At 41.3% G+C, this 520,709-nt stretch overlaps 204 protein-coding genes and 1 pseudogene across 204 annotated transcripts, besides 9 other annotated features; 111 read left to right on the forward strand and 94 right to left on the reverse strand.

Moving 5' to 3' along the window:
- Positions 1-397: 397 nt before the first annotated feature.
- Positions 398-2,221, forward strand: BEWA_048720 (hypothetical protein; the record flags this gene model as incomplete). The annotated part of the gene is made up of 1 exon (XM_004831800.1): positions 398-2,221. One exon carries the CDS (start codon positions 398-400, stop codon positions 2,219-2,221), a length of 1,824 nt encoding a protein of 607 aa, XP_004831857.1.
- A 333-nt stretch (positions 2,222-2,554) lies between these two features.
- Positions 2,555-4,456, forward strand: BEWA_048730 (hypothetical protein; the record flags this gene model as incomplete). Its single annotated transcript, XM_004831801.1, has 3 exons — positions 2,555-2,583; positions 2,689-2,825; positions 2,928-4,456. 3 exons carry the CDS (start codon positions 2,555-2,557, stop codon positions 4,454-4,456), a joined length of 1,695 nt encoding a protein of 564 aa, XP_004831858.1.
- Positions 4,457-4,977: 521 nt separating this feature from the next.
- BEWA_048740 (hypothetical protein) lies at positions 4,978-6,978 on the forward strand (the record flags this gene model as incomplete). The annotated part of the gene is made up of 2 exons (XM_004831802.1): positions 4,978-5,140; positions 5,207-6,978. The coding sequence occupies 2 exons, from the start codon at positions 4,978-4,980 to the stop codon at positions 6,976-6,978; spliced, it is 1,935 nt and encodes a 644-aa protein (XP_004831859.1).
- A 367-nt stretch (positions 6,979-7,345) lies between these two features.
- BEWA_048750 (signal peptide containing protein) lies at positions 7,346-8,713 on the forward strand (the record flags this gene model as incomplete). Its single annotated transcript, XM_004831803.1, has 1 exon — positions 7,346-8,713. One exon carries the CDS (start codon positions 7,346-7,348, stop codon positions 8,711-8,713), a length of 1,368 nt encoding a protein of 455 aa, XP_004831860.1.
- Positions 8,714-9,154: 441 nt separating this feature from the next.
- BEWA_048760 (hypothetical protein) lies at positions 9,155-11,080 on the forward strand (the record flags this gene model as incomplete). Its single annotated transcript, XM_004831804.1, has 1 exon — positions 9,155-11,080. The coding sequence occupies one exon, from the start codon at positions 9,155-9,157 to the stop codon at positions 11,078-11,080; it is 1,926 nt and encodes a 641-aa protein (XP_004831861.1).
- Positions 10,616-10,694: a sequence feature (GA-rich).
- Positions 10,804-10,862: a microsatellite.
- Positions 11,081-11,271: 191 nt separating the features above from the next.
- On the forward strand, positions 11,272-12,678 carry BEWA_048770 (hypothetical protein; the record flags this gene model as incomplete). Its single annotated transcript, XM_004831805.1, has 1 exon — positions 11,272-12,678. The coding sequence occupies one exon, from the start codon at positions 11,272-11,274 to the stop codon at positions 12,676-12,678; it is 1,407 nt and encodes a 468-aa protein (XP_004831862.1).
- A 483-nt stretch (positions 12,679-13,161) lies between these two features.
- Positions 13,162-15,111, reverse strand: BEWA_048780 (hypothetical protein; the record flags this gene model as incomplete). The annotated part of the gene is made up of 2 exons (XM_004831806.1): positions 13,162-14,248; positions 14,297-15,111. 2 exons carry the CDS (start codon positions 15,109-15,111, stop codon positions 13,162-13,164), a joined length of 1,902 nt encoding a protein of 633 aa, XP_004831863.1.
- Positions 13,303-13,481: a microsatellite.
- A 760-nt stretch (positions 15,112-15,871) lies between the features above and the next one.
- BEWA_048790 (hypothetical protein) lies at positions 15,872-17,425 on the forward strand (the record flags this gene model as incomplete). The annotated part of the gene is made up of 1 exon (XM_004831807.1): positions 15,872-17,425. One exon carries the CDS (start codon positions 15,872-15,874, stop codon positions 17,423-17,425), a length of 1,554 nt encoding a protein of 517 aa, XP_004831864.1.
- Positions 17,426-18,354: 929 nt separating this feature from the next.
- BEWA_048800 (signal peptide containing protein) lies at positions 18,355-19,101 on the forward strand (the record flags this gene model as incomplete). The annotated part of the gene is made up of 1 exon (XM_004831808.1): positions 18,355-19,101. One exon carries the CDS (start codon positions 18,355-18,357, stop codon positions 19,099-19,101), a length of 747 nt encoding a protein of 248 aa, XP_004831865.1.
- Positions 19,102-19,612: 511 nt separating this feature from the next.
- Positions 19,613-21,658, forward strand: BEWA_048810 (signal peptide containing protein; the record flags this gene model as incomplete). Its single annotated transcript, XM_004831809.1, has 1 exon — positions 19,613-21,658. One exon carries the CDS (start codon positions 19,613-19,615, stop codon positions 21,656-21,658), a length of 2,046 nt encoding a protein of 681 aa, XP_004831866.1.
- A 638-nt stretch (positions 21,659-22,296) lies between these two features.
- On the reverse strand, positions 22,297-23,841 carry BEWA_048820 (hypothetical protein; the record flags this gene model as incomplete). The annotated part of the gene is made up of 1 exon (XM_004831810.1): positions 22,297-23,841. The coding sequence occupies one exon, from the start codon at positions 23,839-23,841 to the stop codon at positions 22,297-22,299; it is 1,545 nt and encodes a 514-aa protein (XP_004831867.1).
- A 1,381-nt stretch (positions 23,842-25,222) lies between these two features.
- Positions 25,223-26,415, forward strand: BEWA_048830 (histone H3, putative). The gene is made up of 2 exons (XM_004831811.1): positions 25,223-25,252; positions 25,924-26,415. The coding sequence occupies exon 2, from the start codon at positions 25,925-25,927 to the stop codon at positions 26,333-26,335; it is 411 nt and encodes a 136-aa protein (XP_004831868.1). The 5' UTR covers positions 25,223-25,252; position 25,924; the 3' UTR covers positions 26,336-26,415.
- A 207-nt stretch (positions 26,416-26,622) lies between these two features.
- BEWA_048840 (signal peptide containing protein) lies at positions 26,623-27,595 on the forward strand. The gene has a single exon (XM_004831812.1). It carries the CDS (start codon positions 26,703-26,705, stop codon positions 27,183-27,185), a length of 483 nt encoding a protein of 160 aa, XP_004831869.1. The 5' UTR covers positions 26,623-26,702; the 3' UTR covers positions 27,186-27,595.
- A 410-nt stretch (positions 27,596-28,005) lies between these two features.
- On the forward strand, positions 28,006-30,143 carry BEWA_048850 (hypothetical protein; the record flags this gene model as incomplete). The annotated part of the gene is made up of 1 exon (XM_004831813.1): positions 28,006-30,143. One exon carries the CDS (start codon positions 28,006-28,008, stop codon positions 29,992-29,994), a length of 1,989 nt encoding a protein of 662 aa, XP_004831870.1. The 3' UTR covers positions 29,995-30,143.
- A 569-nt stretch (positions 30,144-30,712) lies between these two features.
- BEWA_048860 (hypothetical protein) lies at positions 30,713-32,716 on the forward strand (the record flags this gene model as incomplete). The annotated part of the gene is made up of 1 exon (XM_004831814.1): positions 30,713-32,716. One exon carries the CDS (start codon positions 30,713-30,715, stop codon positions 32,714-32,716), a length of 2,004 nt encoding a protein of 667 aa, XP_004831871.1.
- Positions 32,717-35,041: 2,325 nt separating this feature from the next.
- BEWA_048870 (signal peptide containing protein) lies at positions 35,042-36,004 on the forward strand (the record flags this gene model as incomplete). Its single annotated transcript, XM_004831815.1, has 1 exon — positions 35,042-36,004. The coding sequence occupies one exon, from the start codon at positions 35,042-35,044 to the stop codon at positions 36,002-36,004; it is 963 nt and encodes a 320-aa protein (XP_004831872.1).
- A 1,287-nt stretch (positions 36,005-37,291) lies between these two features.
- On the forward strand, positions 37,292-38,950 carry BEWA_048880 (signal peptide containing protein; the record flags this gene model as incomplete). Its single annotated transcript, XM_004831816.1, has 1 exon — positions 37,292-38,950. The coding sequence occupies one exon, from the start codon at positions 37,292-37,294 to the stop codon at positions 38,948-38,950; it is 1,659 nt and encodes a 552-aa protein (XP_004831873.1).
- Positions 38,951-40,409: 1,459 nt separating this feature from the next.
- On the forward strand, positions 40,410-44,969 carry BEWA_048890 (ABC transporter, ATP-binding protein domain containing protein; the record flags this gene model as incomplete). Its single annotated transcript, XM_004831817.1, has 1 exon — positions 40,410-44,969. One exon carries the CDS (start codon positions 40,410-40,412, stop codon positions 44,967-44,969), a length of 4,560 nt encoding a protein of 1,519 aa, XP_004831874.1.
- A 967-nt stretch (positions 44,970-45,936) lies between these two features.
- On the forward strand, positions 45,937-46,824 carry BEWA_048900 (signal peptide containing protein; the record flags this gene model as incomplete). The annotated part of the gene is made up of 1 exon (XM_004831818.1): positions 45,937-46,824. One exon carries the CDS (start codon positions 45,937-45,939, stop codon positions 46,822-46,824), a length of 888 nt encoding a protein of 295 aa, XP_004831875.1.
- Positions 46,825-46,851: 27 nt separating this feature from the next.
- On the forward strand, positions 46,852-47,289 carry BEWA_048910 (hypothetical protein; the record flags this gene model as incomplete). Its single annotated transcript, XM_004831819.1, has 1 exon — positions 46,852-47,289. One exon carries the CDS (start codon positions 46,852-46,854, stop codon positions 47,287-47,289), a length of 438 nt encoding a protein of 145 aa, XP_004831876.1.
- A 397-nt stretch (positions 47,290-47,686) lies between these two features.
- Positions 47,687-53,430, forward strand: BEWA_048920 (conserved hypothetical protein). The gene is made up of 3 exons (XM_004831820.1): positions 47,687-48,141; positions 53,109-53,246; positions 53,330-53,430. The coding sequence occupies exons 1-3, from the start codon at positions 47,827-47,829 to the stop codon at positions 53,411-53,413; spliced, it is 537 nt and encodes a 178-aa protein (XP_004831877.1). The 5' UTR covers positions 47,687-47,826; the 3' UTR covers positions 53,414-53,430.
- On the reverse strand, positions 53,305-56,431 carry BEWA_048930 (conserved hypothetical protein). The gene is made up of 4 exons (XM_004831821.1): positions 56,357-56,431; positions 53,858-54,028; positions 53,464-53,792; positions 53,305-53,427 (listed from the first exon to the last, which is right to left on the reverse strand). Exons 1-4 carry the CDS (start codon positions 56,412-56,414, stop codon positions 53,407-53,409), a joined length of 579 nt encoding a protein of 192 aa, XP_004831878.1. The 5' UTR covers positions 56,415-56,431; the 3' UTR covers positions 53,305-53,406.
- Positions 56,432-56,993: 562 nt separating this feature from the next.
- BEWA_048940 (conserved hypothetical protein) lies at positions 56,994-57,631 on the forward strand (the record flags this gene model as incomplete). The annotated part of the gene is made up of 2 exons (XM_004831822.1): positions 56,994-57,398; positions 57,506-57,631. The coding sequence occupies 2 exons, from the start codon at positions 56,994-56,996 to the stop codon at positions 57,629-57,631; spliced, it is 531 nt and encodes a 176-aa protein (XP_004831879.1).
- A 613-nt stretch (positions 57,632-58,244) lies between these two features.
- BEWA_048950 (haloacid dehalogenase-like hydrolase family member protein) lies at positions 58,245-60,986 on the forward strand (the record flags this gene model as incomplete). The annotated part of the gene is made up of 3 exons (XM_004831823.1): positions 58,245-58,464; positions 58,533-59,159; positions 60,070-60,986. 3 exons carry the CDS (start codon positions 58,245-58,247, stop codon positions 60,984-60,986), a joined length of 1,764 nt encoding a protein of 587 aa, XP_004831880.1.
- A 629-nt stretch (positions 60,987-61,615) lies between these two features.
- Positions 61,616-63,294, forward strand: BEWA_048960 (conserved hypothetical protein; the record flags this gene model as incomplete). The annotated part of the gene is made up of 1 exon (XM_004831824.1): positions 61,616-63,294. Exon 1 carries the CDS (start codon positions 61,834-61,836, stop codon positions 63,292-63,294), a length of 1,461 nt encoding a protein of 486 aa, XP_004831881.1. The 5' UTR covers positions 61,616-61,833.
- Positions 63,295-63,718: 424 nt separating this feature from the next.
- Positions 63,719-66,001, reverse strand: BEWA_048970 (conserved hypothetical protein; the record flags this gene model as incomplete). The annotated part of the gene is made up of 1 exon (XM_004831825.1): positions 63,719-66,001. The coding sequence occupies one exon, from the start codon at positions 65,999-66,001 to the stop codon at positions 63,719-63,721; it is 2,283 nt and encodes a 760-aa protein (XP_004831882.1).
- A 2,202-nt stretch (positions 66,002-68,203) lies between these two features.
- On the reverse strand, positions 68,204-70,222 carry BEWA_048980 (hypothetical protein; the record flags this gene model as incomplete). The annotated part of the gene is made up of 1 exon (XM_004831826.1): positions 68,204-70,222. One exon carries the CDS (start codon positions 70,220-70,222, stop codon positions 68,204-68,206), a length of 2,019 nt encoding a protein of 672 aa, XP_004831883.1.
- Positions 70,223-72,042: 1,820 nt separating this feature from the next.
- Positions 72,043-72,975, forward strand: BEWA_048990 (signal peptide containing protein; the record flags this gene model as incomplete). Its single annotated transcript, XM_004831827.1, has 1 exon — positions 72,043-72,975. One exon carries the CDS (start codon positions 72,043-72,045, stop codon positions 72,973-72,975), a length of 933 nt encoding a protein of 310 aa, XP_004831884.1.
- Positions 72,976-73,312: 337 nt separating this feature from the next.
- BEWA_049000 (hypothetical protein) lies at positions 73,313-74,674 on the forward strand (the record flags this gene model as incomplete). Its single annotated transcript, XM_004831828.1, has 1 exon — positions 73,313-74,674. One exon carries the CDS (start codon positions 73,313-73,315, stop codon positions 74,672-74,674), a length of 1,362 nt encoding a protein of 453 aa, XP_004831885.1.
- Positions 74,675-74,686: 12 nt separating this feature from the next.
- On the forward strand, positions 74,687-75,723 carry BEWA_049010 (hypothetical protein; the record flags this gene model as incomplete). The annotated part of the gene is made up of 2 exons (XM_004831829.1): positions 74,687-74,692; positions 74,797-75,723. The coding sequence occupies 2 exons, from the start codon at positions 74,687-74,689 to the stop codon at positions 75,721-75,723; spliced, it is 933 nt and encodes a 310-aa protein (XP_004831886.1).
- A 499-nt stretch (positions 75,724-76,222) lies between these two features.
- On the forward strand, positions 76,223-77,546 carry BEWA_049020 (signal peptide containing protein; the record flags this gene model as incomplete). Its single annotated transcript, XM_004831830.1, has 1 exon — positions 76,223-77,546. Exon 1 carries the CDS (start codon positions 76,236-76,238, stop codon positions 77,544-77,546), a length of 1,311 nt encoding a protein of 436 aa, XP_004831887.1. The 5' UTR covers positions 76,223-76,235.
- A 114-nt stretch (positions 77,547-77,660) lies between these two features.
- BEWA_049030 (conserved hypothetical protein) lies at positions 77,661-79,967 on the reverse strand (the record flags this gene model as incomplete). The annotated part of the gene is made up of 1 exon (XM_004831831.1): positions 77,661-79,967. One exon carries the CDS (start codon positions 79,965-79,967, stop codon positions 77,661-77,663), a length of 2,307 nt encoding a protein of 768 aa, XP_004831888.1.
- A 1,314-nt stretch (positions 79,968-81,281) lies between these two features.
- BEWA_049040 (hypothetical protein) lies at positions 81,282-81,710 on the reverse strand (the record flags this gene model as incomplete). The annotated part of the gene is made up of 2 exons (XM_004831832.1): positions 81,282-81,416; positions 81,450-81,710. 2 exons carry the CDS (start codon positions 81,708-81,710, stop codon positions 81,282-81,284), a joined length of 396 nt encoding a protein of 131 aa, XP_004831889.1.
- Positions 81,711-81,834: 124 nt separating this feature from the next.
- BEWA_049050 (signal peptide containing protein) lies at positions 81,835-82,326 on the reverse strand (the record flags this gene model as incomplete). The annotated part of the gene is made up of 1 exon (XM_004831833.1): positions 81,835-82,326. One exon carries the CDS (start codon positions 82,324-82,326, stop codon positions 81,835-81,837), a length of 492 nt encoding a protein of 163 aa, XP_004831890.1.
- A 508-nt stretch (positions 82,327-82,834) lies between these two features.
- On the reverse strand, positions 82,835-85,822 carry BEWA_049060 (hypothetical protein; the record flags this gene model as incomplete). Its single annotated transcript, XM_004831834.1, has 3 exons — positions 82,835-83,361; positions 83,572-85,641; positions 85,678-85,822. 3 exons carry the CDS (start codon positions 85,820-85,822, stop codon positions 82,835-82,837), a joined length of 2,742 nt encoding a protein of 913 aa, XP_004831891.1.
- Positions 85,823-87,382: 1,560 nt separating this feature from the next.
- On the forward strand, positions 87,383-88,909 carry BEWA_049070 (hypothetical protein; the record flags this gene model as incomplete). The annotated part of the gene is made up of 1 exon (XM_004831835.1): positions 87,383-88,909. The coding sequence occupies one exon, from the start codon at positions 87,383-87,385 to the stop codon at positions 88,907-88,909; it is 1,527 nt and encodes a 508-aa protein (XP_004831892.1).
- A 906-nt stretch (positions 88,910-89,815) lies between these two features.
- On the forward strand, positions 89,816-91,008 carry BEWA_049080 (choline/ethanolamine kinase, putative; the record flags this gene model as incomplete). The annotated part of the gene is made up of 1 exon (XM_004831836.1): positions 89,816-91,008. Exon 1 carries the CDS (start codon positions 89,878-89,880, stop codon positions 91,006-91,008), a length of 1,131 nt encoding a protein of 376 aa, XP_004831893.1. The 5' UTR covers positions 89,816-89,877.
- A 560-nt stretch (positions 91,009-91,568) lies between these two features.
- On the forward strand, positions 91,569-92,273 carry BEWA_049090 (hypothetical protein; the record flags this gene model as incomplete). Its single annotated transcript, XM_004831837.1, has 1 exon — positions 91,569-92,273. The coding sequence occupies one exon, from the start codon at positions 91,569-91,571 to the stop codon at positions 92,271-92,273; it is 705 nt and encodes a 234-aa protein (XP_004831894.1).
- Positions 92,274-93,494: 1,221 nt separating this feature from the next.
- On the forward strand, positions 93,495-93,800 carry BEWA_049100 (hypothetical protein; the record flags this gene model as incomplete). Its single annotated transcript, XM_004831838.1, has 1 exon — positions 93,495-93,800. The coding sequence occupies one exon, from the start codon at positions 93,495-93,497 to the stop codon at positions 93,798-93,800; it is 306 nt and encodes a 101-aa protein (XP_004831895.1).
- A 462-nt stretch (positions 93,801-94,262) lies between these two features.
- BEWA_049110 (hypothetical protein) lies at positions 94,263-95,365 on the forward strand. The gene has a single exon (XM_004831839.1). It carries the CDS (start codon positions 94,318-94,320, stop codon positions 95,143-95,145), a length of 828 nt encoding a protein of 275 aa, XP_004831896.1. The 5' UTR covers positions 94,263-94,317; the 3' UTR covers positions 95,146-95,365.
- A 684-nt stretch (positions 95,366-96,049) lies between these two features.
- Positions 96,050-97,264, forward strand: BEWA_049120 (signal peptide containing protein; the record flags this gene model as incomplete). The annotated part of the gene is made up of 1 exon (XM_004831840.1): positions 96,050-97,264. One exon carries the CDS (start codon positions 96,050-96,052, stop codon positions 97,235-97,237), a length of 1,188 nt encoding a protein of 395 aa, XP_004831897.1. The 3' UTR covers positions 97,238-97,264.
- Positions 97,265-98,191: 927 nt separating this feature from the next.
- Positions 98,192-98,728, reverse strand: BEWA_049130 (signal peptide containing protein; the record flags this gene model as incomplete). Its single annotated transcript, XM_004831841.1, has 1 exon — positions 98,192-98,728. The coding sequence occupies one exon, from the start codon at positions 98,726-98,728 to the stop codon at positions 98,192-98,194; it is 537 nt and encodes a 178-aa protein (XP_004831898.1).
- A 1,005-nt stretch (positions 98,729-99,733) lies between these two features.
- BEWA_049140 (hypothetical protein) lies at positions 99,734-100,636 on the forward strand (the record flags this gene model as incomplete). Its single annotated transcript, XM_004831842.1, has 2 exons — positions 99,734-100,523; positions 100,597-100,636. Exons 1-2 carry the CDS (start codon positions 100,039-100,041, stop codon positions 100,634-100,636), a joined length of 525 nt encoding a protein of 174 aa, XP_004831899.1. The 5' UTR covers positions 99,734-100,038.
- A 1,178-nt stretch (positions 100,637-101,814) lies between these two features.
- BEWA_049150 (hypothetical protein) lies at positions 101,815-105,687 on the reverse strand (the record flags this gene model as incomplete). Its single annotated transcript, XM_004831843.1, has 1 exon — positions 101,815-105,687. One exon carries the CDS (start codon positions 105,685-105,687, stop codon positions 101,815-101,817), a length of 3,873 nt encoding a protein of 1,290 aa, XP_004831900.1.
- Positions 105,688-105,892: 205 nt separating this feature from the next.
- On the reverse strand, positions 105,893-108,643 carry BEWA_049160 (conserved hypothetical protein; the record flags this gene model as incomplete). The annotated part of the gene is made up of 5 exons (XM_004831844.1): positions 105,893-106,472; positions 106,509-107,614; positions 107,650-108,192; positions 108,308-108,392; positions 108,474-108,643. The coding sequence occupies 5 exons, from the start codon at positions 108,641-108,643 to the stop codon at positions 105,893-105,895; spliced, it is 2,484 nt and encodes an 827-aa protein (XP_004831901.1).
- A 261-nt stretch (positions 108,644-108,904) lies between these two features.
- BEWA_049170 (hypothetical protein) lies at positions 108,905-109,491 on the reverse strand (the record flags this gene model as incomplete). The annotated part of the gene is made up of 3 exons (XM_004831845.1): positions 108,905-109,248; positions 109,337-109,406; positions 109,459-109,491. The coding sequence occupies 3 exons, from the start codon at positions 109,489-109,491 to the stop codon at positions 108,905-108,907; spliced, it is 447 nt and encodes a 148-aa protein (XP_004831902.1).
- Positions 109,492-110,407: 916 nt separating this feature from the next.
- On the reverse strand, positions 110,408-112,033 carry BEWA_049180 (hypothetical protein; the record flags this gene model as incomplete). Its single annotated transcript, XM_004831846.1, has 1 exon — positions 110,408-112,033. The coding sequence occupies one exon, from the start codon at positions 112,031-112,033 to the stop codon at positions 110,408-110,410; it is 1,626 nt and encodes a 541-aa protein (XP_004831903.1).
- Positions 112,034-112,431: 398 nt separating this feature from the next.
- On the reverse strand, positions 112,432-113,211 carry BEWA_049190 (signal peptide containing protein; the record flags this gene model as incomplete). The annotated part of the gene is made up of 1 exon (XM_004831847.1): positions 112,432-113,211. One exon carries the CDS (start codon positions 113,209-113,211, stop codon positions 112,432-112,434), a length of 780 nt encoding a protein of 259 aa, XP_004831904.1.
- Positions 113,212-113,520: 309 nt separating this feature from the next.
- On the reverse strand, positions 113,521-115,050 carry BEWA_049200 (hypothetical protein; the record flags this gene model as incomplete). The annotated part of the gene is made up of 1 exon (XM_004831848.1): positions 113,521-115,050. One exon carries the CDS (start codon positions 115,048-115,050, stop codon positions 113,521-113,523), a length of 1,530 nt encoding a protein of 509 aa, XP_004831905.1.
- A 583-nt stretch (positions 115,051-115,633) lies between these two features.
- Positions 115,634-120,887, reverse strand: BEWA_049210 (adenosylhomocysteinase, putative). The gene is made up of 3 exons (XM_004831849.1): positions 120,630-120,887; positions 116,036-116,967; positions 115,634-115,956 (listed from the first exon to the last, which is right to left on the reverse strand). Exons 1-3 carry the CDS (start codon positions 120,849-120,851, stop codon positions 115,635-115,637), a joined length of 1,476 nt encoding a protein of 491 aa, XP_004831906.1. The 5' UTR covers positions 120,852-120,887; the 3' UTR covers position 115,634.
- Positions 117,521-117,549: a microsatellite.
- A 481-nt stretch (positions 120,888-121,368) lies between the features above and the next one.
- On the reverse strand, positions 121,369-121,833 carry BEWA_049220 (hypothetical protein; the record flags this gene model as incomplete). Its single annotated transcript, XM_004831850.1, has 1 exon — positions 121,369-121,833. One exon carries the CDS (start codon positions 121,831-121,833, stop codon positions 121,369-121,371), a length of 465 nt encoding a protein of 154 aa, XP_004831907.1.
- Positions 121,834-122,081: 248 nt separating this feature from the next.
- Positions 122,082-125,597, reverse strand: BEWA_049230 (hypothetical protein; the record flags this gene model as incomplete). Its single annotated transcript, XM_004831851.1, has 1 exon — positions 122,082-125,597. The coding sequence occupies one exon, from the start codon at positions 125,595-125,597 to the stop codon at positions 122,082-122,084; it is 3,516 nt and encodes a 1,171-aa protein (XP_004831908.1).
- Positions 125,598-126,287: 690 nt separating this feature from the next.
- BEWA_049240 (conserved hypothetical protein) lies at positions 126,288-126,608 on the reverse strand (the record flags this gene model as incomplete). The annotated part of the gene is made up of 1 exon (XM_004831852.1): positions 126,288-126,608. The coding sequence occupies one exon, from the start codon at positions 126,606-126,608 to the stop codon at positions 126,288-126,290; it is 321 nt and encodes a 106-aa protein (XP_004831909.1).
- Positions 126,609-126,840: 232 nt separating this feature from the next.
- BEWA_049250 (hypothetical protein) lies at positions 126,841-127,893 on the reverse strand (the record flags this gene model as incomplete). Its single annotated transcript, XM_004831853.1, has 1 exon — positions 126,841-127,893. One exon carries the CDS (start codon positions 127,891-127,893, stop codon positions 126,841-126,843), a length of 1,053 nt encoding a protein of 350 aa, XP_004831910.1.
- A 554-nt stretch (positions 127,894-128,447) lies between these two features.
- On the reverse strand, positions 128,448-130,175 carry BEWA_049260 (hypothetical protein). The gene is made up of 2 exons (XM_004831855.1): positions 130,045-130,175; positions 128,448-129,187 (listed from the first exon to the last, which is right to left on the reverse strand). The coding sequence occupies exon 2, from the start codon at positions 129,085-129,087 to the stop codon at positions 128,743-128,745; it is 345 nt and encodes a 114-aa protein (XP_004831912.1). The 5' UTR covers positions 129,088-129,187; positions 130,045-130,175; the 3' UTR covers positions 128,448-128,742.
- BEWA_049270 (conserved hypothetical protein) lies at positions 130,029-131,390 on the forward strand (the record flags this gene model as incomplete). Its single annotated transcript, XM_004831854.1, has 2 exons — positions 130,029-131,249; positions 131,334-131,390. 2 exons carry the CDS (start codon positions 130,029-130,031, stop codon positions 131,388-131,390), a joined length of 1,278 nt encoding a protein of 425 aa, XP_004831911.1.
- Positions 131,391-131,648: 258 nt separating this feature from the next.
- On the reverse strand, positions 131,649-133,989 carry BEWA_049280 (hypothetical protein; the record flags this gene model as incomplete). The annotated part of the gene is made up of 2 exons (XM_004831856.1): positions 131,649-133,799; positions 133,933-133,989. 2 exons carry the CDS (start codon positions 133,987-133,989, stop codon positions 131,649-131,651), a joined length of 2,208 nt encoding a protein of 735 aa, XP_004831913.1.
- A 415-nt stretch (positions 133,990-134,404) lies between these two features.
- Positions 134,405-135,337, reverse strand: BEWA_049290 (hypothetical protein; the record flags this gene model as incomplete). Its single annotated transcript, XM_004831857.1, has 2 exons — positions 134,405-135,179; positions 135,264-135,337. 2 exons carry the CDS (start codon positions 135,335-135,337, stop codon positions 134,405-134,407), a joined length of 849 nt encoding a protein of 282 aa, XP_004831914.1.
- Positions 135,338-135,496: 159 nt separating this feature from the next.
- On the forward strand, positions 135,497-136,324 carry BEWA_049300 (hypothetical protein; the record flags this gene model as incomplete). The annotated part of the gene is made up of 1 exon (XM_004831858.1): positions 135,497-136,324. One exon carries the CDS (start codon positions 135,497-135,499, stop codon positions 136,322-136,324), a length of 828 nt encoding a protein of 275 aa, XP_004831915.1.
- Positions 136,325-138,594: 2,270 nt separating this feature from the next.
- Positions 138,595-140,115, forward strand: BEWA_049310 (signal peptide containing protein; the record flags this gene model as incomplete). Its single annotated transcript, XM_004831859.1, has 1 exon — positions 138,595-140,115. One exon carries the CDS (start codon positions 138,595-138,597, stop codon positions 140,113-140,115), a length of 1,521 nt encoding a protein of 506 aa, XP_004831916.1.
- A 505-nt stretch (positions 140,116-140,620) lies between these two features.
- BEWA_049320 (signal peptide containing protein) lies at positions 140,621-142,132 on the forward strand (the record flags this gene model as incomplete). The annotated part of the gene is made up of 1 exon (XM_004831860.1): positions 140,621-142,132. One exon carries the CDS (start codon positions 140,621-140,623, stop codon positions 142,130-142,132), a length of 1,512 nt encoding a protein of 503 aa, XP_004831917.1.
- Positions 142,133-143,507: 1,375 nt separating this feature from the next.
- Positions 143,508-144,947, forward strand: BEWA_049330 (conserved hypothetical protein; the record flags this gene model as incomplete). The annotated part of the gene is made up of 1 exon (XM_004831861.1): positions 143,508-144,947. One exon carries the CDS (start codon positions 143,508-143,510, stop codon positions 144,945-144,947), a length of 1,440 nt encoding a protein of 479 aa, XP_004831918.1.
- Positions 144,948-145,638: 691 nt separating this feature from the next.
- BEWA_049340 (hypothetical protein) lies at positions 145,639-146,356 on the reverse strand (the record flags this gene model as incomplete). Its single annotated transcript, XM_004831862.1, has 2 exons — positions 145,639-145,925; positions 146,089-146,356. 2 exons carry the CDS (start codon positions 146,354-146,356, stop codon positions 145,639-145,641), a joined length of 555 nt encoding a protein of 184 aa, XP_004831919.1.
- A 373-nt stretch (positions 146,357-146,729) lies between these two features.
- Positions 146,730-147,587, forward strand: BEWA_049350 (signal peptide containing protein; the record flags this gene model as incomplete). The annotated part of the gene is made up of 1 exon (XM_004831863.1): positions 146,730-147,587. One exon carries the CDS (start codon positions 146,730-146,732, stop codon positions 147,585-147,587), a length of 858 nt encoding a protein of 285 aa, XP_004831920.1.
- A 1,557-nt stretch (positions 147,588-149,144) lies between these two features.
- Positions 149,145-155,913, forward strand: BEWA_049360 (hypothetical protein; the record flags this gene model as incomplete). The annotated part of the gene is made up of 1 exon (XM_004831864.1): positions 149,145-155,913. One exon carries the CDS (start codon positions 149,145-149,147, stop codon positions 155,742-155,744), a length of 6,600 nt encoding a protein of 2,199 aa, XP_004831921.1. The 3' UTR covers positions 155,745-155,913.
- Positions 155,914-156,598: 685 nt separating this feature from the next.
- On the forward strand, positions 156,599-158,053 carry BEWA_049370 (hypothetical protein; the record flags this gene model as incomplete). Its single annotated transcript, XM_004831865.1, has 1 exon — positions 156,599-158,053. One exon carries the CDS (start codon positions 156,599-156,601, stop codon positions 158,051-158,053), a length of 1,455 nt encoding a protein of 484 aa, XP_004831922.1.
- Positions 158,054-158,789: 736 nt separating this feature from the next.
- On the reverse strand, positions 158,790-160,085 carry BEWA_049380 (hypothetical protein; the record flags this gene model as incomplete). Its single annotated transcript, XM_004831866.1, has 1 exon — positions 158,790-160,085. One exon carries the CDS (start codon positions 160,083-160,085, stop codon positions 158,790-158,792), a length of 1,296 nt encoding a protein of 431 aa, XP_004831923.1.
- Positions 160,086-161,493: 1,408 nt separating this feature from the next.
- Positions 161,494-163,191, forward strand: BEWA_049390 (hypothetical protein; the record flags this gene model as incomplete). The annotated part of the gene is made up of 1 exon (XM_004831867.1): positions 161,494-163,191. One exon carries the CDS (start codon positions 161,494-161,496, stop codon positions 163,189-163,191), a length of 1,698 nt encoding a protein of 565 aa, XP_004831924.1.
- Positions 163,192-163,504: 313 nt separating this feature from the next.
- BEWA_049400 (hypothetical protein) lies at positions 163,505-164,712 on the forward strand (the record flags this gene model as incomplete). Its single annotated transcript, XM_004831868.1, has 2 exons — positions 163,505-164,665; positions 164,695-164,712. The coding sequence occupies 2 exons, from the start codon at positions 163,505-163,507 to the stop codon at positions 164,710-164,712; spliced, it is 1,179 nt and encodes a 392-aa protein (XP_004831925.1).
- A 618-nt stretch (positions 164,713-165,330) lies between these two features.
- On the reverse strand, positions 165,331-167,655 carry BEWA_049410 (endonuclease III family member protein; the record flags this gene model as incomplete). The annotated part of the gene is made up of 4 exons (XM_004831869.1): positions 165,331-165,469; positions 165,505-165,995; positions 166,054-166,478; positions 166,710-167,655. 4 exons carry the CDS (start codon positions 167,653-167,655, stop codon positions 165,331-165,333), a joined length of 2,001 nt encoding a protein of 666 aa, XP_004831926.1.
- A 1,321-nt stretch (positions 167,656-168,976) lies between these two features.
- On the forward strand, positions 168,977-170,144 carry BEWA_049420 (60S ribosomal protein L19, putative). The gene is made up of 2 exons (XM_004831870.1): positions 168,977-169,039; positions 169,594-170,144. The coding sequence occupies exons 1-2, from the start codon at positions 169,037-169,039 to the stop codon at positions 170,128-170,130; spliced, it is 540 nt and encodes a 179-aa protein (XP_004831927.1). The 5' UTR covers positions 168,977-169,036; the 3' UTR covers positions 170,131-170,144.
- Positions 170,145-170,212: 68 nt separating this feature from the next.
- On the reverse strand, positions 170,213-173,496 carry BEWA_049430 (26S proteasome regulatory subunit S14, putative). The gene is made up of 3 exons (XM_004831871.1): positions 173,204-173,496; positions 170,479-170,814; positions 170,213-170,408 (listed from the first exon to the last, which is right to left on the reverse strand). Exons 1-3 carry the CDS (start codon positions 173,480-173,482, stop codon positions 170,220-170,222), a joined length of 804 nt encoding a protein of 267 aa, XP_004831928.1. The 5' UTR covers positions 173,483-173,496; the 3' UTR covers positions 170,213-170,219.
- A 102-nt stretch (positions 173,497-173,598) lies between these two features.
- Positions 173,599-175,750, reverse strand: BEWA_049440 (Fe hydrogenase large subunit, C-terminal domain containing protein; the record flags this gene model as incomplete). Its single annotated transcript, XM_004831872.1, has 2 exons — positions 173,599-174,138; positions 174,395-175,750. 2 exons carry the CDS (start codon positions 175,748-175,750, stop codon positions 173,599-173,601), a joined length of 1,896 nt encoding a protein of 631 aa, XP_004831929.1.
- Positions 175,751-176,980: 1,230 nt separating this feature from the next.
- On the forward strand, positions 176,981-182,013 carry BEWA_049450 (ABC transporter, ATP-binding protein domain containing protein; the record flags this gene model as incomplete). Its single annotated transcript, XM_004831873.1, has 2 exons — positions 176,981-177,528; positions 177,570-182,013. 2 exons carry the CDS (start codon positions 176,981-176,983, stop codon positions 182,011-182,013), a joined length of 4,992 nt encoding a protein of 1,663 aa, XP_004831930.1.
- A 20-nt stretch (positions 182,014-182,033) lies between these two features.
- On the reverse strand, positions 182,034-184,536 carry BEWA_049460 (haloacid dehalogenase-like hydrolase family member protein; the record flags this gene model as incomplete). The annotated part of the gene is made up of 2 exons (XM_004831874.1): positions 184,312-184,536; positions 182,034-182,710 (listed from the first exon to the last, which is right to left on the reverse strand). The coding sequence occupies exons 1-2, from the start codon at positions 184,520-184,522 to the stop codon at positions 182,034-182,036; spliced, it is 888 nt and encodes a 295-aa protein (XP_004831931.1). The 5' UTR covers positions 184,523-184,536.
- A 755-nt stretch (positions 184,537-185,291) lies between these two features.
- Positions 185,292-186,611, reverse strand: BEWA_049470 (signal peptide containing protein; the record flags this gene model as incomplete). Its single annotated transcript, XM_004831875.1, has 1 exon — positions 185,292-186,611. One exon carries the CDS (start codon positions 186,609-186,611, stop codon positions 185,292-185,294), a length of 1,320 nt encoding a protein of 439 aa, XP_004831932.1.
- Positions 186,612-188,657: 2,046 nt separating this feature from the next.
- On the reverse strand, positions 188,658-190,496 carry BEWA_049480 (signal peptide containing protein; the record flags this gene model as incomplete). Its single annotated transcript, XM_004831876.1, has 1 exon — positions 188,658-190,496. One exon carries the CDS (start codon positions 190,494-190,496, stop codon positions 188,658-188,660), a length of 1,839 nt encoding a protein of 612 aa, XP_004831933.1.
- A 1,162-nt stretch (positions 190,497-191,658) lies between these two features.
- On the reverse strand, positions 191,659-193,298 carry BEWA_049490 (hypothetical protein; the record flags this gene model as incomplete). The annotated part of the gene is made up of 1 exon (XM_004831877.1): positions 191,659-193,298. One exon carries the CDS (start codon positions 193,296-193,298, stop codon positions 192,201-192,203), a length of 1,098 nt encoding a protein of 365 aa, XP_004831934.1. The 3' UTR covers positions 191,659-192,200.
- Positions 193,299-193,702: 404 nt separating this feature from the next.
- On the reverse strand, positions 193,703-195,988 carry BEWA_049500 (hypothetical protein; the record flags this gene model as incomplete). Its single annotated transcript, XM_004831878.1, has 1 exon — positions 193,703-195,988. The coding sequence occupies one exon, from the start codon at positions 195,986-195,988 to the stop codon at positions 193,703-193,705; it is 2,286 nt and encodes a 761-aa protein (XP_004831935.1).
- A 1,453-nt stretch (positions 195,989-197,441) lies between these two features.
- On the forward strand, positions 197,442-198,914 carry BEWA_049510 (hypothetical protein; the record flags this gene model as incomplete). Its single annotated transcript, XM_004831879.1, has 1 exon — positions 197,442-198,914. One exon carries the CDS (start codon positions 197,442-197,444, stop codon positions 198,912-198,914), a length of 1,473 nt encoding a protein of 490 aa, XP_004831936.1.
- A 244-nt stretch (positions 198,915-199,158) lies between these two features.
- On the forward strand, positions 199,159-199,608 carry BEWA_049520 (hypothetical protein; the record flags this gene model as incomplete). The annotated part of the gene is made up of 1 exon (XM_004831880.1): positions 199,159-199,608. The coding sequence occupies one exon, from the start codon at positions 199,159-199,161 to the stop codon at positions 199,606-199,608; it is 450 nt and encodes a 149-aa protein (XP_004831937.1).
- A 39-nt stretch (positions 199,609-199,647) lies between these two features.
- BEWA_049530 (hypothetical protein) lies at positions 199,648-200,378 on the forward strand (the record flags this gene model as incomplete). The annotated part of the gene is made up of 3 exons (XM_004831881.1): positions 199,648-199,665; positions 199,912-200,038; positions 200,074-200,378. 3 exons carry the CDS (start codon positions 199,648-199,650, stop codon positions 200,376-200,378), a joined length of 450 nt encoding a protein of 149 aa, XP_004831938.1.
- A 548-nt stretch (positions 200,379-200,926) lies between these two features.
- Positions 200,927-202,376, forward strand: BEWA_049540 (conserved hypothetical protein; the record flags this gene model as incomplete). Its single annotated transcript, XM_004831882.1, has 3 exons — positions 200,927-201,140; positions 201,908-202,229; positions 202,265-202,376. The coding sequence occupies exons 1-3, from the start codon at positions 200,930-200,932 to the stop codon at positions 202,374-202,376; spliced, it is 645 nt and encodes a 214-aa protein (XP_004831939.1). The 5' UTR covers positions 200,927-200,929.
- An 867-nt stretch (positions 202,377-203,243) lies between these two features.
- Positions 203,244-204,090, forward strand: BEWA_049550 (signal peptide containing protein; the record flags this gene model as incomplete). The annotated part of the gene is made up of 2 exons (XM_004831883.1): positions 203,244-203,472; positions 203,543-204,090. 2 exons carry the CDS (start codon positions 203,244-203,246, stop codon positions 204,088-204,090), a joined length of 777 nt encoding a protein of 258 aa, XP_004831940.1.
- Positions 204,091-204,426: 336 nt separating this feature from the next.
- Positions 204,427-205,341, reverse strand: BEWA_049560 (hypothetical protein; the record flags this gene model as incomplete). The annotated part of the gene is made up of 1 exon (XM_004831884.1): positions 204,427-205,341. One exon carries the CDS (start codon positions 205,339-205,341, stop codon positions 204,427-204,429), a length of 915 nt encoding a protein of 304 aa, XP_004831941.1.
- A 2,075-nt stretch (positions 205,342-207,416) lies between these two features.
- On the forward strand, positions 207,417-213,653 carry BEWA_049570 (conserved hypothetical protein; the record flags this gene model as incomplete). Its single annotated transcript, XM_004831885.1, has 1 exon — positions 207,417-213,653. The coding sequence occupies one exon, from the start codon at positions 207,417-207,419 to the stop codon at positions 213,651-213,653; it is 6,237 nt and encodes a 2,078-aa protein (XP_004831942.1).
- A 335-nt stretch (positions 213,654-213,988) lies between these two features.
- On the forward strand, positions 213,989-215,311 carry BEWA_049580 (hypothetical protein; the record flags this gene model as incomplete). The annotated part of the gene is made up of 1 exon (XM_004831886.1): positions 213,989-215,311. One exon carries the CDS (start codon positions 213,989-213,991, stop codon positions 215,309-215,311), a length of 1,323 nt encoding a protein of 440 aa, XP_004831943.1.
- A 428-nt stretch (positions 215,312-215,739) lies between these two features.
- Positions 215,740-216,984, reverse strand: BEWA_049590 (hypothetical protein; the record flags this gene model as incomplete). The annotated part of the gene is made up of 1 exon (XM_004831887.1): positions 215,740-216,984. The coding sequence occupies one exon, from the start codon at positions 216,982-216,984 to the stop codon at positions 215,740-215,742; it is 1,245 nt and encodes a 414-aa protein (XP_004831944.1).
- Positions 216,985-217,508: 524 nt separating this feature from the next.
- Positions 217,509-218,921, reverse strand: BEWA_049600 (hexose transporter, putative; the record flags this gene model as incomplete). The annotated part of the gene is made up of 1 exon (XM_004831888.1): positions 217,509-218,921. One exon carries the CDS (start codon positions 218,919-218,921, stop codon positions 217,509-217,511), a length of 1,413 nt encoding a protein of 470 aa, XP_004831945.1.
- A 1,517-nt stretch (positions 218,922-220,438) lies between these two features.
- On the forward strand, positions 220,439-221,197 carry BEWA_049610 (hypothetical protein; the record flags this gene model as incomplete). The annotated part of the gene is made up of 1 exon (XM_004831889.1): positions 220,439-221,197. One exon carries the CDS (start codon positions 220,439-220,441, stop codon positions 221,195-221,197), a length of 759 nt encoding a protein of 252 aa, XP_004831946.1.
- Positions 221,198-221,432: 235 nt separating this feature from the next.
- Positions 221,433-228,573, forward strand: BEWA_049620 (conserved hypothetical protein; the record flags this gene model as incomplete). Its single annotated transcript, XM_004831890.1, has 2 exons — positions 221,433-221,946; positions 221,981-228,573. 2 exons carry the CDS (start codon positions 221,433-221,435, stop codon positions 228,571-228,573), a joined length of 7,107 nt encoding a protein of 2,368 aa, XP_004831947.1.
- Positions 228,574-228,584: 11 nt separating this feature from the next.
- Positions 228,585-229,601, reverse strand: BEWA_049630 (hypothetical protein; the record flags this gene model as incomplete). Its single annotated transcript, XM_004831891.1, has 1 exon — positions 228,585-229,601. The coding sequence occupies one exon, from the start codon at positions 229,599-229,601 to the stop codon at positions 228,585-228,587; it is 1,017 nt and encodes a 338-aa protein (XP_004831948.1).
- Positions 229,602-229,948: 347 nt separating this feature from the next.
- Positions 229,949-230,680, reverse strand: BEWA_049640 (signal peptide containing protein; the record flags this gene model as incomplete). The annotated part of the gene is made up of 1 exon (XM_004831892.1): positions 229,949-230,680. The coding sequence occupies one exon, from the start codon at positions 230,678-230,680 to the stop codon at positions 229,949-229,951; it is 732 nt and encodes a 243-aa protein (XP_004831949.1).
- A 1,053-nt stretch (positions 230,681-231,733) lies between these two features.
- On the reverse strand, positions 231,734-234,760 carry BEWA_049650 (cleavage and polyadenylation specificity factor, putative; the record flags this gene model as incomplete). Its single annotated transcript, XM_004831893.1, has 2 exons — positions 231,734-233,457; positions 234,514-234,760. 2 exons carry the CDS (start codon positions 234,758-234,760, stop codon positions 231,734-231,736), a joined length of 1,971 nt encoding a protein of 656 aa, XP_004831950.1.
- An 887-nt stretch (positions 234,761-235,647) lies between these two features.
- BEWA_049660 (conserved hypothetical protein) lies at positions 235,648-239,090 on the forward strand (the record flags this gene model as incomplete). Its single annotated transcript, XM_004831894.1, has 4 exons — positions 235,648-235,808; positions 236,192-238,361; positions 238,448-238,746; positions 238,781-239,090. 4 exons carry the CDS (start codon positions 235,648-235,650, stop codon positions 239,088-239,090), a joined length of 2,940 nt encoding a protein of 979 aa, XP_004831951.1.
- Positions 239,091-239,668: 578 nt separating this feature from the next.
- On the forward strand, positions 239,669-241,159 carry BEWA_049670 (hypothetical protein; the record flags this gene model as incomplete). The annotated part of the gene is made up of 1 exon (XM_004831895.1): positions 239,669-241,159. One exon carries the CDS (start codon positions 239,669-239,671, stop codon positions 241,157-241,159), a length of 1,491 nt encoding a protein of 496 aa, XP_004831952.1.
- A 51-nt stretch (positions 241,160-241,210) lies between these two features.
- Positions 241,211-241,239: a sequence feature (AT_rich).
- Positions 241,240-241,578: 339 nt separating this feature from the next.
- Positions 241,579-243,723, forward strand: BEWA_049680 (hypothetical protein; the record flags this gene model as incomplete). Its single annotated transcript, XM_004831896.1, has 1 exon — positions 241,579-243,723. One exon carries the CDS (start codon positions 241,579-241,581, stop codon positions 243,721-243,723), a length of 2,145 nt encoding a protein of 714 aa, XP_004831953.1.
- Positions 243,724-245,022: 1,299 nt separating this feature from the next.
- Positions 245,023-247,185, forward strand: BEWA_049690 (hypothetical protein; the record flags this gene model as incomplete). The annotated part of the gene is made up of 1 exon (XM_004831897.1): positions 245,023-247,185. One exon carries the CDS (start codon positions 245,023-245,025, stop codon positions 247,183-247,185), a length of 2,163 nt encoding a protein of 720 aa, XP_004831954.1.
- Positions 247,186-249,183: 1,998 nt separating this feature from the next.
- Positions 249,184-250,938, forward strand: BEWA_049700 (hypothetical protein; the record flags this gene model as incomplete). The annotated part of the gene is made up of 1 exon (XM_004831898.1): positions 249,184-250,938. The coding sequence occupies one exon, from the start codon at positions 249,184-249,186 to the stop codon at positions 250,936-250,938; it is 1,755 nt and encodes a 584-aa protein (XP_004831955.1).
- Positions 250,939-252,037: 1,099 nt separating this feature from the next.
- On the forward strand, positions 252,038-253,531 carry BEWA_049710 (hypothetical protein). The gene has a single exon (XM_004831899.1). It carries the CDS (start codon positions 252,418-252,420, stop codon positions 252,796-252,798), a length of 381 nt encoding a protein of 126 aa, XP_004831956.1. The 5' UTR covers positions 252,038-252,417; the 3' UTR covers positions 252,799-253,531.
- A 1,548-nt stretch (positions 253,532-255,079) lies between these two features.
- Positions 255,080-255,694, reverse strand: BEWA_049720 (signal peptide containing protein; the record flags this gene model as incomplete). The annotated part of the gene is made up of 1 exon (XM_004831900.1): positions 255,080-255,694. The coding sequence occupies one exon, from the start codon at positions 255,692-255,694 to the stop codon at positions 255,080-255,082; it is 615 nt and encodes a 204-aa protein (XP_004831957.1).
- Positions 255,695-256,850: 1,156 nt separating this feature from the next.
- On the reverse strand, positions 256,851-257,732 carry BEWA_049730 (hypothetical protein; the record flags this gene model as incomplete). Its single annotated transcript, XM_004831901.1, has 1 exon — positions 256,851-257,732. The coding sequence occupies one exon, from the start codon at positions 257,730-257,732 to the stop codon at positions 256,851-256,853; it is 882 nt and encodes a 293-aa protein (XP_004831958.1).
- Positions 257,733-258,484: 752 nt separating this feature from the next.
- BEWA_049740 (hypothetical protein) lies at positions 258,485-259,645 on the reverse strand (the record flags this gene model as incomplete). Its single annotated transcript, XM_004831902.1, has 1 exon — positions 258,485-259,645. The coding sequence occupies one exon, from the start codon at positions 259,643-259,645 to the stop codon at positions 258,485-258,487; it is 1,161 nt and encodes a 386-aa protein (XP_004831959.1).
- A 469-nt stretch (positions 259,646-260,114) lies between these two features.
- Positions 260,115-260,682, reverse strand: BEWA_049750 (conserved hypothetical protein; the record flags this gene model as incomplete). Its single annotated transcript, XM_004831903.1, has 3 exons — positions 260,115-260,217; positions 260,251-260,332; positions 260,367-260,682. 3 exons carry the CDS (start codon positions 260,680-260,682, stop codon positions 260,115-260,117), a joined length of 501 nt encoding a protein of 166 aa, XP_004831960.1.
- A 609-nt stretch (positions 260,683-261,291) lies between these two features.
- BEWA_049760 (hypothetical protein) lies at positions 261,292-261,540 on the reverse strand (the record flags this gene model as incomplete). The annotated part of the gene is made up of 2 exons (XM_004831904.1): positions 261,292-261,415; positions 261,458-261,540. The coding sequence occupies 2 exons, from the start codon at positions 261,538-261,540 to the stop codon at positions 261,292-261,294; spliced, it is 207 nt and encodes a 68-aa protein (XP_004831961.1).
- An 823-nt stretch (positions 261,541-262,363) lies between these two features.
- BEWA_049770 (uncharacterized protein) lies at positions 262,364-263,824 on the forward strand (the record flags this gene model as incomplete). The annotated part of the gene is made up of 2 exons (XM_004831905.1): positions 262,364-263,489; positions 263,574-263,824. 2 exons carry the CDS (start codon positions 262,364-262,366, stop codon positions 263,822-263,824), a joined length of 1,377 nt encoding a protein of 458 aa, XP_004831962.1.
- A 1,021-nt stretch (positions 263,825-264,845) lies between these two features.
- Positions 264,846-267,135, forward strand: BEWA_049780 (hypothetical protein; the record flags this gene model as incomplete). The annotated part of the gene is made up of 3 exons (XM_004831906.1): positions 264,846-266,040; positions 266,607-266,807; positions 266,849-267,135. The coding sequence occupies 3 exons, from the start codon at positions 264,846-264,848 to the stop codon at positions 267,133-267,135; spliced, it is 1,683 nt and encodes a 560-aa protein (XP_004831963.1).
- A 583-nt stretch (positions 267,136-267,718) lies between these two features.
- BEWA_049790 (conserved hypothetical protein) lies at positions 267,719-270,004 on the forward strand (the record flags this gene model as incomplete). Its single annotated transcript, XM_004831907.1, has 1 exon — positions 267,719-270,004. The coding sequence occupies one exon, from the start codon at positions 267,719-267,721 to the stop codon at positions 270,002-270,004; it is 2,286 nt and encodes a 761-aa protein (XP_004831964.1).
- A 1,585-nt stretch (positions 270,005-271,589) lies between these two features.
- On the forward strand, positions 271,590-273,113 carry BEWA_049800 (conserved hypothetical protein; the record flags this gene model as incomplete). The annotated part of the gene is made up of 1 exon (XM_004831908.1): positions 271,590-273,113. One exon carries the CDS (start codon positions 271,590-271,592, stop codon positions 273,111-273,113), a length of 1,524 nt encoding a protein of 507 aa, XP_004831965.1.
- Positions 273,114-273,866: 753 nt separating this feature from the next.
- On the forward strand, positions 273,867-275,411 carry BEWA_049810 (conserved hypothetical protein; the record flags this gene model as incomplete). Its single annotated transcript, XM_004831909.1, has 1 exon — positions 273,867-275,411. The coding sequence occupies one exon, from the start codon at positions 273,867-273,869 to the stop codon at positions 275,409-275,411; it is 1,545 nt and encodes a 514-aa protein (XP_004831966.1).
- A 289-nt stretch (positions 275,412-275,700) lies between these two features.
- On the reverse strand, positions 275,701-277,017 carry BEWA_049820 (hypothetical protein; the record flags this gene model as incomplete). The annotated part of the gene is made up of 1 exon (XM_004831910.1): positions 275,701-277,017. The coding sequence occupies one exon, from the start codon at positions 277,015-277,017 to the stop codon at positions 275,701-275,703; it is 1,317 nt and encodes a 438-aa protein (XP_004831967.1).
- A 3,206-nt stretch (positions 277,018-280,223) lies between these two features.
- BEWA_049830 (hypothetical protein) lies at positions 280,224-281,600 on the forward strand (the record flags this gene model as incomplete). The annotated part of the gene is made up of 1 exon (XM_004831911.1): positions 280,224-281,600. The coding sequence occupies one exon, from the start codon at positions 280,224-280,226 to the stop codon at positions 281,598-281,600; it is 1,377 nt and encodes a 458-aa protein (XP_004831968.1).
- A 913-nt stretch (positions 281,601-282,513) lies between these two features.
- BEWA_049840 (hypothetical protein) lies at positions 282,514-285,499 on the reverse strand (the record flags this gene model as incomplete). The annotated part of the gene is made up of 2 exons (XM_004831912.1): positions 282,514-282,885; positions 285,416-285,499. The coding sequence occupies 2 exons, from the start codon at positions 285,497-285,499 to the stop codon at positions 282,514-282,516; spliced, it is 456 nt and encodes a 151-aa protein (XP_004831969.1).
- Positions 285,500-285,649: 150 nt separating this feature from the next.
- On the reverse strand, positions 285,650-288,953 carry BEWA_049850 (hypothetical protein; the record flags this gene model as incomplete). Its single annotated transcript, XM_004831913.1, has 5 exons — positions 285,650-285,909; positions 285,967-286,126; positions 286,593-286,851; positions 286,885-287,170; positions 287,549-288,953. The coding sequence occupies 5 exons, from the start codon at positions 288,951-288,953 to the stop codon at positions 285,650-285,652; spliced, it is 2,370 nt and encodes a 789-aa protein (XP_004831970.1).
- A 531-nt stretch (positions 288,954-289,484) lies between these two features.
- On the reverse strand, positions 289,485-289,898 carry BEWA_049860 (signal peptide containing protein; the record flags this gene model as incomplete). The annotated part of the gene is made up of 2 exons (XM_004831914.1): positions 289,485-289,627; positions 289,661-289,898. The coding sequence occupies 2 exons, from the start codon at positions 289,896-289,898 to the stop codon at positions 289,485-289,487; spliced, it is 381 nt and encodes a 126-aa protein (XP_004831971.1).
- A 776-nt stretch (positions 289,899-290,674) lies between these two features.
- Positions 290,675-293,914, forward strand: BEWA_049870 (hypothetical protein; the record flags this gene model as incomplete). Its single annotated transcript, XM_004831915.1, has 1 exon — positions 290,675-293,914. The coding sequence occupies one exon, from the start codon at positions 290,675-290,677 to the stop codon at positions 293,912-293,914; it is 3,240 nt and encodes a 1,079-aa protein (XP_004831972.1).
- A 160-nt stretch (positions 293,915-294,074) lies between these two features.
- On the reverse strand, positions 294,075-296,147 carry BEWA_049880 (annotated as a pseudogene).
- Positions 296,148-297,225: 1,078 nt separating this feature from the next.
- On the forward strand, positions 297,226-297,750 carry BEWA_049890 (signal peptide containing protein; the record flags this gene model as incomplete). Its single annotated transcript, XM_004831916.1, has 2 exons — positions 297,226-297,528; positions 297,568-297,750. The coding sequence occupies 2 exons, from the start codon at positions 297,226-297,228 to the stop codon at positions 297,748-297,750; spliced, it is 486 nt and encodes a 161-aa protein (XP_004831973.1).
- Positions 297,751-298,622: 872 nt separating this feature from the next.
- Positions 298,623-299,990, forward strand: BEWA_049900 (conserved hypothetical protein; the record flags this gene model as incomplete). Its single annotated transcript, XM_004831917.1, has 1 exon — positions 298,623-299,990. The coding sequence occupies one exon, from the start codon at positions 298,623-298,625 to the stop codon at positions 299,988-299,990; it is 1,368 nt and encodes a 455-aa protein (XP_004831974.1).
- A 1,347-nt stretch (positions 299,991-301,337) lies between these two features.
- Positions 301,338-301,916, reverse strand: BEWA_049910 (hypothetical protein; the record flags this gene model as incomplete). The annotated part of the gene is made up of 1 exon (XM_004831918.1): positions 301,338-301,916. One exon carries the CDS (start codon positions 301,914-301,916, stop codon positions 301,338-301,340), a length of 579 nt encoding a protein of 192 aa, XP_004831975.1.
- Positions 301,917-302,312: 396 nt separating this feature from the next.
- BEWA_049920 (hypothetical protein) lies at positions 302,313-303,557 on the reverse strand (the record flags this gene model as incomplete). Its single annotated transcript, XM_004831919.1, has 1 exon — positions 302,313-303,557. One exon carries the CDS (start codon positions 303,555-303,557, stop codon positions 302,313-302,315), a length of 1,245 nt encoding a protein of 414 aa, XP_004831976.1.
- Positions 302,596-302,727: a microsatellite.
- Positions 303,558-304,375: 818 nt separating the features above from the next.
- On the forward strand, positions 304,376-305,080 carry BEWA_049930 (hypothetical protein). The gene has a single exon (XM_004831920.1). The coding sequence runs from the start codon at positions 304,563-304,565 to the stop codon at positions 305,076-305,078; it is 516 nt and encodes a 171-aa protein (XP_004831977.1). The 5' UTR covers positions 304,376-304,562; the 3' UTR covers positions 305,079-305,080.
- Positions 305,081-305,915: 835 nt separating this feature from the next.
- BEWA_049940 (ABC transporter, ATP-binding protein family member protein) lies at positions 305,916-306,742 on the reverse strand. Its single transcript, XM_004831921.1, has one exon. It carries the CDS (start codon positions 306,547-306,549, stop codon positions 306,100-306,102), a length of 450 nt encoding a protein of 149 aa, XP_004831978.1. The 5' UTR covers positions 306,550-306,742; the 3' UTR covers positions 305,916-306,099.
- A 177-nt stretch (positions 306,743-306,919) lies between these two features.
- BEWA_049950 (conserved hypothetical protein) lies at positions 306,920-308,404 on the forward strand (the record flags this gene model as incomplete). The annotated part of the gene is made up of 1 exon (XM_004831922.1): positions 306,920-308,404. One exon carries the CDS (start codon positions 306,920-306,922, stop codon positions 308,402-308,404), a length of 1,485 nt encoding a protein of 494 aa, XP_004831979.1.
- A 529-nt stretch (positions 308,405-308,933) lies between these two features.
- On the reverse strand, positions 308,934-311,356 carry BEWA_049960 (hypothetical protein; the record flags this gene model as incomplete). The annotated part of the gene is made up of 1 exon (XM_004831923.1): positions 308,934-311,356. One exon carries the CDS (start codon positions 311,354-311,356, stop codon positions 309,092-309,094), a length of 2,265 nt encoding a protein of 754 aa, XP_004831980.1. The 3' UTR covers positions 308,934-309,091.
- Positions 311,357-312,199: 843 nt separating this feature from the next.
- On the reverse strand, positions 312,200-313,165 carry BEWA_049970 (hypothetical protein; the record flags this gene model as incomplete). Its single annotated transcript, XM_004831924.1, has 1 exon — positions 312,200-313,165. The coding sequence occupies one exon, from the start codon at positions 313,163-313,165 to the stop codon at positions 312,200-312,202; it is 966 nt and encodes a 321-aa protein (XP_004831981.1).
- A 1,468-nt stretch (positions 313,166-314,633) lies between these two features.
- On the reverse strand, positions 314,634-316,451 carry BEWA_049980 (hypothetical protein; the record flags this gene model as incomplete). Its single annotated transcript, XM_004831925.1, has 1 exon — positions 314,634-316,451. The coding sequence occupies one exon, from the start codon at positions 316,449-316,451 to the stop codon at positions 314,634-314,636; it is 1,818 nt and encodes a 605-aa protein (XP_004831982.1).
- Positions 316,452-317,553: 1,102 nt separating this feature from the next.
- BEWA_049990 (hypothetical protein) lies at positions 317,554-318,579 on the forward strand (the record flags this gene model as incomplete). The annotated part of the gene is made up of 1 exon (XM_004831926.1): positions 317,554-318,579. The coding sequence occupies one exon, from the start codon at positions 317,554-317,556 to the stop codon at positions 318,577-318,579; it is 1,026 nt and encodes a 341-aa protein (XP_004831983.1).
- A 223-nt stretch (positions 318,580-318,802) lies between these two features.
- Positions 318,803-319,414, reverse strand: BEWA_050000 (hypothetical protein; the record flags this gene model as incomplete). Its single annotated transcript, XM_004831927.1, has 2 exons — positions 318,803-318,948; positions 318,991-319,414. 2 exons carry the CDS (start codon positions 319,412-319,414, stop codon positions 318,803-318,805), a joined length of 570 nt encoding a protein of 189 aa, XP_004831984.1.
- Positions 319,415-319,760: 346 nt separating this feature from the next.
- BEWA_050010 (hypothetical protein) lies at positions 319,761-320,445 on the reverse strand (the record flags this gene model as incomplete). Its single annotated transcript, XM_004831928.1, has 2 exons — positions 319,761-320,222; positions 320,275-320,445. 2 exons carry the CDS (start codon positions 320,443-320,445, stop codon positions 319,761-319,763), a joined length of 633 nt encoding a protein of 210 aa, XP_004831985.1.
- A 300-nt stretch (positions 320,446-320,745) lies between these two features.
- BEWA_050020 (hypothetical protein) lies at positions 320,746-322,011 on the reverse strand (the record flags this gene model as incomplete). Its single annotated transcript, XM_004831929.1, has 2 exons — positions 320,746-321,202; positions 321,296-322,011. The coding sequence occupies 2 exons, from the start codon at positions 322,009-322,011 to the stop codon at positions 320,746-320,748; spliced, it is 1,173 nt and encodes a 390-aa protein (XP_004831986.1).
- An 866-nt stretch (positions 322,012-322,877) lies between these two features.
- On the reverse strand, positions 322,878-326,074 carry BEWA_050030 (chaperonin containing t-complex protein 1, alpha subunit, putative; the record flags this gene model as incomplete). The annotated part of the gene is made up of 5 exons (XM_004831930.1): positions 322,878-323,688; positions 323,748-324,342; positions 325,504-325,626; positions 325,723-325,913; positions 326,017-326,074. 5 exons carry the CDS (start codon positions 326,072-326,074, stop codon positions 323,015-323,017), a joined length of 1,641 nt encoding a protein of 546 aa, XP_004831987.1. The 3' UTR covers positions 322,878-323,014.
- A 677-nt stretch (positions 326,075-326,751) lies between these two features.
- On the forward strand, positions 326,752-328,092 carry BEWA_050040 (hypothetical protein; the record flags this gene model as incomplete). The annotated part of the gene is made up of 1 exon (XM_004831931.1): positions 326,752-328,092. One exon carries the CDS (start codon positions 326,752-326,754, stop codon positions 328,090-328,092), a length of 1,341 nt encoding a protein of 446 aa, XP_004831988.1.
- A 598-nt stretch (positions 328,093-328,690) lies between these two features.
- Positions 328,691-333,567, reverse strand: BEWA_050050 (conserved hypothetical protein; the record flags this gene model as incomplete). Its single annotated transcript, XM_004831932.1, has 3 exons — positions 328,691-329,179; positions 330,624-330,907; positions 332,985-333,567. The coding sequence occupies 3 exons, from the start codon at positions 333,565-333,567 to the stop codon at positions 328,691-328,693; spliced, it is 1,356 nt and encodes a 451-aa protein (XP_004831989.1).
- A 1,702-nt stretch (positions 333,568-335,269) lies between these two features.
- BEWA_050060 (DNA-directed RNA polymerase II largest subunit, putative) lies at positions 335,270-340,471 on the reverse strand (the record flags this gene model as incomplete). The annotated part of the gene is made up of 1 exon (XM_004831933.1): positions 335,270-340,471. The coding sequence occupies one exon, from the start codon at positions 340,469-340,471 to the stop codon at positions 335,270-335,272; it is 5,202 nt and encodes a 1,733-aa protein (XP_004831990.1).
- A 129-nt stretch (positions 340,472-340,600) lies between these two features.
- Positions 340,601-344,625, reverse strand: BEWA_050070 (conserved hypothetical protein; the record flags this gene model as incomplete). Its single annotated transcript, XM_004831934.1, has 5 exons — positions 340,601-340,896; positions 341,448-341,742; positions 341,836-342,024; positions 344,215-344,350; positions 344,414-344,625. The coding sequence occupies 5 exons, from the start codon at positions 344,623-344,625 to the stop codon at positions 340,601-340,603; spliced, it is 1,128 nt and encodes a 375-aa protein (XP_004831991.1).
- Positions 344,626-346,092: 1,467 nt separating this feature from the next.
- Positions 346,093-347,283, reverse strand: BEWA_050080 (hypothetical protein; the record flags this gene model as incomplete). Its single annotated transcript, XM_004831935.1, has 1 exon — positions 346,093-347,283. One exon carries the CDS (start codon positions 347,281-347,283, stop codon positions 346,093-346,095), a length of 1,191 nt encoding a protein of 396 aa, XP_004831992.1.
- Positions 346,246-346,309: a sequence feature (GA-rich).
- A 591-nt stretch (positions 347,284-347,874) lies between the features above and the next one.
- BEWA_050090 (conserved hypothetical protein) lies at positions 347,875-349,752 on the reverse strand (the record flags this gene model as incomplete). The annotated part of the gene is made up of 1 exon (XM_004831936.1): positions 347,875-349,752. The coding sequence occupies one exon, from the start codon at positions 349,750-349,752 to the stop codon at positions 347,875-347,877; it is 1,878 nt and encodes a 625-aa protein (XP_004831993.1).
- Positions 349,753-350,938: 1,186 nt separating this feature from the next.
- On the reverse strand, positions 350,939-351,442 carry BEWA_050100 (hypothetical protein; the record flags this gene model as incomplete). Its single annotated transcript, XM_004831937.1, has 1 exon — positions 350,939-351,442. The coding sequence occupies one exon, from the start codon at positions 351,440-351,442 to the stop codon at positions 350,939-350,941; it is 504 nt and encodes a 167-aa protein (XP_004831994.1).
- Positions 351,443-352,656: 1,214 nt separating this feature from the next.
- BEWA_050110 (hypothetical protein) lies at positions 352,657-353,760 on the reverse strand (the record flags this gene model as incomplete). The annotated part of the gene is made up of 1 exon (XM_004831938.1): positions 352,657-353,760. One exon carries the CDS (start codon positions 353,758-353,760, stop codon positions 352,657-352,659), a length of 1,104 nt encoding a protein of 367 aa, XP_004831995.1.
- Positions 353,761-354,241: 481 nt separating this feature from the next.
- Positions 354,242-354,715, forward strand: BEWA_050120 (conserved hypothetical protein; the record flags this gene model as incomplete). The annotated part of the gene is made up of 1 exon (XM_004831939.1): positions 354,242-354,715. The coding sequence occupies one exon, from the start codon at positions 354,242-354,244 to the stop codon at positions 354,713-354,715; it is 474 nt and encodes a 157-aa protein (XP_004831996.1).
- A 1,454-nt stretch (positions 354,716-356,169) lies between these two features.
- BEWA_050130 (hypothetical protein) lies at positions 356,170-356,802 on the forward strand (the record flags this gene model as incomplete). Its single annotated transcript, XM_004831940.1, has 1 exon — positions 356,170-356,802. One exon carries the CDS (start codon positions 356,170-356,172, stop codon positions 356,800-356,802), a length of 633 nt encoding a protein of 210 aa, XP_004831997.1.
- A 1,454-nt stretch (positions 356,803-358,256) lies between these two features.
- On the forward strand, positions 358,257-359,531 carry BEWA_050140 (ribosomal protein L21family member protein). The gene has a single exon (XM_004831941.1). It carries the CDS (start codon positions 358,443-358,445, stop codon positions 359,397-359,399), a length of 957 nt encoding a protein of 318 aa, XP_004831998.1. The 5' UTR covers positions 358,257-358,442; the 3' UTR covers positions 359,400-359,531.
- Positions 359,532-359,805: 274 nt separating this feature from the next.
- On the forward strand, positions 359,806-361,671 carry BEWA_050150 (hypothetical protein; the record flags this gene model as incomplete). The annotated part of the gene is made up of 1 exon (XM_004831942.1): positions 359,806-361,671. The coding sequence occupies one exon, from the start codon at positions 359,806-359,808 to the stop codon at positions 361,669-361,671; it is 1,866 nt and encodes a 621-aa protein (XP_004831999.1).
- Positions 361,672-361,703: 32 nt separating this feature from the next.
- Positions 361,704-364,090, reverse strand: BEWA_050160 (translation initiation factor IF-2, putative; the record flags this gene model as incomplete). Its single annotated transcript, XM_004831943.1, has 1 exon — positions 361,704-364,090. The coding sequence occupies one exon, from the start codon at positions 364,088-364,090 to the stop codon at positions 361,733-361,735; it is 2,358 nt and encodes a 785-aa protein (XP_004832000.1). The 3' UTR covers positions 361,704-361,732.
- A 621-nt stretch (positions 364,091-364,711) lies between these two features.
- Positions 364,712-369,238, forward strand: BEWA_050170 (DEAD box ATP-dependent RNA helicase family member protein; the record flags this gene model as incomplete). The annotated part of the gene is made up of 2 exons (XM_004831944.1): positions 364,712-365,457; positions 367,663-369,238. 2 exons carry the CDS (start codon positions 364,712-364,714, stop codon positions 369,236-369,238), a joined length of 2,322 nt encoding a protein of 773 aa, XP_004832001.1.
- A 906-nt stretch (positions 369,239-370,144) lies between these two features.
- Positions 370,145-371,524, reverse strand: BEWA_050180 (hypothetical protein; the record flags this gene model as incomplete). The annotated part of the gene is made up of 1 exon (XM_004831945.1): positions 370,145-371,524. One exon carries the CDS (start codon positions 371,522-371,524, stop codon positions 370,145-370,147), a length of 1,380 nt encoding a protein of 459 aa, XP_004832002.1.
- A 1,179-nt stretch (positions 371,525-372,703) lies between these two features.
- BEWA_050190 (hypothetical protein) lies at positions 372,704-374,104 on the forward strand (the record flags this gene model as incomplete). Its single annotated transcript, XM_004831946.1, has 1 exon — positions 372,704-374,104. The coding sequence occupies one exon, from the start codon at positions 372,704-372,706 to the stop codon at positions 374,102-374,104; it is 1,401 nt and encodes a 466-aa protein (XP_004832003.1).
- A 1,179-nt stretch (positions 374,105-375,283) lies between these two features.
- Positions 375,284-376,315, forward strand: BEWA_050200 (haloacid dehalogenase-like hydrolase family member protein; the record flags this gene model as incomplete). Its single annotated transcript, XM_004831947.1, has 1 exon — positions 375,284-376,315. One exon carries the CDS (start codon positions 375,284-375,286, stop codon positions 376,313-376,315), a length of 1,032 nt encoding a protein of 343 aa, XP_004832004.1.
- A 737-nt stretch (positions 376,316-377,052) lies between these two features.
- On the reverse strand, positions 377,053-377,922 carry BEWA_050210 (signal peptide containing protein; the record flags this gene model as incomplete). Its single annotated transcript, XM_004831948.1, has 1 exon — positions 377,053-377,922. One exon carries the CDS (start codon positions 377,920-377,922, stop codon positions 377,053-377,055), a length of 870 nt encoding a protein of 289 aa, XP_004832005.1.
- Positions 377,923-379,252: 1,330 nt separating this feature from the next.
- Positions 379,253-383,591, reverse strand: BEWA_050220 (hypothetical protein; the record flags this gene model as incomplete). Its single annotated transcript, XM_004831949.1, has 2 exons — positions 379,253-380,775; positions 380,888-383,591. The coding sequence occupies 2 exons, from the start codon at positions 383,589-383,591 to the stop codon at positions 379,448-379,450; spliced, it is 4,032 nt and encodes a 1,343-aa protein (XP_004832006.1). The 3' UTR covers positions 379,253-379,447.
- A 1,162-nt stretch (positions 383,592-384,753) lies between these two features.
- Positions 384,754-387,707, forward strand: BEWA_050230 (DNA-directed RNA polymerase, alpha subunit, N terminal domain containing protein; the record flags this gene model as incomplete). Its single annotated transcript, XM_004831950.1, has 3 exons — positions 384,754-385,135; positions 385,324-385,469; positions 386,460-387,707. 3 exons carry the CDS (start codon positions 384,754-384,756, stop codon positions 387,705-387,707), a joined length of 1,776 nt encoding a protein of 591 aa, XP_004832007.1.
- A 133-nt stretch (positions 387,708-387,840) lies between these two features.
- On the reverse strand, positions 387,841-388,841 carry BEWA_050240 (signal peptide containing protein; the record flags this gene model as incomplete). Its single annotated transcript, XM_004831951.1, has 1 exon — positions 387,841-388,841. The coding sequence occupies one exon, from the start codon at positions 388,839-388,841 to the stop codon at positions 388,053-388,055; it is 789 nt and encodes a 262-aa protein (XP_004832008.1). The 3' UTR covers positions 387,841-388,052.
- An 857-nt stretch (positions 388,842-389,698) lies between these two features.
- On the reverse strand, positions 389,699-390,469 carry BEWA_050250 (hypothetical protein; the record flags this gene model as incomplete). The annotated part of the gene is made up of 1 exon (XM_004831952.1): positions 389,699-390,469. One exon carries the CDS (start codon positions 390,467-390,469, stop codon positions 389,699-389,701), a length of 771 nt encoding a protein of 256 aa, XP_004832009.1.
- A 328-nt stretch (positions 390,470-390,797) lies between these two features.
- On the forward strand, positions 390,798-391,769 carry BEWA_050260 (hypothetical protein; the record flags this gene model as incomplete). The annotated part of the gene is made up of 1 exon (XM_004831953.1): positions 390,798-391,769. One exon carries the CDS (start codon positions 390,798-390,800, stop codon positions 391,767-391,769), a length of 972 nt encoding a protein of 323 aa, XP_004832010.1.
- Positions 391,770-391,867: 98 nt separating this feature from the next.
- Positions 391,868-393,358, forward strand: BEWA_050270 (hypothetical protein; the record flags this gene model as incomplete). The annotated part of the gene is made up of 1 exon (XM_004831954.1): positions 391,868-393,358. The coding sequence occupies one exon, from the start codon at positions 391,868-391,870 to the stop codon at positions 393,356-393,358; it is 1,491 nt and encodes a 496-aa protein (XP_004832011.1).
- A 131-nt stretch (positions 393,359-393,489) lies between these two features.
- BEWA_050280 (hypothetical protein) lies at positions 393,490-394,713 on the reverse strand (the record flags this gene model as incomplete). Its single annotated transcript, XM_004831955.1, has 1 exon — positions 393,490-394,713. The coding sequence occupies one exon, from the start codon at positions 394,711-394,713 to the stop codon at positions 393,490-393,492; it is 1,224 nt and encodes a 407-aa protein (XP_004832012.1).
- Positions 394,714-395,982: 1,269 nt separating this feature from the next.
- On the forward strand, positions 395,983-397,080 carry BEWA_050290 (signal peptide containing protein; the record flags this gene model as incomplete). Its single annotated transcript, XM_004831956.1, has 1 exon — positions 395,983-397,080. One exon carries the CDS (start codon positions 395,983-395,985, stop codon positions 397,078-397,080), a length of 1,098 nt encoding a protein of 365 aa, XP_004832013.1.
- Positions 397,081-397,161: 81 nt separating this feature from the next.
- BEWA_050300 (signal peptide containing protein) lies at positions 397,162-398,049 on the reverse strand (the record flags this gene model as incomplete). Its single annotated transcript, XM_004831957.1, has 1 exon — positions 397,162-398,049. The coding sequence occupies one exon, from the start codon at positions 398,047-398,049 to the stop codon at positions 397,162-397,164; it is 888 nt and encodes a 295-aa protein (XP_004832014.1).
- Positions 398,050-398,580: 531 nt separating this feature from the next.
- Positions 398,581-399,948, reverse strand: BEWA_050310 (conserved hypothetical protein; the record flags this gene model as incomplete). The annotated part of the gene is made up of 1 exon (XM_004831958.1): positions 398,581-399,948. One exon carries the CDS (start codon positions 399,946-399,948, stop codon positions 398,581-398,583), a length of 1,368 nt encoding a protein of 455 aa, XP_004832015.1.
- A 245-nt stretch (positions 399,949-400,193) lies between these two features.
- BEWA_050320 (hypothetical protein) lies at positions 400,194-404,120 on the reverse strand (the record flags this gene model as incomplete). The annotated part of the gene is made up of 2 exons (XM_004831959.1): positions 400,194-403,372; positions 403,877-404,120. The coding sequence occupies 2 exons, from the start codon at positions 404,118-404,120 to the stop codon at positions 400,194-400,196; spliced, it is 3,423 nt and encodes a 1,140-aa protein (XP_004832016.1).
- Positions 404,121-404,210: 90 nt separating this feature from the next.
- On the reverse strand, positions 404,211-406,932 carry BEWA_050330 (hypothetical protein; the record flags this gene model as incomplete). Its single annotated transcript, XM_004831960.1, has 1 exon — positions 404,211-406,932. One exon carries the CDS (start codon positions 406,930-406,932, stop codon positions 404,851-404,853), a length of 2,082 nt encoding a protein of 693 aa, XP_004832017.1. The 3' UTR covers positions 404,211-404,850.
- Positions 406,933-407,731: 799 nt separating this feature from the next.
- BEWA_050340 (hypothetical protein) lies at positions 407,732-408,049 on the forward strand (the record flags this gene model as incomplete). The annotated part of the gene is made up of 1 exon (XM_004831961.1): positions 407,732-408,049. One exon carries the CDS (start codon positions 407,732-407,734, stop codon positions 408,047-408,049), a length of 318 nt encoding a protein of 105 aa, XP_004832018.1.
- Positions 408,050-408,397: 348 nt separating this feature from the next.
- Positions 408,398-409,510, forward strand: BEWA_050350 (hypothetical protein; the record flags this gene model as incomplete). Its single annotated transcript, XM_004831962.1, has 1 exon — positions 408,398-409,510. One exon carries the CDS (start codon positions 408,398-408,400, stop codon positions 409,508-409,510), a length of 1,113 nt encoding a protein of 370 aa, XP_004832019.1.
- Positions 409,511-409,873: 363 nt separating this feature from the next.
- Positions 409,874-411,013, reverse strand: BEWA_050360 (hypothetical protein; the record flags this gene model as incomplete). Its single annotated transcript, XM_004831963.1, has 1 exon — positions 409,874-411,013. The coding sequence occupies one exon, from the start codon at positions 411,011-411,013 to the stop codon at positions 409,874-409,876; it is 1,140 nt and encodes a 379-aa protein (XP_004832020.1).
- A 2,867-nt stretch (positions 411,014-413,880) lies between these two features.
- Positions 413,881-416,157, forward strand: BEWA_050370 (conserved hypothetical protein; the record flags this gene model as incomplete). The annotated part of the gene is made up of 1 exon (XM_004831964.1): positions 413,881-416,157. One exon carries the CDS (start codon positions 413,881-413,883, stop codon positions 416,155-416,157), a length of 2,277 nt encoding a protein of 758 aa, XP_004832021.1.
- Positions 416,158-416,591: 434 nt separating this feature from the next.
- BEWA_050380 (signal peptide containing protein) lies at positions 416,592-417,596 on the forward strand (the record flags this gene model as incomplete). Its single annotated transcript, XM_004831965.1, has 1 exon — positions 416,592-417,596. One exon carries the CDS (start codon positions 416,592-416,594, stop codon positions 417,594-417,596), a length of 1,005 nt encoding a protein of 334 aa, XP_004832022.1.
- Positions 417,597-417,974: 378 nt separating this feature from the next.
- Positions 417,975-419,399, reverse strand: BEWA_050390 (hypothetical protein; the record flags this gene model as incomplete). Its single annotated transcript, XM_004831966.1, has 1 exon — positions 417,975-419,399. The coding sequence occupies one exon, from the start codon at positions 419,397-419,399 to the stop codon at positions 417,975-417,977; it is 1,425 nt and encodes a 474-aa protein (XP_004832023.1).
- Positions 419,400-419,840: 441 nt separating this feature from the next.
- Positions 419,841-424,189, reverse strand: BEWA_050400 (DNA polymerase family B member protein; the record flags this gene model as incomplete). The annotated part of the gene is made up of 5 exons (XM_004831967.1): positions 419,841-421,235; positions 421,271-422,043; positions 422,224-422,302; positions 422,333-423,361; positions 423,395-424,189. 5 exons carry the CDS (start codon positions 424,187-424,189, stop codon positions 419,841-419,843), a joined length of 4,071 nt encoding a protein of 1,356 aa, XP_004832024.1.
- A 492-nt stretch (positions 424,190-424,681) lies between these two features.
- BEWA_050410 (DNA polymerase alpha catalytic subunit, putative) lies at positions 424,682-427,651 on the reverse strand (the record flags this gene model as incomplete). The annotated part of the gene is made up of 7 exons (XM_004831968.1): positions 424,682-424,716; positions 424,766-424,940; positions 424,976-425,818; positions 425,879-426,505; positions 426,641-427,038; positions 427,420-427,519; positions 427,562-427,651. 7 exons carry the CDS (start codon positions 427,649-427,651, stop codon positions 424,682-424,684), a joined length of 2,268 nt encoding a protein of 755 aa, XP_004832025.1.
- Positions 427,652-427,877: 226 nt separating this feature from the next.
- Positions 427,878-431,684, reverse strand: BEWA_050420 (hypothetical protein; the record flags this gene model as incomplete). Its single annotated transcript, XM_004831969.1, has 2 exons — positions 427,878-429,432; positions 429,730-431,684. The coding sequence occupies 2 exons, from the start codon at positions 431,682-431,684 to the stop codon at positions 427,878-427,880; spliced, it is 3,510 nt and encodes a 1,169-aa protein (XP_004832026.1).
- A 163-nt stretch (positions 431,685-431,847) lies between these two features.
- Positions 431,848-432,321, reverse strand: BEWA_050430 (WD domain, G-beta repeat domain containing protein; the record flags this gene model as incomplete). The annotated part of the gene is made up of 1 exon (XM_004831970.1): positions 431,848-432,321. The coding sequence occupies one exon, from the start codon at positions 432,319-432,321 to the stop codon at positions 431,848-431,850; it is 474 nt and encodes a 157-aa protein (XP_004832027.1).
- Positions 432,322-432,537: 216 nt separating this feature from the next.
- On the forward strand, positions 432,538-433,134 carry BEWA_050440 (hypothetical protein; the record flags this gene model as incomplete). Its single annotated transcript, XM_004831971.1, has 1 exon — positions 432,538-433,134. The coding sequence occupies one exon, from the start codon at positions 432,538-432,540 to the stop codon at positions 433,132-433,134; it is 597 nt and encodes a 198-aa protein (XP_004832028.1).
- Positions 433,135-433,405: 271 nt separating this feature from the next.
- Positions 433,406-436,105, forward strand: BEWA_050450 (hypothetical protein; the record flags this gene model as incomplete). Its single annotated transcript, XM_004831972.1, has 1 exon — positions 433,406-436,105. One exon carries the CDS (start codon positions 433,406-433,408, stop codon positions 436,103-436,105), a length of 2,700 nt encoding a protein of 899 aa, XP_004832029.1.
- Positions 436,106-436,420: 315 nt separating this feature from the next.
- BEWA_050460 (hypothetical protein) lies at positions 436,421-437,782 on the forward strand (the record flags this gene model as incomplete). Its single annotated transcript, XM_004831973.1, has 1 exon — positions 436,421-437,782. The coding sequence occupies one exon, from the start codon at positions 436,421-436,423 to the stop codon at positions 437,780-437,782; it is 1,362 nt and encodes a 453-aa protein (XP_004832030.1).
- A 204-nt stretch (positions 437,783-437,986) lies between these two features.
- Positions 437,987-438,967, forward strand: BEWA_050470 (hypothetical protein; the record flags this gene model as incomplete). Its single annotated transcript, XM_004831974.1, has 3 exons — positions 437,987-438,238; positions 438,272-438,556; positions 438,626-438,967. The coding sequence occupies 3 exons, from the start codon at positions 437,987-437,989 to the stop codon at positions 438,965-438,967; spliced, it is 879 nt and encodes a 292-aa protein (XP_004832031.1).
- A 23-nt stretch (positions 438,968-438,990) lies between these two features.
- Positions 438,991-440,700, reverse strand: BEWA_050480 (conserved hypothetical protein; the record flags this gene model as incomplete). The annotated part of the gene is made up of 2 exons (XM_004831975.1): positions 438,991-440,147; positions 440,187-440,700. The coding sequence occupies 2 exons, from the start codon at positions 440,698-440,700 to the stop codon at positions 438,991-438,993; spliced, it is 1,671 nt and encodes a 556-aa protein (XP_004832032.1).
- Positions 440,701-441,524: 824 nt separating this feature from the next.
- On the forward strand, positions 441,525-445,801 carry BEWA_050490 (chaperonin 60 kDa, putative; the record flags this gene model as incomplete). Its single annotated transcript, XM_004831976.1, has 3 exons — positions 441,525-442,822; positions 443,320-443,747; positions 445,545-445,801. 3 exons carry the CDS (start codon positions 441,525-441,527, stop codon positions 445,799-445,801), a joined length of 1,983 nt encoding a protein of 660 aa, XP_004832033.1.
- A 79-nt stretch (positions 445,802-445,880) lies between these two features.
- Positions 445,881-449,561, reverse strand: BEWA_050500 (hypothetical protein; the record flags this gene model as incomplete). Its single annotated transcript, XM_004831977.1, has 1 exon — positions 445,881-449,561. The coding sequence occupies one exon, from the start codon at positions 449,559-449,561 to the stop codon at positions 445,881-445,883; it is 3,681 nt and encodes a 1,226-aa protein (XP_004832034.1).
- Positions 449,562-449,627: 66 nt separating this feature from the next.
- Positions 449,628-450,620, reverse strand: BEWA_050510 (conserved hypothetical protein; the record flags this gene model as incomplete). The annotated part of the gene is made up of 1 exon (XM_004831978.1): positions 449,628-450,620. The coding sequence occupies one exon, from the start codon at positions 450,618-450,620 to the stop codon at positions 449,628-449,630; it is 993 nt and encodes a 330-aa protein (XP_004832035.1).
- Positions 450,621-450,807: 187 nt separating this feature from the next.
- BEWA_050520 (hypothetical protein) lies at positions 450,808-451,969 on the forward strand (the record flags this gene model as incomplete). The annotated part of the gene is made up of 3 exons (XM_004831979.1): positions 450,808-451,130; positions 451,164-451,521; positions 451,555-451,969. The coding sequence occupies 3 exons, from the start codon at positions 450,808-450,810 to the stop codon at positions 451,828-451,830; spliced, it is 957 nt and encodes a 318-aa protein (XP_004832036.1). The 3' UTR covers positions 451,831-451,969.
- A 1,142-nt stretch (positions 451,970-453,111) lies between these two features.
- Positions 453,112-454,377, forward strand: BEWA_050530 (hypothetical protein; the record flags this gene model as incomplete). The annotated part of the gene is made up of 1 exon (XM_004831980.1): positions 453,112-454,377. One exon carries the CDS (start codon positions 453,112-453,114, stop codon positions 454,375-454,377), a length of 1,266 nt encoding a protein of 421 aa, XP_004832037.1.
- Positions 454,378-454,675: 298 nt separating this feature from the next.
- On the reverse strand, positions 454,676-456,970 carry BEWA_050540 (conserved hypothetical protein; the record flags this gene model as incomplete). Its single annotated transcript, XM_004831981.1, has 1 exon — positions 454,676-456,970. One exon carries the CDS (start codon positions 456,968-456,970, stop codon positions 454,676-454,678), a length of 2,295 nt encoding a protein of 764 aa, XP_004832038.1.
- Positions 456,971-459,134: 2,164 nt separating this feature from the next.
- Positions 459,135-459,977, forward strand: BEWA_050550 (signal peptide containing protein; the record flags this gene model as incomplete). Its single annotated transcript, XM_004831982.1, has 1 exon — positions 459,135-459,977. One exon carries the CDS (start codon positions 459,135-459,137, stop codon positions 459,975-459,977), a length of 843 nt encoding a protein of 280 aa, XP_004832039.1.
- A 232-nt stretch (positions 459,978-460,209) lies between these two features.
- On the forward strand, positions 460,210-462,354 carry BEWA_050560 (hypothetical protein; the record flags this gene model as incomplete). Its single annotated transcript, XM_004831983.1, has 1 exon — positions 460,210-462,354. The coding sequence occupies one exon, from the start codon at positions 460,210-460,212 to the stop codon at positions 462,352-462,354; it is 2,145 nt and encodes a 714-aa protein (XP_004832040.1).
- A 1,535-nt stretch (positions 462,355-463,889) lies between these two features.
- On the forward strand, positions 463,890-467,612 carry BEWA_050570 (hypothetical protein; the record flags this gene model as incomplete). The annotated part of the gene is made up of 1 exon (XM_004831984.1): positions 463,890-467,612. One exon carries the CDS (start codon positions 463,890-463,892, stop codon positions 467,610-467,612), a length of 3,723 nt encoding a protein of 1,240 aa, XP_004832041.1.
- A 1,201-nt stretch (positions 467,613-468,813) lies between these two features.
- Positions 468,814-470,876, forward strand: BEWA_050580 (hypothetical protein; the record flags this gene model as incomplete). Its single annotated transcript, XM_004831985.1, has 3 exons — positions 468,814-469,498; positions 469,532-470,053; positions 470,227-470,876. 3 exons carry the CDS (start codon positions 468,814-468,816, stop codon positions 470,874-470,876), a joined length of 1,857 nt encoding a protein of 618 aa, XP_004832042.1.
- Positions 470,877-471,016: 140 nt separating this feature from the next.
- BEWA_050590 (conserved hypothetical protein) lies at positions 471,017-472,678 on the reverse strand. Its single transcript, XM_004831986.1, has one exon. The coding sequence runs from the start codon at positions 472,469-472,471 to the stop codon at positions 471,107-471,109; it is 1,365 nt and encodes a 454-aa protein (XP_004832043.1). The 5' UTR covers positions 472,472-472,678; the 3' UTR covers positions 471,017-471,106.
- Positions 472,679-473,921: 1,243 nt separating this feature from the next.
- BEWA_050600 (signal peptide containing protein) lies at positions 473,922-474,654 on the forward strand (the record flags this gene model as incomplete). Its single annotated transcript, XM_004831987.1, has 2 exons — positions 473,922-474,074; positions 474,130-474,654. The coding sequence occupies 2 exons, from the start codon at positions 473,922-473,924 to the stop codon at positions 474,652-474,654; spliced, it is 678 nt and encodes a 225-aa protein (XP_004832044.1).
- Positions 474,655-475,313: 659 nt separating this feature from the next.
- BEWA_050610 (signal peptide containing protein) lies at positions 475,314-475,787 on the forward strand (the record flags this gene model as incomplete). Its single annotated transcript, XM_004831988.1, has 1 exon — positions 475,314-475,787. The coding sequence occupies one exon, from the start codon at positions 475,314-475,316 to the stop codon at positions 475,785-475,787; it is 474 nt and encodes a 157-aa protein (XP_004832045.1).
- Positions 475,788-476,351: 564 nt separating this feature from the next.
- On the forward strand, positions 476,352-476,840 carry BEWA_050620 (signal peptide containing protein; the record flags this gene model as incomplete). Its single annotated transcript, XM_004831989.1, has 1 exon — positions 476,352-476,840. The coding sequence occupies one exon, from the start codon at positions 476,352-476,354 to the stop codon at positions 476,838-476,840; it is 489 nt and encodes a 162-aa protein (XP_004832046.1).
- Positions 476,841-477,234: 394 nt separating this feature from the next.
- On the reverse strand, positions 477,235-482,455 carry BEWA_050630 (chaperonin containing t-complex protein 1, eta subunit, putative; the record flags this gene model as incomplete). Its single annotated transcript, XM_004831990.1, has 7 exons — positions 477,235-477,827; positions 477,893-478,006; positions 478,041-478,170; positions 478,206-478,542; positions 480,164-480,305; positions 480,342-480,521; positions 482,326-482,455. The coding sequence occupies 7 exons, from the start codon at positions 482,453-482,455 to the stop codon at positions 477,235-477,237; spliced, it is 1,626 nt and encodes a 541-aa protein (XP_004832047.1).
- A 1,356-nt stretch (positions 482,456-483,811) lies between these two features.
- Positions 483,812-485,296, forward strand: BEWA_050640 (conserved hypothetical protein; the record flags this gene model as incomplete). Its single annotated transcript, XM_004831991.1, has 1 exon — positions 483,812-485,296. One exon carries the CDS (start codon positions 483,812-483,814, stop codon positions 485,294-485,296), a length of 1,485 nt encoding a protein of 494 aa, XP_004832048.1.
- A 1,410-nt stretch (positions 485,297-486,706) lies between these two features.
- Positions 486,707-492,388, forward strand: BEWA_050650 (splicing factor 3B subunit 1, putative; the record flags this gene model as incomplete). Its single annotated transcript, XM_004831992.1, has 4 exons — positions 486,707-487,202; positions 487,483-489,270; positions 489,478-492,191; positions 492,254-492,388. The coding sequence occupies 4 exons, from the start codon at positions 486,707-486,709 to the stop codon at positions 492,386-492,388; spliced, it is 5,133 nt and encodes a 1,710-aa protein (XP_004832049.1).
- A 61-nt stretch (positions 492,389-492,449) lies between these two features.
- On the forward strand, positions 492,450-494,063 carry BEWA_050660 (hypothetical protein; the record flags this gene model as incomplete). The annotated part of the gene is made up of 2 exons (XM_004831993.1): positions 492,450-492,636; positions 492,670-494,063. The coding sequence occupies 2 exons, from the start codon at positions 492,450-492,452 to the stop codon at positions 494,061-494,063; spliced, it is 1,581 nt and encodes a 526-aa protein (XP_004832050.1).
- Positions 494,064-494,566: 503 nt separating this feature from the next.
- On the reverse strand, positions 494,567-496,192 carry BEWA_050670 (hypothetical protein; the record flags this gene model as incomplete). Its single annotated transcript, XM_004831994.1, has 1 exon — positions 494,567-496,192. One exon carries the CDS (start codon positions 496,190-496,192, stop codon positions 494,567-494,569), a length of 1,626 nt encoding a protein of 541 aa, XP_004832051.1.
- Positions 494,876-494,903: a microsatellite.
- Positions 496,193-496,366: 174 nt separating the features above from the next.
- On the reverse strand, positions 496,367-497,204 carry BEWA_050680 (conserved hypothetical protein; the record flags this gene model as incomplete). The annotated part of the gene is made up of 2 exons (XM_004831995.1): positions 496,367-497,127; positions 497,162-497,204. 2 exons carry the CDS (start codon positions 497,202-497,204, stop codon positions 496,367-496,369), a joined length of 804 nt encoding a protein of 267 aa, XP_004832052.1.
- Positions 497,205-497,974: 770 nt separating this feature from the next.
- BEWA_050690 (conserved hypothetical protein) lies at positions 497,975-501,967 on the forward strand (the record flags this gene model as incomplete). Its single annotated transcript, XM_004831996.1, has 4 exons — positions 497,975-498,140; positions 498,382-500,103; positions 500,404-500,528; positions 500,563-501,967. 4 exons carry the CDS (start codon positions 497,975-497,977, stop codon positions 501,754-501,756), a joined length of 3,207 nt encoding a protein of 1,068 aa, XP_004832053.1. The 3' UTR covers positions 501,757-501,967.
- Positions 501,968-502,838: 871 nt separating this feature from the next.
- BEWA_050700 (signal peptide containing protein) lies at positions 502,839-503,894 on the reverse strand (the record flags this gene model as incomplete). The annotated part of the gene is made up of 1 exon (XM_004831997.1): positions 502,839-503,894. The coding sequence occupies one exon, from the start codon at positions 503,892-503,894 to the stop codon at positions 502,839-502,841; it is 1,056 nt and encodes a 351-aa protein (XP_004832054.1).
- A 2,123-nt stretch (positions 503,895-506,017) lies between these two features.
- Positions 506,018-509,396, forward strand: BEWA_050710 (haloacid dehalogenase-like hydrolase family member protein; the record flags this gene model as incomplete). Its single annotated transcript, XM_004831998.1, has 2 exons — positions 506,018-506,207; positions 508,708-509,396. The coding sequence occupies 2 exons, from the start codon at positions 506,018-506,020 to the stop codon at positions 509,394-509,396; spliced, it is 879 nt and encodes a 292-aa protein (XP_004832055.1).
- A 432-nt stretch (positions 509,397-509,828) lies between these two features.
- Positions 509,829-510,684, forward strand: BEWA_050720 (hypothetical protein; the record flags this gene model as incomplete). Its single annotated transcript, XM_004831999.1, has 2 exons — positions 509,829-510,054; positions 510,119-510,684. The coding sequence occupies 2 exons, from the start codon at positions 509,829-509,831 to the stop codon at positions 510,682-510,684; spliced, it is 792 nt and encodes a 263-aa protein (XP_004832056.1).
- A 421-nt stretch (positions 510,685-511,105) lies between these two features.
- On the forward strand, positions 511,106-512,701 carry BEWA_050730 (hypothetical protein; the record flags this gene model as incomplete). Its single annotated transcript, XM_004832000.1, has 1 exon — positions 511,106-512,701. The coding sequence occupies one exon, from the start codon at positions 511,106-511,108 to the stop codon at positions 512,699-512,701; it is 1,596 nt and encodes a 531-aa protein (XP_004832057.1).
- Positions 512,702-513,224: 523 nt separating this feature from the next.
- On the forward strand, positions 513,225-514,823 carry BEWA_050740 (DEAD box ATP-dependent RNA helicase family member protein; the record flags this gene model as incomplete). The annotated part of the gene is made up of 6 exons (XM_004832001.1): positions 513,225-513,530; positions 513,571-513,793; positions 513,828-513,937; positions 513,971-514,444; positions 514,478-514,736; positions 514,771-514,823. The coding sequence occupies 6 exons, from the start codon at positions 513,225-513,227 to the stop codon at positions 514,821-514,823; spliced, it is 1,425 nt and encodes a 474-aa protein (XP_004832058.1).
- Positions 514,824-514,883: 60 nt separating this feature from the next.
- On the reverse strand, positions 514,884-516,621 carry BEWA_050750 (inosine-5'-monophosphate dehydrogenase, putative; the record flags this gene model as incomplete). Its single annotated transcript, XM_004832002.1, has 6 exons — positions 516,486-516,621; positions 516,313-516,451; positions 515,789-516,277; positions 515,618-515,753; positions 515,344-515,580; positions 514,884-515,309 (listed from the first exon to the last, which is right to left on the reverse strand). The coding sequence occupies exons 1-6, from the start codon at positions 516,565-516,567 to the stop codon at positions 514,884-514,886; spliced, it is 1,509 nt and encodes a 502-aa protein (XP_004832059.1). The 5' UTR covers positions 516,568-516,621.
- Positions 516,622-518,094: 1,473 nt separating this feature from the next.
- Positions 518,095-520,639, forward strand: BEWA_050760 (conserved hypothetical protein; the record flags this gene model as incomplete). The annotated part of the gene is made up of 2 exons (XM_004832003.1): positions 518,095-520,566; positions 520,598-520,639. 2 exons carry the CDS (start codon positions 518,095-518,097, stop codon positions 520,637-520,639), a joined length of 2,514 nt encoding a protein of 837 aa, XP_004832060.1.
- Positions 520,450-520,534: a sequence feature (GA-rich).
- Positions 520,640-520,709: the final 70 nt, after the last annotated feature.

Genomic DNA, 520,709 nt, shown 5'->3' on the forward strand with positions numbered 1-520,709 from the left:
TATGGAGTTAGAGAGAATGGTAGTGAATGGGGAGGCATTTAACATTCCTATGTGTATACCATTGCAAAGGTAAGGCCTCAGGGGACTCCCTTTATGAGAGAGTGAAGACCGTCATGATTATGTAAAGGATGAGAGTAGATGGACCTGTAGCTCTACAGAATCCTCCACTCATACTACAACAAGAGTATGGGCCATTACAGAGTACAAAAGACACGCTAGTTAAGAGAGAAAGTAAACTAGCCAAATCAATGTTGTGTGCATGTACAAGACCCCATGGCTAGTCACTTTGCTCTGCTAACTCCAAAAGTTACGGCCTACTACACAGCCAGTTACTTTTAAAATGGGTTATTCAGGGTATGAAACCTGTGAGAATGCATAATAGGAGTCAGGGATAGAAATGATGGCAGTTGTAGATACAAAGAGTCAAGACAACCATTTGGACGTGGACATTGCCAAATCTGCAGACGATGAACTGTACAAAGAGGTCGATGGAAATGGCATAGAGGTCAAAAGGGAATGCTCTGTGAATATTCTAGGCTTCAAGAAATATATTCACAGACCAAAGGACAAATATATAGGCGGAGTAAGACACAATAAAGAGCCGCTAAATTTTCCTTATTTGGACTTTAAAAGTGGTAGTTATAAGGAGGTAGATGTATACTATCTGGATTATGACGAGGGGAATGTTCTCCCTCTGTTAATTGGACTTTTAAATGATGGAGGAAGTTGTGACTATTACAAACGTGTCAAATACGATACACCAAATTCTCAATGGCTAGAAGTGGATAATGTAGGCACAGATGGTAGCAAGATAACAGAAGAATTGGAGTCTATTTTTGAGGAAATAAAGGATATTGTTGTCATCAAGTTGGATGGAACTTCTGGTTATTATACCAATGGAGACCCTAGCCAGCCCCCAAAGGCTAATCCAACTACTCAAGTACAAGTGACACAGTACACATATGAAACTGTTTACAAAAAGTGTGTTCACAAGCTTCCAGATAAGAAGTTAAGAGTCATTTATACCAGGACTAGCGATAAGAATATACCATTTGATCCTCCTGTATATGGAACGGGGTATAGTGAGGTTTCGGTCTATTTTTGGGAGGGCGACAGTAGTCATGCCAAACCCCTCTTACTGGAACTTAAGCCAGCGCCAGATACTTCCTCATACTATACTAATTCGAATGGCAAATGGGTGAAGCAGGAGGGAGGACATGATAACCTTGAGAAGAATCTTGACAAACAAAACTGTAGATGGAACAATGCCTATGTTGTGAACATTGCGAAAACTGATAGCTACCCCTGTGTATGCTGTAGCGCCTGCGAAATTCAGGTGACCTCTGTCAAGGCCTTTGGCTACATTCACTGCATGCATAGAGTCAGCACATCATTCTCCGTTTCCAAGGTGATGGACGGGGCATTTATACAAACTGGGCTCCCTATCTCTACGGATATAGACGTACTAAATGTCTATCACTATCCTGCACATCTAGGAAAACCCCTCCTCATCCGCTATTCCTCCAAAGGGACCGATCATTGTTACATGAGAGACTCTCGGAGCAAGAAAAGTTGGAGTCCTGTCCCAGGTGATAAAGGGATAACCTCTGCAAGCGTAGATGGCTGGAGAAATTTTTCGCTACTGTTAGACCTATATTCACCATCCCTTGTCATAGATATTGGCAGAAATGGCAATGGAACGTATTCCAGTGGAGACGGCGAATGGAGCATTAGGTATACAAGAACAGAGAGTCCAAAGGGCTACCACAAAGTCACCCATGTGACGCCAAGTAGGATCCTCTTTTTTGTCAAGGACTTCCAGTTTGACGGTACATTTCTCGCCAAGGTTTGGATCAAGAGTCTTGTCAACAGCATTTCAGTCTACTTTTCGACTGAGGAGGCCAAGTCTAAGACTCCCCTAATGATTGAGGCGCAGAGGAAAGATGGAGAATACGACTATTACTGCACTATTAGGAATGGAGACAATAGGTTTTGGTCACCGCATTTAATCCATGGAAATGAAGAGGAAACTCTAAAGGAAAGGTTGGACGCCATTTATGCCATGGAATTCCCACCCTCTCATACTGTAGCAATCTCCATTGGGATCATAGTGGTGGTTTGTCTTATAATTATTGGTGCGCATGAAGGGATCAGGATGGCAACGGATCCAGCCAAAAGTTTTACAGCGAGATTCCTCCGCATGGGCACAAGGTTTGTCTGATGCTTCTCGTTTCCAACCCTGAGGATTATGAAGAAGGAATGGGTTCGTATAGGAGGCGTAGGTATGGTCTCCATAGGTAGGCGTAGAGGCATTTCATAAATGCAGAGTCTCTGGTACAGCTGAAGATGAATATTGACGGGACAGGGATTCCAGAGATCCACCCTGAACATTTTGATTCATTTGAATGGAACATTAATGGTATCAAGAGGTGTGGAATCCTCATACTTTGGGATGTAAAGAGTTATAACTCTGGCAATCACATATTGAATTGTTTTTAAATATACACCCTTGGTGTCTTTAAATGCAGTTTATCTCCAAACTCACTCTGTGGAGATGATAAGTTTTTTCATAGACAATACATGGTAGGTTAATGGCTATTTATGGAATGGTTTATAATAAACCACAGGACTATTATGGAGACTACACTCCTTCAATAAACGATCCCACAGCACAATATGATTATTCAGGCGCTTGAAGGTTATGAATGTTGCAAAGTATTTAAAGTGTGATATAGACAAGGCTACATTTGGATTAAGCTGGAAGTCTGCATGTAAAATCCCCCATGATTGTCTAGACAATCCTACACATTTTTCAAACTTTACAGGTTACACAGCATTGATACACTATTAAGATGCGAAACTAGGATATAGATATAGAAATCTGGTTAACGATAGGATGACAAGCTTGTCATGTACAAAATCCTCAGGATCATCCTGGTATGGTTCCCGTGTAGACATAGATATTAGCAAAACAACTGCTAAAGTAGGATATTTTGATTCTTGTAGAAACCAAATTAATATTGTAAAAGATCAGGAACGTTTCGGAAATGGATACAAAACATACACACACAAGGCACATCAAGGGGGAGATCTTATTGGTGGAATAAACTACGCTGGCAAGGATCAGACTGGATTTGGTAATTTAAACACCGCATATAATATAGAACTCACCGTAGTATATTTGTATCACGATCATGATAATCAGATACCACTTGTGATTATGCTAAAGGATAGCTATGTTTCCACTTACTACTCTAGGAATGACTATTTTTCAAGCCCTTTCACATGGACGAGAGATTTTTACTTTCAGTATCAACTCAACCCACTTTCACAGATTAGTTCGAAAATAAAGGATTTTGTGGTACTCAAACTTGATGCTACAAATGGGAACTACTTTGCAAATGGAGATTCCAAACCTCCTGAAGTTAACGGGCATGTTAGAGTATCAGTAATCTCGTCTATATATGAGGGTATATATGACAAATATACTCACATACCATCAGGAGGAATATCATTATTGAGGCCATTTTTGACTATAATTGAACATACGAGTATAAAATTCAGCGATGCTTCATATACAAAACCATCCAAAGAAGCTAATGTATATTACTGGAGTTGTGACAAAGATTCTGTTCGTCCTCTTATTATTGAACTGTTTTCCGGTTCCTCCACTTACTATAAGTTCATTAATGATAAGAATAATAAGAGATGGCAGAATGTTACAGAGAATACAAACATCAAGAATATACTTGATAAAGAGAATTGTGAAAGGAACAAAGCTCATCAAATTGATATCTCTAAAACTACGGGTACTACTTATCCCTGTTTAACTCCAGGTTGTAACATTCAGATTACTGTGTCAGATCTTTCCATTTCAGGATATTCCAGGTTCTCACATCACATCTCTGACGTTTCATCTAATCTTTCAGTTGCCAGGTTTAAAGACCGCGGCGTTGAACAAACAGGACTCCCAACCGTTAAGGGTGTACATCAGATTATTGTCTTCTCCTATCCTAAGGATAATAGAAAGCCCCTCCTTATTCACTGGAAAGTGCCTAGCAGTCATAAGTGGTTTAAAAGAGGCTCTCCTAATGTAAATACCTGGAATGAGATAGATGATAATGATTCTAAGAAACCTAAAGATGATGCTGACCATGAAAACATTTTGAGGATTCTCCTGGATTCCTATTCTCCCAAAGTTACCATAGACAGTAAGACTGATACACAAACTCCTTATGATCCCGATTCCAAACCAGCTTCTAAAGAAGATGAGAATGGAGATGCCAAGGGCAAGGTTAAAGTTACATCCTCTTCCAAAGAGTCTCCGGATTCTTCTGGAGCAGTAACTGGTGGAATACTAGGTGGCCTAGCCTGCTTATGCCTTCTTGGTGTTCTAATATGGAAGGTGGGACCTTCAGTGAGAACTCGTTTGGCCAGTAGACAACCCCTCTTGTAGTAGTACATTACGTTACAACCCCTCAATATTTTCAGGTATAGTTCCTACCATATAGCTTGAGTAGTCTACTTTATAAAGCCCCGGGGACTCGTGGTTAGGAAGCTCGGTAGATACCACCATATCTTGTTGCATGCAGAGCAATGGGCCGATACTTGTGGCACAACAGTTACCATTTTGACAGTATAAACAATTCTAGTTTTATGTCATATATTTATGTGCAGATCTGAGTAGACTGGTAGATTTAGGGGACCTGTCTCTGGAGAATCCAATGGACTCATTATAGCAACAGTTCTTGCCATACAGACTCAGAATTAAAGCAAGAAGGCGAGGACATTATAGGCAGCCATTAGGCTGGGTTTGGGGACTCTAGATTTCCCGTTAGATAGCAAACCACGATGTTGAGTGGGGAATAATCCAGCGGACATCCATTGGCATGCATGTGTAATTTGCTAATAAATGGAAGTACAAGAGTAATTTCATATAATAGTATTGATAAAGGGTTGAGTTTGCGTTTTTGAAAGATGAATGAGAGTGAAATAGAGTTGGATATTGATCCAGGAAAATGTGATCAAACTGAGGACATAAAATGTAGTCATAAAGAGCATACCCCCCTTAATTCATATGATTCATATGAATATACCTTTACTAAAGGCTCAGTTCAACTAAAATCGTTATCGTATGGTGGTAAGAAACTCACAAGGATTACCACCTTTCCCATTTAACATGTCACTAAAGTTACAAATTATATAGATATCAGCGATTCACTCTTGGTTCTGCAGATTAATGTTAAAGTGCAGTATTCTTACTATGTAAAGAGAGATCCTGAGAAAGAAATAGGTAGTAATACGATATTTGATGAATTTGCATCAAAGAATACATCATTAGATTCACAAGAATTGGAGGAATTGTTGAGAGATGTATATAATAACGAACGAGTTGAATACTACGATCTTGGGAAAAAACTACGTGAGAAGCTTTGGCCAAAAAATGGCATATGTTTTAACCTTGCCAGCAAACTTATTACAGATGCAAAATACACATCAGACGTCACAGGAATACAAGTTACCGTAGCAAAGAGCACAATAACAGGTGGATATAAAAGGGTCAGGCATACTCCAACCTCTGCTCCGTTTTACATTAAAGAACTTAAAGGTACCAATGAACAACCGATAACTTTAGATAACGGTTTTCCAAATGAATTACTTGCTGGTTTTAGCGTGTATTATGGAAAGGATGATAGTGAATATGGTGACCCACTTTTGATAATCTTGGAAGTTGGAAAAAAATTAGAAAATATCCCTGGAAAGTATATCACCTCAAAGAATAAGGATACTACAAACTGGAACGTTATAAGAGTCAAAGATTCTACTATAGATGAAATAGAATTAGAGAATATCCTTAAGAATATAGAAGGAAATAAATGTCTTTATATTGATACTTTAGATGTTACTCTTAAGAGTAAACTTGCGGACATTACAAAAGAACTCATCATAAATCTGGAAGAGGCACGAAATATGTTTGGAACATATGATTCTGGTGATGATAAGATGATTCCCTATAAAAGGATAATATCCAGAGAATACACTTCCGTTGCACATGCTGATACATTTACTAGCTTTACGATCAAAGATATTAAAGTAACTTCTGATGTAAGTGTTTCAGGTGTTCCACTTCCTACAAGTGGCAGTAGGCTCTCAAAGCTGAGAGCATTTTATAATGGTTCAACTATAAAGGATCCTCTCCTAATATACATACTGGAAAATGGTGGAAATAGTATGTGGATATACAGATACTCTGGTGATAAGACATGGGTCGTTCCAAGTGGAGACACTACTCCAGCAAGTGATGTAGATTCCGATAAGATAACCAAACTCCTAGAGCAGTATTACACCCCTAATGTTGTAATAAACCTCGATATTTGCGCTCCGTATAATCCAGAAGACAATACTCTCCGATTCAACGTGAATAAGAGAAATCTTAAAGACTCCAAATACTATGGATTTACACATACTGCACCATCAGCACGATCATTCAGAGTTAAGAGTGTTTGCCATGGAACTACACTTAGTGGACTATCCTCAGAAACTCCTCTAAAGAGTATTGCAGCCTACTACCTTGGAGAGGGTCATACACTTGGTAAGCTCCTAATGGTTGAACTGGTGAGCGAAGAAGACAAGTATAGTTATTACATGAGACAGAACAGAGACCCAACTAAATGGACAGCTCTTGATCGGACAGAAAAACTAGGGGATGATGAACTCATCCAAAAACTCAATGAGTTGGTAGTGGCATACTTTCCTCCTCCACCTGATCCCATACCACCCATTCCACCAGCTACTACAGACAATACATCTACAGGAGGTGTAGAAACTGGAAAGCATTCAAGGTCTACGAGATACTATCAAGTTGCGGGCGCAGCAATAGTTGGAACCATCATTGGCATTTCCATTCTATGCTTCGTAATATGGAAGTTCACCCCCGTATCAAGAATGTACATCGTCAACAGGGACCCGCTCCTCTAGACCAACGCCTTGCCGCCAAAACTCCCAGAAGGAAGAATGTGTGGAGGAAGAGATTCATCAGTGTACCTCCAACTTCTTTTCTTCCTCCACACATTTTGCAATTCTTCTTCCTCGGTCATTTTCTTTAAACATGTTCGTACATTATCTCAGTCGAGGCGTTCTGTGACCCATTTATTTATCCATGTCTTGTATCTTTGCGGCGGCGTCGCGGAGGGCCCACACAGCCTCAAAACCTGCCAATCATGCGTCCATAGTTGACCGTAACGACTCATTGCATTTGCTGGACCCCTGTGATGTGCAAGAGGAACGCCAATTCCCCAGAAGACGGGGCCCTACACACCACTTGGAATCCAACGCACTCTTCATCATGAAGGCTCCGTGGACCATTTTAACGCTTTCAGCCACTGGAATATGCGCGGGGATCGCTCTGATTCTCAGTGTCATCAATATGAACGACCCTGCGGCTATTCCCGCTCCATTCCCCCTGGACATTACAGTGCCAGATTCGGACAAAGTTTCGGTCTCTATCGTGGAATACGACGGTATTGAGCATAAGATACTCTCTGCAAACACAGAGGAAATGATAGCAGAGCTCAGAAACGGGGAAATGACTGTCTGGAATGATGAGAAGAATAGAGGAGCAAGCACCATTCACATCTTCTCCAAGTGTGGAGAAACGCGCTTAATGGAGGTATTTGCGGGACCAAGAAGTAGTCCGTCCATCATATACCTCGAATACAGCGGTGGTCAGTGGACACAAATCAATGTGAGCACTTACAACGAGAGGTGGAATGACCTCTTTAATGATGATCCCTGCACCATCAACAAAGGTGCTATAGTCACACTTGACCTTGCCTCTGTACTCCAAGACAATTTTATTACCCACAACGGTGCTTCAGATGGCCTATCGTACCGCCTATACATCCCAAAGGAAGGTTTTGCATGCACCAAAATCACGGATGGGAAAGAGGAGATTTGGAGCGCAGATTGTGCATACAACAATGTAGATTACGATTATGCCTATTATAATGGAAACAATGCAGTTTGTTACACGGATGAGAGCTCAAAAGGGAGTCAAGAGAACAGAATCCTCCCGTCAATGGCTGGTGTTTACCTCAAAGAAGGTCTGCCAGCTCTGCTCTACTTGTACCTCAAAGGGGTAAATGCACGTGATAGTAGACAAAGACTCGAATGCTACGCGAAACAAGACGGGGACTGGACAAGGATCCGACCCATGGATTTCGACCAAAAAGTTTATGCTCTCCAGGATGTCCATCACACTTCAAGACACAGGGAGCTTATCATGGATATTTCAAGGCTCTCCTCATACACACCATCGAGGGACGGTGTTGAAATTCTGCACAATTCAGAGGAAGATCCATTCCTGACCGTCATCTCCCTTCCAAATGTAAAAGTTGTGGAGATCGCCGAGGACACCCAGACGATATGGACGGCGGAAGACGGAGAATCGTGCGATTTAGCGTCGCTATTCTTCAAGGGCAAAAGGCCAATTCTAGCGGAACTCGTCGTTAACAAGCCCGGCTCAGATGGGATGGATGGAGTGAACGAGACAAAGATTCTCCACTTTGAAAAGCGACTCTTTGGATGGTATAGAATGACGGAGAAGCTCTACAAGTTTAAACTCGAAGGGTTTATGTCCCCCAAAAAGGGTGGATTCATCCCGCACTCGTTATTCATTATACCAGTAATGATTGCCTTGGGCATGTCACTTTAAGAGTTGCTGTAATGCATGGTACACAAGTAAAGCATATGAACGCCGTCGCTAGACGGAGCACAGGCGATCTATATGAGCCTGTAGAATAGTAGGATTAAGGTCATTACTGGAGTATAACGGAAGGATGAATGACCTACCGACGTCAAAGACTAGGTAGTTTGTCACTATGAGCGAAGCGAATAGGCGACCAAAGGGAGCTCGTGTATCTCTAGAGATATAAGAAGAGTGATGGGAAGATGCTAAGCATCGAGTTGTATAATGTGTTAAGGGGGAGTATAACTACTATGGTGACTGGGAAGAATCTAGAATCTCCTTCATACCGCCAAACAGTGAACTAGTCTTGTGAGGGAGGATGAATGGATGAGGTGAGGAGTGAGTAGCTAAGGAGACTCTCATGGATCTCAGAGTTTTGAAGGAGCATACTCTCTATGAACATGGAGGATGAGTACTGGAGAGCTAAAGTTAAATGTAAAGTGTCAAGGTGGAGATAAGGGACAATGTACTTGTAAAGGTGCTGAGAACATACCCGGCCTAAAGGCCGAAAAGAGGACTAACATTCCGGTACCGGGATTTACCAAATATGTTCATTGGATTCCAGATGGAAGAACGTTCACTCTAGATGGAGAACTTAGTAATGGAGGTAAGATAGGATCAGAAGGAAAAATACCTGTAAAGGATGTTACGGAAGTAGCAGTATATTACTGGAATGGAGCCCCTGACAATCCAATCCTGCTTGGAATTACTACTAACAGTAGTGATAACACTACAACTGCATATTATGGCAGGGATAGTGATAGTGGTAATGATTGGGAGCAACTACCTGGTTCGAATGAACAAGAAGCACTTGATGATCAGAACTGCCTAAGAAACTATGCCATCCCTTTTAACATAGAGAATTCTCACTCTGGTGATATTTTCAAAGGCTCTAAATCCAGTTGTATAGGGAGCAAAACGATAAAATCTACACCATCATCCAGTCTTACGGGCAGCAACTATGTTACTACGGCTTATAGTATAACTAATGCTGATTGTAAGGGGACTAAAATATCTAGAGTGACCTTGAATAATAAACCTATAAACATTTCTCTTACAAGAGATACTCTGGCGACCGAGATCAGGTTATACTCTTCACCTGTTAATACAAATGTACCCATTATATTTGAGTTTAAACTAGAAAATGGAAATTCCAGATTGTTTCACAGTAAAAATGAAGAAGGTACTGAATGGCAAGAGTATGGTAATGGCAATAGATCATATGATGATAACAATAATATTAGCCAACTCACAGAGGAACTTATAAAAGAACTAGATGAATTTACTTGTGAACATCACAAGGGTGTTAATATTGATTTATCCTCTACTAGAACTAATGGCGAAAGTTATTGTTGCAATAAGCATGGAGGAAAGAAAAAGGACGGTAATGGAAAGGTATCTGTTACTGAGAATGAGGTTCGTTGTAAAATACATAACAATTCAAGTACTATCACATATCACAGACATACTGTTTCTGGTAGTTATAAACTATCTGGTATAAGGTACAATGAAAATGGTGGAACTAGGCGGAACATAGCTTTAAATGGACAGAGATTTCCCATTCCTAATGTACAAGCCATATATGCATTATACTCTGGTAATAAAAAGGAACCCATCTTGATCTATGTTGAAGGGAATACAGCCACAGGATGGTACCAGAAGAAAGGTCCTTCTGGTGGTAATAATGGAAATGAAGAGTGGACCAAAGTCAAGGATAAACTCAACGGTATAACACCGGAGAAGTTTGGCACTCTTGACTGTCCAAGTTGGAATGATGCTGTTGGTGTACTAAGAGACTGTGGTGACAAAACCTTGGAAGAATGTCCTGAAGAGTCTAAACAAGATCCACAACTAGAACAACTAAGTTCTGAAGAAGCTAGAGAAGAGGTTGATGAAGAGGGTATAAAAGTTGAGAAAGAAGAGGAAGAAGAGAAAATTGAAGTAAAAGGTGGTAATGCTCCTGGGCCTGGTAAAGCTGCTTCTCCTGCTGGACCTGGATCTCATTCCACTGGTACTGCTGGTGGTGGAGATTCTGAAGCTCAAACTACTGCTTCTATTGGTGATACTGATGGAGGTGCTGGAGTTTCTGGTGAAGATGGTGGTGATAGTGATGATGCTACTGAAAGGGCTGAAGAACCTCCTGATCCTCCTGCTAATCCTCAACCTCTTCTTACTACCGCTCCTGCTGTACTAGCTGGATATATAGTCCCTTCGGTTTTTGGAGGATCCGCTGCAACATTTTTTGGAGGATGGAAACTTTATAACCGCTTTAAAGGAGACCCTTGGGTTCGATACGGATATCCTATAGAGTTTTTAAAGAATGTACCATATTGAGCATGCATAGGTCCACTTGTGAACTTTTGTTTCCTAGGGAATATGTCATTCATCCATACTGACCATCCTGCTCATACCAGTTGAGACATTATGGAGTACTACTATGGGTGAATAGTGAGGGTTATGAAAGGATGATTGGAGTATAATCTGGTAGATGGATGTACCATGGACCATATCTGCAAAGATGATAGATGGGAGGATCGCACTCCAAACCTGTTACTATAGACATTAGCAAATACCCAGGAGGATCAGAAAAGCAATCAGTCCAATCAGGTGATGATAAGGGAGGTTACTACTATGATAGTGGTAGTAGAAGAGTTCTTCTAACGGATGACTGGTTTCCTGACCCAGAGGGAATCTATAGGAAATTTACTCATACTCCTGGAGATGGTTGTACAATAGGTGATATTAAGAAGGGAGGAGAATCTCAGACTGGGTTTGGGACCTTAACTACTTATGATAGCGTCTCAGTCTACTACTGGGGACAGGATCATCACTGTAGCACACCACTCCTCGTTCAACTTGGCGAGGGAAATGAGTACTACATCCGGAGTAGCGGTAATACCTGGACCAATGCAAATATAAATACTGGAAATCTCAGGAAGAAGCTAGACGAGCAGAACTGTGAAAAGAACAAGGCTCATATTATAAAGATTGCAGAGAAGAGTGGTTACCAATGTCCAGGTTGTACTGCTCAGTGGATTGCAGTATCCCCTCTGTCTCAGCATAATTACAGGCGTTATAAACATATCATTAGTAGTGATACCTCCACTCCTTCTATAACAAGATTTCAATGTACTGAACAGGACCAACTTGGATTTCCATCTCTAAAGGATGCCAGGAGTAGTGTTATCAAAGTATACTGGAACAGGTCTGGAACACCCCTCCTTATTCACAATAGCCAAACTGGTGGAGGAAATAGATGGTTCAGAAGAAACAAAAGTACTGAAAATACTTGGAGTGAGATTGGCACAAATAATCCTAATAGACCAGGACATAGTGATGATAAAGATAATATAAAGAAACTTCTTGAACTTCCGGATTACCATCCTCAAATTGTCCTTGATCTTTCTAAATCGTCTGGAACCTACACCGATACTACTACTGATATACTTATAACTGTGCGAACTAGTCCCATAGGTGATAGTTACTGGAGATACCAACATTCTCTGTGCGGTGGTCTCTTCGAGGCTACCGTAATAAACTATGAGAATAGTGTACTTTCTGGTATAGAATCATCTAATGACAAGTTGGATAGCGTTACAACCTATTATTATGGAGACAATCCCTCAGATGAGAATAATCTTCTCTTGGTTGGCTTAGAGAAAAGAGATAATAGTTATGTATATTATGGTAGGAAGGACGGAGGATCCACTTGGATTCTTCTTGACGGGAAAGATAAAACCAGTAAATTACAGGACAGTTCTCTTACCAATAAACTTAAAGACTTGAAGGAGAAGCTTAATGCAGATCACCAAAAACAGGTAATCATACATGCGGTTGGAGGAACCGTGGGAGGGCTGGCAACTGCAGGAGCTCTAGTCGCTTTAGCCAAGGTATTTTGGCCCGCAATTGTGACATCTTCTGCCACTCTATAGAATGTTTTATGGCTCTCATTCTAGGTTATGATTGACACCTCGTAGATTTGGATTGTTCACAACCTTTTGTTCGCACAATCATTTTCCATTCCTGTCCTTTCTTTGGCTATGGATGTCATTGTCTACAGGTATAATGTAATGTAGAGGCGAGAAGAATGGAGATCATTCATTGCTGGATGAAGGGGAATGTTGGTGTTTGGGAAATGGTTACTCTGCCAAAAAGAGCATAGGCAACTCAATACTTGACATATCTCTAGTGATAGCTTATGCTTCCATACTAAGCCTTGTGAATAGACAAGCTCCTATGTTAATGTAGTATTCATCATTCCTCAGATTCTCCATCCTCTACTATTTATCATTCTTCCATAGTGCTACTCCATTAGACAACTACTCAGTACACAAGCTAGCATCCCTACTGGAGAGTCCATAGAGTCTCATATTTGTCTAACCCAAGGGTCTCCTTTATATACTTCATGAGTATCATCATATTAAACGTGGAAATACGTCAAGGAAAAGAGATTGAAATACTTTCCAGGCTGTCCAACCAGCACCTCCTGTGCCAAGAGCTGAAGCACCAGTTCCTGAAACCGCCTTAATCCAGGTAGAAGAAGTAGAAGTAGAATTAGAAGTAGTAGGAGGAGCAACAGGTTCAGAAGTAGGAGTAACTTCAGTAACAGTAGCAAGAGTTTGAGCAGCAGTGGTAGGAGAGACTTGACTAGTAGCATTAGTAGTATCATCAGTAGTAGTAACAGTAGCAGGAAGTTGAGTAGCAGCTCCAGGAGCAGCAGTAGCAAGAGCATCAGGAGATCCAGGTATACCACTTTCACCAGTAAGAACACCAGAAACAGTTTCTTGTACTTGAGGTAAGGGTTCAGCAAAAGTAGATAGAACAGCAGCACGAGGTCGACCATCAGGACTAGTATCAACAACTAGAGAACCAGGAGTAAGTTTGAATTTCTCTTCACTAGAACTAAGACCAGAGTCTGATCTTCCACCACTTCCACTATCATCAGATTGAGGAGTTCCATCTTGTTGAGCAACTTTAGTAGCTCCATCAGCATTACCATCAGGATCAGTATGAGAGCCACTAGATGGACTAGCAGTAAGTTGAGCTACAGTACCAACACTATCAGCACTATTAACAGTTTGTTTACCATCTCTGCCATTCATACCATTAGGTCCAGGTCCAGAAGGACCAGCAGCAGAGTCTGATCTTGCTACACCGCCTTTATTTTCAGAGCCACTATCTGGCTTAGGTGGAGATGAGGATTTAGATTTCTCACTGCATGTTTGATAGTCAGATTTAAACTCCTTTAATGCATTCACAAGTTGGTTATATTTCCCACAGTCTATAATGTTTTCTGGTGTTATACTGTTGAGGTCAGGCAAGACTTTTTTCCACTGTTCATCTGTACTACTACTACCAGTAGGCTTCTTATACCAGCCTTCAGCTGATTCTCCACATTCGATATAGATGAGTACTGGGTTGTGATTACAATAAAAGGCAGAGACTGATTTTATGTTGGAGATTGGAAAGTCCAAATTTGAAGACTTTATACGTCTTCTATTACTAGGATTATTAGTATAATTAATATCACTACTATCATAGAGATAATACCTTATTGCAGCAACTCTATATCCAGGGTTAACGGTGTGTTTGCAAATGGTAACAGACTTTTGATGTACGCAAGAAACTTGTACATGAGTAACAGTGATCTTCCGTTGATCAATACCATCCTTAATACCATGACAACGGCAACAATACGGCTCCCTATTACCCATAGATGTCCCTTTGCTAAGATCTACTATAACTTCATTATAGTTCGAACAAACTAGGTCATCCAGTGTCCTTTCAAGGTCATTATTAATGAGTGGAGGTTGAGTACCTCCCTTAAGTTCAATCCACTTGTTAACACCAGTATCATTTATATTAACGTGGTAGTTAGTTCCTCTATCAGTTGTGGTCACTCCTACTATGAGGGCCTTAGTAGGTAGGCCACCACCATCCTTTTCATGCCTCCAGTAATAGGCAGAAACTGATGAGACATTAGCGCCATTGTTCAGAGGAATCCCGTTAGTAGAATTCCCATCATCGTCTTTAACTTCCTTTAGTATGAATTCTCCTTCAGTCTCAAGAGTATGTTCATACATGAGGAAGTCAGATCCAAGAGGGTTGATAGTTCTTTTTACAGTAATGGTAACATCTTGTCTTCCGGTAGAAGTACTTCCCTGATATGTAGTAGTATCTGAAGTATTTCCATTTGGCTTGTTTTTGAGCTCATCTACTTTATTGTCAAACTCACTATAATTAATCTCCTTCCATGACCCACCAACTTTCTCAAAGCACTTTATGGATGGAACACAGCCTCCATGTTCATATAGTAGTCTTTCAAGACTCTGAGATCCATTAGTCCTCTCCAGACATCCATTCATTCTCACAAGACTAACTCACTGGATAGCTTTATGGAGGACATCCTTTCGACCATATACATATACTCCTTGTACTTTGTCATAACCCCTGTCTTCTGGATCTACTCTCATCCCCGCATGTTTTGGAGATATACAAGTTCCTATACTGGGCATACTCTCCATCACTCTTCCATTCGTTACACTTATTCCACAGTGACAAACTACCTAGTCTATTCCATTCTAGAGACTCTATACTGGACAACGTAAATGCACAAGCTCCCTTTGGTCGCCTATTAGCTTGTCCTCCGTTTCACTATGGACATCGTCTACCATCCTCCTTAACACATTATACAACTCGATGTCTAGTGTACCCATACTATCTAGGGACATGCCATTATCATTGTATGTTTTTGGAGAATACACAGGCTCCTATACTGCGTATACTCGCCATTACTACCTAGTCTCTGACGTCGGTAGGTCACCTGCTTCGGTCTAGAGACCTCACCACAGAGCTCCTGTTAGTCGCTTTAGCTCACTACCTCGTAGCTTGCATTCCATTCGCTACGCTCCATGTCTAACTCCATACCACCCGTTCTACCCTTTTGGCAGCTCTCAGGGTCTCCTTCTTTGGCCCATGGCATCTTCGACACATCATTTCTTCCATAAAATCTACAAACAAAGACAAAATGCCCATTTAGGGCATTTACTGCCCCTTGGTCGCCTGGAGGCCCACCCCATCCCTCTCTTGGCAAAACTCGTGCATTCAGGGCTCTTTCAGACGAACATGAAGTTCAATGGGCTCCTTATATTACTATCGGCATGGAAGTTTTGCAGTTGCGGTGAGGGCGACGCTCCAAAGGGCGCAATTGGCTCCGACTCTCTGGCGGCTTCTGACGAGGCCACGGATTCTGCGTCTTTTCTGACTCCTACGGCGCAGTACTCGGAGTTTGAGGTCGTCCTTGACATTTCCGCGGAGAACAACCAGAATGTGTCGCGAGGAATGACGTACTTTGGAGGGAATGAAGAGGTCTACTTTACGGCGCTTGAAAAGCATCTAATCGTCTCAATTGTCGATGGTTCGTGCCCTGTATGGAGAGGCTGTTCGGGTGTGAGTTGCAGGAGCGCCAAAGTCTCGCGTACGGGGAGCCAGAGGCTCATCTCGGTCTTTTGCGGAGGGAATGGAAAGTACGACTACGAGTACTTTGGGACGAGCAACGACGGACGGTGGATGAGGATAAGCAGGGAGAGCTACAACAGGCTGATTTCCGGGTCCAGTCATGCCTCCAGCCAGGCAAACTCCAGGAATGGCAACATCGTTGATGGAGAGCATGACGTTCGACAGTCTTCTTCATTAAAAACCCATAGCCCTGGAGAACATCGTAGGATGCGTAGAGGGTCCAGTGGTGACAGGGAGTCTAGTGATAGCTCCGAAACCTCGCATTCACTCTCTGACATCATGCTGGACATTACCGACCCAATCCACTCTGGTTTGCTCATTAGGGACCGGTTCATCTGCGGGGTACGTCTAAGGACCTTTGTGGCAATTGCGGGGTCGAGGATTACGAGGGTTTTTGCTGGCCCGTTTATATTCTGGAGGTGCAATGGCAGCGATGTTCTGGACCTTTGCACCGAGCGTTCCAGGGGCAAATACCACCTCTTGTTCCTGCGCGTCATTGACAAAGAAGGGAACAGGACCAATAGCTACTTTCAGGGAATTGGCAAGTCCTGGTCCGAGGTTGAAGAAGACAAGTATTATGAACAGCTGGGGACCATGGAGGACAGCTTTACCGTCGAATCGGAGACTCCAAAGGCCGAGTCTCCCAGAGATTACGGAGGAATGAGGCAAGAATCTGCCTCTCCAGAGCTAGACCTTGTTCTGGCAACAAAGCGACTTATTAGCGGACTTACCGCCACGTTCACATTGGACATTGCAGCTCCAGATACCTCAAAGATACACCAAACGGAAGGTATGCGAGAACAAATCAAGGAATTTGTCTACACTCCAAAGGAGGGTATTTTTAACAAGGTAGTCGATGGACAAGTTGTCCTGTGGACTGCAAAAGGGGACGAGGAGTGCGCTGAAGCCCAAGTCTATGCACGAGGGAAAAAGAAACTCATTAAAATCCGCACACTCCTGAATGGAAGATCAGTGTTTGTCTGTTTTGGAAAGGACGCCAATATCTGGTCGCCACTCGTTGGAAGCGTCTTTTACAAGAAGCTCGTTGAGCTCCGACACGATGATACGGAAGAACACGAAACTCCGTCTGAACCTTGTGGATTCCAAGTTTCCTCTCTTGTACTCCCACTTGCCGCAATGCTCTGCATGCTGGGGGTTTAAGTTGGCAGTGCCAACATACATTCGTCCAAAGATTGACGCGCTTCAAAGAAGGCAAAGTACTTTTTTAAAATATACATGCACAAAAATGTGCAAGTGCCGCAATGCTCGGCAATTTTAATGTTGTAGGATGTAGAGTATACGAACGTAGTGAGTATGCGGAGCGTGAGCGAGTGAAAGGAGCATAGGCGACTATATGCAGTATGGGAGCCTAAGGAAGAGTATGAGCGTAGTGAATAAGGAGTGATGACGAGTATACGTAGTATAGGAGTCCGTGTATCTGCAGAGGCAATACTGTCACTAGGGAGACGTAAAGAATGGTAGTACCCTTCGGGAGAATAGATACCTCCCGTCGGTCGGGAAGAGACAACTAAATGCTGAGTATAAACAGGCCCCTATACTGCGTATACTCGTCATCACTCGTTACACTCACTCCATAGTTACAGTCCTCGATGTAAGAACATGTATAATCCCTCATTGTTTTTATCACTTTTTGGAGGTAACAGTCACAACTTTTGGGTACAACTCGCTTGTCTAGGGTTACCATCTTTTGCCTCGCTCCTTCTTTGTCCCATTCCACAACGTCTTCTCCATACTTTACAGTACCAATTCTCGGGGAAAGCATCTCAAGGACAACATTGTATATGGTCTTTTGGGGTAAAGAGTCACGTGGTTGCATTGTGGGAATGTCTTGATCATTCGTCCAGTGATGGGTGCTGTGAATGATTCTCTAGCCTCTCCAGGTATGCTACGAGTCTCTCTGGACGATATACTCATCCGTGATTATAGTTCTGCTATATACAGATTAGTACCAGATGCATGCATCCTATTCCAGATCTCCCCTGACAGCTCAAATTGTAGATCCATGGTCCAGTCTATATGTTTCTTTACCAAATACTATACCATTACTATACATTCTACTATAAACAACAATGCATGCACTTGTGGTAGCACCCATTCTCGCCATTTTCTTGTCCACCAGGACTATTCTGGCCGGTTGTATATTCAGTTTACATGATGATTCGCGAGACCGTAGATCATCTGTATGGCGTTACAAATCCAAGAGATTTCGCGAAAGGATTCCCATCACCCTTGATGTAACCAGGGAAGCACCAGCTGTAATCATGATGGTTGAACGTCAGGCTGCCTCCTCCGAGAGTCACTTTATGATCAAGCCGCAGTATAATGGCTGTTACAAAATTGGCAATGTACTGGACGACGGAAAGCTCATTGTCGAGGGGAACGCCGATATCGCAGAAAGGAGAGTATACCTCCGAGATGAAGGAAAGGATAGAATCCTCAGGGTCACTGATTTTTACCTTCAAAGGGATGGAAGATTTAGAACAGAGACTACCGATCTTGTAAAGGTCCAGGGAGATGCTAGTTATGGACCATTAATGAAATATCCAGTGGACCTTCATCTACTTTCCAGGAACCTTCCTGATGAGATTGAACGCATTACAGATCCGTTGAGAGGAGAGACCAAATACAGAATAAGGAAAAACATGATGTATACCATGTACATTGGTATGGTTATATACGGTAGTGACGTTTTGGATGATACAGTAGATAATGATATTCTCTCAAAGGAAGTTACTGTAAATGGTCTCAAGCAGGTCAAAGTTGATGTCTATAAGAGGGACGGAAGTTTCACGAGTTCAGAACATACCTTGATATAGTCTTATGCTCTCTGAGCTAAAACTATGTATCTACATGTTTATGAAGTAGCCAGAGTCCATTTTACATCTGTGCCCTTTGTTTGTTTAGACCTATAGTCTTTTGTCACGCCTATTGCGTATTGTTTATTTGCAGTGCTACATCGCCACTGCGTATCTGTTATTATTTCTTGTTTACATAGTTATAACCATTCATCCTTGTACACTGATCATTCATTCATCTATACTGACCATTCTGCTCACACCAGTTGAGACATTAATGGATTACTACTATGGGTGAATACTGAGGATACTAAGGAAGAATAAGTGAATAAGATAAATAGGATAGTATGGAGACTATGGAAAATGATATATACTGGACACTCTATTATCTTTCTTCTTCCAATGGGGTACACATGAATAGACATTTCTCTTCCTCCTAGTGTTTGGGTTGTAAAACAGGATAGGAGGAGAAATAACTGGTACAAATTTTGCATATGTACAGGATAAATTCTAGGGGTAATAACAAGCGGAGATGAAATTCTTCTTGCTATTATCCACAGTATTCCTGACTGGAGCATGTTATTGTGCTCCTTCAAATTCGAAAGGAAATGGTGGCAACGCTACGCAGGATTCTGGAGATGAAACTCCTGTTTCTCAAGTTCAACGAGTAACTCAACAAATTCCACAAGAGAAACAGACTGTTCCAAGCACAAATGTTGGAGCTCCTACACCTGTTCCACTACATAATCGCTCTACCAAAGAACTCGCAGTTCCAATTACCCTAGATTTGGCTAAGGTGGATACCAACTCGGTTGATGTTCCAGCTACTACTGTGCGAGATGGCATAAATACAACCTACTACTACCCAAAGGGAAAGTTTTATTTTGAAAAGATAGTGGATGAAGCCAAGACGGTATGGGAGTCTACTGAAAAGAAGTGTTCTCCAGCGTACACTATCTCAAAGGGTAACGTAACATTTCTTGCTCTCTTGCTAAAGAAGTCTGATGATGAGACCGATTTAATATACTACGAAAAGAAGAATCTAGGGTGGAAGCTTGTCGAGAAGACAAAGAGTGAAAATATAATAGAGGAACTAAAGAGGCAGCCTGAGCAACCAGCTGTAAAAACCATCGACTTGGATCTTTCAGATGTTGATTCTACAGCATTCTCTGTAGAAGAATCTGAGGAGGATAAGGTTCCTATCAAAAAATATGCCGTTAAAACTGATCATCACTTGAATGAGATAAATGATGGAGATTTTGAACTTTGGAAATCGGAATCTCCGAACAAACATTGTACACTTGCTACGGTATACTTTGAGGGAGAGAATCCCATGCTGCTATCCCTAACACTTAACCAAGGATTTGTTTATTTGAAAAAGAATGGTAAATGGGTTGGTGTTTCTAAGGATGACTGTGATGTTGCATTGACTGAGATGAAGAGACTGGCTTCCTTACCCAAAGCCAGGACTGTTGAATTAGATATCGCTGATATAGACGGCAATGCCTTTACGGTTAAGGAGGAAGCCTTAGAAGGAGTACCTCTCAAGACAGTGACTCCCAAGGATGGTGTCCTCATAACTTCTGTTATGGATGGAGAGAAGGAAGTCTGGAAGGGTGCAGATAAGGAGCATGCTCTGCAAGTATTAGTTTGCTATGATGGAGAGTCTCCTGTATCAGTAGTGGTAAACTTTGTAAAGGCTGATGGAAAGAATGTTTGGAGGTACCATAATTTGAAGGAGAACGAGTGGAGTGTGGTAAAGAAAGAAGACTGTGAGAATCTCTTGGAGGAGTTAAAGAAGGAGGTCTCCACTGAACTCCCTAAGGATGTTAGTACTGTTCAGTCAGCTGAACAAGACGGTCTTGTCCTTGATCTTGCTAGTCCCAACTCATCCCAGTGCAAATCCTTCGATTATAACTTTGCTGGTAATGCTGTTCAACTCATTGTTCCTAATAAAGGCACTACTGTATCTACGCTTATGAACGGCACTGAGGATGTACACGCTCTTTCAGCTGGAGAGACATTACAATATGCCAACTTGTATCTCAACAAGGATGGTACTCCTGAACTTATATTAGTCACTCTCAAAACTTCTTCTGGAATATCACGAAGGGACTATGTAAAGGAGGAAGGTGAATGGACTGTCTGCAATAATATTGATGCCAAGATGAGGAGCTTGAGGACCTCTACAACTTTCAAATCTAATTTTACCATGGATATTGCCTTGGCGAATAGTACCAAAGAATGCAGTGTCTTTGAAGTAGATCTTCTAGGTATTACCATTAGGCATTTCTTTCCGAAGCCTGGTCATCTAGTAATTGGAGTAAAGGATGGAGATAAGGAACTATGGACGCCTTCAAAAGATTTGGATAATTGCCTTTCTTGCCTCGTTTATAAGAAGGGATCTATGGAGTTACTGGAGATTACACTCGTAGAGGGTGGCTCGGTTGGAAAGAAGTACTTTGAGAAACTTGATGGGAAGTGGAATAACATCACACAAGGAGACTTGTTAAATAAGCTTCAGGAAATGAGAAAGTCGGTATCATCTCCTAATCCTTCTACTACTCCATCTCAATAGTGACTCATTACTCCCCCGGATATAATGCAGTATGTTCTCCTTACCCTTGGTAGGTGGTAGAGACACTCTCCCTCTGGACTCCTCTCTTGTTGGTGTACTGGAATGCCAGGGAGCTTCTCACCTTAACTCTTTGTATACCACATTACTCATTTTATTATGGAGATAGATGCTTTGAGAGTACTTCCATCACTTGCTTGTTCTTGGTATCTCAGTATGGAGTGTCTTACTAGGTAGTCTTGAATGTTTTTGTTGTCCCCTTTTCTGTATATTCTTGGTTTCTCATTGTTTTCTCCTGTTTTCCAGGTATTTCTCAGCTCCTCTATTCTCCGACTTCATTAATGTGTGGAGACATTCATTGCATTAGCACCTTGTTTAAATCCGTATAACAAACATAGTAGCATCGCAATAACTTGATAGTCCAATGTCTGCGTACTGCTGTTTAAGAGTCTCCATATCTTATCTTGCATGATGTCTACCAACAAGAGAGTAGTCTAGAAGGGAAGAGAGTGGCCACGACACATCTACATGAATAAAGAAGAAATAAATTATTTGTGCATTTCTGTACTGAATGTGAATCATGCATTATAGAGAGTAAATGTATCGACTAAATGCTAATGATATAAATGATTCAAAGGAGCCTACAAGAGTGTTTGTCTTCTACTGGCCATGTAGGTTTTCACTGATGGTCCCACCCTTTTGATGAATAGAGCTAGGATGGCGATACAAAGTATACCTCCTATTACTCCTCCAACTATTACTCCGGAAGAGGTAGAATTTCGTTTGGCTGATGTGGATCTTACACCAACTTCTGATCGATGATTATGGCTACCGCCATTATTATGCTCGTGATGCTTGTGACCAGAATTACCTTGTATATTATTTGGGGTTGAAGATGATCTCGAATCAGTAGGTGGTGACGGTGTAGGCTTTTGTACCAGTGGAGGACTGGGTAGTTCGAGATTATACTCCTTCTTTAGCTTTTCCAATTCAGCCTTGAGTTTATCATTGTCTAGTTCAGTTCCTCCTCCAGATCCAGGATATTCTGTCCAGTTATTTCCATTCTTATCCTTTTGATAGTACTTATGTGTGGTTTGATTACTAGTCTTGATAGCAAGTTCAACCAATAGAGGCATAGGCAAATCTGTAGGATTGTTTACTCCATAGTAGAAGGCAGAAACACTCTCCAATTTTTCACTAAATGTTATGTCAGTAAGCGGAGTAGTTCCATGATGAACACTCCTTACATTAAAGAGACTACCTCTCAGGGAATGCTCATGTTTCAAGTAGCCGTCACCTATGTAACTATCTAGAACAGCTACGATTACTTTAGTACTTCCAACAGTGTATGGTTTTCCAGATATGTTTGAGAGATCTAGATCAACAGAAGGAGTAGTAACAGTAGTAGAGAGAGCAGTTTCAGAAGAATCGGCAGAGACTTCAATCCAGGAGTTTCCACCCCTGGCATTTTTTCTGAAATATCTATCTGTACTACCTCGTTGGAACTGAACAACTATGAGATTTGGTGCAGACCTATCCCAGTAGACCCTGATGGTGCTGACAGTCTTTAGAGAGGAAAGTCCGGTTTGCCAAGTACCAGCATTCTTGAAGCCAGATATTGGGAATGAACCAGAAACAGTATGTCCGTAGTAGTGACCGCCGTTGTATACACGGATTTTTGGTTTATTACAACTGAGACAATTGTAATAAGTGGAACTGCTTTTTTCATTCTTTTGAGATAAGTCTACAATGTGAGCTTGGTTCCTCTCACAGTTCTGCCCATCCAACTTGGACTTTAGAATGTCAGCAGTCATGCTTCCTTGTTTAGTCCAAGTACTACCATTATTAGTAGTGTAGTACTCATTTCCCTCACCAAGTTGAATGAGTAGTGGCTTACTACAAGTATTATCTAATGACCAGTAGTAGACTGAGATATTGGTATGACTTTCTAGGCCATCAAATTTAGAAAGAGGTTTTCCATTATGTAAAATCTCTTTAATGCTGCCACCTTTTGGAGTATGAGTAAACTTCCTGTATGTTCCTTCTAAGTCAGGATACCAGCCATCCGTTAGAAGAACCGTTCCATTGTCACTATCGTAATAGTATCTTAGACCATTTTGTTTGACTGCTTGATCTTTAGGTTCTCTAGGATATCTGCTAATATTTACAGTAACACCTTCACCCATTTTAATTGCATTTAATCAAAGTCTGTTAGTATCAAACTCGAGCAGACAGACGGGATGTGTGAAGGAACCTATGGGGATTTGTAAGCTGTGATATCCTCAATTTATAACATCCTGTCTATAAGTTTTCATTTCATTTACTAAGATAATACTAGCAAGAATCCATTATAGCATAGTGCACTGCCAGAATGTCTCATAGCCCATAGCTGTCCACTCACCTAGTCCATGGCAAAATCTGCATGCATGACTGGATCCTCCAGTATCTCTTCCTTTAACTCTACCATTCATCCCCTGTAGCCTTTATAGATACTGTAAAGGGGTCCATCACATGTATGACCGTAAAATAAACCACTTTTACTGCATATACAGTCTACCATATTGTCCTGAGAGATGTGACTTCATACCTCCGTATAGAGATCCCATACTCACGAGTAACCTCATGGATATTAATGTATGTTTTAAGATAGTTTTTGGCAAATTTAATAGTAACTAGTTCACCCATTAGCTCAGGCCCACTACTCTGTAGCAATCACAAGGTCTACCTGCCTTTTAGTACACATTCCAGCACCATTAGGGCCATGCATGTAGATATGCACGTTCTCCAAGTTCTGATGCTCAAGTGCCTGACTACCGTAGCATCCAGTGCCATGGAGGTACTACTCTCCTCCCTACTGAATACTCTGGTAGACCTTAAGAAGGTACAAGGTGACACCTTCACAAATTCATACACTCTCTTGTCATCTAAACACATCCTGCAGGGAAAACATTCCATTGAGCCACGGCAAGGTGGAGACTCCCGGGTCCAAGGAATCTACCCGTCCAGAATCCCCTGGTACTCTTTGAGGAAAATTTCCCTCTCGCTCCCCTTCCAGGTACCCCTATCTTCCGGAGGCTCTTTTCGGTCTCTACTCATTCATCTATCCTCATTCTATATACTCCCTTCGGCTAAAGCCTACGGTCGTCTAGTACTCCTATACTGACCTACTCTTGCTTAAGCTCCCAACGGTCGCTTGTGCTCCAACCATTAATGTGGGACCGCCGACACATTTTCTCCAGGCCACCCATGCTCCATAGGGACGGAGAAATTTCCTCCTCTACAGACCATTCTGGGTACCTCTCCTCCTTCACCCCGCCCATTCTTCTAGGTACCCCTGGTGCCTGCTGGTCTCTGGTCCCTCTTTGCTCGGGACGTAGCAGTCGCACCAGCGTACTCTTGGGAGCCTTGGCGGCTATCACTTTATCAACAATTACGGCCAGTCAATTTCGAGGCAAATGGTCATTACACACACTCGTGTGTCGGCGGTCCCGCATTCCAGCCCTGGGGGGCTGGTGCCTCACTTTGCCCCGGAGACTTTGCCTTTTTCATCACAAATTAAAATTTTTTCACGAGGAAATTTATACAAGCAATCACAAGGTTAGTTTTCCATACGAAATTTACCGCCCAGCGCCGCGCATATGCCGCGGGGCCAACGGCAGAGCCCGAGGGAACATGAGCGACAGGAGCATACGGCCAAGGAGGGGATGGAATGTTATCCGTGGTCCACAGGGGCCATGGATGATCTCCATGGGATGGAGTTTGGATGGTATAAAACGCTAGAGAGAGTATTAGTGCATACATGGTGAGACTCGTCCTGACGCTTTAGATTCAAGGGCGACTCTTGTGCTTGACAAGGGACGAACCTGTGGCTCAGTTTGGCGCCTTTGAATCGACAGTGTACTGGTAGATCTATCCCTCAAATGGAGCAGTTTGTTGGATGCCTGGAACTATGGTGGCTATCCGACTGAAAGGAGGATTAAAGCGACCGTAATGCGTAGCATAAAGGAAGCCTAAGGATGGTCTTGTAAGCCACCTACCGGTGGATGAATGGGTAGGTACTAGTAGATTCTTGGTATCTCCATACTTCATCGGGACATACTGCCATCCATGCTTATTTGTCATACCACACCATCCCTCCGGCTAACACCTGTGGTCGCCTTTACAACTCACCATGTTCGCCATAGAGCTCCTGCTAGTCGCTCATTCTTCGGGACTCCGTCTAACGACGGCACTCGCTATTCCATAGCTCACATTACACATTCATTCAGGATGGCACGTACTAAGCAGACTGCCCGCAAGTCGACTGGTGGAAAGGCTCCAAGGAAGCAGTTGGCGACCAAGGCTGCTCGCAAGACAGCTCCAGTAACTGCTGGTATCAAAAAGCCACATCGTTACCGCCCCGGTACTGTTGCCTTGCGTGAGATCCGCAAGTTCCAAAAGTCCACCGAGCTCTTGATCCGCAAGTTGCCCTTCCAGAGACTCGTCAGGGAAATTGCTCAAGACTACAAGACCGATCTCAGGTTCCAGTCCCAGGCTGTCTTGGCTCTCCAAGAGGCTGCCGAGGCTTACCTTGTTGGTTTGTTCGAGGACACAAACTTGTGCGCTATTCATGCCAAGAGGGTTACCATTATGCCAAAGGACATCCAACTCGCCAGGAGGATTAGGGGTGAGAGGTCCTGAGTACATTTGATGGTGGAATTTATCTCCACAATGTGCATTTACTTTCACCACTAGATCATACACACACGCACGATACTGGTAATTTGTTTTTTATGTACATGTTAATATAGTTTGTCTAGAGCAGTTGCTTGCGCCTGTACTGTAGGCGCTCTCTGGAATGGGTTTTTAATGGTGGATTGTTCGTTACTAGCCTATAATAGCCTTGTAATGGGCCGGTAACCATCTCTTCTTCCTGGCCGCAATGGGGTCTACTTGGTTGTCTATTCCTCTTCCATCAGTAGTTTTTTCATGACGAGAATATAAAAGGGAAAGCCTCTTGTAATTTGCAATAATCGGTTGGTTTCTTGAGGGGAAATAGCCGGGGAAGATGAGGGTTCTGGCGGTGCTGTGGACACTATGTCTAGCGAGGTTTTGTAGCGCAAGATTCTATACCGGACGACTAAATTCAGGAGGCAATACGCCCATTTACCTGATTACACCCTTTATTTTGGACCTTGCCGTTCCAAATGAGGATCTTGTGGACGTTTCCGCGAGGGACATGGGCGAGGTTGTGTACAGGAGATACTCTCCGAGGGAAGGCGGCCGCATAGATGCCATCGTGGACTCTGACATGGCCGTTTGGAGCACTGGAGCAGACGAAGAATGCGCATTTGTCAAGTCTTATGGCGACGGACAACACACCCTCCTGACCATTTGCGTCCATGATGGCATAAATGGCTATTCCTTCAGGTACTTTGTCAAGAATGAAAAGTGGGTGCCAGTCTCAAAGAAGGAATTCGCCGCCAGTTTGGGTGAAATGCTGGACAAGTGTAGCAGCTACGAGATTCCCAAGGAGCTCCTTGGGTACTGACTATTTGGTCTAGCGGAGTACTATCATGGATGAATACTGAGGACCCCTAGCAGATCATGTACTTTGACACTGCCATGCTGCTAGAGGTCAGTCAACATGCATTGGTCCCTGCCTCGGTACCTATTGGAATGAACTCTAGAGGGACCGTTGAGCGCACTAGGGGCAATGGGCGACTACCACAAGGGCATTCATGCGGACGAAAATGGGCCGCTCTTGCCACTCCAGTAGAACCGCTGGGCTCGACCTCCAGGCTTCTCACGTCCGTGTCTGCATGTACACTCAATGCAAATGAGCAGAGACAAAAGAAATGCCCACAGACAGCCGACTGTCTTGGTGAGAGAGCAGCACAAGAGTCGAGAAAATTCGACTTGACGTGGCACTTTTCCTCTCGTAATTTTTACAAAATCTCCACTTGCATGTCCACATTCCATGACGCTCTACAGGCATCCACCAAGTGGCTCAGTGTCCTGTTCCAGCCGCGTACGTGTGTGGACGCCGGAAGTCCCTCTCCGCTCAGTCGGCGCATCTATGCTGCAGCTCCGCAATTGTCACATGAATGGCCATTTAAATGTTTGACCGTCACAGAATCTCCTTCCAGAGGCCAGTAGAGAACGCAAGGACTCGCAGATCTGCTGACACATTTGTGATCTTCTGCGCTCTGAAATAAATCTAAAATTAAAATTTCCAAGCGTCCACAAACAAAGAGTCGCCGATAAATAGCGTGACTCTCCGTGACCCCCGAAACCAGCTGTTTGGCTACCTTAGCGCTAGATGCCACTTGGAGTGAGGCTCAGCTAGTCACAAAGTAAAAAGACACGAAATGACGACTTACCAGGAGCAAAGTGTTGAAAATGCAAACGACGTGGACCAGCGGTCCGTAGAGACCCTGGCCGAGGCCCTTGGGGTCGACAAGGACCAGAAAACAGAGAGCTTTGCAACTCTGGAAAGCGCTTCTTCGCAGGAGCATTTTGTCGACACAATCGACGCCATGGATGACAAAGAGTCGCCGTTGGGCGACCAGGATGCCAAGAACGTCGATTCGGAGCGAATAGACAACTGCATGGAGTCCTTGCACGAGGGAGGAAAACTCGAGCAGCAACCACGAGACGCCAAGGAGAATGAATCTGCACCCAGCACTGAGACCAGTCGGCACCACAGAGGAGTGACTACCCCTCCCGCCGATTCCACAGGACAAGAAGATTTGCCAAAGGACGACCTCTTTTTCCCGTTTATCTCACCCCCGGGAGAATCTACTTTTTACTATGCACTAACAGTGGCCACAAGTGGAGATTTAAACAAGGAGTCTTCCGTGGAAGAAAAGACATGCGCTTTGTCGAGGGATAATTCCTTCTCTTTGCAAGGCCATTCTTTTGATTCTTCACAACCATTTGTTATGCATTCAAACAAGGAGAATATGGAGCACAAGGAAAGAGAAGATGCTTCCAGCAGCTTGGAGACCCAAAGGACCTATTCCGAACATGCGGAAAGCACTAGGACTACATCACAGCCATTAAAAACTCCATTAATCCAAGGGGTTACTCCATCCATTCAATTTGTTCAGGCAATTCCGCCAGGATTGCAAACCCTAAAGGTCATACCGACACTACAACATCCCTTGGCACAAAAATTTGCGTGCAAAATAGACGACACTCATGCAGTGAATACACCTTGCAGTGTTACTCCACTACAGGCTGGTCATGCCCTGCTTTCCACACAGCCCGGTGGCCGTGCAGTACTTCCAGTACCGCAGTACCTAGTACCAGGCTCACATTCCATTATGGCATCAGCCACGGTACACAATAGACAGGTTCTGTCTGGACTAGTGCCAATTTTGCCGGCCAGGCTTCCAGAGAAGCAGCCAGAAACAGATAAAAAGTCATCAAGCACAAAGGAATCAGATGCTTTACTAGACTTGGATGGAGCACCTGTCAGGAGAGCGACTGAGAAACTCACACCAGTGGAATCATTCAATAATGTCTTTATATTCGCCAAAAAGGTTATTATTCGCACATCATTGTTGATGCAATATCTATTCTGTACGATCGCCGTGTTTTACTGTACGATTGCAATCACTACTCCGGAATGGTTTCGTAACACTGTAGAATACTCTATTGATGGTATAAAGGGTCATAGCCATACCTATGTCGGTTTATTTGGTTTAACACGTAGCGATGCAGCAAAGCTGAAGGACGGAACAACTGTCACTCTTCAGAGAGGTCCAATAAAATTTCAGGAACTCTACAAGACAAACACATTTGAAGAAAGTGAGTTTGTGGAACAATCTGGCTGTTTTAGGAGTATATATTCAGTTGGAAATTTAGGAGAAGAAAAGACTGAGCAGTTTACAGAATTGTACGGGAATATAGTTTATGATGTTGTCGCACAAGAGACCAAAAATTTAGAATATGCTGGAGAGCTCTTGTTTTACCTGGCACTCATCTCAGTAGCAGTACTTGGCGCTGCAATTTTGCTTAGTTTTGAAAGGGGACTGTCTGAAGTGGTGCGACCTCCATGGCGCATTTTAATGAGGAATTTAGCCATTTTCCTGTGGATCGGATCAGTTGCCGTTGCAATTGTTGGATTTACACTGTGGGCCTACTGGAGTGGCGGCTCCATTTTTGTGAGCGAAGATGGTAAAATGGTACCCGGAAAACTATTTTATTCAGCCTACTTTTTCATAACTTACATGGCAGCAAGCGGATTAGGACTGGTATTTTACATTGTAAATTGCGTTGCACTACCAACAAAGAGGCTGCCAAGATTTGAACGCACAAGTGCCGCTAGCACTTCAATTGATATTGGGGTTTAATGAATGGACGGCCATAGACTTTAGCTGGAGTATCCTACGGAGTAGGTGCGACTGGCAGATCCCAAAGAATGATGGATGGCGAACGCAGTGAATTATCCGACTAAAGGAGGATGAGCGTCTTACGGTCGCTCAAATTATACTCACTACTCCATAGTTTGCATTATGCCACGCATTGCGGTCGTCCATATTCATCTAATATTTGTACAAGGGGTTCAGATCATTGGCAACAATACAATTGCAAGTTCAAGGCTGGATAGTTTTAATGCAGTTTTGGATCCCTGAAGGTGTTTTAGGTAAAGAGAAACCAAGGAATTATTAACTCACTCGATAATAATTCAGGCCACCGGCTTTAAAATATTTTATGTGTATACACGTGTATAGTTAAAGGATATTATACCATTGGATTTGTTGCATGCTTGTCCTGTAAATTTGGCATAACGCCAGTTGATGTATGAATGGATTACTATGGAAGAACAACGGTATGGGAGCTTTTGTATTCACATGGTTCAGTATACTGAGTCTACTATATGACAGGAGTGGAACCCGGAAGGAGTCATTAGTGTGACCAGAAAGCTAGGTATACTCTCTCTGACGGTGAGCTAGTCTTGTGAGGGAGAATGAATGAATGGTTGTCTAGGGAGTGAGTAGATGGAAGTACTTTATCCAGATGTAACATACGACGAGACTTTAAGTGGAGGTGGAACTCTAATCATGGGGAATGGGTGCTGCTACATCTACACTCAAGTTAAATCTGCAGAACAAATGTGTAGATGGCAACAAAAGATGTAATTGTTCTCCCCGACCACCTGACTTAGCAGCTATAAGGGAGGATAAAATTCCCAAGGTTACTGGTTTTGTTAAATATACTCACAGTGTTCCAGGAGGATGTTTCACGCTTTTAACAGTACTAGATGAAAATTGCCATCCTATTAACGGAATCCATAAAACGGAGAATGTAACATCAGTTTCAGCATATTATTGGAAGCATGAGTTGAGTAGGGATGGCCTACCTACAAAGGCTCTCCTAGTTGAAGTAGTACAAGAAGGTGGAAAATACACTTATTATAAGGATAATGGTAGTGGTACTAAATGGAGTGTAAATCCCCAATCTACTCAACTCCAAGGTAAGGAGCTTGAGACACAACTTGACAGTCTTAACTGTAGACTTAACGATGCGGTCACTATGGATCTTACTAAAACTTATTCGGAGACTCATAAGAATGGAAGGTACTGCTGTGAATATCATAAAAGTAGAGTTGCTGTCACTTCTGTACCAGTTTCTTGTGAGAATTTGGATCATAAGAATAAAAGCAAACTTACAGCCTATAAACACTCCATCGAAGGGTCTAACATGAAGCTTGCCTGTATTAAGTACTACCTCAATGCTGGTTCTGATGATAGAAAGAACATAAGGTCTACTACTGGACTACAGTTTCCCATCTCTACTCCGATCACTGTTTACACATTCAATTGCGACATTGGTAATCCAGTGTTAATATATGTAGAATCCAAGGGAGACACAGCTAAAGGCTGGTTCAGGAAGAAGCCTACTATTAGTAATGACAACACGGATGAAGAATGGACAGAAGCAAATGAACTCAAAGATATAGCACCAGGTAACATAAAAGACTGTAGTAGTCACACCAACTGGAAGGCACTTGTAGCCGCACTAAATAGTGCTGGTTGTAATTGCTATTCAAAATGTAATACCACATCTGAATCTGGTAATCCTGGTACAGGTGCTGAAAATAAAGACCCTAATAAATTTTCTGAAGTTACTCTTCCTCCTGAACCTCCTAAAGAAGGAACTCCCGTGGAATATCCTGATTTCACCATTGAGAAGGCCAGTCACTTTCAGCATGCAGATTCTGAAGATCCTGAAAAAGATGTGGACGTTATAGGGTATGTTGAATTTTCAGATTATAGAGATTCTTATCCAGTTTTCCCCGTCGATATAACTGTAGGATCTCCTGTTCTTCCATATAGATTTGATGTAGAGGACTTTGAAGTAGTCGTATGTGATAGGGATACCCAGGATCACAAAATTACTATTGATTATGACACAACTGACATTTATGGACATGATTCTACCATAGGCGCTCCTAATACAAGAGATTATGTGAGGCACATAGATATTGAATCAACTTTAGAGCCCATTGACCTATTCTTAAAGGAGACACACCTGGAAACATATGACCCGAAAACGACTAAAACCAATGAAAGAATCATTCCTGTTTCCGTAGATGTATCCTCTCCTCTAGCTGAAGGTGTTCCTCCTACTGCTACTGGCAAGGGTGGTGATATAGGAGAATACAGATATGCAAGGAATGGATACCTTCCATTTACTTCTGGTCCCTCAGATTCTTATAGTTTTGGGGGTTGGAGTTTTCAAGAAACTACTGCTAAAACAGGACAACCGCAAAGACTCTCTGGAAATTCTGGTGGTACAATGATCGCTGAAAACTCTTCTAAGAGAAACTTTAATCTGAACATTCCTTCCATTATTACCTCATCCATCCTTGGTGCTTCAGGTTCTCTTACTGGATTTGGTTGGTGGATCTACAAACGTTCTAGAGGAGACCCTTGGGTTCGATACGGATACCCTATAGAGTGTTTAAAGAATGTACCATATTTAGTATGCATAGACTCTTCTCTGGACTTTTCCTCCCTAGTAAGCATTTATTCGTACTGCCCATTCTGCTCACACCAGTTGAGACATTAATGAGTGAGTATGATGAAGGAGACTATGGAAGAATGAATGATTGGGGAGGATGGATGAGTAGGATACTAATTAACCTACCCCGTACGTACCGGATTGTTATATGTGCTATCTTTGGTTTATACCCTTCTTGACTCCTACGGATTTTCCGTAGGTTATTCCATACTACCCTTGTAGACCTTCTAGAAGCAGCGGTTCTCCGACGTTTTATTATATTCCTAATCCTTATTACTTGGTCGCGAGAGAATTCGAGCCAGTTTTCCACTTCTTCCTCTTTGTCGAGGTTTCCGAGGAACCTTTCGAGGATGTCTTCCAGCTTTTCTTCTAGTTCTCTTTATTCAACTCCTATTCTTCGATCGTGAGTTACCGAATCAAAGGTGGTACGTAGTATTCTAGTCTGCATGTAAGCTCTGATTTTTGTGGGCAAAGCTATTTTCTCTAGGTGCTTTGCGTGGTATTTTGTAACCAATCCATCCCAAGAATATACCACTGGAATAGTGCATGTTGGCATTTTATGGATGCCGCATAATTCTTTTGCAGGGGTTTGGTACTCTACCTAGTAGATTCCATTTCCTGAACCCTAGTTGGACACGTGATTCCGACTTCAACTATAAATATCCTTTTATTCCTCCTGTCGTAGAGTTGGATATCAGGTCTATTGTTAGATATCCTGGCGTCCGTCTTTACAACAGTATCGATCCTGAGTTCGTTTGTACCATCCCATGATCGTCTCCTGCATCACATATCCTTTTATTTTCTTTCTTTTTATTAGATTGAACATGCGGCACAGGTGAAGAGATACACATTTCAGTACTTCGTTGTGTCGTCTGGTGTAGTCAAAGGCTAATTTACGTTCACAGCATGTGGCCAGATGGTCTACAGTAGCTGTAGTTCCTTTGCAATGTTTGCATTTATCATAGTTTCCCATGAAGATACTACATTGATAAGGGTGATACTTGGAGTAAGGAAGATATAAGTGACACCAATCTCAGGGCTACACTTGACAGGGAAAACTGTAGGCACAATACGCTCACATAGTTGATATTTCAAAGAAGGATAATGATTCTTACAATTGTTCCGCTTGTAAAGAGAATACTATTACTCTCTACTCTTCACCTGTCAACAATAACTATAAAAGAGTCACACATACTCCTGACGGAGTAGTTGGAAGACTAAAGAATGGACAGGATGATATAAAGGAGATTCCTGCAACAAAGAACATTTCCGTAGTCTACGTGTATTGGTATCCTCCTAAGGATGGAGGAGGGAGTAAACCTCTCCTAATTTGTCTAAAAGATACTGAAGACACATCCAGTGGTAACCTTTGGTACCAAAGAGACAAAAGTCCTAACACTTGGAAACCAGTAGGTGAACAATTCGATCCAGACGGGGATGAATCTGAAAGTGAGATATCTGAACTTCTAAAGAAAATAAATGGCCTTCTATAGTCTCATTTCTAATCACTCGTCTGTAAAATACACTCCAATATGCCATATAGCAGGACAACTCTCCCATTAGACACTCCCCTCTTGTTGGTATACTGGAATGCTAGGGCTTATGCAGACATAACGGATAGCATTAGACCATTCCCTAAATGCATTTATCGACACCAAAGATGACATTTCTGCGTCTGTACATCCTCTAACCCTTTGGAATTCCGAGATGAATAATGTCGAGGCTAAAGACAAATCTTTCTATTCCTCATTCATCACCCTTTTAAATGTCTATAGTGCCTGCAACTCCTATTAAACGCATGACAACCACGAAGAATGTTCGATAAAGATAAATGAATGAGAGCTAGACTTCCCTAGACGACCCATTCTCTTGATCCCTTTACTCTTTCCCACAGCTTAGAACGTAATTGGGGCAATAAATTGTGTAGATTGCCATTCCTAATCACTTGCACACCAACCATGCAATAAATCGTCAAATGTCAAGACATTGCTGGTGGAGTGTAATTTCCATTCTCTCGTCAATGGAGTGGTCAGCTCAGATTTGCACCAGAAAACATCATTATATACATTTTCTTTAACCTAAAAGGCCGTTGTTTGCCGCATTATTCCCTCTCTTTGGTCTAATGGCTCTCATGAAGTTTCCAGAAATCACCTCCCAAAAGGTCGCAATAGGTACAAGTCTAGGCCAATCTTGGTCACATTCCAAGTCCAGTTTCTGGACGATTTTTCCATCAAACAGCGGTAGAATATCCTAAAGGACTGACGGTGAATGCGGCCGAGGAGGACGGAGGAATGAATGCCCTTGGAGACCCCACCCATCCTCTTCATACATTCATCCTCCCCGAGGCTTTCCTGGCATAATGACAGAGCCATGATGATCATGACGACTCTAGTCATTGTAGTCTTTTGCATTAGACTCTGTTTTGTGTTTGGTCTGCACAACTGTAATGAAAGAGATTCGCCTGGAACGAGATTGTCTAGAGGAAAAGCGGACGAATCTGCGGATTTTAATGGACCACAAACTCAACACACCTACATTCTGGACATTATGGACCCGGACATTGGTTTGGTAAGTGTACAAGAAGGGGAACAGTATGGTGTCCACCAGAAGAGTTACCATCCAATGGCAGGAAAGAAGATTACCGTCTTGGCTTACGGAAAGACCATACTATGGGAGGAAACAAGTGCAACCAGATTCCTCTATCTAGACTCCTTTGCCAAGAATGGTAAAATGCTCTTAAGTCTCTGCCTGTTGGAGAGCGGAGACATCGAGTACCACTACCTTAAACATGCCAACAACGTCTGGACTAGACTGAGTGAAATGGACTTTTGCAAGGAATACACAAGAATGAGGGGTCGTAGAATAAAAATCCCCCTAACCTCTTCCCAGGATGTTAGCAGTACCTACACGGAATATGGGCCTGAGGACTTGACGGAATTTGAAAATGAAGCTGAGAAAGGACGGCAGGAAATGCACATTATCCTGGACATTGCAAAACCGGACGAGAAGATCACAGTCAGTGAAAGTGAAATTGATGGCGTAAGCTACAAGGGCTACTTCATGGGAGAAGCTCTGACCCTGTCTTCGCTCTCAGAAAAGGGAGTAGAGATTTGGAATGCAAGTCCAGGTAATGAATGCAAATTCGTTTACTTGTGCACCAGTGGAAAGACATCCCTCATGATTCTGGATATTCACAGAAATGGTCGACTCCACCACATGCATTTCCGAAAGAATGGCAAAAGGTGGGAGAGAATTAGCACAGAACGCTTCGATGCATACTTCAAGAATATGATGGATAAGAAGGAGAAAAGGAGAGCCTCTAGGAAGAAAAGGTAGAGTGGAGGATCACTCTCAAGACATTTACCATAACACAATGCAGTAGATCACCTGTACAAACACACGATTAACGTACAAGGTACAAAGAGCTCAATTTGAGTGCCCTGACGTGGCTTATAAAGTCACAGCCGTTTAAACTGTTTGTTATATATTCACAAAGAGGTAATGAATGCAATGTCTTGAGCGAAGCAAATAGGCGACCAAAGGGAGTTTGTGTATTCTCCAAAAACATACAATGATAATGGCATGTCCCTAGATAGTATGGCGAGATGCTGAGCATCTGAATGAGTTATACAACGCAATAATAGCAGGATATGATTTACTGTTAAAGAATGGAGTGTAGTATGAATGAGTTGAGCTTCTGATGGAGGAGCTGGTAAACAGAATGGTAAATACTGCAACTGTCAATGCGGAGGAACCGAAAGCAACTGCAACCAAAACTGCGGATGCCAAACCAGCTGCAAGTGCTGTCAAAAATGCTATGGCCAAACCAACTGTACCTGTGAAAACTGCCAATGTAAATGCTGTAAAGATAAGGATGGTGGTATTTATTCATCTTTTAATGCATTCACATCACAAGGTTTAATGATTATCTTGGCCTTTACTGGAGATGGTTACCTAAAGACCTATTCCAAGTATGAACATGATCGTAGTAAATGGCCTACTAAAGACTTTGGAACATTTAGATCTATCTTATATTGGACAGGGAGTGGAATGTGATAACTGGGTTGATGAATATCTTCAGAATAATAGGTACCTTACCGATAGTAACTTAGAGGATCTTATTGATAAAGCTAGTTGGACTAATTTCAATAAGGATATACTTTGAACTGGTAATGGACTACATGGTTTGCTTGATAAACTTAATGAGAATCAATGACAACTACTGAGGCAAAGCGTTCTCAACTTAATGACCTTAAGAACAAACTCCAATATGATCAAGACAACTCTTACTACTCCAAAATCCCTGCTTTATACCTTCTTATACTGATTTATTCTTCCAACAAATGTCTTCCTCATTCCATCTACTCTGTCTACCAGCATCGGATTACAGGCTATCTAGATTACCCAGAAGACATTCCTGGAAAGTAGGATTTTTTATAACCTTGGGAGAATCTTTATTGCTCAAGTCTACCATAATTTAGCTACTCTTCCTGATCCATTCATGGTCATTCTCTTCATTTTTACCCCAGATACAGACAAACATTCCTCCTACAAGCCACGCAACTAGTACGAGTAGCACTAGGGGATCTCTACTGGTACACTCCGTGGAATAATATCGGGAAGATGAGGTTATTTTCGCTGTTATCCATAACGTTCCTGATTGGATTTTGTTATTGCACTCCTCCAAATTCAAAAGGAGATGGTGATAAAGCTACGCAGCAAGCTGTTCAGCCTGCTTCTGTAGCTGATCTAAAGTCCAAGGCAGACTCCACTCTCTTTGATGTAGAAGAGGCAGAAGAAGGCAAACTTCCAGTTTTAAGGTTGACTGCCAAGACTGGGGTCACTGCGGGAAGACTTGTGTTTGATGGACAGACACTTTGGACATGTCAAGGTCCCAATGATGCATGTTTGTCAGCCATCTTATACTTTGGAGAAAGCGGACCCATAGCTGCTACATACAGCGTTAAGGGAAGAAAGGTATTCGAAGGCTATCGTAAATTTGTAGATGGAAAATGGACTTCAGTAAATAAGGATGGTTTTAACAAGCTACTCGAAGAACTCAAAAAAGACTTAGGAGATGCTAAAAAGTCTGATGAGGATGGAAAACCTGTAGAATCTCCCGAAACTCCCAAGGAGGAAGTCTCTACAGAAGCCACCAAGGATGGGTCTAGCACTAGTCAGTCTACTCCAATTACTCAGTCAACTGAGCCTAAGGAGGAAGAATATACACCCGTTGTTGCTGGACTAAAGACTGTTGAACTCGATGTCGCTGATGTAGACGGCAATGTCTTTGTGGTTGAGGAATCATTTTCCGGAGGAGTACCTCTCAAGACAGTGACTCCAAGGGATGGTCATCATATATCCTCTGTTATGGATGGAGAGAAGGAATTATGGAAGGGTCTGGATAAGGAGCATGGTCAAAAGGTAATGATCTACTATGATGGAGAGTCTCCTGCATCAGTAATTGTAAACTTTGTAAAGGCTGATGGAGCAAAACCTTGGAGATATCATAATTTGAAGGAGAACAAGTGGAATGTGGTAAAGAAAGAAGACCATGAGAAACGATTGGAGGAGCTAAAGAAGAAAGCTTCAGAGAACGTCCCTTCTCCTTCCGGGGTGATTGATATCTCAGCGTTAGACAAAGGGCGGTTTCAACCCTATGAGTATGACGGTGTTCCAACAAAAATGATGGTTATTGGAGATGTCCCACTAACAAAGCTTGTTGACGGTCAAGAGGAACTATGGAGTAGCAGTGAAGACGAAAAGTGTACTTATTGTACACTCCACATGAGGGATGAGAAGCCAGTTCTTGTCTATCTTGAAACAGAAGGCTCATCTGGGAAGCCATATTCGATATTTTTAAGGGATGGCGCCACATGGAAGCCTACAAATAGTTACAGCATGGAACTAAAGAAGCTCAAAATAACTCCACGATCAACCACAAACTTTACTCTTGATATTTCTACTAGACAAGACACAGACCAGTGCACAGTATTTGAAGCTCCATTTTACACTGTACCCACCAGATTCTACTTTCCGAGGTCTGGCTTTCATGCTACCGATGTTGCTCATGAAAGAAAGTCTATATGGAAAGGTGGGAACGGTGAGAGAGCATTTTCTGTGAGTCTTCACCCAGCTGAAAATCCGACTGTACTGCGCATTTTTGCCAGAGATATCAATGATGTATTCGAGAGCTACTACTACCAACTCAATGGGAATAAATGGGAGTCGGTAAAAGGGGACGATTTTAGGAGAATCATAAACAACTTAAAATCGCACTAACGAGATGATATTCACAGAACAATCACTGGAACACCCATATAAACTGCTGTTTTGGCCTAAAACTGAACCTGAGTGGTCACAAAATCGCATTTATAAAAGGACAAACACCCTGTGTGGATTAGACAACTAGGTCTTTATTAAATGCAGTTTTACAAACTCTTATATTTTGCTCAATCCTTCATTTACACGTTATTATGACATACCATACATCCACATGGAGATTAAAGTTGACATATTTCCCTAGAATCCATGTAATGGTCTATTCCTCTGGCCTGAGACGCTTTACGGTCAGAGGCCAAGCACCTCTCATGTTCAATGATCCTTATAAGCAATTTATCGGTGAAATGATGGTCCGCGATGTCCAGTAGACTAAATGTGTGGGCCAAATTTTATCTTTAGGTGGGAACATCGCAAGTCGGGATAATTATCACCACTAATGTCCATTATTTTCTCAGTCAGAGGAAAATTCTCTCTAAACCTGCCACTTTTCTACTTATAACATTCAGTCACTGTCATTAATGGAGTAGGATGTGATAGGTATGGGAGTATTATGGAATTAGGCAGGAGACACCTTACACATTTTGGGAAGTAGCTGAAAGAAGGACGTGATCGCCATAGAGAGTGAGATTTGCAAACTTTGCATATAAAGCGTCACTGGAAGGGATTTATGGAACAATAGGACATTCCTACAGGAGGACTAGCCACTGCCCTTTTATCATCGAGGCATACATATGACAGATTCCGTAGTCTCAGGTTTTTCCTCATTGTCTTGAGGAGTAACTTCCTCTGGCTTGTCATCTTCAGCATGCTCAGTATATCCCGGTGAGGACTCTAAATGAGCATGTGCTATAGCCTATTGGTATAGGAATAACGATTGTACATCCAGGGATATATGGAATGGTAAAGCCACTTTGATGGTTGATGATAAAGGAGGGTCTTCCCAGGGAACATATAGCAGCTGTAATGACTAGCGGAGAAGCCCATGCACATTAAAACATTCATCACACTAGACACATAAGTTAGGTCTTTCAACTACTTCATTGACATGGCATTTGTAAGAACCAAAGACTGAGAAAGTAACAACTTTTAGACGAAACATTGCATGTTCAATACATAGACACAGAGCTACATTCACTGCCATCATTGCACATTCCCATAATATAATTGTGAATCTAAAATAGTACCACAAAACTTTCTAGTCTATTTGATTTCTGGAGATGTCCATGAGAATGATGCACATGTAGGGATACTTGTCAATCACCCAAGCTTCGGTAGTATCCTCCAATCTATTCGTAATGTAATTTTGTTTGAAATGTAGGGGCTGTTTACATAAGAATTCATCCTTTAGCCCCTTTTGAGGAGGAATAAGAAGCCTCCATGTTATAAGCCCCTGAGTGACACATTTGCCTGATAACACCCTAAAATTGCAATGTATCTTTATGGACTCTAACTAATCACAATGGAGAAAGAACGTGTTGCTCTGGATACCACTCATCACTTTTGGGAGAGTGAAGTGGAGGTGGTAAGGAAGAAGACTCTTGCACCAGATGGTAGGCGATTCCGCTACTTTGATGACAGGGGAATATTCAACTTTATCTTTCTGTTATGGGTATACAGATGGGTTAAGGAAACATCAAAGAGGTACCTAGATCCTTACATGATTCATCCTCTCCCACTGGCGGACCAGATTCTTATATGGCAACCAATTCTTTCTAAACACGTTAGTGATGGTATTACTACTCTTGAGACTTATGAATCCCTCAGTGAAGATGAGAGGAGGAAAGCCAAGAAGCCTGTGAAATACATTCTCTGCAGGGCTATATGGCTGACCTTTTGGAAACGACTACTCACCATATTTGTTGGTGTCGTTGTTATGAATGCAATTGGAATGAGTATTGCAGTTTTCCTGCACAAGTTGCTTAGGTTTTTATCAGAGGAAGTTTTTAAATTCGTGACATTTTTATCCTTGACTATTTCGATCATTATATTAGAGCAGATAAAGATGATTGGTATGAGTCATCTTGACTACTGTGTGGAGAGGGTTTCTTTTCTTATGGATGCTTGTCTGCGTGTTACTATATTTCAACATGGTTTATGTTACAGAAGGAATAACTTTGCGCATTTTCAGTCCAAAGAAGGAGTTTGCAAGAGTGCGATTCACAGTTGCTCCGGAAAGGACACATGCACAGACAATCCACTTCTCTGTCCTGCCAGGCGTTACAAGAATAATGAAGCAACTCCCAAGATCTACACTTTGATCCTCAATGACGCACGTTATATTCCATTTTCCGTTGAAGCAGCCGTTGGATTCATTGATTTCTTGACATCACTGACTTATGGCATAATTCTCATGAGTAGTAAATTTAATGTAGAGTCCCTGACTATTCTCATAGTATCTTTATTTTTGTCCGTTTGTATGTTGTTTGTGGAGATTATAAATGGTTTCCTCTTCAAATATTACTTTGGAATTAGGGATAATAGGGTATCCAAGTCTGAAGAAATCGTGTCTGACTTACACTTGATTGAAAGTATGGCGCTTGATGATGTTGCTCATGATGCCATTACGGAAGCCAGGAATGACGAGTTGCTCTTTGTTGTCATACGTTTCTTTATATCGCTCTCAAATAAGGTTATATTTACAGCGATCACGTGTTTGGATATTATTATCTTGGTTACTGATTTTGTCAGACAGGTTAGGGACGCTACTAATGTAAAGGACATTAATCCTTCTGGATTGCTAGCCTCCATCTTTGTCATCATGAAGATTATTGGCCCATTGTATCTGCTTCCATTTAGACTAAAGTTCTTTGTAATTTGTCTGAATTCGTTCAATAGGGTTGAAAGATTCTTTAGAACTTGTTCACCAAACTTTTATCTTCCTGACAACAAGTTTGCTGGGAAGACTACTCTACCAGAGGTCAATCCTGGCAAGGATAAGACACTGCCCAAGGGCCTAGTTGTGATGTTAAAGAATGCCTCCTTTGCATGGATCAATAGCAGGAAGGATCTTATTGACAATACTGGTGTTACTTGTCTGAGGAACCTTGACTTTGTCCTCAACTCTGGTGACCTTGCCATAATTACTGGTGCTCAAGGTTCTGGAAAGACCAACTTTGTCAAGGCTATTCTTGGTGACATGACTCTGGTAGAAGGATCAATGGCTGTGTTACCTCTCTCTACCAACATGCCAATATTCTATGCTTCTCAGGATGTCTGGCTACAAAAGGGTACCATCAGGGCTAACATTACCTTTGGTCACAGATTTGATGAGGATGTCTACATGACTGTCATCAAGGCAGTTGAACTTGAGCATGACATATCTACCTGGGAAGGAGGTGACCTGCGTACTATTTCTGAATATGGCTACTCTCTCAGTGGAGGTCAGAGAGTCAGAGTTGGACTTGCCCGTGCCATTTACGCCTATCTCATCTTTGGTAAGACTAGTAGGGAAAATGGATCTGAACATTCCTTCCTCGTGGTAATAGATGACTGCTTCACTGGTCTAGACCCATTTGTGGCAAGAATCATCTTTAAAAACTTGTTTGAGAGGGGAAAAGGCTTGCTTTCTGGTAGAGATGCTTCCACAGTTCTAACAATATCAAGGCGCATATTAGATGCCTGTGTATCATCAGAGTCTCCAGAATCATACCCGGATGCTCCAATATACACACTGAGAAACGAGACTCTTATCCAAGAAAACAGACTCAAGTCTTTGATAGAGCATGAAGTTGGTCATATTGAACCTCCAAAGCCTTCTGAAGATAAAATTGGACTTCACGCTATGCCTAGCAAATTACGTAGGATGTGCAGCTCGGATGACTATACTCGTGATGGACGAAGAAGATCAACGGAGTCTAGATACTCTGATTCTCCTACAGTTCAGAATCTATACAATAGGATAAATTTTAAACGTGGAAAGAACAAAAACTTCAAGCCATATATGGTATATCTCCATGCAGCAGGTTGGCCTATATTCTTCTTTGTCATATTCACTCTTTTATTCTCAACACTGGATAACACAAAGTTTGTCATTACTTCCAAAGTATCAGATTCAGTCCTTGAATATGCAAATAAACATGACGGAAAATTGATCTCTATATCTAACGTAAAAGATTATAGTTTTAGGGCATCAAGATGGATCATTGTTCTTTCAGTAGTAGTGATGGTTGGTGCATTACTTCGTATATGTGCTATGACAAAGGCTTCTTTTAATGTTGCAAGAAAGGTTCATGAGTACTCTATAAACTCTCTCTTTGTCAATAATCCGGCCGTTCTGAAGATCAAAAAGTCATTGGGGAGCATAATCACGTTCTTACACATAGATATGTTCTTCATTGACAACTTTCTGAGTTACTTGGTTCATGAGATTTGTCTATTGTCGATCGAGATTATGGTTCACATGTTGACACTATTTTTCATGATGCCATGGTCCACTCCAATTGCTCTTCTACTTTGCTTTGTCATTTTCCGGTACATTGTATATTACTACGTAAAGTCGTGCAGGAACATTTGCCGTGCACGTTTGGAATCATATGATCTTATTGGTTCGACTATTGAATCCTCTATAGTGGGATCACCTATATATCGCAGTTTTAAAAAGGAATGGGAGTTGATACACAGCTTGACTGAGCATGTTGACTATAACTTGAGGTGTGACTATCTTTCAAAGTCTGAAATATTTTGGAGTTCAATTACCTCTAGAGGTATACTTGCATTACTTGCTCTGTTCATTCTTGTTTTTCCTCTGGCTAAGTCTAGGGTTTATGGTACTGAGGTGCAAGTTGGATATTACGCCATGACATATTCTGTCTTTGTCAGTATAAACACTATCATTGCAGTCTTCCTCAAACTCTATTGTTACCTTGAACTTTACATGGGTTCGTTTAGAAGATTTGAGAATCTTGTCCCTCCAAGCACCAAGATCAAGTTTGGTAAAAAGAGGAACATTTACCAGACTGATATTATTCTAGATCGTTCTGCATCAAGCACAGATGATAAGCTATCTGACGAAAATATCAAAAGCACCATCCGTACAAGACGTTATAATGAACATGCCAAGAGAAGAGCCGTTCACTGTACTAGTCTCAAGATGCTTCTCTTCAAGCACAAGGTTAATATATTTGACGTCTCCAAGTATACTATCCCAGACATGACTAGGATTAAGTTGGATAATGTTAGCGTTTACGTCACTGCCAAGGATGGAACTAAATTCCCTATTTTAAAGAATGTCACATGCTCGGCCGATACCTCGGACATTATTGGTATCATTGGTAGAACTGGTGCGGGAAAGTCTACTCTTTTGTCAGTACTTCAAAACCTGGCTAGGAGCAGAGATGGTCATGTTCTCCTAGACGGTTGTGACTTGAATGACATGCCAAAGAATGTAACTAGGCAAGTGATTGGAGTACTACCTCAACTGCCTTTCGTATTCAGAGGCTGGACAGTTCGTAGATTTATTGACCCTAGAATGTTATTTGATGACATTGACATTGAAATGGCCTTGGATAATTGTGGTTTACTCAAGTTCGTCAAGAATCTTCCAGGTGGCAAGGGTCTTGATACCATCATTATACCTGACCATTACCACAAGGATATGCCAAGGTATTACAAGAGAGTTTACTATGGACCTACTCTAAGACCACATGATTCTCCTTCCGCAGATAATGTGAACATTGACTATGGATCAGCACTGTCAAACTCACAATTACGTACACTATCCGTGGCAAGACTAGTATTGTACAGGGAATTCTTCAAGGTTCTTTTGGTTGATGAGCCTCCAGAGGATGAACTTGGAGTAACAAAGGAGGGTGTCCCGATTTACGAACTCATCAAGACACATTTTGGACATTGTACAACCTTTATTGCAGCTCATGATGTGAGTATGTTACGCTTTTGCACTTCAGTTTGGGTATTCCATAATGGTTCTCTCATTAGAACTTGCAAAGCCGAGGATATCGTAGACAGTGGTTCACTCTCCAAGATTATAGAGGATTGTATTGCTACACACTTAATGCAGTAGGTTTATTTTAAGGAACATTTTAAATTCACTATTTTGCCATCTTGGCATGTGTTTAAAATGGTTTAGAATTCACGATTTTTGCCTACCATTTGTATATCATCTTGAAGTATATGGTCAAAGTTTAAATGTAAACTACAAGACTGAGGTAAGGATTATGGAAATAGACTGCTTATCTTACACATTTTTAGGTATGACCAGAAAAAGGATACTAATGCAGTTTTCTAAGGATAGAGAATGTAGTATAGGATGATGCCAGTACTATTATGGTAGTTAGAGAGGATGAGTGAGACCATGGAATCTTGGCTTACGGCAAGGAGTGACCTAGGAGTGGAGCATTTCAGTGGAAGAGGGATAGTACTTTTAACACTCTGGTAGTAACTCTGTAAACTACATAATCTCGAGATATACCTCACTCGTTCAGTTGGTGGATTGGCGGTTCCCTTTGACAGGTGTAATTACTTATCCTACTAGTGGAATTAACAGCAGAGAGACTACAAGGATATATTAGCATCTCATAGGAAGGATACCATAACCTCTTAAAGTCACCAAACATGTAACATTCCCTTGGGGGTTACTGAGAGACTGGTCACTTGTCTCTGCAGATACTAAGGTGGTAGGAGGAAAAAATAGTAGCGACATAAGATGCCCTGGGAAGCACTAGCTTAAGTACTGATTAGAAGGAAGAATGTTTTACTACTCGGGAGAATGGGAGGCAGATTACCAACCTATTCTTCCAGTCATGCCTATGAATCTAGAAAGACCTAACAAGACAGGGAGTATTGCGGCTACTAACATACAAGCATGAATGCCAACTAGTCTACTAGGTTGGTGATCAGGAGGAATGAATGCCTAAAAAAACTGTTATTCACCCCCACCACTCTGTATTCCTGGATTCCATTTCCACATGCTCTCTGATATTAATAACCCCGGTATATACTAAAACTCTAGTTCTTATTTTGACAGACAGATGAGGATTCTAGCAGTTCTGTTGACAGTGTCTCTGGTTAGACTGTGTCATGGGAAGGGTGGTAGTAAGAAGCCACCAACTCAACCGGCAACCCCTGCTGTTAAACAAGGAAATACTCCAGTACAGACAGATGGACAGAATCCTCAGAAGCAGCCTAAAGTTCAACCAGCTCCCAAACAATCACAGGTGGCTTCGAAACCAGCTAAACCAGGGTCAGTTCCTGAAGTTAAGCAGGAGAAAAAGCCACCTGCAAATCTCCAGGGTAGTGTCAAGAAAGAGCAGGCCCAACCACCAACTAAGACTGCAGATAAACCCGTAGAATCTCTCGCTCCTGTTCAAGAACCTCATAAACCAACTACTCTCCCTCCGGTTTCTACAGAAGCTCCTAGTAAGGAATCTCCAGCTACTCAATCAACTGGAAAGACTAGTGTCCTTGACCTCTTGAATCCAGATGTAGAATCAGTACATGTTGGTGGTGGCGATGAGGACGGACTGGCTAAAAGGGTCTTTACTCCAAATGACGGTTTTGCTGTAAAGAGTGTTGTTAGTGGAGGAGACCTTGTTTGGAAGGCTGGAGCTGGTGAAAAATGCACTCTTGTAGAATCTTATAGCAAGGGGGAGTCAATGTTGGCTTATTTAAAGGTTGATGGTGACTCAGGACCAGGTTTGAACTACTTTGAGAAAGTAGGTGGAAAGTGGGTGACTGTGGAGCTGAGAGGGTTTTATCAGAAAGTTGGAGAAATGAGAAAGAAGAAAGAGGAATCCATAAATAAAGATATGGAAAAACATTTGCAACGTGCCAAGGACGGATTTAAGAAGATAGAACAACGTGCTGCACCAGATGCTCCTGAAGAGAATGTAGTTGAGACTCCCGAGGTTGAAGAGTAGAATGGATCTAATGACAAAGCAAAGACAATGATGGGAGAATCTGTAAAAGATGTCTCTCTAAACATTGCTCATCCAAGCAGACTACTATGCAAGTCTTTCAACTACTCCTTTGACGGTAATGTTATAAAGCTAGTGGTTCCACATGAAGGTGTAGTTGTGACTAAATTGTTAGAATCCAGATCTCAAATATGGACAGGCAAACCCGGAGAGATGTTTCAATATACCAAGGCCTCAAACAATGTTGATACGCAGGTACCATGTAATAATATTGATGCCAAAGTGAGGGGTTTAAGAACCTACGTATCTTCCAAATCAGATTTTACCATGGATCTCTCTGCTTCTAAGGATACTGATGAATGCACTGTCTTTGAAGCTGATCTCTTAGGAGTTAGTCCGCCTTTTTACTTTGCTAATTTTTTCCATATTGCCAAGGAAGTAAAATATTCCTATGTGTTTATCATGTGACCTTTATTCAAGGAAGAATGAATCGTTTATTGTTCTTTTGACCGTGGAAAGCTGTTCAAGGAGATGGAGGTACTTTGAAAAAATGTGAGTTGGAGGTATACTGGAATGAAGTCGGTAGGGAAGGATTTAGTGCTGAAGTAAACGAATTTACTACAGAAAATACTTGAACTTTTGGTGACTATCAAAGATATTCACTGTAAATTGCACCAAGACAATTCACGTTCTAATTCTTGCATACACCTCTCATTCACCTCATCTACTCGTTTACATTAGTGAGCACATCACAAGAGTACGTTGTGAACCATGGTCATGCCCTCATCTTCCAATTCCGCAGGGGTACCTGGAACGTTCCCCAGGACCCACAGGAGGCATTCCAATCTTCCATCTGGAGCTTGCCATAGGGTATTAAACGGCCCTATACCATGTATTGCTGCATTATAAATTTAAACATGCATACACATTGCCAATATATCCCTAAAATCGCACCTCTTATCACTTTTGATAAAAATCTCCATTTCTAACATCGCAAAGACCAAAATGTCGTCACTAACTGGAAATATTCGTTACAAGAGGCTATTGGACCACGTAAACACGTTACTAAGACGTAAGAATGTCAGATTTAGCAAACCCCTTGGAGGAGGAGGTCCGAAATGTTCAGTTGGAGGCCTGAGACACTACGGCGAGTGGATCAGCACACTGGAGGTCATCAAGTCAAACTTTTCCCGGGACCCCGGCAGCCTAAAGACATTCCTGTCCTCCGGAACCGGCCTGGAATTCGTTGACGCCCTCAAGGCCAGGGTCTGCTCTCTCCGAGCCAAGGACATCTTCCGACTTCTCCTGGCCATACACGAGGTAAGTGAATGCGGTTACACGGTGAGCTACTTGTGAGGGAGGATGAATGTTGAGTGAGGAGTAGATAGGGGACTAATGGAAGATATTCCTATGACATAATTTTGATGAGAGGCGATTTCAGCCATAAAACTAAGGATGGATGAATGGAATAACCATAGATTTACATAACAAATGTACCCGAGGAAAATGTAGATGTAAAGGGGGTAAAGGGAGCAATATCTCCGTAACAGCGGGGACTGTATCAGGTACCGACTTCAGATATTGTAAACACGATTCCAGAATATTTGCAATTAAAAATCTAAATTACGATGGAGAAAAGCTAATTACTACAGATGAAGATGGACCTTTACTCACCGGTAAACACTCCGGGATAAAAGATATACACACATACTATAGTGCTAAATATGATGAGGGTAAAGATTATATAGACAAACCTCTTCTACTCAGAATCACAGGTACAAATGGAGAGAAATGGTACTCTAATGCGGATGCAGATGATAGTAAAGAATACGAAAAAATTTTGGGATATAAACCACCTGAAAATACTAGATGGAAGGAGATCCCAAATGGAAATACGTTTTATGATAAATATGACAATCCAACTCCAACATTTAGAGAAAAGTTCAATAAGCTCACCTGCAAACTCCACAGACTTCACTACGTTGATATTTCCAAGAATGAGCAATCTGATCCTTATTACCGTTGTCCTGTTTGTAGAAGCTACAGCGTTACAGTTACTAAAGAGAACAGCAATGTTGAAGGATATACCAAGTATAAACATACATATAATACAGATGCAAACTCTGTTAGGTATGGAACTGTTAGTATTTCTTACAGGGACAATGACAACAGTACTAAAGAATACAAGCCCATTCCGCTTGATAATCGATACGACAATGGTCTTGGAGTATATTATTGGACTGCAGACAAATATCGTAAGAGACCCCTACTTATGGAGGTATATGTTGGAAAGATGCCAGTTCCTCTCGAAAATGATGGGAGTGTAAGTAAAAATGATAATACCAAGTGGAATCAAATACCCCTCGAAGATCTTACTCTTGATTTTATAACACTTTCTCCAGATAAACTTGGGACAAAACTTCAAGAGCTCACCTGTAAACTCTTCAGCTCGGTAGACATTGATGTTACCAGGAAAAAGGGTAAATACCCTAACCCATACTGTAGGAGGGTGATCAATAGAGAATGTACAAATGATAGATGTCCTAAGAACGTACAAGTTACTAAATCCTCTAAACATAGCTTGAATAAGTATGCTGCCTTTCGGCACACCTATAGGAATGGTAAGGAAGGAGATGAGACTTTTACAATCACAGGTTTCAAAAATGGTCCCAATCTAGGCGTACAAGAACTTATCATATGGAATGTTGAGGAGGTAATCATTTATCTTTCTCAGTGTGATGGTAAACCTCTCCTGGTATATGTGAACAGTAGTGATAAAAGTGCAAAGATTCACAAATGGTACCAAAGAAATAGTGGTGATAAGTGGGAAGAATATAAGTCTGATCAGCTAAATAAAAGGCCTCCAAATCAAGTTAATGATCTTACAAGTGTTCTTGAGGAAATTAAGAAGAAACTACAACTTAGCTGTTCAAATGGAGAAAAACTTCTCCCTCCTGCACCTATCTCTGTACCCTCTCCACCTACTCAAGTTACTCAACCCAATTCTCCTACTTCTGAAGAAAAACATGACGGATTATTGAATGATATAGCTACAACTATTAGTTATGGAGTAGTCGGATCAGTTGTAGCCACTGAAGTTGGATTATGTGTTGCGGGGGAACTTCTTGAACTGGCTGATACTGTTATTGCTCCTGCACCTACTCGAGTACAAAATACTGTTGATAGATCTTCTGTAGATGCTTCCCTTACTGTTACTGCTGGCCCATCTATCAAAACTGCTGATACTCGTAATATAAATGGTCTTTCTGGAGATGCTGGAGAACTAGGTTCTGTTCCTACTCCTAGTCTATCTACCGTTATTGATATAGGATATCCTGGTTCACCTTCTACCGCATATAGTGGATATTCTACTGTTGAAATCGATGAGGCAGCAGGATATGAATATAGATGTACCGCATCTGATTTGGAAGATGTCGAAGAAAGTCAATCAAATTACATTCTTTTTGAAACTAGGGATACAACTCAAGTTACTTATCCTCTTCCTACTCATACTACTCCTGTAAATATATATTTACCTCAACTTGGAAAGCTAGATAGAGAACTTCCTGGATATGGTGGAGAGTCCTCTACAGATGTATTTGAAATAGGATATAATCCCCCCGACGTTACGTATAATTCGGGGGTTGTTTTGGATGAGGAATATCGTAACGCTATAAAACAGACTATGCACGGACCTGCGGGACCTACTGCTGAAACTGATGACCCTGTTACTCCCTCCTCTCCTAGTCCAGCCGCTTCTTTATCTGCTAGTGCTGAAGGTCTTCAAGGTGATACTGATGGAAAAGTTCGTCATGACTCTAACTCCTTTTGGATTAAGACTACCATCTCTGTAACTACATCTATTCTTGGTACTTCTGCCTTGGCTTGTTTTGCAGGATGGAAACTTTATAATCGCTATAAAGGAGATCCTTGGGTTAGACAGATTTGAGACTCTATGGATACACTCTAGATACGAGCTTGGGTACACATAGGTCCACTTGTGGACTTTTGTTCCCTAGGGAACATCATTCATCCCTACTGATCACTCTGCTCTCACCAGTTGAGACATTAATGGATTACTACAATGGATGGATGAACGACTAGGATAGTATGGAGCTAGAGACACTACTAGGAACTAGTCTAGTATACTAGTGAGTGAAGATGTAGCATGAGTAATAATGGATGTGAGGTTAGTGACTACAGCCCGTATCAGTATGTAGCTGTTAACATCGGTAACAACTATTCTAACACAGTCTATGCAGACAACTGTAAACATGTTATTAGGATTAAACAAAATGATGGTCAACCCACTACAGGCTATAAGCAATATGTGCATGCATTTTCAGGAACTTGGAACTCAGGATCTTATTATCTAGGTGGCATTCATCACAATGGAACTAAACAAAAAGGATTTAAAGATATTAGATGGTGCCATACGGATGTTGCAGTCTACTATTGGGGTCATGATGAAGATAATCTATGCCCCTTACTCATTAGAGTAACAAAAGGAACTTTGTCTTATTATTACGAATACTACACCCCCACTGGCATAGGTTCTAACGAATGGAAAAAATATAGTGGCGTAGCCAACACTGTTCCTAGCAGGCTTGAAAATATTGGCAATAATGGTCTGGATAAGGTGGTTGTTCTCAAGCTAGACCATACTGATAGTGGCACTCAATATAGAGTTGATGGTACGGATAAGTCATCCATAAGTACAGATGTTAAGATAAAAGTTACTGGACCAAGAAATGAACCTTCCACGGAATATGTAAAATATACTCACAGTCTTGTAGGAAGTGGACCTATGAGAGTACTCTCCACTAAGCTTGGAAATAACTATAAACCATTCAAAAAATCTGTACTAGGAAGTGAATATGAAAATGTCGCAGTATACTATGCAACTACCGATGGTAAATATCAAAAACCTCTCATTCTTCAGCTTGGAAATGGAGATGATTATTACAAACTAGATGGTGAGAAGTGGGTTGAGGACTCTCAAATAACATCTCAAGGACTAAAGGATGCACTAGATAAAGAGAATGGAGCACATATAATAGACACTTCTAAGAATCAGCAATATTCATGCACTTCTCCTGGTTGTGGTACCCAGATTCAAGTAGCATCTAGTCAAGAGGGTAATCACAAATACACTAAACGCAGACACTGTATTCAGACAAGTGCACGGTTTTCTGTTTCCTCTTTTGTTGGAATTGATAATAATCCTCAAACAGGTCTTTCCTCCATAAGTAATGTAACTGAGGTAAACGTATACTGGTCTCCTAAGGATGACACTCCTAAGCCGCTACTTATTCACTATCAAGTATCTAATAATCACAAGTGGTACAAAAAAACAAAAGTAGATAATACTTGGGAGGAAGTAAAGGGGGATGATATTAAGCCTGCTGGTGCTGATAAAAAGAATAAGATTCAGAAGCTCCTCACTTTAGCATTATCTCCAGAAGTCACCATTCAACTTGAACAGGTACCTTCTTCTTCATTATCTGGAAACTATACTTCTGATAACGAAAATATAACTATTGAGAAGGCTGAAGTTACTGATGCAAATGGCTACTCACGGATCACCCACAGTATCGATGGAAAGACCTTTATAATTAAGGGTATAACTCATGTAAATAAGTCTCAAACTGTACAGGGTAGTACTACCGCTTTCTCTAAGGACCCTCTAACCGAAGTATCTGTATTCTACTCCGATTTAGATTCTAAACTCTCCAAGCCACTCCTCCTAGAACTGAAGTTACAAGGTGAATCAAAATATACTTATTATGAGAAGACAGGAAAGGCAAATGAATGGTCAAATTATTCTAGATCTGATGGTAAAACTGATCAACTGACTGGAGTGCCTCTAAAGAAGAAACTAGACGAATTATATGCTATACAATTTCCATCAAACCTTCCTACTATATTGGGAGCATCTTTTGGGAGTGTAGGAGCTACTGGAGGTCTCGTAGGACTAGGAATCTGGAAGGGTCCTGCTCTACTTGCAAAACTAATAACTCGCATGTAATGTCTAGAGGGAGAAAACACTCATCTCTGCCAATAGGCAGAACTGGGACCATTAGACCCTCCCTCTCTAGACTACTCTGTTGGTGTACTGGAATGCTAGAGAGTCTTTAACCTTAACTATTGGTATACGGTATCATTCGTTGTGAGGACTTCCCCCTAAACAAGGACAACCCATTCTAACATTACCGAAAACTGCTCGACTCTCACTCTCCATAGATCATTCAAACTCCACTACATCAGACATTCACACTCCCATTTAGGTCAATATCATTAGCTTAGAAGAGAACCTCGTTGCTGAGCTGGTTGATTCGCTGGATGAGCTTGATCTACAGCAATTGCTAATGCTCCCAAAATTGCTCCACGGAAACTATGAGCTTCTTGAAAATAGGTTAAACGAGGTACGTTTGGCAAGGTCCGCACATCATTGCATTGTTTAATTCGGCCGTCCATGTACACAAATTCACATACATTAATATCCTAGGCTGTAAGCAAAAGGATTAGTGAAAGCGATCACACAGGTGTTGCCAGAGAGGCTATTGACAGGCTCTTGAAAAATTCTCACTGATAGTAAAATTCGTCCTGTAAATTTACTTGTGTTTACAACTACAAACAAACATCATCTTCACTCAAGTCTCCGTATAACATGTCGAGTTCATCCTTGTAGTTGAGGGCTCCAGAGAGATCATTTGGTTTCTTCTTGGCGTAAGTCTTCTCTCTTTGTACTACTTCTCTGGCCTTTATTATGTTTTCAATTTTACGCTTGAGGGTCTGGACATCCTTGAGGTCCAGCTTCTTCTCACAGGCTTGCAGTAGAATATCAAGAAATTGCAACCAAACTGGACTCTTTGCAGGGCTTGTTTCGATTTTTTGCGATAGTTTCTTGGCAGCAGTCTCACAGTCCTTTAAGCATTTTAGTTCAATCTGAGAGAATGGGTCAGCCAAAACTGTACGAGTGTTGTATTGGGAAAAACTTTACTTGGAACAAAGAGTAGCCGAAAAGAAAACTCACCTATTTGCTTAACCGTTGTGCCTCCAAAAAGGTTATCTGACGGATCCTCCTCAACGTCGGCCGCCTTTGCGCAACCTGAGAACAGGTCGTCGGTAAATTGACGATCGGAATCTTCGCTCAGTTTCTGAGCCTTGAGTCTATCTGATAACTCGGTAACCTTTGGGTCTTCTGCTGTACATGAGTGTAATGGTGTATTTGTGGTCCACAGGAGTGGGATGGAATGCATGGCCATAGGGAAGTGGGCCGTAAAGTTGAATGGGTGTACCAATAGTTATAGACTCTCTAGCATTCCAGTATACCAACAAGAGAGTGGTTCAGAGAGGGGAGTCTCTACCACCTACCAAGGGTAGGGAGAACATACTGCATTATATCCATAGGGGATAAGGAGTCATGAGGAGCTATTCGGAAGTCTTAGATGGATGTGAAGAAGGATTAGGAGATAATGATCCAGACTTTCTCATTTTGTCAAGCTTATTGAAGAAATCATCTCTAGTGAGGTCCTTCCAGCCATCAGCAGTCTTCTCAAAGTACTTAAAGTCTAAGTAATCACCTTTGCTTATGCCTATGGTAATGAGAGAAGAGTCTCCCTTTGAATAAGACCTAGCGAAGCAACACTTTTGACCAGCTCCGGTTGATTTCCAAAGTTCTTTATCTCCATCTGTCACTGAGCCTATATCATATCCATCCTTTGGATAATACTTCTTGGAATTTACTCCATTACCAGAGCGGTCACCTATATGTACTTTTGACTGGTCAGGGTTAGAAAGATCTAGAACAAGACCACTTTGTTCATATGACTGAGGAACTACAGAGTCTTCATCTGGAGGTACCTCAGGTTTGTCCACATTCTCCCCCTCCTGTAAAGCAGTATCGGATGTGACCTCTACGGGAGTCTCTTCAGAGGATACTTTAGCATGTGATTCTACAAATTTGCACCTTTCATTTTTCTCAGCCTTCCAAACAGAAGATCCACCATCAACAACAGAGGATATATGATGACCACTATTTGGTATGAATCCTCGGTAGCTTATTCCATCATCACGAGATTGGTTACCTACACGTATATTTGTCTCGTCTGGCTTTGCAAGATCTAGAGTAATGGGAGTAGTACCACCAGCTTGTCCAGTTGACTGAGGAACTACAGGTTTGGATGGAGCACTTCTAAGATTCTCCGTAGATCCACCATAAGGTCCATTATCGTCATCTTTGGTCTTACTCTTTCCACAACACCAAAAGCCTGCGCTACATAGTCTTACCAAACATACCGCCCATAGTAACGCTAGAATCCTCATCCTACTCCCGCTTCTCAACTGGTGTGAGCAGGATGGTCAGTAGGGATGAATCCTTCCAAAACTAGGATTTCATAGTACCTTCCGATAGTCAATTAGATGATCAGATTGGAGACTCTGAAGATGACCAGCAACCTCAGAGAAGTTATTACTGTCAAGTACTCCATTAGGTGCCCTATTAAGTGTCTCAAGCAGTTTACCTAGTCCAGTACTAGTGCCTCCAGGTGGTATCTTTCCACATCCATTGTAGGCATACCTGTACCAGCAGTTGTCAGTACCTTTGCAGTAGTAACTATAAGAACCGCTGGATCTCGTACAGATTAGGAGGGGATCTGAAGTGCTACAAGCACCGTCATAGTATACCGCAACTTCATTAACCGGTCCTTCAATGCATGGGCGGAGGTCTAGCGGGGTTTTACCACCATCATCCATTACTGCCTTTAGTTTGAACTGTCCTCCACTGTTATTCTTATGAGTGAACTTGAGGAAGCCAGGGGTTCAGTAGTTCAGTAGTTCCTGTGACTGTAATTTTCTTATCTCCGGGAGACTCATCTCCATTATAAGTAGTAGTACCTCCATAAGTAGCTGACTTTTCTGAGAGCTTAATGGTTATCGGTGAATATACTTGTATAGTCATTGTCCTCTAGACACTCTTAAAGATAGTATGCTTCTTCATTCTCAAGATGGTCCAAAGTCCATAATAGATGTGCTAGACAACTCAATGCTTAGCATCTCATACTCCCTAGTTGTTACTACGCTCCCATACTTAACAGTTCTCGTAATGGTAACTCATATGCTCTGTATAGTCACAAGACTCCTCTATTCACTTCGTTCATTCCATAGTGATACATTCCCTCATCTACCAATGAATACATGGGCTCCTATACTGTGTATACTCGCCATTACTACCTAGTCTAACGACGTCGGTAGGTCACCTGCTTTGGTCTAGAGACCTACGCAGTGATAATCCTACTGGTAAAAGGTCCTCTGAAGAGTCCATTAAATAGTCTACTGGAGTGAAAGTAGATGACCATTACTCCCTCCGGCTAAAGCCTGTGGTCGCTCGTTCGCTATTCCATGGCTCACATCCCTCGTTCCTCGGGACTCATGCTCCTTTCATGCTACGCATTCAGTCAGATACCCATTCTGCCTCTGGCTTATGCCATCGACGGCATTATACTCACTACGTTCGTATACTACGCATCCTTACCCTTTTCATCTTCGGAATCCGTGTAAGACTCCCAGTAGTCTAGCGAGTCGCCGGTCATTTTCCAATTTTTTCCACAAAAACGTCGAGTGCGAGGAAACGCTGCGGGACGACCCAATGGGGTCTACACATGGCCGACGAAATGCTCATTACCTTTGCTTCTGCACTCAAATTTCCGGTCATTGCGCCTCCAAAGAACACCATCAACGGCTGCGGAGCGGTAGACGCGCTAGAGCTGGCACGAAACCCGGGACCAGGCACACACCAGACAAGTTGTCCATTTTATGCTCGAGGTCTCTCAAGACTGAAAATTGAAGGGGGACACGAGATACAAAGCAGGAAATTCCTTGGCCCGAAAATCTCAGCGTAACGAGGATTTAGACAAGGGGTACCTAGAAGTTGAATGGACGACCGAAGGGAGTCTAGCAGATGCTTATTTTGAGGGCTTTAGGCTACTGTATATGCAGGATAACCACCTCTGGGTGCTCTCATTCTGGTCAATTGTCGGTTCTTTTCCATCTAGTTGATAACCAGTAGGGGCTGCTCTTGCTCTTTGAGCGATCGTTCAACGTTATCACCACCCATCTGACAAACAGACAAGATGCCTGTACCGGCCCTTGCGGTGGTGACGCTAATGCATATGACCCTCTCCCCCTTTGGGGATCCCTACGGGTCATTCCTGGCAAACTTGTGCCCGGTAAACGTTTTCCGTCCGATACCGCAGGATTCCTTCACTCTGGTTGACAAGCATGCGCTGGAGCAAATTTACAATGAGGAGATCCTCAAGTTTCCCGATTATAAAGAGAAACTTTGCGACATCTACGGGATACAGGATTGCGAAAGCGTAAATGTAAAGAACTACAAAGACCTCGTGAAACTGTACCAAGATGTTTTGCATGACAAGCAACTTTTGCTATCAAAGCTGATACAGATGCAAACTGGTTGTGTTTTTAAAACTAATGTAAAGATAGAACGTATAGTAAAGAATGTAGCAAAGGAGAGAGAATATGTTCGTCACTCTGTTTTAATTGTAATCATCTTTCTGGTAAGTTTAAATGTGTGAGCATGCCGTGCAGAGAACTTGTAAGACTGCGAAAGGAATATTTTGCAAATTCCCAGGCAGAATTAGAGAGCATTTATGATCCTTTCCAGGTACTAGAATGGATGTTACGGCTGTGTATATTACAAAAGCCACGGTGGAAGATAAAAACTGTGATGGAGTATGCATTGTATCAGAAACTTTTCTTTGACCACTTCTTGGCACATTTTGATTCATAATTTGACATTCTTCCAAATGAGTCCCTGGATTGTTCTATAGTAATGCTCGGTGAATACTTCTGTATGAATATTCTGCGGATGCTAAACCTATTCATGGGTAAATGGGTATTAGCGAGACTTGGAAATACATTATGGACTAGTTTGGCTCTCTATCTGCCACAGTCATATAAGCTGTGCATATTGATCGACCCACTCTTTCATACATTCCATTCATGACATTATTCAGGCATCATCATTTTTGAGCACGATACAACTCGTAGAAGATCCACGTTTGCAAACCTTTTTGTCCTCTCTCATTCTTGTGATTCCAAGTCTGGCGCTTATGTACCTTGGAGATTCCAAATACATTGCACTGGCAGTGACTACACTTATCACATTCCTTTGGCTAAACAAGAAAAGAGATGAAGATCGAATAGATGGTTTTCTCTACTACGTGACTTTTTCCAGGGGCATATTACTATTTGGAACGGTTGTAGGTGAGTTTTGTAATGCATTCTGTTTTATCTACTATTTGTATATATACATCCTAAATTCACATGTAGCAATTCTCGCGGTGGATTCCATTCACTTTAACCAATACCTCAGAAAAACATTCTACAATGGATTCTCTATGATGGACATTGGTTCTGGGTTTTTTATAGCTCATACAGGTGCTACAGTTGCACTTTCCAAAGGGCCAAAATCAAACTCCAAAATCCTCCTCTCGAACTTGGTCGTATTCACTCTTGGAATAGTTAGATGGATTGCTACAATGTATGTAGACTACAACGTAGATGTGGAGGAGTATGGAATCCACTGGAACTTTTTCATAACAGTAGCCATAAGCAGGATGGGTAAGTTTTCCCTCTCTCCACTTGTATGACAATGTATGCGCATTTCCCCTGTAAATATTGACATACAGCTTGTGAATTATGTGCAAAGTATTTTAGTAGCGCGATACTCGCTTTCCTTCCATTTTTACTATCAATTTCTTACGAGGCCATTCTCGTGAAATTTAATGCAATTGAGACATTTGCAAAGATTCCAAGGACGGACATTTGGAGCGCAAATAAGGAAGGCTTGGTATCTATTCCAAACGCCCTCGTCTCCTCTTTGGTCATTTACAATCTCACAAAACTTGTAGCTCCAATATATCGCAAAGGAAAGGTCCTCAAGTCTTCTCTGGTTTTTATAGGAGCTGCTATTGTTAACATTGTTTCCTTGGTAGTGTTAGACAGGTTCGGTTTTGTTAGTTCCAGGAGCTTGAACAATCTCCGCTACTTGCTCTATACACTTGGCGTTGTTTACATAAACATGGGTTTGTGTCTACTATTTGAGTATAAATTTGGAGGTGAGTTTGTCCTTTTGTCCATAGAGTCTCGTTTAGGAACATTTAGAAAAGGCTCTCTGGTTTATACCTTTGGGAAGCACTCCCTAGTTATATTTCTCATCGCAAATCTAGCTACAGGGTTTGTAAATATCGTCATGCCGCCGTTTTTACTACCCCTTGTGCTCTTTGTACCAATTTTGTTGGTCTACGTTTACGGATGTATCTTCTCTGCAATTATATTGGAGAAGATTTCTAAAAGGTAACTTGTCAACTTTCCACTTTCATCCAGAGATGCTTGTTAAATTCCTTCATCTGTGGACTGATGAAAAGATTCTTGTGGATACCAATACAGGGGTGATGAAAGTTGACCAGAAGGGAATTCAAACTCACCAGTACTACGGGGATGGTTGATCTACAGGTGTGCTGCGGGACTGTGGCATCTTTACATTCATGCAAGTGGATTATTATTTCTCATTCTACGCCAATACTCTCCAATTTTGCAATGTAAAGGCCTTCATCTGTTCAGCTTAAAATTTATCACAAACCAGGGCTTATAGGGGACTAGTATTATAAAGATTGGGAGATAGACAGAGTGGATGGCCCAAAGGATAGGAATTCAGCCTTTATTCATAAACCTAGCGGCATATACACGATAAATGGAGATACACAATTATAGTCTGATTGAGCAACTGATGGCGGAGGCTCATCCAAACCTGGTTGTAGCAATAAGAACATTTACACACTTGACAGACTCATTTTGTTCAGAACTTGAACATTTTCAATTTCCATACTATTGCCTCATCAGGATGGTAATTACATGAAAAATTGAACTTCTTATGCCAATGGGCTCCAATGTGTGATTCTATAGAGTCGTGGAAACATGATGCATTATCCCTTACAGACTACACCATTTATGGGCCCTGTGAATATATTAACTCTTTACATATACTCACCATCACATACAGAAGTCCACATTAAACTCGTTTTTAAAAAGTCTTCATTATGGAATCTCTTCTTCCTTATACCCCATTCATCTATCAAGAATGAGCGACCCAGGGCCACCTTTAGCCTCTGATTGTACTATAGGATGGATTAAACATACAGCTAATTTCGTTATTACTACTCCTAGGTCAGTGGAGTAGTGTAATAGGCGATGGGAAGACGGAGAAGAAAGGCGAATTAAGGAACACCGAGTCGACAAGTACAATAAAGGCAAACATTTCTCAGTTTTTAAAGCCAGAGAATCCACCAGTCCTCTTTGGAATTGACATGGATGGGACTTTTTATACGAGCAACAAGGAGGCATGGGAGAAGAATACTGAAGCCTTTGCAGCCGTCAGAAGGAGAGGCTACGTGCCATTTTTATGCACAGCAAAACCACTTGGTCTAGCGATTAAGCGTCTTGGAGGTCCAGAGTTTGTGGAAAGGACTGGTTACAAGGGCTATCCTGGAGTCTACAAAAATGGAGCTCTCGTGTATGATGAGAATGGCAGTGTTCTTAGCGTACATGTTTTCCCCAAAGAGTTTTTACAGGCTCTCCATTTGTTCCTCGTCGAAAATGGGCTTACAGCCAATGTCATATTCTACAACGAAGATGACGCCTTTTCACTTGCACAAGACAATGAGATCATCAGGACTTATCCGGGGAAATTTATAGTCCCGAGATTCACAACGTTTGAGGAGCTCCTCAAGAAGAACATCGTCATGATGAAATACGCAAGTTTTGAACTAAATGTTCCAGAGTTCAGAGATGGCATTGACTATGTTGACAAGGTAGACATAAATGGAACTCACGATTTGAGTCCCCCGGGAGTTACAAAGGCGAGTGCTCTATCTACTCTTATAAACCACTATGGTCTCTCTTCCAAAGATTGTGGGTTCATAGGCGATGATAAGAACGATGTCGAGGCTATGGAATTGGTTGGATTCTCATTTGCAGTTGGAGACGCAAAGGATGAAGTTAAGAGACACGCTAAATGGGTCATGGATAAAGGTCACGATGAGGGAGCAGTTTCACAAGCCCTTAAACTCACATATGGGCTTTAACTGCTGTATCATGTAAAACATTCTTCTATAATGCATGTACGATACTGTAGGAACTTTACGAGTATTAGATGAAAGATTTACTCCGCCATTATAATATAGAAATGATAAAGTAAAACTGCAGAGTCGTGAAAAGACTGCATTTATGATGGGAGCCTAGTGAAAATGTATGCTCCCTTTAAGCTGTGTTTATCTGGAGACTCTTTCTTCTTGGTCTGAATAGCACCTCTAACATTAAGGAAAAAGGAACCACCAATGACCTTAAGGATACTTTTGTGGCTGCCCGGTAGCAGATGGACTTCCAGAATCCAAAGGTCACTCACTAGTACTTCCCAATGGTTCCTCCATTGGTTTTCTTCTATCCTCCCAGGTATATCCCTAGAGGATACAACATTCAGTACTGTGGAATGGAGAAGAAATGTGCTGGGTGAGTGACGGCGATGACGCCTGGGATCACCCAGGCAGTGCCAAGGTCAAGTGGAGAGAATCCACCTAGACCAATAAATCATGCACATCCATCCATTCTAGTACCCGGTGCATTCCGTTGAGATGGCGCTAGAAGAACTCCGGAGAATGGCCAGAGTCCACCTACTCTTCTTCCTGGAATGGGGGTCCTCTATGCTCATCTATTTCTCTCTTCTTTCTCGGTTATTCCTCCAAACCCGAGATTCTTTTCATCGTTATTAAAATGGAGACACAGTATTGCCAACTGTTTCTGCTAGTATTCTCACTAGGTAATAGCCAGAACTGCCATGCAGAGTTCTTCCTTTGACATTTTGTTTAGCACGGAAGACTTTGCGGAGACTCTGACCTTGAAGACATTAGGGAAGTACACGTTAAAGAGTAGAGGATGGCGCTAAGTACATTCGGGCTTCGGATGGCCATGAGACTCTCTCGTCCGGCTCCAAAGGAGAAGGAGAAGAGCGAGGTGCCATACTCCAGGAAGCAAATGAGTGATACACACGGATACCTCTTTCTACTCCTGGGCATCTCCATGGCTACAAACTTGAACACGAGTCTACTTACTGAAAAGGTCTTTAGGTGTCAGAACTTTGCCAACAAGTGCATGGGCGCCTACATCGTCTTCACCTTTACTGGAGCATTTGCGTTGTTCTTTCTGATAAACCTCAACTTTTCGGCCATGGTATTGAGTGTGTGGTTGTTAGTGGCGTCTCACTCGATGCATGTACTTGTGGGCATGTTTGGTAATGGTTTAATGGCCCGTAACATCTTCATCCTGGGCTATGGGTTTAACGGAGCGTTGGAGGCACTCATTTGTTTCTCGGGTGCTGGCGTCATCTCTAAACTATTTCTCAATTCAACCTACTCGATGATCTACACGGGGTTCCCTGCAGGTTCCATTTTCTTGGGAACCACCCAGACCATACTGAACCGTGTAGTCGGAACTGCCACAATTTCGCAAATGAGAAAGAACCTGGTCCTGTGCCACGGATGTCAAGCTTTAATATCAACCATAGCAGCTATTTGGGCTACACTCTTGTACATTAAATATGGGCATTTTGTTAAGGATAATGAAGAGAACAAGACTGAAGATGAAAAGAAGTCCGAGAGTGAAAACAAGAAGCCCGGCATCAGCCAAAAGTTTGCCGATGCTATTGAAAGCTTTAAATATACGAGGTTCTACTATTCGAGGCTCATTTTGGTCACTTTCGCATACTCCATGAGGTATTTCTTCTTCCCTTGTCTATTGCCATTTGTACTGGACATTCCACACCATATCAAGCTCATTTGTTCTCTTTCACTTACGCTTTCAGAGTTTATATCAAAGCTAAACAGTGTGAATATCAACGAGGTTATAAATCCATCGGAAAGGAGTCCTTCTCAGTCTCATGATGTGTTTCTTTTAATGAGGGACGCTTATTTACACTTTATTGCTATTGCCTCCATTACATCTTCGGCGCTTGTCTTATGGTCGTCTTTGACTGGCAGGCATCGCTTTACACAGTCACCCATATTCATCTTTTGTTTTATCGTTCTCATGGGAATATCATACGGTTACTTGTCAACCAGGTCCATTAACGGTTGTAAGCCAGTGCTAGACTACTATACCAAACAGAGAGACAATAAGGGTAACCCAATGGTAAAAGAAGAGATTGCCAATGGCCCCGGAGTTTCTGGTGTCACCACTCTTACAATCAATATGGCTCTAGTGTTCATTTCAATATTTTCAAATGTGACGGAAGGGTTTATAGTAAGGTATAAAGGTTCTATAGCCTACATTCTCAACAACAGCAAAGGAGAATTGTCCATGAAAGCTGTAGATGCTCTATTAATGCAGCTTAAATCATAACGCTTTAACACTTGTAAGCCTACTACACAATGTGGTAGAATAGGTCATTTAATTTGTCAGAAGTTTACATAATGTCTAGAGTAGCTATTTTAAAGCAGAGGTAGTCTTAGAGATAGAGGTACCTTAAGAGAGAACATTGGTATCACCAGCAGGGCCTCCCTCCTATTCCTTTACGGGTCACAAAAGTCCCTCTACATCCAATGTGTAGTGATCACTTGTTTGTTTAGTCTTATTGCGTTAGCATAGTCCATAAGAAGTGCTCCTTGGTGTGGATATTCCGGTAGGTTTGTCGTGAAAGACTTCTCTTCCTCATCTTTAAACCTATACACCTACCAACATGCCTACACGGGGAGATAGAAACATTACAAATTACTAGATTTTACCAACACAGTTAGTCTTAACTGCATTAATGAGAAATAAAACGCTAGGAATGCTCATTCAACCATTCCTTTACATGTGGAATCACGGCACAAAGCGACTGATAGGAAGTTATATAGTGACAACTGCCTTCCAACTCTACAAATTTTGCAGTTGATGTACCTGCCAAATGCTCCTTCACCATTCTTCGTGGGCCGTTGACATGGCATGTTGCATCATCCTTTGTGTGTAAAAATAGTGTCGGCAAATCCTTTGGATAATGGGCCATATTCTCATCCTTGTTGGCATCTTCTGTAGCGCTAAAGAGAAGTCTGGATGTGTGTAATAACATTCTAGTGGACAGGAAGAACGGGTCACTGTGTCTCGTAAAATTACCAAACGATTCTCCGTGTCTACTCAGCTTGTCGTGTGAATTCTCCCAAGTTGGAAATGACCATGCATAAAGCTTATAGAATTGAATCATAATCCATTTTGTCCAGGTAGCTACGTAGTGTTCCAGGCTTAACATGGCCGAGAGACCAATTAGGCCGTCTACAGATTTTGCTCCCTCTTTTGCATGCTTGTAAAACTCCTGAATAGCCCGCATGGAAATGTTTCCTCCCATTGAAAATCCTAGCAAGAATGTCTTTTTATCCGTAGGAGTGTTCTCGTAGAGGCTGCTCTCATCAAAAGTTTCGCTAGGGTCATCAAATTTGCTTCTTTTCACTATACTGACAAACTGAAGCACATCATAGACATAGTCTTTAAAATCGTCCATACTGCATCTAAATTCAGAGACGGATTCAGAGAGACCATGCGATTGAAGATCATAGCCATATACATTGTAACCGAGTCCGTTTAGAAATTCCACAAAACAGTTGTTATATTTGTACTTTGGAAAGGCTTCAAATGCATCCATACCTTCCAGCTTTGCATGCTCAAATAGATGTCCGTACTTTTCCACATTACTTCCCTTTTGCAGACCACGTCCAATGAATGGTTCTCCTAAATACGGAGAGAGGGGAGTTCCAAATGTCTTGCAATTCCACTCATAGTACTTTCTACAGAATGTAAACATGAAAAGAGATGAAAGTCCATGGGCCAACACGAAGTCTCCCTTGGCATTCTCTACTCTAGAGGCATAACTTGTGAGTCTGAGGCCTTGCCGATTCTTAAAACTACTCATGGTCAATTCATGGACAACCTCTTTGGGTGGAGCCAGAGGGTCATTACCGGAAGTTACGGAAAAGTAGCCCTCTTTGTCTACACTAATCCACTCAGCACCGCTCTTGGCAAAGTATAAAACCTTCCGCTTGCCCTGGTTGTCTTTGACCAACAGGAACCCAGCAAGTGGTTTGTTATTATAATGGTAGACATTGGCATAGGTGCAATACTCTCCGTCCTTTGCCGTCCATACTGCATTCCTGCCATCTATAACACTGGTGAGAAGAAGACCTGGAAGTGGAGTAAATAATCGTTCTGAACAGCTGCCGGCAATGTAAGAGTGTGTGTGGAATGAATCACTTGGTCTTGAGAGATCCATTGTTATGTTGTTATTGAAAGTAGACTCATCGAAGCCAGCTTTCCTTATTCCCTCCAGATACTCTCCCCTCGTAATGGCCTTCCAACTATTGCGACATGCACTCTTGGTCTCACCCAGAAACTCCTCCCTGAAACCATCCGAATTTAGAAAGAGTAGGTAAGCCCACTTTGGATCCTTTCTAGGATAGAATGAGACATACATGCAGCCCTTATTCTTGGCCCTGTCCTTCCAAATCGTGGTAGTCCATCCATTCTTTATCTTTTTGATCCTGCATTTACTATTGGCAGCGTATACTGCAAAGGGAAAGTCTGACGTCTTGTTGACGTAGAATACTCTCGGATCCTGAGTTTTACTAATGTCCAAAGTTACGTGATCAACGTCTTCATTCCTCTTGACCATTGAGTGGAGTCGGCTGTAGAACTCCTTCCCGGTAGTCTGTTTCCATTCTCCACCACTCTTCTCGAGGTAGAAGCAGTTCCTTACACCCTCTCCATCCTTTAAGTAAATGTTGGTATGAGTAGTTTCATCTGTTAAAACTGTTACATGAGTGCAATGGTTTCCATCCTTATTCTTCTTCCAGAGAACTGTCCTATCATCCACTATCGACGTTATCTCAAAACCATTCCTGGCTAGATGTATCGTCTGAAACAGCTCATAAGGTCTTCTAGTGAATACATTTATGAAGGAAGAATCTGGAGAAGAGAGATTGAGAGTAACATCTTTGACCTCTTCCCTGGGTCCTTGCGAATCCACCAAACTATATGTTTTACCTAGTAGCAGTACGTATAGTATCAGGAAGATCCGCATTAGAGATCTTCAGGCAAATGTGTGCCTGGAATAAAGAGCATTTCTTCTACGAGTTCCAATGCATGGGGTGAAGAGGAAGAGAACATACCACCCACCATAAAAAGAAGAGACTAAACCGCCGTTTAAATTTTCCTAGTATGGACTTGGGTATTTAAAATTGTTGGTTCCCAGTAGGGCCTGACCCGCTATAGAGTACAGTCTATTAGCATTGACTAGGAAGGCTATGAGGCTTCTACTCCCTCATTGTCTTTACTTACTCATTCTTCCTTGCTGTTTCCAAGAGGTCCAAGTTGACGAAATGATGATGTAAGATCACTTTTCTTCAAGGTGAATCACATGTTTGTTATTCCATAAGGTTTCTGTACTGCTCCTATTCCACGAATTTGTGACAAGGCATGAACAGTTTGTGGGTATAATCGTAGACTTGGTCATCCAAAGGTGGCAGGGATGGCGACTGGAAGGAGCCTATACACTATACCTGAATGTCTATACTGAAATTGCTTTATAACTTGAAATGCACTAGTATCTTCCACGTCTAAAGAACTCAGTTTAAATTGAAGGAGATGCAATAGATTCGTAATCAACTGGAGATCATCCTTGTAGCAAACGTGGTCTCATTCTTGCATGTTCTCAGATTTCTCTCTTGAATAAACCTAGTATTTTTCCATAGTTTATTCAATGTGAATGTATTTCGGTATTCTCATTTAAGAATCATCCAAAGTGCTATGTTCCCTATCTTATTCAGCAATGAAGAAACCTTACATTCATCAGCTATAATCGTACGGAGAAAGGGCGTTCCTGGTACTCTATCCATTCTAACATTAAGCTGAATGGTTTTTCTCAGTCTCGATATTGCAAGATGAATGTTCCTACCAGGTCCTGAGAGATCTGTAGGTCTACCAATGGCCTTGTCTAGAGACGGCCAATCCTCCATATCTTCCAGGCACTATTCCATGTCTCACATTTCCTCTCTAATCAAGTTCCTCCCAGTCTTACAGGTCCAAAGATGTAAAAAGTGGGTCCTCCGTCAGCTGGTCCTACACATGGCCAACTGATGTCCCTCTTTTGACCATCAGATTTCCTTATCAAACATCCATACTGTACAAATAATATCCTTTACTCCACTCTATATGCTTATAAAACTGCATTAGTGCCTCTATACTAGCCTTACCAGCTACTGCCTAAAATGTGTAAGGTGTCTCCTGCCTAATTCCTCATTTCACACATCCTATAAACATCCTCATCCATTAATGATAGTGACTGAATGTTGTGAACAGAAAAGTTGTGAGTTTGGAGAGAATTTTCCTCTGGCTGAGAAAATAATGGAACTAAGTGGTGATAATTATCCCGACTTACGACATCACCCCTTCCTTCCTCATAGACTACACATTTTCCATTTACAACATGAACATTTACGATCATTTTAGTATTGTACCTCATCTATTGACGTAAATGGAGTTTTTTGGTACACATTATACGCCAGGAATCTAAAGAATGAGTTATGCAAATACGTCCTAGTATTGTCTGAGAATCCAAAATTACGCAACACAATGTACTGTAACATTGCTTAAAGACTTAAAAATTCTGGTATGTAAAGAGATCGACGGAGTCTACTATTACACATCTCTGATGGCACCGTTTGGTCAGACAAAGAATAGTCTCGGTATAAGGTTACTGCCATGTTCAAACATGAACATATTGATAGAATAGACTGTGGATAGATGATGAGCTTCCAACTAGAGGTGGTTGCGAATCAGCAACCACATTTTGCGTATCTCAGTGCAGATCTATCTTGGCGGTACATTTACCATCTCCTTTTATAACTCCACAGAATTCCAGTTCTATAGACCTTTACACTTGGAATATCATAGCTACCTGTATTTGTTCTGATGGGAGAGTGTAGACTATGAACGGAGTAACCTTGATAGTGTACTATGGGAAGAGAATAGACAATTGCTGTGCGCCATTTTCATCCATACGATATCCAAACATTACTCTATACCTTTTATAGTATAAAGATGTGGTAAATTCGGAGGATGTAATCCGTGATTGTTCTACTGCTAATTAGACTGGCATAGGTGTATGTCCTATATGGATTGTCTACTCCTTGAGACATTACGGTTCCTCCGTATTATTGTTTATCGGTGAGTATCGGAAATGAATTTTTCCACAAATGTGACAAAACAAGAGAGTAATCCCCTATTATACAGAAGTAATGCAGATTGCAAGTACCTTGCTAAATAGAGCAGGTCCCTTCCATACAGCAAGACCCAGAATCCCAGTTCCTAATACTCCACCAACTGATGGTGCTATTTCATTATGGTGATTCTTGATGAACTCAATTACCTTCTGAAAAGGACCCCTTTTATCTGTAGAATCAGAAGTTGCATCTCCATGGCTTTGATCATCTTTATCCGTTTCTGGTTGATCAACACTAACATTAGCAGAACCAGGTTGACTACTACCAACGTTTCCGCTATGACTAGAATCAGAAATATCAGATTTAGTGGTTTCTTGGCCAGTACTACCTTCACCAGGGTTTCTTATTCCAGTATCTTGAGGTTGTCCTTTAAGTCCAGGTCGACCAACAGGTCCACTAGGTCCCCTACCATTAGGAAGAACACCAGTATCTTGTTGAGATGAGGATTGACCAACACCACTACTAGAAGATCCAGATCCACTACTACCACTACCTACATTAGTACCTGCAGAACCACTAGAGCCTGCAGCACCTGGAAAGGATGGAGGTATAGGAGGATGTGGTGGAGTAGCAACAGGGGCAGTTGGAACAGGAATGGTGACTGTATGTTCACATCCAATGTTGAGTTTCTTGCCAATTTCGTGGAGTTCTTTCCCAATCTTATCTTTGGAGTTGTCATCAGTTGGCCTTATCCCAGACAAAGAACCAGAGTCAACTTCTGTCCATGTATTACCTCCATAAATCTTTTTTAACCATTTTCCAGACCCTTCTCCATCGTCCATATATACCAATAGCGGCATATTTGTGTTACTGCCACAAAAGTAGACATATATCTTCTTTATGTCTGTCATTGAACTTCCAGGCCATGTAAAATCTTTATCGTATTCCATTAACCTATGCTTATTAAAAGATGGCTCTGTTGTTTCTTTAACTCCTTTAGTCTGTAGAGTATGTTCATACAATTCAGACCAAACTGGTTGATTACGACTATTCTGGTGGACTTGAATATTATGCTTATTCGTGCTACAACAAAAATAACCCGTCTTATTAAATACATTGGCCAGAACAATGCTGTTTCGCAGACAATTCTCCTGATCAAGTACCTGAGTAAGATCATTTTTGGATAAGTTTGAAGGCACCCATTTATTATTTGTAAGAGTATAAAGCTTTGATGTTTCCTGATCCGCTCCATTTGACAGTTCTAATAACAAAGGCTTAGAAGTCGTATTTCCTGATGTGTAATAAACATTGACATACCCACATTCTGTGGCTACAATGGACTCCTTAAATGAGATCATAGAGTTGCCATGGTATGTTCCTAAAACTCTCATCTTGTTTCCAGAGGGAGAGTGCTTAAGACCTTTGAAGCCACTAGGAACTGTACCATTTATCTCTGAAACAGTAATGGTAACAAAGGAAGTTCCATTCTGAGAACAGCTTTTAGGGTTGTCCTTAGGGTCCTTAAATTCATCTTTGGAAGGATGGCCGCAGTACTTCTGTCCATTCTTTGCATTGAGGTTGACTATAACTACATTCTTGAAATTCTCATTGAGTTGGTTCAACACACCCTGGTAGTCTGATAAATCTGCAGGAGGTACAATATTGGAATATTCCCATCTGTTAGTCTCATTTTCTCGTTTAAAATAGGTTGGATTACCTTCACCAAGACCAATAATAAGTGGAAGTGAATTGTGTTCATCATTTGACCAGTATACCACTTCCAGTGCCTTATGGGTGTTAAGATAACCCTCTTTCTCAAATCCAACTTGTTTCTCATTTCCATGGTATATGGAAGTTAATTTATAGGTTACTGACCACCAACCATCATCTTCCGGAAGTTTATGGTGGTATTGTTTGTAATTCTTGAGTGGCTGTTTTCCCTCCTGTCCATGCTTCGTTGTAATATTTGGTTCATTTGTCCTTTTAATGCCTATGGTATTCCCATTTTTCCCATAGTATGTTTTCTTGCCATCACTGACATTCTGAGAAATATCTGCAATGACAGAATGTTTGATACCCATATACTATCCTCCTTCCATAGTACTGCTAGAATCCTCATCTTACTCCATATCTTACATAGTATGGAGCACCTGTTTTACTCGTGCCATTTACAAAATTTCCAACATGGAATCTCTCATGTTGACCATAAATGGATCGTCTTCCGGCAGGTTTCTGAGCTCGTTTGTCAGCTTTGTAATGTTTCCGACCAGTTTATTGTATCTAAAGGGTAATTGTCGCCGTGAAAAATGCAGATGTAGAGAGACAGGAGCTCCTTGACCTACTTGTGGTAGTCCTCTGGCTACTGGACCATCTACCGTCTCAGTATCTCGGTTTCTCTGCGCGTATCTTTACTCTTCAAGTCGAACGAATTTTGTCTTTTTCAGGAACTTCTTCTCGTAATACTTGAGCCCTCCACTTTTCCGTTTTTTGGCAATTTAAAGAACAGATTGCGATATTTTGATGTATTTAAAGGGTTAGTAAGTCGTTAAAACTGCAACTATTTGCCCAAATCTTTGGTGCAAAAATATTTTAAATCATGAAACACAGGAGTTTAAAGCTGAATTACGGAGAGAATGATATTTGGGACCATAAAGTGGGCGGCGATGTTGTGTGGACTCTTCCGTCCCCAAATGTGGAGTTTCCGTCACTTTTAAATTTCCATTTTTTATCCTCTACAGTTTAATGCTACTATCTCCTCTTTTGCCAATTTTGGGCCTAAGATCATGGTCAGAAGCGGAGATAATGGAGGTTTCTTGTTCACACTCCCTCAACGTTTTTGGCGTAACCAAAGCTCGACTTGTTCTGTAAATGTTTTGCAGAATCTATAGTTCTTGTCAAGGTTGCAATACAGTGGTGCAGGATCCATGTACCCATAGATGGCCCAGAATAGATGCTAAAGGATTGTCACACTAGACCCTCGTTTTAATGGCTAACTGTGCCTTAAGTATACAACTCCATTGTTTTAATCATCTTTGTTCTAATGTTAAAAGGGCTATTCTGTTGGAAGTTTGTGCATACTGTGCAGAATAAACTTTATAATGACGCTGAAGAGAGTTGTGGCAGTTGGAGTTTAAGCTTGCATGCAGCGGTATTGGCAGGGTACATTGGAGATAAAGGAGCGCAATACACCTATAAATAAACAAGAAAATTTGGTAAAAATGTGGTAGGCATCAAGTAGTCCTTTTTAATGCATAGTAGGAGAGTAGTCTTCATGGGATACTTTGTTCCCCTCTACGCTAGTTTTACACACAGCAGATTATATTCTCACAATATACATCTTAGCCGTATATATGAATGTAAAGAGTGGGCTTGAATGTAGAAATAGCCGAGATAACTAGAGAAACCCAGCGACAGAGGCACTCAACTCATTGTCTACCATGAAGTCTTGCGTAAAGATTTTGGCTTTTCAGCAAATATAGCCATGAATGTTAAGAAGATGATACAGATTTTTAAACCCAGAATGAGTCTCTAAGATGAGAATCAAAGGGAATAATTGGCGTGGACGACCTACCAGACTTGCCATAATAATGACCAATATAGTTCCGTATGACACCAAAGAAGTTTAAAGGTTAATATGAGTTTTATAACGCATCCTCAAGTTTATAAATTCAGGGAATGGCCACCGCTATTGATCTCCGCGACTGCTACAGAGAGCGATTGAGTAGCCTCCTCCCACCACAAGGGTACTCATATAACAGGTACAAATTATCATGTTATCGCTATTTATTGACGCAAAATTATGCTTAACACTTTTGCTAATCTTCCTTTTACAGAGAATCTCTTCTTCATCCCATGCATTTTGTCTATTCTTCTTCTACCTTCCCAGTCTCAATATCGCAAAATGAAGATTCTGGTACTGCTCTGGACGGCATGCTTGGTAAGGTTCTATAGCGCGAGTTGGTTTAGCGGGAAAAGTAAAACAGATGACAAGGATGCAGAGATTATTGCAGTGGAACAGCCCCTTAAGCTTCCTCCACCAAAAGACCCCAAAACCCTAGATCTTGCCTCTCTTGCGGACTCTCGCTACAAGACGGTAGATCTAAGCATTGATGGAATTCCTGCAAGGGTTTATCTAGTTGGTCCAAAAGAAGATATAAATAAGGTCAATTATAGTGGGAAAGACGTATGGAAGGCATCTAGGTTCAGTGAAGGTGAAGATGGATATAATACAACGCCTGAAGAAATATGCACGTATTGTATAACATTTATCAAGGGTACTGGCACTGCTATGATACTAGTTGAAATACACGATCTTAGTATATACAGGGAAATATTCAGGTACAAACAAAAAACTGGGAGCAATGGCAATGAGTCAGGTTGGGAAAGATCGCCAACAGAATATGGAAAGAAAATTGATGCCTTGAAGATAAATACAGATCCTCCAAAAAAGTTCACTCTGGACATTTCATCTCTCGAGGAAGGTGATGAAAAGTTTAAGCTTGTAAAGGAGAATAAGAATGACATTACTACTCTCTTCTTCGCCACTAAACAAGGCTATTCCATAGAAAAAGTTGTGGATGGCGGTAAAGAAATATGCGTATTAAATGAGAGTTTCGGATCTTTCCTCTGCGAGGTTCACTCTAAAGGTGACCATGGACTCATGAGAGTACATGCAGAACAGAGATATATCATTACATTTGGCTGGTATGAGAAAAAGAATAGCAAGTGGACTGACATAAAAGAGAAGGAATTCTTCAAGAAACTTGATGAAATGAGAGGAGTTCCTAATAATGCTTCAAAGTCTAATACCACTCATCAACTCGGTGGACCCTAGTAAAGCGCTTTAATTGTACACTAAAACAACCATGTAAAGACAACTCGTTCATCCCATGGATGGATATACTAATTATTAATCACAAAAATAAACTGCATAGGTAGAGGTAGTCCTACATGGATTTTGTACCCTTGTTTGTTTAGACCTATAGTCTTTGTCATGCCTATTGTGTATTGTTTTTTCATACATAGATCCTTCATCCCTAGTAAGCATTCATTCATCCATACTGACAATTCTGCTCACACCAGTTGAGACATGAATGGGTTATTACTATGGAAGGATGAATGAGTAGGATAGAGGGGAACAAGTGTAGTATAGATGTGGATTAAAATGTAGTATGAGTAAAGTAAATTTAGATATACATCCAGAAAAATACCAGAGTCCAGGAAATGGAATAAAAGGTACTGAAAAAGACTTTCTTGGAAAATATACTACGTATTACTATACAAATGGAGCTGAAAAATTTACATTAACTGGTTTATCATACAAAAATACACGATTTTCCACTGTAGTTTTAACACCTATTACAGACGTTAAAAATGTTGTAACATATTTTGAGAATGGGAACAAGAAACTCCTTATAATATACATAAAAACCACTACCAAACACTTCTACTATACTAATAACAATGCTATCTCCAATACAAATAGCAATACAGAATTTGCTGATTTTGTGACAAAGGATGGTCGGGCACTTGGTGAAGATCCTGAACTTAAGGAAATACTACAAAAGATAGAAGATGACAAGAAGCTTTATTATAACGATTTGTCCGTAGAACTTAAGGATAAACTATGGAGATCAAGTTCTGTGATATTTGACCTTAGAAAAATACCAAAACAAAGCTATAACTCTGAAGTAACGGATGAAAATATTACCATCAGTGAGCCCACTGAAATAGATAATACATATTCTAGGGTTGAACATGGGATGGCAAGTGAACCATTCTACATTAAAGGTGTTACGCTTCCTAATAGTGAATCTATGACATTGGATGGTGGTTTCCCAAACGACCCACTCGGAAAATTTTATATATACCAGAAAACTGATGACTACACAAACCCCCTACTAGTTACTTTGAAAGTTAACGTTAGTGGCAACGTAGAAAGGTACATAAATAGCTACTATTACCTCTCCAAAAATTCCAATAATAGTGATAAGTGGGACATTAGCAGAGTTGCAGGAGTTGATATAGGTGACAGTGATATTAAAGCAATATTGGACAACATCGTTGACTATAACAAACTTGATGTTTCCGGCCTACCTCCTACAGTAAGTGGTAAGTTGAAGGACCTTACCAAGGATCTCATTATTGACCTTACTAAGACTATAGACACTTCTGTAGGAAATACGAAAGAATACTATTCGGAGGGAGTGCATATTCCTTACATTAAAGAGAAAATTCAGGTTCAGAGTTATTCTGTAATAAGACATGCCCATACATTTCCTAGTTTTACAGTGAAGAGCATCAAGACAGGTTCAGGAGATATAACTGAAAAGCAACTTCCTCCCTATGGTACACTACTTGGTGGATTAAACGTATACTGTAAGGATAATTTATATAGTGACCCAGTTCTCATAGAGCTTTTCTGCCTTGATACTAGTGGCAACGAGAAATATCAATCTTCAACAACATTATTATTCCCGAGACAAAAAAGAACAAATGGCCAGGATATGCTCTCAGTACAACTGATATGTTAAATGTCATTAAACATGCTAGTAAGAATGGTGACCAAATAAAACCTTCAGAGTTGGGAAGTCTGGAGGGGAAACTTGTTGAATATCCTGATGTGACTCTAAATGTTACAATAGATTTCTCTCAGTCAGATGGTAGCACATATACCCCAAAGGATTCCAATGGTACACAGTTCATCGTTCGTAGGAGTAAGGTTGATGCTTCTGAATTTTACCAATTTATACATGCTGCAGAAAATAATGCAAGGTTTAAGGTTGAAAGTGTTACTTATGGAGAAAACACTGCCCTAAATAACATTAAAAGTGCTTATTCTATAGACAGTTTATCGGCATATTACTATGGGAATAATCATACATATGACGACCTTATCCTTGTTCAGTTCGGCGAGGGGAATAACTATTATCAATGGAGTGATAGTTATAATTGGATTCCCCATTCAGGACCAATTAGTGATTTTATAGAGACCCTTGGCAAGGAAAATTGTAAGAGAAAGCAAGGTCATATCATAAATCTCTCTGAGAAGGGTCGTACCAACAATACTTACCAATGTCCTAGTTGTAGCTCTATTAACATTGCTGTATCACCATCTGATAAAAGTGAGCTTGGTTACTCATTGTATGGACATACAATTTCTGGAGGAAATACTTCCATTTCTGGATTCAAAGATGAACGCGATTACCAGACAGGGTTCTCATCATTGAAGGGGTATAGTAATGTAAAGATTTTCTGGTATCCTGAAAACAGTGGAAGTCCTCTCTTGATCTACCTTCCGGGATTATCCACCAGTTGGTATAAAAGAAAAACAAAAGATGATAACGAGTGGGAAGAAGTAAAGGAAAATGCTCCATTTAGTGACAATGATTCTTCTAAGATTCTTAAACTTCTGAAGAAAATAAATGGAGAAAGTGAGGGACCCTCTGGAGGAGCTATAGCAGGTTATACTGCCACAGGTGTAATGACTCCATTGGCCACCGCTGAAGCAGTAAACTATACACTTAACACTGGCTGGAGTCTAATTAGAAGGGTAATGGCTATTTTTAATGCTGCTGTATAGTAGACTCCCCTCTAGACTACGCTCTTGTTGGTATACTGGAATGCTAGAGAGTCTTTAACCTTAACTCTTGCTGTACACCATTCTCGTTTTGTTATAGAGGTACATGTCTTGAGAGTACTTCCATCACTTGCTTGTTCTTTTTACTGCCCTTGGTGAATGTCTTATGGTGAACGTAGTGAGCTATGTGACCACATGGAGGACAAATTAGACAACGTCAACGGTCCATAATAGCCATTTCCCCTTACGGTACTTGCGAGTTTCATGCCTTCCCACAAAGTGATTGTGCAACGATGTTGGTGGGAACTGAATTAAAACGGGTGTCCCTGTTTAACCAAAACTTTATCCACTCCAATGGTATCATGGACGATTGACCTTCCTGAAAATATGTGAAAATAAGGCTCTGAATGGCATTAAATATTCCCGGAGGAAGAAGAATGCACGGAGGGTAACCCTATAAGTGTGTGCAAATAGTCTCGCCGATATTCACCAAAACTGTTACACATTTTGTAGAAATGGTGACAAGTCGCCATATCTTGTTTTTATCTCTTGTGTTGCCCGGTATTTGGGCTGGTAGTGTCAAACACCCCGTGATAAGTCTAGACATTGGAAGAAAGGACCCTTACAACAGTGACAATCACGAGGTTAAAGTGGAAAAATGTGAAAGAGACGGTCAAGTGTTCTACCATCACGCCCTGGACATGCCCTCGAAGCTCTCAGAAATTACGGTAGATGGACACTACATTCATGCTGATCTATTCCCCTTTAGAGACGAACTGGTTCTCTCCTCCCTGGTATACTGGAGGTACAACAAGCCAGATATGCTGACTCTGAACCTGGAAAACTCCCAGGTGTTTCTGTGGAACAACGGGAACGGGAGACTGGTCCAGCAGGCATCCACTCTTGATGACTTTGGTGCCACCAAAAAGGGAGGCAGCATCACAATAGACATTGCCAAGGACAAGAGGTACGTCACTAACGGCAACGTCATTCAAGTTTTTACCGTGGAGAACGAGGACCTGAAGGGCTATACGATCTATCGTCACACGGCTCGACCCTTTATTGCTAGAAAGATCGTGGAGGGAAGAAACGAAATCGACATTACTGTGGGCTCAGAACTGCTCAACATTTACGTTTACAAGTGGAACAAAATCCCTCTACTGCTGGATTTCGAGTTGGTAACTGACCAGAATGTGACCTTTGCGTACATTGACAACAAGTGGACGCCTGTAAAGATACCAAAACGCAATGACCCCAAGAGGAGGTCGTACATTGCAGAGCTAGTAGAATACGTAGCTTGCAGAATGGGTCGTAGTGTTTTTATCGATATTGGAGTGATAAGTCACAGGGGTAAATACAGTGGAAAGTGCCGATTTCCGAACATGAAAACAGTAAATGGTGCTACTATAAATACAGAAATCACATCACGCCACTATTCAGAACTCAAGGGTTATGTAGCTACGCTGCATCTTACATCAGCAGGCAATTCATTCCACCTCAAATACGTCGTGCGTGGTAAAAACAACATTGATATAGACATACCAACGAAACCAATAAGGGGTGTTATGTTTCTCACTAGGGCAGAATCATCAGGATTGCTCTCTAAAGTCTACGATATGTTTTCGACGGACTTCAATGCAAACGTCATTGTTATGCTGACAAACGTTTTTGAATACTTTATAGAGGTAAAAGAGTTCCAATACGTCAAGTTTGCAGAATCCAACAAAGAACTCAAGACAGCAGAACAGCTTCAGTATTTCAAGAACAAAATAACCATCTGGAAAGACGGAAAACGTGTTGGCACCCTTTCAGAGTTACAACAGTAATTACAAAGTATATCAACGGTTTCGATAAGGATCATAATCTTGTAAGTCTAGCATGTTGCGATTAAAATGCCTAGTGGATATAGAAGTGACTTTAAAAATTACTGCATTGTCCTCTCAAAATTCATTCTGTACTTTTGTCTTTTTACCGACAGCCACCTTTGACTGTTCATTTAGCCAATTCAGCAGGTATGGCATTACACCTGCCATGGACTCTGGAGAGCTTAAAAAGTGAAACGTACCCTCAAGTTCTACGAGATTCACATTCTTGTTACCCTTGAAATAGTTTTCTACAATGTTTCTAGGTCCATTGATGCTGCATATATCGTCTCCTTTTGAGTGAATGAGGAGCGTTGGTAGGTTTCTCGGATAGTGCTTCATGTTGCAACTACTATTTACAGCTTTACAAGCTTCAAAGAGAGAATTGAGTGCACCAAATGTGATTCTCTGTGTGTATTGCAAAGGGTCATGGTACCTTAGGAACGGTTCAAAGTGTCCGCCATAATTGTAAAATTCTTCATACGGATTAATAACTTCTGACATGGCCAATGCCGCCACTTTTAGAGTATATAAAGAGAGCGCCTTCTTCCAGTTGGTAATGTGGTTGTCGAGGTTTAGCATTCCAGAGGTGACGATGATACCGTCCAGGAATTTGGCTCCCTTCTCAGCATTACCGTGAAACTCTTGCACAGCCCGAAAAACAATGTTTCCTCCCATTGAAAATCCTAGCAAGAATGTCCTTCTATCCGTGGGAGTGTTCTCGTAGAGGCTACTATTGTCCCACTTTTCAGAGGGGTCATCAAACTTGCCCCTCTTGACGATACTGACAAACTGTAGGACGTCATGCACATGGTCTTTAAAATCTCCTGCGTGGCATCTGAGATCTCCGACCGACTCAGAGAAACCCTGAGACTGCAGGTCAAATCCGTAGACATTGTAGCCAAATCTGTTTAGAGCCTCTACAAAGCTACCTTCATATTCGTATCTGGGCGAAACGTCCAAGAGATTCCCATGTAGAACCAGGCGCTCGAAAAAGTGCCTATACCTATCCGCATTACGAGGCTCCAAAGGAGCTGTATAATAACCCAGAGGATTAGCGGCTGGAGAGAGGTCGTATCCAAAGTGTCTATAATTCCACTCCGTACTCGAAGCACAAAACTCAGACATAAAGTATCCGCGGAATCCATGGACGAGAATAATGTCTGCTTTGGCATTCTCCACTCTGGAGGCATAGGTAGCAATCCGTAGGCCTTGCTTATTCCTAAAACTGCTTACAAGGAGCTTTTGTTGACTCTTCTTGCAAGTGCGTTCACCACCACTCAGTCCAGTAAAAAGAGAATAGTATTCACGCCTGCTTACAAACCTCCACAAGTCACCCTTCTTTTTGGCGTATATGACCCTACGTCCGTCTTTAGGACCGTATACAAAGAGGTAGAAAATACGGTACTCTCCCTCGATTTCAGAAAGGTTAACGTGCAGACAATATTCTCCATCGGATGACTCCCAGAGAGTGACTCCGCCATCCATCACCTTGACAAGTGTATGCCCCGGGGACGGTATGTACAGGGAATATTTGCGCTTGTGAACGGGGAAAATCGAGGGCTGGAATTTCGTATGGTCAATGTTGGAGATATCCATTATCACCCTATTGTCAAATGTGGACAGATCCAGTCCATATTTCTCCAAAGCATTTCTGTATTCATCACCTTGTACGGGCACCCATTCGTAGTCTATTTTGTGCATGTACACATTCTCTTGTCCGTGCCAACTAGAGACGATGAGATACGCCAGTTTCGGCTCATATCTTGGGTACAGGGATGCGTAGATGCATCTCTCACTTTCATCCTTTGCTTCCCAAATTGTCATGCCGTTGAAGATTTTCGATATGCGATAGCCGACGTTTGGAGTGTAGACAAGGAATGGAAAGTTGGAGGTGTTTGTGACAAAGTACTTGTCGCATGTTTCCCTCTTTTCAATGTCAATCTCAATGGACTCAAGAAGCGTCTCCTTTAATACCCTCTGGTGGAACGCGTCGTAAAAGTCTTCTTCCTTTGTCTCTGTCCATGCTCCACCATTCTTGGCAAAGTAGATGGGCATCCTTACACCGTCGCCATCCACAAGGTAAACATTGGCAGAGCCTAGCGACCCATCGTCTTTCAGAGTTACAACGGCGTGACTACAGGAATGACTGCCGGACTGTCTCCACAGGAGACTCTCTCCATCTACCACTGATGATATCCTGTAACCATCCTTTGCAACGTACACCCTCGAGGGTATCCCATAAGGCTTCCTTTCAAACACGTCAATGGATGAGGAAGCAGGCTTGGTGATGTCGATATCGAGATCCTTGGACCCTTTGCAGGGCAAAATGGCGTTAATATTGAACAAGAGTAAAGTAAAGCAGAGTGCAAATGTCCGTAACATTGCGGAATTCATGATGATCCTCTAATGAAGAGTATAGGAAAACAGACCTTTCCATACGGTAAAGGAATCTCGCAGATGCTAAACCTGAGAATCTGCGAATATTTGGAGGCGATTGCAATTCCCAGCGGTGTGGAGGAAGATTTCACGCCTGAAAACCCTCCTATTCATGGTCCGCGGAAAAGGCTCCGAATGCACCCTCGATTGGCATATTTCGCCGAGGATCTCTTGGTGTATCTGGGTGTGCCAGTGTAACTTTTATATTGCCCTAGAAACAAAAAAGTCGAGGATTCATAGTACCTGGCTTTTGCATCGGGTATCCAGTAAGCGTATGGAAAGAGCTCCTAGCCAAATCACACGAGGAAGCCGTTGTAAATTGAGCTAAAGAATGTATGTGTAGGAGAATATAAAAGATGTAACCGTATTAGCGATAATAAAGGAGGGACATTTATCCCCACTAGGAAGTCATGCATTAAAATCCAAAAATACAGACGAGATACTCACAATGTAAAGCTGTAAATGATGAGAATTTATGGTAAACAATTGCACATTTTAATTTGGGCGAAATGTGTACTCGTTTCAGAGCCCTACCAAGAGACACCAGGAAGAAGTCATTCTAGCCCATTCCCAGGCGATTCTTCATAAATTTGATGAGTTATCCATCTATTCCATGGGTTTCAGGGGTCATCCTCCACTAGTCTCCGCTATGGTACCATAACTTGAGATTCCAAAGTTTCCCTACTCCATACTACATTATCCATACTTATCCTCTGACTACATTGTCATATGTAGTCATTAGAAAGACTCTGCATTAGCGCCTCTATACTAGCCGTACCAGCTAACCCCCAAAATGTGTAGATATATGCCTCCGCAATTCCTTTCTGTCTCCATCAACAATCTTACATCCCACTACTCTAAATTCTAAACATCCTTTTAAGAAGATTCCCTGCCATACTATGGACCACCCATGGAGGAATTAAGAGGAAACAGCGATAATCACCCTGATACACTTCCTTCCCCTCTCATGGACTGCACATTCAACCAGACCCATGAGTAATGCCTACAATAACGAATAGCATCCACGCTTACCTTGCAGCCTAAAGAGAAAGATTAGACATCAATACAACTGTACCGTTTAGATTCCTCAGGACCAACCGTCCATCCGAAATACATTGGCCTTAACCGATATTCCCGCTGTAATCATCATTGGTATGATAAAAACTCTCCTCTACCGAATAGATGTAGTCCAAACGAATTTAATGTACAAATGGAAAATCATTCCCTTGATAAAACCTAGTGTTACAAGCTGAAATGGAGTCAAAGCAGACTCTTGATGGCGGAGTTGACGAACTCGTCCGCACTCTCTTTATCCATCACATAGTCCTTAGACTCCATGTCGTACATCAGCTCATTTAAAAGAGAGTCTTTAAACTCTTGGAACCTTGCAGCAATCTGTACATTAAATATTTGCCTGCATAACCGTACCTTTGCTTTTGATTCGCATAGGAATAGCGAGGGGACTCTGTGGTCTCTGGAGAGCCTTTGCACGAGTTCTTCAAAGTTATCTCCACTGCCGAGTTCCAGCTCCCTGCAACGGTTCTTGTAAAAGTTCATTTCCGTTATCGCGGTGTTGTATGACGACTCTGCGTTTTCTTGAAGGTCATTTATGGCGTTCTGAATGGGTGATATGAGTGTTGTGTTTAGAGGTGGTTGTATGTTTTTCATAAATGTAATTGTGTCCTCCATGGTCTCTATACTCCCATATGTCGCCATTGCTCTGCATGCTCACTTTGTTCGCCACAGAGCTCCTGCTAGTCGCCTTAGTCCCTCATTCTTCGGAAGAGATTCTCCGCTTCTCTATGAACATACATCACCCTGCATCTGGAGCTCGGTTAGGATGTCTGGCCATCATGGAATAGAGCCGAAGATTAAAGGTAAAGGGTGTGACCAATCTCCATCTCCCTGCTTCCTTCTCATAATATTTAAAGTCTAGCATTCCATCATCATTTAGCCCAATGACAGAGACCGCATATGGTCCAAACGTAAAGAGCTCAGCCCGTGTGCACTTTGAGGTTTCATCCGCGTTCCAAATTACTTCTGGGCCATAGGTTACCTCCTTGATGGCAAACCCATTATTCGGAGAAAAGAAGGCGCACAGTACACCATTAATTCCTCCTCTTTCTACATGTACCGCCTCCTCATCTGGACTCGAAAAGTTTAGCGTTACATCACGTTCGGGTTCTTCATATGATCCCCCATTAGTCAAATTATTTGCATATATTCCAGCGTCACTCTCATTCCTATCCCCGCATTTCGCAACTTTTGTCAAAAGTAGTACATACAGAATAGCAGTCATCATCATTCTGAGTCTGAATATTCCTCTGGTTATCTTCACCTTTCTGTCAGCCCAAATTAATCGCCGTAGAATCTTGCGCATGCATACCCCACCCACACAAATGTTCGGACGAATAATGGAGTGTAAGCGAGGATAACAGTCGGTAAATCCGCAGGACGAGCAAATGGGGAATTAAAAAAATTAAGAGGCGCCAGAAAGTAGTTTCCAGTGTCTCTACATGGTCTGTACGAGAAGAATTTGTACTCTGTCCACGAAAACCGTTGATAAAGAGTACCCATCGTCCGTCCTATTCGTTATTTACGCTATTTTACAGAGCTAAATGCATGTTTTGAGTATAGAGCCATGGGAGATGTAAAAAGGGGTCTATCTTGGGGTCATCCAGGACCTCTATAGGGAGTAGATAGTGCCATTATATTCACCTCGTTAGACTCATTCCATAGTGATACATTCTCTCATCAATCCTCATTCTAGAGACTCCATGCAGTCGTACTCTTAGCTCAACTCCATACATTCATTAGCTCACCTTAACGGCCATCTTGAGGTCACTTTCGTACTTTATGCATGCGCCGTATGCTGTGGAATAGGCTGCTTTGCACTCTTCAATACACTTTTCTCGCTCACTTCTGGCGGCTTCCACGGCGTCCACTGCCAGTTGCCGATACTTTCTACATGTTGAGATGCATGATGTTATTTGCGGAAAAACGTACCTAATTAGTCCTTCGACGTGGAGTAGGACAGACTGCTTCGCAGCCTCAACATTTTGGTCAACTGCCTTGCGATTCTCCGACTTTTCCAACTGATGTTTTGGGACATTCTTTCTAAACGGTTGTGGCTTTGTAGCCTTAATAGCGACGACTCTAGAAGTGGCCTCTCTGGCCGCATTTCTGTCAAGGTTCATTAGGGTCTTGTGCAACCGACTCCCAGAAATAACCTCGCGAGTTGTAAAGTCCAAGTATGCCCCCTTTGGCTTTTCAGATCTTGGAGTCAGAGGAACATCAAATCTCAGGCCCTTTCCGCACCTCACCCAGCCATCCGGAAGTTCTAAATGTAAGTGTAATGAGTGTGTAGATGTGAGCGTATAGAGAATGTGAAAGTTTTTGGGTCATACTATCCTACTCATTCATTCTTCCATTGCACTACTTATAGCAACTAGTCAGTATAGATTCCATAGGAACATAGAGAGTATCTCCATAGAGTCTCATATTTGTCTAACCCAAGGATCTCCCTTATATTTCGTATAGAACTTATAACCTGCAAAAAATGTTGCGCCAGACCCTGCAGATCCAGCCATACTAGCAGGAATAAAACCAAGAGAAGCCGTTTGAGGAGTATCAGGAGCAGTATCAGAAGTAGTAGAAACAGTTTCTCCTTCATCACCAGAGTCTTCAGGATTACCTTCAGTAGATTCAGAATCAGAAGGAGGGCCTCGAGTAGCAGTTTGACCATCAGTAGTAGGTTTATGAGTAGAAGCTTCAGCATTTTCATCTTTGATAGTATCACCAGGAAGTACTTCTGTTATAGCATGAGCAGCTATAGCAAGACCATAAGCCAGGAGAGGAGCTGTAGTTGTAATACCTAATCCAATTCCACCATCTATAACTGATCTAAGAGGGTAAACTGCTTTTCCGTAAAAATTTCCAACTGTAGAGGTAAGTGATGTTACCCAACTAGAGTTTTCACTTTCTGCACGATTGGTCAGAACTTCTCTACCAGGTTCACCATCATCTCCTTTATCACCGGAAGGTCCGGTTGGTCCAGTAAGACTAGCTCTATCACCAGCTCTACCGTCAGGTCCTTTAGGTCCAGCGTCTCCTGTATCACCCTTTTTACCAGCAGGTCCAGGCTTACCTTGAGGTCCAGAAGGACCAGGACGTCCAGTAGCACCAAATTTTTCAGAGGCTTTTAGAGATTTTTGCTGCTTTTCATCAGCTTTACCAACAACTCCAGTAGGTCTAACAAGGGCATTATCCTCTCCCTTACTGTCTTCCTCCTCTTCCTCACTAGATTGTTCATCAGCGTTGTCTAGTACTTGTTCTCCAGGCTCTTCAGTACGTCCTAGTGATTCAGGACAGTCTTGTAAGCCTTTACAACCACGTTCCTCTAAATATTTCTTGAGTTTCCTCCATTGCCCACAGGTAAGACTACCAAAGTTTGAAAGGTTTATACTATTTAGCTGATTTGTCCTTTTCCATTTGGAATCATAACCACTCTTCTTTTTCTGCTTCCTGTACCATCCTGGAGAACCAGACGATCCCCTGTCAACATAGAAAAGTACCGGATTATCTTTGCAGTAGAATACGTAGACGTCAACCTGTCCATTAGCAGGTAGGTTTATGTTTCTAGATGTTACACGTTTCCTATTCTGTTTAGAACTATCATTATTAAGATAGAATTTAATACCTGCAAGCTTCAGATTAGGACCATTAATGGAGTGTTTATAAGCTGTAATTGGAGTTGAGTTCTTATGTATAGTACAGGAAGCAGTCTTTGACTCAACAAAGGCCTTATTATGATTACCACTGCAACAATAGTTTTTGCTGTTGGCATGACTTGTAGAATTGTTATACGATATATCCATAGTAACTGCCTTGTGATAAGTACAAATCACCTCGTCTAACTTATTTGTTAAAGCTTCTTTGGGTGTTTGATTACCAATTTCTTTACCATTATAGAATCGATTTGCAGTTCCATTAACAGGTTGCCAATTTCTACCATCTGTATCCTTAGTCGCATAGAAGGTAGAGTCTCCACCATTAGCTCCAGCAAGCTCAATCATTACAGGCACTTTTGATATCTCCAAAGATGAATATAGCCGTATTCCATCAAGTGCATCATCGGGGATCGGAATTTCTTTGATCTTGTTCTTATTATACTCTACTCTGGATAATTTAAGAGTCTGATCAGAAATCTTGTATGTCGTAACAATATAGTCACTTCCAGCAAGCGGAGTAGGAGGTCCGCCGGATTTTATACCTTTATTTTTTGAACGATCAGAGTCAATTTCCAGATTCTTCTCAGGCTGATCAAGATCTATGGGAAAGACATTATTCCTGCCTAGATTCCTATCATCTAACAAAGCCTGCAATGATGTTCCTCCGGAGCTTCCATGATACTTCCAAACAGTCTCACTTTCATTCCCTAATTCAGGCTCACCTGTATCGTGCCTATAGTAGTATTCACTTTCATCTTTAATCTTCTTGCTTTTAACTACTTCCAGGATAAGAGGTTTAGCATCACTTTTACCATCATCTTCATCCCAATAGTAGACAGAGACTTTTGTAACATCAGAGATGTTATATTCACCCTCAAGACTATCACCACCTCATAGGTTCTTATTTAGGGTGAATACACCCTCACCCTTAATTTCATGGGTATATGCAACAAAACCTGTAACAGATGGTAGATTTGTCTCCTTCTTGGCAGTTATTCCGAGTATGCTACTACCGCAATTACATGTTGGTCCACTACATTGTACATTTAACGTTAACTCTCCAGTACTCATCCTCCATATTCATAGAGAGTATGTTCCTTCAAAACTCTGAGATCCATGAGGGTCTCAATGCGACCAAAGGGAGCAGACAGTAGAGATAGACTCCTTCACAACTAGCTCACTGCTTAGCAGTATGAACCACACTCTATCCTTCTATAGACGCTTTGCTAAGCTTGTAGTCTTAATCGCTCCTTTCAGCCACAATAGACTTGTGAATACACGGGCTCCTATACTCCGTATACTCGCTATCACTCTTCCACTCGTTACACTCATTCCAGAGTGACAAACTCCCTAGTCTTTGACGTCGGTAGGTCACCTGCTTCGGTCTAGAGACCTACGCAGTGATAATCCTACTAGATAGAAGAGCTCCCATACTGGCGTATACTCGCCCATTCATAGCTCACATTATACTCACTCCGTTCGTATACCTCGCATTCATTCCGCTACGCTCCATTTACATTTACTTACCGTCTTCTTGGCTGGCATCTGCTGTGTCTTGGCTCGAGACGCTTCTGTTGCTTTCAAAGGGCTTTAGGTTTCCCGTCTGGCTGCATAAATCGGATTCAGTTTCCAAAATTATCGACTCGCGCTCCATTTTGGCCAAATGACCGTCAACTGAACTCGCCGTGTGTGGACTCGGCCGCGGGGGCACAAAATTGGCCTCAATGGCCACCCAGTGCAAATGTGTAATCTTTTTGTTAATGTTATGGGTGACATAAGAGTGAAACTGGTGTGCAGAGCCACTGCAGGAGCCATCTAGGCGATTGCCAAGCCAAAATGGCCAAGGACCTGCAAGTGGTGTACTGTCAACCCCGAGGAATTGATGTGGACTATTCAACTGTAAGGAAGATGAGTAGCCAACGGAGTATGGTTTGTCTAGTGCATAGCATGAAGTCTGGGCGAGTGAAAAGAGTTATTCTCGGTGCCTTTTTCCATAGTAATGATCATTATTCTCCGGTGATTGAATTTAAACTCCCTTCATGCTACGTATTATGGTCACAGAGAGCGATAGTTAGTCCTGAGGGATGTCCATCATCCAGTTGCCCATTCCGGAGAGGATGTCTACCCATCGTCAAATGGGTGGGCTTGTTACTCTAAATGTTACCACAAATTGTCTTATGAAAAACATTAGCATTCAAAATGTCATATTTGTGAGTATAGGATGTCTATATGAAAGTATAAAGTCATCTATTTCATTGCATCATGGTAGACTGTTTATGTGATGAAAGTGGCTTATTTTATGACAATACACGTTATAGATCCGTAGACGGCATCTGCAAAGATTACATGGGATTACTTATGGACTTATTGAGGAGATACTTGGGTTCCAGTCATGCATGCAAATCTAAACTATGGACTAGATGAGTGGACAGATATGGAGTGTAATATATACCCTTGTCCATAAAAATCTTAGAGTGAATATTTACCAGTATAGTACCTCTAAAGGGTGCATAGGATACTATAAACGACGGACAAATTGCTTTATAAATCCCCATAGGTTCTTTTACACATTTTGTCTATCTACACAAAATTTTGATGTAAGCAGGCTCTGATTAAACATAAGCGGCTAAAATGGGTGGTGTTACTGTTTACATTAACAACCATCCTGGAAGAGGAGTAGGACAAGATGAAAACGGATACTACTATATTGATAACTCAGGTGGAAGAGTTTATCTGACGGATGAATGGTACCCTGACCCAGAAGGGACTTACAGGAAGATCACACATAGTCTGAAAGGGGAATATAAAATAGGGAGTATTAAGAAGGAGCGGCAAGAATTGAAAACGTTTCCTAACTTAGAAAGTCATACTAGTGTTTCAGTCTTTTACTGGTCAGGGGACAATGGCTTCAGCAACCCTCTCCTAATTCAACTTGGCGAAGGAGAAAATGAGTACTACACTAATCCTAAAGGTCTTAATAACTGGGAAGTAGATGGTACTGCTACACCAGATCTCAGGAAAAAACTAGATGAACAAAACTGCCTTAAGAACAAAGCCCACATTGTAGATCTCTCTAAGAAGGATAAAGCTACTTACAGCTGTCCTAGTTGTAATACCAAAAGTATCCGCGTATACTCCCCGGGTACTTACTACGGACATACGATTGCTACTTCCGGTTTGAGTCTGGCTGGCTTTAAGGATACTGGTACTTGGCAAGCTGGACTTCCATCTCTAAAGAGTGTAGAAACAGTCAAGGTCTACTGGAATAAGTCTGGTAATAATCCTATCGTAATCGCTCAACAAGTTAGTGGTACTGGTACTAAGTGGTTCAGAAGAAACGGTGGCAATGTAAATACCTGGACTCAAGTTGTTACTGATCCTACTCCTACTGGTTCTACTTTTCCTACTCCTCAAATTACTATAGATTTATCTATGAAAGCTAGTGCATCATACGCTGATAAAACTGCTAAAGTAAATATAACTGTAAGAAGTAGTCACATAGGTTATTGCTACTACCGATATCAGCATTCTCTCTGTGGTGGACCCTTTAAAGTTACTCAAGTTACCTATAATAAGGCATCGCTTAGTGGTATAGAATTTTCTCCCGAGACCCCTATGGACAGCGTCTCAGCATACTACTATGGAGATGATCCTGAGAAAAAAGAAAACCTCCTCCTGATTGAACTGAGCTCAAGTGGTAGTAACACATACAAGTACTTCTGCAAAGGAACTAAAGATGCGAATATATGGACTGATGGAGGAACTGGTAAACTTACTGGACAACCTCTTCGGAACAAACTTGATGAACTAAAGAAGAAACACCCTCTCCAACCACCTAAATCTCAACTACCACCAAATCCCCCTACTCCAGAACCACCGAAACAAATACATGCACCGTCTTCACATGCTGGACGGAGTCCATCTCCAACCACAAAGAATGAACAGGGTCATCATGAAAACAAGGCTCACATACATAATCATTCAGCAAAAGATGTTGGTAAAACACCCACATCAGCCAAACGAAATTCTACCCCCTCCGGAGTAATAGCCGCTGGAGTAGTAGGAGGTATTGTCTGTGTAGTAATTCTTAGTCTTCTAATATGGAGGATTGGGCCATCACTGAAAACCTACATGGCCAGTAGACGACGCCCCTTGTAGTACCATAACTTTTTCATGCAGATTGACATCTCCAGCTTATAGTCATCACACTATATTCATGATTCACATTCAGTGCAGAAATGCACGAATAATTTGTTTTGTCTCTATTCATGTAGATGTGTCATGGCCACTCTCTTCCCCTGAAACAAATAGGCTTCCATATCTCAATTCTCAGCAGTTTTCATGAGACAATACTAGGACTATTCAGAGCTCTAGACTCCTACTATTTTAAATTCTATGCATTAGCTACTGGAAGTGCGTACATACAGAGAATCTCACTCTTCCTTCTGCCTAGACTGACCCTATGTATTCCCTGTAATTCCTCTGTACCAAACCATTTATGGTTCATATTGTTGTAATACCATAGTAATCATGATATTCCCATTTCATTTTACAGTTTAAAGCCCATTCATTATGCACACTCTGACCTGTCCATGAGCAACTACAGTTTCTCCCATGATGCCCAGTAGCTGTACCTCATTCATCCATCTCATAGTCATCACTACTCCTTACAGTCCTACTTACCATTCTACCTGGTACTCCCATAGACAGCCTTCCGTAGGAACGGAATCCATGGAGGTGGCCAAGGAATACACGGTGTAGCAGGAGAGCCAGTCTTCTTCCATGTAACGCCATCTCCATAAGTACTGACGTTTTCTGCCATTGGTATTACCGCGGTAAAGTCATTGAGGTGTGTGGAAGAGGTGCTATTAGATGGAAGGACAAACGACCGGGGCTGGATGGGCACACCTTTATTCCTGGCACCCAGTTCCCCTTCTTCCCTCTAACCACACCTCTTCCGTCCATAAGAATGCTCAGAAGAAACCTGGGAGTGGACGAGCAGAGAGTAATCCACGGCGGTGTGTATTCCCCATACGCTCCTTTACCTGGGCAGGAAGACTCGTTATTCTTCTTCCACCCGTAAAATTGCAATTCCTGCGGACCATTCTTGACTGAGTTTAGCTAGAATGGTCTCCGAATGTCTGTCTCCAAATACTCTGATGAGCAACGCCACCGCGGCCAGCAGTTACATGGTCAAGGTCGATGATTCTGACGAGTTGAAGGACATTTGTATAAAGTACGTCCCCTTCTGGGACAAGTTTGGCCACGGGGACATCCAGGTCCACAAGATTACGAGTGCAATGACAAACAGAGTCTACAGGGTCCAGGTGCTTGAACCCAGGAAGGACTCGTTGGGGGCACACAAAGTGTTGCTGAGACTCGTATACCCGGATGAACTCGTTTCCTTCGATATGGAGTGTCAAAACGAGGTGCTTGAACTGCTGAGCTCCCACGAGTTCTCTCCCAGACTTGTGGCAGCGTTTCCAGGAGGACGCATAGAGCAGTGGCTGGACGGGTACATACTCTGTACGGGCTCTTTGCAGAACATCTCGCTACTCACGTCCGTTGCAGCCATCCTGGGCAAGTTTCACAGGACAGTTAGTGTAGTCGCCAAGCCGTCTTGGAGCAGGAAACCAATGGTTGATAGGATAGTTGAGCGGTGGCTCCCGCATGTCAAAGTGGCTGTACAAAAGTGTGGAATGGACGTAGACGTGGACAAATTATACAGGGCGTTTGATGTCTACAAGAAGGTTATTGCTAAGCATTCTGAGACGTCCCAGTCCTTCTCCAACAAGGTCGTCTTTTGCCACAATGACCTGCATATTAAAAACATTGTAGCGACTTACACTGGGCTGCGCTTCATTGATTTCGACTATGCCGGCTTCAATTATGCCGGGTATGATGTCGCCAACTTTTTCGCGGATATGCCATTCTGCTACGTGGACCAGTCTCCGTCCTTTAGAGTTGATGAGTCGCTTGAGCTTTCCAGGGACCTCAAGGTTCTTTTCGCCAGTGTATATCTCTCTGCAGCCACTGGATCAAATGTGCTACCATCTGACTCTGAGACTATCGACGAGTTTCTGAAATCAGTCGAGATTCACACTCTGGGACCCGTGCTCCTCTGGTCCCTTTGGGGCATCCTCCTGGCCGCTAGACCCGATGTAGACAGTGATTTCGACTATCTCTCATACAGCAAGGTTAAGTTTAGTCTCTTTGGAAAGGTGCTGGAGGAAAGCGGACTGGGATACGCTCTCTAGCTACTCTCCCCTAAATCGCCGGTGGGGACAATGGGAATATGCATGTAGAGTTTTGGCGACGATACACTGGCCCCGGAGCACATTTATGACGAGATCTTGCCCTATGATGGCAAGATGATGTGTTAAGGTAGTTTTAATTTAAAGTACACCGTAGGTATAATGGTAAGTTCCGAAGTATGAGGGACTAGGGCGAGTATACGCAGTATAGGAGCCTGTGTATTCTCCAGATTCTCGTCACTGAAAGAAGGATAGGAATGATGGTGAGTATAAAGAGTATGGACCATTACTGGGAACCAAGGATATGCTAGGCATTGAGCTGTCTAGTCTGGACTTTGGACAGTCTTGAGATGGCAGAGATGGGCTACGGAAGTATCCATTGGGACAACTGATGAGTTTGAAAAATTTGTCTATGGAATATGAGAGGACAGGGATAGGGAACTTGTTTCTGGCAGACCTTTGAATGCATAAGTTCGACGAGACTATGCCAGCAATACATCCTAGAAAGTACCCATGCATTACCTGACGTTTATTACCCATCTCCAAAACATTTCAATCTTGAGATGGGTACGGGGTCAATGAGTGACAGAATTGGTGGAACTGTCACTATAGACATGGGCTACTATCCAGGAGGTAATAATATTGAAGTAGATAGTAAAGGAAGATACTACTATAAGAGTGATAATAAAGAGGTAATTTTGAAAAAAGAGGATTATCCTATAAAATATGGACCGTACAAGAAGTTGACACATACTCTTCAAGGTGTTGGCATTAAAAGTATTGCACATAATGGCGTTCCTCAAACTGTATTCCCTGACAACATTTCAGGATGGGAGAGTGTAACCGTGTATTACTGGAGTGGAGATACTAATCATAATCAGCCTCTTTTACTGGAACTTAAGCCAACAACGGGTAGTCACTCATACTACGCACTTAATACTGATAGAAACAAATGGAGTACATGGAAGAAGGATACAGATGCAGCTGGTACTCTCAGGGAGAGGCTCAACAAGCAGAACTGTAAAAAGAATGGAGCTCATATTATGGACCTTTCAAGGAGGGGTAGTTACCAATGTCCAGGTTGTGTCTGTGAGTGGATTGCTGTATCCTCTCTACCAGTGCCTCTATATAACTACAAGCGTTTTAAACATTATATAAGTAGTGCTAATACATCTATAACAAGGTTTAAAGATAATGAAAATGATCAAGTTGGGTTACCATCTATTAAACATCGACTATATCAATGTCTACAGCTATCCATACTCTGAAGGGATACCTCTTCTAATTCATTATAAACAAGATGGAGAAAAGTGGTTCAGAAGAAATAATAAAGATGGAGATACTTGGAGCGAAGTTGGAAAGGCGGATCCGAACCGACCAGAAAATAGTGATGATAAGGATAAAATAAAACATCTTCTTGGACTTCAGAATATTACCCTTCCATTCCTCCAAACTTATCTAAACCTGCAAATACCTACTCAGATAGTACCACTGGCAACAAATTACCTACCCCGTACGTACCGGATTGTTATATGTGCGTGATTAGTTCCTACACCCTTGTAGACACTACAGTTTCCTGTAGGTTTGGGGAATAATCAGAACAGGCCTTTATAAATAAGATTTTTCGATTGTATTTCGACCTGACCTTGATTGCTTGACCATTTGAGTTTATCCTCTTACTGAGGATTCCAGTAAATCTCCTAGAGAGACTTACTGGTTCTTCAACGATTACTATAAGCGCCATTATTTTATTACCACCTTGTCTTTCAGAAGGCTTGTTTATCCCACGTATAATCTGGGTAGTTTTACAAGTCGCCACCTGTTTATATAAGAGGTTTTTTCGATTAAATTCAGGTCCACATTGCAATTCGTCCAGGGTTAACGCTAACCTTACGTCAGCTAGATTATAATAAAGTCTTCTAGTGCCAAGTATGTCATTGTTGAACTCTTTGTCGTCAGTTTGGAATGATGCACGGTAGGTTATACCAGTTTGTTTAACGATTGGTTTGGGTCTTATTCTTCCACTATCATCATGTTTTTGTTGCTTTTTAAGAGGCAATATGTCTCCCTGTTTACTCTCTGTATAATCGCAAGCTCGTACCCATTTAGAAAAGATTTTTTGATTAGATTCAGGTAGGCATTGCCGTTATCTCTATCGGAATGGACTTCCAATGCTTATTCATCGTAGTTAAAGAGCATAAGATGATGTATTTTAGAGAATATATCTCTAAAATAAGAAATATCTAACAATCGATATTTTCACCAAAAGATTTCGACTCTGTACCACTGGTATAAATATAGCTGTGAGAGCGGCTCCAGTTGATGGTGGCTATTCTAAATTTGAACATTCTCTAAAAGGTGGCCTGTTCAAGGCTACTATAATAAACCATAATGGTACTCAACTTACTGGAATATCCTCTCAGGAACCTCTTGATAGTGTAACCGCTTTTTATCAGGGAGATGATCCTGACTCCCTGGATAATCTTATAATGGTTGAGTTAGAGAAAAATAACGGTGGTCAGGACAAGTATGAATATTATATCAGGCAAGAAAATAGTCAAAATAGCTGGACTATTCTTAGGAGACAAGGAGAGACTGGTAAACTTTATGGCTCTTCTCTTACTGATCAACTAAACCAGTTAAAGACACAGAAAGATAACACTGCAGATCCCCAAAAACAGGTCATCATAAATGCAGTTGGAGGAACACTAGGAGGACTTGTAGTGGCTGGAGCTTTAGTTGCTCTAGCCAAGATATTTTGGCCAGCAATTGTGGCATCTTTTGCCGCTCTATAGAATGTTTTCGGCTCTCACTACTGGTGAATATAGTCCTCTATTCTCTACGCTTATAGTCGTATCTGCCACGTATCCTTCCGGTTTCTGGTAGAACGGAGCTCTCTTGTCCAAGGTTCCATCTATTTGCCTGAATGAGAGGCAGAAGATGACTGGTGATAAGAGGAATATAGATGTTGATCGGCCAGTAAAGAATCTCCAATCTGATCAATACAACTGTTACTACTCTGATGCCTTTCTTTAATACCTTCTCATACTGATTTATTCTTCCAACAAGAGTCTTCTTCCTTCCATCTACTTGGTCTGATACTATTGGATTACAAGGCATCTAGGTTACCCTGAGGACATTCCTTGAAGGTACAGTTTTTTCTTATATTGGTGTAATCATTATTGCCCAAAATACTCTAATTTATGTAGTCTTCCTGGTCCATTCATGGCCATTCTCTTCCTTTTTACCCCATGCATCCTGTCGATTCTTCTTCCTACTAGTAAACTCAATCTCTATAAGGTAACCTGGAAAATGAACGTTCTAGGGGATTTGTGCCTGATTCTACTGATCAGGTCATCCATCGCCCCCGGATCATGTCCAGGAGGAAGGTTCGGTGGTAGGTTAGAGGCAAATGCTAAAGCTAAACAGAATACTCCAACTACACCACCTTCCGGGTTGGTTCTTGACATTGGCCAACCAGATTCCACAAACTACCAGTCCTTTGACTATAACAATGATGGGATTCCTACAAAACTCATTATGCCAAAGGATGATAACGTAATAACATCAATCAAGGAAGGTTCTTTAGACATATGGAAGACTTCTGGAGATAATGTCGCATGCGCATTTGTAACTCTTCGTCTGAGCGACGGCAAACCTGTAATTGCACAACTAACTAAAAATACCAATGGACATCCAATGGTTATATTTGTAAAGAAAGATGGTACATGGAAGCCTACAGACGATTACACTAATGAGCTTTCTAAGCTGAGGAAAACTCCAGAGTCTGTAGAGAACTTTACCCTTGACCTCTCTATTAACCAGGATACTCCAAACTGCAGAATCTTTGATACCAAGCTTTATGGAGTCCCAGTCCGTTTTTATGCCCCTAAATTTGGCTTTCATGCTACAAAAATGTCCTTTGGAGGAACTGAGCTCTGGACAAATGCTCCTGAATCGAATAAGAGAATCTTCCTTTTGATAGCTGGGTTGGGTAATGGAGAACTGAAGACCATTAATGCATTCATAAGGGATCCAAACAATGGCTCTGAGTTGTTATATTACGGATTTAAAGATGGAAAGTGGGAGAATATCAGTAAGGATGAATATAACAAGAAGTTTGAGGGGTTGAAGAAATAGCATTTTCCCTCCCTATCTCATCTATATCACAAGGAATGGATAGAAACTACATAAGATCTTTATAATGTCTATAAAGGCAGAATATACCAAATCATATTCACGCTGGGAAGATTGGACATTCAAGACTCCCAAATTATGGAGAATGTAGTATAGACTTTACAAATTAATGCAGTTTGTTTTGTGAGATTCTCATCTCTTGTTAAACACATGCCTAAACTTGGCAATGATTTAAATACGATTTAATGGTACGTTATATTGTAGATATAGTTTATTTATATTCTGTTCACATGCAGAGGTTTATAAGGGTACCATTGGGAGAGGAAGTGGTTTCTGAACAGCTTATCCTGTAACACGTACACAATTATCTGGATGATATGAGAAAGATACAACTATTATGGGCTTAAATTGCGAGATGGAGCTGTTATTCGTACAATGCTTATTCCTTTGGGAGCATTAGACAGGATGGCAGCATCTATCTAGTTGGAAGCTTAAGGAGCTACTAGTGGCTCTTAAAACGCATGGAGCATTCAAAACAGTAAATATACCAAGGAGAGAGAAAACAGATTTAGACAATCATGTTACCATCACCGGTCTACATCTTTCGTGGAAGTTTTATAGAGCCAAGAACTCTGGAAGAATGTTCTTACATTATGACCTTCCCACTAAAAAGTCGCCTAATCTCCCACTCAGGCATTTCTAATCCCAACAAGAACAAGTCTCACTCCTCCAAAGCAACAACAAGAAACTTGAGGGTTATAAGAATGACATATGTTCCAATTTTAGACCTGTTAATCCATCCGGTTGACTGGAATGCGTGCCTATTATCGGGAATAACATCCTGACACCCCAGATGAATGTCTATTATTCCTTACATTTTTATTCTTCTTCACTTTACAGAAACAAAATGAAGGTCGCTGCATTCGTCTATCTCGTTTCCATCTTTGGAATTTCTACTTGTCATGGTTGGGATGTTCCATGGAACAAGAAGGATGATAAGAACAAGCAGCCTGCAGGCAACCTCGCAGGTTCTCAGGCTATTAGCGGATATACAGCATCAGTAAATGGTACCTCTAGTAGGGTACCTGGCCAACCTGTTCCTCCGGCTGAAAAGGCTCCAGTCAAGAAAAAGGTTTCAGAATCCAAGGAGTTACCGTTGCCTCACGAGTTCATCTCCCTGGAGAAGAGGCGATCGGAAGCTCTTCGAAAATGGCAAGCTACGCAAATGGGAGAGAATCCGTTTCTAGACCCATACTATGAGGAATTGCTGGAGAAAAAGAAAAAGGAAGAACAGGAACAACTACAAAAACAAGAGGAGCTTCAAAAGAAAACAGAGGATGAAGGAGCCGAGCAAAAGGGGAAAGCTGCACAGGAAAGACCGGTTCCAGCCCCTCCAGCTGTAAAGCAACGCTCAGATATGAACCAAGAAGAGAAGGATAAGGAAGACTTTGGTAATCTGGAGAGTAAGGACAAAGAGTTTACAGATGGCATAGACAAGGTAAAGAAGGGTCTTGAGGATGTTAAGTCAACCCTGGAAACTGCTCAAAAGACACTGTCAGATTATGCTCAACTTTACAAGGATACAAAGGACAAGAGGAGCAAGGAGAGAATAGAAGCAGCCAGGGAGGCTATCATGGCAGCTCAAGCAGCTCTAAGGGTCGCATCAGGTGTTTCTGGAAATACTGACGGTGATATAGGCAGCGTACTAGGGTCTCTTCCAGAACACGTGGATTCTGAACTGCCATCCGTAGAGAGCCAGGAGAAGGTCGTCAAGGAGGCTCTGGAAAAGACGGAGGCTTCCCTAGAGGTTCTAAAGACTCTAGAAGCCCTACCAAAGTTGAATGATGAAGAAAAGGGAATGAAGGAAAAGTATGAGACTAAGCCTGAAGAGAGCACTGGTGCCAAGCCTACTGAGGCATCGACGAGTGAAGAGAATGTCTCCTCCGATACCAGTAGCCAGATGTCATTTGGAAGTTCAACTCAAAGTAGTTGGGACAATTCAGGAAGTGGCCTAGACTCCCCTTCCAGTGGAAGTGAAGCAACTGGAGCAGATGAAGACGATAAAAGGCCTGTCGGAGCACCAGGAATGGACTAGAAGGCTCCGCTTAACGAGACAGTACTCTCATCCTGGCGCTTAATTTATGGGCGCTTTGTACACTCTTAGATATTAAAATGTTTATACAGGTAATACTCTGCAAGATACATCAAATTAAACATCCAAGACAATTTCATGACCGATGAATAGCCGATAAACAGCTCCAATGAGGGCTCCAATGGCGGTGATGGTCTTATGAATATAAACGTGTGCAAACATCCAGTTGATGGATAAATGTCAGAACAACTAACCAGTTATTTAAACGGATAGTGAATGGAAGAATTCTGGAAGAGCTTGGAAGCCACTAGAGACCCTGATCTGGACACTCCTTAAACTTTAAACGCACAAAATTGCGGCTTATAACTCATAGGCTTTAACTCTAGACATTATATAAACTACTGGCATTCCAGAGTTTTCTACTTGTAATATCCAACAATGTACCAATTAAAAGAAGAAATTACTACATACTATCCATGCTTAAACGTTATATGAAGAAGTGAGTTCCTACAGCACTCATTCTCCATGTGCAGAGGAGAAATCATTCTCATCGAACCCATCCTTTAAACTCTTCCAGTAGTACAAAGTGCTATAAATGTAGAAGAGAAGTGAGTGACCATTCACGCTCATAAACTCGCTTACAAGAGCCGTAACTTGGGTCTTTATTCGTAAGAATACCACTGAGACATCTCAACAAGAGTGAGTAGTCTAGAACCATTCACATGCGTTTAAAACTCCAACTTCTCTGCCAAAGCTCACACTCCCTTTGGTCCCCTATTCACCCTTCTTCTAGAGACTCCCTAAGGTCGTCTCCTAGCTCCGCTGGTAGAATGAGTCTCTAAAGAGTCTACTGGATGAAAGACGATCCATAGTATCTCATAATAGACCATTACTCCACCTACCAAACGGAAGAGCTCCTGTTAGTCGCTCAGGCTCATATACTGCGTATATTCGCCATTACTCCGTTCGCATTCCTTCATCCCCCTTACAGTCGGGTTGCTCATCATCATCACCACATCTTAAGCCTCCGAGTTTATCGAAAAACTGCCGAATATTCATGGAAATCCATCCAGAGGCTGTTCTTTCGAAGCAGAGCGGTTCAAACTCCCTTCCTTTGGCGATGTTTAAAGTGACGATTTCCGTGTTCTTCTTGATGTATCTCTCTACAAACTGGCACTTTTCCTCTTCCGTTTCACCAATCCTCCAGAGTACTTGAGTTCCACAAGTTACAGAAGTTATTCTGTAGCACTTTCTTGGAAAGTAGTCCTTCTGCTTGACTTTGCCCTTTTTCTTCTCCTGCACATGTATCTCGCACCTGTTTGGGTTTTCAAGGTCCAAAGTTACTGAAATAATGCCCGGCGGTGGCCCTAAATGACCGGAAGCGATCGCCTCGTTCTCCTCCTCTCTCTGCATGCACCCGCCAAGACAAGACGGCCAACCAGCCTCCCCGAACCTTAAAATGAAAAGTAGAGACAACAGGATGCTCGTCCTCATTTTAAAAATATTCTAGAGTGGTTGGAGACCAGACTAAAAGTGGCAAAATGAAGGACAGACGAGGACATGCGCAAGCGCCCAACTAATGGAGCGTAGCGAACATTGAATGGACAACCAAAGGGAGCTAGGCAGGAGTGTCCTACGGAGTAGATACGACTACCAAGTCCCGGAGAACGAGGGATTAGTCGACTGAAAGGAATACTGTGACGAGCATTGAGTTTGGGAGTTGCCATGACGAGATTCTCATTAATCGTCTATTCCGTGTGGTGTATGAGTCCATTTACTCACAAAGCATGAGGACGAATGGCATGTTCCGGGGGATGGTGAGTATGAGCAACTAGACGGAGATTGACGGGGTAGACAGAGAGCATGCAGTAGGAACCTCACAAACTGTGGACTAGACAGTGATCCAACAAGGAGAGAAACAACTAACGTGAAACAAAAACGAACCAACAAATTAAGACAAACTACTCAGTACCTTAGCTAGTATCTAGAGTATCTCCATAGACTCCTAAATTTGTCTAACCCAAGGATCTCCGGCAAAGCGTTGGGAAATCCAGTAAGCAAACCCAGTAAGAGAGCCAGATACAAGACCAACTCCAGTTAGGACACCAAGAATGGTGGTTAGATCCCAAGGAGAGTTTTGAGATTCACGAGGTTCAGTAAGAGGAGCAGCTTCAGGAGCAGTAATAATAGGAGTAGTAGTTTCAGGACTAGATTTAGGAGTTGGTGGAGTATAAGTAATTGTCCGAGAAGTATCTGCAGCAGGTGTACTAGTACTTCCATCAGCTTTAGTACTCGATGAAGCAATAAATCTACATTCGGTATCAAATTTATCGAGTACTTTTAGTATCTTTTCATGTTGAGTGGTATCATCAATGTTGGATAACTCAGATATCTCATTTTCCCATTCACAAACCTTACTAGTATCGGTACCCTTATTCTTATACCAGTGAATTCTCTTCCTTTTATCATTACACCATGAAGATCCTTAGTCTCTTGTTAGAGTCGAAATCTTTTGGTGAAAATATCGATTGTTAGATATTTCTTATTTTAGAGATATATTCTCTAAAATACATCATCTTAGGCTCTTTAACTACGATGAATAAGCATTGGAAGTCCATTCCGATAGAGATAACGGCAATGGCCATTTTCACGGTTATTCCAAAAAGTTAAACGGCACAGGCATCGATAAATGGTTAATTCTAAAAGGAATATTGTATTCTGACTCCAAAGAAGGACTCAGGACACGTAAACGACCAGAGGGTCGGGGAGTAACCATTAAAATCCAAAATTCGGCAACGTAAACAATGATTTCCGAGGAAAGGTCTCCTTTAGGCTCGTTGTTAAGCCGAGGGAACCTCCAGAGGAAGTCATCACACCTGAATAAAACAATAGGGGACGACAACGTCGGAATGCAAACTGCAGCGAGTGAAATCTCAACTTCACGAGCTGAAACGATAAAAGGTGTCACAAATCCAACATTAATATCAACAAGTGATGTAGCTGACAACAGGTCTACGTTATCCCTCGTTGAAGGGCAATGCCTACCTGAATCTAATCAAAAAATCTTTTCTAAATGGGTACGAGCTTGCGATCATACAGAGAGTAAACAGGGAAACATATTGCCTCTTAAAAAGCAACAAAAACATGATGATAATGGAAGAATAGGACCCAAATTAATCGTTAAACAAACTGGTACAACCTACCGTGCATCATTCCAAACTGACGACAAAGAGTTCAACAATGACATACTTGGCACTAGAAGACTTTATTATAATCTAGCTGACGTAAGGTTAGCGTTAACCCTGGACGAATTGCAATGTGGACCTGAATTTAATCGAAAAAACTTCTTCTTATATAAACAGGTGGCGACTTGTAAAACTACCCAGTGTAGACGGGGGATAAACATAACTTTTAAAAAGCAAGGCGGTAATAAAACTATGGCGCTTATAGTAATCGTTGAAGAACCAGTAAGTCTCTCTAGGAGATTTACTGGAATCCTCAGTAAGAGGATAAACTCAAATGGTCAAGCAATCAAGGTCAGGTCGAAATACAATCGAAAAATCTTATTTATAAAGGCCTGTCCTGATTATTCCCCAAACCTACAGGAAACTGTAGTGTCTACAAGGGTGTAGGAACTAATCACGCACATATAACAATCCGGTACGTACGGGGTAGGTAATTTGTTGTATACCAGTGATACTCACATGTTCCTTCCAAAGTATTCTTTTTATAGCATATGAGGAGAGACCTATAACCACATCTGTAAACTCTTACTTCAGTCACATTTAGAATGGGTCTTTCAGTAGTTGCAGAAATTCCACTAAGAGTTTCCCTAGGATGAGTACCATTAATAAAATTGACTATGTGGAACTTTTCATTACTATTCAGAGTGTGAGTATATACTGTATATTTTTGAAGGGAGGCGCTACGATTCTTGGTAATTTGTATTCTCTTACCGTGAGGCTTGTCTAGATGTGTCTTATCATTATTATCGCATGCATCATAGCTTTCTGGGATACCATGTTGATTTATATCCACAACAACTGCATTATTGAGTCTGCAGTTGAGAAGATGGAGTTTTTTCTCAAAAACTGTCTTGGTAGGTGGAAAAGGTATCCATTCTTCCCATTTAGTATTATCTTGATCACATTTATTCTCATAGTACTTGTACTCGGGTGGTAGACCAGGTTTTTTCTGGATAATTTTTACAAGAAGAGGTCTGCTAGTAGTCTTGCTAAAAATCTCGAGGGCAGACCAGTAGAAGACTGATACAGAGGTTACATATTTCGTAGGAGTAAAAAATGTTTTAGCTTCTCCTCCATTATACTTAAACCCATTTACGGTAAAACTATTCCTACTTTGCACCTTATGAGTGTATTCAGTAAAACTGATTGTATCAGAAGTTGGGCCAAATTGTACGTTAATCAAGTTACTATTCCCACCGTAATAGTCTGTAGATAATCCAATAGTAAACCTCTTATAAATGTTTATAGTGACTTCAGGAGGTTTACAGGGACTTTGTAGTCCATCAAGTATCTCAATTATCTTTGAATGATTTCCTTCTACTAGTGTATAATCGTTCACTGCATCAAAGATTGTACCATTCGATTTCTGAAACCACTTATCCTTACCGTTAAGAGAATCTGGTAGATGAATGAGGAGGGGATTTTTGCGGTATTACCGGTATTAACTTCACTTCTGCAAAAGTAAACAACAACCTTTTGAGCACCTTTAAGAGGGAACAATTGTAGACCACTGAATATTATAGGAGTATCTCCTCTCTTTAAACTAGATATGTTAAACTTTCCAGACGGATTTGGAACATGTTCATAAGCAGTATAGTTTCCAAGTTTTCTATCATCTACCTTGGTAACTTTGATTTTACTATTCTTATGAGGGAGTTGAGGATCAATACTATCATGGCAATATTCCCCAGAAACTCTTGTAACGTCTATTTGAACAACACTATTATGTTGGCAGTTGAGTCTATTCAGTACCCTCTCAAGTTCTTCATCGGTGAATAATTTGTCGAGCTCCTTATATGGGCTCCATTGAATATCATCTCCTTTATTAAAATGATAATGGTAGTTTCCGTTCCCATCTAGGACTTCTATAAATAAAGGGTTTTTCATTATACAGTCATTTTTCCAATACCATACAGATAAGTACTCAATACTTTCATCATGGTTTATCCCAAGATCTACTTTATGATCTTCTATATCATTAGCTCCATGTCTAACTTCTTCAACCTTGAAAGGTGGTTCATCACAGGAAGTATGCGTGTATCTATAAAAACCCTTGGGGTCCTCCTTTTTATCTAACTCAACGAATCCTCCAGTTCCTATTCTGTAATTAGTTTCGGCCAACTCTTCATTACCCCCTTTTATGTCAATAATAACACCAGGTTTAGAATATGATACGGAAAGAGTTACAGGGCTACCAACACCGGGAAGATTGTTTGAAGAGTAGGCAGTGGGTCCGGAACTATCATTAGTAAATGTACTCTTGTCCATTTTCTCTTTTATTTCTTCGTCTTCATCTTCATCTTGCACAAAGAATTCCTCACTTTCTTCTTTATCTTCCTTTACAGCACCCTGGAACATAGTTGTCCAAGTCTCCACCTCATCATCATCCACGAGAGTGGATTGTCCCTGACTAGGTGGATCTACTTCTGGAGAGTTATTACATACTAGTGTGGCATTTTTTATATCATCTAGAAGGCTCCTAATTTTTTCTGGCTCATCTTTAACCTTCTCAAAATATTCAGAAACTTCTTTCCAAACTGTGGCGGATGTTCTCTTGAGCCACCTGTAACCTCCATGGTTCTTTTCCTGTTCAATGCGCATCAAAATAGGCATAGTTATATTACAATTTGGAAAGTATACTGTGACTTTCTTGACATCTTTGAGAGGAAATTTGAATTCACCCGTCTGTTCAACACCCTTGTTTATTATAGAAGAAATTGCAAAAGTATCCCTACCATTAATTGCAGAGGTATGTTCATGAAGAGTGTATTTAGGAATCTTAATTCTACTCTCACTGACCTTTAGTCTCCTATTATGTAATGAACTCAAACTATGGCAGTATCTTCCAGGTGGTTGTGAAATATCCAACTGAACTATTTGGTTCACCGTACAATTAACTTCATGGAGTCTCTTGGTAAAGACATCAGTAAGTTCCTTTTTTCTGTCTTTATCTATATAAAACTTTTCTGCCTCTGTTGGAGAAACCGGTTTCCATTTCGTATTATCTTTGCCGAGATTTTCGTACCAGATAGATGGTTTCTTTACATCCTTTGGTTTGAACTCAACAAGTAACGGTACATTGTTACCATCATCCTTCCAGTAATAAATGTTCAAGGTAGGTCCTTCATAACCATATGGAGGAATGATGTTGGTAGACTTATTATTATAGGTGACCCTAGAAATTTTCTTATCCCCGTTTATTTGATATCCTTCTACTTTATATATCCCATTAGATCCTCGTGGAATATAAGACGATCCAGATGAAGTTACAAGTCCATTTGTTAAGTATTTTGATGGACTTACACTGGACCTGAATCGTTCTGTGTCAGTAGGCATTGTTAACTCAATAGGAATTGCATTATTATTCTCACAGTTCCAATGATCGAGTAAATTAATTATATTCTTTTTCCTATTCATATCATACATCCAAGAATCCCTTGATCCGTTACCTTTGCTATAGTATCTTGGGGTATCTTCTCCAGATACCTGAATTTTAATAATAATTGGCCTAATAGTATTTCCTTCCCAAAAGTATACATAGACGTTTTCTACACCAGAAACTGCTCTTCTAACCCCTCCTATTTCACCTTCACTCTTTAAATACTTACTCACAGAAAATTTCCTCCTATCTTTAGTAGCTGGTTTATGAGAGTTCTTAAAGAAGCCTGGCACGAGGTCCTCTCTTGATTTAGTAATGAATATTGGAACAGTCATATTAGTTGTTGAGGTATCAGTGTATTGAAGAAGATGTTGTCCATCATTTAGGGTTAGTCTAACATCAAGTTGAATACCATTATCAGGAGTTGACACATAACACTCGTTTAATTTAAGAGTACTTTGAACAGTTTCAAAAAACCCCTCAGCTTCTGTTCCAGCTTCTTCCGGTGATAGCTGGGATCTCCCAGGAAAACTATGTTTCTTCCAATTACCATTGTTGTCTTTTCTTTCATACCAATTATACTCACTGTGGCTTCCAGCTCCAGTAGATTCCACACATATGAGGAATGGGTTTTCCTTGTCACAAGGAGATACATATGCCATAAATCGAATAACTCCATTGAATAGTAGGGGGTTAACCTGGAAATTTTGTGATTGACTATTAAAAGTGACCCCTGATATTACAAATGGTCCATTAGTTGATTCGTATGTGTGAACGTAAATGGGTGGATATGTCTCTGGAACATTCTTGTATGAGTAATTGAATCTATTTTTATGTAAAGGATGATGATTTTTATGACACCCTTCGAATTTACCAACGTTAATCTGAACAGTTTTATTATATATGCAACTTAATAGGTCCAGTCTAGTTTTGAGACCTGGAGGTTTTTCCTCTTTCCAAGACAAGGCTCTCCACCTCTCATGTTTTCCATTACTGCTGATATTCTCAATCCAACGCGAATAACCTGATGGAGTCTCAAATTCTATTAGAAGGGGATTTGTTCTACCATCATCTTTATTCCAATAATAGACGGATATCCCTTTACCATTGTCCGGATCAACTGTAATGGGAAGATAATATGTTGTATCAACCCTTGACTTCTTTGGAAATGTGAGTTTCCTTCCATTATAGATAAGGATAGATCTTTCAGAGATGACGTTCTTATCATGAGTATATTTTTTGTATCCTGGAACGTTAAGATAATCCTCTAGACGTATTTGCACTGTTTTTCCATCACTACAGATTGGACACTCAATTTTGTAGTTATCATTTGATTCTATCCTTACACCATGAGACAAAAACAACTTACATGCAAGTTCCTCTAACTTCTTTATCAATTTTAGACCATCCTTAGTATAGTTATCTCCTCGAGGATATTCATCTGATTCATCAATCCTTTTCCATCTTTTGTTAGCATAACTATCTACATTCTCATACCATCGTACATCAATATATGGCCTCTTAACCCGTATGAGAAGAGGTTTCCTTAGGTGACCTGGAATATCACGCTCAGAGTAGTAAAATACCGTTACTGAGTTCACATCCTGAAACGCATAAGGGTTCCCATTTGTTCTCTGAAGTTCTATCCTATTCCATAGTACTTTGGATATATTTGGACCCTTTGACTGAGTAGAATGGGTACAATATGTAAACTTTGCACTTCCTACTTTTCCTGTCGAAGCAGCTACGAATCTTTTAGAGCCCTTACATCTGCATTTTGTCCTACCAATTCCACATCTATTGTTGATGTCTATAATTAGTGTACTCATTCATTCTCTACTTATCCTTCAGATCTTTCAAAACTCTAAGATCCATGAGAGTCTCAATGCGACCAAAGGGAGCATACAGTAGAGATAGACTCCCTCACAACTAGCTCACCGTCAGAGATACTATCCACAGAACAAGATGAACAACTATCAATAGAGGACTGGATGGAAAATACTGAGATAGACATGAATACAAATAAAAAACCTGTTACGAGCTTGTGATTAAGATCTTCCCGTCAGCGTACTTTACATTTAGTGTGTCATGTTCTTTAAATTTATCGGATAGGATTCCGACTGTAATTGGTAATTCGATTTCGCGTTGAATTGTACGTTTAAGAGGTCTGGCACCGTAAGCCGGATCGTAGCCAACTTCTGTGAGGTGTTCTATTGCAGAATCATCAATTGAGAGTTTAATATTCTTTTCTGCCAATCTGTCTGAAAGTTTTGCCAACTCCATGCCGACAATTTTTTTCAACTCTGCACATGCATGCATCAACCATTCATCATCCATACCTGGTTTGGAAAGGCCTTCAAAGAGAATAAACTCATCGATACGATTTAAAAATTCTGGAGCAAACGTTTCTCTGACTGAAGCCATGACTCTGTTCTTCATTTCGTTTCTCTCGTCTGGGAATTTAGCCAATTTCAGAATAGTTTGGTTTCCCAAATTGGATGTGAATACAATTAGGGTGTTTGTGAAATCAACTTTACGTCCATGCGAATCCGTCAATCTGCCATCATCTAGGACTTGCAAAAGGAGATTGAAAACACTTGGATGAGCCTTTTCACTGCAACATGCGTGTATACAAGAATAACAAACTTACATTTCATCGAACAAAACAATAGAGTATGGGCGTCTTCTAACAGCTTCCGTGAGTTGACCACCCTGTTCAAATCCAATGTAGCCTGGTGGTGCACCAATAAGTCTAGAAACGTAGTGTCTTTCCATATATTCACTCATATCGAATCTAAGAAGAGCCTTCTCCGTGTCAAAGAGTTGCTCAGCTATAACTTTGCAGAGCTCCGTTTTACCAACACCAGTTGGACCAAGGAACATGAGACATGCAATTGGTTTTTTGGGATCATTCATTCCGACCCTCGATCTTTGCACCGATGCGGTGACTACATCAATAGCCTCTTGTTGACCAACTATTCTCTTGTGCAATTCATCGCTCATTTGAAGAATCTTTTCTTTCTCTGTCTTGGCCAATTTACTCAAGGGAATTCCAGTCCAACGGGAGACAACGTCCGCGATATCGTCCTCTGTAACTTCATCTCTCAATAGCAATTGACCTCCACTCGACTCTATCTCCTTTACATGAGCTTCATAGTCTCCAACAGCTCCCTGCAGCTGTCTCTCCAGATCGGGCAAAGTTTCTAATCGCAATTTATCTGCCCTACTCGAGTAATGGTCCATCTCTGCGTTGTTAATATCAACTTTGACAGTTTCTATCTTCTTCTTTACGTTTCTAATTGCATCAACCAACGATTTTTCACGCATCCACGCGTCTGTCACCTCAGTCTTTTCAACATTTATACGTTCAATGGTGCGGTCAATTTCTTGCAAACGTTTCTTTTCTTGTTCACCAGCGGTTCTTCTAGCAATATCGGGAATAAGTCCAACTCCAGGTTTTGGAGGTGCAACATCTCTGGACATGGAAACCTTTTCCATTTCAAGTCGCAGGAGTTTTATCTCTATATCACCCAATTGCGGAGGCTTGCTGGAAAGTTGTATTTTAAGGCAAGCTGCCGCTTCATCAACCAAGTCAATTGCCTTATCTGGGAGGTGACGTTCGCTGATATACCTGTCACTCAACCGGGCAGCCTGGACAAGAGTAGAATCAAGGATACGAACACCGTGATGAACTTCGTATTTCTCCCTCAATCCTCTTAAAATGCTTATTGTATCCTCAACAGATGGTTGATCAACCTATGTCATAATATATAGTGGCATTAAAAACAAACGTATATTGGCTGGAAACGACGTTCCAGTGCCTTGTCCTTTTCTATTCTTTGGCGATATTCCTGCAAAGTTGTGGCACCAATGCAACGCAGTTCTCCTCTTGCCAGCATAGGTTTTAGCATATTTCCCGCATCCAGAGCTCCTTGAGCATCTCCAGCGCCAACAACAGTGTGGATTTCGTCAATAAACATCACAATTTCTCCTTGAGCGTCTTGAACTTCCTTTAGGATTGCTTTTAGACGTTCCTCGAAATCACCACGGTTATATGTCCCAGCGACAATAGAAGTCAAATCGATCGAAATAACTCTTCTGTCCTTTAGGGAATCTGGAACATCTCCAGAAACTATACGGTTTGCAAGGCCCTCAACAATGGCGGTCTTGCCAACACCGGGATCACCAAGGAGTACTGGATTATTCTTGGTCCTTCTGCTAAGAATTTCAATTGCGCGACGAATTTCATTGTCTCTTCCTATGACTGGATCCAACTTTCCAGCTCTTGCCATTGCTGTCAAATCTCTGGAATATTTTTCCAGTGCCTTGAATGCCTAAATCGTGATGTATATGCGTAATGATAGTCAGATTCGCCTTTTGTCGTCACATGCATAAAGCATCGTGTAATAAGAATCATCATTGTACGTTTTCACGGATGATAAAACTTACCAGTTCCGGATTTTTGGAGGTAACCTTGCGCTTACCCCTGACACTATCAACGGCCTTTCTCAGTTTTTCAAATGTTATTTTGTGTCTAGAGAGCCAATAACGAGTAAATTTAGAGTCTTCTGCAGCTAATGCCAGTAGCAAGTGTTCCACAGAGATTTACCCATACCCCAATTCACTTTTGTAGCACCCAGTCAGAACATTTTGAAGGATTCTGCCCAACACCTTTTGTTCTCCAAACCCTCCTGTCATGCGGGGTTGTTTTGTAGATGGACTAACAGCATTAGAGTCTTGTCTTTCATCAACTCCAGAAGTATCAGTTTCAGGTAGTAAGATCATCCGGTTTAGTAACTAGTGTTCCTGAAGCTGAAGAAGTTGGTGGTGCTATTTCACCTCCTAAAGCTGGTCCTGGACATTATAGAGCTTCTTACAAACCTTTTCCTCTCTCATCTAATTAAATGCTTACGCAATACTCAGTGGATATCCTAAATCTGGTGGTATTAGTCTAGTTGGTGGAGTAGGGACATCTCGACAGACTGCTGCCGATGGTACTCTTGCACTAGTTATTACTAATATAAATGGAGATGGTAAACTTGTAGGTTATACTCTTCTGTCTACTGATCCTTTTCCTGGTTGTAATCCTGCTCCTGTTTCTACAGAAGATTGAGCACCAGGATAAGCGTCTGGTCTTTCACCTTTGGCTCGAGCAACATTATCACCTTCAGATAGATTAGTTACATCTCTAATGGCAGAAGGATTGGGTCTGTTTTCTTCCACATAGCAGTGCGAATGAGAACCACCTATGACAAAATCCGCTCCATTTAAATCAAATTTTACTAAAGAGCTACCAAAGGTGATTGGTATATCCGAAGAGTCTCCAACTATGGTAGCGGTATCAATAGTTCCATCAACACCAGTATGAGGAAAAGGTGGAGCAAGATATTCTACAGGTAGATAAGAAACAGATCCTTAAAGAGTAGATAGAGTGGCCGTAGTAGGAAGAGGTGACAACACTCTGGTAAAATGCCATACTATCGCTAGTCCCAGATGGGAGACCAGGGTGTGCTCTCAATCTGATGGTTAAAGAGCGTAGACCGCTAATCTGAGTTGCCGAGAAAACTAACAAGAGGATACATCAGTGGCTATTAAAATACATGCAGAATTGGAGCTCCTGCTAGACCACCCATCTTCTGGTTGTTTCCATGGATTCCATTCCTGGCGAAAGGTTCTCTAGTGAGGATCCGTACGATGGATGTTTACGGAATGAATGAGGAATGGTGATGACTATGATACGGGTGAACAAGTTACAGCTACTAGACAACATGGGAGAGACACTTTTTAACTAGCATATATGAACTACAACAAACAAATTACCTACCCCGTACGTACCGGATTATTATTAGTTCCTACACCCTTGTAGACACTACAGTTTCCTGTAGGTTTGGGGAATAATCAGAACAGGCCTTTATAAATAAGATTTTTCGACTGTATTTCGACCTGACCTCGATTTCTTGACCATTTGAGTCTATCCTCTTACTGAGGATTCCAGCGACTCTCCCAAAGAGATTTACTGGTTCTTCAACGATTACTCTGAGGGCTACTCTTTATCATCATCGTCTCATTATTGGCAGTGTCTTTTAAAAGTTATGTATATCCCCCGTCTACACTGGGTAGTTTTACAAGTCGCCACCTGTTTATATAAGAAGAAGTTTTTTCGATTAAATTCAGGTAGGCATTGCCGTTATCTCTATCGGAATGGACTTCCAATGCTTATTCATCGTAGTTAAAGAGCCTAAGATGGTGTATTTTAGAGAATATATCTCTAAAATAAGAAATATCTAACAATCGATATTTTTACCAAAAGATTTCGACTCCTGAACTACATTAGTGATTAATAGTCCATCCACGGGATGAATAATGAGTGGTCATTCTAGTGTACAATTAAAGCGTTTTACTGTGATACGTTTGGTTGAATGGTATTAGACTCTGAAGTGGGATTAGGAGACCCTTGGGAAGCTTTAGGCTGCTCCCTAGAACTAGTTTTCTCCATTTACCATCTCTTTTCCTAAACCATATATTTTCTTTCTTATAGACTCTTTCTTATCATTTTTGGGCCCATTTACCATCGGCCTTCTCTTCAAATTTTTTCGTCTTAGTATCATTACCATCTTTTATCTTAATCTCAAGCCCTTGAGAACATCCACCCCTGTGTGCGTATTTCGCAGATACAAACTTTTCATTTCCAGAAGCAGTCCATATAGAAGTCGGACCATCAACAACAGATGTTATAAGGACAGCATCCTTTGGAGTATAGTCCTCGATAGTTAGTCCCCTATGTGTATTTGTACTCATATTCACTTTGGACTCATCAGGATTAGCAAGATCCAGGACAGGACCACTTGGTCTAGTTGATTGAGGAACTGGAGATTCATCAGTAGCAGGTTTACTGGTTCCATTATCTTGTGGAGAGACTTCCTCCTTAGGTGTAGGAACGGGAGATTCTACGGGTTTAACCTTAACTCCTTGTCCCTTTTTGGCAGATTCAGTAGTCTTTTGATCAGGTTGAGCAGATTTAGCGGTAGCTTGTCCACCTTGAGGTGATTGAGTAGATGTAGAAGTATTCTGTTGGACAACTGGGGATTCATCAGTATCAGGTTTATTAGTGCTGAGATCTTGAGAAGCTTCTGGAGAGACTTCCTTAGATTCAGTTGATTCAGGGGATTTTTCAGGAGCAGGAGTTTCTTCCGGCTTATCAGCAGGTTTAGCCTTTTCTTCTACATTATCTCCGACTGTTTCTGTAGATTCTTTTGGTTTAGCGGCATCTTGCAGTTCCTTGAGTTTCTTCTTATGATTACTCTCATTACCATTCTTCCACTTCTTACCATCATGGTACTTGTAGACTCTCCCCTCCTTGTTCTTCTTATCATTGGTAACAAGTACTGCAAGAGTGGGCTTCTCTCCATCCATATATAAGACAGCTGAGAGACATGACTTTTTCTTATCTTCCCAAACTGTCTGACTATCGTATAAAAGCCTGTTTGTAGAGGTACCCTCCTTGATTGTGAGTTTAAGAACCTTGACATTATCCTCAACAGAGCACAGGACATTAAAGAGAGTAGAGTCTACCTTGGAAGTCAGGGAACTTTCTGGGTGTGTAGGCTCTGGAGGGTTCTTATTCTCTGTACCATTTAGTGCTCCCTTGCTACTACTCTGAAGGTTTGCGGCTGGCTTTTGTTCCTGCTTAACTTCAGAAGCTACATCTAGTTTATCCTCCTGTTGACCACCTTGTTGTGTAGTCTCAAGAGGGGAAGATTGACCTTTAAGATTATTTTTAGGTGTTTCAGTAAGACTTGGTCCTTCATCCCCTTGAGATGGAGCAACCTCTGGCTTGTCATCTTCAGAATTCTCTGGTAGCTCGGGCTCTTCTACTTTAGTAACTGGTGGAAAATTTTCTCTCTTCTGAAATTCATCCTTTGCACGTTCTAAATGTTTTGCCTTCTCTTTCTCTTGAGACTCTTCTTTCTTCATTCTCATACCTCCAACTTTCTGATAAAACTCTGTAGTAGTGACGTCCTTCCATTTACCATTTACTCTCTCAAGGTATTTTAAATCTAGTCCAGTGGCAGTATCAACCTTTAAGTATACCAGTATGGAGTCTCCCTTCGCTGTAATTGCTCCGTAGAGGGGGAAGATGATAAAAAGAAGAATAGACGAGTGAACAGACCCCATTGGATGCTCGAAAGAAGAAGACGATGAATGACGGCAAATGGCGAAAGGAATGGAAGATTTTGTCAATGTTGTAGCCTTTAACAAGATATTTTACTGATATTTAGAGTCGCTAGGGAAGGTGAGCTGGAGAATCCTCCATTTAAAGCCCTTATTGTACCAAAACTAGTTAGACATGTAGAAACGATAGAGTACTATTTACCGTTGATTTTCTCTAAAACATGCAATCGACCCAGAAAATGCAGATAGAGAAGTCATCCCCCATTCTTGTAGATACCCAAGGGCATCCCCTGTCTCCAAGCAATGCGCACTCATACCAGGACCACGTCCACCCAGATGAGCCTCTTGGTAGGCCATTCACGACATCATGGATCCCATACGCTGACACCATTTCCGAATTCTCATCGCAGTGTGTTAACGACATCCTTCCTGGTATTCCATAATGCAAGACTCTCCCTTTCCAGAATGTACCTCCTTTCCACCAGAGTACCATCCTCGTAGCGCGATTCTATGGTTATTAGGGGACTGTTTAGCCCTCCTTCCCAGGTGACTTGTCTGTAGATGAGTCCTTGCAATCCGCTCTCCAGCAACTGACTGCCATAGCTGACCTTTCCAATCACGAGTTCGTCCTGCATGTTTTCCTTAATGGTGAACCTTATGGGCCAGAGGTCCAGGTTTTCCAGGACCTGTTCAATCTCTCCGTTTGCTACTTCTGATGGTAGCACCAGTTCTGCATTTATGGTATCTGTGCCCTTTTGGAGCATCACATCCAAGTCCGTGGTACGTCTACGTATCTCGTTATACTTTAGTTCTCCAGGCCTTTTCAAAAACTCGCTAATGCAGTTTGAATATTTAGTGCCATCTCTGTATCTTGTAAGCACCTTCACGTACTTGACTCCGTCTTCTCTGGGCACAACCTGGACGAATCTGGTCATGTAGCCCTTGGATCCATCGATTATGAGCTCTCCAGCATCAGTGACTTTACCTATAATGTGAGAGTGTTTGGAGCCAGGCCTCACGGAGTAGACTATGCCTTCCGGAACCTCCTCAGATGGTAGCACGTCTATCCTGTCAGATTCCTGTCCCGAAATGTCCACATCAATCAGAGCTCTGTTAACCGAAGGCAGAGCACTGGCTCGTATTAGAAGATGCAAAACGAACGGGACGGAGATGACTCTCATTTTAACCTTCCAAAGCTCTTTGACTACTAGATAATCCCAGGAAATTTGACCTTGGTGTGTCTACAGACACCACATGGTGGAGATTTGGAGTGCATGCAGCGCGTTTTAATGGGTGATTGCATGGTAGCTAAGTAGTATCGTGCTGGCCTCTATAAAGCATACACTATCACATAATGGAAATGTGCCAAATGGTATTTATGAAGTCTATAATGTACTCGTGAGATCCTATTCCATGGCAGGGCCAAACTTAAAGATAGATCCCGTTACGCTATCCGTAGATAAACACATTCCTTTCCAGAATCACGCCTTTTATATAACCAGAAACTTGTGCCCTGAAAGGGTCTTGTCCTTGCAGACTCCCTTGTAGAGGTCCTCCAGGCTGGCTGCCTTGAGCTCTGGATTGCGTTTCCCGTCTCCAAGAATCTTCATAAAGATCTTCTTACCATTTACAACCTTTTCAAGCTTCCCAGATGACCATATCTGCTTGTAAACTTCCAGACACTCGTCGGGGTCCGTGAATAGTGCAACCTTGACGTTACTGCATGCAGCCCTTGCACACCTTTTGGCGCACTTTTCTGACTTGCTTTCTCCACAGCTAGTCTTGCACTCTGGAAAGGCATCAGATTCCATGCAGATAATTGGCGGCTCCGCCGTGAAAACGGGAGTTCCCTCAAAGGGCTTCCTCCCATCTTCTGTGGCCTTTACAAGTGCCCTTTGCATGGGCAAAAGGATGTGCATCGAGGCCTTTTTATTTCCCCTCAATCTTCCAAACCAACTGGTTTCAGGGCGTCCATTTATGCTCCTCCAGAACCCGCGCAGATAATCGCCCAGGGTGACCTCTTTGACGCTGGCATCTGTGCCCTGACTTTTCAACTCCTTCACGTGCGCTTCACAGGCACTTTTATCGGCAAAGTAAAGGTAAACTTTGGAGGATAACTCCTGGGCATCCAAATCCACAGTTATGGTATCCGTAGGCTTCTTTGGCTCTTTATTGAAGAGGGCACTAAAGGAGCACTTTGATGTTTTATTGCTGCATTCTGGCGGCTTGGAGGACTTTAATGGGTCATTATTTTGACTAACAGTAGCGCATCCACCACCATTACATTGACCCTTGGACGACCCATCGCTAGCCTTGTTGAGAGAGTAGGAAATCCCTGGATAGTCAGAGACAATGGGACTACCGTAGCCGTCAACGGCAATGTAAACTTTGATGGAATCCAGCTGTTTCATAAACTTGTAGCGTCCAGTTAACGAGTGGAATGGACCCAAAAGGCGAGTGAGAAGCCTCCTTCCAGGGAGATGCTCTGCGAACCTACAGACTGAGCTGCTCCCATTTTCAGGTAGAGAACCAAAAGAAAGTCTAGGCACCAATGACAAACGGCCATAAAATGACGAGATGGCGTCCCGCAGGGAAGCAGGAATGGACCACAGGCGGAGAGCAATGCCACAGGTGTAGCTCACAGGAGAAGCTGTCCGAGTGGCCAGCGACGCTTCTGATCTCTTGTCTGCTGACTTACCACCAAATAACCCCTTTGCAAAATCAATTGGTGAAATTAGACAACCCAGAGGAATGCCCCTCTGGTGTGTGACTCTAGGAGCCCCCAAAGTGGCCAAATGCCGTCCATCTTCAAACCTTCTACTTATGGACAACTCATTTCTAGTATAATCTATGGAATCCCTCGGTATCCCCCCGAATCTCGGCCTTAAACGCTCACTTTGTAACCCAGACCTTCCCAATCTGGCACACTGGCCATTTTGCAGAGCCAGCGGAATGTTAAACGTCCATAATGCGATATTTTGAGTGAAAAGTGCGATGATAATGCAATGAAGAGAGACCATTAAGTATCAACTGAGAAGGGCATACACACACCACAATTTCGTCCCACTTGGCACAGAATCTAATCGCAAGATCGAAATGTATGGACTGAAGACTTTCAAGACTCAACTACGTTACAGATTTCGAGTAATGGACCAGGAAGAAGAATGAACTTAGAGGTACACCGATGAGTCTCTTCCTCCACACATTTTGCAATTCTTCTTCTTTGTCCATTACTCGTTTCTATGGATTCCTGGGGACCATCTATAGACAAGTTGCATCCATAGAATGTAGATGCGATGAAGCTATACCTATTCCGATTACTGGGAACAAGTTATGGTACCACAAGGGCTCATGCCTGCGATCCATTTCTTGGTGATCAGTCGGCAAAGCATTGGGAAGCACCTACCTCGTAGGGACTACGAATTGAGAGTAGCCACGGGATAGGGATGCTGTAGCAGCATCATGGTCACCAAAGGAAATCTGTAGACCAATCAGTTGTCTAACCATCTATCCTACCCTAATCCCTAAACACCCATCTACATCCTAACCACAATCCATCACTAGAAGATAACGAGTACAGATCAAGAATAAAGCGATTAAGTCACTAGTAGTGGTAGTGTTCGTGCTTGTATGGCCCATTGACGTCGACTCCCATATAGTCGGCCTGCTTTTGGGTAAGCTTGGTGAGTTTTGCGTTCATGGCTGGCAAGTGGAGTCTTGCAACACTTTCGTCGAGGGTTTTTGGGAGAGTGTAGATTTCCTTCCCAAACTTGCCGGAATCCTTGTTCTTCCAGAGCTCCAAAAGGGAGAGAATTTGGGTCGTGAATGAGAGAGACATGACAAAGGATGGATGGCCATTGGCACAGCCAAGATTGTAGAGCCTGCCCTGGGCCAAAATTATAACGCCCTTTCCAGTGTCCTTGAATCTGCAAATGAGTGTGAGGGGGAAAATGCATGCAAGTGGTAGGCTAATGCCTGATCAACTAGTAGAAAACAAAAACTCACTTGTAAAGGTGAACATTATATCTAACTTCGGTAATTTCTACATTTGGATCGCTGGCGAGTCTGGCCATTTGAATTTCTCTGTCTCCTTGTCCGATATTTCCGACAACTGCATTGTTCTTCATCTTCTTGAGATGCTCGAGAGTAATGATATCAATAGACCCAGTGGTAGTGACGAAGATATCCGCCGTCTCAACAACATCCTCCAACAAAACGACATCATAACCATCCATAACAGCTTGGAGTGCGCAGATTGGATCGGCCTCGGCGACCTTTACTCTGGCACCGGCACCGCTGAATCCCATAACGGCACCTTTTCCAACGTTACCGTAGCCGATAACGAGCACTTCCTTGCCTCCAATGAGGAAGCTCTGGGCACCGTTGCACATTCCATGAATGGATGAGTATCTGGCACCATAGTTATTGTCGAACTTGATCTTTGAGACGACATCATTGGTGGAAAAGATTGGGAACAGGAGACCACTCTCCTTATGGAGCTTGCGCATGGCGGTAATTCCACTGGTGGTTTCCTCAGAGAGACCAACAACAGACTTTACAAGAGTCCTCCAGACATTGCCCTTGTGTTGTACCAAGTGGTTCAAGAAGCTGATGAGAACACGCATATCACGGTCAGCCTCATCAACGGATTCAAGAGGGTAGAGTTTCCCCTCCTTTTCGTACATTTCCTCAATTAATACGCCATAGTGAATCATGTGATAGGAGCAGCAGCCATCATCGACAAGCAAAAGTGGTCCATCGAAACCTGGCCAGACGAGACTCTGGTACATGCACCAAAAGTATTCCTCCATTGACTCGCCCTTGAAACCAAACAAAGCAACGTCAGAACTCATAAGCTTTGATGCAGCATGGACAGCCATATCATTGGATGAATATGGATTCGAAGAAGCCCAACGTACCTTGGCTCCCAATTGGACCTGTAGAATGTGTATTAACGAATGTATAGTAGGATGTTAATGTATGAGTGCAGGATGTGAAGGAGTGAGTTGGTAGTTTTTTGAGCCATACGACCAAAGGCTTTAGCCAGGGGGAGAATGATGGACCGTAGAGTCTAAGGAAGAGTCAAGGCTTTACCAGGAAGCCTCAGAACCAACAAATTAAGACCAACTACTCACTACTCAAGCTAGTATCTAGAGTATCTCCATAGAGTCTCAAATCTGTCTAACCCAAGGATCTCCAGGAGAGTCTTCATGAGTATCATTAGATCAGACGTACCACAACGTCAAGAAAATACCAAGTATAGAGTTTCCATCCTGCATAAGCGCCTCCACCGACAGTAGCTCCAGTAGTAATAGTACTACCCGTCGAGACAAGAATATTAGTAGTAGAAGTAGAAGACTTGTCATCAGGAGGAGGAACTTGAGTAGTAGTAATAGTAGTAGGAACAGGTTTAACCTCAGCTTCAGTTTTAGGAAGAGCAGGTTGAGGTTGTTGAATAGGAGGAGTTTGAGTAGAAGTATGAGGTTCTTCAGTAGTAGTAGTAGTAGTAGCAGGAGTAGGAACATTAGATCCTCCACCTTGATTCTTAGCAACTAGGTTAGATGGGTCAGATCGTTGAGGACCTTCAGAAGATTGATGACCAGTACCTTGTGTTTGTTCAAGAGAGTCAGAATGTTTATCAGTTTCACTAACATCAGATTGTTGATCAACAGCATTAGTAACAGGTTCAGTAGGAGCAGGAAGAGATGAAATAGCAGCCATTCCTCCACCAGCATCACAGCTAAATAGAACACCTTTACCAAAAGTTGAGGAGGTGGTCCACTCACCAATAGGAGCTCCTCCACATCCATAATCTCCAGGTTGAGTACTAGTACCTAGGTCAGGTGAGCCAGTAGCAGTAGGAGGATCTCCAGGAGATGAATCATCAACAGTCTCTTGTGCTTCAGTACGAGTTTCAGTAAGAGGAGTACCAGAGGATCTTTCAGCAGTAGAAGTAGTAGCTCCTCCAGCAGCAGGTCCAGGAGTAAGATGTCCAGTAGCAGCAGTTAGAGGTTCTCCAGGTTGAACCGTAGCGGTTTTAAGAGCTGCCTCTAGAGTATCTCTGCCAACCTCGGCAGTAAAATCATAGCCTGCCCTTCCAAGTGTCATCAACTTTTCGAGTAGTTTTGTCTCAACAGGCTTACTAGCTCCCGAAAGTGTTCCTCTAAGTAACGTACCAAGTAAATCTACAATAGGGCCTACTACAGCTCCAGTATCACCAGCAACAGGAGTAATACTAGATAGACTAGGAAGAGCATTTTGACCTTTATCGCCTAGTTCTTGAGGAGGATCATCTTCTTTCTCAGAATCTCTACCATCTTTGGCTTTGCTAGCTTCACCAGCTCCTTTGGTTTCAGATGTCTCTTCAGATAGAGGAGGAACAGATTTAGTATGAGGGGGTCCAGATACAGGAAGAAGTCGCTGTTGAGGTTTAAGATCATCAACCTCATTAGCAATATGTTTTTCTAGTGCTTCTTTTTTTCCAGTTTGTTTATCAGCCTCTTTTTTAAGCGCCAGGCTCCTATTGTTGAGCTCTCGTTGTAGTTCGTCGTCAGAAAGTTGAACAGTACTTGTGGGATTTTGATTACAGTTTCCCAAGGTATCACAACCACGATTTTTAAGTACACCTGAGATAGTATTCCATTGTTGGCAAGTGAGTATTCTCCCATCTATGTCAGTAGGTTTAACATTGCTTATCCCACCAGGTACCCATGTCCATGGATCGTCATAACCAACACCTTTCTTATACCAACCTTTAGCCGTAATACTTGTACTCTCAGCGTGAACAAGTACCGGATTTGTTTCTTTACAGTAGAAGGTGTAAACACTAACCGGACCAGTGATTGGAAAAAATAATCCATTTGCTATTATACGTTTCCTGCGATCTTTATGTCCATTAATATAGTACTTAATACCAGCTATATTGTATTCACCGGTGATGGTATGTTTGTAATACAGAATAGGGTTAGGATAACCTGCACTTATCTTCCCAGCACTGACGGTAACTCTATCCTTATGATTTTCACAACAATATGGTCGACCTTCATAAGATAGAGTATAAGATAAATTAATGGTAACCCCAATACCAATAGAACATGCTACCTCATCTAATTTTTCAGAAAGTTCCTCAGTAGGCTGTTCACCTCTATAGAATCCATTAGGGTTACTACCGTATTTTTTCCAATTTCTGCCACTTTTATCTGTACTCTCAAACCATTCTGACTCATTACCACCCTTTTGTATAAACTGGAGCATAAGAGGTATGTCACTGCCAGAACCTGGGTATGAGAATACTCTAACCTTGAATACTGTATAGTCATGTGGGAGATGGATACCAGTAGTATCTACTCCATTATAGGTTGCTCTGGAGATCTTAGTGTCATCACCACTAACAGTGTATTCTTGAACAATATATTCAGTTCCAGGAAGAGAAGTAGATGAGGAGCTAGAGTTTGAGATCTTTCTATAATTGTTTAGACAACTGGATTGGTATGAGGCATAGGCTGTTGTAGGATTCTGTATGTCAAAGGGTATGGCACCATAAAAGCTACAATTTTTCTCGTCTAGCAATTGCAGAAGTGGCTTACCAGAATTACCAGAAGGTGACCAAACGTTATTGTATGATACTCTGTCAATAGTCCTTGTGCCATGAGAATAGTACTTAGTTATGTTAGTGCTACTTCTAGTAATTCCAAGTAGTATAGGTACATTGCCACCACCATTCCAGTAATATACCTCCACATATCCTACGGGATTCTGTATGTCTGGTATAAAATGTCCACCGCCTATATTTGCACTTAGGGTAAATGTGCCTCCACTCCTAAGTTTATAGGTGTATCTCGTAAAACCTCTTACTGGTTCATTTTCATCTTTTTCAGCCTTTAGGCCAGTTGAAGTAGTATCATATAGGCAATCCCATAAATCATTCTCCTCTGGCCTTTTGGTAAAGTCTAAATTTAAGACACTTCCGCATCCACCACTCATCCTCCATGTTCAGATAGAGTATGATATTTCAAAACTCAGAGATCCATGAGTAGTCTCAATGCGACCAAAGGGAGCAGACTAGTATCTTAACTACTACTCCCTAGACAACCATACATTCATTCTCCCTCACAAGTAGCTCACCGTCAGAGAGAGTATCCACAGAACAAGATGAACAACTATCAACAGAGTCTTCAGTAGTACAATCAACACTCACGTCGGTAGAAATTTGTTCGTCTATCCAATCATCAACTTCCACCGAGTCCATAACACAGTCCACTCATGACAGGCTCCTATAGTGCGTATACTCGCCACTTCTCCCCTATTCACTTCGCTCATAGAGTCTCCATCTCTCTTCCAGTCGTCATCATTCCTCTACCAAGGATTACACAGGCTCCTATACTGCGTATAGTCACCATTACTCCCTAGTCTACGACGTCGGTAGGTCATTCTTCCTTCCGTTGTACTCCAGTAATGACCTTAATCCTACTCTTCTCTAGGCTCCCAGAGGTCGCCATTGAGCTCCTGCTAGTCGCTCAGTCCCTCGTTCTTCGGGACCCATCCTCCCTGTGGTCGGATGATTGCTCAAGCTCACTATTCCATAGTTCGCATTACTTACCGCAGCTCGAATGAGAGTCATGGTCTCGTTGGTCATGTGGAGGCAGCCAGAGAGCCTGACGCCGGCAAAGGGCTTGGAGTCGCCAAAGGACTTGACGAGGTTGACGAGGCCCGGGCATTCGCTGGCGCAGAGGTCGAGTACAATCTGTCCGGAATCTCCATAGTCGGAGCCCTTGTAAAAGCCCTCAGACAGAGGCTCCAGCTTGTTCCACAGCTCATGCATTTTAGTACAAGACGATTAATCCAAAACCAAACGGAAAAGATCAAAAGGGAAGATTTTTGGAAATGGTCAGCGACGCGGATGGGGTCTGGCCAAGGCGCAGCAACAGTCGGACAAAGTTTCCAAAATGGAGAGTTTTTGCCATCCTTTCTGAAAGCCACAGTTTTATGGGATGGAAAGGGCCTCTATGGGTGTCCGTATTGGCCATTAGAATGGTGAGGAGTGATGAGCAGGATGAAAGAGGAAGGGGTACCTGGAAGAGTGGCTAACGAGGAAAATTCTGCGCTTTTGGACCGACAAATAGGTCATCATAATGGGATCTCAAATGTAGTATAATGAAGTTTAATCCCGTGTGTAAGACTTGTGTACGTTAGGGCAACTACAGGGAATCCCTGGGCGGAGGATGGATGAGTAAAGACTGAAATGGGCCCGTATGCACAAAGGGTACCTAGAATGAGGGATGCAAACTGCTGGTGACTGTAGGGAGAACATACTGCATTATATCCGTAGAGGGAGTATCCTAAAAGAGTGTTCTTAATGCTAATAATAGCCCCCGTAGTAGAGCAGGTCCCTTCCAGACAACATCACCAACGGCAGCTCCACCAGTCAAGATGCCAGGAACAGATATTCCTGCTATTGTTCCAGGAGAAAGTCCAGTAGGTTTTTTCTTTATACTCTGAAGAAGTGGAAGAATCTTAGGATCAGTACCAATACGAGTTGGAGGATCCTTTACTGGGTCCCATTCGTTAGAGTCAAGATATCTCCTTTGGTACCAGCTATTGGATGATTCTTGTATGTCAATCAAGAGTGGCCTACTATATTCATCCTTAGGATACCAATACACATACACTTGAGTAGTACCCTGTGGAGAGTTAATTCCGGTCTGTTCGACAGTATCATCCTTGAATCCAGAGAAGCCACCAGAAGCAAGATGAAAATGTAGGTAATATGAGTAATGTTCGTTGGTATTATGTTCTACCACCATAATCTGATCAGAACCACAACTGGGACAATCATAGGAGCCATTAGTATTCCTTGAAATGTCTACAACATGAACCCCTGTTTCTGTCATACCACATTCTCATCCATTTGTAGCAGTGTTATATCCAGTGTCCTATGTTCATAGATATCCTCCTATCATTCTTCATCCTTCCATAGTTACCATCATAGTGGTACTCCATTAGACCAACTACTCAGTACCCAAGTTAGTATCTAGAGTATCTCCATAGAGTCTCATATTTGTCTAACCCATGGTTCTCCGGCAAAGCGTTGGGAAATCCAGTAAGCAAACCCAGTAATGGAGCCTGAAGCACCAAGAACAGCGAGAATAGTAGCTCCTGTTGCAAGAGCAGTACCACCACTAGCAAAAAAGTATCCAGCAGTAGCAGGGTCAAGAAAAGGTTCAGTACGAGGGGGAGCTGGAGGAGCAGGATCAACTTTAGGAGCTCCAATAGAAGCTTCAGCAGTAGATCCATCTTGATCTCCACTAGTTATACTAACATCAGCTTGGTTACCCTGAGTTCCTCCAGCACCCCCTCCAGGTTGAGGATCACCTTGAGGAGTACCTTGGAGAGATGAGTCACCAGCAGTATCCTCAGCAGGATCATTATGTCCTCCATCAGTATTTCTAGCATCTCCTTTATCACCAGAGTCTCCTTCAGCTTCAGCTTCTTTACCGCTAACAGTAGCTAGGTCAGGTGAGCCAGTACGTTGAGTAAGTCCAGGATTACCAGCTTCTCCTTTAGGACTAAGTCCCATAGATCCAGGAAGAACAGCAGCTTGTTCTTCAGATTTAACTTCAGATACTTCTTGAGTAGTTTTACCATCTTTACCCCTTTTACCAGCAACATCTTTATCAGTATCAGCACCTTCTTCATCAACTCTACCAGCAGTAGCATCAGTAAGTCCATTAGGTCCTTTATCACCATCTTTACCATAAGCAGTCTCCTGTAGAGCTTTACCAGCTTCTCTTTCACCAGGTAGACCAGGATTACCAGCAAGTCCTTGAGGTCCAGCAGCACGTTGTTCTTGAGGAATAGGAGCAGCATCTTCACATTGAGAATTAGGAGTAGCACCTTGAAGAGATGAGCCAGCAGGAGATTTATGATCAGTATCGGTTTGTTCACCTCTATCACCTTTACCACCCTTTCCAACAACTCCTCTAGGTAGACTAGGACTAGCAGGTTCTTTACATTCTATACCACTTGCACAACTTAGTACACCTTTGACTTTGTTAAAATTGGTACAGTTGGTAATATCTTCTGGTGTTATACCATTCAGTTCAGACAAGACTGGTGCCCACTGTTCATCTCCACTAATACCACTATTACCACCAGTAGGCTTCTTGTACCATTCGTTTTGCCCATTTCCTTCAACGTAGATAAGTACCGGATTTCCTCTACAGTAAAATGCAGATACAGCTTGTACATTAGAGGTTGGGAAGTCTAGTCCAGAAATCTTTATACGTCTTCTTGTCTTGGAATTATTAGTATTAGCAGTATCTATACCATCAATATAGTACCTTATCCTTGCAAGTTTATGATTACCAGAAATGGTGTGTTTGTAATAATCAGCTCTTTTAGTACCACTTACCACAATACCCCCTTTATTAACAGAGATATTTCCTTGACTGCCATCATCCCTAGGATTATGGTAATTGCAACAATATGTGTTCTTACGATTGTGACGATTCGCAGAAAGATGACTAGAAAGCTCAAAAGTTAGAGTAATGGTGACTGCCTGGTTGAGATTACAGTTAAGGTGATCGAGCTTAGCCTCAAGAGTTTTACCAGTGAGTTGTTTTGGTTGAGGGTTTGAATATCCAGAAAGTGGTTGCCAGCTATTACCTCCTTTGTTGTAGCTGTAGAAAAATGTGTCATTTTGTTTTTTTACCTCTGCCAAAAGAGGTTGATTGTGGCCACTGTCTCCAGACCAGTACCAGACTGATAGATGCTGAATATTTTCATCAGTGTTAGCTCCTATATCTGAAACTATACTACCCCCAAATACAACTTGTGCTACGGTGAAAGATCCTTCACTGGGTGGCTTGTGTGTGAACTTTACAAAGCCAGAGTTAAGAGGATCTACAGACTTTTCCAACTTAACTTTCTGATCAGATACTCCATCAGGATATGTAGTTTCTTGGCCATTAGTATCTTTCTTTATGTCTATGATAACGCCAGATGGAGAAACCATTAGAGCTGGAGCTGCAGGAGTGCCTTCCACCTTTTGTTTTATTTGTTGTAGCTCTTTGACAGTGATTGGATATACTTTCCTGGATTTTTTAGGTGGTGGAAACGTAGGATTTCGTTTTCCCGGAACTCTTTCTTCTTCTTCCTCTTTCTCATTTTGTGGAGGCCCTTTTGGAAGTGGAGTATTTTCTTTCCGTGCTATTTTCATAAGTTGGATATAAGTTTCTTGTGGAGATGGAGGAACTTTATCATCCTTTTTGGCGGGAAATCTCGTATCATCATCGTGAAAACCACTAAGATTACATTTATCACCTAGTGAAACAGAAAGGTTTTCTAGATGCTCCTTTAGTGACTTGTAAAAACCTTCATCATCTTCGGGCATATGTTTGACTAGTTCCCACCCGTTCTTAGTTACACGTTTGTACCATGTATACTCCATGAATTCATCCACTTTATAGCTCATGTATATTAAAAGAGGCTCATCTGCACAGTTTATACAGTAGTAAACGGTGAGTTCGTAAATATCACAGATAGGATATAAGAAACCAATTTGCCTCTCTAGCCTGTTATTTATAATCTTCCCAATTGTAAATGGGTAGTTAAAACGTGCTTTGTGCTCATAGCTGGTAAATCCTGGGAAGACTTCATCTAGCTTGTTTTCCCCAACTTCAACCCTCTCAAATTTACAATCCGAAGTACAACAATATTTACCATACTTACGTGAGAGATCTATTTTGGTTGCTTTATTACGCAGGCAGTTACTCTCAAGAACAGTGGAGTTTAAGTCTTGGACCCTTTTTTTAGTCCACCCACTTCTACCATCCTTGAAGTGATATTCAGTCTCTCCACTCTGTTTATTTACCTTCACAATGAGTGGTTTTCCAAAATTATGTTTCCAGTAAAAGGTACTAACTTCCTTAATATCTTCCCGAGGCATTTGTATTGGAAGATCTTTGCCGTTGTACCTAAGGTAAGGTACCCTGAAAGGTTGTCCATTGGTAAATTGTTTGAACTCATAAAAATCAGTTTCATCCGTAAAAAATGTACCTTCGAATCCAACCTTACTCGAGATACAATAACTTCTAAGTTTACTCCGGTAGATGTCAAGTGAAATTGAGCCGGTAGATAAACAGCTTAGTTCATCCAATTTATCCTTGAGCTTTTGGGAGTCAGAAAGACTACTATCTTGAGTCCATGATAAATTCACACCCCAATCATTATCCTCATCTTGACTGTTAGAAGGGTTATTATTGGTATAATAGTCAGTTCCATTTTGTCTATTTACCTCGATAATAAATGGTCTGTCCTCACTATCATAATATACTGAAACATTTTTGACATTGTGAGTTTTTTGTGGATTATTAGTGATACTGAAATATTTCACACTATCCAGAATAAAATATTTACCACTTTTAAGTCTATGGATATATCTTTTGTATCCCCTAGTTGGGGTGTTGTCCTCCTTTTCGGCGATAAAACCGCCAAATCTACTCTTACAACTACATGTTGGTCCTTTACACTTTTGTTTTATATTTAACTTGAGCCATTCATTTCCCATCCTCCATGATCAAAGAATGGTAATCTCCACCAAAAATCTAGTCAGTATATCTTACATCTGGATTAATCATTGCCCTAATTAGCTGTATTTTCATTCTATTCATCCTCCCTCACAACTAGTTCACTGTCAGAAAGACTATCCACAGAACAAGATGAACAACTATCAACACAGTCGCCCACCAAGCCTCGTGAATAAACAAGTTCCTATACTTCGTACACTTGCAAGACTCCTCTACTCACTAAGCTCATAGAGTCTCCATCACTCTTTCATTCGTTACACTCATTCCATAGTGATCTACTACCTAGTCTTTGACGTCGGTGGGTCACCTGTTTCAGCACTCCTTACAGTCTCTCATGATCTTCCTTAAGTACAGAAACTGACTTTGCTTCTGAACTTGATGATCCTTGCAATGGACATCCAAGGTTGGAGAAGTCAAGTTCATTATTAGATTCCTTTGGAGATTCTGCAAGCTTCTTTGACTTGGGCGTAGTCTCATGTCCTCCCAGCTCTTCACCAGCAGGTGCATAGAGTCCTCGTATAAAATCTCCATTCGTAGATGTAAAGCTACCATGCGCATCTCTCAATCCATAAATCAATGGGTCCACGTTTAAATAGCATATTCCTATCCACAAATTTCCAGAGTAAAAACTACATTCTATAATACACTCAATCTCGACCATAACTGGGAGATCATCTGCCGCTATTTCTCTTGCGATGCTCATACAAGTCCTCATCAACGTCCTCCTTTGGGGCTAGATAGACGCCTCCAGCTCTAGAGCGCCGGGCACCTTTTCTGGTATCAACAACGTATCCTGTGTTCTGCTTTTGAGCCCTCAAATCTGCTTCATATGCTGCTCTCTCGCCATCGCTCTCGTATAAATCATGTTTCCATTTACCATCATCCTTCTCAACATGCGATTCCGTGTACCTCTCATATCGGCTTCTTTCTGGAGAACGGCGATCCCTATCACTATTTCCTTGCCTCCTACCACGCACATTCCCTCTATCCATCCTGTGGGCGAGTTTTAGCGGATTATAAGGGTCCCTTGGAGTGGAGGAAGATGTACTACGGTACCTAGAAGAAAGTCTAGGACCCCTCGAACGAGAGCCTCTGGATTAACAAGACTATTCATGAATGACATCTCCACATCCTTCAACTATCTGTCATCTATAAACAAGAAAATAACCCGCCAATGACTAAAAGAGATAAGTAAATCGTACAGAACAAACACGAATTAGGAACTTATAGACGAAGGTGTAGACTAACTGGACAATTCCTCGTTACGGGAGTTAATTTGCATCCGATAAAACCCAAAATAGACGATCCTACCAATACTACAATTGCTATTGCGGCCACTGCGCCAACTGCTACCACACCAGATCTATAATACTCAAACTCTTCCTCTGAAGGATCAAAATATTGACTCTCTTTTGAGAGTTGTTGAAGGAGAGATAGGATTCCTTCATTGTTTTCATGACCGTCTGGCTCATTCCTGTCAAGTTGTTCCCATTTGTTACCAGTGGAAGATGCCCTTTTGAACCAACGACCAGAATTTAAGGATGATGCTCCATAATCTCCAGGTGGTATGTATAGCAAAAGAGGTTTTGTTTCTTCAAGAGGGTACCCGTAAATGTAAAGTTCCGATACTTCTTCCTTCATAATAATATTGTCGATGTTACCTTTGCCGTTCTTTAGCCTTCCTATATAGTCACCATCTGTCACTCTTTGGATGTCTTTCCTGTATTTTGGGTCAGAGTTGCCTGGATTTTTTAGATTAATAGTAATCTTCCTGTTACAAGCATAGCAACGGTAACTAATATCATCCTTCCTTGAAATGTCTACAACGTGAGCCGTATTGCGCTTACAGTTTTGTTTATCTAGCTCCGTTATAAGATCCTTTGCAATCTCAGTACTCTTTGTTTTGTCCCACCTCCTGGTACTGTCATTGAATTTGTAGTATTCATTGGTTATAGCGTTGAGCTGGATAATGAGTGGGCTGAAACTCATAACTCCACCCATCCAGTAATAAACGGAGATACTATGACAGCCGGGAACTAAGCCCATAAACTCTTCCATAGCTTCATAACCATCCTCAATTCCCCCAATCTCTATATTTGATCCTCGTGGTTTATGTGTAAGTCTTTTGTATCCAGGGAATTCGGCAGGATCTAATTCCACAACTACATCTATTCTCTCCGTAGTAGAGTCAGGAGTTGTGTAATAGTAATGGTAGTTTTTATCATCGTCTTCTTGGTACTGGCTTATGTCTACATGTACTCGATTTGCCCCTGGCATTTCTTTTGGTCCTTAAAAAATATATTTAACTCCATACGGGATAGTTAGCTTAGAACACAAGATAATTTCCTGCTTATTTACGTGTCACATTCCATCTATGGCCACTTTAGTCCTGCATGCTGTTCCCTTGTCCGCTAAAATAATTCCCCACCGGGTATCATTAAATCCATTGTCTAGTGAATATACCAAGGTACAATTAAAGGTATTTATTCTTGAATAGTAACACATAATAGGGTCTGATGTATGTAGTATTATGAGCGAAACATCCACTTCCAGGATACTTTATCCGCTGAGCTTCATCCATTTTATTTCCAGCTGTTGATAACTCCATTATCTCTGTTTAACCATAAATCCCTTCCATCTATATTATCAAGTCATGTTTGTATAGTTATACGCAATTCTCCCATTTGTGAAACCTCTAAGGTTCCATGGCGATCTATCCTCCCATTCTCTTTAGACGCACGGGCTCCTGTACTACGTATACTTGCCAGAGCCCTAATCCTAAGGAAAGAAAAGAGAAACTGAATATACGTGAATTGAAAATTTTACATTAATTTACATCCAACTACATTCTTTAAATCGTATGTCTATATGTCGTTTTATAACCGGGCACTCTATAATTGCGCAGTGCAAATTTCTCTCTCAAGCTTGTCATATAAATGTGCCTACCTTTAAGTTGTACAAGTGATTGAGAATGTTTAAATGTGCAATTCGATACTTAATCTCGCATTCTGGCGAGCTCCTATAGTCTGTATAGTTACCATAATTCTTCCATTCTTATAGCCTTTATGATGACCATTTAGGCTCCCATAGGTCGCCTATGCTCCTATACTCGCCGTAACATGCATTCTAGGCCTTTGTGCTCTTTTTCTTAATCATCCTTTTGTATGCTTTGACCATAAATCTGCGATATTCCCTCCAGTCGTCTCTGGAGAATCTATTCCTCTTAAACTTGGCGGACTTTAGCAGCGAGTAGGTCCCAGAGAGGTTCTCGAACAGCAAGTCCTCAGAGTCACGTACCACGCCTTTTATCTTTGCACTTTGGCTACTCTTTTTGTCCTTTTTCCCAAGTACAGACGATAGCCAGTCAACTGCTTCCGGTTGCTCTGTATTCGTGACCTGCGGACTTTCTGCCGGAGCTCCCCGCGAGTCCACAACGTCCTCCATCGCAGCAGATGTTCCCTTGTCTACCATAAAAATTTACTGCAGTTTTGCAAATGACTCGCCGGTTCCATTCCCTGGGCACCTGTCACGGGAATTTTCTCCAATGTCTTTCCTCGCAATTTCCTCCCTGCTAAATAATTCGTGTAAAGGAAAACACAAAGTGAAAAGCATAAAGTGGATGGCCTGATGGACGAGAAGTGCTGGGTAGATGGAAAGGAAGAAATGAGTGAGCAGAAAATCAAATGGGAGCCCAGTACAACGACCGTATCCACCTCTTGAGACAAAACTGGAATATCTAGCAGATCAAAAGATTAAAGTCGTTTTTAAGGACATTTTACGGTCATTCTCGCAAGTTCAGTACCAAAAACTAGTGCATGCAGCCCTTTAATGGCCGTTTCAAGCCCGAGATACAAGAGGTATGTTTGGACAAGTAACAAGCCGTTTGGTGGATGTATACAATGCGAAGAAAGTGAGAATGAGCGAAGCGAATAGAGGAGGATTTGTGGCACTGATATTCCACTTTGATGTGCCTAAAAGCGAGCTTTACAGAGCCTCGGAGGAGCCACTAATGTGAGCATGCCAAGGAATACTTTATGGCTATACAGACGAACCTGTGGCTTTGAGAAGGTGGTAGACCTATTATAGAGTTCTATAGCCTCCTACAAAGCTCTGAATCTCGACACTTTCCCTATGGTCTACTGGAGTATAGTTCATGAGAGAGCGTCTCAAGACTGTCCAAAGTCCACTCATGACAAATTCCTCCGTCTACCAATGAATGTACAGGTTTCTAGACTCTGTTCGCTATTCCGTAGCTCACATTTTACTCACTGCGTCCGCATTACGGACATCCACCAAACGGCGTACTCGTAGCCATTATACCAGTGCACCTCGATGCATAGGCGTACACAGCGATATTTTGACAAAATCAAGGCTAGACATGAAGAGAGACGGATAATGATCACGTATAATCCATGGATTCACACTTACCTTGCAATGAAATCGTCTGTCCTGCAAATCCGCGCGACGTAATCTACATTCCCTCGGTGATTTCCTCAATTTTAAAGTTTATCCCCTTCTACGAGAGGCTTTTGTTGCGATTGGTATGTAAGAATTGGAATAAAAGCTTCCAGTTTTCACAATGTTGGGAAAGTATCGATTTCCGCTTCCATAACCTTCTAGAGCATCCTCTCTACGGCCAATGTATCAGGCGTTTCATTACAGACACTAAAAGGGTTGATATCTGCATCGACCAACTCAAAAGTGTCTGTGCTTTTGCTACACATCAAGGTGTGTATAAGAAGACCGGGCAGTTTCCATGGGAATCACGGGAACTTTCGGAAGCCGAAACCGACGTTTCTGCAAGTTATGAAAGGGATGTCTGTGATGACATGTCCATAGAAGAAGTGATTTCAGTGGAAAGTGATGTATATATGGAAGAATGTGAGTGTATTTCCATAGAGGAAGATGGTATATACACGGAAAAGGGTGATACAGGAGTTGAAGAACATCTTGTAAACATGTTGAACTCGTTAAAAAATCTAGAGTTTCTCCAAATTAGTGAAAAATGCGGCCAGTACAAGACAATTTGTACCAGGGTTAGTCCCCTAATTCTGGATCATGTTTCTACACACAAGAATAGCAACGAAGTGATAATCTCACATGTCGATTTGGATGTCTCAATGGAGGATTTAAACACACCCAAGGATCTTGCAAATGGTCTCCAAACAACTCCGCAGAGTGCCATCAACTCACCTCAAAAGAGCCTTGCGGACAGGACCGTGTTACAAACACTTATAATAGACTCTCCAATCGATATTTCATCCTTGTTAAAACTTGTGCCATTTGTAAAGAACGTGAAGAACTTGGTAATATCACGAATTATCGATTGTAGCGTGAGATTTACAAATGTGTGTCCGACAGAGGAGTCGTATTATAGTGTACACTCGTATAATATTTGCAGTGCTGTTGCAGAACTTGTTGAACATGTTCCAGAAAGTCAACTCGTGAGTCTCCAAATTGGAAGGACTCTAAATTCACATCCGGAAGAGAATATACAAATCGCAAACGACGCTAAATTAAGGAACATCAGAAGAGTGAAGGAAGCCGAAAAGATATTTGGGGAGGGAGTAGACGAAGCTGACGAGGTCTTGCTGGTATTACTGGAAAGACAGGCAAATATAAAATACCTCATTGTGAGTTCAAGTCCATGTCTACGCTGGAAGTCTATGCATGCAAATCTCAACGCGATCTTACCACTTTATAACAAAACCATACAGATGGAAGACGTGGATCTATCGTACGGTGCATACAAGAAAATGAACCTGCTCAAGTAAGTCTTGACCTTGTGAAAATGGGAAACGTAGGAAACTAAAATACTCACGAGTGCCAATGTGGAACCATTTGTACAATTTTTTGCCACCAAATTTTAACATGTAATTTATTCTGCTCTACACATCTAGTCAAACATGCAGTACTAGGTTGATGTCTACATGTGTCAAAGATGAAACAAGAATTACTACATTACAATCTACATTTGGTCCACAGTCTGGCTGTGGATTTAACAAGTCATCAATAATGACCACTTCTGCATTTTAGAGGTCGCCACGAGGGGCGCTAGACTCCTCTTGTATATTTCCGTACCATCTGCTATGAATTTTGTCCGCCATCTCCAGGTATACAAGTGTAGGTTTGTCTGGAGAATTTGGTTTGAAGACATAAATTCCAGAAACGTTGCGCATGGGCTCACTCAAGTCTGGGAGGCTCATACCCTGTGGCACATTTGTCAAGCCCAAGAGGGTAAAGGGTATCACCGGTGTGTTGTGTGTATACTTGGTGTACCCTAAATCACTAATGACTTGGTTGCTAACCTCCACATCTACATCAAGGCAGAATGATGTGTAGTCTCTGTCTCGAGATATATCAAAGGTATAGGCGTGGTTTATTCTGCAGTTTATATTTTTGAGCTTCATGACAAGAAGATCCTCAACGTAAAGTTCAGCAGGATTCTCAATCAAACTCCATTCACTATTCCTGTGTCTGCTAAGCCCGGTATTCTCATACCACAAATCTTTATCATCCCTGCCGATTTTTACAAGAAGTGGGCCAGAATAATCTTCATCAAACTTCCAATAGTAAACATCAAGTTCCTTCACCTTTTCAGATGGTGGTATATTCGTCACAGTACCTCCATGTTGAATGGTAGAGAGTGTGAATTTATTGTCTGTACTAACATGGGTAATTTGATAGAAATCGTTGATAGCCTTTGCCTCATTGATTGTAATCTCAACACTAGCACCGTGTGGTACATATTTTCTGGTTTCTGGCTTATGTGAAATATCTGCGGTAACTGTACGAACAACGGGGACGGTACACTTTCCAGGTGTGAATGAACAGCCCAGGTCTTGAAGCGTACTGGTGTATTGTGTTCTGGTAGCGCAATCCTCTGCGTTCTCTGGCGATTTGTTGTCAAAGCTGGGAATGTGGGTCCAAACATCTCCAGATCTCTTGTACCACTTTTGCCGGCCGTCAAAGACCTTGATGTGCAAAAGTACCGGGTTGTGTTTGCAGTAGTATATGCCAAGGTTTGATACCATTTTTGTTGGAAAATCCAGTCCAGGAATGGTGACACCCTTTTTCTCTTCGCTAGGGGAGTCGTAGTACATGATCTTTGTAAGTGTAAAGCCTGGTTCCACAGGGAAGGAGCGATAGTACATAATTTCACCTGTTTCCTTGGTTTTAATCCCCTTTTCTTCAGCGTTAGCTCTCAACTTGCACCTGGTACAGAAATCAGTCTGAATTGGGACCTTCCTATTAGTAAACGTAAGGTCCACGATAAAGGCATTATTGAGGTGACAGTTGCCAAAGTCTAGCTCCTCTTCCAGGTCTTCTTCATTCCTCACAGTCTCAGCTTGCCACGTCAGATCATCCTTTCCCAGGTTTTTGTAGTACGTGGATTCTCCGCTGCTATGCTTAAGTTCCAACATAATGGGTCGTTCTCCCTTCTTATCATTCCAGTAGTAGACAGCTGCTTCTTCATAGTTGTAGAGTGTGATGGGCTTGGGTGATGTCTTTGGTTGGTCCATGTAGGAGGGGCGTTCAGTGTAATACAAGAGCTTCCCATTGTACGACAGTGCGCGTTCCTTGTTCGGGACAAAGGTATACTTGATGTATGGGTAGACTGAAGTCTCTTCCTTGACTCCAGCTTCCTTCCTTCCGTTGAGGGGCAGGTCCTGAGTGCAGAGTCGTTTGTAACAACCGGTCAAATAGATCATCTTGCCGATCTTGCAGTCGTCAACCGAATCCTTGCTCAGTCCGCTCATGGTAGGAACGAGGGTAAAACTATTGGAGTTGATGACTCTGGTGTACCATTCCTCGTAGGGTGCATCGCTGGTTGAGACATGCAGTACCCTGAGAGTGCCAGCGCAGTGGTAGAGTCTCATCGAGTAAATGGTCTTGTTTATGGGCATTCCATAGAGCTCCACGGTCTTCTTGGTCGCAGGATTCACATCGACAAACTTTTTGATGGCAAATGGAGGTGCAACCGAGGTGATCTCAAAACTGACAAGCTCAGCCTTGCCAAAGTGTTGCTTGAAGGTGAGGCGGTTCTTGGTCGTCGACTTGCCAAAGTAAGCCAACTTGCCATCCTTGTTCCGGTGGACATTAAACTCATTTATCTTGTCACGTGGAGATGTGCCCCTCTGAGAATTCCTGCGCCAACTCGTCTCCGAAGATACCCCCGGCACCTACACATTTGAGTGATTTTGAATTTTACGGCGATAAATATAAAGTGGGCGAGGTTTCAGCGTGGTGAGAGGAAATTTCCGCGCAGAGCGAGGAAATGTGTGGCTGGACAAACGCCGCAAGACAGTCACTTACATTTACCGACGCCAGCTGTACGAGGAGGAAGTACAAAAAAAGTTTCTGATACACCATTTTGAGGTGAAAATGGCAAAGTATCAAAGTGGAGGATTTTGGACAGCGAAGCTGCCTTGTGCCACCATTAGTGCACAAACAATTGCAGAGTGCATATAGACAGACAAAGTCAGGCGAATTGTCTGTCACAGGCCCACTACCTGACCAGGTGGACGAGACAACTGCAGCTTGGCGGTCATACGGCTCTCGTACCAGTCGCAAGGGCTCATTCTTTTATGGCAAAAGAGTTAGAATGTACTAGGTGTAGGGACTATACGGATTGTATGGTCCTCAGGGGTATCATAGGTTATCTAGTCTCCATGGATGATCCTAAGAATGCTCTCTACCACTCCATAAGACTCTCTAGCATTCCAGTATACCAACAAGAGAGTAGTCTATTGGTCTCAGTTCTGCCTATTGACAAGTAGTGAGTACATTACAGACGAGCAATTAGAGCGGGTCCCTTCCATACGGCAAGACCTCCCAAACCAGCCGTTGTTAGACTACTTCCACCGATCTTTAGGGTATCTGTAAGTGCAAGAGGAAGTGAAGGACTTGCATTAGGTGGATCGGAAACGTGTATCTTCTTAAGGGCATCTAGCATTTCATTGAGATTATTCAGTTGAGTAGTTTCTCCTACATCAGATCTAACATATTTAAACCATGTGTCCAAGTCTTTAGTAGGTCTGAAAAAGTACTTGTAATTGTTCCCACTACTTAATGCCAGTTCAATGAGAAGAGGAATTGTTGAATGACCAGAATAATAGTAAGCGTTGACACAGGAAAGTGATTCCTTAGATTTTATACCAAGTAATTTCCCACCACATTCAATGTCCTTGAGCCTGAATGGTCTACTTTCTGACAGTTTGTGTGTGCACTTTAAGAAACTAGAGGTACTCTCTATCTTATCCTCCTCAACACTAAATTGCAGAGTAGTTCTTCTAGGTGTATAGCTTCCATTAGTTTTAGTGAGATCTATTATAACCCTTGGTATTAAGGCATCAGTAAGGTGTTTATTAATTGGGACTATATCATCACCAGTTGGTTCACCAGTAAAACCCTTTTCTTCTTCCCAGTGAGTGTCTCCTGAACATCTACCATACCACTTGTTCTCAAGCAATACTCCTGTTGTTCCTTCTTTGGGTTTTAAATAAATGAGAAATGCATCTGTAGTGCCCTTTGTGCAGTACACATTAACTGATTTAACATCTCTAATGTTTGAAGAGTCGAAATCTTTTGGTGAAAATATCGATTGTTAGATATTTCTTATTTTAGAGATATATTCTCTAAAATACATCATCTTAGGCTCTTTAACTACGATGAATAAGCATTGGAAGTCCATTCCGATAGAGATAACGGCAATGGCCATTTTCACGGTTATTCCAAAAAGTTAAACGGCACAGGCATCGATAAATGGTTAATTCTAAAAGGAATATTGTATTCTGACTCCAAAGAAGGACTCAGGACACGTAAACGACCAGAGGGTCGGGGAGTAACCATTAAAATCCAAAATTCGGCAACGTAAACAATGATTTCCGAGGAAAGGTCTCCTTTAGGCTCGTTGTTAAGCCGAGGGAACCTCCAGAGGAAGTCATCACACCTGAATAAAACAATAGGGGACGACAACGTCGGAATGCAAACTGCAGCGAGTGAAATCTCAACTTCACGAGCTGAAACGATAAAAGGTGTCACAAATCCAACATTAATATCAACAAGTGATGTAGCTGACAACAGGTCTACGTTATCCCTCGTTGAAGGGCAATGCCTACCTGAATCAAATCAAAAGATCTTTTCTAAATGGGTACGAGCTTGCGATCATACAGAGAGTAAACAGGGAGACATATTGCCTCTTAAAAAGCAACAAAAACATGATGATAATGGAAGAATAGGACCCAAATTAATCGTTAAACAAACTGGTACAACCTACCGTGCATCATTCCAAACTGACGACAAAGAGTTCAACAATGACATACTTGGCACTAGAAGACTTTATTATAATCTAGCTGACGTAAGGTTAGCGTTAACCCTGGACGAATTGCAATGTGGACCTGAATTTAATCGAAAAAACTTCTTCTTATATAAACAGGTGGCGACTTGTAAAACTACCCAGTGTAGACGGGGGATAAACATAACTTTTAAAAAGCAAGGCGGTAATAAAACTATGGCGCTTATAGTAATCGTTGAAGAACCAGTAAGTCTCTCTAGGAGATTTACTGGAATCCTCAGTAAGAGGATAAACTCAAATGGTCAAGCAATCAAGGTCAGGTCGAAATACAATCGAAAAATCTTATTTATAAAGGCCTGTCCTGATTATTCCCCAAACCTACAGGAAACTGTAGTGTCTACAAGGGTGTAGGAACTAATCACGCACATATAACAATCCGGTACGTACGGGGTAGGTAATTTGTTGTTGATGTTTGAAAGTCCCAAATAGTTGGTTTGACTATCCTTGAATCTTGATACGGAACCTTTTATAACCTCGTGTTCATATAGAGTGCAATCCTTAGACGAAGGTTGAGATTTAGTTACAGTAATCTGTTTACCAGAACAGCCAGGACAAAAATACTTTCTACAAAATCCGGCATTCCACGCACCACCTTCCTCTGAGAGGTTAATTATGTGAGCCTCTCTATTTTTGCATACCCAAAAATCAAGTTCTTTTAGGATATCTCCAGGGTTTTTGGAACCAGATTTGGTCCAGTTGTTATCACCCTTAGTATTTGTGTAGTAGTCATCATTGTGACCTAACTGAACAGCAAGCGGTCTATTGTGATTTGAATCCCCTAACCAGTAAATTACTGAAACGGTTGAGCAGGATACTTTCTCAGGAAGTCCATTATTTGGAGCTCCCTTAATTTTAGAAATTGTATATCCATCGGGTGGTTTGTGAATGCGCAGTTTATATCCTGGGAAATTCTCAGGTTCAATGTATTCAGTGACTGTTATAAGCACTTTCTCATCATAGTATGTGTAAGTATTTATAGTGCCATCTTCATTAGATACTTTGTTAATGTCAATAGTGACACTGTTAGTCATACTACATCTTCACTCACCACTGTACTACACTAGTTCCTCACAGTATCTCTAGTTCCCCTCTATCCTACTCATTCAATCATCCTTCCATAGTCTCATTTATAGTAGTACTCCATCATGTCTCAACTGATGTGAGGATTGTCAGTATAGATGAATGACGATAACTATGAAGAGTCTATGGATGAAGATAAACAATACGCAATAGGCGTGATAAAACAAGACCTTTATCCTTGACAAACAAAGGGCATGGGTTAGGTGGAGAGGTTTTGGACGAAGGTCTTGCACATCTGCCCTGTCTATTCAGAATACAGAAGATGATGGGGGCGTTGGTCTCGAAGGAAGAGAATCATTTCTTCATTGCTCAAGTTTCTATTCGTCACACAAATTCCTTCAAATAAGATGATGTTAATCGTTGAAAGTTTATCGGTTCCACCTGAATGTGTCCAGCGAAGGAATGAAGAGATACCAAGGATACCCATTCCTGCAAGTTTAATTAGAGATACAGAAGTGAAGGCTTTGGCAAGGGAATGGTCATGGTGGACAAGATGATAGTGAGTACGATACTGTTTACGTATTGCTTTCAGAATGCCACAATCAATAGCAATGTAGAATAGCTTACACAAATGACAGCCTAACTATGTCATAAAAGAGATTATTATTTAAGCATGCACACTCCAAGGGAGTGTTAACAATGTTACCGAATTGTACTATTACATTATTGCTATATGTCCATTAAAATTCCTGCGGAACATCCACTATAGAGTCCCTACTGGCAGAATTACTGCATTAATGAGTTGTCTATCCATCCACAGGATGAACGAGTGATCTTTAAATAGTCATTCTAGTGTACAATTGAAACACTTTACTATTTCCATTATAAACTGTTGAAGGAGTCCTTTAAACAGAATTAGGATATTCTTTGCCGTCTGCATCTTTTACTCTCATTTCTGCATAGAGACAATTGTGGTTAGTCCATTTGGAGCCTCCCAGATGACATTTTCACCGTCCACTACTTTAGTTACACGGTACTTGCTCCTGGGGAATAAAATTGTGGAACATCTTCCCGCCAGGATTGGCGGAAATAGGTTCGTCTACTATATCCTCCCTCTTTGAAATATCTAGAGTACTCTCCGCTAATGTTTTTCTTGCACGTTCTAAAATGCTTTTCCATGTCCTTATCTAGAGATTCCTCTACCTTCTTTCTCATTGCTACAAGGGCTTCTCTTCCGGTCCCTTCGTCAACTCCTCAAATTCACCCATCTGCATGGTAGACAAGGAGGTCAAGTATCTACCAAGCGCATGCACAGTCTAGACTCAGTACTAGCTAGACCTCTAGTCGATTGGTTACTCAACAAAGGGCTGCTATCTCAGAAACTGCTGATACTTGTCCCCTTTAAACACCCACTAATTGATGCATGGATAACTATCCTTTTAAAACTCCTATAAGGTCATTTTTAGAGACAATTTACTGGTGAAAACCCCTGCATGCAGATGCATTCCTCCAAACCTTCAACCATCTATCCATAAAGCCACCGCTCCATGAAGCGTAAGGGATCAGTTGCGCTCTTTAACTGATGGATGATAAACCACAAAATGATGTTTAAATGTCTACCTGTTCTCCTGATCATCATATCATTCGCCAGGGTAGTCCCGGCAGTCGGACCACCGTCTGCAAGGGGTGAGTTGATTAGGGTAAAGAGGGATCTGAATGAACAGTTGCTACTCGTGATGGAGAGTATGAAAAAGAGACAACGGCTAGAAGAGGTGGTAAAGATGGCAATTGGGTGGATTAAAATATCTGCCTACAGATTTCTGATGCCCATTGATAAAAAGGTTGAAGAGGCTAAAACGTTACGTGAGGAGATTTCCCGGTCCATACATAGAGCATATCCCATGAGAATGATCTTTAACGAAACAAACGACATGCTGTATCAAGTAAATGGGCTTCTTGGTGGTACAAACGAGGATGGCATGCCGGCCAAGGCACGAAAGGCAAAGGAGCTTTTGAGGAGGAGCAAAGTGGGCCTGAAGAAGTTGGATGATGAATTTAAAGGCTTGGTCAAGAAAACGGAAGGGTTAACAAGGGATGCACTAGCATACGGATTTAAAATCCCCGACGACATTTTGAAGGAATTTGGTGCGACCTTTTCCCAAGAGACTGATGACAGAAACGGCCAAAGGAAATTCAACTACGAGATTGGTCCAGAACCCACTGAATTTGAGCTCTGCTTGGTCTTTCTCTACACCAACCAGATTCCAGAACTCTCCAAGAAACAGTTGATCCAAATCATCAACCTGCTCAAGAACTCCTCCAACAAGTTTTTTAGGAAAATCAACAGGAGCAAAAATGGCGCCAAAATGAGCATGCAGAGTATGGAAGAACATGTCAAGCACGCTGAAGAATTGATGAGAGATGCAAAGGACTCGGGATCAAACAACCAAATTCTCGTCAAAGAGTATGAGATGATCCTCAGAAAGGTCAAGAAACAAAAGAAGCTGTTCCATGACATGGTTGCACAGGGGAAACCTGCGATGTTGAACCTCGAGAAATACATTCCAATTCTGGACAGAGCCATGAAAGAGGCACAAGACCTCCAAGATGATGCAGTACTGGACGAGTGGGACCATGTATTAAGCCTAGAGGTAACGAGAGAGATTCTGAAGATTCTGGAGAGTATCGACGTGATATTGGAAGGGATGGAGTTGTACAAATCAAACTTGATTTTCCAAACCAACATTGTGACGAATATAGTTGCGAGAATGAATGGTCCAGCAAATGGTGAAGATGATGCTCCTGTTGATGATGAACATGATGACCAAAGGCTTGAACAGGGAGAAGGTTTTGAAGATGGTAAAGGTGGGGGTGAGCAGGAGGTTAGAGTAGATGTTCCTGAAGATGACAAGTCAAGACAGGACAAGAGGCCAGAGAGTGACGAAGAAAGTGCTAATGAAGATGGTGAACCTGAATACGAGCTAGAGGATGATGATGACGATCAAGAGGAATATAGTGAGCCGGAAGAAAGGGACGAGAATGAAGTGGAAGTGGAAGATGGCATAAAGAGCTATGGATTCACCCTTGTCGCGATTCTGGCAATATGTACAATCTGGATCTAGTCGACCTAATGGGTTAATGTTGGCGTATCCATTGTCATAATGTTTATAAAGAGGGTAAAAGCTGTAAGAAGGTAGATAGTGAGCTAAATACTCTTATAAATGCACTTTTAATTCACTCACCAACGAGAATTACTCTGGCGTTAGGGGTGCTCATCTCCAATCTGATCATGATACTCGACTATTTTAACATGTTATTACAACACATTATAGCAAAAACTTTCCATGTAGTCCCAAATTGTCTTCATTCCACCAATTAAACTCTTCTTTTATGCACTATATGGTTAGTTTGGTGGGTATTGCAAGAGGTTCCTGCCCTTGTTCAGCCGCCAACATATTCTCTGATTTTTTGTCATCCCATTAAAACCTTTACATCTTGAAAAAATGGCACTTTATGGCATATAATAGATGTCAAATCTGTGGATTACCTTCCCTAAACTCCAGATTAATACTCGCAGTTATTCCTTTTTCATTTCTGTACCAACTTGAGGAAGGTTTGAGTGGAGGAATGAGGGTTCTTGTCTTTGTCTATCTCACCTTTTTGTATCAGCTCTGTGAGGGGGCTGGAAAAGGTAAGAAGACAGAGGATTCCAAAAGTACTGTGAAGAAAGCTGACGACTCCACCAAACCAGCTGAAACTACAGAGGTTAATACGGTAACACTTGATTTTCTGGATATCGGAAAAGATGTTATCAAAGAACAAGTCCTCTTCGTTGAATATACTGATGAAGAGATTACCTACAAGAGCTACACCCTGAGGGAGAATGTCACTGCAAAGAGTGTCAAGGAGGAAGATGCTACAATATGGACCACAGGAGACGAGGGAAAACGTCTCAAAGTCCTGACATATTCCAAGGATAATCTCCATCTCTGTCGTATTAATGTGTTCCCTCTGGGTAACATTCCACATTGCTTTGAGAAGGTAAATGAGAAATGGGAATCACTAGAGCATCCAGAATTCTCTAAAAAACTAAATGCTCTTTTAAACCCTGTAAACACAAAAATGAGACTGGAATTCATGATGTTGTCAGACGATGTGGCCGACATTTATGAATATTATGCGCATGGAATGTTGGTAACCATTGCATTCCCAAAGTTCAAGACCACGAGCGTATCTTGCATAGGGGAAATTTGGAAGGCCGGAGAAGGTGAAGAATGTATTTGCGCTCGTTTTTATACTAGAAGAGGATGGTTTTGTACCCTTTATGTAAAGAAGGGTGATGGTACAGAGATCAAAAATTTTGAATATAGTAATAATAAGTGGAATAGTGTCACTAACCGTAACACACTTATAAACACCTGTATCTCGTATACACCCTCTAAAGACACGGAAACAAATGTTACTACAAATATTATGGACATTACCAAGGATGATAATACGGTCTATACTACGAAGACTTTTACAGTCTCTGGAATAAATGTCAAGAGACAGACTCCACTTCCAAATAAATTTATAAATGAGGTTAAAGATGGAGAAACTTTAATCTGGAAGACTCCTGATGCTCAAAGAGAGAGATGTGTATCCTGTGAGCTTAAATCAAGGGGAAACACCTCCGTAGCAATCCTAACACTAGCTACCACTTTTGACCTAAGCTTTCTCTATTTTGAAAAGAATGGTACTGAATGGAAGAGTATAGAAAAGAAGGCTGATTTTGACAAGAAGATAGAGGAGATGAAAAAGATGGAGACTACTCAGCCCACTTCCATAGCTGATCTCCTCTCCAAGGTTGACTCTACTCTCTTTAATGTAGAGGAAGCAGAGGAGGATAACTTTAAGGTTCTTAAGTTAAAGGCTAAGGATGGAGTTACTATTACTGAGCTCACTTACGGAGAAGAAACACTATGGCAAGCTCCAAATGCTGGTGATTTATGCACAATTGCCACATTCTACTTCGGACAAGACAATAACCCAGTAGCTGCTTCATATAGATTCAAGAGAGATGGAAAACTGATTGAAGGCTACCGCCAATTCTCTGGTGGAAAGTGGCTCTGTCTTCAGGACATTGATAGGGAAGGATGATCCTGCTGATAAACCAGCAGTCCCAGCCGCTCAACAAGGTAGTCAACAACAAACTGTAGCTCCTAGTGGACAATCTGCCAAGAATGAACAAGGACTTCAGGCTAAACAAGCGGTAGTTCAGAAGAATAATAAACCTCTCAAATAGACCCCATATCTAATTTCAAGTCCAAAGTCGACTCTTCACTCTTTGGTGTATCACTATGGGAAAGTAACATGGTTTCATGTCTCTCAACCATCCTGTATCTAGATGATGATAGACTCATTATCGCAGTTTTTAAGAATGGAAACTTTAATTGGTCCAGGTATTTGTCAGGGGTCTCTATTCACATGCCTTCCTTGAAGACATGCACTAAATGAACAGAACTTTATGATATAAAAGCTCACCAAGGCAAACCAGAAACCCTAGAGACAAAGATGTAGACACTCCTTAAACTTTAAACGCACAAAATTGCGGCTTATAACTCATAAGCTTTAAATCTCCAGAATAGACAAACTGTGGACGGCCTATACACATCGCTGTTTTGGTACATGGATAGTAACTAGAGAGTATATACGTGTATAAAAGGAGTCAAAAACACCTTATCTCCATCCATACACGATTAATACCCGTGGAACAAACCTTGCATCTCAAAATAGCCCATAGATACCTCATTATACCATGCCTGCTCATTCTTCCTCTGCCATTCTCACTTTGCTCTACGGGTAATATCCAAGCCGGCACTATAAACATATATACGGTAGAATACCGTGAAACAAGGAAAATAGCCCGTTTAGACACGTGTCTTATCCGAAAGGGCCGGTATAAAACCGAAAACAATCTTCCCTCCGATCAGCTATACGCTGCGGAGACAGACAACCGCCATAATCACACATCCGAAACTGATTAGTCTCAAGATAGTTTTAGGCGAAATAGACGATCAGATTCTAAACATGCAGGAAAATATGCCAGGTGATAGACTCGGAATGTCTGAAGAGACAAGAGGACAAGGGAGGTAGGTGTAACGAAGACTTACGGCTAAAGTTGACCAGTAAAATATGAAGAATCTTAAGGAATGTACACAATTGCCAAAATCTTGGCTTTTAGCCGAGTTTGAGATGATTTGTCTATGGGGTCCACAAGCTCTTCTTCCTGGCGGAAAGACTCTCGCCTTCCTCGACTCTTTTCCCTCATTCTTACTGTATTTTAGTTTTAACTCGGGTGGGACGACATTTGTCGTGGCAGAGTCTCACGTTATTGCCACTTTGTGCTCATTCATTCCCTTAATCAGTAACTTTGTCTTGAAGAAGAATAGACAAGATGGATTCCTATTCTTGTCGGAGATTTAAGGAGTTTGTACCTATAGATACTCACAGTTTGAAGAAGCACTTCTAGAGAATGGCGGATAAGAAGGAATCAGGCACTCTTGAAAAGATTGTGGCCTTTTTGGCCGGTCTATCCTTTTACCAACTACCTTACCTGGCCCTGGCTACCGGCAAGTACACTCTGGGAAGGTTTATGATATCCCCAAGCTTCGTGAGCATATACATTAACCGGATTAATGTATCCTTTAGGATCATTACTCTCCTGGGAATCACAACAATGACAGTATACTCCCAGTGCAAGGGACGTTACAAGACACAGCTTTGCATGGCGTTCTTCCCATTGCTCCATCTTTGCTATATTTTCCTCCTGTTTGTCTATGCTTCAGGAGGAGCTCAGGGGCACATGACCTTGTATTACTGGGGGATTTTAATTGGATCGTTTGTCCTTGGCTTATGCTTTACTACGGCCGTAGAGATTTTATCCGCAAACGTAGTCTGTCTCCTAGCAGCTCTTCCAATGGCTGGAATTGTAGTATCACTTTATCACCTCTCATTTCTGGTAATTGGAAGCTTCATTGGAGTGTCTGATGTCAACTACTGGCTAGTCGTGTGCCAGATTATCATGGGCGCATTGTTGACTGGATCAAGCGCAATTTTGTACATTGTTGCTTATTGGAATAAGAAGGATGCTACAGGTGGAGATGGTGGAGATCCTGACCCATTCATGACAGCCTTTGCAAAGGCCTGGTCACCCATCCTTTTAATCACTCTGGGTTATGGTCTTCACAGTGCCTTTTATTCTGCCATTGCACCTTACAAGCTCATAGGAGTTAGAAAGGGGTACACAATCGATATGACTATCCTCTTTACAAGCGCTATAGCTCCCTTGTCAGTTTTAGTTTTAAAAGAGAAGGATATGGGACCAAACAAACCGTGGAGAGACAGTGATGCCATATGGCATGCCTCGTGGATATTCTTTGTAATTGAGGTATTTTGTGCCGTTATATTTGCATGTAGTCTTCATTTCCCCGAGTGGAGGCTCACAAAAGTTGTCAGAAGTAATGCTCTTGTTTTGGGATTTCTCACTGTTTTGTATGATACATGCGCACAGGCAACAAGAACTATTGGTACCAACGGAGCAGACACGCAAGGGCAGCCAAAAACAAGTAATAACATCATGAACACCTTTAACACATTCACATATTCCCTCTCGCAAGTTATCTTTGCATTCCTCGGAGACGGCTATGTCAAGACGTACTCCAAATATGAACACAATAGGGAAAGGTGGCCCACTAAGCATTACACCAATAAAAGAGCATTCTGGTTCTGGACCTGGAGCGCAACAAAAGTCTCGTACCATACTCTTGGAACCGCATTTACCACAGATTTAAGATCCGAAGTTATCGGAAAGAAGGAGCTTCTCTTTATTGTCTATGCCGATGACACTAATGACAGTAGCAAACCTACCAAGGCAAAAGATCCTAAAGTAATGAAGATAGTTCATGGTATTTAATTGTGGCGAACATTTTTCAATTTAAAGCCACTATAATGCAGTATTTTCACGCCTCTTCAGTTTTAATTTGTTTCACTTCTGTGCACGCACTTTGATATGGTTAGTTTATGGTACATGCTTGTTCCTAAAAATGTTCCTGGAATAAGGAGGATGCATTGGAAAGATACTAATCATTCATGCCTATAAGTGTAAGAGAGACTACATTAATTAAACATATACACTCCCTCTAACGGAGCATGAACAAAAGATACCGAAGTATGGAACTGCATTATATCCATAGGTAACATCCTAGAAGGGTCATTATTTAGAAGCTATTAAGATGGAGTAGAAGGATGTGAAGAAGAAGGATTAGGAGATGATGATCCAGATTTACTCATGTCAGTAAGCTTCTTATCAAACTCTTTCTTCTTGATGAGAGTCCATGAGTACCTCTGGGAGATCTTTAAATATCAGACGTGGAAATACGTCGAGGAAGAAGCTTTTCCAGAGGTAGTATCCTGCTCCACCTGTACAAAAACTGAAGCAGCTCCAAAGATTTTCCCTAAAAGATCTCTTTGAGTTGGAGAAGAGACTCTCTACGAACTATACCTTGAATCTGAGCTTAAAGTCTTTCAGGACCAGCAGAACCAATAGCAGTTTGAAGGACCACAAGGGGAAAAAGGTTAGCGCCAGGTAAATGTAAATATTTGTGTTATTGTGGACGCGGTCCAGGATTAGTAATAGTAGATACACTATGAACAGAAGTAGTAGAGACAGTGTCAGAGGAAGTAAGAGCGGTATGAGGATCAGCGTAGGGAGAATATGAGTTCCAGGACCAGAACTGCGTTGACCCAGAGCTAGAGGTTACTCCACCCTTGAGATCCTTTAGCTTCTGATCATAGTCCTCCTTAGTTATACTCTTCCATGTACCATTAGCAGTATTTTCAAAGTACCTAGACTTAGTAGCATCACTATCGAATGTTTCTAGGTAGAGAAGTTCTACATTATTCTTGGCACTAATTAATCTGCCCTGGGTGTAGGGGTTGTATATGTTCCGCCTTTAGTTTCTACCCTTTTAGACCCTACAGTTTCCTGTAGGTTTTGGGGAATAATCAGAACAGGCCTTTATAAATAAGATTTTTCGATTGTATTTCGACCTGACCTTGATTTCTTGACCATTTGAGTTTATCCTCTTTGTCGAGGTTTCCGAGGAGCCTTTCGAAGATATCTTCCAGTTTTTCTTCTGGAGCTCTTTCTTCAACTCCTCTTCTTCGATCGTGAGTTACCGAATCAAAGGTGGTACGTAGTACTCTAGTCTGCATGTAGGCTCTGATTTTTATGGGCACCGCTATTTTCTCTAGGTGCTTTGCGTGGTATTTTGTAACTATGCCATCCCAAGAATATACTATTGGAACGGTGCATGCCGGCATATTATGGATGCAGCATAATTCTTTTGCAAGGACATCGTATTTCCTTTGTTTGTGGGATTCCGTATCTGAAACCTTAGTTGGACACGTGATTCCGACTTCGACTATAAATATCCTTTTATTTCTCTCTGTTAGATTGAACATGCATGAGTCTCTGTATAGGATCTAAAGTCCCTGGAATGATACTCCTTTACAACATCTAGTTAGACTACCCATTGTTTAGACCTATAGTCTGTTGTCACACCTATTGCGTATTGTTTATTTGCAGTGCTACATCGCCACTGCGTATCTGTTATTATTTCTTGTTTACATAGTTATAACCATTCATCCCTACTGCCCATTCTGCTCACACCAGTTGAGACATTAATGGAGTAGAATGAGGGTGCTGGCAGTACTATGGATGGTATTTTTGGTTGGACTCTGCCACTGTGGAGGTGATGATAGTCTCCGTAAAGAGATGGTGGATGTTTCACTTGACCTCCTTAATCCAGATTTAGGATCAGTACATGTTAGAGGTGATGATAAGGACGGACTGGCTAAAAGGGTCTTTACTCCGAAGGATGGCTTTGCTATGACCAAGGTTGTTATCAGAGGAGATCTGATTTGGAAGGCTAAAAAGGCTGGTGAGAAGTGCACTCTTGTAGAATCTTATAGCAAGGGAGACTCCATACTGGTATACTTAAAGGTTGATACTGCCACTGGACTAGATTTAAAGTATCTTGAAAGAGTAAATGGTAAATGGAAGGACGTCACTACTACAGAGTTCTATCAGAAAGTTGGAGGTATGAGGGAGAAGAAAGAAGAGCATGAACAGCTATTGGATGCTCTAAAGAAGCAGTATAAATATGCAACACCTTCTACTCTAGACCTTTCTAACCCGGATACCTCCAAGTTCGATGTGCATACAGAAACGGAATCTGGAGCATCCTTCAAGACCGTTACTCCAAAGGATACTTCCTTGGATACTTCCAAGATTACTACTGTTGTGGATGGAGAGAAGGAAGTCTGGAAGGGTGTGGATAAGGAGCATGCTCTATCAGTATTAGTATACTATGCAAAAGGAGACTCTTCTCTCATTACCATAGGCATAAGCAAAGGTAGTGGCTCTAAGCTAGACTTTAAGCATTTTGAAAAGGTGGGAGGAGAGTGGGTCTCCATTGATAAGGAGGATTATGATCAGAAGCTAAAAGATCTCAAGAGTGGTGTGACTAATCCTACTACTCTTCCATCTTAATAGCCTCTCAATAGTGACTCCTTACTCCCCATGGATATAATGCAGTATGTTCTCTACCCTTGGTAGATGTTCTTTAGAGTCTCTCACTTTAACTCTTTGTAAACAGTATTACTCGTTTTGTTATAAAGGTGCATGTCTTGAGAGTACTTCCAGAGTATCTCTGCTAGGTCGTATTTGGCGACTAAAGGAAGCCTAGTGAAGAGTCCAGAGAATAGATGTTTTTACTTTCGTTACTCATTATTTTATCCTTATCATAGAGCATGTTACAGTAGAGTCTTGAATGTTTAGTTACTCCATCTCCTGTAGGTTCTAGGCCTCTTCTCATTGTTTCCTCCAGTTTTCCAGTCATTCTCAGTTCCTTTAACACATTAAAACATTCAAAGTATCCTCGATAAGGTATAGACATTACTCATCTTTGGAATATCTAAACTTCAAGTCTAGAAGGAGGCACTGGCATGTTTCAATGTACACATTATTTGGACTGATTGAGCAACCATCTCAACATTCCTAGTAATAACGCTCTCATCTCGCAGATGGATGTAGAGTAAGTAAAGATTTGGTAAGTGTAATGAGAAAAGGTCAATGAACCTGCAATTTCTAAACTGTCTTATAGACAAGCTTTGTTTGTCTATTTGTAAATTTTAAGGTCATCCATATCTATCCTGTACATTAATTCATGCAATGGACTAGTTTTAGCCAGGGAGAGACCTGGGTAAATGTGAGTGGTAAGACATGAGACAGACCTTTTGGTCATCCAAAGTGACCGCAAAGTCACGTGCATGTAGATGTAATTAGCAGTTATCTAGAACACACACTGTACTTATAACATACACATGATCGTAAACGCCTTGGAAACTGGTATTGACGGAAACTTTGGAGGTCCATAGAGTATCCAGTCACGGCTCTGCATTCCCAGGAAACTGGACGATTCCACCCATCCTTGACACATGAAACAGCATATAATACATCTCAAACCATATCTGAATGTATGAGAGACCCTTTAAACTGCCGAATTCTATAGGAAACTTGAGGAGACAGCTGGAACCAGAGTTCATCCTACTCTACCAAAACCCGCTAAAACGGTCGTTCTAGAGCACTTTTATCCGTGGAGTCACTACGAAGCTCGGCTATGCTTCATAGACGCAGAAAAAACGAGAATCCACCAATGGATGCGGTCCAATCACCCGTCAATTCCCGTGAGACAATCGGAAACTCCCGGTGGCTTTGCGGATCCATAGTTCCACCACCAGCACTTACACAAATAAACAGTCCATAAATGGCCCAGGATTCGTCGGAAAATACGACAAAGAGACCACCGGATGAAAGATTCGGAGACAATGCCATCCCAGGCAGCGGGATCCCGGGGTCCAGACCTCCGCCCAAGCGCGGGTTAGACGTCCACGAAAATTTACGGACCAACGGGGCAGGCGGAAGCTCGGCGAGAGCGCCACCCCGGTCCCCTCGTTCCCAGCGGCGTTGTTCGTGTGCAGGGTCCCACCCCATCCTCAACAGGAAGAAGAGTAATCTCGGCGCCCCTCGTTCTTCAGGAACAATAAAATGGTAGTCATACAGCTATTGCTGTTTTTATTTACATGTATTCTCGTTAGATCCGAGAATGTCCCCAAAGGGACGATAAACGGCGTCGTGTTGGACGTTGACAGTATCAACAGCGTCAACGTAACCGTAGAAGAAGGCACTTTGTACGGAGTTGCCTTCAAATCCTTCTTCCTGAGAGGCGACCAGTTCTTCACCAGCGTCGTAGAAGGTGGAGCTACTCTCTGGAAAGCTGGCGCTGAGGGAAAATGCACCGCCGTAAATGTTTTCAAGAGGGAGGGTCATTCCCCTCTTCTGACCCTTTACAACAAGGGTCTAGGTCTTTCCTGCTTCGAGAAGGAAGCTGGCGAATGGAAGGCCATAGGGGCCGAGGAGTTTGACCTCAAGCATGCCGGAATGAGGGCCGGCTCCAGAGCCCTCCCCAAGTCTCCAGTTTTGGACCTTGGACACGTTGACGACAAGATCGCCAGCAACTATGAGAATCTCTTGGGAGGTGCTCTTCAAAAGTCTATCCTTCCCATAGAATCCTTCTTCAGCAAGGTCACGGAGTACGGTGCCACAATCTGGGATGGCTCAGGAGACAAGGAGTGTTCCATGGCCTTTTACAGGTACAGGAACGGAGCTGCTATCCTCACCTTGCAAGTTGTCGGCAAGGGAAGCAAGGCAGAGTTCATCTACTTCAAGAACGTGGGTTCTGGATGGGTCTCTGTTTCCGAGGAGGAATTTAAAACTGTCGATGGACGGATCCTAGGCACAACCAAATACACGAAAAAGGACGCCTGCACGTTGGATCTTTCATCCGTCGACACTCAAACTGTCTATGTGGATATAGAAACTGAGAATGGTCTCTCTGAGGTCATGTACATCCCAAAGCACGAAAAGGTTATAACTGCAATTGTTGACCGTTCGGAGCTCTTGTGGGTAGCTAAAGAGGGAGAGGTGTGTTCGTTGGTATTCTTTAGCCAGAAGGATAGCATTGCTCTGCTAGACTTGCACATTAAGAATATCGAAAACGAGTACGAATCCCGCCACTTTGAGAGAGTTGGCGCAGCCTGGACACCAATTTCAGTTAATGAATACGACACCAGACTTGATGAGCTCAAGGAATCCGGCGGGACCTCCGTAGTGACACTCGACATCTCTGAACCATCCTCCTCCTCTATCGAAGTCGATGAGAGTACCGAGTTTGGCGTCTCTCACACCGCATTTCTTCCAGCAGATGGACACTTCATCAAGTCTGTTATGGACGGTTCAGAGACCATTTGGGTTTCCGGGGGTGACGAGGTCTGCCTTATTGCACGAACATCCTCCAAGAACGGATACCCATCTCTTCTCATCCTCTTTAACAAGACTGAGTACAGAAGCAACTTCTTGTGCTTTGTACAGGATGGCTCTAGCTGGAAGCAAATCACAAAGGGAGAATACAACGAGATGATGAAGGATATGGATAACCTGCCCAAGGCTGCCCAGAAGTTGTTACTTGACGCCTTGGTAGATGATAACACCAAAGTCACTCTTGACCTCGTTAACCCAAACAAAGAAAAGATTACCGTTGTAGAATATGAACTCGATGAAGCCATACAAAAGAGATACACCCCGAATGCTGGCTTCTTCATCGCCTCTGTTGTCGAGTCTGAGACCTCCATTTGGGATGCTGTAGACCCCGAGGAATGCGTGGCTGTTGGCTCATATTCCAAGAATGACATATTCCTCATAGTTGTGCAGATAAAGAAGAGTGATGGCTACGACTTCAAGTACTTTGAAAAGGTGGAGGGTAAATGGGAAGAACTTGACGAAGTTCGACTTTCCGATAGATTGGAAATCTTGAACTTTTACATTCAAAAGGACTCATTTTCCACCATCCCAGTCGCCTTTGATATCTACAAATCTGACGACAGGGTTACCTTGCGCGACTCTTATCACTCTGGAGTACATCACAAGCAGTTCTCCATCAAGAGGGGCTTTCACATATGCCACGTATCTGAGGGAGAGAACCGTGTCTGGTCCTCCACTGAGGGTGAAAAATGTACCTCTGTAAACCTCTACAACACTGATGAATTGTCCTTCATCACTCTGTGGCTCAAGACCGGAAAGACCGTTAGCATCAAGCGCTTTGAACAGATTGGAGGTAACTGGGAGGAGATAACCATGGATACATTCTCCAGGAAACTCCAGGAGGCGAAGATGTTTAGAAAGTACGAGCCAGAGGAGCCTGCAGATTCTTCCGCCATCTCCCTTGACATTTCAGTCCCAGACAGAATTAACTTGGCTGTCCATGAGGAGATTCACTTTAAAGTCTTGGAAAGAGAATACTCCCCAAAGAAGGATGTTAACATTACCTCCGTCGTTGATTCTGGCAAGGAATTGTGGAAGGTATCTGGAGACGAAAAGTGCATTTTTGTGAACCAATTCTCGCTGGATTCTTCAACTATCATTTATCTGCGTGTCAAGAATGGAGAAGTATTTGTGCCAAAATGCTTTGAAAAGACTGGTGATACATGGAAGGAGATTACGGAGGATGACTTTTTCAACACTTTGGACGTCATGATGGGCAAATATAACAAGGAATCATCGGGACCATCCGACGGGTTTACGCTAGATATTGCCAATCCAAGCAAGGAAAATGTCATCTCAACGTCATTCAACTTAAACGGCGCAAACCAGTCCACATTTAGACCAAAGAACCGCGTTAACACCACCTCTGTAGTTAACGGTGAGAACACAATCTGGGAGGCCAAGAATGGCGAGAAATGCACTATTGTGAGCGTTTACACAAGGGAAGATGACGCAGTGGTTTGCATTAACACCGAAAAGGATGGAAAGGAAAGGAGAGTTCGCTTGGAGAAGATTGACAATGACTGGGTTAAAATCACAAAGAGCGCATTCTTTGACAGGATAAAGGCCATGAGCCAAAAGAAACAAGTGAAAAAGACCACGGCTAAGCTGGACATTGTCAAACTCGATGTTTCCACCTTTGGATCCCCTGAATATCTAGACGAGGATGGAGTCAAGCATACCGAGTACACTCCCAGGGAAGGATCACGCATTGTCTCTGTTGTAGATGGCTCCAAAAACTTGTGGGTTGCTCAGGATGGAGAGGACTGCTTCTTTGCCAGTTTCTCCTACAGCGAAGGTGTCACCACCGTGTACCTCGACATCATCAAGGACGGCGAATTTGAGCCTGTCTCCCTCAAGAAGCAAAACGGTGAGTGGAGCAAGGTCACGGATGGTCAATTGAACAAGGAAATTGAGGACTTGTTGGTCAAAAGGATAGTTGAGGTTCCTCAGGATGTTGACACTCCAGCCGTCCCTAGTTCTGTTTTGGACCTTGCTGCTCCAAACGAGGCGGGTATAGACATTTCCACAAAGGTTGTCAACGAGATTGTCTACAAAAAGTACTCGCCAAAGAAGGGTAGCCGCATAGACATTGTCATGGACTCTGGCATGGCTGTCTGGAGTATCGGATCATACGAAGAGTGCAAATTCGTCAAGTCTTACACTGATGGAGAGAATACACTTCTCACAGTATGCTTCTACGCTGGTGACGATTATTCCTTCAAGTACTTTACCAAGAATGATACTTGGGTTCCTCTCTCAAAGGACAGCTTTGCCGTAAATTTGGAGATCATGTTGAACCACAACAACCACGATCATGCGTCCAAGGAACTTGCAGAGACAGGATCCTTTGGACCCTTGTACAATGGCTTCAAGTTGGACCTTGAGAACCCAGACCTTTCGAAGCTCAATTTCCGCAATGAGGACTCCAAAGGCGTAAACTACAAGGGATATGACCCCAAGGATGCCCTATTCATCTCTTCAATCGTTGAGGGTGATGTGCCCGTTTGGAGGTCCAAGTATGATGACAAGTGCATTGCAGCAACCGTCGCATCAAAGGGCGATTCTAAGCTCCTGTCAGTATTCACCATCTGCGGATACAGCTTTGAGACTCTCTACTTTGAAAAGAATGGCAATGAGTGGACCATCATCTCCGGAAATGAATTCAAAGCCAAGATGGGCGACCTCTCAAACTTTATTCTCGACATCTCCAACTTGAACGAAACCAAGATTTCCACTTACGGATATGAAAAGGGAAACGTCTCCCACAAGGGCTACATTCCCAAGGGAGAATTCATCACCAGAGTAGTAGATGGCGAGGCAGATATATGGACCGCTTCAAGAGATGAAAACTGCAAATTTGTGAGCTCCTACACTTTGGACAACTTTGTCATCTTGTACATCAGCGTTGAGACTAACAAGACCGAATTCAAGTACTTTGGAAAGGGAGAAAGTGGTTGGACGCCAATTTCAAGCGATGTCTATTATGACCTCTTGTGGAAGTTCACTCACTTTGGAAATGAAGATACATCCTTGAAGGCAAACACCACTCTCAACATTGAGTACCCAGACCCCTCTACAATCAATGCATTCATCAAGGACTACAGAGAGAACGACTACACCTGTGGCAACTATACTCCAAAGGAAGGAGTTCTTGTAAACTCTGTTATTGATAGTGATGGAGAGATTTGGACCGCCACTGGCGATGAAAGATGCACCTTTGTGGCAGTTTACTACAGCCATGGGACCACAATTCTCCTCGCAAATGTCAAACGTGGTGACGAGACAGAGTTCCACTGCTTCGAGAGGACAGACATTAAATGGATAAGGATAACCGAATCTCAGTTCTTTGATACCATGAAAATGATACTCAAGGCCGGAAGATTTACCCTTGACATTGCTGATCCTGACAAGAAGAAGGTTGAGGTTTACGATCGTGAAATCCAGGGAGTCAAGCACAGGACCTTTTTTCCAAACAGAGCCCTTGAGCTGACTAAAGTTACCGAGGCTGGAGTCGACATTTGGACCGGAGCTGATGGAGACAAATGCACAGCTGCCACTCTGTCTACCAAGGACACTCGCGCTGTAATGTTGTTGCATGTCAAGAATGGCGATTCATTCGAGTTTAAATACTTTGGCAAGAACGATGGCAAGTGGAGTGAGGTCGATAGAGACACCTTCTACGATACCTTGAGGGACATGATGGAGAACTCTGGCAAACTCCCAACATCTCATACCGCTCTTGATCTCGCCAAGCCAAACGAGAACAAGTTTGTTCTCGAGTCCAAGGGAAAGAGTGGCATCTCCTACGTCTCCGTTAAACCAAAGAAGGGTGTAACCGTCACTTCTGTCTCAGACTCTAAAATAATGCTCTGGAAGGGTAGGTCAGGTGAAAAGTGCAAGAAGATTGAATTGTACAACCATTCCAACCACACCGTCCTCTACATGCGCGTGAAGAGGTCCGGTTCCAAGAAGTCTCTTCGCTTTGTCAAGACCTCTGGAAAGTGGAAGAAGATTGGAAAGAAGGAGTTCTTCATGCTATTGAGAGACATGATGGAGCATTCCAGACAGGAAATGGTAGAACTTGCCAGAGAATCCCCCGCTGACTACTCATTTGATATTTCTAGCCCTGATGATTCCAAGGTAGATCTATATGAGGAAACCGAATTCGGGGTATCCTTCAAGGGGTATACTCCAAAACCTGGTGTCCTCATAACCTCCGTTTTTGATGAGGACTTTGACTTGTGGATAGGAAAGGATGGAGAGAAGTGCGTACTCTTGGGACGTCACATCAACGGGGACTCTGAAATTATCTCCCTTTACATCCAAAAGGGCCAAACCTATCAATCCAAGTACTTTGTCAGAGGCGTTGAGTGGCTAGAAATTACCAAGAGAGCATTCTTCTACAAGTTGAACACCATGAAGGAAGTCACATGCACAATCGACATTTCTAATCCTGACGACAATGTGAAAATGTTTGATGATGTCCTCAACGGTGTAAACTATAGGTGGTACTACCCCAAGAATGACATACCAGTGACTTCCGTTGTTGACTCTGGATTCACATTCTGGAAGTCAAACTCCAAGGCAAAGTGCCCAGTGGTAAATGTTTACACCAAGGGTGACATTACTCTCCTTCTTCTTTACGTTGTGAACTCTGAAAAGTCCAGGTTCAAGTACTTTGAGAAGATTGACGGAGAATGGATCGGTATAACCGAGGCAGAATTTGATGAAAGGTTGAATGGCGCCAAAACTGGGGAGATCCCATCAACAAGCACAGGAGATCTTCTCTCTGCAAAAAAGTCTCTTCCTGTTAAAGAAGTTTCCGAGAGCACTGATTTTGTTCTCGACATTTCCAACCCAGACGTCTCAAAGGTCTTTACCATCCATTCTACCTACAACGATTTGGATAACTTCAAGTTTGCCGCCTACTCTGAACTCAGCATTGCCAAGGTAGTAGATGGAAAAGTTACTTTCTGGGAAGCTGGATCTGGCAAGAAGGGAACACTTGTAGATCTCCTGTACAAGGCTAAAGAGTACAAACTTTTTGCAGTCATCCCAGATCAGGATGATTACACCACCGCTTCATTCTTTGAGCGTGTAGATGACGAGTGGACTTCAGTAGACTTTGAGTACTACCAGATAAAGCTTAACGACTACTACCAATGGGTCCCATCTGATGACTACAACAAGAGGGTCTTGGATAACTACCAAGAGTGGGTTTTGGCAGAAGGCGACTACACCGAAAAGTTTGAATTCTACAACTGATTGACTCACTAATCGGAATCAGGTTAGGATTCTTCCTTTATCGCCTACATTCTAGTTTTAACCATGGAAACTATTTCTGTTCTTACCGCCAGTGGAAGAACTTTTGCTTTATGAGATGCCATCCTGGCACTCGCTATACATGTACAATCAACTTAATAGGTTTATGTATACCTTTCGTTGCAGTTATCTTGTATATCTTATGGAGCTTGTAGTTATGGTAGAAGGGGGTCTAGAGGGGAATTATCGTTGCATGCATTCTTGGAAGTGGAAGGTTTATGAAGGATTTTGGAGAGTGTACTGGAGTTGTTAATGTTTAAAAGGTAGAGAATAAACTCAAGGAGAATTAAGAAGAGATTGGCACTAAGAGTTATACAAGCCTTGGGATATTCCCTGCCGGAGGAATGAATGGTATTGTTGCAGAGTATATGAGGGTCTTAAGACCCCAAAACATACGGAGTAAGAAATTTAATATCTAAAGGGTGGCGCAGAATAGTCTATACCAATGGCAGTTCAATTGACATGTTTAGTCTACCATTTGGTATAGTGGTCTACTTGCTATCTCTCTAATTTCTAGAATCCGCATTCTATCGCAAAGGGGTATCTACCATTTTAGGCTATTTTTGGTAGAGCGATTACGCCTTGTGGATTTGGAAAATGGGCCAGTGAGACCTCTGCATGCAGACCTTTCCGGTTGACCTAGTCACGGGCTTTTGGGCCACCTTTCACTCTTCATTGCGGAAATGTCATAAGGAGTAACTCTAGAGGATATGCACCCATAAAAGTGTCTAAAACCCCCATGAGTGCAGAGGATGTTGGACGGTTAAAGTGTAGATTGCCATCACTTGTACCACAAGATGGTTGGTAAAGTCACAATCCTCATTGAAAAGACTGACAAAAATATAAACAAACATGAAAGTGATGGAGATAGAGACCAATATAAGTACAATAATGGAAGTATTACTATAACCAAGGAATGCAACATTTTAGGGTCTAGCTCCTACTTTATCCTCGTACACAAACCAAGAGTAAACAGTTACATCGATGCAGTGAAATATAATGGGAATAGTTTGCAAACAACCGCCTCTTTGCAAAGTTACGGTTCCGTACATGTCTACTACTGGGCGGGTGATGAAGATCGTGAGAGTCCACTTGCCATCGGACTCATGACTAGATACGTTTCCACCTACTATGAGATTATCTGTAAGGACCAAAACATCTTATTCAATGAGTTATCATCTAGTAATGAGCTTGAAGATGCACTTGATAGACAGAATTGTAAGAGAAACAATGCGCATGTTCTCAATATTCGCCAAAAGGATGGAATTAGCTATAAATGCTCAGCCTGTAAAAATGTCGAAATAAGGCTTAAATGTTCCAAAGGGAGCGGGTATGTAGAGGTTACACATACTCTATCTCACAATGCAAAAATAGGCACAATAGTAGAAGGTACTCATTATGCGAAGGGATTTGACTCTGGGATATTTACCGAGACCAGTATGGCCGTTTACTTTTCTGAAGTTATTGAATCTGAAACACCTTTAATCATATCGTTTAGAAATGAAGAGAAATACTACACATGCGATAAAGAACGTGGATGGAAGGTGGCGGAAGGGATAACATCGGAGACACTTGAAACTGATATTCCAAAGCAAAGATGCAAAAGAACAAAAACTCACAGAATAGAACTCTCCCGTCAATCAGGCTATCACTGCTCTATTTGTAATGCCCAGATTGAAGTGGAGGAACAGAAGAATTATGCACAGTATAACGTTTACAAACAATGCACTCATGATAAAGATTTTTCGGTTTCCTCATTTGTTTTTGAAGAGACCATACAAGCAGGTATTACACTTCCAAAAGGAATAGAATACTTGCATGTATATTTTTATCCTAAAGAGAGCAAGAGTCCCGTTTTTGTCTATATACCATACGAAGATGCTTATAGATACAGCACTGCTGTCTGGTATAGGAAACTTTATTCCGATGGAAATGAATGGATTATAGAGGAAAGGTTACCAAAATATTTCGATAGCTCCACTGTAGAGCTGTTACAAAAAATATGCGAAGAAATAAAACCAAAACATTTGTCAATTCCTCAAAGTCAAAATCCTAAAGCTCCAGATATGATACCCAAAGTCGAACAAAATGGTGTCTCTTCCCTCTCCTCACCTTCAAAATACGACAGTTATGGAATGCTAATTGGCGCCGTCATTGGTGGCCTAGCCTGCTTATGCCTTGTTGGCGTTGCAATGTGGAAGGTAGGACCTTCAGTAAGGACTCGTTTGGCCAGTATACAACCCCTCCTGTAGTACCATACCTTGTTTATATAGATTAACATCTCCAGCTTATAGTCATCACACTATATTCATGATTCACTATCACTGCAGAAATCCACTAGTAATTTGTTTTGTCTCTATTAATGTGGATGTGTCATGGACATTCTCTTCTCTAGACTCCTCTCTTGTTGGTAGGCATTATACAAGATAAGATATGGAGACTCTTAAACAGCAGTACGCAGACATTGGAATATCAAGTTATTGCGATGCTACCATTTTGTACAGGTTCAAAGAAGGTACTAATGCAATAAATGTCTCCACAGATTAATAAACTCATAGTATCAGGGAGGAATGAGAGACAACCTAGAACATACAGGAAGTGGAGAGACTAAACATTCAAGACACTAATGGAATATGCCATAAGATATGGATCTAATAATGAGCCACAAAAGTAAAAACATCTATTCTCTGGACTCTTCCATAGGCTTCCTTCTAGAGATACACTCCGGCTAAAGCCTTTGGTCGCTATTAATGCATTAGTCACAAAGAGCAGTAACAAGAACAAGCAAGTGATGGAAGTACTCTCAGGACATGCACCTTTATAAGAAGACGAGTAATTTTGTATGCCAAGAGTTAAGGTTAGAGACTCTAAAGGGTCATGCTGAACAAACTACAAGTCTGCATAAGTCCAAGCATTCCAGTATACCAACAAGAGAGTAGTCTAGAGGGGGAGTTTCTCTACCACCTACCAAGGGTAGGGTTGAGAGTACTACAGACGAGTGATTAGTCGTGCAAGTAGGGCAGGCCCTTTCCATATTCCTAGTCCTAAAGCGCCTGTTCCTAGTACTCCACCAACTGATCCTCCTATTATTGCTTCTTTTGAAGGTCCAGCAGGTTTAGACAAGGTTTTAATCAGAGCAGCAGAAGAATGAGAAGCATCTATAATGATGGGAGTAGCTCCAGGAACTACACTAGATAGTATAATCTTCCAATACTTTTCTACAGCTTCTTCAGTTAGAGCTCCAAGAGAGACAGGAGGAACAGGAATAGTAGTAGAAGGAACTTTAGGAGTTGTTTTACATGCCTCATAATCTGTACAACTAACCCCTTTTAGTGCACTTTTAAGTTTGGTCCAGCCTCCGCTGTTACAGTTATTAATGGTTTCTGGTGTTATGCCGTTGAGGTCACTGGAGATTCTCTCCCATGCATCAGTACCACTCCCCTTCTTAAACCACCCTGTAACACCTGAACCTCCAGTAAATTCCACATAAATGAGCACTGGATCCTTACCATTATCACAATAGAAAGTATAGACTTTTACTGAATCTTTGGCAGGTAAATTAAGGTTAGGAATTGTTATCTTCTTCCTCCGACTGGGATTGCCATTTTTGTAGTACTCAATACCTGCAAGCTGAACTCCACCAGCATAATTAACCTCATGTTTGTAGTATGTAAGGTGACTTGAACCCGGATGTTGATTACAGGAAATGGGTGCAGGAGTGACAGTAACTTTTCCTTGGCCAATGTGGTTGTAGCAACAGTACCTCTTTCCTGCCACATATACATCTTTGGTAAGGTTCATTGTAATCAATTTGTTGAAATAACAGTTCTGTTGATCTAGTTTTTGCTCAAGGACTTCAGGTTGGAGTTGAATGGGTTGAGAACCTCCATTGATTGAATACCATTGAGGATTACCACTACTCCTGACATAATACTTGGTTACCTTATCATTGGTAGTAATACTTACTAAGAGAACCTTCCCTCCATGTTTCCAGCAGTAAGAGGAAATGGAAGTTACTTTGGGAACACCTTTAAGTCTAGAAGTATTTATTTCTTTACCACTATCATCCAATACTCTCTTCACCGTTAACTCTTTCCCTCCACCAGTGTTTTCCTCATGTTTGTATTCGTAGAAGTTCGCAGTAGATCCAACTCCAGGAGGAAAGGAAGATCTTGTGACTTTAATGGTAATCCTACCACTGGAAGTACCTTCTTCATAAGTCTGTCCAGACTCTTCATCACTCTTCGGCTTTACACCAAGTTTAATTGTTACTCCTTCTACCATTATTGATAAGGTGTATATACCGTGGTGCTCAGAGAAAGTCCTTAAAGATGGACATCATAGTCTGATCCCATCCAGTGGTACTCTATTTCCTTTGGAATAAGTCCATCCTGCAACACTGTCATTATAAAAGGAGGTCTGATTAACACTTTTACCATTAATACTACATTTAAATGATCCATAATAGACAACTCATTTATTCAAAGGTTAATAGACAAGTTTATATACTGCATTAGTTTCTCACTGTACTATTCACTATTCCATAGTCCTCATACTATCCTTCCCTAGCCACCATAGTAGTACTCCATTAATGTCTCAACTGGTGTGAGCAGAATAGTCAGTATGGATGAATGGTGGTAACTATCTAAGGAAGAGACAACAAACAATACGCAATAGGCGTAACAAAAGACTATAGGTCCAAACAATGGGTAGTCTAACTAGATGTTGTAAAGGAGTATCATTCCAGGGAGTTTAGATACTCTACAGAGACTTATGCATGTTCAATCTAACAGAGGAATGAGATACTCAGTCTGCTGGTAGAGCTACTCACAGGGCTGATATAGTGATAGTTACGGGGGTATAAAATCCATCTAGTATACCTGACGGTTTAATTACCATTACTTGGAGGATAGGGAGATTCTTTGTCTCAATGGACTCATCAATGATGCCATAGAAAATTACAAGAACAGATACGCTGGAGACGATGAATGTACTCATTATCTCCCAATAAATCAGAGTTGGGATGTGACTAGAAGTCTATCATGGAAGAGGTAAATCACCTCAATCCAAAGGGTAATCCGGAATCCAGAAACAAATGACAGATTAAAAACCAATAAAATGACTATGTAACCCATTATACGGGGCTACATCTAGCAGATTTACACCAAAGATTGGCGATATGTGTCGGCATTCCTCACCTTTGTGTGGTATTTGCAGGGTTTTAGTTAGACAATGCGTGTAGCTACTTTGTTATGAGATACTATAGATGTGCAATGATTTAATCTCTCTAGTTTTCAATTTTTGGATTTTTTTATTCCGTTTTAATCTCTAGATAACTTTGCATGCAAAATCCTGGCTCAGCTAAAGGAATTTTTAAAGGTAGTCATCTATAGACAGGCTCTATTTTTACATGCTTGTCAAGTGTCAATCGTATATTTTGGCGTTTGTTTGTACTATTTATGGATATTGCTATTGTCTAATTTGGATAGGCAATTGAAGTCCCAGATTCTCTCAAATTAATCTCGTTTACGAATGATAAATAGGGATATACAATCTCATTTTGTTATATGCTGTCTATCTAATGTAAGAGTGATGGACTAGGGCCTTCAGAGGATCTTTGATGTCATGCATGCAGGTAGTGCTGAATATTATGTTTAAATATTTTGATGGTATTGAAGAATAAAGGTTGAAAATGCATACATATCAGCTTGATTTATATCCTTATTTAGAAGTTAAAGAAGGAATAAAACGTGTTGACAATAAGGACGGGGTTCCCAAAGGATACAAGTCGTTCAGGTACACTAGTTCTGATGGAGATGTCTTCGATTTGTCCGTTGTTCTTTATAGTGGGAAAGCTTTGAGGGGTATAATATCGTCTATGATTAATGTTGATGAAATAATAACGTATTTTAAGGGTGGACACGAAAATCTGTTAATAGTCAAGATTGTTGCTGGACTAGGTGACTACCTTTACTTCAATCCAGATACTAATGAAAATCTAGAAAATGTCAGATTCAGTGAGTTTTTATATGAAGGGGATGATGAATTTGGAATGAACCACCTGAAAAAAATACTTGATAACATAGATGAGAATAGTGGATTTGATATTATAAAACTAAGTAAAGTAGATAAAGATTTCACAAAGGATATTTATCATAGTTCTAATTTTATATTTGATCTTACCCAAACGAATGATAAATACGTGCCTGAGCTTTCGGATCGAGAACTAACTGTGACAAAAAAGAACAATATAGACAAATATCCAAAGATTCAGCATCAGTATAAGAATCCATTTAATGTTAAAGGTATTAAACTTTCAAATAGCGAATACATGAAAGTTAAGGGGGGTCTTCCAGATGATTTAATCGATGAATTTATGGTATATTATAGTAGTGAGAGTAAACGCGATCCTCTTTTGGTAACTCTTAGAATTTATAGCCATAAAGAGCTGTGTGCTCCTTCCTACTATTTTCTATCTAAGACTAATGATCATGGAGGTAAATGGGACATTCGAGAAATATGTTCAGTTATAGGTGAGAAAAACGGGGAACTTGAAAAGGTTCTAGAGAATATAGCTACAAATGGAAAACTTGATATTGGCAAAATAAAAGATCCTAATGACCTAAAGAGTAAGCTCGGTGATATAAGTAACGGACTCACTATTGATCTAACCAAGGCTGAAGGACCTCCAGGAAAGACTAGTCACTATGTTTCTGATGGAGTAAGTATTCCTTATAAGAAGAAACAGGAGAGAGAAAAACAGTACACGGTTGTTTTACATGCAGATATTTACTCCTTTTCCATCAAGATGATTAGAATTGATGAGAAAACTGAGTTGAGAGAAGACAAACTTCCTCCCTGTGGAACATTGTTCAGAAAACTAAAAGTTTACTATCCTGATCAAACATACAAGGACATAGTTTTTATTGAACTAGAGTGTTCCAATGACATAGCTGTAGATGACGCTCCTGTTTGCGTTTATTACTATTCCAAGGACGGGAAAGGTGAATGGAAAGCTTACAGATTGGACACCAATGTTTTACTTAGTAATGCTAAATATGGAGATTTAGAAAAAGACCTTGTAGTTTATAATATTAGAGAGAACCATGGACATATAGATCTTTCAAAATTTCAAAATATTGAAAAACTAGGCGGTGAATTTAACCCATGTATAAAGAATGGAGGAATAGAAAGGAGAAACAAACCAAAAAATAGCGCTACCAAGGGAAACAAAGATGATGAATATGCAGAAGATATTTCAGAAAATAGCACCAGATCACAAGTCATTGGATACGTTCTTGCAAGCCTGGCATCTGTTATGACAATTGGTATTGGTGCCTATCTCATATGGCCTAGTATGAGAAGGCACATATATAGCTCTTTTATTTAATGTTTAATCCATAATTTATGTTTTCTGTCTTTATTCTAGCCAATTGCCTATTTTTATGGATGTTTATGAGATTAACGTTTGTTTTAGGGAGTTTTAGTGTTATTTCGTATATTTTAAAACTGAAATTAGATGGAAAATATGCTCACAGGATAGATAGGAAATGAAAATCATGCAATTTAAATGAGTTGAGTGATAAATTTGTGCATGCAAATGACCCCATGGGGTTTGACGGGGTTAATACTCTTTCAGTACAAAGAGAATATAAGACTGAAGGATAGGTCTTTATAGTAGTAGGGTAAAGTATAAGGTATAAATGGCAAGGAACTGTCAATATAGCGAATACTGGGACAAATCACATTATAACGTAGACATTGATGAGGATGTAAGTAGAAGTGGAACGTATATAGATCGCTGTGTCAACACTATAAATATTGAAAAGGTGGATAATAAACCCACAGGCGGGTACAAGCAGTATCGTCATTCTTTCAATAATCATAAGGTTCAGATAGCAAACATACGTCATAAGAACCAAAATCAAGATGGATTTGACGAGATAAAAAACAAAACATACATTGAGGTATCGGTTTTCTACTTTGAATTTGATATTGGAAATGATTTACCCCTTTTGGTTAAACTTACCAAGAGTAACACTACCCATGAATACTACAAAAAGGTAGATTATTTTGTGACTTCTAGTTCATGGAAGACAGATTTAGATGTTAAGGAAGAAAGCCAACTCTCTCCAAAACTTACAGAAATTAGCAGGGGGCTAAATACTGTTATAGTTCTTAGGGTCAATCAGGTTAAAAATGGCACTTACTATGCAAACGGAACTGAGAAGCCTCCAGATGCTAATCAAACTACTCAAGTACAAGTGATACACTCCACATATGAAACCGTTTACAAGAAGTATCTTCATAAGCTTCCATATAAGAAGTTAAGAGTCATTTATACCAAGACTAGCAATAAGAATATACCATTTGAGTCACCTGTACTTCGAAACGAGTATAATGAAGCTTCTGTCTACTTCTGGGAAGGTGATGACAGTCGTGCAAATCCCCTGTTACTTGAGCTTAAGCCAGCGTCAAATACTCCCTCATACTACATACTTTCTGGTGAAGGAATAGGTAAAAAGTGGACTAAGGATTCCAACACACCTAGTACTCTCAAGGAGAAACTTGATAAGCAGAACTGTGAGAGAAACCAGGCTCATACTATAGATATCTCTAAGAAGAGTAGTTCTAGTAGTAATAATTACGATTGTCCCAGTTGTGTATCTACTCCTGCAATGATTTCCATAACATCTTCAAGCATAGATCAAGCTAACGTTATCAAATATAGTCACAAAGTAATCATAGGTAGTATTGGCAAGTTCGTTTGTAAAGGGAAAACCCAGAGAGGAATAGATATTACGGCTAATATTAAAACTGCAACCGTTTACTGGTACCCAGAGATTGGTACTCTAATTCCCCTTGTAATTTCATACTCTTCTAAATTCTACAGGAGGATAAATACAAATGAGTGGGTTGAAGAGGAGTCGTTAAAAACTGATAATGATTATTCAAGGATGAAAGAACTTCTACAGAAAACATACTCTGAATTTATGGCCAATAACAAAGACCCTTTAACAGAGGATAATCCTTCACATAACGAAAAGCATTCAGAACATGGCTCATGGGAAGTTCCAGGGGAAAAAGGCAGCTTGGAGAAATATACCCCTGTAGTTATAACCTCTGGAGTAATAGTAGGGATAGTTCTCACCTGTCTCATTTACGAGTGCCTTGTGCTACGGATGAATCCTGGACTGAGCGCAACAAAACGAATAATGTCATTTTACACCAGATTCCGTTGATTTACTTCTAGTCCAGATTAATGCATTAGGGAATGTACCACAATCATGACGGCCCATTAAACTTGAAGGAAGTTGAGCTAAAGTAGAGTAACCCGAAAAAACTTGACAAAACCAGAATCCTGGAAATAACCAAAGGTGATAACCGTAAAGGTATGGACAGACTAAATCCAAAACGATTACCGGAAAAATCCTGAACATTATGCAAATGCAGACGTATTCCCGGCAGCCTACTATGCGATAGCATCACACTCACTAAATGGTAGGACATCTACATCATATACAAATCATCAAACTCCACGCTTTAGATTGGCAATGCCCGTTGGACACCATTTATTTGCTCCACATGTTGCACATCCTGGTCCGGCTGCTGTGCAAATGGTTTGTCCAAAGCCTACGAGTAGGTGGTTTACTTCTGCCCATAGTTTTCTGGATATAAGTGTATTGTAAAGGAAGAAACCTACTGTGGAATGAGCTCTTGAAGTTGTAACCTAGTTTCATCCGGTGTCTTTGTCTTGACCCATCCAAGTCGATTTGATATTCTGTGAACGTGCAAATCTACAGAAATACCATCGATTCTCTTGAAGGCTAGTTGAATAACCAAATTGGCCATTTTGGGTCCAACCCCTGGTAGGGAGACCAACTCCTCCATGGTGTCTGGAACTCTGCCTCCAAACTTTTCGTGTATAATTGTGGCTGTCTTTTTAATATTTTTTGCCTTTGTATTGTGGAATCCTACACGTGAGATGAGTGTATCCAATTCCTCCTCCGATATTTCCATTATACTGTCGAGCGTTAATCCACGCTTCTTCAAAACATCCATGGTTTGTGCAGTCACCTGGTCTTTTGTCTGACTTGATAACATGCAGGCTACAAGAGTTTGGAACTCGTAAGTCGCTGGATCCGGGGAATCAGCCAAACAGTGCGCTCCCATTGTATCGACAGGTGCATCCTTCTAAATGGTAATGTGAGTTGTCATGTAGTATAGATGAAGAATAGTAGCTAAAACTCACCTTTTGTCTCATGTCGACAATTGCATTCCATACATTGGCAAAGTTTGGAATCTTGCATTCCCCCTCTTCAACATGTCTAAAGGGCTCGGTTTTCGTGTCATATTCGAGCTTGAATGGAGTTCTGCGAGCTGGTTTGGTAGATTTTGCCTCAGTTTTCTGAGGTTCTACGGCAGTTTTACGTCTTTTTCCTGGAACCATTGATTCCAAATTAACCTTGAAATTCAAGAGATTCTCAAGATGTTCCTGGGCTGATTTTGGAAAACTTTCCAAAATCTGTTCGGGGAATATATCCTCAGAACTATTTACCGTCGCACTATCTTCCAGTACCTCCAAGTCTTGTGTAGAGGCTGGTTGATCAGAAACCGCTTTACTTTCGGAGTATAAAATGTTTAACGATCCACGAGGCAGTCCAGGGCTAAGAAATCCTAAATGTAGAATTTATGAGTGCATGTAGAGTAGATGGGGAATTGTAGCATTCAGAAGGATTATGAGCAATATGAGGGCACGCATAGGAGTAACGGTAATCCACTAGAGTCAGAATATTCCATATAGTTGCATGTACGTCAGTTATCAAGTAGACCTTTATAGCCTAGGTAAAAATGACCATCCAGCATATCCAAGTAATCCAATTCCAATTAGAGTTGCTGCTACTATACCTACAATAAGAATTGTCCCTGGTGATTTAGTGACAGAAGATGGCGTGGATGGTGATAGTTCAGAGTTTTCCTGTGAAGCATGATTGACCGCTCTAGGATTTATTGTGGTTAGAGATATTTTCTGAAGAAGCTCCAAAATTTTAGGATTATTACCGAATGGAGATATTGGTTTTTCACCTTCTATTACTTCAGTCCAATTATTAGGATCTTTGTCTCTTTTGTACCAAAGATTGCCACTGGTAACTGAGAGATGAATCAGAAGTGGCTTACTTTTCACTTTACCCTCAGGAGGATACCAATATACATTTACTCTATCATACCCTTCAAGTTTTTTAAATCCTACCTGATATTGATTACCATACTTGAATCCAGAAATGGAACTATCTTTTCCAGAAAGTGTATGTCCATACCATATGTAACCAGATCCTTGAACAGGTGATACATTAATCTGTTCTTCATCACAACTAGGACAGTTGTAAGGCCCACTAGTAGCTGAAAGGTTTATAACATGAGATTTGTTCTTATTACAATTTGCTCTATGAAGAATTTCTAACAGATTCCACCCTCTAAAGGAAGTAGAAGTACTGTTCCACTTATTACTAGAATAGTCTTTACCTTCTGAGATATAGTAAATACTTTCATTACCAAGTTTTACGACTAATGGTCTATAATCCTGTCCCCAACAGTATACTGTGACACTCGGGTACTGTGAAAGAGTGGGAGGAAATCCAGTCTGAATCTCTTCACTATATTTAATACTGCCAATAGTATCACTATTATTAGTAGGCTTATGAGTCAGACTCTTGTATCCTGGAAGTCCAACTGGACTTGTATCTAGAGTTATTGTAACAGATCCGTCTCCATAAATGTAAGTATTTCCACTACCACTATCAAGGTGAGACGAACCAGGATAACCATCAAAATCAATAGTGACACTGTTAGTCATAATCAAATCGCATTAAATTCTAGTCCCTTTTACCGTATACTAATCACAGATGAATGAACCATCCGCTTTGAAACTTTGCTCGTGTCCAAACTAATCGTCAGACAAAATGTGTAAAAGAACGATATGGGGGTTTGAACATTGGATGTTATTTATTTCTAGCATCTTGCCAGTAATTTCCCAGCATCATTACTGGGATAAGAGCTGTAAAGAGCTATCCTAGCAGTATGTATCACTGGATTGTTCCATAGTCTTCTCCATTTATCCCATGGCCAAATCTGCATGCACCATCAAAATTCCCACCCGAATCCACCATTTATGCTAGCTTATATACTCCATATGGATTCTCAATGTATAATCTCATGTATCTCACATGGCCCGCCTACAAGCGTAGAGAATAGAGGAGTCATATACTTTCTTGTATATTCTTATCTTTTGACTAGTAAACCTCTAAATTGGTACATAATATGGATACAAAGGCTCATATACTGCGTATACTTGCCACTACTATTCCAGTCATTCCATAGTAGTAATCCATCTTTCTTCTAGAGACTCTCTTTAGTTGTCCTCCTAGCTCCACTAGTAGAATGAGAGAGTCTCTAAAGAGCCTACTGGAATGGGAGTAAGTGACCATTACTCCCTCCGGCTAAAGCCTATGGTCGCCCGTTCGCTATTCCATAGCTCACATCCCTCATCCTTCGGGACCCATGCTCCGCATACTCACTCCGTTCGTATACTCCGCACGTAACTTACCATATCGCCTTTGGATGGCAACTTTGAAGAACCGGACTGACTTGACGAAAACCTGTAGAGACGCCAAAAGAACTGTGGACAAGCGTATTGTATTGAGAGAAAGCATTGTTATTCTCTCCCTTCTAGCACACTCTTGTTCAGTACTCCCGTCTTCTGGTACCCGTATCTGCTCTCTAAAGCTGTACTTGACAGTTGGATTCCCCTTTAGGAATGGAATCTGGCCTTCCTTCTTCTGTACTACTCTAGAGCGTCGTTCCTTCGTCTAGTGGACCCGGTGACCTTTCTTGGGCTATACCTGAGAAATTGGCCTTTCTTCCCCTCTGAAATCTCCCCTTTCACGGCACGAGAGAGTATAAATGGCCCCCTTTGCACATTCGTTTGCGAATCTCTGGTTTGGCGGCGAATTTTGCGAATGTGTCCGTTTCACTCGGTCGTTGTCCTCCCAATTGTTTCGTAAACGCTCAGCTCAAGCTCCTTTTGCGTGGATTCTGTGCCTCTGGCCAGGGGTGGGGAGCCGAGCCTCCAGGCCGAGGCCGGCCGGACCCCATAGGACTCAGCGGCGAATTTTCTCATATTTTAAAATTTCAAAAAGATCAAGCGTAGGTCTTGTATACTATAGACTTATTTAAAGATGGTAAGTTAAACGAGCAATACGCAGCCAGACTGACAAACTCCGGCGCCAAGACACCCCCAAAACACAACGGAAGGAACAACGGACCGTAAACCCCGGAATTTTGCCATAATGTGAGTACCTGCACATTTATGGAATGCTTCAAGAGTGTATATGGAGACAGGACGGCTAAAAGTACCCGTGGATGGTCTACAAGTGGCCATTGATACAGCGGGGTGTCTAGCGACACTCTACGAAATGGTACTCACCTCGACACATTTGACTCGATGGTGGTCTCTACGCTGTACAAGAGGGAGACTACTGGCTCAGCATGGTACCCTTGAATCACTAGTATACGGGTAGTATTCCCTCAGAGGTATCCTCCCCAAGACTCGTATGGAGACCTGTCAATCTCGTCTTGCAACAATGGCGATTCCATTGGTACAAGTGCTGGGTCCTGAGAAAAGTCCCTAGGGTGCGGTTAGATACTCATTCCGCGGTGCTCCTTTGAGGGCCGGTGTCTCGATCTGGTTGCGCAATCTGATACGCCCATATTCACAACATACAACAACATATAGATGCTTCGTTTGCAAAAGAGACTTGCTGCCTCTGTATTGAGGTGTGGCAAGGGTCGTGTTTGGTTGGACCCAAACGAGACCAACGAAATCGCCATGGCTAACTCTCGTTTCAGTGTGAGGAAGCTCATTAGTGATGGTTTAATCATTAAAAAGGGCGTAGCTCCACACAGCAGGTCTAGGATCCGTCTGTATCACTTTTCAAAGCGCCTTGGAAGGCATTGCGGTGTTGGTAAGCGCAAGGGTTCCAAGGGTGTCAGACAGCCACCAAAGTTGCTTTGGATGCGCCGTCAGCGTGTTTTAAGGCGTCTTTTGCGCAAGCTCAGAGATGCAAAGAAGATTGACTCCCACATGTACCACAACTTTTACATGAGGTGCAAGGGTAACCAATTCAAGAACAAGAGAGTCTTGTTGGAAGCTATCCACGCTCAAAAGAATGCCTGGATCAAACAGAAGGCTGAGAACGATCTCATTGAAGCCCTCAGAGCCAAGGCTAAGCTACTCAAGGAAAAGAGAAAGAGCAGAGCCGCTGCAGCTTAATTTGTCAACTTTTCGTTTATGTAGAACTTGCAATTGCGCGTATTGTTACTGTCGATGAGTGTATATGTGTATGTACATGTAGGAATAAGTTAGACAATCTTTTCTAGCTCGTTGATATACTCGATTGAGTGATGCAAGAGTTCCCTGGAGGGTACAGTGTGTTTGACTGGTGCATCATTCTGAAAAATTACTACGCCATCCACAATTTTCCAGGGGAATGACTCCGGGTCTGTCTGTATCTTGCATTGGTTGTAGTAGGAGACAAAGTCGAGAAATTCCTATATATTCATTTTAGGGTATAAAAGGTGCATTTTGTAGACAAGAGCTGTACACAGTACAGGAACTTACCCGTTCAGTCTCCAGCTTGAGAAGCTTTGTGGCAGTATGTACTTTGAGTGACTTGTAAGCAAGTTCCATCGAGGTTGCAATTCTGTTCCTTGCAGTCTCTGCGATAATTTTGTAATACTCGCATGGCATGGTTTTGTGTATATCGATAAGCCTAGCCAAATCTCCCTCCATCATGCTCCTTTCGAGATTAATTACAAAGGCTATTTTTTCGTCATTCTTTATGTCTTCTGGAATACGCTCAAGGAACATGTAGAGGTCGCCGATCCTGTTTTCGCTAAGCAAATGTAACATCCATGTTCCAAAGATTTCGCCCATGCGCTCACTTCTTGGAAGGTCCTAAATGTTTTAATGATTTGTGAATATTTGGCGGTTTATTGGGGAAAATATGGAAAGATGTATAGGAGGATTTGGAATGTAGTCGGTGTTTTATACGGGCAGGTGTTAGTCATACAGTAACATTAATAGCAGTTATGAGAGGTGCTCCAGCTGTAGTACATAAATTAGTTCCTCATAGTATCATCCATTCATGGTAGTACTTATCCATTAGACCAACCAATCAGTACATACTCCCTAGTCTCCCTACTGGAGAGTTCATAGAGTCTCATATCTGTCTAACCCATGGTTCACTACCATTAAAGCGTTGGTAGATCCAGTAAGCAAACCCAGTAAGACTAGCAGGTGTAACAGTACCTGCAGCGACATATCCAGCTATAGCAGTACCAGTAAGTTCAGCAATAAGAGGAGATGTAGGAGGAAGATCAGGAACAGCAGGTTCACCTTGATCAACATCAGAATGTAGTGATACTACTTGTTCTTGTTTTTCAACAGTATCGTTACATTCTTGCAAGTCAGCACAACCACCAGCCTCTCTTAGTGATTCTTTGAGCTGAGTCCACTGATCACATTGAAGATCTCCAAAATTACTAGGTGTTATACTACCAAACTCAGTAACTTTTGTCCACTCTTCATTTCCATTAGTGCCATCGTCAGCTTTCTTGAACCATCCTGTAGCTGAATCTCCACCTTCAATATATATCAATAATGGGTTCTGCTTGTCACAATAGAAAGCATATACGGCTTGTATGCCATATGTTGGAAAACCAAGGCCATCAGGTTTATACGTCTTATATTAGTATGACTAGAATGATCGTCACCATCTTCATCACAATACTTCATGGCTGCTAATTGAGCTCCGGAATAAGTAATCTCATGTTTGTAGTAGTTGGCACTTTGATGGGTTTTTTGGCAAGAAATTTCTATTTCTTCAACAGAAATCCTCCCACCCTTCTTAGCTTCCTTTTCATGCTTATGGCAACAATAGTTGTCATTAGCTTTAGTAGTAGAATTACTACGTGACAAATCAATGGTAACTGCGTTATGATGTTCACAGGTGAGTTCGTCTAGTTTTTCCTCAAGTTCTTCATCTTTGAGTGGCTGAGGTCTTTTATCAAGATAGGGATTCCATTTATCACCACCAGTATTCTTACTCCTGACATAATACTTAGTTTTATTCTTAGTATCAGTAGCGGTAACTTCTAAAAGAAGAGGAACAGTTCCTTTATATTGCCAGTAATATAGCCTAATCTTAGTAACAGGAGTAAGAGGAGGATCTATGTCAGTATCTATTCCATCAAATGTAACTCTGGATATTCTTGTACCTACTATTTTGCCAGAGGAACTATTGTCATTATTATTAACATCATATTCATTAACAGTATAGTACCCTCCGGGAGGACTTGGTAGAGATTTGGATTTAGACTTGGTAATATTTCTATAACTCTTCATACATGGAGGTACTTCACCTTTTTTATAAAGGTTAGATGGATTAGTAGGATGCTGTATGTCAAAGGGGATGGCACCATGGAAACCACAATTTCTCCAATCTAGCAAGTGCACAAGTCCTTTCTCAGCATCATTACCAACATATGACCAATAACCCTTTTTTTCTCCTGTGTTATAAGAATAGGAATAGTACTTGGTTTTATTAACATCTTGAATTTCAAGCAGAATGGGTTTGACCTTATTACTATTCCAGTAATATACATCCACATATTTTACGGGGTTTTCTAGTTTTGGTATAGTATCTCCATTACCTAGATTATTAACTAGAGTAAATGGTTCCTCAGTCTTACGTTTATAATGATATTTTGTAAAGCCTTTTGGAAGCCCTGCTGTTTCTTTTTTTACATCAAATATGAAAACAGTAGATAAACATGTCCAGTCATTCTCCTCTGGCTTCTTGGAAAAGTCTAAATTTAAGATATCAACTTTCCAACATCCATGCTCCATGTTCAGAGAGATTGTCTTTCAAAACTCTGAGATCCATGAGCAGTCTCAATGCGACCAAAGGGAGCATACAGTAGAGATAGACTCCCTACTCATACATACATTCATCCTCCCTCACAACTAGCTCACTGTGTAATCCTATGGAACATCCTGTCATTATAGACACTATAAAGATTCCTTCTGGATTCCATTATTCTTGTATCTGCAGAGACACACAAGCTCCTATACTCTGTATACTTGCAACTTATCCTCTATTCACTAGGCTAATAGAGTCTCCATCCCTATTCCACTCGTTAGACTCATTCCATAGTGATACATTCCCTCATCCATTCTTCTAGAGACTCCCTATGGTCGTCTGGTCACTTGCTCCGGTCCATAGACCTACGCAGTGAAGAATCATTACACCTCCTTGTAATCTCCAGTGTGTAGCAAAACGTACCTCGTCAAAGTAAAAATTTTGGAGTTGAAGGTAAAAGCACTTGAAGCCTTCGACGTTTCTGCTTTCCACGGCCACAATGGCGCCCATTTCTAGGAAATCCCTCATTTTAATGAGGAAATCTGGGCCAAGATTCCCATTTTGTATCTGAAGCTTGGCGAATGAGTCCTTTAGCGTCTCTGTCAGTGACACACACTTTTCCAGGGCGCTTTTATCCTGGTTAATGAGGGGGAAATGCCTCTTTAACTCAAGATATGCGCTGTCTATATCAGCCAGTGACATTTTTATTTAAAATTAGCAATGAAACAGACGTATAACATGTGGGTCGAGGGTGCTAATTTTTGCGTCAACCCCGAAGTATAAATTGGCAGTGACCTGTGAGAACACATAAATAGAATCTACCATTTTAATTGTTGGCTTGTTTCTACTTGTTTATCCTTTAGAGGTTCGAGTCTTGTCCTTGTGACATTCTCTGAAACAGCGAGTCTGAGGTGGCCGAGGAGCCTCTGAAGGAGAGGCATTAGCTCCAGGTCCTGCGTAGGTGTGTAGTCTGCAGTTTCCAAATATATCGAGTGCGCGAGAAAGGATGGGTTAGAGTCTTGTTTCTGGACTCTAGAAGACAAACTGTCCTTGGTACGTGCCTCTGAAAATGCGCCACCAACGAGCTCCCAAAGGGATAGTCTTAGTCTCTTTGCCATTTCCAGAGAGTATAGAATGGGTGGAATTGCAAGGAACCCGTTAAATGCCCCTTTATCAATTTTAGGGACCTGGAGGACCTGCCCAGGTCCATTAAAACAACCTCCAGGACAAGACATGAGCTCAATGTAGCTAATGTTTGTTGAGTCCTTGAGCATCCTTACTACATTTTGGACATTTCTATACCCGTATGCAATGATGAAACGCAAGAGTATAATGTCGCCAGACCTCAGAATGCATTCCTAAATGAATGTGTGAGAATGATGCGGAGCATTGAATATCCGACTGGAAGGAGGATAGGTCCCGAAGAATGAGGGACTAGGTGAATGTAGTGAGCTATAACAAGCACAGGCAATATAGGAACTTGTCTGTTTCTACAAAGAGTGAGGAATCCTACTCTTCCTTAAGCTCCCTTCATGCTACGCATTATTGTCGCCATAGAGCTCACTACGTTCGCCCTAATCCTCCTTACAGTCGTATGGCTAATACAAAACAAACCTTAAAATCTGGATTGATAGTGCTTGTAAATTCTACATCATCTACACGTCTTCCAAAAAGATTCTCGGCGGCAAATTTAAAAATCTCTTCTGCAAATCCACCAGACTGACAATATATTTTGCTCGGTCTATACAGGTTAATCTTCCCATGCCTTGATGCAAGTATGGATAAATTTGCATCTTTGGAAAACTCTAGACTTTGCTCAGAGAGGGTTCCGCTTTCCTGAAAAATCTTCAAGAGTGCCTTGAGATGCCCGTCTGAGATTTCGTCTAGTGGAGCCTCGGAAAGAGCTTCAAAATTTAGACCGAGATGGTTCAAAATGGCTTGCACATCACTGGTTGATAAAACGTCATCCACAAGCTTAATTGTATGCCTTGCACCATCACCTTCTCCGGTAGATTCCCTGCCCTTTCTCAATAAGCGTTCAAAATCATGTTCATATTGTGGCCGAAGGGCTTCCAGCCTCTTGTCATAGCAGGGTGCAATGGAAACGTGATAGATGTTCTTATACTTCCATTCGGTCTCCATCATGGTTTTGGTGTCTAGAATCGACAATTCACCTTTATCCATCCTGTGGAAACCAGGAAAATCCGTTAACATTAATTCTGCAGTATCACCCAAAATTTTACAAAATTGTACAGTGTGAGCGAGGGCCTTGATAACAAGTCCCTGGATAAGTTGGCTAGATGAAACGGCACTTATCCGGTCTATATAGTGCATGTCCAGCATTTTTTCAGCATACAAGGTCCATCCTGGGCAGTGATTTGAAATTATGGGAAGAACCCTGTCATTTTTTAAATCCCCAAAATTTTGTGCGTAGTCATGTGGTAAAAGATTGCCATTTCTGTAATCCTCCTGCAAATTGACGGGACAAGAACTTAAAAATTTATTTACAAACTCCACCTTGCTTTCATGAACTGCGATCATTTCTCCAACGTTCATACTAAAAATATTCTTGGCTCCCAAAATTCTAAACAAGTGCGATAATTTTCCAAAAGCTATCACGGGATCTAGCCCATAGCACGCAGCAATTGCATAAACTGTCTGAGGCGATATGGATACTACGCCATGTTCTGCATTTTTCAACTTTTCAATGACCGTCACGAAATGGTCATTCTTCATCAAGATTTCCTCGGAACTGGTCAGACATCCAGAGCAAGAGAGGCAATCAGAAAGTCCTACAGTCACCCTGGAGTCCCTCTTTTGACTGCCAGGGTGTCTATTCGCTCCCTTTTGCTCATCCCGGTTCAACTTTACTTCATAACTGCTGGTATTCTTTTTAACTGGCAGTATACACTCCTCACTAGGGTTCAAGTAGTCATTTAACCCGCCGAGTTTTACTGCATTTGAGTACATTTTGCCCTTTTGATCCCCTGGTCTCTCTTTACAGAGATAAATGGTCGCGTATCGCCTCCAAATGGCAGATTATCATGTCCATCCAAATGATATTCACTAATTTACCTCTTATAAGCGTTTAAATGTGAATATTTTGCGCCAAAACCCAAAAATATCGACAAACCCCGCAATTTCCCGTAAATCTTTCGGAAATTCAAATGCTTTAATCCGTAAAAGTATTTATGAGGAGTAAAAGTGGACGAAACTGGGACAACGAGTGGGCGAGGGCCCGTTGGGATGTGTAGGCGCTAAATGGCGTTTACTCCAATAAACCCTTTTGTGACCGCATAATCAAAATGATAACTTCGTTACACCCTGAAATGCCAAATTTCAGGGCAAAAGGGTCGATATTTAGGGGCAAACTGGCCCACCTCAAAATGGGTACAAATAGGTTTAATCTGCCACTGTGCAGCTTTTATGGGCGTCTAATCTCATACAAAGGCTCTGACATTCGGTAGAGATGAGAGGAGCCGGTAGAAACGGTAGATCTGACTCGACTCGAATTTTCTCTCCCCCGGAGAAAATTGGCTCAGCCTGTGCATGTTTCTTCCATCCTTTTCTCCGTCGCACGGTGAGCTCTAGATTTTTTTCTGGAGGCTAAAGGGCCGATTTTTTGGTCTACATCATCTCCATGGCTAAATGTTACGCATCTGTCTGTGTCGTTATTTTACTCGTTTGTATCCATAAATTCGTCTATAAATAAGTTTTGGCCGGAAGTCTGGCATTTGGGCGTTTGTTTGGCCAAAGCCATGCTGCAGTGAGCATCACAACATCACTTTATTACCACAGCTAATTAATTCTGGAATCTGAGTTTTCGCACTCGATAATCACCCTTCAAACTCTAAACGAGTTTATGGATCCAAAAGGTCCGCATTTGGAGTTTAAACGACAAGTTTCGTTCCTCTTGTCTGAGATCGCAAAGATCATGTTTGCATGTCCCATGTAAAACTGTTGAATCGCCTCAAAGGGAATTGTTTTGATGTTTAAATATAAAGTCTAATGGCTCGGTTCGAAAATCGCAAATCATAGCTGCCATTATTCACAAAGTCCTGTATCGGACACTCTTGCATTAGCAACCGCGGATGCTACTCTAGGAACTCAAGTTTACAAATAATAAAGGGTTTTATATAAGAAAAAGGAGGTAGCTTGTGAATACGAGAGGAATCGTTTGTCAAAAGTTGTGCATGCAAAATGAAGTGCTGCAAAACACGCTCAAAAAAGAAAGACCCGGAGGGAAACTATAATCGCAAGGATGAAGAAAAATATTCTAGAAAAAATGGATATATATCATATAGTCAGAGCACGGATTTCAAGTTTTTATCCTTCTCCTGGATGACCAAGTGGATCAGTATGGGTTGCAAGGGTAAACTAAAACCTGAAGAGTATCCCAGCCTCCCAGACAGCGATTTTGATCAGTTTACAGCAATGGAGTTTGGATCTTACATGAATCAGCGCAGAAATAGCGATGGTAGTGGATTCTTGGAACGTGTGGTAGGAAGAACACGTTTGTCAATTATGAAAGTCTTTAGGCACTCTTTAATCTGGCTCATTGTATTCACTGCCCTACGAGATATTTTTGAGGTTATTAACGTTTACCTTTTACAGCGAATTATGAAGCAAGATTTACCAAAAGACAGTGGAGCAATTTTAAATTACATTGTTTTAGCATTTATTGTATGTTTGGTACAACTGTTGGATATTTTTATAGATGGGCATCACCACTTTATCGTCATAGAATCGTTTGTAGAATTGAAAACCTCCTGTTTTCCTTTATTTTTAGTAGAATTATCACAAAGGACTATGTTGAAGAGGATACTAATGACCAAGTGACGCGGGAAAGAATGAAGAGGAGGGGAGGAATTGCAAAATTCTTTGATAATAGTGATAGAAATGGGTCCACACTTTCAAATGTAGAGGATGATTTGAGTGTAATGAATTTGGCCTTGTTTGATATAACAGAGGTAGCTTGGGGGATTTTAAAACTTGTGCATTTAATGACTGTTCCACTGAAAATTATAATTGTGGGTACTTGGCTTTACTCTCAAGTAGCTACCACAGCCATCAAGGGGATCTGCTTTATTCTCATGGTGACAGTTTTAATGCTCCTCGCAGAGTGTCAGAGTGCTCGTATGATTAAACGGTATGTACACCGCATGGATTTGCGTATTTTTAAGACCCAAACGATTCTTGAAGATTTGAGAAATCTGAGATTATTGAGGTGGATTCCCTTGGCCATAGATTCCATTATAAATAGTAGAATACATGAACTTCAAATTTGTCTTAAAAGAACATATTTAACTGCTATTGGATCGTGGTTGGGTTCCTCACTCCCCAAAATGCTTGCTCTTGCAGTGTTTTTAATTTCAATTGCAGAGTATGGAGTGTCTTTGGATCCTAGCTTCTCCATTCCGCTCTTGCATACATTGAATTATTTTATTCGACCATTCAAGGAAATACCTTCAGACATTAGTGACCATTTGGAAACGACGGTATCATGTAATCGCGTTGAATCATTCATATACCGCAAGGAGTTAGACTGCCATATTAAAACACGTTATGATGAATTGAGTAAGAGAAAGGTTGTTAATGGAGTACGTGTACAAAAGAAGTGGTACAAGCAAATTTTAAAGAGTTTGGTCTCTCATAGCCCCAAGACTCGCTCACGCACACGCCTTCTTTTTGGGAGATTTAGAAAACGCAAAAATATTTTGAGAATTAATAGTACAGCCGATGTAATAGAAAATGTTGGTGCAAAAAGACAAGCAACATATGAATCGACAATCCTTTTACCAATAGATTACAAAATTATCAATAAGCGTATGGAAAGCGTTTTGGATAACGAATGGAAGACTGGAGATATCAAAAAGAGATTAACGATAGAAAAGGACTGGGAAGATTGCCATTATTGTGAGGACTATCCATTTGTAGTAAAGCTGGATAATGCCACCTTTTGTAGAAGCGGTAAAGTTAACTTGAAGAATATTTCCCTTACACTGGAAATTGGACAGATCGCCATGATAATTGGACCTTGCGGATCTGGAAAATCCTCTCTTATTCAAGCTATAATGGGTAGCTGTACACTTTATAGTGGAAGATGCATTGTGCCTCCTTTAGAGTTTTCGTTACCTATTGGCTATGTGGGTCAAAATCCATGGATAAGTGCGGGGAGTGTACGTGAAATTATTCTTTTTGGACACGAATATAATGAATGCTTATATTCTCATGTAGTTAAAACTGTAGAACTTGATATAGACTTTAAGTCTTGGGATAAGGGAGACTTTAGGAGAGTGGATGAAGGAGGACAAAATTTGAGTACCGGGCAACGAGTTAGAATCTCTCTCGCAAGAACCATTTATAACATGAAGATTACAGCATATGAAAATGTTGTTAAAAATGCAGATGAAACTAGGGAGTTTTATTCATTTCATGAAAAATACACACTTTATTGTTTGGACGATGTATTCTCAGTTTTAGATCCTTCGCTTTGCACAAGGGTATTTAATCGCCTTTTTGGACCATTTGGAATGCTAAAGGATGCTTCAACTATACTTGTAGTACAACCAAACTTTTTTGCACTTGTAAATGGCTCATTTGCACAAGAGGGACAATTTTTCATTTATAGCATGAATGATGGATCAATGGAATTGACAAGTAAGTCAATTTCCGAATATCTGGAAACTCATGGTAATGTATCCTCTAGAATGAGCGCTTCTGGAGTTAGCAGTTGTGATTACATGTATGGAATTACCATTGATGGTGTTTGTAACTCATATGGAGCGAGCAGTAATGATGAATTGTCAGAAGTAGAGAGCATTGTTTCACTGGAAACCCCTCTTGGCAAGAATGACAATGTTCCAGAAATTGTTCAATATTTCTCAATTGAGGATGACAAATGTTTAACCCAATCAGATGATCAAAGTATTGACGCTCAACGCATAGACTCGGATGCATCATTTCTCCTCTCTTGTATATCTTCTAATATTTCAATTGATGATTCAATAACTTTCCCAGAAGATTCAGACGCCTTTACCAAAACTATTGAGGCGGGAAAGAAGTCAGTTGTTTACCGAGAGGATTCACCAAGAATATCACAAGTCAGTACAGCCTCTGCATTGTTATCAGCGAGAATAGGAACGGATGTTATCAGAGAAACTAGTGTTAAATGCAAGGAATTTTGCCACAAGAGTCATGAAGATGAGTTGATCAAGGTAACAAGTTCAGACTTTAAAGTCTTGTCTTTTGGTAGTGGAAGCGTGAAACAGGAGTCATTTATCTACAAGGATGAGTCTTGTGTGAATGATGACGAATGCATTGAAAAATGTGCGAGGGGGGCAATTAAAGTTGAAAATTTTGCATGGTATCTGAAAAAGGTTGATCTAAAACTCGTTGTTTTACTTTTGATGATTTCTACAATCGCCATGACACTTGATGTTGGAGGAGAAATGGTAATTACACAATGGACTGCTCTGGGCAAGAAAAAAGTTTGCACTGAGCCCATCATTCAACCAAATCACCCGGATGGTATTGAAACGGTGCAAGATGAAAACACTGAAAAAAAGTTAAACCATTTGTACACCTTTACATTCTTGACGAGTGCCACAATTGTTTTATTTTTGTGGCGTTCATTAATAGAGGCGCAGGGTACTTTGAATGCAGCCCACAAGGTTTATGAATCAGCCCTTAAAGGTATATTAAATTGTTCAGTTTCTCAGTTAAACAAAACTCCAATTGGAAGCATCAACAACAAGTTATCTACGGATCAGTCTTATGTTGATTACAGCATTTTTAGACGTTTCTCTCAGACTTCCTCCACCATTATCTTTGTCATTCTTACTGCAATTTCCTTGTGTTATTTAAGTATGTGGGTTATTCCTATCATGCCTATTTTGATACTTTTGTCATATACATTGGTTTTCCGGAACTACATTCCAATGTGCATGGAGAACATGAGGGCTACTCTACAATCTAGAAGTTCGCTGGTTTCTGTCTTGAGTCAGACGATAAACGGAGCAAATGTTGTACGTACAAGCAAGCGAGAAGAATATACAATGGAGCTATTCTTGTCAAAGTTGTACACCCATCAAAAGACAAAGCTATTTTCATACGCTTCTGGGAGCTGGACAATCATAAGGTTGCGTTTCATTGCATATCCGCTAATCCTTATAAACATTCTCATGCCAATAGTACCACTAATTTATAGGATTATTGTCTATGGAGTGATTGATGACGTGCGAGAAAAAATTGTAAGTCCAGATGTCGGATTAGCACTCACATATTCCATGAAGTTTGCGAAATTGTTAAAGACTACACTATCTCGTATGGTTGAACTGGAGTCTGAAATGTGCGCATCACAACGACTACAAGAACTTGCGAGAATGTCCCCAGAGTATAGGATTGAGGATGAACGAATATTTTCCCTAAAACGCACTAGTCCCAAGGTTAGCTCACTAAAACAACTGGGAGAACGTAAAGGTGTCACTGTAATTGATCTAAGTGTAGACTATGATGCAGATTTGGAAACTGAAAAGAAATCAAGGCATAAAACATCATTGGAAAAGATAAACTTTGTCGCAGAGGCATGCCAAATGATTGGAATTGTTGGTAGAACTGGTGCAGGAAAATCAACACTTTTATTGGCTTTGTCAGGTTCATTACCATTTAGCGGAAGAATTTTGCTTGATGATGTTGATATTCAACAAGTGGAGGATGTTGACGACTATGTTGGAAACATTCCGCATACACCACCGCTTTTGGCTGGATGGACCGTGCGGGATTGTGTAGATCCCTATGGAAAATACAGCGACGAAGCCATTTGGAACGCACTGGAAGCATGTTCAGTCGACGGATTCGTCAAGGGCATTGCTGCAAAATTTAATGGTGGTCAGCAGCAACGGGACCTCCAAGTTGGAATTAAAAAGTCTTGGGAGAGTATGTGTACAGATGACTCTTCAATTGTCGTTTCAGATTCCTATTTGCAGTACCTCAACTTGGCCCGCTTGTATCTCAAGAGGGAAAAGCTACGCCTAGTGCTCATTGATGAGGCAGCATACGTTGAGAATGAAATGGTTCCAATGCATGTATTGCTAAAGGAACACTTTTCACACTGTACAATATTTATCGTTGCACATCATACAGAGTCATTGACACTTTGTGATCGTGTACTGATTTTGGACCAAGGAAGACTTGTGGGTGAATCAAAGGCACCTGAAACTCTAAATGTTTAATTCAGTAGACCATACATACATTACAATTTATAAATGCGTTTGAATACCTCTGCAACCGCAGCTTCATCGCATGTCATATCAAGAACAAACTTGGCATGTTCTTTTACATGATTTGGGGCATTGGCAACTGCAAACGAAAGACTAGAGAGATCCATATTCTCAGTGTCGTTGTCTCCGTCACCAATATACCCAAAGTCAACAAATGTAGCTCCAAGATGCTCCAATAAAACTGCGACTCCCTGTCCTTTTGTTGTATTGGGAGTGCTTAAATCATAAAAATCATCTTCGACATGTTTCTCAACATAATCAACATCCCTCTCAAGACCCGGAATATTGATCTCTTTACATAAAAGTGATATTCCAACAATGGACATTTCCAGAATTTCATCAATTGGTTTTATTTCTGGAAGTCCCAGGTGCCTAGATTGCAAAACGAATCTTAGATCATCGTCAACCTCCACAAGAGAAAACTCATAGTTGTCCGTATAGAATATACATTTACCGACCAAACCTTCACAAGTCAAAAAGTCGCAAAATTTTACCATGAATTCCCTAGAAAATACACCCAAGGATATTATACTACCATTCCCATCATAAACTACGGCACCGTTATTATACACTCCAGGGTAACCATGATATCCGGTCTTTGCCTTGAACTCTTCTCCAACAAGTCTTAATGCAGAAACTAAGGACCGGCCTGTAAATGAGTGTTTAACGTGTATATAGCAAAGATGGTGGCAAGATTGAACTAAGCGATTTTGTCCATTAATTAGTTGTCCTAATAGATGAACTTCCAAGAATGGATGTACATTATGAAGTCTAGTTACCTTCCAGGTATCAGTATACCAGCAAGAGAGTAGTCTAGAGGGGAGAGTCTACCACCTACCAAGGGTAAGGAGAGTGAAGTATTTTACAAGCGAGCCGCTAGGGCAAGCCATAGCTTATATCCACCAAAACCGGCACCTCCCGTTCCTATTGCGCCGCCGACTGTTCCGCATATTATTGCTTCTGTTGAAAGTCCAGTAGGTTCATTGCCTTGTAGAAGAATCTTGGTCTCTGACTCTGTATCAGGAACCTGGTCAGATAAGTCAGAAGCTGGAACTTCCTCACGTTGGACTCCATTCTGTCCAAGACATTGTTGCAAGCCTGGACATCCAAGTTTGGTTAGTCTGTTCGTGAAGTTCCTGGAGAAGACTTAAGATCTTACTGTCATCCTCCTCTTCTCCACCTGGGTCTAATTTTTTATCACCATCTAATGTTTTCCAAGTATTATCTTTCTTCTCTCTTTGGTACCAAAGGTTGGACACACCTTCAATGGATGAGAGGCCAATCAAAAGTGGTCTGCTCCGCACATCATCCTTAGAATACCATAAAATAGTTGTAAATTGAGAACCTTTAACAGATGGAAGCCCAACTTGATCGGTTCCGTTATCCTTGAAAGTAGTCACTGAGAAACTAGAACCAGAACGATAACGATAAGGTTGATAGAATGTGGTACCTCCGGAGTCGCTGTTGTATGATACTTGGATTCTCTGTCTGTTACGACAACTGGGACACTCGTAAGTAGTGGGACTAGTAGATTTACCCTTGTCAGAGAGATCTATAATATGAGCTCCATTCCTCTCACAGTTCTGTCTGTCAAGTGCATCTCTTAAATTACCAGCATTTATACTAGTCCGTTTAGTCCAAGTACTACCACTACCATCGTGTTTATAGTAGTTATCTCCTGTACCAAGTTGGATGATTAGAGGTTTGTTAAAAGTATGATCCCCTGACCAGTAAAAGATTGAGATAGTGCTATAAACAGCTAAATCAGGAAATCCAGTCTGAGATGCTCCTCCCTTATTAATATCACCTATTGTACAACCATCTTCGGGAGTATGAGTAAACTTCCTATATATACCCTCTGGGTCAGGAAACCACTCATCCGTTAGAAGAACTTTCCACTATTACTTTCATAATAGTATCCTTTATCATCTGATTTGACTCCACTTCCAGGACGTTTAGTAATGTCTATGTCTACAGTTTTATCCTGGCTCATACTACATCTTATTCACTAGTATACTACATTAGTTCCTCTCATAGTACCTCCTTAACTCCTATCATCCTTCCATAGTAGTAATCATTCATGTCTCAACTGGTGTGAGAGGAGAGTTCTTCCAGTGGCAACCAGTCTTATTCTGTCCATGAATCTCGTGGACGGTCGGAGGACCCTGTTGGCCTTGAGATTCCATGCCATCACCCAAATATACCGTCATCGCTAGCTCTTGCACCTTGTAGCACATTCGCTACTCTTACCTGTAGAGAAGAAGGGCGTGAACCCTCTCTTCCTGACTTCTGCGAAAGCCTCGATATTCCTCCTCCACGCCCCCTCATTCTTCGTGTGAAAAGTCCCGTCGACATCAACCCCAAAGTACTTTGGAGGTCTTTCTAGCGGCAAAAGCCCCGCGAAACCTGGAGAAACCGAATGTGTATCTTTAATCTCCATTCTCACTGACTGCATTGACATAAAACTGCATTATACAAGACTTTTAGATGTAATTTAAATACTCGACGAGTTTATTTACCAAATAAACGTCATAAGGGCCCTCCTCTGGTCCCCATGTCTACCGGGTCAGAGGGTGGCCTAAAAGCCCTTCTGGGCGTGATAATGGGTCATAGCTTGGCCATTGCCCTTATCAATGATACAGGAACTGATGATCCGAGTTTGGGTCCGCATAGTCCGCTGAGAGCAGGCTTGGCGCCCTGAGCTCGGGCCGGAAGGGCGACTAGCGATCGAGGACAGGGGACTCTACAAGGGAATGTTGTGGGCTATTGCGTCATTTACTGCTCTTTAGGAACTGGATTTGTGATATTACGATAGGGTAGCGCTCATGTGAGAAGCTATGGTGCGAGACAATCTCCGGAGCGTTTTAGTCTCCTCGTTGCAATGGTCATAAGGATGGTACCAGTATATATCCCTCGCATGCTTACCATGAGATGTATAATTCCAAAAGGAATGCATTTGCCCTGGACTCCCTTTTCCAGGGGTGCATGCAGAGTCAGATCCACTGCTCATCCACACTAATTTCAATGAGGTTGATTTACCATTTGAATGCACAACTATGGACTTAGCGTCTTCAGAGAGATGAAACAGGAATATATAGTCACATAAAAATGGCCAATTTTTAGAGACTAATTATGGGTGTATTCTCATCCTCAAGGTATCTACAAAGCTATAGCAAAGTATCCATAGAAAATAAACCATCGACAAATTATAAACCCCTTTGTGCCTCTTCTTACAACGCCAAGGTCTTTGTCTTCTTGAGCCCTGTATCTACACATTTTCCATCTTTCCAGACAAGTACATAATTCTCAATATGTCGGAATTCGCCCTTGTTTCTGAGAGGTACATTGGATTCTGCAAACTTGACAAAATGGAGGCCCCCTACACACCTGTAGTACTCATAAATGTCCGAGTGTATTTCAATGATATCCATTAGGTCACTTCTTAAAAGAGCCTGAAATGCAGAGTTTAAGATGTTTCCCGTACTCTTAACAATAAACGAAACACTTTCCACGGGCTTATTCGGTACATCAATTAGCACATCTCGCTTGTCATACATTATTCTTCTAATCTCAAATGGATGTCCACCTTTAGATGTGTGCTTAAACTCCTTGAAATTTTGCAAATGACCGGTCATTGGTATAACTTTCAAACGCATGCTTGCACCGTTCAACGTTGGTAGGTTAGGGAACGTGCATTTATCTGCATAGGTATGACCGTTTACAGTGTTCCTAAGTTGTATAATAACACTCTCACCACTAGCACAATTCAGATAACTCAGCAATTTTCTCATGTAGTGGTATCTTCCAGGATGACCAGGGCCAGGAATATCGACACGGACCCACCTGTTGATCAGGCAGACAAAGGAGATAGTATCAAAATTGAAAAGTTCAAACCTTAAGATCAGTGGCTTCTCATCCCATTTGTATACATAAGCACTGGTTATTTCACATGGGACAGTTATACCGAACTGGTCCCATCCTCCATCAGTTACCTTTTCCAAAAGGAACGGTCGAGATTTATGGCGATATACCTTGTAACCCGGTAAGTTTGTCTCTTCCACCACCCTCACATTCATATATCCACACTCAGCACTATACCCTCTGGTTTGACTAACGTCCAGTGTGACTTTGGCATTAGCATCACCTTTTCCGTAGTTGTCAAGAGTGGATGCCTGTGGAACCAGTCTCCCGTTCCCGTTGTTCCACAGAAACACCTGGGACCTTTCCATGTTTAGAGTTAGCATATCTGGTCTATCATACCTCCAGTAGACCAAGGAAGAGAGAATAAGTTCGTCTTCAAGGGGGAATAGGTCAGCATGAATGTAGTGTCCATCTACCGTAATTTCTGAGAGTTTTGATGGCCGACTTAGGGTATGATAATAGAACACTTGGCCATCTCTTTCGTGCCTTTTCACATTGATATCATGACCCGCGCTGTTATAAGTTACCCTTCTTCCAATGTCTAGACTTATCACAGGGTGTTTAACACTACTAGCCCAAATACCGGGCAACACAAGAGATAAAAACAAAACATGGCAACATATCACCATTTCTACAAAATGTGTAACAAATTTGGTGAATATCGGCGAGACTATTTGCACACACTTATAGGGTTACCCTCCGTGCATTCTTCTTCCTCCGGGAATATTTAATGCCATTCAGAGCCTTATTTTCACATATTTGCAGAAATACCAAACATACAGGGGGGTTTTACGAGCGTTAAACGGGTTCGCTAAAGGTTGACTTGTATTCATCCTTGTCTCTTGTGTACAAGTGTATTTATGTTATGACAAATACAAACATTTACCGGGAGTACTCATTCCACAAGAAGAAGATGCATATGGACCAAAATGGAAGAGTATGACGACAGTCGGGATTGTATACGGTTGAATGGCTGTCTATACAGCTATAGAAAGATCGGAGACACTATATGAGTATTCTGGAGGTAGATTTTGTTGACGGCAACTTGAGTGAATTGACTCTGGAATTTTGATTCAGTACCTTGTCCTTCAGCATTAGCCACATCTTGGGCATTGGTAGCAAATTTATTGAATGAGACATCGGCAGATCTTTGATGATAATGCCAAAGATGTGAATTATTAGCAGTTTGCACTTTAGGCCCAAAGTTAGAGGCTTTGTAGCTCTTGAGATTCTGGAACATGAGGAGTAAAGTTTAAAATCTTGTCAGGGGTTCCAAGATCAAGGGGCATGCGCCCATTTCCAGCAAAATTGCGACCACCAAGGATTTCCTGCACTAATTTTTATAAATCTCTATGACGTTTCCAAACATTTTGACCCTGCACCCCTCTACCATCTCCGTCGTTATAGTAGTATTCTGTATCCGTGGAACCGCTACTCGTGACAACCTATATAACAAGTGGTTCTGCATGTTATTCCCAGTCCCAGTAATAGACGGAGACACTAGTAACACTTTCTATGAGTTGTTTGCCTTCTAGACTCTCATTATTACCTAGATGTTTCTTAGGGATCAACGATATTTTACTGGAATGTGTATATGCAACAATACCGGTGACAGGAATATTTATATTCTTCCTGGCTTTTGTTTCACCAGGTTCATTACCTGAACAACTGCGTCTTTGTCCAGTCTCCTCTTTGCATTTTTCATCTACATTTAACTTTAACACTCCAGCACTCATCCTCCATGTTCAGAGAGTATGCCCATTCAAAACTCTGAGATAAATGAGGGTCACAGACTCTGTTCTGCTGTGAACAAATTATCATATATTACAGGCTAGTCAGTCATTCGTGGCAACCACATGGTAGATTCCATAATCTCGGTCCTCATCCACTTACCATTATTCAGAATATCCTATACTACATTCTCTATCCTTATAAGACTGCATTTGTAACCTTTGCTGGTACCACCTTAGGTGTGTAGACAGAGTCCTCCGTAACTCCTTTCCGTCTCCATCAAGAGTCTTACGTCCTACTACTCCATTCTGTGGAATATTTTGATAGGATTCTCTGCAGATATGCAGGGTAATGACGAACAAATATGAACTAAGTGGCGGTACTTACCCCAACTCGCGACATCACTACTTGAACTCATTAGTAGTCCCCTTTATTCTCCATCTGCTATACACAACTTCTCATTTAAACATCAATCTTGTAGATATATATTCACTTGTTGCATTAGAACATCCACCGTCCATGGAGGAACACTAGACATGCTCACTTTGGATGGGTTAAAATTCTAACTTGTCCATATTCTCCCTGGATGAAATGAGCCGAACACCAACTATAATTGGGAACCTGCCTAAGACGTATGGATGCGTATAGTAGAAATTAGGGTCTTTATGGACCACAGACAACCGTCTGGGTTCTTTCGACGATACTATAAAACTACCGCATTGTGAAATGTCCACTGGATACATTCCATGGTTTTGTAAAGCCCTCTGTCTCTGGTCTATTATTGAATATTGACTTCTGTTTATGAACTCTTTTTTGCTAGCCTAGGCCTCCTTGGTTATCTTATACAGTCCCTTCCGCTCGTTTAAATATTATCAATAGTAGAAATAGGGTAGGTACCATATTTATGGATTAACGTTTTAACTACATTTAACCACCTATAACATCTAGGCATTTCTCATTTCATTATACTTCTTGAAGAAAGCCTCATGAGTGAGATCTTTCCATGTTTCATCTACTTTCTCAAAATATTTATGTTCCAAGTCGTCACCTTTCTTTATAAAAATAGCGAGCAGACGAACATCATTCTTGGAGTATATAGCACAAGATTTACACCTTTCATTACCGGAGGCAGCCCATAGAAGATCTTCAACATACCTTACTTCATTGGCATGATACTCTGGCATGGGTAAGTGAAACCGTGTTGGTACATTCATGAGTTCAACGTTTAGTACTCTACATTCATCTGTGTCCTCTTCTCTCTCTAAATCAATGGAGATGTCAGATTTGCTAGTTGGAACGACCTTTAGAGCTTTCAACTTTTCGGCATGGTCTCTTGCACATTCCCATTTGGTTCCATTCTTTGCAAAGTAGTTGTATTCTATCCTTGAAGAAATTGTACTTGCAACATTGATGACTCTTGGCTCCCTGTTCTCATCTAGATAGACTCTTGCGTAGCCAAATTCTTCATTCTCTCCAGGAGTCCACACTTCTTCCTTATCATTCATTAACCTTGTAACAGTAGTATCCTTATTTGGAGCAATTAGTTGGGTTAGGTTATCATCATATATGTACTCAAAGGAACTAAATTTGGAACTGTCCAATTTAGTAATATCCAAAACAGCTGGACCTAGTGGTTTAGAGGAAACATATTTATCAGCAGGCTTACACTTCTCTTTTACATTCTCCTTGGTAGTTTTTGGAGTACTTTGGGTAAGTGACTGTTCCTCTTTAGCCTCCTCTTGTACTTGAACATTCTCGGAAGTACCTTGGAGGTTTGCAGCCGGCTTTTGCTCCTGCTTAGCTTCAGTTAGTTGAGTACCAGGAGACACTGTTTTCTGAGATTTAGGTTTAACAGTAGGAGTTTGCTGATCATGTGGAGCAGTCTCTGTTTGCTGGAGAGATTCAAGAGTATCTTTAGCCTTTTGATCAGAGTTAGCGGTTTGTCCACTAGGAGGTCCTTTAGCAGGAGGTTTAGCTACCGCTGGCTGAGAAAGTGGAGTAGTGGGATTCTCTTTATGTGTATCATCAGATAAGTCATGATTCTCTTTTCCTATTTCATTTCCATGTTCTTGAGATATATCTTCAGGAGATTCTTTAGGAGTATTCTTAGGTTCAGTTGCTTCAGGAAGATGTTTTGCCTTATCCTCATCAGACTTTTTAGCATCTCCTAAGTCTTTTTTGAGTTCTTCAAGTAACTCATCAAGTCCTTCCTTATTTACTGAAGTCCATTGTCCACCTGAAAATTTACGGTAGCCTTCGAATACCTTTCTTCCCTTAACGCTGTATGTAGCAGCCACGGGCCCACTTTGTCCCAGGTAGAAGATGGCCGATAAACATGCATCATTGGGACCTTGACATGTCCAAAGTGTCTGTCCATCAAACACAAGTCTTTTCGCTGTGACCCCGACCTTAGGTGTCAACCTTAAAACTGGAAGTTCGCCTTCATAATCTCCAACTGCATCAAATATAGTGGAGTCTGCTTTGGACTTTAGAGCTGAAAAGTCATATTCCCCTACCTTTAATATAGGAGCGTCAACCTTTGATTTGAGATCAGATAGAGAAGTAAGCTCTTCTGGTTTAGGAGTAGATGAAGCTACTGTTTGTTGTTGCCTCTGAGGACGTTGTTCAACACCTTGAACAGGTTTAGCTCCAGTACTTGTCTTTGTTAGATTCTGTTTCTCTTGTGATGTTGGAAGAGGCTTGTCATCTCCTTTCGAATTTGGAGAAACACAATAATATGCTCTGATAAGGAATGTTGTGAATAGTAACAAGAATAATCTCATCTTTCCTGATATTGTCCCATAGAGTCTACAGGGTTAGATTCCTTAGTATGAATAGTTGCATGGTCTATAGGAGGAATGTTTGTATGTATCTGGGGTCAAAGGAAGAGCATGTCTATAATCGGACCAGGAAGACTACATAAATTAGAGTATTTTGGGCAATAAGGATTCTCCAAAGATTATAAAAAATGGTACTTTCCAGGAATGTCCTCAGGGTAACCCGGATACCCTGTAATCTAATACTGGCAGACCAAGTAGATGGAAGGAAGAAGAGTTTTATTGGAGGAATAAATCAGTATGAGAAGGTATGAAAGAGAGGTATTAGAGTAATAACAGTTATTATTATCAGATCGGAGATTCCTCACTATATAACCGCCAAGTTGAGAAGTTATTACTGTCGAACGTATTTCCAGGAGTCTTAAGTTCAGTAAGCAGTTTACCTAGTCCAGTACCAGTGCCTCCATTTGGTATCTTTCCACATCCATTGTAGGCATACCTGTACCAGCATCCGTCACCTTTGCAGTAATAGCGGTAAGTGTAATCAGGCTTCCCTCCTGGATTTGGAGTAGATTTCTTAATGCAAAGTAGGAGGGGATCAGTAGCTCTTTGTCTCTCATAATACACACTTATTTCGTCTATCAGGCCACTTGTGCATGGTCTAAAGTCTAGGGTTTCTTCAGTATCATTCTAACCATGTTTTATAGACTCTAAACGAAACTTTTGACCTGAGTTTGATTTATGCACAAATTTACGGAAGCCATAGGGAGAATCATGATTACAGCTCTACCACTATCAGTATGCTTACTATCCTTATTAGGTTTCTCCTTAATATAATTTCTAGTTAATCGATTGAGTAGCTTCCCTCTTCCTTATTACCATTATACAACCTAATTATCCTATCCTTTATTCTTCATCCTTATAAAACTGCATTAGTGACTTTTACTAGCCGTACTGGCCATAGCCCAAAATGTGTAGACACTCCCGTCTATTTCAATGATACTCTTACACCTACCACATCCTCATCCATTAATGATAGTGACTGAATATTATGAACAGAAAACTGTCGGGTATGGAGAGAATTTTCCTCTGGCTGAGAAAATAATGGAGGTTAGTGGTGATAATTATCCCGACTTGCGACATCACCTATTCATTCTTCATGGACTACACATTAAACACTTTTGAGTGGAAACTTTCACAAGATTTTCTATACTTTAATGTTGTTGAGAGACTTTAGGGTACTTGCGAAGGATCTACCATCCTTGAGTCTCTTATGAATAGACAAGTTGGTCTCATGGACTCACTCTCCAATCACATTCATCCATACTACATAGACATTAATTAGAGACTCTCTTGTTGTTATAAAAGGTGAAGGTGCTATGAGAAAGAAAGTCTGCCGTCTCTCATTGACCATAGAACGCTTTGGTGGCGTGGCAGTGACTCTCTTCTACAACTCTCATTAGATCCTAGGAGATACATACTGGCAAACTGGACTGACTACAGACATGTAGCACTCATCATTATACCTATGCATGTAAGAGAAACTACCATTAATTAAGCATGCAAATTATAACAAAGGATGGGCTCTAGGTTAAATTATAGCATGGTCAGAAGGATAGAACCCCTTAATCGCTGATTTAACAAAATTCTATGGGTCTGGTATGCTGAAACCTAATGACCTTACCGGAATGTAGAGAACGGGGCACTCTATTAAGTTGGATTTTTGAGGGATAAAAACAGCTTGTAACTACCGTATCCTAGAGCACTTCCACCTGTACCTACACTTACAACGGTTATTCCTGCTATGGCTCCATGGGAAAGCCCGGGTGTACTGGTAGTGGTAACGGGATTAGTGGATAAGGATGAAGAAGACGTAGAATCTTGATTATTCATTTGTTCATCGTTTGGGTCTATACATTCACTTTCTACTTCACCTTCATCTTCACTTTTTGGTGATATCTCCTTGAGAAGTTTTAGGATACCCTTACAATCATCAGGACTAGAAGGTGGACTGACTACCACATTGGTCCACTTATTACCGGAAGACTCTTTCCTGTACCAAAGGTTTCCACTGGAATTGCCATCAGTACTAGGAGCTGGCAGGCGGATCAGGAGTGGCTTGCTTTCCTCTCCATTCAGCGGATACCAGTAAACGCAAACCTTAGAAAAGTTCTTTGTTATTGGAATATCAGTAATGTTTTGAGAACCATTCTTTAGTCTCCCAACAATCTTATAAAATGATGCATATTCCGAATGAATAACTTTAGTGTATTTATTGTTGACAAGTGAAGAGGTTAAGTTGATCTTAGGTTGATTACAGGAAGAACAATTATAAGAGCTTTTCTTTTGCATAATATCAACAGGATGGACAGAATTCCACGTACAACTCCACTTATCTAGAAGTTTAAGGAGACTGCCTGAATCTCTATCAACACTCACCAGACTAATAAGGTTGGTGTAGTATTTATTATCATCACCAAGTTGGAGAACCAGGGGATCATTATAGTTTCCATCTCCTGACCAATAATATACCATCACACTTTTACAATCCTTCAAATCGTTGTCAAACTCACTCTTAGGTTGTCCATTATATTCAATATTAGCTATCTTTGTTTCAGGATTGTTTGGTTTATATGTGAGTGTTACATATTCAGGAAGATTTTGAAGAGATTCAGTTAGGATAACATCCACCCTTTCTCTATGCTCATCATCGTTGTAGTAGTATTTATTCTTTTCAGTTTCATAAGGTGTAAGGTTTTTTCCGGGTAATTTTCCGATATCAATGGTAACTCCTTTCACCTGGCTCATGTTACATTTTTATTAGTTATCTATACTGTATTAGTTTGGTATCCACTAACTTCTCTCAGATCTTTACCTTTTCACAGTTATCACTCTTGCATAAATTCCAGTTGAAACTTTAGTATTTATGGATAAAAAGAATTAAATGGCATATTCTAACAATAAGTGTTACGGGAAAGTCTCTATAGGTGCTTAAAAGTAGAGAATAATATGCATGCAGTTTTATAGTCTCACCGTGTAAATACTCTAAACATTGCAATGACAAATTAGACAAAGACCTTGAGTCTTGACAAATTAATGACATGGATAAAACGTAAGATATCTTTGATCTTCTAATAACATTGTGGAGATTGCTTGGTTGGAGCCGTAAAGGGAGTTAGATGGGGTCTTTAATGGGAGAGAGTAGTATTATGTTACAAAGCAACGGTGAATATTGCAGCTATGGTGCCCCAAAACGCCTTTCCCAGACCAGCTACTGTTCCCACTGTGGCTATACTTCCTAGGGTGTATCCACCAATCTCAAGACCCTTCTTCACCTCTTCAGAAAGTCCAGAGTCTGGAGTCTGTTTTTGAGGATCGTCAAGGTGTTTTTCTACATCTTCATCCTGGTCGTCCCCTTGTTTCCGTTCTTCTGTACTTTTATCGGTTTCTTGAGTTTGTACTGGACCAAGATTTAGAACAGGAGGGACTTTAGCACAACCGGAAGCAGATTTTTCTTGACCATTTCCATATCCATCACCCTGACCACAAGCAGCCGATTCTGGAGATGAGGATGAAGTAGGTTCAAAGATTATTCTCACTCTAGAATTTGTATCACATATTCCACCGGGACCAGAGATTCTACACTTTAGCTCCTTAATGACTTGGTACAAGTTGCTTGTACTAGCTTTGATATTATCTGGACCATCCTCAGGGAGTACACTGGAGAACCTTGTCCATTGATCACCGCCAGAGTGATTTGGCTCGTACCATCCCCTAATATTATCTTTATTTAGTCCGTCATAGTCCAAGTAAATTAGTACCGGATTCTTCTTGTTGCTGTAGAAGGTATAGACCTTTACTGACTCTTTGGTAGGTAAGATAAGGCCACCGAGTTTTATTCTTTTACTGGGGGTATTGGTATCACTATTTTCGTAATACTTGATAGCGACAACTGTGGATCCATCAGAAGTGTTAACGTCATGTTTGTAGTATTCAATAGTATTAGCAACTTTTCTGGCAGTAACAGAGACCTTTTCAGCCCCTCTATGGTAATGGTTATTGCAACAATACTGTCCATTAACTTTATTCGTAGAATTGCTTTGCGTAATATCCACAGTAACCGCTTGATTGAGGTAGCAGTTAAGGTCATCTAGTACCTTCCTAATGACACGTGTCCCGGCGCGGCCTACTGTGGATATTTTGTTTACCTCTTCTTCAGTTGCTCTTATCCATTTGTTACCACTAATGGATGCTCTCTTAAACCACTCATTACCCCCGTTTCCATGGTAGATACGGAGGAGAATGGGCTCTTTTGGATTACATTTTGGATAGTATAGGAGCACTTGAGAGACTCTTGGTATTGGAAAATCCTGTCCTTCCAGTGTAAGGGAAGACTTTCCTTTCTTGATTCTACCAAGTATATCACCGTAGCCTTGTTTAGGAACGTGCTGTATGTTCCCGTATCCAGGAATATTTCCAGTGGGATATTCTGATACAGTAATCTCATGTTTCTCGCAGTCTGGTTTACATGAGTAGCTTTCAGTAGTTTTGGAGATATCCACTGCAAAGATGTTATTAAACTTGCAGTTTTGCTCATCTAGTTTCTCAATTAAATTATTCGTATTTATATTTGGATCCTTCTCCCATCTCTGATTCTTGATGGTGTAAAATTCTGAGACGCCTTCTCCATCTTTCACCAGTTCCAAGATGAGAGGATTATTCAGATTAGGGTCTCCAGTACTTTCTCCACCACCGTATGCAGTATTGCAGGCACTGTAGTAGATCCTGGCACTCTTGTACTTATTTTGTACGATGGACTCTTTGAAGCGTATATGGTTATTCTTGTGAGTGTTCCACGTTGAGAGAATGTTCATATGTTGTATCCCCTCCAGTTGCTGAGTAATGGTGACGTAGCCTTGACAGGGTTTGTCTTTCTCTTCCTTCACCGTCATTCTGGGAAATTTTGTTTCACTAATCTCATTTCCATCCTTGAAGCCATCTTTTGAGGGATATGGAGTGTAGTTCTTTCCATCACTTTTTTGCAGGTTGATGACCACAGTGTTTTTGAAGACCCTTCTTATGGTGTCATGAGACTGTTGTTCGAGCTTAGTCCAGTCATTACTACGTATGCCAGAGGCTTTGTATAAAGTCTTGGGATGCTGGTCAATGTCACCCAGTTCAAGGAATAGGGGACAGAGGTTGTCATAGTCAGCTTCCCAGTAGTATACTGAAACACTTGAATATTTATCTAGGCCAGGAAATTCGTCCTGTGGAGTCCATGCGTAGCGAATTTCCGTGAAGTAGTAACTGTTGAACGTCTGATCTGGTAATATGTGCTTGTAGAACTTGAATCCATGGAATTTTTCACCACCTAGAGTGTAATGGTCCCTCCTAAAGAGACCTACCAAATTACCACTGCCGTCATTATAGCAATCTGTGTCATTCCCAAGTTTCTTATTCTGACTAATATCAACAACAACAGAATATTTCTGTCCCATTTCGTCCACTAGGTGTCACATCTACCCTTCTTTATTCCATTAAACGTAGGAGAACCGCTGCTTCTAGAAGGTCTAAAGACCCCCAAAACCTATGGAAAGTAAAAATCCGTAGGGTTTACAAGAGTAGAAACTAACAACGCACATATACAACCCCTACACATAGGGCAGGTTAGTTAGTACTCCATCAATTCTCCCTCAAGAACTCATCATATTCTCATATGGAGCCGTGTTCTGCCATCCATTTCTACCCCAAATAGTGAAATGCATGCGATCCCTTGACCACCATTCTTCATACCGCAAATCATTCCATCTCATACCGAGACCCCTTTAGTCGCTATGCTCGTGTACTCGCCACAACCGCTATCCTTCCTCCAGTCGGATAGTCATCTTACTACGCTCCTCCATCCTTGTAGAGAGCCCCTTCGGTTAAAGCCTATGATCGCACATCTTCTACACACCCTTCTAGGTACCCCTTCACCAGACCTGCTCCATACGGTCGCAGCAGTGGCTATTTTCCTGACCTTACTTTTAAATTTTCGGTCCATTTACGCCCCTTTAGCTTTTAACCCGGAAAATGTCCTACGGTTGGCTTACGGAGAGTACTTTGGCTCCCAGGAAGCCGAAAACGCTCTCGGTGCCAAAGGGGTCGATTAGCGTCTTGAACAAAATCATTGACAAGCACATTAACCGGGACGTGGAGAAACACGAAGAAAAGAGAAGCAAGAAACGAGTGGTTAGTTGATTTTTAGGCAGAAAAAATGGCAACTTGAGGGCCATCAATCCTCAATCTGTGGATTCGACCACAAGTGACAACATTTTGGGTCTCCTTGGCGAATTTTCGGGTACAAGAGGCGATGAATGGAGATGAGATGCATTTGTGGGTGGAGTAAAGGTCCGAGGACGGGATTGCCGAGCGACTAGTCAGACTGGAGCCTACAATCAGAGGAAAGATGGGCGCTGTGTGAACTAATGAGCACATTATGAGTTGAGATAGGCGCTGGTAAACCATTTACTGTCTAGTCTTGTAGGAATAAAGAGGGAAGCTTTGGAATCTGGATGTAATACGGAAGAGAAGCTTCTGGTGGAGGAAGGCTCGGTCTACTAATATGCCAGAAGGGGTAATGTTCCTACAAGGATACACACTAGAGGAATTCAGCATGATATAGGAAACACTGTCAACTGTGTCTGTGAGTCTGGACCACTAACAGGATAGACATTATGTCTAGAGGGAACCTCCATACTGTACTACTGAAGACTGTATTGATAGCTACTCATCTTGTTCTGTGGATAGTCTCTCTGACGGTGAGCTAGTTGTGAGGGAGTCTATCTCTACTGTATGCTCCCTTTGGTCGCATTGAGATTCTCATGGATCTCAGAGCTTTGAAGGAGCATACTCACTGAACATGGATGGTGAGTGCTGGAGTAGGGAGTTGCTCTGAGAACTCTGGTAATAATGACGGATGAAGGAGTAACCATAGATCTCTCACAAAAGCCAACTACTGATGGGGACCCTGGACAAACTTATACTGGAGATAATCATGTTAAAATTAAAGTTAGAAGATCTTTCTGTCCTCCTGACCAAGGACTCGCTGCAAATTTCTTCAAGTACATACATATTCTTGAGACTGGAGGAGAATTCATACTAAAGGAAATCCAGAATAATACTCCTATATCTATCATTCATGACATAAAGAATGTTACCTCCGTTTCCGCCTATTACTGGAAGCATGAAGAGGGTGGACCTAAGACATCCTTGCTAGTGGAAGTGATACAAAATAGTGGAAAAGGTGGAACTAAGTACTACGCCAATATAAAGGATAGTAGTGTTAATAAGTGGACTCAACTTCCTGGACCTCAAGGACCTCCACTCACAAATAATGATTTTGAAAGAACACTAAATGACCTAGTCTGTTCGAACTTTGATGCGGTCACAATGGATATATCACATAATGCATCCTTTGCTGTATGGAATAGTAAAAAACCATACTGTTGCCGTTGCAATAAGCATAGTCTGATAGAAAGGAAGATCACTGTTACTAAGAACTCAGTTCCAGCTTCTCCTCAAATTGAATACTATAAGCACGATATTTCTGTTGGAAACAGTAGACTAGCAGGCATTAACTATTATCCTAAAGGTACCAATGCTAGTACTCCCAGTAAAAGAAGACGTATAAAGTCCACCGAGTTGAACTTTCCCATGACTAGTGTACAAGCCGTATATGTATTCTGCTGTGATCGCAATCCAGTACTAATATATATCGAGGGTGGAAACCCAGCTAAGGGCTGGTACAAGAAGCCCTCCAGTGATAATACCGAATGGACGAGGGTACAGGGTATATCAAAGGATCCAGATAACATAAAAGACTGTAATAATGAGGACTTTAAAAAACTTGTGGAGGAACTAAGACTATTCGGTTGTCAAAACTTGAAAACATGTAACAAACCTACTCAATCCTCACATACAGGACCAGGTGCTGCCAGTCTTCCTGGACCTGCTGAAGGTGCTGCTGGACCTAAAGCTGTAGGAGCACCTGGTAAAGATGGTCCTCCTGGAGGTAATGGACTTATAGGACCTAATGTTGAAGGAGACCCTGATGGTCTTGGTAGAGGTAGTGATGGTAAATCTGATAGTTCTGATTCTAGTGATAGTAAAGCTGATACTACTCAAGGTGGAGTTGCTTCTGATGGAGATGGTACTGGATCTACTCAATCCTCACCGCAACTCTACGACCCTCCTGGTCCTACAGCTCCTGATTCTCCTAAAGCTGCTGAATTTGGTACTGGGGCCGCTGAAGCTCCTGTTATTGCTACTATTGGATACTTTTTTGCTACTTCTGCAGGATCCGGATTAACTGGCTTCTTGGGATATAAGGGTTATAAACTCTACCAAAGCTTTAAAGGAGATCCTTGGGTTAGGCAGATTTAGGAGTCTATGGATGGATACTCTAGATACTAGCTTGGATACTGAGTAGTTGATCTAATGGATGAGTACTAATATGAATGGATGATTGAAGGATAGTATGAATGAGGTTGTGGAGAAATTAATGCAATATAGATGCGAATGAGAATGTGGTATGACAGAAACAGGGGCTCATGTCGTAAAAATCTCTGAGAAGCCTAGTTCTAGTCTTAGTTACTACAATTGTCCTGGTTGTGGTTCTGATCAGATTATGGTAATAAGGAGTAGTACCAACGAACATTACTCATATTACCTACATTTTCATCTTGCTTCTGGTGGCTTCTCCGGATTCGAGGATGATACTGTCGAGCAGACTGGAATAACACTCACTGGTACAACATCTACTGCATATGTATATTGGTATCCTAAGGATGAAGATACTAGGCCACTCTTAATTGACACACAAGGATCATCCACTAGCTGGTACCAAAGGAGATATCTTGACTCTAACGAATGGGACCCAGTAAAGGATCCTCCAACTCGTATTGGTACTGAGACTAAGATTCTCCCACAAGGCAATGAACCTACTGGACTTTCTGTAGAAGCTAAGGTAGGAATTGGCATTGGAACTGGATTAGGCGGAGCAGGGTTGGGAGGTCTCATCGGTGTTGTTGCGTGGAAATGGCCTTCCATAGTCTCATTTATAATCGCTCGCTTATAAAATACTTCACAGATACTCCCCCTATGAATATAATGTAGTATGTTCTCCCTACCCTTGGTAGGTAATAGAGACCCTCCCCTCTCTAGACTACTCTCTTGTTGGTATACTGGAATGCTAGGACCACGAAACTAAAAGGTCATACAGGCTCACTATACAAGTATTAAGCTCACACCATTCACATTTATCCATCCACATTCCACCACGAACACTCATCTCTATACCAAGGCAACTCCAATGATCTACCCACAGCCACTAATACCTCGGGCAGATGCCTATTCATAACACTCTCACACTTTTATTTAGGATATATTTGATTTAAAAAACCCTGGTGTTGACAAGCGAAACAAGATCGACAAGCTTGAAAACTTTGCAACTTCCGAGGCAAGAAGGACCCGTCTCGAGGAGAAGGCGAGGTTATATGAAGAGATTGGTTTGTTTATCATTCAATCTATACATACATTGCAGAAAGCGGCAAGATAAAACTGCCGCAAAACCACCAATTCCTCGTTGACTTTGATAAGCAGCGGGAGATGGACGACGTTGCATGCACCGTCCAAGAGGAAGAAGGGGTCACAAGACGATGGAAGGAACGAGAAAAGGGGTCTCAAAGACAAGATGATAAGGGGGATGGGAGTGATGATGGCCCTCAGAGGGATGTCAGTAGTGATGAAGATGGATGCCAACAAGGTAAGACCAGTTCATTTAATGCCCTAGCAAGTGGTCCACTTCTTGCCTTCTATGGGCTATTCTATACATTGCGGACACATTAATGGAGTGAGGACAGAAAATGGCAGTGAATCTTCCCATCCCAGAGATGAGAGAGAGCGGGGAGAACGTCACGGATTCCGGGGAGACTACTGCCTCCACGTCAAATGTGTAGGCAGAATCCCGTGGAATAATCATTGTGACGACGATGTACCGCAAAACATCTGCAAAATTATGGCTGAGATTACAGAAAATCGGCCATTACTCGTTCACCGCCATTTCTGACCGCCAGAGCGACCATTTTGAACGCCCTTTCGGTAGTTTTGCGGGAAATAATTCCATCTTTCCGAATACCATGAACGTGTTGCGAAATGTTGCACAAAATCGATACATTCAAGGCATTTTCATCGTGCATGTTCAGGTGACCCGGAGATGTGTGTGAATGACGAGGATCTGAGTGGACTCGGGTATCTTTTCCCGCCATACGTGCGTAATGATGGAAATGTAGGCCGAATCTGGAGGACTTTGACGATTGCAGCTCGGATGCCGAGGGCTGAGGCCTCCGGGATTCCTGGCGGTGGGGCCGCTGCTGTCCTTTGGGGCTTCAGTTTTTAAAATGGTGCGTGATCGCTTGCTGTTGGAGAATTTGGAGGACGGAAGGCCAGCAGTCTGGCACAGGAACACTCTCTCGCTCGTTTCGCAGGGAGAGGCCGACGGACTGCAGGATTCCACGCCCACCCAGATTGTTTACCCAAATAATTCGCTAAATGTCGGACTACCCGTGGATTCCATTAATGTTGAAACTAAACCCATGGTCTCGAGCGATGGTAAGTGGTGTCCGTAGCGAAGCGGAGTACAGGTCCAAAAGAATGAGGGACTATGCGAGCTACGGAGTAGTGAGCATGAGCGACCTCTGGGAGCCTGTAGAAGAGAAGGATTAAGGTCATTACTGGAGTGCAACGGAAGGAAGAATGACCTACCGACGTCGGAGACTAGGTAGTTTGTCACTATGGAATGAGTGTAGCGAATTGGCGAACGTAGTGAGCTTAAAGAAGAGTGATGGAGACTCTATTAGCCTAGTGAATAGAGGAGAAGTTGCGAGTATACTTTAGTATAGGAGCTGTAAAGGCGACCTATGGGAGCTTAAGGAGTCTTGTGATTATTAACATGGGCGAACTATGGAGGCTAGACAACCATAGGGAGTCTATAGAATAAGAATGGATGAATGAGTTACCATTAGGATATGCCAAGCATCGAGTTGTATAATGCAATAACATAATAGGAGTACTAGACGACCGTATGGAGTCTCTAGGATGGATGAATGACTGGTGGCAAATAGAGAAATTTCTTCATCATTGGACGGATGAATCTGTATTCACAGGATTCAGTAGGGGAACAAATTGCCATGGTCACTACTCCGTTAGTCTCATTTCCTTAGTGACAATTTAGGCTTCCTTCATGCTACGCATTACGGTCGCCTTTACAACTCCTGTTAGTCGCTCTACTCCCTCATTCTTCGGGACCCGTGCTGCCCCTGGCTTATACCGTCGACAGCACTATGCTTCATTTATATAGCCCACATTTCACACTATAGATTCAGTATTTGATGATTCGACTGGGAGACCGCTTGTAGTATATACATCGACGAGGGGCGAGCCGTCTGGCGCCAAAAAGTACGCGTCACTGCTCTACTTGATGGCCATTTACACCCTCTTTGTGCTTTATTTTGGTAAACGTATGAAATCGCATATAGACTTTTCAAAGAATAGTATCATTTTTTTAAAATTGACAAGAGTTGCCATCTTCAACTACGCAATCGTGTTTGCTGGCATCCTCATGGGTTATCGTAGCGTCTTGAGATTCAATAGTATCGTGACGCTGGCATTTATATGTCTCAAACTTTTATATATCGAGAAGTAAGTTTTTTTCCTCACGTAACAACCATCTTTAGCATCTACGCCGTTATGATGTCGTTTGTACAAATATTTGTTCTTTTATCAAACTATCACTCGCTTTACAAGGACACACCAAAAGTCTTTATGATATCACCCCAACCTATTTAAATTTTAGTAATGCAAATACGTGAATGTCATGTACGTAGCGAGTAATGGCGAGTATACGCAGTATAGGAGCCTAAGGAAGAGTAGGATTAAGGTCATTACTGGAGTGCAACGGAAGGATGAATGACCTACCGACGTCAAAGACTAGGTAGTAGATCACTATGGAATGAGTGTAACGAATGGAATGAAGCGGAGTAACTATATGGAAGACTATAGGATCCTCCGTATTCACATTCTTGTGACTATACAAAGTATGGGAGCCTGGATATTCACAAGGTTTTGTGGATAGAAGAATGAGTTACCATTATGAGAACTCTTCAATGGAACATAGACTATCACTAAACAATATGGAGACACTCAGCATTTACTTTCCATCTACTCATCCACCAATGAGTGAGTTGCATCTCCATTCTTCTCGTATCTCTGGCAAACGTTTCGTATCTGAAAACACGGCCAATATTCTGTACCCATTATCTCGAGCATTCTTATAAGTGACATCTAGGACTGCTATTCCATAACATTCTCCCGTTACTATACCGTTCCAGTTCCCCATTATTCGTGCATGCAGATTTGCCCTCCACTCTCTACTAAAGTTTTGGACGGACCTTTTGGATGTTTTTTAGGGGACAAGAGTGTTGTTGTCTCAATGTCATCACTTTACGTTCCTAAAGGACGCTCTAGGTTCACAGAAATATCCAATAAATTGCACACATTATTCAGGTCAGGAAGACGTCAAATCTTCAGGGACAGATAATACCATGAATTTGGCTCCAAATCCACACACTTGCCTCTTTCTCCTCACTTGTTATTATTCATTAAATCTAGTCCCATCACAATTTATTTTCGTTTATTCATTCTTCTATCGTAACAATGCAGTTATTCACTAATGTTTTAGTTTGGCATTTTTTCGCTATTCTCATTGCAAAATACGCATCCACATCGCCGTTCAAGGAGAGGGTGCCACTTGACGTGGATACATCCTGTGAACCAGTGCATGGAATTGGAGTTGTGCGATCTGAGCAGTTTCCAGGAGCGAGATACTACTACGTCAGAACCACTTTTGCAGTAAAATACAGAATTGGCCTCGTAGCTCATGGAAGTACGTTTATTCATATTAAAATGTTCTCTGGAGCACCTTCCAGTATACTCGCAACTCACAACATTTTCAGATCAAATACTCCTCCCTGGAAACGACTTGGACTTTTACCGAATCGTATTCTACCGTCCCTGGGCGGATGGCAGAAGATACGTTAGAGTAGTGACGAAAACTCTCGGACCAGGATACAGAGGATTTAGAGTGGTCTATGAGTTTTACAAGGGAAAGGATGATCAAAGATTCAAATATATATACAGAACTTGTGTAGACCTTGATTTGTTGGATCAGGAAGAAAATCACATTATCAAGATAGATGATATGGGCTCAGGAGCAAAGAGGTTTCACGTACAAAGTGAGAAATGCACGGAGTTGAAGATATGCGTGGTCAAATACGGCAGATATACGCTCGACAAGGAGATAGAGGGATTAATAGACCGGAATGTCATATGGGAGGGAGGAATTCTTTACCCGACGATAACAATTATATCGCGCTATAACAACGGAACTTGCGTCGCTACAAAGTACAAGTACGCTGGAATTGAAGATGGGTTCGTGTTAGTTTCCAGGCAAGAATCTGAGATTTTCCTGGGTCCATCAGATGAAAAGATTGTTGTTAAATGATTTATCCTCCAGTAGATGTTTTCGAGAAAACTTGAAGATATTACAGTCTCCTCTAGGAAGGATGAAAAAGGGATGGGTCATCAATTCTCCATTTCTATCTTTGGGAGCCAGAAAGTGTAAAGTCTACAACATGGTCATCTTCGTGCTTGATGTTCACAGTTCCAGTGGCACAGCCAAGGCATCATTAGAAGATGCCATGCAAGGCAGAGTGGCTCTAGTATTTTGGTGCATTTATCCTACTCACTGTAAATCTCAAACCTTAGGAACAAGAAGCTGATCTGCAAGAGTAGAAATATCGCACATATAAACATATCTATGACAGTTAATTTTTCATCACTAGGTCTTATACAAACATCTTGGAATAAACGGCAACTTGCAACTGAGAGGGTATGTTTCTTTGTGTTCATGCCTATGTGAGTGACGGTGAAAATGTCTATGTCTGTATAGTCTTGTTTCTGGTTTACCATCCATTGATTTAAAGACTATTACAGTTAATACCATAATGTTTTCCGCTGATCTATAGAGTCTTCCTACTGTTTGCTCTAGTAATGAAAGTAACAAATAATCGGTATTTGGACCACCCAACGGTCTTGCTCTTGATATGGCACTCATGATTACAATCGCTTGTTTTACCGTATCATAGAATTTCGTGCCTGGTACAGCATTTTTAATCAGTGCCTCTATTCCTTCAATGACAAATGCAGCTGCAGTTGGAGATTCTCCCAGACTTTTTTCGACAACATCTTTGAAAGCATCTCCAATGGCCTTAACTATCGCATTGGCAAATACTCTTTCCGCTGCCTTTTCTATCTCCTTTTCTGCATCCTCACTAACTATTGAGACAAAAAATGCGCTTGCACGGACTGCAGTTCTAATTGCGTATGCTGCAGTTATTTTATGCTTCACAATTTCCAGTTGATCTATAACTATTGTGACCATGGATCCTATTCCGTATGATATGACATCAACGATTGTAACTCCATTAGCTTTTGCAGTGGCACTGATATAGTGTATAAATAATACCACTAACACGGTCGAGACTGTATTTGTAACATCATCTAGTGTTTGTAGAATTGATGTTCCGGTAGAGGTACTACTCTCGGATGACTCAGTGCTTCTTCTCCTTCTCCTTGAGCCTCCCGGGGTACTTTCACCACCTGCTAACTTCTTTATAAGATCGATTATTTTTTCCAGTATCTCTGTAACATCCTTGATACTCTCCTCAGCTCTGGCTACGGTAGTGGCAGTCATTCTGGGAATACGAAAGAATCTCTACAGACCCAGTTCCTAGAGTATGTTCGAGACAATTCCAGTTGCTTCAGGAGTCGTAGACATAGAAGACAGGGGCATACTCAATGAATGTTCAGTAGAACGTTATTCAAGGATTCATCATGTACCAGGTGTTATTCCCATGATGGAAGGATGTGATGGATAATCTCTTCCAGGGAATACAGAGGGAGAAAATGACAATTGAGTGAATGAAGATTCTAGGTACCTAACCCCATGAGGTCTACATTCGGACCTTTTAAGAGACATTTCATCATGTGAAGAAGCAAAAGAGTTCCACAGGAGCATCTTGCGGAAGGTTTTACGGTGGCTAGCAGCCAATTAGCCGTGGAGGGTGTGGCCTTGGACTCGGCGTTTATTCCTTCTTTCATTCCTTCCACCAGGCTTTTAAATTGTGTTACTCCCAGTTTTACTAATTCTCGAATATGCGCTGTATCAGAGCACATTACGGTGATGTAGCCAAAAACTGGACTTTTCGAGCGAGGAGCGTATTAATGTGTAGAAAAGAAGGTGACTGGAAGTGTACCAACGTTGGCTGTGCAAGGGCACCTGCATTCCTTCTAACATTTTCGACAGGGAAATCAGCCAGGTTGGTCCTTGCCGGCTTGTAGCCGTAAATTCGCTCCGCTAGAGCTCAATGAGTGGGCTCAAGACAAGACTCGTGCCATTCCAGTAATGCATTTACTCTCTAGAAAAGTGGTATAGCATGCCTTATAGACTTTCGACTGGAATGGTAACACTCTGATACTTTGGTATTGCAACTTTAGCGAGAACAGCGCGATCTATAGAGTCTTCATAAGGAGTATTTATTGAGAAGGATCTGGATAGAAAAGTTTCTAGCGACGACTCAGAACTCTTTCCATAGTCTTTAAAATTAGGAAGAGAGCCATAGTAATCGCAAATAGTCTCAAAAACCGTGCAAATGATGCCTACAGAATACTGTGAATAAAGGAGTTCCTACCCAAAGTATCCTTGCATAACTTGCTGATTTCTAGTGGTAGTATTCTTTAGCAACACCTAAAAGAGCGCCACAAACTGCGGAGCATATAATTACTAGACCGGTGAATAATTCTTCCCCGGAATCCGGTGAGCCAGTATTTCCGCATTCACTACATTCAACAATTTAATGGCAACTGTCTACTTTTACACATTTCCGGTTTTACCGCAAAACTAAGGAATACTTTTCTTTTGGAGAGATACTACCGCTTAGAGGTCATTTAGGCATAAGGTGCATAATTTTGGATAGCATGAATGTGTATCATTTCTTATTGGCAGGTATGCAGCGTTGTTCACTCATAATCTTGCTCTCATTCCTCTGTACGCTCCTACTTCAAAGGTATCACAACGAGCCAAGATTCTCCCTCTTGTACAGCGTAGAGACCACCATCGAGTCAAATGTGTCGAGGTGAGTACCACCTTCCAGACTATACATACAGACACCTATTCACAGCTATAACCAGCTAGAGTCTCACATTAGTCACAAAATATAGAATATACATCTGGTTTAGCTCATCCGTTTAGCAATGAATTCGCTTACAAGGCTCGATATTCCGTATCCCGTAAACGACATCAGTTGCCTCTAATTCTGCCTTCTCCCACCAGTGTGAGCTTAAAATTGGCAGGGTTATGCCTCTATTTATATAAACAAAAGCCTCTCCTTTTCTGGAAAAAATCCTTTGAGGGTCTGGAGATACGCCCTGCTATTTGCTGTGTAGTGGGAGCCTGTGTTTAATCTTTACTTTGCCTTAATTTCTGATTTTTGTGGCCAGGGATTTAAATATTATGGCCAGGTTTGTATAAAAGGGTTTTATAGCGGTTCGAAATGCTTTGATTTCATTTATACGCGCGAATCGTCTCGTTTTGCGACTGGAGCGTAGTTTTGGGGTAAAGTGCTCTCTTTTGCGCTAAATTACGTTCTTGTACATTAAATAACTCGAATTTGCGGGAAACTACGGCCGTTTTGGACACGAAATTGGCTCTGGAGCCGACGGACTCGCTCATACACAAATGTGAAGATATCGACTGGGTTTTAACGTAACATGTACATAAAGATACTGGTATACCTCTGCGGTATAGCGAGTACGCTTGTACTTGCGAATTTGAACATCATTCCATCGCAAGTTCTTCTTCCCAGGACGAGGATTTACGGCTCCACAGTTACTGAAGAATTGCTCAATTTTAACGTGCAAGTAAAGCTAAAGACTGAACATAGCAAGTGTGTCATTTGGAGTATTCAGGATGACGGGGTTTTTGAGATTTACAAGGGTCAGCTCCCGGTGGAAGTCGACGCCAAGAGAGAGGGAGCGTGTTCGTCAAGCGTGATTGTACGACCCGTATCCACGATAGAAAAGCGTCAGGACGCGGATAACGAGACCTCCAGAACGTTTATCTACGGCTACGATCTGGAGAACAAGGCCAGGACGTCCGCAGAGCTCTCCGTCTCTGGGCTCTCATTTATAGCTTTCGAGACGAGAAACAGGAGGATATCCATTGGACAGGTTGTGACATTGAAAGTTGTTGGATATGATCACGATAGAAATACTTTTACAAGTCTAGAGGGAATACCATTTGAAGTAAAGGTAGAGAATGGTGCGGTTTTGACAGTTTTGGGTTTGGAGAATGATCCACAAGTATCCACAGCAACAAGAGCTGCAATTTTGGACATGCCTGCCCACTTTCCAGTTTCCAGTGGATACTCTGTCTGTACAGATGTACTGGTGCTCAAGGGTTCTTCCGTTGGAAAGACAAAACTTTCCATGAGGGTACTATTGCCAGAGTACAAACATGTTTCTATAGATGATGTAGAGTTTATAGTTTCTGAACACATCATCGTAGAACCTCACAGGTTGCTTTTAATGCCAGCAAGTTCCTACAAGTTTTGCGTTTCCTACCTTGAAAGCGCGTTTGCAGAATCAGAAAAAAGAGTTGTTGATATGACAAATTATCAGTGGTCCACAGACACTGAACTTGATGGAGTAAAGGTTTCAAAGGATGGCGTACTGACAATCTCTGGAGACTGCCCAGAAACTTTTTTCAGGGTGATAACCAGAGATGTCAGGACGGATGAAACTTTTGGTAGCACCGTCTCTGTGAATAGCCCAAAATCTGCCGGTGTATACTACTCTACGTATACTAGTGCTCGAGCGTTTTTTGATGGGAAATTTGGTGCTATAGGTGATTCCGAGGATGGATACTTGGACTCTCTAGTTGCCAAGCTCGATGAATCATGCCTACAGAACTTGAGGACTGGAAAGTTGGTCAAGGGAGGACCCGATACCGTTCCTACTATATATCTTTTAAAGGGAAAAAAGTACCTTTTCGATCTATCACTCTTTGATGCTACAAATTATCAGTTTACATCAATGAGTGCCTCCACTTTTGTTTGGAAGATGGAGGGTAGTGGTGGAGCCGCTCTTTTGTGGAAGTCAAAAAATGAGAAGATGGTACTTTTAAAGGCATTGGATGAAGGAACTGTTGATGTAACGGTAGATAACAAGGGTGGACCTGCATTTTCTTGCAAATTAAATGTAACGTCTTCTGTAACACTCAGAGGATTTTCCGAGTATACCATAGTTTCAGACGATCAGTCTACACAATTCAGTTACAGCACAAGGCCACTTGTGCTTCCTCTAGGTGAATCTGTACGTCTATTTGCAGAGGGAGGTTCTGGCGACTATAGCTTTTCTGTGGACGAATCACATTCTCAAGACCTGGCAATTTCCCTAGATAACGGAGTTTTGCATACTGATTCCTATGGAACAGCCATATTGTCAGTGCATGATGTAAACAACAAAGAGAATATCTTCAAAGTTCAAGTCATTGTTACACACTTGGAGTCTGTACATTTCAACTCGCTAGGGTCGCCACTGGAAAGGCTTTATGTGGAAAAGGGGAAACAAAAGTCTGTGCCTCTATTAGTAAAGGGTGAAATTTCAGGATACAAGCCAGTGTATACAGATTTTTGGAGTGATTCAGATTCTCTATACTACAAGTTTGACTCTTTGGACGTTTCTCCTAGAATTGTGTACAACAAAAGATACATTGAACTTTATGGACTCCACTCTGACCTTTTCCAGAGCAAAGCTTTACTAAAGGGTATTTCTGTTGGGAAGACTGATCTGGATATTCATGTTCCAACAGATCCTAGCGCGTCGTCTCTTGTAGTTGCGAAAGATGCCAAGTTTTCAGAGACCTTCCATGCCAAACAACGTGTGGAAGTCTATGAACCAATTATGCTTCATGTTGACCCCCTTTATCAACTCCCTAAATCCCTTTCAACCAGCACCTTTGCAAATGTTCAAGTGGGAGGCAAGGTACGTGTTCTCATAAAGGGTGGTCACCCAAAGGTATCAAACCGGGCTACTTTGGAATGTGAGAGTGGAAACCTCCATATAGAGGCGCTTGATAAGGCGTATGATATATACTGTTTGGGAGAAACTGATGGTGAAGTTGTAAAACTCACATCTTCAGGATCCACAAGGGAATACAAAATATCATGCAAGATCGCTACAAACGTCAAGATTTATCCAGCAAGGGGTTCTCATGATCTCAAAAGTGTTGACAATAGTTTGGATGTATATGTTGATGCTCCTGATCTCGCAAATTTCCATACAAACAAGGAGGCATTGCATGTATTCAAGGCTGTTGCGTTTGATGCAAATGCCGTAGCACTTGTACCATCTCACAACTTTACATTTTCTTGGTCTTCATCATCTCCATCTCTTGATGTTCCATCCGGAGTAACCATTGACGATTCTATATGCACATACAAGGCTGATGTTCCACACACCTTGTCTGCCCATTTGGAGTGGAAGGAAGTTTATGATACAAAAAATACTAGTTCAAAGATGCAAGGACTTTTAAAAGCTAAAAAGATTACAGCACTCATATCTGGAGTCTGGAAAAAGGATCAAACAAAGCGCTACACACATTATTTGGCTGACGAAGTTTCTATTGTCCCCAAACTTCCTCACTTTATCCATGCACTTCATTCTGGACATGCTACAAAAATGTCAGTATTCTATAATCCAAATGTTTTATACCGCTTCATGATACTTGGTGGCTCTGGGGATTTTACAGAAGTTGCAACCTTTTCAGAGCCAATAAAATTTTCTCATTCACCAACTTTTACGATTGGTGTAGATGATCTTCATGCTCCGAGTGATGTTTATGGGAAACAGGTTATAGACTTGTTTAGCAGTCTGGATTTAAAAAAGATTACGGATGAAAACGGTACACTGGTTGCAAAATATGTCAATTTTACATGCGACTATCCAGCCACAAAGGAGGTTGACGTTTCTGACAAGCTTCTGCTATGGCAAAAGTCTCAGCATATTTCGCTCCAGATTTCACACGTTTCGAGAATGGGCATTTTCATACGCGAGGACGTTGAAGGCATGGATACGGAGGCTGATGTAGATGCAGAAAACTACACACTGTTTGTTGGAAGAAAATACATTGTAACTGTGCGTGGCTTTGATGCGAGTGGACTAGTGGTTGCTGGAATTGCCCCAAAACTCACGAGTAACAGCGCCTCAATATCGATTGAACCAATTTTGGAACAGTCTCTTGTATTTTCCAGATATTCCATAAAGGTAAACGCTCCAGGTGCATACAACATAAAGGCTGAACTTGGAAATTATTCCGGATTATCCCAGGAGCCAAATGGACCAGTGGCAACATCTTCTGTCACTGTACAAGTTTACAAGGAGGTTCTACCACTTTTCAACTCAATAACAGTCCTTCCATATTCTGAAGGTTTGGAGCTTCCCTTTACGGAACATAATGAATCTTTAAAAATGACAGTTGTATCAAGGAATACCGCTATAGTATCAGCAAAGTCACATGGGTCAATTTGCAAATTTAGCACATTTGGACCAGGATCAACTTTTATGGACATTACTGTCTCTATAGGAGATTCTGGATCATCCAGCAAATCCACATTTTCAATCCCTGTACACGTAAAGTTCCCAGAAGCTAAAGCGGAGATTACTACTAGGAACAAGGTGCTAACCCTCGACTCTGCCATTCCATTGATGCTTGTACTGGATAACTTTACACCATTTTACCTCGCAACGGATAAAAAATGTGTCTACGAGTGGAACTTGGAGGGTCCTGGACATTTTGTGGAGAATGGAGACAAAGCTCTACAGGGACCTGCTCTAAGCAACGTTTCAATATACGGTAACAAGGAAGGAACGATTTTCGTCTCTGCAAAGGTTACATGTGATGTAAATGACTCCAAGTTTGAGACGGTCACACCAAAAATATCCCAGACTTGCCAAAAACGTACGGATCCATTTACGGATAGAAACGTCTGTCCCATTACAATGGCTGAGAATTCTCTCTACTCGTCAAAGTGGGATATTCTAGACGTTATTTCTGGAACGGAGAATGTTATGGAGATGCTATCTGGGGATATCGTCAAGACTGGTCACCCTGGTGACGTCCTCATTAAATCTGTACGTGGATCACATCACATAAAGGTGGATGAGATTGCACAAGTTTCGTTGCAAGATCAGGATGTTACTGTAAAGAGAGGCGGTAAGCAGGATTTTAGGATTCTGCTAAAGGATGAGTATGGATGCCCAATGCTAGCTCCATTGGATTTATCGTGCAAGGCCTTTTCGAGCAACTCTGACGTTTTACGCGTGACAGTCATGGGAGATTCTGTTACAGTTGTGGGTGTTTCTGAAGGTCATGCTCTCTTTTATCTGCAAATTTATGCCAATGATAGAAATGTTGTAGAGGGATTCTTTAGAGCCAATGTCAAAAACTCTATAATTCCTCAAGAGGTTTCCGTTGTAAAGGGGTCAAACGTTCATCACATTTCTGGAAACACTAGCAGATTTTTCCTTCGCTTAAATTTTGGACTTGCATCAAAGTTTGGTCTTGATACCCATGATGTGGCGTACGCAAAGGTCTCTGAAGAGCTCCACAAGTTGTTGGAAAAGGTTGGAGCCCATCTGGAGAGCGTTGGAGAACCAATTGTAGAAACTATCCCAACAGAAGAAGCTAGAGGTGCAAAGGAAGTTGTTTTGGTATTCCCACTTGTTTGCAAGTATAGAGGAGGTATTGAAGAATTTTTAAATGCTACAAACGAGGCCTTTTCCTTCTTGTGCGGGACAAACTCTCTCTTTTCTGCACTAGAGTCTGGACTCTTACCAATCAGTGATGATGACTGGGTATCTGGCTCTCCGTCCATCTATTCTGCAGGATCTCCGGGAACCGCAAAGAGCGAGGGTAGCTCTGTGATTGTTCTAGACTCTGATGTAAAGGGAGAAGGACATGTTAATGTCTATGCTGAAGTGTCCAAGGTAGAATTTGCAGTTTTGGATGTCGCTCACCCTGATGGGCTCGTCAACTTTGGTACTCTGAAACACTCCGAGTTGTATAGCCCATATATATTGGTATCTAGGATGCAGACATCTGAGGGGTTTGTTGTGGAGACTACAAACTTTGTAGTCCCAAATGTGCACATGGAATGTAGGTTCCTGGACGACATCCATTCGAGAATCTTCAAATTTGTGCCGTCCCAACACATGGTTGGTCATTGCTTTTATCCATCAGCACATTTGTCATTTGACACATCTGCCAATTGGGAGGGACTTAAGGAATTTTTAAAAATTGCAGACTCGAAAATTGGTGCAAGTTTGCAATTAAAGGTTTCCCTATACACCACTAAAAAGAGGGATAACACTCGTCAATTGGATATTCCACTTTGGAGCTCAATATTTGACTGGAAAGCTCCTCAAATTGTTAAATTTGTAGACTCACAGGGTAGAGATGTGAGCGAAGTGTGCCAGGATACTCTTGGTACATCCATTTACGTTTACCCATTTTATGGAAGATACAGCCTCCACTCAGAGAGCAAACACTATAGCCTGCGCATTTTAGAACGATCAGGGCTCTTGTGTATATTCAATATCGCAAACAATGGTTTTCATGAGGACACTAGACTCGTTGTAAAGAATGGTAAACAGAGCATTGGAACACTAGCAATACGCCAGTGCTCTACAAGTACAGAAAAACCTGTACGTGAAATCATTATCGAAAGAACGAAATACAAGGGTGACTTTTTTTCCTTCTTTACAATATCGCTACTCACCTTGTTCCTTTACCTCTTGTATTCTGTAACGTATAGAAACGAGAGGTACTATGAACCAACTGTACCAATCCAGGTTGAGAGGAAGCTTCCCAATGTCTTTGAAAAGATTTACAAGGGTGATTATGACAATATCGCAAGTGGTGAAGTACACAGGAAACTTTATGCATAGTTTTCCAACCTAGATGAGTCTTTGGCTTTTTAAAGTTGTAATTTTATATATCCAAGTAGGTATTTATAGCGAGTATACATGAAAGAGAGTAATTCTCTAGGCTGCCTAGTTGTAGTATACTACATTATGTCTAGAGGGAACATCCATACTGTACTACTGAAGACTCTGTTGATAGCTGTTCATCTTGTTCTGTGGATAGTCTCTCTGACGATGAGCCAGTTGTGAGGGAGGATGAATACATGGAAACTAAACTGTTCCCTGTGGTTGCATTTAGACGCTGATATAATGATGGATGGGTGTTGGAGGATGGAGTTGCTCTGAGAACTCTAGTGGTAATGGCAGCACTAATTCCGCCACAAGTAACCATTAAGCTCTCAGAAAACCAAAATGTGAATAAAGATGGTGAACAAGGAAAAATAACTTATGGTGAACCTGTTACCGGAAGTACTACTAGGATTACCATTACTGTCACAAAATCTCCCTATCCTACTTATCAAGGATCTACTGCGAACTTCTACAGGTACAGACATGCTCTTGAGACTAGAGGAACAAAACCATTCAAACTTTTGGCAGTCCATGGCGATGAAAATAGTCCTATAAATATAGCTCATGATATCGGTCAGTATATAACCTCTGTTTCTGCTTATTACTGGAAGGATAAATCTAAGGAGGCTATATTGGTAGAAGTTGTCACTACAAATCATCTGGGTGCACATACCTATTACTACGGTAAAAAGGATGGTAATATCTGGACTCCACTTTCTGGAAATCCAGGTCCTCAACCTACTCCACTTGTACCTGATGATCTTGAGAAGAAACTGGATGATCTAGTTTGCCAACATTACAAAGCAGTTACTTTGGATTTATCCTCTAAGAATTCTAAGACTTATACAAATGATGATAATAAGAATAACAAGTACTGTTGTAGTTACCACAATCCCAATGGTGATAAGAATGATGGCAGGATCGCTGTTAACAAAGGATCAGTTTCTTGTAAAGTAACTAATCATGACCCAAGTCAAGCACATCCTAGCTCTGCTCCATTCTTCAAACATGAGATAACTTCTGACGGTGGGTTGAGAGTTTCCGCTATCAAGTACTATCCAAATAGTTCTGGTCCGAGAAGGAGAATAAATATTCCTGGCCTTGAAAATTTCCAAAACGGTTCACTCTTTCTCTACGTTTTTCACTGTACGGGGGAAGCTCCAATTCTCATATATGTTGAAGGTGGAGGCCATACGGTTGATAAAAGGTGGTTTAAAAAGCCTGCTAGTAGTAATGGTAAAGATGAAAATTGGGAGGCCTTGGATGACCTCAATAACATAACACTGGGGGAACAACCTAATGCTATAGACTGTGAAAAATATAAAAGACTTGTTGAAGAACTTAAATGTAGCAACCATAAAGATTGCCCTTTATCTCAAAATGGACCTCCTCAACCACCACCTCCTGTTGGAGAAAAAAATCTTGAAGAGGATAAAAGGGAAGATGGTGAACCTGAAGATGACGAAGAAGTCACTTCTACTGACTCTTCTTGGGATCTAAAGACTATTCTTGGGCCCATATTTGGAACAGGAGCTCCTGTCGGTGGAGGCGCCTATGCAGGATGGCATGTTTATACTAGGTATTTCCTTGACGCTTTGGTACGCTTAATATGATGGCTGTGGATACTTACGGTTATAAGAAATACAAAAAACACAACTAGTTATCTACATGAATAATGTGTCTGTCTACTCCTGACAGATCTTTCAAGATTTATTCTGACATTCGTATCTTGTTGATGTAATGGATACTGAACAGTCGGTCTTAATTTGTTGGTTTGTTTTTGTTTCATGTTAGTCCTTTCTGTTCTTGTTGGGTCATTGTCTATTCTCTAGTGTAATAAGCAAGTGATGGAGGTACTCTCAAGACATATACCTCTATAACAAAACGAGTAATGGAGTATACCAAGAGTTAAGGTTATAGACTCTAAAAGCTCATGTGGATTCTAACATTCCAGTATACCAATAAGAGAATAGTCTAGAGGGGGAGTCTAATGAGAGAGTAGTTTTACTGCCAGAGATGAGGGTGTTCTTCCTGTAGTACATTACAGACGAGCAATTAGTCGTGCAAGTATAGCAGGTCCCTTCCACACAGCGAGACCACCCAACCCTGTTCCACCTACACTTGCAGCAGATATTCCTATTATTGCTTCCGTTGAAAGTCCATTACCCTCAGATTCATCGTCAGAAGGGGCTTTACGAGCTTCAGCAGTAAATTCGGGAAGAAGAACAGGAAAAGTAGTAATAATAGTATTAACCGAATGAGAAGCTAGTTGAGAATGAGACTCATGCTTTTCAGAACCTGTTAGTGCGTTAACAAGTGCTTTAAAGTCGCTTCCATTACAGTCTTTAATGTTTTCTGGATCCTTTGATATACCCTGGACCCTTGTCCACTGAGAATCATCACCACCTTTCTTGTACCACTCAACCTTAAAGTTTCCGTATTTAATACAGATTAGCTTGGGATCATTCTCTTGACGATAAAATGCAGATACAGTGAGAGGGCCTTTAATGGGAAAACCCAACTCAGAAGCAGTTATTCTAGTTCTTTTACCAGTACGTCCACCTTTTTCGTGGTACTTAATGTCAGCAAGAGTATATTTGCTATCGGTAATTGAATGTTTTTGATATGAAATGATATTTGAGCTGTGATCCGGTTGTGTACAGGAAATTGTCTTTGACTCAACGGATACCTTTTCAGTACCTCTGTGGTAATGGTAATAGCAACAGTACTTATTTCCACCACTGAAATGACTCTGAGGTACAACAAAGTAAAGATTTATAGCGATAGCCTTATTACGTTTACAGTTAAGGTCGTCAAGCTTTTTCTCAAGGTCCTCAGGTGTAAGAGACTGTTTGAGAAGATAACCGAAATTAAACCGATGCCATTTAGGACTACCACTACTCTTGACATAATACTTAGTTCCATCTGATTCAGTGGTAACTCCTATCAAGAGAACCTTACCGGGTGTGTTACCAAGGCCATTGTTGTACTTCCAGTAATAAGCATGAACTGAGGTGACGTTGGGAATACTGTTCTGTTCTTCAGGAAGAATTAGTTGAATGTGTTTGCCACTATCACCTAGTACTTTTAGGAGCGTGAACTCTTTCCCTCCAGTTTTCAGGGCATATTTGTACTCGTAGAAGTTTGCAGTAGATCCTCTGTCACTAGGATATAAAGATCTGGTGACCTCAATGGTAAGATTTCTGCCATCAATATAATTTTCAGGCTTGCTATCACTATTTGGCTTTACACTAAGCTTAACTGTTACTTGTGGTTGGGCTGTCATTATTACTATACTCAGAGTAAGTCCTTAGACATGGAGATTACACTTCCTTTGGGATAAGTCCCTATTCAAACACTCTTACCACTAATACTACATTTACATAACCCATAATAGACAAGTCATTTATTCAAAGGTGAATAGACAAGTTCATATACTGCATTAGTTTCCCACTATACTACCTACTCATACATCCTTCCATACTCTTCATTATAGTAGTACTCCATTAATGTCTCCACTGGTGTGAGAGAATTGTCAGTATGAATGAATGATGGTACCTATGAAGAGTCTACAAACAATACGCAATAGGCGTGACAGAAGACTATAGGTCTAAACAAACAAATGGCTACCAATTAAAATATCCCCAATGTAGGAGTTTACATGTGCGATAATTACCTTCTATTCTTACATATCAGCTACTTGCTCTTTAAATTTGATATTTACAGGGTGGGATAAAATGCCCCAAAATACTAAACTCATTAAGACATACGCTTTTGAACCAGTTCAACCCTTTTTTTGAAAAAATAATATCAACTGTAAGCCTTGCCAATGGGAAGCCCCTTGGTCTCTTTGATGAAAAAGTAAACGTGTAAAAAGTTAATGACCGAAAAGACGAAGATCATGATATAGACAAACTTCTCAGACCACGAGAGCAGGATGTCAGAGGTACTAAGCATCAGGCAGGCGGTAGTCCAGTTGGCAAAGACTGTGACAGAAAAGGCTCCATTCTTGTATTCGGGGGAGTACATTTCCGGTATGTAAACCCAAAATACACCCCCCATGCCCAACGCAAAACCAAAGACGAAACCGATTGCTCCAGTAACAGAGACCCACCCAGACCACGCAGCCTTTGCATCAATCAGCTTGGAGAGTGCGGGTAGTGTTGAGAATACCGTGAAGATAGAGATACTGGTGAGGAAAAATGTCCTCCTCCCAAACTTGTCCAGAAAGGGGACTTGAAAAATTGTTATTAGGGTATTAAGGAGTGTAATACTGCAGGACAGTACAACCGCATTGTACGTACGACCGAGCATAACGGTGAACATCTTGGCGGTATTTGAGGTCAATATTGCAATGCCCGTAAGATGTTGGAAGATAGCCAAGATGATGCCATGCATGATGGCTACTCTATACGTCTTGTTTTTTACCGCTTGAATGAATGAAATGTTTGGTGTAGCCTTGGCAACCTCGAGGTTACGATCGATCTCCTCGTAGACCTCATCCACCCTTTCAGGTCCGTGGAGCTTCTCAATGACCGCCTTCGCCTCATCGGTCTTTCCCTTTTCCACGAGTTCGTGAGGTGTGGACATTGTGAATGAAACTCTGAGGAGGACCAGAGCAATTGCTGAAAAGAAGGCGGGGAACATTTGGCAGAAGCGCCACAAAAACTTGTCAAGAAACGGGATCGTAACATCCACACTCTTTGCACCAAGAACGTAGCCATGTGAAAGTTGAAATGCGCAGGACGCAAACTGCCCAAATGTGATGCATGCAGGGTAAATTATGCCAAAGAAGCCTCTAGACTCCGAGGGGCAAATCTCGGTAATGAACATTGGAACGATGCCAGACAAACCAATGGCAACGCCACAGGCTATGCGTCCAATTAGAAGACAATTAAAACAATGCGCAGTGGCAATCATCGTAGAACCGGCAATGTATAGGGAGGATATCAAAGTCATGTTTACCCTTCGCCCGTACTTTGCAATGAATCCCATGAGAAGTGACCCCAAAGCTGCCCCTGCAAAGACCGCCCCGTTGACAATACCTCCAAGTATGGCCGCTTTACTGCATTCAATAGTATCAGAGCCTTTACACCACTCGAGCTCCACAATCATAAAATCCTTGCAAATGTTCAAATTCGCTGTGGCGAACCCGAAGCTCAGGGCTAACAGTGACGCAATCGTCATGCCAACTATCAACTGTGGCTGAGTCCTTTTCGACATTTTGAGTTTTTAAACTATAATTTAACCTATGGTACAGAGAGTTTGTCAGTATTGATGAAAAATGTGTAAGTACTTTAGAGCATTCTGAATTAAAATTAAAACCGGCCGAATATCGCCGTACACATTAATAAACTAGCTTTTGCATATCATCAGGTTAAGTATACTTCATTCAAAAATAAATTAATACGGAACTGCCATGTCAAACGATCACTCACCTCCGACATCAGCCAAGTGGCATAATATATGGGGGAGTACGCCTTTGTTATCTCCAGCTAAACGCCGTATTCTGAAGGTTCTGGAGGCTCAGACAAGGAGAAAGAACCCTTGGCAGATGGGAAAGCGGTAAATTGGCCCGAAATATCTCACGACCAAGCTGCCGGGGGAATGAGATACTGCCTAGAAGAATAAGATGAATAACCTCGACAATGAAGAAGAATGTAGTCTCCCTATACTGATTAGAAGAAGAATCTTGCACCATGTGGAAGAATGAGCTAGAGACACCCCTGGAGGGTGGGAGACCATAGCGTCTCCGGGCTTAAAGGCCCATGTACTCCAGGCATCCGGGGACACTCCAATTGGCAGCTCCTGAGCATCTTCCCTGGAATGAGACTCCCCAAAGGTTTCCTATCACGCTCTAATGATAAACATTGGAATGTATGCACAAGATGACTAGATCTGTCTCCCCTATGAAGATGCCCTAATCGGTCCCGCGAATAGAGATGCCACAGGCAGAAGAGTACACCATGGTCTCGGTACTTTAGATTCCATACTTTTGACATAAATAAGTGGAGCACTTAACACTCTACTCTATCTATAGACATCTTTGTAATGTTCCTTGGAAGAAATTTAGTGACGAGAAGGAAGAATGAAGTAGGGGCACTCTTTGGAGTTATGTATAGTGAGAACCTGTAGTCCCTTCATTAACACCTCCGAGAGAATGTTGTATATTTAGCATCCTGGGGAATTATAGCTCCAAAGTGAATGATTTATAAACATCAGAAGGAACATGTTAAACTCTAGGGTATCCAGGAATGGACTTTCCAGTAGACATAACTGTAATAGTTGTACTTTCATGATGGTATGTATCTTGAGGTTGATTGGTAGGACTAAATATGATATCAACCGCTACATTTTCATCCATCACAACCACTAGTGCCTCTGTTACATAGTGGTATATCATCCTTACATAGTCTCATCCACTATATTTCACCTATAAACTGGTATAACACACTAATTCTACAAATAGAGATGTAACTATGAAACAAAGTGGAGTAGCATATGTTTTGTAACGATGTTGTCCTGCAGATCCTCTCATTCACTTCAAATCCCACAAACGCTGAGAATCTGGCCACTTTCATAATCTCTCCAACATATAAATAGATTTCTCATCATTATCAGGGGTCAGCTCAGAATAACTGATCTGCAGAGCAGTTACACATTGTGATTGTCCACCACCTTTGTACCTCATCACACCACTTTATATATCATACGACAGACATACAGGATATACTCCTAAAATGGGAGATATCTCGGATATTATAAAGGGTTATAGGCTCCTCGAAGAGTATGAGCTTTCCCAAAGTCTCTCAAACCTCTTTGAAGCCCAAAAGGGTAAATACGAAGCCACAGAGGAACACACTGCAGATATTTTGAGAGAATTCTACTATAAAAAACTAGCAGAACTATACAAGACCCTAGGAACTACAAGTGCATACTCGATATCGTACAATCAACCAAATGATGACCAAGATGGCTCAACTCTGGATGAACCTCACCATTCCAGCAACATTAATCCAAGCTTTAACAATGAGAATAAAAATACAACCGAAAATATGTTAGAAGAACTAGAATCTACGACCAAAACGCTGGAATCGTACTACGAGGCGATTAACAGGGGGGTCTGGAACAACTCTAAACTAAACGAAGCATTTTCTGCAACATACCTGGATGAAGAAAAATGGCCAAAGGCTTCAAAATTACTGAAAGAAGCCAGCAAGGGTGACAAGTACAGACAGTGCCTGGACCTCCTAGAGGCTCGCGACGAGCTCTGCAGGAAAATCATCGCAGTTCAGCACTGCCTAATTATCTCTACACACACCTCCAACGTTGCATCGACGCAATCTGATCGCAAATGTGTGCCTTTGGAACCCTCGGGAGAGGCAAGAGAGCAGAAGACCCCCGTAGAGGCTGCCGTGACAGAAAATCGCAAACTACTACAGAGAATTGAACTCTACAAGAATGAATTGATGAGAGTCTACGAGAATTCCGGGAACTAACCTACGCATTTCGACCTGCGACCAGACAAAGACCCTACTGGCACGTTTGTATCGCAATTCAGACTATAAAATACACACATTTCCTCACAGAGACATAAAATGTAGATTAATGTATATAAATTGTATAGACAAACAGAATGGAAAGTTTTTTGCAACTGCCGGGGAGTTTCTTGCGTAGGCCGACGAAAATTCCTCTCTATACCCACAAATGTGATGAATTTTCTCTTTAGACGCAATGAAGATACGAAAGAAAGAGGATCGCAGGAGGGACGGAAGGTGTGTGCTCCAAATATCGCAAAGGACGTCCAGAGTCCTCAAGGATGTGCCAAAGTATGGAAAAATAAATTCACTTGAGGTAGATGAGGTACTTTTCTACCTATTGGATGGTCTTGTGGACCAAGATGAAGGTATTACGTCTGCGATCACGAATTCGCTTCTCAAGTTTGCCCAGACACAGCCGGAGTTCACACTCAAGTCGATTCTATCCTTTCTGGAAGTACGAAGGACATCGATATCACATCAATATTCACTCTTGTTGGTCATGAGAAAGTGCATTTTGCAATGCAAATCTGTTTTATCCAATGCCGCCATTAAGGAGATTCTCCTCTTTATGCTAAAGGAGCTCAACTTTATCAGTACATCCGATACAAGGCATATGGAAATGAGGGAAATAGTAAACGCTACAAGTGTTTTATGTCCAGGATTTTCAGTTGACGTAATTTTGGCATTCATACAAGACATGCGTTCAAGTTTGTTTAATGATAGTTTATACAAATAATACAGATGAAAGGAGCGCCGATATAATGTGTATATACATCCAGATTTTGACACATTTATGTGCACTCGTACCCAAAAACACGTACATATGCAAGAGTCTAGTATCCAGCTGCATCATGTCAATGTTTTCTGAGGATATATTTAGAGAAAACAACAGTGAGTTATGCAAAGATTTGTCTACGTTTCTCTATGCACTTTCGAATATGCTCGCAATTCAGTACAAGGTTAATATTGCGGAGGAAAGTCCAGAAACCCTTAGCTTATGCGATGGGATAAATGTAGAGGATTGCGCATATAGAAGATTCCTATGCTACCAAAATGTTTTCAGGGCTTTTGAACTGGGAAGGAATCCTGGCTTGGAAAATACCATGGATGATAAAAGTTTTATGGATGAGACTGTACATTATACAAGAGATTGTGAAATTAAGAGAAGTTTGAGTTGTGGATTTAGCCCAGATATTAAAGTGATAAGAAAAGACCCAGATATTCAAACTTTTGAATATTCTATAAATAGGGAATACGCTTCATTCATGTCCATAAATTCTGATATAGACGAAGAAGTCGAGGACCCTTTGTATATTATGGAAAGATATGTTTCAATAGAATCTCCGGAGCCAATTGGTACTGTTGAACCAATATTCCCTCTAATGATGGAAAAATATCTTCCAACAATTTACACTAATGCCTCATACAATGTGACATGCATGGAAGTGTTTTACTCTTTGGTTATCTTCTCACAGCACATTACAGATGTCACATTTTCCAAATATGCCGCCTCTCTTTTGGACTCAATGATTGTGAGATTTCATAATTATTTGCCTAATCTGCAATACAGGCATGTTTCTGTTCCAGATTATGCAAACACATGGATCAAACTTTACAAATCAGCATCTGCAACATTCGGTAGCAAAATTATTACTCTATTTTCCTCCATTGGATATTCTATGGACAGATATGTAATTCTGCCTCCAACCTATTTTGTCAGGAGTCTGAGGCTATATGTTCAAATTTTGGAAAAGAGGAGCCCTTATACACTTTGTGTGCAACTCTTTAATATTTGTGGTGTTCTTTTTGGTCTTTTGCATGGTCTATTCGAGTATGGAAGTGAGTATTTTGAAGCTGGTAATGACCACCAACCCACAATTGACACATTTTTGAGTGTAAACAAATCATTTTTGAATACAAACGATAGAAAAGAATGTAAAACATTCATATACAACATAAGGGAAACGTATGGACTCTTGTTTTCAAATAACTTGACCTCTTTGGTTCTTTTGGAATTTTTATTTCAAAAACTTAAAAGTGATGTGGTCTCAGAGGTCACCGTTTCCCTCTATATATTATTCATTCTTTACTCTTCCTTTTTGGATGAGAGTGAGTTGGATGGGAATTGTTCCAAAATATGGCATCTGATAAATGAATTAGATGAGCTAGTCAAACGCTTCAAGGGTGATCCATTCTCTTCAAGACTAATACTATTGTTGTTGAGTTACCTATCCAGGGGAAAATGGTTCACGTTTCACAGTATTAGTATTCACAATGTAGCTAATCGAAATGCTCGTATTATGGGCATTCACGGAATTGGTAAGTTGAGGAATAGCTTTCGTATTGGAATCTCCAAGCAAGTTATAAATCTTCTTAACTTTGTATTTAACCTAAAAGTAAATTATGATATTGAAAAGAGGATAAATCAGTCAAAGGTTGCAGACATTGGATTTCTTAGGGCAGTTTATGAAGGGGTTCCAAAAATTGTTGACAAACAGCTACATGTTGCTATAGACACATGCTTTGATTCGTTTATCCCTAGATACTCTGCGGAAGTATTATTGGTCTACCTTGTAAAAATGTTGGTAAAGAATAAAAAGAGAAATGTACTGACTATATTTAGGTCGCTATTGGGAATATTGAACCAAAATGATCCTCGCAGAATATTGTTAGTTTTATCTGTTGATCTTCTCATGAAATTGATGACTTATGCTCTCATATATATGCATGATCCCGTTTGCTATCTTGAGGAAGCAGTTGTCGCTTCAAATATTGTGAATTTAATTGCCCATATTATCTTCGACAGGGGACGTCGTTATATGAGTATAACTTCAAATAGCAGCATCCCATTTTATCCCTATGGTAGCATGTCACCATGTGGTCCATTAAGCAATGTGGGATCACCATGCAGTGATGATATGAATGATTATAATGTAGATTTAAATACCGGTGACATAACGGAAAACTTTGGCAGAATATCAAAATTTTTGTCCAAAATTTTGGATGAAAATAAGATATCTAGTGCACAATATGTAAAAGTAATTATAAAGACTCTTGGTTCCATAATTGCAACCATAAAGAGAAGAACGTCAATACAGTCTAGCTATAACACATTCTACAAGAGTGATCAATCTCCATCACCACTTCATACAGCCTACCATATGATGGGAATTCTGAATATTTTGAGTGTATGCGCACGTACAAGCATTAGGATGACTTCAGATTTGATAAATCTACTCATTGGACTACCTAAACAGAATGTATTGCATGTTTTGGAGTATTCCCTGCATTTTTATGAGAATTATGAAGTATATAGATTACTTCCAGATGTTTACGAGTGGAGTAATTTGCTAAACGTTAGCGAGGAAATTATTTTCACAATGAATACCCTGAGGAAAAATACGAAAATTACGCTATTACAAGGAGTAACTATAGATGAAAAGATAGATAATTCCCAAGCACTGCAACAACAACTACAAACTCTTAGAGGATTTTGTATAAGCGTTCTTGGTGCGAGTGCTAGGAATAGAAAGCACGTACTTTTGAAAGTATATTATGTGTTGTTAATGAACATACCAAAGGGAACTTCATCATTCACTCTCTTTGGGAAGTCCACAACAATTTTGCTCTCTGAAAAAATCCGATGTATCTGTATTTCAGCCTTGTCTCATTTGTACATTCAAGGTCTTTGTCCTAACATTCCTGTGCAAAATCACGATCAAGACTTGTGTACACGGGATATTATGAACGAAATGGGAAACGAATTAAAGGGATACATTGATGCTATGAACGCATATGATTTGGCAAAATTGTCCCTTTTGTACAAGGAGGTATTTTTAAAACACTTTGGAATATCTGAAAATTCACAAGCCGGGAAAGATGTATTATCTGATAACATGAACTTGGAGTGCATCATAGTACCTCTTATATCCCTTTTAAATACAGAATGCGAGTCTCACATTAAACTACTCGTACTTAGAGGGGTTTTAAATATACTTTCACAAGAGCATTTAAGTCTAACACGGGATTTTTCTCTCAAATACCTTATTTCTTGCACAAATGGGCTCTTGTATTTTCTTTCAAATCCTAGCATAAAGGAGTATACAATGAAAGCTGAATATGATGTTTCAAATATAGAAGGATATTATATGACAATTTTTAATAACAAGGGGTCCACAGATGATGCCTTTTTGGATCACAAGTTTATTCATAATGGAGAGTCTGTAAATGAAGTATCATTCCTATCCTTTATTATACTTTGTGCTCTCTCTAGACATTACTATGGTATTTCGGAGACATTACACCCATTTTCCACCTTATATTGTCTGTTATCTTATGGTGATTGTTACTTGTCAAGTAGATTAAAGCATCTTTCCCTTGAAGACTATGCCTCTATTGACATATCAAATCTTCTGGTGTATTATATGACAAATGTAATATATTCAACAGATGATACATCTAGTGTGTTGGATGCTCCTTACCCGGATCTGGAAGACTGTGGAATGACTATGCAAGACAATTGGACAAGGTTATCAAAAATTTTGATTGTTACACTTTTTGTACCACCAAATATGGATGAAAATCATGTAAAGCATCGAATACTTGTGACATTATCTCTTTTGCAGTGTATAAGGTATCAACCCAGAGTTTTAGATGAAATGGATCAAGAGGAAAGGGATGGATGGACAAAGGTTGTTTTACTTATATGGGCGCATATTCTACGCATTAGTTCGGATAATTTACTCAAGCTGCAACTTATGAGATCTTTGGAAAGTATATTGAACATTGAAAGTTTGGAGTACATAAGATTAGATAGTTCCAGGCTCCATGCCCTAGAAAATTGTGACAAGGTAAACGGTATTGGAAAAATTGATCAATTGCTTCCAGGAAGTTGTTTGATACCATGCATGCTTTCTTGCATAAATTTCCTTGAGTCATGGTCCTTATTATCGGATTCGTTTGCAAAGATTATACACAAGATTCTTCAACATAGATATGATGAAATTGATTCTAAACATCTTGAGTCCGTCTTAATTACAATATTCAAGAGATTCTCTTATTTCTTTCAATCTGAAAATGTGCCCACATTTTTACGTCTCTTTCTAATTGACTTGGCAAAGGCTGATTTTAATATACTATGTAATGCTCTATTTTCAAAACAGCAACCCTGTACAAAACAGTTTCAAATTTCCATCATTAGGATAGTTTCAAGTGATCTTTATCTCTTGGAATCAGTACTTGAGTTTTTGACTTCCATACTTTTACCATCCTCTGATAGTGTGAATAACTGTCCAATTGATTTTGTAATGGAGTTTACACTTGAGGTGTTGCTTGGTAGTTATTCACAATTTATAACTACAAAGCATGGTGCATCATTCATTTCTGCACTTGTGATTTATCTAAATTCTCTTGAACAGCCATTTAAGGATGCACTTGCAATACTCGATCGCATTTTAGTCGTGTTACGTTCTAAAGGGACACCGCGGGAATTCATTCAGGAAGAGAAACAACTGAATGAACAACAAAAGGAATGGGTACTAGTTGATGACATTGGCAAAAAAATCGTTGCAAAATCCAGAAGGATAATTGGGCACAGTGTGGCATTAAAGGTTGCATTTTTGGAGAGTATGCTCTTTATCATCAAGGATAGTAGTCAAAATGCAAATTTTATCGCAATGTTGACGATTTTTTCGGAACTAATGAGACATGGGCACCTGGTTAACCAAGATGATTATGTAAATAGCATATTTGAGCAAGTTCCAATTGTAGATTTAGTGGAAGATTTGTATTTCAAAAGTATACACTATTATCTCAAATATGAAAAGAGGGTACCTGTTCATAGAGGCAAAGGGAAAGATTTTGAAAAGATAGTTTCCACGTTATCTGGAGCCCTGAGCAAATTGGACACAAGTTATTATATTTGTAGAGCACTTTGCAGTTTTGTTCTTCTTAGCTTACGCAAGAGGGTACGAGTGTCAGAAATAGTCTACAAGGTTATTGTATCCAAACCAACACCGTCGGAGGAACGCACGAGGTATGCATACATCCAATTACACATTGCTATAATAAAATGGTACAATGTACACAAAAGGGTAGTGCCCTTGTACATACAGAGGCACATGATACATCCATTGGCAGTTGCACTGGCATCAAAGGGCTCTGAAAGGGTTATTCTGGCTTCTAGGACATATCTCTACATGGTTCATTCTATCATGGCAAATTTTGTATCAATTAGTGATGAAGGTTCTCTACAACCTTGTAAAGAAGATGGTCTGGATGATGAGCCAGAGATTGATGGAAGATGTACAAATAACATATCGTTGAGGGGAGTCATGGAAAAAGGTTCAGAGTCGCTTCACGCGGACAACTGGAATGCTTTCTTAGAGTCTCTAATTGTAAAGGGGGTATACACTGGAAAGTCGGATGGTAAAGTCTGTTTTTGCGGTTGCAACTCGCCTCTTTTAAAACACACTGGAAAATATAGAGTCTGTCTCGGCATTGCGTTTTACCTCTTGCTCTTTTTTTCTTCGACATTACCATGCAAAAATATAGAGCTGGAAACACCGCAGGATATAGAGAATGAATTTAAAATGATAAAAAAGAATGAATTAGATCATAGATCAAGTGTTGTTTTGTTTGGTGATTCCTTTGCGAATTCTACTCGCATGGAATGGCCAATTATCGATGCAAATGACAGCTCAGATTTTTACAACATTGATGAAATTTGCTCTCTAAGACTAGAGAGTAGTAGCGAAAAATGCCAACCTTTAAAAAAATGTCCAAGGGATTTATTAAAAATCTTGCAGATCGCAGATTATACTGTAAATGTAGACGGATCGCTGTCTAGGATAAACATTCCATTCAAAAATGATAAAATGGATATTACAAATATACTAATAGCAAATAATGCAGCATTTTTTGATATTTCTAACTTAAAGCCGATTTTGAAGTCAGTTTTGTTCACATCACCCACAATATACCGGTTCTGTCTTTCTCGCAAATATCTCCTCAGTCCATCTGCATTCGTCTGCAAAAATTTACCCGCATATGATGCATTTTCTGGCGAATGTATCGAGCTTTGTACATCAATTATAAGCATTTGTTCCTTGTATATTAACAAGGAGATTGAAGATTTGAAATGCGAAATGAAGAACAACTGGCCAAACTGCTTCTTGGAAATTTTAAGATTCAATGCAATTATGCATTTTGAGGCTCTTTCTACCGCTGTAACCAAGAAGTTGTGTAACATACTGGAGGGAGATGACTTGGGTGACAAGAGAAGCGTCTTTAAGGCTATGGAACTTTTCGCACATATAAAGTGCCAAGATACATAATTTTTTCATATTTAAAAAAATGAGGGAGATTCAATTCTACTTGTTGTATCATCCATGTCTTCAGAAGATTCAACTTGTTCTTCTTCATCCTCGAATACCTCATCAGATAGTTGAGTCAGACGTACAAATGCCGCAGGCATACAAAATGGTTCCCTATTATCAATGTATTTTGAGACCTCTTCTGGGTCCCTTATTACAGCCCTTGGCTTGAATTTTACCTTTTTCATGGACGCAAACATCCTATTTGACTCCTCTTGGTCAACAACTTTCCACCTTCTAAACACTTTTCCGTATCTAACAATTCTTGATTCATTTCCCATTTTGATGCACAATACCAAAAGTGAAGTGTAATTATTGAAACTGGTGTACAACCATACACCGGTGCATATTTCGTTGCCCTCAGCCTCCCAAATCGGTTCTTCCCACTCCTTAACCAATACATAGTGGCCCGATTTTTCAGGAAGAAAGCTCGCTCCATCTACCCTTGGGTAGATATCTTTGGATATTATTGCAAAGTCTTCCATATGCGCGATGTCGAGGATGGGAGAGTGCTCTCTCTTCTTACTAGTTCCCCTCAATAGTCTTCGTGACCTTGAAGCTGTCGATGATTTGTTCTCAATGAAATCTTGCTTTAGGAGACTCCAGTCATAATCCTTCCTCTCTAGGGTTATGAATTCTGTTCTCGTGTGCGTTTTTGTGACTAAACTCAAAATATCTGGAGAGCTTCTTCTTATGTGTAATCTTACCAATACACATCTTTCGCCTTTCTTCCCTTGCCATAATGTATCGCCACCCTCACAAACTCGTTTAATCTTATCGTCAGTTTCCGGGGAATATGATATTACAGATTCTCCCGGGTTTGCAGAAATGTGTGTTCTGTCCTTGTGTTTAAGGTCATTAATATCCAGTATGGATGATGTCGCCAAATAGACATCGAAATCTGCTCTTCGTTCGGTTATACAACTAAGGAACCCACACTCGTATTGTTTAATCAATAATGCAAAGTACAAAACCCATGCAAGAGTCATTTTGAATTGCTTCTTTTACGCAAAATTATATCTTAATTTATAAAATAGTCATGGGGACAATTGATTTATAAAGAGACAAATAGGAGCAAGTCGTCTGTTTATGGATCTTCCTTTTCATTGGAACCCATTTTATTGACGAATAAATTGCCGCAAGGATATTGGTGTGTAGGATTCACGTTCTGGAGATCTAGAACGGAGGCCTGAGATTCGCTCGTCCATTATTCATTTCCATAGAGGAATGGATTTTCGACAAAATCTGCAGTCTTGTGCATGAAAAAGATTTTTTATTCAAGACATACAAATAAGCTAAACATGTACCATTTAATTAAAGCAATAACGATATTCTGTCACATTACAGTTCCGGTTTCGTTGTCCAGCTCCTCCAGTTTGGAGTAGAAGGATTCCTTCGTTACAGGTACCCACTGTCCATCTCGTCTCTCGAAATAGAGGAGCTTGTAGGTATTTCTGCAGTTTATGAAGAGTTGGACAAGTTTAGGATCTTTGGGATCTCCGTGTATGACAAAATACTCGCATTTGTGGTCCTCAGACTCCCAGATTAAATCGCTTCCATCTGCGATTGTAGCTATTCTATACTTTGAAATCGGCACGTATGTGAAGGATGGGATTCCAAATGGCGTATACTCGTGCGTTGAGAACATGGCAGGGTCGATGTCTCTAATATTAACCTTTTGCTCCAAGAGTAGCCTAGCAAACACCTCGTTGTAGACGTCAGAGTTTAGCTCCTTCCATTCACCCTGTTTGAACCTGTAGTATCTGTAATACAACTTATCTCTGCTTATAAGTGCGTATGCTACTCTCTCCATGCCATATAGCCTGTAAACTACAAATCTAACGCACTGCTCGTTTCTTTGGTCTTGCTTCCATATTAGGCTGTTTCCACTCACAATTCTGCATATTACTACTCCGTGTCTGGGGTTATACGTTGTATGCGATAGTTCAGTCCTATTAAATTCCATAAAGAAAATTTTTGCCTCGTCGCGCTTTGAGATATCAAGAGTAGTCCTTTCTCCATATGCTAGAATGATATAAGAGAGAACAATCAAGAATACAGTTGCCATTATAGATAAAAATAACATGTGGAATATCTGATACTGGTATCAAAGCCCCTCTTTACTCCGTATAAATTCTGCAACTGTAGCCTTGATGCCATATATGGCCCATACCTTCGGTTTGCCATTTCGATTATCAGCTTAACGCCAGTATTGGATAATAAAACTCTGTCATATTGTCAATCATATTTTTTAAACTCTTTAGGGTCCAACTTATCCCGAGTTTCATATCCTCGCTAGGAGCTATTACAAAAAGTTTACAAAGTCGTTGACCGTATGGGGGTAATATTACCTTCTGCATGAGCCATATATTTCCAAGCTAAGACCATTCTAGGGGTATCCCTGACGATAATGACCATTAAATTAAAGGCTTGATCTGCTGTATAATCTGTAGGATCCACAGATGAGGAATTAATGGGAATGAGTTATCCAGACACCATCTCCGGAGTTCCCTGTTCCAATTTCTCTACCACTGTATTATATAGCCATAGATGGTATCTAACAAATCTTTTCTCATTATAATGGTCTATCTATTGTCGAAATTTGTCCTTTAAACTCGTGGAGTATCCCTATATGATACACCGCAGCATGTCTCTCATAATCCTCACTTTCCTATGTTAATTACCGGGAAATTCGGAATAAACCACCATTATTATAATAATTAACGTAATAATCCATAGTTTATATCACTCCAACTCCCGGTAGGTTGATACAAAGACATTTGGAAAACTTTAATCCAAAAACGAACGTGGCTCACTTTCACGACAAATTGAGATTAAAATGACTATAATTATCAAATATGCCATAACTCCTCAAAAAGCAGAATATATACCTCCAAAGTTTGTAAAGTAACTATCACATAAACAGGTACTCGAGCGATCAAATTTTAGATAAGAGTTCTATTAGAGTGTCTATAAACTCCTTGTGTGGATCCTATAAATTTATATATCAATGGGATCAAAACCTACATATTCATTCCACTCAACAAGTAACATGTTATTGGGGCTATGCTGCATTACCAGACTTGAAAATTTAAAATATTTCCCTGCAAATTGTGTATGGTTAAATGATTAAAATACCTCCATTTTTTAATTCCTTTGCGATAAATGCGTAATTATGATAAATTAACCTTGAAATTAGTTCGGTAAACTCCATGAACTTGTCTTCGGAGAGTACTCTCTTTTGCTTGTGTATAATTTGGTGCAAAGGTGAGATACTCTCTCCAGACGATGCAGTTTGAGACTTTTGTTTTATGGATCCCGGGTCCATGTACAAGCAATTGCCCTTGGTGGACAAAAACACATTCTCTCGGCAAGTCAAAAATAGACCCTGCTTATCGACAAGGGCGATTGCTTCAACTGTTTCTGCAGGGCTAGCGGATATCTCAAGTGATGGTGGGTCTTCTTTGGTTATTTCCATTCCAGAAGCCTCCAAGAATAATTCTGGATGCAAGTATACATCTTGAATATCCTCTCTTTTTTCCTTTTCAAATTCTACGGTATAACCATTTGCGGGACAATGAACAGGCACTCCAAGTATATGATTTAGATGTTTCGAGAACTTTTTCATACTTTCAGACTCTCCATGGACGAGTAAAATGTTTTTTGGAGATACCTGTCTTGCGAGCTGAATTATCCCAGCGGAATCTGCGTGTGCAGAAAAGGATAGATAACGGACCTTGCACTTAACATTTATTGGTCCAGCAGATGTCTGAATCACCTTTTCCCCGGAAATAAGCTTGTTTCCAACTGTTCCTTGTACACAATACCCTGGTATAACGATAAGATTATTTGGATTTGGGGCCCATAGTTTGCACGCTCTAAGTGATAATCCAGCGTGTACCATCCCAGGTGTTGCAAACAAAACCATTGGTCTGTTTTCGTTCAAATAACCGTTATCAAATGGTTGTATGTAAGACATTGAAAATGTGTTTTCATTCAACCCCGGTATATTATGCTCATTTGTCCAGCACGAATGTAGTTTATAGTAGTTTGTAGCTTTTTCAGAAAGACCGCCACCGAAATAAATTGGGTATTTCAACTCCAATTTTGACCAATATGAATCCAGGATAATTGCAAGCTCTTGGGCCCTTCCAACGGCAAATACTGGAATTAAAACCTTGCCTCCCTTCAAGAGGGTATCGTGAACAACAGTACATAATTCCATTTCTGTTGCCTTTCTAGGTTGCCTAACTACCGTTGCATATGTAGACTCGCATATCAAAACGTCTGGACACAAACGAGGCACCTTTGCAGGTCCTAAATGTTTATCTGGTACAGTGTTAAAATCTCCAGTGTATAACACTGAAAAACCATCACATTCTACATGAAACATTGCAGCTCCAAGGACATGTCCTGCATAATATGGTGTTATCTTTATATTACCAATATGTCTCGTCTCCTGAAGTTGAAGAGCTATTGCTTTCTTTACAGATTCAGTTGCAGGTCCGAGGTTATATCCCCAAGGGTCATCTGCACCCTTTCTTCTTTTGTGCGATTCAGAATCTGTCCGCATATTTAAAAGATTCCTTAGATTTTCTTTGTCCTGTTTTACCGTTCTTTGTGCGGTTACCTGTGCGCTATCGCGCAAAAGTATAGGCGAAAGAGCCTTTGTAGGCCAGGTCATGTAAACGGGGCCGTTGAACTTTAATTGCTCAGTAAGAAATGGGAGGGCACCTACATGATCCAGATGGAAATGCGAAATTATTGCACAGTCAAGTGTATTAGTAAGATCATTAAGAGTACGCTCCATGGCAACTCTCATTAAAACTGCCTTTTGAGTTGGGTCTGTATGTTCGTGTAGGCTATTAAAATTTTCATATTTGTATACATTTGGGAGAAAATAGGTTCTGATTATTATGTGATCTATTGAATGGTTGAATCCGTGTAGTTGATCCATTTATCCTTAAATTTCATCATGCTCTAGAGAGTCTCTCTAGTAATTCCTACTGACAATGTACTGCATTAAATCCATAGGGAGTATCTATGAGTCACTATTAAGATGGAGTAATAGTAATAGAAGGATGTGAAGACTCTTTGGAGCTCTCTGGAGACTGAGTAGTCACACCATTCTTGAGATCCTGGAGCTTCTGATCATAGACTTCCTCAGTCATTGGAGTCCATCCGTCTTCTCAAAGTAGTCCCTTTTGTATCTGGTAGGATCAATCTTTGCAGAAATTAAAAGTAGAGAGGACTCTCCCTTTGATGATACTCTTGCAAATACAAACTTTTCCTTTTCAGAGACAGTACATAACTCCTTACCACCATCTACAACAGAGGATATGAGGACACCATCCTTGGGAGTAAATCTCTTTGTCTTTATTCCATTCTTACCATCTGTTACCAAATTCACCTTTGTCATATCAGGATGGCAAGATCCAGGGCAACAGATGTTGATGGTCGAGCAGTATCATTTCCATCCGTTTTACTTCCTCTAAAACAGCAAAGAGATCCTGCGCTACAAAGCCTCACTAGACATACTGTCCAGAGTGTTACCAAAACCCTTATCTCTCCCAGTTATCACATTCCCAAGACACCAAGTGATTATTACAAATTACAAGAGGCTTTCCCTTTTATATTCTCGTCATGAAAAAACTACTGATGGAAGAGGAATAGACAATCATGCAGACCCCATTGCGGCCAGGAAGAGAATAGAATATCCCGTATATATCGTTATCATTGTAAAAACTTTCCACATATTACTTTCATATCATTTAGTATAAGAATGTGTAAGTACAACGAAGCAAAATGTCAAGAAAGAAGTGCGTAATGGTTAGTAATAGTACTCTCCTCAATCAGAACCACAGTATATCTCCATTATACTCCCACGCACGAAAAACTTACCCTCAATAGGTCCATCTGAAGCTCCACCCTGTCTTTCAGTTTGGCTTCCTAAATATGTCTTTTCCAAAATCTCCAATTGGTGTTCGTATACCCCGTCTGGACCGAGCATCTGCAGCGCGGGATACCTCTTATGATCTACAAACCCGCAATGGGCTCCACAATCAAGGATCAGTCTTCTAGTTGGAAATGTGAGCAAGACACAGGAACGACCAACATCTTGCCCAGCCCCCAAAATTGTCACCTTCATTCCTAGTAAATGTGTGTTTACATTAATGGTAATTGTGGATGTTTTGGAGCTGTTGAGATCGTTTAGATAGTGTGTATCTAAAATGAGCTGTTTGTGAGACTGTTGTGTCCCAAAGAATGAGGAAGGAGAGAATGGAAAAAGGAATGGCGACCTCTTGGGGCCTAAGGAAGAGTAGGATTAAGGTCACACTGGGCTAAATAGCATCACTGAATGGAGTAGACTGCCATAAATTGAGTCATCTCTCATGATGCATACGTTCAAACTCCATTATGCCTACACCTTCACGGGTCTCCCTCCCTGCCTTCCTGTCGGCTCCATAAACGCCTCTATTTCCACGGTAAGCTCCACAGCTCTTTCCTCTAGTCCTATAAACGTACCTCAAAGCCCTAGAGTGTCAAAATGAGACATTAGATACGAGAATCCATGGCGTGTCCACGAAAATTGTCCTTCATCCGCTATACGCTCAACTTTGTATCCTTTATGCGCTTATGCTCATAAATTTTAGGGTAATCTGCCAAAATTGTGGCAAAAGACGCTCCTTTGTTTGCGTAAACCAACTTTTACCGTCTGGTCGTCTACCTCAATTCCCCGGGCGTTTTCTCGGAGAAAATTCTCTTGTAGTCGCGAAATTTTCTCAGGGGGTTGGGTGTTTAAAAGTAGTCACTAAATAATTTCAGTTTTGTCTTATTGAGATTCCAATGGGGAAGTGTGTGAGTGGACTGGCCTCTCGGGGTCCATTTCATTGTTTTGGACTTAAAATTTGCAAAGTTGTCGAGTGGCTATTCTGGGCTCTCAGAAAGGACTAGGAGAGAGCGATAAATCGCTAAAAGCAGGAAAGAAGAAGAGAGTGTAGAGGTTTTGTCGTAAAATGCGCTACTGAACGACTAATGACGTCTCTAACACACAACAGGAGATTTGTCTTTCAAGGCAACCTAAATAGGCTACTATCAGATGCCAAAAGGTTCCCTCCGAGTTCAAACCCGTGCCAAAAATGCGCTCAAAGAAAACGGGCCTGCATCTGCTCTCAAATTACCAAAGGTGTTGGAAGGTAAGTTAATGCATAGCATGGAGTGAGTAATGATCATCTACTTTCATTCCAGTAGACTCTTTAGAGGTTTTATCAGTAGGATTCTCACTGTGCAAGTACTACTGTAGGGAGTACTGAAACAGGTGACCCACCGACGTCGGAGACTAGGTAGTCATACGAGCTGTTTTACAGCGAGTTGATATGCTAAAGTTGGGGATTATAAATGATTGTTAGAGAGATGGGACTAATGGAATATATTCCTCTAATAAGCATTGTTAATACACAGGTTCCTTTCAGTCACCTTTACAGCTCATATACTTGCCACAATTCCTCCCTTCAGTCGGATAGTCATGATCTGCTCTCCATACATACCTCCCATCAATCGCATATAAACATTCATTTAGGACACAAGTATATGAGATAGAAGAACTTTCCGAGACAAAGAGTATACTAAACGAGTTGAGAGATTCTCTAGATGACGTTGACATGGAAAAATGGTCCGTACATACCAAACTTTTGGATGTAACCTCTCTCACTGGCAAACACATTTCGGAAATAACAGTAAATGTTAATGGGAGAAATGAAGCCGGAGTGGAATTCGTTACAAATGCATGGATTAAAATGTATGAGATATTGGAATTTTACAAAATTTTGGACTTGATTGCACCAAACCTCAAGACGAGTGGTGGTAAAATCTCATCATTTCACATTTCAGAATGCCCTGGTGCTTTTATCGCAGCATTAAATCATAATATAAAGGTAAAAAATGAACGTGCCGAATTACACTGGCTCGCAACCTCTTTGAACCCATATTATGAAGGAAATAACCACAATGAAGTTCTGGCTGAAGATATTCTATTCAGGGAAACGTATCCCAACTGGATAGTTGGATTTGATGGCTCTGGAAATATCACAAAATCGGGGAATATTGAATATATTTGGGATCATATTAGCAGACCTAGTCGCCATAACAAGGGGAAAACTCCAACTCTAGTAGATATTGTAACTGCTGATGGTTCGTTCAACTGTCAACATGATCCAAACAACCAAGAGAATTTAACTGCATCACTTAAATTCTCGGAAACAATTTGTGCACTCGGCCTACTGCGTGTAGGGGGTTGTTTTATTCTTAAAATGTTTACAATGTTTGAGGAGTCATCGCTTTCTATAATGGCTCTCTTGAGTTTGTGCTTTAAAAGACTTGAGGTATATAAACCTACATTCTCAAAGTGCTCCAGTTCGGAGGTATATGTTGTTTGTATGGAGTTTAATGGGATAACATCCATCTTGCTTTCAACACTCTGTAAATTTGTGGATTTATACGCACGACAGAGCGATTCACGTTCCCAAAAAGAAAAGACTGCTATAATACCAAAGGAATGGATAACATCTGCCTTCCGTGCAGAATTTGTGGAATGCTCAAAAATGTTCACCCAAGCTCAATGTAGATTTTTAAGGACATCAATGCAACAATATGGAGCAAATCTGGATGAAAATCCATTGTATAAGCAGAAGAGGGAATTTGCAAAGGAGTTTATTAAAAAGTATGAAATACAGGGAATAAAACCAGAGTCCAGACTTGTAAAATATATGGCGTATACGAATCAAGTTCTTACCGGGAAGGATACAAGTTCTTTATTCCATGTTCAGAAGAGAGCTATTCTTGACTTGAAAAATAGGAAGGAGTATAAGAGTGATTATGACGAGTTACAAAAGGAGAGAAAAAGACCACGTGATGCACTCTATATAACCGCAAATGAAACGGAAGCTAACACTCACACTGAATCTGTCAATAAAATTATAGACTTTGCAAAGAGATATAAAATAGAACTTTCTAAAAGTGACAAGAAAGATATCCGAATATCCTTTTTGCCTTCCATAGTTGAGGATTTGCTTTCTGATTTACGATCTCAAAAATATCTCCGTGAAAACTGGTTTTCAGTTGGAAGAATATCGCCCTCTGACTTTAAAATGTCATTCTTTGTTTCTAATGATATCCTTTATGATGTAACAGCCCTAAGAACATATCTAAATTCTGCTCTTCCTCTATGTACAGAGTCTGACGCCCTCTTAGTTGGGAGTTCCTCCGGAGAGGCACTTTCTGACATTTCATTACCTCCAAGTGCAGTAGCTGTGGAGCTTGCAATGGTAATTAAAAAATACTCTGACATAGGAAAATACAAATACTATTTGGAAATTAGTGGTTCACAGCAATTTCCTGCCATTTGTATATTCAAGAGACACAATGTGCATGGGTCATTGATACATGTGCAAAGTAAACATACAGACTCTGCTACTACAAGCATTGAATATTCTGGAACCTATGAGCTGCAAATCATTCTCGGAGGTTTTGTGGGTGACGGAACAATCGATTTATGTTTTGAGTATAACTATGATGAAATGTTAAAGCAATCTCAACCATACAAGTCTCTCATAACTGAACTTGGAGATTCTCCCCTTAAAAGATCCTGTGATTTTATATTTTGTGATGTTGAAAATTTTGGAAGTCATCACAGAGAAGTCGTTCATGGGGAAATTTCTACTAAACATGTACTTGTAGCTCAACTTGTTCAGGTAAGATGCATAGCTTTGTATACCTGTCCATTGTTTTGAGTTTGTCAAAACGTTCTATTCCAAGCATAATTCATAAAAATATTCAGGCGATGACTTGTATAGCAGATGGAGGTGACTTGATTATTCGTATGTCAACCGTGTACACACGTTTTACGGTTGGAATTATCGTAGTATTATCTTCTGTATTTCAAAGCGTACATTTGTATCAACCGGAAGCTGTATCTCCATGGACTCAAAAGGTGTATATAGTATGTCAAGGTTACAAAGAGGACACTGTTTGCCGTCACTTTACGCAGTGTCTTTGGGATGCTCTGTGCTTACACAAGAAGAGCAATGTAGACGTACTTCAAACACTTAGACCTTTGTATTTTACACAAATTGCCAGGTGAGTTGAGTTTCAGTAATTTTACATGTAACAGGGAATTGTGGAATTTTAATACTACACTACTATATAACCACTTTGAAGATCTGGTCCTTCACACAAAGCCACCAAATGTTTCCAACGTACAAACTATATGTAAAAGGTTCTTACAGGATCACAATCTTCTCGAAATATTTTATCCTCAACCACTCCTTGATGCATCAAATATGCAAATGCCTTCTGTATCAAAGGAGGAGGAAGAAATTAAAACACTAAAGAGACCTTTGGAAGAACCTGATTCACCGGCGTTAACACTATCTCCAGTGGACGAAAATCATTCCCCAATATGGTCAAGTGATGAAGAGTAGTATAAATCTTGTGTAAATGCATATTTTGTATTAAGTAGGTATTTTAGCTTGTGGTGGGCCATCTCTCCAGGAATCATTTTAGCTGGTCCCCTAGAGGTATGTTTAAGTTTTTTGCAGAACAAAGAGAGGGAATTAACTTTAGACGGATGTATAACTAAAGGATATGTAAAATTCGTTGGCATATTTACAATTTTGCATGCTCTATTAACTGGTACAATAATCTCAAAGCATAGAGGATAACCTTTTGTTTATGTCTATAAAGGAGAATATGTTATGGTATACTAACTTACACTCCTGTTAGCTTATAAAATACTGCATAAATCCGACAGGGGTATATCGAGGTCATGGGGTCTCCTAAATTAATGAACATTGGACCGAGATAAAAGAAGAGTTTGTTTTTATGCAACTATGTATATGTGAGGATATGAAGTAAATGAAATTTTCTATTCTTCGCTCATATTTCTAACTTAAAGTATTCGACTGAAGAAAAGACAGGGTGGACAGATAAACACACCTAGACATAGTTGCTTATTTATCAATATAAGAATTCCTGGTTCTCCTAATGATAGTATTGCGAAATGTATGTGGATGAAGGAACAATCGATATAAAAAAGGGTCTTTGGACCAATAAAGTCAAAATCGACTGGAATTGTCACTACTATTACTATTACATAAATAACTCTATAACTCGCATTGAAGAAAAGGATGATTATCCAGAGATCGGATTTAAAAGGTACATACATACTCCAGACTGGTCAGATGATTACGTTTACAAAATAAACTCCATCGTATATGGTGACGCTGTACAAACGGGTTTTATTGGTGATTTATCTATATACAACCATTTAGAGGTTTACTATCTTGCATGCGATGAAAATAATACAACTCCACTGCTCATAAAGTTATGCAAAGTTGATAGTGCAGGCAAGGAAGAGAAAGAAGGAGATTACTACAAGATAAAGGAGGAAAATCTGTGGGATAAAATCCCAGAAACTGCATGCAAAAAAAATTCTGAATTACTCCATGAAATTGTTGAAAATCTCGTATCATACCCTCTAACTCTCTCTTTGAGCTCAACCAAAGACTATTACATCAATGGTAGTCTAGATGGACCCGCCTGGCTTCCAAAGGTCACAGTTGTTGACGAGTCCCCTTATTTCTCTTTTAAATGTTTTAGGAAGTTCAGACACTTGATTCAAGACCATCGTATGAATATAGAGTATATAAAGCATGGTGACAAATATCAATGCCTAAAGGGGACAAATGTTTTCTCAAAGGAACATGATATCAAGGTCTACTACTGGGTAAATGACAAGAAATTTGAAAATCCTCTAATGATAGCCTTTGACTATATTAACTATGTACCAGGAAATGGCGATCGGTGGGAACCAGATCTAACCGCGCGTGGAGAGATTCTTGATGCACTTGATAGGGCAAATTGTCGCAAAAATGACGCCCATCTACTTGACATAACAAAAAAGTCAAACTACCCTTGTTCTTCATGTAATTCTAAAACAATTAGAGTGAATAAACACCATTATTCTAGCGGAAGTAGTAGTTATACTGAGTACACTTTTAGTGTTGACGGTGGAATTATTGGAAGGATTTCGGAGCATGGCACAGATCAATTCATAACAGCCTTTAACCATGACATAACGGAAATTTCAGCGTATTATTTTAATGGAACAGTTGCGCTCTTGAAAATAGTTTCAAGTTGTAAAAACAGATGGTACAAACAAAATAGCCAGACAGGTAATAGGTGGAAAAGACTTACCAGAAACCTACCCACTGAAGGTTACGACTACTCGATATTGACTGTGCTCGAAAATGTTAGAAATGAGGACTTAGGTGCAGTGGAAGATTTGGAAATGCAGTCTTTAGATGCTTATGAATATGAAGAAGCTGAGGTCTGTAAACATCATACTCTGCATTCAAAGGTAATCGTGGCTGCAGCCATATCTGTCGTGGTTTTACTATATGCTGCTTCAAAATGCTATCTTTTATTTGAAAATCCGCTTAGAGATGTGGCTTTTAGAGGGGTTCATGTGATCAAGAGATTAATGCGGTAGTCTATACATTCTATCCACTATTTACTCTGCATGCAAGGCTAAAATGTTTAGATATTTTGTAAATTTTTATATTAAATTATGAATGTCTAAAATTCTCTATTTTTCCATATATTTCTCAGTATTATCTACTCTTTAGTCTGTATTTGTTTTGGGATAATGGCGTCTCGGAAACTTTGCCAATTATGGTACGATTTATATCACCACTAAGATTCAAGATGTGCGTGTCTATATGGGTATAAAAATCGTTGAAGACAAAGTTTTTAAGGAGTAAGTGGGGGAATATTTGGATGGTCAAGAGTACATGCAGAAATAAACTACATAAGATACGAGTATTAAAGTGTTTAGACAAATTTTGTAGCCGCTTAAAATTGTAAATAGTACTAAAGGGTTGTTTTCGTGGTATTAATAGGTTTTAAAAGATGAGTAGAGAAATTTTGGATATAGATCCAGATAAATGGAATACTCAAACTTCACAGATCTCTGGGAGTAAGGATAATCATACTCTCAGTCCGTACTTTAAATACGAATATTCTAATATCTCTGGACGTTCCTCACTTAAGTTAGTTTCTCTGCAGTACAAGGATCAAAAACTCCAGATTTCACTTCCGAGTACTCTAATTTCAAAAGTTGCCACCTACTTTACAAAAGATAATGAGAGACTCTTAGCTCTTTATATAGAAACTACTACCAAACATATTTACTATACAAACAAGGATAGTAGTAAACCCATAACAAAGGATTCTTTATTTGATTATTTTTTAACTAAGTATGGTAATACACTCAGAACAACTAACATAAAGACTATCCTAGACAGTGTTCATGCTAAAAAGAGTCTTGATTATGATAACTTATCTGAAGAAATTAGAAAAAAGCTTTGGAGGGGAAATGATATATACTTTGACCTTTCCCAAAAACCTACTAACAATGTGCAAAATGCAGAATATTTATCTGAAGTTACTGGTGTAAAGGTTATTATTAAGAAAACTATAACACCAAATAATAAATTCCTAGAAGTCAACCACGCTCCTAAAGTCACAGGTTCTTCCTTCCACATTAGAGGATTTAGCAATTCTTCCAACGAAAATGTCAGAGTAAATGATGATTTCCCCTATGATTTACTTAAAAAATTCACTGTTTACTACAGTTTAACTGATTCTACTTACATAGATCCTCTTTTGGTGGTGCTAACTCCGGAGAATCTTACTGGTGATCCAATGTATGTTTCTAGTAAGTACTTGATTTCAAAGCACAATGATAATGTTCAATGGGAAATGTGCAGGGTTAAAGATGGCTTTGTGGTTGATCATGCGATTGAAGAAATACTTAAGAATATTCAAGAGAATACAAAACTTAATTTGGAGAAGAATCCCGATCTTAAGGAAAAACTGAAGGATATAACTTATGATCTTTTTATCGATTTAACTCGAAATTTTGACAAAAATGAGGGTCAATATACTTCTGATGATAAACAAATTCCTTACAGAAAAATTGTGAGTACTGGTTACTCATTTATTTCACATGCTGAGACATTTAATGGATTTACTGTTAAAGAAATTAAAACAAGAGAGACCACGATTAAACATCCTACTATTCCTATAAACGCTAGAATACGCAAACTATGTGTTTTCTACAGTGGTACTAGCGAAACTACAGATCCCCTTCTGATATATTTTTTAGAGAGAAGTGGGAATGCTAAGTGGATATATAGATACCTGGGAGATAAGGAGTGGAAAATACTTTCTGCCGGAGCTCCTTCTAGTTACACTGACTCTAAAAGGATTCTAGAATTGTTGAATGAGTATTCCGTTTCAAGTGTCATGGTAGATCTCTCAAATACCGGAGGGTCATATATTCCAGATGGAAATACCCTTACCTTCAAGGTTACTAGTACTGAGGATCCTCCCAACTCTGGTTTCTGGAAGTTCAAACATACTTCAGCTACTGGACAAACTTTCCAAGTCAAGAGTGTTAAGCATACTGAAAAAACTCAACTTTCTGGTATATCTTCTTCCGGTCCCCTTGATAGTGTCTCAGCATACTACTACGGAGGAAGTACTCCAGCAGATCTTACCAGGCTTCTCCTGATTGAACTGAGCTCAAGCGGTGGAGGTAGACATAAGTATTTTCACAGAGAAACAAAGGATGCACATACATGGTCTGAATATCATGGATCTGGAGGAGGATCTAAGTTGGAGGATATCAAGAAAACGCTAGATGACCTCAAGAAAGTACAATTTCCTCAAGAAAAACAAGAAGAATATGAACCACCACAAACTACTGGATCGTCACGTTCGAACTCCCAATTTCATACACCTGGAAATACTGATCCTAAAAATGAAAAATCTAGAAATGAGCATGATGAATCTAGTGATAAAGAAGAGAGATTTTTAGGGGGAAGGGATAACTTATCTACATCTTCCAAAGACTCTTCCGATTCTTCCGGTAGTGCTATAGCAGGTGGCATAGTAGGTGGCCTGGCTTGTTTATGCATTCTTGGTGTTCTAATATGGAAGGTGGGACCCTCCATGAGGGTTTTTATATTAAGCAGGAACCCTCCCCTCTAAGGATCTACGAATCATTTTTACAATTATATCTCTCTGTAAGCACCCTTGGATAGTTACTCTTTGGTTTCCATGTACATTAGGTTTAAAGTGTTGGATGCACTAAAAGTAGGATATACCAAACTCCTCCATGTGATAACATAAGACACTGTAATCCATAAATTTTCTATGTTCTATACCCTGATTCATTCTATTAGAAAATACATTGTATCTAAATAGACAAGGAAGAAGTCAAGGATATACCTCTGGATGAACAAGTGATAAAAAATAAATGGATACATATGTATAACGACTAGGATAAAAAACATGCCATTAAAACTGTGGGAACAAGATAAGAGTGAGATAATAGTCCAAAGAGGCTACCTAATCAGGCTATTATTAAGAACTGGATAAGAAGCCCACCATTGAAACAAATGGAATAAATTCTCAAAACTGAACCTAAATGGGAATTGATTATATCATTTATAATGTAATAATGGGTCATAAATGAGAAATAATGTCTAAATCCAAAAGAGAGAATTAATAAACGAGAGAGACCTTACAGAAAATTCTACTGATATATAACCGGATATGACAACAGAATATGAAAAATGACTAAATATAGGATTGGTATACCATAAAAGGTTACTAATTTATTCATGTAACGAAACGGATGGCATCTAAAGGTCAATCAAACAACTCTGAATGATTTATCCAAAAGGAGCGGATAGCAGGAAAATCACCAATAAAATAACTAACAGAACAAGAATATAATTTTTAGAAAATCTAGAATGAAATGTGATAAACTAAGAAGGATAAGCCACAAAATCTTAAAACTAGGAAATAAGTTACCTCTAATATACTAATATGTTAAAAGGTCAAAATAGTCCAACTATACATGGATTATTCCTCCCATATATTACTAAAAACTCTTTAAGATAAAGTAAATGTGGAAAAACTAATGATCTGACTCTGTACAGGGATATAATCAAGCGCATGCACACTCTGGAATTAGTGGTAGTTGTAGGCTTAATAGAATTAATATTTACACAAGGAGATACTAATCTCCCTAAAAATATGTATAATGCAAACATAGACATTTTATTTGGAAAGGGGGAGGATGGGTGCCTATAGAGTGTCATGGAAAGTAGACAGAGTCTTTAGGATGTGTTGAATGGGGAATAGTGATATTAACAAAGAGCCATACAGATATAAAATTGTAATAGACAAAGTTATAGCATTGTTTAATAAAATTTTTTGATTTACCAGTTTTTTAAATCTTTATAAAGGTCCAGTGTATAGAATTCTAAAAGCTTAGGTAATATGAGTAGGGTAGTGGATTTGAATATAGATCCAGATAAATGGAATACTCAAACTTCAAATAAGATTCATGGAAGCAGATATGAACATGCTTTTGAAGGTTATATTAAATATGAATACTATATTTCATCTTCAAACTCATTGTTTAAATTAGCTTCTCTAGAGTACAATGGACACAAACTCAAATTTCCGTCTCCTACTACTCTCATTCTAAAATTTTACACTTACTTCACAAATAATAATATCCTATTGGCAATACAGATAAGAGGTGGAAAAAACATCTATTTTACTAATCCAGACACAGGAAAAGATATAAATGGTGATACTAAATTTGATGAATTTATAACTACCAATAATACTCCACTTAATGAGTCCACAGACATTAAAGAGATACTAGATAATGTAGTAAAAAACAAAGGACTAGACTATGAGGGTTTATCTGATGATATTAAGAAAAAACTATGGAAAGCAAATGCCATTACATTTGATATTTCTCAAAAACCTATTAAGAGTAAGGAAAAACATGTAACCTACAAGTCTTATATCACTGATGTAGAAGTAACTGTAATAGATAGCGGTAAAATAGCCAATACATATCCAAAGGTACAACACAAAGCTTCTACTCCATTCTACATTAGAGGTCTTAAGGATGCAGGTCGTAAGGATGTGAATATATATAACGGTTTTCCAAATGATCCACTCGATAATTTTACTGTATACTATGCCACTTCTGATAGTAGCTACAATGATCCTCTTTTGGTAGTAGTAACTACCCAGGATATTAGTAGTACTGATCAAAGATTTATTAAAAGTCAGTATTACATTTCAAAGAACCAGGGTAGTACTGAATGGGACATTCGTAGAATTGAATATCCTGGTATAGATGATAGCGAACTTAAGGAAATACTAACTAGTATTGCAAGACATAGTAAACTTTATATTAACAAAGTGAACGATAGCGGTGATCTCCAGAAGAAGCTCACAGATATCACAGAAGGTCTTATCATTGACTTTTCTCTAGCTACTGGGGATTCTGGTACATATGATTCTGGTAATGGCAAGAAGGTTCTCTATAAGAGGACAAAGTATGATGGATACAGTTCCATTTGTCATGCTGATACGTTTACTAGTTTTAGTATCAAGGATATTAAAGTAACTTCTGATGTAAGTGTTTCAGGTGTTACACTTCCGACTGGAACTATACTTTCTAGACTGAGAGTTTTCTACTATGGTACTGATAAGACTGAATATCCCCTCATGGTGTACTTCAAATATGTTAGTGCTGGGAAGAAAATGTGGATACGCAGATACTATGGAGATACTATCTGGCAAGAGTCTACTGATCATTCTCCAACCAGTGACCTAGATTATCCTGCCATTAAGAAAGTCATTGAACAACTAAATATTCCACGTATTACGATAGATCTTTCTCAGACTGGAGAATATATTCCCACTGGAAATATCCTGAAGTTAAAGGTTGATAAGTCTGGAGTTAGTGGTTCCGGCTTCTACAAATTTGCACAAACTGCACCTAGAGATCTAGGTTTCAAAATTAAGGGAGTTACTCACAAGGGAAATACTCTAAATGGTATAAAATCAAACGACCACCTTGACAGAATTACAGCCTACTATGAGGGGCAGGATCCAAAGAACAAAGAGAACCTTCTCATGATTGAACTACTAAAAAAGAGGGGTAATTCTAATATGTACGTATATTATTGTAGAGAAGACAAAGAGTCAGGATGGATTGTTATTCCTAGACAAACTGAGAAACTAGATGGTATTCCTCTTACCAGTAAACTCAAAGAGTTAAAAGAGAAACTTGACGCTAAAAAAAAGAAAACAAAACAAGCTGAAGGTGGTGATAAAGGAGGTACTGAACCTAATGGTGAAACTGGTAAAGGTGCTGGTGGAGTTGATAAAGGCGATAATAAAGGACAAGAATCTGCTGGTGGAGGTAGTGCTGGTAATGAAGCTAGAAATAGTGATTATGTAGATGCTGAAGCTCAACCTGATGCTGCTACCCTCCAATCTTCCAGTAACTCTGGTGCTATAGCTGGTGGAGTATTAGGAGCTATAGTTTGTATAGTTCTCCTAGCCCTACTCATTAAGAAAGTTGGACCTTCTGTAAGAGCCCATTTTGAAACTAGAAATCCTCCATTGTAGTCTTCAGAGCTTTATTCTCACCGATTATATGTTATTTCCCGTATATCTACTTTAGGCTATCGTCCATTAATTTCATGCAGATAAAGTTTATATTTTTAATGCATTAATACGAGAGACTGTACACCACCTCTTCCGTATCCTACATGATGTATAATAAGTCTTTAATATGTAAATTATCTACACATTTTTACGCATTATAGTTATTAATTTATGTTACATAGCCTAATTAATCTGCCCTAGGTGTTGGTTTATATGTGCGTGATTAGTTTCTACACCCTTGTAGACACTACAGTTTCCTGTAGGTTTGGGGAATAATCAGAACAGGCCTTTATAAATAAGATCTTTTGATTTGATTCAGGTAGGCATTGCCGTTATCTCTATCGGAATGGACTTCCAATGCTTATTCATCGTAGTTAAAGAGCACAAGATGATGTATTTTAGAGAATATATCTCTAAAATAAGAAATATCTAACAATCGATATTTTTCACCAAAAGATTTCGACTCTCTGAATGGTTATAACTATGTGAATAAGAGACAATAAATAATACGCAATAGGTGTGACAAAAGACTATAGGTCTAAAAAGGAAGCTGGTATCCTTGTAGTTATGAGAAGTAAGAATGAGATAGGGGCACTCTTTGGAGCTAAAGAGTGAGAAACTGTAGTCTAATTAGTAACTTATCTGGCATACCAAAGAAACCTGCATGCACGCTTATACTTTCATATAATCATTCTCATTCCATTCACAGAATGTAGACAAAGACAGACAACTTTTATACCCTTTTACATTCTGTGAATGGAATGAGAATTATGTTTCACCCGTATCTTACCACTTTTTACCAACACTTGTAGAGACTAATTCACCGTCCCGAGATTCCTGGAATGGGTGATTATCGCATCCAGACTATCCATAATACCAATAAATTCTACATTCAATATTCACAGCTATGATACGCCAATTTTCGACGTAGATTAAGCTAGAATCTACTTTCTTCATTCGATAGTACCAGCAAGTTTGTCACGAAGGAAACTTTGTGGACTCCACAGGAATCTCGCCAGGAAGAATTTCCCATATAAAGCACCAATTTTGGCCACAATATGGACGAAATACCCAACGGTAAGTTAATAGTTTAACATAATTTAGAACCTCGACAAATTATTCAACATTGTAGTGCAACGATTAATTAATCATCCCTCCGTGTTAAAACGTCAATAATGCGGTTTATAGGAAACTCTGGGACTGATGTAGACGAGAATCATGACTGGAGAAGAGAAGCTCATCCATAGAGCCAAAACCCGTGAACCTTGGTGATAGGTGGAATCACCCAACTCTCTAAAAAGACATGAAAATTTTGACCACGCATAAAGTATGTGGAAACATATTACACACCATGCGCCTAATCTGGTGAGCATTTGTGGGCTCTGACTTAAACTCGCATAAATAGACTAGGAGCACGAGATTCGAAATCTCCGCCAAATATGCATAGTTTGGACTTTATTCTGTGGGATTAACCTCACAACTCGTCCGAATAAACGGTGGGTTGGACAATTGCACACATTTAGTGCCGGGGCTAGCCTACGTTGTGGAACCCATTCCCAGGTGTAGTCAGCACCATTTGCATGATCGTTCCTTCGCTTTAGGCTAGTTATTGGACTGAGTCGAGATAATTTTCCCTAGTTCTAATTTTAGCATCATTTTAGGTGGATTGGGGCGTATGTTGTGCTTGTGATTCGGAATAGTGGCTCTTGCAGACTCGCTGATTCTATTTTATTATCTCTGGTTTATCGTCACTTTAAAGGTATCTTGTGCCTGATATTACCCATATACGAACATGGTTGTGCGCATAAACTCGGTTTAAAGGGCGCCATAGGCTTATTACACGGATGTTCTAATAGACAATTGTAGTGTTTGAGTGTCTTCACGGGAATCATTGTTAGGCTACTACTGCCGGATCCCCGCCTCAAAGAGTTATAAAACCGGTTATATAGCAAAATTATAATGGTGGAATCAACGGCACCAAAACATTCAGTCTTTAAGAATGGTTATGAATCATCAATGAATAGTCAGAAGGTTTTAGAATTGACGGGACGCTCTTTTATGTTCCTGAGGTCGATATACAATGACGACCTGTCGTCTTTCTTTTGCAGAGAGATGCTTGTTATTCAGCTGAATTACTTGTATTTGTGGTTTTATGAGGCTTTTAAAGACTTCCCGTCGGACTCTTACATTTCCATAGACGACCTCGAATGGGACAACCTGCAGAAACTCGGAGTCGAAGAACTGTTTGTACTCTTCCTCAGGTTCATTTCCAGACTAGAATCCATACAAATAAAGTCTTTATCCACGCTAGATACCATGATGTACTATGCATTCGAGAACGAGCGGATAGACACCCTGAACAAACTCGACAAGAAAACTGCTACAGACGATGGGAGTAAGAGATCGAATACAGAGAAAAACACATTGGATGAAGCACTGAGGAGCGGATATTCCCTAAGGAACAAAGAGGCAAATTATACGAGTGCATACAGATTGCGATTTTTCAACAGCATATTCTCAGAATTTCCGGAGCATGAAAAGATCAGAGAGCAAGTGAAAGCCTCGCTAAAGGCTTCAGTCATAAAGGGAATGTTTGACATTATAGATAAACACCCAGAGTTGGCCCCAAGGGATTTTAAAGAAAAAACAAACGGCGGATCGAATTCCAGGCCCATATCGCTATACAACTGCCTCCATACCATGACTTATATTGACGAGTTTGGTAACATGTACAAGGTATTTAGCCAGATAGACAAGGCTAGTACCCCGATAAATGTGAGTCTCTTCGACTACATTGACTTGTGGAGAATCTCAATTGACCAAAAGGCGTCAAAAAATGGTCTTGTAGTGCAACCCACAATTCAAAAGGACTCTTCCATTGAGTTTTTGCCAAAGCAAATAAAGTTTAGAAACTCTCCAGTGAGTCTCGTGAGGCATCCAAACACGATAACCTACTCTGATGAAGAAGGGAACAAGTATACTGTTTTTAGCAAATGGGAGAATGGGTCTCCCCTAGTTGACGAGAGGTTGGACAAAATATACCTCATGCAGTCTCCTCAGGAGCCGAATATCCCTAATCCACATTCGGACAGCGGGAGTAGCATGGACATTATCAGCGGGTCGTCCAGCGATATCTCCATAGACATCGCCGATGTTGAGTCCACCGCACTAAATTTCGAGTTTGGATTCGAGGGAAGTCATTCCAACGCAAAATCCATGGGCATTTCGAGCAAACAGGTTAAGCTCAAGAGAAGTATGCAGTCCATTCAGCCAGTGCCAAACGATAGTTCCATGGATGTCGAGCAGAGCAAGAACAGGCGAACAGTTTTTAGAAACCCTCACGGAGCAACCCTTTTGAATTTTAACCATTTAAAAGATGTGAAATCTCTGCCAAAGTGTGAACGGGGCAACAAGGAGAATGGCATCCACTTGTACCTCAGGTCCGACATTCTCACGTATTCCGACGGACATGGAAATATCTACAAGATATCCAGACAGTTAGACACAGGATTCATCACCATTGACGATGACAGACTAAATACCATTGCACTGTGGGAGACTATGCTTCCACAAATGGCAAAGTTTGACGGGAATACAACCAGCAACCCCTACCAGGGCGTCTGTATTTTCAAATGCCCCTCCACCTGGACATATGTCGACAATTTTGGTCAGATTTACACGATATTCAAGCACATAAACGATCCACTCAAGTAGCATCAAAATATCAGGGTCACAATGTGGTCCTAGATGAGGTCAATTTAAGGTTTAATTGCGTATTCAGATCATTCCCTTCAAGTAATACTCTCTGATACTCACTAGACAGGTTTTCCCAGTCATCTTCCAGCATTTGTTTATGGACAAGATCCACTTATTCAGCAGTACTTTCTGGTATACCTCCTTTCTTCATCCCGTTCATGGTCCATCATGTCATTCAGTTTCTATTTGCCCATAAGCGACGGTTACAACTTTTGCTCTTTCCGGTATCAGTCCAGAAGGACTGAGATTCTTAATGGAGTAAATGTAAAAACAGGAACTATAGGGGACCCTAGGCTTGAGTTAAAGTAGTATAGCGGCAGCTCTAGTCTGATTTTACTTCACAACGAACCGCATTTCTACAAACTCCTCCTTATCCATACGACCAATTTGTCAGAAAAAGACGATAAAATAGGAATATGACGATTCCTTTGTACATAGTCTTGCAAACAATAGAGAATTGAGATATATGAGCTCATACAAGACAATGTCCAACCAACTCTCGGTTGGTGATTTGAATTCCACTATGACATTATTGCAAACTATGAAAATTGATGGACATGGTTAGGGTATATAGAATGCCTTAGATGGTTAGTCTTATCGATTTAACAAAATCTGAGGTGTTGGCCGACTCCACTTGCAGGGAGGACCACCCACTTCCCATAGACTCGACTTACCAACATTACAAGGCTTACAGATAGACAGTATATGGGATTCTAACATACTCACACCATCCGTTCCGTTTAAAACGTGCATTAACCTAATACAGTCTAGATGTACAGGGCTGAGATTCTGCAGGCTCTCGAGCCCCGTTTATCCTATAGAGATCATTCCAGACGTAGCATCTTACCCTTACCATAGACTCTCTAGTTTGAGAAATCAGCTGCCAAGCCTGTAATCACAAAGTCTGGATAAGACTGTATGATCGCCTCTTCAGCTAGACTCCTACTACCAACGGAGCATCTCCACAAGCTGGTGGAGCTATCCAGAAATCTCAGCAAAACTTGCATCCTGTCCATAAAACTGCCCAGAGAATAAAGTAGTAAAAACTTAGCGTGCAATTATTGCACGTAATCTGCATACATTGCAGATTAATAAAACACCAGCCATGATGGCGGGCCGCCTTTGACCCAGAGACTTGCATTAAAAGGTACATTTGTCGAGTTAAAAATCATCTTCAGGTGTTAAACTCCTGCGTGATGGGCGGCTGCAGTCACGAGTTTTTTGGCAAAGTCCATTTTGTTCATCGACTTCCATTCATTTTGAACCTGTTCAAAGTACTTGAACATTGACTTTCCACCGACTGTAACGTACAGAACGACTGCGCGGAAGGAGCCCTTTGAGTAGACCTCAGAGAGGAGACACTTGTCACCGCCGTTGCCGGACCATATCTCTGAGCCTTCATCCGTTACCTTGTCGACTTTCTCGCCATTGGAGGGGATGTACTTGGTCATGGGAACCCCGTTGGTCAAGTACTTGAACGTCTTGAAGGAGGTCTCATCAGCACTAGCCACGTTTAGAGTTTTCCCAGGGACCTCGACCTCCTCCTGCTCAGTTGGCTTTACAACTCCCATGATTTTAGAGAGGCGCTTGGAGAAAGTCTCGGCGGTGATGCGACCCCAAATTCCTTCAAAACGCTCGACGTACTTCTCCTCACCATTCAGGTTGAGAGAGGCTACATGCACGCCCCTTTTCTTAAAGAAGGTGGCACCGGTGCAGTACTCATCACCCTTGGCTTCCCAAATGCGTTCCTTGCCGTTGTACAGCGAGACGATTTTGAATCCAGTGACGGGTACCACAAACCTGGTATCGACGCCGTAGTCGTTGTATTCAGTATTTTCAAAGGACAGACAGGATGAAGACTGAATGTCCACCTTGATGTCACTCATGTTTGAGCGCAAAATGACCTCGAGAGCCTTGTAGAATGACTCATATCCCATAGCCTTCCACGCTCCGTCAACCTTCTCAAAGTAGCGTTTCTGAGCATTTCCCCCAAGGTTTGCTATATCAAGTGAACAAAGAGACTTTCCGTTTGCGGAATAAGTCAAGGCAGCGACGCATTTGGTCTCCTGTGCTACCCACAGGGTATCAGAGCCGTCAACGACTGATGTGATGAGGACACCGTTCTTGGGGGTATAAGACTGATATACGATCCCCTTGAGTGTGTAGGTGTATGGCAAGATCTTGTTATCGCCAGGCTCGTTGCCGAGCTCCAATTGGTAGCCTGTTTCGCTTGTGGGTTTAAAGTTCTCGTTGAGGGATGAGAACCTCTTGTCGAAATCTCCTTCGGAGATGGGCATCCAGATGGAGTTGATCTTTTCACGAAAACAAAGAGCAAACTCCCTGGTGACGAGGGACATGAGAGTAGAGTCTCCCTTGGAGAATAAATTTACAGCGGTACAGCCGTCTGTTCCTTCAGCCTCCCAGAGGGTAGCTCCGGAATCCACGATCTTTCCAAAGGAACTGGCATCTTTGGCGAGGAAAGACTTGTAAGAAATTCCGAAAAACGTTCCTTCCTCAAGAGTAACGTCCTCATTATTTACCTTTTGTATATCAAAAATCGGACTCCTGACTGTGATCTCCACACAGCCGGACAACCCAAAGAGGGACAAAAGCTGCAATAAGCCAAGCACTCCCATTATCCTTAAAATTCCCAAAGAGGTCGAGGGGGACCCAGAGGAATGAAGGGAGATGGGGTACCCAGCCCGAGCCGTCGACTGTCTTGGTCTGGAACTCGATACACAGCGTCTCCCAGTCACATCACCTGGTCCCAGTTGCGAAGCTTTGGTTGTGAAGATGTGGACTGGTGGTACACCTTTGTCTCCGCCCTCCTGAGCCTCTACATCCGAGTTCTTCTGGGCTCAAAACGCCCTTTGCTACCAAGAATGGCCTCTGGAAACATCTCTCACAATGCGCCTCGCATGAGCATCGCTGTCTATGCCAGCGTGGAGCGCCGCCCTGCCGCAAAGGGGTTTCTTCCTGGGAGTCTTCTTCCCTATACTCGCTACAGAACCGCTTTTTTGTTTCTATCGAGATGTAGTTTGGAATTAGGGTCTTTGGGATTGCTAGGCTTTGTTAACACCGGTTAGGTGCAGCTCTGTACCATCCAGACATCCCATTCTGGACTTGGAACATTGTATTGCTCATTGAAAGAGGCACTTGTGGAATGCTATTGACTAGGTGAATGGTTCAGTTAAAGGCCAGTAAAGCGGAGCTCTTGGTCTCAAGCAATATGAGATTAAAAATGTGAGGAACTGGCGCCAAGAACATACTGATGACATTAAACGTACTACCATGCTTAGCAGATACCAAAGTCTTTGGGACCAAATGAGGATAAATTGAACCCGTTAGACCTTCCAGTAGTCGTAGTTGACATGGTCAGATTGGAGTTTATTAAGATAAGTGTCACTAACAACACTAGAGAAGTTAGTACTTGTAAGTGGATTGTCTTTAAGTAGATTAAGCAGTTTACCTAGTCCAGTACCAGTGCCTCCATTTGGTATCTTTCCACATCCATTGTAGGCATACCTGTACCAGCATCCGTCACCTTTGCAGATTAGACAGCATCTTCAGGAATCCAAAGAGTTACTCATTTCTCTGGTAGAGGTGTTCCGGAATACTGGATGAATGTGAAGCGTCCCTGTAATAATAATGAGTATGCAATGCAAAGTTACTAATCGCCCATCATATCTATAAATATAAGAGGGACTACATCAATTAAACATGCATACTCCAATGGAATGTGAACAAGACAGAGTTATGGTACTGGATTGTGTATTAGGGCAGCCATCAGAAGTCATTATTGAGATGATCCAGACTTCATTTCATAAAGCTTCTTTAAAAATACATTCTGCTCTATCTCCTTCCATTCTCCATTTACTCTCTAAAAATACTCCGTGCAATGGCTATTTCCCTTATTCCACGGGAATTAACTTCCGGTTCTCAATTTCCAATTTTAGAGCTTTAGGAGGTTCATTTCCATACAAAATTCACATCAATCTCCCGGCCTTCACGGACATTTATTCAAGACTCTTACGACAAGAACAACTGGAATAGAGACTTCCTTGGGAGTTTCAGGAAATTCTACAGGTTTACCAGCAGGCTAAACCTGTGCTTGTCCCTGTCCCTTCTTGGCCGCTTCTGGATCATCTTCAAATCCCCCAATCACCTCCTCAAACTTCTTTAAAAATAGTTTCATGCCAACCTCACTCCACTTCCCATCAGCCTTTTCAAAATGCATTGACTTATCGTTATCGCTATCACTTACAATTACGTTTATGATAGTGCAATCTTCCTTTTCAAATAATGACACGAATTCAGACTCTTCATCATCTTCCTTGGCAGCCCAGAGAGTAGCTCCATTCTCAACAACAGAGGTTATTTTGGAGCCACGCTTTGGAGTGTATGTAGTATGTTCCAAGCCCTGATGATTTCTTGTATTCACATTCACTTTGGAGTCATCTGGATTGGCGAGATCTAAAGTAATGGGAGTGGTTGACTTTGGAGATTCAACAGTAGACTGACTAGGAGGAACTACAGTAGGTTGAGGATTAGCTACATTGTCCTCTGTGGAAACATCCCGTGTATTAGGTTGAGCAGATGTAGGGGTAGGCTGTTGGCTACATACTGCTCCATCTAACACTCCTTTACCATCACCATCTCCACCATGACAGAGTCCCACTATACATACCGCCCACAGTACTGCTAAAATCTTCATCTTGTAGACTCCTTATCTCTCAAAAGAACAACCAGAGTATTAGTATAAACAAAGAGTAGTTATAAGCTGTTAAAACGAGAATAACAACGTGCATGCACTTATGCTGTCTTGCTGAAAGAAGACATAATAGGCGTAACAGGGAGACAGAGTAGGTAAAATAAAGATTACAGTTCTTGACAGACCAGAGATGCAATGTATCTACATGACATCCTTTATCTTTTAATATCATAAAAAGGACTTGATGGAAATGGAACCCGGTAAAGTAGGGATTGTTGGGTGTCACCAGTTTATCTGGACGTTTAATTCTTCAGACTCACAGACATGGCTGAAAGAATAGATTATGGGATACCAAGACACCTATCATGCAGATGGAGTTAGTTATTCCTCTTCTTCATTCTCATCATTATTTAAGCTAGTGCTTCACAGGGTATCTATACATAATTACCGTCTTTCTAGTATCTAGAGTGTCCTCTCTATGCCAAGGTGTTTTCGAAGGACAGGTGAAAGAACTACTCACTATTAAAAGTCAGACAGATTTTCCAGTTGTATAAGAATGAGATTAACTAATTAGCCTGCCCTAGGTGTAGGGGTTGTATTATATGTGCGTTATTAGTTCCTACCCTTCTTGACTCCTACGGATTTTCCGTAGGTTTTGGGGGCCTTCAGACCTTCTAGAAGCAGCGGTTCTTCTACGTTTTATTTTCTTCCTGATCCTTATTACTCGGTCGCGAGAGAATTCGAGTTCGTTTTCCACTTCTTCCTCTTCAAGAGGTTTTTCCTCTTTGTCGAGGTTTCCGAGGAACCTTTCGAAGATGTCTTCCAGCGAATGAGATAGAGGTATCTTCTGGATTCCTGAATAGGTGATAGAATATGCAGGGACATACACCAAAGACAGTTTAATTAATGTTAGCATACATTTCAAGACTCAACTTTTCGCAGTAATTATTCACATGAAGAATGTTTTCGGTTTTATAAAATTTTTAGACTATAACATGCAACGAGCATTCCAAATAACTGTTAAAATATCCCAATATGTGTTTAGATTTATACTGCATTAATAGTATCATTATAGTTTAAAAAGTTATCTTAAGAAGCTTTCTTAGACTCAGTCGGCTTATCAGACTTTTCACTAGGAGTTGTTACGGCTGAAGTAGGATTAGGAGTCTACAGAAGGTGGTGGTTGTAGAGTACCATTCTTTAGCTCCTCTAGTTTCTTTTCAAATTCCTCCTCCTTTATTGCCTCCCATTTACTTCCGTAATTCACATAACAGACCAGAAAAACTTTATAGTCTGTTTCCGTGTGGGCTCTTAGCAGTCTAGTGTTACCCTTAGAATGGAGTTCGCAGAGGTAACACGTGTAGCTATCGTTAAGCGTACCAATAACCTTTTCACCATCCGTGATCCTCTCTATGGCTTTACCATTCTTTGGGGCGTATAAGCGAGTCTTGAGACCATTGTCTTCAGAATTCTCGACTACGCATTTATCGTTAGTATTAGCTAGGGAAATGTCAAGGGAGAATTTTGTGATGTTACCCTGTACTGCCCTCAATGCATTCATCTTCGTATCATTATTCTCGGTGCTAAGTTGCCAGCCGTTCGTGCCATTTTCGCGAAGATCTTTATAGATTTTACCACATTCGTTTGTAGTAGTAGCAATCATGTTTGGCGTATTGCCTTTTAGAAATGCAATACAGTAAAGGCATGATTTACCATTACCACCAAACCATACGTTTTTACCATTGCTCATTATTTGTCTGACAAAAACATTAGTACCAATCTTACGCGTAACAAGATACAGCCTTGCAGGGATTCCCTTAATTCTGATGTTGAATACCCTTAATATGGAAAGGTTAGGATTGGCAAGATTCAAGGTTGCTGCAGTAGAGCCACCATTAGATTGAGCCGACGCAGGAGCAGTCGTATTTTCAGGGGTAGAACTGGAGTCTTGTGCTTTGTATAGTATCTCAAAGTCATCATAACTGTTATTCTTTTGCTTAACTTCCTGTACTAACTTGGTGAGATTGTCCCTCTTCAACATTGAATAGGATAGAGTCTACCTTGTCTAGGAAAGGGTTTACAGGTTCTTCAGGCTTAGGAAGTTCTGGAGGATTCTGTTTCTCTGCACCCTTTAATGCTTCTTTAGCGCCACCTTTACCTCCACACCTTGCCCATCTTATTACAAATATTGCCAATAGTGTATGAGTAATCCTCATTCTTCAGTGTTGCAAATGTTTAATGATGTGTAGGAAGAGTTTCATTCATACCCCAGATGACTCAACATTTCTTCTTCCACATGCATTATTCGTTCTTCCGTAACACTTAAGTTTCCCATACTTTCTGCTATGGATGCCAAAAATAGTGCTATTAGATAGTTCCAATAGACTCTTCTTTTAGCCATTCAGTCCGGAGAAATCCATGAGTGTATGGGAGGAAGAGGAAAGAATGGATGATAGTATGGATCCATATTTAATGAATTGTAGTTAGAAAGAAGTTTAGACGAGTATTTTTAGAATATACATTATTTAAAGCCAATATTTTGTAAAATATATTGCGTTAATACCTCTGATTCCACTTATCATCTTTACAACATCCCGGAAGGTAAAATTCTCAACCAAAGCTTAAACTCTTGATTGAGTATCTTATTATGGAGTCTCTTTGGTATGTAGTATTTTGGATGAGCTATCTGACCATAGGGAAGATGAGTGACTGAAACAAAAACAAACCAACAAATTAAGACCAACTACTCACTATCCAAGCTAGTTTCCCTAAGTATCCATCCATAGACACCCATTAAATCTGTCTAACCCAAGGATCTCCTTTATAGCGATTATAAAGTTTCCATCCTCCAAAAAATGTTGCGGCACTTCCAGCAAGGGTACCCGATAAGGCATATCCAAGAGTAGCGAAAGCAAAAGGCTCAGTACCAGTAATTTGATCAGCTTGAGGAGCAGGAAGAGGTGATGGAGGTGGAGGTTTACATTCTTCCAAGTTTCCACATCCAGTAGCCTCATTTAGTGCTCTCACAAGATCGTTAAAGTCATTGTGACTACAGGTTTTTAAAATTTCTGGTGTTATATTAATGCCCATACTAGGAGTCTTTACCCATTGAGATTCATCACCAGAACCTTTCTGGTACCAACCATTGACACCTTGTCCAGGTGAGTCAACATATATCAATACTGGGTCATTCTCTGAACAGTAAAATGTATATATACCTTGACACCAGAGATTGGGAAGATTTGGAACATCTTCCAAAGTTATATTCTTCCTAGTTCCAGCACCACTATTATGACCACCATCATTGTACTTAATAGCCGCCACTTTTGAATTTTGATCAACCTCATGTTTGAGATATGGAATAGGTGAAGAGCCAACAGTGATAAAGTCCTTACTAACGGATACCTTTTCTCGACCACAACCATGTTCTTTGCAACAGTAAGATCCATTATTTCTAGAAAAGGATAAGTCAATGGTAACCGCATAATTTATCTCACAGTTTAGCAATTCTAAATCCTCCTTAGTAGGGCTTCCAGATATCTTATGTTTAGTCCATGTACCATTCTGACTATTCCTATAGTACTTTGTTTCAGTGCTGCTGACTAATTCAACTAGGAGAGCTTTACTAGGTAGACCCCTACCACCATTCTCATGTTTCCAGTAATAAGCGGAAACTGAAGTGACCTTATTATCCTGAGATTCCTGGATTCCGCTAATAGGACTATTCTGATCATCTAGTACTTGTGCAAGTTCGAATGGTTGATTTCCTCCATGAGAATCCACATGAGTATACCTGTAGAAGTCATGAGCGGATCCACTAGGAGGATAGAGAGTTCTTGTAACCTTAATTTTCTTATCAGTGGTAAGAAGATCTCCATCATAAGTTATTTCTTGAGGAGGATCTCCATTCGGTTTGTTTTTTAGATCAATTGTTACTTGCAGTGGAGCCGCCATTATTATTGGCAAGGTCACCAGTATTGAGGACAAAGTCAAGGTCTCTCAGACAAGTAACACCAGTATTGTCTAGGAGATCCTTTCTACTGTTGACCCAAGCAAAAGAGGCCTTCTTGAACATCACCATCCTCCAACATTCATCCATGTTTATCTACAGTCCCTGTCTAATGTACTGCTCCAGTACTATCCTTGCTCATAATCCTCATCCATATATTCATCCTCCCTCACAACTAGCTCACCGTCAGAAAGAGTGTCCACAGAACAAGATGAACAACTATCAATACAGTCTTCAGTAATGCAGTATGGATAGTGTACTGGGTGAGGAGTAGACATCCTCCGGTACTATTCACCATTTCAAGTAGCTCTCATATCCTTAAGGTTTCATAGACGGAGTGTGTGTTCAACCATTCACACTACAAAGTAAGGGACAAGAAATACTATAGACAACGTGTAGAAGAGAGTATGTAAATCAAAACACCACCTTATCTGTTGGATCAATCCAATTTATAACCTTTACATTTTTCGTGTTACTTACAGTCATATCTACATCGACCCGTTTAGGCATAGGGTCCCTGAAAAATTTATGGCATACGTGTAAAACATACCTGGTTGAAGCTAGTGGAAATGCAGAGAGGGATTCCACTTGTATAGATTGCCTATATACCCAGTCAACGCTATCCTTGTCTCCTAAAAATTGTTATTTAAAGATAAGCAAATGTACCCTTGAAATCATGTTCCTCATCCTCTACTTCATTTCCGACGTGAATGTATCCCTTTGTAGCACTGTAAGAGGCTTCTTTTGCTTGCAATACAGATTCCGCAAGGGATATGCGTTTATCCTCCAATTTACACAGGCGATTGTACTTTATAAATTTTATTAGACTAAATTCTTTGACTACTTTGACCACTGTACTGTCCTTGAAGCCGTATCGTTCTCCTATTCTCCGAATGGTAAATCTTGCAGGGTCGAGGTTGTGCAAGAAATGCATATATTCCCTCATTGCCGGATCAATTTTTTTGTGAGTTGGAAGCTTCATGGGGAATTCCCTTCTTAGAAGACGATTAAAACCTGTATCGTTCCAGTAGTTTGTGTTCTGGGCAGTGTCAAGGGTCGGGAACCTCAAACCAGAAAAGTCGGTATAGGTGTTACAACCTCCCGCATCCCTGCTATACTGCAAATCCCTAAAACACTTGTGTAATGTGCAGCATACGAGTGAAACGAGTATAATGTGAGCTATGGAATAACGAACATCGTCGTTAGACGGAGTCCCGAAGAATGAGGGACTAAGCGACCAACGGAAGCCTAAAGAAGAGTAGGGAGCCTGAGCGACTATTTGCCAGTATAGGAGCTATGACGAGCTGTAAAACAGCGAGTTACAATGCTAAATGAATGGAGTCTGTCCAAACACAAGGCTTGAGATATTCTGGCATCATGACTAACTCCTCCATCTACCAATGAATACACAGGCTCCTATACTGAAGTATACTCGCCATTACTACCTAGTCTACGACGTCGGTAGGTCATTCATCCTTCCGTTTCACTCCAGTAATGACCTTAATCCTACTCTTCTATAGGCTCCCAGAGGTCGCCATAGAGCTCACTCTGTTCGCCAGTCTTTCGCCTTGCTCAAGACATCACATTCAACTCACTTTTGAACACCACCTCTGATTGCATTTTGGGGAAGCCGAATCTTAAACCTGGTTGGAACCGTGAATCCAGGTTCCTTGTACAAGAGTTTCTGCCATTCCTTTGAAGTCTTCTCATCGACCCTGAAACATCGATACAAATGGCAGCACTTCGCTTTCACTTACGGGTCGAGCGACGCGGCAGGACTTGCGCCAAATTTCGTCGCAGTCCTCCATTTAGAGGCGCTGGTACGACCAAGAGTTCCCATTTTGCCCTCGAGACGTCACATCCCTACTGCCGGTAGGATAAATGGCAACTGTCCAGAGGGCACCTCACCTGCGGCACCCGCTTTGGCTACACAAAACTTCACTGGCCAAAATTCCGCCAATTTAAGCCCATAGAGAGGCGTATTTGGCCATTAAACGGCCATCTAGACACCAGAATTTGACAGGAGACGATGGGATCACCGATTCCCCTGTAGACACAAAAATCGTAAAGTCCCACAGGTTTTACGGACACACATGAGAATTTTAGGGGGATGAGTGGAAAATTGGAGAGAATTTTCGGCTCTGTAGCTCCTCTGGGTCTCTGGAGGCTCCTTGGACCCTTTGCGGCCTCTCGCTCTACACACCTCGGTCTTGCAGGCTCCCAGAGACATTAAATGGCATAACAATGCCTTTGGAGAGAGGTATATGGGCCAGAGAGGCCTGAATGCAAAGTGCACCTCCATACCCTGGAGACAGAGTGTTCGTGGACCCATTTCCGTGTCTTTTGGCTACATTTGCGCATATCGAGCACATTTATTGCATTTATACTCTGTGATTCTGCTAATTTGGCAAAGGTTCTGCTTATTAAAGGACTCTTTGCACCAAAGTTTCATAGACGGACGTTTTTGTATACGCGCCTCGGTTAGACACACATTTTGCTGTCTAACTTGTTGACTAGGCGTGGATATTTTGTTTTTTCGTACATAACGTCTTTAGATAGTGAAAATCCTCGTTGTCTGTGTGCATTCGCAAAGTGTGTACGGACTCTGACCGAAGAGCATTGCTGTCTAATTTGTTGTCTCGTAGCATTTTGAGAATACGAGGATGCAGCTTTTTTCGTGTTTGGCTCTCCTGCTGGCGGCTTATGCCAGCCAGGGTTTCGGAATAGTTGGAGACGACTTGGTCAACAGTTTGGGATACGACCCTCAGGTTGTCTCGTTCTTGCAGACCGGTGCCGAGGAGTTGGAGGGAGACTTTGATTTGGAAGCTGTAGAGCTTGATGAACAAGGTGAGGAATGGGGAAACCAAGGCGATGAAGAGGAGGAGCCATCATTCTTCGAGGAGGGTGAAGCCCTCGATGAGGAAGCTGAATTGGATGAAGAGCTCGATGGTGAACAGGGTGAACAAGCCGAGGAATGGCAGCAGCAAGGCGGTGAAGAGGAACAGGCTGTCCTTCAAGAAGATAATGAAGGAGAAGAGCAGGAAGAATCATTCCTCCAAAATGAGCCAAAGCCAGCCGAAGAACCTCACCATGAGGAACAAGGCGGTGAACACAAGGAGGAACCAAAGGAGGCAGCCCATGAAGAGCATGCCAAAGAAGGCGACCATAAGCCTGAAGAAGGCAAGAATGAGGAACCTGCAAAGGACGCTGACCACAAGGCCGAGGGTCAAGAAGCCAAGGAGCCTGCCGCCGCTGAACATGCAGAGGTTGGTCATGATGCTGCTCAGGGTGGAGAGCAAAAGGTTGAAGAACCCAAACATGAAGAGAAGCCAGCTGAGGAAGCCCACCACGAAGAGCAGACTGGTGAGCACAAAGCTGATGGAGCTCAGACAGAAGTTGAACAACCCGCCAAGACTGATAAACCAGCTGAAGAACCTCATCATGAGGAACCTGTTTCTGAACACAAGGAGGCAGCCCATGAAGAACATGCAAAGGAAGCTGAGCACAAGGCCGAAGAGGCCAAACCAGAAGCTCCACACACCGAAGAAAAGGTCGTCAGGGAGCATACTCAAGGAGGACACGGTGGCCAGAGCTTCTTGGAGTTGGAGGGAGACGCTGATGACCTTGATGTTGATGAAGTTGCAGAGACCAAACCTGACTGGGAACAGCCTGCTGGAGAGAAGGCCGATGAGCTAGTCAGTGCCTTTGAAAAGGACGCTGTTACTGAGGATGACACAGACAAGGAGAGAGAAGCTGACGAGAAGAATGCCGAGAGCGAACTCGAGTCTGGTACGTTTATTCATGAGAGTGGTGACTATATCTTTGCCATTTATGACTCTAAATCCGCTATACATGGCTTATAACGACCTGCAGAGGACATTGACGACATTGCCGAGGCCTGTTGGGGGTGCAGATTCTGGCTAATCTTCTTGGGATGCACACTCGTCTTTGCCATTATCATCAAGCTCTTTTACATTGAGCAGTTCTTGAGCTTCAAGGCCCAAGTGTTCAAGAAGCTGGAAGAGATGAACAAGTCCCTCCAAGCTCGTTTTTCCAAGGCCTTTTCCAAGAAGGAGGAAAGACTACTCGATGATACCGAAGAAGCTACAGCCATTGCAGTGTAAGCATTAGGGGGTGGCATGAGCGGAATGAGTAAGTGAGCGACTGTAGGCCTTGGTAAGAGGGAGAGATGCCTATATGTCCGTGTAAAAGGGGCAAATCTGCACGGCCCACCCATTCATTCTGCCCATGTGCTCCGTCGGTACGCATGTAGCATTACATTCTAAAATCGCTGTCTAGTTAACATAACGATTGTTATAAAGGCCCACAAGGGCGCAGTAATTTTTTAAAACTTGCATTTGCGCTCCTTTGGCCAGAGCCTGTGGTGAGGGCGGAGCTCCTCTCCCAAACATGCACTTTTCTTTTTCCTTTCTGTTTTTACAACATCCCTGAACAATAAACTTGCAGTTTTGTCGGCAATGGTAACGAGTAAGTTGAGAAATTCGGATGCTCAAGCATATCGAGACTGGCCAAGTGAATTTGTCGACTTTTGGGATCATTTTAGGATGGAAAGGGGTGAATGGGTAGCATAAATGGCTGATTATGCCATCAAAGACGAAATGTGTACGTCCGGATAGGCGCTAGAGGGGACGGCATACATACGGAGGGGTTTGGAGCCAAATTTTGATGAAGCGGCAAGATACAGACGAGATATCGCTGCGCAAGAGGTAGTGGATGATGGTAGATGAGGAAATTGTCCAGTGTGTGCCGGGAATGGACTCCAGGGGGAGTCTACTCTGGTAGACTCTTCGAGAGACCCCTTAGGAGACTCTCTCATGGACTTATTCAGCCCACTGGATGACAGGATGTCCTCCATACTGATCACCCGGTGAGCTAGTTGTGAGGGAGGATGAATGAATGGTTTCTAGGGAGTAACTAGATGGAGGAAGTACTATATGGTCGCCATAGAACATCTCTCTGCTCACACCAGTTGAGACACTAATGGAGTAGGATGATGGGAGGATAGTATGAAGGAGATTATGGAAGAATTAAAGATACCAAGAAAATGGCAATGTGAACTTGTAGATGACAGATTGTAGAAATGACAACTACAGCCCGTATCTATATGTAATCGTTGATATTTTTATGAAATATGGCTATGTTCATCCTACTTGTAAATATTACATAAAACCTAAAAGGGGAAAGAGTCCACGAAATGAGTTTAAGGTATACGTCCATCCCTTACCGGCCTGGGAATTTAATGAACTATTTTATTACTTGGGTAGGATTAACTATAAAGGAACTGAGCAACATGGGTTTCGACATATTACTTCTTGTCACACAGATGTTGTGGTCTACTATTGGAGTCATGATGATGCCAATTTCTGTCCCTTGCTCATTAGACTAAGGAAGGGGACCTGGTGGTCTTATCATGAATACTACAAGAGTGGTGGTATAGGTTCTAACGAATGGGCAAAATATAGTGGACTTGCAAAGATTGTTAATGATAATGCTTTTAAAAAGGTAGTTACTCTCAAACTAGATCATATTGCTAGTGGTACCCAATATGCATTTGATGGTACGGATAGTTCATCTATAAACTCAGGTTTTAGGATAACCGTTACTGAACAAAAGAACCAACCTAGTGGTTATAATAAATACATTCACACTTTAGAAAAGGGTGGATCTATGAGGATTGTATGCACAAAACATAAAGGAAAATTTATCAACTTCAAAGGGTCCACTCTACAAACACCATACTATCATGCCTATGTATACTATGCAAAAACGGATGGTAAACATGATAGACCACTCATTCTGGAGCTTGGTCATAATACATTTTACAGACTAGACGGTGGTAATAAGTGGGTTCATGATAAGAAAATAAAGTCTAATGATCTAAGTACGTATCTAGACAATCTTAATGGAGCACACATCATAGAGATTTCTCAAAAGAATGGACCATACAAATGTACCTCTCCTAATTGTGACAAATATATTCAAGTACAGCCTACTCAAGAGAATAGTCACAAATACATTAAGCGAAGGCATTATCTTAAGGAAAACTCTTCAACCTTTTCTGTCTCCTCGTTTGTTGGATCCAGTAAAAAGTCTCAAACGGGTCTTTCCTCTCCAACTGATATAACTGAGCTTTTTGTGTATTTCCGTGATCAATCTGGAACTCTACTCATTTTCTATGAATCTGGAAGAGATAAAAGGTGTTTTAAGAAGGTTAAAGGTAATGATCATGAATGGACTCTAGCAGATGAGGATAAATTAGATCCTGATGACCCTTCTAGAATTCTGGAACTTCTGAGGAAAATAGAAAAGGAAACTCAAGGTACTAGTAAAGCTGGTCCTCCTGTAGCTCAAGGTAATGGACTTACTCCAGGAGAAATAGCAGGAATATCTTTAGCAAGTATAGGCACAGGTGGTGGTCTCATAGGTGCTCTTGCGTGGAAATGGCCTAATATACTCTCATTTCTAATCACTCGTCTGTAAAACACTCCCCTCTAGATTCCTCTCTTGTTGGTATACTGGATTTGGTTGGTGGATATACAAACGTTCTAAAGGAGACCCTTGGGTTAGACAAATTTAATGGTAGTCTATGGAAGTACTCTCCATTAGAGATACTATGGAATCTGTACTGAGTAGTTGGTCTAATGGAATACTGCTATGGAAAAATGATTGGAGGGGAGAAAGAGGTAATTTCCATTGGAACTGGACTTAGTGAAACTGATATTGGTCTTGTATGGCAAGGATATTATGTACTCTCAATTTCTGTTAATATTTGAGGAATTATTTCCCTTTCATTCATAAATGGAACCATTTTATTAGCTCCAGGATCATGAATTCACTTGGCCTATATATTCTCATTCTTTACAGCTAGACATACATTACGTTTAGAATCCTTGGAACGCCGCGGAGAAGTCTGGAATGCGACTGGTTACGCGAATGAAGAGTTGGATTTGAGCGAATTGACAAGCACACAATCATGTAACGTATATGATAGCCACGATGTACAGATAAAGTTGCCCACAAAGATGGTTTCTCTTTCTCTCGTTTCTTGCAAAAACGTCAGGGTGGATGTAAAATCTCTCATCTCTGGTGAGCTTATAACATACTCGCATACATTCTCGTAAATTCAGGTATGGAACTAACAAGTTGCACAAATGTGCGTGTAATTGTCGAAAAATCCCTACCATCAGCTGCTATTGACAAGTGCCAGCAAGTTGGATTTTGGATTCCAAAGAGCAACGCCGATAGTATAATGTTCACCAGTTGCAAGTCTGGAGATATGAATGTCAATGTGAACAAGAATGAAAATGGAAATCCGGAGGATGACGATTGGGTGGAGCTCCCAATTCATGAACAATTTGAACACACGATTGAAAATTTTAAAATGGTCACAAGGCCATCCTCATTGTATCCTTAGATTAATGTACAAGGTACCTATGATCATTTCAATCCTTGCGTGAATGCCTAGTTAAAATGGAATTATAAGGAACAATGGTCCGGTACTCTTTGGACAAGTGAAGGTGATGCCCATGATATTGATGGAGTGAGAGAGGCAGATCTGCGCTCAGATTCTCCCACACATTGCTCGCATTAGAACTTCCTCAGTTGTTACACTGTCATTCACCGGTGGAAGATCGGAATAACTTTCACCTTCATCCATTCCCTGTGTATTCTTCCGGGTTCAACACAAAATGGACATTGAGAGGTAAGCATTTTACATCTATTTAGGGACTGAGAAGAGACTCTCAAGACTGGACCTCCTGCATTGCTGTGTGACTGTGCAATTTTGAGGCAAGAAGACGCATTTATATGCCCACAAAATACTCGGAACTTTTCCTCTAAATCGAAAATCATCATTACTCTCTTATTCTTCTTGCTTTGTCTACTTGTCAACTGAGTGTGCATTCTTCTCCCCATGAATTCCGAGGGTAGAGATACAGTCCAGAGGACTAGGGATAGTCGTTGCAATGAGGTGTATCGTGTTCCTTTGTGTGATATTTATGTCAACGCAGTGTGGTCTAGCCGATCCTCAAGGGCTCAAGGATGTTACTCTCGACATTGCAGCCCCGGATTCTTCCTCTATCGACGTAATTGCGAGGGTACCTCATGAAGTGAATACAAGGATACACATTGCCAAGGCTAACCATAGGATACTCTCGGTATGGGATGGGCAGACCCTGCTCTGGAAATCTGCCAATGGCTATTCCTGTGACCATGTTTCAGTTGTTAAGTTCAAAGAGAAGAGCGGTTGTTCAACATCCTTTGTGACAAGACTAGTGGCTGTATATGCCCGCAACGGTAACGGAGTAAGGAAGCCATTCTACTATGAAAAGGATGGGTCATCATGGAAGGCTGTTGAGGAAGAAAAGTTTTACAAGAGCTTTCATCACGAAGCGCTAAAGACATCCACATTGAAGAGTCTGGTCTTGAATATAACTGGAGAGAATAAATCACCTGAATTCTTGTCCAGTTCACCAGATTTTCCATTCCTTCTCTACGCTCCAAACGTGGGTTATCGCATTAAAAAGGTCCAGGCTGGAAGTGTTTTATGGATGGCATGTTCGGACGATCAAAGCTGTGCATATGCCTCATTTTATCCAAGGAAGGAACCCAAAGTTGGCCACTTGATCATAGAAACTAAGGATGGTTCGCAGGAAAGGTTTTATGCTCAAACAGGTACCTTTGGAGGATGGACTGTTAGGACGAAGGAAGACTACCTGAATAGGCTGAAGAAGGCAGGATTTAAGGAATCTGAGTTTAACAACCATATCAAGATGGACATTAGTAATGTGGACAGCAACAATTTTTACATTAAAAATGATCCCTTGGATGATTGTAATAGAGATACATATATACCATCCATTGGCTTTAAACTCAAGGAGGTTTTGGATGGCGGAGTATCACTCTGGAAAGCTCCAGAGTCAGGTGATGCTAAATGCAGATTTGTAAGACTGTTTATCAGGGGAAGTCCATTGACCCTATTGCTTCTTGTAGAAGACCCAAGGAATGGTCGTCATGTTGTATACTTTGTAAAGAGTGGTGGTGAATGGAAAAAGGTCGGTAAGGATGAATACTATGATCATATTGCAAAGGAGAATGGTCTAGAGCCTTTGCGAAGGATTGAGAATCCAAAGGTTGTAATGAGTAGTTTTACGAATAGGCAAGGCCTCAGACTCACAAGTTACGCCTCCAAGGTTGAGAATGCCAAAGCTGATATCATTCTTGTCCATGGAGCTCGTTCACATCTTACGTCAGATTTTTGTGCCTCAAATTTTGAGTGGAACTTTAAACACATGGGATCATTCATTCCTGTAGATATTAGTGGAGTATTTGCACGAGAAACGAAGCAAAGTACCAACCATAGCGTATTATACAGAGAGATTTTTGAGCATGCCTATCTGGACGGTATGGATGCCTTTGAGGTGGCTCCCAGATATGAGTATAGGCATAGCCTTGTGGAATACCTTAACGGACTAGGCTATAGTGTCTATGGATTTGATCATCAGTCTCACGGTCTCTCTGAATCCATCTCAGCACCAAGGTGTCATGTTCGTAGCTACAAGGACTACATTTATGATCTCCTACAATTCATTAGCATTGTAAAGAGAAGTAAATTTGGAGATCCTACCCAAACCTATGATGAAACAATAATCTTTGAGAACATTCCTACAGGTAAAAAGACATTTTTTTGGGGAAATTCAATGGGTGCAAATATTGCTATGCAAGCAGTTCAAGAATTTCACAAGCATGCAAAAGAGGAGGCAAGATTTGTAGACTCCCTAATTGTCACCTCTGGAATGCTGAATGTAACCTTTAAGCTGGACACTTGGTGGAGGCAGCTTATGAAAAAGATGGCTGTGGTGATTGTATGGTTGTATCCAGAAGATATCAATAGATATGAACCACCACGTGGCTTCGGCAAACTCTTTGAACTCTTCATAAGATACAATGACCCCTTCTTTTACAACAACAAACTGACTTACAAGAGTACCAGTCTGATGTTTGATGCTTGTGATGATGTAAAGAAGCCTGAGAATATGGTCCATTATCCAAAGGATTTACCAACACTCTTTATTCACGCAAGAGATGATACTGTATGCGATGTAAAGGGTCCCATGGATATGTGTAATACATATCTAAAAAATCATGTAGATGTAAAATTTGTGGAGTTTAAAGGGTCAACACATTTTTTGACTGTCCCAAATTCCCTAGTGCTAACACAAAAGACCTTTAAGGAGTGGTTGAGCAAACATACTCCTTCAGCTACTAATTCTAATGCAGTTTAACACACCGATTCGTTCGGCATATTGTAGTAATTTGTCATGTTTCTATCTTCTTGTACAGGTACGTTTATAGGTGTACAGGTTTAGAGTATCCGTAAATAGCCTTTTGGGTAAGATGAAGAGGCCGATCAACCATTTGGACTACAAAGTTACCTCTGGGAAGAGACGCTATGCACAAGAGAGTATGAGAAACGATAAACAGTCGCAAATCATTACATACTCGAGAATAATGGGATGGTTAGTAGATGGATGAATGAGCGCAGAGACGATATCGCAAGTCGGGATAATTATCACCACTAATCTCCATTATTTTCTCAACCAGAGGAATTTTCTTTCCATACCCGCCACTTTTCTGTTCATAAACTCCAGTCAGTATCATTAATGGAGTAGACTCTTTATAGGATGTGTGAGATGAGGAATTAGGCGGGGAGTGTCTACACATTTTAGGCGTTAGCCAGTATGGCCAGAAAAAGGACACTAATGCAGTTTATTACACACTAATACACTAGTATAGATATAATTAGGATGCTAGCACAGGCAGATGCTTGAATGATGACGAAGATCGGAGACTGCCACCCTCTGGACTATGAATGTGAGTAGATTGTCAACAAAAGAGAGTCTACAAGGCTCTTGTTTGCAGCTAAAGATGTGATGATTCCAGAGAAGGTGTTCTACCTGCAAGGATGTGAATGCCCATTTACCACTACTCTATCTTACAGCGGACTATAGGATAGTGAAAATAAGCCTGTTATGGGAGAGAGTCTTGGAGAAACTTTTTAGATGCTACGTAATTGGTGGACTTAAATGTGGAGATAACTGCACATTTAAAGGAGACAGAGTAACTGTGTCTATAGAACATGCATACCTACATAAACTGTTAACAGTCTACCATGGACCACAGCCTAACCACATGGAACATGTTAGTGCTAGAGGATGTCAAGTATGACTGAACAGTGAAGTTGATTGGACAACACTCTTTATGCTCTAGAGAATGTGAGTTAAGTCTACTGGAATGATGGATCCCTAGACAGAGAATCTACTCTTCTTAGGATAACCAGTAGTCAAGATCAAACTTCATACTGTACACGAGATTTTTACGCAGATTAATGTCTGAGGATGTCTGAAAGAGTGAATGTAGAGAATAATGGAAGAGATTAGACAGCCTCGTTCTACTGGACATGGAGAGGTTGAATGAACATACCTGTGGAGGAAGAGGAGAGATTTACAGAGAGAACATATGGTAGTTCTGATGATACACAAGAATATGTGGAATTACTTCTATTTGCCCAGTTAGACGATACACCTATGGGGTCTAGAATCTCCTCCAACTGGACTCCATTCTTCCTCGGTAGTCGCTTATTCTCGCTTTAATGTAGTATAGTTTTGACTTACATTTTAATAATGTTATAGCCAAAGGATGGCGAAGTTTGTAGTACCCTAGTTACGAGGATAGACACAACTCTCCAATTGAGACATGGCAGTTGAGAATGGCTCTGAAATCAAGAGACCTCAAATGACCGCATCGTAATACTATCGCACTCATTTCAAGAGTATAAATGACTAGACATATGGATCGGAAGAAGATCAGATGGATGATAATAAGAAAGCTGAAATGAGTCAGAGAGAGAGTGGCAAAGATAGTATAAAGAAGGTGGCAGCCTTTCTGGCTGGTTTGTCCTTGTACCAAATGCCTCATGCTGCAATATCTGCTGGTAACTTTACAGTAGGAAGATTTCAGATTCCTCAGAAATATGTTGGCTTGTACATCAACAGAATGATTATATCCTATAGGATCTTCTCATTGGTTGGGATTACAATTACTACGCTCTATGAACAGTTTAATGGACCCGCTATTCCATTATTGAACATTGGTCTGTTCGTGTTCGTTGCACTATCCCACCTTTTGTTGTTGCTTACGTATTGTTCAGGAGGAGCTCAGGGTCATATTACACTATACTACTGGATTGTTGTTGTGGTGGCTCTTATCATTGGAATGTGCTTTGTCTTCAGTGTTAAGTTGGCCAGTGATGAAATCATTTACCTTCTTGCAGCACTGCCCATATCCGGAATTCTTGCATCCTCCTATCACATATCATTCATTGTCATTTCTGGGTATTTTAACGCCTCAAACGTATACTACTGGCTGGTGTTTTGGCAGTTGATATGTGCGATATCATTGATATCGGTGACTACTGTGGTATGGATATTTGCGTATGGAATAGAAGGTGAGGGAAACTCTGGTGGTTCTGGAGGTGCCGGCGGCGGAGGTTCTAGCTCTAGTAGTAGTACTAATGGAGGCTTCTTAGAGGCATTAGGTCATGCAATATCTCCACTGTTATTGGTTGCGCTTGGATATGGAATGCAGAATATGTTCTATCCTTCAGTGGCTCCATACAAAATCATTGGCATAGACAGAGGTTACAAGATCGATGTGGCAGTTTTATTCACGAGTGCTGTGCCACCATTAATCTTCTTGGGTCTGATCTCCAAAGGAAAGGGTCCAGATAAAGATTGGGGAAGTGCTCCGTGGTGGCATGGAGCCTGGACATTCTTCGGAATCGAGATATTTTGTGGAATACTATTCTTTTCCACCTTGCATTACCCAAATAGTGCCATGCCAAGATCCATAAAGGATAGTATTTGGGGTCTTGGATTCTTCACAGTACTCTACGATTTCTCTGCACAGATGACTAGATGTATAGGAAGTAATGGAGTTGATAAACAGAAGGGTGACGCTGCTGCTAAGATGAACACACTAAACTCCTTTTTGTACTCCTTTACCCAGGTCATTTTTGCCTTTCTAGGAGACGGATATATTAGAACATATCGCCAAGCAGAGGAAAGTTCAGATTTATGGCCTACCGCTCACTATACCACAAGAAGGGCCTTTTGGTTCTGGACTTGGAATACGACTAAAGTGGCTTGTGGAACGCTCAAAGGTGCTTTTAGTACAGATGTTAGGGCTGAGATTCTTGTTAAAAAGGAGCATCTCTTTATTGTCTACGACGATGCTCCTCCTGAGGGTGATCCCTTTTTTGACCTTCCATTCATTCACAAGAAGGAAGAGTCTCCAGATAATCACAGTTTCAAGGGAGCATACATTTTTCACTAATCTCCCATCACAAATGTAGTCTTTTCACGACTTTGCAGTTTTAATTTGTTTGTCATTCTTATACTCTTTCCCATTACTGTGGTTGATATGCAGGATTTTCCAGGAAGTGTTATTTTAGTGGGTGGACGTATGTAGAAGCCAATGTAACAACATGGCCGATGGTAGACAATCGGAAAGTTACTGGGAAACGCCCATTCTTTCCCTTCTTCCAACATTTATGATAGAGGAGGAATGGCCGAGACACGGACATTAAATCTCATGAACCTCGTAAAACTGGTTTAAAGAGAACTCCGGCATCCATAAAAAGGGTTTTGGACAAAGGACGTGAGAGTAGCAAGAATGAGACAGTAGGCCATTCACAGTACAATAGACAGACCAAACCTGGAGAGGAGCAACCACGAGGAGGACATACTCGTAGAATAACGTATGGAGATGCTTGCAGAAGTCCCATAATGACACAAAGACTACTGACCGTGCTTCTACATCGGAAATACACCTATGGGGTATAGAACCTTTCCTTCCGGGGCTTCTCTTTCGTGTCGTTTATTCTCGCTTTAATGTAATATATCCATAGCTCTAGTTTTAAATATGGGCGACTTGTTTAGTGGGATTCCTGGAGGATAGTAGAGTGTTCATCTTGTCTTTTCTTTATTCACTCGGAAAGATGACAAAGACAAGGTTATTATTATTCTTGGAGTCAGTTTGAGATAAGGGGAGGAACATCTCGTTAGATCGGTCTTGGAAGCTTACAGAATGAGTCCCTCTCCAGGTAGCAATGGGTTGAAGAAGTTCACGGCATTCCTGTCTGGACTGGCCTTGTACCAGCTCCCTCACATAGCATTCTCTGCTAGTAGGTACACGCTGGTGAGGTTCCAGGTTCCGTCAGCATACGTGGGTCTTTTTATCAACAGGATGATTATCGCATTCAGGATCTTTACTCTCATCACCATTGGACTTGCAACTCTGTGTGATCAGTTTAACATGCCAAATATCATACCAATAGGAAAGGCATCTGTTATCTTTCTTGTAGCAGCATTGTCATCCGTACTTGTGGTATACTGTATTGGAGGAGATCAGGGCTATCTCACTCTCTACTACTGGACTATTTGTATCTCTTCTCTGGTACTTGGAGCCTGCTTTGTTTTTGTAGTAAAGATCGTGTCGAGTGAGATTGTATACCTTATGGCTGCTTTGCCCATAACTGGTATCATAGTATCGTCATATCACCTCGCCTTCTTGATGATCACCAACTACATTACAGTCTCTGACATTCCATTCTGGATCGTCTTTTGGCAGATTATCATTGGGATCACAATAGTTAGTTTGACTGTTGTCATGCTTTACGCATCCTATGGTGATAAACCAGCCGGAAGAGACTATGGAAAACTGTGGGAAACAGTCAGTACTCTCATCAATATTGGACTAGATATAGCCGGTACAGCTCTGGACATGGCTAGCAAGGTTCTTGCTAAAGTTACTGGTGCTAGTGGAGGTGCTCCAGCTACTAAGCAAGAAGGTTTTATGGAGGCAGTTGGAAAGGCCTGGTCACCTCTTTTGCTGGTAGCTTTGGGTTATGGTATTCACAACGCCTTTTATCCGGGTATAGCCCCTTACAAACTCACTACAATGACAAAGGGCTATAACATAGAATTGACTGTTTTATTCACTAGTGCTATACCGCCATTGATTATCATAGTCTTGAAGGAGAGGGGTATGGGTCCAAACAAACCATGGAATACTTCTGGATGGCATTGGTCTTGGCTATTTTTCTTATGCCAAATTCTCTGTGCAGTGATCTTCCTTTGGTGCCTTCATTTCCCATGGTGGGCTATATCGAAAGCTGTAAAGGGTAGCATGGCACTTTTAGGTTTTCTCACCGTTACATATGATTTTTGTGCTCAGTCCGCCAGAAATATTGGAACGAGCGGAGCCTCCATGCAGGGCGAAAATAGTAATTCAAGCATGGACACACTAAACACATTCTTTTATTCTGTCACACAAGTCATCTTTGCTTTTCTGGGTGACGGTTACCTCAGAGTATACTCCAAGTATGAGAAGGATAGAAACAACTGGCCTACCAAACACTATGGCAACTTTAGGGCATTCCGATATTGGATTTGGACAGCCACAAAGGTATCGTTTAGTAATATAGGAACCGCATTTACCACAGATGTTAGAGGTGCTATTCAGACAAAGAAGGAGTTTCTCTTTATTGTCTATTCTGATGACACTGATAATAGTAGCGAGCCACCTAAGACGAAGAATCCTAAGGTCATGAAGATAGTTCATGGTATTTAATTGTGGCGAACATTTTTCAATTTAAAGCCACTATAAATGCAGTATTTTCACGCCCCTGCAGTTTTAATTTGTTTTACTTCTGTGCACGCACTTTGATATGGTTAGTTTATGGTACATGCTTGTTCCTAAAAATGTTCCCGGAAGAATGCTAATCACCCATCATTTTGCCTATGCATGTAAGAGACTACATTAATTAAATACACACTCCAATGGAGCGTGAACAAAATATTGAATCATTGTGCTGCATTGTGTATTCAGAATATCCTTGAGGAGTAGTCACAAGGAGTCATTATTGAGATGGAGAAGTAGGCTCTTCGGTAGGAGATAATTCCTGTTTACTCAATTCCTCGAGCTTGTTGAAGAAATCGCCCTCATTAATGTTCTTCCACTCACCATCAACCAGCTCAAAATACTTTAAATCTAGTCCATAGTCACTACCATTAATAACTATGGATATGAGAGTATAGTTTTCCTTTGTGGAAGAACCAGCGAAAGTAAACTCTTCCCCCTCAGAAGCAGTCCATAACTCTTTATCACCATAAGTCACTGAGGATATATGGAAAATATTCTTTGGCACGAATCCCCTGTAACTCACTCCACCAGTTAAATCTTCCCTAATCTCTACCTTTGATTTGTCGGGGTTAGCAAGATCCAGAGTAACGGGTGCTGTTGGCTTTGGAGATTCCTCAGCAGTAGACTGGCCAGCAGGAACTACAGTAGGTTGAAGTGGAGTAGTGGGATTCTCTCTAGAGAATTTAACAGATGAGGAAGAAGCTTCCTGAGGAGTATATGCCTTAACAGTTACCTCTGATTTTGTTTCTGTATGCACATCTAACTTTGTCTCATCAGGTTTGGTAAGGTCTAAAGTAATGGGAGTAGTAGTAACTTGAGATTCATCAGTAACAGGTTTACTGGTTCCATTATCTTGTGGAGAGACTTCCTCCTTAGGTGTAGGAACGGGAGACTCTACGGGTTTAACCTTAACTCCTTGTCCCCTTTTGGCAGATTCAGTAGTCTTTTGATCAGAGTTAGCGGTTTGTCCACTAGGAGGTGATTGAGTAGGTGTATAAAGATTCTGTTGGACAACTGGGGAGTCCTCAGTATCAGGTTTATTAGTGGTGGGAGTCTTAGCATCCTCTTCCTTAGGTCCAGTTGGTTGAGGTGGAACTGCTCTAAGATTCTCAAGCTTACTCTTGTGGGTACCTTCTCTACCCTTCTTCCATTTTTTACCATTATGGTATCTATAGACTGTCCCCTGTTTATTATTCTTATTATCCCTGGTAACAAGTACTGCAAGAGTGGGCCTGTCTCCATTCATATATATGACAGCCGAGGAGCAAGGAGAACCAAATATACCACTGGACCATATCTCCTTACCATCATACTTTAGCTCCTTGACAGTAGAACCATTCTTTACAGTCAGTTTAAGAACCTTGACGCCATCTTCCTCAGTTTCCTCTACATTAAAGAGAGTAGAGTCCACTTTGGAAAGGGAAGAGTTTGCAGGTTCATCATTTACAACATTTGATGCTCTTTGGAGTACTTCATACGCAGTGAGATCAAAGCCGTTGTTTAAAGAAGCCCACTTTCCATCATACTTATTCATGTAGTACTTTAGTCCGAGTCCACCGCCAGATGGTAAGACTAATAGAGTAAGTGTAATTGAGTCACCCACAGACCTTGTGAATAGTACATCGCATCTTTCCTCTCCTTCAGCTTCCCAGAGAGTGACTCCACCATCTACTACCTTGCTGAAGAACAATCCAGTAGAGAAGAATGAATGATAGACTACTCCGTCCACTGTACTTTTATAGTCTCTAGCCAAGGAAGGATCCGGAGAAGACAGAAAGGAATCTCATCCTCAAACAGCTATAACTAAAACGGGAGGATAGATGTGTTACTCTTCCTAGTGGATGGGGTGATGAGGAAGTGTTTTGGTCTATTATTTTCTTTCTAGACTGTAATTTCCTCTATAAAGTGTCCCGAATAACGCAATAATGAGGACAAAAACGAGTAGTCCCGGCAGGTCAAATTTGAAAGGACAACAAGCCGCAATATTGGTGTGATACAACACATTTAGGAAACTTTGTTGGTTCTTCCATGGAGTTTAATGAGCATTCATACACACATCCATGAGAGAGAACCGCTAAGATTCATTCTAACATCTTCCTTCACCTAGATAAGCTTCTGGGTGTGTTTTTAATGAGATTCCCAGAGATAGCATTCTATGATAGTTTTGAGGAATAAACCCATTAAATATCTCTAATAAGTCAACTGCATTCTTACCATAGTGGAAATGGCTTGGCAATACTTGGGAAAATAGAAAATCAAGTAGACAGGATGCTCATCACGTGCTTATTCTATAGGACTAGTATGGATGAGTGTGAGTAAAACTTTAGGGTTTTAGGTCCACTAGGCATAACATGCACGAATCATTGGCTTAATAGAACAGAAAGTAGGCATGTACATGGTCAATCTTTCCAGCAAGCTTACTAGTATGCTAAAGTGTTGTAGGAGTAGCACTCTGGAGAGTAATATCCAATATAAGCTTCTTGTTTGGAGTGTGAATGTAACATTTGTAATCTGTACTTAGATCTGAAGGCACGAGACTTTTATCCTGAACAATTGTCACAATGCTGTCTGTCTTGTTGGATGATATTCCATCGGTATATATACAGATGTAGTTGACAGTGTTTCCTATATCAAGCTTAATGTGTACAGAGGTGGTAGATGTAGGAGTACCAGCCTAGCGCCTTGTTGAGATGAAGATTGATTAACACTTCTACTGAAAGATCCAGATCCTCCACCAGAGTCATTAGTACCTGCAGAACTAGCAGAGCCTTCCTCCATCAGAAGCTCAACTCATTCATACTGTGTCCAGATTCCAAAGCTTCCCTCTTCCTTACTACCATTATACAACCTAATTATCCTATCCTTTATTCTTCATCCTCATAAAACTGTATTAGTGGCTTTTACTAGCCATCCTGGCTAACGCCTAAAATGTGTAAGACACTTCCTGCCTAATTCCTCATTTCAGAGATCCTATAAAGAGTCTACTCCATTAATGAAACTGACTGAAGATTATGAGTGGAAATGTGGTGAGTTTGGAGAGAATTTTCCTCTGGCTGAGAAAATAATGGAGATTAGTGGTGATAATTATCCCGACTTACGACATCATTTTACGTGGACTGCACATTAAACTTGTGACCGAATTGGACCAGAGAATGGACTTATTTTCTGCTTAAACACTCTGGTATACCCGGTTAAACTGGGTGATTTCATGATTTACTTACACCTTTTACGGTAGACCATTTCTTCGTCTATCTATAGGGAAGATGACCTTGTTAAAGCTCCGTAATGAAGACTTCTTGTAGATTTATAGAGCAACCATAGAGGAATAGAGTAACGCGTAACAGGTTCCTTTACGTTACTATCCATGCACATTATGTCTGAGGATGGATGATGAACGGATGTATAGACCAGATCAAAACACTAGACTTTACCAAAAGGACAGAGAAAAGTGATATATGGAACTGCCTATATAACAATAATGGACCAGGCATAAGGGCTGAAAAGGTGACCAATAAGCCCAAAAGAGGTTTTACCAAATACACTTATACATATAATGGCGGAGGAATATTCACTCTTAAAACTAGTCTAGGTTATGGACATTCTATACCAGACAAAAAATCCCATAGAATACGTGGAGGTATATTACTGGACAGGAAATGACAACACACCCATCCTACTTGAAATTAAGGATGTAAACGGTATAAAACACTATTCTTACTACGGATCTAATGGAGGACAAGGTAATTGGAGGAGTTTTGGTCGTGATTCTGATAAGCCACTTAGCATCTACTAGACGGGAAAATTGTAACAGTCATAGTGCTAGCAGAGATGAGGTCACAATTACTTCTCAACAACTAAAAGTTGGGTCTCCAAAGATTCCTTGCTACCAGACTCTTTGATCGCCGGAGGATTTCACATAGCAGGTATAAAGTACACTAATTCTACTGGACCAAGGCATGAAGTAGAATTCATATCACTTCTATTTACAGTGCCTAATATACACATACTCTGTCTTTATTGTGAAGGTAACCCAGTGCTCTCATATCTTGAGAGTGAAAATTCTATGACCAGGGGATGCTACAGGAGAGACTATGGCGATTATTCAGCACATCTCAAGGTCATTTTCACTAGAACTTTTAATTATACAAAAATAATTCCAATGAGGTCTACACATTGCAATTGTAATTTCTCTTTCCTCCTTCTTCCTCTTTGCCCTTATACAGTTTCTGCTCCTTGAATAGGCCGAATGAGTGATTTATGGGTAAAGGAATATTTTGGAGACGACACATCAACTGCAGAGTAAATGGAACGTTGAGAATCTCTAGGAGTCCTACTCCAGAACCGTTCACTTGTGTGGCACCTTCTTCGGATCCAGAAGGAAGAGCCAGGAATAGACCAAAATCCACTTCTTCCTTTTAAAGTCACATCATAAATATTAACAGTAGAAGTGGAGGATTTGTCCAGTCATTGTACGGGATGTATGAACATGAAGGAATGGAATCTAGTGACTCTATTCCTCCTCAGGGTGTTCTTTTTCCTCGGTAATTCCGATAGTGCATGGCGGCACCCTTTTTGCCAGAGTACCACCGCACTTTCCCCGAAGGAACGGACCAAGGAAGGTCTTATTCCGTGCACCAGAGAAGAAGAAATTGGTGGAATCTCGGAGCACACCACCTGGCAAAGTCACCAAGGTGCTACTTCTCTTTAATCCCCGTACACATTTCCTCCCATTTCCATATAATGAATCCTTTACCCGTGTTTTATTTGGTCTGTATAGTGGCTATAAAGGAATCTGTTTGCACTATCTCTTTATTTTCCTTTGATTTGTCCAGCCCAGATGGCGCCCATACCGATTTTACAAAACAAACGTACTCTGGAATCACACACAGACAATACATTGTGAAAGAGGGATTTGCCATAAGCTCAGTTTCGGAAAAGGGCGTGGAACTATGGAAGGAAGCCAAGGGCACGGATGGAAAATGTGTAGCCGTTAATCTCTACTCCAGAGGCCATGCATCATTTATGGCACTGTGGGTCATTAATGGAGGTTTGACTATTAAACGCTTTGAGAAGGTTGGTGGAAAATGGAAGAAGATAGAATTGGACGACTTCAACAGGAAGCTGAATGGAGTGGTTGGAGATCCATCGGGCTTCCATGATATTGCAGATAGCCTTAGAGATGTTCAGGAGCAAACATCTGATGCTGACCTCCTGGATATTGCCAGGCCGGATGGATCCAGAGTAGATTCTGGTAATACAGAAGAAAATGGACCCGTTCACAAGACTTTTGCTCCAAAAAGTGGATTTAAGTTTTGGAAGAGCTCAACAGACGGAAGATGTACCAAGAGTGGAGAAGAAGCAGTAAAGGTTGAGCATGACTCTGTTGACCCTTCCACATTAACTGGTGTATACAATGTTGATATATCTAATCCTGACAACTCTAAATTTGTCTTTGTAGATTGTTCCGTCGGAAATGTGGTTATAAAACAAGTATTCCCAAGATCAACGGCACTAGGTGAGATCATAGATGGGAAAAGGAAGGTCTTTGATATTGCTGGAAGTTTGCTTTGCCTTGTGCATTATAAAGGGGATGAGCCGGCAAAGACACGAACAATTGGTCTTAATGCTTTTGAGAATCCAGTAAGCGTGACAATGGAAAAAATGGCTAGTGGCAAATGGGTATCTTCTGGCGCAAAGTATGGAGAGCTCCCTGATGGCACAGCTCTAGATTCTGAATCTACTCATCCATTTTCCATTGACATTTCCAAGAAAGAGGGTCAAAACTGGAAATCTGTAGATTCCACATTTAATGGCATACCTACACGTTTTATTGCGGTAAAGTACGGATACAATGCTAATGAGATAAAATTTGGAGATACATTAATTTATAAAATAAAAGACAAGGATTATAATGAGAAGAAAGAGAGGATCCTTTCTGTAAGGGTACACCCAATTGATAAACCTACTCTTTTGCATGTTATAAGAATTAATGCAGAGGGAAAGCTCAAAGTGCGTTACCATACTATAAACAAGAAGGGTCAGTGGTATGAAGCACTACAAGCGTATTCTTATCGTATAGATAAGATGAAGGAAAGATTAAGCGCTGGTACTAAATAAAGTTTTCCGGTAGCATGTAGATAAGCCAAAGAGTAGAAGTTATTGACATTAAAACTTTGCAACAAAGATCGGTAATTAAAAGGTAGGATGGTTCCCATTCATGGGAACATTTAAAATTACTCAAAATGTAGTTCAGGTAATTTTAAGGCTCATGAAATTTAATGCAGTTTGTTTTGTGAGATTCTCATCTCTTGTTAAACACATGCCTAAACTTGGCAATGATTTAAATACGATTTAATGGTACGTTATATTGTAGGTATAGTTTGTTTATATTTTGTTCACATGCAAAGGTGCACAATAGTGGTGACGGATGGCTCAGCTTAGTAACTGGATAGGTAGATATTTAAACTCTGAAAGGTGCCTACTTGTTCTCCAGGGAAGGGTACCCCTCTCTTCTCAGTGTCTATACCAGAGGTGCCGGAGATGAGACCTTTTGTTTTGAAAAGGATGCTGGAGCATGGAAGAATGTGGACAAGAGATACTTCGAACATAGGCTACACTCAATGAAGGACTTTTCCGCACCTGCCGGTGAAGAGCATAGGGAGGAAGAGCAAGAGACTAAGTTACCTTGCCACCGAGGTACATGATAGAACTAAATCACTCTGGAAGGAAGATAATGGAATGGGATTACTTTAGTGGATTTGATAGCAAATTCCAAGAAATAGTTAAAAATAAGAGTCCATAGAACTCGACAGTTTTTAATTCATCAGAGTTTTGTAAACTCTTAGACTTCCACCATACAAATTAGAATATCGGCTTGACAAATCCATGACTAAACATTCAAATCGCAGTAGCGCCAATTTTGTGTGAAAGAAGAGAAACTCGCGCATTTATGCTCACAGTAGCTCAGACAGTACAAATAATATCATGAGATATCAATAGGTAAAGCGTTCATCACAGCAGTGTGGCAATTTTACGCTTGAGCAGCTCCAAACCTTTCTAGGCGCTTCTTTCTTCTTTCAAGTTCTTCATCGTCAACTACAAGTGTCATTTTCTTTTTGAGACGTTCTTCACGTCTTCTCTTTTTATTTTCGCTTTTAGTTTCAAGACCGAACCTTTGCTTTCTCATTTCAGCCTTTTCCTTTTCCGATGGCTCCATGTTAAATCTAGCGGCTCTAATTTTCATTCTTTCTTCAAAAGTCAAATTTGTAACATCACTTGGGACTTCACCTTCTTCTAGGGTCGTAGCTTCGGCCTTTAGAGGCTCCTCTGGAGCATCGGAAGGTCCCTCTGCGGCCTCTCCAGACTCTTTGACAAATTCCAAGTATCTTTCCACAAGTTCAGCCTAAATGTTTGTGTTAAGATGTAAGATATGATGTAGCAAGCAAAGTCATGGATTATCGCTGGAGCTGGACGGGTTGAATGCACGAGTATGACCGGAGATTTATCCATTGAAAAGTCTATAATGATCATCATAGTGGGTTGAAAAGGAGAAGCTATAAGTGGCACAAAGTTTTTTAGTCGGGAGAAAGAATTCTATCACCGAATCCTAAACCAGCTCCGATTGCAATTTCTGTTCTCTTCATACTATCATCCAATTATCCATCCATAGACTCCTAAATCTGTCTAACCCATGGATCTCCTTTAGTACGTTTAAACACCCACCAGCCAAATCCAGTAAGAGAACCAGATACAACACCAACGCCGGTCAAGACAGTAACTACAGTATTAGTAGGGTCACCAACAGCGGCAATTCCAGCCTTAATCCATTTAGAAGAGTTGTCATCATTAGAAGTAGGTTCTTCAGGAGATGGAACAGTAGTAGTAGAATCTGATTCATCTTGAGTAGAATTAGAAGGGCTTGGAGGAGAATCTTGAGTAAGAGATTCAGATGGTTTAGCAGAATGAGTAGGAGCAAGAGAGGTAGTCCAGAAAGAGCAGCAGGTGTAGTAGTAGGTTCAGCAATAACAGGTTGAGAAGCAGGAGTAGTAGTTTCAATAGGAGATTCTTCAGGTCCACCAACTTTACTACCAGGTGGACTAGAAGCACCAGCTTTACCAGCATCTATAAGGCCTTGAGGAGGATCAGAGACAGATTTAGAGTCAGCAGACTTTGGTATAGCTTCAAGATCTGCATTTATAGCCTCTATACCAGCTATACCTGATCCTTTTACCACAAGCTCTATCAAGTTTCCCCATGTTTTTGCATCGTTAACAAGTTCACTAGCTCCATAAAGTGTTCCTCCGAGTAATGTACCAAGTATGCTTCCCACAATAGGAACTACTTCACTACCATCTTGACCAGCAGCATTATTACCAGGTCCATTAAGATCTTGTTGAGTAGGACCACCACTAGAAGGAGTAGCAGTAGATAGACTAGTAACAGAACTAGCAGCTTGAGGTGAGGGTTGAGGAGAATGAGTACATGTTGCATTTTTTGCACAACTCAGTACATTTTTAAGTTTGTTAAAGTTGGTACAGTCTGTAATGTTTTCTGGTGTTATACCACTGAGGTCATTTACTTCTGTCCACTGTTCATCTCCACTAATACTACTACTATCAGTGGGCTTATGGTACCATCTATTTGTTCCGTTAATTCCATTTCCATCAACGTAAATGAGCTCTGGATTGTTGCTACAATAAAACACGTAGATACTAACATAGCCTTGTATAGGAAGACCAAGATTATCAGACTTTATACGCCTCCATCGTCCATCACCATTGGTAATATGATACTTAATCTTTGCAAGTTTCAATCCGCCGTCAGAAATGGAGTGTTCGTAGTATTCAACTCTAGGTGCAACTGGAACGATCCCCTTGGTAACAGAGATATTTCCTCGACCATCACCCCCAGGATTATGGTAGTCGCAGCAGTAGTTGTTCTTACCTTTTGATGCACCATAAGAAAGATGGCTAGAATGCTCAAAAGTCAGAGTAATTGTAACTGCCTGGTTGAGATTACAGTTAAGGTGATCAAGTTTTGCCTCCAGATCATTATCTTGAAGGGGTCTTGCTCGAGGATTTCCAGAAAGTTCATTCCAACCAAATCCACCACCTCCCTTGTTATACCTATAGATATAGTCTCTACTTTCTTTCCATACTTCTATAAGAAGAGGCTTTCTCAGGTAACCATCTTCTTTCCAGTACCAAACTGATAGATGCCTAATTTCAGTGTTGTTTACACCTGCATCAACAGTCTGACCATTTTCTCCATACTGAACCTTATCAACAGTAAAAGGTTTTCCAGTAGCCGAAGTATGCTTGAACCTATAAAAGCCAGAGTTTGGAGGATCTTCAGTTCTCACTAGCTGGACATCTTTGTTGCCATTAGGGCCATATGTGTAAGTTTTTAGTTCACTATCCGGCTTATTCTGTATATCAATAGTGATACCGTCTGAAGGAGCAGTCATTCTGGGTTGCTACCTAAGAGTAAGGTTGTTAGTTCTCAGATACTCACTCATCCTCCATGTTCAGATAGAGTATGCTCTTTCAAAATTCTGAGATTCATTAGTAGTCTCAATGCACTACTGTCTAGTCATTCATCATCCCTCACAACTAGCTCACCGTCTGAGAGAGTATCCACAGAACAAGATGAGTAGGTGTCAACACAGTCTTCAGTAGTACAGTATACTCGCAAGGCTCCTCTATTCGCTTCGCTCATAGAGTCTCCATGACTATTCCACTCGTTACACTCATTCCATAGTGATTTACTCCCTAGTCTATCCTTCTTCTATGGACTCCCTACGGTCGTCTAGTACTCCTTACAGTCGTACTGCACAGTGATAATCCTACTATACGGAAGAGTTCCTATACTGCGTATACTTGCCTGGCTCACTCTGTTCGCCGTTACTACACACATTCATTCATCAAACGAACCCGTTTTCCGGTGGTAGGAAGCTTGTGTTTGGCCAAAAGTGCCTTTAATTCGGCAAGTGTCCTATTCTCGACGCCCTCGGCCATTTTCCTTCACTCTTGGGGAATCCGGAGCAAATTCCACATGCAATGCACAAATAATGTCGTAACATACACAAATTCGTGTCTTTTATAAACTAAAAACTTGACAGGAGGGCGGCACCCACGAGAGTCCGAGTGGAGCTCCAGAGCGCGCGCCTATTCCACCTTTTGCTTCCTTGACCTCAAAGATACAAAGATGGCGTACACTAATGCGATTGGAGGGGCAAGAGAGGTAAAAATGGTAAAGAGGATGCGGAGGATTTCTGGGATGCTCTTGCACTTTATGATCTTGTAGTCCATGAAAAACGAGTCCCGATCATTCACGTACTGGTACAAGTCCTCGTCAAAGGGGCTGACGTAGCCCAGAACACGCTCTCCAGACTCGCTGTAAATTCCACCGTCCCACTTGATTTGACCTAAATGTGCATGTAGAGAGATGGGGAATGAGGATAGACAAAGGGCACAAAACAAACTTGTGGATGGGTCATAGTCGAACTCGATGATTCCGTAGTTGTTGAAGAGGTAAATGTCCGTCTTGTAGAATGATAACATGAAACGGATCGTCTTGTGTCTATTCATTGAATGGTGACAAAGAGAGTGAGTCAAACTGCTCGACGTGATTTCAACCATTCCCTGAATGTTTTTATGGGATGCGAAATATGGAGTAGTGAGCAATGGCGAACAGAGTGAGCCTGAGCGACTAACAGGAGCTCTTCCGTCTAGTAGGATTAAGGTCATTACTGGAGTGCAACGGAAGGATGAATGACCTACCGACGTCAGAGACTAGGGACTAATGGCGACTGTACTTCAGTATGGGAGCTTGTGTATTCATTGGTAGATGGAGGAGTTAGCCATGATGCCAGAATATCTCAAGCCTTGTGTTTGGGCAGACTCCATTCATTCAGCATCTTAACTCGCTGTTTTACAGCTTGTAATAGCTCCTATACTGTGTATACTCGCCATTCCTCCGCTTTTCTACGGGCATATAGTCGCAAAGCTCATTGCATTCGCTCATACTCCTTCATGCTACGCATTACGGTCGCTCTAGTCCCTCATCCTTCGGGACATTTCGCTACGCTCAAGACAGCATTATACTCACCTTATTTTGAATAATTTCTCCATAATGTACATCTCCAGAAATAATGAGAGGCTTCTTTGGTTTGGTCTCCTTGATCAGGTCAAGGAGTCTCTTTTTGGCGGATGGAAGCAGTCCCCAACTCTCACTAACTGGAAAGGTGGTAAATACCTGGAAGGAGGAGACAATGACATGTGCTTTGGCGTCGGATTCATAGAGTTGACCCTGAAGCCATTCCCACTGTTCCTCTCCCAAAACGTCGCCAGGGTGATTACATCCGATCCTACATTTTCCTATATACACGAACAAGACATACCCCAAGAAAGCGTTAAAGAGCCTTTTGAGGAAGATTGATCTTGACTTGATAAAGGTGAGTTTGCATGCTTTACAGATACAGTTGTAGAAGCACTCCCTATTATAGCGAGTATCTAGGACTATGATTTTCACGTGATCCTCAGGGTCTTTTGGGTTAATGTACGATATGGAAAAATAGGCACCAGTTCTCTTTCTCCTGTAATGATCCTTTGGTTTGCCGAAGAAATCCAAGAGGTATTGCCGAGATATCTCCTTGTGAACGTATGTACCGTCACCGTCATTTATACCTGCATGTGCGTGTTGTGAGTGTAACGTGAGTTGTAGAATGCAATCATGGAGTAAAGTAGGTGCGATGAGAGCCCAGAAGAGTGAGGAACTGAGACCATAGGCTTTATCCAGAGAGAAACTGGAAAACAGAGAAGTGAGAGTTAATCCAAAAGAATATTATGCAGATTAATAGGGGTAGTCTCCTTCATTTTGGAGCCAACATTCACTGAGTGGCTGTCTTTCAGATGTCTTCATCCTCTTTGGTATGCGAGTGTGACAATGCTAGGACCAAACTAGTCAGTATAGAGTCCCTAGTATCCCTACTAGAGAGTCCATAGACGCCCATTAAATCTGTCTAACCCAGGGATCTCCTTTATAGTTTTGGTATAACTTATAACCCTTATATCCCAAGAAACCAGTTAATCCGGATCCTGCAGAGGTAGCAAAAAAGTATCCAGCTATAGCAATAGGAGCTTCAAGAAGTCCACCAGTAGAACGTGCAGAAGTAGGAGTAGGAGATTCAGCAGGTTTTTCAGGAGGATGGGCTTCAAGAGCCTTTTCAGTTATCTCAAGAGCTGCCTTTAGAGTATCTATACCTGTTGTATTAGCTAAATCATAGCTTGTCTCTCCAACTTTTGTTATAGTTTCTAGTACTTTTTTATTACTAATGGCCCAAATAGCTCCAGAAGTTAGCCCTCCAATTATGCTTCTAAGTAGTTCTCCTATACCAGAGCCTCCAGCATCACCATCAGGTCCTTGATGTCCAGCACCAGCAGAAGCACCTGGTTTTTGAGGTGGAGGCGGAGGAGTTTCAAAAGATACTACTGTATTTGATTTCTTATTGCATTCTTGATAGATTCCACATTTAGCCTCTGTCAGTGCATTTTTAAGCTGAGTCCAGTTTGTGCAGGTTCCACTAGCACTATCAGGTGTTATTCCTTTGATGTTGGTCGAGACTTTTGTCCACTGTTCGTCTTTATTGTTAATACCAGTAGGACTTTTAAACCACTTGTTTTCCTCATTTCCTTCAACGTATATCAGTTTTGGATTATTGTTTTTGTAGAATGCGTATACGGTTGTTACGCTTGGAGGAGATTTGTGTCCATTCAAAGTTATTCTATTCCTAGTTTTCTCACCAGTAGGATCATACTTTATAGCTGCTACCCTCCATTCGCCAGTATTAACGGTGTGTTTGTAGCAGTCGGCACTTTGATGCAGTCCCTTACAGGAAACCTTATTAATAGTAACAGAGACCCTCCCGCTAATACCATTATGACTGTGAGTACTGCAACAGTACGTGTTATTATTTTTATGTACCTCAGAATTCTGAAAGGTGAGATTTATGGTAACTGCATTGTTAAGTGAACAGTTAAGGCCATCCAGTTTCTGTTCAAGTTCCTTACCGGAGAGTTGAGTAGTTCCAGCTGGACTCCATTGGATATCGCCACCTCCCTTGTTTGAGCTGTATCTAAAATTTGTATCATTAACCTTAACTTCTACTAGGAGGGGGGTTTTTAAACCCTGGTCATTATCCCAGTACCATACTGCAAGGTGTTTAATTCCATCACTAGGGTTTAAGTCAGAAGCTGGAGTAGCTCCATACCTCACTTCGCTAACCTTAAAAGGTGACCCGTCAGGTGAAGTATGTATGAACTTTAAGAAGCCGGATTCAGGGGGATTCTCTTCCCTAGTCAGCTTAACTTGTTGGCCAGTGGATCCATAAGGAGGTACAGTATAAACCTTTTCTGCTGAACCATCAGGACTTTCCTTTATGTTAATAGTAACAGCAGGTAGAGCAGTCATTCTGGGTTATGATCTAAGTGTCAAGTTATTTTTAGTTTCCAGATGCTCATTCATCCTCCATGTTCAGAGAGATTGTCTTTCAAAACTCTGAGATTAATGAGAGTCTCAATGCGACCAAAGGGAGCAGACCAGTACCTTACCTACTCCTCATCCATGCATTCATCCTCCCTCACAACTAGCTTACAGTCAGAAAAAGTGTCCACAGAACAAGAACTGTAAGGACACAAACTCCTCCATTTTATACGTTCACTCTCCATATACTCCCTTTTCCATCAATCACTCTAGAGACTCCCTACGGTCGTCTAGTACTCTCTTACTAGGCCATCATACTGATCATCCTTCTCTTCTTTAAGCTCCCTGAATGTCACCAGTCCTTCTAGCTAAAGCCATCAAGCAAACGCCCGTCTACCACCATCTAGAGATGGCGGCACGACTTCCAGATTCCCTAGGGTCATCTGGACCTGGCATTCGTACCTACTACGTAGGATCCTCCTGCCAGCTCATCCATTACTTTGTCCATGTATTCGCATTCTACACATCATTCTTACCATAATCGTGGTCGTCGTAGATCCCGTCAAACTTCTTGACCTCCTTGGTGAACTTGACATAGCTTTCATTCTTGGCCATTTTGTCGTATGCGTCCTTTATACATTCGGGTGTGCAGCAGAGTAGATCTGAAAAGATGAACATTTGCCCAGGAGACCCACCTGGGTAGGTGTTATCGCCTATAAAGAGGAAAAGGTCGGGATTGTGTCCAAGAATGGAATTGTATATCTTGGTCATGTCGTATTTGGCCCTTTGACAGCTCCCAAAACCCAAAGTCTTGAGGGATTCCTCCACAAGCTCGTCGCTTGGCAACTTGGAGAAGTTCGTGCCATATCTCCGCTCATAATCACTTACTGCTGCCACAATTGCAACCAAGAGGAAGAAAGGGAACAAGTCCATCGTACTTGAAAAAGTGCAAAGCATGGAGTGACCAAAAGAGTTCGGGGTAGACACTTGGGGTGGTGACAGTTGGCCAGAGGGAGCGATTGCAAGGGCCGACAGTAACTCCTCTATTCAGCGTCTTTGGGCCACTCTTTACGTCCATCAAGTTCTTATCTAACATTGTGCAAGTTTTTGAGACGATGGACGGAGAAAAGGTGCCGTCTTAGATGGCGCTAGGCAAGGTGCCAAATACGGAAATGTCCGTCCAGTGTGTACCCACTTACTGGTCTTTTTAGTCCACCTATATGTTTTAATTACTGTTACAATGAGTTTTTTGGTTATAAATTGGCCACTAATGCATAAACGGCGCTGGACATCCCCGCAGAGGGGAATGGGCCGTTTCTCTGGGAGATCATAGGTTTATGTGCCCATAGCATGAAGTTAGAGGACACGTTAGCCATGGAGAAAGGATGTGTGGTTGGGAGAGGAGCTGTAGCGCTTGAAAGGGGAGGCTGGAAATGCCTATACCACTCTCATGCATCCACTGGAATTTTAGAGGATTAACGTAGCGATGGAAAAGAGTCCAGAAGGAGTCACCAACCGTAAAGTAGACGATCCATACTGTACTACTGAAGACTGTGTTGATAGTTGTTCATCTTGTTCTGTGGATAGTCTCTCTGACAGTGAGCTAGTCTTGTGAGGGAGGATGAATGCATGCTTGTCTAGACAGTAGTGCATTGAGACTACTCATGGATCTCAGAGTTTTGAAGGAGCATACTCTCTGAACATGGAGGATGGGAAAGGATGTACTCTATCTTGAGCTAAAGAATAGATGTAGCGAGTCAGGATGTAGCTGTAAAAAAGATGGTGACTTCATTGCTGAAGAACATGCTAACACACCTGGGGGATATAATGAACATATCCATAGACTTAGGAATAATGAACCATTCACGCTCTTCAATGTAAAATACAATGGTGATATTGTTAAGGACCCTTATAATGCTTATGGAATCACAGGAGTATTGGTGTACTATGACAATGAAAATAGGCCATATGTGATTCAACTCCAAAAACAAGGGATCAAGGACTACTACGTCAACAATAGTCCATCTAATGGAATATATGGTAACACATTTTGGGATAGAGATAACAGTCTAAGTAACCCTGAAAGACTTAAGGAGAAACTAGAGGAACTAAGCTGTAAGTATGCTGGTTCGGTTTCGGTGGATATCTTCAAAAAGATAAACAGAAAAAAGTACCGCTGTAGTCTTGATGTCAACATAGTAGGAACAATCTTCACGGATAATATCTATGAATTCAAGCAAACTGCTCAAGGCAACAAACCATTAAAGGTCCATTCAATTAAATACAATGGTACAGAGATTCCCATAAATATTCCTCCAGAGGGAGTCAAGGAGATTTCCACATTTTATTGGAAACACCATCTAGGAAAACCACTCGTTGTAAAAGTTATAGATAGCAATAGTAAGTCAAAATATTATTTTAACCATGGCAGAGTTGGTTTGCAATGGCATGAGAGGCCACTTCAACCTGATGCTAAACTAGAAGATGCAGTAGTTGAACATAACTGTGTACGCAATAGGACCACTACTATAGATTTATCACAAAAGACTAATAACAAAACATACTGTTGTACTAAAATATGTAGATATGAGAAAGTCAAGGTTAGTAGGCGATCATCAGACGCATTTCCAGGTTTTGTCATTTATGAACATGCTTCAGATGATGGACTCCCATTCACTATTGGTAGCATAGTAAAAGATGGTGCTAAACAGGGTGGTATTATGTTTCCCATCAGGCATGCTTATAGCGTTTCTGTTTATTATGCAGAGAAATGTTTGAGTGAACCTATTTTTCTGGAAATTTTGTATGCTAAGGATGGATACAGAGAGTATAAATGGTACAAGCGCATCACAAGGAATGGCTGGGACCACATATATAATATACCAAGTACAAATACTGAGATCAATGAAGATTTAAGAAATAATTTCACGATAGTAGCTACTTTACTTACTAGTGGCTGCAGTCCCAACAGTATCCCTGAGGATAAATTAGCCACTAGGCCGGAGCCAGAACCACGGGAATCCCCAAAAGAGACACTCGATGATCTAAAGCGGAATACTAAATTAGGATTTTCTGTTCCTATGGGACCAGATGATGATGCAGAAGAGGAAAAGAAGATTGAAGCAGAAAAACAAAAGGTATTAGCCGAAGGGAAACAATATATCCATCCGGACCATAGGACACTAAATAGTCTCAATAAAAATCCTAGAACGCTTTCTATAACTCCTGAGAAGCTAGCTCCGATAGTAACGAAAGTTGTAGAGGAGGTTAAGCAAAAGATACCAGCTCAACAACTCCAACAAGCTGTTGTTCCATCACTTCCACCTGTAGCTGCATTAACCGCTTCTTCCGGAGTTATCATAAACATAAAGGAAAAGCCTGATGATGGGAACGGACCTTATTTATACCCTGATGGATCTGGAGAAGTTAGTCTTACTAAGGTTGAGTATCCTCAAGGTTCTGGCTTTTATAGGTTCAAGCATACCAAGAAGGGAAGCAATGGACAAGCTTTCCATGTTAAGAGCGTTCAATACGGAGGTAGTACAGTTTCAGATATAAAACCAAAAAATGGTGAACCTATAAAGTCCTATTCTGTCTGGTACTGGTCCGGAGATGGTAACATGAATAATCCTTTATTCATAGAAATTGAGAATAAAAATGGTACGTATGATTATCATGAAACTAAGGGATCTGATTGGAATAAGTATATTAGAGATCCTCCTCTAAGCAATAATGAACCACTCCCACCTGATCCCCTTGAACAGAAACTAGATGACCTTAACTGTCAGCATAATGGTGCTGTTGTAATTGATCTAACGTATGATAAATATAAGGGAACTCAGAACAGATATTGTTGCAGAAGTCATACTGCTGATAAGAAAGTCTCTGTTACCGGGAATAAAGTTGCTAATACTATTCCTTACTACAAGCATCGCATCGATCTCCAAACTACGCTCTCTGGCATTAAGTATTACTCAAATGGTAATACTAACTCTCAAAGAAAAAGAATAAAACTAGCTGGACATGGCTTTCCCATCCCTGGTTCTCTCAGCGTCTACGCATTCTACTGTTCGGGTAATGATCCCAAGCTGATATATATAAATCCTACCGGAAAGGATCAATATAAAGGATGGTACAAGCAAAGAGGTTCTGATAATCTAGAATGGGAGAAAGTATCGGGAATATCCCAAGATCCAGATAACATTAAAAGCTGTAAGGAGGAAAACTTCGAACAACTTGTGAGGGAACTAAACTGCGGCTATTCACCATGTCCTAAACCTACTCAACCCTCATCTCCAGAACAAGAACCGGAACTTAAACTTGATAGTGATAGTAAAGCTGAAGTTTATAAAGGCTCCGAAGTCGACCTTAAACCTAAATCTATTCCTGATGAAAAACTATTGGAAGCGATTAGTAAGACTGTCAGTCATGGACTAGCTGGACTAGGCACAACTCTTCACCTGGTTGGCAAGGTTCTTAAAGCTGCTAATACTCAATTTCAAGAAACTCAATCTAAACTTACTGCTGACCCATCTAACAAAGCTGATGCTAATCCTCAAGATGGAGCTATGACTCCTGGATCTCTTAAACTAGCACAATATGTTCTTTCTCCTATAGGTTCTAATACTGGTTCATCTCCCCAAGGTGAAAATGCCCAAGCTGAAACTGCTGATGGTGGACAAGTTGCTAGTGGAGTTAAAGCTGGAATAGGAGTTCCTGATGGAGCTACTGCTGAATCTAGTCAACCTGACTCTACTGAAGCTCTTACTGCTCCTCAAGAAGGTGAAACTCCTGCTGCTCATCATGTCTCTTCTCCAAACTCTCCTCCTTGGGTTAAACCTACCTCCTATGTATTGACTGGAGTTGGTGTTATATCTGGCTCTCTTACTGGATTTGGCTGGTGGATCTACAAACGTTCTAAAGGAGATCCTTGGGTTAGACAGATATGAGACTCTATGGAGATACTCTAGGGATACTGAGTGGTTGCTCTAATGGAGTACTACCATGGATGAAGCATACCAGACAAGCATTTAAAACACTAGAATGAAACATGGACCATCATGAAGCCCCTTCGTCTCCATCTCACGTATACATAAATGAAGTAACATCTTAAGATTGGGTAGCACTCGTAACCTCGTGCTTATGACCCCTTTTATTTCCACCCTTGGTCTTGAAGTCCTTGGTTCCATTTTTCCCAGTAAAATTCTTGACCTTGTCCCTTGACGATTTAACCTCCGTCTGGAGAGTATTCTTGAGTCTATTCCTCTTTTCAATAACTTTTGCCGCCCTCTTTTCATTCTCAGCAGCTCTTATATAGTTATAGTCATCTTTGCTAATTATTCCATTCAAATAAAGCTCCTTTAGAAGCGTAAAAAATATTCCTCCAGAGGTACGTCTCCTCTTACCATCTGAAGTTAAAACGCCTCCATTCCGTTCAATTTGGAGTGTGAGATCAAAAATCGTTTTGCAGACATCAGCACCAATTCTGCAAACGCATCTGTGGATTTGGTCAACATTTGGCTCCTGCAGAGCCGCAGCGATTGTAGAAGAAAGCATAAGAGTCATCTCAGAGTCAGCATTTTCAGCCGTTTCCGATTCTCCAGAAATGCTAGAAAGGAACGAATAAAGCTCCGTGTGTCCTCTAAGGTTTGCAAGAGCCAGAGGCGTTAAAGACCAAACGTCTGGTTCATTTATAAATCCAAATTTGTCAATCAATATGCGCATATTCTCTACCGAACCTGATAGAGCTGCGCTGTGAAATGGAGTCCTTCCATTCACATCCTTTATGGTGACATCCGCTCCAAGCTCAATTAAAAAGCGGAGATACTCCGAGTTACCCCTACACGCAGCATAGTGAAGAGGTGTCATATTTGATGAATCTACATCGTTACAAGTTGCTCCATTTTCAATAAGCACCCTTGTGAGCTCTACATTACCCTTTATTGCAGCAAAGTGAATTGCAAGAGAGTAAACATCAATCAACCTAGAAGGAGCACATCTGTGCTTGAGCTTTGTGAAAATATTGCATCCAGAGCTTATGAGCAATTTTGCCACGTTTGTATAATTCTTAGAAACGGCAATATGCAGGGCGCTCCATCCCTTTTTGTCAACTTCGTCAATGTTAATACCACGTTCTAGCAAGTAGCGCACGCATTCAACAGAGCCTGATGCGCTAGCATAATGAATGGCGTTTCTGCCAATGTCATCAACATAGTCTACGGATACATTACCCATCCTACGCATAGCCTCAACATCGCCGCTAAAGGCTGCCTTGAGGAACAACCCGTTTGTATCAAGAGGTGATGAAAAGCTAAAGTCTGCCTTGTTGCCATCATCATCCTCTAGGGTCGTTGTAATTTTAGCGATTTCTCCAACTGCTGAGTTGTTCACATTAGTACTGACAGCAGTCTCAACGGTTGTTCCGGAATATCCATCTGCAGGATAGTCGCAATCAGCACCCAAGGGCGACTCTCTCTCCTGTGTTGGAACCCGAGGATTGATGCACATGTCGACAAATCTGTATATATTTAAATTCAACCTCTGTTTCGACTCTGCGAGAGTATCCATGTAGAGTAGCTCGGATTCCTGCAAAACATTGGGAGTTGGTGCATTGTCAAAGTCCACAGGGGTATTGTAGGATGTGTCTATAGCACCCAAATTCGCGCTCTCTTTACCCTGCTTCTTGTTGGATGGTGTAGAAACCTTTCCAGACACCTTCTCCTTTTTAGCCTTGCTTGTTTTTGCATTACTAGGGGCATCTTTGGTAGTAGAAGTCTTTTTGTGCGAGGGACCGCGTGTTTTTGGTTTTCTAGGGCTCTTGCCTCCATCCACAATGGGTGCATCCTCCGTTGTTGCAGCATCTGTAGTCACGCAATCAGCAGCATTCCCCTTGGCGTGTGTCTGCAAAATGTCGTTAAACTTTACGAGGCTAGAAAAGAAGAGTTTGCCCATTTCAGACATGAGTTTATCATTGAGCACGACAGAGTCATTGGAGATGTTCAGACTGCTAATGAGATTCTCAAGGCCAAAGGACGGGGGTATGGCTGTTGTCGCCGGTTCAGCATCCGGTGTATTTGCGGTAGACGTTGCCGAATTTTGGCCAACTGCTCCCCCCCTGGCGCCATGTCCCTTGGTGTTACGAGGGCTCTTTTTCTGTCCACGCCCCAAAGAAACGCTAGCCATTATTCCCTTGTATTTGGCATGCTCCTGTTTTTTGTAATGTGTGAAATCGGTGGCGTTTCCTCCACACCTTTCTTCCTCCCTTGTTTGTCCGAATCAAGACCCTTTTTGCCTGTACACTTTTGTCTAGCTGGCTCCACACGCACCTTTACACGATACCTTTCTACTCTCAGTTGGGCGTTGCGGAACAAAGAGTCATATTTGAGCTCCAGACCTCTTTTAGAAAACTCCGAGAACTGCCCGTAGGGAGCCGACAAAGCTGTCACAAGTCGGTGTTTGAGATTAAAACAAAGTGTGACGGGAAATGATAAATTTAGACACAAGTTGACGGATTATATCAAGTAGAGGATTCCCAACAAAGTCGACGCCGACGGCGCCCTTGTGGGATAAACTCAAAGTCGCCCAGTTGCCATGTTTCCCGTACACTCCGCGTTTTATGCCCATTCTACTGTCACACTGGACCGTTTGGGAGGATGCGGGCGAAATGTGTGCGGGGATGCAAAATGTGGAGTGTATACTCGATGGCGCCACCCCTGGAGAGCTGGTGAGCTACGGAATGCGCAGTATTTAGGATATATAGTGAAAAGTGTCGGAAAGACAAGGCAGTATGGATAAATGGAGCCCAGATGAGGGCCACAGCGGGGATACGGGAACATGGGTACCTAGAATGAGGGCTAGAGGAGAAAATTCTCCGATTTTTCAACGATTAGTGGTGGTCCTACGATACCAGGGGAGTTGTGTGAGATGCCAAGCATCGAGTTGTCTATTCGGAGTCTCGTTAATGTGATCATGGACGATAATGCAGTTTTATAAGGATAGAGAATGTAGTATGAATGAGGGAGGCTTATGGAATGCTCATGCAGAGAGACTATAGGCTCTCTTAAGGATGACTCTACTTACTACTGTGGTAAAGAGAATGGCTCTAGTCAGCCTAGTAACTGGACCGGTGTTAAACTAGAGACTGGGAATAGGTACCTGTCTCCAACAGACCTGGGAAACTACTTGGAAATTTAATCAGGCACACTGGAGTAGGAGTGAATGTATCAGACCTTCAGAACAAGCTTAACAGGATGCTGTTTTAATGGTAGATGTGATTGTTACAACTCCCTTAAGGATACTAGTATTAGCGACCCTTATTATAAGCATACTCTGTCTAGATCTCAAGGATACTCGTGAATACTGGTCAGAGAAGAATTCTACAGGAGAAAAATACCTTGTTTCTGTTGATTTTCGGAATGGAAATTCTAGCTCTAACATTGATCCTCCTCAAGGCTTCCGTAGGTACATTCACAAGATGGATTCCGGATATAAATTTTGCGTTGAGAGGATCAAACATCAAAATTTTAATCTCACTATCTGCCCATGCATTGAAGAAGTTAATGAGGTTAGTGTCTAATATGAAAAGGATACTAGGAAAGACCAGGCTACTGATCCCCTCCTACTTTGCATTAAGAGGTCCATGCATAATTCTGAGAAGACTGACTCCACTTATTGCTACTATTGTAAAGTAGAATATAGCTGCTGGTACAGGTACAAGAATGGAGAATGTAATGAAATACTACCTGGAAATAGAGACACTGCTACTGGACTAGGTAAACTGCTTTAAGAACTTAAGGACCAACCACATAAACTTACTAAGGACAACTTCTCTAATGTTGCTAGTACTCTTAAGAATCTCCAGTATGCTAGCGAAAATCATGAGCATACTTCTCTTGTTCATCTCTATACACTCTTATACCGCGAGTATTTTGCCACAATGCAATTTTTCCTATTGTCTAATTACCTGAACATCCTAAACTTCTCATTTTATGCAGTCTTGCAACTTAAGATCTCATCATCTTCCTCGAGACAAGATGTACAACTGGCCATACACTTTTTATAAATTGAAAAGGTCAAAAATCTCAGAGTTAGACACGAGTAGAAATGCCACTGATGGAATCTCTTCTTCCCTTGACCCCATGCACTTCTTCCTGGAAGATCTCATCCTATCTCTACCGTCTCTGTTTTAACAATGTAAGCGTGTATAAATTATTGTACGGTGTCCCTACGTAGCATGTGGATTCACAGTTGTCAGCATTGAGGCTGTTATTGTGACCAAGTTATTGTCCTAGAGGCAACAGTCCATGAAAGAAGAGGATACATTTCAATCAAAAAGGCTAATCTTCTAGCATTTCCGGAAAGAATAAAACATCAAAAGTTTATACTAAAGCCTCAAGTAGACAAATGTCCAGAATTGTACTATAGATTTAACAATGAAGGTCCGGTACCATATGTAACATACTTCAACTACACATTGCAATAATTCAAGATTCCTCTTTTTCATTCAAAGACTTCATAAAGATTATTATACCCTTGTAAAAATGGAGATTCCGTGCCGGCATTATGGCACTAAAAAGATTTAACATCAGCCTAAAATGGCATTAGACAAACAAAATAATGAGCGATACAACATGATTGCGGGAGTAAAGGAAAAGTAAAATGTCGGAATCTTCGGGAGGACAAACCCAGGGAAATCCCCTTCAGAAAGGCGCCATGTTTATGGCAGGGCTGACTCTGTTGCAGTCTCTCCGTGTGGCGTTAACTGGAGCAAAGTTTGCACTTGACAGATTTAAAATTCCTCAACAACATGCCAGTTCTTTCATTAACATGGTCCATAATCCTATGGAGTTGGCAACATTTACTGGGATGGCTATTGTAACTTCTATAGCATTAGTGACGGGTGATAGCTCCAAGGACTTTTTCAGGGGCTTTGCCGCATTTACAAATGTGGCACTGTGTCTTTCCTTCATTATGCTCCTCTATGCATTCACGTCTGGAGGAGAACAGGGAGATCTAACCTTCTACTACTGGACAATCGTCTTCGGCTCATTTATCTATGGACTGAATGTGCCCTGTGTGATGAATGTGGCAAGTGCAAATGCTGCCTTTTTCAATGTAGGAATTCCTGTTTCTGGTATCCAAGTTTCGGTCTACTACTATGTCTTCACTAAACTTGCTGAGAGGTATAACTGGTCAAACGTTAGTTACTGGATCATATTTTGGCAACTTATAATTGCGATACTAATATCGGCAGCATCAGCCATAGTATGGATTATTGCCTATGGTGATTCTAATGGCGAAGGTGGTGGTCAAGGCTTGGATGGAATTGATAAGGCTATCTCTCCTATTCTAATGGGTGTAGTTGGTATGGGTGGTATCTACGCTTTCTATCCTGCTATTGCTCCTTATAAACTGACAGATGTTAGCACAGGTTACAAGATTGACCTCGTTATTTTATTCATGAGTGCTGTTCCTGGTATTATTATTGCGATCTTATGCCTGTATAATAAAGGTCCAGATCAACCATGGGAAGGTCAAAATACTAAGTGGAATGCTACTTGGGTGTTGGCCATTCCACACATTACTGCCATGGTCTTATGCTTGGTTACACTTCATTACCCTGGTAGTAGAGTAGCAAGTTCTATAAAGAGCAGTGGTTTAAGGGTTGGAGTCATTACTGTGACCCTAAAGTTTTGTGAGGAAGGACTTAAAGCGGTGTCTTATGCTGGAGGTGGTGCATATGGAGGTACTATTTCGGCTGTTAATGCGTTTACATCCCAAGGTTTAATGATAGTCTTGGCTTTTACCGGAGACGGCTATCTTAAGACCTATTCCAAGTATGAGCATGATCGTAGTAAATGGCCTACTAAAGACTGTGGGTTCTTTAAGTCCTTAGGATACTGGACATGGAATGGAATGAAGGTGGCCTGTAAGAGTGTCAAGTCCTCCTTTACCAAGAATGTCAGATGCAAGGTTTTGGGTAAATCAGAGGCCTTACTCATTGTTTATGAAGATCAGGAATTTTAGTGGATCCTGCATCGTTTATATTTTTCAAGGTGATCGCCACGTATAGGTTTGAGGGGATTTCACATTGTACCTCAGCCTAATGTAGAGTCTTCAAATACACTAGTGGATATTACCAGTAATAATGTAGTTTTGTCCATTTATGGGCAGAGTAATAAAGCGCATTTCGTGCGTAAATGTAAATGTTATAACGTCATACACTCCTTACTTGCATTAAAAGGTCTAATGGAGATGGATACCGGTACAAGTATAGGTATTGTGATAGCGGAACTTAACCAACAGCCGGAACTATAGATGTTACCAAGGAGGATAATGAGGTTTATAATACGAAGACTTTTACAGTCTCTGGAATAAATGTCAAGAGACACACTCCACTCCCAAATAAATGGATTAACGAGGTTAAAGAGGGAGAAGCATCAATGTGGAAGACTCCTGAAGGTCAAAGTCATAGATGTGTATCCTGTGTGTTTAAATCAAGGGGAAACACCTCCGTAGCAATCCTAACACTAGCTACCAGTTTTGACCTATGGCTTCTCTATTTTGAGAGGAATGGTAATGCATGGAAGAGTATAGAAAAGAATGAGTAGATGAGTAGCGTAGTACTTCAGAGAATGACTTTAGAGCCAAAATTAGGGGAACAACCAGTGAACCTCACACAGCATAATATAAATGCAGTTTGGATATATCGCAGTTTTCATTTCCAATTTGACATGACAAAATCGCCGTTAATGTCTTACTTTACTAAATCGTCTTTACTCATTACACACTCTTAGTGTTCTGTACTAAAGAGACCCGTAAGAGGGGATTATCCTTGGAAAGTTTGAACTAAACACTCACAATGATAGTGGTAGAGTCATCGAAGATTAATGTGGTGATTCTAATGTATATTATTCCAGACGTAGACATCAAATAAGTCTCGAGTGAATATTTGAAAACTTATGATTGGCCGTGTTTCAACCCTGAAACTCCAAGCGTTCCACTTGCAATTCTTTGGATAAACGGTACGTCAGTTTCTTGAGCTTTCTTGTAATGTGTTTCTATCAAAACCCCTCTCCAAATGCTTCACGATTGCCAACTTTATCATTGAAAAATCCCTTCAATATCCTTCCTTGAATAGATATAACCTATATTCCGTAGGATTAGTAACAGATATTGAGTCATTCCTTTGGCGAAGATTCTGCATGCAGATCCCATTGGAAGAGATTGGTAGTGTGAAGGGGAATTCTTAAAAGCAGAATCAGTATCTTCTATACATCACTACCGTGTGTGTTCTCCATATGGTGTTTATTTATCCAACCATCCCTACCGGGCCCTAAAGAATTGCATATGTCCGAGACAAACTCACGGTTGTTATACTCGTCTAACTTGTATGATGTCGACAAAGTTTGAACTATTTTTAAGGCTGTTGGAGTAGAGTACCTCTGCCTTGAGTAAACTGCCCTGTTCGAAAGTATTTACAAAGTCTACAAACTGAAATGTTCCACCAGACAGGCCAAAGTAGAAGCGTTTGGTTGCTATATATGCTCTACCATTTTCCCTATCCAAATACTGTGCGATTATCATTGCCAAGTCTCTGTAATTTTCAGTACGATAGGTACACTCACATGCCAGTATGAGTTTGCACGTATTTCTGCGTCTTTGTATGTCTGGACAATTCTTGAGTAGATCTAGGGAGTCGTCGACCATGTCACTCCAGCTGCAACTTATCATGTTTAGCTGTGCTCCTGGACTGTCTTCGAGTTTTCCGTCATCTCCAGTCGTCACTCGGGCTAGAGAATTACAAGAGTCGGTATAGTCGCCCTCAAAAGTGAGTTTTATGGAATCTCCTTGGAGCAAGTCATGGTTCAAAACGTAGTTTGGAACGAGAGTCTCGTACATTACATCCTTGTTGAGGTCTTGATAGAGCATATTGTACCCCTTGAGACTCATGAATATGCCGCAAAGTCCATGTCCACAACCTAAATGTAAATGTAGGATTGTTCAGATGGGTGAATGTATAAGGAGAGTATTAGAAGGAGAAATGTCCTAGAAGAATGTCTTTAGGAGAAGATAGAGCTTCTTGATATAAGGTAGGTCTTGCCATATAGCAATAATAGTAGCTGTTCCACATAGTCCAGTTCCGAGAGGTGCCTAGGCAGATGTAGGACTGTACAAGCTAGTACCTCCTTAACTCCTATATCCTAGTCGTTCATCCATCCATTCCTACTCCCACCTCTCAACTGGTGTGAGCAGAATGGTCAGTATGGATGAATGGCATATTCCCTAGGGAGTAGGAGTTCACAAGTGAACCTATGCATGCTCAATATGGTACATTCTTTAAAAACTCTATAGGATATACACTTGTCTAACCCAAGGGTCTCCTTTATAGCGATTATAAAGTTTCCATCCTCCAAAAAATGTTGCAGCGGATCCGGCAAGAGTACCAGATGATATACCAGAGATTGATCCCCAAGACATAACTAGACCAGTAGCCAGACCTCCAGCACCAAATTTAGCAGCTTGAGCAGAAGTAGCTACACTACTAGATAGACTAGCAGGACCAGGAACAGCATCTTGTGGAGGTGAGGATTCAGCAGATTCAGGACCACTAACATTAGGTCCTTCAGCTCCACCAGCTTCATCAACATGATTACTATCACCAGGGCCTTCAACTTTAGAGTCTACTATAGCTTCACCATCTCTACCATCAGCAGCATCATCTTCACCAGGTTCACCAACATCACTGCCAGCACCTCCATCAGGTCCTCTGGGTCCAAGAGGACCAGCAGCACCTAGTACTGGATGTGAGGGTGGAGTAGGTTTAGGAGGCTCTTTACATGTTCCAGTGATATTACATCTAGGCAATTTATTTAGTACCTCTCTGAGAGCAGTCCATTGGTTACATTCTATAGTAGTATTGTTAAGATCACTTAGTATTATGCTAGATAGACCAGGAACTTCCTCCCACCGTTCATCTCCACTAGCAGTAGTGCTACTATCATTAGGTTTCTTGTACCATTTGCTTTGCCCAGTTCCTTTAACATAAATAAGAGCTGGATTATTTCCACAGTATAATACATAGACGCTAACAGAACCTGTGACGGGAAAGGCTAGCTCAGAGGACTTTATACGCTTCCTAATTCCACGACCACCGGTAATATCGTACTTAATCTTTGCAAGTTTATAATTACTAGAAATTGTGTGTTTGTAATAATCGGCCCTTTTAGTACCACCTCCCTTGTTAGACGTGTAAGTATATTTATTTTCCTTGAGAACCTCTGCTAAAAGAGGTTGCTCCAAATCTTGATCACCATACCAGTACCAAACTTCAAGATGCTGAATAATATCACCAGTGCTAGCTCCTATATCTGAAACTTGAGTACCTCCAAACATAACTTGTGCTACGGTGAAAGAGTTTTCACTGGGTGGTCCATGTGTGAGCTTCACGAAGCCAGAGCTAGCAGGATCCTCAATCTTAGTAAGCTTAACTTGGTTGGGAGATCCTCCATAGTATGTAATAGATCCAGCTCCTTGTCCACCTCCATTGGTATTCCCCTGTATGTCTATGGTAACAGTGGGTATATGGGTCATCCTGTATCACTGTCTAAGGAGATCAAGTGGTTAGTTCCCAGAACGAGTCTATACTCTAAAATTCTCAGTCATCCTCCATGTTCAGAGAGAGTGTTGTCTTTCAAAACTCTGAGATCCATGAGTCTCCTATCTACTCCTCATCCATGCATTCATCCTCCCTCACAAGACTAGCTCACAGTCTTATAGCATGGAAGAAATCCTGTCATTATGAACAACTATTCATAGTGGCTCATTTAGCTACGCTAAACTCGTAATCCCCTTAATCTCCAACGTCACCAACCAAGTGACCACTCATTCCCTTCCTTACCGGTAGCCTCTCTCACCTTATTTTTTCAGCACTTACCAAGTTCGATAGCATAGTCTCCTCTTGAATGCTCTATAGTCGCCAGAAACGCCAGAAAAACCCACGAACTCTCCCAAATTGTAAATCCGCCTTCATATTCTCTAGAGACGACCTAAATGTTCTCTCATTACCGTTTTACATCGTCTTGTGAATGTATAGCAGAGGTTAATGGATGTTAGTGGCCAAAAATGGCCATGAAATAGACACATTTGAATGTCCACCAATTTCGGCCCAAAAACAGCACCATTTGATGCATAATAACAATGACATAGTGGAAAAGGACAGGACAAACCTCTTTGAGCTCCTTGTTCAGGTCCACGGTGGTCGCCTTGAGGATCACACAGCCCTCGTCCTCATCTCGGCCGCAGTCGGCTAACCTGAGGCGCTTGACGGTCAGGTCGCCAAGGCTGAGCCTGTAGACTACGCACTTGGCCAAAAGGTCGGCCCTAGTAAATTCTACACTAAACATGTAAAGTGAATGTCCGACATGTTACGACCCGTGAGGCTAAATTAGTGACTGGTCGCCATAACAACATCCAGAATGTTATTAGAAGATGGGACTACTCTCGAGACAAAATGTCGGGGCTTTGCGAGATCGTCCTTTGCATTAGTGCATATCTTTAAGCCTAAATGAAACTGCCATCATAGCATCTTTAGTCCACATGTCTTCCATATCCCCCAAAGAGCTCATCTGCTCGCGTAAATCTGCCCTAGTGCATTTAGAGGAAGATCATGGCAGCTGGTACAATGACAGCGGTCATGAAGGCTGGGACGAAGAAGGAGTCAGCAGCTTCGACCTTGGCCCACTTGTTGTCCTTCTTCTCGAACTTGAGGGTCTTGTTCTCAGTCTTCTCACCTTCCTTCTTGGCGAGCTCAACGGTCAAAGTGGCAGGGTTGCCATTTGGAGTGTGAGCAACAGAGACACCGGTAAAGTCGTCATTCTTGGCCCAGACCTCAGTGGTACCATCCAAAACCTTGGAGAAGAACTTTCCATCAGTGGGCTTGAAGGTGGAAACACCATCCTTGTCGGTCTTGGTGAACTTGGTATTGTCTACGTTACCGGTAACGTTCAACTCGACGGGAGTCTTGTTGTCATTCTCACCGGCGCAGAATACAGCAGCAGTCAAAGTTACGAAAAGAGCAGAGAAAACCTTCATTGTGTGCAAAGAAAATTGTGAATAGTGAAGGGGAAGAAAGAAAAATCGGGCGGACGTGTGTGGGACACACACCAGACAGGTGGAGCGGACGGAACGACGAGGAATGGGCCTAAGCGGCCGAAGGGAGCTCTTCCTACCGGTATAACTCGCAGTACGTAAGTCCATAAAGAGAATGGGATGCCCTATTTGAGCCCTAGGGAGCCTATAGAAGAAAGATGGATAAGGTACCAGTGGGGACGAATATCGCGGCAAAGCAAAAGACACCCAAAAAACTTGGGTTATCCAGGCAAAGTGGCAACTCAAATGAGTCCACTCGAGGCCGCTACATATACTCTGGGAAACGTCAAATTGCCAACACACACTCCAAGGTAGTTTCGGTGCAGAGCGGACATTTACCGCGAATAAATGGTTCCGGGATTGCGTGAGTGTTTTTGTGGAGTAATCATAGTATAGACTCGTGCTGTCACCCTTGACTCACTGGTCGTCTTAGTACTGTGAAGAAGGGAGACTACTGACTCACTAGTAGGCTTTTGAATCAGGAGCGTACAATAGTCTAACAGGAAAATATCCTCGAGTGAATGAGAGACGTCCAATAGGGTTATTGAACAATCGGTCCGGGTGATAAAATGATGCCCTGCCCATATCATTCATTCCTTAGTTTCACCGTTCATCACTAATCTCGACACGGATGAGCTTATGAACGGTGAAACTAAGGAATGAGTTAACTGAGAATGTTATGATATCTAATATGATTTGCCATAAAATTTTATGCGGCATTGATCGTGGACGATGTAGTAGTAGTAGTAGTACTATGACTAAAGAAGTTACCATGCAAACCTGTTACTATAGACATTACCAAGCGCCCTGGAGGACTTGGAGATCAAGCAGTTACGCAAGATGAGAATGGGTACTTCTACAATAGTGATGATGGAAGAGTTCTTCTAACGGATGATTGGTATCCTGACCCAGAAGGAACTTACAGGAAGTTTACTCATACTCCAGAAACGGGGATAATCCACAACGTTTGGTACCAAGAATGAGCTCATTCTGATGGTTTTCTTGCAATAGTTAGTACCATTATTCCTGCTATAATGGCAAGTAACCTCTTCCAAAATGTCAGCCAGATTGCTCTTGCCAGAATGTATCTTACAGGTTGCTTGGCACTCTTCTTCTCATCCTCACTGAGAGCTTCATATGCCTCCAGACTTGCGATACCATCACTAATATGCTTAGAAAGAATAGGCTGCCATTTGAGAATCTGGTCGGCCAGTGGGAGAGGGTGAAGCATATAAGGGTCCAGGTACTCTTTGGCAGCTGCTTTAACCCATTTGTATGCCCAGATGAAGAATACAAAGTTGAAGATGCCCTTGTCATCAAGGTAGCGGAATCGCCTACCATCCGGTGCTAGTGTCTTCTTCCTTACCACCTCCACCTCACTTTTCCAAAAGTGATGGGCATGGACTTCCGGGGTCCGATCCCCTTTATCTACCATCCTTCCAAAAGCAGAATGTGTTATCAGCGTGTCTATACCTGTCTATATGCTCGGAAGAATTTAGGTTGCAGGGGTCAAGGGTGATATCATCCTGTCTCGTCTGACATGTACTGTCTAATCGGTAAACTACGGCCATACATGGTCAGGAAAACCAAAAGTACACGATTTATCAAGTCAACGTATCAAGGAGAATGATGGGTGTTCCGTCTCAGCCCCTATTCGTGGGGGGTTTTACAGGACCAGTCTCAAACCTTACGTTTTAGCAACGGGGAACGGCCATGGACAAAATGGCCTAGTTAATGAAGGAATATAGAGAGGAAGACTGATGAACAGTGAAAAGGTGGCTAAACGCCGTCCTTCCCCGGGCACAATGCGGGTTTCCTCGTCGAAACTCCGCACAGCAATAGCCAAATCAAAGAAGGCAAAAGAAAAGGGGAAGGATGCAGATGATGGTTTCAGGAAGGGTATACATGACACCCACAAGTATGTCTTTATGTTGATTGCATACTGCATGGCACCCCTCTCCGGTGTTACTCTTCTTCTTGAAAACGTCTTCCACTGCGAAAACATCGCCAACAAATGCTACTTGTCGTATATTATCACTGGTTCTATCTCCACCATGATGTCCCTCATTTGGCTGCAAATGAGCTTCACCGCCTTGGTAATTGGCTTCTGGCTACTGATCCCTACTCTGGTCATGTTCGTCCCAGTCATATACTTTGGTAACGGGCAAACTGCCAAGAGTCTATTTATCATTCTTTGTGGAGTAGCTGGGATTCTCGAGGCGCCAATTCTTCAGGCATCCACATTTGTGATATCAAAGCTATTCCTAAATTCTGCAGCTTCAACTCTATATTCTGGCTACCCATTTGGGTCGATCTCCATGGGACTGTTCCAGCTAGTCATGGAGCATATGATAGGAACCGGTAGTACACCTCAGATGAGATTATGCGCGACCCTGTGCTATGGAGTCAGAGTAGTCGTCGGAATTTTCACAGCCTTCTGGGTCACCTATCTCTACATAAAGTATGACGAGCGTGTCAAAAAGATTGAAGAGGAGGAGGCAAAGGCCATAGAAGAGAAAAAGAAGAATGAGCAGGAGAATACTACTACTGGTGCTAGTACAAGCGCTACTAGCGTAAATGAAGCAGCGAAAAAGGTACAACTGTTAGGCAAAGTCATAGTGGTTGTGCCGTATTATTCACCTCGTCTTGTTATACAGACCGTTGGAACTGTCCTGAGGGTGTTCTTCCACCCCTGTCTTATACCTTTCCTCATAGATTTGTCTAACAGAGAGAAGCTTGTCATCTCGCTTTCTTTCATGTTCTTTGACTTTATAGGTGTAAATTATGCCGGAAACTTTGATGAAACCATTGACCCATCTGAAAGGGCTCCCTCTCAGTCTCACTTTGTATTTTTAATCATAAGGGATTTGACTCTCCATCTTATATGGATATCAACTATTTCTCTTGCTACATTTATCGTCTGGAACATTTGGACCTGCGAATTTGAATTCACCAACTCTTCGTTCTTCCTCCTCATCTTGGCGTCCGTAAATGGCTTTATTGGGGGAATCTTTACTGGAAGGGGACTAAATGGTTGTTTTCCCATCCTAGAATATTATAATGGACAGAAAATTGTAGGAGATGATATCATAAAGCTTGACAATATCATTAACGATATCGCACTCTCTCTTGATTACATCTTATGCTTTTTAATGTCTCTATTTTCTAACATTGCCGAAAGATTCATACTCGGCCACAAAAATTCCAGAGAATATATTCTCAGAAACAACAAGGGCGATTTATCAATCGAAACTGTAAATGCTCTACTAACGCAGTTTAAAGAGTTATAACAAACCAAGACCATGAATTTTTAAAGGTGGACAAACAAGCCTTCCCTGGACAATCTCCAGGTCATTCACATTTTTCATAAAATTTTAAATGCACTCTGCCACGATTTTAAGCATGTGGGACATTTTAATTTTTAAAGGGAACATACATTCTTACGATTCCCATAACATCTGCATGCATGACTTTCTGGGTCAAAAATAACCTTTAACACTTCTAAATGCTTAGGGTATAAGAGCGCTGACCAGTAGGTATTATAAGCAAACCATATTTTCAGGTGTTTATCCAAAAACGTGCACTTGTCAATATATTGCACCAGTACTACCCTCAAACGTTCGTATCAAAAATCTCTGACTTTCATGAATGTATAAACCGGAAACCCTTACGGGCTGACCTACGGAAATACAGCGGCCATCTGGAGCATATTTCACAGCCATTAGGTAGAGCGTTCCCAGAAAGACCCATGAATGCTTTAAGGCTTCCACCTCACGAGTATGACATGAATAGCTAACAAGTGTATAGTCAAAAAGTAGCCATGGACCTAAAAGTTACAGGAGTATATTATAGCCATCTTACGGTGTGTGAACGATTAAATTGCAAGATTTCTGCAATGAGAGGATGGTGCGATATATACCTCTACAAGTTACAGTAGTGCGATCTTATAGTTAGCTATTGAGCAATAGCCTTTATCCTCAGAAAGAGAAGACAAAAGCAACCAGTGCCAATACAGCCATGTAACCTCCAGTTAGGAAGGAATCGGCCGCAGGACCCTTTCCACATCCCATTCTCTTCTCAAAACTTTCCAAATCAACCTCCACCCATTCACCGCCAATTTTCTGGAAATACTTGCGGTAAGTTGAGACCTTGTCCTTTACTGAGATTTCCAACAAACGGAGATCCTCACCCTCTACAAAAGAAGAAGCAAAGAGGCATCTCTCCCCTTCCAAAGCCTTCCAGATGCTTTGGTTTCCATCGGCTACACACGTTATTGGATTACCCCTGAGTGAGTTGTACAAGATGAATGGACGAGCATAAGCCCTGGCATCAATAACCTCAGCCTTAGAGTACTTGAGCTCGCTGATATCCAAGCAGACTGACAATGGAATGGATGGCTTGCTTGGATGCTCAAATTCTTCGCCAAGGAGTTCAGAGTCATATTTAGAATCATAGTTGTAATAGTCATGTTCGAACTGGTATTCATTCTCATCTAGAGCCAACAATTCATCAGACCATGTGGAGCCGACCTTGTCTTGTGTCTTGGAGAATGAATCCTCAAGCCAGTCGTTAAGGATAGGCTCAACTTCAGTGGGCAAGCCATTACCAAGAACGGAAAGGTCTTCATCGTCATAATCATCTCCAAAGAGTGAGGCAAGTTCATCACGATGTGAAAAGCGAGCGGCATTCACGGGTTCCTCTTCGGGTTCATGAATCCTGAGAACCTCCAAAACGGCCCACTTATCACCCTTCATGCCGTAAATTTTGTGGATGGTGGAATTGTCATGCTTGACAATGGTGAGGTATAGAGCAGTTGGCACACCTTCAACGGTGTCAACGATAGCTCTGGTACACTTGACCTCCTTATCAGATGGATCCCAAATCTTTTCCTTTCCATCAACAACACGAGAAATGACGGCACCAGGAATAGAAGTGTACTCCACAATACCAACTGGTTCCTCGGTATGTCTTTGGGTGTCAAAGAGGAGCTCATCAACATCAGAAATATCGAGAGTAATATCAAGCTCAGACCCCGATGAGAAAGTGTCATCTTCAGGGTCGACGAACTTGTTCAGAATTTCATTGTACTCCTTACTTGTGAGCTCTTGCCAACCACTTTCTCCCTTTCCAAAGTACTTGAAATCAAAGTTCTCGCCCCTTTCAATATGGACGTACAAGACGGTGAGATCCTCGAAAGCGTAGGAGCTCACAAATTTGCAGTTTTCATCTCTTGAAGCGGTCCATATATCTGCCTCGCCATCGACGATGGACATGATAGAACCACCGTTTGGAAGATATGTCTTGTAGTTGACAGCTCCCCTTACATGGCTGCATACAAGAAGGGTCTTGCCAGGATGAGAGATATCCAAAACATGCTTGACGTTGCCATCAAGAGGCTCGGGAAGCTTCTTGTCCGAGTGAACCTCATCGTTCGCAGAGAACAAGAACTCCTTGGAGAACTTTTTGTAAAACTTTTCTTCTCCAACAGCCTCCCATTTATTTCCCTTCTTTCTCAAATACAACGTGTCCTCAACGTCATTGTCGTCAAGGATGGAAACCTGGGCAAATACAGCATCGAGAGCCTTGTAGTAAACAAGGGCGTTGGTGCATCTCTCACCGTTCATCCCCTTCCAGATGGGCAACTCACCCTCGACAAGGGCCTTTGCATGATATCCCTTACGAGGAATGTGGACTGATGCAAACACACCGTCAAAGACAACATCCTCATGGACAAACATGTCGGATGAGAAGGTATCGTTAATGTCCATAACAACCTTTTGGTGAGATGGAACTTTAATTCTCATTAGTCTGAGTTCATCATCGAACATAGAGTCACTAATGAGTTGGTAGGAGCCGTTGAGATACCTATAAAGGTTGACAACAACTTCACCGTATAAATCTCTGGCGACCACTCTGAATAGGTAATATCCAGACCTGCGGTATAGTGGCTTTGTGCAATGCACGGTAGCGAGAACTAGGGTCTGGTGAGTGTCGGAGACCCAAAGATTCAAGTTTCCATCGGTTATCTTGTTTACATCAACACCGAACTTTGGAACAAAGATGAAGGACGGAATGTCGTCCAAGTCGCATTCTATAGTCTTGACCTTGTCGAGATCAGCGGGATTGCTGATATCAAGTTTATATGAAGCCAAAGGAGATACCTTTACAGACAAATTCCCGAGGGGAAGAGAGTGGCAGTGAAGCTGCCACCAAAGTGCTGTTAAAACACTTAGAAGTAACATTCCTGAACTTTTGGGTACAATATCTAAAGGCGTTGCCAAAATGCTCATAAACCCGCAGAGTCCCCCTGGGATTCCATTCTTGTGGGGAAATAATTGCCCTTCCTTCTTCCTTTCGGAGGGTACCTCGAGGGCCCTGCATTATCGGTATTCGGCCACGTCTAACAAAATGTTTCGTCTCCAATCTCTCGTTTGTCTGTAGTTCTCTCCTGAAAGAAGGTCGGGTGATCCTCCACCGCTGGACCGGTCGGGGAACGAGATGTGCAGGTACTCTGGTCTAGACCCATTCGTGGCGAGGACAATCTTGAGAGTAAGTAAACAGAGTATGTTGATGAAATCGCTTAAAAATTAGTGCGCTAAACATTTATACTTGTACACAAGTCCGGGGTGTGTACCGGCTGGAACTCTTGTTAACGTACCGCCAGGCTCTGTTGCAGGGAGATACAGGATCGCTACAACCGGTTATGGCAGTAGTTGTCGTTACAGCGTCCCTGGGCTGTAAAGTGTCTGGAGGAGGACCACGGGCTATCGGAGGTCTCGAGTATAAACACATTAGGATGGGGTTATTGTCCCTAAATTTGAGTTATATCGTCCATTTAGATGTACTCTTGCCGAATACCTCGCCCATTCTGGCGGTCTGCAGAATTTGGCCCTTCAGACAATGTCCAGTTGCTCCTACATGCCAGCCAACAGGTTCCTCCAGTCACAAAGAATGGACTGTCTAGTTGTAATTTGTCTTCACTATTTCTTCTGGTTAAGGCCATCGGTCTGTCCAATTACAAATCCATTCTTGTAATGAATCAGACAATAGAGAATCCATTACAACTGTCCACAAACATTTTATCTTTATAAATATACAAGGCAGAGAATAGCCACAACTCCCATCAAAATAGATGGCACACCAAAGCCATCTGGATCGGCCGGTCTTCCCTTAATCATCTCAGCCAAAGCTTCGTTGAACTTATCGGCGTCCATGGATTTCCATCCCTTGTCAGATTCCTGGAAGAAGTAGTGGTAGAGCTGGTATTCTCGTCCATAGGCACAAACGTAAATGAGATCCATAAAAGGATAACGACTAAACCGTATAACTGTCGAGAATCCCGTCTTTGGTACTTGAAACCAAACGCCCTTTTCACCGGAGAGTGCAACCGCCTTGAACCCAACCAACGGTCTCATTATCTTGGCATACGCTCCGTGAATATAAGAGCTAACGGCATCCACAAATTCAGCGCTTGGATGGTCCACATTCATCACAAATTCAATCAGCTGGTCCTCGTCTAGACGGCTGAGAAACTCGTCTTCCTCCACCTTTACCCACTTGTCGCATTTCCTTCTGAAAAACAACATATCAAAGCGCTTCGATTCAACACGACGGAGCGCCACGAGATCTGGTGTGTAGAGGTGCTGATAGACCACAATCCGTGGACAGTAGTCACCGGGAGACTTTGCTTCCCATAGCACCTCATAACTGTCTACTACTCTTGTCACACTTGTTTTATCGAAAGGAACGAATTCCCTGGCAGGGATGCCGTTGAATTCGATTTCAAAGGAATCAAATGCATCGCCAACCTTTCGGCCAATATCGATTGTGTTGGCCGTCTGAGTGGATGGATGATTATAACGTTCGTTTGAGGTTGAATGGCTTTGCCGATTGTCCGGCATTGAGCTCTGTGGCCGAGTAAAAGAAGCTTGCAAGCTCGATAAGGTGTCTGGAATGGCGGCGACAAAAGAGGATACCTCGCCTTCAGACCCAGCTACCGCCAACCATCGCACAATGGCGAACACCTTAACGAGTAATATGACAGCGTTCATTGTCTATCTAATGAGAACCCGGAAAAGAAACGGAAGAGAGGCATGTGGGGAAGCTTTTTATTCTTCCTTGGCAAATATTCGTTTATTCTTCTTCCTGTTCATCCTTCCATGATCTATACTATTCAGTTGTTGTATTATTGAGCGAATATCCAAGAGGTGTGTGCTGGTGTGGCCATTCGAGGGCTAAACGTTTGGTCAGAGGGTCATGGGCATACTTTGTCAAATACGTCTCTAATTATCACAATTCTTCCAGGATTCCTGCAAGTATTCAGATATATATTACATTATTATGCTGGATTTCCGTAGAAGGTTGGTGAAATGTGACTCTTTGTCGAAATGTGCACCCTCATTAGTTGACTCGTTGGCAAGTAAATTTACCATTCTTTTGAGTGGTAAACTTGCAATTTATTGTTAGAAAGGTATTTTAGAGCCGTATTCCATTCACACCTTGGTGGTTCCTACCAACCAAAGAGCACGTCTTCCTTGAGTTACTCCTCGTCCGAGGGATATTCCTTCCCCTAAATCGACTGAAGAGTCAATGTATGGACTGCTTTGAATATGTTCCACTAGTGTTCATATTTTGAAAATCTCTAGAATAGAGGAATTGTCTCTGGAGTAAAACTTGGAGTATGGATCAGACATGCCTCTAAATGCACAGAGTTATCGCCCTTGACCTATGAAATTAGTATCTACATATACACTGAGAATAAAGTAGGAAAGGCTCTTGTAGGAGTTATTGAACATAAAGGTACTGCTCCTGGTAAATATCCTCATTAGTGCCTCTGGCTGGGCATTGTGCTCATTCCATAGATGTACCAAGATATTAATAACTCTGAGGAGAAATTAACTTGGCCTAGAATATACCAGATTAAAAAGAGGTGTTCTCTCCTTTGTTATATGAAGAATGGTGAAAATAAGCTACTTCTCTCTTCCCTGACGGATACCCTGGCAGACCCCTGCATGTGTACAAAATTCAAATTCTGGAAAGGACGTCCTATAATAAAATACATTAGCACAACCTTATACATCCATTATGTACTCCAAAAGCTATATAAATCTTCCTAGCAAGGTTACATTCCAGACCAGCTTGGTAAACCTTATCCGATCATACACTCATACTTGCGTCCTTATAAATTTTAAACTGTCTACAGAATTGTAAATCCTGAATATTGTCGCAATGGAGGATGTATAGACGAGGAACTGAGGAGAATGCAAAGATTATCTCTAGAAAATGACCTTACCAGGATGTGTTAAATACCTGGTTAGGCTAGTATCTATATGTGTGCTACCTACAAGAAACAAACATGTGGTTAAATAATGAATTGTGTAGTGAATACAAAACTTAGGGCCTTTTAGGTGAATAAAAAGGCATTTATTACTGGGGATAATTATCCCTACTTTATTGTCGAAAATGGTCGACAGTTTCTATACACATTTGACAAATTTATCGATATTCTAATGACATCGATCATACTACATTCTTTGGAATGTTTTGATAGAAATGAGTTACAGAGGTTCCCAAATTTTGGGTCCCCAAGAATATCAGGCCATTCAGTTGTTCTAAAGGTTTGTAGTCTAGCGACTTGTTGAACATGCCAACTAGTGATCTTATGACGCTTTTATTTGGATATTTAAAAAATGCAAGAGTTTCAAGGCCTCCCAGTAAAGCGATTATAGAGCCACTAACTCCTCCAACTACAATTTTTATAATAGTTGCGGGGTTATTTGTTTCGGTGATTGCTGATTGGGATTCGCCAGTTCCTGAATCTGTGGTTCCACCAGGGTCATAAACTAAGTTTTGGTCACTTTTCAATGATTCATTTACCAAGGCTACAGTTGTTGTAATGATTGGATGTCCTAATTCTGTGACCACTTTGTCTGTTATCTCTGTTATGTCTAGTGTAAGCGCTACACTGCTGTATATGAGGCTGTCAAGGGTATCGAAAAGCTTTGTTTCTTTGGATTCTTTGGGTTTTACTTCAGGAGTCTTCTTGCATTCACAAGTGGTATTTGAGCTTTCTACAGTATTCCATTCATTCTGTTTCTCCTTATTTCTCTCATATGTTAACTTTTTAGCGGCGGAATTAATTTCAATGAGGGTTGGTTTTCCACAGTCATAGTAAATAGAAACTTCTGATACGTTTAGAGCGCCTTGTAATCCCTTTTGTAATTTAGAGCGGTTCTCTATTTTGTTGAATGAATATTTCTCTTCCAGTTTATGGGTGAATTTTACGCAGTTTGTGGTCTTATCTGTTATTCTCTCAACAAATATGTCCTTTAAAAAACAACTCACGCACTTATATTTTGCAAATTTATTCATATCAAAAATATGGGCGCTGTTAAACATACAATTTGCAGAATCTAGGTAGTTGGATAATGTTCTTTCATTAATATAGCTAAAATAAATCCAATAGTCTCCGTTCATATAGTAAAAATCATATCCAACCTGTAGAATCAGAGGTTGTTCAAGGTTTAAAGACCAGTAATAGACTCTGACTTCGTTGTAGGTTGGTGAAGGAATATCCGTTTGAAAAATTATTTTTTGTCCCTTGTGGAGTGTATAAAGTACTTTCATATACTTCAATTGGTTTGCACCTGATACATACACCTGAGAATAAATAGTATGGATGCTCATTGTGTATCCATATGGAATATTCTTAGTGTATTTTACGGTAATGCGAGGTATTTTCGACTGTCTAATGTAGTTATCTTCCTCATATCCATTTATATAGTATCCATTTGTGTAATCCACATTCACTACAACTGGATATGTATCTATATTCTTTACTATTTTCCTAAATCGTTTGTCAAGTTTTGAACCTTTCAGTTTACCAATATTTATCCAGACATCGGTTGAAGTTGGATTGTAATACTCCTTTCTCTTTTGATTCACTTCTACGAACAGGGGTGTTGTGTTCTTTGTATCATGGGTAAAGTAGTAGACCGAGAGACTTTTGAAAGACTTTGGGTCTATTTTGATCCCATTTTGAAAAAATCTGTTGTACGATGTGTAGAAGTAGTAGTTTACAGGATCCAAATCTCTCGGCTTGGAATGTGTATAGCATTTATACTCCTGAAGGCATTCCTTACCAAGAATCGGATCTAGTTCCTTTGTTAGAATTACGCAATACTTCCCAACATTATATCCCTTTTTCTTTTTCTCAACACAAGTTACATCCGGATCATCAACATCTTTTGAAATCTCAAATTCTATACTGCCATAAACTATATTCATTGTAGCAGATCTAGAAGCTCGTTGTCTAGCATCCGTTTTATCCTCTGTCATATTTTACCAACCTACATTTGTGAATTTGATACCTCAGTCCCTAAACTGCATTTGTCTTTTTTAAATCTTGAAATAATGCGTAATGTCACACCTGCATGATCTAGGTGTGAAGAATATGTTTCCAAAACCTCTGATTTGGCATATAAATCGGTGATAACTTGGTAAATACTGAGCGTTCATATCTTGTGAGTTGAGATTCTCTTCTGTTCTGCTACACCTACCATACCTAGCCAATTAGTAATTCCATATTAAGACCAAGTAGCTTCTGGATAGCCTGCGATAAAGCCTCTTTTAGAGGAAGAAGAAATGAGACTCTTTCTTACCGCGTCTTCTTCCTACACCAAGTCTATAGCACATTTCCAAGAAAAAGACAGAAGTGAAAATTTTACAAAACATTATGCAGAAACTCGTAATATGCTCCAAATGCTCCGAGGTATAGTCGATGCTTAATAACTTGTTCCTGGTAACATCACAGGAAAAGTGGACCTTGTTGACTAACCTGGAGCACATAGAAGCGACACTGGTACCACAACAAGATTAGTATATGGATCAAGTAAGTGGAAGGGAATGAGAGTCGTGGTTTCTCACGGGAATGAGTTACAAAATCCACTCATGGGGGCCAATCAGGAAGAGAATCTCTCTTCTCCACTCTTTACCTACTTTACACCAATGGATGTCTAACTGTCATTTAGAGCATACTCATTGGAACTGGTGTGTATTTGGTCCATGGAGGGGAAATGTGAAGGTGAAGATGACCCTCGTAGTCGACCAAAAGAGCGGTCAACACAGGAACATAAAGAGTAGCAAAATCAGATACACAACAGAACCATGGATACAGAACGTGTATATCGTTTATATAAACCTAAAGTGCTCAGAGGATCCATTTAGTTGACCTACAGTATGACCCTTTGCTAAACCCCGTCTGATGATCATGACGGCAACAATCACATCTATAGCCTATTACTGACCATGGTACTCACTATTACATATATAAGTCCACATTAAGGTCATTTATAAACTCAACAAATGTACTTATGAAGTCTCCACTTGCCATTATCATGTCACCGTTGTCTCCGATTAAACAATCAGTTTTATATCATTAATGAGCTTTAAAATAGCGCTGAAACCCATATATAGCTATGAAAATCCAGAGGGGACTCGGTACTCTACGGCTCTCACAGGTCACTGCATGCACTCCATAAGAAAATATCCACACAATTGCCATGCGTTGACATGTCATGCGGAGTTTTCCATCGGAAAAGACAAAAATGATCACTATTCCAGTATATTAAAAACGTATTCTGAAAAATACCTTAAAACGACAATCATAATGACAAATTTTGGACTTTTATACCTCAATGTCTTAATATTCCTGTTTGTGGGATATGCATTTGCGTGGCCTAAAGAAAAGATACCAATCAACTTAGACGTCACACAACTATTTCAATGGAAGATTAGAATAACTCCATCGGAAGAAGCTCCAGGAGGAAGCAACTTTACCATCCAAAAGAACTCTAGACATACTCACATTATAGGCAAAGTCATGGACGGTGATGAGGTTGTCTACTCCGGGGACCCAACGGATACAAGTCGATTTATCCTATTCGTCCCTAGGGAAAATGGTGATAGATATATTAGAATACTCAATAGAAATAGGACGAATGGCCACCATTTTGTTAATACAGTCCATGAGTTTGTCAAAAAATCTGGTGGAAATTCGTATAGACAAATTGATAGGACACATATTGACATCAACCTGCCTTTTCAGAGAACCGACAATTACATAAATGTGGAACTAGTGCTAAACTTTAATACCTATCAAATCAATGATACCATCCCAGAAAGCTTTCAGACTTTACCGATAAAATTTAGCACTCAAAAGGAGATACAAGATGATTTAACAATAGGCAGGGTCTACTATGGTAGATACCTTTTGAATAATGAAATAGAAGGATTGATCTATAGGGAAGTTACCTGGGAAGGAGGACCAAACAGTCCCCTAATAACTATTGAATCGCATTACAAGGATGGGACTTTGGTAGAAAAAAAGTACATTTTTGAAAGGGGCAGCGTTAATGGGTTTGCATTATGGGATATCCGAAACGGCAATTTTTATGTGCATAAGTGAGATCTGAAGATATGACTATAGAATACGAACTTGTAAGAGATGCTAATAACATGTCCAGGGAACCTTAAAAGAGCTCGTATATGAAACGGCGATAATTCAGAAGATGCAAAAGTTTTAATTTTAAAACACTTTCCATTTATGCATTTCATCTTCATTACTTTAACCCATTAAAGAGTATATAACCCCTTAAATATATTTCAAAATACTTAAACTCTTACAAAAGTTAATTATCTGATTCGTCAGAAAAATCAGACTGAAGTTCCCAGGGTGATTTTGGCTCATGACTATCTATTCTAGCATATTCATCTCTCCGACTGCCAAATACGTATGAAGCATCGTCTTTCCAGTCCATACTTGCACTTTTATTACCTGCAAGTTGAATTAGTGAGTTTCATAGAACAAGCAACAAACCTGATGATTTTGAAAATTTCGAGCGTATCTTTTTCTTGTAATGTTGAAATAAATCCTTGTGGTTAATGTTAAATAGAATAGCAAACGAATAAGAGTAGATAAATAGAGATAAAATGTGAAATGTCCATCTTATCCTTTTATCACTCAATTTATTTACATGCTCAAAGGCATCATCTTCGTATAGTAGTACTGCTGTTATAATAAACGTTGGAATTGACAAAAATGTTGCCTCGTATCCCCTTTTAGTGATCAAAAGACTAATGAGGAGGGAGTATGTGGCCAGAACTTGGCGTATTAGCGATATCAGAACGGTCACTGCGATTGATACAAGAACTCTGTTTTTCGTAGCCAGTTTCTCAAGAGTACTTAAAAGAGATATTTTCAAAGCATGGAGCCCAAAGAAGCAAAGACCAAACATACCCATTGATAATTTCATCAAGAATTTTATATTTGCAAAGAGTCCCAGGAGAATAGATACAAATAGCCCCGAAGACCTAAGTTAATGTTAGATTGATGGAAAAGTAGCAATAGGTGAAGACATGGAAGAGCAAGACAGATGAGAAAACCTGTTTTAAACAACCTAAAGATCACCCTGAAGAATCTAATGATACAATAGCGTTACAAACTCTAATCTTTTATAACAAGAATGGGTAGATGAGTGTCATTCTTTGAGTATATGGCACAAGCCATACATCTTTCATCTCATTCTCCGTTCCGTATTGTTTACTGATAACTGGAACGAATCGTAAAAAATTGTACTTGGGTACACTTTATTTCTTAGCAGGAGAATCCCCCTGAGGCTCTTTAGGCCCTAGGGCCTTGAGTTTTTCTGAGGCTGTACATGTGCAATCTACCCACTCATTACCACTAAGTTTTGCAAAATATCTTTGTAATGGTCCATTTTTTGTCTGTGCCACAACGAATACAATTGCAGGGTCTTCACCCTTAAGATAGAGTCTGGCATGATTAAGCTTATCTCCAGAATTACCTACCCATACATTTATCTTTCCATCAACCACATTTTCAACTGTTACACCCTCCTTTGGAGAAATGAGTTGAAAAGGAGGAGTACCAGGAAGATCATGAACATTAAAGGCAGCTTTATCTACCGAAGAAAGGTCAAGGAGAGCTTCTTTCACAGAAGATTCTTTACTAGGAGATCCAACAGTAGGTTCAGGAGCAGAGAGTAGAAGTAGGAGTAGAGCCTTTGGGGTTTCCAACCGGTTTCTTCTCTCCACAATGGCAGAATTGAAGAAAGAATAGTGCAAGAAATGTAACAAAAACGTTCATCTTCGTCTTTCTAAAGAGTCCTTGTACAAATGATATTTCCGTATTAATTACAAGAAAGTAGAAGTCGTTGCAAATACCGGTAAGGTCAAAGAAGGGAGATTCTACCCATAGGGACCCCATTGTGGTATGTTGTAGGCTAATATCCACCATACATGCATCTTCCATTCTATTATTCAGTTATAAACACACTCAGATGCTCCATTTGCGGTGATAACAGTGCTTGGTAATACGAGCCGCATCCATATATCAGCAAGAGTAAGACAAAACAGGATATATTCCTCAGTCATTTCTTCCTTTTCATTCCCGAGACATGAAATTGTGATGGTGGCGAGATGTTCAGTAGAAATATAAATGAGTGCCCCGTAATAACCATAATTGTGTCATTCCTTCCAATGTCCAAATACGAGAGTATTCATCTATCTTGCATTCCAAGTTCACCAAAAGCAATAGTGTAAATATATAAACTTACTCTTTGATTAAAAATATCCATTCTTTCTTGATGCCAATTTCGCCTTCGGCGATGTAACGATTTTTGATAAGCATCGAGATGAATAAGAGTGTAACGAGTGATATCAGACACTCGGTTGGAAAGCTAATGATCCCATCTCTGGGTGTTTCTGGTAATGATGTAGCAGTTGGAGTTGGTAGCGGGGACGGCGAGACCCTTTTCCTTTCCGCACCACTGCTAGAGTATGTCTTAAGCTGCAGATCTGTTGGATCATAGAGCAACCAGAGTGTACACACTCCATTTGAAATGATAAATATAGGAAATAAAATGTTCGTATTGAACATGTCTGTAACAAATGGTAAGGTATTTGGCAATACAACGCACAGGGCGATTGAAACCGCATAAGATGCATGCAGTGCCAGCCTCGCCGATATTGCCTTTGCATATATACCCTCACTGCGATGTCTCAAGTGCCTAAATGTGTGATGTCTATGGTTTATGAGGAGTAAGTGTTCCAAATCCCTACGCTTTCGGCATCCTCCAGCTAGATAGTGACATCAAACGAACCTTGAAAAGAGTCCATCGGCACACGAGCTTGTGTAGACGACACAAATGGTAAAGATTATAGTGGCAGTGTCTATCCATGGTTTGTCAAATTCTCCAACGAGATATGCCACGTAAATTGCGATTGAATAAAACATCATGATGAGCTCAGCAATGACCAATACAACGATACTTGCGTTGTATTTACCTGTGTCTACCTTCTCATCCGAGACAGAATCTTGACTCGTCTGTCTGTAGTACTTGAAAATCGGTTCGTTTTCAAGGTCGAGTTTATGCCCAAATATAGAGTATTCTTCCATTTTCTTTTGCCTTTTTAGGAGTTTCCTAAGCAAAGCCTCAACGAGCCTCCGCCCTGATAGGATCAAAATCAGTTCCTTAAAGTCGTCAAGGGTCCAGAAACAGCGACTGAGCCAATCGTTGAACAAGCTCAACAGAGGCTTGGAAAGCCAAATGAAGGCAACATTTCTATGCATAGTGACGCTTTCAGCGTTAGTTTCTGAGACTAGAGCATCGATCCAGCCAACGTAAAAGACGCTGAGTGCCTCTGCCTTGAAGAGGAGACTCAGCAGCGTGTAAAAGAGAATTTTCGGCGATGACATGGAAATTTCCCACGGAATGCTGAGAATTTTCCTCAATGACGCAACTCCAGTCCAGCGCCTGCCGGAATTTCCCGCAAGGGGCTGAGAATCTCCACCTGCGGCGCCTCCCGGAGAATCCATCGAAATGCGCCCTTATTGTCCACGAATCAAATGGTAACGGCAAAGATTCCACATTTTCCGTTGATTTAAAATGTAAAAGTGACCATGGGACGAACAAGTGTAGTGTTTAGCGGCCGTCGGACCGATGTCACCGGATGACCCTAGGGAGCTATCAAGACAAACACCTCAGAGGATGCACAGTGGGTGTTTCAAGGTATCTGTGACCGGAATACTTTTATTGAAAGAAATTGGTGAGTAGAAGCCGCGGGGAGTGTAGAGGACCAGGGGTACCTAGAAGGGTGTGTAATGGGTCTTGAGCAGAGCGAAAGACTGGCGAACGTAGTGAGCCTGAGCAATCATCCGACCACAGAGAGGATGATGCTGTCGATGGTGTAAGCTAGAGACAGACTAAGCGACTAGCAGGAGCTCTTCCTACTAGTGGGATTATCACTGTGCAAGTACGACTGCAAGGAGTACTGAAACAGGTGACCTACCGACGTCGAAGACTAGGCAGTATATCACTATGGAGTGAGTGTAACGAGTGGAATAGTGATGAGGACTCTATGAACGAAGTGAATATAGGAGCCTGGTTGTTCATCAGGGTCTTGTGACTGGGAGTATAAGTGACCACTAGAGAAATGAGTAGCCAGTAAGAAATGCTGAGCATCTAGTTACCCATGCCCATTCATCCGCTGCTGCATGCATAACTGATAAGTAGTCATGGAAACCGTTTAACCGCATATTATTAGACTTATGAGTGTATGTATATACTATGTATTTATTCTGGAAGAGTACCTAGACTTTCCAAATTAAGTCTCGACTTCCTGCTCACATATTCAGTCACTGTCAATATTCATTTACAGATATTAAAAACATTTAGACAAATTAAAGGCCCATACCACCCATTAAAATAAGATCAGGGGCATCTATAAAATGTTAACTTTATCATAACAACCACTTGGTCTTTCTTGTATAAACTTGTTATACAGGTCTGCACTCCTTTTATTGACCTATAAACATATCCTCAATCATCGTCATCGACAGGCTGTTTCTCTGGTTCTAGAGTAATGAGGTCATCGATTCTCAGAATTGTGATGGCTGCCTCTGTAGCAAACTTTATACTTTTAATCTTGCTAACAGTGGCTTCTAGAACACCACTAGTGAGATTGTTACGTATTTTTCCGTCCTTGAGATTTAGACCATACCACTGGTAGTTTTCCTCATTCATTCCAGCGCCTTGAGATACTTGCGCTTTGGCGTGGTAGGCACGTAAAAGAGCGACAAGTTCTGTAGCATCCAGAGCTGCGTTCAATGCCAACGTCTTTGGGATGACTAACAGAGCCTCTGCAAATTCTGCAATAGCCAACTGTTCCCTTGATCCAAGGGTCCTTGCGAAATTGTCCAGATATATGGAAAGTGCTGTTTCTACACATCCTCCACCAGGTACGAGCGCATCTTGCTCCAGAGCTCTGCTAACTGCACAAAGGGCATCGTGCACTGAGCGCTCTACCTCATCGATCATAAAATCATTGGCACCTCTCAAGATTAGAGTTGTGGCTTTGGATGTCTTACAACCTTCAAAAAAGAGACAGTCCCAATCTCCGACCCTAGTTTCATAGACCTGATTACAGGTTCCGAGGGATGATGAATTGAATGCTTCACCACCATCCAGAGTAGCCATTGTCAAAACGATTGTGCCTAAATGTTCGTTAGTAAAATAATTAAATTCGTGTAGTACCACATGTATAGAAACAAACCTCCAGTGAGTTTGGCAATACGTTTAAGGTCCTTTTTGGAAACCCTTCTGGCAGCGATAACTCCAGCCTCTACAAAATACTTTAGGGACATATCATCAATTCCCTGTGAAGTGAGTATAACATTTGCTCCTGAGGCCAATATTTTTTCTACACGCTCCTTTGTTACGTCCTTCTCTTTGAGTCTAATCTTTTCCAATTCATCAGGATCGTTAATTTTAACTTGAACACCAAGATGCAATCTATATTGCTTAATGGCAAAATCTAAAAATGCAATCTTTGCATTTGAAACGGACAGAGGCATCCCCTGTGCGGCTCTTCCCATCATAATTGCGTACCCATTGACCATGTAGGATTCTCTTGCACTTTTCCCGTGTACCTTGACAATATTTACGGCATTAACTGGGTACTTTGTGGCTCCAGAATCGGATGTTGTCTTGACAGACTGAATGGCTTGTACAACCATTTGAGCAAAGTAGTCTGAGTCGAAGCCAATTAATTTAGATGATAACGTGGTTTTTGCGATGTTAGTCAATACATCCTTCCCAATTTGGTCCAAATTTTTGCTTAGATGCTCCTTGATATAGCGCACACTTTCCTAAATGAAAATTTATATGTGAAATTAGGTGAAGAGTGAGGTTATAGGGAGTTTTCATGAACCATTATCGAGAGCTTTAGGTAGAAACAGGATTAGGAACTTTACCCATTTCGTCGAGCTTGTTGAAGAAATCATCCTGCGTGAGCTCTTTCCATGTTTCATCTACTTTCTCAAAATATTTATGCTCCAAGTCGTCACCTTTACTTATCCCTACGGAAATGAGAGTATAGTTTTCCTTTGTGGAAGAACCAGCGAAAGTAAACTCTTCCCCCTCAGAAGCAGTCCATAGCTCCTTATCACCATAAGTCACTGAAGATATATGAAAGGCACTTTTTGGAGTATACGTAGTATGTGTTATTCCATTCGTTTCGTCTAATTGCTCTCTGACTATATTTTCGTCTGGTTTAGCAAGGTCCATAACCTCTTTCATTTGTCCAACTGACTGAGGAACTGGAGCACTAACATTCTGAGAAGTTTCCGTAGAAATCTCAAATTCAGTGGGTTCAGGAGATAGTTCTGTAGATTCTTCCTCCTTAACGGTATCTTCAGGACGATCTTGATATCCACCATAAGGTCCATTATCGTCATCTTTGGTCTTGCTCTTTCCACAACACCAAATTGCGCTACAAAACCTCACTAGACATACTGTCCATAGTACTGCCAGAATCTTCATCTCCCCCAGTTACCTCCCTCTCGAAAACCAAGGTAATTATTGTAACCTTTACACTAGTCTTCCTTCGCTGTAATTGCTCCGTAGAGGAGGGAGATGATAAAAGAAAGAATGAACGAGTAAACAGACCCCATTGGAGGAAGAGATGGTTACTAGATTTACAATACAATTTGCTTCTCCGGAGGACACTTGAACACACTCTCTTTACATCATACTTTTGAGGCTCTTTTTGCACACACCTTTGGACCATGAACATCTCACAAGTCACCTTTTACATCTTCTTCGTCCGGGAACTATTCCTCATCTTACACATTCCATGTACCTGCATGTCCGCCTAAAATTCTTCGGTATGAGACTCTTTATGGCCCTAAATTTCAGACTACAAAATAGATGCCAAGAATAACATTCAGTAACATGATACCCATTCCCTGCCCAGTCTCCCTGGTTACTCCCTTTGCCCATGTTCGGCGTTACATCTGCTATATACTCACCTTGATGGCTAATTTATACCCAGAAATGATGGAAGTTGGATGAATTCCTGCATTTGCCAATTCATTTGCGCGTCTCAGGAGCTCTGCTGCAATCAAAACCACTGATGTCGTTCCATCTCCGACCTAAATGTGCATATCAATGTGTGAAAGGTGGACACAAATCTCCATCTACGCTATATCCAAGTGAGTGAAAGGGGTGACCACGGAGAATAAACAAACCTCTTGATCTTGTAGTTCGCTGAGGTCTACGAGTAGTTTCGCAGCGGGGTGTTGCACTTCGAGTTGTCTAAGCATGGTAGCTCCGTCGTTTGTGATTGTGACATCTCCCAAATCATCCACGAGCATCTTGTCAAGGCCCTTTGGGCCAAGACTCGACTTGAGTATGTTGGCAATCGCCTGGACCGCGTTCACTGTAGCGTAAATGTGAACAAACGTCGCGTTAATGAACGTATAGCTCAAATACTGACGAATGTGAAGAGACAATACAAGTTGCAGAGACGAAAACACACTTACCGTTTCCAGCGCGAACTTCCTTGCCGCTAGTCCTCTGACCCAAAATTCCGAGCGTCATTTCGTTTCGTCTGAGTCCCTCGGCCAGAACAGCGGCCACCATGAGGACGCCACACAAGGCACCGACTACCAACGCCACTCTTTAGTTTTTTATTCACGGGGAATTTTCCCCGATTTCGAGGAAATTTCAACCCTCCTCGCAGAATTTTCAATGCTGCTCTGGAAGCTTTACTGACTCGCTTCTACGGGCCTGAGCCACGACGTCGCTTATACTATAACTTGTACTATAGAAACACTTGATGCAGTAGTGGTTTGTATCATAATTTTTGACCTTTAAACTACATGAGAAAGTAGCGGGAATATTGCAGAGCAAATTACGATCAGGTGACTACAAAGGAGTTTTATCTGCCACATTCATTAGCATATGGTCAGCATGGATTAGTAGAATGAGTTTTTCTACGTTCAGATGGCCGGGATGACATGGAGGATGGCCTGTCTTCCTAACGGAGGAAGATGGCAGTGACATCAGGAAGGGTGTCTAGAATGCTGAGAGGACTATATGGGTGACACGAGGCTCATTTGGCATTCATTCGTACTGATCCTTCTGTTCACACCAGTTGAGACATGAATGGAGTACTACAATGAAGGATACTATGGAGGAATGAATGAAGGATAGTATGGCGTATTAAGACACTATGAGAGAGACTAGTGTAGCATACTAGTGAATGAAGATGTAGTATGACCAAGAAAGAGGTTACCATTGACATTACTAAACGTCCTGAAAATACTCAAAATGATGGGAAAGGAGGATACTATTATGAGAGTGGCAAGGTAAGAGTAAATCTTACGGATGAATGGTTTCCTGACCCAGAAGGGACGTATAGGAAGTTTACTCATACTCCAGAATCAGGAAATATCCAAAGCATCACACACAATGGAAAACCTCTTTCTGGAATTACTAGCCTGGGAGATCACAAGAGTGTTTCAGTCTACTACTGGTCATTGGATAGCACTTGTACTAGGCCACTTATAATTCAACTTGGTGGGAAGGATGAGTACCACACCGATCCCGATGATGATGATAATAATTGGAGCCAGCAAGGAGACATAAATACTGGTAATCTCAGGCAAAAACTGGATGAACAGAACTGTAACAGAAATAATTCCCACATTATAGATCTCTCTGAGAAGAGTATTACTACTTACAACTGTCCTAGTTGTGGTTCTAAGCAGATTGGAGTATCCTACACCAATGCAACTATCATCAGGACAACTACCTCTACATATACTATTAGTTCGTCCAGAATATCTAGTTTCAAGTATGTTAACACTTGGCAACGTGGACTTCCATCTATTAGGGCTGTTGGAGTCATATTCGTTTACTGGTATAATTCTGGTAAAACACCCATCATTGTCTATCAAAGTATATCGCAGAGATACTTCAGAAGAAGCAGTAGTAATAGTAATACTTGGACTGAAGTATCTGGTCAACAAGCTCTTCCTAATGGAGAAACTCCTACTATTGCCACTCTCGATCTCTCTAAGATTTCCGGTATTAAATATAATGGAGACTCTGATATAGGCTTTGAAATTTTCCCTGATTATTGTAAAAGTGTCACCGTATACTACTGGTCAGGAGGTGGAGACTATGGAAATCCTCTAGTTGTTCAGCTTAGCGGTAAAGATGAGAAATACTATACAGATAGTGGTAATTGGCAAGAAGAGGAAGGGATAAACTCTGATACTCTATTAGCCACTCTAGATAAGTTTAGCTGTTCCTTAGACACTCATATTGTGAACATTTGTGAGAAATCTGGATTGTCTTACGATTGTCCCGCTTGCAATCAACCTAAGATCAACTTAACCTCTTCACTTGTCAACAATAAATATATTAGAGTCACTCACAATCCAAAACAACGTGTATCTAGACTACAAAATGATAGCAAAGATAATACTAGCATTCCTATAACAGGGGAAATAGATAAGGTTTACGTATATTGGTATCCTCCTAATAGTGATTCAAAAGCACTCCATTATGGTACCAAAGAGACCTTCCAACAGGTGATACTTGGAAGCTAGTAACTGATAAATCATTAAATCCTGATGACTGCAGGGGTATCCTAAAACTTCTGAAGAAAATAAATGGAAATAGTGAAGGACCTTCTGCAGGAGCGATAGCAGGTTATAGTACTGCAGGTGTAATGACTCCATTGGCCACCGCTGAGGCAGTAAACTATACACTTAACACCGGGTGGAGTCTAATTAGAAGGGTAATGGCTATTTTTAATGCTGCAATGTAGAGTGCCCTCCCTTCTAGACCACTCTCTTGTTGGTATACTGGAATGATAGGACAGACCAATGGTCAACCATGGTTGAAAGGATGACACAGACTCCATTTACCCATCTTGATCGTTATGCTGAAACTCTACTGGATAAATACCTCGTTAATTTGCTCTGCAATATTCGTGCTTACACAGTACATGTTCAAATGATGACAGCGTAGACGGGCGATCATAGCTATTTTGCAATGCTGAGGTCTACTTCTGATTTTTACAAGATACTGGAAAACCTAATGATGAAACCAAACGGACTAGAGTATATGATTCAATGATTATACTACTTTTAAATCTGACACAGTTTTGCCAGTATAATTCATATTAGCTATGAAGTCCAAAGCTTAATGGCGTAGCGGACACAGACATCTTGTGCTTGGGGGAGGAACTGGCATGTGACTTACGTCAACGCCTTCCATACTCTCCCTTATAGCGTCATCGTCGCCTTGCATAGCCACTGTACCCTTGACCTGGACGAGCTTTCTCCATGGAGAGTAGTTGAATTTAAAGTCCAACTTGTGCAACACTAGTATGATGATTCCTGTGACAACATACAGTGAACCCAGAATGAACATGATAATCTCCAGCACTACCGATCTTGAGCCCCAAATGTTTGCACAGCTTATATAAATTGCTTTCTTTGCCTTCCATGTTTCCGATGGCCAAAGGTTGTTTGTGATGTGTACCTTGTACTTGCCGGGTGGAACGTCTGTATTTATCACGCCATAGGGTTTCAAGAAGGTGTTGTTGTATGGAGGCTGCAACCACGATTGATAGAATGGGTTTGTAGTGTCCAACCATAGGAATCCGTCCTTGTGATTCTCTCTTCTTACCTAAATCAAGCAATGTAAATGTAGTGAGTATGAATAATTTGAGCTATGGCAAATAGTGTCAAGGTTCTTCAGCAGGGGTTTGATGCAACTAGATAATAAAACAACATCCTCTGGACATGCTCACCACTCATTAGTCCTTATGTATGCCCAGTGTTTCAAACTTTGCTAGATTGGCTACATTTGCAAGGTTTTCTAACGGTCTCCACCCTCTTTGAGTATAACTAGCTGTATCTGCATGTTCACCATTCATTTCTGCTAGTTTCTTTGCAAAATCACAAACTCGTAAATAGATCCATTCTCCATCCACTCTTTGAAACCTTGTCGAGTAATTCTTTCTTCCACTATTAACTGCAAGTAGAAGCAACATTACATCGTCCTTACAAAGTAGATTACAAAAGAAGCAGCGCTGACCACCCCCAGCTTCCCAAATGTCTTCACTACCATCCCGTACCTCTGCAATTGAATGACCAGTCTTTGGATAAAAGCAGTAGCTTGTGATCCCATTAACTCGTGTACTTTGTACCTTTATTACATCATCGCTAGGACATGATAAATCGAGAAAATGTCTTATAGGTTCACTAAGTTCACCTCTTAGTGCACTGATCTTATCAACGTACTTTTTTTTGGACCTATGCCATTTCCCATGTCTAAACTTGAAGAAGCGCTGGAAAAGTTCCTCTAAATTTCTCAATACCATGGCTATCATATTAGGAATTCCGTCCTTTAGAAATACTATGCAATAGAGGCATTTCTTGTCATCAGTTGATCTCCAAACAACTTCGTCCCCGTGAACAACTTTGGTAACATTAACTCTAGGTTCCATAACAAACATGAGAGAATCTACTCCACCAACATCTACCTCAAATGATTTGCAAATCAATGTTTGCGGCTCAGAAATGTCCAACTTATCCTTTCCAGCAGGACCAGGACATGCCACATTTCCACTAATGTCAATTCTAGGCTCAACTTTACCCTCGCCATGATCTGAACATTTTCCCATAATCAGTAAATGGATTGTCCAAAAGATGGCTAGAAGCATGAATAGTGGGGACAAAGTAGCCATATTAGTTCCTTGTAAAGAGATAATATGATAGTTAAACTTGTATGTCTTTACCTTGCTTCAATTACGAATGTCTAGAATCAACGGAGTGGAAAAAGGCAGACATGCAGACCCCATGCAGAAATGCGAGTAAATGGCAAACAAACCACAGAAGAATGAGTTTGCGCAAAAATTGGCTTCTTCCAATTTGTCAGGTTATAATCATAATCATAGAGCATCAACAGAGAATATCCAGAAAGTACGTTCGTGTGGTTAGCATACCTAGAGTCTAAAATTATACATCACATGTGTTGCACGTTCAAATCCCCTGTGAAAACCCCAATCAGAAAAATACCGCCATAATAGCCCATCAATGTAGTGAATTAATATGCATGCAAAACTTACGATAAAGGAGGTAAAGGTCCAAAGAATAGGAACGTGGTGAACCGATAATTTTAGGCACTTTTCCAAATCTTGGTCACTAATTTTTCCATCTTGTTGTGCCTGAACTTGAGCAGGACAAATTTCAAAATTGTCGGTTATGATTGTAGCTGACAATGGTCCACAAGGATATGCAGGCTTTTTAAATAGTGGTAAATCCCTATTCCTACACCACTCATCTCTACCATTCAACGTGTTTTTCCCATTTATACACCTCAAATCTAGAATCTCTTTAAATGTCTTGAATGCTGCAAATTTGTGTAATGTGAGTTGTAAATCATGCAAATGTAGTGAGCACTGGAGAATAGATGGTAGGATGGATAAGTTATTAGGCGACAGATATATATAGATGGACTCCATTCAACCAAATTATAACACCTTCCCGTTCTTCTACATCTGAACCTTTACCATAAAGAACCTAAAATCATGGATACGCGTATGGAATCATGCCTAGTGTACATGATCAATATTCATTAAAACTCAAACATTATCCACAAAATATGGCTGCTTTATTGAATTTGTAGGTTCGGAAAACTTGGTTAATCCCATTTCCCTCCATTTCCCACTAATCCCCTCAAAATATATGTGCTTGTACTCTGTGCCATTCACAATATCTAGAATCAAAAGAGTATATTTTCCCTTGGAATACATTGCAGCGCATTCGCACTTTTCACCAGATTCTGCTACCCAAATATCCTCTTTCCCATCTATAATACAAGAAATATACAAGTCATCATTTGGTGTAAATGATCTATATTTGATTCCATCCTCGTGTTTCTCGTATACATCCACTTTATTATCATTTGTACTAGAAATATCCAGAGTCATTCCATAGTCTAAAGATGACTCTAGGGATACTCTGTGAAAATCAGAAATCTTTGTTACAAAGTCCAGGTGGGTAAGGTCGTTCCAGATCCCTCCTTTCTTCTCAAAACGTCTCGAGTAGTTGTTTTTACCATCATTTATACCAACAAGAAGTAGAATCGATGACCCCTTGTAGAACATTTGGCAAAAGAAACAAATGTGGTCTTCTATGCCGGACCAAATTATTTCTGCACCGTCCCTAATTGCTCCAATGGCGTAGCCCTTATTTGGGGCATATGTACGAGCGGATGTACCATCCATTACAAACTTGTATCGTTCATCCTTTTCTCTCTCTGAAGAAATATCCAGAGAAAAGATTGTCGGAGCGTTAGTATATACCCGAAGTGCACTAATCTTCTTAATGTACTTTTTATTAGAAGGATACCAACCCCTTCCAAAACCTAGGAGAGGAAAAAAGCATCCTTTATATTTATAGTGCTCCTGGATAAGGGAACCTGGTGTCTTTAGTATCACATCCACCATTTGAGGTTCCTTTTCTTTCAAGTACGCTATGCAACCCAGACATTCTTCTCCATCGTCACCATTCCAGATGACAGAAGCACCGTGTACGACCATTATAACTCTTGCATCCAATTTTGTGGAAAAAAACTTGGCAGGTACTCCATTAATTTCCAATTCAATGGTCTTGCATATAGTAAGATCAGGAGCGTAAATGTCCAAAACAGAAAAGGGACCATCCATGGAACCAAACTCTCTCCTATACACATCTTGTCGAACTCCTTTATCAGTTGGTGGAGTGTTTTTCCCTTTATTTTCAATATTTTGAGCAACGTTGCCATCCACGCAGTGGGATGATCCCAGTAGACAGAGTATAAATATTGTAGCAAAGACCTTCATATTGATGTTCTGTCCACTTCTCATGAAGATAATTCGGAATATTGAGTCGTTTGCAAGATCTTGATTCTCCTACAGTACGCTCTGGTATACGAGGATCAGCCTAAATATTACTCATACAGACCCCATTAAGTGTGTTTTGCGCTTAAAAAATGGAAAAATATAAAACTATTATAATTTGTACCAGACTAAGTAGTTGTCACAAATAAGCCTTTATTAGTTGGTATGGTACCCTAAGTCTGCGCATGCATTCATCCGTTGTTCCATTGCAATGATGGTATAGTATCACGTTTTCTAGAAGTAGTAAATATTGAATGACCCATGACATCTTCTCTAGAATGTCTGTATTTAGTTAGACTAGGAACATTTCTGGAAATTCAGTTTTGCTGTATCTTTAGTGTACCATAAAGGCCTATAATATTCCCTCATTTAACCCAGAATAAAGTATTGTAAAGCACCCTTTTAGCATTTATCCAAAATTATGTCAAAGATGCAGTTTATAAGCAAACCATAGTATCCTTTACCAGTACCACTTTTTGATATTTCACTGCAGCCATCACCAGAAAGCCAATTTATATCATGCATTCATTTTTCATAAATACTTACTTTTACATTTGCTACTCGCAACAAGTCGAATATCCGAGTCATAGGCCAACATTTTGTTGGTGACATGAAAATCGCTAATTTTAAAATACAGATAGACTGGTGCCTTGAGTCCATCCTTTATATCAATCTCAATTGGTTCTGTAGTCCCCTCCTTGTATGGAACTTCGATCGAGACGGAGCTTGAAAGAAACCATGATAAAAGTCCCAGTAGCAACAGGAGAAATCCACAGAGAAACGAAAGCGTTGACGCAAACTTTGGTGTATAAAGTTTGAAAACCGTCAGGTTATGCTTCAATTCCATCTGCTTTATCCTGTCAAAACGACTCTTGTAATCCGGTCCTCGGCCCTTTCCAGACGGTAACCACCGGAACTCTCTACCTCCAGGTAGAATCAAACTCTTGAGCTTATCATTAGAGTACCTCGTGGTCTCTTGGACTGACGGGACTCTCATCCGCTCATCTGCAACATTTGTAATCATTCCATCTTCATAAACTTTGCCGAATTCGACCGTTGGCCGTTTCTTTTCAGTGCTACGTCGGTCCTCATTGGCCTGTGTCACTTCTTGGCCGTTCACACTTGCCATCTAACCCACCCACTGCTATATGTTCTCAACAAGATACAACTACTTGTTAAATGTAGGAGAAATGGGTCACAAGTGAGCGAAAACGGATGTGAGTATCTATGGATGGACAAAAACGGCTAAAATGCAACACATTTGAGTTTTGGCTCAGGTTTTGGTTTAAAATAACGAAAATAAGGAAAATGCTGATTTGGTCTGAGATCTGCGAAAATGTGGCAGGCGCATTGGGGGACTGAGGACCCGCAGCGACTATCAAGCTCTAATGACTAGAGGGATGGAGTGGACGATTTGTATACCACAAGGGAAGCTTGTAAGATGTACATAGAGAATCTCCGGGAGTGCTGCTACATCACTGAACGGCGACATCAGGGAACCCATTATGAGGAAGGGTACCTGGAAGAATAGAGGAGAAAAGTGGAATAGTGACTCAGAAGAAATTTCCACGAAAGCGTGACTTGATGAAATATTGCAGAATTAGTCTTATTAACGATAATTGAGCCAATGTAATGCCTGCAATTTGTTGAATATCCAATCGCAAAGAAGATGATAATCGTCCGAGGTGTTCATGTCATGTCTATCCCTTTATGATTGTGCAGGAGCAACCCATTCCATTTCAGAAGCCTTTATGTTGAAAAGGAGTACCCAATGAATGGTAATTATGGCTAAGAAGGGTATAAGACATGCTCATGGCAACTTAGTGGTTATGAACCCTGGCGGATGACCAAAGGGCCAAGGGTACCTAGAATGACAGGCAAGATGAAAGAGGGGCTGCATGTCATGAGATTAGTTGGGTCTAGAGTATCTTTTAAGTAGGTGAGCTATAGTAATATGGATAGATATGCACATGAACAGTTTATATAAGGGATAATGTCCAGCTTTTCATAAGGAATATTCTATGCGGATCTATTGTCATACTAAACTAATTAATCTGCCCTAGATGTAAGGGTTGTGTTATATGTGCGTGATTAGTTTCTACACCCTTGTAGACACTACAGTTTCCTGTAGGTTTGGGGAATAATCAGAACAGGCCTTTATAAATAAGATTTTTCGATTGTATTTCGACCTGACCTTGATTTCTTGACCATTTGAGTTTATCCTCTTACTGAGGATTCCAGTAAATCTCCCAAAGATGTCTTCCAGTTTTTCTTCTGGAGCTCTTTCTTCGATCGTGAGTTACCGAATCAAAGGTGGTACGTAGTACTCTAGTCTGCATATAGGCTCTGATTTTTGCTGGTACCTAAGTAATATGAAATAAGTATAGACAAGTCCATAGCTGGTAACATTTTCAAATCCTCTAGTGCCAATAAACTGGTCATGACGTAGTAAAAACCCTCTGGAAGCAGTGGTTGGATAATCAATTTATTAGCCTAAAATACAGATTTTTTGAGAAGTATGTGAATGCGGAGTAACCGTTTACGTCATTATTGAAGGTATGACCATGTTACTACAAAGTATACGCTCTAGTTTGTGAATAAGTCTTGTAGACGTGAAAAGTAGAAATATAAATCTTGACATCCACTTAACGTATGAACCCATCATCCTAAAACTCTCGCCCATGGAATAAATAATCGTGCATGCAGAAAAGAGGTACAAGATTAAAATTATTCAGACAAAGGTGCTACAATATCATCTTGTCAATTAAGATTTAGCGATTCTACAAAAAATTCAACATTACTGCATCCTTTTCATAATCTCGCATTATCCACTACTCCTCATCTTCAACGTCCTCTTCAAATGGATTTGGAGAAAATGGGTCCGTTGGTGAGTAGGTAATATTTGGACTTGTGGGTGAGTAAGCCGGCGAAGTAGGAGAGTAGGCAGGTGAGGTTGGTGAATATGCTGGTGATGTGGGCGAGTATGCAGGACTCGTTGGAGAATACGCCGGACTAGTGGGAGAGTAAGCTGGGCTGGTCGGCGAATATCCAATCTTTGGTGATGTCGGGGAATATGCAGGGCTAGTTGGTGAATAAGCTGGACTTGTGGGTGAGTAAGCCGGGGATGTAGGTGAATATGCGGGGCTGGTAGGAGAATAGGCAGGTGAAGTTGGTGAGTATGCAGGACTCGTTGGAGAATACGCCGGTGAAGTAGGAGAATAAGCAGGCGAGGTTGGAGAGTATGCAGGTGAGGTTGGTGAATATGCTGGACTAGTCGGGGAATAGGCCGGACTAGTTGGCGAAGCAGGTGAATAAGCGGGTGAAAGGGGATTTGGGGATAGCGGTGCATACCCTGGTGAAGTTGGTGATCTGGGTGTTTGAACCGTTGGTGAGAAGCTTCCTCCAAGTGCACTGGTATCGATATTCATTGAACCAAAGCTTGGTGAATTCGCAGCAACAACTGGCGAAATCATTAGTGCCGCATACGATGGGCTGAATGGCAGCGGCGATAGCATTGAATTAATTTTACCAGGCGACATTGATACGTTTGGTGAAAGAGATGAATCGGGGCTAATGAATCCAGACATGGCGGAGTCTGGAACCATTTGCAGATTTTGATTCGCGTCTCTCAACTTTGCTTCATCAATCATAATATCAAAACATCCGGTTCCATAGGGGCACAACTGACCCATTATCACATTCTCCGTAATACCCTTGAGCTGGTCAACTTCACCAAATATTGAGGCGTCGAGTAAAGTCTCGAGTGTTTCCTCAAAGCTGCACTTTACCAGGGGTCCCCTATCCGTCCTATTCAATCCATGTCTAGTGATGGACATGATGTGGCCCTTTTGTGTCATTACGTCGCACAAAAGCGACAAGTGCCTGTAATTGACATAACTTCCATCGAAACTAATGACAGCACGAAGCTCACGTAAAAGAGCTCTTCTTGCAGCCTCAATTCCAAAGACGTGGAAAATTTCAGAGACATCATTAGAAATGGTGCGTACATAGTCAACAGATGGAATGGGCAGCACATCCTCTAAATTGCAACCGTCTGTATCCAGAACCCACTGACTAACCCGCTCAAACCTTCCGTTTGTTTCATTATACTTTGTTTTTGCCTCTTCCCTCATGTATACCTTTGAAATTTGCGGTATTCCTCTTAGCTTAATGTTTGACAAAAGCTGAGTCATGAAGCGCTGCAAAAACTCTCCTTCATCCTCCCGAACTGCGAGCTCTTCCCCCTCCACATTCATATACTTTATGCGTATTCTCAGCACCAACTCCTCACTATTATCATCTGTATAAATACAGTCAATTTCATCGTTGCTAAACTCCTTGTAAATCTGATCCCCAATCTCCTTCATGGTCAATCGTTTATCAGTCATGATTTTGTTGGATAATTGAATCCGAAGTAACCATGGTCCAAGCCTATTCTCATCCTCGTCTGGAAATTCATAATAATCCCTTACCCATTCTCTATCCTTTGCAACAATTGTGTTTGATACTTTTGGATCATAAATAACCTGTGACGAAGCCACAACCTTGTCAAGAGTAGTGTACTCTAGACGAGTCTGCATGTCCTTTGCACGTTCCTGATCCTGTGCAACTCCCTCCTCCAAGTGAATGGTTAGAGACGGAGTCTTGACATTCCTCACCACATTGATGAGCTCCTTTAGCCTAGGTAAACCAAGTGTAACATTCTTTGAAGAGACACCAGCAAAGTGGAATGTGTTTAGAGTCATTTGTGTGGCTGGTTCTCCGATGGACTGAGCAGCAATAGCGCCTACACATTCTCCAGGGTGTGCAATTGATTTGTAGAAATGCCTCTCGATTTCTCCAAGTAGCCAGTCTAGAGCATCTGATCCAATCTTTTCATGTTCCATGAGCCTTCTGGAGTGTAGTGCCAAACGCAAATGTGCCTTTATCAAAATCGTGGCATTTTCCTGTGCCTCCGCAGCCAAAATGTCCTGTGGTCCACTTGTACTCACAATAATGAGGTTTTCCAAAAGCCTGTGTACCCTAGTTGCAATGTCAACAGGGTTGAGCAATTTCCTACTCTCTATAGTGGCCGGGAATTGCGTCTTGGCATACTCTAGCAACCTAGCAATATTAATTGGCAAGTGCTGGCTGTAATCACCGTCCGGAAATACCACCTTGCATACAATTGACTTCATATCAAGCAGTCTCTGGTATTCCTCAACAAGCACAACTTGCTGACTAAAGTCTGTGAGAATGTTTGTACGAATAGATTCATCCAGAATCCATCCGATACCATAATTTTCATTCCTAAAATCGTGCTCATAGAGCCGACCAAGTTCAGCAAAGTCAAGCTTCATCAAATCCAAATGCTGATCCTCAATGTATTCAGCACTCATACCATCTTCTCCATACAAAAACTGGAGAATATCACCGCCTCCGTTTCTGGCTGTCTTGTCATACTGAACCATAATGTCCTCCATGGCTTTGATCAACCTCCTTTGCACGTAACCAGTCTCAGAGGTCTTGCATGCAGTATCAATAATACCCTCTCTTCCTCCCATGGCGTGAAAGAACATTTCTTGTGGTGTTAATCCTGACAAGTAGGAGTTTGAGACAAAACCTCTACTCTCTGGGCCGTAATCATGTTTGATAAAATGTGGCAGGGAACGATCCCTAAAACCAAAGGGAATTCTTTTACCTTCTACATTCTGCTGACCTACACAAGCTATAATCTGTGAAATGTTGATGGTGGATCCCTTGGATCCAGAGTTGACCATGGCCAGAATGTTGTTGCGCTCATCCAAACTTTGAGCCGCAATGGTACCACTCTGTTCTCTGGCATCATTCAATTCTTTGTTCACTCTAGCCTCAAAGGACTCAAAGAGGGATTTACCTGGCTGACACTTTAGCTTTCCTCGTTGTGCCAAACCAACCAGCCTTTGCACTTCCTTCTTGGACCTCTCTAGTACCTCTGCCACACGAGAAAGCGTAGATTCGCTAGCTGTAATGTCAGAACATGACACTGTAAAACCGTTATGGACAAACCATGCATTCACCACCTTTTGAACAGTTGTCAAAAAGTCCTTGCAACGTTCTGGTCCAGCCTCGTGCCAGAGCACATGAATGAGAGATCCAGAAGAACAACCAACAGTGCGTTTACAAATAACACCGCACAAGTGCTCATTCTTGCGAATGATAACCTTGGAATCATTTTCTGAGCAGTATGGGTTATCCTTTCCTCTGGATATTCCAGCATCTCTCATGAGGTTAATGTTTGTTAACGACTGAGACTGATCAAATGTCAACATTACGGTAATGACCTGCTTACCAGTCCAGAGAGGTTGTGGATGGAAAATGCAAGGTTGTGGCAACTTCCCATCCCAGTAAGGAACCCACATTAGCAAGTTCATGAGTTCATCCTTGGTAAGAAAGCAGTCGCGCTTTGTAAACTTACTTATACCCAAGAGAGAATCCTGGACAATACCCATGACTGGGCGGTTACCTTGTGGCGATACAATCTGTTTTGGTACAAGCATCAAATGTTTGACTTCTGCTCTGGTTTCATGTGTCTGTACCAGATGCAAGTTCATTTCATCTCCATCAAAATCTGCATTGTAGGGTGTTGTAACCGATAGATTTAGGCGGAATGTAGAATAGGGCAATATTTTTGCGCGATGGCCCATAATACTCATCTTGTGAAGCGATGGTTGTCTGTTAAATAGAATGTAATCGCCATCTTGCATATGCCTTTCCACCTTGTAACCGTACTCTAGCTGTAGTTCGCTAGCCTTTTTGACATGACGAAGGTCAAATTTGGTACCATCGTCCCTTATAATATATTTGGCTCCTGGCCAATCGTGTGGACCAACCTCTACGCGTCTGCGTAGGCTCTCAAAGTTGAGAGGAGTTACAGTCTCGCTGAACGTCAGCGTCATTGCGATGGATTTGGGCACCCCTATAGTGTCGATTGGCAGATTGGGGTCGCCCGTAATTACAGTTCTTGCGGAGAAATCTACACGTTTTCCCATCAAGTTACCTCTTAACCTTCCTTCTTTTCCCTTTAGTCTTGCTCTAATGGACTTTATGGGTTTCTTAGACCTTGTAGATGCGATTGGCATTCCAGGAATGTCGTTGTCAAAGAGAGTGGTAATGTGAAATTGCAAGAGCTGTGCCATTTCCTGTACAATGTGAGGAGCGGTTGCACGTTTATCGTGCCTCTTGATGAGGTTGTTCGTCTTGACAATGTCAAGCAACTTTAGCGTTAGATCATCTTCGCTACGATCACTTCCGTACTGAACATATGGACGCACGGCAGGTGGCGGTACAGGAAGAACCTGTAAAATGAGCCAAGAAGGCTGCGAGCGTTCTGGAGTGAATCCCAGGTATCTCATGTCCTCAATGGTAATTCCCTTGAGTATTTTAAATGCTTCATCTGCGTTGAGTGTGCGTTTAATCTCGTCACATTCCTCCTCCACTTCTTCCAGGATCTGGCGCTGCTTCTGCGAGAACTGAATCATGATTCCTGGTCCTTCTCGGGTGTACTTTGGCTGTGGATACCCGCATCCCTTGAGCTTAGAGTCCGATTGCGATGCATTCTGGCAGCGGAATGAGGAGGAGCAGACGTCAGCCAGCCTGCTGAGTCGACTTGACGTGGCCCTGGTCTTGATGAGGTTGCGAATGCGAGGGTCGTCCTTGTCGCAGAGTAGCCTGCTGCAGTTGTAGCATACACAGCGCAAAATCTTGAGTACTGTCGTCAGGAAACCGTAGTGGTACATGGGCTTGGCCAGTACAATGTGCCCAAAGTGGCCGTTGCAGTGCTGTAGGCCCATACAGCACGTCGTACAGACGTGACGAGGGTCGGTCGTGCCCATCCGCAAATCGTTGAGGCCTCCCGTCTGCGGCACACCGTCACGGTAGAGCTCCGAGAGTGAAACCTCGCAGACTGACATGCGCTTGACCAATTCCGGATCCAAGACGCCAAACTCCACCATGCGGACCTTTTTGAGTTCACATGGTGAAAACGGCCTGTTCAAATCTAAAACTGTCGTCATTTTATGGATTACAATGAGTTTAACTGCTTTAGTTTACAAGGCCATAATGCTAGGCTTAATTTAAAGTGAGTTTTGGCCCTGGTGGGCCACCCGCTCTCCAATAGGGCTCTGGGCAGTCGAGGCCATTCGCTACCTTTTGACATCTCTCATGTGTGTTTCCGGCAAGCACCTGGGAGAATCGCTCAGATGGACCTCAGAAGAAGCGGATTCCACAGAGGAAGAACCAGTGACCTGAGGAGAGGAAGAGTCAAGACCGCCCCTTAGCTGCTTGTTCAAGCTGTTGAAAATCGTCACTGCCTGAGTTATCAAGTCGCCCGAACCGCCAATGTTGTTTGGGAGAATCACCGTGTTTGTAGTCTTGGCCAATTTCGAAAACGCCGCAATGTAACGCTCCGCCAAACGCAAAGTTACGGCCTCGGAAACACCTAAATGAATGTATGTACGGGTGAAACGAGTATGCGGAGTACAAGTTCCGAAGAATGAGGGACTAGGCGAACAGAGTGAGCATAATACCGACCAGAGGCTTCAGCCGGAGGGAGCAATAGTACGACTGTAAGGAGTACTGAAACAGGTGACCTACCGACGTCATAGACTAGGTAGTATATCACTATGGAATGAGTGTAACGAGTGGAATAGTGATGGAGACTCTATGAGCGAAGTGAATAGAGGAGTCTTGTGAGTATGCTCCAGTATAGGAGCATAAGCGACCGCAGGGAGCCTGTGTATTCATTGGTATATGGATAGACTACCACTAGGGACTACGTGAATACTCATCACCTAGTTGTATCTACCCATTCATCGGAAGATGCATGAGCTCCATCTCCATTCTTTTCATCTCTCTGTAGTCATTTATGCTCCGGTTTGTCGCCTTTACAGCTCCTATACTTCGTATATTCGCTTTAATCCTCCTTTCAGTCGGCTAAAGCCTATGGTCGCCCATGTTCATTCCGCTACGCTCCATTCACATTTAACTTACCTTCCTTCTTGAGTGTATCTGTGATAACTTCCAACGCATATGCGGTGGCTTCGGCTCGTTGCCTTTCGGCCTTTGCTTCTCCCTCGGCACGGAGAATCTCAATTTCCCTATTTGCGAGAGCAATGTTAATCTCACTCTCACGGTCTCCTTCACTTCTCAAAATCTCTGCACGCTTCATTCTCTCTGCCTCAGCCTGCTTTTCCATGGCAGAGCTGATGTTCTTGGGGAGCGTAATATCCCTAATTTCGTACCTCATGCACGTCACACCCCAAGACTTTGAAGCGATGTTTATATTCTAAATTTTGGTATAAAATGTCCAAAGGGGAATGGGTCATCGCGGAAGTACGTGGCCATTACTACCTCCAGAAAATGAAGAGTGCAAACTTACATTTACGATTAAGCTGTTCAAATTGTCCCTCTCCAAAAATGTGGCATCGAGTGATAGTTTGCCAAGTTCCGACCTCATTGTTGTCTGTGCCAATTGTGTAATGGCAAAGATTGGGTCTTCTACTCCATATGATGCATCGTACGGGTTTACACACTTGACGTAGAGAACTCCGTCGATTTGTATCATGACCTATGAGTTCGTATGAGGGACTGATTTGTTGGTGTTTATTGTGTATAGAATGTTGTATGTAAGGCTGGAAAGGTGCTGTCTTCGGAAAATGACTCTTCATTTGGAAGTAGAAGTGAGTACAAGTCCTATCATTCCAGTATACCAACAAGAGAGTAGTCTAGAGGGGAGTGTCTCATAATGCCGTCCTTACTAGTGAAATTATACCTCTTAATACAGCTGGTCCTTTCCAGAATCCAAGTCCGCCCATACCAACCGATGCTAGACCCTCTGCTACATAAGTTGCTATATCTCCTGGAGTAAGTTCTTCCTTATCTCCATTTATAGCCTTCAAAAGTGGGAGAATGTTAGAAGAATCATCACCATCTAATTTATCTCCCTCTGCTGAAACCCATTCATCACTATCTTTACGTTTCCTTTTGAACCAACCACTGCCTACATGGATTAGTAGGGCCTTATTATTTGCTTTTGGATAGTTGAATGCAGTAAGTGATGTGATACTAGCAGTAATCTTAATACCATACTGTGGAGGATAGCTATCATCAATCCTACCAATTTTATTTCCACCTCTTATGGTATGGGTAACTCGCTTGTACTTTCCACCGGCCTCATCTGAGGACTCCACATCAATCTGAACGCTATTGCTACAAGCATAACAGTAATAGCTAGCAGTGGTATGATGCGAAATGTTGGCAACATGTGCACTATTACGTCTGCAGTTCTGTTTGTCCAGTTTTCTTATTAAGTCAGAAGATGAATCCGGACCCCAGTCATTTCCAGAACTCCAACTATAATACGTATTTTCTCCAAGTTGGACAAGGAGGGGATTAGCATAAGAAGAATCTTCACTCCAATAGAAGAATGATACGGAATTCACAGGAGTGTCTGATTTTATGCCATTTAGAGTAATACTTTGGCCATGTATAACGCTCTTAACCATAAATAATCCACCACAGAGAGAATGTTCAAATTTAGAATATCCACCATAAACTGAAGTAGCTCTCACAGTTATACTTATGCCTGTACTTTCATCAGTGTATGGTGCATCAGCAGGCATAGATAACTTGATAGTAACTTTGGGGTAATAATCCGAAAGTTTTAAGAGGGCCGGTATCTTTACATTGTCATTAACATCGGAAGGCCTGTTATCATGATTCTTGCCGATCTCAGTCCAGGTATTGCCATCTTTGGTATTTCTCCTGAACCACTTGTGCTCGCCTTTGTTATAGTGAATAAGGAGGGGTGTTACGTTTACTTTTGAATTAAAGTAGACATGAACGGTGTCAACATCCTTTAGAGATGGGAGTCCAATATGATCATTTTTATTATCTCTGAAAGTAGCTACTGAGATGGGTTGTGAATAACCAGTAGAATGTTTAGAGTGGATGTAAGTTGACATACTATCGGACATTACCTTAATTTGCTTATTCTGACAACCAGGACAACTGTAGTGACCATTACTAGTACCGTTTTTTTCCAAGATAGCTATAACGTGAGAATCATTTCTACTACAGTTTTGCCTATCTAACTTGGACTTGAGAGTATAGTTTTTAATTTGACAATCCTCATTCCAAGTGGTACCATCATTAGTGGTATAGTAGCCATTGTCTCCCTCGCCAAGTTGAATTACCAAGGGTTTAGTATGAGAAACATCTCCAGTCCAGTAAAAGACCGTTACAATTTTGTGAATTCCAAAATTCTCAAATCCAGAAAGAAAATTTTTATTGTGTGTAATACCTTGTAAATTGGCATTTTCTGGAGTATGCGTTAACTTTAAGTACACTCCATATTTTTGAGGATAACCATCCACCTTTAGGTTAACTCTTTTACCATCATCAGTATTGTAGAAGTATCCTCCATTACCATCCAATATAACACCACTACTCCCAGGATAGTAACCGATTTGTATGGTTACACCCTCTTCACTCATCCATCCTTCATTTTTACTAACACTCTAGTACATTATTACCTCACAGTATCTCTAACTCCATACTATCTTCCAATCATCCTTCCATAGTAGTACTCCATTAATGTCTCAACTGGTGTGAGCAGAATGGGCAATGTACAAGGATGAATGAATGATCAGTGTACTCCTTAGCTACTCCCTAGGCAACCATTCCCCTACTGAGCCTCGTGGATATACAGGCTCCCGTTGGTCGCTTTACATCTCATCCAAACATGTATTAAACCTACATTATCCTTTGTAATCGCAGTTTGATTAGGAATCACAATAGTATTCTCCTTTAGCGAGTGAACGTACGAAATCTTGTCAATCTTTGGCCATAGTAGATGCAGTCCAGCGCCAATGGTCTTTTTATACTTTCCAAACCTACGTATTTAGCATTAATAAGTGGTTGGTTTTGGAGTTTTTACGAGTAGAAAAGATACTAACCTCTCAATGATGTATACCGTCTGTTGAGGCACAATAACGAGTCCAAAATGCGGTTTAGTCGGTCTTTCTAGGTTTATGGTACTGATGTTACGTCCGAAATTCAAATTGTAGCCCAGTTTCGTCCCTAAATTTGCCAAGGGCCCATCAGCACGCAAAACCGCGCCGATGCTGCGATTAATGTGGCCAGTCTGCAGGAGTCTAGTCGCTAACATTCTCGTATAGGCAACTAGAGGATAAATTGTGGTAAACGGAGGAACCAACGCCGCAACCCAATGGGCTGCCGCACTCTCGGCCTACGCTCCAGATTCCACCGACTTATCGCCGACTCCAGACAGATAGAAGGATGCCCAGTTGTAAATTGCCCTGAATGGTTGCATTAGTCGGTAAAGTGGAAAATGTGCGATTTTAGAGGTAAAGGGACAGGGGTACCTAGAAGAATGGCTAGGAAGAAAGGTACCCAGAATGTAGTACAGATGATAAACTCACTCTTTGACCTTGTCGTAGTGAAATCCGCCTTCTTGGGACTGCAAGGTTGCCGATATGTTCTCGACGATTGCCTCCGGAGTTACGGATGAACTCTGCGACGCTCCGTTGGCCTGTGCTGCCGCCATTTGTGCAATGTCTGTAGCTCGTTTTGTGTCGCTATGGAGACTCACATGAGATGATCCTGGTACTGTCGTCCCCTAAATAGGTCAAAATTGTTCTCAGAGCGTCCTCAGAGCTTCCTGTGGCTGCTCCATTCTCTCCTCCATTGTAGCCTTCTCGCTCGTCCTTTGGGCTGCCAGAGCCGTCCCCTCCACCTCCATTACCATCGACTTGAGAGCCGCTAGTGCCGCTGGTCGGCGCATTAAAACCTGAAAACCGTGAGACCAAAATGTCAGTGCCAAAACTCACCTTCTAGGAGACTGAGAATCGCCCTGAAAGGCTCAGAATTGTCCAAGGTAACATTCAAACTCTCTATGGAATCGTTTTTTCTCGACGAATCCGATCCCAGTGAGAGAGAAGAGACGACGGCACCCCCGAGCAACAAAACCGCCGGGAAAACGAGGCTGCAGCCAAAAATCTTGGCATTCATTGCCCAGAAAATGTCAAGATTTGTCGATTCTCATTGAATGAACCGAGTGTGTGCAGATTTTGGCGCCGTTTATGGTGTCTGCACTCACGCACGACGTTGTTTTGTTTTTGGGGCTTCACTGAGTTTTTTTAGCCAAAAATTCAGAGTTTTGAGGTGAGTATAATGCTGACAATGGCGACCTCTGGGAGCCTAATGAAGAGTTTGATTCCTCACTGTGCAAGTACGAATGTAAGGAGTACTAGACGACCGTAGGGAGTCCATAGAAGAAGGATAGGCTAGGTAGTAATGGCGAGTATACGGAGTATAGGAGCCCGTGTATTCGCAAGGCGATTAAAAGGAACCTATAAGAGGGTAGTTTGTCACGATGGAGTGAGCCATGATGACCCTTGAGTGAATGCTCAAGCGTAGCGGATGATCCGTGTAAAGAGTCCGTTGGTGTCCTAAGTCTTCTACAAGGGTTCACGGGGGAGGTCCTCCATAAGCGTGGCAAGCTCCTTACTATTCTCAGAATCCTTCCACAGTAGTACTCCTTTAAGTCATCCTACTCCATTAGACCAACTACCAGCACACAAGGTAGTCTCCCTACTAGAGTATCTCCATAGACTCATATTTGTCTAACCCAAGGATCCCTAGAATTCTTTAAGAGCTTATAACCCTTATATCCCAAGAAACCAGTTAATCCGGATCCACCAAAAACAGAAGAAACAATTACTCCTAGACCGGTAGCATATTCAAAAACAAATTTTTCAGCAGTACCAGGAGCAGGAGAAGCAGGAGTAGAATCATCAGAAGAAGTAGAGAGAGGAGCAGTAGGAGCAGGACATTCTTTATAACTTGTACATCCAGCCTCTATTAGTGCGCCAACAAGTTGGTTATATTGTTCATGGTTTAGAGTGCCTGCGTCCAGATTCCTATGTGTTATCTCTCGGAGATCAGGGACTTTGGTCCATTCTTCATTACCACTACTATCACTGTTACCTTTCTTGTACCAACCATTGACACCTTGTCCAGGTGAGTCAACATATATCAATACTGGGTCATTCTCTGAACAGTAGAAGGCATATACACTCTTTACATCGGATATCGACTGTCCACTTAAAGTTATATTATTTCTATTCTTGAGACTATTACCACCAACATAATACTTGATAGCTGCTAATTTAATTCCAGTACCAGAACTAGTATTAACCTCATGTTTGTAGTATTTAAAGTGACGTTGATGACCCTGTTTATTACATGAAACTTTTACGGGAGTGACGGAGACCTTTTGACCATGATTGCCGCTGCAACAATAGTTATGCTGACCTCCTGTGGATAGACCCTTGCTAAGGTTAATTGTGACTGCGTTGTGATGTAGACAGACTAGTTCATCCAGCTTCTCCTCAAGTTCCTTACTGGATTGAGATTGAAAAATAAAATTCCAGTTACTGCCACCATTGTTATCCTTGGCGTAATATATAGTTGTACCACCACCATATTTAACTTCAAGTAGGAGGGGTTTTGTTTCTGCCTGATCCCAGTAGTAGACAGAGACTTTCTTAACACCAGAGATAGGTTCTCTTACCAATCCTCTTACTTCTATTATCTTACCTCCATCTTGTAGTTTGTTGTTGAGCGTAAAAGTATTTCCATACCCATTCCTAAGGCCATGAGTATAACAGGTAAATCCTGTTACCGGAGTGTTTGGCTTCTTCTCAGCAATAAGGTTACCACTACCACATTTGCATTGTCGATCTCCATTCTCTCCACATCTGCCATAGACATTTAAGTGGAGTATATTCCCTCCACCATTCATCCTCCATTCTTAACCCTATCTTTAAATCTTTTCAAAGCTCTGAGATCCATGAGCAGTCTCCTAGCTACTCCTCACCCATACATTCATCCTCCCTCACAACTAGCTCACCGTCAGAGAGACTATCCACAGAACAAGATGAACAACTATGAACGGTCCTCTGAATGATCCCTATGGATAGTCTACTGGATGAAAGACAATGTATAGTATCTCATAATAGACCATTCCTCCATCTCCCGACGAGCATACAGGCTCATATAAATATGGGAAAACACAGCATTAAATGGAGGATTTATGCAAAAGAATTTGCGGAGAATCTATACAGACATCAACTACTACGTATGTACAAGAGTTTAAAATGTTAGGTTCACAGCTCAATGATACAAATGCATGAGCAATGGCTCCCTATCACCTCCAGTAATATAATTACATTGTCCTAGGTGGAGAATATTTAGGTGCGTTAAATATACAAAATCCAATTTCAAAGTCTTCATACGCATACGACAAACATGCAGCTTTGGAAGTGCGTAGGTATGTTACAAAGCAACATGAAACAACCCCCAATTTTGCGCCTTGATATTGACACATAGCAACTTAGTTTTTAGACATATGCCTAGTTAAATCAGTGGTAAAGGAGCATCCCAAAATATTCCCTCCCTCTTTCACTGTATCGGAGAACCAAAATCCGAGTGAGCTCCAGAAACCGTAGCCCTCTGTCGGCCAGTGGTCTATATCATGCTCATACTTGGAATACGCTTTGTGATAGCCGTTTCCAGCTGGAATTATAACAACAGAAAGTGCATAATACATGAGCATGCATGAACACATTAGTTTTGTATTCATGCTGGCGACATTGCTCATGGGCTTCCCGGTCAGTGGGTCTATATTGGCGCTTTTCTGGTATGGCAGAGCCGTTAATCCAATAGACCTACCAGTAACAAAGCTAACACCAATCATTGTTGTCAGTATTCCCACGAACGTCGTATTGTTTTTCATGAGCTTGCACAGTGCCAAATTTGGATAATGAAGAATGAGAAGAGCAACAAGAATTGCAAACAAATATGGGATAAAAATGAGCCACGAGAACCTCCATCCCTTTTTCTCTCTCCAATCACATTGTGGAGAGTACTTCTTTAGGGAGTCCACATTGCATATTACGCAGTTCAAAAGAGCTGGTATCGTGCGAATGAAAATGTTAACGAGGTCTACATAGTAGCCACGTGTTGGATCTATAAGTTTGTACGGGACTATAGCGGGATAAAATGCACAAAGGAACGCTATTGACAGTCCAAACATTAGCATGAACGGGTATCCTTGCTTGAGAGCAAGCCAAAAGTCCGTGTTTCTATTTGTGGGTTCAAGAACCTCCACAATGTCCTTTGGGATCTCGCTCATCATGTCAACTTTAAGTCTTGTTAATACTGCGATTAAAGTGTTACTATCCATTTCTTGGCCATCGTTTATTCTGTAGCCAAACCATTTTGAAACAACTGCATTGAAAAAAAAGTAGTCATAAGTAGACACTGAGATTTTTTTGTCTGTACTGCACTCTGTAAGGATCTCCACAAGGAGAGCTGTATCCGAGTCATTCGTATAAACAGCGACTTTGCGCAGTGTGCCAGTGGGCAGCGTAACTTCTCCAACGGGTGCATTTTTATTCGATAGATTTGATATTTTAAAAGGTTTTACACCATCCAGAGAATGCTCGTACCTTTTGAATCCCTCAACTTTGGGCTCCTGTTTTACCATGACATCAACGCTTTGCTCACCAACCTTGCATGCATAGTTGGAGGTCCTTTCAATCTCTATGCAAATTCCATCTGATGCATGCCCCGTATCATGGTAGCAATACACCCATAAGACGGCAGCTAAAAACGATGCAGTAGCGGCTATGGAAAGCTGACCAGTCACGAGCTTAAAGTCAATGTTGGAAATGTTATACTTTGCAACAATATGCCTGAATATTACGTGGTAAAAAAACACCCGCAATTCAGACACAGGAATGCCAAAAGAGAAGAGTGGAATGTTCTTTGGGTCAACTGAGGGACAGAGCAGTTGGTTGGTGCCGAGACAAATCGCAGTCATAACCAATGCCCAGTAGTAGAGGGTGATATTACCCGTTGCTCCTCCACAAGTATAAGCTATTAGTACCAGCGCATCAAAGACGAATGCTAGAGATGTTGTCAAGATTGATAAAAAGTGGTTGTGTTTAGTCAGACCAAACTTTGGAGCTACCCATAGCAGATACAGAGACATGATAACGGCTGAAATCGCAGCCATGAATGTGATTGAGACATTTGTCCTGTTGACAAAGGTGCCAATTTCTGTCCTTGGGAACCCAAATCTTGCAACAACATAGTAGGATGTGGAGAATAGCAGGAATGTAGGCTGCAGTATGTTGAACCCAATTAAAAACATTACCACCTTCTTGCACAGCTCCTTCGTCCTCGCCATATCAAAGGACATGTGCATTATGCGGGTTTTGCGTAGATTACCATGTGAATGCCCTGGGAGATTTACCTGAGCGAATGATTCCTGAGGTCGGAAGAATGATGTTGCGATTGGGACTAATGCTTTCTAGTCCAGGACCCAGGTCGCTCAGACGACCTAGTACACCAGTATACAAGCATTATAACCGTGTTTGGAATGCACAGATATGAGTTGAGAGGCAGAGCATGGCAATAACGAGTTTGGGTGTCTTGCTCCAAGTGGGGAAAAGTATCGGCCCAGGGCTCTCCGTTTTTGGACAATAACAGTTGAATGGAGGACCACTGAGCGTATCTTGCGCTTGTTAATGATGTGATGGCACTGAGAATAGTGGACCTGAGGGTCGCGAGTCTCGGCTGATGTTCCAGTTGAGAAGAAGAGGGGCAGATTGCATGGAATTTATCATTTTTCTTCCGGACGTTGGCGATATTCCATGAGGGAATATGGATGTTTTAAAATGGATAATGGCTCTACGATTTTCACCATGGCCTTTTAATGCGGTAAGAATCTCGCGGGCTTTTGGACATGGACGAATCTCACCATCATGCAATGGATTTCTCCACCCATTCTTGACATTCCTGGCTAAATTAGAGGGTCATATGTGCATGTCCTATATGGTTGGTTGGCACTTTGGCTCCTCATTCTTCTTCTGTAGCGAGTCAACACACGAATGATGGGTAATGGATGTCTAATGAGGAGTATAGACGTCTAGTGCTCGTTATTCTACCTGTGCATGTAAGAGACTATCATTAATTAAGCATGAACACTCCAATGGAGTGTGAACAAGGGGTATAACTATGGTATTCCAGCATACCAACAAGAGAGTATCCATCCATAGGATGAATGAGTAGTCTTTAAATTATCATTCTAGTGTACAATTAAAGCGTTTTACTGTGATACAGTAGGTTTATGGCTGGTAGGAATCTTTGAAGCGGGATTAGGAGACCCTTGAGTTGGAGTAGTAAGTAATCCAGACTTTCTCATCTCTTCAACCTTCTCAATAAATGGTTCACTACCAATTTCATTCCATTCACCATCAGCAGTCTTTTCAAAGAATTTCCATTTCCTTAAGGACGCCTCTATAACCGCTACTTCAAGTAGTTCCTTGTCGCCTTTCTTATAAACAAGACAAAAGAGACAAGCACCCAAAGGTTCTGAAGGTATCCACAGGTTATTGTACCATCATTAACCTTGATGAGACATGGCCAGGTTTAGGGTAAAAGTGCTTGGTAGTGACTCCCAGTAACTCTACCTGGAAAATAGTGCATTCTTTAGTATCACTAGAAGCAGAGAGGTCGAGTTCAAAGTTTGAGATACACTGAGTAATAACCACTAAGCTTAGCATCTTGTCTTCACTATTATCACAGACCGCCCATCCATTTTCATCCCTTGCGTAATCTCTTCGTGATAGGCCAGAAGATGTTCTTAATATTAAAACTGCAAGTTCTGCTCTGCCATCCCTATTAAGGTATATCTCCGCATGGTCAAACGCTTCTTCCTCCTCAGCGGTCCACACTTCTTCACTACCATTCATGAGTTTTGATACAGAAACACCTTTATTAGGAACAATGAGTTGAACAGCATTACCAGCGAAAGTATAGTCAAAAGACTTACATATTAATCTACTCGGATGACCAATATTTAGAGAAGCATCCTCTCTAGATTCTCCAACCATTGTCTTTGCCTTCGCAACAAACTCATCTTTATCGACCTCACTGAGTTGAAATCTTTTGGTGAAAAATATCGATTGTTAGATATTTCTTATTTTAGAGATATATTCTCTAAAATACACCATCTTAGGCTCTTTAACTACGATGAATAAGCATTGGAAGTCCATTCCGATAGAGATAACGGCAATGCCTACCTGAATCTAATCAAAAAATCTTTTCTAAATGGGTACGAGCTTGCGATCATACAGAGAGTAAACAGGGAAACATATTGCCTCTTAAAAAGCAACAAAAACATGATGATAGTGGAAGAATAAGACCCAAACCAATCGTTAAACAAACTGGTACAACCTACCGTGCATCATTCCAAACTGACGACAAAGAGTTCAACAATGACATACTTGGCACTAGAAGACTTTATTATAATCTAGCTGACGTAAGGTTAGCGTTAACCCTGGACGAATTGCAATGTGGACCTGAATTTAATCGAAAAAACTTCTTCTTATATAAACAGGTGGCGACTTGTAAAACTACCCAGTGTAGACGGGGGATAAACATAACTTTTAAAAAGCAAGGCGGTAATAAAACTATGGCGCTTATAGTAATCGTTGAAGAACCAGTAAGTCTCTCTAGGAGATTCGCTGGAATCCTCAGTAAGAGGATAAACTCAAATGGTCAAGAAATCAAGGTCAGGTCGAAATACAATCGAAAAATCTTATTTATAAAGGCCTGTTCTGATTATTCCCCAAAACCTACAGGAAACTGTAGTGTCCACAAGGGTGTAGGAACTAATCACGCACATATAACAATCCGGTACGTACGGGGTAGGTAATTTGTTGTAGCATTGAAATAACTTTATAATCCATCCATATCCACCCTCGCTAGTTTGTTCTCATGCTTATACTCTCAACCATTTTTATAAAAAGGAATTATAAATGCACTAGTTCAACTGGTTAACAGGTAGAACAGTACGTTTCAACTACATCCTCGTATTATCCAGACCCACAAAACCAATCTACATGTAAACTCCATTTGCGACCATACAACTACAAACTATAGCTAAAACACAAAAACATTAAATGCACATAAAAATTAACTAGTTGTTTATCTTGGGAAATGGATGGTTATTGAATAAAAAGGTAATGTCACCAGCACCACCTTTGTAACTTTAAACTCGAACCAGGACCTTGTTTTTCAGTATTAGTGAGGTATACCCATTTACTCATTTTGTTTGGATGAGAGAACTCTTAGATATAGTGCTTCCGACATTCATAGGTTTCTTTTCCCTGAGAGCTTCCATTCTTGCCTTGGCGAGTTCCTTCCTTTTGTTTTCAACTTCTTCCATCATTTTCTTCTTATCAACGGCTTCTTTACGGTTCCTTTCAGACATTTGTTTCTTGAGTCTTTCAAGATGTTCTTCCTGTTTCTTTTTTGCGGCAATTACCCTCTCACGTTCGGCAGCTACAACATTTGCCCTGGCGGCGGCTTCTGCTTTTTTCTTGTCCTGAATCTCCTTTTTGATGCGTTCCTTTTCAATCTTTGCCTTGCTAGCAGTTGCTTCGATCCTTTCTTGAGCCTTCTGTTGTATCCTTTCCCTTGCCGCCATTCTTGCTCTGCAAATGTCATCTACATTTTGGAGTCTACTGATGGACGAAAGCATGTAGCCCGGAGTTGAGGCCTTTGCTTCCCAGTTGAGCTTTTTAGTCTTGACAATACTTTTGCTTGGGGTCGTGGTTCCATCGTTACTTCCCCTTTGTGTGCTCTCGGAGACTGGAATGGAAACATCGGAATCGTCCAACTCAAAGGCTTCAAGCTGGTCAATCATTTGCTCCAACTCGCATTCATCCATCCCTTCAATTTTGTTTAGCACGTCCTGGATGTTTTCTCCGAGCTCGCTATCTCCATTATCAGAGGTCTGATTGGTGGATTCGGCGTAGTTTGTCATGGAGTCCTCCTGTTCTTCATCCATTTCCTTTTCATCCTCGTCTTCTGAGTCCATGTTCTTCTGCTTATTCTCCATCAGAGCCTCTACAATTTCTTTGCATTCATTATATTCCCCTTCCACTTGTTCGTTCCCTTCACATCCCTCATATTCACCATCCTGCTGTCCATCATGTTCGGCGTTGGAGAGTGTTTCGTTGGCATCGGAGGGTGAGTACTGGGCTTCTAGTGACTCTGAGGTTTTGAAGTCTTGGTGACTGCATGCACCTTCGCAGGTGCCAAGATTGCACTCTTGTTCACGGGATTGGACATTTTCGTCAACGATATCGAGATCTACGTTGACCTCGACCTCGACGCTGTCAGCAATACTTTCGGCGCTTGCCATTTTTACACCAAGTAAATTGAGCAGAGAGTAGAAGAGCGTATAAATAAAGTCACCAACCAGATCAAAACTGCAAGGGCTGATCATGTGTTGATTATCGAAAGATTAAAACTTGTGGATCTGATTGCTGGCGCACGAGTACGGACGGCCAGACGAGACAGGAGAGACTCGGATCTGTCGCCACCAGTACGTGGACACGGCGCCTCCCGGTTCCGTTGCGATGCATGGATCTCAAGGAGCTAAGAGCTGGAGAGATGGAACTGAAAACTGGAGGTCCACCGGGCCCGGACTATCCGGGCGCTAGTCCCCAAGTGTGTAGCTGTAAATGGGCGTATGGACACAGTATTCTCACTCCATAGTCACTCATCATGACCATCAGACCATAATGGATACTACAAAAATTTGGGAGAGCAAAGGGGCGTCGGGAAACCGAAAAACGTGGCCGCCGTTGTGTGGCCGGAGCATCAGTCGATATGACGATAAAATGAGCGAATCAGACCAAAATTCTGGAGAATCACAGACTAATATTGACACTAAATCGGATGTTGCAAAGGATGGCGAAAAGGCGGTCAAGGACAGAGGCATAGAGAACGTCGTGAGGGCGTACAACGTCCCGGTGGACTTTACCATCTCAAAACTCGAGGATTTGATACTGTCAGAGTGCCCTTCGGTCAAGCTTCGCCAGATCATCTCGCCATCGCTCTGGGAGGAGAAGCTGGACGTCTCGTGGAAGATCATTTGCGCCAATCGCAAGTCCTACGACGCACTCCTGGCCAAGGAGGACATTTGGCTGACCAGAGACAAGAAGGATAAGCAGACCCACGCCATCACATTCGTCCCAGGAGACGCCCTGGATATTGCACATGTGCCCTCAAAGGTGGATGAACAAATGCTCGTTAACGCGTATAATAATGAGATGAAGCGAAATGTCCCGAAGAATGAGGGACTATGCGACTAGCAGGAGCTCTTCTTATCAGTAGGATTCCTCACTGTGAAGGTACGACTGCAAGGAGTACTGAAACAGGTGACCTACCGACGTCGTAGACTAGGTAGTAGATCACTATGGAATGAGTGTAACGAGTGGAATAGTCATGGCAAGTATACACAGTATAGGAGCCTAAATGGTCACCTCTTCTCACTCCGGTAGGCTCTTTAGAGACTCATTCTACTAGTGGTACTACTGGACGCCCAAATGGAGTATCTAGAAGAAGGATGGATGTTGGATTACTACTATGGAATGAGTGAATAGAGAATTGGAGGGTATGAGTGTAGCTATACGATTTGAATAGTCACAGTGACACATATAGACACGACGGAGTGTCTCATTAGGATTCTCCGTCAGCTCTTGGGTAGGCGATGGATGACCTATAGAATGCGAGAAATTAGGATGGCATGCTAGACGATTATAGGACTAGGAGAATTAAAGAAACATTGCGACTTTGATCCCATTTAGGGGTTTAAAAATAGGTGGACTTGGTGAGAATGTCCGAAAAGTAACTAATGGCTCCTTTTTCACTATTAATCTTTCTGTTCGCAATCACAGACAACTCATCGGTGTAATATTTAACCACATTTAGGCAATTACATGGAATGAAGGAGAGTATCATGGATTCATAGACTAGATAATGGATAGTTTTGTGACCATTCCTTTTGTGTTGATGATGCACCAGATTATGTAAAGAGGCATGCCAAGTGGGTCTTGGACAAAGGTCATGATGAGGGAGCTGTAGCTCAAGCACTGGAACTCATATACGGACCCTTTTCTCAATAGTATGTCTTATCCAGGATTCGTAGCGCTAGGTTCATACTCTAATTATACACCCTGGTGTTTGTAACTAGACCAAGAATTGTTATGCTATACCTGTGTCTACCAGGACATTACCCTGCCAATTTCCAAGATTATTTCTGTTTTAATAAACGGTGGAGACTTTTATAATATGCCCACTAGGGAATTCAGTAGAATAATCACTCAGAGGTAGTCCCTTTATAGTGCCTTTTCGAGGCTTATATTAGCTCTTCTGAAAGACCTTATGGTAAATTGAGGATCACACTATTTTTACACTATTGGAGTACTGTATCTAGCTCAGCTTTAAATGTCTATTGGCACTGCTTCTTCCTGATCATCTCTTCACCCCATGGATTGTCTATTCTTCCTAATTAGTAACATCGCAAAATGTGGATCCTCACCATCCTCTATACCCTGTTAATGCTGAAACAATGCATTTGTGGTCCTACCGAGAAGAAAAATGGAGGACTAAAAACTGAAAAGCAGGAGGGACAGCAAACTCCTAACCATCTGTTCCTGATACATCCACAAAGGTAGGAAAGGATACCCTTGATCTTGAAGATGTTACGGATGCTCGCTACAAGGTAGTTGACGTAGATATTTCTGGAATTCCTGCAAGGGTTTACATGGTGAGGCCAGAGGAAAGTATTCGAAAGGTTGTCAAGGAAAATACAAACATATGGACGGGTTTTATTGATCATTCAAGATCAGGTGGAGATAGACCAACTGTACCATATATAGAAAAGCGTTTTTACTGTGTAACCTTCCTAAAGAACGGTGAGCCAAAAGCTATTCTAGTTAAGGTAGATGACGCTCATGGATCATACAAAGATAAAACTGGATGTCGTGGTAAACCGGGTTGGAGTAATACAAGTACTTATAACTATACGAAAAAGCTTGAAACCTTGAAAATAAATACAGATCCTCCAAAAAAGTTTACTTTGGATATCTCTTCTCTCAAGGAAGATGAAAGGTTTAAGCTTGTAAAGGAAGAGAAGAATGGTGTCACTACCCACTTCTTTGCCACCAAGCAAGGCCATTCTATCGAGAATATTATGGACGGAGAAACTAAAATATGTGAATTAAATGAGAGTTTCGGATCTTTCCTCTGCGAGGTTCATTCTAAAGGTGACCATAAACTTGTGAGAGTACATGCAGAACAGAGATATATCATTACATTTGGCTGGTATGAAAAGTCTAGTGGTACGTGGACTGCCATAAAAGAGAAGGAATTCTTCAAGAAACTTGATGAGCTGTGATAATACTGCTCTCTGAACATAATAATCGCATAAGAACAACATACAAGAACCTAAAAGTAGAGGTAGTTGTCTTGCGTATATAAAACACCTACGGTGCTAAAATTTTGCACCCATATTTCAAGACTTTAAAATGGTGAAAATTTTGTTTACATGGTAAAAGGTATGGATGTTCTTCTCCCACGCATAATGGTGGATGAGGAGGGGAAATCATAGAGTTATGTAAATGCTTGAGATTTATCTCATGGATTATGCATTTATTTCCAAGTCTGGGAGAGATGGCATTTCCTCTAGACCGGCAACAGTTATTCCCATGGCTGGATTTACGTACAGAGGAAGGGTCTGTAACCTCTCCTCAATCATCCTCATCTCATCCTTCCATGAGCTATAGTACAAAGTGTGGAGAGAACCAAGAGGAATAAGCAGGGGCGTCTCTCATTCACTCGAGGATATTTTCCTGTTAGACTATTGTACACTACTGTTCCAAAGGTGTCATTCTGTGCCAACATCTTCCCTCTTGCACAGTACTAAGACGACTAGTGAGTCAAGGGTGACAGAACGAGTACCACCTTCCAGACTATACATACAGACACATATTCACACAAATACTATCATTCATATCCTCCAGACATTTGGACCTGAAAACTGGACAATTGAGAGGGAGGCGCGACATCATTGGGCCGGGTTCCTCCTCCACAGACACTTGGCCTCTAAAACGCTCATTATGAATCCCTCGCTCTCTGCAACTTTTGCTCTAGTCTTCCTCTCGATCTTTCTTTTGGAGAGAGGAGTGGCAGGCGTGAACAAGAGGGATTTCGGACTCTCGTCCTTCTTGGTCCAGAGTCTTTTGAATAAGAGCAGATACGTCAAGTCGAACAACGAGTACGCGAGAGTGACTCAGGCGCCTTTAATGTAAGTCGATAAGGCCGGAAATTCCAAAATGTGTGCAGCAAAATCCACCTGGCCAAGACCAAATTCCCGAGGACGTTCCACGGCAGCCAAAAGGAGCCTTTGCAGGGTTAGTTGCTTCTTATTCCATGCATAATCATCCATTCAGACGTCAGACTCTCAAGTTTGTTTTTGTGTGCAGCTTATGACCACTTAGGGGCGAATGAAATCGACAGGAGCAACTCGCAGGTAAGTCGGTCCGGAGCACCGGTAGCAACGCCGTACAGAGACTGGAGACTATAGAGAGGCTAGAGAGTATACTGGCGGAGCTACAGGACACGGAGGTGAGTCCTTGACCCAAAAGACGAATGGCCGTAGGCGACGCCACTGTCCGCTCTCACCGCACACAACTTTCCCGGTAGGTCCCCCGTCCTCCCAGCGTCCAATGATCACACAGAAAACGAGTTGGAGGAGAATGGCATCGAGCTTAGCGGTCCCAGGGCTCAACACAGAAGGCTGGCACTGACTCCCCATTTGGAAGAACTCGAGGCTTAATCAGTTGATTTTTTGGTGTTCCACAACTTTCAATCATCTGTACCTCATGGACTGACATCGTTGAAACGACTGCGAGACTACCGTGGCGATTTCGAGCCATAGAAGGACACGAGAAGAAGAAAGAGGGACAGAATGGCAGCTTTAGTGGATGTATAGCTATAGATGATAAATAGAGCGTTGAAATGTAGTTGAGGAGGCCAATGGAGAGGCGTTTGGGCAGAAATTGCGCAGCTTGGAGCGGAGCCTGCCGCATGGCTGGAGTTGTCCTTTTATTCCTCCTGGATTTGCCCATTCTCTCCATTGAAACGTGGTACATATCCTCTCTTGTCGTCAGTGGACCGCCAATGACGGCATCTGTTAGGCTTGGTGGCCACTCGGGGGAGCCGTTCCTTGCATCGAGTAGAGGATTTCTCACGTACAGGGAACCAATTGCTACAGCGTTCCTACTTAATGCAGGGAATACCAATCCACCTCATCTCCACACCCTCAAAGCCATAATAGATCGGCCAGCAATTGACCGTTTGATGAATAAAAAGGACTCTAGGGACCGTTCGGGGTGCTACGCCATCGTCCACATTTCCGGCAATCCGCGTTGGATGGAAAAGGGGCGCTACTACGACGTTTACAGGATCCATCAAAGAGTAGGAAGACGCGTGCATCTTCTCAGACTACAGTTTTATCAATCGCCAACTGGGTGGTACATAAATGGTGAACCGTACATTCACAATATTCGAGCGGTCGCCAGAATTATAAAGCACTTTAGAAGCCCAAAGATGACTACTGTAAAGTTTAGGTCAAAGAAGCATTACAAGAGGACCATTGGACACCGCCAGGAAATGACCAGAATCCTTATTGAGGATTTTGAGGTCTTTAATGGTCCAGAGGACGGTGCGGACGATTCCAAGAATGAGAAGATGGAGAATGTTTCGGGACCATCAAGACATTTCTCGGCACTAAACATGGATCCAATAAACTTTGCGCTAATGAAGATGCAGTATATCAAAACGCCAAGTTTGGAACTACCAAAGATGAAGAGATGTACAATATACAAAATGACAGAGGAACAAAAGGCTCTGCTAGGTTCAAATCCGCTCGAGCACTTTGACCCAGTGTACAATCAACTGGCTATTCGGGAGCAGATTTTATCGCATTTTTAAGGTGGTTGTATGTTCATAGAGGTCTTAAATAAGCTTGAGGAATTTAAGAAGTGCAGGATTGTAATATGCACATATTAGCCAGACCATTCCTCTGTAGAGACTTTATGGACATACCAGTTGCTAGTACAATATAAATTTCAAGTTGTAAATGTTCTATTTTTATACATTCTATATTTAGACCATTTGAACATTCACTTGGCATAAGCAAGAGCTCAAAAGTATCCATGAAGGCAATATGGAATGATTAGACCATAGAGAACCCCTGGAGAACAATTAGCATGCACATAAAATCCCCATGGTTGCCTAGACAATCTTGGACATTTTTGCAAAATGCAAACGTGGGAGATTGTAGCAGCATTACTACTACTTGGTATACATTCAAAGAAATGCATTTGATGTAATTTAAATGGGAGAAGCGTGTACCAATGGTAGAGCCTCTTCTGGGACTATATCTGTAAAAATTGACATTAGTAAAACAGACGCCGGCGGAGGATATAGGGATGGTTGTCGTAATATTATAAAAGTTAAGAAGGATAATACACCTACTAACAGTTACAAGAAATATATTCACACCCCTGTAGTCAGATCACATTATATTGATGGAATATATTACAATGGGACCAGACAAGATACTATAAAAGTAGATGATTCAGGTCGCTACGAAAAAAAGGTAACTGTATACTATCTAAGGTATGATGAAAATAATGTTTTACCACTAGTAGTTGGCATCACTAAAGGTGCAACTCTATGTGAATATTACAAAAAGACGAATTATTTTTCCACTTACCAATGGACAAAAGACGTCGGAATTATTCTTGAATCTGCACTTCTCAAAGAACTTCCAACAATTGGCAATAAACTTAAGGAGCTCATAGTGTTAAACGTTACAACAGTCCAAGGAGTTTATTATGCCAATGGAGAATCCAACAGACGTCCAGATGCTAATAAGATAGTTACCATATCAGTTTCTCCAGAATCTGTTCATACAATCTACAAAAAGTTCAAGCATGCTCCCACAGGAATAGATCGTATGAGACTCCTATCCACAAAGAAGGGTGTCACAAGCATACCATTTGAACAATCTATATATAGAAGTAACTATAATGAAGCTTCTGTCTATTACTGGTCGTTAGACGGTGGTCATACTAGTCCCTTGTTACTGGAACTTACATCATCTGATAAATCTCCCTCATACTATACACTTGTTGATGCTGGTGGAACGGATAAAAAATGGAAGCTTGAATCTGGTGTACAGAGCAATAATATCAAGGAGAAACTAGATGAGCAGAATTGTATTAGGAACAAGGCCCATGTTATGGACATTTCAAGGAGGGGTAGTTACCAATGTCCCGGTAGTTGTGGTAATAGCATCACTGTGGCTGATAACCATTTCACTAGTTACTCCCGAACATTACATTCTGTTTCTGATGGTAGTTTCTCTAGATTCAAGGATGGAAAAACGAAACAAAGGGGACTATATGCTGTTAAAGGTCTACAAAAATGTTATGTCTTCTTTTACCCTAAAGAGAAGGGCAGACCCCTCTTAATTTCTTACAAATCAAATGATGATTTTACATGGTACAGGCGGGAATCATTTAATTCCACTAACTGGGAAAAGTTAAATAAAAACGTTCCAAATGATGAAAACGAGAATGACAAAATTCTGAGTTTTCTCCTCGGTGTTTATGCTCCTGAAGTCACCGTAAAGACAGAGCATACTGATTCTGAAAAACCATATACTTCTGGAAGTTTTGAAATAACTGTAAAAAGTGAGACAAAAACTGTCCCTCGCACAGGTTCTACATATCATGAATTCAAACATTGCCTTGAGGATGGAGGATATTTTAGACCCTACGAGGTAAAGTTTAATGGAGACATTCTCCATAGCACATGGCGCTCTGATATATTGACTTCATTCACAGTTTATTACTCTTCCAAACAATGTGAATATAATAGGCTAATCCTCATCAAACTGGAAAAGAAAGACGGAGGTAGTGACTACTACACTGAGAAACATACGGAAGGCCAACAGCTCGAATGGATAAAGAGCGATAAACCCATAGACCCTGAGGAATTTTTAATGGATCTCTATGCTCCTAAAAGAGAAAAGCGAATGCAAAAGACAACCTCCATTAGTGCAGCAAAGGCTGTAGGACTGGCCAGCGGAGTAGCAGTTGCATGCTTTGTGGTATATGAGGGAACAATGATGTTATTTAATCCACAAAAGACCCTCTTTGCAAAAATGACAGGTTTGTTTGTGAGGAAAACATAGCATTTTACACACTTGAGATCTTATGTATAATCCAAATGAGAAATTAAAATTTTAGACTTTATCAAACCTTTAGCATGCAATCTATATTTGATCCAAAGAGTGGGGGCAGTGGTTCCTTGGAGTAGGCAACCAGCTCGTCACCAACTCTAACATCAACATCTTGATTCAAAAGTATCGCATTGTTTCCGTCTCCCTTTTCAAGTTCGGTAACGGATCTCTTTGATGAATGCATTGACGACAGGGTAAGGTCCTTGGCCACTATTTTACCATTCCTAGTCAACATAAAGAACAAATTCATGCGAACTGTACCATCCTTTACCACTGTACCTATTGCCACCTTTTTACCAACTCCCTTGAGTGTTGTAGTTCCCAAACGTGTAACATGGAGGGTAGCTTCTTTCTTCATAGAATACGTGGGACCGTAGTAATGTTTGAACATTTTTTCGACATCTTTAAAGAGGTGATAAATAACCTTGTGAGTTCTGGCAATAGGAGGTAAGGCCACGTTAGATGGAAGATCTACATTAAAACCTAATAATGAGACTTGGCCGGTTTCTGCGATTTGTATATCATTGCTGTTAAATGGACCAATTTGTTTGGAAACAACACAAATCGGATTCCAAAGGCTCAACAACTCCTGAACATTTCCATCCTTTTTAATGTATCCCCTTTCCACCAAGTATTCGATATCAGCAGAAGCTCGTTTTTCAGCATTGAAAGTTTTGATCCACTGTAAAACAGCGTCTAGTCCACCCTGGTCACAACAGCGCAATACTACTTTTATTTCTGGTATTAGATCAATATTTAGTTGTTTGGTAACGTCGTAACTTTCTTCAGTATTTTGTGTCCGCTTTAAATATAATGATGCCAATTTGTTCGCCTTTGCCTGGGAATTACATTGAATGGCAAACGTTCCTGCGGATGCTGCGATATCCTGCGTCCATGAAACTTGGACAATTTGCGATGGAAGAGTTTTGGTTATCTGTTCCCCGGATGTATCAAACATTTTCCGAATCCTTCCGTACGTGTGACCACACAAGATAAAATCTCCTTCCTTAAATGTACCATCCCGGACGATCATATTCAGACATTTTCCTCTAGTTGGATGTTGTACACTTTCATAAACATACGCTCGACCCTGTGATGAAGGACTAGTCTTTGCATCCAGTTTCTTCTCTGTTTCATAAATCTGACCGAGTACCTTATTTACGTTAAAGCCTGTTTTTGCACTAATGTAAACTATAGGCGAATCCGGAAGATGTTTGGAAATTTCAGCTCTTACAGCTTCCTTCATCTCATTTGTGGAAACGTCGATCTTATTCACAGCTACTATACATGGCATATCTTGTTTCTTGATAAGATCAAGCGCCTCCAACGTCTGAGGCATGATTCCATCATCTGCAGATATGACAAGAATAACAACATCGGCGCATTTTATGCCTCGCGATCTCATTGCGCCAAACGCTGCATGACCAGGAGTATCCACAAAGGTGATTTTCCCCTTGGCAGTTTCGACCTGAAATGCGCCGAGTTTTTGCGTGATTCTCCCAGCCTCTGTTTTGACAATGTTTGTCCTTTGTATGCGATCTAGCAGGGTCGTCTTTCCGTGATCTACGTGACCCATGATTGTCACCACAATGGGCCTCTTTATCCATTCGTCTACACTTCTTTCAATGGCAATTCTTCTCCCCTTTTCATATATTTTAGAATTTAAGAGGCCCATTTCCCCAAGTATAAATTCAGCCTCCTCTACAGTTAACATGCTAACATCAGCTTCAATGTCCAGCGCTATCGCCTTCATCCTTTTCAGGTTTTCAGCGTAATCTGAACTTTCTAGACTTACGACCTTTGCCAAATTTTCACAGGACAACTGCGATATATATTGTACATTTTCTACTCCTTTGGTGTCTTTATGAGAAATGAATTTGGAGTAGTCCATAAGTTCCACGGTTTCTCGTGCTCCCGTGGGTTTTTTAGAGATTGACGGCTCAGATAAAGAGATGGGTTTCCCAACATTCCTCTGTTGTATGGCATGGAGAATCGCATCAACTTCATCAGGTTCAATCACGAGCGGTTTAATCTCCGGAATTGTCATTTTTGGCGCTGTATCCAGCGATTCAAATGGGTTAAAAAATCCCTTTTTTATTTGCATCTTCGTCCGCGCATACATGTTGGTATAGTTTACCCTCTTTGTCTGTTGAAACGCGTTATGAATCGTTTCGCGTATTTTTTGGTTGCAAGTCTTGTTGATGATCAAAGACGAGAGGGGACTCAGCTGCCTAAAATCCGTCAACTGACTGGATAGGCCAATAATTTGGTTCTTTACGAACTCTTCATCACAAGTGTGTTGTGATACGGCATCAATGAGCTCCTTGACTGTTTTTACAACCGATTCGTTATAGCCTTGATAGTGTAACATCTGCAGACTAACCTGCGTACTCTTTACTTTCTCCTGTAGCCTATCATCTTCCACATCTTCCTGCAATGTTTGCACCTCAGCATCAATGGCTAACCGTATGGCTCCCAGTTTATCCAACAACTCATCGCTGTAACCCGCAAAATCGCTAAAGTCCACCGAGTTGCGGAGTGTCAATATCACAATATCGTCCTTAAGCTCCGATATCCTATGCTTGATGTGAATGAGCGACCTTTTTGGGATGATAATGAGCTGTTTCCCCCTCCTTTGGTAGACCACCGGCTTCAGGTCATGTTTCTTCGGCTTCTCGATTCCGGAGAGCAGCTCAGGGATAGAACCTGCGTACTTTGCGAGTTGCTCATCCCTTATAACTCTGTTTACCCTGGTGTTGAACAACGACCAGGTGTACTGGTTGACGTGTGGAGACTTAAACTCGCCTTTGAAAGGGTTAAGGCTCACCTTTAGGAACTTTGAATGGGTGTAGGCCTTGCCACTCGCTATCTTGGAACCAACCATAGGAGCTCTGGCACTCTTCGGGACCTCCAGCCAACCCAAAGTGTAGAGTGGCGGGAACGCCCGGCCAACGGGCGCCAGCACTACGGAGGCGACCGCCGGCAGCAAAAGATGGAAAATGGACTCATGGAGGGAGACGCGGAGAAAAGGAGGAAAAAGAAAAACCCCGGAGGGGGGACCGGTGCGTTTGGCGTTTTGGGCCTCAACAAGTCCCTCTGCCTAACCCTCGAGCGCAAATTCCGCTACAAACAGCCCTCAGCCATACAGAGGAAGACGATTCCGCTGGTTTTGAAAAGGACTGACGTCGTTTGCATCGCAAGGACCGGGTCCGGGAAGACCATCGCGTACTTGGCGCCGATCATCCAGCTGCTGGACGTCCACTCGACCACCGTAGGCTCCAGATGCCTTGTACTGCTGCCCAGCAGGGAACTGGCACTCCAAGTGGCTTCTGTGGTCAAGAAGTTCGTAGGAAAAACCGATGGACTGCGCCACGCCACTCTGATTGGAGGACAGGCCCTGGAGACCCAGTTTGGCTCCCTGGCGTTTAATCCGGACATTGTCATTGCCACACCCGGGCGTCTCTCGCAGCACCTGGTCGAAAAGAGCTTTGACATGAGTCTCTTGGAGCACTTTGTGATCGACGAAGCTGACAAGCTTTTCGAGATGGGATTCCTTCCAGACGTCTACAGGGTGTTTTCCATGCTCCCAGAGAACAGACAAGTCGTGCTGGTTAGCGCTACACTCCCCTCGGAAGTCTCTGAGTTTGTCAGCTTTGGGCTCTCCAACCCGGCAGTCACAAAAATTGACCAGGACATGCAAATCAATGAGCAACTGGAACTCGCGTTTGTCTACTCGAGGTTTGTTGGTTGGTGGAGTTATAGCCTTTTAGGAAGGAGGAAAAGGTTGCCACGCTGCTCAAAGTCTTGAGCTTTCACAGGGTAAGTAACGTGTAGCATGCGAATGAAACGAGTATGTGAGCCAGAGCGACCTCTGGGAGCTCTTCCTGCCAGTAGGATTAAGGTCATTACTGGAGTGCAACGGAAGGAGGAATGACCTACCGACGTCGAAGACTAGGGAGTAGATCATGACTATCCGACTGAAGGGAGGATGGGAATGAGGGCGAGTATACGCAGTATAGGAGCATTCGTACCTCTACAGACAATATCGAGAGGGATGAACAGAGGATATGATGAGTTGCTAGTTGCAAAACATGGTATTCATCCATTGATATAGACTTTATAATGGCAATTTTGTGAAATTTTTGGCTGCAGAAGATGAATTATGGACCTAAAAGAGGAGATACTGGATAGTATCATTTTGCATGCAGATTTGCCATGGACTAGGTGAATGGACAGATATGGAATTTAATGTATACCCTTGTCCATAAAGAGTCTACTGGAATGAATATTTACAAATACAGTACCTCTAAGGATGCATAGTATGTTATAAATTGAGGATATCACAGCTTACAAATCCCCATAGGTTCCTTTACACATTTTGTCTATCTACACAAAATTTTGATACTAACGGGCTTTGATTAAAGACAAACAACTAAAATGAGTGGAATTACTATTGACATTACAAAGCACCCTAAGAATGGAGTACAATCAGATGATAAAGGATACTATTATGAGAGTGACTCCGGTGGAATAGTAGACCTAACGGATGAATGGTACCCTGACTTAGAAGGAACTTACAGGAAGTTAACACATACTCCAAAAAATGGGCAGAAGATAAGTACGATTAATAAGGGAGGAACTCCTCAGACTGGACTTACTGGCCTAGAAAAATATTCGAGTATCTCAGTCTACTACTGGTCAGGGGACAATGGTTTCAGCAAACCTCTTCTAATTCAACTTGGCGAGGGAAATGAGTACTATAAGCATGTTGGTAATAGTGGTAATTGGAGTAAGGATTCTAGCGCGGCTAGTGATCTCAGGGAGAGGCTTAACAGGCAGAACTGCCTTAAGAACAAAGCTCATGTTATAAATCTCAAAGAGAGGAATACTGGTACCTATACCTGTCCCAGTTGTCGTAATAATGCAAAAATTAAAGTATCATACAGCAGTGGAAAACTTACTGAATACTCTATACATTCCATCACCGGCTCTAAGCTTTCAGTCGTTGGATTCAAGTATGATAACAAATGGCAAGTTGGACTTCCGTCTCTAAAGGATGTCGAGAATATCAAGGTCGAGTGGTATAAATCTGGTGGCAAAAACCCTCTATTAATTGTCTATCAAAGTCCACCTAGATACTTTAGAAAGAATAAAGGGGATGAAAACACTTGGACCGAAGTCTCTAAATATAATTCTCATTCTACTCTTACTACTCCCCAACTTATTCCAGATTTATCTATATTTACCGATGCACACTACCCGGATGGAAATATGAGCATCAATATAACCGTGAGAAATGCTCCACTCGGTAATGGCTATTGGAAATACCAACATTCTTTGAGAGGTGGCCTGTTCAAGGCTACTATAATAAACCATAATGGTACTCAACTTACTGGTATATCCTCTCAGGAACCTCTTGATAGTGTGATTGCCTATTACCTTGGAGATGATCCTGACTCCCTGGATAATCTTATAATGGTTGAGTTAGAGAAAAGAGGTACTGGTAGTGATAGGTACGCATATTATTATAGAGAAAACGGAGAATCTGATTGGAGTATTCTTGAGAGACAAGGAGAGACTGGTAAACTTTATGGCTCTTCTCTTACTGATCATCTCAGCCAGTTGAAGAACAAACTTAATCTTGGTTCGAAAGAAAACTTAAATCCCTCTGCAGATCACCAAAAACAGGTCACCATAAATGCAGTTGGGGGAACAGTAGGAGGACTTGTAGCGGCTGGAGCTTTAGTTGCTCTAGTAAAGGTATTTTGGCCCGCAATTGTGACGTCTTCTTCCGCTCTATAGAATGTTTTCGGCTCTCACTGCTGATCATGATTGGACTACTTCTAGGCTTGGAATGTTAGCAATCTCTGCACACAACCATCCCTTGTACATACTCACGCGTTCATTCCTGCATGAAAACACGAATTTGCAGGATAACAAGAGGATCATCCTATTTGTGGCGACCAAGCATCATGTGGAGTTTTTTCGTTGTCTCTTGACCAAAAATGGGCACAAGGTTTCGGCGGTTTATGGTTCAATGGACATGTCCATGCGTACGTCTCAAATGTCGCAATTTCAAAGCTTTAAGACTACAATTTTAATTGTAACAGATTTAGCCGCCAGAGGTTTGGATCTTCCGCTGGTTGACATTGTTGTAAACTTTGACTTCCCTCACTCCTCCAAGCTGTTTATCCACCGTGTTGGTAGGACTGCTAGAGCGGGGAAGCAGGGTTTAGCGGTGTCCCTATTGACCCTCTACGATTTTGCCTTTTGCTTTGAGATTTTGGAAACCATTGGACGGAAAATGGCAATTTCTGGAGCAACCCCCGAGGGTAGTGAAGGAGGACTTAAAAATGATACATGCATGGTTGGAACAGTAGGAAATGTCGTATCTTGGGTTGAAAAGATAAATGAACAAATATCAAATGATTCAGAGTTGGAAAGTTTGAATACCAGTATGGAGAATTCTTACAATCTGTACTATAAGACCAGACCGAATCCATCTAATATCGCAATTGATAAATCGCAGTCATTGTTAGAATCGCTTGGCGGTATTGCCGTTATCGCAGCCTCTGTTCATCCACTTTATACCGGGGACGTTCAGACTCCACAAGGTAGTGGAGATGAAAACCAACAAGATGCCAGAAATGCGATTCTGGATTATCTGCACGGCTTTAGACCCACCGCCCTAAAGACTACAATGCTAACTACAGTTTCCCAGGAATCCATAGATGTTATGACTAAACGGAAGGAATTTGCTCAAAAGTTTATGGTCTCACGTAAGAATAGGGATCTTGGTAAATTGCTCAACAATGATGTGAATGTTCCTGCGGAAGTTGCAGATGTAAACGTTGAATTAGCTCCGTCAAAAGACTCGTTTCTAGTCCCATCAGCTAGCTCAAATGAGGAACTGCACCTTCCAAACATTACGCTAAACATAACTCCAGATACTGAAGAGTTGATGCAAAAGACCAGGTTTCAGAGGAAGCAACAATGGAACCCAAAGAGAAAGCGTTTCATGGACGTTACCGTGGACACAATGACCAACCGGGTGATTAAAAACGAGTCTGGATTAAAGGTTAAAAAGGGAATTGAAAACAAGGGCCAGCTAAAGCAATGGATGAAGAAATCTAGCCAGAGGATACAAAAGGTTGGAGAACAAGAAAATGTTAAAAAAGGCAAGAGGATGGCCAGTACAAGAGACGACCATGCAGATGATGAAAACGTTACAGACTTTGAAGAGCTTAAAACCATGTTCCCAAAACATGCCGCGACATTTGAAGCCGCGCAACTTAAACATAAGCTTACTCATAAGCAAAAGAGGACGATAAAGAGACTCACTACGAAACCCAGTGCAGATAAACCAGAAAAGAGGGAGCTGCAAAAGAAGGTTAGCAAGAAAAAGAAGAGGACCAGCAAGGCGGAATTCCAAAAGAAACAAATGAGAAAGATTGCCGCAAAGGGAGCACCGGGCAGGAGCAAAGTAATTGTCCGCAAGAACAAGGGGAAAAAGAGATAATGTAGTCCTAGTAGAAAGAGGTGGATGCATCCGCAGGCTATAATCTCGGTAAAGAGAATTGATCATGCGGAGTCATGATCAGTAAGATAGTGAAAGAGATACAAGCCAGAAGGATATGGTACGCGGAATCCACAGCAGATTTTTAAACTCTACATAATGTAGTTGTCCATGTGAAAGTACATGGACTGTTTTAACGTGTTTAAACTCTATTTGCTCGTAATTTTCGGAGTTCAAGTTGGAATGTAATGTGTTCTGTACTCTTGGTATTTTCTAGTACATGTGCATTATGCGCATTATATCTCACTGAAGGCCCTTGATATGGTACTAGAGCTTTAAGGATCAGAAGAGTTGGTGGAACAAAAGATCAATAGGAAGGGGAATGAATGGGTCTCCTTTTGACAGTTCTGATGCTCAAGAATTCTAAAAGTTTTACAGTACTAATTAAACTGAAGTGTATGTAATTCTACATGGGCTGTCTGCCCTTAGAGATCTTCAGTTTCTCCTCTTCTGTCATCTGTTAATGCATGAATACTGGATGAATGGGTAGTGTCTCATAAGGAACATAGACATGTAAGAGAGACTACCATTAATTAAACATACACACTCTCATTGGAGTCTGAACAAGATACCAAATCATGGTATTCCAGTATACTGCATTAAAACATTAAATCCCCGAATCTTGTTTACTACTCTATCTAGCCAAGACTCCCTGAGAAGAGAGGTTTTGTGCTAATGCTGCTTTTTACATTTAGACTAGTCTAGAAGGAAGTCTACCTACTGGCAGATTTTACTGCATTAGTGGTTGAAATCCATCTACAGGATGAACGAGTGATCTTTAAATTATCATTCTAGTGTACAATACTTCTTCAAATATTAACTAGGCTAAGGGGTGGGATCGGGAGACTCCTAAATCTGTCTAACCCAAGGATCTTTTCGTAGACTCTTACAAAACTTATAGAGTTTCCATACTGTAATATAGGTTGTAGCAGATGTCAAACCAACTCCAATGAAACCTCCACAGATTACTGCAAAAATTGTATCTAAATCATCCAAACCAAAAGCTTGTTGAATTTGAAGAGCAAGAGCTTCAACAGGAGATTCTTCAGCAGATTCACCACCATCTTCACTAGCTTCACCTTCAGTTTCTTCCTCCCCATCCTCGTCATCTTCACCAGATGCCATAGGACCACCTTCTAGAAGAATCTTAGTCTCAGACTCTGTATCAGGAACCTGGTCAGATAAGTCAGCAGCTGGGACTTCTTCACGTTGAACTCTATTCTGTTCAAGAGCGCATGCTTCCAAGCCTAGACATCCAAGTTCTCTTAAAGTTTTTACAAGTTGTTTAAAGTTCTCATTATTGCAGCCTGTAGGATTGGTTAACTTATCAGGTGCTTTATCTTTGAGATCCTTTACTTCTGTCCATTCTTCATCATTACCTCTACTACCATTTGTACCTTTTTTATACCATCCTGTAACATTAGGTTGTCCGGTAGAATCCACGTAAATGAGTACTGGATTCTGATTGGTGCCATAGTATAATGCATAAACCGTAACTTTTCCTGACTGTTTTGTAGGTAATGTAAGACTATCAATATTCATTCTCCTTCTTCTACCACCATCATAGTAGTAGATAGCAGCTACTCTCCATTTACCAGCATTAGCTTCATGCTTGTAGTATGTAAGAGAACTTGAGATGTGGGATGTGCAAGAAACTTTCTCAACAGTAACAGTAACCTTCCCTTGATTCCGCTTTTCATGTTCATGTTTGTAACAGCAGTAGCTTCCATTCCTATGAGCCTTAGAATTATGAAAGGTTATATTCAAGGTAACTGCATTGTGATGTTGACAAACTAGTTCATCTAGCTTCTCCTCTAGAGTTTTATCAGAGAGTTGAGACGTAGAAGCAAGATGCCATTGATAGTTACCGCTATTCTTATAATACCTAGTTCCATTCTTGGTAGTGACTCCTATCAAGAGTGTCTTGGCAGACTTTCTACCACTGTCATGCCTCCAGTAATAGGCGGAAACTGACAAGACAGTATTGTTCAAAGGAACTCCTTGAATATATTTACCGCCATCTAGAATTGCTAGTAGCTTGAATTCTCCTCCTGTCTGCAGAGTATGAGTATACTTGTAGAAGTCTTGTGTAGACCCAGAAGGAAAGGAAGATCTTGTAACCTCAATGAGTTTGCCACTAGTGAGGGGATCTCCATTATATGTATGAGTATCGATATTTGCCCTTTTGTTCTCTTTAAGATTAATGATTACCTGTGGTTGAGCCACCATTATTACAGGGGCAGCTCCATACTCCAGCACCCACCATCAATTATAAGAAGAGATGACGATCCGAGCTTAACGCAGTGTCATTTTAGACAGACGGTCTCCATCAAATCACAGCTTCGCATACTCTTCCATAGTACTGAGAAGACATTCATCTTGTAGAATCTTTGTCTGTCAAAAAACTATAACCTTAGTACAGGCTAAATAATGGGTGCTATCTAAAAGAAGAAAGTACCCAGAAATGTTCAGAACAAGAGACAACAACAAACATGCACTCGTGTTATCTTACAGCAAAAGCGCACAGTGTGTAACATGGAAAGTCACAATAGAAAAAAGACTTTGAGTCTTGGCAAGTTAGATATACAACAGAGTTAGTAAGCCTCCTTGGTAAATGAATGATAATATCACGGAGAGAACATGGTGAGAATAGAATCCAGGAATGCGAAGAACAGTGGGGGATATTACTACTTTACATATATATTTCTTCCTCCATATCACCAACTACTACCTTGAGACTCTCATACTTCTAGGTTACTAGTTGCAATCATGTCTGTACTGTTATATCCTCCAGATTCACAGGCATGACTTGTGGAAGATACAAAACACCTACCCTACAAATAGACTTGGTTATTCATCTTCTTCTTCATTATCTCCAGTATTTAAGCTAGCGCTTTCCAGAGTATCTCATATCGCTGCCGTTTTTTCCTTCCATGGTCTATAGTACCTCTGTATATAGAAGGTACTTTGGACAGACAGATGAAGGAAGAACTACTCAACATCCTCCATCTAGAGAACCTTAATGTTAGTAAGTCACTCATCAAGTTTCCTTTTACCGGAGTTCCATGGTTACTGACGCCAGTCTTAGCAGTAGTGTCTCATTCTCCATCCCCAACTTAACATGCATAAGTCTCTGCAGGGGATCTAAAATTCCTGGGAGTGGTGGTCTCCTTTACAACATCTAGTTAGACTACCCATTGTTTAGACCTATAGTCTTTTGTCACGCCTATTGTTTCTTGTCTCTTCCTTAGATAGTTACCATCATTCATCCATACTGCCCATTCTGCTCACACCAGTTGAGACATCAATGGAGTACTACTATAGAAGGATGAATGAGTGAGTAGGATAGTATGGAGTTAGAGATACTATTAGGGACTAATGTAGTATACTAGTGGGTGAAGATGTAGTATGACTGGAAATAGTGTTGATGTTGATCTAAATTATCACCCTGGAAAAACAGGCCAAGTTTCCGTAATAAGTCAGGGTAGAAGATACTCTTACAAGATAGCAAGTGTAACTGTTACAATAAATGTGACTGAATATTTATCCGATATAACCACATACAAAAAACTCACTTACACATCAGATAAACCAAAGATTCAATCTATAAAAAATAACAGTCAGGATACAAACATGCCGATATCCGATAGATCAACCTTCGACGTTTATTACTGGATAGGCGATTCAGATTATAAAACTCCTCTCATTGTGAAACTTGAAAAGGATAATTGCTATGAGTATGATAGTAGAACATCTCAATGGAAGAAAGATGTTGTTGCAAGTGTGAACCTCGGAAAGGGACTGGACATTCAGAACTGTACATGGAATAAAGCCCACCAACTTGACATTTCACAAACTAGCGGTACATATAACTGCACTTCTCCTGCATGTGACAAAAAATTCACCATAAAGCCTGACGAGACAAATAAAACTACACATCAGTACATAAAATACACCTTTACTCCTCAGACCCCTGAAAATCCCAGCTTCCTATACTTTACTGATAAATACAGTGAACAAACTGGATTTTCGTATCCAAGGAATGTAAAATATGTAAACACATACTGGAAAACTAGTTCACCTGGACCTCTCATTCACTATAAATCCCAGGAAAAAAATATTTGGTACAAGAAGGCCACTGATGCAAATAAATGGGAAGAAATATCTGGATTTGGTATTGACGAGCTCTCTGAAGATAATGCAGTAGTTATAAAGAGGCTGATATATGACAATTACCTTCCAACAATCAAAATTGATGTTTCACAAACAAATACTCCACAACCTACATATACTGACAGAAGTTCGAACGAAACGATCAACGTTACTAAACCTGGAGATGATCTAAAAGACTATGACCAATTTACCCACAAGCCAAAGGATAATATATACTTCAAACTTGGAGAAGTTAAACATGGTGACAATACCACTTTGCAAGGTATAGAAACCCAAGGTGTATTCGCTTCCGTCACAGCATATTACTGGAATAGCGACAAGAATCATAAGACGCCTCTACTTATTGAGTTGGTAACTGCTGAAAATACCTCAAAATATACCTATTATAATAAAAAAACTAAGAACTCAAAGGAATGGACAAAGCTTTTTAGAAGTGATGGTAGAACGACAGAAATTGGAGATAATGATTTGAAACCCATTCTAGATGAGCTAAAGAATGTACAATTTCACGAGTCATCGAATACAGGTGTTCTAGCTGGAACCTCTGTTGGAACTGGACTAGGCGGAGCAGGACTGGGTGCTCTTTCCGTATGGAAGGGCCCTGCTCTAATTGCACGACTAATTGCTCGTCTGTAATATATTCTCCCTACCTGCCAATAGGCAGAACTGGGACCAAGAGACACTCTTCCCCTCTAGACTACTCTCTTGTTGGTATACTGGAATACTAGAATCCATATGACCTTTTAGAGTCTATGCATACTCAGTATGGTACTGACTTTTCCCAATATCCACAGTAGTACTCCATTATAACAACTACTCAGTATAGAGTCCCTAGTCTCCATACTGACTAGTCTCCCTTTACAGTACAGTTGATGACTACTGGGAGTAAGAAGTACAAACTTAGGGCCTTCACAGACAAGGGAACACCAGGAACCATTCCTTATACCTCCTACATTCCGAATCTGTAGCCATTCTTCCTCCAATTTCAGCATTTAGAATTACGGGAATAACAACAGGCACATTCAGAGCTCATTTATATCCATAAAGAGGCCGTAATTCCTCAAACCTTTACATCCATCGCTCCTCCTAGGCTTTCAATAGTATAATACACTTAGTAGTTTTCCAAAACAGCGCTGGCTGAGCGCCAACAAAGGGGAGGAACTCATTCCTGGGCCCTGAAATTCACAATTTCCTCCCAAACTCTCCCAAGTGATGAGAAACGGAGTAATAACATCGAAACATCCATTAAAGGATCAGGAACCTCCGGGAAACGCTCCATTGGCAAAACGCCAGGACCGAGCAGATCCTACAACGTCCATTTTCTTTGCCTTTCCTTGACCCTCAGCCGTCCAGACTTTTCCTATGAGTCCTTTGCCCTTTAAACACAATTACATACCAATTTCGTGGTAAATTTCGATTGGTTTGAGCATTTTATGGAGCGTTGCTTCTCCGGACGATTCCCCACGGCGCCCGTTCAGTCGTCATTTCTCCACTAAATGCAGCAGTCTCGTCTACACGGGCAATAGTTTGTATTCTGGATGTAGTGGCACGTTTTATGGCGAAAGCTCGGCGTACATAGTCCTCACTTTGGGATTTTATGGACAGTTTCGTCCTTTTGGCCCCTTTTTGGCGTTTACATCCCATAATATGGATTCCTGGTAGGTAGTACAGGTCGCTAGTGTCTCTCTTCAACGTCTGTTTGGTGTAGAGGCTCTCCCTGGTCTGAAAGATTCCAGTTTTGTTTGTTTTCAGGTCGCAGAAGAAACGACGTCTATTCTACTCGTTTCCCATCCCGAGGACATTCTGAGCTCACATATGGCTTCAGGTGGTTCTGGAAGTGCGCTGGATTCTCAAAGGGATGGCAAAAAGAGCCCCCTGGGCCTCGTAGCAATGAGGGTGATCACAGTCATAACGTTCGCTCTGACCCTTGGAATCTCTCTATCTGACGGCGTTAATGATTGGCATTGGGGAAAGGGTAAAGGCTACTCTTTATGTGCAGGCAGTGGAGGGTCAAGGAGCGTCTCAGAATTCGTAAAGCCAGAAAAGCCGCCAGTCCTCTTTGGAATTGACATGGATGGGACTTTTTACACAAACAACAAGGAGGCATGGGAGCGGAACATAGAGGCTTTCGCAGAAACAAGAAGGAGAGGTTACATACCATTTTTATGCACAGCAAAACCACTTGGTCCAGCGATTAAGCGTCTTGGGGGCCCAAACTTTGTGGAAAGGACAGGGTACAGAGGCTATCCTGGAGTCTACAAAAATGGAGCTCTCGTATATGATGAGAATGGCAGTGTTCTTAGCGTACATGTTTTCCCCAAAGAGTTTTTACAGGCTCTCCATTTGTTCCTCGTCGAAAATGGGCTTACAGCCAATGTCATATTCTACAACGAAGATGACGCCTTTTCACTTGCACAAGACAATGAGATCATCAGGACTTATCCGGGGAAATTTATAGTCCCGAGATTCACAACGTTTGAGGAGCTCCTAAAGAAGAACATCGTCATGATGAAATATGCAGGCTTTGAACTAAATGTTCCAGAGTTCAGAGATGGCATTGACTATGTTGACAAGGTAGACATAAATGGAACTCACGATTTGAGTCCCCCGGGAGTTACAAAGGCGAGTGCTCTATCTACTCTTATAAACCACTATGGTCTCTCTTCCAAAGATTGTGGGTTCATAGGCGATGATAAGAACGATGTCGAGGCTATGGAATTGGTTGGATTCTCATTTGCAGTTGGAGACGCAAAGGATGAAGTTAAGAAGCATGCAAAGATTGTGCTGGACAAAACCTGTGACCAAGGAGCAGTTTCACAAGCCCTTAAACTCACATATGGGCTTTAGAGATGTCATTTCATTGTGAATCGCATGAATGGGTAGCTATTGTATACACTTGGAGTTACGGAACTAGCGCCTTTGGTAAAGGCTTAATATCCTTTTTACAACAAATGCAAAGGAATGTAGATTATGACACGCATCGCATATCGCATAACTATAGTATATCATTAAACCCGGAAGGATTTATGCCTTGAAAATTTCTCTAGAAAAATCGGAAATGTCTTGTAATTTTAAACGTTGAACTAAAAGTAAAACCGTAAAATGTTAAGAATTCATTCCCTGTTACTATACTGCATTTTAAAATTTATGGTTAAAGCGCCGCTGGTTGTTGCCATTTCTTTTATTCATTAGAGATTATCCATTCTAGGATTATCATGAAGCACGGCTTCTTCCGGAGCCTGTTTATTGTGGACACAAGTGTATAGTCAGCAATGGTTGATCTGGAACCCGCAACAATCACCGCCTCGATCTACAGTGTCCAACTACTCTCTTTGAATCAAGACTACTCTGGACCAACTGAATAATCACCCATTTTAGCCATTTTTGGATAATGTAGAGAGATACTGGACGGTAAATTTACCGTTAGTTGTTCAGGCCTGCAAGGTCACCTCCGAGGGTGCTAGCGAATGCAATGAGCTTAAAGAAGAGTAGGACTCTCACTGTGAGAGTACAACTGTAAGGAGTACTGAAACATATAAAACAATGTAGAAGAAACTGAAAATTTTACGGCACATCAATTATGGTTATGCCAGTGGAGACCTTTCAAGAGCTACTAGAAACTGCTCCAGGGTCTTGAGGACTTCGTCTCCATCCTCTTGGTCCCTGGCAATGTCGAGGATGAGTTCACTAACGTCGGACTTTACCATGGCACGGGTTTGGAAGTGACCTAAAAAGTGTCCAAGTGCCTTTTCAATTGCCTTAGAACTCTCCTTTTCCTCAGTCTTTTCAAGTTCCTCAATATCCTTTGTGATTTCCTCGACAGTTTTAAGAATAGCCTCGAGTCTTTCTTCGAACTGTTTCTTGGACTCTGTTTCAGTTATGGCGTCTACCTTCTTCTTGGCTTCTTCATACAACTTTCTGGCACCCACTTCAACAGCCTTGGACTTGGCAAGCCATTCATCAAATTTTCCATCGCTACTGGCTTCATAGTCTTCCTTCCTGTCCTTTATGGGCTTCTTCTTTTCTTCACTTATCCTTTTCTCCAACTTAGTTCTAGCTTCTTCTCTTTTCTCTTTAAACTCCTTTTCCTTCTCTTCTAGAGTTTGAGGTACTTTGGGTCCATCCTGTGCAGCTTTCCCCTTTTGCTCGGCTCCTTCATCCTCTGTTTTCTTTTGAAGCTCCTCTTGTTTTTGTAGTTGTTCCTGTTCTTCCTTTTTCTTTTTCTCCAGCAATTCCTCATAGTATGGGTCTAATAACGGATTTGTTTTTCCCATTTGTTTCTTTTGCCATTCTCGAAGTTCTTTAGATCGCCCAGTCTCACCAGAAATAAACTCGTGAGGCAACGGTAAGTTGTCATCTTCTGAAGTTTTCTTTACTGGAGCCTTTTCAGCCGGAGGTGGACTTGGTGTGGCCATACAAAGGCCCAGTAGAGTCGCGAGTATGACGAGCTTCATCTTTACTGGAACGTGGAGCCCCTACAAAGTCTGCATGCAGTTTTGTTTTCCTACTCGTCTCTATCGCTGAAACGTTCTATGGACTATTTAATGGGTAGATAGCCTCTATAAATAGTCAAGATATATAAAGTCGTAAAATATGGCAGTGATGGATCTGATGAGGGTCGAGTACTGAAAATGCCACGTGTCTCGTCCGTCTCCAGAATGACCCAGGGACACTCTATAGATGAATGGGTCCGTCCCATACATGAAAAGAGTCTTTGGGGGTCATATAAACTAGGATAGACATCACAGGAACCCTCATTCATCTACCTAACAGGCTGGACAGTCATTCCATTAACTCTCGTTTTCCGCTCTTTTGGAGCTATAGCAAGCAATTCTCCATGGATAAACGATGAATTCACGAGAAAATAGCTCGAACGTGCAAGGATATTCCGCATACTTGCGCTACTCTCGGCCACACCTACAAATGACTACCGTGAAGAGCATCTAGAACTGTGAATAAGCCACGTTCATTATGACCAGTTCCTGAGAGGGTCTTCAAGACAAGGTCAGCGGCAAAGGCTGAAACCACAAGGACAAAGAGAGAGGCGGATACGAGTCTAGCAGAAACCATTTTATGAGTACATACTCGAGGCGACAAGGAGTGCGTACATATTTCTTCTTCCTCTTCCTATGGGGACTTGGTCTTCTGCACAATTGGAATATGACCGTATGTAGCCTGGAAACCGATGCTATCTCATCTATTATCCATACTTGCCGTGGAAGGGCTGTTTGGCGTTCATTCTAGCGCTTGGGAGGTCTCCAAACGTTCCTAAAGCCTTCCTCTATACATTTGAATCATAAAGTTTGATGGGATGTGTAGCTAGTTTATACCTCAATCTCATCACCTTTAGACGGTAGTTTATGTTACAATGCGTTCGAGGGGGAATTGTGCGGGTTTAGTCCATGCTTGGTGTCCCTGGCTAGTGATTCCGCGCTTTTCGGGCTATGAAGACCAATGTGTGAAGGAATAAAGAGTTCTAATATCAACAGGATCTGTTTAAATACGAATCGCTGCAGTGTCCCTGAAACACGCATGCGGTACCAAGTCCCTCTCACTCGGTAGACCAGAACCATTCACTGGTTGCTACAGCAGGCTTTTACGGAGAATATGGGCCTTGAACGGTAAACTAGGCTGGAATACCATGGGTGTATCTTCTATGTAGATTCTGTACTCCTGGATATACTACAGGGTCTTTTGACACTCTTCTAAGCCTATCATCTCTTAATACATGAGTGATGGAGTATGGACATGTAACACTCATAATGATGTCTATGCATGTAAGAAAGACTACCATTAATTAAGCATACACACTCTAACAGAGTGTGAACAAAATATTGAATCATGATACTGTACTATTGCTATATGTCCATAAAAATTGCTTCGGAACATCCAGTAAAGACTTTAGAGAAGAGATACATCAATGCTGACTTTTAGCAGCATAATGTAAAGAATGATCTAGAGGGGAGTATCCGTGAAGTTTCACTGAGACGGATGTAAAGTAGACCCTTCCGTAATTACTTTTAGCTTATCTAAAAATTTACCCTTGTCAACCTTCTTCCATTCACCATCAGCAGTCTTTTCAAAGTATTTATACCTCCTTGAAGATGCCTCAACAACTATCATTTCTAGTAGTTCCTTGTCACCACGTTTGCGAATGATACAAGAAAGACAACGATCATTAAATCCGCCAGACCAAACCTCCTGCCCATCATACTTTACCTTCTTGGCTACATGGCCAGGTTTAGGGAAATATGAATTAGTAGTAATGCCTAGTAACTCTTCCTCAAAGATAGTACACTTGTCAGTGTCCTTAGAAGCAGAGAGATCAATTTCAAAGTCTGATTTCCACTGAGTAATAACCACTAAGCTTAGCATCTTGGCATCTTTGTCATTACAAGATACCCATTTACCATTCTGGAGTTCAAAGTAGGTTTCCTTAGAAGCGCCAGATGAAGTAGTTACTAGAAGGACCAGTTCGGGCTTCTTATCCTTATTAAGATATACTCTGGCATGGTCAAATGTTTGTCCAGAAAAGAGAGTATAAACCTCTTCAGTGTCATTCATTAGCTTTGTAACACTAACGCCCTTCTTGGGAACAATGAGTTGAACAGCATTACCAGAAAAGGAGTAATCGAAGGACAGAGAATTGTCCTGATAAATACTGGCTAGGTCCATAACCTCTCCCATTTGTCCATCTGATGGAGGAACTTCCTCCTTAGGAGTTTGAGATTCTACAGGTTTATCAGCACGCTCTTTCTTCTCTTCCACATCATCGGATGTAGTCTCTACAAGAACCTTTACAGAGGATCCTTCCTTATCTTGAAATCCTCTAAGATTATCTGTATGTGTATCTTCAATAGGATGCGATGGATTAATCTCTTGGAGATCATGTTCAGTGGATTCTACAGGTGTTTCCATCATTTCTTTTGCTTTTTTAAACTCTTCCAGACTAATTTCATTCCAATTTCCATCAGCCTTTTTAAATAACTTACTCCCGAAATTGTCACCTTTCTTTATTCCTACGAAAAGAAGAGCATATTCTCCTTTTGTGTAAGAAGTTACAAGCCCAGAAGTTTCTCCAGTTCCACATGTCCATAGAGTAGCTCCACCATCCATAACGGAAGAGATGTGATGGCCTCTATTCGGGAAATGTTCTTTGACAGACACTCCATTCTCCTCCTTTATATTCACATTTATATCGGCCTTATTCGGATTTGCAAGATTAAGAGTAACAAGAGTAGTCTCAGGACATGTACCTTCATAACAAAACGAGTAATACTGTCTACAAAGAGTTAAAGTGAGAGACTCTAAAGAACATCTACCAAGGGTAGAGAACATACTGCATTATATCCATGGGGAGTAAGGAGTCACTATTGAGAGGCTATTAAGATGGAAGAGTAGTAGAAGGATTAGTCACACCACTCTTGAGATCTTTTAGCTTCTTGTCATAATCCTCCTTATCAATGGAGACCCACTCTCCTCCCACCTTTTCAAAATGCTTAAAGTCTAGCTTAGAGCCACTACCTTTGCTTATGCCTATGGTAATGAGAGAAGAGTCTCCTTTTGCATAGTATACTAATACTGATAGAGCATGCTCCTTATCCACACCCTTCCAGACTTCCTTCTCTCCATCCACAACAGTAGTAATCTTGGAAGTATCCTTGGAAGTATCCTTTGGATAATGGTACTTAACAGTTACCTCTGATTTTGTTTCTGTATGCACATCTAAGTTTGCCTCATCGGGACTAGCAAGATCTAGAACAAGACCACTTTGTCCAGATGGTTGAGGAACTTGAGATTCATCAGTAACAGGTTTACTGGTTCCATTATCTTTAGGAGTACCTTCACCAACTTCGGATTGAGGAGCATCAGGAGGAAGTCCACCTTGAGCAGTAGCAGTTAGGGCAGATGAGACAGTAGATTGTTGAAGATCTTCAGAAAGAGTACCTTGATTAGGATTAGCTCGGCCAGTTGAGTTAAGTTGTTGAGTATCAGAAGCTTGAACATCAACAGCATTCTGAGCCTTCCATACATCTTTACCAGCAAAGGTAAGTTTATTCGGCTTAGCGTCATCCTTAGCCTTGAGCTTTAGAACCTTAAACCCATTCTCTTGTCCATCCTTCACATCAAATAGCGATGAATCAATCTTGGATTTGAGATCAGATAGAGAAGTAGGTTGAACAGCTGGTTGAGAAGGTCGAGGATCACCCCTAAGATGATCTTTAGACGATTCTGCAGTAGGAGTCTCAATAGTCTCTGCGTTAACCTCATATGCATGCTCTTCACCTACGAGAGTTTCAGAATGTACTTTATCATTTCTGGTAGGAGTCTCAGGTTCTTCCTCATTGTCTTGAGATATAGCCCCCTCCGGCTTAGCTTCATGATGCTCGCTACTTACAGAATTATGAGTAACTGGAGATTCCTCAGCAGGAGTAGACTGACTAGGAGGAACTATAGAATGTTGAGGTGGAGTAGTGGGATTCTCTCTAGAGAATTTAACAGATGAGGAGGAAGCTTCCTGAGGAGTATGTTGAACGGTCTTCACTGGATCTCTTCTAGCTGGAACATCTCCTGGTTTGTTAGCAGGTCTAGCCTTCTCTTCTACATTATCTCCGACTGTTTCTGTAGACTCTTTTTCTTTAGCGGCATCTTGCAGTTCCTTGAGTCTAGTTTTATGGGTACCTTCTCTACCCTTCTTCCACTTCTTACCATTATGGTATCTGTAAACCTTGCTCTGCTTATTATTCTTATCCCTGGTAACAAGTACTGCAAGAGTGGGCCTGTCTCCATTCATATATATGACAGCCGAGGAGCAAGGAGAACCAAATATACCACTGGACCATATCTCCTTACCATCATACTTTAGCTCCTTGACAGTAGAACCATTCTTTACAGTCAGTTTAAGAACCTTAAACCCATTATCTTCTCCCTCTTCTACATTGAATAGGGTAGAGTCAACTTTGGAAAGGGAAGAGTTTGCAGGCTTAGTAGGTTCTTCTGGCTCTTCTACTTTAGTTTCTGGTAAATTATTGTCACTGGATTCATACCCAGTCGACTCTGAATCTCCAAACTCCTTTTCTGATCCATTCCCAGGTTCATCATCCTCTGGAGATTCTGCAGGAGCAACTTCTGGCTGTACTTCTTCTACAAGAGTCTCTCCAGAGTCTTGATCATCAAGGTCTCCTAGCTCCTCTTGCTCATTACTAGATTCTTCCTCATTAGATACTGGCTTGGGATCCTCTAAAGGAGCCTCACTCTGTTGATATGCTACTTCTTGAGGAGATTCAGTAGACTGTAAAGGCTCAGGCTCCTGAAGCTCACTCACCTCTGTAGGTTGCTGATCTACGGGGTCACTTGAAGAAACGGCAGTCTGTTCAGTATCTTCAGTTGGTGATGGTTCTGCAGCGGTACTTGGAGAACTTTCATAATGTATATCTCCGGATTCCAGAGAAACATCTGTAACTGGTCCAGCTGCATTATCAGTAGACTGCTGGTCAGGCTCCTCTTTATCCACTTCCTTAGGTTGCGATTCACCGGACTCTTCCTCATCGTCTGGAGTACCTCCTTCCACCTTGTTTTCATTCGCATCTTCACCATTATTGTTAGATTCTGTGGGAGGAAGAGTGACCTTTGGCTTAGCTTCTGAACCTGAGGATCCTCCCAATGGACATCCAAGGTTGGCAAAGTTAAGTTCAGCATGTTCCTTTGGAGATACAACTTTCTCAGACTCCGGAACGCCTTTAACTCTTACAGTTACAAGCTTCCATTCTCCGTCTACCTTCTCATAGTACAACATCTTGGATGGTAAACCCTTAACCCATACATGGAGAATGACTCTTGTTCTATCACCAACACTTGTGAATAGTACATCACATCTCTCTTCTCCTTTAGCCTCCCAGAGAGTAGCTCCACCATCTACTACCTTGTTAAACAGCAGTATCTTGGGAAAGTAGGAGTAATAGGTTACTCCATCCACTGCACTTTCATAGTATCTAGCCAAGGAAGGATCCGGAGAAGAGAGGTCAAGTGGGACATCCACAACCCCTTTACGGAGACTACTGAGTTCTCCACAGTTGCAGAGATCTAGTAAAGATACTGTGTACAGTACTGCTAGAACATTCATCCTGTTATATGGAGACTGGGAATGTGAAGGAATAATGTATAATGCCATTGGTAGATGGGGTGAAGAACTATTCGTTCCATTCTCTTCTTCCTTAGATCATAGTTACTGTATCGACTTATACAAGTCTCTTGGCCATTGGAGTAAAAAATGAGTAATCCCAGCATGTAAAGTTTGGAAGAACAAGGGGCTGGAATGTTGGTGTACAGGAGTACTTCCAGACAACTTCATAAGATCTTCCGTGGACTTTGATGAGCATATGGTAAGTATTCATGTACACATACTTGAGGAAGAGTCACTAATATTTATTCTAATGACTTCTCCATTTTAAATTCAGCAATGATAGTGACAAACTCTCTTGGAAACGCTTTTAATATTCCATTCTCACCATAAACTACGGCACCGTTATTATACACTCCAGGATAGCCCTTGTACCCTGTCTCTGTCTTGAACTCTTCTACAACGTTCATTGCTGACGGAAGATATTTTCCAGTACAGAAAGTGGTATGTAACCTTTCTTAGGTGTAGGCTATTCTACATCATCCCTGTAGATCCTCAGCCTCTCATTATCCGTAGGTTTTGGGAATCTTAAGACCTTCTAGAAGCACTGTTTCTAGCGTTTTATGGAGCCGCTCATAATCCTGAGCCTGCATGCAAGAGGTTTCCGAGGAGTCTTTCGAAGATGTCTTGACAGTGGAATGAAGTGCTTCTCTCTGGACACCCTTTTAGACCTACAATGAGCTACACAATTGAAGGTTGTTGAACCTTGAACAGAGTAGACAGTTATGGTAACGGTTCTTGTTGAAACAAAATGAGAGTGACTAGGTGAAGCAAATCTGTCTACCCTCGGTGAGCATGAAATATGAAGGAGCGCATTTATGAGCATCTGTGACTTGCATATTTGGCAACTATCAGAAATGCATCCAAGTATTCCGCGAATGTTCTTGGAGATTCTCCATACGTACTCACGGTTGTTCCACCTCTCTGGAGATTTATTTAGCCTACCAATTGTATTTTCAGAGATAAACTTCTTGTAACAGTTAAATCCATCTCCTTTTTCTTCGGGGTTGACACAAAGTTCCGCGTACTCTACTGCCATTCTCCCTACTCTTGTGCTTCCTTCTCGGGCCTCATACACTTTATACTATCAATTAAGCTGGGACTGATGCAAAAATGGTTCCATTTTCTTCTGCTCTTTTCGATTTTTGGCGTCTCGTCGCTCTCACACACTGGAGCTGTCACTAGACGTGGCTGCGGGCCTACAAATGGAGGATTCCACGGGTTTTCTCATAGTTTACACCGTAATTTCTATGGAACACATGGAGAAGGACGGAAAAAAATAGAGGATAAGGGACAAAATATCGCAAAGGGGAACGATCGACGGATTCAACCGCTTTCCCTTTTATTTTTAGCTCCACACTGGCCCTCAAGGGTACAATCGCATCAATGCTTTGCAGATAGTGGCGATGGAACGGCAGACGAGGGGAAAAAGGTTGTCTTTCCCTTTGATCGAGATGCTCCTCTCCAGGACGCTCCCGTACCTCCATGTTTGTTTCGTTTATTCATCTGCGTCATTTGTATGCCATGAGTTTCTGGGTGGAGAATGAGTGTATGGCTTACTAGGGGTCCAGCGGTTGTCTAGAGGCTCGATTCCCTTTTTCCGAGAGCCAATTTTGTGGCTCCCATTCTCGCTCTTGTAGCTCATTATATCGCTCACATCATACTCACCATTCAGGGATTGTAAAGTTTGTCGGAGGCAACGAGCCGGAGGAGGATTACGTCCCGAGGCATTACACGGAAGAAGAGATTCAGACGGAGATTGCAAAGTATAACAAGGAGAGTAGAGAACGAACTGTCCTCTCCGAGGTCAAAGAGATTGAGGTGAGTAATGTACGTAGCAAAGCGGAGGATGAGTCCCGAAGAATGAGGGATGCGAGCAGGCGGCTGGAAGGAGCTCTATGGCGACCTCTTGGAGCCTAAGGAAGAGTAGGATTAAGGTCATTACTGGAGTGAAACGGAAGGAAGAATGACCTACCGACGTCGGAGACTAGGGAGTTTATCACTATGGAATGAACAAGGTGAATGGAGTAGTGATGGAGACTCTGGATTCTTGTGGCTGAAAGGATGAGCAAAGTGAATAGAGGAGAAGTGGCAAGCATACGCAGTATATGAGTCTGAATTGTCAGTTGCTCTCACTCCAGTAGACTCTTTAGAGATTCTCTATTCTACTAGTGGTACTACTGGACGACCAAAGGGAGTCTATGGAAGACGAATGAATGAGGAATGTGGCCTAGTATGGAGTAGTTAAGCTCCTGGAATCTCAAGTTAGGGTACCATAGCTGGTGGTATAGTAGGTACTGATAATCAAGTAGGTAAATACTGCACTGGAGAAAACTGCCAAACTAACTGCGGATGCAACTGTGGAGGAGTAGGAGCTTGTAAACCTGACAAATGTACTAAACCAGACTGCCAATGCTGTAAAGATAAGGATGGAGGTGCTATCTCCTCTTTTAACACCTTTACATCCCAATCCCTAATGACCATCTTGGCCTTTACTGGAGACGGTTACCTGAAGACTTACTCTAAGTATGAATGTGACAGGAGTAAGTGGCCAACCAGACACTTTGGGTTCTGGAAGTCCTTAGGATACTCATTATGCTATTTATGATTTTACAAGGACTTTTCCAGTCTATTTTGACAACTCATTCATCTAAGGATGAATTCGCATCACTCTTCCATTCACTTTGTTCATTCCATAGTGATAAACTCCCTAGTCTCCGACGTCGGTAGGTCACCTGTTTGTCGCGCTCCATTCATAGCTCACATTATACTCACTCCGTTCGTATACTCTGCATTCATCACCAAATTTAGTGTGTCAAGCTCAAGAGTTACGGGTTAAAGTTCAAGCAGATACAACCGGTAAGATACCATAACGGGAAGGCATTCACTTTCTTTTACGTCCACTCGCTTCATACCGACGTAATTCCGGTACTTATGAACAGTCTAAGGCGCGTTGCAAAGAGACATATCGGTGCTGGGAGAATCACTGCTCTCAGAGTCCCCGGACTGGAACACGAATTCCTCTCCATCGTTGGATTGAGGGAAGACTTCTTTCAACTGTCACGAAATTTGAGGGGGATCATATTCCGCAACGTTCCAGAAACTGCAACATTCACAAATCCCATAATTGCAAGGCTGAGAATAAAGGGACCACTTATCGCAGTTGCTGGACATTTAAAAATTGAACAAGAGGAGCCAACGGACATCGGTTCGAGTTCTGGGTCCTTTACTGATCGCAAAATTGAAATTGTCAACAAAAATCACTACATCTGCACTCTTTCGCCAAACAGTTATCTCACAATGGATGTCAAAATCGAGTACATTGCAAACTACGTGGTACCGGAACACGGTCCAGAATCGCTGGAAAGGGACATTACAGACGATGGATTTATACACTTTTGTTCCAGCTGTAATCCCATCTCGGTCTTTGCATTCAGAGGTGAAAGGAGGGGCTTGGACGAGCAAACCACCAGTGAGATTGTAACTTTGGAGCTCCATACCGATGGGTCAACAACTCCACGTCTTGGACTCTTGAAGACGAATGCCTTTCTGCTGGAGTGGTTTGAACGGACCCTGGTAGCTCTGAGGACCGATTGTAAGCCTGACTATGCCTCTATAGCAGATGATAGGGATTACAATACACGCGTAGAAATGATGCATCCAGAGCTTAACAGGCACTTGCCGTGGAATCCATACATTCAGCCTCAAGACAGGGCTGCAGCTCGCCAGAGATGGTTTTACAGACAAGATGTCCGCAGACAATATGCCATTGATCCAGAATCTCGTATGGCTAAGGAGGAACAGTTGGCCGCATGGAAGAAGGATTTGGAGGACCAGATCGCTTTCGAGGAGCAGCTACCTCCAGCTCTCGATGATGGAATGGAAGCTCCAGAGACCATACTAGAGCGCAGAAATAGGGAACAGGAAGAGAAGGATGAGAGTCCGCCGTCCTGGCTCTTCAAGGATCCAGCCGGCCCAGGAAATATCGGCCAATGGCCCATCTTTGAGTTTGACCGCAACTCTCCCAAAGCGTTTGACTACCCACGGGGAGGACCTTAATGTTGCTGTCTGGGATAAATGGCATGCATGTGCAAAAACAATGGAGCGGAGTTGAATCTTAATGGCGACGTAAAATAGCATATAACTAGAATAGACTATGCTAACATGAAAAGTTTCAAGTACTTACGTTTTTCCTACTCTGTGATTGTCTTAATAGGACACAATACTATGTTACAAAGAGGTGAATTATGCTTTTTCGTGTTTAATGCCTCTATAACTTTCGTGATTTTCCATGTGCTCATAAAAAATTTAAATAGTCGAGCAGCGCGTTTGTAGAAATGAAGGATTGTGCATGACCTTTTGGCATTTCGTCCCGTGTAAGTGGTTGTTTTATAATCTGTGCACCTATCTGGATCTCCTCGTATTGACAACAATACTATCACTGGAGGATCTTCTCGATCTAGTGCTTACGTAGGAGTCTACGGAAGAAGTCGATCCTCTTCGGCGCACATTTCTAGCACCCAGACTTTCTCCGAGCGCTTCCTCCACATCAGCGGTAATGTCTATTTTCATGTCTACAACTATTCTCCTAGTTCTTCTTGCAGGTCTGCTCGATGCTGTAGTTCCAAGCCTTCCACTAGAATCTTCTTCGTCTTCCTGGTCATCCAAATGCAACTCGTCATCACGGGCCCAGCTCCCCTCATCCATGTATTCATTCCTTCTTCGGGGCTCTCTATCACGACCCCTCATGGCGCACAGCTGGTCTCTGAAGACTTGTTCGTTAACCTCATTCCAGTCGTTGTTAGTCTTCTGAACAAAGACGGACCTGGAGATATCGCCTCTCTCGGAATCGAGCCGAACAAGGGTGTGTCCCAACTCGTTGAAGTACGTGTTTACCAAGACGCATTTGGCGCCAGGCATCGCCTTCCATAAAAGATGATTGCCGTAACGAACTTGAGTGACTGCCACAGTATCAATGGGCTGAAATTTCCTGTGTTGACACTTCATCTCGATCTCACTATAAACGAGGACCTTTTCCGTATTCCTAGCCTTTGTTATGTCTAGAGATAGGTTAAGGTCGCTACCAGAAACACAGCCAATGCAGCTACCGAAGCAATCAATGACTGTATCCACCAATCCAGCGCTACCCAGTCTGAAGGCACAGACTATCCATAGTACTGTGATTAGTCTCATGATTGCTCAGTGAGAAGGCACAGAAAGCTTGGAGTAAGCGGAGGAAGGAGCGTTTCTTCTTCCGGTTCTGGGGTGGAGGAAGGATCCCAAAGAAGAAGTTCGTTTGAGGTTTAGACAGGCATTTTCGGTACCTTCTGCCCTCTGTCTCTGTTTTAAATATTTCAATGTCTCCAAAGGGCCCGATGGAGGCCTCAGAAGAGTCCAGGTTGCAAAGTTAGACAGACCCCGTGTGGGTCCTGTCTTATGCCTCGAAAGTGGTCGATTTGCGGTATGGTGTCAAACTTTGTGGATTATGGAATGTTCATCTAGTTTTACTTCGAATGGGTTCCGTTGTGCCCGGAAATTGGCCATTTTAGGGCCACGGAGTCGTAAAGTAGACATTTACCACTGATTTTGCCCATCTTCTGGTCCAAAAATGGCAAATTCTGAGTTTTGTACATTTAACAACAATTATGGAGTCGCAGCACCCATGTAGAACTTGAATTCGTAGAGTTAGACAAAGTCCTACCTGGGCACATGCCCCCAGCCAAAAAAGGCCGTGGCTTTACGCCTTCTCTCTGCAAGGCAGTCTCTTTTAGACCGTCTCCACTTGCTGATTGGTAGGCATGGGAATGGACTGACAGATGTGCACTGGGTGAGTAACGCCTGCAAAGAGCTCAGCACTGCATGCAGTATAAAAGTCAAGAGTTAAATGGTTCGCAGGTCAGGTAATTTTGGGGATCATCCTGCGATAAACGCTGTGTGATCACCACTTTAACGTTCGGCTTTAATGCGATGGAATAGATGGCGGCGTGATGCGGTAGTCCCTTGAATGGGTAGTCCACCGATTCTCACGTGTTACGTTTCTAGCTCACCCATTAAACCTCTTCATAGGCCAAATTACATTCTTCGCTGACCAGCTCGAACCCCTCGTTTTCGCCCACAAATTTATACTCTAAATTGACCAAATCTCCATTCTTCATGAACCGCGCAACCTCGATGGTCAAACCCCTTCTTTCGTCGACCAGGACCTCCTTGAACTTTACTCCTTCGGTCACATCGTCAATGACACGCTTTCCATATCGTACCACTCCAACCAGGTACTTGAGGGTGTCTCTTACCGAGTAAATCCTCCTTCCCCGGGAGTAGACCTCCATCTTTATCTTTCCAGAGGAGGGGTCATAGTTTGTAACATCGAGCTCCACGGGCTCCCTAATAAGCCTCCTGTAACGAGAATCGTTGAATCTCCTTAAAAACTCGTCAATCTCCCGAATTACGCCATTCTCCCCCTTGTAAATGCTGAGGACTTCGACGTAAGTCGTCCCGTCTTCCTGCACATAAGTAAAGACTTCCCGTTCGTCATTCCTCAGTCTGTCTCCAAAAATGAGCTCCCGACCGTCCATGACGTCGCCAATCCTGTATTCCTCGGCAAATTCGGGTCTTGTACAAAAGATGCGGTTGCCGTTGTACTCCTCACCCTCCACCTCCATTATCGTCCCAGGAGTCTCACCCGAAATGTCCAGCGTGACTGGATCTTTGAAGGAAAGCGCATAGTGACATTCACTGGAACAAGCGGTAGTTTTAATGGATGAATAGATGAGGAAGGAGATGGACAAGGTGTAGAGACTAGTGGACGATAAAATCGTCATTTCGGCTCAAACAGCTCGGATCTTGCGCTAAAACGATGGATATGAAAAGGTTAATGGTGTAGACAAAGCATCCAGCGACATGGAGATCGGATATGTGGAGATGCCAGATCTGCATGCAGCACTGTATGGTCATAACTACTAGAGATGAAGGGACTCGGTGGACTATCCATACTGCATTACTGAAGACTATTTTGATAGTTGTTCATCTTGTTCCATGGATAGTCTCTCTGACGGTGATCTAGTTGTGAGGGAGGATGAATATATGGATGAGGAGGATGTTGAATAAGGGAATTACTATAAACTTGGATAATAGAAGGTAGCATTATGAATGTCTACAGAAGGCATAGATATAAGGAAGAAGTGCCCTGAAGGAAAAAGTCTTGGTACCTGTCAAGATGATTCTCAGGTTGAGGCAAAAAGAGGAAGGCTTAGGGATGTTGATAATAGAGAGACGGGCTACAAATATTGCAGACATAAGTATGATTCACATAAACTGTGGATAGACCAAGTTACATATGGCAATCAGCCCATTAAAATAGAAGGTAATGACGGTAAAAAGTCTATTTCATTCTCCGATATACACCCTAAGGTATGGGAGGTAACAACTTACTATTCTTTTGAACATGATAATGGTAAGACAACTATAAAAGTTCCTCTTGCACTCAGGGTACAAAGTAATACTAGCGAATATAATTGTGGTAACTATTGCTGGTACGAAAATTTGGGTAGGGATAACTTAACATGGAGGTCAATTTCTAGTACTCAAAACTTTCCTGAAGATGACCCAGGGAAAGGTGGAAATGAGTTCAAGAATAAACTAGATGAACTTGCCTGTAAACTACATAAACTTCATATCGTTGACATCTACAAGATAAGTAACTATAAATGCGCATGTGGTAAGGCCAACGTCACAGTTACTCCTATCACAGATAAAAATGATGGAGATTTAAAAGGCTATATAAAATACGAGTATTCTTACGCTAGTGACAAAAACTTTGTTAGATACAAAAGAGTTAACATTAAAGATGGAGATGATGACAAACTTCTTACACTTAACAAAGATACCCCTAAGCTATCGGCCTACTACTGGGACCAAGATGAAAAGCGTAGGAAGAAACCCTTACTTATGGAAGTACATGTTCAACGTTTTAGTGGAATACCAGTTATTGTTAGTAACAATGGGGATTCTGATAGCAAACAATGGACTATGATAATGCCTGAAAGTGGCGAATTACAACTCAAAGGTGATGAACTCAAAAAGGCACTCCATAAACAAAGTGCAAACTTTTCAGACCTGTAGATATAAATGTTTCAGCAAAAAATGGACACTATCCTAACCCATACTGTAAGGGTGAGGGTTGTCCTGATAAAGTACAAGTTAAAGATTATGATGGTTCAATGTACGGGCTAGCAGACTATACTGCTTGGAAGCACACCTATGGAGGTAACAAGACTTTTACCGTAACTGAGTTCACTGGGCAACCTAAAATATACGAGGACAAATTTCCAATATTTGATGTTACGGAACTAGTAGTCTTCCTTCCCAAGAGTGATAGTACCAACACACCTCCCCTTGTCTATGTCAGCAGTGATGGCGGAAGGACTAAGAAGTGGTACAGTGGGAAAGGTCATAAGTTGTATAAGAATAAGTATGGAAATGGCTGGGTAGAGGAGAATGGACTAGGAAGTAATTATCCAAATGTACTTGATAATCTTCTTAAAACTACTCTGGAGATCGCTAAACAGCAAGTGCTAAAACGTTCTGAACGTGAAGGTACTGGAGTATCAGTGTTTCCGGAAGACTCTGAAGAAGAAAAAGAGGAAGATGATAAAAAAACTGTTTCTAAACTTACTGTTCCTGCTTCTGATCTTGGTGATGAAGCCAAAGAAATCCCTGGTAGACCTGGACCACCTCTTCCCCAAGAACCTCAACAATCTGCTAGAAATTCTAACTCTGACTCTCATGAAACACAAGATAGTGTTGTTAAATCCACTGTAGATACTCAACAACAATCTAGTGCTGGCACATCTGTCCTAGCTACTAATCAATCTGACCTAACTGCTGGTATTCAAGGTGGATCTCTTACTCCTGCTCAAATGGCTACTGAACCTCCTGTTGCTGAAGAAAAAGAATCCCAACCGAAAACAGCTGAAGAAAGAGAGAGTGAAGATAATTCTAGAGGTAGTGATGGAATTCGTGAACATGAAGAAGTTGAGAAGGATGAACCACTTCGGCTAGGTGCTGAAGTACCTCCACCAACTCCTACTCCTACTGCTTCCTTAGTAACCTATGGCTCAGGAATTATTTTGGATGAGAATGTATACAACACTATGAAAGACACTATGCATGGGTATGCCTCTGCTGTTGAAATTAATGAGACTAAATACAAACCAAACGTTTTAGATTATACAATTAACCCTAATCCCACGATCTACGGATACTTGGAACCTGATGATACTACTACCATTGTTGGGGAATCCCCGGATAAAACCGTTATCACTGATAGTTCTCTTGTCGAGTTTTCTTATGATTCTAATCCATATACTATAGAAGGGACTAAACAAAAGTATTGCGTTGAGGAACGTGGTGACCCTATGGAACACGCTACACATGGACTTACGAGACCTCCTGTTGAAATCAATGTACCCTCTGAATCTCAAACTCATGCTTCTCAAAAAGCTTCAGCTCTATCCACATCCTCAGTCTCTCTACACTCTCCAAACTCTAATCAAGATATTATTAAGACTACCATCTCTGTAACTACCGGCATTCTTGTTACTTCTGCCTTGGCTTGCTTTGCAGGATGGAAACTTTACAAACGTTTTAAAGGAGACCCTTGGGTTAGACACGGATATCCTATAGAGTTTTTAAGGAATGTACCATATTGAGTATGCTTAGACTCTAAAGGGTCATGCTGAAGAAACTACAAGTCGGCACAAGTCTTAGCATTCCAGTATACCAACAAGAGAATAGTCTAGAGGGGAGGGTCTCTAATACCTACCAAGGGTAGGGAAGCATACTACAGACGAGCTATTAATCGTGCAATTAGAGCAGGTCCCTTCCATAGAGCTAGACCGGTAATTGCGCCTCCACCGACGGTACTTCCAATGCCAATTCCTACCTTAGCTCCATCAGAAAGTCCATTACCTTGTAGGAGCATCTTAGTCTCAGACTCTGTATCAGGGACTTGATCAGATAAGTCAGCTGCAGGGACTTCTTCACGTTGAACTCCATTCTGTCCAAGATGTTCTGGATCAATAGTACATTGTTGCAAGCTGTAACATCCAAGTTTCTTTAGTTCCTTAGCAAGTTCTTTAAAATTTTTGTTATTACTACAGTCAAGCTCCTTATTCTCTAAATCTCCTGGTGTGGTGTTGATACCTACTGTTGTCCAATTTTCATCATGACCTCTACTGCCATTAGCGGGCTTTTTGTACCATCCAGTAACTGGAGAGCTCTCAGTAGATTCTACATGTATTAGGACCAGATCCCTACTATCAGAGTAGAATGCATAAACTGTAACCTTTACTGAATCTTTGGTAGGTAAGTTAAGGTCAGGAATATTCACTCTCTTCCTTCTACTGGGATAAGTATGGTACTTGATAGCTGCAAGTTTTGAAGTACGATCAGAAGTAAATTCATGTTTGTAGTATGTAATGGAGCTTGAGCTATGTTGCACACAGGAAACTGTCTTCTTAAAAACAGAGACCCTCTTAGTATGAGTATTATCAGGGCAACAGTACTTCTTTCCTGATTTAGATTTACTATACGATAAGTCAATGGTAACACCATTATTGAAATAACAGTTAAGCTCGTCCAGAGTTTGCTCAAGATCCTCAGCATCTAGTGGTTGATAACTCCCATATAATGGATGCCACTGAGACTTCCCAGCACTCTTGGCATAATACTTAGTTGGAGTGTTATCACCCTTGGTAGTGGTAACTCCTACTATGAGTGCCTTACTAGTATCACTAGTCCAGTAATAGGCGGAAACGTAGGGTACCTTTTGATTGTATTCTCTAATTCCACCTATTCTTATATTATTATCATCTTGGATCTCTGCAAGTTTGAATCGTGTTCCATCCCACTCATGAGTATACCTGTAGAAATCCTGCGTAGACCCATGAGGGTAATTAGATCTTGTGACGGTAATGAGATTAGTATTTGGATACTGTATGGACCTATCATTACTCTTTACCCTTTGGTTTTCTTTAAGCTTAATGGTCACTTGTTGTTTAGCCATTATTGATAAGGTATATAGACCATTATGCTCTGACCAAGTCCTTTAGGTTGATAAGGGGCTTCAGATCCAGCTGTTTCAGGTTCCTTAACTTTACAATCATGTCCTTAGGGTCCTCTAGCATTATCACTGTCATCACATTCAGTAGAAGATCTAGCAGTAGATTCTTCAGCTTTACCAGGACCTTCATCCTTTAGTTCTTAATCAAGTTGAGTGGCAGAGGAACCGATGGAAGTAGGATTATGAGATTCCTCAGAAAATTCTTCCTCAGATTCTCCATCTTCCACTATTCATTATCCATCATAAGTATTTACCCATGGTAGTACTCCATTCATGTCTCAACTGGTGTGAACAGAATGGTCAGTATGGATGAATGGTGATAACTATGTAAAGAAGAAATAATACGCAATAGGCGTGACAAAAGACTATAGGTCTATAGGGAATCAGAGACCTCTACCAGAGGAAGAATAGGAGGTAACTCCTTGGACTCATATAGGATATACACCTATGGCAGTCTAATTAGTCTAATTTTTAGCAACAATATTAAACACTAGCATACCATGAAATTACGTTGTAAACATTCACGGAGACGTTTAAATTGATCAAGGGTGGGTACTATCACGAATGCATGCACTGTCTTGTGGTAGCATATCTACTCATTGTATACCATTTGTGAATAAATGCATTGGCTGGTGTATGGGTCTTGAACGGTGTCACTGTCTAGTTGCTCGTATTACAAACTGTAGCTACAGAACCGCAAATTTATCAATAAACATCATATGGACCATTAAACTCTTGAGCCCTAAATGTCACCTTAATTAGATTTAAGGATGCACTGGTAGATATGCCACAACATTAATTACAAATTCTTGTAGACCAATTATAACCATTTAACTGTAGAAAGAGATGCCAGTGACTATTTTTGGTGTCTAAAACCGACTGTCTATGGGCGTGTTATGCTATAATTTTAGACATTTAGAGCCTCTTTAGCACCAATTGTGTTCAATCCCACTACAATATACATCAATAAAACGTCTTGACATGATAAAAACGTGGCATGTAGAGGCAATTGCGGCAATGAGGTTGGCCTAAATGTCACTATGAATAACCAGCTTTACACCACACATGCACTGGCTTGTAAGGCAAACTGTAGATTTTATGGACACGACGGTTTTAGTTAGCCGATAAAAAAGTGATCATACTGGTAAAGATTTTGACCGGAAGTAAGAGGAAGCAAAGGGACTTGTAAACTCTGCAGAGCGACGTTACAGAATGAAGGTTCTAGCTGTTCTATTGGCGGTATGTTTGGTGGGACAATGCCACTGCGGAGATAATGACAAGGTCGTGGAAGCACAGCTTCCGTCTGAAAAGGTCCTCGACATTGTGAATCTGGACTCCTCCAATTTCACACTTTTTGAATGCAATGACAATGGGAATGAAATCATCTTTGTGATCCCTCGCAATGATGTATCCGTAGACATGGTAGTTTGTGGCGAGACGACAATTTGGACTCCTGGAGAGGATGAAGAATTTGAATACGCCAAGTTATTCCTGAGTGAAGGACAAGTTCGCGTCCTCCTGATAGCAAAGAGTAAAGAGCGCTATGCAGTAGGCATGTGGTTCGAGAAGGATGAAGACAAATGGGTTGATTGTTCCAATACGCACTCCAAAAAGATCAAGGCTATTAGGGCACCCTGTGCGAGGACGACCACATTTACCCTCAATATCGAGGAGGATGAGGATACTGAGGACTGCAAAATATTCAACGTTAGTTTGTTCGGGACTCCAATGAGACTCTACTACGCCAGACCTGGCCACCACATCACAAAGATCATGCACAATGGCACGTACGTCTGGGAGGCTGGAGAGGATGAAGAAGATGTATCTACATCGTGCAACCTCTACATCAAAGACGGTGAGCCTCAAATATTCGTGATTGCCATTGTGAATGGGGAAGACTATTTATATCTGGAAAGAGAGGGTAAATATTGGGAACCCATGACCCTGGAGGAATTCAAGGAGACTAGAAGCCTGCTGATTGGCCTAAGCTACATTACAGGAGACAAGGCTGGGAAGGAACTGGTAGAACCTGTAAACATTCGACCCTGGTGGAGTGGGTGGTTATCTGCAATGGCCAACGGATTGTCCAGAATAGCTCAACACATTCCTCTCGTCTCCTATTCTGAAATCTTGGATTCCTTTGATATAGGCATAGATCCGACGGATGAAGATGAATACAAGTTTCCAGAAGGGAAGAAACGTGAGAGAGCAAAAGACCTTTGCCCCGAGAATGAATCGGAGGAGGCAGCCAATGCACTTCGGAAGAGAAGTAGCAGATCGAAAAATTCTCTAGAAGATGAGGAAGATTGATGAATGAATGGCTTAATCCCCGATAACATCATCACTCAAAATTTATCCTCATACTATGCATATACTCAAATAGGCGATAAATTAAAAAGCATCCATGCTAAAAACAACAAGTAGTAAAACAATGTGATGGGAGTACACAAGAAATGAATCCGCAGAGAACCTTTCGACAAGAAACTCGTAAAATTCTCTGGTAATTTGATACCACCCAAACATCCTCCTTTCAAGGTAATAGACCTTGTCCTCTAGCTCTTGGCCCTGCGTGTATATTTCCGCCAGTATGGGCGTTCCCCCTTTAACTAGAAACGATGTCAAAGGGCACACACCTCCTCCTTCACCAACCCACAAGGTGTAAGGTCCATCTATAATCCTTTTAATGAGTACATTCGGCAGTGGCCGAATTGTCAGGAATGGGTGACCCTTTGATGGCCTTGAGATCTCCAGACCTTTCTTTGGAATAGCCAAAAGGTCCAGAGTAATTGCTTTCTGAGCTGAAAACGTGCCGCAAACCTCTTTAAGCTCCTTTACGAGGTTTTCATCGACATCCTCCCATTTGCCATTAATGTTCCCAAAGTATCTCATTCCCTGCCCACGAGTTTCGAGAGAAATGACCACGAAATCGTCCCATTCAAAAGACTCTAAAAGTTTAAAATTTTGGCACCCATCATCCCTACATAATTCCATTCCGTGACTTTTCACAGAAGAAATTACCACTCCGTCCTTTGGAGTGTATCGTCTGTATCTGATCCCTCCATATTCCCCTCTAAGCACCTCAACCTTGTCTCCATCTGGATCCTCTGAAATATAGATGGTATACGGAGTAAATTCTTGCAATTTATTACTTGTAGTTAGTCCATAATGTGGAGTGTTTTCACGTGGTGAGTTTATACCAGAGACCCCTTCAACGTCCCCCAAAGCACACCTTACCACATGTAGCCAACATATTATAAAGAATGGACCTTTTAATATCATTTTAAAGGGTATTCCAACATACTTTTGGTGATAGCATGATATTACGGGCAACAAACAACCTGGGGTACAAGATTAAGTGCGGGCTTACATTGCAATGTATGGAGAATGCCTTTACTTTAAATACTGGCACATTTTGATGGAAAATGATGAATGAAAGTCTTCAGGATGTGGAAAAGAAGAGACCCCTCTGCATTCTAGGATAATGCAAGGAAGAAGAAAGTATCCAGAATGTGTGGGAATTGGCCATACCATAATTTCAAGACCTTCCTTCTAAAGTATTGACTTTTAGATCAAATAAGAATGTATTTCTAGTTTCCACCAAGCTTGGTATCCACTAGTGAAGACTAAATAGAGGATGAAAATGGTCCCCACGTATGAACAAATACTTGAATACTTTTGCTAGGCCAGTGGAATTATGACAATTTAGAGCGACCAAAAACAGTGCTTTTATCATAACATAACTTCTCATGCTCCCTCCATGTACTCCCATATCCAACATCTTGTAATGGCCCCTATCCATACGCTTGACATTCACGCCTTTTGTTTTTCCTCAAGTTCCCTGAGAATGTCGGCGGCCGAGTTTGGATCAGTGACAATCTTTGGATTGTAGAGTGATGAATGTTCCCTTTCCAAGTTTGGTATGGGATTTCCGAGTCTTCCGGTTAAAAAGTACAATTCACTAAAGTAATGCGCATCGACAATGCGAGGTCCAAATCTTCTGCCTCCGAGAATCTTTCTAGCCTTGGTACACCCATCAATTGTCGTAAAGAGTACAAATGCACAGCCTACACTGGACGTATCAACCGTCTTCATTTCTTCCTCCGTCAATCCCTTTGGTACTCTTGGAAGTTCTAGTCTAATAACTTGACCATAATCTTCGCATTCTGTCCTGACGTCATCTATAATGTCAAAGTATTCCGCATCATCATCCAGTTCCTCCTTAGAGACGAGATTAGAGAGCCACAACACCCTTGTTGGTACCTCCGGTCTCATTATTTCGCACTTTTCAAGTTGTTGGCGTATATACGATGGATTTATTATTCCCTGAGTAACGGCATCAATGGCCATAATTACCTTGTGGTTAGCAGGAAGTTGTTCCAATGCGATTTTTTGTTGTTCAATGTGCTGGTATTCAAATAGGCATACCCGTTTACTCGGGTCATCATTTATAAAGTGAATGTACTTTACTTGGCCTATAGCTTCAATTGCAGATTTTAAATCAGAATCTTGAGTCTCTGATGGTATATCTATGATACAGAGACGATCTGTCATGGCCTTTGCCTTTTCAGTGGCAAGAATATCAGAAGCTGCCACAATCTGCTCCCTTGCATTTTTGAGAGCCTTGAGGCCCATTGCCAAAAGACTTGGATCCAAAGTTGGCACTGTAGGCGATGGAGCAAGTGCCAACATTTCAGGAGTGTATGTCTTTGGTCTATTCACACGGATGTTGTAACCCATGCAGTTGAGTCCCGTCAGTTGCATGCAATTACTGGCTTCCTCCATTGTTCTAAGCTCAATAAACGCATAGTGACTGTCTGAACTAATCCAACCTTTAAGACATGGATTTCCAGGCATACTTGTGCCATTTATAGCTATTAAAGCTTCGTTTAAAAAATCAAGTAGGGTGGAAACGTCACTAACAGGCGGAATGTTTCCCACGTATATTTCGCGATAAGGTCTTGTAGCCAAAGGATCCAACCCAAGTGGAGCCATAGGAGGACCTAAATATTTGTATATGTTGTGTATAAAAGAAGATGGAACGGTTATATAAGGGTATGATGTAAAGGATGTAAGCAAATTGCGGTAGCTGTGGGTAACCCGTAGGAAGATTAGTACTGAACGTAATGTTAAATTAGAGCTCGTTAAGAAGTGCCTAATGGGAAAGGGTAGGGAGAACATACTGCATTCTATAATGCAACGGTGGTTAGTACCTGAACAATCCTTTTTATTGCGTTCCGGGCAGGGTTAAATACCAAGTTTGCGATCATAATCTTCTTTCTCCGGTATATATCCCTGTCAATAGATGTTCATTCAGTATCAACTACTCAATACCCATTCGTATAAACAAGATAACAATCTCAAAATAAATCTTGAAAGATTTCTCAGAGTCCTCCAGATAGTGTACATTGTATCTCCATAGACTCCTATATCTGTCTAACCCAAGGGTCTCCTTTAAAGCGGTTATAAAGTTTCCATCCTCCAAAAAAGGTTGCAGCGGATCCACCAAAAACAGAAGGGACGACATATCCAGCGAGGACACCACCAGAAACTCCATCAACAAATTTAGCAGATTCAGGAACAGTAGGAGCAGGAGGTTCAGGAGGTTGACTAGGAGGAGTAGGAGATTGAAGAGTAGAATATTTAGCTTCTTCAGCAGTTTGGGTAGATGAGACATTAGGAGGTTTTTGAGGATCTCCGATGTGTCCATGTTTAGGATTAGTTAGGTCAGATAAAGTTTGTACTATAGCATGAACTGCTTGAGGTGGTGCAGTAAGTATCCCTTGAGCAAGGCTAGAAGCAAGTGAACCCAATGACCAGTCAAATAGCCCAGTAAAATTTCCACTTTCTGTACCACTAACATGAGCCTCTTCATCAGAGTCGCTAGAATCTTCTTCAGAGTGTGTTAATAAACTCTGAATTCCTGGTGACCCCTGAGTTCCTTGACATTGTTTATTAGTTTTGAGTTTTCCTAAAATTATAGCGGGATCATTTTTATTATCACTTGAGCTAAATGAGACCAATTGTTCCTTTTCATTTTTAAGCCACTCTTCATGTACTTTACCATTTTCATATTCAATACGTATTGCAATTGGGGATCCTCCGGTACAGTCTGGAAAATATACTGTAACTCTTTTTACATCTCTGAGAGGGGATTTCAGGCTGGAATTTTGTTCTCGATCATTATTTGTTATAGCAGTTACTGTAAAAGTCTGACCTCTGAATGCAGTATGTTCATAGCCTATATATCCAGGGAATAAACCACTAGCACTCTTCTTAACCTTTATCCTCTTTGACTTACACCTATCGTGACAATATTGATACCCTTGCTTTGATACATTTATGCTGACAGTACGATGAACTCTGCAACTCACATCATCGAGCTTATCTGTAAGTGGTTGCTGTAGAGTAGTCTTGTAAAACTTTTTTGAATCCTTAGGGTCAACTCCTTGCCAAACAAGACTTTCCTTAGTAAGGTTTTCAAAGAACGTATGCTGATTGGAATCACTAATGAACTCAACTAGGAGCGGTATATCCTCATTATCATCCTTCCATTTATATATTCTTATTTTTGATATCTCATCGTTCTTAGTAAGATTAATACCGGTAGTATCTTTCCCTCCAAAGGTTACCCGGGATATCTTTGCAGTACCTCCATTAATCGTGTATTCCTTAACTATGTAGTTACCTCCTGGAATAGTAAGTGGTGGAGAAGAGCCAGAGTTTGTGATGTTTCTGATATTCTTTATATATGGAGGTACTCTACTGTCTTTATAAAACTGGGAAAGGTCTTCAGGGTTTCTGAGGTTAATTGGAATAGCATTATTCCTTTGGCCGTTCTTCTCATCAAGAAGGTGCACAAGTCCTTTGCCTCTGTTACCGCTTTGTGACCAATTATCACCTAATACTCTATTTCTATAAATGGTAGCATGTGAATAGTAGTCTATAATACCAGTATCTTTATTAATTTCAAGTAAGATAGGTAGATCAAGATTGCCATCCCAGTAATAGACTGAGACCTCCTTAACATCGGATATGGGTACCTCTGGAGATCCTACACTTGATAATATGGTACCTCCCTTACCTAAATTTCTACTTAGTTTAAAAGGCATCCATGTGATTGTCTGATGAGTAACTCTGAAGAAGCCCTTTGGTAGACCTGAATAATCCTTTGAAATGAGGATGGGATGAATCCCTGAGCTGGATGTAACTTTGTATACTCCAGTAAGTGTAATATCACTAGGTTGTTGTGAGATATCTATTTGGACACCAGTTTGTGTAGTAGGGGCAGAGGTAGGACATTCTTGTATATTGAATGAATCTTTAACACGGTAGAAAATTTCCCCGATATGGCTAGACAAGTCACTATCCTTCTTCTCCCATGTATCATTACTTATTCTTTCGTACCACTGGCTTTTGGAATCACTACTGTCCACACGTATGATAAATGGATTTGTAGGATCACAAAACGAAGCATATGACAGGACTTTAGTGATATCTTTGAAAAAGAGGTTTTCAGATTTACTCTTTTGCCTCTGACTTCCAATAAACAGCTCTGCCACGGAAAACTTTTCACCAGATACTCTACTCTTGTATTCATAAGCTGAAAGAGAGAGTCCTTTGTTAAATATGCCGTTATGACGAGTGCTTATCCTATTATTGTGCTTGGAATCCCTAGAATCATGGCAACCAGAGTCTCGTCCTAAATTAATTCTAACAGCATTATTGAGTGTGCAACTGAGGCGGTCCAGTTTTTTCTTAAGCTTGTAAGAATTGGAAAAATTAGTAGTCTCATCTTGTTTCAGCTTTCTCCACTTGTCATGCTTTCCACCAGATGTTCCTGTATTCTCATACCAAGTAGACTGTCCAACATTGGGTTTAACTTCTATCAAAAGAGGGTTATCATGAGTATTGTCACCCTCCCAGTAGTAAACAGAGATAGTATCACCTTTTTTAACAGATAGTAATTTGAATTTGTCATCGCGTTCTCGGTATCTAATAGTATCATTTCCATAAGTGACTGGATAGGTTATTTTACCATCGTCATCTGCCGGAGCGTGACAAAATTTTCTGTAACAGTCAACAGATGATCCAGGTATCTCCACAGTCAACAATAACTTGGCCTTATTACAAACAGAACATATGTATGGACTACCACCATTGTTTACAGTCTTTCGTATATCAATGATGTGAAGCTTATGGAGTTTACAGGTGAGATCATTTAGCTTCTTAGTAAACTCTTTTCCACATTGCCCTGGGTCACTATTAGGGAATCCACCCGTATTACCTATCTTCTTCCATTTTATGCCATCTCCAGTATTTTCATACCAAGTATAATCTCCCACAGTTTTTTCCTTAATTCCAAGAATAAGAGGTACCGTTATTCGACGTTTAGTACTATTATAGGTCCCATGGTAGTATGTAGTAACCACCTCTAGATAGTAATGTTCATGTTTTAATGGTTTTGATCGTTCATTATCATTTTTTATTTGAAGAGGCTGATTACCATACTTAATATCACCTATCCATGTATATAGTTTCTCATGAGTGCAATGTTTATACTCTGACACATCTTTTATTGCATTTGTTTTGACCTTTATAAAGCCTAGATTAGTCCATGAGCATGTGCATGACACATTACATTCGTTTCTTATATCTACACCTTTAGAGGGCATTCATAATGTTACTTTATAGTCTCCCACTTCACGTCTCAAATCTATGTCATAGTACTTTCTCCATTCATCCTCCCTCACAATACTAGCTCACAGTCAGAGGGACTATCCACATGCTGCCATCCATAGAAACTCCTGGACATCTGTAATCACACTCTCTTATGGACTCCATTAGTAGATGTGTAGACATGTTTACCCTCCTTCCAGGACCAAGCCTAACATTTCCATAGCCAGACCTAACATTATTAACGGTAGTAACCCCTTTTAGGGAATCTCCACGGTGTACTTCTCCAAATCAACAGACTGTCTGCACTGTTACTGGTATCGGTAGTACCCATTCTACAATTCCCGGGACAATGGTAGCAAGCTAAGCCATCTTTCACCATCATACATCCTTTAGCTACCACCTTTGGCCACGCATTGCGCATAAAACTCACCTGAGGACCTTCCTGGGCCACCTCCGTATGCCTTCTTCACGTGTTGCTTTGGCGGCGAGTCAAATCGATAGTTTCTCCTTCTGTCATGATAATCAGGTGGCGATCTGCGATTATATGGCGAATCTCGGTCCCTATCCTTGCCTCTGTCTCTATCGTCGTATTTCGACCGATGTCTGTGCCGATCATACGAGCGATCGCGCGAACGCCTCGATCTTCCGCCGGAACCGCGGCCTGGAGACGACATTTTTGAATTTATGGCCGTAAAGCCACTCAGTGTGTGGTATGGGGAATTGACGAAGGGAGCGCAGCTAAATGGGCCCCTAAATCTTTATATGACGGTTCCTAAACATGGAATGTCTCCATTGGAGTCGTTAGAATGGCCAGCGACCTCTGGGAACCTGCGGAAGACAAGAGGTACCTGGAAGGATGACCAAAGGAGAAAAGTGGAATAGTGACTCGGAAGAAAATTCCGCGTACAAGTGGCAAACGACCAAACCACCGGACTGGTGCAGCATTTGGTAAAAATTAGGAAACGGATGGCTTTGGATCTGCGTACGAGTTTTAGTCCTACACCTCTTGGTGGACGGATTCTCCAGGTGAGATTTTAGCGGTTACTCTTCATGTTGCTTCTACTGCAATTTTGTTTGATTAGCAAGAGGATTTGGTGGCTATATGGATGTATGCTGGGTCTGTATACAAGGTGGCAATGGTCAGAGGAACAGAGATGTACACATGGAGAATTTACTGCAGGGCATAGGACAATGAAGATGGGAAGGAAGAATGAATGAGTACTACTATGAAGGGGAATATGGAGGGGATATATTTAGATATGACTACTTTACGGACATGCTTCCTTTTCCATAGCTGCATTTCTATGGCCCTGAGACTATTCCCTGGAAAATAAACATTCATGTACAACATTAGGATGAATAGAAACTACGTCTATTTCCATTACTGAGGGGGAAATTGTGGTACTACAGAATGCGTTTTCTACTGGCTAAATACGTTCTTACAGAAGGTCCCACCTTCCATATTGCAGCACCAACAAGGCATAGGCAAGCAATGCCACCAAATATTCCACCAACTATAGCACCGCTGGAAGAATCAGAAGATTTGGGTATCGAGATTGATGAAGATGCCTCTTGTTCCTTGGAAAAGTCTGTTTCTCTGGAATCCTCGGAATAACCTTCAGACTTTCCAGGTGCATCTTTAGATTCGGGTTTGAAGTGTCCGGTGCTTTTCTGAGGTGATTCGAGACCGTACTCCTTCATTAACCTTTCCAGTTCAATCTTTAAACTGTTATTATCTAGGTTTTTATCCTGATTATATTGCATCCAGCTGGATACATCTTTATTCTTCCTTTTAAAATATATGTATTTTAAGCCACTATTATTAGCCTCTAGTTTAACCATTAGGAGATTAACAAGATTGGGACTAGTTCCAGAGTAGTATGCTGTTACACTAAGCAGTTGATCGGGAAATTTTATAGCTTTTAGGGGAGAAGTTTCATATGCGAATTGCTTAACTGTGAAAGCTTTATTTTGACTCATAGTATGTTCAAATCCACAACAATCTGACAGACCCTTAACTGCAATGTTTTTAACCTCAACTTCTAGAGTATTTTCAGTAGGTGTATATTCTTTAGGCTTAGAAAGGTCTATTATAATATTCGGAGTATTTAATTGTTCAATGAGTTTTTGGATATCCTTAATATCTGTATCACTTTTTGGAGAACTGTCCTCATGTTTGTGCCAAGTAGTATCTCCAAGATGTCTACTTATCCATTTGTTAGTTCCGAGAGTATCTTCCAGTATATGAATGAGGAGTGGATCTGCAGTAGAGTTGCCTTTGTAGAAAATATTTAACCCATAGATTCTCCTTTCTGTGTGAAATAGATTTCGATTTATAAAATCTGAATTAGTAACTTTTATCCCACTAATTGTAAAGCTAGTGAATGTATCAGCATGACTAATGGTAGTATAATAAGCAGAAGCCTTTATTTTTCTGTAGGGAATCCGTTTACCTTCAGAGGTATATTGACCTTTTTCTTCTCGGAAATCATTGGTTAAATCTATCAACAGGCCCTCTGTGAGATCATTAAGTCTACCTTTGAGGTTATTCAGGTATTTAAAGTCAAGCTTGTTATATAGAACGATATTGCTTAATATTGCTTTAATATCATTCTCATTTGTATCAGTTCCTACAACTCTGCGAATGTTCCAAGTGCTATTATTTTTATTCTTGGAAATTAGGTAGTGACTGCTAATAAATCTTTGATCAGTACCACCAAGATTATTTAGGGTCAAAACCACTAAAAGTGGATCATTATACTTTTTATCATCAATTTTGTAGTATACACTGAAGCCGGTCAGTGGGTCGTTTGGAAATCCTCCATCTATACTTATATGTTTCCCACTCTTCTTAATATCTTCAATGTAGAACGGGGAAATATCTGGAGTATGTGTAACATCAAGAAATTTAGCATCTGTCATGTTGCCTTTTCCGACACTAACCTGGATATCGGTAACATCGGAAGGATAAGTGGATTTATCAGCTGATTTTGAAAGGTCGAACACTACGCTATTTGGTCTCCAGAGAAAATTCTTTAACATAATATCTAAACTATCATAGTCTAGAGTTTTGTTTATCTTTATATTGTAAATGATATTGTTAAGATCATCATTCTGGAGTGAAGAAAAGCCCTTTACTAGAAATTTCTCGAACTTAGTGCTATGGTCACTATTTTTATCGGCTTCCGAGTTCGTATAATAATAATGACACTCAGTAGTTCCAATGCCTATAATAAAAACCGTTTTGCCACCCTTATCACAACATATTATAACGTTATTGACATTTTTTATAGAAGACAATATAACTATTGTTGTTATTCTCTTGCTATCATAATTAAGCCCAGTTAACTCAAATGGTTTTTCATTGTGCCCTTTGTATTCATATGTTATATATCCTTGTAGATTATTGTCTTTCTTAATTACTTTTATATCACCTTCAGGATTGTCCCGTTTGGCCTGTCCAATGTCTAACTCAATTCCACCCATATTCTCAACATTTGCAATACACACTTTGGTTTTCTACAAGCACTGTTATAAGTTAAAACTGTCTAAAGATCCCAACTATGCTTTGATAGTGTTGTCTGGAGCCTTTTACAACTGCATGAAGAGAGATCTTCTGAAATTTCTCCCCACCGAGTTCCATAACAAACTTGTCATTACGTTCTTACAGCTGTAAATTTCTAGCATCTTAATATTTTATGAAGATTATGCTTACTATAGAGCCCGTAGTTAGATGAGAATGAGCACAACTGGCAGATAAATAATGCAGACTTTTATGGATAGGAGAGTTCTACAAGATGCTCTACTATTAATTATAGATGAATGAACTGATGTTTTTATCATAGCAATGAATTCCTTGCCATGGATCTCTGATAATCACTTTGCATGCAGATGGGCAAATGACCTCACCTGGAGACCATCATCTTGCAAGTTTATACGTAACTCATTTTATATACATTTAAATAAATTAAACTGCTTTAGATGTATATCCTACATGGTTTTTGACACTCTAGCTTCTCATTACTCATCCCTAGTCTAGCATGCGTAAGTCTCTCTGGAGTATCTAAAGTCCCTGGAATGATACTCCTTTACAACATCTAGTTAGACTACCCATTGTTTAGATATACAGTCTTTTGTCACGCCTATTGCATATTGTCTGTCTTCTTTACATAGACTCTTCATAGTTATCGTCATTCATCCACACTGACAATTCTGCTCACACCAGTTGAGACATTAATGGAGTACTACTATGGAAGGATGAAGATTAAGGAGATGAGGGTAGTATATGGGTGGTACATATTCTGTCATTGTAGATATTTCCATGGATACTAAAAATAATGCTCCAACCACATACTATGGGAATAGTATAGGCCTCACCAGGAAAGATGAACCAGAGATTAGAAAGAGTGATGAAGGTGAGGAGAAACAACCACTCCAGAATTACAAAATTTATAAACATGAGCTTCCGGACAATAGTGGATGGTCATCAAGTACTTATGAACTAAAGGCTGTAAATCATAATGGAAATCGGCAATTTGGACTTGATACGGTCGGATTTAAAGATCATAAGACAGTGGAAGTGGTATACTGGTTAAATGATTAGTACAATTCATTTCCACTGATCATTGGTCTTGGTACAACCAATTTGACTTATTATAGACGAAAGAATGACACTACTAACGGATGGGAAAAGGCTGATATTTTGCATCCAGCTAATTTATCCGAGTACAATAAAGTGCTTGAAGGTCTTAACGAAAACTTCAAGACTGTTGTGATAATACAACTTCAATCTGATAAAGATTACTGTGGCCATCCTTCACTCAAAAAAGGGGAATCCACTCCAGAAGATTGTGGTTCAGATTCAGTAAACTTTTCTAATGTAAGCGTAAAATGTGACAGCCATGATAATAGAGGCTTTGATAAGTGTACTCACAAATTTAGTAATTACTCCATGAGAATACTCTCGGCTGCACATGGCGATAAACTACATTCGTTCAACATAAAGGATATTGATACGCAATATCAGGAGGTTAATGTCTATTACTCTTCAACTGACAGAGGTAAGATTAAACCATTGATCATAGGACTAGTTCCTTTTAGTGGAACACCAGAGTATTACACATTTGATGGGAAATTGAAAAGAGGTTATGCAATTCGTAATGATAATCTTACCAAGGCGCTCGATCAGGAGAATTGTCTGCGGAAGAACATTGTTGTGGCAAACCTATCTAAAAAAGGAGGTAGATATTGTTGTGGAATGAATGGACATAATAAGATTCAAGTACACCATCACCGTACCAATGTACCTAATGGATATACTTCATATCTACACCTTCCAACCAAGGTTGAGAACTTTAGTTTTAATATTCACAAGTTCAAAGACGATAAAGAACATGTATGGCCAAGTTCTATAAACAGCATAAGAAGTGTACATGCTTACTTTTGTAATAATAACCTCAGCAAGGCATTATTACTATATGTGAACAAAGGATCAGGAAGTGCATGGTTCAGGAGGACTTCTGGGGATGGCAATACATGGACAGAAGCTGGTATGGAATCCCTGAAAACTCATACACCAAGTTCCCTTAGCATAAAGCAACACATTGAAGGTATACTCCACAAACTTTGCAAGGAACTCAGTGCTAAGGAGTGTAAACATGCAGATAGTGCTACCTCTGTTATCCCTACTACTACTACTCCTGCAGTCTCTTCAGGTGGTGCAGGCACAGAAGGATCCGTATCTTCTGGTAGCAGTTCTACTCCATCCTCATCTCAACAAGAAGCTGCTGGTGCTCCTGGACCTACAGGACCATCTGGTGTAGGCTCTGCTGGAGGTTCTAATACTACTTATGGACCTGCTGGTACTTCTGGATCTGGTGGAGGTGTAACTGCTTCTACAGAACAAAACACTGGTCAAACATTTTTTGATAAAGCAACTAAATTCATTAAATCACGAGATGGTATAATTACTGCATCAGTTACTCCTGGCATAGGTGGTCTCATTGGTGCTGTTGTCTGGAAATGGCCTAAAATAATGTCATGTCTAATCACTAAGGCACTATAATTCCCCTCATACATATGCCAATAGGCAATACTATGACCAGACACTCCCCCTCTAGACTACTCTCTTGTTGGTGTACTGGAATGCTAGAATTCACATCACCTTTTAGAATCTAAAGAACGGAATACTATCCTCACAACCACCAGTAGAGAAGAGAGTATGGTACAAACAAACAAATTAAGACAAAATGTGACATGCAAATTCACATCAACATGAAGCACTAATCTTGAAGGACTTGTCCAAGTTTTCATGAAGCCCCTCAGAATTGTCTGTCTAAAACGACAGATTTCTATTTTACGGTTACATGTTTGTAACTGGTACAGATCATCTTTGGTATTTTAAACCTTCAAGGATCCATATCAAACATTATATTTGTCGTACCCAGGGATCTCTGGTATGTGTATAGGCCCAGTAGGCTAGTACGGTCAGAGAGCCAGATGGGACAAGAACAGAAGGGACGATAATATACGGATTATAGCCTTTAGAATTTTTACCAGGAGGGCTACTACCAACAACACCAGATCCTCCCCTAGCTTGGCCCGATATAGGTTGAGGAAGGGGAGCAGGTTTGGGAGGTACTAGAGTACATTGAGATACACCACATCCTGCCTTCTTTAGTTCATCCACAAGCTGTTTAAAGCCATTGTTACAGTTTGTGATGTTGTTTGGATCATTGGATATGCCCAGGAGTTCTTTCCAAATATCACTAGTATGGTCTCTCTTGTACCACTTATTATCGAGTTCAGATCCATTCTTTTTGAGATATAGGATTTCGGGATTTTTGCTGCAATAGAACACATAAACCTTTACCGAATCATTGGTAGGTAATACAAAACCAGGAATCTCTATTCTCTTTCTTTTACCTCTACTATCATTGTACTTGATAGCTGCTAATTTAATTCCAGTACCAAGATTGGTCTCGTGTTTGTAGTATGTAAGGTGATTTGAGTTCTGGTGTACGCAAGAAACTGGTACAGAAGTAACGGAGACCTTTTGACCATGATTACCACCGCAACAGTACTTCTTATTGTTGGCATGAGTCTTGCTAAGATCTATAGTTACCGCACTGTTGAGTAAACAGTTTTGGTAATCCAGTTTGATCTCCAAGGGTTCACCTGTGAGTTGAGAAGTAATAATCCAATCAACACCATCACTACTCCTGGCATAATAGGCAGTCGTATTAGTCATGGTAATTCCAAGGAGAAGGGGTTTTGTTTCCTCATTCTTAGACCAGTAGTAGACCGATACCTCTTTGACCTTATGTATGGGTTGTCCTCTTGTTCCCGCAAAACCTACTATCCTACCTCCACCACCAAGCGTTCCATCTAGAGTAAATGTTCCACTTGTTACACTGTGCGCATATTTAGTAAAGCCTTTTACTGGATCATCTGTCTTCTTTTCGGCGACAAACTTGCCAGAATTATCACAATTACATCTGTCTTTATCCTCTCCACATTTTCCATTTATATCTAGCTTTAACTTGAGTGTAGATGCTTTACCACCCATCCTCCATGTTCAGGGCAAGAAATCATCCTCAGCTGCTCTTCAGACAACCATCCATCATCCCTCACTAGATCCATAATTTAACAAAACCCCTTTCAACAAGACTTTAATGAGCCCATTTGTAGATGAGGAACCTATATATACTGTTATCACAGCATTAGAGTACCTCGTTTTCAAGATGTCTACACTCAACTTCAATGTACATTCCTTTAGTAGAGACCTCAAAAACGAGAGTTTTACAGACAATGTATGGTCACCATGGACAGCATTACATTGGGCATCACTACTTGGCACAAAGGAGATAACCCTATCAAACTCTTCACCAGATGAGAAGACCTTTCCCAACACATATCCTTTACAGATTGTGGTACAGTATTTTTACTCATAACATGGTAGAGCCACAACCAGAGTTCAACCGACCAAACATTTCACTTGGATCCTTCAGCATGTCTCTTCATATGTCCGCCATTCATTACCAGTAGCCTTGTACAATCGCTGAATCTTCATCTTTTGAAGCTACTAACCCAAAGGAAGAATTGTAACGGACCTCTTCATTGGTGTCTATGGTAAAGGTTCCTTCAAGGAGACCAAACTTTTGCGCATGACTAAGACACCCTCTACGCAATCCAGAAGAATAAATTTCCACAAAATTTGATAGATTACCATGAACATGAATAAGTTAATACACGAATTTTATACAAACATTTACATCTCATAAAAACCCTAAAATTGACAATTGAGAGTGGGAACTTGACTCTGATAGGAATAAGAGGAATAGCCACTTTAACGGCATTTCCGAGTGAATAGACTGTACACATATAAGCAAATGGTTAAGTATAAATGGAATGTAAAATTCCGACTCCAAATAATGCCCTGGAAGACGTAAACGACCAGGAACTCGAGGAATGGCCATTAAAACCCTGAAATAGACGACATGTATAATGTGTTCCAAAGAAAGGACTCTCATAAATTCGTCATAAAGCCAAGGTAGCCTTGCGAGAAAATCACCAGCTTTAAACAAAAAGACAGGGGAGGATAACGTCGGAGAATTGCAGCTACTAGGAGGTCTTCGTGCCCCAAAAACTTACGGAGTGTAAAAATCCGTAGTGTCTGCAAGGTTAATGTATAATGACATACACCCAGGGAATGAATGATAGAAAGGAAGAGTATCTATAATCATTCCTCTTACCACCTATAACGATTGACCATTAATCTTTCTGTAATCCAACTAGTGTTCTAAATCCAGGTGACCTATCATGTAGATAACTTTTGTCTCTCAGAACAACCAGAGAGTCTCTAATTCATGTTCATGCGTATTATTGGTAAATGTTATTGGAGAGTGAGTCCATGAGACCAACTTGTCTATTCATAAGAGACTCTCAAGGATGGTGAATCCTCCGTAAGTACCCTAAGGTCTCTCAAAAATAGTAACTATAGAAAATCTTGTGAAAGTTTCCACTCAAAAGTGTTTAATGTGTAGTCCATGAGGGAAGGAAGGGGTGATGTCGTAAGTCGGGATAATTATCACCACTAATCTCCATTATTTTCTCAGCCAGAGGAATTTTCCTTCCATACCTGCCACTTTTCTGCTTACAATCTTCAGTCAGTGTAAACAATTGAGTAGAGTCTTTATAGGATGTGTGAAGTGAGGAATTAAGCAGGGAGTGTCTTACACATTTTAGGCAGTAGCCGGTACGACTACTATAGAGGCACTATGCGGTTTGTTACACACTAATAGACAAGTATAGATACAATTAGGATGCTAGTATTATGGCCATATGATTACTGAGCTTGGAGGATGGTCAAAAGAGGGACATCAGTTGGCCATGTGTAGGACCAGCTGACGGAGGACCCACTTTTTACATCTTTGGACTTGCAAGACTGGGAGGAACTTGATTAGAGAGGAAATGTGAGACATGTAGTAGTACTACTACGGAAGATACGGAGGATTGGCCGTCTCTAGACAATGCCATTGGTGGACCTACAGATCTCTCAGGAACTGGCAGGAACATTCATCTTGCAATATTGAGACTGAGAAAAACCATTCAGCTTAATGTTAGAATGGATAGAGTACCAGGAACGCCCTTTCTCCGTACGATTATAGCTGATGAATGTAAGGTTTCTTCATTGCTGAATAAGATAGGGAACATAGCACTTTGGATGATTCTTAAATGAGAATACCGAAATACATTCACATTGATTAAACTATGGAAAAATACTAGCTTTATTCAAGAGAGAAATCTGGGAAAACGCAAGAGTAAAGACCGTTTGCTACAAGGATGAATCTCCAGTTGATTACGAATCTATTGCATCTCCTTCAATTTAAACTGAGTTCTTTAGACGTGGAAGATACTAGTGCATTTCAAGTGATAGGATAATCCACATTGTAGACATGCCCTACTGCATAGGCTCCTTCCAGTCGCCACTCTTGCCACCTTTGGATGGCCAAGTCTACGATTATCCGCAAACTGTTAATGCATTGTAACAAACTTGTGGAATAGGAGCAGTACAGAAACCTTATGGAATAACAAACACATGATTTACCTTGAAGAAAAGTGATCTTTTATAACTATTCAGTCAACTTGGACCTCTTGGAAACAGCAAGGAGGAACTATTCAGTGAAGATAATACAGGGAGTAGAAGCCTCATAGCCTTCCTAGTCAATGCTAATAGACTGTACTCTATAGCGGGTCAGGCCCTACTGGGAACCAACAATTTTAAATACCCAAGTCCATACTAGGAAAATTTAAACGGCGGTTTAGTCTCTTCTTTTTATGGTGGGTGGTATGTTCTCTTCCTCTTCACCCCATGCATTGGGAGTCAGAAGGAATGCTCTTTATTCTGGACACACATTTGCCTGAAGATCTCTAATGCGGATCTTTCTGATACTATGCGTACTGCTACTAGGTAAAACATATAGTTTGGTGGATTCGCAAGGACCCAGGGAAGAGGTCAAAGATGTTACTCTCAATCTCTCTTCTCCGGATTCTTCCTTCATAAATGTATTCACTAGAAGACCTTATGAGCTGTTTCAGACGATACATCTAGCCAGGAATGGTTTTGAGATAACGTCGATAGTGGATGATAGGACAGTTCTCTGGAAGAAGAATAAGGATGGAAACCATTGCACTCATGTAACAGTTTTAACGCATGAAACTACTCATGCCAACATTTACTTAAAGAATGAAGAAGGTGTAAGGAGCTGCTTCTACCTCGAGAAGAGTGGTGGAGAATGGAAACAGGTTACCGGGAAGGAGTTCTATGACCGACTCCACTCCGTGGTCAAGAGGAATGAAGACTTTGATCATGTAACTTTGGACATTAGTAAAACTCAGGATCCGAGAGTCTTCTACGTCAACAAGATGCCAGAGTTCCCCTTTGCAGTCTACGCTGCCAATAGTAAATGCAGGATCAAAAAGATAAAGAATGGCAAGACTACCACAATTTGGGAGGACAAGACAAAGGATAAGGGCTGCATGTATGTCTCATTTTATCCCAGAGAAAGTCCAAAGTGGGCTTACCTACTCTTTCTAAATTCGGATGGTTTCAGGGAGGAGTTTCTGGGTGAGACCAAGAGTGCATGTCGCAACAGTTGGAAGGCCATTACGAGGGGAGAGTATCTGGAAGGCATAAGGAAAGCCGGATTTAAGGAATCTGAGTTTAACAACCACATCACAATGGATCTCTCAAAACCGAGTGATTCATTCCACACACACTCTTACATTGCCGGCAGCTGTTCAGAACGATTATTTACTCCACTTCCAGGTCTTCTTCTCACCAGTGTTATAGATGGCAGGAATGCAGTATGGACGGCAAAGGACGGAGAGTATTGCACCTATGCCAATGTCTACCATTATAATAACAAACCACTTGCTGGGTTCCTGTTGGTCAAAGACAACCAGGGCAAGCGGAAGGTTTTATACTTTGCCAAGAGCGGTGCTGAGTGGATTAGTGTAGACAAAGAGGGCTACTTTTCCGTAACTTCCGGTAATGACCCTCTGGCTCCACCCAAAGAGGTTGTCCATGAATTGACCATGAGTAGTTTTAGGAATCGGCAAGGCCTCAGACTCACAAGTTATGCCTCTAGAGTAGAGAATGCCAAGGGAGATATCATTCTTATTCATGGATTCCGCGGATACTTTATAGGCTTTAATCTAGTGAATCTAGAATGGAATTATAGGTATTTCGACTTTCCAACCTATTCATACACCCCTCCATTTGGAGGCTATAAACCTTCACCAGAACCTGATCCGATGGAGATGTATAGACACATCTTCGAGAATCCAGCCATACGTGGAGACTGCATCAAGGCGTCGCCCAGATACGACTATAGAGGTGGTTTTGTGGAAGCCCTTAATAGGCTTGGCTACAATGTCTATGCAATGGACAATCAGTCCCAGGGTCTCTCTGAATCCATCTCGACACCAAGATGTCATGTAAACGATTTTAAAGACTATGTACACGATGTCATTCAGTTTGTTAGTATTGTCAAGAGGGGCAAGTTTGGGGATCCTAATGAAAAGTGGGATGAAAAGGTTGTATATGAGAACACTCCTACGGATAAAAAGACATTCTTGCTAGGATTTTCAATGGGAGGAAACATTTCCATGCGGGCTATTCAGGAGTTTTACAAGCATGCAGAACCAGGAGCAAAATTTGTAGATGGCCTAATTGGTCTCTCGGCCATGTTAAGCCTGGAACACTACGTAGCTACCTGGACAAAATGGATTATGATTCAATTCTATAAGCTTTATGCATGGTCATTTCCAACTTGGGAGAATTCACACGACAAGCTGAGTAGACACGGAGAATCGTTTGGTAAATTTACGAGATACAGTGACCCGTTCTTCCTGTCCACTAGAATGTTATTACACGCATCCAGACTTATCTTTAATGCATGCGATGATGTAAAGAAGCCTGAGAATATGGTTCATTATCCAAAGGATTTACCAACACTATTTTTACACACAAAGGATGATGCAACATGCCATGTCAACGGCCCACGAAAAATGGTGAACGAGAAACTAAAGGAGAGTAAAGTTGCAAGGTTTGTAGAGTTGGAAGGTGCCTGTCATTATTTAACCTTCTATCAGTCGATTGCTGCCGTGATTCCACATCTAAAGGAGTGGTTGAATGAGCACGCTTAGTATTCATTTCTCATTAATGCAGTTATGGCACCGATTGTGTCGGTAAAATGAAGTAATTTGTGATGCTTCTATCTTCTTGTATAGGTACGTTTGTAGATGTGCAGGTTTAAAGATGTCTATGAAGAGCCTTTAAGTCGGATGAGGAAGAGAGTGGATGTCTTCAACAGTTATCATAATTTTGTCGGAAGGAACGGATATGATGAGTGGAGGCTTTAACAATGAAGAAATGATTCTCTTCCTTATAGACAGACAACATCCTCATCATCTTCTCTATTCCAAATAGGCACAGAGTACGTTTGTAATGCCTTCATCCAAAACTCTCTTTACCTAATCCAACCCTTTGTTTTCATCCATACATCCTTCACCCCTACTCAATATTCATCCTTGTACACTACTCATTTGGCATTCTTACAGCAGTTATGAGGTGGAGTAGGATGAGGGTTCTAGCTGTTCTATTGACGGTATGTTTGGTAGGAGTATGTTACTGTGGAGATAATGATGGAAAAGTAGTGGGAAAGCGAGCGGTGCCTCAAAAAGGTGCTCAACAACAAAAAGTAGTTCAACATGCTCAACAAGGACAAACTCAAGCGAATGCACAGCCTGCTGATAAACCTGTAGAATCTCAAACTCCTAAGGAGGATGTCTCTACAGAAACTACTCAGTCAGCTGGACAAAGTGGTGCTACTCTAGACATTTCTAGTATAGACTCATCATCTTACCAGTCCTTTGACTATTCCTTTTCTGGTAATGCCATAAGACTCATTGTTCCCAAGAAGGGTGTAACCGTTACAAAGCTAATGAATGGCACTGAAGAGGTTTATACTCTTTCCACTGGAGAAACGTTCGAGTATTCAAAACTATATCTCAACAAGGATAAGAATCCGGAACTTGTTAGAGTCTGGAATAGGAATTCCTCAGGTTTAAAGTGTGTAGATTATCTAAAGAATGGAAGTAAATGGGAACCTTCCCGTGATAGCGATGTTAAGATTAAGAGCTTACAGGATCCTGTGCGGCAGCCATCTATCTTCGATATGAATCTCTCCGCTAATAGGGATACTAACACGTGTAGCGTTTTCCAAGTGGATCTCTTGGGTGTGACCACTAAACACTTTTACCCTAAGCACGGATACGCTACCAGGAAAGTAAAGAATGGTGATAAAATAATATGGACGGGTAGAGCAAATGATCGTTGCCTTTCTTGTATCATTCATAAACATGGGAGTGTAGAACTACTGGAGATGGTTGTAGTGGAAACATTATCAGAAAGAAGCAAGTATTTTGAGAAGAATGGTGAAGAGTGGATGGAGATTAACAAGACAGACTTTGATCAGAAGCTAAATGAAATGAGAAAGTCTGTATCGCTTGCTACTCTAACTCAAACTCCTTCGAATCCTGCTTCCCCCTCTAAGACCACTCCTAGACCCAATAAATCGCAGTAAAACGCTTTAATTGTACACTAGAATGATAATTTAAAGACCACGCATTCATCCTGTGGATGGATAGACTAATCATAAATGCAGTAAATCTGCCAATAGGCAGTACTACACACAATCATCCATGAGAATATCTGGACTGTTATAACGCTCGTTTGCTTGTTTATAAAAAATTTAACTCTTTGTGTATGGAATTACTAGTTTTGTTATCTAATTAAACTGGCATAGGTATAGATTATTCTACATGGATTTTGGAACTCTAGCTTCTCGCTCTCAAGGAGTCCAGAAAGTTACTCTTTTTCGAGGTTTTCCAGGAATTAGAACTACTATAAAAGGATAAACAATGAATTAGAGAGTAACCTCAGAATCATTATAGAATGAGAACTATACAGACTTTCTCAGCATGGATGTTCCTTTCCATACAACAAACCCAAGAGCGACGACTGCTACCAGGGCTCCAATTACTCCACCTACTATGACCCCAACAGGGGGTCCAGAGGATAAAGAAGAGACTGATGATTGTGAAGAGGAATTGGAAGGATGTTCAGAAAGGTATCCATTTTTGAGCGAATTCAGTTTACTCTTCAGCTCTATATCTGTGAGTCGAGTCATTGGTTTGCCAGATATAGAATACCCATCCCATTTATCTACGCCATCGATTGATTCCTGAAAGTATTTGTATCCTTTTCCACCTTGTAACTCAAATTCAAGCAGAAGAAGTTTCTCTTTGTCATTAGGATTGGGTCCGTCATAGAAAGCCGCTATGGAATTTAGAGGTGTTTCAGATTCTATTCCTTTTAAGATCTTTCCTTCATGGTTAACTTCCTTAACCATGAAAGACCCTCCCCCAGCACCATTCTTGGTATATGTGAACTGGTAGAAGTTAGAAGAACCAACCTGGGTCATTTTAACAACAAATTGGATAGTGCTTCCCGCGGGTTTATATTGAGAATTAGCTCGTTGAGAAACATCGATTCTGAGGTTTGGAGTAGAGTATTTCTGGAGAAGGTTCTGAATAGTGGAAGGAGTTTTTTCTTCTTCATCACGAACCTTGGTTAATCTTTCTTCTTTATTCCAGATAGTATCTCCATAGTATCTGCTAAACCACTTATGAGAACCTCCTGACACATAGTAGAAAATTAAAGGTGTAGGAGCTCCAGTGGAGAGATACCAATAAACGTAAATACTGTTAACCTTTCCGTTTATAAAATGTATTGGATGCCCAGAATTCCTAATACTTCCAAAATTATCAACTTTTATAAAATGATGATAACTTACATATTTGTATTTATTCCTTTTGGATTCGTCCCATTTTGTTATAATATTCTCTGAGCCACAAGCTTTACACTTATTTTTTCCATCAGTGTCACAAACACTTGCAACATGAAGTTTGTTTATAATACAGTTTTGTTTATCCAGTGCATTTTGGAGATTACTACCTGCCCCTGGATCCACTACCCACTTTGCATTATTTGTATATTTGTAATAAATATACCCAAGTTGAATGAGAAAGGGCTTTTCATAATCTTGGTCCACATCGCGCAAATAAACTACAACTTTAGACTGCCCACTCAAATATTGTTTCAGTTCTCCTAATATTTTATCCCCTTTCTTTATTTCCTTAATTTTAGCACCCACTTTAGGTTTATGAGTGCATTGTTTATATCCCTTAATTCCATTAGGATCTTTGATTTCAGTAACTTCAACTTTCTCTCCATCTCCACCATATTCATATTTAACTTCTCTACTTTCATCGCCGGACGAGTTATTAGGTTTGTGGCAAATCTCTATGGTAACACCTTCACTCATCTTGCATGCATATCATATAACTCTTTCCAGCGCTTTTCAACTATACACTAAACTTTCCACAGAATACACAAGGATAAATGTCAACAAAACTCTCTATTTATGCCTTAAAACTCTCACAGGGACCCAGCTTCAGTCTGCATGCTGACAGATGTCTACTGGATATTTCTCCCCACTCGGCATCATCTCAGGACATTTAACTCACGGATTACAGCACATTACAGAGTACAGCAGTTAGGCCTCAAATAGTAACTGGCGTATAGTATGTCCCTTTAGTGGCAAATAAAGGGAGAGTGTTCGGGTAATTAACAAAAGAAATAGACACCAGAATCCGAAGGAACGAGTTTTATTCCAGAAAAGGCCATACCTGGATACAACAGACATAAAACCATCTATAAATACAGAAAATATAGAATATATTTACAGAAAAATTATAACAGCCACTCAGTGAACGGCGGTTTTTCTAATGTTAAAGACCCCGAAAATATCGCAAAGATTAATGACACTGTAGGCATGCTTTTGCTGCAGGATCTTTACCTTTTGACACAAAAGTTCTCGTTCCTTTGCATAGTCCAGAGTGTAGTATTGGAGGAATGGGAGAGATTCGATAATCCCCAAAATGTGCTGAGCGTATACTCGCAATCCAGAAGTTGCCTTTAGTGTGTTTTGTTCAACAACTTCCTTGAGAACATTGTCGAATCTTTTAACCTCCTTAAATGGCTCGCTATTGTACAATACGGTCATCTTTCCGTCGTAGTCCACAGTTACGTTGACAAGGCTGTTTACGACATCTTCATCCTCTTCCGGATCCTTAAGGGACCCTTCAAGCATGAATACGAGGTAGTCGTAGTAGAGATAAATTTTGCTTGAGGTGAGTACCACTTCCATAGAGTCAGAACTCTGGCAAGTCGGTTGAGGACAAACGTCCTGAGCTCCCAGGCAGACGTTTAGAGTAGTTGTGTTACAAATGTTGCAGATTCTGATGCAGAAGCAGGCCTGCAGAGCAACCTCGTACAGGGCCCTATCGATCCAATTTTTCAGCAAATGTATTGGCATCCAGCTCTTGCAGTGGTTGCATTTAAGGTACTTGAGGAAGAAGCTCGGGAAGACGAATCCGTTGCAGACCTGACAGACCAGTCTCGTCATCAATTCCACTTCCTTATAATGCTCTTCAGTGCGTTTTATGAGAGCCAAAGCTCTAGATTCCTGCTCAGCAAATTCGAACGAATTTGTCCCTGACGCAATCACGTTGAGACTCGCACTGGACTCGAGTTCTAGACACTTGGCAAGCCTCTGTGCATCTGTACCCTCGATTAAACCACAAAGTCTCAGAATTGGCGGGAACAACTGCTGAGTCTTGTAGTAACTAATGTCTGGAGAGAGACCAAGTTCCTCGACTTCCGAGAGAGCGAATGCTCTTGAAGAAAGACTCTTGGTGTCCCCCTTTACAATTTCAGCTATGGACTCCTTGGAACAGATGATGAAGGAGACTTCATGACCCGCGCTATAATTCGTGAGACCCTTTTCGTTCAGTCTAAGCGCAACTGATACATGAGGCAAGTTATGAACGTCCGCATATTCCTTTGGATTTTTGGTCAACTGCCTAGTAATCAGCCAACTCTTTGTTGGTATCTGCCCGTCTTTAATCCTCTGGTTAACATCCCTGAGGGTTTCATGGATCTGTTCCACGATTCCATCTACACCTGAGCCGTAGTTTGCATTTAGAATTATTGACAGAAGAACATTGCCGACTTCCTTGGTCAAAAGAGACCAATCCCTTCTGATAAAATCAAGACCCTTGATTTCACGTGAAAAGTTTTGCTCGGAGTAGTCATTAACCTGTGCATATTTACTAAATTACGGATAAAACGTACCTTGAGAGCGGCGTATTTTTTCTTTTTTAAAAGCAACAATCTGTTGAATATGGCGTCAATACCGATTTCTAGCTTCTTGTGTCCCTTGTTTACGGTACTGATGATGGTCTTGGCGAGGTTATTTGCAGCTTCAAAATTGACCAGTTGCCCATCATCTTTAATGTTCGTATTGATCATAAGCGAATCAGTATCACCGTAAATGACTTGTAGATTAAAACTATTTTCTACCTTTTCCTTGGTTGATCTAAGCACAGTACGTCCTTGATGTGTAATGTATGCGGCAAGATGTTTGGCATGGAATCGAGAATAGACACTACCGAGGCACCCATAGAGCGAGTTTGCAGCCAACTTTAGGGCAAGCTGCCTAACTCCTAGCTGTATCCTTCTAGCTTCATTCTTTTCCGATGCCAAGACACTCTTTACAGAGAAACGAAGATCGACTAGGCGTCTCAGAATTTGTGGCAACATCCCAGTAACGTCATTTAGAATTTCAACCTTTGGTTCACCTTCACCCTCCTCTTCGATTACTGCAGTTGTAAAGCAAATGTTGAATTCTTGAATAATGGAGGGGTATAGCGAGTTGAAATCGAGAAGAAGGACAAAGTTGTCGTAGAGACCAGAAATGGGTTCAAAGACCAAACCTCCCTCATACGAACCTCTTTTATCTCCCTTTTTGTTATCATCGTCCTCATCTGTATAATTATGTAGGTTTACGGTGGAATGTGCATATCCATTATTGGTAAAGGAGTGAGCTACAGCAAAGCCAATACTAGCTACAGTTTGGGGGACTATTATGGCATAGTCTGCCGTCTCCAATTACATCTACAATTATAACCCATAAAAGGGAAGACATGAGCTTATCCGAATGGTACTACATTAGACAATGGTAATCTATTTTAGAATCTCAGCGCGTTTTTCCTTGAATAGAGAGGTCTTTATTTGTGTCCATTTACCATCAGTATTTTCAAAACAAGGAAATACAAAAGTCTCTGCATCCTTCTTTACATGCAACATTAGAATTTTACGAGTACCCTGTGAATGTAACTCACAAAGGAAACAAACTTTATCGTCAGTGGGAGTCCATATTGTCTCAGACCCACTTACAACCTTTTCTATAGCATGACCAGGTTTAGAGGAATAAAAGAGAGTGGCAATACCATCCCGATCTTCCTTTACAAGCTTAAACTTATCATCTTCCTCGAGAGAAGATAGATCCAGAGTGAACTTTGCTGGGTCAGAAGACACTTTCAAAGCGTTGAACTTCTTTGCACATTCACCCATGACTGGAATCCAAGTTTTAGCACTTTCACTATATTCATAATAGTTTGAAAAGAGATGTCTTGAAGTTCCTATGAAAACAACGATCATACTGATTTCATTTCCCTTGAGGAGGGTTATGCAGCATTGGCATTTATCACCAGACCAGCCTTTACGTAACGTATACTTGCCATTCATTACCGTATTAATGTTTGCAGAATGGTTAATTGCGTAAAGTTTTGCAGGAACTCCATCAATATTGACATCAACCATCTTGTAGCGGGAATCCTTAAGACAAGCAAGGTCCAGTGTTTTTGGATCTGATGGTGGAGGAATACCTACTTTCCCAGTTGACTGAGGAGTCTCTGAAGACCCTTCAGTAGGAGATTCTACAGTGGAAGCCAAGGAAGTTTCTGAGTGTGTAGGATTATGAGATTCTTGAGAAGATTCTAGAGAAGGTTGATTAGTCACTTCACTCTCTAGATCCTCTAATTTACTCTTATACTTTTCTAAGGAAGGATGATCAAAAGACTTATTAGCAGCCTTTTTAAGAGAAATCATAGCTAGTGAGGATTCTCCATTCGATGATACTTTTGCAGATAAAAATTTATCCTCTTCAGAAGCGGTCCATATAGCATTATCTCCAGAGTCAACAACAGAAGTAATCTTAACATCCTTCTTTGGAGAGTATATGTTGTAGTCTAACCCAGACACGTTGCCTTTTTTCAAGTCTATCTGGGAGTCATTATGATGTGAAAGGTCTAGTGTCTCAGTAGCAGGTTCAGATGGTGTCACATCAGATTCCTCATCAGGATGTAAATGGGATCCAGTAGACTGTAAAGGCTCAGGCTCCTGAAGCTCACTCACCTCTATAGGTTGCTGATCTACGGGGTCACTTGAAGAAACGGTAGTCTGTTCAGTATCTTCAGTTTGTGGTTGACATGAAGAGTCATTTGCAGGACTTTCAGGTGGGATATCTCCAGATTCTTGAGGATCCGCAACTGGTCCAGCTGCATACTCATTCGACTGCTGGTCAGGCTCCTCTTTATCCACTTCCTTAGGTTGCGATTCACCGGACTCTTCCTCATCGTCTGGAGTACCTCCTTCCACCTTGTTTTCACTCGCATCTTCACCATTATTGTTAGATTCTGTGGGAGGAAGAGTGACCTTTGGCTTAGCTTCTGAACCTGAGGATCCTCCCAATGGGCATCCGAGGTTGGCAAAGTTAAGTTCAGCATGTTCCTTTGGAGAGACTGGTTCCTCTGATTCTGGAACGCCTTTAACTCTTATAGTTACCAGCTTCCATTCCCCGTCTAGTTTCTCATAGTGCATCATCCTGGATGGTAAACCCTTAACCCATACATGGAGAATGACTCTTGTTCTATCACCAACATTCGAGAATAGTACATCGCATCTCTCTTCTCCTTCAGCTTCCCAGAGAGTGACTCCACCATCTACTACCTTGCTGAAGAACAATCCAGTAGAGAAGAATGAGTGGTGAACTACTCCATCCACTGCACTTTCATAGTCTCTAGCCAGGGAAGGATTTGGAGAAGAGATGTCAAATGAGACATCTACAACCTCTCTACGGAGACCATTTGGTTCTCTACAGTAACACAGATCTAGTAAAGATACTGTGTACAGTAGTAACGGAATCCTCATATTATGTTACCCCTGAGAATCAACTAGTAACTTTAATAGTTTGTTAGAATAATCCTTCTCAATATGGTTTGGAGAGTCCAACTATACGTGAAAGGAACGAAGATGTTTATTCTTCTAGAGACCCCATTGAGGTCAGTTTGTCTAATTATAATAACATTGCAGTCGTTATCCTAGAGGAATGATAATCCTTTGTTAACTATAGAATTTTACAAGGACTGCAGAAATCCCATTCATCCAACAGACCATCTCCATGTACCAGGAAGAAGACAGGATAGATTCCCCAGTAATTTCTTCCTTTTCATTCCAAAAACGTGCAATAGTGATGGTAATGAGATGTTTAGTAGAAATATAGAGGAATTTCCTGTATAGTCTCCCATTAGCAGCTTGTCCATAACCCATTGATAAGCTATCACTTTATGCTAGTTTACAGTGTAGCTCATTCCTTTACCAATAATAGATAGATGCAACCATTTTATAAAGTCAATAAAACGATTATTGTTGCGGAACGGTGACGTGGTACCAATCATCTGAATTGATACCACGTCACACGAATGTATATACTAACTAACACCATACCTGCTGCATTCTTTGAGCTGATACTATGTTTTTCAAAAGTGTGATCTAGAATGTACTTGTGACGGTGAAATTCGTGCATTAGCAAAAAGTCATTTCTTTCAGACCTCGCACACTGAATACTGCGATTCCATGTATTTCCGGCAATGTTTGTGAGTTCCTTTGTCAGGGGGAGGGCCTATAAATCGTGCATGCACGGTGTATATGATGTACCTGGATCTTTAGAAGGAGATTAAATGAGTCGAGTGCAAACTTTGAATTTGCTTGTGCCATAACCAGCAGATTCTTCATAGAGTCTGGTGCATCTCCAAAACACCTCTTTACTTCTCCCATGGTAAAGGCGTTTCTTGTGTAGAAATTAGAGTCCTTTGGCGGTGCCTTTGTTACCAAGTCATAGACACACGCACTGAGGTCATAATTTCCTCTTCCAGGATACAATTCCTTTGTCAACATTCTCGTGTCACAAAATAGCCTCCCAGCAGTAAACGGGGTTGTCATTTTTTTCCCAAGCTTTAGCCTAGAAAACGATACCCTGAGCGGTATATTCAACGCATTGCAACGTTTCAAAAGCGTCTCTAAAACGAGTTGGTGAGTGTCATGGCTGACAACTACATCCGGATCTATGGTCTCCAAGAACTTCATAAAATGAGCCAACATTCCACGTTCTTGTTCGTATATCCTAAAGTATGGCCTCTTGGACAAAAAGGCCTTCATCTCCTTCGGCCATTGGAATGATGGCAGTTTCCTTATTCCGATAAATTGATTGTCGCTCTTCACTTCTTTTACTGACATGTCGTCTATAGAACATTTCTTATTGTAAACCATGGCGATTTCAAAGATTTCAGGCTGATTTGGAGTCACAAAACAAGTCTTTACTGAAATTGCAGCAATGGAAATTTGTGGCACTGCAATCTCCTCAGAGTCCTTGGAGACCCAGAGGGAAACGGATTTATGCGATTCAACCTCCAGCTCAACTTTGCATGTGGATAAATTCTGGCTGCTAACAACGGCTCCCCTTAGTCTTAGCCACGATGGCCCTTTGATCTTTCTCTTTACCTGCAAAATTTATGGATAAAGGGATTGTACGCGCTATGGATAAATGTGAAGACAACTCACCAGAAAGAGTTCAGTAATTGGTGAATTTACACCATAGACGTCAGAATAGCAAGTGCCAGAAAAGTGATGCTTGCCAAGCTGAGGAAATGCGTATGGATAGCAGACTTTAATGTAGAGTTCCTCAGTTGAAGGTCCATACTTTAGTAACTTTCTCTTTACCAACTTGTACATTATCTTTTTAATTCCATAATCCTTTCTCAATACTTCCATTTCGTTGTAAAAATTCTTCATTAGGTGCCTTTCAAACAGGGGATTCCCCTTGAGCACAACTCCGTCTACTAGCATATCTGTAATTTCACCAGTTTCGGTAAACATGAGTTCCATGCGGGGTTTGAAAAAGAGACACCTCATCACGTTCTTTACTGTGACCATGCAGCTTTCAGTATTCTCTCCTTTATTGGATAGTATACGACCAAAGAGGTGGAGGTTGCCAGCAGGTCCTTCACAAAGGTCTAGTAGGTAGAGTGGGATATCACTTTCATTCTCTGTCTTTATAGCGTCAATATTAACCACCTCTTCATCACTGGGCTGAACGTCACTGCTTTGCGATACCATGGTCTCAACTTGCGATGATTCAACTTCTCCAAAACTTTCAATAAGGGACGGATCAATCTCTGCCTCCGCTACCTCCTAAACGTTTCATGAGCTCCAATCAAGACAAACCTCTTGGGATGGTTCTGGGACATCCAACTGTGGATCGAAATTTTCTGGTGTTGGTTCCTCCATCAATGTCTGACTTAGACCGCCCATTTGCGTAGGGACTCCATCTAGTGGTCCGCTGTAGATGCCTCTGCCAGGAAGATGACTAAAACTAGCACCAGGAATCAGTGGCATCGAGAGTTGTGTAGGCATGAGTGGAGTACCAAATTGGGTTTGCATGCCCATTTGACTTGGCATTGAAAACTGTCCAGGAAAACTTCCATACGCTCCACCATCATTATCTAGTTCATCTTCAAAGTTGCTAAGTTTTTTAAGCATAGAAGCGTCGTTTTCCACAGGCTTTGACGGTTGGTAGGTGGTGGAACTCGCCGCCATTTCCACAAAGTGTTGCTGGATTGACTTGCCAGAAGGGTGTGGCTTTTGTGAACCCCTCCTTGAAGTGCGTTCAACCTGGTCCTCGATGTCGTCCAGGTCATCGTCCATCTCATCTTCACTGAAGCCTAAAGTAGTTATTAATGAATGTGACCAGAGTATGTAGAGCGTGGCAAAGCTACGAGTGAACAGCCATGGCCGAGGAAGAAGAATGAACTTAGAGGTACACCGATGAGTCTCTTCCTCCACACATTTTGCCAATTCTTCTTCCTTGTCCATTACTCTCTTGTCATACTAGAAACGGAGGTTCCGCACGCACACTTCGACTCCCTTGGACACTACCATTGTCTGGAATGGTTTCTGGAGCCTTGCCAATCATCTCCATGGACATTCCAGTCACACTAGTGACCATATGGACATTATAGAGCAGATTGCAAGTATACAGGCCCACAGCTTTGCATTTCGCTCAGCAGCTGCCTTCGGCTCTCCACCTTCAGCTCAATTCTTACCTCCACCTTCGATAAAATCGTCTAATCTCCTTTTCCTATTCCTCTCATTGTATTCTTCTTCAGTGATAACTTCATAGATGCGATCATTTTCGTCTTCCACCTAAAAGAATGTGTAGAGTCTAAATGGCCCTTTGAAACTCACTTCGTACTCGTCCAAGGCACTCGTCTTTCCTGTTCTCTGGTTCCTGATCTTGGAAAGCGCAGAGGAAACGGAACTCGCCTTCTTGGCCATCGTTTTTATTACCAATGAGCCTCGCACTACACGACGGTACACACTTGGGGGAATGGGCCCGTCGTGGTCTTTTCCAGCACCCATTTGATGTAGGAAGAAGATTTTTAGTTGCTGTATACTATCTACTAGGTGGTATCTAGGAATGTCCGTGGATTTCCGGGGACATTTTCTATCGAATAGCACACTCTGAAAGTTTTAAAATGAGCGTGTACAACATAGTACCGATTCAGGACAACTCCCGCTTGTTGAAGATGACAAATGTGATGTAGCCATCGCTAGAAGAGCTTGCACAGACGTAACCATCAGGGGACCAGCTAATGTCAGTGATTGGACAAAAGTGGAGGTTTTTGAGTACTGCAATGGGTCCTCCATTCTCATTCGTGTCGTAGAAACAGACAGAACCATCAACGGTGCCCGTGGCAAAGATAAATCGCGGAATAGTCACTTCTTGTTCCAAGTCGGTGTCGTAGTCTTCCTCATGGAGAACTTCCTCCTTTTGCTTTGGCTTCTTTACAACGCGTCTTCTTGGTTCCCTCCTTATGCTATTGTCAAAGAATATCGGTTTTATGACGCTGGTACGTTTTCTCAAATTGTACGCCCGCTCTGCGGGCTGTTCAGCGTCTTCGTTTGCTGTTTCGTCGACTTCCGCTTGCACAGTCTCTTCATCTTGAGTTCCCATTTCTTCAACTTCTGTCGCATTGTTAGAGTCCGCAGAGTCGATGCTCTCCATCTTTATCATCTCTGGAAGGCTCGTAGTATCTTCATGTTCAAGGATCTTAACCGGAGTCTGTGAATCCGCAGCGATTTGTTCCTCCTCTATCTTTACAGTTTCAGAATTTTCTACTGCCTGCGATTCCTCCACTTTCTCACCATCAAGTGAATCCATAGATTCATCCTTGACAGGTTCATCATCCATACTTACATCTTGTTCTATTTTTACAGCATCAACATCCATTTGTTCTACTTGGTCAAGTGTATTTTCTTCAACATGTGACTCGTTTTTGTCTGAACTTTCAGCTGGAACATCTACAGATTCTGTTTTCTCAGTCTTTGGAACACCAAAGTAAGAATCAATCTTGTTGGTTGAAAGTGGTCCAGTCTTTTCTGTTGCTTTTGACTTTTTTACAACAGGCTTCAGCTTTGCGTTCTTATTTCCCTGCATGAGTTTGTTGAGAAAGTTATTCTTTTGCTTGTCCAGAGTCGATAGATAAATGGGACAGAATCTAACAACCACAAAGGGTCCAGTAGGGGATTGATGCGTGATCATTGGAATACCAAAGTTTATAAGTTTACGATAAAACATATAGAGGGTATATGCTGGCTGAGTAGGCTCTCCCTCCTTCGAAACATTTCTAATTCCTGTTGGTGCAACCAGAATCCTTCCATCTGGGGACCAATCTAGGCGTCTAAAAAATGTTTTAAGTTCTTCAGACATGAAGACATAACGTCCATATCTCCGGATTTCTGGTGTATTCTCTGGGTCTTCGGAAGTTGTTTCTCCCTTGTCTCTTGCACCCTTTAAAACTAGGATACTCTTCCAGCTCTTTTGGTTTCTCCTTTTCCAAATACGTAGGCACTGATCAGATCCAAGTGAAGCTAAGAGCTCATTTTTAGGATCTAGGGCAACACCCTGAGCGATATTTGTGTGCCCGTCAAAATAGCGTATTTTTCCAGAGCCTTCAATTTGCGTGTCTACCAGTGATATATGGCCATCTTCCGTTGATACAGCTATAACTCTGTTTTCCGGACACCAGCTTATACTATTTACGACATTTGAGAGCCTGTAAAGATGTGTTAGAGTTTGTATTTATGGGCATGTACAGTGGATGTGGGTTTGAGTAAGGTATGCATAAGTTCTAGCATTCCAGTATACCAACAAGAGAGGAGTATAGAGGGGAGAGTCTCATGGTCCTAGTACTGCCTATTGGCAGGGGTAGATGTATGAGGGGAATTATAGTGCCTTAGTGATTAGAAATGACATTATTTTAGGCCATAGTTTCCAAGTACCAAGACCAAGAATACCTGTTCCTACTATTCCACTGACTCCACCTATTTCAGCGGGGTGAGATGTAAAAAACTCGGCTATCTTCTGACCAATGTCCTTTTGACCAGGAGATTGCAGAAGAATCTTAGTTTCAGACTCTGTATCAGGAACCTGGTCAGATAACTCAGCTGCTGGGACTTCCTCACGTTGAACTCCATTCTGTCCAAGATATTCATCCTTTAGATTCTTAAGATAACCTTCAAGCTTGAGATTATCCAGCTTGGTCTCACTATGAGAATCTATTATCCATTCCTGTGATCCTTTATTCTCCCTTTTATAATAATTATAGGTGTTATCTCCAACAAGTTTCTTTACGAGTTCAACCAGTATAAGATTTTCTCCTTTTCCAGGACTATTTCCATAGTAATAGGCAGAGATGCTGTAAAGAGGGTCCTGAGAGGATAGTCCACTAAGTGTAGAAGAGTTATGAGTAACTTGTGTAATCTTGAAGCCTATATTTCTGGGCGCAGTATGTGTGAATCCATAGTATTCTGATGAACCGTTAACCTGAGTCTGAGAAACACCAAATGTGTGAGTATTTCCATCAGGCTGGTAGTTACCAGTAGGCTTAGAAATATCTATTTTAACACAAGGAACTGAATATTTTGATAGGAGTCTCCGGATATTACCACAGTCACTATCTTTTTTTGGAGCATCAGCTCCGCTAGCAACTTCCGTCCACTCTTTATCTCCAGAGTGCCTGCATATCCACTTCTTTCTTCCACCGCCGTTGTATTCGAAGTAAATTAGTAGGGGGTCATCTGTCGATACAGTGCCATCGTAAAAGACCTTTAATCTAGAAAGTCTAGTATTAAGTGGAATGAGGTCGGTTGAGGGTATGGACTGATCTTTGGTGACATTAATCTCCCTTATTGTAAAACTAGCGAATGTAGATGCGTGAACAACAACAGTGTATCTATTAGATATCATCTTCTCATAAGGAACTTCTTTACCATCATCGCAATTGTATGTACCAATATCAGTATCAGCTTCCTTAAGATTAATCTTCAGACCTTCAGTAATATCCGCAAGCTTACTCTTGAGTTCACTCAACTGAGAAATATCAAGCTTACTGTTCTGCTCAATACTCTTTAGTACCTCTGGAAGTTCGTTTTTCTCTGCTAATCCGGCACCTTTAATCCTTCGAATGTCCCATTCGGTACTAGTCCTCTTAGAGAGGTAGTATTGACTCATAACATCTCTTGGGTCACCACTACTATGTGAGTCTAGAATAATTAAAAGAGGGTTGTAGGTGTAGTAACTACTCTCTTTATAATAATATGCAGTAAAACCGCTCAGTAGGTCATTAGGGAATCCATTTTCTAGAGTTATATGACGGTGACTAGTGTCTTCTATACCATGAATGTAAAATGATTCATTTACTTTATGTTTAAGTTTTTTATATCCATCTACTTCTTCAGGACCCTCAACGGTGACTTTTATGTCTGTAACCTCAGATTGATAACCGGTGTCTGGACCAGAATCAAAATGGTGTTTATTTAGGTCGAATAAGACACCCCTTCTTCTCCAGAGTCTCTCCTTCATATCATCAGATAAACCCACGTAGTCAAGCTGATTGTTAGCTTCCACATTTTCTAATACTTTCCCAAGGTTTTCTTTACTGAGTGCATCGCCATCTTTGGTTAAAAATTCATCAAATTCAGTACCAGACGTTACAGCTGTACCAGCTCTAGAATTTGTGTAGTAGTAACATTTTTCACTAGTTTGTATACAAAAGGCAAGAAAAGCTATTCCATTTGATGTAAAGTACGTGACAACGTTTGAGACACTCTCCTGTGGTAACTTTATACATCCGAGTCGTTGGTCATCATACAAGAGCGCTATCAATTTAAATGATCCTCCCGATTTTTCATATTTGAAGGACTTATATCCAGGAACTTCACTATCAGTGTTCTTACTTCCTTTTACATCTTCATGGGACTCCCCAATTTTTGATGGATCAAGATCCAACCGGACTCCATCATTCATGTTACATCTTCATCCATTTTATCAATCATCCTTCCATTGTAACCCATTATGTATCTCTCTCTTCCTATGCTAATGTCTCAACTGGTGTGAGCAGAATGGGCAGTATGGATGGCTGGTGTACAATCACGGTAATGAGCGATACTCTTAGAACTCCACATTAAACTTACCGAAAGTAGTGTGTTCTTGTCCAGTTCTCTTCATAGTCTCCCTGTAGATTTCCATTCCCGTTCTCATCCTTGGTCCACAGGAAAATGCAGCGATCTTCTCCGCCGGTGGCGAGTACTTTTCCATCGTGTGACCATCTGACGGCGTTTACTTCTCCGATATGACCGACGAGGCGCGCCAAAATCTTGATGGAGAGCGGCTGCTCGAATTCATCCTTTTTGAGGCTCTGATTCACAAAGTGTGTATACTGTGGCGCTTGGTTGTGGATTAAAATTTGCCAAATGTGGACGAATTCGTCCGCTCCTCCAGTCGCTAGCCTCAAACAAGTTACACTTTTCCTGTTCACGAGGTTTTCGTCGCCAACTTTGGGGTCCGGTGATACGATCGGCTGAAAGTCCAGCGAGTAGACGCGGTCACAGCGCTTGTTGTCTTTGCTGTGCCACAAAATCTGCGGAAGAAACACACGCGGCATCCTCTCTGTTACATTGGAGAAATTTCTTCTCTATTTTCCTTCCTGCCCTCTTTTTTCCTCGCTGTCTATTCTCCTCTGGTTTTGTTTGTCTGGTTGACAAACTCCCGTAACGGACGCTTTAAATTAAAAATCTGGAGGTTACTGGCGAGACCAGGCCGGGCCGGAGGAGAGGCGATAGCCCACACAACCGTCGGCCCTCCATTTTCCGTTTTCTTGATGCTGCACCGGTTTTGCAAACGCCTGGGAGACAACTCTCCCATAGAGGCGCCATGTGAATGGATTTTACACGGAGGTGTAGCCAAAAAATGGGCAAAAACTCCGCCAGCTGTTGGTCAAGCTCATCTATGGACTGGTCGAGGCATTTCTGGTCTTTTTCGAACATTTTATGTACACAAGCCATTAGGTAACACCATAGGAGGAACGAGAATTGTAAAAGAAGTGCGTTTGTACGGCTTGTATAGAGGCGGTATGAGCTTCAGGTCCACCCCGAACTCCACACATGTTCGTTCGAAAAACTTTGGAGCCGGTGCTAGACACTATGGATCAGAGAGCGAGAGTGGTAGGAAATCAGGAGGACCCCTAAAGAAATTCCTCAAAAGATTGCTAGTGGTCTTTCCAGTCACTTACTGGCTTTATGCACATGGTCACCTTCCAGTGATACATCTCAAACACATTGACGAGGATACATTTGACTCTTTGGACAATATGGTGGTTGTACTGCTACATTCACCGTTTTGGTATCCAAAGGAGCTTGTCAAAAAACTTGAAGGAGCCCTGCCAAAGGGCGTCAAGATGTACTATACCCTCAAGTAAGTTTAAATGCCAAAGGTTTATAGGTACTGGAATGGGAATAAATTTGGCAATGTTATTGTAGGATGTTTTGTGAATATATGAATGTGGTGAGAATGACGAGTTTGGTGTAGCTAAAGGGGCAATCTATCTTGTAGTAATGGATGATAGGATGTCTTCCATACAGCTACACAGTGAACTAGTTGTTAAGGAGGATGAATGACTAGACAGTACTGCATTGAGACTGCTCATGGATCTCAGAGCTTTGAAAGAGCATACTCTCTGAACATGGAGGATGACCAAGGAGTTGGTACTAGATATAAGTGCAGGATGTGGAGAAAGTGGAACATGTAACTGTAAAGTACATCCTGATGGCATTACTGCCACAAGGGAGGTAAATAAACCAGTAGCAGGCTTCATCAAACTTATACATAAAAGTAATATACCATTTAAGCTAAACAAGGATCTAGGTGGACTTAGCATAATAGAAGTAGGAGGAAATAGAAAAGATAGCTACATACAGAATGTGCAGAGTGTCTCAGTTTACTACTGGAATGGTTCTCCAGATACGCCGATCCTTCTTGGTATTACTAAGGGTAGTAGTAAACCTACATTCTATGGCAGAGCAATAGGTTTTAAAACCTGGATGAATGGTCGAGTACAAAATCTGGATGAAACACAAGCCTTAGATAATCAAAACTGTCACAATAATGATGCAGTTCCATTTAATATACAAGACTCTACATCTGGTGATCTTCTCAAAGAATCTAAATCCAGCTGTCTCAACAAATACAGAAAGATAAAACTTGCACAATCATCCAATCCTCCTGGAAGTGAGTATGTTACTACAGCATACAACATTCCCAGTAACACAAAGATATCTAGAGTTACATACAACGGTAAGCCCACTGATATCCCTCATATTAGTGACCCGGTCGATGTAATAACGCTATACTCTTATCCAGGTAGTGATAGTGTGCCACTTATGATTGAATTTCTAAAACAAGGTGGAGCATCTAGATGGTTTGAAAGCAAAGATTCAGGTGGTACTAGTTGGACAGAAGTTGGTAGTGGTGGTAATTTTTATGGTACAGACAGCACTATTCCAAAGTCCGCCCTTTCTGAAAAGCTTGACGAAGTGTTGTGCAAACAATACGGTAATGTTACCTTGGACCTATCCTCTACTAGATCCAATAGACTGGAAAAGTACTGTTGTAATGAGCACCAAAAAAATGGTGGCAGGATTGCTGTCACTAAAGGAGAGATAAAAGTAAACGGTGTTAGTAAGACCGCTTCATACTACAAACATTCTCTTGCCCCTGGAACATCAGTTGCCGGTGTCTATTACAAGGATATTAGAGGTAACAGGAAGAAGATAACACTTTCAGGATCACCATTTCCAATATCAGGCATACAAAGTGTGTATACGTTTTACTGTGGAGAGGAGAAACCATCACTAATTTACGTCGACAGTGACAGCGTTATGACTAAGGGTTGGTACAAGGGTACTGATGAGAACTGGATATGGACACACACAGGTTTAGAACCTAAAGATTTCGAGAATAAGGAACTTGACTGTATGAAATGGATGAAGTTCAAAATAAAGCTGGGAGATTGTGGTTGTACTGGGTTGTCAGACTGTTCAATAGCTTCTGGTAAATCATTAGAAAAACTAAAGGAAGAGCTCCAACAAGAAGAAAAGAGGGAACGGGAGAAACGAGAGAAGTTAATAGCTGCAGAAATTCGAAAAGTAAAACAATCTGCTGCACAAGGATTCTCTTCAAGTACTCTAAACTTTACTGATTCTAGTGATAATTCTGGAAGTAATGGTGAAGACAATAGTGGAGGATTTGGATCTGTTAGTATCACTTCTAGTCAACTCTCACCTAAAGGATCATCTGGCTCATCTACTCCTGTTGTTAGTAATAGTGGAGCTGGAGGAGTCACAGTACGGCTTGATAGTAGACGTTCTTACCCTATTAACCATAGAGAAGGAAAAATGATAGATGTTTCCCTTTACAATAATACTCTCATAGCTGGGTATTCTGCCTTTCAGCATAAACGCAAAGGAAAGGATTTTACTATAAACAAGTTTACCGTTGGAAATGAGGGACAGACATTCCCAAAAGAAGCTATACCTGTAAAAGATGTTAAGAGTGTAATAGTATACTTTCTATCTTGTTCGAAATCTGACGATCCTGCTACGAATATTCCACTTCTTGTATACATCGGTAGCAATGACGGGAAGCGCCACCACTGGTATATAATGAAAGAGAAAAACGGTAGGAAATTGTATGACATTTCTTATGTGTTATGGAATCGACCTCCACACAAAGCCAAGAACCTCCAGATTACTCTACAAAACATAGCGGAATACCTGGGGATTTCCTGCAAGAAAGAGTCAGTGCCCATACCTCCAAACAATGATAATGAAATTAAAGATCAAGGAACTAATGGAATACCAAACAACAATATCGTACAATCAGGCGAGATGAGCAACGCCATCTCTCTGGGACTTCCACCTAAAAAACTTCCAATACTTCAACTAAAAGCACAACAAGGAGGTGATAACTTTTACATAGTGGAGGATCAAAAAACTGTTGAAAATACTGTTAAATCTGAATATGTTCCACTTCCATCTGCTAAACCTGACATTCGACAAAATTCTGTCTCATCTGACCTAGCTACTAATATTGCTCAAGGTGAAGCTACTCAACCTATATGTGATGAAAGACAAGTCTCTTCCGCTACTTTAGGTACAGCTAGTACATCTGATGGAGATGGTAAAGCTGAAGAATCTGATTCTCAAACTCCTCTTGATACTACTCCTGCCGAACCTGGTAAAACTGAACGTTTTGCTAGTGTTCTTACTGGTGGTATTCTCGCTGGTGCCGGATACTTCTTTGCTGGAACTGCAGGAACAGGTGCAACATTCTTTGGAGGATGGAAACTGTATAATCGCTATAAAGGAGATCCTTGGGTTAGACAGATTTAATGGGTGTCTATGGAGGTTCTCCTGGAAGCACTCCGGTAGGGAGACTAGGGAATCTGCACTGAGTAGTTGGTCTAATGGAGTACTATTATGGATAGATGGGAATAGTAAGGAGTACCATTTTGAGTATGCATAGATTCACTTGTGGACTTTTGTTCCCTAGAAGTGCTAGTCATTCCTCCATACTGCCCATTCTGCTCACACCAGTTGAGACATGAATGGGTTACTACTATGGAAGAATGATGGCTGAACATGATAGTATGGAGTTAGAGATACTATGAGAAACTGCTGTAATATACTAATGAGTGAAAATGTAGTATGACTAGTAATGAGGTTACTATTGACATTGGTAAGTATCCCAGAAGCAAAGGGGTTGAAACAGATAATAAAATAGGATACTATTACCAAAGTGGTGGGAAAGTTCTTCTGGAGGAAACATATTATCCTGAACCAGATGGAACTTATATGAAACTCACGCATACTCCAGAACATGCCAACATCCAAAGTATTACACACAACGACATTATTCAAACTGTATCCTCTGACCTTTCAGAATTTAAGAGTGTGGCTGTTTTTTACTGGTCAGGGGATAGCATTTTTGGAAATCCTCTCCTAATTCAACTTGGAAATGACGACAATGAATACTATAATTCCACTCCTGAGAGGCTTACTTATTGGGATAAACTTACTCTGACAGCCATAAATCTTAAGTCTGAATTAGATAAGCAGAACTGTGAGAGGAATAAAGTTCATATCGTAAAAATCTCAGAGAAGGGTAATACTAATAACACTTACCAATGTCCCAGCTGTTCCAAGGAGGATATTCAAACTCACTATAATAACAGCCATCCAGGTTCCTCCTACTATATACATTCTATTCCTGGTTCTTCAGCTCAAATATCTGGGTTCAGGGATAATGAAGCTAATCAAGTTGGACTTCCATCCATTAAAAATCTAAAGTTTGTATTCGTTTACTGGAATAAGCCTGCTGCTAAACCCGTCCTAATTCACTATCCACAAAGTCCACCGAGATGCTTCAGAAGAAATAGTGATAATGATGACACTTGGGTTGAAGTTTCTAGATACCAAGAACAACTTTTAAATGATAAGGAGTATTACCCTTCCATTACTATAGATCTTATGTCTGCTAATGTACCATACACTGATAATAGTGTAATCGTAACTGTGAGAAATACTATAGTTGAGGGTGGCTATTCTAAATTTGAACATTCTCTGAGAGGTGGTCTAGTTATGATTGCACAAGCTAAGCATAGTAGTAATGTTCTAAATGACATATTATCTAATGACAAGTTAGACAGTATTACAGCCTACTACTCTGGAGATGATCCTGGGAGGAAAGAAAAACTTCTCCTGGTCGAACTGAGGTCAAGTGGTGGAACTAAATACGAGTATTTTCACAGAGAAACTAAGAGTGCACCTACATGGTCTAAATATTCCGGATCTGGAGGGGAAACTAAACTTTCTAATCTAAAGGAAACTCTGGATAAGCTTAAAAAGGTACAATTTCCTTCTGGAAAGTCAACACTGCGAAAGGCTCTTGAAGGATGCGGAGAGACAGGTGCAGCTGGAGGTGTTGTAGCTGAAGCTTATAACTTCTTCTTTAACCCGAACAAAAGTGCTACAAGACAGATAATTAGATTATTCACCAGGATACTTTAATATACCACAGAAACTCTCCCTTACCCTTGGTAGGTAGTAGAGACACTCCCTCTCTAGACTCTTCTCTTGTTGGTATACTGGAATGCTAGGATTTATGCTCACTTGTAATATCGAATATAGACAGGAAGGGAACAATGAGAACAACATTCCCTTTACATACTTGGTTTTAAAACCAAATACTACCCATTCCAGTACCTATAAAGCATGCACTTTATTTATGCACTAGTAACATTTATATACAGGGATGAAGCTGATAATAAAGACCCAAAATTTGTCCTTTACAAGGGATTGCGGAAGAAGTATTATGGTTCTGAGGATTTGCTAGACGAGCAAAAATTTAGTCAGATGGTGAAGGAGATGCCAACATTTTTTGAGGAGGTATCACAGGACGCTGCTAGTTTGAGACAGAGTGACGATCTTCCAGAATTTGTTACGCTATCAAATTTTAATGAAAGGGTATGCGTTTTACCATAATACTCACTCGTTTAGGTTATTAAAGACGCTAGCAAGCGGTCGCCGATAATTGTCCAGCTATATGAAGACAACTGTTTCTTGTGCTTTTTGGTCCGGCCGTTTATCAACTCTGTGCATAACCACCTCAAGGAGGTCAACAGTCCGGTCAGAATTAAGCGCTTGAACATTCAGATGAATGACTTTCCCAAGGGATGCCCAATCACTAGGGCAACCCCGACATTTGTCTTTTATACCGGAGGCAACAACGGTGCTAAGTGGGAAGAGTTTAAACCACAAGATTTTGTTAGGAAACTTTCAGAGGTTTGTTTTCCTGTACATGTTTAAATGTGATGTTTATACACCGTTAACATGGCTATATAAAATATATAGGTGGCAAAATTGCCAAAGGATAGTGTAGAATATTTGGAAAAACTCGCAGAGGATATTTCCCAGAGATTTGTAATGTTTGGAAAGTTGGCACACTGGATGTCTGAGTCACAAATGATCCAAGAACTTGTCTTTAGCTCTCAAATTCCCGGCGAGGAGCCGCTAACTTCCAGCGAGGACATGTACTCTAGAGCTCTCCGAATGCTCATGGATATGGATGCGGACAGGACGGACAGTCTCGAGGAGAATTTGGAGTACCTCAAGGGTGAAATCAACTCTGCAGAACAAGACTGCATTGCCATGTCAGAAATCTTAGGAAAGGAACTTGTAAAACAAAATGTCTAATTGTTACTTGTATAGTTAAAAATTCAGAGTTGTTTTGCATTCAATAAAATTTTCGCCATTGTGTTTGCATTCTTCTTTCGGGCAATTGCTTGACTCTTGAGCACTGAGCGCTGGATTTCGCAACAAATTACCTCAATTGGTTGCTTCAACGACAGCATGTCTTTAAAACGTCGAAATTCATCGTGAATCGATTGCCAAATCACAACTGTGAATGGGTTCACATTCTTGCCAGTTATTGGACACCTCATTTCCAGCACGCCACTATCATTCTCAGCAACTTGATTATCGTAGAGGTTAATTGTGATTCCAGAATCGCCTCCCTTGAATTTTTCACTTCCATAGTAGTTGAAAAAGGCAAACACAAGCTCGGAAAGGGACTCTTGGTTTTTACCCAGGTACTTGCACCTTTCCATAATCTCGGCTGTATCTGAAATGAAACAAAGCTGATTGTCAAGGTCTTCAAAAGGAGAATAGTTCCTTGTGATGTCCTTAAATAGCGGGAGTATTGGAGGGTTTCTGTTTGCTAAAAAGTAAAAGAGCTGCAGCGATAGAGTGTATGAGCTCATTGTACCTTCCGCTCTATTATTAATCTGGCGACATTTAGCCCAGTATTTGATAAATCGACCAAGTTTAGCCACACGCGCATCTAAAGATGTCATTGTCGTTACATAAAGCGAATTGTTTAGTGCAACGGTGTTGTTTATCGAAACGTCACACACGTTAACTCCATTGTTATCAAATAATTTTGCGATAGGAACCCTTGCTTGGATTATTTGTATCTTTGAAATGTAGTCTGTATTTAATAGCGATGATTTTACCAGCATTAGCTTGGAGAGCCACTGCCTCTTTGTTTTGCAGTCTGGGATTACTAGGCAAAAGTCAATGTCTGAGCCTCGGACCCATAGTCCATTTGAGCAGGACCCAAAGGTATGCATAGTTCCTCCCACGGATCTTTCCAGCAGGGGCTTTAGGTTGGCAATCAGAAAGTTCATCCGTTCAAACTGCTCCCCCGGTGGCACCAGTTTGTTTTCGTCCAAAAGCTCCAAATCCAGCAAGAAATAAGACAGGTAGATTGAGTGAGAAACCCCGATACCCCTCTTAGGCAGGAGCGACCAGACCTTTTTAGAAATACTCTTGCATAAATTATGGTACATTATCTTATCGTTTTTGTTCAATTGGCCTAAGTATGGAATGTGCATGCACGAAAAACTAAACGAACCTATTGACGCCCAAATGCTTAGTAGCAGGTTATAAAAATCAATTGTAAAGATAATCTCATCGTTTTTGTCATTGTTCACGATCGTTTTGAGCAGATCAAATTTGTGAGTAGTCTTTGCGTATATTTCGTTAAAGTTCCGCAGGTGAAAGATGAGGTCATCATGGGAGGAGTCCGTAGACAATGTGTTTGTGCGATTTTTTATAGCTCTATCCATGCTTCTCAGGACCGTAGTTGGAGAAGAGCTTGGAATGGTGATAGTGGAATTGCGTCTTCTGTCAAAATTAAACCTTTTATGTATTCCCGCAAAATGGCTAATAGAGTCATCAGATTTATCATCATCAGCATCTTCCACCTTCTCCCTAGGAACCTCGTTTTGGGGCGTTATATTCCTCAGGGGAGTGCGAAGTGTGCCCAAATGCGGCTTTATGGCCCTCGAGGGAACGTTCTGGAGGAAGACGCGCTCACCCCTTCTCAGCCCCGTCAACATCTTCTTGAACGCCACGCCAGGCTCCATGGTTAAATGACCTCCTCTATCGACATGTTTCGGCCCTAAAATCCTTCTTTGCCATCACACAGTCAGGGAGACCCACGTCGGCCATGAAACCAACCCCTAGTCCTATATACCAATACAGCGACGCTTATTCCCTCAAATTTATCCTCTGTGTAGCCAAAAGTCAAACAGAAGTTGAGAATGAAGAACAAAAACAAAATTCACGAACAAACTGGACACTATAGACCAAAATAATTAAAACACACGACAACTATAAACAAATAAACGCCACACCCGCACCTTTTGAACCAAACGGGACGAAAAAGAGAAAATGACGACTGAAGGGCCCACACGTCGTCAAGCCACACAGAAAGAACCGCGGCTCTCCAACTAATTGCCATAGAGACCAAACTCTGAGCACATTTTACACATTATAGTGGCAACTAATCACAACTTTTCTCGGTCATGATGCTCTATTTTGTACGTGGAGCGAGTTATGCTCGCGATGTCGCTCCATGGATCAAAATGTTAATGTATAGCCATATACCATGTAGCTAAACCACAAATGGAACCTAAATAATCGTAGAATCTCGCCAAAAACTCCAAAATACGCCAATACGAATTCGGAACAGAGGCTCTGGACAAATGTGCGCCTCTTTTGCCAGCCCATAGGCTAAAATATCTCACAGAATATCTAACCACCCGCCAAAAGCTTTCATGTGTGTGAAAATGGTGGAATCCGCCGTCGATACTCTCCATGGGGCGACGACTTGGTGGTTCCTCTGGAATTTGCCCAGGAGCGCCAAGACACAAGTAAATGTAGAGAAGAATTGTGAAATGTACTTATAATGTGGTTAATTGGCGTGATTTTTGTCTCTATTCTTCCGACCTTCACCGAGGGTCTGAGTGTGCTATTCAAACGGCAATTTCTGGATGGCAAGTGCATTTCCAACAATGGCATAATTTACGGCACTGGACAGGAAATCGAGGCTCTCACAAGGGCCAGGAATTGGAGAAGCTCACCTTTGTGTTTTTCTTCGACCCAGTCGTGTTCTTCTCCGGCGTTTCTCTCGTCGCCTGGATTGACGTCTCGTTCCTCTCTGGGCGTCCAGGCCAAGGCCAAGGAGATCATCCTCTCTGACGAGTGCAGGAACAGTTTGCTCTCCGGCATCACCAAAGTGGCTGACACGGTCAGAGTTACTCTGGGTCCGAGAGGTCGCAACATTCTGCTCGAAAAGGAGTACGGCACACCCATAATCGTCAACGATGGCGTAACAATCGCAAGGAATATCGAGTTGAGCGACCGCAAGATGAACGCGGGCGCCAAACTCATCCAGGAAATCGCCACGACCTCCGACGACCGCGCCGGTGACGGTACGACTTCTACGGCAGTTCTGGCAGCTGAGATCGCAAAGAGAGGCGTAGAGTATGTGAACCAGGGCCACAACTCGATCCCGCTTCACAAGGGCATCCAGAAGGTTTCCAAACTCATCATTGAGGAAATAAAGACTTTGAGCAACCCAGTGAGCGGCTACAACGATCTCCTAAACATTGCCACCGTCGCAACTTCCGGTAATGTTGTCATGGGCCAAGTTATAGCCAAGGCGTTTGACAAACTCGGTGGAAATGCAGCGACGATTCTGGAGGATAATCCGGCGCTAGAGGACGAACTCGACTTCACTGAGGGTTACACCTTTGATCGCGGATTCGCCAATCCCTACTTTTTGCTCGGAGAGGAGAAGGAAGCCATCGAATGGGCGTCTCCCAGTATCCTCGTCTCGGACTCCAAAATTGACAATCCACAGTCAATCCTTTCCATTCTTGAGCATTGCGCCAAGACCAAGACTCCGCTAGTTATCATTGCGGAAGACTTTGGTCCTGAAGCCATGCAGACATTTATCATTAACAAGATGAGAGGAATGCTCAAGGTCGTTGCCGTAAAGGCGCCCTCGTTTGGAGAGAGGAGAAAGGACTATCTACAGGATATTGCCATTGCCACCGGAAGCACTTTTGTCTCCAGCGATGTCGGAATCAGCCTCGGGGATGTCACGGTAGACATGCTCGGAAACGCCAGGAATGTCGTGATTAAGAAGGAAAGGACGTCCATCATCACACTTCCACAGTTTTTGGGAAGCATCAAGAATAGGTAAGGATGCGTAGTATACGAACGTAGTGAGTATGATGCTGACGATGGTGTAAGCCAGAGACAGCATGGGTATCCGACTGAAAGGAGGATAGGTCCCGAAGAATGAGGGACTAGAGCGACCATAAGGGAGCTCTTCTGTCCAGTAGGATTAAAGTCATTACTGGAATGCAACGGAAGGAAGAATGTCCTCCGAAGGAGGATTAATGACCACAAGGGAGCTTTATGGCGAGTATACGTAAGCATAGGAGTGATGGTGACTTCATGTAGAGGGAATGGAACCTCTGGAAACCATCCACAGAATAAGGGCGTATGCTCTCTTTGGTCATCCTCTGGCTCCTATACTTACGTATATTCGCTACAGTCCTCCTTCCAGTCAGACAGTCTTTCGCTTACTCAAGATCTAGCAGTCGTACTGACGTACTCCTGCAGAGTTACTCCGTCTAACGACGGCAATCGCTACTCCATAACTCACATACTACCATTACACAAACATTCAGGGTATCGTCTCTATTGAAGGAAAAGGAACTCAGTACATCTCAATTTGACAAGCAAAAATTAGGAGAGCGTATTGCCGCTCTCTCTGGCGGTATTGCAAGAATTAGAATCGGTGCAGCCACAGAGACTGAACTGAAGGAGAAACGCCTGCGTTATGAGGATTCCATAAACGCTGTAAGGGCTGCCATGGAAACTGGATACGTGCCAGGAGGAGGTGTAACATACTTGGCCATGCAAAGACCAGAATTTGTAGAAAAGGTAATGAAGAATATTGAGGATTCAGTAAACGAGGAATTGAACTCACCAGACTCTGAAGTTGTTGATGGAAGAGATGAAGAAGTAGAAAGCGAAATTGAGCTCCAAAAGGCTGGCGCCCAGATAGTACTCGATGCAATGAGTATCATTACCAAACAAATTGCAGATAATGCCGGTAAGTTTAATCTGGAGTTCTAAGAGTATCGCTCATTACCGTGATTGTACACCAGCCATCCATACTGCCCATTCTGCTCACACCAGTTGAGACATTGATGGAGTACTACTATGGAATAATGAATGACTGAACAGTATAGAGGGAAGTCAGTGGAGGAACTAGTCTAGTATTCTAGTGAGTGAAAATGGAGGATGACCGAAGAGGGTGTAACCATACAAATTGGTTACTATCCAGGAGATTTTAACGTTAAAGTAGATAGTAAGGGAGGATACTATTACAATAGTGATGGCGGAACGGTTCTTCTAACGGATGAATGGTTTCCTGATTTAGACGGAACTTACAGGAAGTTTGTTCATACTCTAAAGGATGGTAAAATAGGGAGTATTAACAAGGGAGTAAATTCTCAAGCTGAATTTACTAGCCTAGACAAATATTCCAGTGTTTCGGTCTACTACTGGTCACAGGATCATGCATGTAGTAAGCCTCTCCTAATTCAATTTGGCGATGAAGAAAAATACTATAAGACTGATAATGGTACTACTTGGACTAATCCTAGAAATGTAACAACTGAAAATCTCAGAGATTCACTTAACAAACAGAACTGTGAGAGGAATGAGGCTCACATTATAAATATCTTGGAAAAAAACGGCACTAATAATGGTACCTATACCTGTCCAGGTTGTACTAAACAAAGTATACGCGTGTTTCCTAATAGTCCATCAGGTTACAACTACTCTATGCATTCTATTCCTGGTTATTCACAACCCATCTCAGTAGCTACTTTCAGGGATGATAAAAATTGGCAACTTGGACTTCCACCTGTTAAAGGTGTCTCCACTATCTATGTCTATTTTAATTCAAAAGTAAACGGAAAACCTATCCTAATATACTATGAACAAGGTGGGCATAACTACTTCAGGAGGAATACCAAGGATGGCAATACATGGAGTGAAGTTTCCCGGTATGATAAACCTACAGATCCTACTGATGATAGAGATAGTAAAATAAAAAATCTTATTGAAAAGAGCTCTTATTACCCTTCCATCATTATAGATTTATCCAGACCAACTAATGCACCATACCGGGATGAAGGTGCTGGTATAACCATTACCGTGAGAAGTAGTCCAATTGATGGTGGCTATTCTAAATTTGAACACTCTCTAACTGGTGGACTTTTTAAGGTTAAAGATGTTATGCACAACTCTTCTACACTTCCCGGTATATCCCCTCATGATCAACTACTTAGCATTTCTGCGTACTACTATGGAAATGATCCTAAAGATCTGTCTAGGCTTCTCCTGGTTGAGCTGGTTGCTAGTGGGAATTCCAAGTATTCATACCACAAGAAACCTAGCAAGAGTGGATCTAATTGGAGTGTCATTCCTGAACAAGGAACTAAAATAGAAGGTTCTCTTCTAATCCAAACGCTTAAGAAGATACACTTTCCTGATTCTGGACTTTCTGGAGGAGCTAAAGCGGGAATTAGCATTGCAAGTGTAGGTGCAGGAGGAGGTGCCATAGGCCTTGCCGTATGGAAGAAGTGGTCTGCTATCGTCTCATTTATAATCACTCGCTTATAGAATACTTCACTTATACTCCCTATGGATATAATGCAGTATGTTCTCCTTACCCTTGGTAGGCAGAACTGGGACCAAGAGACTCTCCCTCTCTAGACTCCTCTCTTGTTGGTGTACTGGAATGCTAGGACTTATGCAGACTTGTACAATCACAGGATGAAACGATACTCTTTCCAGTAGCATTCACACCTTACCTTCATCATCTTCATCCCATTTATAGGTACTGATGGATCAAAGGTCGTTGAAAGAATTGTAAATTCTGGTAAACCATTCGGTTATGGTTGGAATGCCAAGACAAACTGCTATGGTGACATGATCAAGCAAGGAGTTATCGACCCTGCCAAGGTCATAATGTCCGCAGTAGAGCACTCAACCTCCGTTGCAGGTCTCGTTCTAACTACCGAAGGAATGATGGTCGAAAAGGAAGAAAAGAAAAAGTCCACAGACGATGAAGCAGTGGAGGAGCCATATGAGTAATTGAACGGACCAGAATAAACCATAAATGCAGAAATTTGTAAAGTTTTAAATGATGAATTATCCTACTCGTTTAAATATTTTATTGTACAAAATTTAGCAAATCCAAACACCTTGTCACGCGGTCCTTTGTTTCCTGCGATAGTTCCTCATCAGCAAATTTATGCAAAACCTCTTTAGCGCCCTGGGTAGAATTTGAAATTGCGAAAAATAGAGCAGAAATAGCTCGGTCGCGTACCACTTCCGCAGCTTTACAAAGCGTAGAATCCATTGGCAAATTTAGGGCATTGCAGAGCAAAAATGTTTCAGCATACAGACCACTAGTGGCTAGTAAATCTACGGCACCATGGACATCTTCCAGTAGCACAAGTAAAATTGCCAAATAAATGCCACCCATTGAACGTATTTCTGATTTTGCAAATTCTATACATTCTTCGGGATATGTCATCTCTCTCCCAAACTTTCCCTGGTAAATGAGAAATATGTTGTTAAAATAGCCAAGAAATGTATCCGATGTCATCCTAGAAGTGAGCAATTCTGGTGCCCATTTTTCAACTTCCTCCTTGCCGTTTTTACAAATTTCAATGAGCAGTTTAACGGACAAATGACGGTCACTTGATAAATCTGCAGAGCCAAGCAGGCTTGTAATATCCATATTGTCGCAGAATAGAAGGCACTCCTCTGGAGTAAAACTGCTTGAAGACAAATCTCCATTCTTGTGACAAAAAAGCTTTAGCAAAATTTCCAGGGCAAAGTCGCGATCCTTCATAGCCTCAAAAAGGTCCAAAAACTTTTGTAAATCTGCCAAATTCCTGCAAGCATTATCACTAGAACCAAAAAGATAGTAGCTAAAATTGAAAGATTTTAAAGACTTTCCATTTCCTACAAGTAACCTGGTAATGTTTGGAAGTGCCTGTTCAGCCCACAGTATAGAGTTATAATTCTGTCTCCGCGAAAATACAGGTGTTATCTTCAAAAACTCTGATCTTGTACCCTCTGAATGATAATTTGAAACTGTGCATACCTTTACTCCAAAACCAACCACACCAATGGCCAAGATAAATATACAATCGTCAGTGCACATGCATCTCTTTGGATTTGTGAAATTCACATTCATGTCATATTTCCTCCAAAGCACTGCGAACTTTAGCATATCTACAGACATTCCAACTTTGCGTCCAGATATCCCATTAGCGGGGACGAACGATGACTGAGAATCACCAGATGGAAATTTGCATGAGAAAATGGACAAGTTATAAAGGTACAAGAGAGATGTCGCATATACATATCCTGTGTTTGTACCTATCGCGATAAATTCTTGCAGTGCATTCATACACAGCGACTGGTCCAAAGACGCTTTAGAGTACCTAGAATACAACATTTCATATCCAGATGCTTGATGTCTATAAATCTGGTTATACTGTTTGCCAGATATGGAGACTGATGTTGGAATCCCATTTACAGAAATGCTCAAAACTGGACAAATGAGAATGAATGAATTCTCAAATCTCGACAAAATATATAGATACATCGAGTTCTGAGCATAATAAAGCATTGCCAGAGAGTCCTTTACATTGCAAAAGTTTGTAAGAGTACCTATTCCCACGTTTCCTATATCTGCACTGCTTTCTACGTCTTCATTATTTTCCGCGTCTACTCCCTTTTCAGAACCATATTCCATATAGTATCCCTCAATGGGCCATTTTATAGAAAATATCAAAGAGAGTTTTGACCTTTTCATCATATCCATATAAGAATCCATGGCATCCACTGTTATATAATTTGGGCGCTCTATAGTATCCAAACTCTCCACGTTCATGGACCTGGATAGTTCCACCCATCTAACATCACCTTCGCTCTGCATTACCAAAACAGATGCGTATCTCGCACTCTCTATACTTTTCCATATCCTTTCCAAAAAGCTACTCTTCAATTTCTTGTAATCGACTTCAGTATCTTCGTCCATTCTGTCTGTCAGAGTCCAGACAAGTTGGTCAACCGAATGGTCAAATTTTGTGCAGAACAAAATATGATGAAGCAAAGTGTTTTCTGCCTCTATGAATATTAAATTTACAGAACCATCTTCGCATCCAACAGCTATAATACTCGGTATTCTAGGGTGGTGAACTAGCGTTTTGATTCTGCTCTTTAGTGTTCTTATGCCCTTTGTAGGAAGTGAAATGTCAAGTTTGAACGACTCCAGCGTATAGTTATCTATAATACCAAGCCTTTTGCTCCAGTTTTTTGCTTTTCCACTCTTTTTATCGTCACCTTTAACAGTAGCTTCATCACTATCCCCTGGTTGGGATAAATTGTTGGTTATGCCATAGAATTCAGATATTCTCTCGTTAAACTTCATGTTATTCATCTCTAAAATGTCGATTCCAATGTCTAAAATATTCAAAACTCCGTTATTGGATCCAGAAAATATGCATGCAGGTTGTAGAAATGATGACGAGAGAACCCCAAAGTCACAATCCGTCACTATTCTGCTATATACCTTGAAATTTCTAAATAAATCAACGCAAACAGTATGAGTATCCATTGAAATTACGTTAAAATAGATGTTACAATCCAGGGAGTAATGGTAAAGATAAAGCTTTCCCGCCGGAATTCCGATGAACGTCATTGCTCTATTTGTCCTGTAGTTGAACATTAAAAGTCTATTTGCAGTCGTAGCAAGCAGAATAATGTCCCTATTGTTAGCATCCACTTTCATGGAGCAAATGTTTAATTTATCATCAATCACCAGGGCTTTGTATTTGGTATCAGACAAATACGATGGATAAACTTCAGAATTCCCATCTTCACTCATTTTACCCGGAGAATCTACAGTATTTTCATCATTAGAATCTCTATGAATAACGGTATAGAGTTTCAGAATACCGTCAAATACGGAGATTGTGAAATCCCCCTCCGAATCTACAAATAATGAAAGAGTACGAATTTGCGATTTACCATGCAACAGCGCATGTATAGACAATTTCTCAAGGTCAAAAACAGCCACAGATCCATCAGTATATCCAATCGCCAGAAACTTGCTCAGCTCAATCAGTCGATCGTATCCTTCCTCCTTATTTAGAGATCCCTGGGCATACTCCTCCTTATTCTCGCACTTTGAGCGTTCATATAAATAGTTACTGTAGTCGATAACGATGTTTCCCTCTGAAATTGCAGAAACGCGCCGATCAAGTGGTCTAAAGACATCAACAGAAAGATCGCCATAGAAGGGGAACCACCTCTTTATAGTCCCGTTTACGTCCACAGATGTTACAGAAAGTATAATGGAAGAGGAACCACCGTCATTTGTCTTTATATACGCCGTAGAAATCCCAAAAATTGGAGAGTCGTGTGTGACACTTCCGAGCTCTTTGCGACCGTAAATTGCGACAACATTCCCGGAATCCACTGTAACGATGCCAAACTCATCCTTTTCATTCTCCAAAGGTGCGATATTGTCCCCAAAATCCGCCAATGAAGGCCAACGGCAGAGGCGAGAAAAGGGGAGAAGCCATTTCGCGGCGATTATGCCATTTATGCCAAGAAACGAGACTACAGACCCATCCTTTCCATTTATAATCTCAATTCTACTGTCAATAGCTGAAAAAACCAGAGGCAAAAGCCGCGAATCCTCCGCGAGGATACGTTTGACCTCCAAGCCGAGGCTCGGAAGCAAATTGACGTCCAAAACGCACAAATCGCTACATTTTAGAGGTACTGTACTCGCTGGAAGGACTATATCCAGACCATCCGCATCATACATTAAAGTGGACGCCCAGTTTTCTTCCTGCCTACACACGTTGCTTATATACACACCTAGTGTTACAAATTAGCGTTTATGAGCTCTGGACTCTATAAACTTTACAAGTTTGAGGCGATTGTGTTTCTCTTTGAGTGAATTCGGCATTGAAATGGTGCTGGAGGAGTGGACGGAGCCCTTGGAGAAGACGTCGCCTCTGGCCTTTACAAGTCGTTTGAAATGCGCTCTAATTTTGCCAGACTCTGAGACGAATGTTGTCTTTTTAGAAGACTCCAAATCCTCCTTTGAAACGTCCAAAAGGGGCAGTGAAAAATTGCTGTTTCCATCATCATCCCTCCTCTTTTCCAGCTCTTTCTTTTCATTCCTAAACCTCCTCCTCAGCGCAGAGTTTGCGAGGTAGTCGTCCTTGTTCCTGCCCTCGTTCATGCGTTCCAGATAACCCAGCCTTCTGTTCTCATCAACGACTTCTGCCTTTTCCACCTTTTCAGGCTCCAACCTTGGCATCTGAGCCCCTTCCGAGGGGACCGCCAAAGCGCCCTTCTTTAGCTCCTCTTCCGCCTGTTGTTCGAGTACAAAGAGGGCATTTGAAGCCCTCATCTGCTTCTCCGCAGCGTCGTATCCCAGCGCCTTGGAAGGGTCATTCTCCTCGATCCTCTTGCGGACTCCTTCCTTGCAGAGATAGTCGGTGTTTTCAGGGTCAGTTTGGATCACAATCTGGGTGTGGCAGTAGAGACAGGACATGCGAAACGCGTAAATGTTCGTGGAGTAGTACTTACCCACTCGTTTCCGCTCTGCATCGAATCGAACTCCCTTGGCTATGAAGGCTCCGCAGCCCAGACAGATGACTTTAAAGGGCATCTCAAAGCGTATCACCGGTCCCTTGGGGCCCTGATTCCAGATATCATCTCCCTCCTCTCCGATACGACCATATTTCAGAGAAATGCCATGTGCCCTCACCTTTTTGGGAGTCTTGCGCATTCGCTTCCTCTGTGTGCGATAGGACTCATCCGCGTCTGGCGGATAGTAAAAGTTGTCCGCTCTCGCGGCCTTTAACGTGGACATTTTGTCTCTTTTAGTTTACTGTACATGGGCTCAGGTGACTCGGGAGCCTCTAGGCAACCAACTGACGGCTAAACGCAGATAATTTCCTGCCAACTGACGATATGATCATTTCCTCATGTTAAAACTTGAAGTGATGCGGCGAAATCTCTCTGGAGGCCGTCAGTTTATACTTTTTACACCCTCCGACATGTATCCCCCAAAAGGGCTCTATATGCCCGTATTTTACAGATTATGCAGGCACATCCACAGAAGATGTCTAGTAACAACAAAAGAGTCGCTGGAAATCGCAAAAATACCTTCGGAAATCAAGAATGGCGCCCCGCCAGAAACGGCCGGGGAGACGCTGAGGGTAACTGGCGGTAAACTCTCGCTCTTTACCCCAAAAGTGGACGAGTTGCCATCAGATATGGAGCCTCTGGCCTCCAGAGACGTCCCAGTCATCGACAAGAGCAGTTTTAAGAACTACTTAATCGTTCCTCAGCTTGGCATCAAGTCGCTCTTCTCAAGCCAGTAAGTCGTTTTATGCCCTTTAACAGCGTTCAGGGAAGTAAAGCTTTGTGAAAACTCTCCAATACCTTACAAGGAGTATGTACCTGGGACTGTACATGCGCATCACTATCCTCTCTTTCTGTTGCCCACAGAGTACTCTGCGAGGATTTCAAGCGATATTTACGCCGCCTCTTACACGGAGGACTCAAGAAACTATAAATTCGAAGGGGATAGAAGGCTACCACTCAGCATAGGGAACTGTGCGATTCCACATCCTCCACAACCGTTGCTTTATGCAATTTTGGGGAGGCCAACTTTGCTACTCCTTTTCAGCGGAAATCCTCCAAACTCTGATGCAACCACCGCTCTTTTATGGAAAAATAGACTGGAACATGATATAAACACCGTAGCGGTAAGCCCTTTATCATCTATACAAGATGCGCAGGTCCTGAATAGTCCGTCTGGAAAACTCTTGAGCTTTGCCCACAAGAGGTACCTCAACACGTTAGCCTCGACTATCGTTGACAAGTGTCTATTTATGAGCATTGTAAAGAGTCTCTCTGTGCAATCCACCGTAAACATGCACCAATATCGCAAAGAGCTGCCAAGTCTACTTCTAATCGACAAATCCGGATACATTCGGTGGCACGCCATAGGAAAACCTACCAGAGAATCCAGCTTTATACTCAATGAAAGTATAAAACAAGTACTCAAGGAGTAGTGGTTCTATCGGCTAATCGCTTCCTATTCTAGAATAATGCAGTTTTCATCTGGATGGATATTGCAAAATACAGTGTGATATACATGATGGCATAAATTCATCCTTTATCAACGGGTTAGTCATTAAAAATTACTCATAGATTAATACATGCACTATGGCATTGTAAAATAGTTTCAACCTGGTAATTCCTGTTTTTTACGGGCCCAAGTTCCGGAATGGAGTCGACTAAGCAGAGGGACAGTGACATACACAAAATACCGGCATATACTATTCCAGTAGCACATTCTTGGGATGGTTGGAAAATGCCACGCAAACTAGGCTTCTCATCTCAATTGTTGTTTATCAAAAAGAAGAGGTCTATAAGGTAGGTAGAAGGAATGTTCTACTCGATCCAGGACGATTCTCCAGAAGGTAGCATGATTTAATGGTAGCGATATGAGATACTCTGGAAAACACTAGCTTAAATACTGAAGGTAAGGAAGAAGGGGAACAACTGGGTACATTGGTAGGACATATCTTCCGATCCATTCCTAGCCCATTCCTTCAAGCATCTCTGCTCATCCAAAAATAGAGGTTACTTGTGAAGCTTTGGGACTGCTAACCCACAAGCATGAAGGTCTCAAGGTAATAGTTGGTTATCTGAATGAATAAATGCCTGCATAATCTGGCAATATCCCCCACTGTTCTTCGCATTCCTTGGTTCCATTCTTACCAAGCCTACTCCACAGTGTTATTAGAAGATCAAGGACTTCTTTCAGATAACTTGTATCTCTGACCTGTAAAGACTTTGATCTTCTTTCTATTGTGGTTTTTCTAGAAGACGGTACGATTGTATGTTGTTTGTAGTGTTAAATAACCACTGCATACTGTTGTTTATTGTTTACATAGTTATAACCATTCATCCATACTAACCATTCTGCTCACACCAGTTGAGACATTAATGGAGTACTACTATGGAAGGATGAGTAAGATGGGTAAGTATGAATGAGGTTGTGGATGATGGAGAATCTAGGAAGTCTTCTAAGGAACCTCATAATCCTACTTTCTTGGTTCCTCTACTACTAAACCTGATGAACTAAAAGATGAATGGCCTGCTGTTAGTACTAGTAAAGCTGAAGAATCTACTGCTAGATCTTCTACTGTATGTCATGCTAATAGTAATTCTAGAGGACCCGAAAGACTTTATGCTAAATATAAATAACCTGAACTAGTTGGATTTGAAGCCCCTTATCAACCTGAAGGACTTGATCAGATCATCATGATCTATACACCCTATCAATAATGGTAGCTCAACCACAAGTAACCATTAAGCTTGGTGTAAAACCGAATGATAAGGATAAGAATGGAAAAACTTATACAGGAGATTCTACTGGAAGTAAGAGTGTTATTATTAAAGTCACAAGATCTTTCTATCCTCTTGACCAAGGATCTACTGCAAACTTCCTCAAGTATACTCATGAGGATAAGGATAATACTGGCAGAATATCACCGTTTAAACTAAAAGCAGTTAAAGATGGCACTCCTATTCCTATTAATGGGATTCCTCCCAATGGAGCTAGTATACCTAATGTGACCTCCGTTTCAGCTTATTACTGGAAGTATAAACCTAAGACAGTTCTCATATTAGGGGTTACTGCCACAGGTACTAAGAGTGAAACTACTTATTATGTCAAAAATCTTTTATTTAGTGGTGGTACTAAATGGGCACAAGCTGGTACTGGTAACCTAGATGATGAAGAACTTGAGAATGTATTGGATCAACAAAACTGTTATTTCAACAATGCTGTTACTATGAATGTATATTTTACTAAGTCGCAGATCTATACCAGTGGTAATAATAAGTATTGTTGCTATTACCATGAGGGGACCAGTGGGAAAGGAAGGGTCTCCGTTGAGCGAAAGACTGTTTCTTGCACATCCCACATCTCAACTCGCCTTACAGTCTACAAACATGAATTTACTTTTGGTGATAGTTCTAGATTATCTGGTATTAAGTATTATGATGGTAGAGGTCAAAGAAGGAGAATAAAGATTACTGGTCTTGTATTACCTACCAGAGACTCAGTGAAGGTATATGTTTTCTACTGCAACGGTAAAAATCCAGTTCTTATCTACATCAGAAGTAGAGGCATAGCTACAGGATGGTACAAAAAGAACGATAATAGCAGTAGTAATGGTAAAGATGAAAAATGGGAAAAAGTTCAGGATTGGCTCCCTAACATAATACCTAATAACTTTAAGACTACGGACCATGGAAAATTTGATGAACTTGTTAAAGCGCTACAGAAGGCGGGCGGATGTAAAAAGTCGGGAATATGTCCTCCTGATCCTCCCCCTCAACAACGGCAACAAGAAGCTTCTCCTGCTGAAGGATCTCCTACTTCTGATGCTCTTGCTGATGGAGGAGCTAGCATTTTTGCCGGTCTTGGTATATGGTCCATATCTGGCATATCCTCTGGTACCCTGGCCGGAGCTGGTGGTCTTACTGGATTTGGTTGGTGGATGTTTAAACGTTCTAGAGGAGATCCTTGGATTAGACAGATTTAATGGGTGCATATGGATGCTCCGCAGGAATTTTAATGGACATCTACCAATAATGCAGTATACCGGAATACCATAATTCGATGCCTTGTTCATACTCCATTAGAGTGTGCATGCTTACTTGTGAATCTTTGGAATGAGATTCTAACGAGGCAAAATTTTCCATAATTTCATAATTGTTTGAATGTAAGAAATACATTCGTAATGTGCTATGATCTCGCAAAGAGATATCAAGATTGCTTAACCAAATTTACATACATGACTAGAATTGTATAGTGAAAAAACTACATTTAAAGGTTAGATATCATGTGTAGTTATCCAACCACTCGCTAACGTAAACTGAAATTGTTGAGAGGGATTTTGGAATTGTCAAACCGTGTGATTTCCCCTCTAATTGTATTAATTTAAAAGTCTTATCTTTATATTTATCGACCATGTCCACCAAACCACCTATTCCACATACTAAATCGCCTTTGGAGTGAAGCAATAGTGTGGGCAGATCTCTAGGATAATTAGCCATATTGTCATCCTCTACCAGACCTTCACAAGCATTGAATAGCAATTCCACTACCTTATAACTCGGTTTTTTGTTATAACCTAATGGATCATTAAATCCGGCAAATGCACTAAATGATTGTCCAAAATTGGAAATAACGTAATCAGAGTAGTCATCTGTTGGCACATCTCGTGCGCACCTTCTTATACGCTCCCTAAACTTTCTTCTCTCTTCTATATCTGACATAGGGTAAATATCTATCATTGTAGAAAAGGATACAAGACCATCCACAAACTTTGTTCCCTTCTCAGCATTCTTGTAAAACTCTTGAACAGCTTGCATAACAATGTTGCCACTCATGGAGTTTCCTAGCAGGAAGATCTTTTTATCTGTAGGAATGTTCTCGTAAAGGCTACGCTCATCAAAAGTTTCGCTAGGATCATCAAATTTACCCCTCTTTACAATGCTAACAAACTGAAGCACATCATAGACATAGTCTTTAAAATCGTCCATACTGCATCTAAATTCAGAGACGGATTCAGAGAGACCATGCGATTGAAGATCATAGCCATATACATTGTAACCGAGTCCGTTTAGAAATTCCACAAAACAGTTGTTATATTTGTACTTTGGAAAGGCTTCAAATGCATCCATACCTTCCAGCTTTGCATGCTCAAATAGATGTCCGTACTTTTCCACATTACTTCCCTTTTGCAGACCACGTCCAATGAATGGTTCTCCTAAATACGGAGAGAGGGGAGTTCCAAATGTCTTGCAATTCCACTCATAGTACTTTCTACAGAATGTAAACATGAAAAGAGATGAAAGTCCATGGGCCAACACGAAGTCTCCCTTGGCATTTTCTACTCTAGAGGCATACGTTGCAATACGTAGTCCTTGTTTATTCTTAAAACTGCTCATTACAATTTTACCGTTACCCTGGTGGGTATATGAAACGTTCTTATTCACATTATGTAAAGAAAAATATTCGTCCTCGTCTGTAGCTTCCCACTTCTCATTATTTCTTTTAAAATACAAAAGTCTGCGATTACCCTCATTGTCAGAAACGATCAGAAATAGCGTACGTGGAGAGTCATTGTTATATTCTTTGTTAACATAGATGCAATATTCATTACCTGAAGTTTCCCATAGCACATTTTGTCCGTCCACCACCTTTTCTAATAGGAATCCAAGAAGTGGAACGTGTAAACATACAAGAGTATCGCCAAACTTTAACTTTTTAAGTCGGACAACATCACTATTAACGTTTTCGAGATCCAGCACTTGTTTATTATCAAACTTGGACTCATCAAATCCGGTCCCTTTTAGATTATCCATGTATTCATCTTCATTTATTCTAGCCCATCCATAGTTTATCTTGTGGAGGTAGATATTCTCCTCTCCACGCCAACTAGAGACGATGAGATACGCCAGTTTAGGCTCATCTCTTGGGTATAGAGATACGTACAAGCATCTCTCATCTTCACCCTTTGCTTCCCAAATTGTTATGCCGTTGAAAATTTTCGATATGCGATAGCCGACGTTTGGAGCGTAGACGAGGAATGGAAAGTTGGAGGTGTTTGTGACAAAGTACTTGTCGCATGTTTCCCTCTTTTCAATGTCAATCTCAATGGACTCAAAGACCGTCTTTTGCAGTACCATTTGGTGGAATTTATCGTAAAACTCTTCCTCCTTCGTCTCTGTCCATGCTCCACCATTCCTGGCAAAGTATAGGGGCATCCTTACGTTCTCATGGCTCCCAGTATACACCAACAAGAGCCCAGTAACGCCCTGGTGCCCCGGATGGCATCCATTCCCCTCGGGATACCTGATGAGTACCACGTGGTCACAGCTCAGTCCATTGGCGGCTTTCCATAATATCTGCTCTTTATCCACAATAGAGGATATCCTCGTGGCATCTTTGGCCACGTAAAAGTGTGCATTTATGAGATAAAAGGCTCTTTTAAGCGTCTCAACGTACAAAGGGTCCGGAGCTGAAATGTCGAGAGTGACTTCTTCGACCCTTTCCCCGGAATTTTCTACATTTACCAAAGCACATAATTTACACGAAAACAGGAAAAGGTATGTCGCCAGGAGCTTCATGCTCAGGGAAGAAAATTTACGGTCACGAGGAAAATTCCTCAAAGGCATGGGGTGTAGAATCAAATTTTATTTTTTCCAGAAATCCGTTCCCTCCTCGTCTAATCCCCGTAAGTGCCTCTGATGTAACTACAAACATTCCATTTATGTCCAGAAGGGTGACGAGAATGGACCCTGTAACTGAGAGTGACACAATGGCCCCTGTCTTTTCCATAAATTTACATTCTATCAAGTGTGTAGTCTGTAATGGGTTCCTATAGGTTTTTGCTTGCGTATTATGGGTATAAAGTCCTAGGAATATCTACCAGTGCGCCAACACAGAAGATACAGCACTGCTGAGCCTTCATTGAAGAGACCCATTTACTAGACAACTGCTCCTTTTCTGTGTGAAATCCAACAACTCTTACTATTACTACTGCAAGGGCTCTGATGACTGCTGGTACAGGTATGTTTATAAAGAGGGAGAAAGCTGTAAAAAGGTAGATACCGAACTGAATACCCTGCTTAATCTACTTAAAGACAATCCACTTACCAACAATAATTACTCTAGCGTTACTGGTGTTCATATTCAGTCTGATCATCCTAATTATGACTATCGGAAAGTGTTAGGTAATCACGATGATGGCTCGTGGTGGAATCCCCTGTACTGGCGCTTGTCTCCTACTTGTATGCCACTGATTATGCATGGTTTAGCGGTTGGAGCTATGGGTTCAATTTATCCTCATTTGGTTCCAAAGACTCTGGTTTCTGCCAAGCATGCTCGTATATTTAACGTCCTCAGTATGTTCTTGGCAGCAATTACCCAGATTTTGAATCTAATATTTCTTGAGACTAAGAGTAAGGCTTTTGCCAACAGACCTTGGGAGTGACCTACTTCAAGTTATTGTTTGCGGAATTGACACTGTTAAACCGGTGCTTAAATTACGCATTAACAGAGTAACAAGTATGCTCTTGAGAGAACCCCTACCTACTGAATCCACAACGTTGCCCAGTGCATGGCATAATGGTAGTATGAAGGATAATTTTTTAAATACTTTGAAGCTTTATGAGATCATTCTGCCCTTTATACGTTCTGCCAATTTTCATTATTCACGAACCTCTTCTTCCTGTACCCCAGATGAATGTCTATTCTTGCCTGGGTTACTTCCCATTAATACTATCGCAAAATGAATATCTGTTCCATGTTGTGTTTGCTGTCAGCACTGAGGTGTTCCAGCTGGAAGAAGTTGCGTTGTTTTGGCAGGAGGAAAAAGAAGAGTGGTAAGAACGATAAAGTATCTTGTAAACCATCATCAGCCCATAAAGACCAGGTTACATCTAATGTTTCAAATGAAAGTACAGGAGATACATCGCCGCCTGAAAACACAATGATCCCAGTCACAGAATTTATCATCCTAATGAGGGGAATATACAACCAAAGTTGAACATGGAGACATGCCATAAATGATTATTGTCACTAAATAGACTCTATAATGCAGTAATTGTGGAAGAATAAGGGTGAAAAGGTTACTCTGGAGATGATTCTAGAAGTAGACAAATGGCATTACCAAAATCATACAAAGCGGTTAGTAATAAACTATGGGAATAAATGCAGATAACAAATGTAAAATCCAAAGAATCTGAACCAAATGGAGAATATTAGAGTCCTCAAATCCCCTCTGGAATGAGGGAGCAAATAACCTCAACAAGACTGGAATTATGGAAACAAGCAACTCAAAGGTAACTATTGCGAACTCTAGTTTTATTAAAGACACTGGTTACATCTACCTTCTTTCTACATGAATATTCTCCAGTGGTTTGAGAGTTTTGAGGATCAGACAGAATCCACTGACTCCAGGAATGAACCCAAACTCACCCTTCTTTGGCCAGTAAACTTGCTCTCATTAAAAGTACGTTATCTAGTAGAGATGGTCATGGAACAGCTCAATTATACACCCTGGTAAAGATTGTGGAAGGTTCTTCATTGGTCCAAGAGAGGAGCTACAGCCTTTCTAGAAGGAACGGAATACTCATACCAAAACAATCACAAGATGAAATTGGAGATAATTTACAGAACAGATAGGCGATAGATAGAAGACTACTAGACCCATATGTTCCTTCATTCACTTGTCTTATTTATCCCCAGATTGTCTAGAAGAAATTATTCACTTCCTTTTAATTTCACATCATGAGGATCGCTAGTCTCTTATTCATTGCTTTCTTTTGTCAAGTATGCCATGGGAAGAAGAATTATCGTGTAAAGAAAAGGCTTGAGGAAGAGCAAAGGAAGAAAGCAGAAGAGGCTGAGGCAAAGCGAGCGTTAGAGAAGAATAAGCTACAAACTCTTAATTCACAGGGGTATGAACCCGTTACAACATCTAAAGAACCAGGGACTGTAGAGAGATCTAGTGGTAAAAAGCCTGTTAAACCTAATACACAAGCTAAAGAAGAACCAGCTCCACCTAAAGAGGAACAGCCACCAGCTAATCCTAAGGCTACTGGACCAGTAAAGAAGGATCAGGGAGTTCATAGACCTGTTTTTCAGCAAGCTACATCGCAGGCAAATGCACAACCAGCTGCTAAATCTGTCAAACAAGCACCAAAACCGGCTCAACTACCCGCTAGTACAGTCCAACAGGTTAATAAACGGTCTATTGAACAACCGAAGGAACAAAATGTTAAGCCTACTCTTCTAACTGATCTCAAATCCGGGGTTGATTCTTCACGATTCGATGTACAAGAAGTAAAGGAAGGAGATTTTTCTGTCCTTACTCTAAAGGAAAAGATTGATGCCAATATTCCTATGCTTTTCTTTAACGGTCAACTGGTCTGGCGGAGTGAATATCCCAATGACTCATGTTCATCAGCCGCCTTTTACTTTGGACAAGACAATGAACCTGTTGCAGCCACATTTAGATTCAAGACCAAGGATCACAAGACGGTGGAAGGTTACCGCAAATTCTGTAATAACAAGTGGCTGCAAGTCAACAAGAAGACCTTTTATGAACTACTTGCAAGTTCAACATCCTGAGCCTTTGACCAGTCTAAAAATGTAATCTCTCAGGCAAATGTGTACATATCTACATCACTGTAGTCGCACACATGAGTTCAAAATGTAGTATTCTTTACATATACTCGGTATTGCATACAGAAGTCCACATTAAACTCATTTTATAAACTCTTCCTTCTGGAATCTCTTCCTCTTCTTCACCCCATGAGTCTCTTTTGGAGGCCTTTTACTCATTCTTGGCAGATATTTTCCTATGTTTTGGAAAGCACAAGTCATTATTCCGTTATACGTCATACACATCCCCAGTCTCTACAAATGCGGAGACTTTCCAGACTGCAAAGACAGTTTTGTGGAAACGGGACAAAGTTCTCGGCAAATTTGCAACAGTGGCCCAAAGCTTGGTCAAAAAGAAGATGAAGGAACGGCCGAAACCGGGTCAGATGACGTTTTAGGAGCTCATCTCTCTACACATGCAGAACAAGACATCCCCAAGGAAGAAACTCGTTCTCTAGCTTCTACGCCTGGTGACCAAAATACTCCATTGACACCAAAAGATGAAGAGATTTCCAGGGGATCTACCGCAAAAGAACCCCTTTTCGTACATCCTCAGGAAGGACAGATGGACCAGTCTACGAAAAAATTACCTTCCTCAATTCTAGACCTGGCGAATATCGATAGTAGTACCATCTATCCACCTAAAACCATCGTAAACGATAGCATTGCTACATACTATTATCCAGCGAAAAAGGGGTTTGAAAGGATCGTGGATGGAGAAGAGACAATATGGAAGGGCGAGAAGGAAGAAAAGTGCGTAGTCGCCTACACAATTTTGAAGGGAGATAAAACGATTTTAATTCTCTTGATAAGAGGTGATAAAGAGAGTAATTTGGTCTACTACCGCAGGGATTCTGGAGGATATTGGAGTAGACTAGAAAGGGAAAAGCGAAATGTGCCCATTTATCGAGCCATCAAATTGGACATTTCTAGTCTTTACCCATTTGCATTCAGCATTTTACAATATACAAGGGGTCTAATTTGCACCAAAAAGTATACAGCTAAAGCCGGGTATCGCATTGACGAGGTTAGAGATGGAGATTCTGAACTTTGGAAATCCGATTCTCCGGACAAACATTGCACACTAGCCACGGTACACCTTTGTGACAATTCACCAAAACTTGCCACTTTGATTATAAACCATTCCGGTAATACGATAGAACTGCGTAGAAGGAAAAGGAATGGGAAATGGGTGGATGCGAGTGAGGAGAGGTACGGCAAATTTCTTGAGGGAATAGAGAAAACAGCTTCATTGCAAGAGCCTAAAAATGTCCAACTAGATATCGATAACGTGGATTCGAGCATATTTGCTGTAGAGTCTACCAAAGAGAACGGTGTGGCAATCAAAACATTTTTTGCAAAGGCTGGATATCACTTAACAAGAATAGTCCAAACTATCATGCCAATTTGGACGAGTGTATACAAGAGGGAATTGTGTTTAACAGCATCCTTTTACTTTGGTAAAAATGGGCCGGTCGCTGCCGCAGTCAGATACAAGGACAAGAATGGTAAGAGGTTTAAAGGGTTGCGCATAGTGTATGACCACGGATGGAAAGTTGCGGGAAAATCTGACTTTTACAATGTTATAGATAGGATAAAATGTAGATCAGATTCTCCAGAGCCATGGACAACCGTTAGACCACAACCACTACCCCCTCCACCACCTCCTGATCCGGTCGCTCTTGACATCTCAAAACCGGACTTATCCATCTACAAGCGCTTTGACTACCACTTAGATTCTATTCCCACGACCTTTATACTTCCACAACGCAATGTAACAATTACCAAGGTGATTAACGGGGATGTTACTGTGTGGACCCCCGAGGGAACTCAGAAATTTTATTACGCCAAATTGTCCTTCAAGGACGGAATACCCAAAGTAGCGCAAATAGTTTCGGAGATTGATGCAATATATGCACAACACCAGTACTACAAGTTCAAGGGTGGAGTATGGAAGGAACTAAAAAAGTTTAATGACGAGATTGAAAACTTGAAAATAAAGACGATAAAGAAGGGCAACTTTGCAATCAGAATTGAGGTGGAAGAGAGCAACCAAGAATATAAAATATTTGAGACTGGCTTCGGGAATATACCCGCCCGTTCCTACGTTCCCAATCCAGGGTATCATGCCAAAGAAATCAAGTTTGGCGAAAGAGTAATATGGAAGGCTAGTGGAAACTACAAGAGATGCATAAGATGCACCGTATATTTTAGAACTACGCCGTATATTCTCTTGATTGTTGTAAGAAAATCTCGAGGTACAGATACCCTGTATTTTGAGAAGGTCGGTTTTATTTGGGAGCCAAGAACAGCAGGGGAATTCTACACAAGGTTAGGAGATTAGCACCTCCCATGTTCTTCTAGACTTTACAATAGATCACTCATTCATCCTGTGGATGAATAGACGCCACTAATGCAGTAAACTACCAAAGAGCACAAGTTATTTCGGATGCAGTATAGCCATTTTAAGATTCACATTAACATAATCATACCTGATTAGTCATTTGTGTAGCGATTGTTTATGTCTAGATCTGTAGTCCATGAGGGAAGAAAGAGGTGATGTCGTAAGTCGGGATAATTATCACCACTTACTTCCATTATTTTCTCAACCAGAGGAAAATTCTCTCCAAACTCATCACATTTCTGTTCATAGTATTCAGTCAGTGTAAACAATTGAGTAGAGTCTTTATAGGATGTGTGAAGTGAGGAATTAGACGGGAGACACCTTACACATTTTAGGCAGTAGCCAGTATGGCTAGTAAAAGCCACTAATGCAGTTTTATAAGGATAGAGAATGCAGTAAAAGAAGAATATGGATAATGGTTTGATGATGACTGAGATTGGAGATTGGCACGGCAATTCGACAAGCATTGATCATAATGTGTAGCATATTGAAGAGCTAAGTATGGAAACAAGAGCAAATAGTGATACCATAGGGAGATGATGATAATGATTGGCTGGATTATGCATTCAATGGATATCTTATAACGATGTTTAGGAGTTAGGGACGTTTTATACATGGGTGAATATTACGTGCCTACTTGTTAAAAGGTACTAAACTTGATACAAGTAAGAGAATAACAAGGAGAACCTTTTCAGAGTTCCATGATTCCAAAAGTACAAAGAATATGGCAGTTTCCATCCTTGTAAATAAACCCACAGATGACCTCATGTTTGTTCTACTTTTAGGGAATAGAAGACAATTCTTCCGAGAAAACACTTGGAATGTGTAGAAAAGTGGGAGAAACAATAACCAAGATAGAGGGTGTAGAGAACCTGCATGCATATTTTCTGGATGGTTGACCCAGGATGCCCATCCCGAACGAAGTTAAGAAGCACAAGCTATACGGAAAGAATATTACATTTGGATGTGAATGGTTATTAATCTCTGGAATGACCAGACAACAAGCCTTGGAAAATTAGAATTGCCAAACTGAACATATTTTTCCTATTCATGAAGCCATTCTCATGAACCATAGAGAGTTATAGTCTATAAAGAATACTCCCATCATATAAAGAGGATACTTTCAAGGTAACAACTCTTACAAAGCTTCTATTCAGAATCCATAGCCATGAAGGGGGTATTAAAAGTTTCCTATTCTGGAAAACATTGCGGTATGTACTGATGATACAAGGAGTAGGTAGACAAGAACTTCTCTACCACATGACCCTTACAAGTGCCTCCTCATCCATATCTTCATTATATTCCACTCTCAGACGTGCATGTTTCACGTGTGTAAAATTTTGATCCTTCTGAATTTACGAGATAGAGAAGATGAGAACTAATCTCTTCCTCTTGCAAACTTCTTCCGTTGAATGACCCCAGATGTGTTGTTATTCCTTCCTCTCACCTCTTCCTGTCAGTAATATCACAGCAAGATGAGAATTTTCGCACTGGTTTATCTCGTGGCAATCCTAGGATTTCACAAGGTCCAGTGTGATGGGTTGTCTATGGATGATCAAAGTTTATCTATGGAAGGAACTTCTCAAGGGAATGATTATGGACCTTTAGTACCACAACCTGAGAATCAAGGCGTTGGACAAGAACGGTCTGAAGCATCAGGCTTAGCTCTAGACGTTGTGAATCTGGACTCCTCCAATTTCACACTTTTTGAATGCAATGACAATGGGAATGAAATCATCTTTGTGATCCCTCGCAATGATGTATCCGTAGACATGGTAGTTTGTGGCGAGACGACAATTTGGACTCCTGGAGAGGATGAAGAATTTGAATACGCCAAGCTGTTCCTCAAGGATGGAGAACCACGTATTGTCTTTATTGCCAAGAGCAAAGACTCTACAGCGACTGGTAGATGGTATGCAAGGAATGGAGATGTTTGGGAAAACTGTAAAGATACGTATCAAGAAAAGATTAAAGCAATTAGAGAAGAAATTCCCCGCACAAACTCATTCATTCTAAATCTTGAAGAGGATAAGGATACTGAGGAATGCACAATATTCGATGCAAAGCTTATTGGAGCTCCAATGAGGCTGTATTTTGCAAAGCCTGAATATTCCGCTGAGGAGGTAATGTATAACAGAACATCCATATGGAAAGGCTCCAAGGACGAACTCTGCACGGCATGTGACTTGTACTTTAACAAAGGAGAACTCTCATTCCTTATTCTAAGCGTCAAGGAGAATGATGTGATAAGATACGAATACTTTGAAACGAGGGGTAAAGAATGGAAGACTATGACTTCTGAAGAGTTCAATAACAGACGTAAGGAAGCTCAAACTACTCACGGCAATTTTGATGTTCAAGAGGAATCTGCAAAAAAAGAAAAGAAGCGTTCAAAACGGAATGCTCTTGGACAGTTATTTTCAAGAAATAAAGAACAAGAGTCAACTTATAGTCAAAGTCATAAACAATCATCTTCTCAAGAAGAGAATGCAGAATCTGAGAGGAGCCAGGAAGGTGAGCATGCAACAGTCTCTTCTGGACAAGATGGAATTATTCTAGACCTATCACAACCTGATGAAACAAAGTTAGATGTGTATGCAGAAACAAAATCAGAGGTAACTGTTAAGGCATATACTCCAAAAGATTGGCTCCATATCTCCTCTGTTATGGATGCCGGAGCTACTGTCTGGAAATCTTCTGGAGATGAGAAGTGTACATTTGTAGAATCTTATGCTAAGGGTGGCGTAGAACTTCTTTACCTGGAGACTTCCGGTGGTACTATGTCTAAGTACTTTGAGAAAGTAGATGGACAGTGGAATGAGATTGATGAAGAATTGTTTTATGAGAAAGCAAGGACATTCATTGGAGAATCTGGAAAAGATGCTTCTCTTGATCTTGCTAGTCCAAGTAGATTACTATGCAAATCCTTCGAGTATTCTTTTGCCGGCAATGCCATAAGACTCATTGTTCCAAATAAAGGAGTTACTGTATCTAAGCTTTTAAATGGCACTGAAGAGGTTTATACTCTTTCATCCGAAGAGGAATTTGACCATACTAAGGTCTATCTCAACAAGGATGGTAAACCTGAACTTGCGTCAGTTACTCTCAAAACATCTTCTGGAGTCTCACATAAGGCTTACTCCAAGAATGGAGGTGGTTGGACATTTTGTGCTGATAGTGAGACCAAGATGAAGGGTTTAAGAACCTCTGCAACTTTCAAATCTAACTTCACCATGGATATTTCCTCAGTCACTAGTACTAAAGAATGCACTGTTTTTGAAGTATATCTCTTGGGAGTTACCACTAGACACTTTTACCCTAAGCCTGGCTATGTCTCTATCAAAGTAAAGGATGGAGATAAAAGACTATGGACTTTTATAAATCCTTCAGATGCTTGTCTTTTTTGCTTTATTTATAAACGTGACAATAAGGAAGTATTGGAGATGGCAGTGGTGAATGGAATATTAAGGAGATGGAAATTCTTTGAAAGAGTAGATGGTAATGAATGGAAGAAGGTTGACAAGGGTAAATTTTTAGGTAAGCTAAAGGAAATTAGAGAACCTGAAAATCCTGTAAGCATTTTTGCTTCCAAGGTCGACCTTACTCTCTTTAATGTTGTGGGCTCTGTTGAGGAGAATGTAAAAGTTCTTAAACTTACTGTAAAGTACGGTGTTAAAGCTACTGAGCTAAAGTATGATGATAAGGAGGTATGGTCTGGTAAAGCGAGATTGAGTAAATCTTCAAGTGTAGTGGAGGCTCTGCTATACTTTGATGAGAATGCTCCGGTATTAGTTGCTATCAGAGCAGTCAAAGGGGGTAAAGAATCCACGGTTTATAGATACTATGATGGTAGTAAGTGGAAGGATGATAAAGAAGATGACCATAAAAATAAGCTAGAAACCCTAAAGGAGGGACTTAAACCTACTACTACTTCTTCTTCTTCTTCTTCCATTGCTTTAGATCTTGCAAATCCTGACCAGTCAAAAGTACTTGTATATGACCGCTCTGGTAATGGAATAAAGTCAAAGAATTATTCTCCAAAAGATGGTCATCATATCTCCTCTGTTGTTGACGGAGGAATGAGCATATGGAATGCCACTGGAGACGAGAGATGCACACTTGTAAAATTATCGACGAGGGGAGATTCCTCCCTGCTTTTAATGTCTCTTGAAAGTGCTAAAAAGTGCTTTGAAAAGGTAAATGGAGCATGGAATGAAGTCGACGAGACACAATTTGATAAGATGGAGGAGATGAAGGGAGGAGTGATTGTTGAGGCATCTCAGGACAACACTTCCTCAGAGAGCATACAATCTCAGAGTGGACAAACAAATCAACAAGAATCTTATGATACGCAGACAAGTTCCCAATCTGTAAACATCCCTGAAGATCAAGACCCTATGACCGATAATTCTGAAGGTAATGATACAGTCGATGCCGATTCTTCTATAACTCCTGATGATACTGTGAGAGAAGCCTCGGAAGGGGAAGTTGAATCGAAGAAGGAAGATGATAGAGAATATAAAGAACCAATTTCCGTCACTGAAGATCTAATTCAGAACTCTGAGAAAAGCATGCCTTCAGAAAATGCAGCTTTAGAGGAAGCGAATTACATGTCATCAGACCAAAATCCTGTTGACCCTTCCAAACTGGATGAGAATGGAGCAGGTTCATCGGAGAGTTCTACTGATGGACAATCTAATGAAGTTTCCACAGACGGATTTAGTGACAGGGCAAAGGAAATGATGGAGGGTGAACAAGAAATTCCAGAGGTTAAATTACAAACAGTAGAGGATAATAATACCACAGGAGTATCAGATTCAACATCATCCACTCAGGAAGATAAAAAGCAAAGTGGTGTCTCGGATACCCAGTCCAGTGAAGGTTCTGTCAACGAACCGCAAAATGGCTCAACTGTAGAAAGTACGAATCCATTTGAACCTTCAAAACCTGATGATGAACTAAAGGGTGAAGAAGAATTGCCAGAGGCTTCAGAATCAACTCCTGGAATAATGGACAAGATTAAAAACTTTAAATCTTCTGCTATATCCAGTGTATTTTCTTCAAACAAAAATCAGGAAAGTAACAATACTGCAGACAGTTCAAATGATAGTAAGAATTCGTCAAAACAGAGTAAACTTAAGAAAACTTTCTCGGGACTAGGTAATAAGGCAAAAAATATTATGAATAGCAAACAGTGAATGACTACTTACGCCTTAATATTCATACCTTATAAGATCCTTGTATAAAAGAACACTTGAATTAAAATGCCAAATAAAGAGTTTTGTGATAAATCACAAATCTGTGCCCGAAAAGGGATTTTCTTGTTTAACACATCGTGTTTTAACTACATTTTGGCGAGAATTCTCCGCTTTAATTTGTTGTTATTTCATTATCTGTGGAGTGTACTTTTCAGATGCAGAATATTTAGCCTTGGTTCCAAACTTTAGACTGGTTGGGTCAATTAGACCAAGAGGAGTGTCAGATTCTTCACTGGAACAACCATCTTCATCCTCTACTGATACCGTTAATAAGGACAAGAATAAATCTGACCCCCCTCTTCAACTAAATCCAGGAGAAGCTTATAGCTAAGCACATTATACAAAAGTTGTATAAACACTTGTCATTAATGCAGTACTGCCTTGTGGGCGGAGGAATCTAGACGGTTGTCTGGTCCATAGGGACCCTAATTTCTGCTATACACATCCATACGTGTTAGGCATCTTATTGACACTAGTAAAGAATGACTTCATTACATCCAGGAAGAATGAAAAAAGTATGTGGAGGAAGAGGAAGAAGAATGTGTAGACCTCCCCATGGTCCTTCTCCCTCAGTTTATTCCTTACCAGGAGTACTCACTGGATCATCAATGCAGTTTATCCATAGATTACAATGGTTACAGTATGGATGGTTAGTTATCTAATGTAGAGTAGCTGGAAATGAAGCGTTAGGAGGAACTGTCCAAGGAAGAGATCTATAGGGGACCATAAATGACAGAAGTATGCTACTAGAAGCTATAGGCATATGTAATGGAATGGCAAGAGGTGTTATAGATACAGTGACTGTCCATTATGATGATCAAGAATGGGATTTTATATGATCGCCTACTCTCTATATAGTATAGACCATACCTACGGAACGCATTAACAGTCCATAGTATATTAAAGGAGTTTTAAGAGTATACAGGGACATATGAGGTAATTTTTAGAGAATGGATGGGCATGAACGACTGGAAGGAGTCATTAATGTGCCCATAATGACAGACAGTGAGCTGGTTGTGAGGGAGGATGAATATATGGCTGAGGAGTAGATAGGAGACTAATGTGCTCCCTTTGGTCGCATTGAGACTCTCATGGATCTCAGAGCTTTGAAAAGATTTAAAGATAGGGTTAAGAATGGAGGATGAGTAATGAATGGCTCACTTTGGGGCTAGACAAAAAATGTGAAGGAATATGCGGGTGCTCAGCCAGTAATACCGGAAATTTTACTACCGAAAAAGGGAATAATCCAAATGCTGTTGGATTTGTTGCGCTTACTCATTCCCTCAAACAAGGGGGTAGATTTACTCTTAAGAGAGAATTAGATGGAGGTGAGCAACTAGGTGAGGATCAAGATAATATACCGGATGTTGAGAAAGTTTTTGTCTATTACTGTGACAAGGGCTATGAGAGTAGCAATGCAAAACCCCTACTTATTGAGGTTAAGGACGGTGGAAATATGTCAACATACTACCTGAGATATGAGAATGGTGAAGTAGAAGGACATGCTAATGAAAAGGTCTGGAAAAAGCACGCTGGAGGAGGAAGATCTTTACAAGATTTGTTGAATGAAAGAAATTTAGTTAGGAATAACCGCTATGCTCTTTATCTTGATAATCCTAAGAAGACTCTTGGTTTGGATTCAAGTTTTGCAAAGAAGATAAAAGTACAATCTGTTACTGATCAAAAAATTCCGCTTCCTGGTACTAACTATAATGTTAAAGGGTATAAACTCAATGGTCAAGATAATGGTAAAGGAAACACTAGGTTTTCTATGGCAATCTTTGACAAGAAAAAGACCGACATTAAGATTCCTGACAAGGCAACTGGTGATTTCAAACTTTAGTTTTCGGGTACATCAGAAGTGCCCATTGCGGTCTTATTTAAAGTAGATGGCAATAAATCCAGATTGTTCTACAGTAAAAATAAAAATGGTACTGAATGGGGAGAACATGGTTCTGGCAATACACCCTATGATAATTATGACAGCCAACTCACAGAGACATTTATCAAGCAGCTAGATGAATTTTCTTGTGAACATCACAAGGGTGTTACTATTGATTTATCCTTTTCTAGAAATGGATCTTACTGTTGCGACAAGCATGCAGACAAGAAAAAAGGCACCGGTGGTATGGTCACTGTTCAGGATATACAAGTTTCCTGTAATGAACCTGGTCACACCTCAAGTCGTATTCCATATCACAAACACTCTATTTCTGGTCGTGATTATAAACTCGCTGGTATAAGGTATGAGAGTGGTGGAACTGGGAAAAGTATAACTTTAGATGGACAATTTCCCATTCCTGGTGTAGATAGCGTCTCTGCATTTTACTGCGGAAATAACCCTGTGTTAATATACGTCGAAGGAAATGGTCAAGTTAAAGGTTGGTACCAGAAAAAGGTAGTGGTAATGAAGACTGGACAAATGTCTCTACTAACCTCGATGGCATAACACTCAGCAGTTTTGGAGACCATGAGCACTTTAACAAACTTAGAGAGACACTTAAGTGTAAAATCTATGGAAAATGTAAAACTCCTCCATCCTCACCTCGACTAGGTGTTACTGAAAAAACTGAAAGACTACGATCTCCTGGAGCCGGAATCCCTGAGAAAAATGTTAAGGAAGAAAAGGGTGACCAAGATGTTTCAGAACCTGACGTTAAATCCGAAGAACAAGATACTGATGAAAGTGGTGGTCTATCATCTCAGGGTAAAGATGGTTCACCTAGTGTTAGTAAAGCTAAAGGCCCTGAAGTAGATCTAAAACCTCAAGAAGACTCTGAACAAAGACAACCTGTTGATTTACCTTCTGTACGAGGTTATCAACATACTACTGGTTCATTTGGCAAATCTACTAATCAAGTTGGAGGTACTCAACCTGGAGATGTTAGAGCTGAAGGAGAATCTGGTGATACTGGTGCTCAAACTCAAGATACTGCTGCTAAAGATACTCATCCTACTAAAGAAGCTGATTCTGGTACTGAAGGATCTCCTCAACCTCTTATTGGAACCACTGTTGCTACTGTTGGTCTAGGATCATGGGCTATCTTTGGAGCATCCTCTGGCACTCTTACTGAAGCTATTCCTACTCTTAAAGCTGCTTCTGAAAAAGCTCTTACAGATCCTCTAAAATCTGAACCTGTTATTTCTACCGACACTGAACATTCTAAAGAGCCCCTAAAACATCAAGTTCCTGACACCGTCTGAGACTAAGATTTTCCCATGACTCAGAGCTACCTCTAAAATAGCAAAAAGACAAACATGCAACTTCTGACAAATTAAATGACCTATTCTACCGCATTTTGTAGTAGGCTTTAAGTGTGTTTATACTAGGATTTAAACTGCATTAGTAGAGCATCCACAGCTTTAATGGACAAATCTCCTTTACTGTTGTTGAGAATGTAGGCTCTAGAACCTTTATACTTTAATATGAGCCCTTAGGTGGTATCTGAAAAGACTGAAATGAACATTAGAGCCACATTGATTGTAAGAGTGGCAACATCTGAGACTCCAGAGCCATTGGCAACCTTTTCTTCTACCATCGGTTTTCCATTATTATCCAGCTGTTTAGTGTAATAGTCCAGCACAGGCTTACAGCCGTTAATAGATCTGGTTGACAAGTAACCATATGATATTCCCATTGTTATGATAAAGCAAAAGATGAATATGGGTGACTTTGAAAAGTGATACCTGCCAGTCAAAGAGGACCATAAGACAAATGACGAAGATGCAATGCAGATAATTATCGTAAAGTGTAGATAGGCATCCCTCATTAGCAAGAACATGGCATGAGACTGGGAAGGCTCCTTCTCTGATGGATTTATAGTCTCGTTGACACCCACAGTGTTTAGCTTTGATATGAACTCTGAAAGAATGAGTGAGAGAGAACATATGAGCTTGATATGGTGTGGAATGTCCAGTACAAATGGAATGAGACAAGGAAAGAAAAAATACCTTAGGAAATATGCACAAACGACCAAAATGAGCCTCGAGTAGTAGTACCTTGCATATTTAAAACTTTCAATAGTCTGTAAAATTTTTTGGCCAACACTGAGCTTCTTGTTTTCACTCTCGGACTTCTTTTCATCTTCAGTCTTGTTCTCTTCACCCTCATCCTTTTTGTCATCTTCCTTGACAGAATGCCCATATTTGATGTAGAGAAAGGTCGCCCAAATGCCTGCTACGGATGATAATAAAGCATGAATTCCGTGGCATAATACCAGGTTCTTTCTCATTTGCGAAATTGTACTGGTTCCAACTACACGGTTCAGTATAGTCTGGGTGGTTCCCAAAAAAATGGAACCAGCAGGGAACCCTGTGTATATCAAAGAGTAGGTTGAATTGAGAAATAGTTTAGAGACAACGCCAGCGGCTGAAAAACAGATGAACGCCTCCAACGCCCCGTTTATCCCGTAGCCCAGGATGAAGATGTTGCGAGCCATCATGCCATTGCCAAACATGCCCACGAGTACATGCATTGAGTGAGACGTCACCAACATCCATTCACTCATTACCATGGTCGAAAAGTCCAACTCGCAGAGAAATAGAGCCACGAATGATGCCACTGATATGAAGAACATGTAGGCCACCAGACACTTGTTGGCAAAGTTCTGACACCTAAAGACCTTTTCCGTTAGCAAACTAGTGTTCAAGTTCGTGGCCATAGAGATGCCCATGAGGAGAAAGAGGTATCCGTGTGTACCACTCATCTGCTTCCTGGAGAATGATTCGTCCTTTGTTTTGTCTTTAGATGAGCGAGCGAGTCTCATTGCCATGCGGAGCCCGAATGTACTTAGCAACATCCTTTTGCCCTTAACATCTACTCCTTTAATGCATTACAAGGTCAGAGTGTTCTGCAAACTCTTTCATGCTCAATGGAATGTCAAAGGAGAAGCCAAGTGTAACAGCTCTGGCTCTTACCCAGTGACAATGCTAGCAGAAACAGTTGGCAATACTGCGTCTTCATTTTAATAACGATGAAAAGAATTTCGGGTTTGGAGGAATAACCGAGAAAGAAGAAGGAAATAGACGAGCAGAGAGGACCCCCATTCCAGGAAGAAGAGTTGGAGTCTCTAGTAATTCTCCGGAGCTCTTCTAGAGCCATCTCAACGGAATGCACTGGGTAATAGAATGGATGGCTGTGCCTGATTTGCGGGTCCAGGTGGATTTACTCCACTTGGCCTTGGCACTTCCCGGGTGATCCCAGGCGTCATCGCCGTCACTCACCGAGCACATTTCTTCTCTATTCCGCAATACTGAATGTTGTATCCTCTAGGGATGTGCCTAGGAGGGATGGATAAAGTGGTCATTCTGGGTGCTCTCATGAGAATGTTTACACACTCGCCGGACCAGTTAAACGAGTAAAATTCAATGAGTGTTCCGGATGACTTGGATGGTTAATAGAGCCTGGATTGACACTCTTCTCGATCACATTACTGATGGATGGGAGAATGGGTGATGAGTGTACTGCGCCTCAGAATGGCAGAGGTACCTGGAATGGAGAACTCTGTTGTACATCAAGATGAATCTAGATGGACAAGTCACTCATAGGAATGGTATCATTGATGTCCATTTCGCGGTTGAGATGGAGAGAATGGCTTTTCATATGGCCCTGGATATGATGGTATTGGGTCTCTCTTCTCAAGGGAACGTTACATGTGAAGAGAATAATAAGCATTCAGGGTCTGATTGTCCACTAGGGACATATTTTCGAGGACCAGGAGGGCTTTTATCATTTTCTAGAGTATCCATTTCTACTGGGAGGCCGGTCTATGATTTGGGCACCTGGTCCGGGATTACCAGGGGAAATACTCCTGTCATCACTTCTTTGTCATGATGGACAAATTGAGACTGAATTAGGGGACTTGAGAGAACCCATTCTCTTGCTATGCCAGAGGAAGAGATTTTATCTTGGCTGCTAGCCCTTGCAGAATCCTCAAAACTAAAGCTCACATTACGCCAGTACCGTATCGGCCTTGTCATATTCACAACGTTCGGATTTAAGCTTCTTTACTAACAGTATTACCATCTCTTCCTCCTCTCTATCCATGGATTTCTCTGTAGTTAGTGGCTCCCAGAAGACTCTATTGGAACCACCTAATAGCTTCATTTTTTAGCATTCATGGTCGAGAGTACGGGAAACTAAGGCATGAAGGAAGAAAGAACAATGCATGTGTAGGAAGAGCTTTCTACACACCCCAGATGACTCAACATTTCTTTCTACACATTCTTCAACATTTGTAACATGGGAGGATGAAGATTTGTCATACACTCTTGGCAATATTAGTGGCAAGATGGGCAAGGTGTGGAGATGGTGATGGAAAAGGGGCACTAAAGGGTGCAGAGAAACAGAATCCTCCAGAACTTCCTAAGCCTGAAGAACCTGTAAACCCTTTCCTAGACAAGGTTTACTCTATCCTATTCAATGTTGAAGAGGGACAATCTCACCAAGTTAGTACAGGAAGTTAAGCAAAAGAATAACAGTTATGATGACTTTGAGATACTATACAAAGCACAAGACTCCAGTTCTACCCCTGAAAATACGACTGCTCCTGCGTCGGCTCAATCTAATGGTGGCTCTACTGCAGCAACCTTGGATCTTGCCAATCCTAACCTTTCCATATTAAGGGTATTCAACATCAGAATTAAGGGAATCCCTGCAAGGCTGTATCTTGTTACGCGTAAGATTGGTACTAATGTTTTTGTCAGACAAATAATGAGCAATGGTAAAAACGTATGGTTTGGTGGTAATGGTAAATCATGCCTTTACTGTATTGCATTTTTCAAAGAAGAGATTGACATGGTAGCCACTATGATCAAAGAGGCATATAAAATCTATAAAGATCTTCGCGAAAATGGCACGAACGGCTGGCAACTTAGCACCGAGAATAATGATACGAAGATTGGTGTATTAAAGACCATAACGGGTGAAGTTGTAAGGTTCTCTATTGACACCTCCCTGGTAAAGAATGAAAAATGCAGTTGATAATTCTGAATACAATCGTTTTAAGACTAACATTTATGCCCAAAGCTGGCAATGTAAATATCTAAAATCTGAATAGTGGCTCTGTATCTCACATCTGTGAGCTCCATTCTAAGGGTGGTATTGCCCTTCTAAGAGTACATACAGAAAGGGGCTTAGTAATGGGCAAGTAGATTCTACAATTTTAAAAATATGCCATTAACCCATGATAGATTCACCGATATTGTATCCAAAAAGAGGATTATTTTTCAGTAGAAAGTCCATTGTATGGACTAGTTATCCGTCTAAAGGATGGAATGTTAATCACTAATGCAGTAAAATCTGTCAATAGACAGAGCTATACACAGTTGTCCATGGAATATCTGGACTGTTATAACACTCGTTTGTTTCTCATACATTGCTACTATTCAATACTCTCCAACCGTAGCTATAATGTTTAGAACGAGTAAACCTGCAAGGTACACTTATAAACATTTCTGTACGCCTAGGAAGAATAGAGGACACCTTGTGACTATGCTTCCTAGTTTTATCATTCAGAATTCAACTATTCATGCTATATAAAGGGCAGATAAAGCCCTGAAAACGTCTCTTCCTTTAGGCCCCATGCATTCCCGGTGTGTACCTTTTCTTCCTCTTCTTCACATTCAGTCGATTACAGAGGAATGAAAGTACCATTTATATGGTACTTTATTACAATTTTTGGCATTTCCGACTGTCATGGCTTTCAGCCGAGTGCCAGAGGGACTTCTGATCAGCCCTCAGCTACTTTGGATCTTTCAAAGAAGAACAACTCAGTAGGTACATATCATAGCAAAGTTCTTGATAATAAGACCATCCAGACATTCCTTCTCTATAGCGTCACTGCGACCAAAGTTGTAGAAGGTGACGATACCATTTGGGAGGCCGAAGGAGAAGAGAGATGCCTGTACGCACAAATAACAGTTGAAGGCGGTCTAGAGACTCTGGTGCTCAAGATAAAAACTGATAGGGAGGCAGAAGTAAAATTCAGGAGGGAAGATGGTCAGTGGACAAACACTTCCGGAACAGCTGAATGTCCAGTGGAAGAAGGTCCCAGTCAAAACCAAGACTATGTAGACCATAATACTCTAGAAGAAGCGAACAATGACTCGTGTTAGAGCTCTCCTGCAACAGAAACAGTCACTCAAAGTAGTGAATAGGGGAATAAAATTGTCCCATGTAAATGAAGACCAATGAACGTCATTTTTCAGTGTATAATCCGTTTATGGATTATTGTTAATTTGTAAGCACACCAAAGGACCGTAGGTAGATGGTACTAATCGATCAGTTAACTCCTGAGGTTGTACATGCATATCTTTATTAGCTCGACTTTCCATACTATTCTACGAGGAATGTCAAAGAGTTGAGGGAATGGAGTCCTGGAAAATACCTCCTTTGTACCTCATTCAGGTCCTCATCAAGGAGGTATTCCTCTAGAAGGAAGATAGTGAGCATAATGTTGTCTATGGAATAGACCAAAATTTAGTAGTAATGCAGAGCCATTCTCCACGCTAGCCCGTTTCCAAGATACTCCACAACATTTCTCATCCAGGAACTGTATTAGTTGTTTACCTAAACCTCATTTAATGACCTTTGTGGAGTTAATGCGGGAATGAATGGTTCTTCTCCACCCCATCCACAGTCTTATTCTTCCTTTACCTTCCAAATCTCAGTATTTCAAGATGAAGATTCTGGCATTGCTATGGACGGTATGTTTGGTAAGATTGTGTAGCGCAGGATGTTGGTCTTGCTTTTCTGGAAGTAAAACAAATGATGACGATTCTCCTCAAGCTACTAGTACTCCAGTTATTCCTTCACCTGATCATGTTGATGGCACTCTCATTACTCTTGACCTCGTCAGCCCGGATGATACAAATGTAGATGTTGATTCTTCCGCGCCAAATATTAAAAAATACTTTCCAAAGGGTGATGTAAGTTTTTACGAGGTTAAAGAGGGAACTACAAGCATATGGAGGGCTGGAGCTAATGAGTTCTGTAGATTTGTAAGAGTATCCTTGGCAGGGAATAAACCAATCACAGTTTCATTAAACGTCAGAAATAACGCCGAAGATAAGAATATTACTGTAAAGAATTTTAAGAAAGAGGGGGACTCATGGAAGTCTATATATGGAAGATTAACTAATTCAGACTCAAGGAGGACAAATGATTGAATTAATCCACAGGGAGGTGACCGTTCAATCAGGCAATGATGCTGATAAGGTTTCTGGCAAAGGGAATGATGGTGCCAATAAGGGCGGACAAAGAGCTGCCATACAAACTTTACAATAATACACTGAGAGTGTAACTCCTAAATCATTACCAATTTCATCATAAATTTCCTGCATGCAAACATTTTTTTCGTTTAAAATCTTTTGTCCTTTCCATAAAGGATACGGAAAACTCAATTGACTAGTGATCCCCCTATTTCCATAGTGACTATCAAACCCATAAATCCTCCAAACTTTCACAGCACCCCGAAAGCAGGGATAAGGATAAAAGTTCGAACGCTCTGCAAATGTATGAATTTTCAAAGGTAAAACTACCACAAAGATTCACTGTACAAGGTTAATTTTGTCCTGGAAGTGCACTATTCATTCCAGCTTGCTTATTATGCTTTACAGTTTCATCTATTGACAAAACCAGACATGCAGCTTCTGTTGCAGAGTAGACAACGTTTTTCTTGACAACTGAAGGTTCCCAAATACACTCGAGGTATGAGTCGCATATTCCTCCGCGTATACAGTCAATTCCAAACCATACAGGATCACCCTTTGTTTTTGCATGTTCTCTGCGAAGTTTGCTGAGAAGATCCGTAGGATTGAATCCGGAATTTATTGCGAGATTTCTTGGTATGCATTCAAGTGCCCTCGCAAATGCATTTATAATGATTTGTTGCTTTCCAACAATTGACAGACTGTACTCGCGCAATACCTTTGAAAGTTCCATTTCAATAGCGCCACCTCCACCAACAATTGAATTGCTTTTCATAGCCCTCCTTACAATCATGATGGCATCGTGTAATGAGCGTTCAGACTCGTCTATAAACTGCTGAGCGCCTCCTCTCAATATGATGGTTGAAGTTTTTGAGTGTTCGCAGTCCTTGAATAAATTGAAGCGTTCCCCGCCAATTTGTACCTCTTCAAATACTCCACATGTCCCTAAATAGACATTTTAGATTGTTAGTGGATACATGCAGTATATTTTGCGATATAGAAATACGAACCTAGGACATCAGCACAAACTCCATTTACTGTGGTTTGAATAGCAGCTCCTGTGGCCTTTGATGTTCTCAAGAGATCGCTTTGCTCAACCCTTCCAGCACAGAAGATGTTTTTACCTGCATGTCATGCATAACACAGAAAATTGCATACTCGCAAAGAACTGGGTGGCAATATCACCGATTGGTAGCTTAGAAAGTACGACATTTGCTCCCAAATTTGCAATCTTCTCGAGCTTTTCGTTAATAATAGACCACTCTGCATCTACGATACTTTGGTACTCCTAAATGGGATTTATTAAAGGTCAAGAAAACATACCTCTGGATTAGTTATTAAAATTTCGGCATTTTCCTTCTCAGCCTTGAGTTCCAACTCAAGGTTCAAAAGAAGGATTTTAGGTTTCTCAAATTTCTTTGGTTGTTGTTCCGCTCCAGCATAGCTGAACGTCTTCTTAAATGCAACTCCCTTCACGAGCAGAGAGTCGGTGCAGGATCCGCCAGTGACCTTTTTAATTCCGATTAAATCTTGGTCGAGATCAGTGTCTAGCAATGATACTGCATCAACTACCATTTTTGCAAAGAATTCCTTGTGACCAGAGACAAGTTTTGATGTCAAGGTCGTTTCTGCACATTTTAGGAGTAAAGATGTCTTTTCCCTAGTTATTAATGTAGTGGAAAGTAAATGATAAATTTATGGATTTGGACCTAAATTTCTAGCACCAGAGAATTGTTAATGCACCAAAACGGATTTCATAGCGCCATTTTCAATTAATGGACAATGTAAAAATTTTGGAATCTTTTACCCAAAATTTTTAACCCTTTGAAGACGGATTATGCCCCATGGAATTACTCAAAAGTGCATAAAACAAGAGAATTCTTCTCTAGTACTGCATACCGAAAGGTGGAAAGAGTATCCGTGAGGAGCCACTACTTAGAAGGATTAGGAGATGGTCCCTTTACCATAGCCTGAAACTTCTTAGTAAAGTCTTCCTTAGTGACACTCTTCCATGCTCCATCCACCTTTTCAAAATATTTCTTTCCAACCGAGCTACCCTCTACGAGTGTAATCTCTAGTAGTTCTACATTCCCTTTCTTATAAATAAGACAAGAAAGACAACGATCATCATACCCACCATTCCATAATTCCTTATTGGCATCATTGACCTTGATAGCCACATTGCCAGGTTTAGGAAAGAAGTGCTTGGTCGTAACTCCCAGTAATTCTGTCTCAAAGATGCTGCATTCTTTAATATCCTTATCAAGAGATATGTCAATTTCGAACGTGGATCCAAAGGTTGCAGAGGTCCTCAAGCTCCTCATCTTGGCATCAATATTATTGCAGACAGTCCATTCACCTTCCTCCTTTACATAGTCTCTTCGTGATATTCCAGAAGATGTTCTGAGAGTAATTAATGCAAGTTCAGGCTTACCATCAAGGCTGAGATACAAGTTAATATATTGGACTATCTCTCCAGAGGAAAGAATGTATATCTCTTCAGTACCACTTACAAGCTTGGATACAGAAACACCCTTCCTGGGAACTATGAGTTGAACTGCATTCCCGAGAAGGAAATAGTAGAAGGAGTGGCATATTAATATATTTGGACTGGCAAGATCAAGAATAGTAGTATGTCTAGAGTGAGTTAGTGCACTAGAATCCTCCACTGCTACATCTTTTAGCTTTTCATCATTACGTTTACGAGTCAAGGACGGTGTATGGTCTTCATAGACAGTTCCATTAGCCAGATCCCACACCTGTTTCTTTCCAGTCCATACAACAGATTTGCGCGTCTCTGTCTCCTCTACAAGACTACTGGTTACAATTTCATCCTCTGCATAGTCGTCTAGAACCTCGATAAAGGGTCTGTCGCCGGGAACTCTGGAGCCTTTGCAATGACAGAGTCCTAGTAGACAGGTTGCCACAAGAATGGAAAAGACATTCATCTTCCCTCAAACATTCGTCCATAAGGATATGTCATGAGATACTTGATGAGGATGCAGTGTATTAGCCCCGTAAGATAAGGAGAGGATAAGTGAAGGAGTGAGGAAGAATGGATGAGTAAAGAGACCCCATTGGAATAAGGAAGAAGAAAGAGAATGGAGTATACAGTATATACCCTTTCCACTGTAAAACAATTGTTCTTTCTATTAAATGTCTCAACCTGTGTGAGCAGAATGGTCAGTAGGGATATAAAGATATCATCCTTAGCTATGCCAATCCAAACTGGTGCATTAGCAGTTCTCCAATACCTTCAATATTAATGTGCAGAAACATACTGTTGTGATTTGTTGGAAAGATTAATGCTTATATTATCAATGGTCTTTAAAGCCATGTCACAAGCTTGACGAAAGTATTTTATGATCATTTGTGGACTCATTCCATCTGCCACAAATGTTTTCGCTTCCGATAACAACTCTCCTGTACACTCAGTCAGAATTTACAAAGTCAACTCACCGGCAAGTACGGTTACAGAAGTTGTTCCATCTCCTACTTCATCATCTTGTGACTTGGCAATATCAACCAAGACAGATGCTGCAGGATGCGCTACATCCAAAAGATTAAGAACTGTGGCTCCATCATTCGTTATTGTAACATCATTTTCAGTGTGTATAAGTTTGTCCATACCACGAGGTCCTAAATGAGTGTATTAGTAAATGAATGGAATGAATAAGATTTGAAATTGTATTAGATATTGGAATATTCTGTTGAAAGGTTCACTTTGTATTTAGCGAGACTAAAGGCCCTCGAGGGACGTGAATGTAAATTTGTTAGTTTTCAGTAGAGATAATCCATAGGTATCCCCAAAGTATCCACATTCATATAAATTCTCATGGTACTCCATTAGACCAACTACTCATTATCCAATCTAGTCTCCCTACTGGGGAGCATCTCCATAGAGACTCATATTTGTCTAACCCAAGGATCTCCTTTAGAACGCATGTAGATCCATCAGCCAAAGCCAGTAAGAGAACCTGATGTCAGACCAACTCCAGTCAGAACAGTAGGGATTACTTTCCAAGTAGAGTCAGAAGGGCCTGGAGAAGAGCCTTGAGTTTCAGGAGGTTGTTGAGGAGGAGGTGGAGATTCTTTAGGTTCACCAGGACATGTTGAATAGCTGTTACATCCAGCACTATTTAGTGCAGTCACAAGTTTGTTATATTTGTCATGGTCTCCAAAGTTACTAGGTGTTATGTTAGGGAGTACACTGAATACTTCTGCCCACTGCTCATCTGTGGCACCATTACCATTGCCACTAATAGGTTTCTGGTACCATTTATTTGTTCCATTATCTCCACCCCCTTCCACATAGATAAGTACCGGATCCTTATCCTTACAATAAAATGCATAGACACTCAGTGAGCCTTTAATGGGAAAGGCATGATCTTTTAATTTTATCCTCTTTCTATCATTATTCCCATTCGAGTAGTATTTAATAGCGGCAAGTTGTTCACCATCAATTGAGTGCTTGAAGTATGGAATAGTAGATGCAACTGAGCCATGATGTTGATTACAGGAAATTTGTGCAGAAGTAACAGTGATATTTTGACCATGCTTACCACCGACATGGTTACCACTACAGCAGTACGAGTGTCTATCCTTAGCATGAGTCTTGTAAGATAGATTAATGGTGATTGCGCCGTAGTTCGAGCAGACTAGGTCATCTAGTTTAGTCTCGAGTTCCTTATCTTTGAGTTGAGATGGAGAAACCCAATCATTGCCGTTACTTCTGACATAATAGAAAGGTGTACCAGTAAAAGTAATTCCAAGGAGGATAGGATTTGTATCAGCTCCATTCCAGTAGAAAACTGCTATCTCTTTGACCTTATGTATGGGTTTTCCTCCTGCTCCTCTTGATCCTATAGGTTCTTTTATAGTACCTCCATTAGTGAGTGTTCCATTTAGAGTAAATGTTTTTCCACTTGGAATAGTATGGGTATACCTAGTAAATCCTGTTACCGGGGTATTTGGTTTCTTTTCGGCCTTTAGGCCTAGTGTGGTAGCACCTGGACATTTGCATGTTTCTTCTTTGTCGCCACATTTGTTCTCTAGATTTAGCTTGAGTGTATTCCTTCCACTCATCCTCCATGTTCAGAGAGTATGCTCTTTCAAAACTCTGAGATCCATGAGTAGTCTCAATGCGACCAAAGGGAGCACATCATTCTCTTAACTACTCCTCAGCCATATATTCATCCTCCCTCACAACTAGCTCACCGTCTGGCAGTATGGAACTACAGTAGTCTATGGGAGTCTATAGTGGAGTAGACTCCTCTGTTGTATAGGCTCCTTACAGTCGCCATATCTCTAGAGATAAACAGGCTCCCGTTGGTCGCTCATTCGCTTCGCTCATGCTCCTCCTAGCTCCGCTAGCAGTTCGCATTCATCCCTCATTCTTCGGGACCCATCCTCCTTACGGTCGGATGTCTCACATTAAACTAACCTAGTGTGGTCTTTACACAATTGACGATAACTTGGCAGGCATTGATGTTGCTGATGATTTGTGCTCTGCCTTGCGAAGTATCGGTTCCTTCCTTGAGGAGGAGGATTGGTAGGTTCATCAAGTGGCTCATTTTGTTTTTCAGGGCTCTTGGTCTTTTCGTAGAGCAACGGGTCCTCTGAAATGTCTCGTGTCAATTTTACCAGAAGTTCGCCTACACAAGAGCGTCGATGGAGTTTATCGATAAAACTCTGGGCATGAAAATGTAAAATCGCGGCAAGTGACCACCAGGAAACGGAAAATGAGGGGCTCACGCTGTGTGGCTGGGCGTCCAAAGGGCGGAGCCGCCAGTCGCCGTTTTTCCTCTTCTTCTCCCGTTCCGTCCGCACACAAATGTCGGTCTTGCGAATGTGTTAGATTTGTGGAGAAAGAAATGAAGAGTTTGAGCGTGTTGACCTCGCTGGTGGAGGCAACGATTTCGAGGGTCACCGCGTGGTCTCTGGGCTCTGCGAGGGAGTTTGCGTCGCATAAAAACTCTACTTCGATCCTACAGCAACACTACAACCGGCTACCGATTCGGAAAAAGTTTATCCGGGCCATCAAACGGGGGACCCTTGTCTGGGATAAAGGACAGGTTAGTTTAATGCATAGTATACGAACGGGCGACCGTCAGGGAGCCTAAGGAAGAGTAGGATTAAGGTCATTACTGGAGTGAAACGGAAGGAGGAATGACCTACCGACGTCAAAGACTAGGGAGTATATCACTATGGAATGAACAAGGTGAATGGAATAGGAATGGAGACTCTATGAGCGAAGTGAATAGAGGAGAAGTGGTGACTGTACGGAGTATAGGAGCTTCTCCATTAGTGTCTTTCTTAGACTTATTAGGATTATCTTTAGAGGCTTTAGGAAGACGACCAAAGAGAGTCTCTAGAAGAAGTATGGATAAGGTAACAAATCACCATGGAATGAACGACTATCTGACTGGAAAAGGGATAGTTATGAAGTACTTGAGTGCAGAAAATAGGGGTATGCGTATTCACGAGGTTTGGCAGAGGAATGAGTTAGTCATGAATACATGCCTATCATTGAGTTGTCTATCATGCAACTACTTTACCTGGACAAATTACGGACACTCATTTCAACATCATCTCCACTCATTGATTCTTCCTCACTGATTGCATTCTTATAACATCATCTACTCATTCCAGCAACTCTACACTCCGTCTATGAAACCTTGGGGATATGAGATACTTAAACATGCATCTTGAATGGTTAAGAATAGTGAAGCATTAAAGTCCCGTGTATAGAATGGAGAGGGTCTCTTTAATTTATGACCAAGGATAATGTAGTATAGAATGTTTATTAAGCTACACTGGGTGTAGTATATAATGGAGCCTTATGGCATTATAGAGATTCAACAGCCTTAAATGGCATTAGACAAAATGAGCCTCTAGGTATAGGCGATAATATAGTTCTGACTGTAAAGATGGAGATTAAGGAAGCCCAGAAACCTGCCATGTTTATGGCGGGGCTAACTCTTTTACAGTCTCTCCGTGTGGCTTTAAGTGGAGCAAAGTTTGCGCTTGATAGATTTAAAATTCCGCAGCAGTATGCTAGTTCGTTCATTAACATGGTCCATAATCCTATGGAACTGGCAGCGTTTACTGGAATGGGTATTATGACTGTTATAGCACTTTGTTGGAATGATGAAAAATCCAAGAAATGTTTCAGGTACTTTGCTGCTATAACGAACGTGACACTGTGCTTATCCTTCATTCTACTCCTCTATGCATTTACATCTGGAGGTCAAATGGGAGATCTTACTTTCTACTACTGGGCTATAGTATTGGCCTCATTTATTTATGGAATGAATGTGGCGTGTGTAATGAATGTTGGAAGTGACAATGCGGCCCTTTTCAATGTAGGAATCCCTCTCTCTGGAATTCAGGTTTCTGTCTACTACTTTATCTTTACTAAGCTCGCTGAGTGGCGTAACTGGTCAAACGTTAGTTACTGGATTATATTCTGGCAGCTCATAATTGCAATACTGATATCACTTGCCACAGCCATTGTCTGGATTGTCGCCTATACACCAGGAAGTGGTAGTAGTAATACTGCTCCTCAAGATTTTGGTGAAGATGCTGCCTTGTCTCCGATATTCATGGGAATGGTTGGAATGGGTGGTATATATGCTTTCTATCCGGCCATAGCTCCTTATAAACTGACTGATGTTGGCACTGGTTACAACATCGATCTCGTTGTCTTATTCATGAGCGCAGTTCCAGGTATTGCGATTGCAGCTTTATGCCTACAGGGAAAAGGTCCAGATAAAAATTGGAGGACTAATAACGCTCAGTTTTGGCACGCTGCTTGGATTTTGGCGATTCCTCACATTACTGCCATGATCTTGTGCCTTGTTACACTTCATTATCCCGATGGTAGAGTGGCAAGTTCCATTAAGAGCAGTGGAGCATTTGTCGGAGTGATTACCATTACGCTAAAGTTTTGTGAAGAGGGGTTAAAGGCAGTGTCATATGCTGGAGCCGGAAAGCAAGTAGGTAAATATTGTGACTGCAAAAAAGAAAACAACTGTCAATGCAAAAACTCAGGGGGAGGAACCTGCAAATGCCAAGAGACATGCATCTGCCAAACCAATTGTACCTGTAAATGCTGTAAAGATAAGGATGGTGGTACTATTTCCTCTTTTAATGCGTTCACATCCCAATTTTTAATGATAGTCTTGGCTTTTACTGGAGATGGTTACCTTAAGACTTATTCCAAGTATGAGCATGATCGGAGTAAGTGGCCTACTAAAGACTTTGGAACGCTTAAATCTATCTGCTACTGGGCAGGTAGTGGAGCATATGTGGCATGTAAGAGTGTTAAGTCTTCCTTTACTAAGAATGTCAGATGCAAGGTTTTAGGGAAGTCGGAAGCTTTACTCATTGTCTATGAAGATCAGGAATTTTAATGGATGGCCTGAAATTTGTCATGTTAGACGAGAAAATATCCGCAGATAGAAGACCATACATATGCACTTTTGTCTGGAGAGACTACTCTTCTGCTATGCATTAATAAGTCTGGTGGAGAATCTGAGGGAGAAACTACTGAGAAGACCACATAGAGATACCAGAAAGTACACTCCCACACCATTCTGGTTGACGACATCTCCAATGATAAAGAGTTATGCTCATAGTGTTGACCAATACTTGTCTGATAAGGATAGAGATTCTTGGCCTACTTCACGTTATGGGTTTTGGAGTTCTTGGTGTAACAAGTCAGGATTGTAAAGTGTAGATTTTTGTCAATGATGAGCTCTCCTCCATTCACTCATGAACCTCCATCTACAGCTCAATGCTTGGCATCTCGCAAAATATTTCCGTACTCTGCATGTTGCGTGACTAGCATCACATCTTCACCCCTTTACATACCAATTTACAGGTCAAGATACCGCCCATTAACGTCGAGGGCTACGATCCTCCAAAGTACTGTCTTTTACCAAACGACAAGCATCGCAAGAGACAATACAAGGGCAGATTTGAAGATATCAAGGCCAAGCGGGTCTCGTTTTACGACTAGTTTTTTGTACTCTAGACTTTTACCAACTGAATGACCACCGTGTCTAGTGTGTATTTTTAATCGCTATCGCATCTATCCTATGCAGTAGCCTTTATTACTATTTACAGTGGTAGATTTTCACTCACCCTTTATTCCGCGGTCCATTCTTACGCCTGGAGGGCCATACCAATGGATTCCCGCAGAAACTCGTCAGTACCTACCAATACCGCTCCAATTTCTAGCAATGAGCACCCAGTGGACGACTACCGAAAAGTTGAGAGAGCGTCTAGGGACCCTTTGGAATCTCGAAGAATTGCAACTGGGAGACCATAAGTCGAGTCCATCTTTACCCAAGCGTAAGAATGGAAGGTAAAGATAAAAATGAGAAAAAACTGGCGCTGGTAGTCCTCATTTAGCCCAAAAAAGGGGACCCATGGGGTGTGCTTCAGTGTATCTCAGATCATATGCCATTTTAAGCGTTTTCTCTTTGATTGTCCATAATTTTAATTTTTTCAATTGTATTGTGTCTGTGTATCGGGATTTTGAACGGGATACTCGAGCATCTGTTGATGTGGGCCGAGTGTCGATTAAAATTGGCCAAAAACATCTAAATTTGGCATAAACAACAACGGAATCTATAATTTTAATACATAAAGAGACAAAGGCCGCGGATTTTTGGTTCTAGGAGCCAATTTTTGGACAGACTCCAAAGTTGACGGTAAAACTTCGGGGTTAACGAGAGAATTCTTCCGGGTTGTACTTATATTCCTCTGGGTTTACAAGGAAACGATAAAATTGGTCCTTAAATTTCAGCTAGGACAGAATGGGCTCAGAGGACACCTCCAGAGACCCCTCCGAGATGGAGGACGACTATATGGGCAATAAAAAGAGTATTTACGCAAGAGAAGATGATTATAGAAGACAGAGGCTCAAGGCTAAGCTTTCACCAGAGCGGTTTGATCCGTTTTCGGATAAAACACCTGGTCCGGAAGTACGTACCTATGCAGATATCATGAAGGAAGCAGAGATTGAAAGACAAAGAGCTGAAATCAGTAGACATATAGCAAAACATGGAATGAGTGAAGAAGTTTCAGCAGTAGTTAGCAAGAGGAGAACCTCAAAGTTTTCCTCTGAGGATAGGTGGTCCAGTGATGATGTCCCAGAGACTCCTACGCCACTAAATGGAGCTACCCCTGGTTATGGAGAGACACCAATGTATGGTGAAACGCCTGGACCAGAAAAGAAGAGAATGTCCAGATGGGACAAGACGCCTCAAATGGAGGCAATGACTCCAGGAGCTACTCCAATGGGTCTTGAAGGTGAGTATACATGACCTTTGCAGATTATATGGAAACTAGTACTATTTATTTATCCTGTAAGAGTGCAGAGGATTTAGCGGTGATTAAGTGAGGATGCTAACACCAGTTGAGACATTGGAAGAGGAAGAGAGAGGTACATCAATGGGTAGGGATGGAGGAATCTGATTAAAAATGGAGGAACACGGATGAGGGCAGTATATGGGTGGTACGTATTCTGTCATAGATATTTCCAAAGATGCTAAAAATAATGGTACAATCACATACTATGGAAATTCTATAGGCCTCACTAGGATGGATGAACCAGAGATTAAAAAGAGGGATGAAAATGAGGAAAAGGAACGATTTTGTAACTACAAAATTTATAAACATAAACTTCCGGAAGGTGGTGAGTGGTCACCAACTACTTACGAACTAAAGGCTATAAATCATGGGAATAATAAGCAAGGGGGATTTAGTCAGGTTGGATTTAAAGATCATAAGACAGTGGAAGTGCTATACTGGTTAAGTGATAAACACAATTCATTTCCACTGATAATTGGTCTAGGTACATCAAATTTAACCTATTATAAGCGAAAAAATGACACTAGTAACAGATGGGAAAGTGTTGAAAGGGTTGTATATCCAGCTACTTTATCAGACTATGAGAGAGTGCTAGGTGAACTCAATGAGAAGTTCAAAAATCTGGTAATCATACAACTTCAAGCAGAAGCTGATAAAGGTTACTGTGGTCATCCTTCTGTTAAACAAGGAGAGCCCCCTCCAAAGGATTGTGGTTCGGAGTCAGTGAACATTCCTACTGTGCAGGTGACATGCTCTGATTATAATAAAGGCTTTGATAAGTATACCCATACATTTGGCCCTGGTTCTCCAATGAGAGTTCTCTCAGCTGTATACGGCAGCAATGTATATTCATTGGGGAAAAGGGATATTTCTAAACAATATCAGGAGGTTAATGTATATTACTCTTCAACTGACAGAGATAGGATTAAACCATTAGTCATAGGACTAGTGCCCTTTAGTGGAGTGCAATACGAGTATTACACATTTGAAAATACGTTAAACAGAGCAAATGGCATAACCAAGACTAATATCACTAGTCATCTAGATAAACAAAACTGTACACAAAACAATATTGTTGTAGCAAATCTATCCAATAGGGGTAGATATTGCTGTGGAATGAATGGGCATAATAAGATTCAAGTCTTCCCGAACGCTAACCACGTTCCTGCCGGATATGCTTCATATATACACCTTCCAAATGGTGCTACTTTTAATGTTCACAGGTTTACAGACGGAAGTAATACTCACACTTTTCCAAACCTTTCTGGACGAATTACCGGGATTTATGCCTACTTCTGTGGTAATGACCTCAGCAAGCCACTATTGCTATATGTGAACCAAGGATCAGGAAGTTCATGGTTGAGAACTGTTGGAAGAAGTGACACTTGGGTAGACACTGGTCTGAGTTCCCTAAAAAGCCACGCACCAAGTTCTTCTGGCATAACAGATTCCATTAAGCAAGAGCTTAACAAAATTTGCAAGGAACTTCGAATTGTTGGATGTCCACATGCAAGTGATACTTCTACTACTGCTGGACATGGATCCCCTTCAGGTGGCAGAGGCTCGGGTGGTTCTAGCGGTTCTAGAGGTGGTAGTAGAAGAGGTGGGCCTTCTGGAGCTCAAGGACCTAAAGCTGATGAAGATGGTGAAAAAGAAACTACTAAAAAACAAGAACTTGTTGATCAACCTGAAGGTGGTCAAGAAGAATCTGGTAGTAGACAAGATGGTGTTGGTCCACCTGGTGAAAAAGGTGATAGAGGACCTAAGGGACCTGATGGTACTCCTGGTCAAAAGGGTGAAGATGGTGGAGGTGGTGAAAATAATGAAGATGGTGATGAAGTAGAAGAGGAAGATACTGCTGGTATTGGACCAAGCTCTGCTAGTCAACAGGACATTGGTAAGAAGATAGCCGAGTTTTTTAAAACTCACGCCGCTGAAATTGGTGGTGGAGCACTAGGAGGCTTTGTTGCACTAGGAACTGTTGTTGGTTTAGTAAAGAAGTTTTGGGGTACTATAGTTACAACCCTAATTACTTCCATATAGTAGAACACTCCCCCTCTAGACTCCTCTCTTGTTGGTATACTGGAATGCTAGGACTTATGTACTTCTAAATAAATTACTATAATTTTCGGCAATCACCACTAAATCCTCTGCACATCATACTTACCATGGTTTCCGTCTATAACACAATATACAATCCAACATTTATTTGTAGGTTATGGTATATCAACTCCGCTAACTCCTCAAATTACTATCCCGGAATCTATGCTCAAGTTCAAGATTCAGATGGGTGTAGGTGACAGAAACAGATACATGACAGATGACGAATTAGATGAGCTACTTCCGGTTGAGGGATACGAAATTGTACAGCCACCTCCAGATTACACACCATATAGGAGAGCTACAAGTGCATTTGCTCCTGCTGCTACACCAGTTTTTACGATCCAAGAAGATGCTAGAAAACCTTATGATATTCCAGGAACACCATCCTTGCTACAAGATGTAGAAATTAAGGCAGAAGATCAACACTTTTTCGGAAAACTATTCGATGATGCCACTGAGGAAGATTTAACGGCCGACGAAATTACAAATCGCAGAATCCTTGCCCTGTTGCTAAAGGTTAAAAATGGAACTCCGCAATTGAGGAGGCAGGCTTTACGTCTTTTAACAAGCAAAGCGCGGGACTTTGGTGCCAAGGCACTGTTTGAAGCTATATTGCCCCTTATGATGTCGAGTTCTCTGGAAGACCAGGAAAGACATTTGATGGTGAAAGTCATTGACAGAATTCTGTACAAACTTGAAGACTCCGTGCGTCCACACGTCCGTAACATTTTAACGGTTATAGAGCCTCTGTTGATCGATGAGGACTACTACGCGCGTGTTGAGGGGCGTGAAATTATTTCCAATCTCACAAAAGCGGCGGGTCTTGCCACTATGATTGGTACTCTCAGACCTGATATTGATCATGCCGATGAATATGTAAGGAATACAACTGCAAGAGCCTTTGCGGTCGTTGCAAGTGCAGTGGGTATCCCATCTCTAATTCTATTTTTAAAGGCTGTTTGCCAATCTAAAAAGAGCTGGCAAGCGCGTCACACGGGTATTAAAATTGTCCAGCAGACTGCAATTTTGGTCGGATGTGCAGTACTTCCACATTTGAGGCAATTGGTAGAAATCATTGCACATGGTCTCCAGGATGAACAACAAAAGGTTAGAACAATTACGGCACTTGCATTGGCAGCGTTGGCTGAGGCTAGTGCTCCTTACGGTATTGAAGCATTTGATTGTGTACTTAGACCTCTATGGAAGGGTATCACAGAGCACAAGGGAAAGGGTCTTGCCGCTTTCCTAAAGGCCATTGGAATGATTATCCCACTAATGGACCCGTACTATGCCAATTATTATACTAGAGAAGTTATGCTCATTTTGGTAAATGAATTCTCCACCCCGGATGAAGAAATGAAAGCAATTGTTCTAAAGGTCGTTAGACAGTGTGTAGCTACTGAAGGTGTCACTCCAGATTATATCAAGAGTGATATTTTAGGCCCATTTTTCCAAAAGTTTTGGATTGTTAGGAATTCTCTAGATACAAAAAATTCCGAACTCTTGGTTGAGACAACTGTTGAAATTGCGAGTAAAGTTGGCGCTTCTGAAGTTTTAAATCGACTTGTAGAAGACCTAAAGGATCCTTCCGAGCCATTTAGAAGAATGGTTGCACAAGCTATTGAGGCTGTGCTTATACAGGCTATTAGACCCACAGACGAACGTGAAGGTTCCAATACTGCGATCCTGGAAATTGAACAAAGGCTAGAGGAAATGCTCGTTGATGGTATGTTATATGCTTTCCAGGAACAGGCTAGTGACGATTCTGGTGCCCTTTTGGATTCATTTGGTACCCTTGTGCATGTTTTAGGACTAAGAGTACGTCCATATCTACCACAAATAACTGGACTTGTAAGGTGGAGATTGGGTACCCAATCCGCTAGAACTCGCCAACAGGCAGCTGATTTAATCGCAAAAATTGCAGGTGTTATGAAATTGTGTGGAGAAGAACAAATGCTTGGACATCTTGGCCTTTACCTTTACGAATACCTTGGTGAAGAGTATCCGGAGGTCTTGGGAAGCATTTTGGGTGCTCTAAAGGCAATTGTGAGTGTGGTTGGAATGACACAAATGACTCCTCCAATAAAGGACTTGCTTCCAAGGTTAACTCCGATTTTAAAGAACAGACATGAGAAGGTCCAGGAAAACGTGATTGAGTTGATTGGTAGAATTGCTGATAGGGGAGGTGATTTGGTATCTCCCAAGGAGTGGGATCGCATTTGTTTTGATCTTTTAGATCTTTTAAAGGCTAACAAAAAGAGCATTAGAAGGGCCACAGTCAACACTTTTGGTTACATTGCAAGAACGATTGGACCTCACGATGTCCTGTCTACCCTTTTGAATCATCTAAAGGTACAAGAACGTCAGTTGCGTATTTGTACAACAATTGCTATTGCCATTGTAGCTGAAACGTGTCTTCCCTACTCTGTTCTTCCAGCCATGATGAATGAGTACAGGGTTCCGGATCAGAATGTGCAAACTGGTATTCTCAAGGCTCTGTGTTTTATGTTTGAGTACATTGGTGAGATGGCAAAGGATTACATTTACGCCATCACTCCACTGCTGGAAGATGCCCTCATGTGTAGGGATTTAGTACATCGACAAACCGCTGCATGGACCTGCAAACATTTGGCTTTGGGAGTCTTTGGACTAAACTGCGAGGACGCTCTCATTCACCTTTTAAATTACGTTTGGCCAAACGTGTTCGAGACTTCACCACATTTGACTCAATCCGTCTTTGATGCCATTGACGGTTTCAGGGTTTCCCTCGGACCTGCAATACTTTTTAACTACACCGTACAGGGACTCTTTCATCCTGCTCGCAAGGTAAGCTTTGTACATTTAGGGCAGAAATTCATTTGTCTATACGCTCATACATGCACATTCAGGTGAGAGAGGCTTACTGGAGAGTGTACAATAATCTGTACATTGGCCATCAAGACGCAATGGTCCCGCTATATCCACTCATCAAGGAGGGAGTTGAACAAAGGCACCAAGCAGAGGAGCTGCTTTATATGCTCTAGCCGTAGGCCAAGGCGCATTTTAGCTTTTACATATTCGGTAAAATGGCGGGTGCTGGTGAGAATGACTGGCACACTTTATAATATCGCAATGGAGACAGTCAGGTTTTTGGAACTCTTTAGCGGCATTGGAGGCATGAAGTATGCCTTTTTCTATGCCCTGCGCACACATTTTAACCATTTGGTCCCGCATACGCAGGATTCCACAAATTTTTGTCATTCATGTCCATCTTTTAGATCATTTTGCGATGGTTTGCCGTTTTTGACTCATAAACGTCATTCAGGTGATGGTTTTCGCTCGGTAGACGAGCTGTCTCAGTCCGCGGAAGAAGATGCGGGTCATAAAGCTACACATTTGCACTCAATGGACGAGTTAAGCTTTGATTACATGAGTATAGACATCAATAACGTGACAAATGAGGTACTGGAGTACAATATCGACTCGTTTGGAGTCGAGAAGAAACACAAGGCCATCAGCCTGGACATTAACGCACTCGATTTGGGCTTTTTCAATGAGAATGGACGGTTCCATGTGTGCGCAATCTCTCCTCCATGCCAGCCTTACTCCAGGAGGTCGCCCAGTGAATTGAGTCTCCAGGGCGGCGGTAGTTTGGATGTCTGTGGCGAATTTATGGATGAATCCACTCATTCTTTAGGCACAAGAGACGATTTAAAGACGTCTACAACTCAAGGAACCGCTCAAGAGAACGAGAACTCATCCTCTGAACCCACAGCCAAATGTACAGAAATGGGCACTGCAGAGGGGATTTGTGAGCGCATCAAGGAGATTGAAAGTGCACCAAACTTTGACGGTAGAAGGGCGCCAATTTTGAGGATAACAAGACTCATTCTTTCTACAGACCCAGAGAAGCTACCGCTTTACATTTTCCTGGAAAATATCAAGGAATTTTACCATTCGGTAGACTATCGCATTTTTATCGCAGCTTTGAGAATCAGAGGCTACAAGGTGCTCAGCTTTAAGCTCTCAACGTTACAATTTGGCTTCCCAAATGAGAGGACTAGGCTATACATTACAGCAAAACTTGATGGATTCCCAGAGTACCTACGCCACTATGGACCTCTAGACCTCATTACCGAACTCCCAAATAGTTTCTATGAGAGATATGGAGTAAGAAAGGAGGCTCTGGTAAAGGCACCGATTTTGGAATTTTTAAATGAGGAGAATGATGCGCACGATTCCATCTTCAACATCCCCGAGTCCATACTAGCATGCAGAAAGTCACTCTCCTTTGACATTGTCTACAAGGATCCAACCTATAAAGGGAGAAGCTATACAATGTGCTTTACCAAAAACTATGGCAGATTCATCAACGGAACTGGGAGTGTCTGGTGTTTTGGTGGACCTGATCCAGAGAGCTATAAAGATGACAACAGGCTAGAAAACCTTGCGGTATACAGCAACTCGATACGCTACTTTAGTCCTAAAGAAGTTGCTAGACTAATGGGATTCAGGGTTGATGAACAAAAGTTTGCCTTTGTTCCATTTCTCACATCTCTCGACTGTGCATGCACTAATGGTGATAAAGATGGATACACATCGCTAAAGTTTCCAAGGAATTTATCAAACAAACAGCTCTATGGACTGCTTGGAAACTCTTTAAATCCACAAGTTGTGGCCACCTTGTTTCTGGCAACTGGCCTCTTTAATGTTTTATAGTTTGCACTGCATGTTTGATGACTTACTACATTTGCGAATCTTCTTGGCGAACCATTTATATCCCTAATTATGCCGGTAAAAGACTCTAGAGCGCAACTCTGGTATCGTTTGCTTGCTTCTTTTGGAGTATTCTCTCGTGTGCGGTGAGGATCAAAAGTCTCTTTTGCATGGCGTCAATCTTTTGCTGGTTCCTCTTGACTTGCTCATTCAAGTGGATGTAAAGGTTCCTTACGTGTTCCCTCATTTCGTCATAGTCCTCAATATCGTGCTTTATCGGCTGTAAATTAGTGTAAATGTGTATAGTGAACATTGCATGCACACAAGAGAGATAAAATGCGAGAGTGGTAGCTTTAATGGTGCTGGATAAAGTGTAGAAATCTCATCATGGATCCACTATATTCAAAATATCGTCAATGAGATTCTGTTTGTCCATAGCAGTACTACATTAGACCAACTACTCAGTGCAGATTCAATAGGAACATCTAGAGTATCTCCATAGACACTTAAATCTGTCTAACCCAAGGGTCTCCTCTAGAACGTTTAAACATCCACCAGCCAAATCCAGTAAGACCACCAGCTCCAGCAAGAGTACCAGAGGATGTTCCCAAGATTGATCCTAAAGTCATACCAGCAGCAAGAGGAACTTGGACAATAGGTTCAGAAGTAGCTTCTTGACCTTGAGAAGCATTATGAGGTGGAGGAGAGGGAGTAGTAGATCCAGCAGGAGAAAGAGGAGTAGAAGGTATAGTAGGAGTAGATTCACCAGGAAGGGCTGGTTGAGGTTCAGTTTTAAGAGCTTCAGGAGTGTGATCAGTAGTAGTAGTAGTAGAAGTAGCAGTAACCTTTTTAAGGGTCTCTTTAGTCAGTTCAGCAGTTGCCTCTATAGTATCTTTGCCAACTGTACCAGCTATATCTAATCCTATTTTTCCAATATCAGCCAAGTTTCCGAGAAGTTCTTTATCACTAACAATTCCAATAGCTCTAGAAGTGAATCTTCCAAGTAATTTGCCAAGTAAACCTGCAATAGGGTCTCCTCCAGTAGCTCCACTACCAGAAGGTTCTATAGGTCCAGCACCTCCAGGTAGAGGTGGAGGCGGTGGTGGAGGAGGAATAGAACATATTCTCAAGCCTGTACATCCAGAAATATTGTTTAGCGCCTCTCTAAGTTTATTCCATTGGTTACATTCAAGTTTACCGAAATCCCCTGGTGTTATACCATTCAGATTTCCTACTCTTGTCCACTCTTCATTGCCATTACTACTACCAGTAGGCTTTTGGTACCATTCATTTGTTCCATTATTTCCATCCCCTTCCACATAGATTAGTACCGGATTCTGTTTGCAGTATAATGCATATACACTAACTGAGCTTGTGATAGGGAACTGTAGTTCATTACTAGAAGTTATACGTCTTCTATTAGCATGAGTATTAGTATCAGTATTACCAAGATAGTACCTTATCTTTGCAACTCTGGACCCACCAGAAATAATCTCATGTTTGTAACAGTCGGCACTGTTATGACCCCGTGTACAACGAACTTTTACTTTCTCAACGGAGACCCTCTTTCCACCATTATGACTACCACTGCAACAGTATGTGTTCCTACCACTCCTAACGACATTTTGCTCAGAAAGAGTGCTAGAATTATGAAATGTTAGATTTAGGGTAACTGCATTATTATGTTGGCAGTTAAGATCATCTAGTTTCTGTTCCAGTTCCTTACCGGTGAGTTTATCATGTTGATGGGTTTCTTTTCCAGAAAGTGGACTCCAGCTAGTACCACCTCCTTTGCTGGATCTGTAGATATACTGTCCCCCCTTAAGTACCTCTGCCAAAAGAGGTTGATTGTGGCTACCGTCCCCGAACCAGTACCATACTGCCAGATACTGAATATCATCACCAGTGTTAGCTCCTATATCTAAAACTGGAGTACCTCCAAATAAAACATTTTCTACACGGAAAGTATTTCCACTTGATGGGCTATGTGTAAACTTTAAGAATCCAGATCCAAGAGGATCCTCTTCCCTAGTTACTTTAACAGATCCACTTCCAGGAGGATATGTAGTTTCTTTTTGATCTTCAGGAGGCTTCTCCCTTATATTTATGGTGACACCAGATTGAGCAGACATTCTGGGTTACAGCCTAATATGATCAAGTTGTTGGTTCTCATATGTTCATCCTCCATGTTCAAAGGTATGATCTTTCAAAGCTCTGAGATCCATGAGAGTCTCCTATCTACTCCTCATCCATACATTCATCCTCCCTCACAACTAGCTCACCGTAAGAATCTTCAACATCCATTGCTACCCCAAATAGTAACTACATGCAATCTCTTGACCACCATTCTCCATGCTTTTCACCCTGGAGCTAAAAACAGACTCCAAATTTACCAGCTCCACCATACATCCATATACTCCATTTGGTCGTGTAGTGAAAAATAAACCTACCTTGAATTCTTTGGCATAAATGACATCATTCTCCCAGACTCTTGAATTTGGGTCTCCGAGTTGGCGTTCCAATTCGTCTTCCAAATGGCCAATCTTTTGCGTGGTAGCCTCTAGTTTACTCCTAAGCCCGTCTACCATTGACATGATGCTACTCTTTATGGTCCGTCCGTTCTCCTCGTTCCATGCACTGGAAACTTTGGAGCTCTCTTGGGCCTTGTCAACTTCTTCTTTTGGCCCCTTTTGCGATAAAATCTCTAGTCTGTCCGCAATTGAATGTTCTCTCAGATCATAAAAGAGCGAGAAATGGCTCATGAGGTCAGTCTTGACCTGGTCAATGGAGTCCTTTATACCTCCCTCCAACCTTCCCTTGGCCATTGGTGGCACTTTATGGAGACTTGCCCCTTTGGGCTGTTCAGTCTGTGCTGTGGAACATCCCGATGGCTCAGGGGCTGCAGATCCTCCGGAAACTTTGAGCAACGAGTCAATGGTTGACCTTATGGTGTAATCGCATGCAGAAGCCCTGGAGTTTATCAGAGGGGACTGGAACCCCAAACTTGAGTTATGCAAAGCACACTTTATGAGAGAACAGTAGACATCCAGCGGGATGTTAACGTCGCCTAAATGGACGTGAAAAGTCACCCACAAACTCACCCTTGAGCGAAGCTACTCCCGGCTCTTGTCCCTCAATTGGCATCGTCTAGTGGATTTTGGCGCTACTAAACGTATCTTGAGTAGATTAATACCGAGTAAACGTCCACAGAATGTGTAGGAAACGCTACTCGAACAGCCTAGGAGAGTAGACGAATGATTTCTGACAGATTTGTGACAAATTGATGAATTTAGCGCCTAATGTGGCAATGAAGGAGCCAAGGACGAACTTGTGGCACTGCGAACTCCTAGGCGGCGGAGGTGCACTGGAGAGCGATCCTCGCTTGTCAATTCTCGACAATATGCGGTCATAGCACAACTATATCATTGCTATAGAGGATAAAGGATGCTATATTTCGGAGAAGTGTGAGGGAAAGTAGCCAGAAACGGACTAGACGGGTAGATGAGTCTGTACGAGGGCAAAGATGCGCCATTTTTAGCCGTTCTTTGGGTAACCAGTTACAATCGCGTATGAGAGGTACAAAAAACTATAGAGCGTTCAGATGTGACAAAGAGAAAGCCAGAAAAAACGAAAATTTGGGCGAGCAAGCCGAGTGTCCGGAGGGTCGCCATCAGAGTAGCCCTTTGGCGTCCCACCGGTGGCCCATTTAGAGTAAATCCAGAGACCAAATATTGAGCTCAAAAAGTATCCTCTAAGCTAAAAATTCCTCGATGCTGTGGGGAATGGAATCTCCAGTTTGGGTGTCGATTGCCATTTCTTAAATCTGCGGGGATTTTGCCACGAGGACCCCAAAGTTGCTCTTATTCATAACTTTGTATTAGTACGAGTTTGTAGACGGAAATATCCGAGTATATATGACGCTATTGTGTTCAATCAGCGGCGCTCAGCCTCAAGAGCCGTGCCTGAGCAAAACCGGCTACGTTTTCGAAAGAAGGCTGATAGAGAAACACCTGGAAGAGTCTCCAGTGTGCCCAGTCACAGGAGAACCACTCAGCAAGGATGATTTAATGAACATCAAGAGTAAGTTTTGTACCAGTCAGGGCTTTGACGTCTTAAAGGTCAGATTGGTTGAGGAGATGAGTTGTATGGAGAGTATATCATCTCTCTGCTCACACCAGTTGAGAGATTAATGAGTTACCACTATGGGAGGATGAAAGAATGAGTAGGATAGTATGGAGTTAGAGATACTGTTAGGAACTAATCTAGTATACTGGTGAGTGAAGATGTGGTATGACAAAAGATTACAAAACTCTGGATATAGATCCAAACAAACTCAGTGAGCCAGGTGATGGCATAAACGGGTCCCAGAAGCATGATGGTCCAAAAGGATATAATTCCTATGAATACAAGAAGTCAGGAGAAGAATCGTTTGAACTGGAATTACTCTCGTGTGGGCATTTTGAACTTGAAAGATTTTCTTTACCAACTGTTCCTTTATCAAGACTTTATACGTACTGGACCATAAATGGAAGTACTCTCTTGGCAGTACGGGTTATAACCACCAAAAATAAAGTATATTACTCCACAGCCACTAACAGAAATATAACAAAGGATAGCAAGTTTGATGAGTTTGTAGAAAATGGAAAGGAGAGACTCACTAATCAGGATCTCAAGGTTATCCTACAAAAGGTGGAAACCAGTACTGAGCTTGACTATGAAACTCTCCCTAAAGACATAAGAGAGAAGTTTTGGAGGAAAAATGATGCTACTGTATGTATTAATAGGCATCCTGGAGATGGAGTAATTAAGCCAGACGGTAATGGAGGATACTACTATACCAATGAAGTTGGTGAAAGAGTTAACCTAACAGTGGAAAGTTACCCTGATAGAGATAGCTCATACACTAAAATTACACATACTCCAGAAAATGGTGAGCTTGGGACTATAAAACATGGTAGAGGTCTTCAGTTATTAAGACCGGAACCAACAGATGAATCCAGTGTTTCCATCTACTATTGGAAATATGACACTAGTCATGAAAATGTTCTCCTAATTCAGCTTTCTGGAGAGAATAACTATTACACTACTACTAACGGTTTTCGTTGGAATAATGATGGGAGTATAAGCACTGTTACTTTACAGGAGAACCTCGATAAACAGAACTGTTTGAGGAATCGCGCCCATACTGTGGATATTGAGCGGAAACAACAGTATTATTGTCCTGGTTGTAAATCTCAACAATTTGAAGCAACTTCAAGAGATCAACAAAATTACTATTTGCATGGTGTAGTCAATAAACAATCTTTTATTTCCAGATTCTTTGAAGGTAGTAGAGAACAAACTGGATTCCAATTTATAACCGGTGTAAGCAATATATATGTTTATTGGTCTGAGGATGGTAATAGTAAACCCTTCCTCATCTACTTCTTTATTGGAGGTTCTAGACATTGGTATATAAGGTATTTTGGAGATACTCACTGGGAAGAAGAAAAGAGCCTGAGTACAAAAGGTCCGCAATATTTAGATGCTGATTATCCTTCCAACATCCAGAACCTCCTCAAGAAGTATGCTACACCTAAAGTAATTTTAGACGCTTCTAAGACAGAAACTACTGAGGCAACGTATAATCCAAGAAGAAATACCCTAACGTTCAATGTTTCCGAGAACACTGTTGAGCAATCTTACGCTCGGTATACCCACTCTAGATATGACGGTGAAAATAGATTTAGGCTAAAAGATATTGAACATAAAGGGAAATTACTTGGTATAAAATCTGAGGATCCTCTAACCGAGATATCTATATTCTATTGGAATGGTGATGCTCAGCATGATAAACCGCTATTGGTAGAACTTGTTTGCGAGAACAGGTACACCTACTACAGAAAGGCTCGTTTTTACGCAAATACTTGGACAGAGCTTGTTAGAACTGGTCAACTTGAAGGTGAAAAACTGAAGATTACACTTGATGACCTGAGGATTATACACTTTCCTGATCCATCCTCCGACGTCGTTACTATAGTTGGAGCATCTCTTGGAACTGTAGGTACTGTGATAACAACGGTTATTGGAATATGGAAATGGCCTTCCATAGTCTCATTTATAATCGCTCGCTTATAAAATATACTAACTGCTAATAGGCAGAACTGGGACCATTAGACTCTCCCCTCTAGACTACTCTCTTGTTGGTATACTGGAATACTAGGATGATACAGGAAAGTGTTTACATAACAGAAGATGACTCCATGAATACCTCTACACAAAAATCCTCCGTCTGACCTTTTCTGGCTACATACTCCCCTGAACAATTACATACAATTCACATTTCACTCATAATAATCTACAGCTGATGCTCCTGTAAAGCCGAGGCCTGTGACTGCCAGTAGTATCCCGGGTCTTTTGTCTCTACTTCAAAGCGAATGGGATGCAATGGCATTGGAAACCTACAATCTTAGATCTCATGTAGATTCGGTACGTTTTCTCCCATTCATTACATCATCTACAGGTTCGCAAGCAATTGAGTTATTCGCTTTACCAGCACGATGCTGCGACTAGAGTGATTGCTCGTTTAATAAAACAGAGGGACAAGGCGATTGAGGAAGTTGAGGCTCTTCAGCAACAGCTTTTGCAATTTAGGGCGAATTATGATGTCACATCCCTAGAGACTGGACTAGACGAAGACGCCTTATCTCGTATTCATGAACTTGCAAAAGTCTTACTCGGTGAACGCAAAAAGCGTGATTTGTCGGGATACACAAGCTATGATAAACTATCAGAATACACTTGTAGAGGTGACTTTAGGCTACATTCCTCTGCTACACCAGGGATTTTATCAATTTCAATTGACAAGAGTAAACAATCGCAAAGCCTAAGTGACAGCTTCTGTTTTACTGGAGGAGCGGACGGAAATGTAGTCTATTTTGACTTGGGTTCAGGGAGAACAATTTGTACACTAAACGGTCACATGAAGGCTGTTAATGCTGTAGAATCGCACTTTGCAGATAGCATTGTCTTGTCCGGTTCGTCTGACACAACTGTACGTGTCTGGCGTCAGTTTGATGATTCCTACAAAACTGCCTACGTACTAAAGCATCACAAGGCTCCAGTAACATCGCTATCTCTACACCCATCTGGTGAATATGCTCTATCGGTCTCAAGCGATGGTGTTTGGGGAATGTTCTCAGTTGACTCTGGAAAGGTGACAAAAATGCTCAGGAACGTCCCATCCGTTTGTAAGACTGTAAAATATCATCCGGATGGTATGATCGCAGCTGGAGCTGCTCAAGATGGTGGGATTTACATTTGGGACATTAGAGATGCAGCAGCTAAAGAACCTATCCACGCTGACGTCCCTGCGGACTCAGCTTGTACGTCCCTTTCATTTAGTGAAAATGGCTATCATTTAGCTTCTGTAACGTCAAACGGATCGTTACTTTTGTGGGACCTCAGAAAGGCTCAAGTATTTGCATCTGCAGACTGTAATGTTGACCCCAAGGTTGTACAGTTTGATCATTCTGGTTTCTACCTTGGAGTTGGGTCAACAAAGGTGGAGCTTTTCCGTCTTCACGACAAGACAAACGTCTCTCCAGCGGGACTGCTGGAAGACCACTCTGGAAATGTCACAGATGTTGCATTTGGAGCGTTTTCACAGTTTGTACTCACATCATGCACGGATCGTTCATTGAGGCTTTATTATTAGTATTCTTTTGCAATAAACACTCAGGTAGGTATTGGTGTATGCATACGCACCTCTTTTGGTCTCAAGGTACGTTTGTATTTTGAACACCCAGAGGTGCTAAACTAATAATCTTTAAAATTCATCTGGTGCTATACCATATGAAAGAGGCAGATTTACACCCTTTTTACTTTTAAAACATTTAAATACAGAAAGATTCACATAATGCACTCTTGCTATATTTTAATTTGTCGCGTATTTTATCTTTTAATGGTTAAAATATCAGTTATGGTTAGTTCCTGTTTTTGGCTTTGTTAAGCCTACTCGAAGTTTAATGCTTTTTTAGTGCATGTACGGTAGTATGTATTACCGCAGTTGCTTTCGTGTTATGGAATTAGTCCTTTACTGGACGTAGGCAAGATTCATTCAATAATATAAAGTATACATGGCACCGGAGATCTCTGATTTGCAAAGTTGACCTTGTGTAGCAAGGAGTAAAGTTGCAGAGTATGGAAGGCAGAAGGATAAAAATGTTAGAGGAGCTGCATATAGGTCGTCCGTAAAATGTCAACTGGCCAAATCCAATGTGTAGGTTTTGTCTAAATTTTTGGAGTATTTAGTCGCTTCCTTCCTTTAAGATTCCCATTTACTGATTCTTGATAAGTTTACGGATACCTGGTCATTATTCTACTTATTCCCCTATCAGTGATGCCGTTGATATGGATGGTCTATTTGTCCTTAATTCAGAATCTAACCATATTTTACAGCCTTAAATACGCTCGTATGGCTAGTTTATGGAGATTGAGAGTCAATAACGGATATTAGTGGTGATAATTTTTTTGACTTATGATATTCTACGCAGACAATAAATGAGATGGCCTTTGAATACTATGCTACAGACTAACTAATCTGTGAAAATGTATACCATTACTGCATGTATTTGAAAAATAGAAAGTTTAAAACTACTGCTAATTAGCACACATCCATCCTTTAGATGGATGAATAGTTTATACAGTGACCATTCTGCTGAAAAATAATCCTCTTGTGGGATGCAAGATTTGTTAATCTATCACGGGTTAACGATATATCATCAATAATGTCTATGTTCAGGCGGTTTGCATGGCATTCTTTTTCTTACCAAACTCTTCTTTTGTTGTACTTTTCCATCCCCCTTCTCCCTTCTCAAAATATTCAGACTTGAATTCCTTATCCTTGATCGTTATAAGAAGAAGTGGGCTGTTATTCTCTTTGGTGTAAATGTCACAGGATAAGCACCTCTCACCACTATTTTCAGCGGCCTTCCAAAGGGACTTATCACCATCCTTAACTTCCTTGGCATGATAACCAAATCCAGGAATAAACATTTTTACCTTTAGACCGAGCAGTTCAGTTGAAATTAGATGACATTGTTCGGTATCCTTTTCATTTCCAATGTCAATGGTGACGTTTGTTGCCTTGGCCTTAATTTCATTGATCCTGTCAGGAAATGGAAGTAAAGTTTCTACCCAACCGATATCATTCTTTACATAATATGTTCGTGTTATTCCAGAAGAATTTTTCACCACAACAAACATTACTTCTGCTTTCTTATCCTTATTAAGATATACCTTGGCATGTTGCAATATCTCTCCACTTCCTAATGACCATATTTTTTTCGTATCATCTTTTAGTTTTTCTATTGACTTTCCAGAAAGAGGAGCGATAAGCCTAGTTAAGCTATCATCATAATAATAGTCAAAAGAATCACAAAGGGATGAATCTGGATGGTTTACATCAATGGTACCAGGATCCGATTCTAAAGATGGGACGCCTCCATCTTTTCCAGCTGACTCAGTAACTGAAGATTCTTTACTAGGAGTAGAAGCAGTATCAGGAGTAGGTCGAGGAGACTCTACGGGCTGTTGAGGTGAACTCCTAAGATTCTCGCTAGATGCTTCATTATAACCTCCTTCATAGACAGTCCCATTAGCCATGTCCCATACTTGTCTTTTGCCGTTAGATCCACCTTTCCTTGTCTCTTTTGTGGGATGGTCGTTTACAATTTCATCCTCGGTGTAGTCGTCTAGAACCTCGATAAAGGGTCTGTCGCCGGGAACTCTGGAGCCTTTGCAATGACAGAGTCCCAGTAGACATACCGTCCATAGTACTGCTAGAATCCTCATTTCGCAATGTTACCAACAAGGAAGAATGATTGATACTACATGGGGTAAAGGAAGGAAGAAGACGTTTATTCTCATAATGGGTGAAATGCTTTGAATGTGCACTAAATAAAAATGAGGGGTTATTGGAACTCGTCGTTGCTTCCACCGATTTACAACTGTAGGATAGATAGAGGGGGCCCTTTGCATAATTCTGTAAGTATATGGTGAATCGAGCATTATATTAGCCCTCTAGAGTCTTTATATACTGCTATTCTAACTCTACGTTTGCGTTGTTAAAACCCTTCAAATATACTACAATGGTGCCTCGTATTTTAGTCTTGAGTGGGAAAAGGAATGTGGAGTAAACAATCCTTATTATTCTAGAAGATGGTAAATTGGTATGGACGTCGTTTCTAGAGTCTCTCTACATCAATTTTTATTACCTAAAGATGCTCATTTATATGCTTCTTGATGCTAATGTCTACCATTTTATGTTCTAGTTCGGACCAGGTATAAGCACTTATGATCAAGAAAATGCTATGATGCATCTACTACAGTATTGGTGTAAACATCCCATTATTATGATCTAGGCGATGATGGTTGAGGGGTAGTGGAAAAATAAATGAGAGCATTTTTGCATGTTACAATGGGAAGGGATATTTGGAATGTGCATCAGTTTATTGCGCGTAATTTACAATCTATGCTAGGTCCTTTATTTTTACATTACTGCAAAACTACTTTAAAGCGTGTTCACGGACGTTATAGGATGAAATATGGTACAGTTGGATGAGACTCTTGAAAACCCTCAAATCGCATTGTTTGCTCCATTATTCCTCATATGATGACAAATCGTATCTAGCTATTGTAGTTACATATATAACTGTTATTTAATCATAAATTACGGGCGACAACCCAGCTTGACTCTCCCATTACTCAGTATCACGCCATTACATGTTCTCTATAAACTACAAAAGTGACCTGCGAAATATCCTCTAAAGTCCATTTTTCTAGTCATTAACCACTTAGACATACAATTAATATCCAAAATAGCCCATAGTTATTCACCAATTCGTGAGTTACCATTTTATAAAATTTGCATGCAGAAATATCCACTACCAGGATGACAACGGTATTGGCAAATCGATGGTGTAACTAACAATAATTATCAACCATTTCTTCTTTACAGTATGAATTTTAGCTTTATATGAGGGAATGAATCCAAACGGTCATATTTAGAGAGTAAAGTCCTAATTTCCGTTTTAGGTGGAGCCTCTACAACTAGTCATCACTTTTCTCAATATAATGACTATAAGAGATAAGGAGTCTATATTTTCAAGAACAATGTGCTATGGATGATTGGGGTAACTCGTTTAACACAAAATGGGATACAAAAAGGGCCCCGTAAAACCCAAAAAATCGGTATACTTAATCCATGGATATTCCAGGGTATACACAGATTTACTTTGGCTCAAATTAGCATTTAAAATCGGTATATACGAATAATAAAATCTCAAATGTGTGCCTATACCTGGAAATTCCTTAAAATGATCTGTATATGTACTCGTCACTACCATCCGTTGGCCTAGAAAGAGCCAAGAAAGTCCCAGCTGAATGGCAAAGAAGGATCTTCTAGTCAATAAACCACCATTATTCCACCATTTTCCCTTCCTTTTCATCATCCTTTACCCATTAATGCGTTCACACCTTACCTCTTCTTTCTAATGTGTAGCGGAAGCAATTCATTCTCCCCTCATTCCTCAGCTTCAGAGCATATCTGAGCCATAATTCGCAATTATGCAAGACTAAATCATGACCCATCCAATTTTACCCTTGAAATCTCTGGAAAACTTCCAGGGAAAAAACGACAACTGGGCAGTGCCTCAAGTCCGCTCCCTGTACGCCCCGAGAGCCCAAACTTGGGCCGGTCATTCATGTTTGTGCCATCATGAAAATACCTGAGATTCGACAATTTATGGGCCCTGGCTGAGCTTCTGGAGCTTTTCTCTGGTCCCCATGTCCACCGAGAAAAACGAAGGCCTCAAAGTGCATTTTCCACCAGCAATTTTGACCAAAAATTTGTTCGTTTGCACTTTAAATTTCAAGGTTGTAAAATGCGCAATTTGGGGTCCATATAGTTGCAAATAATGGAGATTGACGGTACACATCCGGTCAAGGCCAACATATCGCAGTTTTTAAAGCCAGAGAGTCCACCAAAGTACTTTGGAATCGACATTGACGGGACTTTCTACACCAAGAGTGCGACAGGGCTCGAGAAGAACATTGAAGCTTTCGCAGAAGCCACAAAGAAGGGTTTTGTTCCGTTCTTTTGTACGGGTAAGTTGAATGCGATGTCTTGAGCAAAGCGAAATGTCCCGAAGGATGAGGGACTATAGCGAACGCAGTGAGCTCTTCTGTCTAGTAGGATTATCACTGTACAAGTACGACTGTAAGGAGTACTGAAACAGGTGACCTACCGACGTCAAGGACTAGGGAGTAGGTCACTATGGAATGAACAAGGTGGATGTAACAGCAATGGCATAGGTGACCTATGGGAGCCCTTAGAAGAATGGAGGACTCTCTGTGTTCCCAAGGTTTGGTAGAGAACCATTGCCATTATGAAAACTCTTCAGTATAGGAGCCTATCTTTACAGTTATTGGTAGAGGAATGTTCCATATTATAATACGGTGAACTAGTTGTGAGTGAGGATGAATGTATGGATGAGGAGTAGATAGGAGGGTACTAACTTGGCATTCATCCCTACTGACCATTCTGCTCACACCAGTTGAGACATGAATGGATGACCACTATGGATGAAGATTGTGGAGGAATGATAGGATAGTATGGCGTATTAAGACACTATGAGAGAGACTAGTGTAGTATACTAGTGAGTGAAGATGTAGTATGAGTTGTGGAGTCCGGTTGGATCTTGATCCAAAGGATGGTACTACCGAGAAATATGGAATAACATGCACAAAAAATGATAGTGATACGAAAGTTCCAGGAGGATATAACTCTTATAAATATGCTGACTCAGAGGGAAGTTCTACGGGATCATTCACTCTTTCCGCTTTTCTGTTTAAGGGAGATACACTCCCTGGAATAATACTGTATCCAATACCAGTTAAAAGTGTTACAACGTATTTTGATGGTGATGAGAAAAGGCTCCTGTTAATACATATATTACTGTTAGACAGAAGTCACAAATACTATCTAAATCCAGACACCACTGAAAGTCCGGAAAAGGTAACCTTTACAGAATTTGTTCCTCAAAAGAAACAGTCTCTAGACAATGATGATCTTGGTCGTGTTCTTGGTAACATAGAGAGATATAAAGGATTTGACATTATTAAACTTAACAGTACTGATGGTGAGCTTGTCAAGAAACTTGTTGGAGAAAATTACTTAGTATTTAGCCTTGAGAAAGGACCAAACAATAACTATATATCTGAAGTTATTAGTGATAGTGTCACTGTTACTGGTAATGAAGATACAGGTGGATTTATCAAGGTTCGACATACCCCGACCTGTTATCGTCAATTTAGACTACTCGGTATTAGACTTCCAGGTAGAAAATATATGAAGGTTAATGGTGGTTTTCCAAATGACCTTTTTGAAGAGTTTTATGTTTACTATGGGAGCTCCTATCAAGGTTATGGTGATCCTATTCTGATAGATTTAAAGGTATTAATTGATGCTATTGATTCTAGTGGCTATATTCCCAGTCGGTGCTACATCACAAAAAATACTTCAGAGGGTAAATGGGATATTCGTAAGATAGGATCGTATATAGATGAGAGAAATGGTGGACTTAGACAGGTTCTCCAAAGTATCTCCGCAAATGGCAAACTTGCAGTGGATTCTATAGAACCTCCTGATCTCAAGAGCAAACTTGGTGATATAAGAGGACTTTCCATTGATTTAACAAAGACGAAAGAAGGATCGGCAGGATCCAATGGAACATACACATCTAATGGAGTTTATATCCCCTACAAAAAAGACACACCCATTGGTTCATACGTTTATCATACCATTACTCATTGTTACGGTTTCCCAAATTTCACCATAAAGACTATTAAAACACTCACTGGGGATATAGTATCCGATAAGTTACCTCATGGCATAGTTTTTGGTGGGTTTTATGCCAACTACAGTGGCTCAGAGTACAACAACCTGTTGTTCCTGGAATTACTTTGCCTTTATAATTCCCAAGAGTCAAAATCTCCTAGATACGTCTATTACTATTGCAAAGATGGCAGTCAATGGATGGGATATATTCTCAGTACAACAGTTGGTGAAGGTGTAAGTGATATGCTAAGTGTCATAGAGCATATTCGAAGTAATAATGGAAAGATAAACCTTGAAAATTCTGGTACTCTTGAAGAAAATTTAAAAAGCAAAATTACTAAGTATACACCAGATACATTAGAAGTTGAGGATGATGAACTTGGTATCTCTGAACCTCAAACGGGTTCCTCTCCTGGACTTAGTGGAGGGGAGAAGGCAGGGATATCTATTGCAAGTATAGGTACAGGAGGCGCGATTACCGGTCTCGCTGTATGGAAGGGCCCCGCTCTACTTGCACGACTAATAACTCGCATGTAAAATATAGTCCATACTCTAAGTAGCCAGTACTATGACCAAGAGACTCTCCCCTCTAGACTATTCTCTTGTTGGTATACTGGAATGCTAGAGAGTCTCTAACCTTAACTCTTGGCATACAACATTACTTCTTTCATGCTACCCATTACGGTCACTCATCCTCACTACGTTCGGATAGTCCTCCGCTCAGCTTTACATGTACAATCGCATTGCATACATTAATACTTTTTACAGGAAGATCCATTGAATCGTCATTAGCTGTAATTGGCTCCGGTTTTTCAGAAAGGACGGGGTACAAGGGCTATCCAGGTGTTTACAATAATGGTTCGCTAGTTTACGATGAATGTGGAAGAATAGCACATTCCGAAGGATTTACCAGAGAGTTTTTAGAAAAGTTTGGTAGATTCCTTATTGAAAAGGGGCTGGCTCCAAATGTAGTATTTTACACGGAGCATGGTGCATGTTCGCTTTCTCCCCTCTATGAAAGGCTAATGAAATTTTCAGTAATGCGCAAACTTCCAATTCCACAAGTGGTAACACTTGAAGGACTCTTGCAGGAGAATATTCTGATAATCAAGTACGCGGAATTTGACATGAAACTTTCTGGTCTCCACGAAGACGTAGATTATGCAAGGACAATAACTCTTTCAAATTGGCTATATACCATAAATCCTGCCGGTGTAAATAAATCTATAGGTCTGAAGAAGCTCATGGAACACTATGGCCTCTCGTCAAAAGATTGTGGATTTATTGGTGATGGAGATAATGATACAGAAGCTATGGAGTTTTGTGACCATTCATTTTGTGTTGATGATACACCAGATTATGTCAAGAGGCATGCCAAGTGGGTCTTGGACAAAGGTCATGATGAGGGAGCTGTATCTCAAGCACTGGAACTCATATACGGACCATTTTCTCAATAGTATGTCTTATCCAGGATTTGTAGCGCTAGGTTCATACTCTACACACCCTGGTGTTTGTAACTAGACCAAGAATTGTTATGTTATATCTCTGTTTATCCGGGACATTCTGTCAATCTCCAGGATTATTTCAGTTTTCATAAACCGTGGAGACTTCTATAACATCTCAATTGGGAAATTCAGTAGAATAATCACTCAGAGGTAGTCCCTTTATAGTGCCTTTTCGGGGCTGATATTGGCTCTTCTGAAAGACCTTATGGTAAATTGAGGATCACACTATTTTTACACTATTGGAGTACTGTATCTAGCTCAGCTTTAAATGTCTACTGGCACTGTTTCTTCCTGATCATCTCTTCTTCACCCCCATGCATGGTCTGTGTTCCTAATTAGTAACATCGCAAAATGAGGATCCTCACCATCCTCTGTACACTGTTAATGCTGAAACAATGCATTTGTGATTCCACCGAGAAGCTTGCCGGAGGAGTACAAACTGAAAAGCAGGAGGGACCGCAAGTTCCTCAACAATCTGTTCCTGATACACCTAAAGAGCTTAATGAGGATACCATTGATCTTGAGGATGTTACGGATACTCGCTACAAGGTAGTTGACGTAGATATTTCTGGAATTCCTTCGAGGATACATCTGGTGAGGCCAGAGGAAAGTATTCGAAAGGTTGTCAAGGAAAATACAAACATGGACGGGTTTTATTGATCATTCAAGATCAGGTGGAGATAGACCAACTGTACCATATATAGAAAAGTGTTTTTACTGTGTAACCTTCCTAAAGAACGGTGAGCCAAAAGCTATTCTAGTTAAGGTAGATGACGCTCATGGATCATACAAAGATAAAACTGGATGTCGTGGTAAACCGGGTTGGAGTAATACAAGTACTTATAACTATACGAAAAAGCTTGAAACCTTGAAAATAAATACAGATCCTCCAAAAAAGTTTACTTTGGACATCTCTTCTCTCAAGGAAGATGAAAGGTTTAAGCTTGTAAAGGAAGATCGGGATGGTATTGCCACTCTCTATTACTCTTCACAACCTGGGCATCTTATAGAAAAGATTGTGGATGGAGATTTGGAAGTGTGGACTGCCAGTGATAATCAAGTTTGCTATTTCTGTGAACTCCATTCCAAGGGTGACTCAAAGCTGCTAAGAATGCACGCAGAGAAGGGCTATGCCATTATATTTGGCTGGTATGAAAAGTCTCGTGGCAAATGGAATGTCATAAGAGAGAAGGAATTTTATAAGAAGCTTGAGATGAGTGAGGTTACTGCAATAACATAAATCTATACTTCCATCATCGCACTTTGCAACTTATGCTCTCTCATATCTACTGGAAATTAAATACGGAAAATTGTCATTAATAATGTAGTGCTATTTACCAATTGTATTAGTTGATTTGTAAATTGTTATATTTGTCTATTACACACTAGGCAAGTTAATAGATATGGTTTATAATGAACTAGTGTAACCATTCGTTTTCAAGATGATGTGAGTTTATTCAAACCATAAAAGGTAAGAAACATATACTGACGTTATGTGATTAAAAGAATCTAACTTACTACTATATTGAGTTTATATTTATGGTATGCATGTAAAAATCCCCCATGATTGTCTGGACGATCTCACACGTTATAAAGCGCGAAGCCACTCTGCAAATGCTCACTATAAACGATATAAGATAAAAACACGCATCGAAGGCAAAATGTCAAAAACTTGTGATCCTGGTTTATTTTGGACTTATGTAGACGTTGACACTGATAAAATCAGTGGCAGCCATTATATGGATGCATGCAATACAAGAGTAACTCTCACAAAAAATGATAATACACCTAACAATGAATACAAAGAGTATCTACACCAAGTTCCACAAGGTGGATATTATTTGGGTGGGATTTATCACAATAACAAACTCCTACTAGGATTCCAAAAACTTAATTATTACAAGGATGTCAAAGTATATTATCTTCGTTATGATACTAATAATTTGGCACCAGTACTAATTGGAATTACTAAAGATGAGACTAAGTATGATTACTATAAGTATAATAGCATAAAGCCATCCGAAAAATGGGAAAGAGAATACAGTATAGAATCTAGTGGAAATAATCTCGGGCAAAAACTTAATGAAATAACTAGCACCTACGCGAAAATAGTAATTCTAAACCTTAATAAAACTCAAAATAATGACAAGTATGAAGTTGATGGAAATGATATACCTACCAATTCATACGCTTGTATGAGTGTAACTTCTACAGTCATTCACGGCGTTTATAAAAAGTGTACACATAGTTACGAGCATCTAAAAATACGAGTTATTTCTACAAAGTATAGGGGCGAATACATACCGTTTGATGAGTCACCAGCTGATACAATGTGCAGGTGTGTAAACGTCTACTATTGGATTCACGATCATGGTCACGCAAGTCCCTTTATTCTTGAATTCGAATCTGAGTCCAAACCAGTTTACTACAAGTTAGATGGTGTATATGATGGGCGAAAAGTCAGCGGAAAAGTCAAACAGTGGAAGCTTGACAATCGGGTAACAACTGAGAATCTCAAAGAGGAACTGGATACTCTAAACTGCGACATAAACAGGGCACATAGGATAGACATATCCGTAAACAAGGACCAAGCAGTCACTTTCTGTACGTCATGCTCAGCAAAGACAACAGCGGTCTATCTAAGATCTGAAAATGTAAAGAACATTTACAGGGCATCAACTCACACTTTAGAAGATACTCATGAACATATTGGTCAACTTACTTACAAATCGGAAATTCTGGAAGGAATCGATTATGTAACTGGTGCTAACACAGTTACCATAATTCGCCATCCTGTGAGCAATTCCGACCCTAGCCTATTAAACTACGCTGGTAAATGGTACAGAAAGGGACAAGATAATAAGAATAGGTGGGATGTTATAGTAGGTGCAGATAATGTAAACGTAGATGATGCGGATGGGATAATCACTCTTTTAGAAAATAAAGTTCCCGTGCCTGGCCTACCACCTCAACCTACTCCACCCAGTCATAAAGATAGCAGTGGCACTAGAGATTCTACCAGTGACGATTCACACATTAATATCCATGAAACGAAGCAAAAGGTCCGAGAACATGAGTCTGGAAAGAGTGGACCTCCCATTGTTGGCATAGTAGTCGGAGCAGTCATAGGATTAGCCCTTGCATGTTTTGTCGTCCATGAAGGCTTTATGCTACGCAGGAACCCAGAAAAGAGTTTCATAGTAAGACTGAGAAATAGATTCAACCAGTTCAGCTACCTTGTTCTCCAAAGGGAATAAGCAGTGGACATTCATTCCTCAATCATCCATAACAACTCTTCCCATTCATTCTTCGCCAAAGCTACGGAGCGAGGATGCAATGAGTGGCAAAGAGTGGTACAGAGACAGTCTTTAGATGAACAAACTGGCATGGAACGGCAAGCGCGAAAAGGACCAAAACGAAAGCAAAGGGTAGGGCCGAGCAGCCTAATCCTAAAACGGACCCAGGACCTTCTTGCAGTCCATAACACTAGACATCATCAGACATAACATCCATAACTCTAAAAATCCATGCTATACCTGCATATTCCGCTACAAATTCTCAATTTTCACAAAAATGTCGCCATCTCACGACATGTCCAAAATAAACCAAAACCCTTGCGCCCATAGCCTTTAAACACTACCATCAATTGGCAGAAGGAGAGGAGAGTCACAAATCGGACGGGAAGGGCATTTATGTATAGTGCCAGCGGGAGGCCCTGTGGGACCTCCGTCCGGCGGTTTAGTCCATAAACTTTCAGCCAGAAATGTAAAATATCGCATAATGTCAAACGAGATCTTCAGCAAGCTGTGCAGAGGCACAAACTTCAGGGGAGGTCCGTCCTCCAAACTCGTGCTCTACAAATCGCAAAAGACGGGGGACTCGCAGCCAGAGGCGGAGCCAGACGTCACCTTTGATGATCGGTCGAGGGTTTCCACCCTGGACGGCGAGTTATTTACCGACTACGAGGAGATTGAGCGTTTTGAGGACATTTGCCAGGATTCCGTGGACAAAGACGCTCTAAAGGAGATTTTAGAGGCTCTAAGGTCTAGACTAAAGATCAAGCTCTGCACTCCTATCCAGAAACACGTTGGTTGTCCCCTGAAAACGCTCATTCACTTTCTTCCAGGTTCTTCCTATTGCCCTAAAGGGCGAAGACGTCGTTGCTGTGGCTCCCACTGGCTCCGGGAAGACGTTGTCTTACCTCATTCCCATCCTTCTCAACGTCAAGGTTCGTCCCTGCTCCCCTCTCACCCATTCCTTACAGAATGATAACTCGATAAAGGCTCTGGTTATAACACCGACTGTGGAACTCGTACAGCAGGTTAAACGGGAATGCATATTTTTGACAGGTTTGTCCGTTTACGAGAAATGCAATGCGCCCAGGAGAGGATGGAATTAAGGTCTCTGCACTCGAAAAGAGCCAAGAATCATTTGATGCTCCTCTGGCAATCTCGACACCAAAGACGCTGCTAACGCTCCTGGAAAAGTTTGAGGTATTTTCCGATTCTGCGAAACATTGTGCGCAGGACATGCTAAAGGAATGCAAGTATCTCGTCCTTGACGAGGTGGACAAGTTGCTAGAGGATGGCTACGTTGACCATATTGATAAGATCCTCGAGGCTTTAAGGACCAAGAATGTAGATGCTCATGTACAAAAGATGATTTTCAGCTCTACACTGCAGCAAAGTGTGCTCAGCCTAGTCTCTACATTCATGCCAAACGCAATTCATGTCACCATTGGGTCCGAAAATTGCGCGTGCACAAACGTTAGCCAGGAGTTAGTCTGTGTGACAAATGACAAGGGCAAGTTAATGACGCTCCGACAGCTTATTCTGGAGGGAAAATTGATACCACCCGTGCTAGTCTTTTTGCAAACAATCGAAAGGGTAAACGAGCTCTACAACGAACTTAAAGGTGAAAATGTTCGCGTGCAAAAATTTACTTCGGAGCTCACAGTTTCCAAAAGGGCGCAAATTATAGAAAAGTTTAGAACTGGAGAGGTTTGTCTATTGTTTACCAATCATGGCCTACAGATTTGGATCCTGCTATGCACAGATATTTTAGCCCGTGGAGTTGACTTTAAGGGGATAGACTCCGTAGTCAATTTCGACCTGCCACTAACTCCGCAAGTCTACATCAACAGGGTTGGAAGAGCGGGCAGAGGCCTCAAAAAAGGCAGGAGCATAACATTCTTCACACTCAGAGATTTGAAAATCATGAAACATATAGTACAAATTATGAAAATTTCTGGCGCACAGGTGCCAGATTATTTACAAGACATACAAGAAAACGGTACGTGACATGTCTATTTTACAAGCGTACTTAGGTAAAGTAACAGAAAAGAGGCCTCCGAATAGAGGAAATATTTCAAAGAGGTAAAACAAAAGTTCATGTCTTTTGACAAGATTCTTCAGGCAGAAGAAAAGGCGATAATGTACATTATTTTATATTTGAAATTGTCTTTGAAACGTTGCCTTCAATTAGTGAATTCGTTGATCTGTGCTCCACGCGAAGTTCCCCTGAGTAAAGTGCTCTATGAAGTTCCGGAATCGTCTTGTAGCCACAATTCTGCATTCCATGCTTCACACCTTCAACAAGCGCAGGGACAATGTTATTCACAGAGCCCTTGTCAGTCAAGAGACCGGAAACTCCCTGAGAAACAACGTTGTTACTATCCATATTGTAACGGGAGATTGAACCTTCTCCTCCAAGGATCTTTTTGGAATACAAAACAGCGTCCAGACTTCCCATACCCCTGTAGCTCTTCATACGCAGACCGTTGTTGACATAATAGTCTCCAGGAGCCTCTTTTGTACCCGCAAGAATGTTGCCACCCATAATTGTCGATGCACCCAGAGACAGAGCCTAAAAACATGTGCATGCACTCATGCAAACGAACCTTCATGATATCGCCAGAGTGCTTGATACCACCATCTGCAATAATCGGAACTCCATTTCCATACTCCATAGCATATCTGGAGACATAGTAAACGGCAGTAGCCTGGGATCTTCCAACACCGCAGACGTTTTGAGTGGTACAAATCGAACCAGAGCCCATACCAACCTTTAGCGCATCAGCACCTGCATTCAGCAGATTCTTTGCCTGGCTTCCAGTAACAACATTTCCGGCGACAACCTGAATGTTTTATAGCCACAGTTGCAACAAAACGTACCTCAACGTTTGGATAGGCGCTTTTTAGTTGCTTCAAAAGGTCGATTTGGTAAATGCTATTTCCCTGGCTAGAGTCAATAACCAAAAGATCTGCCTTCGCCTCCAAGAGTTTGGCTGCTCTTTCAAGCGCTCCTGGCCTGTAAAAAAACTTGCATGCACGGGGGAAACCTACATTGTGGAAATGGCAGCCCCTACCATAAGTTGGCTATTCTCGTCCTTTGAAGCGTCCGGATAAAGCTTATTCTTGTAGTAATCGGATCTTGTAACCATAGAGACGAGTTCGTAGGCGTCGTTGACTATGGGAAGGATTCCTCTCTTGCTCTTAAAGAGCAACCCGTTTGCACCCTCCAGGGTCAGCGACTTGTCTCCAACAATCATATCAGTCGTCATCACTTCGCTCATGGGTGTGTCCTTGGATTCCACAAAGTAAATGTCTGTGTTAGTGACAATTCCCAAGAGTTTTGAGCCGCTATGCCCATCGACTGTGATGGGCACAGAGTGGTAGCCCAGCCTATCTCGAATTTCTATCCAGTCAGCAACGGTATCAGTAGGTTTTAGGCAGTGCGGTTTCATCACAAATCCGTTCTCGAAGCGTTTCACAGCCCGGATCTCCTCGATTGCTCTTTCCAGTGGCAAGTTGTTGTGGATGATGCCGATTCCTCTGCAAATAAAAGTGAAGGACCGAGCAATTCTTACCCTAAAAGTGCCATTGCAGTGGCCATCTTTGACTCCGTGACTGTATCCATAGGCGAAGATACAATCGGAATCCTCAATTTGATGTTTTTTGTCAAATTTGACGTCAGATTTATCTCGCTCTTGGGTCCACTAATGTATCCTACGGACGTTTGATCACTGGAAATGCGTCTCACCTGGAAGGATGATAATGTCATCGTAGGTGTAAGCCTCCGTCGTGGAGTCAAACAGCTGAGCGACTGTGTAACCATCTGCCATATTTGCAAGTTTCAACAAATTTTGAGAGATGACTGGAATTTATAAATTCTGCTCCCGAGTGTACATGTAAAGCCCAAGCCCTAAATGCCGGAATCCCACGTGGGTGTCGCCCAAACCTCAATTGCACACTCGCCTCCAAAAATCCAAAACCACACTACAAGTCGGGTAAAATATCTTTTAAAAGTACACATTCACCAAAGCCGCCATTTTCCTCATTGCAGCTCCTCAAATGCACGAGCCGACACTCGAGCAAGATGGGCACACATTTGAGCATTTATCCCTCCTTCCCCCGTTTCGTATGTCCCTTTACTGTATAACGTGTTCCGTCTCTTGATAATGACCCGCAACAGAGAAATACGCCGAGAGTGGCCAAGTCCTCCTTCCTGTATGGATGCGTGGCGATCTCGGCCTCCTCAGTCTTCTTCTTGCCCTTTAAAGAGTAGAATATTACCGGTAATAACGCTGGAATGCCTACCAAATGAGTTTACTGTGACGAAAAGGCTAGCTATTAGCCCAGAGGAGAATTGATGGGTGTATCTCCTGTTTCCGCAGGAATGGGTCATTTACTTTGTAAGCAAAAGGGACTGTTTAAACGACCACCAATTGTAAGTTCAGGGAGGATGGAGTGAACTACTTGATAAATTCTGACAGTTCATTCATGTTCCGTAAAGGTCTGAACGGGAACTATTCCTTCTTGGCAGAGAGGTACGGTTTTACCATAGACGAATCCAAGAGGACTAATATAAATGTCGCAAAAGCTGCTTTTCTTCCAGAAGATGAAAAGGACCAACCCTTGGAGAGGCTATACAAGGCTTATGGAATGTAGAGTACTGGCAATGCTAGACCCTTTGAACGATCACATTCACCTTGTAGGTGAATGTTATAGTCATAAATGTAGTTTTATCTCCAACTCACTTCACGGAGCTTATAAATTTTGTTCTACATGCATTACATGTACTCTTTGGGCATATCTAGGCTGTCAAGGAGACGGAACAGGCTCTGCATGAATGTCTCCAGTTGCTACCCTCGTAAAACCTGCCACGAATGACCATTCCTCAGTCACTCTGTAGCCGTGTATACCATACACAGTCTCCGTAGAGCCCCTAATGGATGTCTTTTAGCGAGGTAATGAATGAGCAAGAGAAATGGAATCTGAGCTTGCTAGAGCATCCCGCGACCTATAGAGACCGCAACAGTCGCACATTACGGTGGAATCCATACCTCTGGTCATTCCATAGTGTTGAAGAGCAAAGGCATCCATTAAATTCCATAGCTAGCATTCAGTGCTTAACGAGTAGACAAGTTCTGGCCATTTTGGAGCACTACGCAACCTACTCTTCATACCCTGAGGCGCAAATAAAATGGTATAAAACACAGGAATAGTATTAATGTGATATTGAATAGAGAATGAGCGCAAATTCGCTCATTCTTCAGCTCTTCTTCCTGGTACCCCAGATGTCTAGGAAGAAACGATAGCTCCGTTTTCCCTTCATTCTCGGTACCAAGTCTCTACAAGATGGCAGGAATATGAATATCCTAGTGCTGTTCTATATCGTATTCCTGTCTAGACTTTGTAGCTCGGCGGATTCTCGAGATGGCGGAAATAACGGATCGACCGGGACTTTAGTATCCAAACTTGACGGTTCTAAGTACAATGTATCGGCATCCAATAGTAATGGTGTTCCTGTTTTACAATGTAAACCAAGGTCTGGCGTTCTAGCTAATGAACTCAAGTACGGAGGTGAGACTATATGGGATGGAAAGGGCAAAGTACAAGTTTTACTGGCCCTAATATACTTTAAAGGAGATAAACCAGAAGTAGTAACATTGCAGTGTAAGGAAAATGACAAGAATCCAACGCTCTTCCTTCACAAGGATGGTAGCAAGTGGGTAGATTGTAAGGAAGAACATGAAAGGAAACTCAAGGGACTGCAGAATGCTGCGAAATCTGAAGAATCTGATGAAGAGGAGGACGCTACTAACGATGGACAAGACGATGTGCCAGCGTATACAGCTGAGGAGATAGAGGAATTCAAAAAGCATTTGATTAAGCTTGCTTCAAAAGTCGATAAGACTGTAGTCAAGGTAGATGGTGTAACGGAAGATAACCTCTTTGCTCTAAAACTTACTCCTAAAGATGAAAAAGCAGTAACTAAAGTAAAGTATGATGATAAGGAGGTATGGTCCGGCGGTGGGCTCTTTAGTAAATCAAATTTAGTGGAGGCTATAATATATTTTTATAAGGAGATTCCAGCATTAGTTAATATTAAGGTAGTCAAAGGAGGTAAAGAATCCACGGTTTATAGATACTATGACGCTCGTGGGTTTTGGTGTGATTCCGAAGAGGAGCAATTCAACAACTTCTTGGAGGGTACTAAAAAACAGGTAGAGAAGCTTAAAGCTAAAGAAGCTGAGAAAGCTGCTAAACAGGAACCTAATACTCTTGATATTGCCAATCCAGATTCTCAACCTTCGAATGAACAAGAGGATGTTAAGGACGTTAGTAAATCATCAGCCAAACCTACTCCAGAAGAGCCCAAGAAAGAGCAAGACGAAGAAGATGAAGTTAAAGAGGAAGAGGCTGAAGAACCAGATCAACCTTCACAAGAACAGCCACCAGCTAAGCCTGTAACTCTGAGTGAACGTGCCAAAAAGGTTGATGCAAAGTTGTTTGATGTGAGAGAATCTAGCTCTAATGGCGTATTCTATTTGACCTGTACACCAAAGGATAAGAAGAATCCTACAAAGCTTGTTTATGGAAGTGAGACCATATGGAGCGGAAACAAAAGCGTACTGTTCTTATCGGCTTTAATCTATTTTAAAGGAGATCAACCATATATTGTAACATTGAGCAAGAAAGAAAATGGAAAGGAAGATATTCTTTTCCTCCATTATGACGGTAAAAAGTGGGTAGAGAATAAGACTATACATGCAACAAAGCTCAATGAACTGAGAGATGCCTCTAAACCGGAAGATGTTCCAGAAGCAGCCAAGAAGAAACAGGATGTTACACCTTCTCAGAAAGCTCCAGTACAGACAAATACACAGCCAGCTGAGCATACCACCAAGGGTAATGCCAATAAAGAGCAAGATGGTAAGCAAGTTCAAGCGAAAGAGCAGACTACTGTTCAGCCACAAAATCCTCTTGAAACTACTGAACAAGAATCTATTAAATCTGAACTTACAAGTCCCTTCCTGGACAAGGTAGACACATCCCTATTTGATATCGAGGAGGCAGAGGAAGATACTGTCAAGGTTCTAAAGCTAAAGGAAAAGGATGGTGTTAAGGCCACTGAGGTAAACTACGATGGGCAAAGGATATTGTCTGGATGGAAACTTGGTTCTTGCCCGTCAGCACTACTCTACATGGACCAAGATAGACCCACTCTCGCAGTCGTTGATTTCCAGTGTAACGGTAATGTTACAAAGGTTTACAGATATCATGATGGTAAGCAGTGGAAAGATGGTAATGAGAGCAATCACAAGAAGAAATTAGAGCTATTGAAAGAGAAGTATAAACCTAATGAGGAAGCCTCTATAGAAGCTCTTCTGGACCTGCCAGAGCATATTCCAGAACATCCTCAAGAGTTTGAAGATGAGGATGAAGACCCATCATTTAATGACGATGACGACTGGGATGGACCTTTATCTCAAGAACAGGAAGAAGATGATGATCCAGACTTAGAACCAGAACCAGAGAGACGTCCTCGAAAAAGCAGAAACTCGACACGAAGGGAATCTAACGCATACAAATCCCGAGGTTCTAGTGAGAAATTACCAGAGGATGAAGACTCAGAACTTAATGACGGCTTCTGGGATACTCCTGACGACTACTCTGAAAGGCAAGGTGATACCCAAGACGAACCAGATGGACTTGTAATTGAAGATGAAGAGGATGGGGAAGAAGAAGCTGAGGATGACGAAGTAGAAGATATAGGGGAGGAAGAGGAAGATGAAAAGGAAGAAGTGGAGGAACCCGAAAATTCTTCTGGCAGTCCAGTTAGCATTGATATAGCCCAACCAAGTTCAGCTTGCAGACGTTTTGAATACATCTATGAAGACAATCATGTGAGACTTCTTATTCCATATGATGGTTCTCCCGTTGTAAAAATGTTTGATGGTAGAACTGTTCTATGGGAGGT

The sequence above is a fragment of the Theileria equi genome, assembly GCF_000342415.1.
Source record: "Theileria equi strain WA chromosome 4 map unlocalized gcontig_1105316255041, whole genome shotgun sequence".
Lineage (NCBI taxonomy): Eukaryota > Apicomplexa > Aconoidasida > Piroplasmida > Theileriidae > Theileria > Theileria equi.

Excerpts from the sequence above, each read along its gene's own strand:
- BEWA_048830 (XM_004831811.1), top strand. The coding sequence starts at position 25,925 with ATGGCACGTACTAAGCAGACTGCCCGCAAGTCGACTGGTGGAAAGGCT.
- BEWA_049710 (XM_004831899.1), top strand. The coding sequence starts at position 252,418 with ATGTACTTGGTCATGGGAACCCCGTTGGTCAAGTACTTGAACGTCTTG.
- BEWA_048920 (XM_004831820.1), top strand. The coding sequence starts at position 47,827 with ATGTCGTCACTAACTGGAAATATTCGTTACAAGAGGCTATTGGACCAC. Across the intron at positions 48,142-53,108 it reads TTCTCCTGGCCATACACGAG|GTCAATATCATTAGCTTAGA; the intron begins GTAAGTGAATGC and ends ACTCCCATTTAG. Across the intron at positions 53,247-53,329 it reads TTGAAAATAGGTTAAACGAG|GCTGTAAGCAAAAGGATTAG; the intron begins GTACGTTTGGCA and ends TTAATATCCTAG.
- BEWA_049260 (XM_004831855.1), bottom strand. The coding sequence starts at position 129,087 with ATGGTAGACAAGGGAACATCTGCTGCGATGGAGGACGTTGTGGACTCG.
- BEWA_048930 (XM_004831821.1), bottom strand. The coding sequence starts at position 56,414 with ATGACCGGCGACTCGCTAGACTACTGGGAGTCTTACACGGATTCCGAA. Across the intron at positions 54,029-56,356 it reads GGATTCCGAAGATGAAAAGG|CAGAAGACCCAAAGGTTACC; the intron begins GTAAGGATGCGT and ends ACTCATGTACAG. Across the intron at positions 53,428-53,463 it reads GAGACTTGAGTGAAGATGAT|GACGAATTTTACTATCAGTG; the intron begins GTTTGTTTGTAG and ends GTAAATTTACAG.
- BEWA_050140 (XM_004831941.1), top strand. The coding sequence starts at position 358,443 with ATGGAGAGGCGTTTGGGCAGAAATTGCGCAGCTTGGAGCGGAGCCTGC.
- BEWA_050590 (XM_004831986.1), bottom strand. The coding sequence starts at position 472,471 with ATGTTGCTAAGTACATTCGGGCTCCGCATGGCAATGAGACTCGCTCGC.
- BEWA_049430 (XM_004831871.1), bottom strand. The coding sequence starts at position 173,482 with ATGTCACTGGCTGATATAGACAGCGCATATCTTGAGTTAAAGAGGCAT. Across the intron at positions 170,815-173,203 it reads AAAATTTTTACTTTGACGAG|GACCTTCCAAGAAGTGAGCG; the intron begins GTACGTTTTGCT and ends TAAAACATTTAG. Across the intron at positions 170,409-170,478 it reads TCAAGCTGGAGACTGAACGG|GAATTTCTCGACTTTGTCTC; the intron begins GTAAGTTCCTGT and ends ATGAATATATAG.
- BEWA_048840 (XM_004831812.1), top strand. The coding sequence starts at position 26,703 with ATGAGGGTTCTGGCGGTGCTGTGGACACTATGTCTAGCGAGGTTTTGT.
- BEWA_049940 (XM_004831921.1), bottom strand. The coding sequence starts at position 306,549 with ATGGTAGATAAAGGGGATCGGACCCCGGAAGTCCATGCCCATCACTTT.
- BEWA_049110 (XM_004831839.1), top strand. The coding sequence starts at position 94,318 with ATGAACGTTCTAGGGGATTTGTGCCTGATTCTACTGATCAGGTCATCC.
- BEWA_049930 (XM_004831920.1), top strand. The coding sequence starts at position 304,563 with ATGTCTTCCATATCCCCCAAAGAGCTCATCTGCTCGCGTAAATCTGCC.
- BEWA_049210 (XM_004831849.1), bottom strand. The coding sequence starts at position 120,851 with ATGCATGAGCTGTGGAACAAGCTGGAGCCTCTGTCTGAGGGCTTTTAC. Across the intron at positions 116,968-120,629 it reads TGACTCTCATTCGAGCTGCG|GTCCAATTGGGAGCCAAGGT; the intron begins GTAAGTAATGCG and ends CACATTCTACAG. Across the intron at positions 115,957-116,035 it reads TATAATGTTCACCTTTACAA|ATTCAAGGACACTGGAAAGG; the intron begins GTGAGTTTTTGT and ends ACTCATTTGCAG.